The 518,300-nt window shown below is 38.2% G+C and overlaps 12 protein-coding genes and 1 long non-coding RNA gene across 26 annotated transcripts; 2 read left to right on the top strand and 11 right to left on the bottom strand.

The window, feature by feature from the left end:
- Positions 1-106,541: 106,541 nt before the first annotated feature.
- Positions 106,542-124,104, bottom strand: prox2 (prospero homeobox 2). The gene is made up of 5 exons (XM_051866911.1): positions 124,055-124,104; positions 122,139-123,441; positions 119,656-119,763; positions 112,003-112,197; positions 106,542-106,844 (listed from the first exon to the last, which is right to left on the bottom strand). Exons 2-5 carry the CDS (start codon positions 123,402-123,404, stop codon positions 106,677-106,679), a joined length of 1,737 nt encoding a protein of 578 aa, XP_051722871.1. The 5' UTR covers positions 123,405-123,441; positions 124,055-124,104; the 3' UTR covers positions 106,542-106,676.
- Positions 124,105-124,961: 857 nt separating this feature from the next.
- dlst (dihydrolipoamide S-succinyltransferase) lies at positions 124,962-146,518 on the top strand. Its single transcript, XM_051866920.1, has 15 exons — positions 124,962-125,123; positions 130,844-130,877; positions 131,031-131,073; positions 131,194-131,255; positions 133,484-133,558; positions 133,638-133,693; positions 134,552-134,660; positions 135,140-135,307; positions 136,029-136,105; positions 136,887-136,984; positions 140,264-140,394; positions 142,177-142,250; positions 142,467-142,550; positions 143,043-143,210; positions 145,875-146,518. Exons 1-15 carry the CDS (start codon positions 124,971-124,973, stop codon positions 146,007-146,009), a joined length of 1,467 nt encoding a protein of 488 aa, XP_051722880.1. The 5' UTR covers positions 124,962-124,970; the 3' UTR covers positions 146,010-146,518.
- Positions 146,519-149,442: 2,924 nt separating this feature from the next.
- Positions 149,443-170,104, bottom strand: rps6kl1 (ribosomal protein S6 kinase-like 1). 2 transcript variants are annotated; one of them, XM_051866902.1, is made up of 12 exons: positions 170,012-170,104; positions 168,302-168,368; positions 167,590-167,896; positions 163,787-163,911; positions 162,982-163,074; positions 162,807-162,854; positions 161,807-161,939; positions 156,647-157,876; positions 155,113-155,202; positions 154,921-155,006; positions 152,225-152,320; positions 149,443-151,224 (listed from the first exon to the last, which is right to left on the bottom strand). In XM_051866902.1, exons 3-12 carry the CDS (start codon positions 167,723-167,725, stop codon positions 151,102-151,104), a joined length of 2,160 nt encoding a protein of 719 aa, XP_051722862.1. In that variant the 5' UTR covers positions 167,726-167,896; positions 168,302-168,368; positions 170,012-170,104; the 3' UTR covers positions 149,443-151,101. The 2 variants fall into 2 exon arrangements, with proteins under 2 accessions (XP_051722862.1, XP_051722863.1); XM_051866903.1 differs by having other exon boundaries at positions 154,921-155,003.
- Positions 170,105-175,712: 5,608 nt separating this feature from the next.
- On the bottom strand, positions 175,713-193,099 carry LOC127498051 (nuclear factor 7, brain-like). 6 transcript variants are annotated; one of them, XM_051866928.1, is made up of 6 exons: positions 192,530-193,099; positions 191,450-191,551; positions 190,985-191,215; positions 190,885-190,907; positions 190,685-190,803; positions 175,713-177,622 (listed from the first exon to the last, which is right to left on the bottom strand). In XM_051866928.1, exons 1-6 carry the CDS (start codon positions 192,911-192,913, stop codon positions 177,132-177,134), a joined length of 1,350 nt encoding a protein of 449 aa, XP_051722888.1. In that variant the 5' UTR covers positions 192,914-193,099; the 3' UTR covers positions 175,713-177,131. The 6 variants fall into 6 exon arrangements, with proteins under 6 accessions (XP_051722888.1, XP_051722889.1, XP_051722884.1 ...); XM_051866929.1 differs by lacking the exons at positions 190,685-190,803; positions 190,885-190,907; positions 190,985-191,215; positions 191,450-191,551 and adding exons at positions 178,102-178,220; positions 178,302-178,324; positions 178,402-178,632; positions 178,863-178,958 and having other exon boundaries at positions 175,921-177,622; positions 192,530-193,089; XM_051866924.1 differs by lacking the exons at positions 190,685-190,803; positions 190,885-190,907; positions 190,985-191,215; positions 191,450-191,551; positions 192,530-193,099 and adding exons at positions 178,102-178,220; positions 178,302-178,324; positions 178,402-178,632; positions 178,863-178,964; positions 179,639-180,294 and having other exon boundaries at positions 175,921-177,622.
- Positions 193,100-203,461: 10,362 nt separating this feature from the next.
- On the bottom strand, positions 203,462-207,530 carry olfm4.2 (olfactomedin 4, tandem duplicate 2). The gene is made up of 5 exons (XM_051866922.1): positions 207,084-207,530; positions 206,750-206,917; positions 205,814-206,026; positions 205,596-205,740; positions 203,462-204,378 (listed from the first exon to the last, which is right to left on the bottom strand). The coding sequence occupies exons 1-5, from the start codon at positions 207,135-207,137 to the stop codon at positions 203,573-203,575; spliced, it is 1,386 nt and encodes a 461-aa protein (XP_051722882.1). The 5' UTR covers positions 207,138-207,530; the 3' UTR covers positions 203,462-203,572.
- Positions 207,531-214,140: 6,610 nt separating this feature from the next.
- olfm4.1 (olfactomedin 4, tandem duplicate 1) lies at positions 214,141-219,179 on the bottom strand. Its single transcript, XM_051866921.1, is given in 6 exon segments — positions 214,141-214,779; positions 214,781-215,073; positions 215,164-215,311; positions 216,230-216,442; positions 216,529-216,690; positions 219,110-219,179. Coding segments are annotated over 6 exon segments (1,413 nt in total). The 5' UTR covers positions 219,164-219,179; the 3' UTR covers positions 214,141-214,236.
- A 718-nt stretch (positions 219,180-219,897) lies between these two features.
- LOC127498040 (leucine-rich repeat-containing protein 74A) lies at positions 219,898-235,570 on the bottom strand. 2 transcript variants are annotated; one of them, XM_051866904.1, is made up of 14 exons: positions 235,435-235,570; positions 233,125-233,352; positions 232,491-232,672; positions 232,304-232,411; positions 232,115-232,208; positions 231,287-231,336; positions 230,279-230,360; positions 230,107-230,192; positions 228,339-228,533; positions 227,666-227,761; positions 225,083-225,226; positions 224,876-224,980; positions 223,917-224,002; positions 219,898-223,490 (listed from the first exon to the last, which is right to left on the bottom strand). In XM_051866904.1, the coding sequence occupies exons 1-14, from the start codon at positions 235,493-235,495 to the stop codon at positions 222,926-222,928; spliced, it is 2,082 nt and encodes a 693-aa protein (XP_051722864.1). In that variant the 5' UTR covers positions 235,496-235,570; the 3' UTR covers positions 219,898-222,925. The 2 variants fall into 2 exon arrangements, with proteins under 2 accessions (XP_051722864.1, XP_051722866.1); XM_051866906.1 differs by lacking the exons at positions 231,287-231,336; positions 232,115-232,208.
- On the top strand, positions 235,444-249,605 carry angel1 (angel homolog 1 (Drosophila)). Of its 3 annotated transcripts, none has more exons than XM_051866908.1 (12): positions 235,444-235,591; positions 237,908-238,086; positions 239,170-239,701; positions 240,001-240,218; positions 242,324-242,393; positions 242,726-243,156; positions 243,956-244,082; positions 244,774-244,899; positions 245,302-245,332; positions 247,163-247,320; positions 249,187-249,349; positions 249,447-249,605. In XM_051866908.1, the coding sequence occupies exons 1-11, from the start codon at positions 235,528-235,530 to the stop codon at positions 249,321-249,323; spliced, it is 2,073 nt and encodes a 690-aa protein (XP_051722868.1). In that variant the 5' UTR covers positions 235,444-235,527; the 3' UTR covers positions 249,324-249,349; positions 249,447-249,605. The 3 variants fall into 3 exon arrangements, with proteins under 3 accessions (XP_051722868.1, XP_051722869.1, XP_051722867.1); XM_051866909.1 differs by having other exon boundaries at positions 249,425-249,605; XM_051866907.1 differs by having other exon boundaries at positions 249,187-249,605.
- Positions 249,606-251,257: 1,652 nt separating this feature from the next.
- serpina10b (serpin peptidase inhibitor, clade A (alpha-1 antiproteinase, antitrypsin), member 10b) lies at positions 251,258-258,472 on the bottom strand. Its single transcript, XM_051866932.1, is given in 6 exon segments — positions 251,258-251,669; positions 252,091-252,201; positions 252,203-252,239; positions 253,768-254,041; positions 257,402-258,025; positions 258,305-258,472. Coding segments are annotated over 5 exon segments (1,206 nt in total). The 5' UTR covers positions 257,994-258,025; positions 258,305-258,472; the 3' UTR covers positions 251,258-251,477.
- Positions 258,473-261,082: 2,610 nt separating this feature from the next.
- atxn3 (ataxin 3) lies at positions 261,083-276,654 on the bottom strand. 4 transcript variants are annotated; one of them, XM_051866936.1, is made up of 11 exons: positions 276,518-276,654; positions 272,441-272,605; positions 272,313-272,357; positions 269,452-269,537; positions 269,308-269,374; positions 266,923-267,010; positions 266,704-266,824; positions 265,003-265,166; positions 262,423-262,549; positions 262,307-262,338; positions 261,083-261,821 (listed from the first exon to the last, which is right to left on the bottom strand). In XM_051866936.1, exons 1-11 carry the CDS (start codon positions 276,539-276,541, stop codon positions 261,784-261,786), a joined length of 957 nt encoding a protein of 318 aa, XP_051722896.1. In that variant the 5' UTR covers positions 276,542-276,654; the 3' UTR covers positions 261,083-261,783. The 4 variants fall into 4 exon arrangements, with proteins under 4 accessions (XP_051722896.1, XP_051722895.1, XP_051722899.1 ...); XM_051866935.1 differs by lacking the exon at positions 276,518-276,654 and adding an exon at positions 275,004-275,060; XM_051866939.1 differs by lacking the exons at positions 269,308-269,374; positions 269,452-269,537.
- Positions 276,655-280,392: 3,738 nt separating this feature from the next.
- LOC127498322 (serine/threonine-protein kinase Nek9) lies at positions 280,393-303,872 on the bottom strand. Its single transcript, XM_051867574.1, has 23 exons — positions 302,666-303,872; positions 298,115-298,292; positions 297,977-298,032; positions 297,828-297,898; positions 296,498-296,603; positions 296,274-296,405; positions 296,085-296,195; positions 295,928-295,992; positions 294,863-294,913; positions 294,580-294,772; positions 293,567-293,711; positions 291,021-291,221; positions 290,897-290,943; positions 290,510-290,671; positions 289,076-289,184; positions 288,836-288,997; positions 287,175-287,342; positions 286,692-286,751; positions 285,224-285,402; positions 284,822-284,977; positions 284,611-284,703; positions 283,037-283,090; positions 280,393-281,929 (listed from the first exon to the last, which is right to left on the bottom strand). The coding sequence occupies exons 1-23, from the start codon at positions 302,849-302,851 to the stop codon at positions 281,825-281,827; spliced, it is 2,790 nt and encodes a 929-aa protein (XP_051723534.1). The 5' UTR covers positions 302,852-303,872; the 3' UTR covers positions 280,393-281,824.
- Positions 303,873-304,950: 1,078 nt separating this feature from the next.
- On the bottom strand, positions 304,951-383,162 carry dph6 (diphthamine biosynthesis 6). Its single transcript, XM_051867575.1, has 15 exons — positions 382,985-383,162; positions 382,799-382,890; positions 382,330-382,523; positions 368,451-368,524; positions 367,246-367,364; positions 355,552-355,613; positions 354,804-354,898; positions 354,591-354,684; positions 348,756-348,906; positions 346,384-346,509; positions 345,367-345,496; positions 342,374-342,548; positions 321,422-321,661; positions 312,783-313,152; positions 304,951-306,828 (listed from the first exon to the last, which is right to left on the bottom strand). Exons 1-15 carry the CDS (start codon positions 383,005-383,007, stop codon positions 306,710-306,712), a joined length of 2,064 nt encoding a protein of 687 aa, XP_051723535.1. The 5' UTR covers positions 383,008-383,162; the 3' UTR covers positions 304,951-306,709.
- Positions 383,163-429,110: 45,948 nt separating this feature from the next.
- Positions 429,111-444,658, bottom strand: LOC127498644 (uncharacterized). 2 transcript variants are annotated; one of them, XR_007925939.1, is made up of 2 exons: positions 443,813-444,658; positions 429,111-430,840 (listed from the first exon to the last, which is right to left on the bottom strand). It is a non-coding gene; the product is annotated as an uncharacterized LOC127498644 (long non-coding RNA). The 2 variants fall into 2 exon arrangements; XR_007925940.1 differs by lacking the exon at positions 443,813-444,658 and adding an exon at positions 441,174-441,743.
- Between the last annotated feature and the right edge of the window lie 73,642 nt (positions 444,659-518,300).

The raw sequence follows: 518,300 nt of genomic DNA, 5'->3' as shown, positions 1-518,300 counted from the left end.
TATAAACAGTCTAAATGGCTGTATCAGTGAACACATAACTCACTTTTCCATTCCACTGCCCTAATTTTCCATTGCTTTTCTATGAAAAGATGGACGTGTTTGACCATTGCGCTTCTTTTTAGAGTGTCTTGTGCAGGAAACGGCATTCTAAAAACACAGCGCTCAAGTTAAGAAGTTCAACTTCTAACTTTAACATTCTTTTTTTTCATAAGTGAAATATTTGGACATTTAACACTTAATTTAACACTTAATTACAAATAAATAAACTAAGCTATCAGGCTAACCGGGTATCTGTATGCTATGCTAGTAAATAAGCTAACAAATACAGACATTAATGGTCATTATAACATAGTTCAAACAGCATTTATCATAACATGATTTTGTAGGAATTGTAATCAGGTGCTAAAGAGAGAACCTATTAAAAGTCATTTGAGCCAGTGGGATCACTTAGGGTCCTAACAGAGAGCCGATTTCGAGGGAGGACCTGATTTTTCACCACACCAGAGAAAACCCCAGGCATGAGCTGTAAAGGCCCCACCCTCTTCTGGAAAGGGGGGCGGGAACAGCAGCTCATTCGCATTTAAAGATACACACAAAAACAGCATGTTTTTGCTTCCACCCAAAAAGGGACATTTTGGGCATGGTACAGTAAATGATCTGTGGGGTATTTTGAGCTGAAACTTCACAGGCACATTCTGGGGACACCTGAAACTAATATTACATATTGTAAAAAGTGGCATAATAGGTCCTCTTTAAATTGCTTATTGACCAACACACAAAAAAAAATATTAATTTCATAATTTAATAACAATTTTTGGGACATTTTAGGATTTAAGCTGTTTATGCATTTGGTAGATGCGATTATCTAAAGCAATTTACACTGCACTGAAAGTACACATTTTATCAGTTCATGCACTAACTGGGAATAAATCGCATGACATTGATCTGCTGTTTGAGGAATGTTAAAGTTAATGAATTAATCTTACACTGATAAATACACACAAAATCTGCACATGAATGGGTAGATGAGAGTTGAAGGCATGCGCTGGACTGCATTACTGTCCAGTCTACAACTGTGGTCATCAGAGCAGGATGACGATGACCTTTATCTCCTCTGTTGAAGCGTGGCTCAGTAATGTAGTAACGTGTAAGTGCTGTACGCCATCCTCAGAGACGCCGGCCGGCCCGCAGAGCCCTGGAGACACCGGAGCAAACAGCCCAGAACTGACATGTGCTGTGTAGCAAAAACACACAGTACCTGCTGCAGATAGAAACACATTCATCTGTTCTGACACGCATTCATTGTTTAATTGTTTTCTACACTCCAGCTTACAGTCTACAGTTTCCCTACACAGAATAATGTAGTATTCATCTACATATAATATGCTTTCAATCCATTTAAAGTTGTTATACTAATATAGCAGTATCACTAAACTCCATTGAAATCAATTGTGAGTCAAGTCATGCACTTCACGTGACAAACACTAGCTGTATGACACAAAGATGGTGCCGATATAGTGTTCTAGATCAGGTCAGTTAGGATGTGGTTATATAAAGATACGTGGTTTATAAAGATAACCATAACGATACTAGCGTCCACACCAACGCTGTTTATTATAAGTTTTTGTCGTCTGTCACTTTAAATGCTCGAGCTCTTTAAAGCAGGATGGACTCTGATTGGCTGTCAATGTTTTTATCGTTCATCAGCTGGAAAAAAAAAACGATTCAAATGATATCGTTTCTCTTTGCCGTTATTGATGTCACTTTCCTGCCAGAACTTTCCCGCTGCATGACTGGATTTAATAGAGGATCCTGCGAAAAACGTGAGTAAATTATTAAACTATAGGTTGGACGAGTGTTTCTGTTAAAACTTACTAAAGATCCAGTAATCCATGGATATTGACATGCAGCCAGTGTTTCCAGACATTTATATGTGCCTGATTTCGATGTTGGGGAAATACACATAAAGCAAATTAGCCTGTGAACGCTTCATAGAGTATAAATACAATATAGGTAGGTCTAAATCTGGGTGATATATATCATAAAGTCCTAAAACTTGTATAGTTTTTGTCAGTGTTTATTTAAAAACACTGACAAACTGTGCAGAATATAAGATGATAAATATTTAATTGATGAATTGTCAATACAATAGGGTATGATTTCACTTCAAAATTCAACATATTGACAAAATGATAACTGCAAATCCACGTTTCGCTGCCTGAAGTCCAGTCGTTTCTGTGAATTGCAGCGATCCATTTGCTTCTCTTTTCTTTAGCTTTTGGCAGTTTGTAAAAAATATACCTCAGATTTCTTGTCAAATCTATTTATACAGTCAGTCGCAAAGCTTTTTTCCCGTTTCCCCAAATGTGTTTTGTGTGTTTTTCGCGGTATTCACGCTGAAAACCAATACTGCCACTCACGCTGCATCCAAATCGAATAATTCTCTGCTATAGACCTTATGCACCAGAGAAACAAGCGCGCCGCCATCTTTATAAAATTGTCTTTGAACTTCCGTTTTGCGGTAGCTCTGTTTATTTCTATGGCATTGCTGTCAAAGAATAATTAGCTGGTTAAGTAGATTTACTTGTTGTAGAGTTAATGAAAGTTATCATGAGCATTGTAATGTTTTAAGCAGATGTCTTAACAAATGTCAGTAGACCAGGAAGATTTTAAAACGAGCAGTTCATTCATAAATGTAAGATCGCTGTGGAAATACAAACCAGAAGTCAAAAGACAACGAGCGCAACGCTGAAAAGGGGCGGAGCTACATAAGGTCTATAGTACGCAAAAAACAGTAGTTTAGTATGTCTGAATTCATAGCATTCGAAAAGTACCCCAATGACTTGCTACTTCCGGCGAGATTCTGAAGTGCGCATACGATGGACACTTTACTATCCCATGAGGCCATGGGAGAAGATTTGTGAATGGAGTTGAAGGGACATAACTGACGCTGGTAGGTCATGTGACAGTAACAACGTGGCGGATGTAGTACATCCAGATTTCATTCATACTACACGCATTGTATAGAACGTACTTTTTCAATGTAAGTAAATTTAAATTCAAATGTAGTACCTACTCAACAGTATGCGATTTCGGATGCAGCTTCAGTCTTTTTGCCTCTCAGTGGGCGTAACCACAGTCACTCCGGCCGACCGTGACGTCACGTGCATACACATTATTTGATTTGAAACAGAGCATTAGTGTTAGTAACACCATCAACTAAAGCATTAGTATCTATTGTTGGAAATACAATGTTATCAGGACAAATATTTTGCTATTGACCCAGGCTGTTCACTGTAGTCAAAGCTAATTTTCCCAGCATGCCGTGTCGCCGGTGTGTTTTTGCTCCATCGGTGGACTGATTTGCATTCATCAAAGCGTGAATCCCCATCAGTACGAGTTCAAGGCCTGGTATCCGTCCGAACACATCTCCATCGCTCTCAGCGCTGATGGCCGACGGAAGAAGCGTGTGTCGGTGTGAGCGGCTGGCTTTGAACTGAGCTGCAGTTTACACTTTGCATAAAGTAAGAGCTAAAATTACACTCAGGACTGAAAACGGAGTATGCAGAAATCCCACGGGAGCAGCTGCTTCAGACATAAAATAAAAGGTTTCATCTTTCAGCAGCTTCTCCTGGTCCAGCCAGCTTCTCATCGGTCCCTATAGCTCTGTTTCTGCTTGTTGAATATAAAACACAGGTGTTTAATACTTTCCAAGTGCATTCTTATTTAAAATGAGATGTTTGGCTTGAGAAATGGATCAGGATGTCTAAAAAGATAATAGCTTAATCTATCTGTCTAATTACTGTATGAGATGTGTCTCAAACGCAAGCCTCATCGAGTCTAAACTGGCCTCTGATTTGTTCATTTATTTGTAAGCTGTTTTCAAACACCATCAGCTGTGTTTGTTGGTCACGTCTCTTTTGACGGTTTTATTTCTAATCTTTTTTTAATGGTATTTAACAAGACAATGCATAATGGTGCATTCAATGGAAAGTTACAAATTTCAGATTGTCAATTTAAACCTTTTCACAACCTTCCCGCTCTGTATAATATAATATAATATACAACTAAAATTTATTTATTTATTTAAATCCTTCCATGAACAGTGTATAAATAACGAAGAACCTTGCCAGAACGTTCTGGGAACGTTCCCTGTTAGCTGGGAAACTAAATGGCATTTTAATGGGAGCGAGTGCAGTAACATGGCAGGAAGACGGACAGAGATCAGGCGAGTGTTTCAGAAGCATGTTGATTGTGCGTTTCAGGCACATGTGTTGCGCTGGGGCAGAAATGGTCAGGGCTGCATGGGATGGACTCGACCTTTTCTGCATGTCAACCAAAGGTTAGAAATCTCCACTGGCCTTAAAAGAAATGCACTTGTTTGCCATTACAGTGAAGATCTTTCTCTCAACAGCACACAGCCGCTCTCGAGGGACCCACAGCGTGACCCACAAACCCTCTCTCTCTATCTCTTTACTTCTTAACCAAGCATTTCTTGACATGTCTGCCTAATTCTCGCATCTCTTCGCTTAAGGCCTCAAAGTAGAAAATATTTAAATGGTCTGTCAGCAAAATGTTTTACACAGAGTAGATTTTTGGAGGTCATTTTCATATTTTCAACCTGCGTTCACTTCATTGTGATAAAATACTATATACCAGCTAACAGGGAACGTTCTCTTTGGCTAATGTTGTGGTAAGGTTCTCTCAAAGTTATGAACAAATGTTTTTCTAGTAACATTAATAAAACATTTGTTCAAAGTTATCTGGTCTTTAAAGGGATTGTGACATGAGAATTCAAATTTGCTGAAATAATAAGAGGTTTTTTGTACCATAAAAACATCCTGCAAGTTTCAGAGCTTAAAATATCTTTCTCATTATAAACAAAGCATTTATTTAATCAAACTCCAAAAATGGCCTGTTTGGATATTGTGGGATTTGTGACATCACACTGACAAATTCATCTGCATATGCCCGCCTCCAGAGCAAGACATTGACGAATAGTTATACATCATCACACTATAGGCTCCACCCACTGGTACCACAGGCCACACCCACTGCTATTCAGTAAGGATTAGTTCACTTCAGAATTAAAATGTCCTGATAATTTACTCACCCCCATGTCATCCAAGATGTTCATGTCTTTCTTTCTTCAGTCGAAAAGAAATGAAGGTTTTTGAGGAAAACATTCCAGGATTTTTCTCCATATAGTGGACTTTACTGGGGTTCAACGGGTTGAAGGTCCAAATGTCAGTTTCAGTGCAGCTTCAAAGAGCTCTACACGATCCCAGACGAGGAATAAGGGTCTTATCTAGAGAAACCATCGGTCATTTTCTAAAAAAGATAAAAAATTATATACTTTTTAACCACAAATGCTCGTCTTGCACTGCTCTGTGATGCGCCACGCATTACGTAATCACACTGGAAAGGTCACGCGTGACGTAGGCGGAAGTACCGATCCAGTGTTTACAAAGCGAACGTTCAAAGACTAAGTCAAATGGCCTTTACAAAAACAAGGTAAAACAACGATGTCAGACGATTTTGAAGTTGGAGGAGAAAATGAGATGGAGATTTTCACCCTACCACAGTACTTCCGCCTACGTCACGCGTGACCTTTCGTAATGCATGGCGGATCGCAGAGCAGTGCAAGACGAGCATTTGTGGTTAAAAAGTATATAATTTTTAGAAAATGACCGATCGTTTCCCTAGACAAGACCCTTATTGGAGAAAAGAAAAGAAAAGAAAAAGAAACTTTTTCGAAAAGAAACTTTTGTTGACAGATGAAGCAGCCGACTGTATTGGATCTGACAGCAGCTCCATCACAAACCGCAAAAAAAAATAAAATTTCATAATGCTTTGTCTGTGAATGACCGTTTTATATGGATAATGTTTTCAAAACACTTACTCCCATGCAGTAGCAAGTGGCCATTGATATTGTTTCGAATGCAATGAGGTTAGCCAATCATAACAGTGGGTGTTTACTGACACGCCTTAAAGGAGCCGCGCCTTAAAAACAGATCATTTCAGACAGAGTCAGATTTAGGGTTGAAAATAGTGGTTTTTCCACATATATGTTTTTTGAGTAAAAAACTTTATTAACATTATAAGTGAACCTCAAGGAACATAATAGACCCTTTTCACATTTCCCGGTTTCTCAGAAGCGGAAGTCGTCATAGTTAGTAAAATTCTATAGCGGTGAATGAGAGAATACATTAAATATATTTTTTGTGTTTCTATTTGCTCAAATAGAAAAAGGAAAAACTCCACAATAGTGTTTTCACAACTTTCAAAAAGAGGAAAAAAATAGAGAGTGATTGATAACAGCAGTCAGAAGAGAGAAAGATGTCATTTTTACTGTCACTCCCATAGCTGCTGTATTAGAAACACCCTCACAGCAGCGTTAACTAGATTTTTGTAATTTGATGCAAAGGTAATATAATACTAAGTATAGTAAGTATACTTTTTTTTTTTTTTTTTAAATATAAAAAAACTGCAGGATTTACGATATTGATGGCCGTGAAAACGCGTCATCACAGTCTGTGAAAAGGGTCCATATGTTCTGCAGCAAAACTTTTGGTCAGTGGATCATATTAGTGTTATTTATTTATTTACAATTGTTCATGTAAACATCAATATAATCACACATTTATTCATTACCAATATGAATGTCACATTTAAAGGGAAAAGGTGAAACCCGCTGCACATTTATTGTTCTCAAATAAGAGTCAAACGCGTATCCACAGACTTGTGGATAAGCGCATCAATTTACTTAATGCACTATCATACATATGAGCAGTCATAATTCACGCGTTTATATTCCTAAATGTGATTTGTATTTAAAATGTGACCTTTAAGGCTTGATATATGGAAATGGACAGATGGTATGTGATTCTGGGATTAAATGTCTTATAGATCATATGTCGTCTCGCGCTTGAGAAAGGAACCTTGACCGGCCGGTAATTTACAGTGTTATGAGATCAGTGCAAAACACGCTGTAAATAAATAAGCGCGCGTCCGACGGGGTGGAGCGGGAGCGCGTCTGCATCTACTCCCTCCGACGTCCCGCAAATTGCTGCGTTCTCTGACAGTTCACGCAGGTAAATCATTCATTCGGGAAGGGAAATCGCGAACGAGGAGTGTGGTCCGGTTCATTTCAATATGGCCATCTGTACTTGGGCTCTGTATCACGTCTCTCGTCTGGCCGCGGTGACCTTGCTGTTGAGAGGGAACTTTCATAAATAGGCTGCGGTATATTATATGACATTCATATTCTTCCTCACCGTGTCATCCTCAGTCGGGGCTCTGCACTGGAAGCTCGAATATACCAACATATATTAGAAACATCAACACATTCTCTCAGTAGGACTACTTCAAGAAATTGTTCATCCAAAAAGGAAAATCCCCTCAGCATCGTGTTGTTTTTTCAGAGCAATACAAAAGGAGACCTGATGAAAAACCTTCATGCATTTTTTTTCCCTTAAACAAAAACAAAACAAAAAAAAAACATTAGGCTATAACTCGCACAGTATATTGTCTTCTCATGTAGCCTAGTATAAAGTTTATTTTACATTATAATAATGCGGGGCAACCTGTCACTCACATGAGATCCACCAATAGCAAACCATAACCATCCAATCAATACCCCACAGACAAAATCAAGCCCCGCCCTACATTTGTTCTTGTTCCTGAAGCGTTTCACTTGGATAAACGGCACAAAAATGAAGAAAAGACTTGCGCAACTTTAGTTTCATGACGACTTAGAAGTTATTTAAAAAAGCCACATTGGCACATTGCACAAAGGTTTTATATAATTGCAACTGGGTGTAAAGTTTGGGTCGTGAGTGATGGCAAATTCTTTTTGAAAATGCATTGATATAACAACGTAAGGTAAGACAGTACAGGCATGAGCAATGTTTTTTTTCTTGCACTATGAATTTTGAGATTTTGGTCTATTTTGCTTCCATAACTTGTCTCCTTGCAGACTAGTGGAAAGAAAATATCCAAAATACACATTTAAGTAGCCTATTTATTTTATTGCACTTTATCTGTTTGCATCTTCAGTTTCAATTCATATCTTTAAAGGCGGTGAGTTTGAGTCAGAAATCTCCACTTCAGTAGCTTTTCACACACCAGTTTTATTCCTATCTATATACACTATTCTCCAGCTAATAGGGAACTTTGGCTAATGTTCTGGCAAGGTTCTCTCAAAGTTTTGAACAAACGTTCTTCCAGTAATGTTCATTCAAAATGATCTGGTCTTTGATAATGTTCTCAAAATGTTAGCACAAAAACATTTATACATTGTACATGGGCATTTTGTTAAATGTTACTTGTTTCAGAACATTCAAAAGTAACATTTTCATAACTTCATTGTAATGTTAGCAAAATGTTCTTAGAACATATTTTTTGTTCAGTGGGTGACCTGTAGTGTCTTGCCTTAAATTTCAAGTGGTACTCACTGCAGAGTCTATGATGGCCAGCTCCTCCTCTCTGGACGTCCAGTGGGGTGGAGAGATAGAGTTGTGGGTAGGGTTAGGGTGTGGTTGTACATTCTATCCTCGCTGGACGTTAGCTCCTCCTCGCTAGACGTCCAGTGAGGGGGAGCTAACGTAAGCTCCACCCATTTGCTCTGCAGTGAGCACCTTCTCTTAAATTTGGGTATGTTCCCTTAAGGGGACATATCATGAAAATCTGACTTTTTTCATGTTTAAGTGCTATAATCAGGTCCCCGGTGCATCTACCAACCCAGAAAACGTGAAAAAGGACAACCCAGTAACTTTGTTTTGGCGAGCCTTTCTCTGCAAGCATTTGAAAAAACGAGCCACTCAGATTTCACTCCCCTTGTGACGTAGGAAGGGGATCTTATTATAATATTACCACCCCTTAATCTGTACGTTTCCACCCACGGCGCCGCCATTTTGTTTTCACAAGCGACAACGGTGTACCAGTTCTAACGACATGGCAAAAGTTGGAGCAAAGCATGCTAACTGTTCTGTCATTGGCTGCACAGACGAGCACTGAACACTATTTAGAGTCTCGTTAGCTTGGATAGCCTGAAATTGACCCTGGTAAGATCGATTATCGAAAGTTGTAACTTCTTCCTCAGTCTCTCCATCAGTGTCAACCTCATTTTGGCTGCGTGAGATTCTCCAGCTTTGTTGTTGTTGAGCGACCGAAGCGTGAGCTGTTAAAGCTCCGCCCTCTTCTGGAAAGGGGGCCGGGAGCAGCAGCTCATTTGCATTTAAAGGGACACACAAAAACGGCGTGTTTTTGCTCACACCCAAATAGGGGCAAATTTGACAAGCTATAATAAATGATCTGTGGGGTATTTTGAGCTGAAACTTCACAGACACATTCTGGAGACACCAGAGACTTAAATTACATCTTGTGAAAATGGGCATAGTAGGTTCCCTTTAAACAAAACTATCATGTGACTACAGAAGACTATAGTGCACCAGTCTATGTAATGATGCTGTTATGGTGAACAGCCGTGTTTGTTGTATAGCAACTGAAAACATGACAATATATGTGTTTGGAAGGTGTAATTTGATAGAAATACCAGATGACCTAATTATTGTGTTTTTCCTTTTTGGATTGCATTGAATATCATCCGTTCGTGCAGGACGTCTATCCCAATTCATCACCCAAAGAGACACAGACAGTCCCATCAAGCCTCTGATCTCGGGCGCATCTGTCAGCTCACTTTTACAACAGCACAGGAGAAAAACACCTCGACACCGGAGAGCTTCTCCATGCTGTAAAAGGGTTTAATGCAGTAAAGTGTCTTTCACAATATCAGTCTGCCACGGCACAACACAAAGACACAAAGAAAACCGCCATCACATTCACAAGCTGATCAATACACCTACTTACAGCCGCTGCATTGCTCTAATGAATGTGCGCTGGTAAAGTGCACATATTGGCAGGCGTTTTGGGACGCTTTTCAAGAGAATTAGCACTGTCACCACACGGCTAATTGAGAATGTCCGGAGCATAGATTTCTCAACAAAATATCAATTAGACCAACAAAGTGAATCCAAACACATTTTCATGAAGCGGCGGTGGTTTCACATGCTCTTTATGTGCTCAGACAATAGAGGCAGTGCAGGTGAATTAAAAAAATATGGATCCAGAACAGCTTATGTGCAAAGAAATTAGAAAGATTAAAAGTCATGTAAGGTAGTGAGCATGAGGCCAAAAGTCTCTCAGAGCGGCTGTAGAGACATAAGCAATAATTATGTTAAAAAAAAAATGTCACCATATGCAAACACTTTAAATGTTATTCAGAAATATCCAGTTGAATGTAAAGGGTTAGTTTACCCAAAAATTAAAATAATGTCATTTATTACTCACCCTCATGCCGTTCCACACCCGTAAGACCTTCATTCATCTTCAGAACACAAATTAAGATATTTTTGTTGAAATCTGATGGTTCAGTGAGGCCTCCATAGCCAGCAATGACATTTCCTCTCTCAAGATCCATTAATGTACTAAAAGCATATTTAAATCAGTTCATGTGAGTACAGTGGTTCAATATTAATATTATAAAGTGACCAGAATATTTTTGGTGTGCCAGAAAAACAAAATAAGGACTTATATAGTGATGGCCGATTTTCGTTATGAATCAGCGTGACGAATCAGCGGTTCGGAGCGCCAAAGTCACGTGATTTCAGCAGTTTGGCGGTTTGACACGCGATCCGAATCACTAATTCGACACTTCGTGAAGCTTCATGAAGCAGTGTTTTGAAATCGGCCATCACTATATAAGTTGTTATTTTGTTTTTTTGGTGCACCAAAAATATTCTCGTTGCTTTATAATATTAATATTGAACCACTGTACTCACATGAACTGATTTAAATATGTTTTTAGTACATTAATGGATCTTGAGAGAGGAAATGTCATTGCTGGCTATGGAGGCCTCACTGAGCCATCGGATTTAAAAAAAAAAAATCTTAATTTGTGTTCTGAAGATGAATGAAGGTCTTACAGGTGTGGAACGGCATGCGGGTGAGTAATAAATGACATTATTTTCATTTTTGGGTGAACTAAACCTTTAAATGCATTATTCAAAATAGCAACTGAAGCACGTTTCTCTTTATAAACTCTCCTGTATGATTCTGCTGTTTGTTTAGTCGCTTAGTTCAGCTACAATGTTTGTAAGGCTTTATTACACTAATGAATCTGTGTTGTCAAGTCACATTTTTATAGCGCTTTACACAATAGATTGTTTCAGAGCACCTTCATATTAATAAAATAACACTGATAATGTTGTATAATTCATCAATTATGTTCAGTTCAACATTGATTCAGTTCAGTTCAATAACTGCGTTCGTCAATTATGTTGTGATTGTAGCATCAATGCATCATTTTCTACACCATTTACATCAAATCTACAGAAAACAACATTTTGTTATTGCTCAAGATGAGCACATGGATCAGAAATCAAAAGCATTTTATCCATTTATAATACTTGTACCCAGATAACAAATGTATGTTCTAAAAACATTGTGAGAACAGTGATTTGTAATGTTATTTAATAATGTTAGTACAACATTCTCTTAACCTTATTTTTTACTCACAAAATAACTTTCTTTGAACGTTTATTTGTAATATTCCAAGAAATTAACATGAACATTCATTAAGTACAAATAAGATCATAAGGATGTTCCGAAAATGTTGTTCTCACTTTTTCTCTCAGTATTATGAGGATGTTCATCACGTACACTGCAAAAAAAAAAAATGTTGGTTTAACTTAAAAAAGTTTCCTGGTTGCCTTAAAATTTTGAGTTCATTGAAATTAAAAAAATTTGAGTTAATACAATGAAGGTGATTGATTTACTCAAAAGAAACTCAAAATATTATGTTATCTGAACCACATTAATTACTGATTTGACAAAAGAATAAATGTTGTGGTAACAAATCATGAAAATAATTTTTTACAGTATAAAAATAACATCACAAAGACATTCCAAGAACTTTGTTCTAAGAACATTTCTATCCAAACCATTATAACATTCTAAAAAAGGTTATTTAAAGAATGTTTTATCTTCAAATCTTCATAACCTTTGCAAAACATGTTCCCTGTTAGCTGCGTAATAACATGAGTTTTTACATGCAAGAGAAATTTGATCAAATCGTTAACACTAACTATGAGAAATAATAATAGTGATGCATGACTTAATACCGACTCATTTACCATCAAGTCATATTAGTTTGTTTCTTCTGCATCACACCTAGTTTGACGTCATTAATTGGTTCATGTTCCTTTAATGGCAATGATATTATGTAGCACATAAATAGACCTATATGTTGTGGTTTTGCTCCTGACGAGAGCACGGTTTGATCACATTTGACTGTGAATTCCGTTTCAAAGCCTTGTTTGTGTCTCCTTCTCTTCAGGTGTGGAAAGCACCTGTGAAGCAGCGGAGCCTTACTGAATGATCCTCTCTGTGCATTATTGTAATTAGATTTCCATGGACAGCTAAATTAAGTCATTGTGCTTCAGGGGACGACAGACAATTGTACTTTTCCCACTGACACACTTGAGGCATTGCGGTCTGTTAAGTAAAGGAGAAAAGACCCCATTTATAACACCACCATTTTCACCATCGGCTGCATGCATAATCAGTCACACATTTAATGCATTTCACTTTATTTGCTGAAGAACAGGTCTGAGTGCTGAAGCCGCTGCAGTGTCATTAACCACAGGACCTTTACTGTAGTGATGAACCCTTATTAAGTTTTAATGAGAAGAGCTCCATCTATAGAGCACTTGTTGAATTGCAAAAGTGATCAGAGTAATCAAACAGCTAGATCAACACAACAAAAATGTCCTTAATATGACCATTTTCGTAAACAAACACCAGTGATTTATCAGCCAAAAATATTAAAGAGGACCTATTATGCTTTAATACATCTTTCTTTAGTGTGCAATGTTGCTGTTTGAGCATGACAAAGCTCTGCAAAGTCCCTCCAGCAGGAGTTATTCTCTATATCAGTGTTGCACTGTCACTATGTCAGAGTTTTCTTCAGGGAACAAACACGTCACAAGATTCCTCATTTAAATAATTCCCACCCAAGGCATACACTAAATAAAGGGGCGGGGCCTGGTTGAGTTAGTTAGTAGTGGCTGTGTTCGAAACCGCATACTTCTCTACTATATATTAGGCAAATAGCAGTAGGTGAACAAATAGTATGTCCGAATCTTTAGTATTCATTAAAGTGTAGGCGAGAATTACCAAGGTTTTGGACTATTTCTTGTGAGATTTGGATGTGTGTATACTAATGTTGTGTTTGAATATGTCTACTTTTCTACTATATAGGAGAAAACAGTATGTTAAAAGAGTAGTATGTCCAAAACCTCAGTATTCATAAAAGAGTAGGCGAGAAATCCCTGGATGGCCTACTGCTTCCACCCAGATTCTGAAGCATTCATCGTCAGATACTTTTCTATCCCAGCCTTCCCAGGAGGCCACGGGAGAGGGTACGTCATAATCAAACACGGAGGAGAAAAGCGACGTGGGTGTTTTCAAATGTGAGTAACCAAAAGCACGGTTCCTTGTGTTAAAATCACATTTGTTGAACTACTGTAGAGTAAACTGTTAAAGTGTTAAAGGTGTAAAGACGCTAGACAGTATAGTATAGTTGTGATTTTACTGTAAAAACATGTTTTATTATGTACAGCTAACAGGGGAGATCTAGTAAGTACATGTTCGTCTCCAAAGTGGATTTACATGAATTCTAAACCTTATACATCTTAAAGATGATGCCTAAATGTTTATTTAACATCTGACAGGAACATTTTCGATAAGTATTTCAGATGATGAGCACATCACAACATGAAATAGACATCTGAGTGAGTGATGTATGTGTGCTAAGTAGAATTCACTGTTGTCAACACTGATAACATTACATGGATGTTAATAATGTAAATAAACAAATCTACATGAAGTAACTAAACATAAGTTATCTATTAACAGTACTAACGGACAAATAAAATTAAGGAACATTTGTGTTGGATAAAAAGTGAGTTAACACATCATCAACTACCTCAACATGTAAATGTAATATTGAGAACATAAATCACAGAGTAACTTGAATCTTGTCTGGATGTTACAGGGACAGATGATCACACATGTGAGCGGCTGATGAATGAATGCAGCCATCAAAGGCTTTGAGTGAGAATACTACAGAAATAAATACAAAGTCTATTTCAATCTTAAGTTGTAGTTTGTTTGAAATTACAATAATTAAAATAGAGTTATTACAGCACTTTTCTTGATGTCTGTACATTTGCTGCAGAGCTTTTGTGGTGGAGCAGGACCTGCAAGGCAAGGTGACGGCGGCATTTGTGGAAATATGAAGATCATTTTGTTACTTCTAATACAGAAATCAGATGACTTTGTGCTGTTAAAATGACTGCTATTGTATGATGTTTGTGCATTTTTGTAGGATGTGAAATGTCCTCATACTGGTGTGAGCACTGAGGATGGAGAGCCACAGCAGATCCTGGAAATGGTGTAGAGCCATGAATGAGACCCTCCATCACTCCACCTGCCCTTACTGCCTCACTGCTGGGGTCTCTTCATCCTCAGTGAGCCCAGAGCCAGCAAGGGCATCTAGAAAAAGGCCAAAAGACATTGAGGATGTGATTTTGGTTAATGTTCTGCTGGTTTCTGTTCATACAATGGAGCCCGACTTTCAGAAGCTTCAAAAGCATCATCAAGGACACACTGGTGGTGACGGCTGCAGAGATCCAACCAGCAACCTTCTGCTTACCAGTTCAGTGGTTTATAGTTACATTTCCGCTGATGCAGATAATGTCAGTATGGCCAGGTGAATCAGCCTGACTGTTACACCAGTTTAGCACTAGTAATCACAATATTCATGACGTAACGTGAGCATTTGAAGGAGCTGCATGTCATATTCAGTGACAAAGGGAGATTCAGCACTCTTGATGATATGTGGCTGCATTACAGCGCTCAAGGCTGGCCGTGCAGTTAAAATGCTCCAGTAACATTTCCTTTTATTTATATCTGTAGACCTTGACTGAAATAAATGAGTTGAGACAATGGGAGCGAACCCACGTTACGAACAATATCCTTGTGACACTGGCAAATGAGCGCACGTGACACATTCAGCTCGCTCATCGGCGGCCACCTGACAGCTGTCTACAGTCCACAGGCTTTTTGCCCGCCAATTCAATGTCGTCCGAAAGTCTGTGTGTGTCATCATCTTAAATCTTAACAGCCACACTCTAGAGGAATGAGCGACAGCCGTACCCGTCAGTGTATAGCGCGGTATCGCCTGTGCTGTCGTGTGCAATTCACATGCATAATTAGAAAGTTGTTTCAAGTCATTTACATTTATTGTCTTTTTCACAATCACATTCTTACTCAACTAACAAAATATAGGCTATTCTAAGAACATTTTGCTTGCATTACCATTAAGTTATGAAAACTTTATTTCAGAATGTTCCCTAAACGTTCAGAACGTCCAGTTTTTTAAAAACATTTTTTCATGGTTATATGCATGTTAAAGGAACATTTCATTTCATCATTTTGCAAACGTCATGGGAACGTTACTTTTGAATGTTCTCTGAATGTTCTGAAACAAGTAGTAACATTTAAAAACTAAAACAATTCAGGAAAAATGTTCCATGAATGATGTATAAATAATGTTTTTGTTCTAACATTTTGAGAACATTATTAGAGACCAGATAACTTTGAATGAACATTCTATTAATGTTACTGGAAGGACATTTAAAATCCAGTTATTTTAAATTAATGCAGCAGTTGTAGAATTATAATTCAAATCTGGATTTAAAGGAATAGTTCACCCAAAAATGAAAATTCTGCGTCATCATTTACTTTTACCCTCAAGCTGTACCAAACCTGTATGAGTTTCTTTCTTTTGTTGAACACAAATGAAGATATTTTAAATAATATTGGTAACCAGACCGTCTAGCCATTGACTTCCATAGTAGGAAAAAAAGGTACTATGGAAATCAATGGGGGGAAAAAAGTAGAAAAGATGTGTTTTCCTGACTTTAAGCCAACTGAGCCAATGCCAATGCTGTGTAATTGCATAAAGAAGGTGCTGCTATGAAGACCCCCCAAAAATATTGATGAAATAAAACTGTAGGGAGGGATGTCTATTTTGTATATTATTTTTTGTGTGTATATATATATATATATATATATATATATCACAGATATATCATCTGTCTTGTCACTGTTATTCTGTATGTGCTGTGGAAGCTTCTGCCACCAAGACAAATTCCTTGTATGTGTGTACTTGGCAATAAAGCTCTTTCTGATTTTGATTATTTCTGAAGATACTATAATCTCAAATAATCTCACAGAGCAACCAGCCAATGAGAACTAAATACCCCAATAAAACCCAATAAAAGTACAACATTTCAAAACTGCAAAACTCATTTGGCAGTTTGATCTTTAGTTTTCATAGCTCCTTTGCTTTTCACTGGCATTGGGCGTATGTTGAACTCTGGGATATGCGGCGAACGCTCCGTCACATCACGCTGCCTGAGAAGTAATTGTAGCCAGCATCTCCACACCACTTTGCCTACTTCATTTGTCTCGCTTTAACTTTGTCGATTTCTTCTTAACCCTCCAATTAAAGCCCACTAAAGCTCACCCTGGGAGATAGTGAGAAGAGCGGACAGCTGTCGAGAGTTACAAATGACAGAGCGTTGCGCTTTATCTACCTCAGTCACCAGGAATCCATGACATCAGCATTCACACAGCAGAAGATGAGATGCCTCATTGTAGTCTGGGAGGAAAGCTCTGTACCAAGCATAGGGCCTCAAAACTGCAAACATGCTTAATAATGACTTCAGGATGTTACAATATAACTAAGGATTCATTTCATAAAAGACAGGAAGAAAAAACCTAGAAACTACCCAGATCACAATAACAACCACCAGAACACCCTAGAAACTGCCGAAATCACCCTGGGACATTGGCAGCAGGTTTTACACACACAAGCACCACTCACGAGAAAATGTGTAACTCTGGTTCAGTCTAAGCTTGTCTCATCAGTCATAGAACAGCAGGCCAAATATCATTACCATTTTTCTTTTGTGTCTGTGCTGATACCAAACAGAGTAAATGTTATAGCTACTGTATATAGGGCAAGGGAAAGAAAGCCACGGCTGGGATTCTTGAGGAGTTTTTCTCGGAGGCTGCCAGGGGAAAACTTGTTCCTGGCCTGACACTGGTAATCACCTCACCTTTGTGTGTGTTCCACTGTTTACTTTCAGGTATCTTTCCTGTGAGCAGAGAACGATGAAGAAACAGATGGCATGAAACGTACTGTACATTTTTGGGTTCTGAAATTTGTCAGACAACATAACAGCACAAATACCTGTTGTGGCGATGAGCACTACAGCGGACATCAGTGTAAATTGTGTTCTTCTATGGCTAGTTTGCTCTTTCTTTCAGCTCAACAGAGAATTTTGCCAAGTAATTTAGTTTAAGATCATGAAAGTTGACATGTTCATAGCAGCTGTCTGAATAATACCACATCTGGTTTAATGACAAACACAGCAGGGTTATTATCGTTAACTAAAACTAAAAGAATTAAAAACATTTCTGCTCACTGAAATTAAAAAAACAAACAAATATATATTGAAAAACTTTAACTAAATGACAATTAGTTGAAGCACTAAAATTATTAAAGTCCCACTGTAGTCAATAATTTTATCCATTAAAACTCATCTTTGATCACTAAAATTACATATTTAAATGTTTTTATCCTTGAAAAATTTTCTTCATGCCTTAAAATAGCTTGAATGTAACTCTACACCCTTGCCTCATTTAGTATACGCGGTTCTATGAATATGCAAATTAGCCCCGCCTCCACTCACTTACACCAGCTCAGAGATCCACTTGTTGACGATCACATGTTGAGGTGATTGGTTACAAGGTAGTTTGTGATGTCAGAAAATATGTGAAAGAAAGTCCATTCACAAGTAATATTATGATTATTCTGCTTGTCGATATCTTGTTTACTCACTAGTAAGTGCCTCAAACAAAACTCTGAATATTTTTCACAGAGTTGAGTTGATATCAATAACCTGGATATCTTTAATATTTGGCATCAACCCACTACACTATAAAAATGATGTTTCAAAGTTTATTTTATAAAATGAATTAAACGTGAAACAAAACCTAACATTTAATTCAATGCTACTTCTCGTTCCTTTGTAATTATTTGTTTACTATTTACTAGCAATTTGTGGGAGAACGTTTGTTTTAAAATCTACAGCAAGTACATTGTGAACAAACTTTGGTATTCCAAACCTTGATTTTTCCATTCCAGCTCAAATGGAGACAATTTACATTCAGCAAAACTGTCCAGCCTTTTGGCAAGTCAAACATATAAGGGACAATCAGTCACTGAACAAAACAATTTGTTGAGTGTTTGTCATGGATTGGGTTGTGCATCATCATATGATCCTGCATGTTTGACCTTAATACATACAGCACACACACACACACACACACACAGTCCATGTACAACAACCTACTCACTCACCCGTCGGTCAATGTGTGTCGATACGGTGGACGCGTGACGGCGGGGATAGTCGAGTCGATGAGGGGTTGATCATTGAGAGGCTGCTTTGTTTCAGTAATGACAGCTTAAGCGAAAGCCCATATCAACACTTCAAAAACCTGTAATCGGCTTGTGCAAACAGGCATATTGCTTTAGTGTGTTAGAGTCGGACATCAGCAGCACATCCCTCACAATGTAACACAATGATCATTTCATGATGATCTTTTTCTGTGTTTAAGTACTATAATCGAAAAATGACAACCCAGTAACTTTGTTTTGGTAAGCCTTTCTCTGCAAGCATGTGAGAAAACGAGCTGTTCAGATTTCACTCCCCTTGTGACGTAGGAAGAGGATCTTATTATAATATTACCGCCCCTTAATCTGCTGCTTTCTCAAGAAAGTTTATCGTTTTCACGTTTTTAAATCGTCAATTTAAACATTCAGGTGATTTTAAGCCATTCAAGCTCAAGACACTGTGAAAGAGAACTTGCGCGAGTACCGAATTGAGTTATCTTTTGTGTCTTCTTGAGCAAATACACACAGAATTATGCCAAAATGCCTGTTTTGAAGACCATCCACGTCCAAAATACAACATCCAAAATATGTTGATCCAGGAACATGTCTTACTTGGCAAAATCACAGTGACTGTACAGGTATACATTTATTTATTATTTCTGGGTATCTTAAAATGCATTCCCATCCAAGCTGGGCAGCATTTCTGTGCTGAGAGATGATATGTGTTTATGAGACATGTCTCAATCGGTTGAAGTTATCACTATGTAGTGTATATGTATGAGACAAATGCAAAAGATCTGCATCTTAATCCCTGAATTCCTTTTTTACGTTCTAATGTGCTCCATAATAAAGTGAGAGAAATAGTTTAAAGTTTTGTTCCTGATTACAGGACATCCATTTTTAAGCGGCACTAAATTAAATTAGTAATTTGCTTGGAAATATATATAACTTAGTGCTGTAAAAGTTCACTCGGTTATTTGCAGTTGATTAATTGCTTAATTAATGATATTTTACAATGCAGCTTGATCTCTTTAACATTTTAATGTGCTGGTCCCGCACATAATACTCATTAGAAATTAATGAAGACAAGAAATTACTGTAGACAATGCAATCATTAAAACTGTTGTAATTATGAGATCCCTCACTGATTTTTTTTATGCCAGAAACATTAAAATCATACATGTATTTCATATACGTCCACAATAACGGAGCCTCTACACGTCAAGGAGCAGTTCACTGGTGTTTTTATGGGTGTGACGTGACATTAACGGTCATGAGACGAAGGCTTTGTCTCAGATGACTATAATAAGTGAGGATGACAATGACAGTCCAGTGGCTCTTCATCCCATTCAGTTATTAAGTGTAGAATGAGACTACATCTGGAATAATCGGTGATGGCATAAAAATAATAAGCAAAAAACAACAAATGAGAATGTTTAAACTGAAATGGAATGATAAAATGGAATGTTCCCAAAACATTTTTAAAACACTTTAATTTTTAACATTCAGAAATAATGTTTTTATAACTTAATCGGAACATTAGCTTAGATCATATTTTTGCTAGCTGGGATGCATGTTTATACCATCCACACAGAAGCTGTCAGTTACTGATAATATTCCTCTTCTCCGAAGCACTCAAATTGCATTTGTATTCTCGTCCATACACTATTCAGCAAATGGCATGTTGATGCATCACGCCAGGTTTGATCACTGATGCCAAACAACCCTGATTCTCACGTGTCATAAAAGAATACCAGCCTTAAATGCACAGAATGGAGAATGATATTTAAGTGCTGCAGTAGAGGGGAAGATTTTCACTGAATAAAGATTGTTGGATCTGTTTTTTTACACAAAGAATCAATGCATTTCAAAAGACACATAGTCATATGGACTATTGTTATGATGCTTTTTAATCCTGTTTGGTGCTTTATTATATATTCATTTAGAGATTAAAGTCTGTATGAAAGGGAAGTTGTGCTAGTCTTGTCTTCCCTATTGTGCCGTATATTGAGTGAAACGGCTTCTGGAACAAGAACAAATGTAGGGCAGGGGCTTGATTTTGTCCATGGGGAATTGATTGGATGGTTGTGGTTTGCTATTGGTGGATCTCATGTGAGTGACATGTTGCCCCTCTCTTGTCATCAGGGAAAACTGAAAAACTGAAATAACAAATATAAAATAAAGAAATAAAATCTGGAAATGTATAAAAATTGAAATTTCTGCAGATGATCTACTGACATCACACAAATTAAAGGACACCGACACAGCAATGTGGAGCGCAAAATGGGTTAAGTAATGCTTTTTGTGGGCGTTAAATAATGATGCCAATACCAGTAAATCGACTACAACAAACCTTAATAAATTACGTTGCTTGATTTTGCATCTGAAACGGACACTCCTATAAAAACATATGCGATAAGGTCAGCCTTTCATTACTAATTTCTCACTGCGTGCCTTTAGTAAATCTTGACAAAAAGTTTTTTTAACGACGAGTTTTTTTTAATAATTTTAGTTTTAGTTAACTATAACAAACCTGGTTTATTAAAAGTGTGCTCAGCTGTGGCTAGAAAACAGCTGTGTAAAGATTCTTCAAAATTTCTGTTTATTTTTAACAAACAAAAAATAAACAGCATACAGGTTTTGAAAAAGACAAAATTCAGTCAATAATTAACAGAAATCTCACTTTTGGTGAATTATTCCTGCTTGTAATTCCTTGCAAACATGTGCACATGCTAGTTCACCTCCTCTTCAATAATCAGGCTCTTTACAGCCGGACACTCTGTGCTTTACCTTCACATTTAGCTTTCAATTAGCCCTGTGAATGTTTTCAACACTTTGGCACAATCGTTTTATAGGCCAGTGTCTTCACACATTAATGGCGCTAGCAACATCAGCGAGTGATAAACCATCTGGCCTGCCTCCCAAAGAGATAGAGCACACTTAATGGAGTGAAAAAGTAAAAGCAATTAATGTCACATTAATATAATGATAATAATGCCTTCCCTTGCAGCTCAGGCGAGTGAAGCAGAGGCCAGGGACGAATGAGAGCAGCGTGTCACGTAAGAGACGGAGAGAGGAGAAAACAGCGCTCACTTCTACCGGACATACTGTAAGTGTAGTCTTGAGTAGTTTAACTACCAGCATATAAGGTGTGGTCACATTGGCGAAATTTCTGTCAGCAAAAAGAAGGTTTATTGTCAGTAATGTGGCGATGTCACTGTCAAACCCTAACAGCTTTATCCACCGGAGCTTGGGTACTATAGCCCCCCTCCAAAAAATCTCTAGGGGAGACTTGAATAGCCATGATGTGAAGGGGCTCTGGCGTGGTGGCCATGACGTGACTTGCCTCTGACATGGCGGCCATGACATGACTTGGCTCTGATGTGGCGGCCATGACAGCTGGAGACTCTGACATGGTGGCCATGATGGCTGGAGACTCTGGCATGGCAGCCATGACGTGATGAGTCTCTGACATGGGGGCCATGGCATGACGAGGTTCTGGCATGGTGGTCATGGTGGCTGGAGACTCTGGCGTGGCGGGTATGACGACTGGAGACTCTGGCGTGGCAGCCATGGCGGCTGGAGACTCTGGCGTGGCGGCCATGACATAACGAGGCTCTGGCGTGGTGGCCATGACGTAACGAGGCTCTGACGTGGCGGCCATGACAGCTGGAAACTCTGGCGTGGCGGCCATGACAGCTGGAAACTCTGGCGTGGCGGCCATGATGTGACTTCGCTTTGATGTGGCGGCCATGATGGCTGGAGACTCTGGCGTCGCGGCCATGACAGCTGTTAGACTCTGGCATGGCGGCCATGGCGTGACGAGGCTCTGGCGTGGCGGCCATGAAGGCTGGAGACTCTGACGTGGCGGCCATGGCAGCTGGAAACTCTGGCATGGTGGCCATGACGACTGGAGACTCTGGTGTGGCGGCCATGATGGCTGGAGACTCTGGCGTGGCGGCCATGACAGCTGTTAGACTCTGGAGTTGGCGGCCATGACGTGACGAGGCTCTGGTGGCTGGAGATTCTGGCACGGTGGCCATGATGGCTGGAGACTCTGGAGTGGCGGCCATGTTGGCTGAAGACTCTAACGTGGCGACCATGTTGGCTGAAGACTCTGACGTGTCGGCCATGATGTGAAGAGGCTCAGGCTTGGTGGCCATTACGTACCGAGGCTCAGGCTTGGTGACAACGGCGTGACGAGGCTCAGGCTTGGTGACCAAGGCGTGACAAAGTTCAGGCTTGGTGGCCATGACGTGACTTTGGCAAAGTATCTGTCAGACGAACTAAAATCGAAAGCACAATATGGCCCTTATCAAATCGCAAAAGGTTGTGACTTAATTAAATAAGTCTGTCTGTGAAGTGTGCACTTTGCTCACGAGATCAGCTTGTGATTCAGTTTTTTCTGCGGCTCAGTTCACAGTGAATGAATCAAAGTCCATTTAAGACTAGACATTTCACTCGGCGGCTATCTTTAAATAGCCTCTCAGCATTTCAGTCATGCAAGGGCAGTTCCTATCTCTTTGAAAGGGTAAACATCAAATTCAACAACGCTGTTTGCTGTGTGTGAAGTAAAAATGTTGCAACCATAAAGTTGTAACCACAGCTGCTGTTTATTTATCATACATTTCAAAGAATTATTATTATTATTATTATTTTTATTTAACAGTGTAAAATGGCCACAGTTTTTCTGTTTATGATCACATGATCCAATTTTCTGTATTGATTTTTCTCAGGTGTTTTCCCTGTATATTCATCATGCATTGCATTGTGTTGTTTAGGGGTCGAATGAAATGTCTGTATACGTACAGAATTTTCTACAGGTTTTTTTCTTATAGTGTGTGCAATATATTGGACAGAGTAGCCTACTGTTGAGTGTGTGTGTGCGTTTAGGGCTAATCATGTCTCCTGTGCTGTTGCTCTGTCTCTTTCTATCTCTTGACCCTTCTGTGTTAGTGCCGCCCCTCTCTATCGGTGTTAATTTCACTACATCTCCAGGGTGGCTTATATTGGAATATCTTAACCAACCGGCTACATTAGCATAGCGTGATGGATGCGCTTGAATCTCAGGGCAGATAATGGCCACACTTTGCATTTTAAACTAAGCAGCACCATCCATTCTCATGCTAGACAATTAAACTCCATGATATGAAGAGATTTCCTGGCAAAAACAAACAAACAACCAAACAACCAAACAAAAAAAACAGGCAGGCATTCAGAGATTATTTTCTGATGATGTCACTAGATGTGGTGATGTCGTAGACAAATAAACAGTTTGGAGACACTCTACCATCAGTATTATTAAGAACTAATGGCTGGTGTCATTAGTTTAAGATAAAGATAAGGTTCTTAATCTAATCAGTAATCAGTAAATCAGTAATTGGATGCAGTGAATCTTACAGTACAGTATTGCCATAACGCAGCATCACTCTTAGATAAAAGGTTCAGTGGATTCTATATAGAACTCTAGGGTTCTTGACTCAATTTTAAAGAACCCTTTATGCCAAAATGGTTCTATACAAGGAGATACGTCTTAAATGATTGCATAATACTTTAATGTTTAACAGGTTATTTCAATCTAAAGTATGTTTACAAGGTGCTTAATTCATTAAATTTAATTAAAAATAAATAGCTGCAAGCAGCGATGACGGGCCCAAGCCCCGGTGCCACTGCCACCCCTGGTGGCTTAAGGAAACGTGTATGGCGGGCAACATACAATCTTAATTTAATTTAATTCAAAGAATGATTTTACACAATATGAGATACTTCCCGTTCCCTTTTTCTGTCATTACTTTAATCCTTCACCATGGAAACACTGTTCGAGATATCCTACAACAATTTAGCATCTTCTGTGTCTTTATTTCATGTTGACCGAGTTTGGTGGCGGTTGCATGAAACTCCTACGAGGAGTACTTAAAAACTCAGAGCCTGATTATTCAAAAAATCCACATTCAAACCAAAATATCTGAAATATCCGAGCATTTTGGAAGTGACACACTTCCTGCTGCCATTGGTGGTGTTATGACTGACTCACAATAGTCATGTCCATGTGATCGACCTCCTCCAATGAACACACAGCTGTTTCATCCAAATCAGTCAATGTTTGCAGAAGTTATACTTCCTGTTTCCCTTTTTTCGTCATAAGTATGTTGCCTCGCCACGGCCAAACCTTTTGAGCCTATCCAATATCCGTCGGCAATTTAGCATCCTTAATGTCTTGACTTCATGTTGAAAAATTTGGAGTGAATTGTATGACGGCCTTTGGAGCAGAAGTTAAAAATTGAGAGATTGGTTAAAAAAAATCCACATTCAAACAATATATGTACCGAGTTTGCTGACTGTAGGTAAAACTATCCCCAACTTTAGACAAACGATGGCGCTATTGAGCCCCTCCTCCACACCCATTTCTAAGGCTTTGCCCATGTCTTCTGGCTGGCAACTCTGATGTGTGTGTGTCAAGTTTCATGCAATTTGAAGCAATGCTAAGAGCCTCAGAAACCCCCATAAAGAATATTAAAGTTTAATTCATTGCTATGACAACAATATTCAAGATATCAAGAATCCTTTCACAGGTGTGCATCTGCGGTGTCTTGACATTATTTTGATGAAGACTGAAGCAAATGGAAGCATTTTGAATCCATGTGATCGGCATCCTACAATGAACACACAGCTGAATCAAAATCAGTCAATGTTAGCAGAAGTTACAACACACCCAAGAATATAATAAAAATTTGATGTGTTGCCATGGCATCAGTATTTAAGATATCAAGAATCCTTTCACAGGTGTGCATCTGTCATTTCTTGACATTATTCTGACAAAGATCGAAGCGAATTGGGTAAAAATAAGAGGGCGATTTCACAGCATTTTGAAAGTGACTCACTTCCTGCTGCCAGTTGGTGGTGCTATGACTTTGACTCACAATAGTCACATCCATGTGATCAGCCTTCTACAACACACAGCTGAAGTTTCATCAAAATCAGTTAATGTATGCAGAAGTTATAACACACTTCCTGTTTCCCTTTTTTTTGCTATAAATTTGTTTCAATGCCACGGTCAAACCATTCAAGATATCAAAAGCCTGCTCGCAATATAGCATCTTCAATGTCTTGTCTTCATGCTGACCGAGTTTAGTGGTGATCGGATGATTCCAGAGCATGCGATTTTCAAACAACCCTAAATAGCTGACTTCCTGTTGGGCTGCCATGTGACTTAGAGTGTAGAAAGTTGTTCGGCCCGATGAGATCTATAACTGTATGAAGTTTGGTTACTGTAGGTGAAAAGGGGTGCGCTACAGAGCCCCACAAATACAACCATATAAAAGGGTGTGCTACAGAGTCTTGTCTCTTGCATCACCACATGATTAATAAATAAATACACATGATGATTAAGAACAGGAGTTAAAACAAATCAATAAAGTACAATGAATTGGATTATTTTGTTCAGTGTAGTTTAATTTTGTTAAACTGTTTATATGTTTTATTTCAAGGCATTTGTCAGGTTTTTGTCTTTAAAATGCTCTTGCGTGTAGGACTAATTACTTATGCATCTCATCCCAGGCCTCCGTTGCTAATTCCAAAATTTTAGAGCTAGTAACAGAGGCTTGACTTTGAGCCGTTGATAAGCAGACCAATGCAGTTATTGAAGAGAGATTGATGGATTGCTGAAGCGTGTGTGAATTACCTGAGTCTGTGTCTGTGTGTGTCTAATAACGAAGTTGTAAGTTTAACTGCTTCAAAAACAGCAACGTTACTACATTGATACTGAGAAATGTCATGTAGTTTTGCATGTATGAAACTATTTAATTGATAAAGTTGCAGGGCAGCGCTGACATGTTTCTGTGCAAGTGAATGTTTCCGTCTATGTGTGCATTCGTATGGGAGAGAGAGCGGGAGAAAGAGAGTGCGTTTTCCATAGATAATGAAAAGCAACCTGTTTTTAATTCACTGTTTTTCTTTAACTTACAGTTAAGAAACAAGCACGTAATGGGAAAAAATATTCCCATTAGAACATGTGAACCATAGATGGTTACAGGAACAGTTAAACGCTTATGTTGTTCAAAACCTGTACTGATTTATTTCAAAAACACAAGATATATCTAAGAATCTGCTCTTGTTCATATATAAAAACATAGTGTGACTAGTGGATGTCAAACTTAAGCAAAGAAAAAAGCAGTATAAGTAAGGCATAATGCACAGTCAGTCTCATACTCAGCCAGTCATTATTGCAAAATTCTACAGAGGAAGAAAGTTGTATGGGTTTGAAATGACATGAGCGTCAGTAAATTATGACAGAATTTTCTATTGTGCCACTGACACCAGCTAACAGGGAACGTTCTCAAAACTTTCTGGCAAGGTTCTCTCAAAGTTATGAACAAAACCTTCTTCCAATAACATCATTAGAATGTATTTTTAATCTTATGTTCTGAAAACGTGAGCACAAAAATATTATTTATACATTATTCGTGGAAGTTTTTTCTGAAACATTTTAGTTGACGTTCGTCTAAATGTTACTACTTGTTTCAGAACATTCCCATAATGTTTGCAAAATGATCAGAGAATGTTCCCTTGAATGTTCCTTGTTTTTAAATGTTTTTGAAACATTTAAAAAGCTGGACGTTTCAGGAAACATTTAGAAATATTGTCTTCATAACTTAACGGGAACATCTTTCAACATATTTTTGTTAGCTGATGGGTATTCCTATAAAATAATTTTTTTTCCCCAGCAGTTTTTAACGACACCTAACAATAATGTTTTTAAATTCTTTATTTTCTTTGTTTTATTAAACTATTCATTGTTCACTGTCACTGGAGTGTGTAAGATGTGCTGATGTGCCAACAAAGCTGTCAGAGGCTTCAGGCACCTGATCACTGACAGTAAATCAAACTGACTCTTTATGTGACAGGAGAGAGTCGTACATTTATATGCCGCTGTATGAAATAACATCTTGAGCTCATGTCACACGCCTGCTTGAACTACAAACCCCGTCTGATGCAACGCCTGAAACATCTGATGGGAGATTTGTAGAGATCTCTGAGTATTAGAGACCTGACAATTTTTCTGTATGTAGCTTAGTGTACAGGTGCTGGTCATATAATTAGAATATCATCAAAAAGTTGATTTATTTCACTAATTCCATTCAAAAAGTGAAACTTGTATATTATATTTACTCATTACACACAGACTGATATATTTCAAATGTTTATTTCTTTTAATTTTGATGATTATAACTGACAACTAAGGAAAATCCCAAATTCAGTATCTCAGAAAATTAGAATATTGTGAAAAGGTTCAATATTGAAGACACCTGGTGCCACACTCTAATCAGCTAATTAACTCAAAACACCTGCAAAGGCCTTTAAATGGTCTCTCAGTCTAGTTCTGTAGGCTACACAATCATGGGGAAGACTGCTGACTTGACAGTTGTCCAAAAGACGACCATTGACACCTTGCACAAGGAGGGCAAGACACAAAAGGTACATTAAGTACATTAATAGAGAGGCGAAGGGAAGGAAAAGATGTGGTAGAAAAAAGTGTACAAGCAATAGGGATAACTGCACCCTGGAGAGGATTGTGAAACAAAACCCATTCAAAAATGTGGGGGAGATTCACAAAGAGTGGACTGCAGCTGGAGTCAGTGCTTCAAGAACCACTACGTACAGACGTATGCAAGGCATGGGTTTCAGCTGTCGCATTCCTTGTGTCAAGCCACTCTTGAACAACAGACAGCGTCAGAAGCGTCTCGCCTGGGCTAAAGACAAAAAGGACTGGACTGTCGCTGAGTGGTCCAAAGTTATGTTCTCTGATGAAAGTAAATTTTGCATTTCCTTGGGAAATCAGGGTCCCAGAGTCTGGAGGATGAGAGGAGAGCCACACAATCCACGTTACTTGAGGTCCAGTGTAAAGTTTCCACAGTCCGTGATGGTTTGGGGTGCCATGTCATCTGCTGGTGTTGGTCCACTGTGTTTTCTGAGGTCCAAGGTCAACGCAGTCGTATGCCAGGACGTTTTAGAGCACTTCATGAAAATCATGAAAATCTAGAAAATCTATGGGGTATTGTGAAGAGGAAGATGCGATATGCCAGACCCAACAATGCAGAAGAGCTGAAGGCCACTATCAGAGCAACCTGGGCTCTTATAACACCTGAGCAGTGCCACAGACTGATCGACTCCATGCCACGCCGCATTGCTGCAGTAATTCAGGCAAAAGGAGCCCCAACTAAGTATTGAGTGCTGTACATGCTCATACTTTTCATATTCATACTTTTCAGTTGGCCAAGATTTCTAAAAATCCTTTCTTTGTATTGGTCTTAAGTAATATTCTAATTTTCTGAGATACTGAATTTGGGATTTCCCTTAGTTGTCAGTTATAATCATCAAAATTAAAAGAAATAAACATTTGAAATATATCAGTCTGTGTGTAATGAATTAATATAATATACAAGTATCACTTTTTGAATGGAATTAGTGAAATAAATCAACTTTTTGATGATATTCTAATTATATGACCAGCACCTGTATGTAGCTACAGAACGTAAATTATAATTTTTATGTTAAATCATTTATAATATTAAGTATTTAGCTAATTTTCAGTTGGGTTTGAAAGTAAAAACCAGTTCTGAATTTATCCAGAAGCATTTTACTAAAAACTGTAGATATCTTTTTTCATTAAATCCAAATGTGCTGCACACGTCCTGAAAAGTGAAGCCAAACCATTTCGATCGCCCCCTGGTGGCTGGCTGCAGTATAGGTCATAAACCCCACCCTCTCCATGTAGTCAAATAGGACGCAAAAAACAATTACACTTTAAATAATTTTTTTACAAAAATAGTTTTTGTCATTTTAGGTAGTTCTCATCATGCAGACGGTATGTTCAAGTGTTCATATTCCCAATAAGTTTGGTTTTAGTCAGATATTTGATGCTAAAAAAATAAAAAAAACGGTGTGTAATGTCATGATTTAATATTCAACAATATTATTGATTTGACTGCACTGACACCATTTGATGAGAACTGAACTAAGCTAGATGAGGACATCACTGTTTTTCTGCAGAACTGCCTTATAGATGAAATGAACTATTTTAAAAATTGATGATCTTTACAATGGAACTGAATCAACACTGAACTGACTTCAGCTGAAAATTGACGCTTTTTATCTTTTAGATCTGCTGTACAGCTGAAATGAACTGTTTGAATCATTGAATCTGCTGCTTTGAAACAATCTGTATTATATAAAGCGCTATAAAAATAAAGGTGACTCAACTTGACTTGATTGACAGATGTGCTTGCAGTTGAGTCTGCAGTGTAGGTGGGACCTTGATACCGCGGCTCCACCTCACAATCACTACTACTCAGGCTCCGAATGACGTAATCGCCGCACAATGTCAATGACCATTTCTGGTATAATTTAGCCTTATTTTTCTACAGTGAAAGGAAGTGGAGACATGTCGAGCCTCTATTTACAGTCTATGGTTAAATCACAATCCCGCTTCACATACACTGAAAAAAAAAAAAATGATACTTTGGACCAATTAAAAAATACTTAAAGGGGACCCTTTCACAAAATTTAATATAAGTCTCTGGTGTCCCCAGAATGTGTCTGTGAAGTTTCAACTCAAAATACCCCACAGATAATTTATTATAGCTTGTTAAATTTGCCCCTATTTGGGTGTGAGCAAAAACACGCTGTTTTGTGTGTGTCCCTTTAAATGCAAATGAGCTGCTGCTCCCGGCCTCCTTTCCAGAAGAGGGTGGAGCTTTAACAGCTCGCAATTCGGTTGCTCAACAACAACAAAGCTGGAGAATCTCACGCAGCCAAAATGAGAATTGTCAGTAACGGTGTTCAGCCTTACATTGTTCAAACCGGAGTCGACACTGATGGAGAGACTCAGGAAGAAGTTACAACTTTTAGAATGAAACTGGACGTTTCTGAATGGTTAGTGGATAAATTTATGTAGTTGCTGTGGAGTTGATTCAACTCATCCTCTAGCATGTGCCATCATGTTAATCTTTTGTGCAAATCCAGCGTTGAATTGACCCTCGTTTGTGAAGCAGTCCGGCGTAAAATGACGGCATGACAACAACACTCTACTACAACAACTCTTCCTCTTCTCTAAAGCAGCCCAACATGGCCTCACCCCCTTTGTTGTGTGTTCTTGGGGGCGGGGTTTATGTAAATTTTGGGGTTTGTGATGTCACCAACCCAGGAAGAAGCTCATTGTAGTCCCTACCAGCCATTTGTTGTACTCATTAAAAAGCGATTTCTTTAAAAGAAAATATCTCCCTTTGCATTGAACTTTGAGTGTTGTAATTTTGCAGATGTTGTTTATCCTCAAACAGCAACTTTACAGACTAACTAAAGTTAAAAAAGTGAAATTATAATCAACCACCCCTTTAAACACTGCCAAATTTATTAGTTTTTCTCAAATGACATTTATGATTAGTTAAATCAAAATTTAAGGTTTGAACCCAATCAAAAATATTTCTTTTAACAAAGACAAAATGTGTTATTTGCTTTTAGACAAACTGAACAAAACAGGTTTAAACCATGGTTTACAGTATATTAAAACAGTATATGCAATAATAAAATACTCAGTGTATATGTTTATATTTATTAAAATCATAAATGGATGCATAAATAGATTTTTGGGACATTACTTGCCACTGTCCCTAATGCCCTCCCCTTCACCAACTCCTAACCCTACTGACAAACACTATTAAATACCCATTTTATTTCCAGTTTTCAAGCATTTTCTTAATTTTTATTTGAAATAAATGCCTCTCCGAGCTGATATGTGAAGGGAAAGGGGAGAAGAATGAGTTCAGAGAAGGCGGATTCAGGTTAGTTGTGTCAAAAGCTAAAGCCACTTGCCTCAAGGAACATCACACTACACTTTTCGTTCCATTGACTTGCATTCGAATGCATCCGAATATGGACTTTATCCGAGTTTCGGATTTCGTTGCATTCCAGAGTTCAAGTTTTGTGAACCTGTGAAATCGTATCACGCAAAGACATGTGACCAATAGAAGATCAAGACCTTTTAGTTAATTTAAAAGAATGCAAAGTGGAGTAGATTGTATGTTTTTTACATTTTTGATTTATTCTAATTTGTTATATGTTGAATTTATGTTTTTATATCACGACCGTTGATGCATCCATAGAAATTTTTGTGTGCTCAAAGTCTAGTGTGACCGCAGCTTTATTCTCCACGGCACTGCTCCTGTTATCAGACAGGTTTCTTTTGTAATTTCATCTGGTTCAATCAGACAGTGGCGGGAGGAGTTAGTGTCAATATCATCTGCGGCCTGTTTGCACTTCAAATAAATGACACGGTCACTTTACTTTTTTATAACCGTGTATTTTAACATTCAATTCTTTGAACTAGCTGCAATTTATCGAGTCATGCAGTATTTTCACTTACGATATATAAAAAATCTAAGTTAATATTTCACTCCCAAACTGTGTTAGCTGCATTCATTACAGTTTGATGGTCACATGTTCTCAGTATTACACACACACACACATTCATAGACATAGTGTGACGGCCACATGCAAAAAGAGACCTGATCTGAAAACGCCTCTTATTACAAGCAGCAGCTCGCTGAAAAGTCTCTCATGCATTCTGCCGTTCCTCCACCCAGATGGCTCATAAAATCAGATGCATAGGGATGGATTTTGGAATATGAGACAAACAAGGAGATTAATTTAATGGTGCACGTGCAGGTGAAGCAGCAGTAATGACAAGACCTCTCAACGGTGTGGAGATGAAGGTGTGTGCGTGCGTGTGTGTGTGTGTGTTGCAGGAAAACGTCCCAGCACTCCAGGAATGATGGATAGCAACAGTAGGAAGAACAAAACCAAGCATTGCTCATGCTGTCACCACAATGAAACAGCTACATAACAGCATTTGGTCACAATGCGAGCAGCAGCGATGCCAGGCCATCATGCCACTTCTACTGGAAGTCAAAGACTTCATCCATCATGCGTCCGGTCCCTTTAGCATTTGACTGCGAGCCTGTTGTCTTGCGAGGGACTTCCAGAGTTGCTGAAGAGCTTTGATCCATTTATTCTGGCTGCCATTGTTTTAGTAGCACTGCTGTTCCACAGGGGTTGAGGAGAAGCCAGTCAGATGTGTACTGTAGACAAGGAACATCTGGAGAAATTTACCTGCCATGCATACATACAACTTGTTTCAGAAACAGTCTGGTCATTTTAAAGCATTTTAAGGACCTTAAAATTAATGCAATATTGTAAAGCATTACTATTAAAAGAAACTTTCCCCAACACTGCTTACCAGCCCCTTACAATGCTGAATAAAGTGTCCCATTCAGTAATCACAGTCTGGGATTGATCTATTGGATCTGTACCAGCACTTCAAACAAGAAACATGCATCACATGACAATGGTGCGTGCACATGATCACTTCAGCAGTGCTCTGCATGATATTAAGAAAGTTATAAGCTGTTAAATCAACAATACATAGCATATGGTTGATAATATCACAACAATAATCTTATAATTTAAGATGCACTTTCCTACTTTTATTACTCATTTCTATACCTTGAACCAGGGGTTCCTAACCTTTTTTTTTTTTTTTTTTGTCAGCCAAATAAAATAAAATATTTAATAATGTTTTAGTTAATGTTTTATTTTGATTGTTTTTTATTTTAAAATTATTTATATATATATATATATATATAAAAGGCCTCTAGCGACCTCTAGCAGACAGAATTCTTACATACTACACCTTTAAGACGTTATTTAACTCATTTAAGACTGCTCTTATGAGGATACTTGACAAAACGGCCATTTTGGCATAATTCTGTGTGTTATTGTTTGTTCAAGCGGGAAAGAGAACTCGATACTGGTGAGCGTCTTTCTCTGCACACGAGTCATGTGTGTGTCACATGACACAACATTCACAGACAGCGCGTTCTTGATTGTTTTGTGGTGCTAGAATGGTTTAAAAGTATCTGCATGAATAAGATCGTGATCATATAATGTAATGCTAGCCAAATTATGACAGAAAAAAATTGATGCTGCGTTAATGGCATTAAATATTTTTAACGCGTTAAACTGAAAAAATTAACTGCATGCGTTAACGCGCTAATTTTGACAGCACTAATATTTATATATATAGGTCTGCACAACTTTGCCAAAAAAATTGCAATTATTTTGTCTCATATTGCAGACTCTTCTTCTTTCTCATTGGTTTGTGCGGCATGTGTTCGGCCAATCACAACCTGCTATAGAAAGTACCGGAGTATAAGAGCTAAAAAGGTTCCTCAAAACAAAAAATACAATGCAAATGTAGAATTCCTCAAGATGTTCCTGATCTAGGTTCCTGCACCTTAAACAATAGTCTTTGTAAAACACTGACAGCCTTCTTAAAGGTCATCAAGTAGTTTGACATTTTGTTGTATTTCTATGCTGTTTAACGTTTGACAATGTGATGCTGATATCTGGTGAAGTGGTGACTTTCACAGATATTAATGGCGCATTCAAACCGATGGATTGAAGCAAGATTTGTGAGGAGAGGATTTGACTTAATATTGAGCCATTGTTCTTTACCAAAGCAAAGGCTTAGAAGTCCTCCGAGGTGGCGTTTTAATCAACTCTCTTTCTGTTGGCTAAAGCAGCTACGGGACCTCAGTGTTACGCCAGCAGCCAATGACCCCGCAGTCGCCAATGACAAACCACGTGTGGCGAGCGTCCCTCCAAGCACAAAGCCACCCAGGAATACCCGAGCCCAAAGAGCCGCTTCACGCAGAAAATAGCGGATGGTTGACGCAATGGCTTCGTACCCATGTGCGCGGGGCAAATGAACGGTGCGGGGACGGCTATGGGGCATTCAGGGCATTCTTAAAATTAAAAGTTATAGTCTATTAGCCTGCGTTTGGTAGCTGAGCACGCACCCATGCCTAGCGTGGCCGCTAATGGGAAAAGATGTGTGGAAGTGTATGATTTATGGGTGCATGCGAGCAGGGGTGGAATAATTTGGTGCAGAACGGGTACTTACTGAACGGCAACAACTCGGCTACTTATCCGTACTTTCTGGTGATAAATTAGCTCTTGCTTAAAGTGGCCCAGGACCCATTTTTCATTTTGATTACTACACTTGATATCTCTTTCTTTTGCACTCTTTCTATGTCAGCAATGGTCCTTAGCATTTTTTGTGTATCAAGTCAGTGTGTTTAAGTAAACCCTCTCTGCTTCACTCAACCTCTTTTTTTATCAACGTCCCTATGTAGGGCTCTTCTTTAATCTCTCCCTATCCAGGTGCTGCTGCTCACCGTCCGCCTTTACAGCAATCGTTCACCTGAAAATAACAATTCTCTCGCTATGACCTCATGTCGTTCCAAACCCATATGCTGGCATTTTTCTGTGGTAATTTGTATAGTATAATCTGTATAAATACTTTGCTTTTCTTCATTCAGTAGGTACTGTATGTTTACATGCACTAATTTTTGTCAAATGAATCCAAATTATGTAAGTTAATTAAGCTGCATGAACCCTAAACTTTGCGATCTGCTTCTCATTTTTATTTACATGTGCATTACATGTATTCTGAACAAAATGTCAGCAGAGCTACCGCGAGTACAAATGTTTTTTTTTTTGGCTTGATGACATCTAAAAAGAAAGCTGACATGTATGTCAGAAGCAGTGTTGGGGGAAATGCATTACAAGTAACTTGCATGAAGTAATTAGATTACTTTTTTGATGCAGCGAGTAAAATAATGCATGTTATTATTTACTTTAACATTTTTTTTTAAATTACAGAGTTAAAATTCTCTCTCTCCTCCATTACGTAGTCACTTAGACATGTGTGTGCGGGAACAGACAAAAAGTAAAACATTACTTTAAACGTTCAAAAAAAAGAGTAGTACAGTACGTAATGTAATGTTGAGAGATCTTTTGTATGGTATACGTCGCTCAGAATATAATAATATTCTCTGATTTTAAAGGAAAATGAAGGTGTATGTAGGCCATGTTGTATATAGTTATATAGGCCATGTTGTTGAATGCATTACTGCGATAAATGTTTGCAAAAAACACCTGCAAGGTCTGAAAGAGTGTGTGCCTTCGCCGGCTGAGAAAAAGTAACATAATGGATTACTTTTCATAAAAAGTAACGTAGTAAAACAATTACTTACTTTTTAAGGAAGTAACACAATATTGTAACGCAGTACTTTTAAAAGTAACTTTCCCCAACACTGGTCAGAAGAGCCTTTTAAGCAAACAAACACTCTATAAAATGCTGGGTTAAAAACAACCCAAGCTGGGTTGAAAATGGACAAACCCAGCGGTTGGGTTAAATGTTTGCCCAACCTGCTGGGTAGTTTTATTTAACTCAACTATTGTTTAAAAATTACTGTACTACTTTCTTAAAATGAACCCAAAGTATGTTGGAAATTAACATTTCCATTAAAATGCCAGCCATATAGTCATATTTAAACAATAGTTGAGTTAAATAAAACTGCCCAGCACATTGGGCAAACATTTAACCCAACCACTGGGTTAAAACAACCCAATTGCTGGGTTTGTCCATTTTCATGTTTTTAACCCAGCATTTTTTAGAGTGTATTGATTGGATTATTACAGGTCTACACCACCCCTTCCAATCTGGGGTGCGATTCCCAAAAGCATCGCAAGTTCCGTCGTTACTTACATAGTTCAACGATTTGGTGTTTCCCGAAACCATAGTTCAAACGAACATTCGCAAACTGCATCGTAAACTTGTGTGGTTGGAACGACAACTCTCGAGCTGTGGTTAGAAGCATAGTTTCTTGTTTTTTATGACATGTGGACTTAATAAATCATTATCTTGAGCAAAATAAGAAAGCTGACATTAAGTACAATGTGTATCTTTTATTTCGAATATATACAAATGTAATTTACATATTTTAGTTTGTCAAGAGATTTAAAGCACCGTTTTTGAAGAGTGCGCATGTGCGTACGTCCTCTAGTACGTAAGAACAAGCATATGATTAAATCTGGAAATAAAGAAAAATAACCGAGGAAAATGAGAATTAGTCCTCTGATGCCATGTCTGTAATTAATAGCAAAAAATCTAGCATTAATTCGATCTCAAAAGGACTCATTTAAAGAAGTTATTACTCACCACCTGCGTGACGTCATTCACCAGCGTGGCTGAACGGCAGGTTTTGCGACAGTACGGTTTCGGGAAACAGTCGTGACTAGCTAGTTGATTTGTTCAGCGATGCATTGTACTATGGTAGTGAAGCAGCGAGTTACATCGTTATTCGGGAAACGCACCCCTGATCGGAATTTCACTCAGATTGAGCTCAATCAGATCGATTGTGGTGTTTAAATGAAAGCTTTTCAATCTGAATTTGAAAAGCTTTACACCCAGATTATTTGGGTGTAGTTAATTATAGTTCGTGGTAACCACGTCTGTGAAGCTCCAAAGTTAACAAAAAAAAAAAAAAAAGAAGAAGAAGAAGAAGAGAGAGAAAAAAAAGAAGAAACATACAGTGCGTTTGCACTACATTGCAAGACTGCTTTATGTGAGGAACAGACGCCCATTTAAGTTATTCATTAAAAATCACCCCTCTACCAAAGCTTGTGTCATGTCCGTGTTTGCATCAAAAACTCTAGAATACATTCACATTCAATTACTACATTTGAGATGCAAAGCTGTTTTGGCATGCACTATTTTTGAATCTGGATGTGAATGTTGAATGATTGGAAAGTTTTTAAAAGTTTTAAAAAACGACTGAGGAAACAGACCCAAATTCATCACATGACTTTAGCAAAATTGAAATATAATAACCTTTATGGTATTTTTAACTTTTTAAAGCAGTACAGTTTAGCATACTTTATTTATTACAGAATTTATGGAATTTAAATAATTTATTACAAAAATTGTATTTGAAAGAATACACTTAAGTGCAAACTTAATGTAATGTTTTTGGACACTTAATAGCATGTTATTTACATTTAAATATTAAATGCAATTAATTGACATTAAGGCCCATTTTCACAGACAAGGCTTAGCCTAAGCCAGGATTAGGCCTTAGTTCAATTAGGATATTTAAATATCTTTTATAAACGATCACTAGGAAAAAAAAACATTACTGTTGTGCATCTTGAGACAAAACAATGGCAGTGACATATTTTAAGATCTGTCACTATATGTTACTTTCAGTTAAAACAGCTCAAACACGCATTTTATTCTAGGACTAGCTTAAGCCTTGTCTGTGAAACCGGGGATAAGAGTTATTTTTGAACAATGTAAGTAGGACTTGAGTATATGTAATTTTACTTCTATTGTCTTTAAAATAGTGTACTGTCAAATGTATGGTAAACTATTATAAAATAATTTTCATAGTCATGAAAATGTGCTCTCTTTAAGTACACTTAAGAGGATCTGCAAGTACAGTTATTTTTTAAAAATATATATACTTTAAGATTTGTAGTGCACATTCAATACAATTAAGCACACTTCAAGGGAAGCTTTTCTTCTTACTATCAATATATGGAAAGACCTGCATAAATATCTTTGAAAATGTAGGAAAAAAAAAAAAAAGCAGTATACGGTTTGCCACAAAAAGAGGTTGTGTAAATAGTCCACCTGGACAATAGAACATTTCCCAGTATTAGTTTAATTCAGTTCTGTTGTAGTGCAGGAGAAGTCCTGCATATCAAAAGCTCTGTGGTTTGGCTCATTCACTGTTGGCTGCTTGTCCAGCTGCCAGAAGACTGGAGCCCTGTCATTCAGCCCGCGACCCTGGCCGGGACCTTCCCCTACTGGGACAATGTTCCCATTGATCCTGGCTTGGCTGGAGTGACAGGACGTCGCCTCTGTCAGGGAAATAAGCAGGTAAAATATTAAGTTATGGAGGCAGGTTTCAATCAATAAGCAGCCCTGTGACTGAGGTGGGCTCTGAGGTTATATGCCCCGCCAGAGGAACATTATAATGCAATTGAGGGATTTGAAGCACAAGTGGATCAGTTCCAGAGCACCACAGACATCAGCCATCCCATCCAGACCTCACAGATTTCACCAAGCGGCCAATGTTGTTATTGAGCAAGTTGGCATCTGCTTGTCACTTCTATTTATAGGACTCCCCACAGATCTGATGCCTTGAGTTCCAACACAGAGTGAACTAATAAAACACATGAACAGCATAATGGGAAAATTCCATCAGAGGGCACTGGTCCACTGATCCGTGTTGTTATATCTTTAAAGGATTAGTTCAGTTCAGAATTAAAATGCCCTGATAATTTACTCACCCCCATGTCATCCAAGATGTTCATGTCTTTCTTTCTTCAGTCGAAAAGAAATGAAGGTTTTTGAGGAAAACATTCCAGGATTTTTCTCCACATAGTGGACTTCAACAGGGTTCAGCGGGTTGAAGGTCCAAACGTCAGCTTCAAATCGTTGTACACATCGTTGTTTTACCTTTATTTGTAAAGGGCGTTTGACTTGGTCTTTGTACGTTCGCTTTGTAAACACTGGATCGGTACTTCCACCTACATCACGCGTGACCTTTCCAACGTGATTACGTAATGTGTGGCGCATTGCAGAGCAAATTTTAATTCTAAAGTGAACTACTCCTTTAACTAAAACCATTAAAAATCATTCTCATTATGTGAAATAAATAAATAAATATTAGATGAAAAACTTGACCTTAAAATCCTGAAACATAAATGAAAATTGTTGAGGGATAGTTCACCCTAAAATGTCCATAAATCTTTCTTTTATGGACCACAAAACGAGAATTTAAAAAATATATATATATTTTTTTTTTTTTTTTTTTTTTTTTTTTTTTTTAAAGATGCAAAAGTAAATAGTATTTTCTTCTAAAATAACTATAATGAATGTTTATATTTCTATTTAGCTTTTATTTATATTTTTTTTCTGTTTTAGTTTCCGTTTCTGTCATTTTAGTACTTCATTAATTCTACTTCTACTTCAAAATTTCATGTCTAAATCAAAGTGTTACTTGCCATTACTTTGAAAGAATTTGCAATCAGAAATTTCACAAATAATTCCAAAGTAAATCCTGTATGAAAGTGCTTTCGGTGTAGCCTAATCATATATAAAGACAGCAAAATAAACCGGAGAAAACACTCATACACTCATCTTCGGTTCCATAGAGAACCTTTAACATCCATGGAACATTTCCATTGCACAAAAGGTTCTTTATAGGTTGTTTAGATTTTTAAAATGTTCTGTATACTAAGGAAAAGAACTGGGTAACACTTTATTTCGATGGTCCACTTTAGACTTTCTACTAACTATAAGTAACTTGGCAACTGCATGTCAACTTATTCTACTAACCCAAACATCAACCTACCAGTCTACCAATACTCCAATGAGAGTTAGTTGACATGTAGTTGCAAATTAACGAGAGTTAGAACGTCTAAAGTAGACCATTGATATAAAGTGTAGCCAAGAACGATTCGCTGAAAGGTTCTTTGGGGAACCAAAAATGGTTCTTCTATGGCTTTGCTGGGAAAAAACCCTTTTAAAACCTTAATTTTTAAGAATGTATTTTGGTGCAAATGCTCTATCAGCCTCCAGGGCGGAAACGATCGTTTTATGAAATGCATCAATAACATCTGACTGCGTTCTTTTGAAGGAAAGTAAAGATCTCTCAATTGCGCAGCAGAACAATACAGACCTGGAAGTCATTAGTCATGTGGTTGGCCTGTGGGACAGAAGTCAAGACAACCCTGGCCTTTCCAGACCCCTGCATGTCAGGTGAGGCCACTGCTTCCTGTTAGTCCCAGCAGGACGAGTTAGACGGGCCCGGGACGAGCTCCGGAGGCGCTGACGAAGGCCTATCTTCCATAGAGCCCACCCTGTGCCGCTGATAAAATGTTAATGTAATTAACAGATAATGACTGTTGTTTTTAGCTGTCGATAAAGGATCAGACTCCCGCAAAGTCACATTCAGATATCTGCCAGCCATTGTTGAATTCAATTATTTCCTAAACACTCCCCCTCACCTGTCTTCATCGGCCGGTCCCCTCCTACCTGTCTGTCTTTGTCTGTCCTCCTCTAGAGCTGACAGACATCCTGCAATGCTGACAGATTCGCATGTATCTGCAGTTCACTTCAAATCTGACGAGATTTGGAACATCCTCCAATGTCATCAGCAGTGAAACTGATAATAGGTATCTGGATTACGCTCCTTTTTAAAAAAAAAAAAAAAAAAAAGGTTCAGTTGAATTCTATCTAGAACCCTACGGCTCTCGACTCAATTTTAAAGAACATTTAGGTTCTATGTCTTAAATGATTACATAATACTTCCACGTTTTATTTTTCTTCTACACTGTAAAAAAGAATTGTTGGTTTAACTTAAAAAAGTAAGTAACCTGGTTGTCTTAAAATTTTGACTTCATTGAGTTAATACAATGAAGGCGATTGGTTTAATCAACAAAAACTCTAAAGAGTGTGTTATCTAGATTGTCCTATTCAATTCAACGTAATAAACGCATGAGGTCAAAAATAATCTAAAAGTAATCCAAAAGTAGTCTGATTACCGATATCAAAAATGTATAATGTAACAGTTACTAACAACCATTTGTGCGGACTACAATTTGTAAGTAGGCTAATCAACATGTGCGCAATGACTGCTGGGTATTTTCCTCTATATAGAGATATATGGAAGTACACTTGTTCCCTACGTAGTGCATTTCAGACCGAACATATCCTCTCTCTAGAACTCACATTTAATATGAGTTCCACTTGGCAGGACACTAAAGAGGGATTGGAACGCACCCCATGAGCCGGCTGTTTAGTTAACTCCTGCAATCCCAGCAGTGTTTCGGAGGGAACCGAGAGCTGCGCTCATAAATCATGCGATCGAAGCAGGCAGCCGCAGACACCCCTCTCACCTCGGACACGGACAGGGACGCCAGGCGCAAACAAGACAAATGTATTTATTTTGAACGGGAAACCACGCGGGGTCTATCAGGACGAGGGAAGTGCGGCCAGTGGCGCGGCTTTATTTGTACCGCTGTATTTTAATAAGCATCAAACCCAAACAAGATTAGGTGCTTCCAGTTTACAAAATGTCAGGGAAGGCAGCGCTATCAGTCATAATAAATGGGCTCATGCAAACAGTGGGGTCTTTACCATGCATAACAGTGTGTTTGGAGAGCATTGCTCAGATGCTGGGCGCTGATATGCAATTATTCTAAAGAGTATCAGAATCCGAGCGCGAGCCGGACGTTGCGCCACCGCGGCCCTGAGCGCTGCATTTGTCTTCCCTGTTCAGGCACTAAGAAAAGAACGATCCAGGAATAATAATCATCGCCGCATGTTACATGTCTCAGATTGGTTTTTGCATTGTACTGAAGACAATAACTCAAAATGTAAAATATGAATCGTGTTGTACAGTAGCATTTAGGCTATGTGAATACTTTCAGCAGTATGTATCAGCTGATATTTGGCATTTTGAGATTATTGGCATTGACTAATAACTGCATCTTTCCATAACAGACTATTCATGAATTTCAAGTTTTGAAAATAGTCTTCATTTTATTCCAGCAGTTTCTGAGTGAAAATTGTTTCTACACCAATTTGTTTATATATTCAGCACCAAAGGTGCGTAGGCACCTCTTGTAATCATTGGCATTCCTATTATTATTCTTCTTCTTCAGTTTCCGCTCTAGAAGTCTATGGCAGCCCATAGAACCCTATGTTAAAAAGTTTTGAAATTTGGCACACTGATAGAGGGCAGTCTGATCTGTCGCCATAGAAAATTTGGAGTCTCTAAACCCTCTAGCGCCACCACATGTCCAAATTTCATTCACGTTTATGCTAATAACTTTTGAACATAAGGGTTAGAAACATTTCTTGGCTCAAGACAATTCTATTGCACCCTATGATGTCATTTTCCGTCATAAAAATTTCCCCGCCATTTTAAATTTTCAGGAAAAAACTACTTTTTCTAACTCCTCCTAGGCCGTTAGTCAGATTTTCACGAAAAATGAACCACATCATCTTCAGACCATGCCGTCAAAAAGTTATGGAATTCAAGTCGATTCGTCAAACTGTTCTTGAATAACACACAAACAAATTTTACGTAGCGCTTGCAAAAATAGACATAAGGCTGTATCTCCGCAAAGCTTTATTGTATTCAGACCAAACTTGGTCCATGTCATCACAAGCATGACCTGAGGTTACATGCTGCATTTCGGTGCAGTGCCAACTACTGGTCCGGAGATAAAAAAACAAAAAAAATTTTTGCTTATAATTTTGAATTTTGGCATGAAATGCTGTATTTTATGAACGCATTAGCGTATCGCTATGAAACTCACTATGCACTATGCCCTGACATTACTCAAAAAGTTTCAGGGCAGCACCACCTTATGGTCAAAAGTTATAATGAAATTTACAAAAATGCTAATAACTTTTGAATAAATTAGCCTATTCTAATAAAACGGGTCTTAATGTTCCTTTTGTCATGGCAAGAACAGAGATACCAATTTTTCATATTTGGCAAAACATCCTTTCTGCCATTTTGATTTTCTTTCAAAACATACTTTTTTGAACTCCTCCTAAACAAAATGTTTTCGTATACCGCAGCAACGAAGTTGAGGCATCGTGCCAGAATAACTCTGAAGCTGTATCTCTGCACTGCTTTGCCCTATTGACACCAAACTTTGCATGTTTCGTTGTCACCTTACTCTGACCACGCCACATCAGTTTGATCACAGCGACACCAGGGGTGTTTCCTCCGAGGAGGCAAGGGAGGCAGTGCCTCCTCAAAAAAAAAAATAGGATAAGAAAATAATCCATATTACATATAAAACAACACAAATATTACAGATTACAACATTAAAAAGAGTGCAAGTCACTTGTATTTCTAAAGGAACACTGCCCAACAGCGACACCCGCAGGTAAAGTTACAGCAGGAGTCATGCCTCCCTTTCCACTCATAGAAAACAATCAGACCCCCTATAGCGTGCGGTGGGTTTAGTGAGGGGTAATTGAGAATGAATGGGGGAAAGTCGCGTGAGAGGAGGCAATGTCTCCATCGCGCTATGATTGGATGTAATTGGTTATGATTGGATATGATTGGTTTGTGTGATAAATCCCGCCTCTCGTTGACGTGCACGTTCCACGCATCAGTTTGAATGAACAAATGATGGCGTCAATGGGAAGACTAATTGAAAAGTAAGTAAACAGATCAGCCAGTTAGATATCACCGCTTTATGTCACGTCAAAATCAAACTTGAAATGAACGGAAAACATGATGACAGCGGGGGTTTTTTAGTGCAATCAGCTTGGTGAAATTAAAAATACATCTTCGTGTCTGTGACAGACGGTGTTTACGGAGCATGACTGATGATCCAAAATAGCCTAAGTTGACTATTAAAAAGAAAAACATCAATACAGAAATAAAATATATTGTTTAAATTGTTACAGCCTTTAGTTATTATTTTGGAATGAATGTAGAAATGCTTAAAACACTAACTTGATGAGATTGACTTTGTTTTGATAAATATTGTTAATGTAAAATTACAAAATAGAATTGTATTTGGTTTCTTTTTTTCTTTTTTGATGTAAAGTAATGTTCATTTAACAAGGAAGATGTGTCAACGTTAAGAGTAATGCACGTGAATTTACATTGATTCATAAATAAATAATAAACGTGCCTCCTCATTTCAGAGCACCACTGCACGCCACCTATTGGTCGACTGTGATAAACCTTTCAATCATATTTCTAATGACTGTATTTATGATTTTTCAGCCAATTTGCCTAATATTATCTTAAAATGTCGTTACTTGCTTGTTGCAGCTGGTCTGACGCTCCCAGCCATGCTGGCATGGCTTATCATGCTCTTTGTGTTTGGCCCCGATAACTGCTGCTTGCAGCTATATTTGTATATACTGTATAGTTGCAGTCTTTTTCAATGATATATATGTGGCATTGAAAAAGAATATTTCAAAGAAGAAATTGCTATTAAAAGGGTAATATATTATTCCATCTTCAATTCAACTCAAGCCATATAACTGCTGTTGATTACCACAAAAAATACAAGAAGCATGTTTTCATTAATGCACTTGTGACATTATATTAACATATTCATATTTATGGTGTTGACCGAGTTCTAGGGCACTAATGCTGTCTAATTTTCATCTCTGGGTGTCTTAAAGACGAATGCAACTATATTTGCCCTTTTTCCAGTGAGTTCCACACATTTCAAGGAAAAGGGCTTATGCAATTACAGCTAATTGAACTGTTAATTAAATCAAGAATGATTAACAAATAAAGGGGGGGTTGGGCTGAAATATGTGTTATGATTGTATATATATATATATATATATATATATAGGACAAGATTAAAACAACCTAAAAAGACCCCTGAAGACGTCCATCACCCCAAAATCACTCACCTGTCCCATGTGATACACCTGAGAGAGATGGATACTGGTACCAATCAGAGGTGAGTGGCACTTTTGTCCTCTAGTAAAATCAAGCGTATCCGTCCCTCGGGTCGAGCTTAATTGCCATGCAGAGGAGAGGAGAGAGCCTGTCACACTTGACCTTGCCTGACATTACAGTATTGTATATCTGCAATGCTAAATAATGAGGATATCACAGAATCAGCGGCGTAGGTGCTCGTCTACAAACAGGGTTTACTACAATAAAGAAAGAACGGCATGCACACGAAAGTAATGAACACAAAGATCGTTTGTCAATTAGACTGCATGTCCGCCCACCCAGGTTTAATGCGCTGCAAGCTACAGTCTCCGTCCCCTACCACTGAACAGCACTAGCCTCCATATTTATATAAATCTTCACAAAGTGCCATGTATAGGATAATGGGGGTCATTGGCAATGGCTTTCAGGAGGTTTTTACCTTTCAAGGGCTCAAGCGAGACCTATCATCCTCTCTTACAGAAGGCTTTTCTTGTTGTACGTGCACTGTTCACTAAGGAAGACGTATTGACCGGTCCGGGGCAAAAGGTGACACACTAAAAACTCTGTTGTAGATCAGGACATGAAGCGGCATTCTGTACTAATGTGGTGTGTATTTCTAATGTTTTTGAAAGAAGTCTCTTCTGCTCACCAAGGCTGCATTTATTTGATCAGAAATACAGTAAAATTATGAAATATTACAAATTAAAATAGCAGTTTTCTATGTGAATATATTGTAAAATGTAATTTATTCCTGTGATCAAAGCTTCAGCATCATTACTGCAGTCTTCAGTGTCACATGATCCTTCAGAAATCATTCATATATGCTGATTTGATGCTCAATTGTTGTTGACAAATCATTAAAAAAAAATCGTAATTATTACAAACTTTTGACCACTGTTGTACACATTAAAAATGACCACATCGTTTTCAAAAAAATGGCCTCGTTTCCATGCTGACAATGGGAATAAAAGCAGTACACATAAAGAGACAACAGACGGAGAATACTGAAAATTCACAGCTCATGTTCAAATTGATTTCCTGTGTCCTACCAAGTCAATGTCTTCTTGCCTGGTTTCAATACTTCGCCTGCTTGACCTTTCCTTCTCATCTTCTTTTGGCTGAATTTACTCCTTAGTGTTTGTCTGTGGCCTTTTCAACTTTCTGTGTCTAAACCAGTTCACATTACACGTCCCAACAAACTGAACAACTGCTCAAATGATGACAAACCAATGGCATAAAAAACACTCAGACTTTGTGTGAATGTAGAGGACTTTTGCTGATACCAAAATAACTTTGGTATGAGCAAAGCTCAAATCAGTCACTTATGAGGTTCACTTTCTGCCTTATAAAGCAGCTGCTAAACTACAGTGATGCAGCTCACTGGCCAATGTGTTGTTTAGAGGCTTTTTATTGAATCAATGGCAAACTTTTTATGCAAAGATCGCAAATTTATTCACAGCATTAATGTTTCTGCAGTCCACTTTCATTTCTGGTGTTTATTTCCCTGGCATCTGTTGGGCTCTCAGTGCCGCTGTCACAACAGTCTGTCAGACGCAGCCTCATGCTGAGCTAATTGTTCATGGGAAGCTGTGTTTTTATCTCGCATTAACCACGCCTCTAATGACAGACAGCGAGACAGCTACACGTGTCTGACCTCTCGCACCAGAGCGGCTGTCTGTCACCGCACGCGTCGCTCAGTGCAACATGTGGAGGGAGGGAGGAGTTTACTAAGTTAAACATCACTATTACTCAGTCATTCTTAGTGGTTTGATCAAAATTGCAGCATCTCCCCTGACTAAGTTCTACTGAGCCAACTAATCCATAACTGTACATTATTATACTATTGTTTGTCCCTGGTTGGGTGGGAAAAGAGCTAAGAATACAATACCAATTATTTCAAAGCATATTGAAAAAGGTGAAATGACTGTGTCATTTACTAACATTTTATATTGGTCTAATTATATACTGGTTTAAACCTGTTTTGTTCAGTTAAAAGCAAATAACATGGATTACTTCTGACTGTACCTATAGCACAATTGCAATGCATTTAAGGTATATACAAATTTCCATCAGTTCTTGCATTCCCTGGGAATCAAACCCATGACCTCGCCATATAATCTCCATGCTCTACTCTTTGAGCTACAGCGGTGTATTTAATTATGTTTTATTCTTTTAACATTGTCACCTGTTAAAGCAGTACAATCTAAAGATGTGGCGTGCTAGGCGTCAGCACAGCCTTGTCAAACACAAGCATGCTGATATCTCCTCAATGAGCCGCCGCACACGTCCACCATCTGCCAGGACTTCATAGAGGGACGCAGATGGAGCTCGAGAGCTTTCATCGAAGTGGATCCAGAGCAAATGGAGCCAAACACACAAGCACAGGTGAGACGAAATCAGCCACGAGAACATGTAGAATGCAGTTACTGCAGGGGTTCAGTCAACAAAGTCTGAAATGCAGTCTTTTCCTAATAAACGGCAAAATATACAATTTGTATATTGCGCCAATTTGTAAAATAAAAGTATGAGTGTGTAGATTGAATTCACATAGTAGAAAACAACAGGGAATCTGTACACCAATCAAATTTAAAGTCTATAATTTTTTTTTTTTTACTGAAAATATACATATGAAGTCATAAAAAATTAAAAAGTGAGAAAATGAAAAATACAGCAAATGTTTCAGTCCATCTTGGACTGTCTTAAGTGCTTTAACCTCTTCAATATACACCGATTAGGCATAACATTATGAGCACTGACAGGTGAAGTGAATAACACTGATTATGGGGCTGTTCACATATCGTGTCTAAAAACACATGGAAAGCACGGCCACATCGCTTTCTCGTCCTTTCCGAAAGCGCTTGCGTTCCCGTGGCGTCTGTCATTGCTATGCAACCATGAACTGCGCTCTCCACGATGATGAGGAAGTATCAGCAAAGGATTAATTGATTTCTAGCACTTGCATTAGCTTTACTACTAGATATATTTATGGAGATGAGAAATTAAAACCCACCCTGTACAGCTTTGATCAGCTGTTCGGCTGAGCTTTCAATGTTGTTATGGAAAGGCCGATCTGATCGGTTGGTTCTTGTCACATGACCTACGGTGCACTTGCGGCATTCTGAAAAGTTGAGAATTTTTCATCTTGATGCACCTGGAAAAAAATGCACTGCGACTGCATCGCTTCTATTATGAGCGCGCCTGCCGTGTGCCTACATTTGAAATAACGAAAAAGATGCGATATGTTAACGGCCCCTATCTCTTCATCATGGCACCTGTTAGTGTGTGGGATATATTAGGCAGCAAGTGAACATTTGGTCCTCAAAGTTGATGTGTTAGGAGCAGGAAAAATGGGCAAGCGTAAGGATTTGAGCGAGTTTGACAAGGGCCAAATTGTGATGGCTAGACGACTGGGTCAGAGCATCTCCAAAACTGCAGCTCTTGTGGGGTGTTCCCGGTCTGCAGTGGTCAGTATCTATCAAAAGAGCTCCAAGGAAGGAACAGTGGTGAACCGACGACAGGGTCATGGGCGGCCAAGGTGAGGAGCGAAGGCTGGCCCGTGTGGTCCGATCCAACAGACGAGCTACTGTAGCTCAAATTGCTCAAGAAGTTAATGCTGGTTCTGATAGAAAGGTGTCAGAATACACAGTGCATCAGTTTGTTGCGTATGGAGCTGCATAGACACAGACCAGTCAGGGTGCCCATGCTGACCCCTGTCCACCGCCGAAAGAGCCAACAGTGGACACGTGAGCATCAGAACTGGACCACGGAGCAATGGAAGAAGGTGGCCTGGTCTGATGAATCACGTTTTCTTTTACATCACGTGGATGGCCAGTTGCGTGTGCGTCTCTTACCTGGGGAACACATGGCACCAGGATGCACTATGGGAAGAAGGCAAGCCGGCAGAGGCAGTGTAATGCTTTTGGAAAACCTTGGGTCCTGCCATCCATGTGGATGTTACTTTGACACGTACCACCTACCTCAGCATGGTTGCAGACCATGTACACCCTTTAATGGAAACGGTATTCCCTGGTGGCTGTGGCCTCTTTCAGCAGGATAATGCTCCTGCCACAAAGCAAAAATGGTTCAGGGATGGTTTGAGGAGCACAACAATGAGTTTGAGGTGTTGACTTGGCCTCCAAATTCCCCAGATCTCAATCCAATCGAGGATCTGTGGGATTTTCTGAACAAAGAAGCCAGATCCATGGAGGCTCCTCCTCGCAACTTACAGGACTTAAAGGATCTGCTGCTAACATCTTGGTGCAGATACCACAGCACACCTTCAGGGGTCTAGAGGAGTCCATGCCTTGACGGGTCAGCACTGTTTTGGCAGCAAAAGGGGGACCAACACAATATTAGGAAGGTGGTCATAATGTTATGCCTGATCGGTGTAAGTCAACTGCGTACATACACACACAGTTGTTGTTGTTTTTTTCATAGGCAGTTTTTTAATAGTTTTCAGTCACATGACTGGTGACATGAAGGTCAAAACATCCATAGAACTGTCGATTTTCCACCTATTTCAAGCCATGAATATTTAGATCACCTCTCAAAAGCATAAAAACATAAATATGTGAACAAAATCCAAGTTTTGGGCACTTGTGATCCATATACAGCACCTGCTGCAGTATTTCAATCACTAAAAACGATGAGAAACACTAGGGCCTGGTTTCACAGACAGGGCTTAGATTAAGCCAGGATTAGGCATTAGTTCAATTAGGATATTTAAGTAGCTTTTATAAACATACCCTAGAAAAAAACATCACTGGTGTGCATCTTGAGACAAAACAATGGCACTGCAGCTCAAACATGCATTTTAGTCTGGGACTAGCTTAAGCCTTGTCTGTGAAACTGGGGGTAAAACGCTTAATGTTAAAAACACTTCAAGTGCCTTAAGTGCCTAAAACAGTGGTATAAAAAAATCAAATTTAGTATGCATACTATATACAGGTGAGCAGAAGAGCCCAGAATATGAAAGCAACACGCAACACGCTGGTTTTCTATAGAAAAACTCTCAACAAGAAACTGCATGTATTGAGGTGTATTGAATTTGGTCTTTTAATATCACTGTCTTGACACATTAGTACTTAGTACAAACCTAGTAAAAAAAAAGATTGTCGGCCCTCCAGGTGGGTGTTCCTATATGGGTGTGGACATGAAAACTATGAATTGGAGCCACCAGATAATGATCAAAATGAGTAGAATACTGATTAATTAATTACCCAAAATTTGTAAATCCCATGCACATGGGTGGAGTAGTCCATTGCACATGCAACAGCAACAACAGGAGGATATCTATAAAAAAACAAGAAAGATTTAGATTCTCATTGAGTCCAAAAGGTTGTTCAGTTTTAATGTTAATCGATATTCACACTGCAATAGTCTTTGTTAGATATTAGAATATCTGCAGGAGAAATGAACTCAATGCAATACTCAAACTGACTGTTAAAAATGTCTGGCAACCAGAGTTCTAGGGTCACAACAATCTTTTGCCTTATAAATCACCGCCAGGGTTGATCTCATCTGGCCACTATTTTCTGCAGGGCACGGATGCACAAAAACGAAAAGGAAAAACCTCAGGAAAGGAAGCCAAAGGATGCCACAGCGAGGTGAGAAAAACAGCGGCTGCCTCAGACAGAAAAAAGACGTATAACTTTAATAGTATCCTTTAACATCTCCTTAACCCGGCGCGCAGGACTCCCCTCGGCCCCCTCCAACCCGCGGCCCCGGGCGCCGCTCCCTCGAGGGCTGTTTGATTCTCCTGTCAGGGGGGCCGCAGGCGGCGGGCCGCTGATGAGCTGCTCAGGCCACCGTGAAATGCACCATAACCTGCCAGCGCAAGCGGCCCGAGCGAGATTGCCGTATTTACTTTTTAATCTGGCCGCCTTAATACACACGATAAAAACTTTGTCACATTAGATGGTGACAGATGGGCCCAGAGATGTTATTGCTGGTCCGGGGCCCCGCAGCTGGGCGGCTTGCGAGGGGAAACACAGCATTGTGGGAGCGTTTCGGGGGGAAGGGTGAGAAAACGGCAGGAGGGAGGCGGGTGATCGTGCTCGGCCCAATCATGATAATTTTTCATCACTCCAATTACATTGTTGAGTGCGCTGCCACACACACACAAACACACACAGCGACGGTACTTCCAGTTCAGTGACATCAATAACATAAAATGAGGTCTCTTCCACACAGTCCATTTTCTCTTAAACAAGGCCTGTGTTTGCTCTGGAATACAGACACACTACATACTGTGCAGTTTATACTGCATACTCCCTACTGTTGTTCAAAACAGTCTGTATTATGCAACAATAAACATTTCAAACACACTGCTGCACTGTTCAGTGGAATTTCTCCCATGATTTTTCCTATTAGTTCCTATTTTAGTTAACTATAATAACCCTGGCTGTTTATGAATATACTATAAACAATCTGCCATGTAACAGAGCACAAAGTCCACACCAAAGGGAATGAATCCAACATAAAACACTTGCCTTAAACACCTCGTTTGTAGTCCTGCCATTATTTCCATGACATTGCTACGTCACCATGTAACACATTTGCATAATGCCCGCCTAGTTTTGGTTAAATTATTTCACTACATTGATTATGGTAAAGGGGTGTTACATTTAGGACAAGTGGTTCACCAATCACAACAGACTTTGGCCAGCTGACCAATCAGAGCCGACTAGGCTTTCTGGAAAAGCAGGATTTAAAGAGGCAAGAACTAAAACGGAACATTCAGACAGAGGATGAAAAGAGCTGCTGCAGCAAAATAATGTTTTTTTTTTTTTTTTAACTTTAAATCATGTAAATGTATTCTAACAGGCCACAAAAATAAAACATTACTGCAAGCAAAAATGACATCAAAAGTAAGACCACAAACTGACATAAAAAGCAAAGAGTCAAACTGCCCAACTAAAGGAAACACTGATCACCATAATGATGACAAACATTTTAACATTATTTCAGTGTTTGCTTGCAATCTGGGATTTAAAAAAAAAAAACAAAAAAAAACAAATCTTTATTATTCCAGACTATTGACTAGTAGTGCATTTATTTTCGGAGCATTTTTTGGAGTGCAATGAAACAGTCTTCTGCATATGTCTATCTGCTGTCAGGATAGTCACTAGTGAAGGGTTTGAGACTGTGCTTGATCTTGTGTTGACAACAGCTGATCAGTGTCATTGTGACTGAGACGACATGAGCAAAAATGTCAGATTTCATATCATGCACTATGCGAAAGAGGGGTCCTGTGCCAGCCAAGCAACTGCCATTGAGATGAATGGGAATAGAGAACTGCAGATATTACAGACCTTATCACTGAGTCTATTTATGTCACAGAGGCTGTAGCGACATTTTATGGGTGCTATTCCCAAAATAATAATAATAATAATAATTCACTTGCAGCTACTTTAAACACTATACCTCAGCATTTTTTATAAATGATGATTGTGGTCTCACCAAAAATCTTGGGGTTGAATAAATACAGTCAAATCCGAATGGTGCTGTATTATCACAACAGGAGCATATAACGTTCACGCCCCATATGCATTCACAGCTGGCAATATAATCACTGAACATTTGTTTTTATTAATTCTTTCTTCATCTCAGTCCATCGCATTTCCCTCTGTCTGTCTCTCTGTGCCTCCAGCGGCCCGAGTTTACAAACTCTGATTCCCATTTCCCTCTCTTTAATTTCTGGCTAAATGTAATAAGCGGTTTGTTTGTGAAATGAATGTGGTCGGTAATCAGGAAAGCGGTGAACAGCTGCTGAGGCCGCGGCACATTGAACCATCACCCCGTCTCTCTGTCTCTGTTTCGGTCTCTCCCAAGTGCCATGCTGGCGTGAGCCGCTAATGAAAAGAATGTAGTCACAGATCTCATTTTTCAGGCAATTCTTGTGTAAACGGGAGATTTTCCAGACTATGCGCTCTGCTGTGAAGGGGCTCCCATAAATCAAACGGGCCTCGACTCCTCCTCGACTGTGACGCCACACGCTGCTTGACACAGATGTGCGTCTCTCACACACAATCCCAATGATGTGCAAAGCATACTGGGAAAATACACTGCCCATTCAATTAATGCTACAAAAATGATTCAGGTAGTCCCAAATCATATTTAAGTAGATTGGAAACAAGTAGAAACAAAATGTTCAGCAATTGTGTTGCTTTAACTCAATTTAATCAAAGTGTAACTTCGCCGATTTTCAACCCGCTTTGCGTTGTTACAATGTCAGTAATATATGTAAATGAACAATAATGTTTTCATGTTTATATGTCAGCAAAAAAAAAAAAAACTTTTGACAGCTCCAGGGCTTTTGTGAAATGGCAGTTTCTTTCAGTGTTCGTGGTCATCCAGTTTGAATTGTTGACTACAAACACAGAAGTTTTTCAGATTGTCCGTTGCTGCGTTTTCTCCGTATTTACGATTCTTTGCCGCCTTTAGCCACTGCCTACAACACACTGGATCCTTCATTCGAAAGCAACTCACTCACTCTTTGAATTCTTGCACCCGGGAACAATACAAGTCAACACCATTATGACTAAAAGTTTCCTAAGAAGTATGTCCTACTAAAGCAAGGCAGTATTTGACTCTGTTAAGTGTATCCATAGCAGACAGATAGGAGTGGCCTTTCTCATATACCAGATTATGCTCATTATTACAATAAGCAATCCATCAGTAGGCTGATTTTCTGAAAAGTGCAATAGTTGAGAATAAAATAAACACTACCGCATCATGTAAAGAAATTAACAATTTATATTAATTTACCCACCATCATGTCATTCTAAACCCATTTGATCAGAAAAAGCTAATTGGAAAAACATGCTCTGCCTACATTTTCAAGTGGTGCTCACTGCAGAGCCAAATGACGTTCAGCTCCCCTTTTCTGGACATAATGGGTAGGGCTTAACCTAGTAATGTTCAGGGATTAGGTTATGGGTCGGATTAGGGGACAAGTTCCACCCATTACATCCTGAGAGGGGGAAATGGACATCAGGCCCCATCCTCTCTACATTTTTGCTCCAAAAACGTACCTATACATACAATTCACTGCAATTTCTTGAAGTAAACACTATAGGCAGTAAAGCACCAACACCTTTGTTTTATTTATTTTCAATTAATAAAGACTTATTTTTGTGTGGTCCCTTGCTCATCATTATGTTATGACCTCAAAACACTTTTATCATACTGCATGATTTGTAAACGAATACATTTTGACATTTGCGTCATATAAACAGCTCCATATGTGTGGCTTTTTGATGTAGTAAACTTGCTCATTAGCTCACCTGGTACAGCACTGCAAGTCACAATACACAAGTCATGATAAAAGAGCTTAAAATCTTGTAGAAGCAGCTAAAATGGCTTGGTTGCATATTTTTCTCACATTTGCTTTTGTTAACATATAGGTTAGGTTTAGGGTAGGGTTTATTGTAGGTGTTACGTTATTTTCAAACGAGATCGCGCGTTAACCTTTGAGTGTCACTCGCCGGACAATTCATTTCTGAGCTGCCACCATACGTACAACAACCAATGTAATAAAACTTTGCCAGATTCACGTTAATCAATATCAGATAAAAATGAACACGCTTTTAGCGTGTCACGAAAGATGCAAGAAGCAGCGTAATGTCATTTTGCAGAAATGCCTCCACAAAAACGTTTTTCCAATGAATCTGAGTTGCATATAATAGTTTAGTGTGAGGAACAGGCTGAAAATATTACCCTCTGTCGTAGTTCTCATCTGGGATCACATATATTCAAAAGTCCAATCGTTGCGTTCGATCATGTGACATGCAAGAACCAATAGCATTTGCCATCAATGCAATCATCCATGGTGTGACATTTATGGTGTTTCCAATCATTTTTGGAGACTGAAAATGTAAATTATCATCCACATTCATTCTATAGAAAAAGTAGTGTTCGACAGATATATTGGCTGATATTTGGCATTTTTTTAATTATCGCAGCAGTAGTATCCCACTAGTAGTTTGGGATAAATAACCTTCCAAAGAACACAAGCATATAAACCAATCTGCTAACACTTTATTCAAATCAAACCATACTGACCACCTTTTTAATTTAGAATTTTTATCTTCCTTTTTTTCTCTGAGGAAACAGTGGAAAATTATTAATATCAGAACATGCATAAAATCAGCAACAGAACTGAACTCCTATAAAAGAAACTTCATCAAATCCTCCCTACTAATACAACAACCCACACACACACACACACACACACACACTTGCCTAAGGCAAGGCAACCGGTCGGTGATGCCTGCCTGCCTGCATGCAAGCCACTGAAATGGGTCATTTTTTAATTAAATACAATATTAATTACTGCGAGCATCATTAACGATATGTGAGATTTGACTAATTAGTGTAATAGTTTTGGAGTCACGCTCATTAAATATGAAAATTACAGCGGTCTGAAGAATCGCTTTCGTGATCAATCTTGTATGGACAGAAGGGAAATGATTTAGAGAGGCGCTTTTATTGTACAATTATCTTCATTACAACTCTGCCATACTTGAAGAGCAAGAGAGAGAGGCGAGTATCACGGGCCCCGCAGCGCTCCTGCCTCCCTTTCAGATACAATCCTCTGCCTTTAAGCAGAAGAGACGCTGTGCTTCTGTGACAGAGGCGCTAGGGATGGCCGCTCCTGCCACCACGTTACTGTTTGTTGGAAATGACAATGCGCCATGTGATGCATTCAGTCACGCTTGTTTGGCCCAAAGTGCTGTTCTGATTGGCCGAATCAAGCGGTTCAGATTAACTCTCAATATGCTGTCAGTGCGCATGATAAATCTGCCAACAACAAGCCTATGTGTGAGTTTCACACCAGGGTTAAAATATAGCTAGTTAACTAAAACTAAATGTCAAACATAGCAGTATTAAGCACCAACAGATCTTTCGCTTCACTAAAAAACAAACAATAAAATAACATGTAATTTCAACATTTATTCTCCTGATCCAGTCCTATGCAAAGCATGCTGGGAACTAGAAATCCACTGCCTAATTTCTTAGTTATCAAGAAAATTTCATTAAGTTACGACAACTTAATTTAAAAAAAAAAATGCAATTAAAGCAGAAAATTGAGTTTAAATTACATTCAATATCAAGTTAATGTAACGATCAACATTATTATGTCAACAGAACTCAACAAAATAATGTTTACAACTTAAAAGGTTTAATTAAATCAGTAAAATAGAACTTTTAACTTGCAACCATACATTTATTTAAGTTATGGTAACAGGTCCCCTAAATTACTTTTTAGTGTGTTGCTTCACACATGCATAAGCAATGCATGGTTTAAATTGCATTTAAGTGTTTATCAAGACATGCAATTATCAGTGACTCTCACGTGTCTTCGAGTAACTTTTACCTTAGTATAAAAATTGGCCATCTTGTCAAAATTTGTCATTTATGTTGAAGATTTCTCACATTGACCAACTAACATGAAAATATTAAGAACAAAATCTGGATCTGCAACTTCAGACTTCATAAACACAATGACCTGCAATGAGTAAATATAGCAGAAAATTCAACACTAAATAATTCTGTTGTCATTGGATCAAAATTATACTTTAAGTATAAGTTTTACAAAAATATATTTTTAAATAATCTTTCTTTTTTTTTTTTTTTTTTTTTTTTTTTTAAATGGCCGGAAAGAAATCTTCCACCACTAACGCATGTAAATATGAGTCTGTCTTTGAAAAAAAAAAAAATCCTATGGGAAACACTGAATGGTCCTATTTCATCAATCAATATCTAATTTTCCACTGACACATTTGCAGTTTAAACAGGTTGATTATTCATTTATTATTTTTTTTTTTTTACATTTTGATGTGCTTAATGTAATTACTATTTAATATCAGTCTGATGTTGACTGGTGTTTGGATAAAAGCATTTTCTCAATGAATGCATGTCAGTGTAAAAGTGAATATGGTTTAGAGACAATTTCAGCTTCCAATGTACAGTATAATTCATCTGGTGCAACTTTGTGCATGGAATAAAAACAAAGCTATTTATGGGCAATACCAGCAACACTTGTGGCGTTGAGGGGTAAAAGATAGAGCTAAAAGATCAATATTTTATTTTGCCAACGCATTTTGGCACACAGGCCTTCATCAGGGCTAAAAGGTTACAGTTGTGTGTAGGTTCCTTTAAACGCAAACAGAAGGCTTGTTCGAGATGCATTGGCGCTGCGCAGACCGATCACGTATGACATCAAAGTACCGCGAGAGCGTTTGGAGAGCATACGACTCATTATGCCTGTGAATCGCTCTCACGGTACTTTGATGTCATATGCCGATCAGTATGCGCAGCGCCAATGCATCTCGAACAAGCCTAGAGACAAAATTCAAACTTACAAAGAACCAATGAAAAAATTACATATAATATCATCCACCGATCACAAAACTTATGATCATGCATCAACCAATGGTTTCCTTACATTAAACACTACTTTAAAAAAAAAAAAAAAAAAAAAACTTTGCTTATAGTTTAATGTAAGGAAACTATTGGTTGATGCATCTCGAACAAGCCTTCTGTTTGCATTTAAAGGAACCTACACACACCTGTAACCTTTTAGCCCTGATGAAGGCCTGTGTGCTGAAACGCATTGGCAAAATAAAATATTGATCTTTTAGCTTCCAAAGTACAGACACAAACTATACAGTGTTAACTTTGCTGCATGTTTATCAGAGTTACAGTATGTTTTATGCAGTTCTTTTGATAGAGGGAAACAAGATACATTTCAAGTTTAAACATTATTTATTCTTCAGACATTCATTCCTCTTTAAATGCAATAAAGATCAGCTGTGTGCAAAGTGAACCACATTTGGTTTTTAATCCCTGAAAATGGGTAAAATTCAACAATTTAAACATGGAGCTGCTATGAGATCTCCTATGGGGCTGAACTATACAGGGCCTTGAAAATTAAGATTTCAAAAGGAAAGTTTATTAAGAATGAGAATCTTGAAGGATATTAAGATATCTTGAATACTAGTTACAGGCATGCAAACTTTGGAAAAGGAATATTTATGGCACTCATACAGGATTGTTCTATGCAATTGAGATGATAGAAAAACATGAGATACATTTCTAATTTCAACATTGTTTGTTCAGATATTCCTCTTTAAAAGAAAAAAATATCAGCTTTATGCAAAGTGAGCCACATTTTGTTTTTGACCACTGAAAATGTGTACAATTTTACAATTTACTCATGGAGCCGCATTAAGATCTCCATATCTCTGGCCTTTAAAATTAAGATACCAAAAGGAAAGTTTGTTAAGAACCAGAATCTAAAAGGATATTAAGATATCTTTAATAATTCTTGAGTTACAGGCATGCAAACTTGAGGCAAAAAACACAAGAAGTGCTTTTTGCCATTTTTGAACTGTCACTGTTGGCATATAATGAAACAAATATGGCTAAAGTTAACAGATTTTACTAATAGACCTACCAATCTCTGTGTGAAAATAAAATAATGATGCTGTCATCTTTATAAAGTCATTTTCACACCCCTGTAATTTGGCTCCAAATCTCAGGTGAAAATTGTCGTCTACAAAATATTGGATTACTCAGTAAATATATATCTGTGACATTTAATATTTTGGCTTTCATCACTATTTATGTTTGTCTTTCTACAGAAAAAATATTAACAAAATCAAAAATTTGAGCCGGGAAACTCTGGTTGAGTTGACATGGAATGACCCAAAAGTGTTGATTGCTGAATACCATCATTGGTGCAGTCTAAGAGCTATGACAAAGACAAATGCTAATCATTCTGTTAGTTGTGAAAATGTTGTCGCGACTTATCAAAACATTTCCCTCTGCGTTTTGCATGAGATCTGAAAAGTTTGTGGTCGGGAGCCGTAGTTCTCCCACTAGTAAAGTGAATCATGGGTGACCTTGTATCTTTGATGTCTTCATTTTAGCATAAATACATCTCCCTCGTGCTTTAAATACATGCAATAATGCTATCGCTTCAGGAATTCAAGTCCACTTGTAATATTGTAATGCTCACCTCCAGTTGAGGTGCCCGATAACCAACGCTTTATCACATTTCATTTATTTTGTATTTTATACGGCCTCTGTCTTTGTGAAACGATTGCACCTGTTTTGATCTGATTAATTTTGTGCAAGCTCAAACAATTATTTCTCATCTTTATCAGTTAAAGGAATCACCCTCCTTTTATGGGTATCATTTATAACAAGCAGACAGCTACCTGTTTATTAGAATTTCAAGCAGCATATCGCCACTGAGATCTTTCACCGTCCATATTTACATTTCAACTTTGGCTAAACAAGCATGACAAATACACACACACACACACGGCAGCAGGACTCATTTTAATACGGCCCTCTCTCCCCTGTTCAGACAGCACGGACTTTATGCAGAAGTTGTCGGCTGGAGCTCGAGTCCAGGGACCTGACAGCGTGCCAAAGAAGGGCTTTGAGTCGGCTTTATGCTCAGAATGAGCGTGTTGCCGATTACAGGTGCGTGTCGATCAGTGTGTGTGTGTGTGTGTGTGTGTGTGTTGAGCGTCTGTTTGTGTGTGTGTGCGAACGGCCGACAGAAAGAGGGACAGAGATCATGACCCCGGGAAATGCAGCCACGGCTCTGAGGCGCAGGCTAGGAATACAAACATATTTGCATGTGCCACGGCCGGAGCCGCATTTGACATCTCAACAGCTGTTAATTATGAATTGGCCTGCCGAGAAGTCGACAGAGCTGTGAATATGCAAAACAAGGAGGAGCGGCCAGGGCCCGTCCAACACACGCGTGTCAACTCCCACCCTGCGCCCGCGGCTGCCGGAAACGTCAATCATTCCATGTGGCTGCGCACCTGAGTTGGGAAACTTCCACAGATTTCTCAGGAGGACTTCTGTTTTCCACTGCCAAATCAAGAAAATACTGTACAGTCTTAGAAGAAAAGGTTCGGTAAAGAACCTTAAAGAGTTCTGTCACACGTTTCATATATAGAACCTTTTCGGATTTCATTTTAGTAAAATTAGTTTTGTTTTAATTATTTTTTCCCCCTCAAATTTTATGAATTAAACAGCTGTAAACATACTTTATCGCTAGAAACAAAATTAAATAAACATGAAAGTATTATGCAATAATTTAAAACATTTCTCCTTATATAGAACCTTTTTGGCATTTTGTTTTTTCTTTAAAATTTAGTCAAGAACCCTAGACTTCTATATAGAAACCCACTGAATATTTTTTCTTAGGGGCCATTCACACAGAATGTGTTTTTTTTTTTTTTTTTTCATCGTTTTTCTATGTAAACACCATAGACGTAGTGTCCGTGACATCACCCGTAGGTTTCAGAAGAAAGTGGGTGGAACCGGCCGTCGCAATCTTGGCAGTGCGTCACTCCCGGATAACCGAAAATGGCAAAGAGGTGGGACATGGGTGGAGCTGAGGTGCCTGGTTGCTGAAACCACACCCGCCTAGCTCGATGTGATCAAGTTAGCTCAGGAGCTATCTATCTATCTTAGATACTATGTAAAATATTAATAAAGATAAATTATACATCATTTGAAAGTTCTAAAGGTTTACTGTCAATCTATGGTGTCTGTTTTACGATATAGATGCTCTAGCAACAGTAATATTGTAATATTGTGTCGGGTGTGCAAATGACAACACGCAAAATTGAACACAAAAAAATTGAATTGAACATTGTTTTTCGGAAGAACATCGTTTGAGGGCCTTGATATTTTTTTTTTTTTTTTTTTTCATTTATTTATATTTTGTGGCTTACCTCTGGGGTCTGAGGATTTTTGGGGCTCTGGAAAAGTTTTGATATATAAACATATTAATGGAAAAGGTGTCATTACACTGTATTCAGCACAAACTAGGCTACCATAATATGTGAGGAACATGTATGTACATGTTTGTATTTTTGAAGGAATAATGTATGCGTGGCTATTGAAAAAAAAAAAAAAAAAAAACTTAAGTCACTGAAATGCCACAAAATAAATACAAAACATGTGTTCACAAGACTTCTGTGTATTGTAGACTGTAGACTAGAATTTTTGCTTCAAAATGATGTAAAAATTATCCTGCCTACTCGTTCATATAAAACAATACATTGATTTAAAATTTGTAAGACACTTTTTGTCAAGAAACACAGTATGCATGGAGGTGTGAATCTTCATGAATAATGCTGTGATTCACACCTGAGAAAACAAAGACCTGCATAATGACCTGCATAATGAGCCCTTTCAGTCAGGTAGGCTATGTGAAAAAACCCTCTGTGATCATGCTGATAACAGTATTAATGTTAATATAATGTACACTCTTGACAAAAAAAAAAAAAAAAACATGATTTTTGTGATCTCATGCATGTATTATGCACATCATGTGAAGAAAATTTTATATAGGCCTATTATAAGACAGTAAGATTGGACGCATTACTATTATGTTTTTAAAAGAAGTCTCATGCTCATCATGCTGTATATCAAAAATACAGAAAAACAGTAATACTGTGAAATTTTATTACAATTTAAAATAATGGTTTTCTATTTTAATATACTTTAAAATATAATTTATGTCTGTGATGCAAAGCGTCTGAACATTCATGTTACCTCTATGGCATTTCATATAGGCTATTATATTTGTTATATTATATAGCCTAAATGTTAATGTGCAGTTGACAAACTATACATTATTAAAAAGATCTAAGACTCAAGCTTCACATGTTTTACTCTTAAAATCTTATAGTGACCGTAATTTGTTGATATGCGTCAGGAGTTATGAATATGAAAAACTGAGTCGTTACCTTTGACAAAACAACATCCATATTTACAGGAATATTTATTCAATATTTATTGTCATCACTATGAGCTGTGTTTTCAATTCATACTTGCAGCCGGAGGGCGCTCTGTGCACATTTAGTCCACAAATGACTCATTATGAAGAACAGGCATACCATGTGACATTCCAGGAACTAACAGAGGCTTCCAGAGATCGCTATAACCATGGCTATAACATGCCGATAGACACTTTTGAAGATAATAAATACATGATTGCAATGATGTATACATGTATTGCCTCAGAATTTGCGTCTGAATAGGGCGTTAGCTCTGTGGGCGTGGCCGAATTAGTGGATAATGAGCTGACTCACAAACGACTTGAATCTCTCTCTTTTCATACAGATTACATAAACAGAGAATATTTCTTTTCGATTTGACTTACATGATTTAAAATCTGACATTTCAACATTTCTTTAGACATAAGTCTAATTTTTTTTTGTGATTAGTATTCACTAAATTACAGTTCATTTTCTGAGGACTATCAGAATGGACTTCGTTCAGAGGGAGACGAAAGATCACACATCATGTTAGTTTTCTTTATTTTTCAAAAAGCACAACATTTTGTTTTTACTGTGAGTGTACACAAATAAAAGATATTTCACAGATTAAAATTGAGTATAACTCTTAACTGTATGTGCAAAAGTGAAGGAGTATTTTGAGTCTCTTTCATACTGATAAGAAAAAAAGCAAGGTGGTATCGCCGGCGCGACCGCCGTCTCGAGGGGGTTAAAAATTCTCAAATCTTTTTCTGTGTTATTCATATATTTCTATATTCAGATTTTGTTGATTTCTGTTATTATATTATCAGATGGTGGTGCTGGAATGCCTTTTGTGCTCCTCAAAACAAAAGTGATGCTTTTGAGGCATCATTTGAGGTCTGCGCACCATATTTTAAACCTCCAGGAGCATCAAATATTACTCAGATGGGCCAGAGGAAGGGTGAAGCTGAGGAATCTGAGCTGTCCTGTGTGTTCCAGGAAATTTGCATTTATAGAGAGACACCTGATCAAGGGACACACAGATCTAACAGTAAGTATTGTCTCACACAACTGCTCCCCTAGCCCAATTCACAAGCTTGTTCATTAATAGTATTCAAATAGTTGTTTAATGTGAGCGTTTCTTATAACACACTGTTAATGGTAGTGTTTTGTTACAGTGTTATTACACTTGTATTACAAATGTCCTTACCATGAGTTTGTTTTCTTAAACTTTTTTAGGCTTCCATGGTCACAAAACTGATTCATGACCTCCAATGGAAGGTCACACAAGAACAACTGACATGTCTGAGGGCAACAAATCCTCAAATTCCAATGGCAAGCACCTTTGATGTCACTGGAAGCATTGTTGAATACCGCAGCAGACCAAGTGACAGCTTCCCAGCTTCAGCCTGAAGTTGACTTTTTTCAAGCGCTGGGTAAGTGATCAATGCAATCTTATTTTGACATGACTATATTTTACAGAATGGAAATTCAAACTATGTTTATTTAAGGTGAAATCCCAGACCTGCCACAGCACTCTGGGCAAGAAATTGATGGCCTGCCCGATGACTTACAGGATGGGGCAAGGTAGGTGTTAATTGCTCAGCACATTAGTAATTAGTCTCTATGGTATTATCTGAATGGAATGTTAAAAGAGAATGTTTTGTTTTTACAGAGTCAGATCCTGTCCAGGACCCATCTTTTCCAAATGCAGACCTGGTCACTTTGAACCTGCAGGATCTCCTGGACTTAGACTAAATGTCCAACCTAACACTATACACTATATTTGTGTTTTTGTATTGACTGTTTAAAGACATCTATTTATTTCCATTTTTAATAACATTTGTATGTATTTTGTGTGTGTGAGTTTAACATTTTTTAAATAAAATTTTTTAACATTTAAATATTAATCAAAAGCTTTAAAATTAATAAAAAAAAAAGCTTTAAATACACAGTTTGTCTCTTTCGATCTTGTAAGCACTGAAATAGCTGGCAGATATATGGAAATATGGAACATCCACAGACAGCCTACAGGGGCCTTGTCGAATAAGTTACAGGCGGGAGTTCGCCACATGTGGTGCATTTTCAGAGAATCCAAATGTTAAAAAACTAAGTTGAAAACAGCATCCCAGCTGTAACTTATCCGACGGGGCCCCTGTAAGCAGTCTGTGTACAGGCCATTGTAAGGCTGATAATGCATAATTAATAGCTGTAATGTACATCAGTGTGTTAAATTGTGTTTCCTGTGCGTGATTTACCTCATAAAACTATGGTAATCGTTTGCTTTCCACAAACAGCCTACATGACCCTGTAGCCTACAGGGGGCAAAAGGGCAATACTGGCATTTTTGTGCATTCAGCGGTCGAATAGGGCCTGTGGGTACACAGTAGGGTACACAGTAGGCTACTCATGGATGAGAGGAAGACTACGGTGAAGAATAAGCAGTCAGGGGGCAGTCAGGGGACACCTTGGGCACTTTGTGGACAAAGTTATGAAGAATAGGAAGTTAGGGGACCAAATAGGCACTTTGTGGAAAATTAGGCAGTTAGGGTACACAGTAGGCCACTCGTGGATGAGAGAAAGACTACGGTGAAGAATAAGCAGTCAGGGGACAAAACAGGCGCTCCACGCACACGGGGTGAGGAAGAACAAGCTGTTAGGGGGATACTGTAGGCAAAACGAGGACGTAGGGTGTCAGGGGACACGGTAGAACCTTTTCAAAAACATAAAAAAATCTTAGTTATTCCAAACTTTTGCTGGTAGAGTATATATTTCATGATTTTGCTTTAGTGTGCCAGTAGCAAATACCAGTTTACACGTCCAAATATTAATTTTGCCAGTAATTGTATTAATCCAATGAGTGTTTTGACCTGATCTCACCATCACCGGTAGTCTGGTTTTACATAAAGAGACAGAAAAAACTAAAACAGACTAAATTCATAAGAGCTGTGGCAAGATCTCCAAGATGCTTTTAAAACAGCATTTGTACACTTGCAGCCAGTTTTAATATATGGATATGAGAACATACTTGGCCTCATTTATAAATCGTGCGTACGCACAGATTTGATCTTACAGTGTGCATACGCTTAAATCCACGCAAATGCTCATATTTACAAAAACGGTCTTTGACATGGAAAAGTGCTTAGAGCCACGTCAGGGTCTGAGCAGACATATGCACTTTTTATTGTCAGATTACTGCATGTTTTTGGAAATCTAAGTTATTCTTGCTATTCTACTGATGATCTTTTATATGAAAATGACATTAATTAGGTGTCGTTTACAACGCGGAGAACTGAAACCATTCAGCTGCGTGCAAGTTGAAGATCATTCATGATTTATAGATTTCACATCTGAAAGAGAGGTGTACGCTCGTTTTCTGTGTGTACGTTCATTCTATGAATCACATGTACGCACATCTGAGAAATGATCGTAAAATCAAGGACGGTTTCTGAGCAACATTTTATAAATGAGGCCCACTGTATGTATGAAACTAAATAATTTTTTTTTCTAATTTCATTAAACATTTTCATTTAATTTCATGAATGCCCCAGGTTACTTAACTGTAACCCTGTTCCCTGAAAAAGTGGGAACGAGATGCTGCGCTTTATTCAGCACTATGGGAAACGTCTTTAGCGGTGACCAGCTGTGAATGTGTTTATAAAACGTCAATGAAATTGACCTAGAATTCGATAGCTTCGATTGTGATGTCATCAGAATGCACCGCGTCAGAGGCTATAATTAGATGAACCACAGGTGCATCTGCAGGATATTTTGTCTGAAGAGCAGTCCTAGGACATCCCAGTGTGGCAATGAAACACAGCTTCTCATTCCCGCTTTTTCGGGGAACAGGGTTACAGCTGAGTAACTCGGGGCATTCCCTTTCAAAAGCTACACTCGAGTTGCGCTTTATTTAGTGCTATGGGAACGAGAATACCCAAGCCGCTGCACTGTGTGTCCAGACCCCCCAGTTGTGAAGTGTGAGTCACAAGAACGCAGAAAGTCTCAGACACTAGCTTGTGATGTTGACTCAAGGACGCGAGAGCCTGGAGTAAGATGAACATACAAACTGCAAAATCTTATGAATGTGTGCGGAGAGGACCAGCCTGCCAGATCACAAACATGCTGCGGGGGGCACCCCCTGCCAAAGCTCTAGAAGAGGCAACCCCCCTGGTGGAATGAGCCCTGATGACTACTGGTGAAGCTTGACCACGCGCCTCATAGGCAAGGGCAATAGCATCCCTCACCCAGTGTGACATGATTTGTTTTGTGGTGGCCACCCCCCTATTACGGCCCCCATGGGATATGAACAGTTGCTCCGACTTACGCCACTGGCTAGTGCGGTGGACGTAGACCTGAAGAGCACGGACTGGACACAGTCTGTGATGTCTCCTGATCCGGCGTAGTGGACGGCAGAGGGCAGAAGGCTTCAAGAGTGACCGGGTGCAAGGTCAAGAAAGGAACCTTAGGCAAATAGTCAGGATGAGGATGCAAAATTGCTTTCACTATTGCTGGGGCAAAGTCTAAGCAGGATAGTGCGATGGACAGAGCCTGCAAGTCCCCAATTCTTTTCAAAGAAGTTATAGCCATAAGAAAAACCAATTTCAGAGTTAACAGCTTGTCAGAAACTGACTCTAACAGTTCAAAGGGGGTCTCAACCAGACCCTCTAGAACTATAGCTAGGTCCCACAAAGGGATCTTGGTTCTAGCAGAGTATGCTTCCCCAGTGGTACCCCGTCAATCAAGGCGTGGCAAGCCGATTGAGCGGCCACATAAACCCTGAGTGTGGTGGGGCATGTGCCTGCTGATAATTTCTCCTGCAGGAAGTCCAGAACTGTAGCAATCTGGCAGTTAACTGGATCTGCATTGTGTGCAGTACACCACCTTTCAAAAACACACCATTTGTTGGCATAACTTTTTCTAGTGGAGGGAGCCCTAGCACTTAAAATGGTCTCAATAACATCAAGTGAAAGCCCTGTGTCCCTCAGTTGGTTCCCCTCAGGGGCCAAACATGAAGGTTCCACATCTCTGGCCGGGGATGAAATATTGTCCCCTGCACCTGAGACAGAAGGTCCCTCCTTTCCGGTATCGCCCATGGCGAGCCGTCGAGGAGAGATATCTCAGAGAACCATATTCTGTTCAGCCAATGTGGTGCCATCAGTAAGAGGCAAGACCCTTGTTGGCGAACTCTGGCTAGAACTCCCGGAAGCAGAGAAACCGGAGGAAACGCATACAGGTGCATTCTGGGCCATGTATGCGCCATCGCATCCAGACCCAGGGGGAGCTGGGTGACTCAGGGAGAAGTAGAGGGGACATTGCGCTGCCTGTTGGGAGGTGAAGAGGTCCATCTCTGTTTCATAAAATCTTTACCAGATTTGTTTCACTACCTCGGGTGGAGTTTCTACTCTACCGTTGGTATGCTCTGTCTGGACAGTAGATCTGCTCCCACATTGGGATATCTGGGGATATAAATCGCCCTGAGGGACAGGAACTTGTCCTGAGCCCAAAGCAGAATGTTCTGCACTAGCCTGTTCAGATGGCGCAAACGCAGTCCACCCTGGCGATTTGTATTCCAGGCTACCGCAGTGATGTTCACCCGCACTAGGACATGGTAACCCCTTAACACTCTGGAGTCGGGAAACGCGCTTGTGCATTCTGATGGAACAGTTCAAGCCTCTATGATTTTAAAATTGGACGCAGTCCCCATCTTTTTTGAACCAGGAAGTATTGACTGTAGTAGCCTGACTTTCTGTCTGGAGAACATGTTCTATGATCCCTATGTCCAGAAGTGATTGTCTTGTGACAGCAGATGCACCTGCTCTGGTTTCACGGTAGTGGGGACCACGTCGTTAAAACAAGGAGGGCAGTCTATTTCTTTTTCTACTGTCTTTAGGACCCAAGGAGAGATACCCTGCATTAGCTTTCACACTGCCAAAGTCTCTTTAAAGGTGTACCAATTTTATTACTCCCTATTGAGGAGTTAAATGTTCTGTGTCGTGTGATAACAGGAAGTGACAGAACATCTAATATTTTGCTGGAAACCGCTGCCCCCTGAATCACCTGAGGTGGCACCGTTATTCCAGTGGTTTTGTGTGGGTGTCGGGTAGGAGCTGATTGATATATTTTACATGCCCTGTCCTGAAGGGGCACACCCCCACAGACCTGGGCACAAAATACCCTCAGGACTTTTGTTTCAGGTGTATTATGAGGCTGCTGAGCGTTACGAGCCGGGTCCCTAGTCTTTACGAGGGGAAGCACAACTCGCACAGTCTGCTTTTGAGCCTTTCTTTCAGCAGGTCAGCCTGGTACGCCTGCAACACTGCCATAAGAAATGGTTAAAAAAAAATAACTTTCTCCAAATAAATGAAGTAAAAACTGAAATTATTGTTTTTGGTCACCCAAGATTGAGAAATGGGCTCATTAATGAACTTGGCAATAATTTCCCCTCAATTTCTTCTCAGGTTAGGAACCTTGGTGTCATCTTGGATTCAGAATTATGCTTAACCAAGCAAATAAATTGAGTTGTTAAGAATAGTTATCAATTAAAGATTATTTCTAAACTTAAATCATTTTTGTCTTTTCACGATTTGGAGAAGGTCATTCATGCTTTTATCACATCGCATTTAGATTATTGCAACTCATTGTATTTGGGTCTTCCTCAGTCATCCATTGCTCACCACCAGATGGTTCAAAATGCAGCTGCAAGGATGTTAACCAGAGCAAAGAAATTTGACCATGTCACCCCAATCTTAGCATCGCTCTATTGGCTCCCAGTCCATTTAAGGATCCAGTTTAAAATTCTGTTGTTTGTTTTTAAAGCTCTTAATGATCAAGCCCCCTCTTATCTAAAAGATCTTCTTATTCCACAATCATCCAGCAGATCCTTAAGGTCTTCTGATCTGTATCTCTTGTATGTCCCTCGATCACGTATCTTTTCTCCCAGGCATTTTAATCTAATTTTAGTATTGTGTTATTGTAGTATTGTCTTCCATGTTTTATTCTGATTTTATTTTTTTTCTATACTCTGTTCAGCACTTTGGTCAGCTTTTGATGTGTTTAAATGTGCTATATAAATAAAATTTACTTACTATCATCTTAAAATTGCACGTCCTTGCACCCACGATAGTTGAATAAGTTGACATTGAGGGCACAAAGGCACACGAAAAATAAGGATATATATATATATATATATATATATATTATTTTTTTTAAGGCTGTCAATAGATGAATTTTTTTAATCACGCACCCTTTATCGCAATTAATCACACACTTATCGTGAAATTAAGCATAGACCATTTATCTTGTTTAACACGTCCATTCTGCTATCATTGCCGATATCCAGCAAAGTAAATCATCAGACTGAAGCGAATTTTTCAGCTTTTTTCAAGGTAAATTTAGATGCCTTTCCAAAAAAGGACACCAAATAGCCAAATGATATGATTTCATATAATTCATACATTTATGTACACCAAAGCACCCATTAAAAAAAATTCACAGTGTATAGTATGTGCAACAGTAAAGAGCTTGTTTACATTTTAGACAAGTCAAGTTGCGATACTGAACAGGACCACATGGAGATGCCAAAAAAAAAAACCTAAACCAACCGCCTTGACTCGCATATATACTAAAGTACACAGCAAAATACACAGGACAAATCCAAACATTATCCTGAATGTGTGTGAAAACAACGTGAATGTACTGAAATGTGTCTGTGCATACATACAATGTGCGATCAGTGCATCGAGAGCGCTCATACATGATTTGTTTGCCCATAAATATAACGGACTCACACGTGCTTAAAGGGTTAGTTCACCCAAAAATGAAAATAACGTCATTTATTACTCACCCTCATGTCGTTCTACACCCGTAAGGCCTTCATTCATCTTCGGAACACAAATTAAGATATTTTAGATTAAATCCGATGGCTCAGTGAGGCCTGCATTCACAGCAATGACATTTCCTCTCTCAAGATCCATAAAGGTACTAAAAACATATTTAAAACCGTTCATGTGAGTTCAGTAGTTCTACCTTAATATTATAAAGCAACGAGAATACTTTTTGTGCACCAAAAAAACAAAATAACGACTTTTCAACAATATAGTGATGGCCAATTTCAAAACACTGCTTCGGAGCTTTGCGAATCGAATCAGTGACTCGGAGTGCCAAAGTCACGTGAAAGGCCCATGAGTAATAAATTACATTATTTTCATTTTTGGGTGAACTATCCCTGTAAATCTACGACTCCTGTATGTCACCGCAATCGTCTTTACTTTGATTGCAATCCTCATCCATCAAAACTTTCATAGCAAGAAGCTGGTTTGCTTTATCCAGCCGAGAAACATAGTTTTCATATCATCTGGCCTTACAGCGGTGGGATGTTTCGACGTTCCGTTCAGACAGGAATAGCACGAGGCAGGAGGGCTTGCGCTCTTCAGATACAATGACAGAATGTGACAGAGAGTTCATGTTTTAAAGTGAAACAGACAATGGAATGAATAATTCTCTCTGCCATCTCTGATATAATCAGCATGGACTTTTAAGAACATCTAACTGCGTGACGTAAATTATGTTATGACACAGTTTCACACACTTCCGTAATTTTTTTTTAAAGATTTTGAATTGATGAACGTGTTAACGTTGACAGCCCTTTTTTTATATTATATGTATATATATATATATATATATATATATATATATAGCGCGCCATTTCACTTATTTAATTCCTCAGAATTAAATGCAGCCAATTACCAGACAAGTAAACACGGCCTGAATAAAAGGCTGTGCTTTGGGGGTCTCTTGTTCCTGTGACCAGTGTAATCTGGCTGCTGCATTAGTGACCGCCCAGAGCAGTTCCCTTTCACTTTATCATCACGGGAGGAATGCTCGGAGACGGACAAACTCACATTCTATTCCATTCCAACGGAAAAACACTTCAGTGTCCTCTGCACGAGCTGAAGAAGCGCCGAGGCACGCTTCAGTCCAGGCAAAAGGACATCGCGATCCGGAGATAGCGAGGAATAGGGATGGACCTCTTGCTCCTCAGCCAGATCACCATGCGAGCCCCACGATCACATTGTGAGTGCTACCCCTTTGAAATAAGCAAAGGGGACATGAAGCACTTTAACTGTGAACATGCACAATGCTCACAATTACCATGCTCAAACGCAAGGGCAGCATGCTCTTCCCTCAAACACACAAAGCAAACTGGTGTGTGTGGCATACAGGCATGAGCCATGAACACAGAGACACACACAGTTTGTTTTGATCACTCATACCTTCTCTTTTCAACATTATATATATATATATATATATATATATATATATATATATATATATTAGCAAAAATCTAACCTTTCATTGAAGGAAAGGTATTGAAAGTGGGGGGAAAATCACATTATGAAATAAATGTTTTTCTCCAAAACATGTTGGCCACAATTATTGGCACTCCTAAAATGTTTTAAGAGTAAAATATCTCTGAAGTATATTCCCATTCATATTTACATTTTTTAGCACACCAGGGTTATCATGAACATGAAATTGTCCAGCCATGACTTCCTGTTTCACAGTAGTATAAACATGAGGAAACACAAAGGCCAAATTCCCTTAATCATTCATCACAATGAGAAAAACCAAAGAATATAGTTCTGATGTGCAGCAAAAGATTGTTGAGCTTCACAAAATAGAAAGTGGCTGTAAGAAAATAGCTAAAGCATCAGGGCAATAATTAAGAAGTTCCAATCAACTAAAGATGTTACAAATCTGCCTGGAAGAGGACGTGTGTCTAAATCGTCCTAATGCGCAGTGAGGAGGAAAGTTTGAGTGGCCAAAGATTCTCCAAGGATTACAGCTGGGGAATTGCAGAGATTAGTTGAGTCTTGAGTCTCAGAGAGCCTAAAAAAAATTATCAAACAGCACCTACATCCCCACAAGTTGTTCAGGAGGGTTTCAAGAAAAATCCTCCTCGCTCATCCAGAAACAATCTCCAGCATATTCAGTTGTCAGACACGACTGGAACTTTAAACGTGACCGGCTTCTGTGGTCAGATGAAACTAAAAAAATAGCTTTTTGGCAGCAAACCCACCAGATGGGTTTGGTGCACACATGGATAAAAAGTACCCCATGCCCACAGTTAAATATACTGCCGGATCTTTAATGTTGTGGGCCTATTTTTCTGCCGGAGGTTCTGAACATCTTGTTCAGATACATGGTATCATGGATTCTATCAAATACCAACAGATAAAAATCAAAACCTGACTGCTTCTGCTAGAAATCCAATAATGGGCCATTGTTGGATCTTCCATCAGGACAATGATCCAAAAACAAACATTAAAACCAACACAAAAATGTGTCTCTGAGCACAAAATGAAGCTTCTGCCATGGCCGTCCCAGTCCCCTGACCTGAACCCTAAAGAAAATGAGTGGAGTGAACTGAAGAGAAGAAGCACCAACATGGATCTCGGAATCTGAAGGATCTGTAGAGATTCTGCATGAAGGAATGGTCTCTGATCTCTTGTCAGGTGTTCTCCAAACTCATCAGGCATTATAGGTGAAGACTCAGAGCTGTTAACTTGGCAAAAGGAGGTTGCAAAAAGTATTGAATAAAAGGGTGCCAATAAAAACATTCATTTCATAATGTGATTTTCCCCCCACTTTCAATTCTTTTCCTTCAATGAAAGGTTATTTTATGAATTAAAGATCAAAAGGATTATGATCTTTGATCATATTTACCAAGGGTGCCAATAATTCTGACCACCACTGTGTGTATATATATATATATATATATGTATATATATATATATATATATATATATATATGTATATATGTGTGTGTGTGGGTGTGTGTGAGAGAGAGAGAGAGAGAGAGATCGCTTTTCACTTGTGTGACAGAGATGAAAAGGATTGAGAGAGAAAGTTTCTGCACACTGCCTGCCAAATCTAACTCCTAACAAAGAGAAAGAAAGAGCTTGAGCAGAGCTTGTCACAGAATGGAAATGAATGGAACTTTATTACTTCTCATTCAGTTCTTTTTAAGTTGGACATGACCAAAAAGCTGACTTCCAACTCTGCCTGTAGGTTTGATTTGTTCATTTCAAAGTGATTCTTTGGTTTTTTGACTGGTCAGTATCAGAATCCCTGATGCTGATTTCAGCCGGTCACAATCAAACGTCCTACTAAACAAGTCAAATGTCTGCTTTATGCCTTGAGAACAGGCTCTGAGGACCGAGGTTGCGGTGGGTCTGGGCCTTTAATGCGAAGAGTATCTCTGGGAATTTTAATTAATTTCCCTCCCCCAACCGCTGATTCTGCGGTAATATTCCCCCCAAGGACTTTTATAAATTTCATCATTAATAAAATCGGACATTCAATTAGTCCCAAAATCCAGATTGCCAACTGTTTCATAACAGTTGTGCTATGATTTCCCCTTCTTTGTTATAAGTTATAGAAGGAGGAGAGGTGGGGTGCTGAAAGTTAAAACTAATTTCATTAATCTAATTGTCATCACTTCAAACCATCTCTTAATTAGCACAAATTAATATGATTAATCACAATAATGACAAAGACTCATTCAATTACAGCTTTTGAATGGCGAGGGGGTGTGCTGGGGGTGATACGGGTGGAAAAAAACGGGGGTGGCAGGTGGAATTAGCCGAGCCGGTCGGGATTCGTCCTGATTATTCAAATAACGGACAGGTTATCATTCACCCTCACTCTTTAATAAGCCGAGAAGAGCCACTTTGTCACTCCTGTTTTGTTCTTGGTCTCACAAAAGCTCCATTTTGAGTGTTAAATGTGGCCCATTTGCAGAGAACCGCCTGATTTGACGCGGTGAAACAAAGTGGCGGCTCTACAAGCACTGAACAAACGTTGATATTGTTCACATTTATATTGTGAAATATGTTACTGTCATGACAAACAAATCACAAAAGTCTGCACTTTAATGAGGTGATGCAAGAAGTCAAGCATCCTACTCAAAGTTAGTGAGGTGAACAAACTCCTAACTATTAAACTTTTTGTCTTGTAACGTTTGTGCTCCAGAAATGAAGGATCTTCTTTATTGTTAAGGAATGTCACACAATTTTTTTTCCATGTTTTAAGTTTAACAGTAAATCTCTGTTGTGCAGCACTTTGTTTGCCAAGAAAAAAAGAAATTGTTTAATTTTCATTTAATTACATTTTTAAAACATTAAATTGTTAATGTTTTATGCCTTCATTTGATTACCACTGTTTTTGATAATAAATTTCTATTAATTCATAAACCCAGAAACAATATAATTTCTGAAAAAAAATAGAACGTTCACAGGGTCCTATTATTGTAAAAATTTTAATAAATGATTCAATTATTAAAGTTATATGAATTCAATTGATTAGACATGCTTTTTGATTATTCAAATGTAATTAAACCATTAAAATGGAATCCAGAAAAATTAAAATGGAAAACATGGAATTTGGGAAAAATCATTTTTGTTAAACTTTTGATAATTTGTTGTTAAATTGTAGTTTAACAACAAATGATTGGTTTCAAAGGGAAATTGGGAAAAAATAAAATGGACTCATAGGGTCCTACACATTACTCAAAGACGCTGCACTTAACTAACGAGGGGTGCGTTTCCCGAACCCAACTACCAACACAATTCAACAGAACTTGCGACCATAGTTGACCAACGATGCTTTTGGGAAATGCACCCCAGGAGGGCAGAAGTATGCCATCATTTGCCAATGGGCTCTGGACTAAAATGGGTGCATTGACTCAAGAGACCCACAAACCACGCAGGGGTAACATCTGCTGTCCTTCAGTCATTTGGACTTGGTGGTTTAGAGGGAAACTAAGCGATTTTCAGCTGAGAGCAACTCAGTTTCTGCCCCCCATTAGTCGTTAGTGTGAAGATCTTTCAAGACACCCTGAGAAAACATTCGTACACAGTGAACACTGATATCAAATGACCTCTCCTCAAAACCTTTCATACAACTACAGCTCATAGTCTACAAAACATACAAAGAACAGTATGAAAGTTATTCTTAATTTTGTCACAAAATGCAACTACTGTATATTGCACAACTCTTTATATAAAATTTGATGAATTAGTATGCCCAACTTTATCAGCATACATAGAGTTCACTCACATAAAGCAATAAATACTATATAGCAAATCTCAACTGTGTGATTGCTTATATCATCTCAAAATGTATAAAAGTATAAAAAGTATATTATCACCCAGCTCTGATCTGCTAAATGTGACTATATTGCATGAAGATACTAAGATATTATAAACATTAACATTGTGATTTTGTGTAAAGCTACTTTGAAACAATGTGTATTGTGAAAAGCAGTATAGAAATATAATTGGCGACTTGACTGGTGTGTTTGCTTCCTTTGTATCCCAAAGTGAGAAGCAATGGTTTTGTTCTGTCAGTGAAATAAACCTGGCGAGATGCATTGAGGTGCATTTTTTACACTATTGTCAGCTTCAGTGGAAAAGATCATCAGCAGCATTGATTTCATCCAAACTTGCTAATTTAACTTATTCGCAAAATTGTAATATTGCAGAAAACATCTGCGCATAAAGCATCGTTTCCATCCCATGTGTTCAAGAAAACAAAATCGCCACTTCCTGGGAAATTGGTGCAAAATATCGGATGTGCTTCGGATGACACGAGTTCGAATCCCAGCTCTGTGACCTTTCGTGATCCGATAAATAAAAAGGCTATTTAAATATATTCTAATTAAAACAGTTAGGTTTCCTACGCAGTTCAGAAAGGTATGGAAATTGATTTAAGTAATTTTCAGGTCTGAAAAAGTACGGAAAAGGCAACAGGAACACGGCTAACGTTACTTGATTTGCGCTCAGTTCATTCATAGAATTTACACTCATTGCGTAGTGATTTTAGAGGTTTGTGTATAATATCTTGCTTTCCCTCTATGCTCATCGGTTCCTATGCAGCTTGGAAATTTATGTAATTTGATTTATGTAATTTCCAGGTCTGGAAAATATGTAAAAAAAAAAATTAAAAAACAGCATGGAAAAATATTTGTTTCAAGGCTATTTCCCCTATTCAGTTTTCTAAAATATAAATTTAGCTAATAATTTCTAAAAATAATAATAATAAAAAACATCATCATACAAGCAGTGTGATTTCAAGGCAAGCGTTTAGTGATTTAGTGATTGTCGTTCACGAGTGAATGAATTCAAGGCGCTGAATGAACTCAAAACTTTCTCTTTAGTGAATTTCAAAAGAGACTCGCTTAAGGTAAACAAATGAGCATATTCCTCTCAAACCAGCAACAGATAAAGGAGCAAACCTAGTAGAAAATGTATATACATATCTTAGTTAATTATCTTGACAGAGAGCTAATTTGTTTCTCTGAGACGCACAGAGACATTGTGCCGTGCTAATTCCATTATCATATCGTGCAAGGTTTACATCAATTAAAAAAAAGCATATTGAACAGTAGAACATGTGTATGATGTAGTATTTTAGTCAATATTACTCCTGTCAAGCTCTGATTTCGGAGAGACGATACAGCAATGCGGTTCTTTGATTTGCGCTCTTTTCATTCATAAAGTTCACACGCATTCGCTTCACACACATATTACTGCGTAGCGATTTTAGAGGTTTATGTATTGCGCTATGATCCCCTGGCTCACCTGTTATCCAGCAAACAAGAGTGACTGTTTCAGTCTCAGCCGAATATTATTAGGCAGAATTATTCGTTATCCGTTATTCGTTTCAAAGCCATTTTCTGTGCCTTTCTGAATAAGGTATTCGGCTTCGGGCACACCCCTAGTTGCTGCAATCAGGGAAGAAACTGTTGCTCTTTTTTCCTCCATCATAAATGACTTGCACCTCAGACTAAAAGCTATCATGTTCTCTTGGATGCTGGTGTTTGGGAACGCAATCATGCAAGATGCTGCTGGGGGGGGAATCAAAGCAAATCATTCACTTGAGGACCACACAAGCGACTTTTTAGATCTGGAGTACCTCACCCACTATCCAGTCCAAGGCACCTGCCCGTGAACGGTCCTTGAGGGGATTTTGCCGCATTTGTGGAGTGGCTGCTGGTGAACAACAGATCAGCGTTTACCATCTTCAACGGTGAGGGGGATATCACTAGCCTCACTCCGGACCCAGTGCCCAGCCAGTCGCTTCCCACACACCGCACAGAGCAAACGCCAGAGCCCACCTCAGACAGAGAGTCTGAGCCTGCCGCAATGCAAGAGCCAGAGATAAAGACTGAGCCCACCATCACCCTGGAGCCCGAGCCCAAGGAAAAGTCTGACTAGGTGCCTGAGCTGGCAACGGCACGTTCCAGTGGGCGTGATGGTGGAGTTCGAGGGCATGGAGTAGAGCCACGCCCACAGTCCTGCCGCTGAGCTGCAGCTGGGCTCTGCAGAATACAATGAGGAATTGGAAGAGAATATTTTCCTATGTCTCCAGTCAACACTGGTCCCATCCAGCTCCAAGTCTTCTGTGTCTCCAGAGATCCCACCCAGCCTCCCTCTCCCACCTTCTCTTTCAATGACAGCCAGTTCCTTGGCCTCACCTCCATTGTTTCCCTTCAGTCCCTCATCTCCTCCTCTGACTCTACTCTGCTGGGTGGATCTGCTTCAGGTCTTCCAGTCTCCAGCTCCGCCTTGTCAAGAGGATCCCCTGGCACCACCTCCAGCTGATGAGCCCGTCACTCCACCTCAGCTCATCGACCAGTTGGCTCCACCTTGGCTCCTTCCTCCCTCTGCTCCACCTGGGACCGTCGTCCTTATGGCTCCACCGGGCTCTCTTGTCCCTCCGGCTCTGCCTTGGTCATGCCTGCACCATGGACTTCCGGGCCTTCAACTGCGCTTCGTCCCTTTACCCCTTCGGCTCTGTCGGGCTCCGCCTGAGTCCTCTGTCCCACCGGCTCCGCCTCAGTCCTCTTGCACCCTGGCTCCACCTCGGGCCCTCGTCGCTACAGCTCTGCCTTGGCCACCAGATCCATTAGTGTCGCTTGGTCTCTTTGGCTCCGCCTGCATCTCCACCTCCATTGGCTCTGTCTCAGTCTGTCATCCCCTGAGTCCGCCTGCCAAGTCTCCACCATGGTTCCTCCCTCCCTTGACTCCTCCATGGGCCTTCATCCTGGCTGTACTCTGGGTCCCCACCTGGCTCCTGCTGCCTTTGTCTCCTCCCTGGCTCCTCCCACCATCATCGCCATCCTGGTTTCTCTTGACATTATATCCATTTTCATCCTGCCTGGTGCCAGCCTCTCATCCTCCTCCAAAGCCAAAGCCCCCCCAAGTTGGGATCTTATTGGGATGCGCCTTCCCGGAGGGGATCTACTGTAACAGTCTCATTCTGATTTGGTTTCGTTTTTCATTCTGTTCCTGTTTGCCAGTGTCCTCTGTCATTATTAGTTACCTTGGTTGCTGATTTGAGTTCCACACCCGTTAGCTGTTTCATTGATTTCTCCCTGTGTACTTAAGCCCTGAGTTTTCCTGAGTTTCCTGAGTTTTCCTAAGTTCCTTGTCCAGTATTGATGTATGCTCTCACTCTTTGTGGTAATTAAAAGCCTTAGAGTCATTCATTCCGTGTCCCGCTCCTTGTTCCTTTGATTACACACAGCAGCCCATAACAGGCACAGAGGGACAATGGATTTTCTACACGTTGCCTAACACAGGTACAATGAATAAGGATGCAAAGGATGCTTTGAAAGCCTACTTCGTGCCAAAAGCTAACATAGTAGCTGAACACCACGTCTTCTGTAAACCCTGTCACACTGTCACTACACATTATGTGGTTTAGTTTCTGTCATCAGTCTTTAGCCACCATGGAAAACCATTGAGTATTGTTACTGATAATGGTGTTCAGTTTACGTCTGCTGCTTTCGCTGCTTTTCTGGAAGGAAGGAATATTTGTCACCATCATTCCTCTGTCTACTACCCATCAGCTAATAGTGCTGTAGAGAGGTTCAACCGTGTGCTCAAACACACTGTCCAAATGGCCATCCAGCAACACAGAACATGGAAACCTGTGGTAACTGACTTCTTGCAGGTGTACTGTACCGTGCCACTCCACATGCTGCAACTGGTACTTCACCCTTTCAGCTCCTCTACGGCAGGTCAATGTGCACAAGGCTGTCTATTTTGCCAACTGTGACATGACTGTTCGCCAAGGGGTTACGCGGCTTCAACACAAAATGAAAAAGTACACAGATGCTAAGCAGGGTGCTCGCACTCCTTGTTTCCAGGAGGGGGCTAAAGTGAGGGTATGGAAACCCTTGCATGTTCCTAAGGGACACACAGGAAGTTTACTGATCCTCTAACGGTTGCCAAAAGGCTGGGGGTGGGTACATACTGTACGTTAGTAATGGAAAGACATGAGGCATTTCTCAGTACCAAGGATGCCACGTTCGGACTTAATAAAACGACATGTGTTATAAAAGGTCACCCTGCCTCTTTTTGTTTTCATTTTAAAAATACGAAACATATTAATAGCCACACAAATGTGGTTCAGGTGAGGTGTACACTGATTATCTTCATTGCATGTATATTTATAACAAAACGAAATATAAAACACAACCCTGCCTCTTTTCATTTTCATTTTACAAATACGAAACATATTAATATGTGGTTCAGGCAATAAAAAAACCTTCACTGTATGTACACGTATAATAAAATGAAATATGACATAAAACACAACCCTGTCTCTTTTTGTTAAATGTCAGTTTTAGTGATCAATATCCATTATAAAATTATCCATTATAAGATTATAAGAAGCTATACAATAAGAAATAAAAAAGTAAACAATTCAGTCAAACGTACAAAGTCAGCATTCTAACGTAAAGTTAAATAATTGCAACTTTTTATCTCACAATTCTGACTTTTTTTCTCACAAATGCAAGTTTATATATCACAATTTTGAGAAATAAAGTCAGATTTGCAAGCTATAAACTCGGAATTCTGAGGAAAAAAAAAAAATCAGAATTGCGAGTTATTATTTCCTATTACGAGTTGCTATTCCCTTTTTTATTTTTTTATTCTGTGGCAGAAACAAGCTTCCATAGATTACACTTATCTTGTAAAGGTACCAAAATAATTGTTTTTGTGTGTGGCACTATGGCAGTACCATTTCTTTCGTTGAAGTACTGTGGATTACAATGAAATTTATTTGGTGTATAAAAATTTAAATTATTCAGTACTATGGTGAATATTTAGGAAGGGGAACATTTAAGAGAGGGAAAAGGAGTGAAAGTTTTCTCAATATCGCAAATAGAATAAAATCCAGCAGAAGGCCAGAAAGGCTAAAAATTATTTTTCCAGTTGTTCATTATAACTTGATATGAATGTTTACAAAATACTTCGCACTCATAAATAGCATTTTCAGCCAACTACATATGTTAGAGCAGATAATAACTACGTGAATGTGATTACATCTGTCATACAGAAGGTAGAAGTGCAAATAGCAAATATATGTGTATAGTACATAATATAATTCATGGTTAAGTGCACATTTTAAGAGATGCCAATCCAACAGAATTATACAGAATATGCTTTGGTAGCAAGTAGAAAACATAGTATATTTAATATAGTATATTAATGATAGAATTTTCCAGGCTTGCTAATTACAATTAAAATTGCCTAATGCACATGCTCATCACAGACTCATACTTTCACACACCAGACAAGTTTGCACAATATGCATCATGATATTCCTGTTCTTCTTGCCAAAGTGAACCCAATTTCCACGCTTTCAGGTTTAAGTGCCCCCCTCCACTAATAATGTGCTTGAGTGTCCGGTAACTATCTGAGGATGTGATTTATTGATGAAGTTCAGGGCAAGAGTAAGTGACAGAGGTCCCACCTTCAGTGGGTCAATCCTGCCCTCTACTGGCCCATAAACTCATAGTTCAATTCTGAACCTGTAACACAAGAGATTAATGCTGTTTTGGGTCCAAAAGAAAGTTGTGGGAACACTAATGTTCTGCCAAGATCATTGTTATATGTTTTGTTCTGCCTTAAAACAGAATGCACAGAATAAACTGTATGATAAAAATGTGAACTTTGGACTGAAGGTCTGTAACGCACAGACATTTTGTCAGTTGGGAAAGTCTAGAAATAACATTTCTAAATGTAAAATCAAAATCATGTACTCTCCGTCATGTTGTTCCAAACATGATTTTCTTCTACGAAACACTTAATAATATAGGTATTTGCAGTCCAAATGTTTCAAGCTCCAAAAAGGACAGAAAGGCAAAGACAACATAAAAGTAACTCAAACAACTCCAGTATGAACAGTGAAATTTAAGTGGTCATTCATTCTCTTTCAAATCAAATCATTGATAAAACATACAGAGCTTAAATCAAATAGCCTATGGCCAGTGGTGCCTCCAGGAAATTTTTAATAGGGTGGCACACTAAAATGCACAATGGAAAAAAGTGGTAACCTGCATGTGTAATCTATTTCTACTTTATCTAACCCACAAAATTAAATTAATTTCTTTGATGTAATTTGTCAGGTTGATATGCAGATTAAATGACTTGCATGAAACCTGTTCATTTAGATGTTCTTACATACGTTGTTTAGGAATGAAATGTAAAAAACAATATTCACTGTTTCTTGCTATTATAATTCCTGTGTAAATACATTTATATTAGTGATGCACCGAAATGAAAATTCAGGAAAATTCAACCGAAACCAGAAATAAAAACACGTTTATTATCAATTAATTAATCAAATTTATTTAATAATCAGCACTCAAATAATACTGAGTTGTACAAACATTTCAATTACACATAAGGCAGTTTTTATATCAACTTTTTAATAACAGAATTATGTTTCTACTCCAATTTGTTGGTAAAATATAAACATTTAAACAACTTGTTTTCATGGCAGATTTATTTAAACATGGGCTACATTAAATAATGAAGTAATTATTACGTTAAGGATAAATATGTGACTCGTGCTGACAAAATTGTTGAAAAAAGTTGGAATGCGCATGGGCTAATTACGAGCTACAGGTAAAACAGGTGAAAAATTTAATTTTTTTGGTCGAATTTCATTCATTCATTCGTTCATTACTGCGCAGACCTGGGTTCCAAGATGTCAGCGCCATATTTTTTTACAATCTATGGATGTAAACAAATTGGTATTACTCGTGCTGACTGACAGATCCGAAGCATCCGCACAAAGGTGCCTCAGATAGCGCGCAATCCCGATATACACATATACAAAATTTTTTAAGTATTTCCAAAAATATGTCTTGGCAAGTATTCACGCAAACATTATCTGTTATGTCTTAAGTAAACATTTTGTTAATTTGTTGGGGAAAAACATCTGATGTGTAACATTATATTAGATCCGTGCGGTACAGTAGGTCTTAATATACAGGCTGTCTGTTTCATTAATGTTAATCAAACAATTAAAAAAAGTTAAATATAGGCCTATTTGGTTTTGACTTGGTGTGTGCTAAATTAAGTGGTATTACCAGGGATTTTAAGGTATGATTTCTAGGTGATTTTGTTTTGGAACCTTCAGAAAACTGTAACTCGATTTTTCTCAAAACTGACTTTGCTGACTCTATCGACTTCATACAGGTGTAGCTCATTCATTTTTTTTGTCTGATTCCAACAAATCATACATCATTTAGATTTTTTTTTATTAAAGAATGCGAAAATAACAACTAATTTTGAAAATTTGCTAATTGTGACTCATTTTACCAGCACGGATCAAATATAATGAACAGGTTTAGTAAAATAATGAATATGTAATCTCATGCATACATTTATCAAATGCTACTCTCTAGAGTTTATGGTCATTGAATAGCTTTCCTGAGGTAAGTCACATTGTTTATTAGCTGTTTTATTGACGTCTTTCCGCGTTTGAAACACTGATTGAGTGATTACATGAGGACATGATTTGTACTGTATCTTTCAACATTCCTTCTGATGCTCATTCATGTTTATTTTGTGCTATATAACTAATAAAGAGAAAGAGATGATACGTGTCGCTTGAACTAAGCACCAAAAAACACATTTATTGGTTGAATTTCATGATACAATCAACAGAATTTAAAAGCTGAGACATTGTTTGCTACAGCACTATTAGCTGACGGGTAGTAGAGAGAGGAACTATGGTGACAAATATTTCTTCCTTCCAGAAAAGCAGTGCAAGTAACAGACGTACAGTAAACTAAACACCGTTATCAGTAAAAATATGGATTTCCATGGTGGCTGAAGACTGATGACAGAAACGAAACCACAGACTCTGTCACTACAGGAGACCTCAAGCCACTCGCCGCAACAATCCACCAATGTCACAGCAAACCTGCAGTCGGATGCAGCAGTGTCAAATGACCCAACTATATCCACAGCTACTTTCTGCCACCGGTCCATCCGGCAGTGGCACTGACTGGAGAGAAGCAAAACGCAAGCTGACACGCAGCAGGAATGGACAGCACCATGAACTGAAGCATCCATCTCTGGCCACCAACAGAGACCACGAAAGCGCTGCTAAGCTCTCACCTCTCCCTGATGTCCTTTGCGCGCAACTCAACAACTCAACGTCCAGTCCCTTGGGTGAAGGAGGCCAACCCTTAGAAATCTGTGTACTAAGTGTGGTTAGAGCAGGACGAGAAGCACATACAGTATCAACATCAGCAGCAGACAGAGAATTACAGGTGGCAGATAGAAAAGCAACAAACTCCTCATCAACATCATCAGCAGAAGCAACAGCATTATCTGCAGGCGAAGCAGGTAAGGGAAAACGTGACAGATAATCAGCAGAGACATTTTGAATCGCCTGTACACATGATTCATAAGGAAGAAACCCTCCGCTGAAACAACATGACCTAAAAACAGCAGGCTGGTTTGCTGGAAGCGCCAGCAGCTTCTATTCGTATATGTTACGTCCGTGGATGATAATGTCGTCCATGTCATTTTCAACCCCTGACAATCTTGCCAGGATGATGGTCATCATCTTCTGAAATGTCGCAGGTGCTGAAGCCAATCCATAAGGAACACGCCTTGGTGCCAGATGCTCCACCACGTAGTGACCTCAGATGCTTCCAACTCCAGAGGAGGAGATGGCGGGTGAGTTATGACATGTGACGGGATCGTGGACCACCTTGATGGTTGATGTATGCAACGGCTGCAGTGTACGTCTTTACCCTGTAATGGATTTTTATGTGGCTCAGTGCAAGATGTACTGCTAGCAACTCGATGCAGTTGATGTGCCAATGCAGTTGGGGACCCGTCCAAACCCCTGATACTGCATGCCCGTTGTACGTGGCACCCCAGCCAGCGGCAGAGGCATCAGTGGATACCACAGCATGTCTGGACACCTGTTCTAAGGGAACTCCTGCCTGAAGAACCGACCAAATGGACCGAACCATGGGCTGAAGGTTTGGCAAAAGGCCGGTGTGATGTTGCCACGCCCATCTCGGGACTGTGAAGCCAGTGCTGAAGCGGTCTCATATGAAGCAACCCGAGCGGTGTTACTGCTGCTGTGGCTGCCATATGCCCCAGGAGCCTCTGAAATAATTTCAGTGGGACCGCTGTCCTGACTTTGAACATATTCAAGCAGTTCAGCACCGACTGAGCACGTTGCTCTGTGAGGCGTGCTGTCTGTTCGACCGAATCCAGCTTCATACCGAGAGAAGAGATCCTCTACACAGGGGAGAGTTTTCTCTTTTCCCAGTTGACCCAAAGACCCAACTGGCTGAGATGACTGAACACCAGGTCCCTGTGTTTGCACAACTGATCTCAGGACTGTGCTAGTATGAGCCAGTCGTCAAGATAGTTAAGAATGCAAATGCCGTGTTCTCTCATGGGCCGCCTCCATGACTTTCGCAAAGACGCGGGGAGACAGGGACAGCCCGAAGGGCAGGACTTTGTACTGATGTGCTTGACCTTTCGAACGCAAAGTGCAGGAACGGCCTGTGTCGAGGGAGAATCGAGACATGAAAGTACGCATCCTTCATGTCAATCGCTGCAAACCAATCTCGGGGACGGATCCATTCGAAAACGCTTTTCTGCATCAACATTTTGAACGGTAGCTTGTGAAGGGCTCAGTTCAAAACTCGCAGGTCCAAGATTGGTCATAACCCACCGCCTTTCTTGAGTACAATGAAGTAGGGACTGTAGAACCCTGACGTCATATTGAGTAGAAGGACAGGCTCTATCGCATCCTTCACCAGTAGGACTGCGATCTCTGCACACAAACATAGGCATCGACAGCTTTCACTGAAGTGAAATGGATGCCTCTGAACTTGGGGGGACGCCTGGCGAACTGAATTGCATAGCCGAACTTGATGGTCCGAATGAGCCAGCGAGACGGTATGGGGAGCGCTAGCCAGGCTCGGAGAGACCGCACAATTGTGACCAAAGGAAACACAGGCGTACCCTCAGTGGGGCAGTGAGGTGGAACACACGGACCGTGCTCGGATGGCTCTTTTTCCAAGGCGGCCTGCAGCGAAGTCTGAGTGTGCGGTGCAACAACTACCCGGCTGCATGGTTCAGCAGAGGGTGCATGGATGCCTCTGCTGCTGCCTGAGGCCTGGATATTTGTTTTTGTATTTGCTGAATATAAAATGTGAAATGTAGCATGTTAAATGCGTCACGTGCAAGTCAGTCAGTGCTTAATTATTAAATTATTAAAGACCAGATAACTTTGAACAAATATTCTATTAACGTTACAAGAGGAACGTTTGTTCACAACATTGTGAGAACCTTGCTGGAATGTTGGACAAAGTTCTGAGTTAGCTGGGTTCAAGTGTGTTCTCTTAACAAAGATTCTAGTGTGTTCTCCTGCTTTTAATTGATCCCTGATGTGCCATCTCCTTTAAATATCAAGCCAGGGAATTCTTGCATGCAGCTGAAGACACTACACATGTTGTAAAACACACCACCAGAAGGCAAGAGAAAGATTTTCCCTTTTCGTCTTCATGTGAATCAGTCGCAAACGTCCCATTCCCCTCTCTCTCTCTCTCTCTCTCTCTCTCTGCACTCCAGTGATGTGTCGTTACACACTCGGCTAGCTCCTCGTCCATGACAGACTGTTACCTCCTGAAGCGGAAACGCATTTGATTGTTAACATCTGGGCCATTACAATTGCAAACTAGGGCTCTGTACATCAATCAGAAAGTGCTTTCAAAACAAAGAGACCGTCCTCCAATCAATCTATCGGGAAACGGGGGCATTACATGCTCCTGTAATCCTGGCTAATTAGCGGGATAATGGGAATGAGATTTATGAATCCGGTGCTGTTGAGGTGCTGCTGCAAATGAGCAGGGATGCAAGCCAGAGCCGCAATAAATGCAATGAGCTCTTCACCACATTGTTGTTTTTAATCAACTTCTCTCCTCCTTCCATCACTGATGATCATCCCATCTATCTATCTATCTATCTATCTATCTATCTATCTATCTATCTATCTATCTGTCTGTCTGTCTGTCTGTCTAAATAGATAGTGAAGAATTTAAAAACAATTGCATCCAGCGTAGACAGAATCATTGCTTATAATGGGTCTTATATTTATAGATACAGTGTAAAGCCAGGAAGGCACAACAAAAAAAATTTTTAGGATGCAACACAAAATTACTTAAATGTACTGTATTACAGTAATGTAACAAACAACATATTTACTTTTTAATTCCAGCAGACAACCGTACGCATCGATTTGCGGTGGAAGAGTGACCCCTGACCCGACACATGTCGAACATATATGACGAACGTGGAAGCTCAGAGGATAGAGCAAAACAAAACACCAGTCAAGAATTAGAAGCCTAAAATGAGAAATTTTAAAGAGAAATGTCAGAGGATTTCGATATAAGAGAAGAGGAGCTTGAGTTTGTTGCCCAGCCATATTTGATTGAACCGTGTGAGGCGTCTAAGCTTACGATACTCCTACATCCTGCGTCATACATTGCGTCAGGCGTTACTCTTGTGGTGCAAGTCGACTTGCGCAGTATGCGTACGGTCGTCTGGAGGAAGCTAGTTAATTTTACTTCATAAAATTTTAAATATGGATATTTTTCCCATCGCTTCACTTCAAAAGGCCTTTATTAACCCACTGGAGCCGTATGGATTATATTTATTTTGGCCTTCAAAACAGGAGCCAGGATATTTTTAAATATCTCCGATTGTGTTGGTCTGAAAAAACATAGTCATATATACCTAGGATGTGGGTGAGTAAATCATGTGGTAATTTTCATTTTTGGGTGAACTATCCCTTTTAAGATATATCTCAAGAGTTTTTATTTTTGTTTTTTGTTTTTTATTATCAGCAGGGGACAATTTTAAACCATCAACCCCATTACCATGATGTTCTATAATAAACTATTCATCACTGTAAACATGGTATTTGTAGAAAAAAATATTAGCATTAACTTTCTTACAAACACCTTGAATTGCCGTGACCTTCAGCACAAGCCTGTCGACCCTGTTAGTATATTCATTTCTATGCTCCTGTAACGGTACAGACAGTACAGTGTGACGTTTGCAAAGCCAAGATCATGGGTTTGATTCCCAGGGAATGCATGAACTGATAACATTTAAAATTTCAATGCAATGTAAGTTGCTTTGGATACAAAGTGTCTGCATAATGCATACACTGAGATGACACAATGCCATTTATTAACACTTAGAACATCTTAAATACAGAAATATAAAAAATAAATAAATAAATAAAAATTAGAAAAAGCACCTTTTTGTAGAAAGACCCCCTTGACAGAGCACCTGTCTGAACATGGTAATCATTACCATGGTACCACTACAGAACTTTTTTGTAATGATGTCCCTGTTAAATATACTGTCAGATTCTCCTCGCCACTTCAAGTCTCAAACTGCTGTCTCTTCATGGCTTGTTGGTTTGATGAGTCTTGTGTAAATTGTCTTTGTGCTGGGTCTTCTCCGTCCCAACCCCCTCTGTCTAATAAGAGCGTGAACAGGAACAGGTCACGAAAGCCATAAGAAGGAACAATGACTGGAGTGAACATATGGACACTTCTCAGCTGGCCTGGCAGATGGAGGAGTGTGTCCTCTCTGCTCCTGAGGCTGCTTTAGTTTATCCAGCATCACTAAATAATGGAAAGGCCATCTTTGCCTCTTTTCATACATTTCACAGCTGTATTGTTAATATGTTTATTGGTCTTAAATGAAAAGTATTGAAAACTTTCACTTTATTCATCCATCTATCCATTTTCCAAACCACTTATCCTTAGGTTATTCCTGTAGCTCAAACACTCAAGTCATGGGTTTGATTTCCAGGGAATGAATGAACTGATCAAATGTATAGATTGAGTGAAATGAAAAAGCATCAAACACAAGGATTATATATACAGACAGGGCTAATGAGGGTAACAGGGAAACAAGACAATTAAAGAAAGCCAGTCAACTGAGGAACTACAAAGGGACTTCAAAACTGGCACAGGAAACAGGAAACCAAGATAACAAACTAAAAGCCCATGTGTGCATTTGGCAGAATGCATTTATCCAAAGTGTCTTGATGGCGTTTCAAACCTGTGTAAGTTTCTTTCACTGATGAAACACAAAATGAGCTGCACAAGTGTGAATGAGAGCTGCAGTGGAGGGGTCGAGTTTCAGGGAATTACAGCTTACAATTACCACATAAAGCTATCATATGACTCCAGAAAGGTTGAGAGTTATTATAATGCACATGTCAGATGTTGTGATACTTGTGCTATGATATGGTGTTTTTATGGTGCTTTTGTCTTTTTTGAGCACTCAAAAAAAAACAAAAAAAAAACAACAACGAACTTTCACTGTTGTTAGTTTCACTCAAACCATTCTTGTTGTTTCTACTAAAATGAGTATTGTCAGCTTTACTTTATAAGTGTTTGTTCAGTCAACATTGCTGAGTGAAACGCACAAATTAATGTTGGCATAACTAACTGGGGAGTGGATCCGTAGCTCCCAGCATGCTTTGCAAGAGTAAATTTAGGAATTGAAGCGTTATTTTATGTGTGTTTCAGTAAAGGGAAAGATGTTGTTAGTTTATATTAGTGTTTAATGTTCAGTTATGTTGGACATTTAGAGGATTTTCTGTAATGTTTTTGAATTTTGTGGTTACCATTATGCAGAAGAGTGTCACCTGTGTTTAGGCTGTGAGCGCTTATATACACATGTTTAGGGTGGAATTCCTGCTCTCAATTCAGTTGAGTTTGTTCAATGAGTTATTTTTTCTGAGTGCATTTTGTAGAGCAAATAGTTAATTCAGTAAGGCAAATTAAGTCAATAAATGTGTTCACCTTACGTAATAAACGTAAGATTATTAAGTAAACTGCACATATGAATATTATGTAACAGTGACAAATTCAAATGATTTGTATTTACTCAAAGAAATTTTACTTGAATTTTTGTTCATACAAATAAATTGTCATGTGTACAAATTACTCAATATAGTTGTGTGGAACCACTTGATTCTTCTTTAAGTAAATCCAACAATTCATTTTTTGACGCATGTTCACTATGAGTCACTGTTATTTTACTATCACTGAGATACTATTATAGGTTGTTTTTATATTTTATTTCAGGTAATGTTTTTTATGGTTTATGTGGTAACACTGTAGTATAAGGAACACATATAAACTATTAACTACGAATTTTCCCTGAATAAACGCCTAATTACTGCTTATTAATTGTTAGTAAGGTTGTTGTTAAGTTGAGGTATTGGGTAGGATTAAGAATGTAAAATAAGGTCATGTAGAATAAGGCATTAATATGCGCTTAAGTACTAATAAACAGCCAATATTCTAGTAATATGCATGCTAATAAGCAACTAGTTAAAAGACCCTAAATTAAACTGTTACCATTTATGTCTTAGTTAACTATAATAACCCTGCTAAATTTCAACTAGTAAGAAATTAATTATTGATATCTACATTTGAAAGGCAGATCATTGTGATATTTAACTAGTGATACAATTGCAGATATCAAGAATCAAATTTTTTTCTAGTTGAAATTCAATTTTTGATATCAAGAATTCATATTTTACTATAGTGGAAATGTAATTACTGATATCAAAAATAGGAGAAAAGTAATTTTTGATATCAAGATCCAGATTTCTGCAAGCGATGACATCATTTTTGATCAAGAATTTGTGTTTGTATTAGTGGAAATGTAATTCCTGATATCAAGAACGATCATTTTAACTAGTGAAAACTCAGTTGTTGATAGAAATATATATATATATATATATATATATATATATATATATATATATATATATATATATATATATAATATCCTGGGAATGATTAGAAACATTCAGAAACAACGTTTTCATAACTTAATGGGAATATTAGCTAAATAACCTTAGAAGATATTTTTGTTAGCCAGGATGATAGTTTATTAAAATATTTTGAATTATTATTATTTTACTATTTTTTTTGTATTCATTTTAGTTTTAGTTAATGTTTTAGTAATGTTTGTGTTTTTGTCTTTTTTTATTAGTTATTCTTTTTTTTTTTAAATGTTAATAACGTATTTATTTATTTTTATTTCTGTTTTTTAAATTATTTTTGTACATCAAGTTAAACTAAATGAAAATGAGAAAAGTTGCTTTAGCAACTAGCTGAAATAAAACAAGCTTAAGTTTGGTTCCTCACATAGTTTGGTGACTTTTAATAATTCATATCCTGAGAATTATTAAAAGTCAAATCGACTTGATCTAGTGAAACTGCAAATGCAGATATCAAGAACAATAGTTTTTATTTTTACAGATGTCATTTTTGATATCAGAAACTGGATTTCTGCGAGTGATGACGTCATTTAATTCCAGATATCAAGAATGACGTTGTTCCTAGTATAAATTCCATTCCTGATATCATGAATGATCAATTTAACTAGCGAAAACTAAATCGTTGGTATCAAAAAATCCTAACCTGGGAATGATTAAATGTGTAAACGGCTTGCCACACAGGCGGTGCAGCGAGTCTCCCGAGCGTCCGGTGCCCTCGTGTCTCCGTGGACCCTGCGGTCCCTGACCTTGCCTGCCGCCCGGAGGACATCTCACATTAAAGCGCCGCATTCAGATAAGCCCATTTCTTTTCTTGCAGCATCTCTTTAATGTCAGGCCTGAAATATGAAGTCATTAGGCGATATTAAAACAGTGCTGACAAACTAATTAACAGAAGACATTATACGGGATGGGCTCGATTAATCCGCTTTAATTGCTCTTTTAAATGGAGGCCCCAATTAAAATTAATAAAGATTTACCGGTGATCACACAAAACCACGGCGAGGAGTTGCTGTCTGAAGGGCAGGCAGAAGTCAGGCATCTCGAGCTCAAGTTCTGCTCTCTGCGGCCTCGACGAGGAAAGACGCGAATCCGATCCTCCAGAGATCAAAACCATGAGGTCAAAGAAAATACAAACTGGATGACATTAAAGTAGCCATGAAAAAGAAATTTAGCCTTTTCTTCAGTATATCCGAGTGTAACGGCTTCTGGAACAAGAACAAATGTAGGGCGGGGCTTGATTTTTTCTGTGGGGAATTGATTGGATGGTTGTGGTTTGCTATTGGTGGATCTCATGTGAGTGACAGGTTGCCCCGCCCTCATCATCAGAGAAGAGATGCTGCAAGAGGGAGGAGAAGATATTCTGATTAGATTACGAGGAACATGAATTTAAAACAATAATGATGTGCACCGATAAATCATTTAGAATAAACACTACAATATTCCATAAAAACAAATAAAATAATAATTGTCCATTTTGATTTCATGGTGACTTTAAATACGCGGCCAGGTTGAGCGCGTGCTGTGAATTATTGGCTGCATGTAACCATAAGTTACTTGTGTTGCCATATTTTAGTTTTATATTCAGGGAATCCGCTAAACTGATGTGTTTGCTCACTTATTCATATCATTCAGAGCAACTATGAATGACGCGATAGAAAAGAAACGTGTCTATCAGATGCAGATACAGACTGATGAAACAAATAAAGAGTCAAACTGATATTTCATACAGACTGATGATCCTGCCGTGACATTTACATTGAATTCATAGTCAAGTGTTTCCCTCTTGTGGTCAAAGTTATGAAGCACAAGTTGTTCTTGTATGTATTGGTGTGTTTGTTTATGTGGATCATTCATACAGTGATATTTTGTCCCCTTTATAGGGTGAACTATCCTTGAATATATCAAAACTATATTTAATGTTAATTCTATGCGTTGTATTGCACTTCAGTGATTTGTTTTCAGGTGAAGAGGGACAATGCTTTAGGCCTATTATGAATTTTCTTCTATGAAAAGGAAATGAAAGATCATTAATAGAATAAAAAAAATATTCCAAGTTCACTGTTTCTATCTCAAATCTAAACCTAATTGATAACCATTTCATAAGTTTTTTCTGTCCGCAAGATCACTCTGTAGTCTTATGTTAAAAATAGACTAACAAAAAGCCCGTTCATGATATCATCCTGCAGGAAGTGAAGTCATTTGGAGGGAAATCAGCAGCACAAGCTTCAGTAGGCTATCAATGTTTATCATATGCTACATTTCAAAAGAGGGTTAAAATGAACTTCAAGTTGACGTCCTCGTGTAAATGAACTGTAAATCCCTCACCGAGCAATGACTGACTTCACAGTATCTTTATCAATGTCCTGGACATTTTCTTGTCATCAATAAAGTCTGAGCTTGATCAGACTGAACAGATTTTTTTTTTAATGTTTGATAATTTTTTCTATATTAACTTAAATTACACAAGCATATTTTTAAAATAGTTGAATGAGTCGGATACAGTTTTTATATATTTTATTCTTGTCAAAATGTTTCGTTTTGGCTTGCTTTTCTGTTCTGTGTTAAATACTTACATTCCTTATACAGTCTATTGTTATATGTGTGTGTGTGTGATTCCACATGATGGCGCTATTTTGCTTGTGTAACATCAGTGGCTGTGTTCGAATGACACACTAACTTACTACTTACTGATTACTGCCCAGTATACAGTGCATACTGCCTACTATTTTTCTAAAAAAATAGGGTGTAAAATAGTATGCAGTATGTAACGAATAATGTTTTAGTAGTATGCTACAGTGTTGTCACGTGACCAACATTAATTCAGCACAGGTGTGCAGGTTGTTACCTTACGAATAAATGTGCTAATCATTCTTTTTTATGTGGAAACCTGAGTGAAAATGTTCCACATTTCGACTGTCCTCACCAATGGTGTTAATCTTACCCATAAAAATTGTCTGTTGGTGTAAAGTCCAGTTGATTCGGTAAAAAAAAAAAAAAAAAAAAAAAATCATGTAAAATCAGTTGATTAGATTTTATTTTGCTCAAAAAAAAAAAAAATGTACACTGAAAAAATTTTGACATAAAAATGTGCTTAATGTGGTGAAATGTAAATTAACTGGTTTGACTCAAGTGAAAAATATTAAAAAAAAATATTGGGTTCAGGTAACAATATAGCTCCTTACAGGAACACCTACCACTTTTTACTGTGTAAAATGTTTCAGTTATAGGTAAAAATAACTCATTATAGTTGGGTTTTCCAAAACATCACTAATAATTCTCTTAAGATTTACATTGGGGAAAATAATGATTTGATCCCCTGCTGATTTTGTTAGTTTGCCCACTTATAAAGAAATGAGAGGTCTCTAATTTTTATGGTAGGTTTATTTTAATGGATAGAGACAGAATATCAAACAAAAAAATCCAGAAAAAAACACATTATATAAAGGTTATAAATTGATTTGCATTTCAGTGAGTGAAATTGGTGGAGAAATGCTTGTTGGTAAGCACAGAGGTAAGACGTTTCTTGTAGTTGGTCACCAGGTTTGCACACATCTCAGGAGGGATTTTGGTCCACTCCTCTTTACAGATCCTCTCTAAATCCTTAAGGTTTCTTGGCTGTCGCTTGGCAACTCAAAGTTTTAGCTCCCTCCACAGATTTTCTATAGGATTAAAGGGTTAGCTCACCCAAAAATGAAAATAATGTCATTTATTACTCACCCTCATGTCGTTCCACACCCGTAAGACCTTCATTAATCTTTGGAACGCAAATTGATATTTTTGTTTAAATCCGATGGCTCCGTGAGGCCTACAGAGCCAGCAATGACACTTCCTCTCTCAAGTTCCATAAAGGTACTAAAAACATATTTAAATCAGTTCATGTGAGTTCAGTGGTTCAATATTAATATTACAAAGCGACAAGAATATTTTTGGTGCGCCAAAAAAAACAAAATAATGACTCATATAGTGATGGGCGATTTCAAAACACTGCTTCATGAAGCTTCGGAGCGTTATGAATCAGCGTGTTGAATCAGCGGTTTGGAGCGCCAAAGTCACGTGATTTCAGCAGTTTGGCGGTTTGACACGCGATCCGAATCATGATTCGATACAAAAGATTCATAACGCTCCGAAGCTTCATGAAGCAGTGTTTTGAAATCGCCCATCACTATATAAGTTATTTTGTTTTTTTTGGCGCACCAAAAATATTCTCGTCGCTTTATAATATTAATATTGAACCACTGTACTCACATGAACTGATTTAAATATGTTTTTAGCACATTAATGGATCTTGAGAGAGGAAATGTCATTGCTCCCTATGCAGGCCTCACGGAGCCATCGGATTTAAACAAAAATATCTTAATTTGCGTTCCGAAGATCAACAAAGGTCTTACGGGTGTGGAACGGCACGAGGGTGAGTAATTAATGACATTATTTTCATTTTTGGGTGAACTAACCCTTTAATGTGCTTCTTCTTGAGCCACTCCTTTGTTGCCTTGGCGGAATGTTTTGAGTCATTGTCATGCTGGAAGACCCATCCTAGACCCATCTTCAGTGTTCTGGCTGAAGGAAGGAGGTTCTCGTCCAAGATTTTACGTTACATGGCCCCGTTCATCGGCCCCTCAATGCGGTGAAGTCGTCCTGTACCCTTATCAGAGAAACAGCCCCAAAGCATAATGTTTTCACCTCCATGCTTGACTGTAGGGATGGTGTTCTTGGGGTCATAGTCAGCATTTCTCTCCCTCCAAACACGGTCGAGTTGATGCCAAAGAGCTCAATTTTGTTCTCATCTGACCACAGCACTTTCTCCCAAGCCTTCTTTGAATCATTTAGACATTCATTGGCAAACTTCAGATGGCCTGTGCTTGTGCCTTTTTGAGCCGGGGGACCTTGCGGGCACTGCAGGATTTCAATCCATTGCGGCGTAGTGTGTTACCAGTGCTTTTCTTGGTGAATGTGGTCCCAACTGCCTTGAGATCATTTACAGGCTCCTCCCGTGTAGTTCTGGGCTGATCCCTCACCTTTCTCATCATCATCTTTACCCCATGAGGCGAGATCCTGCATGGAGCTCCAGACCGAGGGCGACTGATGGTTATTTTGCATTTCTTCCATTTCCGAATAATCGCACCAACAGTTGTCGCCTTCTCACCAAGCTTCTTGCTGATGGTCTTGTAGCCCATTCCAGCCTCGTGCAGGTCTACAATCTTTTCCCTGACGTCCCTTGACCGCTCTTTGGTCTTGCCCATGGTGGTGGAGAGGTTTGAATGAAAGATACAGATTCTTTGGACAGGTATCTTTTATACACATAACGAGCTGACATTAGGAGTACTTTCTTAAAGTGATGGGACTAATCTGTGTTCCACATGGGCACATAAACAGTCTGTAGGAGGCAGAATTCTTGCTGGTTGGTAGGGGATCAAATACTTATTTCACTTGATCAAATGCTAATCAATTTATAACCTTTATATAATGTGTTTTTTTTTTTCTGGATTTTTTGGTTGATATTCTGTCTCTATCCATTAAAATAAACCTATCATAAAAATCATAGACCCTTCATTTCTTTGTAAGTGGGCAAACTTACAAAATCAGCAGGGGATCAAATAATTATTTTCCCCAATGTATGGAAGATTATGCCAATAGGCTATATTTTGTCAGCATAAAAACTCAACCCGGCCAGTATTGAAATTATAATTTGAAGTTTCAGATAAAGCACATCCGTTACTATGAAGTGCACATTTTCCCAAAACATATTGGTCGTCATTACGAGACCTGTAATCGTTGTGGGAATGTAACAACATTCTGTTCCAATATCTTAACTTATGGCCATGAATTACTACGAATACACTTGGTGCATAGATCATAAATCATTTCTAGTGTTTATTTTGGGACACTTTTGTCTCTAGTTAACATGTATGTGTTACTTATAAAAGTGTAACATTTATAATTAAAGCTGCAAGCAGCATTTACGGGCCCAGCACAAAGACAGCTCAACAAGCCAGCCAACATGGCTGTGAGCATCACATCAACTGCAACAGTGAGCAATTAAGACCTATTAAGATAATTTTAGGCAAAAGAGCTGAAAAAAAAAAAAAAAAAAAAAATCACAAATACAGTCAATAATAAAGATTTACTGGTTTATCACTTTTGACCAATAGGTGCTGCTGTGACCAAATTAATGCGGTATGGTCAGAGTGAGGTGACAATCGCAAAGTTTGGTGTCAATATGTCAAAGCATTGCAGAGATACAGACTCAAGAGTCATTTTGGCATCAAGCCTTAAATTCGTTGCTGTGGTATATGAATACAGTTTCATCTATCAACACGAAATCCATAACATTTTACCGACATGGTCTGAAGATGATATGATTTGATTTGGGTCAAAATTGGACCAATGGTCTAGGAGTAGTTCAAAAAAGTATGTTTTTAAAGAAAACTGGCGGACAAAAAGTTTGGCTGACTATGGCAAAATTGGCATCAATGTTTTCAGCATGACCCACAGAATCTATTAAGACCAGTCTCATTACAATAGGACACATTTATATAAAGCTATTAGCATTTTAAAAAAAAATGTTACAACGTTTGGCCACAAGGTGGTGCTGTCTCAACTATTTGAGAACCTTCAGAGGATGGTGCTGATGACACATCCTGAGTTTCGTAATGGTACATCAATGCATTCATAAAATATAGCATTTTATATCACAATACTGTAGTTAATGGCAATTTCGTGTTTTGTTCAATTATAGCTCCACCAAGAGGCACAATCCCACCACTTTTTTTTATGTGTCCTCAGAGTGAGCCCATACATGTGTGTGTGTCAAATTTGGTGAAAATATCTCTATTTCGTTTTGGAGTTATAAAAATTTATATGTATGAGAACAAAAAAAAAATGACCCATGGACGACTTTGTTTTTATTTTTTTGCCACTTCCTATCAAAATTTTGACATTTGGGCATTAGCGTTTAGTTAACCAGCTAAGATTCTGTGTTTCCTACGCTGGTTTTGTCTCGATCGGAGTAATAGTTTCGAAGATATTCGCAAACGTTTTTTTAAGCACTAAATCACCACGTTGCACAAACCATAAGGCGAAACCAAGCATGTTTGGTATCGCTGGACTCGGCAAGGATTCAGGATTCTAAGGAGATGAAATCCCATGAAAATAAGTCAACCATGTCCAAAGTTATAAGCATTTAAATATTTTTTTCTCCACTAGGTGGTGCTGGCTTGAAACTTCTCAGGCTCCAAAACGCCTAATGCATTCATAAAATACAGCATTTTAACACAAAATTCAAAATAGCTGAAAATTAGATATCATTCAACTCAGCATGATGCCCCAAATCTGATGAGACAACTTTTATGATTTATGGACAAACCGTTCAGAAGTTATAAGCAATTTTACCATTTTTCGTATCTCCGGACCAGTAGGTGGCGTGGCGCCGAATCGCAGCATGTAGCCTCTGGTCATGCTTGGGATGACATGTACCAAGTTTGGTCTGAATATGATAAAGCGTTGCGGAGATATAGCCTTGAGTCCAATTTGGGGTGCTCTACATTAATTTTATTTTGCGTGTTATTCGAGAATGGTTGAGTTTATCAGAAAGCTTTGAATAAGTTTTTGCCAGCATGGACTGAAGATGATCTGATTTGATTTTCATGAAAATCAAACAAAGTGTCTTTCAACATGGCGGACAAATTCATAGTCATAGGGTGCAATCGAATCGGCATGAGCCAAGGAAACAGAGGAGAAAAGAATTTTGTTTCTGTTACGATTCTATTACGGCCATTACGGTTCAAAAGTTATTAGCACCAATGTAAGTGCAAATTTGGACAGTTGGTGGCACTAGAGGGATTGAGTTAGAGACTCCAAATTTGCTATGGACACCTTCAGTGCTTGCCCCCTAATTATTCCCCACCTCCAGTTCACTTACGCCACACTCTTCACACTGATGAAATGTCATGTGGAGCGCACTGCATTGTGGGAAACAGTATCCCACGCAGTGTCTTTAAATGCATTCATCAGATTTCAGCACATGTAGTAGGTAATTCCATGCATACAGAAAATTCACATACTATTCACAGTATACACATTGCACACTGCAGTATAGTAGGAATTGCATCTTAGTATGCCAATCCAAACACAGCTTCTATACTGATTTCAGTGTACTTGAGTTGTATTTAGCAGATTCTGGCAAATATACTAAGTCATCTGGATATTTCATGCATACAAAATTTGCACACTACACACAGTATACATACTGGGTACTGCAGAAATAGTAAGAGTAGTATGATAGTATGCTATTTCGAACACAGCCAGTGTCTCTGTCCTGTGCCCATCAGATCCATGTGTTTTTTGTTTTTTCATCCTGTGTAACCTTTGAACCCTTTTCTTCTAGACATATACATCTCGTCTTCCTCTGATTTCTCGCCTCTTTGTACAGTTCAGTGAAGTTATTGATTTCAATATCTGTTCTCTATATTGGCTGCCAAATTTGGCAATGATTTTTGGGCCAGGCTGTTAAACAAATGTTTTGCATTATAAACTCGTATGGTAGTAAATTTCACAAATAATTGCAAAGAAACAGCAACACATTGAATTTAACTTGAAATTTTGAAGTAGAAAGACTGAAATAGTAATTTCTTGTAAAATACTGTACATTTAATCTTATTGTTCATTAGACAGAAACAGACCTGTTGCATCTGTTCCTCAAGTTGTTCTTTATGTGCATGTGAAATAAATGATTAATGTTCATATTTTTGGTGATCAGTTGTTACTTTGTTTCTGTCGACTGGCAGATCTTCCTTTTGTTATTGTGTTTTGAGCATCTGTGGAAAATATGAACGTTGAGAATATGAACTTGTCATAAACGTCTTGCAGTTCACAAAAAAAGTCACAACAAATTAATCTGAGAGACACACCTTGACACAACTGTGTACATTTTAATTGGAAACACAAATCAATTAATGTGTAGTAGATTGATCTAATTGGAAGAGAACGCTGCTTAAATAATTACCACCGTTTGTATTTTGTACTCTTCCTCGCAAACCAATTAAACTAATGTTTTAATTTCTTTAATTTTATCATTTCAGAAGTAATTGCTGCTTGAGTGCCTCGCAGGGCCTCCAGTTTAATGTTCCACTGCCAATATGAATAAAACATGAATGCAAAACATGTAAGCATAAATAAATAAATAGGGTTCTTCTGAATGTACATATTTATTTCATATAGACCGGGGTTAGTTGTCACACTTATTTGACTTCAGTGAATATTCCTCCGGGCGAGTCAGTTTTTATACAGATACAAACCTTTAAAAAAAAAAAAAACTTGCTGATATTGACCAGAAAAAAGAGACATATTAACATGTTGATGGGGCATGTTGTCACACTATATGGTAGGTTGTGTTTGGACCCCCAATAATATCTTAGTTAATATCAAAGTTGTCCTAAGACAAGATGGGTATTTTGCATTTTGGTTTTAGGACAACTTTGATGAAAGGTTTTGATCCACAAATGTTGACTAGTATATATAGGCCCATATCTGCTAATTGATTAAATGACAATTAAAAAGATTAAAAGCTTTTTGACAGGAGTGTAACAAGATTGTGCATACCAAATTTTGTGCAAATTGAACAAACAGCCTAGGACAAGTTTGAAAAAGCAGAAAAGGCAAGAGGCGGAAAAAAAAAAGTATTATGGAAATGTATAAAAAAAGCATATGACTGTGATTCAGTGAAAATATTTTTATTCTAGCCATCACAATTACAGTTATTAGCAAAAACCTAAATTAGCTTATTATACCGCCACCTTGTGGGCAATTCTCAACAACTATAATACACAGCCTCACGGTATTACATATATGCTAAATTTCATAATGATCAGTCATTCACAATGTAAGTTAGTAGCTGCTGAAATTTGATTGGCTGCTTGTGGCCATTTTTGTTCATTTGTACAGTTGATTTTTCATGGCTTGGTTAGCACTTTTATGCATAAAATTTATCAAGTGTAACAAAGCCAGGCAAAGGGTCAAAAAAACATGCAAAACAGTCTACAAAACAAGAAACAAAACAAAGAAGCATACTCAGAAGTGCAATATAACAAAGCAAAACCTCAATGACAATAACTGAAACAAACAGGATATAAATAGGCAGAGACTAACAACATAAGTGATGACAGCTGTGTGCAATGATGAGTCCGAGACAAAGGATTATGGGAGATGAAGTTCATGGCTGAGTGGCAAAGGTCAGGGAAGGAGTGCCCTCTAGTGTTCAACCTGGGCAAACCAGCTGGTGACTGACAAAATCGAGGGAACGAAATAGTAAATTGTGCGCACAATTTAAAAGATGGCGGTCTCGATTCAGACACCGACACGATCTCATTCCTAAATGACAAAGTTTTGCCTTTCTATTAAACCTTTAACAAAATCACATCTGAACATTCAGATCTGTGTTGGCGCTGCCGCTGATCCAGAGAGAGCAGTTGTCATGTATAGATATGAAACACAAACAGTCTTTTCAACCACACATTATCAGTATTTCTGTGTTACAAATATCACAAATTATAACAGAAGTACTGGATAAAAGTTTATACCTTGGACATGAACACTCATGTCTAAGGAAGCGATCAAAATAGAGCAAATCCTTTAGAAAAAAAAAAAACTTGGTGCTTCAAATAACGATTGTATCAATTACATCGTTACACCAGTAGGTGGCGACAAGTGACTTAATATGTCATTGAATCATTCATTCAAGAGATTTGTTCAAAAACACTGATTCATCCAGTAATAAAACAAGTGAAGTATTTATAAGTGAGTCATTGAATCATTCATTCAAAGCGATTTTTTCAAAATAATTCATTCAAATTAATTAAACATCTTAAATAGGCTGCAGCAATGAACATTTTGTCAGAACCTCCAGTAAATTACATGCTATTTTGTTTAGTTGTCTCTATTGTCTGTTCAGAATCATGATCTCTATTTTAAACAAAAGAATCGTGATTCACAATTTATCCAGAATCGTGCAGCCCTAGTGTGAGGATGTCCAACCCGATCTCACTGCAATTCGTATGTATTTTACGAGGTGGCTAATTCGTATGAATTAATGCGAATGACCTACCCCTAACCCCGCCCCTAAACCTACCCGTCACTGGGGTTTAGAATTTGTATGAATTAGCCACCTCGTAAAATACGTAAGAATTGGTCGTGAGATAGCGCTGGGATGTCTGAGTAATGGAGGGGATTTGGAACCATCCCGCCAAGTTTGAGATCTCCTCCACTAACGGTGTCTTTAGGGCTGGAAAAGAATAATTCATCAAATATAATAGGATCTCTAACGGCTATTAACATCAGTGTGCTGGGAAATGGAGACCTGAGGTGGAAAATAAGCAAATAGAGCAAAAAAAAAAATGCAGCCCCAGTGTTCCCTAATCTGCAGCATTTCCAGATATTTAATATCTGAATATTCCACGGGCATCAGTGATGCATTGGGCTTCTATCAGATCATGTCTGATCGTGGCGATAGTCACTCATGTTAACGAGCACCGATTTGCTTCCAATTTCAGGCATTTGTCAGTGATTTCCACAAAACTGTTGTCGAGTAAAAATTAGGGATAAACATGTGCAGTGTAAACCTGGCACAATCTGCAGCGTTTTCAGGACAATTAATAGAAGCTGCACTGGCAATGCCAAGGTCATGGGTTCGATTCCCAGGGAATGCATGAACCTCTAAAGTATAGACTTTGAATGCAATGTAAGTCTCTTTGGATAAAAGCATCTTCCAAATGCATAAATGTACTAGAACAGCTGAATCAGATAATGTAAATATGAACCAAGTTTTGTGTGTTCGTAAGCCAGAGAATGCACCAACAACAACGGGATGCAGACAGACAGACATGAGCGTCAGACAGGAGTGATGAGTCGACTGCACGGGTGCTTGGAGGAGGAGCAGCTGCGCGGCTGGAATTCTGCAGTGGTTGCAGATCTCTGCTATGAGATCATGTTGCACATTACTCATGAGGAGAGAATGCATTGTTGTTGTTTTTAAGACACGGCCGTTGCGAGAGCTCGCGTGTCCCTCACAATGAATGCGGCCTTAGAAATGTGCCTTGAATTGGCCACAGGAAACAATGTGAGCAGCATACTTTCCTGCGCAGCCTTTATATCATGGATTAGTTTCACCTTAGTGGCCTGGAATCAGGGAAAGATGTTTTCAATGGAGCTGCACACACTTACATGGGGGATGTCCAGTTAGCAGAACAGGAACACAGCCGTTAGGAGCTTTGAAAGGGTAAAGGAGGCCTAGTGGTATCAGTGTGTCATTGTGCCAAACACGTATGCTGCTATTTGTTCGGTAAAACGCTAAAGGAGAATCTTCACACAGCTCTTTTTCATACAACTATAGTGACCACAACTGTCCAGCTCCAAAAGGGACACTATGCATATGTTTATGCGCACTGAACAAACATTAATAGAATGTTATCTGGTCTTTAATAATGTTCTCAAAACGTTAGCACAAAAACATTATTTATACATTGTTCATGTTACAGTTTTTTTCTGAAACCTTCGACTAACATTTTTTAAATGTTAATACTTGTTTCAGAAAGTTCTGAGAACATTCAAAACGAATGTTTCCGTAATGTTTGCAAAATCAAAAAATTGAATGTTTCCTTAACAGTCGTGTAACAAAGAAAAAATACTTTCAAAATATTTAAAAAACTGGACATTTTGAATGTTTCGGGAACATTCAGAAAAATGTTTTCAGAACTTAATAGGAACATTACCAAGACGTTCTTAGAATATATTATATGTTAGTTGGGTTTTTGTCAGTCCGAATAAAACCAATCCAAATGCAAGTGCCTTTTGAATCGTATTTTTGAAATCCGATTCAAATATTAGGTTATTTGTGCATTACATCTTTTGGTCAGAAAAGTTCATGTGAAAGTCGCCACGTTCAGAAACTACAATTTTGCCTTGATCTACAGTATGCCATAAAAGCTTGTTTGTGCACAAGGTATATTTGAATATATGATTCAGAAAGTATTTGGATTCAAAAGTTTACATGATTAATATTTTTCTTATTTAAGATCTACACCGCTACTTTCAATCAGATTGAAATTCAGATCAAGCTCATACAGATCATTTGAGGAGTGTTCACACTTGGCAGTTTTGGTTGGAATAAAATGAAACCTGGTGTGACCCTGGTGCACACCAAACAAGCTCTGTGCGGTTTGACTGAAATATGAACGCAAGAAGGACCAAAGACATTTAAACGAACCAAAAACAGGACGTGATGTCACAAGACGCCTAGGGCTCTATCAAGCACTCGGTGCAATGTGACGCCAGCCACAACGCAAGTGTTTTTTGCTAGTTTTAGCCCGACGCAGTTATCATTTTCTCATCCAACTCCACATTGTTTAAATAGCAAATGCACTCGCGCCCATCTGTTTGCCCATGGGTGTGCTGGTCTGAAAACGAGGTGTGTTCAGGTGCATTGTTGGCGTGTTGCTATTTTGTGGCAACTGAAAACAACTGCGCCATTGACCAACAAAAACCTCGACTAAAGTCAATGCCGCAATATTTTTTTTGTTATTTAAAGAGTGCGTTAGTAATATGCGCCTATAGGCGGGTGCACAACTTGCGTACACTCTGATGTTACACACACAGGGATGCACAGCAGCACACAAACATGCCAAATATTACAAATAAAAAGATGCGTTGAAGCGTTCAGTCTTTCCGCTTGCAAATTTTGGCATTTAAATAGCAAATCCGCTATGGTGCAAGCACACCTGGCTTTTAAAGGGAATGGGAGATGAGACTCTGATTGGTTTATTGTACGTTACACCCAAAACACACCCATGACTCATTAAGTACAGCCCTTTTGGACCAAGTGCCTGGCGCACCGACCATTTTTTTTAGTGATCGACCGATATTGATTTTTTAGAACCGATACCGATAATTTGTGTATTTATGTGCCCGATAACCAATATGCAGAACCGATATTTATTTACTGTTATACTTCTGTTTTTGACACTATTACACCACTGAACTGAACAAACCATTTTATTTATAACAATCACTCCCTCCTTGCATAGAAAACAAAACAAATAAGCAATAAGCAAAATAAATGTAGAATGTCTAATGTTTTCAAATGGAGAAAATAAATTAAAGACAGGAGTCATATCAACTTTGCAGAAATGTAATACTTCATTTTAAACTACAGTTTTAGTAGATTTAAGCTGTTTAATAGGCTAAAGAGTGAAGAATAATTCACTGGATAATGTTAAATAACTGAATAATATTCTTTGGAATATTGGAATATAACAAACAAAAAATTTTATTGCATTTCTCAACTCAGCATTGTTTTAGATGTTCGGTAAGTTATGTCACAAATTACGTTTTTTTTTTTTTTTTTTTAAAGGTTCGGTGTTAAAAATGGCAGTGTGAACGCCAAGTGAACCAGGACTAAATGTATTATTTTCTTTTTTGATCCAGACCAAAAGAACCAAGAAACCCAAACTACAAATGTGAATACACCCTAAAGGGCTAGTCTTTTTCACTACAACTCCAAAGGAAGCAAGACAATGTTGTCGAAACTAGCGCTGGATATCTGAGGTCATTTTATGTTACATTGTTTGCTAGCGTGACATTATGATCTCATCGTTAATACTTCTCACCATTTATTCTGAGGGTATGACCGATTGTTTTCCATATATCCATTTTCTTTAAAGTATCCTTGAAAAGGGGGTTTGACTCGTCAAACAGTGGTGGCTTTTTCTGGACCTCTGCGATTAACTTCTCCACAGTGTCGTCTGCCATTTTAAATGCGTGAGCCCTTAAATTAGAATGGGTTCTGATTGGCGGTCAGCGTTTTATCGTTCAACAGCTGGAAAAAATTATTCTGAAAGTGATCCCAACAATATAATTTCTCTACATCGTTATCATTATAGCTGTGGTGTGGACAGTGCTATTCTTGTATATTTAGAACGATTTTTAGAACTATATCATTATAGTTATCTTTATAGTTATCGTTCTTGGTGTGAACAACCTTAAGGCTTTTCAGTCCAACTGAGCCATCAATCTGATTGTTAGGGTGCGTGTAGAATTTGCCAATCATTTTATGCATTTTGGTACCGAAGCATAAAGGGACAGTTCACCCTAAAATGGAGTCATCATTTACTCACCCTGGTGTTGTTCTAATGCCCTTTTTTCTTTTATGGACCACAAAAGGAAATTTAAAAAAAAAAAATGTCCCACTCGCACTCGTCCATATAATGCGACCAGCATAAAGCTTTTTTAAAAAAGACTTAAAAGTATCACAGAATGATCCCATGTGACACATGTCGTTTATCCCAAGTGTTATGGGGGTTTATGATAGAATTTGGTGAAAAACAAACTGACCTAATGAAAATCCTGACCTTGTCCGTTGGTCTTCTGTGCTCGACTGCGACTATTAGCGTCACAGTTCACTCCGACTCGCCCAGAAAAAACACAAATTGTGAGAAACGGACAAGGGCAATATGTTCATCAAATACATTAAATTTGTGTGTCAACTGTGTTTTTTTTTTCTTTATTGTAAATAGACTTAGGAATCTGAGAATTTTAAAAAATCTCCTTTTGTGGTCTATAAAAGAAATAAGGGCATACGGCATTAGAACAACATCAGGGTGAGTAAATGGTGACTTAATTTTCATTTTAGGGTGTACTATCCCTTTAAATTTGAACACAATGGCGAGATTTGACAGCTGGAAGACTGTCAGTGAATAAGTCAAAATATGACTTAAGAAGAGCATAAAACAAAAGAAATGCTGTTGTGTTACTTTATGGTGTTTCTTTGTTATTTTTGGAGCTTGACAGTCGGGGTCACGATGAACCATTGCTGTGTGGAAACGAGCTGCATGAAGACTCTGTGTTCAGAATATGGTAATTTTTTGCTAGAATGAAATAACAGCATACAGGTTTGGATTGTCAGAATTTATTTTTTTAGCAAATGAAGTTGAAAGAAAGTCATTATTTCTGAATCCTCAAAATATTAACCCCATATTAACTGCTACAATATGAATCTTTTATTATCAAATGAAAAACCACACACTGCTTGATAATGATAAACAAGAATATGCAAACTAATATACATGATAAATAAGTATATCGGCAAAATTTGAGGAAAATGCTTCTACATGCAATGTATTTTAATCTGGGGTCCCACGTAAACAGCAATATTCCACCTTTACTCATATTATACAGCTAAATTATACTTATTTACACCTTTTTTTTTAATAATTATTACAGATGTTTCATGAGATACTTCACAGAAGAAACTTAACAGACAAATCCACATTAAAACATAAATCATAACTGCTTTTCCATTTCATCACCAGGAACGTTTTAACTAAAAACACACCACACATTTGTCTACAGTGGCATTATAAAAGCTAAAAATATATTACACTGAAACCCAAAATCCAAACTATTATTAAACAAGCCTATTCCACAGACAAAAATGAAACAAACTTGCTTAGACACGCTTTTCAGTCAACAGCAAAATATTTAGAATATATATTTAGATTTGTTTATAAAGCTGACAGTTCACTTATAAAAAGAAACATTTGTGACTGACACTCATGATAAATAAAGGGCGTGCGGCCACACATAAAGAGTCCTGTAGGTGGCGCTCTCTGTTTACAGGTAGGAAGGTGATTTGAACTCCTCTGGAACGTCACTGTCTAGTTTGCAGATGACCTTGTAGATGGCTTTTTTCCAGGAGGGGTCGGAGTCTTTGGACAGGGAGATGGCGCTGTAGAACTCCTGAAGTGTGATTTCAGCCACCTCCAAGAATCTGTCAGGAACCTGAGGACAAACGTTTGAAACAGACCTCTGTCAGCATACAGCGTCACAAACACTGACTCAAGCCATACATACTGCCATGCCTGCTGATTAGTGCTGTTAGTTACACTGAGTGAATCCCCACTAGTACTAGTGCTGATCAGTGTGTTTGTGCTACAGTCATCAGTGATTCTTCAAATCATGTGTGCTGTTGAGGACAACACACCGGAACACCTTAGAAACACCTTAGTAACCAGCCAGAACTACAATACAAGCACCTAGAACACCCTAGCACCCCAGCAACTGCTTAACAACCACCCAAAATACCCTAGCAATAACATACATTTTTTTGGGAACCACCCAGAACACACTAGCCTTGAAACCACCTAACAATGCCTTAGCAACCACCAAAATACCCTAGCAATGACCTAAAATGACTAAGCAACCACACAGAACACACTAGGCTTGAAACCATGTAGCAACGCCTTAGCAACCACCCAGAACACCCTATCCTATAAACCACCTAACAACATCCCAAAATACCCCAGAAACAACCTAAAATGCCCTAGCAATCATCAAGATCACACATGCCTTGAAACCACCTAGCAATGCCTTAGCAAACACCAAAATACCACAAGAACCACAAGCAAGCACTTAGCAACCACCCAAAATGCTCTAGTAACAACTTAAAATGCCTTAGCAACCACCCAGAACACCCTATCCTATAAACCACCTAACAACATCCCAAAATACCCCAGAAACAACCTAAAATGCCCTAGCAACCATCAAGATCACACATGCCTAGAAACCACTTAACAATGCCTTAGCAACCACACAGAATGCCTTAGCAACCACCCACAACACCCATGCAACCACCTAACCACTGCCCAGAATACCATAGAAACAACATAAAATACCTTGGGAACCACCCAGAATACACTAGCCTTAATACCACCTAACAATGACCCAAAATACCCTAGCAATGACCTAAAATGCCTTAGCAACCACTCAGAATGCCCTGGCAACCACCCAGAACCACAATGCAAGCACCTAGCAACCACACAGAACACCCTAGCAATTACTTAACCAGCATCCAGAATGCCCTATCAACAACCTAAACTGCCTTAGCAACCACCCAGAACACAACAGCTTAGGAACACCCTAACAATAACCTTAGTAACCACAGAATTTCCTGGCAACCACACAGAACTACAATGCAAGCACTTAGCAACCACCCAATATGCTCTAGTAACTTAACTTAACTTAAAATGTCTTAGCAACTGCCCAGAACACCCTATCCTATGAACCACCTAAGAACATCCCAAAATACCCCAGAAACAACCAAAAATGTCCTAGCAACCATCCAGAACAAATGCCTAGAAACCACTTAACAATGCCTTACCAACCACACAGAATGCCCTAGCAACCACCTAACAACCACCCAGAATACACTAGCAACAACCCAAAATGCCTTAGCAACCACTTAGAACACCCTAACCTATAAACCACCTAAAAACCTCCCCAAATATCCTAGCAACAACATAAAATGCCTTAGCAGCCACCTAACAATCACCCTGAATGTCCTGGCAACCACCCAGAACCAACATGCAAGCACTTAGCAACCACCTAACAACTATCCAGAATACCCTAGTAACAACTTAAATGCCTTAGCAACCACCCAGAACACACTTGCCTTCAAACCACTTAGCAATGCCTTAGCAACCACCCAAAATTCCCTGGCAACCACCCAGAACCACAATGCAAGCACCTGACAACTAGACATGTGCCGTTATTCGGTAATCCGATATATCGCGATAATGAATATGCACGATATTGTTATCGTGGGCACTTCAAAATACCGTAAATAATAATTTATTACCGATTATTAAAATTTTTATAATGCATTTAAGAATACTTTCCCCATCAACCGGATAAAATGCACAACACCGCTGTATTCTGCGTCAAAGGGACACGCGCTCAGATGTAAACAAGCCTGACATGGCAGAATGAGTGAAGGAGACGCACTAATGAAAGTGCACGTTCACTCTCTGACAGCAATGGGGGCGCTGATGGAGGAGCAGAAATGCAGCGGTTACCCCGGAAACCCAGTAAACAAAGCAGCTGCGCTACTGAACAGTAATTAAAATGCTTCAAACAGCCATTCATTTTTTTTGTAATCTCAATGTTGTTCATCACAGCACCAAATACTTAATTCTTAAAGACTTAATAGGCTATTTATTTTCAAACTTAAACATTTTTATATTTTAATATGGAGTACAACATCTGGACCCTAACGATTAGAAATGTTCTGATTATTTGTTATTGTTCAGTAAAACTTTGAGACATACAGCTTCATTAGTTAACATGTTAATTCATTATTACCAAACTGACAATGAAAAATACTTATAAAGCATTAATTAATCTTAGTTAATGTTAATTTCTTAGTTACTGTTTAATAACATTACTAAAATCAAAAGACCTTATTTAATGGACCTGAGGTAAAACTAACAATGATCAGTTGTATGTCTTTACTAACGTTAACAAAAATGTTTTTTTTTTGTGTGTATTGTATTATTGTATTTAAACATTCAGAGTTCTTTTTATTATAAGAAAGAGTTCTTAAATCTGTTATACTATGACAACACTTTTTTTGCAACTTATTTCAGTATCGTGATAATACCGTATACCGTGATAAAAGCCTTAGCAATTAATCGCAACATGAAAATTTGATACCGCACATGCCTACTGACAACTACTCAAAACACCCTAGCAACAACCTAAAATTCCTTAGCAACCACTGAGAACCAAAATGCAAGCACCTAACAAACACTCAAAACATCCTAGCAACCAACCAGGATACACCCAGCAACAACATAAAATGCCTTAGCCTGCACCCAGGACACCCTAGCCTATAAACCACCTAACAACCACCCACATCACCATAGCAACCGCACAACAATGTGTTAAAAAACAGAACACCTTAGCAAATGCATAGCAGTGCCCTGGCAACTGGCCACAACCCCCTAGAAACGTGATGACGAGTTTGCAGGTCAAGTCTTGATGGTCTAACCAACCGCAGGTTCATGTCATGCAGCTCAAGGTCAGTGTCAGAATCAATGTGACCGATGGTAAAGAGCAACTGCTCATGCCCACAGAACTCTGAGTCAACACCGTCAGCCCTTGATCTTCACGCAGCATCTTTAGTGTTCTCATTTTAAAGCGCAGTGGCAATAAACCAAATACAGTGTCAGAATCATTAGGTGAGCAGTGTGGATGGACGCTTTGATTTCCTGCAGCCTGTTGCTTCGAACTTAACTGCTCGGAAAATGCATGAAAGGACTCCGTTCCCATCGCAGGAATTCAGGCGGCGCATCACTTTGAAGGACTCGGCTTGTGTATGAGGGTGGGAAGACGGTGGATCTATCCGGCGGCATTATTTCCCGAAGAGTAGCTCCGCTCACTGTTGACAGTTTTGTTTCTCGTGCATCTCCAGACACAAAAGCAGGCCCTGGGAAAGGAATGTCTTGGTGCTGAGGTAAAGACAACTGTCTCCGCTCGTTCCCATCGGGCGGCCCATCACTCTTGGGATTTCTGGCTTCTTTCGCATCAGTAGCAATCCAAACGGCAGTCAGGCGTGGCCGGGGCATAATCTCAAGTTGTTTTAGCAGATGCTGCAGCTTCCTCTTCCCACAGTTTGATGCAGCAGCGCTGGGCTCTGGGATCATGGCCGTCTACGGCCGCGCAGCTACAGGTGCGGCTCGACGCGCGGGTCAGACCGAGGACACCCGACTGAAAGGACCGGCTTAGACCAGCATGAATCTCTCTGCTGGTTTATGCTGCAGATCAGCATCAGAAACACAACATACTATACGCTGGTGAGCAGTAATGCTGGTCTTTAAGTCTCTGATGTGCATTTTAACAGAAACTGAACTTTATTTAGCAAATAATCAATGGGTCATTCCGTGTCAACTCAACCAGGCTCAAATTTTTGATTTTGTAAATATTTTTTTCTGTACAAAGACAAACATAAATAGTGTTCAAAGCCAAAATATTCAATGTCACAGATGTATATTTACTGAGTAATCCACTGTTTTGTAGAGGAGGTCAAAATGACCATTTCCACCTGAGATTTGGAGCCAAATTACAGGGGTGTAAAAATGACTTTATAAAGCTGGCAGCATCATTATTTTATTTTTACACAGAGATTGGTAGATCTATTAGTAAAATCTGTTGACTTTAGCAATCTTTGTTTCATTATATGCCAACAGCGACAGTTCAAAAAAGCTCTTCTTGTGTTTTTTGCCTCAAGTTTGCATGCCTGTAACACAAGAAGTATTAAAGATATCTAAATATCCTTTCAGATTCTTTTTCTTAACAAACTTTCCTTTTGGTATCTTCATTTTAAAGGGCCTCGATGGCTCAATCCCAGAGATATGGAGATCTTAATGCGGCTCCATGAGTAAATTGGTAAATTGTACACATTTTCAGTGGTCAAAAACCAAATGTCAAAAGTGGGGAAAAATGGCTTACGAACCATTTCTGTGTAAAGTTATATCCAGTTTTACTACTTCACCACCATAAATCCAAAAAAGAAAGTAAAAAATGATGATTTAACTCTATTAGACACTAATGAAGAGGCTAGTCTGTAGTCCATGTATTGGTGCCTTCTGCAATGCAAAAATAATTTCTTCCTCAGTATTTTTGTCATTTTCTAGTACAAATATCTAAACATTTTAAATCAAGATACATTTACTTCAAGCAAAATACTTGAGATATTTCTTCTGAAAATTGTATCCAAGTTTTTGAATTATAATAATCTTCTTTTCCCTTTGAATTAAGTTTATTTTTCTGACTCCATTGGCAGATATTGTTTCTTGTTTGTTTTTTTTCTTTAGAGCTCAAATAATACACAGGATTTACAGTAACAGAAGAATTAATGAAAACTATAACCTTCACATTTCTGCTTTTAAACCCTCCAATAGCTGACCTCATCGTTTCATGCCAAGACTGTAGTTACTCTCAGATGTTTCACACATTTGATCATATTTACATCCATTTCAGAGAATTCTGCAGATTATTTCCTAAAACCAGTGCAATATCTGCTTGAACTGGTCTACTTAGTTTTAGCAAACATCAAACATTTCGTGTAAAGATGTGAAGATTGGTGTAAAGGCGTAAGTACCTGGAAGTCATTGGCTTTGTTGTAGTGCATGTTGAGGGCGCGGAACAGCTCGGACTCTCTGGTGATGGATATGTCTTTCACATCGTTAACGCCATCTATGATGGCCTGACGAGCAAACTTCTCCATCTGGATGTAGTAGAACTCTCTGAAGTTACTGAACCACTTGATCAGCTGGGACGTGATGCAGCGATTGAACTAAAACAGGGAAATATTCATAAATACAAGTGTCAAATGAAGAGGGACAGAACAATGACAAAGAACTTATATGCTGTTTGCATTAATGTAATACATTTTTAGGCTGCTCTGCCTCATCTTTCTAACAGCGCTAGTCAGTGTCAAAATGAATGAGATGACCAATCATATCAAAGAAGGCAGGGCTTACTGTTTACAGAACCCGAAAACATGAATTCCTGTGCGACGCTTCAGTTTTAAGGGTGAAAAAGTGCAAGGAAAGATACAGTATCTAAACATTTAAAATCTTTTCTATTTTGCCATTTTGAATTTAAAATATATTATTTGCGTGAATTCGTAATTGGATGTGACAAGAAAAGAAACATTAACTTAGCCATTTCAGCATAAAAGGCATATGATTAACAGTGAATGGTGCATATTTTAAAATAAAAATATTATTTGCAAATATTTCAAATGCATTACTTCAGTTCTTTTACTGTTTTCTTACTTTTTCTTTATTTACTTTAAAAAAACAAACAAACGTGTTAAATCAGGTGACAATAACAATTACTCTATTTTAATCTGTCTTTATTTTGATGAACCAATATTGATTCTTAAATCTCAGGATTCGATCTTTTAGTCTGTGCTGTTTTCAGTTAATGAATGAACAAAACTTCACTAAACATTATGTGCCAGATTTACTAAACGGGGCAAATTAGCGTGAGAGCGCAATTCCACACATGCGGCGATGGGAGTGGCAAGTTTTGCACGTGATCTACTGCTGACGCGCAAATTAAAGAACACAGACGCAGTCAAATCATTTACATAATGACCAACGCAATCTAACAAGAGCAGCGCAAATTAGCTAATTTTGCACTGCGTGTCTTGAGTAAATCCTGACAGTAGTTTTTTAATGCCAAAAGAGAGTTTGCGCTGGCGCAAGCTGTTAGTAAATCTGGCCCTATTTGTAGCTCCTGCAATCCAATAATCGCAATAATCTTCTAAAAATGTGTTTTGATACTTTTGATATGTAACAAAGTGAATGAATTCAAATTTTAGTACAGCCACTGATTAAAGGTTTATATTTCAACAATGAATTGGAGTAGAAAAGTAATTAAGTCATTAAAAACTTAATATAAAAACTGCCTTTTGTGCAATTTAAATGTTTGTATATAACTCAGTTTTGAGTGTTTATTATTATATCTAAAAACAAAATAGCAATTAAATTGAATAGTTTAGCCTTTAATATTATACTAATGTACCAAATGACAGGGCTCCCAGTGTAGTTTTTTTGACATGGACTTCACCTGATATTTATCCAAACAAATCGAATTGAATCAAATCCAAATCAGAATCTTATTAAGAGCTTGTGAATCAATTTGTGAAATCTGTGTCAATACCCAGTGCTAGCTCTTGGATTTATGATAAAACAAGTGAAAAAATCCCACAGACACACACTGAAGGAGCAGGTCTGGATCTGAGGGCATTTCAGAAACTGTGGCACAGACTTGATTCAATTCATGATTCATCATAGGTTTCTGATGGAATTCAAAAGCAATTCTGCAAATTCAGAAAGATTCACTTTGAATCATAGTGAAACTACATTAGATTCAAATAAAAAATATTTAAAGGAATTTTATTACAGCATCTTGAGCAAGAAAAACAAGAAAAACTGGTACTTTATTGCAGCAGAAGAAAGTAAATATATGTAGGCTACAGTTGAGGTCATGAGTTTATCCTTGCAGAATCTGCAAAATGTTGTTAATAATAATAATAATAATAATAAATAAATAAATAAAAAATTAGAGGGATCGTGAAAATTGCATTTTGTTTTTATTTAGTACTGCTATTTCACACAACAAAAGTTTACTTATAGACCACATGACTATAATAATAAGTGAAATTACACAGAAGACCCAGTTCAAACGTTTACATATGTTTCATTCTTAATACTGTGTGTCGTTACCTAGATGATCAAAAGCTTCTTGAGCATCATTGAATATATCAATATCACACAGTCACTGTTGGAAAGGGTTAGTGATGGATTTTTCAGTTGAACTTCCCAGGAGAAACAAGGGACTCATGAACAACAAAACTTACAAACAGCACACAGTATTAAAGTATGAAACTTTTGTTCATTTGTGTTAATTCAGTCAGTTATTTTGTCTTATGGACTATAGAATCATCTGTTATGTGAAATAGCTTATTCAGGGCAGTATTACATAAAAAAACAACAAAAAACAACAACATGTAATTTATGATCCCTCTTTGATGATTAATATTTTGCAGATTCTGTCCTCAACTACACATAAAGGCTATTTTGAAAACAAAACAAACAAAAAAAAGCACAATATGCTGATAAAATATTTTAGAGCTAAGCAAAACCATTTCACATGAAAAACTGCATACTTTTTTTCCACAAATTTTCACAGCCTGGAAATCACTATTTTAAAATAGCCTGATGTGTTGAGGTTTTCCATGACCATGTTTGAGCACTTTGACTAGAGACCATAAAGCAATTGTGAGAGAGCTGTCATGAGCTCATATAGTCAGTGTCTGTCCTGAGAAGTGATCGGAAGAACTGCTCAGAGGGAGTTACGGATAAAGAGCAGGTGCAATCCCGTAAGGAACAAGCGAAGGAAAACTGCATTATAACACACTGTCTAAAAGTTTTGTTTGTTGTTGTTGTAATTCTGGCGCTTGCTTTCCAAACTATTTTCAGCAACACAGTCTGTTTAATCGGCTGTAGTCACAACTCGTCTTTCCCAGCCGGTGTCTTGCACATAGAATAACATCTATCCAAACAGCAGACGAAACCCTGCCTTCACATTAGCCCTGTTATTATAACTGCTGATCCGATAACAGAGGGGCAAAAAGAGCTAAAACCTGCCCAAGGGCTCAAAGACGCTTCTTTTCGTGGAGTGTGAGAAAGGGGTCAGAAGGAAACTTCCTTCTGAGTGACTTCGGCTGACGGGAATGGAATCGGACACTGGGATTAGCCCAGCCTTTGTTTGCTGAGACTTCCCACATCAGGACAGGGAGGAGTTCGGCCGTGACTCTGTGACCCTGTGACGGTCCGGACGGACACACCAGATACAGTGTCCAGCTGAGCTGCAGCCAAGTGTCCAGATGGTCACTTTTCCAGTGATCTTGATTTTCTGGGCGATTTTTCTGCTTTCTGTGTGTATCATTTGCTGCTTTAAAGTCACCATAAAATCAAAATGGTAATCTTAAACGAGGGCGGGGCAACCTGTCACTCAAATGAGATCCACCATTAGCAAACCACAACCATCCAATCAATTCCCCACAGACAAAATCAAGCCCCGCCCTACATTTGTTCTTGTTCCAGAAGCCGTTTCTCTAGGATATACGGCACAATAGGGAAGAAAAGACGCGCGCAACTTCCATTTCATTACGACTTTATTTGCTGCTATTGTTGGGTGAAGAAATGACTTGACTTATTACTGATATACCCAAACATCACTTTCAAAACCTTACTAAGCTTTTACGCTTTCCTAATGTTAGTCTGTGGAGGATCTATGTGTATTCGGATTATTTAAAACAGAATTGTATAGAAATTATCTAAATACACTAAATATCTAGCTGACATTATATATTTAACATCATCAAATCTGTTTGACCACACGACTCAAACTGAAATAGTTTCTCTTATCTCTCATCAATATTTCATGTTCAGAATTACATCAGCCTTATCAAGCTCAGTGATTCAATCACAACCACACAATGTTTTCCTGACACCAACATATTGTTGTGATGTGGTTTAGTAGTGAATTAGGTGACTTTCAACAATGAAACAGGGTTTTACAAAGATCGTTTTTTTCTTCAGTTATGTGCAATTTATTACAAGGAACAAAAACTGAACCTTATTTAAATAAGATTACTGATTTCAAATTACACAACGAACGAACGGTAATGTATTCTGACTACTTTAAGATTACTTTTGACCTAACTCAGATTTGAATGGGATTATTATAGACCATTTTAAGATTTATTTATTTAGATATATATATTGAGATTATATTTATATATTGATATAATTTTATTTATTTATTTATTTACGTGACTTTACATGGCCATTCTATATTGTGAATACAGTTAAAGCTAAAGGGTATGACACACAAAAGGATTTTTTAGAAAGAACAATTTAAAAGAGTAAAAAGAATAAGGGAGAATCAATAAATTATGAATAATTTACTGTCATTGTGTGAATAATATGTAATCATGTAATCCATAAAAAAAAGTAACTGTAATCTGATTATGAGCATTTTAAAACATATTATAATCTAATTACAAGTACTACATTTTTGGAATCTGATTATGTAATCCAGATTACATGTAATCAGTTACCCAGCACTATGTAATATATAATGTTTCACTTAAAGGCTTGGTTAGTAATTATAAATAATTAATGGTACTTAGCAAGGCTGTAAGCACATATTTAGGACTGTGGATAATAGTTTAACCTGTTAACTGTCACTCGCATTTTTTAACGTAGACATGAAAATGCACACATTCATTTTAAGATGATAACACAAAAAACGAGGTTCCTGTGAGACTTTGTACCAAAAACAGCCACCAGGTGACGCCCACAGATTATTGATTTTTTTTTTTTTAAATGTTATCCTGTCACAAATCAATACATTTCTGTCACATCGCTTCTATAACAACAGCAACACATAAAATAGTGAAGTCAATTTTGTGATATGAAACTTGGCACTGCCCACAAGGGGGAGGAGCTTGCCAAAAGGTACATACGGCCAGATTTACTAAACGGCAATAAAACGTGGAAAGTTCTGTGTGTGAACTACTGATGACGCTCAAATTAAAGAACACAGACACAGCCGGATCATTTCCATAATAACCAACGCAATCTACCAAGTGCAGCGCAAATTAGCGTCTGGTTTAAGACATGCTTTTTTGGGCGGTAAATAATGGCGCAAATACCAGTAAATTGACTAGTGCAAACCTTAGTAAATCACCTTGCATGATTCATTTAAATACTCTCCGTCCATAAATTTTGCGTCTGAAAGGGAAACTTCTACAAATGCATATGCAATAAGGTCAGCCGCAAAAGTAACCCCGTCCACGCCTTTTCAGTACTAATTTTTCACTGACAGTAGTTTTTTAATGCCAAAAGAGGGTTTGCGAGGCCCAAGCAAACCCTAAAGTACCGCTTCACTGGTGTCCAATTTCAAAACGGTTTTCACAGGATGATTTATGATGAATACTAAAATATGTGATGAGGAAAAAGGCAGTGGAATCGTCCATTTAAAAACATATTTGAAGGATGTTTCCCTTTATTTTATTTACATTTTTTTTTACAAAATGACTAAAACATTTTTTTTTTTTCTGAAATATGCAAGCACAAATGGAACAGATTCCTGTCAATACGCCTGATTGGTAACACTGAATATATATAGTGTCTTAAACAGTACGGCATTAATGTGCCATCTGAGGGAGCCGACTGAGAACCAACGAGAGAGTCATGCAATAACAACACATTGCTTTTTGCTGTTGTGTTGACTCATCACAACACTTGTGCCTCAGGACACGTTACACACTCACAGGATATGCCGCTAGACACACACATACACACACATACACACACAGAGCCTAAACTGCCCTCACTATCCGCGGCTCAGCGCTCTTCTATTGTTGTCTAGTGAAAGCTCACAGCTGAAGGGTTAACGCTGAATAGAGGAGGTTGTGCTCCTCTCCGCCGCCTCTTTTGTCTCCTTTTGCTGACTTGAGAAACTCTTCTTTTAACTTTGTCAAAGTTAAACCAGCAGTTCAGGAATTGCCACCCCAACATACAGGAATATTTGCTCAAGCGTCTAATTTTGTGTTAATATTCTGTATTTTTGCTCAAGCAACAGAACGCTCTTTTCTTTTATGACTCAATGTGATTTTTTTTTTTTTTTTATGCGTAAACTGATTATTAGGATAAATATAGAATAAGATAAAAGAGTAAATAAAATATATAAAAAAATAAATAAAATCTCAGATGAAAAGGTTCTATATGGAACCATAAGGGTTCCGTCAGGCGCTTCATATATAGAACCTTCCATCATGGGATGATTTTATGGATTTAGTTTTTTAATTATTTTTTAATTTTAATAAAATTTGAATTAAGCAGCTCATAAACATACTTTATCACTAGAAATAATTTTAAATAACCCGTTAAACATGAAAGCATTATGCAATCATGTAACACATTTCTCCTTCTATAGAACCTTTACGCCTTTTTTTAAATTGAGTCATGAACCCTAGAGTTCTATTTAGAACCCCATTTTTCTAATAGTGATCACGATATATACAAATTAACATTAAAGGCCCATTCACACCAAGAACAATAACTATAAAGATCAGGATTGCCAGGTTACCCACCCAATTGCTACTCAAAACTAGCCCAATCGCGTTTCAGGGGGGTCCCCCGGTAAAAATCATGTTCTGGGGGGTAAAATCTGCGTTTTTGGCGGGGTTCCCCTGGTAAAATTCGCATTCCAGGTGCTGAATATCATGTTATTTGAGGTCGCTTCAACCCGCAGACATGAAAAACATCCCGCAGCAACAGTGTTAAAGTAGCCCAATTCCGCGGGAAAACCGCAGACTTCGCAACACTGAAGATAACGATAAAAATATACTTCTAAAATTCGTTTTAAATATAAAAGAAAAGCCACACCACAGCTATAACAATAATGATATAGACAAACGATATCATTGGGATATATGATATTTTCCAGCTGTTGAACGATAAAACACAGACAACCAATCAGAATCCATTCTAATTTAAGGGTTCACACATTTAAAATGGCGGACGACACTGTTGAGAAGTTAATCGCCGCGGTCCAGAAAAAGCCACCACTGTTTGATAAGTCAAACCCCCTTTTCAAGGATACTTTAAAGAAAATGGATATATGGAAAGCAATTGGTCATACCCTCGAAATAAATGGTGTGAAGCATTAACAATGAGATCATTATGTCAGGCTAACAAACAGTGTAAGATAAAATGACCTAGTTTCAACAACATTGTCTTGCTTCCTTTGAAGTTGCAGTGAAAAAGACTAGGCGTTGTTTTTATTCCACTATATTGACTTTGTCCGCTAAATTCACTGTTAGATTAGATCGATTACACTAGCTATTCACTCAAACATAGCATGCTGAGGACATCTGCTGGTTAAAGTGTGTAAATGCAACAAGAACAGCAAAAACATGTTGCACACACTTTAAAAACGCAGTGCGTGAGCTTACAATAAACAGACCGTTATCGTTCATTGGTGTGGACGCAAATATAGTTATCGTTACAGTTATCGTTCTTGGTGTGAACCTTCCTTAAGAGAAGCATTACTGATCCATAATTTGGGTATAATGATAATTTTATAATGCTCATGTAAATGAATGTGCATTGTCCCTTTCAAAATAAAATAAACATATTGAGCCATAATTTGCTGAAACACATACCTTGACATCAGGGAAGAAGTTCTTGAGTAAGTTCGAGCTTGGGTAGCGTGTGTAGAAGAACATCAGTTTGGCTTTCTTCAGATGGTTCGGGGTCAGACCTTCCTGAATGTGAAGAGAGTTAAGGCCTCAAAAACCTCACGATAAATGAAGATCTGCCAAATATGACACAGTGATCAAAGCCCTTCATGTGTAGATAAACTTGTGCATTTTTAAGAATCAGACAGCACTGCGCATTAACACACCCCCAAACAAATAAGCATCAATTTGTCCTATTCATCGCTCCAAATGAATTAACAGCTCTGTATTGACCAGAGAGAGTCGATTAAGCATGTGCTAACTAGAAAAAGAGCCAAACTAATTAGATTAAGAGACCTCCAATCCAAGCCGTTTGCTCCACGTCTGCACATAGTAATTGCTTTGCTGTGAAACACCGAGATGAAATTGTCTCAGTGAGGATGAAGAGGATCGGCTTACGTCCTTTTTTACATTGTGAAATAATCCATGAGAGTTTCTTTTTGATATACATCGTTTAGCACAAAGAAACATGTTGCTTCTTAACGTAAAGCAAAAACAACTGCTATTATTAAACAATCACTTCGAAACAGACAATCACTGTTCGGCCTCAAAAAGGAGCCGCAATATTGTACAATATAAATCTAATGAGGTTTAAAAGCGAAGCGTTCTGCATGCTGCAGTATTGTCACATGTGTATGTATATATATCTATATATCTATATATATATATATATATATATATATATGACACTCTGGCCATTGATGATGGTGTATAATGATGGCTGAGAGCTTGCTTTTCACAAACAACCAAAAGTGACCTCTCTCATCCACTCCAATCACATTGAGAGTGCAGAAACATATTCCGCACCTTTTCAAGTCCGAGGGGGAAAAAAAATCAGAGAATTTCCAGAAGAGAAACTGTTGCTTTTTCTGCCTTTGAAAATTGGCTTTTGTTCCTAACAATTCTTATCAAAGCCTTGTATTCCTTTTTATTTGTCTTTTCCTGGACTTAAAGTCATTACTGAGCCCAGATTAAAGAAGATGCTACAATTTTCTTTGGGGTTACCGAGATCAAAGCAAAAATTCTCCTTGAAGTCTGCGTTAGTGGAACTGCTCACCGCTGCACTCAATTCAACGATTGTTCGCCGAGCTCGAGAGCTGGTCGTTTGTTCAGCAATATCTCAATGTTAACTACTCTATATTAAATAAAAACAGTCAACTAAACAAAGAGGGGGCTTTTTCAAAAGCAGCTGAAGCTAAACAAAGAACATCATCCAGAGATAAAAATGACTCCTGCAACATGAAACGTATTTCTTTCAACACATTTGTTGCGCATCCGCATCCACTATAAACTATGAAAACATATGAAAAGGAAAATCAGCAGTGAGATTTCTTGAATATCTCAGTCTAGGCAGCAACAAGATTAAATAGAGACTTTCTCTGTCATCTGCGAAGTTTCTCCTGAAACATCTCAATAAGATTTGTCTGACAACTTTTGACTCTATTTTTATGGAAACACTTTACATGAAGGTCATTTGTTAACATTAATGAGTTAAAAACAATGACCAACACTTCTACAGTTGATGTCAACATTTATGTGTTTTTAAAATCAAAAGCTGTATCTGTAACATTTGTTACATACTAACACACATTGTTTTTTTTTTTATTCAAGCACTAATAAATGCTTTAAAAAAATATATTGCTCGTTCTTATTTAATGTTAGATAATGCATGTTAACAAAATAGACCTTATTGCAAAGTGTTGCCATTTTATTAATACTAATGAATTTCAGAAAAAGAAAAAACATACTTTAAACTCAACAACATCTAAGCAACACAATTTTCTTTTTCATACATCCTTAGAAGAAAAGGTTCTATTATGGAACTTTAAATGGTTCCGTCAGGCGCTTCTACTTATATAGAACCTTTTTGTCATGAAGGGTTCTTTAAAAATGACTCTAAATATTCTATATAGAACCTTTTTTCTAAAGAGTGTCTGAGAGAGATATTATTTTACTCTGATATCCTTTATAGTTCTGCTTTGGCATTAAATGAATAGTTTGGTCCAATGCAAAAAAAATAATACTAATAAATTTCAGAGAGAGAAAAAACATACTTCAAACTCAACAACATGCACACACTCTTAGAAGAAAAGGTTCTATTATGGAACTTTAAATGGTTCCGTCAGGCGCTTCGTCTTATATAGAACCTTTTTGTCATGACGGGTTCTTTAAAAATGACTCAAGAACCCTAGAGTTCTATATAGAACCTTTTTTCTAAAGAGCGTCTGAGAAAGACATTGGCATTATTGGCATTAAAGGAATAGTTCTCCCAAATGTATGGCACTTTTTCTTCTGAGGAACTCTGAAGACTGTCGCTAACTGAACACTTTTGGTTTGGTCCAATGCATGGACTAATAAAAAAAAACATTGAAGGAAGAACTACAGCTATAGATGCGTTCAAAGGATATATTGAGCGACATGAAGGAGCTTCTCTCAGCCATGCTCTGCAGATCTCCACACTCCATCTTGACGTGCGGGAGGCAGAGCGCGTCTACAGCGACTAGTCCGGGAGGTCCGGCGCGATGGTGTTGCTGAGCCAGATGCCCCTTGGATCTCATGGCGACGCTTTCCCACGAATGCTCCATGGAGTCTGGCGTCGATCTCTCCAGGGAAGCAGGCAGACAGGGCAGTCCGGAGAAGGCCGAATGCGGTCCGTACTTCAAAAGGTGCTCCAGGATCTGGCTGTCGTGCAGAGGAGCGTTGTAGCCGAACTGGAATGGACTCTGGTGGAGCGGGTAGGGTCTCTTTACACCCGGGATTAGCTGGGTTGGGGAAGGTTTACGGACCACTAAGGATAAGGCTTCGGTTTGGTGTTCTGGGCTCTCGAAGTGAGACTTGGCGACTTCCTCCGTGTCCGACAGCTCTGAAGGGGAATCGTCTTGGCTTGGCTTCTGGGTTTCTGAGGACTCTGGACTCTGAGGCGATTGATTCGGTAGGGTCGTTGAGAGTTTCTTGAAGACCATATCGATGCTTTCGCTCACAGTCCTGGTCAGCTCGCATTTAAGAGTCTCCTGGAGGTTCTTCACCGCCCTGTCGCTGTTTTCCACTTTAACCTGGTGGTGGTTTTCGCTCAAACTCGGTTGGTCTGATCCACCTCGTTCCTCGTTCTCCAAATAGTTCTGGTCGTACACATGGGAGATCTTCTCCTGGAGCTGATGCAGGAGTCGCTGCATGCTTTGGAGCTGCTCCTTGAGTTTGTGACACTCTTCGTCTTTGCTGGTCTTCGGTCGGACGTCGGGTTCCTGGTGCAGCGGGAGCCTCTGCTTGCGTTTGTCTCGTCTAGAGCGAGCGACTTCGCAGTCCCTCTCCGCCTCTCCTTGCGACCCTGCCATGCCTCGTATGATGTTCTCCACCCGGGCACGTTTGGCCTGGAGGTGTTCGCTCAACGGCCGCTCGACGTCTGCGCTCGCCGACAGGTCCTCGCTGCTGCTCTGGTCCTCTTGAGCGAAATCATCAGTTGTGTTGGACTCGGAGGGCAGGTACAGGAGGTTGTTGTCGAGGGAGGTCAGTTTGTTGTGAATGGTTTTGCGCAGGAGGTGAGATATAATGGAGCCGTTGTGGTAGGAAGCGAGAGGCTCGTCGTACGTGCTTCTGCGAAAGCAAGGGAGCAGGTGCTCAGATTTGTTGCCGTCGCTCGGTTTGTGCATGCTTTGTTCAGGTGGACTCAGATTCATGTTTTTCTGCAGGACTTTCCGTATGAGCCTTAAAAATCTGTAATATTTTATAAATGAAATCAGAAATAAATTAGGCATTACAATAACTCTGCATATATATCACACACTTCTTACATTATTATAAACTGCATTACACATCCTTAAATACACACAAAACTATTTTTTTATTCAATGAATTCTGGTTTTAAAGAATTGTGAGTATTGTTTATTATATATGAAAATAATTTTTAAAGTTATTAAAACAGAAGAGAGAAAAAATAATATTAAATTAGATTAAGAGCAAATTCAGTCCATTTCATATTAGTCTAGATTTTATCTATATTCAGTTAAACCTTCTACTTGTGGCATTCATCCACCATTTTCTATATGTTAATCTGAATATATCTCTATGTATTTTCGCACTCTTTTCATACTTTTATCGTAAATATTCAATGTAAACACGTGTATTAATTATGAAACATACACATACATATTCGACTACGTGAGATGTGACTATATGCGTTTCAGAGCAGTATTATAATGAAGAATTACAACGTTCATATTGCAGTTTTTTCACAAAAAAGAGGTAAAAGTTAAGCCGATAAAAGCGCCAGTTTTATGAGAGAAACTTCCGCACATGATGAGAGAGAGAGGAGAGAGCGCGCGCTTACCTGTTGCTCTGGAGACGCTTGACTGACAGTGTGTGCTCACGGCACGCGCTCTGATCTCGCTCCAGTGAAGTGGGCGGAGTCAGAACCGCCCTTAATCAACATGCCGGCCAATCAGAAACTAGACAGAGAGCCGAGTATGTAACTGCCTACAAAGAGTCGTTACGTGGATTTTATTAAAACTTTTCACTTTTGGTGAATTTCATGTACATAAAAGAAAAATGTAGCATATCTAACCATTGTTTCATACTTTGTTTAAATAAGTTTGATTATGAAATGTACTATTTTTAGCTAATAATTGATTTTTAGGAAAGGAAATTATGTCACTTAAGTTATTTTATTTAATATTTTATTATTATTTTATCTTATTATCGTCAGAACATACTTTTTGTTAATTATTATTACTGGAACTGCTGAAATGACAAGCTATTTGACTTTTTTTTTTGACTATTTGACTGATATGTGTACTTTGATGTGAATTTGTACGTTTTTTGCTCCTCATAAGAAAAAAACAAAAACAAATAACAAATATCTACAAAATAAAAATAACAAAAATGGGATCAAAATAAAGAACGTTTGATTTATGAGTATAATACGTTTAATGTGTTACAGATGTTGCAATGAAAAGAGGAAATTAGTAAGAATTTACCTTATAAACATGATGTATAATTTTTAACAAGCATATATTACAAGTTTTATTATTTCTATTTGTATTTTATTTTGTATACTAATAAACCCATTACTAATAAATAGTGTAAAACAGTACACAGTATGCATGGTTCACAATTCTATTGCGCATTTAGTGTTATAAATGCAGACTGAATTTTAAACAATTTACATGAAATGAAACGCACTGAAAAAGAGTGACAAATCAATGGTACATTCCGTCCACGCTCACCTCTCTCTGACTCGTGATGGTATGTTCCTCACTGCTTCCGGCCTGTGGCGGCGCTGTTTCCGGTGCTGTGCTGTGAGAGCTGCTGCAGTGCGCGCGGTCCACCCCGACGACATGTTATCCCATTCCCGCTGTCTCACCCGGAGCCTCGGGCGCTCGATCACCGCCCTGCGGCAGGTACGTGTGTCTTTCACCCGTATGTGTCCCGCAGAATGACCGAATGATAATTGACTGTGAGCGCAATGACCGTTATGATGACGGCAGCGGTAGGCCGCGCGCAGGCCCAAGGGCAGCAGGACACTCACACACAAACACACAGCAGAAGAACATATACCTTTACATCACATTAATGACACTCACACGGGCTTTTAATGCTTTATATGGTGCGTTCATCAAACTTTAAATCAATACTGTAGATCAATGAGGTCATTTGAGAATCGTTCCCATGTGATCAAGCTGTCACCTCCCGTATGATAACACGACACGCGCAAAACCTGTTAATATTCATGTTTGTTGTCATGTGTTATGCTAATGTGTTTGTTTTGTGTCTGCTGTGACAGTCTCTGCTGTTTCTGGGCGTCTGTTTTTCTCTTCTTTTGTCGCCATCTTCCAAAGTGACTGTACAAATGCCACATTAATTATTAGGGCTGTGAATCTTTGGGTAGACAGCGAATCGATTCACGATTCATAGGTGTTCGATTCGATTCAAGAACGATTTTTGCAAATTCAGAGCGATTCGAGACGATTCACATTAAAATTCGATACGATTCGTTTCTGCATTTTTATATGCATTCATTAGGGTTATTGAAATGCTTCCCTCAATGTGTCTTAGTCACGGTGAGAATTACACAGCGACCTTCAGGAGGTCAAAGAGTGGGGGGCAAAAAAACCTTTTGTCCATTGTTAATGTTAGTTCATGTTAGTTCTTAATGATGCTACATTACTTTATTTTAATAGCCTAAAAATTGGCATTTGTAGAAATTTACATAAGGCAAAATTTTAAAAGGCTTTAAAAGTATTGTTAGTTCAGGTTAACTATAGTGCAGGACGGTGTTAATGGCTACACAACCTTATTAAAGTGTTCCAGGTACGTTAAACATAACGCTTGGAGAGACTACCCTAGAATATCATGCACTTTCCCAACTAATACTAAACTAACTTTTCTTAACGGAATAGTTATAAAAGCCCTCTTTGTTGTCTTTATACGAAGCATATTCCTGATCGAAGGCGCTGGGTTTCTGCTGTTGCTATAATAACGAACGCAACTTTAATGCGCATCTGATTGACAGATAAACCGCGCGCTCTTATTTCAGTGTTGTTAATGTTGTAGTTATTTCAGCAGTTTCCTTCGCACATTCAGATTAACAACATAAAGTTAAATTTCATTTATCATTCATTGGAACTATGCTTATGCATTTAGACGCTTACATTATGCGTTTGCTCCGTCCATGCAATAAATGCACGCACCTGAATAAGCGGGGTTTTACGTCCACTGCTCAGGTAATGTCAATGGTATGACCCATTTCTGTAAAATTTTAGTATTTCCTCTTATATAAAACAACGAAAGCGTTTTATTTCAACAGTAGTGACCACGCAACTTGGCAGCTTTATCATTGGTTTGAGCGGTTTGACTCAGGATAGAGAGCTGTCATCTGCTCATGTGAATAGCAGTGGCCGTCCTGAGGAGAGCTCAAACGTGAGCTGCTTAAAAATGTGTTGATGAGAGCTACGGACGGAGCGAGAGCGCAATCCAGTGAAAGGCGGTAAAGAGTGCGTATCTGTGAAGGAGAGCTGTGAGGGCGTGAATGACGGCGCACAACGTCGTCTCCAATTTAATTCGCGCATAATTTTTATGTATTTTAAAGCACTGAATCGCGATTAATACGATTCTTTGCATTTTACGATCGATTATCGGCCGAAATTAACGATTCACGATTCAAAAAACATGTTTCAAGATCGATGCATATGCATCGTCAGGATTTATAATCGATGCACCGAGAAAACGAGTGAATCGTTACACCCTTATTAATTATTGATATCTGCTATAATTCGATCATATTTAGCTGCATTTAGCACCACTTCCCAAATTAACAGAAGTAGTGAAATCCATTGTGGGTCCATTTCAAAATGTAACAGCAATACATTTTTAATTTTAGTAATATTTAAGGAAACGTGTTAAATAAGTGTTTAATTTCAGTTTGTGCAAACATCTTATTAAATTGTACTATGTATCTATATTTATCAGTGCTTTAAAGTTGGCTCATCTTCCTTATTGTGCCGTATATCTGAGTGAAACGGCTTCTGGAACAAGAACAAATGTAGGGCGGGGCTTGATTTTGTCTGTGGGGGATGGTTTGGATTGGATGGTTGTGGTTTGCTATTGGTGGATCTCATGTGAGTGACAGGTTGCCCCGCCCTTGTCATCAGAGAAGAGAAGAGATGCTGCTGAGAGAGGGAGGGGAAGATATTCTGATTCAAGATTATGAGGAACATGAATTTAAAACAATAATGATGTGCACCGATAAATCATTTAGAATAAACACTGCAATATTCCATAAAAAAAAGAATTTTGATTTCATGTAATTTGAAAGTCTCACTAAGATGTTTATGAGAGGTAGAGGAGGAAAATCCAAAAATATGTCAGTAATTTACCAGAATTCAAAGAGCATTGATAATTCATTCATCTGCTTCGTTTTGTAGATGTCAAAGTCCTTCTAGCCGCAGTATTGGTCGTTCTCACTGCCCATTGACCCTGTGACATAGATGGATCACATGACTCGCATGTGTGCCTGACTGTCACTCCAGCCTTCAGCACTGCTGTTTAATGGCCTGTCAGATGCAGTGATGTATCGGCGCTCGTGTTTGTGCCCTGAAGTTTTTCCGTAACATGCTTTGTTCGTTTGCACTGGTGATCAGATTAGTAGTTCGTCATGTCATGCATATTAAAATACAGCACTGGGAATCAACATGTTAAGCTCCTCCCTTTTTAGGAGTTATTTATATATTGGACTTTCAACTATATTTTTAATCAAATGATGATAAAATGAGTAATTTACAATATTCTTCTTAGCAAAAACAGTCATTCAAAATAGAGCTTCCTAATTAAAACAAATCATTGCTTTGCTTTTGTCAAATAAAGTACTGCACAGTAGAGCTGCACATATAAATGAAAACATGAATGGGGAAAAATAATGAACACTGCAGTCAAATTATAGCCGTGCTGATATTCAGTACAACAGCACTGATGATGCTTGATTAATTATATAATGATATAAGATTTACTATAGAACAATATGAGGTTAAAGTATTGTTACATTGAACGTTAGTTTTTAATATAAAATGGCACTGCAGTTTTTGCAACTTGACAGGTCCAGTTTATTTATTTTAACTTATTTATTTTTTTACTTAGGCTATTGCTATTTTCCATGTGTCATTTGATAAGTTTCCCTCTCCAAATGAAATACTGAGGTGTTCATAAGTTACATGCAGCTTTAAATGACTGTCCACACATACATATTTTTTCTGGGTCAAAAATGGTCTTCAGTGGAGGACGAACATGGTTATCCACACACACACTACAAAAGACTCTACCCATGTGAACTGTGAGCCCAGTAATGACAATAAATGCCAAGAAATAGTTTGTAATATTAACTTATCCTATTTATGAAATAAAAATATCACTGTAAAGCTTCTCTAATATTAACGTGGGCTCTAAAGCGCTTGCTTAATCATAAACCTTCATTGCAGTGATATTCTTTTGAATTGTCTCTTTCTGCAGTCTTTCTTAAAATCTCTCTCTTGCTCGTTCTCTCTCCTCGACTGTCACACGCCCCCTAATGCTGATTGGTTACACGTAGGGCTGTGCGATATGACGATATATATCGTTACCACGAAATAAAATGTCTATCGTTAGAGATTTTGCTATATTGTAGTATGTAAATATATTGCACTATTGACACTTCAGAGTGATGAAATGCATGAATGAGAATATAAAGAGCGGGACGTGCTTGATGTTAAAAGAGTTATAAGTGCAATATATCCTGAAAAGGAATTTGGTGCAGCGCTCGTGCTGACGGGCACACTGCCAAAGTGCACGCATGAAACCTGCCTCTCTCAGAAGGCGATCGCGAATTAGAGACATGCTCGATGTTAAAGTGTATTAAGCACAATAAGTAGGGGTGGGCGATATACTGGTAGACACGATTAGCCGGTTGAAATTTGTCAACTGGTAGAGATTTTGGACTACCGTCTCTTTCAAGGTTACGCTCACGTGAGGTTGCTATGCTGCGCGGTCACGAAAGCTTATAATTTGCATGAGTTTTTAAGCATTGCGGTTTAAAAACAAGTGGTTTTAAACTGTTTAAGTGCAATTAGCAGCGAAAGACAACTCATTTCAGCATATGCACGCGCTCTCTGAGAGACTGTTTCTCGGCACCGTCTGAGAGATGCACGACATGGAGAGCGTGTGAGGACTGAACTGAGTGCTTTTTGACGCCTAATTGGGCTTGAACAATTAAATACACATACCTATGTGCCAAAGTGACTATGTATTTGCAAGTAAACAGAGCCTTTTATGTCTTAAGTGAAGGTACAGTTGAGAAAGACAAGCTCGAATTAATGGATCGGTGCAGTCAGTCTTAAAGGGACAGCATCCAAATTTACCTGCTGTCATTATTAATGCTAATCAAACAACAAAAAAGAGAGAAAATCTCTCACTGCTTGCTTTTGTAACTTTAATAAGAATAAATGTATTTAATTTACACAGTAAAGACTATGCATTGTATTTTATACCTCCAATTACTTTATACATTTTCTAGTGCTTGAAGTTTTTTCATGTAGGTCTATTTCGTCTGTCTTTGTTCTGTTGTAGTTTGTTTTCTTTGCTCTTTCCTTATCACAGTTTATTTGTCTTCAGTAAGCTTGAGAGTTTTTTTAGGCTAGTATTAATTTTCATCAATTGATGATAATTATGAAATTTCAATGATATGGAAAATTTTGATATCATAAAAATCTTATTTAAAGCAAAAATAACTATATTGTGATATATATCGTTATCGTGATATAAAATTACTCATATCGTGATATAAGATTTTGGTCATATCGCCCAGCCCTAGTTACACGTTTGTTGTTGGTGTCGGCCCGACTAACTTCCAAACAGTGTTTTTGAAAAACTACTTACCGCACCTTTAATCAGGCGTCATCATGTGGTCGGCTCATTTTCGTCTTAACTGTTATTCACTGCTGTATTGTCAACATGTCTAATTGTAATGTTTGCTAACATGTTTATTCAAAACCAAGATTTCTCGATTTTTAAAATAATAAAATTGTTGCAAAACTTTACATTTAAATTAATCTGAAAAAATTGTTCAGCCCTAATTCCCGCTAAACAAAAATTCTGCCATTTTGAGCAGATTCTGACTGACTTACACATCTGATTGGCCATTGCGTTCACACGCTCAACAGATGTGTCTGTGTTTGGCTACAAAAGTGCGACGCTGCAAAAACACAGTGTGAATAGAAACCTTTGATGCTCTTCACAGAGCGCTTACACGAACACTCACGGGAGCGTTTTAAAGACTATCAGCGGGTACCGGTATTGCAGAACGGCAGGTGTCGTCACATTAAATGATCAAATAAATTCTTGGCGGGACAAAGATGAATTTTAACATCCGGCCATCCGCCAAAATATTTTCAGTGTAGTAAAATCCCATGCAGAAGACTGAGATTCGTTATGACAGGCGCTCCACTGGACAACAAACCAGATGTTACGTTGTTTGTCAAAGTCTGGCTAGACGAGATTATCTTGTTCTTTGCTGAACGTTGTCCTTGCTATTTGATTTGCATAGTTCAGTGATGTTAGTGCTCATTGATGGATTGGTGTCGTCTTGTTCTTCTAGGGAAACGGTGTTCTCGCGAGACGAGCTACATCAGGTGAGTTCTGACTCTCTCTATCTTATGTTGGTGTATTGCATGACACAGGTGGTGTTTTTGTAAAGGTACAAGTTTTAACAGTCTTGTATCTTTCTTTTTCTGACAGTGCAAACAAACATGATTAGATGTTCCTGTGTCTCCTTTTTCCTTCAGGTATATCATCAGCTAGTCAGTGCGTCACCTTCAAGAACAGCCCGTAAGTATACGACATTTCACTGATCCCAGAGGATTTATTTGGGAAGGCAGATCCGTGGTCACGGTGTGACCCACAGATACCAAATAAAAGATCTCACTGGATTGTGCTGTTGGTTTTCAGGAGGTGTGAGACACGGTCAAGCGTCTATCAAATCAGATACTTCAACACCACAGCCGCTCACAGTATGTATCCGCTCATGCACTGATTCTTTAAAGTTGCTAAAAAGTGTTGCACAGCATCATTAGCTATGTTTCCTTCCACATATTTTTATGCATATTTTGGGATATCACATAAAAAAATGCTTAATACAGGCAGATAATTTTTTTATCCGATAAGAATATATGTGCATAAACTACGAAACACATTCGCTGAATAAATCCCTTGATGCGCAACTGAAAACTCACATGACTTTGCCTCAGCAGAGGCTGTGACTGGATAACTGGACTAACCAGTGGACCAATCACATCGCAGCATCTTAAATGTTGGTTTGGTGGTTCTGAAATGCCTGAGTCAAAGTCTTTATCAGAATGATTTGGTTTAAATCCTTCCAGAAGCATCTCACACGATTGTGTTCCCAAACACCAACATCTGAACGAAAGAGAACATGACAGCGCCAATTTCCCAGGAAGTGTCGATTTTGTTCTCTTGAACAATGATTTATACGATATTCCAATTTCGTGCACAAGTTAAATTCACAACTTTGGATGGAAACATAGCTAATGTACATTTTGCCTTAGTTTTTGGTCATGATGAACTGTTTCCATTCCCTTCAGAGATTTGTGTTTATGTCGTATAATGTCAACACAATTCTTTCACTCATTTATGGTCACGTGTCCGTTGAAGGTCAAGGTCATGCTTCACTGACACACTAAAGTCTCCATTTCTGAGGTCGGTTACACTTTATTTTAAGGTGTCCTTGTTACAGTGTAATTATTAGAGTCAAGAAAAACCCGGAAAAGTCTTGGAATTTTAAAATGGCAATTTCCAGGCCTGGAAAAGTTTTAGAAATGCAAAACGTTTTGGAAAAGTCATGGAAATTTGTTTCACAAATATCTGTATATTGAAATATGTTTAACATGAATTTATGTAACCGTCTTTTCTGGTGTGTCAGCGTTATTTAAATGCATGTTTATTTTGTGTTAAACTGCATTGCTTGTTGTCATTAATTTTAGATAAGATATGCCGTGGTAAATTTGAAGATGGATTTTATTCCTATTTTATATGTATACATAGACATTTCATGGAATAGTAGGTCATGAATATTTGCCTCAAAATTCATGGAAATTTATTGGTTAAAATGTGCATGAACCCTGAATTATACATTTAAGTTCTGAGTAATATTAATTAACAACATATACTTACTATGGTTTAGGGTTAGTTGCATGTAATTATGCATAATTTACTGTAAGTACATGTAACATATGTATCAAGGACACTAAAATAAAGTGTTACCCTGAGCTCCTCGTAAGTGGTTTTGATAGGCCTGTCACTGTTGATTATATTGCTGAAATAACTGAACCTGCTGCTTATTTCAAGTTCAGAATTAGATCAGATTTTTTTTTTTTTTTAAACAAAGAATAAAAAATGTATTGAACAATAATAAAATATGCATTGCATTTCAAAAAGTTGAAAATACTACAAACATTCGGAAAAAGTAACATTTGAGGCAACTCAACATTTAAAGTGCATACGAGTGGATGCAGCCTTTCTAATTCTCATCAGCCTTAAGATCAAAAATGATTTTGAAATATTTAGCATTATTACACGTCTCTGGAATTGTTGATTCTAATTCATCAATCTCAGCATTCAGTGGCCTGATGTTTATTATTTTCTAGTTTGTTTTGGCTGAAAACTGCTTGCTAGGAACTGTTTTCTTCACAAAAACTTTGAGCTAATGAAAGATTTAACATTAATTAAACCAATATTTTGTGTAAAGTAATAAGCAGAATAATATACAGGCACAGCGTTGCCATGGACGATGATAAATATTTCAAATGTGAGGAATCATGTTTCATATATGATGCTAGAATACAAAACACGATACCTGGCCAAACCTGAAATGTTTTGAATGCAGCATTACACTTCAAGTCATTTGGTGATGTTTATTCGCTCTATTAATTATTCACCTTACCTGTAATAAACACTGCTCAGCAAAGGCTGCTGCAGACGTACTTACTCACAGCATTTCTTATCTTGTTGTTGCTGAAGTGTTTGTGTCCACTGCACTTTTTTTAATCCAGTTACTTGGTGAAACAAATCAATTTTGTTTTAAATCACACAACCACTTTTAGGCAGGCTTGTCTTTCTGTGCAGTCATGTCTTCAGTGGTGTGAACTGTATGGATATATCTCTAGTGGTTAACACGTTTCTACACTCCACGCCACATGACATGTCTCTGGTGTGATTGCAGGGAATGAAGTTATTACAGTAAAAACCCCAGCGTTTGCCGAGTCTGTCACAGAGGGAGACGTCAGGTGGGAGAAAGGTAAGATGTGTTGATCATGTGTGCATTACAGACGGTTCACCTGATTTGACTTTGTTAACCCTGTTTGTGTCTCTTTTAGCTGTTGGAGACACAGTCTCTGAGGATGAGGTTGTCTGTGAAATTGAGACTGATAAGGTAAGAAGCTTTGATGAAACTCCATTAAAACAATGAGGTGCAACTAATAACTGTTTTAATAATTGATTAATCATATTTTTCATGCCAGTGCACTCAAACAATGTGCACAATTGAAATCTGTATGCTACAAAATTATTATACAAAAAATATGCAATATAATATAAACTGATTTAAAAAAACCTATCAGTCTGAATACTGCAGAACGACTGCAAACCACAAAGTAAGAAGTGGTTTTGCAGGAGCACATTTATTCCTCTGAACGCAGTGAACTTTATTTTTCAGTACTACAGTTACAGTTCATATACAGACATCAGTTTGTTGCTTATATTTAAATTTTCAAATCAGTTTTAAACCTAGATTTGATGTTTAACAATAAATGTTTTGATTTTTGACTAATCAAGGATAATAATCAGAATTTTTCCCACTAATTGTCTATTAGCATTTTTAATTAGTTGTTGTAGGGCTAGATAAATCCTTAAACTATGTGCAAACTCAATAGACATACTATACCATGTGCAAAATGTAAATTGTTTTCCTGTTATATATCAGGCTGTGTAAGTGTCAAGTCAGATTTATTTCTATAGCGCTTTATACAATACAGATTGTTTCAGCATTACAGGGATAAACAGGAAAATAATGATTAATGATAAAGAAAGAATTCAATTCTGCTCTAAAGCAGCTCTAAAAAAGACAATAGTGTCATTATTCAGTTCAGTGTTGATTCAGTTCAGTTCAATGACTTTAAACCTCATCAATTAATTAACGAGTTTAATTCAGCTCTACATAAGTCAGTAGTGTTTATTCAGTTTGTGTGAGTGCAGTGTTGGAGTAAAGTGTGTGTTATGCTCTGTCCTGCAGACGTCGGTGCAGGTTCCCTCTCCAGCCGCAGGAGTCATCGAGGAGCTGCTGGTTCCTGATGGCGGGAAAGTGGAAGGAGGAACTCCTCTGTTCAGACTCAAGAAAGGAGGTCAGCCACATTTTTTTGCTAATGGCAAAAACTAATAATAATATATTAAAGGAATGTTCTTGATGTTCTTGTCACAGGCTGTAATCAATGCCTGACATGTTCATTTTGTCATGATAATAACCCACATAACTTGTTATATTATAGCTGTGTGTTACTGCCATATGGACATTACTTTGACTCATGCATCTCTGATAGTAATATTGAAACATGCATTTTCTGTGAAGCTGTTTTGCGACAATATGTTGAAATAAAATGAATTAAACTTCTTATAAAATTACTTCTAAACATGTAAACTAACTTTTGAAGTCTTTTTTAGGGCAAAGTGTATATATATGTATACCCACACTTAAAATTTCCATCTTAATAACCACAATCAGAAATAAAGTATCAGGTCTTTCTGTCCAAGGAAGTGGTTATTATTGTAAGTGAGTGATGCTCTGCTGCAGTGGTTTCAGCTCTGACTCAATGAAATGTTTCAGCTGGAGCTGCTAAGACAGCGGCTGCACCTCCTCCTGCAGCAGAGACGCCTGCGGCCGCTGCTGCACCACCTCCTCCTGCTGCTCCTGCTCCTGCTGCTGCAGGTCCCATCCCCTCCACCATGCCCCCTGTACCCCCTGTGCCAGCCCAGCCCATCCAGTCCAAACCAGGTTAGTTCCCATTAGCAGGAGTGTTACTCTGTTAACATAATCAAACCTCACCATAGATTTAAAATGTCATTTCTTTTGTTCTTTGGTGCTTATTGTGCTTATTGTGACATTAACTTTGGTTGGTAAATCTAGCACCAATACTCAAGGTCTGTGCGGCTCCTTGAAAACTCTCAAATTAAGTTTTATCAAATGGTATAAGAAAAGTCTTAATTATTTCAAGAGGTCTTAAATTTGGTGACAGAAAAATCAAGAATCGCAATGTGGCTTAATATGATTGATTATTAAACTTCAGAAAGCGATAATTGAATCCTGAGCGCTGCATGTTTCAAAGTAAAAATGCAGCGCTGTTGCTTGCTCTACAAGTGGTTTCAGAGCAGTTCACAGTCAGTGATTGCTGCACATTATGCTAAACGATCTTTTATTGATCTATTGTTGATGAATTATGACATTGTTTACCTTATCATTCCTGCAAACTCGTCACAGATACTTTGTATACAGGATTTACCAGGGTAACCGCTATATTTCTGCTGTTCCGTAATCACCATTTTGCCCTGTACAGTTGTTTAAATCATTGTTTTTTTTTTTTTTTTTTTGTTTTTTTTACAGTGGTTTAGGATGTTACCATAGACATTGCTCTACCTCACCCATATGGTATTAATTTTATTTGTGCAGGTCTTAAAAAAGGTCTTAAAAAGCCTTACATTTCATTGTCTGTTGACAGTTTCAGCCATCAAACCCACTGCTGCTGCTCCTGCTGCTGCTGACACTGGAGCCAAAGCCACCCGCTCAGAGCACAGGGTAAGACACCCGTTAACACAGCAAACCTGCTGTCTGATGAACACACAGTGCAGCTTATATACTGGATGTTGCCAAGTTTACTATAGAATGTATTTTTCATACCCCAGTTTGACAGCCCTTGCTGCGTATGACCCTACTGTGCTCATTCTGTTAGGATCTTTCTTGGGTAATATTGGACTAATTACATCAAAGAAGACTGAGTAATTTAGTACTAGTTAGACTGCGCCACAGCATTTGATTTCTTCAGTCACTTGTGCAGCTGTTGTGTATTAGCATAATCATGTTAGACCACAAAATGTCAATGCTTTTAGTTTCACCTGTGTCTGTGACGTGGCTCAAAAATTATACCTTGACATTTTTCATCTGTGACGATACTCAGTAAGTCTGTATTTGATTTGAAACGACTTAAGTTAATTTTTCTCTTTTCTTTTTCTTTTCTTCTTGTCTTTTCTCAAAAATAAAAAAAAAAGTACAGAAAGTGAAAAATAATCAATGCATCTTTTTCACCAAATGAAATGCACTATTTACATGTGTAACAGTGTTAAATGCCATTTGGAGATTTCCATGAACATTTTGAGTCATGCCAAATTGTTGAAACAATAAAACAATTAATTGAGAAACAGTTCACAAGAAATAATTCCCAAAATAAACGCAATTATCTTGCTGTTATAAAAACTATGTCTTTGCTTATAAAAAAACTAGTTATGTCAAAAATGAAACATAGCGAAAATAGCATGAATTCAGCTTGAAAATGCTTAGCCCTTCTGTGGTTTTGTTGCAGGTGAAGATGAACCGCATGAGACTGCGAATCGCTCAGCGGCTGAAGGAAGCGCAGAACACCTGTGCCATGTTGACAACCTTCAATGAAGTTGATATGAGGTTTGTTCCTATAACTTCAGCCTACAATTCTTTGTGTTGGCTTGTCTGAAAGTTTAAAATAACTTTGAAAAGTTTGAAGATTTTACTCAGTCAATAAAATGTTATTAACATGTTCTAGCACATTGCTAACATGTTTTCAAATACTATGAATTTGGACATACTACTCTGTTCACATACTGTTTTTTTGCATACTATATAGCAGAGAAGTATTCGATTTCATGTTTCATGTTGTTTGCATGTTTCTAGCATGTTGCCAGCATTATTTAACATGTTGCTAACTCCATGATTTTACATGTTGTTTATAGCATTAGCACATTGCTAACATGATTTAATATGGTTCTAGCATGTTTTAATATGTTGTTAGCATGTTGCTAGCATGTTTATAGCATTATTTAACACATTGCTAACATGTTTCTGCATGTTGTTAGATTGATTGATTGATAGATATATGGTGGATGTAAGTTAAATACTCAGGGGATTTATTTGGGAAATACTTAGGGGATTTTTCGTAGATTTGTTTGTCCACTTTACGCTTACTGAAAGTCCGATCAGTTAGAAGAGAAACCCGAGTCAGAAACAATCTGAAGGTCTGAGCCGAGTTTGGATCTAGCTTGAAAACTCTAGGAGGAGATACTGTTTAAAAAGTAGTCTCAGAAGAAGCAGCAGCGTATATAGGATTGATTATAATTTGAAACACAGTGTATGCACACACTTTATATTTGTGTACAAAACTGATTTCAAGCATTCAGGGAAGTGTGTCCAGACTTGTGCCTGCCAGTGTGCAGAACAGACCACTGACACATTGGAAAGTCTGTCGATGGCCTGTGAAAATGTTGCTTATTGCCCAAACCTGATTAGAAGCTCCGCAATGCCCATCCAAATGGTTATAGATTGGAATCTGGCCTACAGGAAGAGATTTCTGAAACCGAATCGCCACTTAAAGCACGGAATGTAAATATTTGGTCCTAATGTTGGTCAAAACAAAGATAAGAAGGGTAAAATGGGCTTTATTAATTTACAAGGAAACGTTAATGTCCACAACCTCCCTCGCTAACCCCTGAAGATGACACTTTGAGGATTTCTCCCCAGCGCAAATGGCCGTATTGCCTTTCAGCTGCTCGGGGTTCGTGTTCTGCCGCTAATCTCGTTGGCATTGATGGGATGGAGGAAGACTCTGCCAGTCTGGAGTCGAAGGAGCGCGCTCGTCTGCGGCCTGTGAGCATCTGCCCCGGACGTCCCCCGAGACGGGCCTTCGGAGGGAGCGTGCGAGACGCCCGGAACGTTATGGGCTATTATGACAAGCCAATAAGATTTGAAGGCTTTGGAAAGTGAAGATTTTTATCGCGTCTTCTCTCCTTTCTCTGAGAGCGCGTGTCTTGGGACGGTCCTAATTCCGTTAGCGGAGAAACCGGAGAGGCTAAACGGTGTTAGAGACAGGAAAATGGAGAATTACAGTCTCTGCCCTTTTCACTCAAAACCTGGGCAGACTGTTGTCCACAACATCCTTGATTGGGTTTTTTTAGTAAGGAAAGTTAACCTTAAATGCCACGGACCACACAAACAGAGGTTTTTGGTTGTTGCAGATCATTGCTGAAGAGTTATTAGTGGGATTATTTGCATTGGATTGTGTCCGATTGGATTGTGCTTTTACATTTCAAGGAATTTCAAAATTAGGGATGCTCATTTTTGTGGTTATGCATGTTGTGATGATATTAATGAAAATGTACTGCTGATGTAAAAAAAAATGACACTTAAATTACAAAATATGTCATCATTGTTTTTGATTTTCAAATATTCCAATTATATTCAGTAATGTCGGGCATTGCCGTTTTAGCTGTTGATGAAAATATGATGAGAAAAATGACACTTTATTTTAAACACTATAATCTTAACTAGATTAAAAATATATCATCAGTGTTTTTGAAAAAGAAACATCTGTTTCAATATTCCAATCATAATTTGAATAAATTATTGTCGTTTTATCTGCCTGAGCTAAAGCTGAAGAGTGAATGGACACAGGTAAAATGAAGTGCCTATGAGATGCGATAGTGTGTCCAAAATCTCAGCCAATCAGAAGAGCGTTTGGGCGGAGTCTCTGCAAACGCACTGCACTCGCAACCAAATAAATCCAAAATCACAGCCAATCAGAAGAGCGTTTGGGCGGAGTCTCTCTGCAAGCGCACTGCGCTTGCAACCAAATCAAATTCACAGCCAATCAGAAGAGCATGTGGGCGGAGTCTTTCTGCAAGCGCACTGCGCTCGCAACCAAATCAAATTCACAGCCAATCAGAAGAGCATGTAGGCGGAGTCTCTCTGCAAGCGCACTGCGCTCGCAACCAAATCAATCCAAAATCACAGCCAATCACAAGAAGGTGTGGGCGGAGTCCCTCTGCAAGTGCTCTGCACTCGTAACCAAATAACAGCCAATCAGAAATTAAAACATTAAATAAAGCACATAATCAGTAGCTGAGATTGTCATACTTTGTTGTTCCAGCTGCGACGTCGCAGAAATAGAAACATTTCTAAAATAGAATCGTCACAGCTGCTTAGGACATAAACTCTGATTAACATGGAAAAGACGCCTTTGATCACGTGTCTCAGCGTCACGTCAGGTTAGGACACTCTGAAATATTACAACTATCTTTGTACAAAAAATTACACCAGCTATGAATGTGCTTTTCCTTATTTTCAGGTCTTAATGCTAACCAAACATACCTCAAGGTACCGTCCAAAATGCCACCATAACCAGAAGAAATAAAAATATTTCATTGTTTCGTTCGTCGTTTTCATGCTCTATACTCATGCCTAACCCTTATCAAAATTCTGTTATTTATACACTGTTTGTGTTTCAAACCTATTTGATTTTTTTTTTTTTTTTTTTTTCCCCCTGTGGACTACAAAAGGGTTTTTATTCACGATTTTTTTGTTTTCTATACAGTGAGTGAAGTCACATGTATGTCTATACCGCTTTATACAGTACAGATTGTTTCAAAGCAGCTCCACATTAATAAACAGGAAAATTACCAATGTTATTTTCCACAATTCAGTCTGTGTCTCACACAAACCTATCATTTGACTTCAGAAGACCTGGGAAACAGTGCACAATTCAGATGGATACGTTTTATGATAGTCATTAGATGGTAAAGAGCAGCGTGATCATTCTGCTAAACTTCTGCTTCAGTATTTCATGGTTGAAAGTCATACGGGTTTGGAATGACATGAGGTTGAGCAGCTATTCCTTGTAAATGTCTTACATGTTTCCTTATTCCTCCATGACAGCAACATTACAGAGATGAGGAAACAATATAAAGATGCTTTCCTGAAGAAACACGGTATCAAACTGGGCTTCATGTCTGCGTTTGTGAAAGCTGCTGCCTACGCTTTGACAGACCAGCCTGCCGTTAACGCTGGTACGTGTCTCCACACACACACACACACACACACACACGTACACACACACGTACACACACACGTTGGAGCCTTACTAGTTCAGCGTTCAGCATCTGACCACTTCAGATTAAGCCACTGCTAAGCGTGTGTGGTTATGTGGTTGTCTGTTCGAGTCTAAAGAACATTTTTACAGATTACCTTTCAGTCGCCCCCCTCCTCTCTTTCCTTCCAAACCTCATTGGCTTGGCCTACATAGACAGCCGCGTTTAACACGGTTTCATCAGGCCAGTGTGTGTCTATATTTGCCCAGAGTCACACCATTTCATGTTCTTCATCGGATACTTACATGTACCTGCTGGTGAGGCCGTCGTATCTGACTGAATGCTGAAACAGACACCTGTAGGGTTGTCACGATCTGGGTTATTATTGTTCACTAAAACTAAAACCATAAACTTCTGTTACTTGAAAGAAACTTTAACTGAAATAAAATGTATAAAAATGTGGCATTTAGTTTAACTTGATGTACTAAAATACTAAAACTAAAATACAAATTAATAAAAACTTTTTTTTAGTTAATAGTAGACTATTAAATTAATAAACTAATAAAATAATAAAACTTATAAATAATAAACTAATAAAAATTAAACAAAAACTAATTTGAAATATTAATAAAAACTGAAATAAAATATAAAAAACTTAAACTTATTTCAGTAGATGCCAAGGCAACATTTCTCATTTGCATATGAAATTAACTTGATTTACTAAAAAAAATAAAAATAAAAACTAATTCAAAATATGAATTAAAAACAGAAATAAAATATAAAAAATATTTAGTTTAACTTGAAGTACTAAAATAACTAAAACTGAAATAAAAACATTTGTAAAAAAAAAAACAACAGTAAAAATACAAACGCACAACAAAATTGCTAACAATTAAAATAAAAACATAAAAATAAAAACTAATTCAAAATATTAATAAAATAAAATATAAAAAACTTATTTCAGCATTTACCAAGGCAACATTTCTCATTTGCATTTAGATTAACTTGATTTACTAAAAAAAGAAATAAAAATGTATTTAAAAATTACAAAAACTCACAACAAAATTACTAACAAAATGATTCAAAATATTAATTAAAAACTTAAATAAAATATAAAAAAATTAAACTAAAACTGAAATAAAAACATAAAAAAACAAAATCTAAAAAAAATACAAAAATGCACAACAAAATTACTAACAATTAAAACAAAAACATAAAAATAAAAACCAATTCAAAATATTAATAAAATAAAATAAACTTATTTCAGCAGTTACCAAGGCAACAAGTCTCATTTGCATTTAGATTAACTAAAGTTAGATTACCTTAGATTAGATTTAAAAAAATAAAAAAATAAAAATGAAATAAAAATGTATTTAAAAATGACAAAAACCCACAACAAAATTACTAACAATTAAAATGATTCAAAATATTAATTAAAAAGTTAAATAAAATAAAATATAATGACACACACAGTTCATTTTAGTACATTTTTGTACACTTGATGTGCTAAAATAACTAAAACTGAAATAAAACGTATTTAAAAATTACAAAATGACTAAAACCGAAAATATAAAAATAAAATACAATACACTAATATGCTTGAGGATTTAAAAAGGTAATTATTCATATGAGTGTGAAATATTATAAATAACAAACTAGTGACTTTTATTCAAAGGAAAGTACTTAATCGAGTAAACAGTAAAGAACAGGTCAAATATACTGTATATTGAAAGCTGTTAACGGTTGTTTTTATCTGTGCAGTCATTGATGACACAACCAAAGAGATCGTGTATCGGGATTATGTGGATATCAGTGTGGCCGTCGCGACACCAAAGGTAATTCCTACAGATTTATTCCTCTTATAAAGCCTCTGAAAGCATGAATCTCATGAACAGGTCCACAAACATCACCGTTCAGAAGGCTCAGTACGATTTTTTTGCTCATTCTCTTTATTCTTAATCTTGTTATGGCAGTAGAGTGACTGCAGCTGTGTTACTGTGCAGATGTGCAGCGTCTCTGTTTCTCATCACTGTCTCTGTCTCGTCTCACAGGGTCTCGTGGTTCCAGTGATCAGAGGAGTGGAGGGAATGAACTTCGCCGACATTGAGAAAACCATCAACGAGCTGGGAGAAAAGGTGAGACAGATGGACGCGTCTGATTTGAGCTGCTTTCTGAAGACATGGTTATTTAGCTGCAAATGGAGCAACTAACCAGAAATCTTTATTTAGGTAAATATGTTACATGACCTAAAAAAACAGCGGTGGTGTCACTGGTAGAGCTGATGTCAAGTGATGGGAAAAATTAAACCATGTAATTTCTGAAAAATGCTGCGGTTTATTCCTCTAATGACTCGGTCCGGTTTTAAGAGCGTTCATCAGAGCACCTTTTACTTTCATGCTTTTAGTAGACGCTTTTATCCACAGCGACTTACACAAGAGGAACAAAAGCAAAGTGTCAACAATATTCAGAATATATAATGCCAGGTTTATTAGCCAACTACATGGAGAAATGCAAAGAAGAAAAAAGGCTACTTATTAATTATTAAAAGTGTCTGATCTAATGTTTCGGGGTGTTTTTTCCCCAAGTCTTGCCTCTTTCTTACTTCTTTTTTTCTGTTTTTCCTACAGGCTCGTAAGAATGAACTTGCTGTGGAGGACATGGACGGTGGCACGTTCACCATCAGTAATGGAGGGGTGTTCGGCTCCATGTTTGGGACACCGATCATCAACCCGCCACAGTCTGCCATTCTGGGCATGCATGGCATCTTTGACCGGCCCGTGGCCATTGCTGGGAAGGTTAGATGTGAACATTTTGTGTCTTGGAGCGCAACAGTTGTGTTTGTGAAGTAAAAACTCCATTCATTTTCTTTATAGAGGTGTTTATTTTTAATAATAACTTATGAACTGTTAAAGACAGACCTAGTAAGAGTTCAGAGGTTGTTAATTGAATGTTGAAGCCATCCGTTCACATTATTTCAATGTATTTTTCAAATAATCCTGTTTAACAGTTTAATTTGGGCTGAAAAACTACATTACCCATGATGCTGTACAGAAAATTCCACCAATCAGAGAATTGCAGCAAGCAATTTGCACCAGACTTTAGCTCCGCCCACTCCCATTAAGCACCACAAATAATCGAGTCTCGCTGCACTCTAAAAAATAATGTTGGCTCTACAAAAAAAAAAAAATTAACGCAACAGTTTACATCAGTTTTTTTTTTTCGAGTTATGACAACTTTGAGTGAATTTACTTTCAACCAACAAGCTACATTGAGTTACAGGAACTTAATTTGTAGCATAAACACAAATGTTTAAGTTGATTGTTCAAAATTAAGTTGCTCCGACTAGTTGTAGGAACCAATTAATCGGATCTATTTCAGTTCAGATCAACAGCTATCATCGCACATGCTAAATTTAACTTACTTGGCATGTATATTTAATGAACAAATAAGATACTACTTGTGACTGGCATTAGCGCAGTCATTTCTCACAGAGTCAATGTAGTGTTTACCTTCATGTTTCTACTCTTTAGCACAATGATAACCACAAAAATTACAGAAACTCTTTTAAATGTCAAACATAACAGCATTAAACACTAACAGGTCTATCCCTTCACTAAAAACGAATAAATTAACACTTAATTTCAACATTTATTCTCCTTATCCAGTCCTACACAAAGCATGCTGGGAACTAGAAATCCCCTGCCCAATTTCTGAAGTTATCAAGACAATTTCATTAAGTTACTACAACCTAATTTAAAAAAAAAAAGCCAATTAACGCAAAAATTTGAGTTTAAATTACAGATGATATTAAGTAACGATCAACATTATGTCAACAGAACTCAACAAATTAATGTTTGCAACTTGAAAGGTTTAATTAAAACAATAAATGAGAATTTTTTGAACTTGCAACCATGCCTTTATTTAAGTTGTGGTAACAGGTCCCCTGAATTACTTTTTAGGATGTGTGCTGTCAAAATACTTCAAATTGTTGAGAGTGCAATTTGCAATAACACACAATAGACTTAACTTGTGTGACATACTATTTAAAAAGATCAAGTCAAATATATATATTGTTAACTGTTGTTGTTTTTATCTGTGCAGTCATTGATGACACAGCAAAAGAGCATAGGGAAACTAATATTTAATGATAAATTATAAAGTCAGCCCTACTGTGAGCTCTGAGGTTGTTAATCAATTATACAGTATATGCTTTTGTTGAAGCCATCTGTTCATCATTTAAACCTATTTTTAAAATTGTCATGTTAAAGGGTTAGTTCACCCAAAAAAGAAAATTTCTGTCATTAATTCCTCACCCTCATGTCGTTCCACACCCGTAACACCTTCGTTCATCTTCAGAACACAAATGAAGATATTTTGATGAAATCTGAGAGATTTTTTTTTTTTTTTAATCTCCCATAGAAAGCAATGAAACTACCACATTACCACAAGTAGTAAAAACATCATTAAAATAGTATTCTCATCCCTTCATAACATTAAGGTTGATCCACTGCAGTCACGTCGACTTTTTGTGCACAAAAACGAAACAAAAATAACTACTTTATTCTATAGCATTATTTCTATACAACCGAAAAACAGCGTATGAGTCTGACAGGGGAGAGACAAAATTGTTGAATAAAGTTATTTTTTGTTTTGTTTTGTTTTTGCACACAAAAAGTATTCTCGTCTCTTCATAACATTAAGGTTGAACCACTGCAGTCACATGACTGTTTTAACGACGTCTTTAGTACCTTTCTAGACCTTGAATGTGGTAATTACATTGCTTTCTATGGGGGATTAAAAAAAAAAAACTCTCGGATTTGATCAAAAATTTGCATTCTGAAGATGAACGAAGGTCTTGCGGGTGTGGAACGACATGAGGGTGAGTAATAAATGACAGAAATTTAATTTTTGGGTGAACTAACCCTTTAACTGTGGAATTTGTGGAGAAAAACTACAGTACCCATGATGCTGTGCAGAAATTCCACCAATAAGGGTCACAGCATGCAAATCATGCCAGAAGAGCTCTTTAGCCCTGCCCACTTCCATGAAGCACCACAAATGACGGAATATGAGTTGATCCAGATGTGCTCTCAATGTGCTCTCTATGTATATGTGCATATTTTGCATTAAAATATATTGTTTCTATAGATATAATCAACTTTAAAAGAGTAGTTTTCTCCAAAGTTTTAATTGGATTATGCTGTTTGCAGTGCTTCATGGGATTGTAGGTCTCTCCCTCACTAAAGCCGTTAAGTTCACAGTTTTTGTCTTTTTGTCCAATTTTCAAATACTTTTCTGCTTCAAATCAAAGATTGTGATGGTGTGATTTTCCTCGGTTCATGGATTATGATGCGTTAACGAAGAAAAATGAATGGAAAAACCAACAGCGTGGAAAAAGTGCACTCATGCTCTTCTTTGCTCGTTCTCAGTCGTTTTGTGTCTCTTCTGGCTTTGTTCAGGTGGAGATCAGGCCGATGATGTACGTGGCTCTGACGTACGACCACCGTTTGATTGATGGCAGAGAGGCGGTGACCTTCCTGAGAAAGATCAAATCGGTGGTGGAGGACCCTCGGGTGCTGCTGCTGGACATGTGAACGCACTCAAAAGAGCCTCAACTCGCACAGAACGGTCATCACCACCCGTCTGACACACTAGGAGAAGATGCATCACTGTTAGAGTAAATGATGGCAGCAGGTGATTGGAGTGGATTCGCATTGATTAGCTTCATGTCGAGTTGTTTTACCATGTAAATGTCCGCTGGGTTTTCAGAATATTATGGAGTTTGTCGCCCTCGCAGGAAAGCCGTCGCGCTGTCCTGCCCTTCTATGTACAATTCAACACACAAACCATGACCTGTGCAATTATTTGTTTCTAAATGCCGAAAAAATGATAGTAATATACAGTATGTCGTATTTAATCTCTTCAGTGTAAAAAAAAACTTTGAACAGATAAGATTTGAACAGTTCATCAGAAACACTATGTTCCAGTGTGTCGCAGGTGTTTTGTTTTTCACCCGCACAGCTCCAGACGATCAGATTCTGTCTGCCCGTGTAAAGAACCAAAACTATGAGATTTTAAACAATAAAATGAATGAAATGCTCCAGCTTTGTCTTTTTGGCTTTTCTGTTCAGAAACAGAAGTGTGTCGGTATGCACAGCTGAGGTCAGTCTGATCGCCTTCAGTGATGCCTGTAGCCTTGAGGCTTGTTCACAACAAGGACTATAAAAAGATATCGCTCTAAAAAGTGTAAAAGAATAGCAGAGAATACCACAGCTCTAACGATAATGGCACAGAGAAACATTATCATCTGAATCACATTCAGAAATTTTTTTTTCCAGCTGATGATCGATTAAAAACATCGACAACCAATCGGAATCCACCGTTTTAAAGAGCTTGAGCATTTGAGGTGACAGACGATAAAACTGCAGCGCTTATAATAAACTGAGGGATATCATCCGCTCGTGTGGACGCTAATGTAGTTATCGTTATACTTATTCTTGATGTGAACACAGTACATATCAAGATGAAGCATACATAAAATATTCTGTGTTCAAGTGGTAAGATGCATTTTTCCATCTTAAGCTAAATACTTTTGAAATACATTAAAATTGTTTGGACAAAATTATTCTTTCTGAAAGCTAACAGGGTTGGAAGTTTAACAATGTAGTTTAATAATTTGAATAATGCTGATATTTGTGCAGGAACCCACTTTCAGTCATTTGATAATGGTATAACAGGGTTGACAAACATAAAGTGAATAAAGAGACCTGTCTTGAAGGGCTTCACTTCCTGAAAACTCGTTTATTATTAATATTCCCAAACTTTTATTTAAATATAGACTATATTATATATATATATATATATATATATATAATTATTATTATTATTATTATTGGGATATTTTTAACTGTTTCCCCGCCATTGACAATTTTCTGGCAATCTGTGTTTTCACTGTTATAAGGTAGGGGGCGCTATTACACACCTTCTGAAAGCGTACAGAATCTCCAGATCAAAACATAGGTGAAGAAGAAGCAGAAACAAGCGATAGAAGCATTGCTGACACACATGCAGTGTTGCCAAGTCCAAGGTTTTCCCGCGGAAAACAATTGGGTGGATTTTGATGTGAAAATCGGGCAGCCCTGCACACATAATGCGAAATATATATATATATATATATAATATGAATAATGCGATCATTTAACAGCATATAAATCAAAACTGCCCAACGTTACTGAATGAAATGTCAAACCCATGAAGAGGAAATGACTGAAGCTTTGAGGTGTTGATGGACTCGATCTACTTCATCTGTGTTTTGATCATCGTTCTGAATCACATCCAGATGAAGACTTTGACAAAAATACAATTTTCTCAGCTTTTTGTTTAAAATGTTGCGTTTTGCTTTTATTTACCCATGTTCAAGTTTTGATAAAGATAAAAATAATTCATGAAGCTAGGATATTTTTTAAAGCAGAGGCTCTGTTCTTACTTTGATATATTACATGTTAAGATATTAATACAACAAAATATTCTTGGGGCCATGAAGGTTTTGTGAAAATGATGAAACATGCTGGCGCTGGCCAGCAACTTAAAAAAAATTTAAAAAATTTAAAAAAGAAGGCTGGCAGGGAAAGTTAAAAGGGGGAAATATGCTTATCAGGATTGATGCATGACGTGGTTATTTTTTGTCTTATTGATATACTATTATGGTTTTTGTTAATATTTAGAATTATATTTTAATTTTATATTTTCTGATTTCATTTTAATTTCAAAGTTTTACTAGTTTGTTGTCATTTTTATTCGTTTTTTTAAGAGGTGGATTTTGATAAGCCCAGAACATCCTAATGTTGGATAAAGAGGGATACATTTTCCATATTTTTTCATATTTTCATTAAAATGAGGAACATTGATTGCTAATCGGGTTTGTAACGTGTTCAAAAAAAATGTTTTTCTCTTTGTTAGCACATGTATATTAAAGGATTAGTTCAGCCAAAAATGAAATTTCAGTCATTAATTCCTCACCCTCATGTCGTTCCACACCCGTAAGACCTTCGCTCATCCTCAGAACACAAATTAAGATATTTTTGATGAAATCCGAGAGGTTTCTGACCTCCCTACACACGGCGATGTTAACAAATTTGAAGGCCCATAAAGGTATTAAAGACGTATTTAAAACAGTCATGTGACTGCAGTGGATCAACCTTAATGTTATGAAGAGACGAGAATACTTTTTGTGCGCAAAAACAAATAACGATTTTATGCAACAATATCTTGTCTTCTGTGTCATTCTCATCTCTTCATAACATTAAGGTTGAACCACTGCAGTCATATGGACTACTTTAACGATGTCTTTAATACTTTTCTGGACCTCAAACGGTGCAATGACGTTGCTGACTATGTGTGGTTCAGAAACCCTTGAATTTCATCAAAAATATCTTAATTTGTGTTCTGAAGATGAACGAAGGTCTTACGGGTGTGGAACGACATGAGGGTGAGTAATTAATGACAGAAATTTCATTTTTGGGTGAACTAACCCCTTAAAAGCTGGCTGTTGGTAGAAGGTTTGTGATGCAGATGCTGCTGTCGGATGAAGCACGTTCAGACTCCACACGGGTCTGATGCTGCTGCTGGACACACATATTACTAATGCAGCATCAGATGAGGTTTACCCTTCAGAGCCTGTGTGTGTTTGTGGTTGTGTTTTACACGCACACAAGGCTTCTGGAGAATATGAAAGTAAGTTACAGTGCAGTCTCGTCCATGTCTTCATGCGCAGGGCCGGATGTGGTCACAAGCGCTCAGAGTTTGGTCACATGCTAAAGATGCTTTGAGGTCACTTGGTTTGTTATTCTCACGCCTAAAAATATTACAAACCATAAACACCTCTGCTTTACACTTCCACAAACACGAGGTTATTGATGGTTTTTGAAAAAAAATAAAAAGATCACATTAATGAAATAAGTTTCTAATCAGACTCAGGCATGCTAATTTATTTGCTGTGACACTTATGTAATAATTCACAACAACTAGTAAGAAATGAGTGGTTTTATTCAACGCAATCACGTGAGATCAAGAAAAGACATTCAGTCGAAAATGGAGAGGACAGAACACATGATTAGATGTTTGTGTTCAGTAATATTGCATTTTATCTGCAGAACAGCAAATACAAAGTTTCAATGCCCCGAATCGACCTTTTGCTTCATGCAGGGCCCTTTCTGTGAGAAGTGTGTGATAACTGTCATTTCAACTCATTTTCCAGACATTTGAGCATGATTCAATGGAGCCCATTTCTGTCACATAAAGAAAAAATCATGAACATAAACAGCCATAATTATGAGATTAAAAAGTCGAAATTGACATAAATTGAAATTATGACACACTAAGCCATACTCATAATTTTTTAAGTTATAATTAATTTTTGCCATAATTTTGTCTGTCATAATTTAGACTTTCTATATCATAATTATGACTTTTTATGTCTGAATTTTGAATTTTTGTCAGAATTTGTACTTTTATCACAATGTCGACTTTGTATGATTTTGTCCTATTTATGACTTTCATGACTTTAACTTTTCATCTATTAAATATGACTTAGTATGTCATAATTTAGACTTTTGATATTATAATTGACTTTTTAAGTCAGAATTTCTACTTTTCAAGTCGGTCTCGACTTAGTGTCACAATTTCGACTTTTCATCTCTTAAATGAGTGTCACCATTTTTACTTTTTGTCATAATTGATATAAAAAGTCATAATGACAAGTCAAAATTGACATACTAAGCCATAATTATGAAAGTTAAAAATTGAGATAAAGTCGAACTTTTTGACTTTCTATATCATGATTATGACTTTTTATGTCTGAATTTTGTATTTGTCAGAATTTGTACTTTAAGTCACAATGTAAACTTAGTATGATTTTGTCATAATTATGACTTTCATAATTTTGACTTTTCATCTATTAAATATGACATAGTATGTCATAATTTTGACTTTTTATGTTAGAGTTTCTACTTTTAAGTCATAATACTTGGTATGTCAGTTTGTCCTAATTATTACTCTTTAAGTCATATATCTAATTTTCATCTCACACTGATGACACACTGACTTTTCATCTCTTAGATATGACTTAGTATGTCATAATTTTGACTTTTCATGTCCTAACTATGATTTACAAAAGCATGATTGTTTTTTTCTTATATGGCTTCCCTGCAATCCAACTGCTTTCACTGCAGGTCTGTGATGTGATGTAGAAAACTGCTGATGTGGAGAAATAACTCCTGCTGCCACCAGATGGTGGTAAAAGTACATGATGAATCCATAAATCCTGATCCACTTCAGAGCTTCAGTAAAGATTCACCCTCATTCACTGTTTCTGCCGTGTGGTCAAATAAAAATGAGACTTTTTGAACGTTCTAAGAACATTTAGAAATAACGTTTTCATAACTTAATGGGAACGTTAGTAAAACATTTTTAGAATGTATTTTTGTTAGCTGGGTAGATGAGGCCAAATAAAGATTTGCAAAATCGTGTAGTAATTATTTTCAAGGGGAAATACATTTTAAAGAGAGGACACTCAGTGTGACTCAGTGTAAGGAATATTGCGCATCAGTTCTCAACACACAGGGTCTTTAATATCTGGAGGTTTAACAGGCAGAAACAAATGGAGGGGGTGAATACTTTCAGAAGGCACTACGGCGTCAGTGACCGGCTGAGTGTGAGCCACGGGACGGAGGTAAAGAACGGATGGCACTTGATGTCGCTCACGCCGCCGCCTCCTGATCCCAGGCGATAACACGCGTCATACTGGAGCAGCTGCGGGAAACATAAAGAGAAAACGTTTGCATGCAGGGAACTGTCAAGTCTGACACATTTAATGGAGAAAATACAAAGATAGAAAAGAAAAGAGTTTATATATCAATATGAAATGCATTAGATGGTCTTACACCACAAACACATTTATGAGTACAGATAATGTACATGCGGATAATTGATAAGTACAGTTTACACTGCTTTCATGTTCTTACTATTCCATGCAATACCCATGTGTTTTAAGACATATTTATGTACATGTTGATGATAATTTTAAGTTGTTCGAAGGAAGCCCAAATTCAGACTACTCAGAAACCACTAGTTCATTTTGTTGCTTTTATTTGAATGCCAAACAATCCATCAACAGCTGTTTCCATCCACCTAATTTTATGCGAATTTTGTGATGTCGCTTAAAAAACTGCTGGATGGAAAAGCCAAGATGCACATAAATTCTAAAAATGTGCATAAAAACCATATGCATATATATATTTTTTTTTTATCCGACAAGAAGACATGCTTATAAAATATGATGGAAACACATTTACTGAAGAAATACCTCGAAACTAACATGACTTTGCCTCAGCAGAGGATATGATTGGACAACTGGACTAACCAGCAGACCAATCACTTTGCACAGCATCTCAAATGTTGGTTTGGCGCAAGTCATTTATGACGTAGGAAAAAAGCCAGAGTGGGTTCCCCGATTGCAGCAACTTTAATTTTTATTACAGATATTTTGCGCAAATTTTCCTGGAAGTAATGATTTTCTTCTCTTGAACACATGGGATGGAAACAGTGCTTTATTTGCAAATGATTTATGCAATATTCCAATTTTGTGCACAAGTTAAATTCTCAACTTTGAATGGAAACATAGCTAATTTGATTAAGTCTTAAGAAGAATGACATTTACAAAAACCAAAAAACCTTACAAAAATGTCTAAGGAGCTTCAACACTCAAGCACTGCACACACTGTTTATCAGTTTGTATTGAGAGAGGAGTTACCTCAGTGAGAAGTGAGGCGGCTGCAGTACTGAGGAACTCTGGGATATGGAGGGGAGTGTGAGGGTGAACGCCTGTAGGGTGGCACTGCCACAGCGGCTGGAGAGAAACAAAGTTGAGCGAATGAAAACAAGTCTCAACACATTCAAGACCAAGGAGATTTGCTGTTCCTTTTCGATTCACTCAATATTGCATCAGTAGCTGACAACAAAGCTTTGTGAGACATGTTCTTCCTGCGGGGGACCTCTAAAAGACAAGGATCACCACGATAGCTGTGTTCTCTGCCTGAGTCACGCCCAGGTGAACGTGATTTCACCAAGTGCAACATGTTCCTGGATCAACATCTTTCTTGATTCTGGAGCAACATTCCAATCAACCAGATTTGAGGGACAAGTTTACAGTTTATGTCAAGTTTAGGCTTACAACCAGTGTTAGGTGCTTCTACATCAGTGTTATTCACCCATCATTTCCCTCTGATTTTAGGGATAACTTATGGGTAGGGTTAGGTTTAGGGTTAGGGATATGGCTAGGACTAAATTTTCAGACAGGAATTTAGCGGAGACAGCACCTAGTGGCTTGGACTGCCCCCACTGTCCGCTTGACAGTCCTTTCTCTCCGCACTCAGCTTGCTCTCGTGCTGGGAGATGAAGCTTCTGACTCCAAACCACCGGCTTCCCTCACCGCTCAGAAGCTGCGGAAGAAGCAGATTTGCTTGGGAGGGAGTAACTAGCTCCATTCGGCTCAATGCCTGAGCCATCGTCCATCTGAGCCATCTTCTTCAGTGTCTTTTAGGGAAGCTAGCACTCGCCCCTCCCCTGGAGTCCGCAATGTGGTATCTTTTGGCACATCTGAAAACGATGAGGATATTATGTCCACAGCAGCGTCAGAGAGAGAGTAGCTGGAGCTCCATGGAAGAAATGACGACCGTACGGACGGATGTGACTGAGTGAGTAACTGGCACACCTCTCGAGAATGTGCTTTTTACCATATCAGAGGTGAGAGCCACTTCCACACATCTTTTCTATCCAAGTAAATGGAAGGTTTTCACAACCTGGTGCAAAGAACGGCGTGAGGAGCCCATATCTTGCCCCTTGCCCATTATCCTTGCTTTTCTACAAGAGCACTTAAAAGTAAAAGTAATACGGCGTGTAGCCCATACTGGTGTCCCATACTCGGAATTTGTTTTCTGCATTTCACCCACTTAGAGCTGCCCACTTAGAGGGTGGATGCGCACCTTCCACACTCAGTATATGTGGCAGTGATTACAGTGTATGACCAATGGATTTACGACAAACCAGGTAAATGTGATTTGGTGATAAGTTTTCTGAGAGGTGCAAGGTGGATGAATCCCCCTCGGCCACCCATTGTACCAATCTGGGACCTGTCGCTTGTACTGAGAGCTCTGACAGGACCTACTTTTGAGCCTCTACAGTAAACTAATCTGCAAGCGCTCTCTCTGAAGACGATCTTGCTGGTATTGGTTTCAGTAAAGAGTGTTGGGAATCTGCAAGTGCTGTCAATAGAAGCGTCTTGCTTAGAGTTCAGACCCAGGGATTGCAGGGTCAACCTAAAACCTAGGAAGGTATATTTCCCAAAATTGCTTTCAACCCCTTTCAGAGCCCAGATCATAACGCTGTCGAGTTTCCCTCCAGAGGTGGGGTCTGAAGGGGAGCAGTTCGAGCGCTACATATATACATTGAGTGCTTAAAGAGCCCTTCGTCTGTTGTGGTGGACTTGCGAAGGGGCAGCCAGTATCAAAGCAGTGGCTTTCAAAATGGACTGTGGACTCAATCGCACTGGCATATGAATCTCAGGGAATGGACTGCCCTATTGGCGTCAAGGCTCACTCTATTAGTGGAATGGCATCTTCATAGGCTTGGACAAAAGGGGTGTCAATTCAAGATATTTGTATGGCAGCGGGATGGGCAACGGCAAACACATTCGGCAGGTTTTACAAATTTAATGTATCTTCGTTCACAAATCACAAGTTTTGTCAGTGTGGGAGGGCCGACAGCTGCACGCAATTTAGTTTTCAAAGAAGGGATACCGCTGCTCTCATCTTACGACAACCGACATAAGATGGACTTCAGTCAGGGTGTATATTTCTTATTCTGAGTTTGGGCAGTGCTGGCGCCACCTCAGCCTTTCTGCCTTCATGCTTATAGTGCTTAAGCTTGACTAATTGTGCTTGACTAATCAGAGCATCTGTGACATTGCCCATGGTGTCAGTATTGCCCTTTCCCTGTAGTGCTGTGGAAGGTTTCAACTATGTTTTTATCTGTTGACTCCTCGCTATTACTATGGCGTGATTTTATACAATCCCCATAGCGTCAGCTACTGGCACAATGCAGAGTGAACCGAACTCAAAAGGGAACGTTTCTGGTTACTCGTGTAACCCTGGTTCCCTGAGAGGAGGGAATGAGACATTGCATTATCAGCCGTATTAATCACTCAGAGTCTTAAGATAACCTGTCCTGTTCAGTCGAATAACATAAATAACGTTTTGATACGCCATAAAATTGAAGTAGTAGATTTTGTTCAAAGGCGACTCTATACATGACAAAACACAGAATAAATTTACTTTCACTAATAAATACATTGTTAAGGTGGCTCATCCAACAATCCAACATTTGCAGTCATTCTTGGGTTAGTTTTAAATTCTTTATTTTTTAAACAGAAATAAAAAGAACTTTGCTTACCATGCCGGTAAGAAGCTCATATAACAAAGCTCCAAGACTCCACCAATCACATGCCTCTGTGATTTTCGACACACCTCCAATTTCTGCTCCAAGTTAGTAAAAAATCTAGTTATTACATCTCAAGAGAACAGAATGTGTGTTAGAAATGTTGCAGTTTGATGTGATTGTGAAAAACCAATTGAAATGTTTTACCTGGTGCACAGTACATCTCTTCCATTGCTTTCGGGTTAATTTCAGGCTGAACTTCCGTCCACTGTCCAAAGTACGTAAGACATGCCTCACCTGTGAGCAATATATTTGAACAACTGTTTTAAGATACTAGAATGACATTCCAAACCTGTTGTCTTCCTTTCATGAAACACAAAAAGAGATGTTAGACCGAATGTCTGAGCTGCTCTTTTCCATACAATGAAATGACAATATAGTTCCATAAAAGATAATAAACCCTATATTCCAAGTTATATGATGCTTTGTGTGAGGAACAGACAGAAATTTAATTCATTAAACACTGATAATTTCCCTCTCCACTGCACCTCTCAAGTTTCATTTGCTGTCACATATATTCAATCAAAGCCATCACAGTCTAATGATGATGAACCAATGCTGTTTGGTAACAATGTCAAACCTGGTGTGACGCATCTAAATCTGCCATTTTTTAACTGAATCAAGGAATTTTCCCTTCAGATCTTGACAGTAAATCTCCATTCATTTCTTTATATAGAGCATGCAAAGAGCATGCACTTATGGGTGAATTAATGATGGAAGAATTCATTTTTGGGTGAACTTTTCCTTTAATATATCAGATAACTGAATAAAATTCTACATGAGGAGTTAAATATTAATGGCATTGTCAATGTAGAGTTCAAGGTTAGCTAATGCTGCTCCTGGATGGCTACCTTCCTACAGATATCAGTTCCAACCTGCTCCAACACACCTGCCTGTTATTTTCAAGTAATTCTGTGATTTGCAGTTTCAGGTGTGTTAAGAGCAGGTTGGAGTTGAACTCTGGAAGATGGTAGCCATCCAGGAGCAGGATTATATATATGTATGGTTTCAATGTTAAAATGCTTAGAACAGGGCTTTTCATCTCCGGTCCTGGAGGGCAACTGTCATCAGAGTTTAGCTCCAACCCCAATCAAACTCTCTAGTAATCCTGAAGACCATGATTAGCTTGTTCAGGTGTGTTTAATTAGGGTTAGAGCTAAACTCTGCTGGACAGTAGTGATGTTCTTTTAAGCAAATTAACCAGTCGAGCTGCTTCACAGAATAAAACTGAATCTAAGTTTATTTCCGGGTTGATGATGCAAGGTGCACATCCAAAATAGCATGCACGCTCCTTTTGCAGCACCAAATGAGCATATGAGCATGTCCAGATGGGTTATTGAACCAAAGAACTGATTCAAAATTAATTAATCAAAAAGAAATGACTCAACTGACTGGTTATCAGAAAAGCTGACTTTCATCTCTGCCTGTAGGTTTGATTCATTCATTTCTGGACATGCTTATTGGCTCATTCGGTGCTGCGCCAGGAGTGTGTGTGTGCTACTTCGGATGTGAATCTTGCATCACCAACCAGGACCAAATGTTCGATTCAGTTTGATTCTGTGAACCGACTCCACCAGTTATTGGCTTAAAATAAGGATTTGTTCATGAATCAAACATAACTACTGGACAGTGGCCCGCAGGATCAGTTCAAAGGCTAAAGACATGGCATTAGAAGACATACCACTGCTGCGAAGTAGAACATTTCTTGGGTTGAGGTCCTGACACATGATGCCCTGCTCGTGAAGACTTTCCAAGGCCAACAGAATCTGAGCCCCCCACAGTCGCACCTTTTCCTCGGGGAGTCCCTGTCTACCCCACTTCCATTTGCCATTCTTGGCCTTAATTTGGGTGTAATGGTCCAAGCCGTCGACCTTCACCAGCTGTTCCATCTGATAGTCTTCTAGTTTAGTCTCACTCCAAAAGGAGCTGTCTGTAGTAGGTGCCGATGGGAAGGATATCATGCCAAGTTGTGGTTGTTTATATGAAGGGCTGAATATATGCCAGTTTTCCATGTCCTCCTTCCCAACCTCCCTCACCATATCAACAGTGTTCACCCGAGAACTCATCTTTGTGCAGTCTAAAGAGATACCTTCTTGCTTTTGAGTTGTACATTCAAATGGATTGCGATGAGAACTGACTTTGCTCAATTCAGCCACAAATTGTGAAAGCTGTCCATTTTCACTGGGTTTACAGTTAGTAACACCCTGTTCATGAGCAAATCCATCATGTGCTTGGTTTCGTGGAGGTAAATGTGATGTGTTGGGAACTATCCGAACTCTCTGTGGAAGTACATCAACTGTGTTGCAAAGGGTTGGTTGTGCGTTTTCACCAAATAAAGAGGCTGAAGTAATTTGAGCTGCACTGCTGAATCCTAGAATATCCGAGTTTGATCCTGGAACAGTGAAATTTTTACAATCCTGAGCAGGTTCTAAAGAATTCCAAGCTTTGTTTAGATCTATGCAAGAGTCAATCCGCTCAATGCGAACATCATTTCCTAGAAGGTCAGAAGTGACATCAAGAGGATCCCGAGTGTCCACAATCACACAGGGATGAACGGGAAGAGGGACATTATCCTGAGGTAAAGAATTAAGAACATTGTGTGAACCATCAGAAGGAAGCGCATTATCTGTCCTCATTGCATACAAGCCTGGAGAACCCCCCTGTTGGCGCCCCGTATCTTCACAGTAGGAACGGGTTCTACAGTTCTCACGACAATGATCAGCTGGGCTCCCTGCCCTCTCAAGAGGTGTAGTTCTCTCACAATTCTCATTGAGGTAAATCTCCTGGTGGAGAGAAGGGAGAGTGTAGCTGTTCTTCAGGTAGATCTTGTGCTGGTTGGGGCTGAAGCACTCTGGATACTCCCTGACTGCTTCACTTCTGACCCTGTGAAGTCTGGAAAAGAGTCTTCCACCTGTAGAAAAGCAAAGCTGTCAAACTATATGTCGTTGTGAGCAGGGATATTTCAGAAACCATTAACAGGCTGGATGAACAGTACGCCATCTCTCCTTGCCCTCGCTTATATAAAGAAAGAATAAGTCTTCAGTCCGAATATAACTTGCTGTCAACTACACAGGAAGAGAAGAGGTTGTTAAAAACCTGTCATACATTTTACGAATTTGGGGACAAAGCCAGTGAATTACTAGCTTTTCAGTCTCGTCAATTAAATAATTTGAAAATGATTACTCAAATTAAGGCCCCATCTGGATCCATGGCATATACTCTACAGGATATTAATGACAGCTTTGTCCATTTTAATTCTAACCTATATACTTCAGAGTACCCTAATGATTCTGCAATTTTAGACTCCTTCTTTAAAAAAATTAATTTATCAACTATTAATTCGGACCTTAACTCTGACCTGGGCAGACCTGTGGCTGCAGTAGAAGTTACGGAGGCTATTGCGGCAATGCAGAGCAGTAAAGCTCCAGGACCTGATGGTTTCCCGATAGAGTTTTATAAGAAGTTTGCAACTTTACTCTGCCTGCTTCTTGTGGCAGTTTATAATGAATCTTTAATACAGGAACTCTTCCTTTAACACTTACACAAGCCTCAATTTCTCTTATCCCAAAGGAAGGCAAGGATCCTACTCGTTGCAAATTATACAGGCCAATCTCGCTTCTGAATGTGGATTTCAAAATTGTATCCAAAATTCTTGCATTACGCCTGGAACCCATTCTCCCTACTACAATTTCAAATGACCAAACAGGTTTTATTCAAGGCTGTAACCCCTTTAATAATTTATGATGCCTATATAATGTAATATACACAAATTGTCCCCCAGGTGAACATGAAGCAGTAATCTCTCTCGACGCTGAAAAGGCGTTCGATAGAGTAGAGTGGGAATACCTTTTTAACACACTTAAATAGTTTGGTTTTCCTGCAGACCTAATCTCATGGATTAGACTGTTATATATCTCCCCGGTTGCTTCAGTGTGTACAAACCATGTACACTCTAAGTATATCCCCCTACACCGGGGCACCAGGCAAGGGTGCCCTCTCTCTCCCTTGTTATTTGCCATATCAAATGAACCCTTGGCTGCTGCGCTCCATCAGTCTTCTAATATTAAAGGTATTACACGGCATGGTACAGAGCATAAAATTTCATTTTGCATATTTATTTTTGAATATTCCTATTTTTATCAGTAAGATTTTTTTTTTACTAATCTGGCGAATCTAATCGCTTCCTTCCTGTGGGAGAATAAGACCCCTCGCATTAGGAAGACTTTTTTACAGAGTTTAAAATGTCAAGGAGGAATGGTGCTACCTAATTTTTTATTTTATTATTGGGCAAGTAATTTTCAGAAAATAATCTATTGGTGTAGATCCTCAAAATACCGCTTTGTGGGTGCAAGGGGAACAATCATGTACTAACTTCAAACTTAGCCTCCTAGTTTGCTATTCACTCCCCCCTGGTGGGGGAAAATTATATCTCCTTCCCTAATCCTGTACTGACTCACACTCTAAAAATTTTGGTTTACTGTCAACTTTCATTCTAGGTCCTATTGTTTCTAACTGTCTATTCCCACCATCCTATGTGGACTCTGCTTTTTGTGTCTGAGAGGAGAGTTGGATTTGGCTCCTAAAAGATTTATATTTAGATAATACATTTTGCTCTTTTGAAGAGCTTAGACATAATTTTGCTTTACCTAGGTCCCACTTTTTTAGATTCTTGCAGATTAGGAGTTTCGTAAATAAAATTTTTGTCTCCTTCCCAAGAATACCACGTGCCACACCTATTGAGACATTGCTTGATCTGAACCAACATAGCAGGGGACTCATTTCAAGCATATACTTAATTATAACATCTATAGAGCCACAAAACCTGCATGATATTCATAAAGCCTGGCAAAGTGATTTGGGCAGAGAATTTACAGATGGAGAATGGGAAGATGCTTTAAATCAGGTGCACTCTTCTTCGCCCTGTGCAAGACAAGGCTTAATTCAATTTAAGGTTCTTCATAGGCTTCATTTCACTAACTCCAAACCAGCCAAGATTTACCCGAATGTTAGCCCTGCATGGTGTTAGCCCTGCATGGTGTTCGCAATCACCTGCCACAACTGCCCATATGTTCTGGCTGTGTCCTGGGCTGGAAGAGTTTTGGAGGGGGATTTTCTAATCATATAATCATATGTATGGTATTCAGATTGCCCCTCATCACTTAATGGGCATTTTTGGTGTTGTACCCGAAGGTATAGAACTCAGAAAAGACATTTGCTCTGTTATCGCCTTCACTACACTACTGGCAAGGTGCTTAATATTATTTCAGCGGAAAAGGGTAGACCCTCCAACACATACATAGCATCTGGATAAAAGAAGTAATGTCTTACATTCAGTTGGAAAAGATTAAATACATGACTCGAGATTCGAAATGTAAGTTTCGAGACATATGGTCCCCCTTATTTTGATATTGTGAAGAGCTCCCCTGACTCCAAGATGGAGTTACCTCCCCATCTTTCTACATCATCTTTCCATATTCTGCTTTGTTTATACATATATTTTTAAGTTTATTATTTATTTAATGTATTTATTTGTGTGAATATACAGTATATATATTGTATAAGAATGCCTTCTCTTTCATAAATCTGTTACCATTAAAACCACTTGTATTAGTTCCTCTATTATGTTTTCTGGACCAGCATTCTCACAGTGTGTACATGTGTATTTTTATGAAGGTGTGCCTCTTCTTCCGGGAGTCTCTAACTTTTTGCTTTTTGCCATATTCATTATACTGATTACTTATATGTTTCCTAGCTGCTGTCAAGCCTTTCAAGTCTAAAGACAACTTATACACTGAACAAACATGGAACATTTTAATCCCTCACAGTCAATTCTGAAACTCTGGAATGTGTTTTAGCTCAAGATTGTGACTTGTGGCAAATAGGGGCAAATTTGACAAGCTATAATAAATTATCTGTGGGGTATTTTGAGCTGAAACTTCACAGACACATTCTGGGGACACCAGAGACTTATATTACATCTTGTAAAAGGGGTTATTTTAGGTCCCCTTTAATAGAACTTACAAAATCAAGAGAATGTAGGGTCTTATCATATATGGATCTTAAGCACTGGAAAAGCCTTCTGGGTGATGTTTGAGACACAGGCCCTGTTTACACCTGATATTAAGATGCATTTGGTCGATTGGATCACAAGTGGACATGAGAGACACATTTGCATATGAACATGCCCGGAGACTACAGGAAAACATACAGAGAGCAGCAGCTTTCGTTTCTGCTCTAACAGCAGCGAGACTGCGCTGCACACGGTAAGTGCATGTTAGAAAACAGAAATGTTTAGAGGACATTATGCTTAGTATGTTTTTCATCTTCAAACCAAACTTATGGCTTCAGCCGGCAAAGTTTAAATCCCGTCTGGCTAGAGCGCTTTCCATAATGTTTATTGTTTCAGTAGGTGGAGAGTAGGCGGTCTTTAGTGGCTGTTTGAACACATTCGACCATATGAGCATCTACACCATGAATGTAATCCGTTTTCGATTACCCCTGGAAGTGGTTGAAAGTGGACAAGCTCAAAATGTTTTACACCTGTATTTAGTGTCGTCCACTTGTGATCCGATCGACCAACATGCATCTTAATACCAGGTGTAAACAGGCCCACAGACACACTCAGCTTAAGTGAACCCCATCTGTTCAACCAAGACGATTCTCATATTCATTGTATAAGATGGTTGGGTTCCCCAGCAGGTTCTTGGCTCCTTCCAAGTTTTCTTCCTCATCAACATCTTGTGAAGTTTTTCCTTGCCACTGTCACATTTGTCTTGTTCACTGGGTATATACGATATCGAACTACTTTGGAACAATATATAACGTGAAAAGTGCCACTCACCTTGAACATGTTCTAGATGAAGGAACACAGTGTCTTCACTGACATAGTATTTTAGCAGCTTCACCATGAAGGGCACTCCCTGAGGAATGATGGTCGACCTCTCACGACTCTCCCAGCTGGACTTGGGTAAACTCTGTCCAGCAAGCAGAATTTTTCACACCAGAATTAGGCCCTTTTTTTCAAAACCTAGTAAACTGCCTCTTTAGACAGCCTTTAAGACAACATAAATTAGCTCCTAAATCAAAGCCTGTTCCAAAAGGAAGGCAGCATGGGCATGCCTTATTCATACATACAGCACCTGCTCTGTTTGAGCATAACCACAAGAACAAGGTCACTTGTGCTTTGACAAAAAAAAAAAAAGAATTTCTGCTTTGTAGCTCAAACAGTAGAGCTTGGCACTAACAACGGCAAGGACATAGGTTTGATTCCCAGGGAATGCATGAATTACAAAAAAAAAAAAAAAAAAAAGAATAGCTTGAATGCAATGTAAGTTACTTTGGATAAAGGTATCTGCCAAATCCATAAATGTAACAGACCTGTGGCACTATACAGAAAATAATGTGATTTCTGGATTACTATGTTGAGTATTTATTTTAATAATAATAATATATATATATTTTTTTTTAAATCTTATTTTCATTAATGTAATGCAGAAAAATAATGATATATTATTACAATTGTAAATTATTTGACCAGCATGGTAGTATTTATTGTATTTCCTTCAGTGTTTACTGGTTTCAAATGACTTTTTTGTTTTGTCCACCTGTCTCTGTGGTATCTATTTAAGCTGTAGCAGGCCAATTCTAATATCTCAAGTGTCTGGTTTCAGTAACCCCAGACGAGTTTGTACTCAGATTCAGACAGCAGCTTTTAACAGGATCAATCCAAGCAGACGTGCGGTAATAACAGAAGACGCAAGGTATTCCCAGAGACCGGATGGCCTGATTCCAACTCATTTCTGAAACCCATACATTAGAATACTTCTGTTTCAAATGCCTACCTTAACAATAAATGTCTCCTTGCTTATCAGACTTTCAACCGTCAGCACCTGTGGAAGACACACATTTATAACTGTTATAACTACTGCACTTCCAATGACTTCCTGGCATATAGAGAAATGACTGACTAGCTGTAAACCATGAAGAGCATGAGAGGAGCAGATATTTCACACATACCTTATCAATGATTCCAATGACTTTGCACATCGCCAGATTCTCCACCGGCGAACTTAGATGTCTGATCGACCGAAACCGTAAGCTACTATAACCCTGATGAGCAGGAAAAGAACATGAGTCAGAGAAAAATAAACAGACCATGGCCTGTATGTTATATCGGTCCTCATAAAGTCAGAATATTAATTAATAGCAAAGGTCTGGTTCACATTGCATCTGGCCAAGAACTACCCACTTAAGACCTGTTCACTCCAAGGACGATAACTATAACGATAAGTATAAGGTAAGATTTAAGAGAAAAGCAAAGTCCACACCACAACTACAACAACACAGAGGAATGACTTTCAGTGATTCTCTCCAGCTGATAAACGATGAAAACATCGACAGCCAATCAGAATCCATTCTGCTTTAAAGAGTTTGAGTATTTAAAGCGTCAGATGACAAAACTTAAGCGCGGACTAATAAACAGAACGAAATCGGCAGTTAGTGTTGTGTGGGATTCCATTTTTTTGTTTTTCATTAAAATTTTTCTGGATTCCATTTTAATTGTTAAATTAAATTTTAGTAATCAAAAAAGCATGTCTAATTGATTGAAATAATGAAAGTTATTGAACAATTTAATAAAAGTTTAACAAAAATCATGGGGGAAAAAAATAAAGTTTTAACTTTTAATAAGTGAATAAAGTTACTTATCTACATTAAGTTGTGGTAGTGCGGCCATAAAAGTAAAAAACTCACATCAAAAAGAGAAAATCATGTTCAATTGGGAGCCTGAACAGATATCTCATCATGCACACTTGTCACCTACTCCTAAATGAGTGGATCCTTTAGAGATGTTGTCCTGTAAGTAAGAGATGAAGATCTCCTCAGCTCTCTTCAGATACTGAGTGGTCTTCCGCTTCACGGCTTCACGTCTCTCTTTATTTGGATCCACTGTAAGACACAGAAGACTCTGCATTAGTGTGGAGATATATGTTGCATGTTCTCTATCCTACATCTGCCATCTTAGCTGACACATTTTTGCTCTTTTCCAATCTAAGTCATGTAATTATCAAAATTATCAAAAAATACAGTTCCCAGAAAGTTCAGAGGATGCAAGAGTTTTTGTTTTCCTTTAGATCCAAAAATCAAAATCATCATTTAAACATTCTATGGTTTAAATGATGTACAGATTAACCTACATTTGCTTCTTTTCTGTTTACAGTGAAACTCTTTTCATAAGATATTATATTATTCTGTTTTCAAATCTCTGGTTGGCAACAGGTGGAATCGAAACATAAGCAAATACAAATTATATTTTTCCTTATAAACAAATGCTCACAAATGAAACTAATATCTTCAACTCTGATATACAGAGATGAAATTTTTCCACAACAATTAATAACAAAATAATGTCTGAGGACACAAATGTACACGGTCCACACATGAATGCCAGGTAGAGTTTGTTGATGTTTGTGACATTAATACAAATTTGTAAATATTTTTTTTCAGTAATTTATTTGTGAATTTAATTATTTTTGATACAACTCATAATTGTAACAGTTATGTTTAGTTTCATTGTATTTTGGTTCTGTTATGTTCCTGTTCCCTGCCATTTGTATGTTGAACTAGGCTGTGTTCGAAATCACCCCGTATACCCTCATTCACTATTTCCTACATTACTCCATAAATATAGTCCACTTGAGGGAGTGACTGAAAATGAGTGGGTAAATTCAGACACTGAGTGCGCCGGAAGGGTTGTCGCTTTTGCATATTTTGTGCCTGCTGTTTAATAATCATTTGAAACTAAGAAAACTGGCAGCTCCAGTAGTAAGATGGAAATATTTATCTTGAAATCTGTCATGGAAACTATGTGTAAACTTTTATTAAACAATTTAATAATCACTTAAAAAGGAACTTATACTGGTATATTATGCTGTAGCCACATTGGACCAGCGGTTTGGAACGTGGATGAATGAATGATTCAGCTTCAGCGCCATCTTCTGGTCAGAAGCGGGAATTCATTCGGTGCAAGACTCTCACAGTTTACTTATTAAAGACATTGAATTAGTACTTCTTTGTGTGTTTTGACTAGAACACACCAGACACCTGACAATAATATAACATATTTATGGATGTCATTCTTTCTGTCTGTGAATTAAAGTTCTCTAGATTTATTTGTGGACTGTAATCTATTTATTTAGGAAATACGCAACAGTTCTAACCTCATAAATCAGAGGTGTTCAAGTTAAGTTTCATTTGTGAAGTTTTATTTTTCTTTTTTTTTTTTTTGAGTGATTATCTCTGTGTATTGGTATTGCAAAACCACCCGTTTTTATTTTTTATCAATTTTTATCGTGTTTTAACCACAGCGCAAATTGTGTTTATGCTGACATTTAAGGAAACCTCTGTAACACTTTACAATAAAGTTTCATTAGTTAACGTTAGCTACTAACAATGAGCAAAGCATTCGTTAGAGCATTTATTAATCTTTGTTAACATTAGCTATTAAAAAACACAACTGTTCATTGTTAGTTCATGTCAGCTCAGGTCCATTAAATAATATTAACAGAAACCTCTTTTGATTTTAATAATGTATTAGTAAATTGGTGAAAATAACATTAACTGAGATTAAGAAATGTTCTAAAAGTATTTTTCATTGTTAGTGTTAACTAATGTTAACAAATTAAATGTTACCGAAACCTCTCAGCTCATGATGTTCCTTGCTCATTCGAACAAAATCTCTAGTTCACATTACAGTGTAAATGTTCATATTGCACATTTATGCTCCTTAGACTTAGAATTTAAGGCCAAATTCAATAATCAAGATTGTTCACTTTCAGGGTCAATTTACAATGGGAAAGATTTGAGTCAAGCAACCTCCAATGAAACACTTGAGATTAACCCTGAACACGATGCAAATAAGAGACTGATTGTGAAGTATAGACGGCTTTATTGATTATAACGGGAGTTTTCGCAAGAGTTTAAAACTGAGTTTGTGCTGAACTGAAGTGATTATAAAGGTAGCACACTTTGCCTGCTTTCTGTTTATAACACGTTTTTATTTTTCTTGCTGCTAAAGTTTGGGGAGTGACATCCCCCCCAAAACTTTGCAATGATTGACATTGTGATAATACCCATAGCAATGAATGGATGAAAAAAATCTGATATGTCAAAAAACCCTTTTAAAGCAATGCTTCCTTAACTGAAAAATATTTGAAGGCAACCTGCTGTTTTAATTTTGTCATGTATCTGCCGTTGTACCTTTCTTTGATTTCCTGTGGTTTAGTTTCTGTTTTCACGGTTGTATTTTCTTAACCCTCAGTTACTGATTCTGACTTCTTTAGTTCCTCATTTACTCTGTCTATTCATAGTTCTGTGTTTCAGTTCACTCCTGTCTATGCATGTCTTTGCTCGCTGTTATGCTTGAGTTCCCATCAGACTGTTCATCTTCTTGGAATTTTTTCTCGTTGAGAGGGGACCTTTACTGCCCTTTTTACAATATGTAATATAAGTCTCTGTTATCGCCAGAATGTGTCTGTGGAGTTTCAGCTCAAAATACCCCACAGATCATTTATTATAGCTTGTCAAATTTGCCCCTATTTGGGTGTGAGCAAAAACACGCCGTTTTTGTGTGTGTCCCTTTAAATGCAAATGAGCTGCTGCTCCCGGCCCCCTTTCCAGAAGAGGGCGGAGCTTAACAGCTCGCGATTTGGTTGCTCAACAACAACAAAGCTGGAGAATCTCACGCAGACAAAATGACAAAAGTGTTCAGCCTTACATTGTTCAAACCGGAGTCGACACTGATGGAGAGACTCAGGAAGAAGTTACAACATTTAGAATGAAACTGGACGTTTCTGAATGGTTAGTGGATAAATTTATGTAGTTGCTGTGGAGTTGATTCAACCAGCATGTGCCGTCATGTTAATCTTTTGTGCAAATCCAGCGTTAAATTGACCCTCGTTTGTGAAGCAGTCCGGCGTAAAATGACAGATTGGCAACAACACAGCCGTTTGTTGTAGTCTTTAAAAAATAATTAAATAATGTAAAAGAAAATATCTCCCTTTGCATTGAACTTCGAGCGTCGTCACTTTGCAGATGTTGTTTATGCTCAGAAAGCAACATTACACACTAACTAAAGTTAAAAAAAGTGAAATCATAATCAACCACCCCTTTAAAATCAGATCCTCACTTCAACTACTCCTTCCACCACAGCGTGCCAAATGTATTATTTACTTATAATTTTGATTATCAGCATAAACATTTAATTACATTTTTTTTAATTTCCAAATATTTACATTTAAATATATCCAATAGATTTATGGTACTGAATTGATACATGAAATTTTACTTGGATTGATAACGACTACTGAAAGTTTGGTGACTGACAACAGTAAGGATAAGTAAAGAATAATCACTTTTTGGTAAAAAAGACTTCTGTTTACCTTGAATGAATCAAGGCAATGAGTTTGCACTTAGTTTTTGCAGTGCAGTTGAGGCCAAAAGTGTTTTTAAACCTCCAGGTCCAAAAGTGTTTTTCACACTGCCAGTAATTTTCAATCACCATATAATTTGACGAGCTCTTTTAGCAGTCATAAAGCCGAAGGACGCAACAGTAAAGTGTACACTCACCTTGAACTCCATTGAGCAGCAGATCGACTCCATTCTTATAGTAGCTGAACGCCGCCTCATAATCTTCATTGACTTCCCGGTCCAGCGCCATTCGAATCTGTTGGGCTGCATCTAGCAGATAGTCTTTTTTCGCCATATTTGTCTATCAGCTATGAAGGGCAAATGTCCACAGGAACCAGAACCAGACGACGGATCTGTAGTTGTGAAAACACTTCTGAAGTGGCACATTTCTGGTAATTAAAAACCCTCCAGAAGTCCTCCGGTCTCTCTTGCCTTCACACACATGTAGAGCGAGGCCAGTGTCCACCTGCGCGACACACAGAGAAAATATATATATATATATCCATTCGTTCATTATTTATCAAATGCTGTATGTGCAAACTGGTATTCTGCAATACTATTTATAACATGGTTCATCTGTGGGCAGGACTGTTTTATGCTATTTACATAGAGTGATGTGAAAGTACAGAGCAGGATTTGTCCAAAACGAGGAAGAACTTGTAACTAAGAGGTTAATTCAAAGCAGAATTATTTGTTTACAGCTAATGAGCACCATGAGCATGAATCAGACTGATGAGCCTTACAGGTGTGTGTATGTCAGTCATTTCACATCCAGTCAGAATCTAGAGTCTGAACTATCTGTTTATGAGTAATAGACTAGTAATAGTATAATAGTGAGAGTTTGTAAAAATAAACACAATGCACGACTCACCTTTGTGACCCCTGAGTTCTGTCACATAAAACAGCCGTGTGTTTCCATCTGATCATCTGGCTTTATCCTGAATAAAACCAAACGCACAAGTTCATATTCACTCTATACTGCAGAAGAACAGTTATCTATGGAAGCTTGTTTCTGCCACTAAATAAAAAAAATTAAAAAGGTAATTCCAACTTTATAACTCACAATTCTGACTTTATATCTCACAATTCTGACTTTATAACTCACAATTCTGACTTTATATCTCACAATTCTGACTTTATATCACACAATTCTGACTTTATAACTCGCAATTCTGACTTTATATCTCGCAATTCTGACTTTATATCTCACAATTCTGACTTTATATCACTCAATTCTGACTTTATATCTCGCAATTCTGACTTTATGTCACAAAATTCTGACTTTGAACGCAATTCTAACTTTATAACTTGCAATTGTGAGAAAAAAAGTCAGAATTGTGAGATAAAAAGTCGCAATTACCTTTTTTATTTCACGGCAGAAGCAAGCTTCCGAAGTTATCTGATGAAGAATGACTGCGATCCTGTAAAGTTTATCCTCCTAACAAAGCATCAAGTTAATTTTATTTACAGCTCTTTTCATGATACACAAAGCAGCTTAAAATATTGCAGTATTACTGTAAGTGCTCATTAGGACCCAAGTTTAGGGACGAACTGCCAAATCACTGTACATGACCAACACACACACAAATGTGCAAGAACAGCATTAGATCAAAGCAAGATTTGTATTATTTGTAACTATACAGTAACTTAGGTAAAATGCCACAAAAATGCTACTTGCTAGGGTACTCGTTGTGGTTTCTAGGGTGTTGCTATACAGTTTCTACTAGGGTATTCTCGGTAGTTGCTAGGGTGTTGCTAAGCATTTGACAGGGTACAGTGTACAACAACATATTATTAAATTCACAAGCCCGATATTGTATGAACACAGTTATTAATGTTAACTGAAAATAAAACCATAAAAAAAAATCAATTTTCATTACCTGGAATAAAACATTGAAAGAAAATATTTCTCATTTTATTCAGTTTAAGACGAAGTACTAAATAACGAAGACACACTAAAACTTTAATTATAATAATAAAATCTAATTCAAAAATAACACTGCATATGAACTGGCAAATAATGACCAAAATATGTCGAGGTGTGGCAAAACTCACATCAGTGTTTTTTTTTTTGTTTTGTTTTTTTTGTTTTGTTTTTTGTCAAATGAAAGTGAAAGACAGAATGGCAGGGAAAAAAACCTTAATAGTATAATTTACCATGGCAATCATAATAGTTTCTGCAAAAACACTATAATTACTGTCACAGTTAGGCTTGAGTTATCACCACAGGCTTAATGTAAACAAAACAACTGAAAGACTCGTCTTGCACAGGGCACATTTGCATAATTGTGGTATTTTATGGTAATATTCTGTACAGGTTCAGTCAGACACACTAAAACACACAGAAACAGCAGCAACACAATGACATGAAGCTGCAGTCACCATCATACAGCCTGTGACGTCACGCGCGACCCCTCATTTTACTGTGATGACGATGACCTTAAATACTACTAACGTTAGGCCTGCACCATTTCAATATCAAACGGCGTCTGTATTTGAAGTAGAACCTCATGCCGATGACAGAGCAGTTAGTTGTTATTCACCATGCGCTGTCATGTTACAAAGCGAACAGAAAACGAACCTTGCGCGAGATCCTCATCCTCATCCTCAGCATCCGCTCCTGCAGCGCAGTCTTCAACATCAGGAAGCAGGAACAACACACGCTTTCTATTGGCGGATCATGATCTCACCCAGTGACGTCACCACGCCGCTGGTCCGCCCTGGATGCAGTGATGTGTAACAGCCTGTTACTGAATTTTCAGCAAATGCTGTAAATACTGAAGATTTGACATAAAAATGCCCCAATCAGTAATGGAGAATACTCTTGTCCTGAAAAGGCAATTCAAGCTTTCCATTCAAATCTGCCTTCATCATATAGTGACTGGAATCTATACTGGAATGCCTCTCTCTCGCTGACGCATTTTGGAGAGGGAACAAAAAGTGATATAGGCTATACAGTCAACTACGAAATTATTGGCACCCCTCAAAAAAACTACACAAAAAAGAGAGTTATAAAATAAACCCTACATATATTATTTCAAATCTTCCTCACTCCTGTCTGTGCTCGCTGTTATGCTTGGGTTCCCATCAGACTGTTCATCTTCTTCTTGAATTATTTTCTCATTTAAAGTGGACCTATAATGCCTTTTTTACAAGATGTAATATAAGTCTCTGGTGTCCCCAGAATGTGTGTGTGAAGTTTCAGCTCAAAATACCCCACAGATCATTTATTATAGCTTGTCAAATTTGCCCCTATTTGGGTGTGAGCAAAAACACACCTTTTTTGTGTGTGTCCCTTTAAATGCAAATGAGCTGCTGCTCCCGCCCCCTTTCCAGAAGAGGGCGGAGCTTTAACAGCTCACGCTTCGGTCGCTCAACAACAACAAAGCTGGACAATCTCACGCAGCCAAAATACCTTTGTTGTGTGTTGTCGAGGATGGGATTTATGTAAATTCAAGGTTTTTTGATGTCACTAACCTGGGAAGAACCTCGTTGTAGTCCCTACCAGCCATTTGTTGTAGTCCTTAAACAGAGAACTCTCACATTTTGAAGAGGGAACAAAAAGTAATATAGGCTATACAGTCAACTCCGAAATTATTGGCACCCCTCAAAAAAACTACACAAAAAAGAGTTATAAAATAAACCCTACATATAATATTTTAAATCTTCCTCACACTGTTTGGAGAAATTGCTTACTGTTAATTTAGTAGAAATCATTCCTACAAAAGTGATGTTTCATTTTAAGAATAGTCAGAGGTGTAAAGAGTACCTGAAAACCATACTTGAGTAAAAGTACTGATACCTTACATCAAAAATGACTCCACTACAAGTTACAAGTAACCAATTCCAACATGACTTGAGTAAAAGTCTTAAAGTATCTGATTTTAACAGTACTTAAGCATTTTACTCGTGCTGAATCTAGGCTCAGAGATGCACTAGCCCTGAGAGACATGAAAATAAGAAACAATTGATTAGTAAGATGAGAAATCAAGTTTATTTTCTAAAATCAAAATAACCAAAATCAAAAAACCTCAATGTTGCAATAAATCAAGGTCGACACAACAACCTTTTAAACGTCTACAAACTCATAAGTATGCCATAACCAATATCCTTCAAAACGGTCTTGTCAATATATAGCGGATCAATAAAACAATGTTAAGTAAAATTAAATAGTCAAAGTCTACTGTATGTGCTGGTTTGAGCCTCATCACCAGCTGCAGTCATTTCCTCATCTAATAAATCAAACACCTGCGATCAGCAAATACCTGCTAATGCACTCACATTCACGTAAAGCATCCTTGTTGACAAGTTTGGGTGAGTAAAGGCAAAATGCACAAGATATAGTACCTTCAGTGCCCTTAGATGGCGATATCGCTTATATCAGAAACAAACTGCTGCAGAAAAAGTTAGCTGCCATGAAAAATGTAAATAAGATACTTAAGTACAGTAACTAATTACATTTACTCAAGTACTTTACACCTCTGAGAATAGTGTATTCTTTTAAAAAACATATGGACCAAAATTATTGGCACCATTTTGTTTGTGACCATTTCCTGTTGTCCAGGGGTATAAATATGAGGTTGCACATTTTGTTAAATCCTTTTTGTCATCCATCAACATTAGTAAAGCCAGAGAGCTGCACAGATTATAAAAAGTAGTCAATTGAAATGAGCAATTAAATGAGCTTTTAGGGCGATTATTAAACATTTAAAAGTATGGGACAGTTGAAAATTTGCACAGATGCACATAGTATTCCCACATACAGTGAGGAGGATGGTAAGAGAGGCAATGATCACGGTTTTGGGAAAGCATCATTTAGTTGAACTTTGGGCTTTTCACATTTCAAAATCCACTAAAAAGTCCTTCCTAAAAGCAAGCCACAAAATACAATGCTTGAACTTTGCAAAACTTTATTGTAACTTTGACCTTAATCATGTGATATGTTCAGATGAGATACAAATTTAACTTATTGGTCATGCACATATCCGCCATATTTGTTTGGTGATAAAAAGGCAGTGCATAAAGAAAAGCACCTGCTCCCACTGTGAAATATGGTGGTGGTCCATGATGTTTTGCTGCTAGTGAAGACTGATGGCATATTGAACTCTAACAAATACCAGGAAATTTTAATCCAAAATCTGGTTGCCTCTGCCAGAAACTTGGACCTTTCGGCAAGATAACGACCTCAAACACACATCAAAATACATACAGAAAGGACAAAATCAAAGTTTTACAATGGCTTTGAAGATCTGAACCCTATTGAAAACCTGTGGTTTGCATTAAACAGGGCAGTTGACAAGCAAAGCCCCAAGAATGTAAAGGAACTGGAAGTGTTCTGGATGGAAGTGTGGTCCAATATTCCTCAGCAGCTGTTCTCCAACATTGTTATGATCTCAGTGCTGCTATTCGTGTCAGAGGAGGATTTACCAAATATCAATAATGGAGCTGCCAGTGTCTTTAATTGTGTCACAGAAAACATTATTTTGTTCCAAAAAGCTGTGTAAAAATAAAGATACACAGTGTATCCTTTAATTTAAGCCCAAAATATCATTTATTGCATGTGTTGTTTTTGAAATCTGTTCATTTAAGATCATTTTCATGATGCCAATAATTTTGCAGTTGACTGTATATAGGCCTGTGTGTGTTCGTGTAAAGCAAGGCCATTAATATGTCTTGATGTCTTTTTATTTATTTATTTTTTTAAAAATAAAATGTATTTTATTTTAAAATATGCACACATTCACTCTTATTTGTATGTCAAACATGCAAAATGTTTCGTCTTGCAACATTCAGTTATGAATTACATGAATCATATAAATATTTCAATTCAAAATGGTGATTTGATAAAATTATAAGATAAGAGTAGTTTGCATCACTGGAAATCCGACTGTTGGTTGCTTAACATTTCTTTCGTAAAACAGTTGTCAAATATTAAATGTTTAGATCTTGCAGTGGTTACGTAATTGGAGACAGTGATGAAACAAAAGGAATTTAAAAATGTAAACGTTTTCCATTTTTAAATAGATCTGTATTCCTCGTCATGCCCCCACTACTGTCTACATCTCCTATTCCAGTCATGGTATCTAGTTCAAAACAGGCAAATCCACCTGATGCTTTGGTTGTATCACGTGATACATAATGTAAAATATATTAAATGACTTATTTTATGGTTGATGTTACACAAGCTATTTTTTATGGTATGATTTCCAATCAGGCACTGACTCAGGCTCAGTCGTTCAAGGGTCCTTGCAGAGGAGCTTTTGAACGCGGGCAAAGAATAAACACTAACAAGAAGCGACACTCAATAGAACGTTCCATTGAAACACCGGCGCCCAGCAGCGGCCCTGCGTTTCCGCCATTTTGGGGTGAAAGCGAGTCAGCAGTCCACTATGGCAATATCAGCTGCTTTGTTAAAAAAAAAAAAAAAAAAAAAAAAAAACGTAAATTAAAGCTGAAATCCAACCTGAATGATGACAACACAGAATAAAATACTATCACTACTGATCATCAAATCCTTTTAACAGTTTATTTTACACACTTTGTGTTTAAGTCTTCCACTTTTTTCACAAAACCTTTGCTCTCTAGAAACCCAGTCAGTTTGGGTTAAAATTCTTTGAAGTTCAAGTATTAGCATTATAAACACCGAATTAATACCAACATATGAAATTAAATTAAGGACATGCATCATAAAAATTGGGAATGTTGGACAATAAATAAATGTAACAGCTTGATTTTGCAGTGTTGTCTAATGTCCGTTAAAGCAAAAGTGTCCAAATGTGGGAGTTTATGCGATAACGGACACAGCAATGCATCACGTATTATAAGATCATTATGTTTGTAGCGTGATCCATTAAAACGTACAATATATATTTCAATTCAGACCTAGATACTATTACTGTTACTCCACTAGGTCTGAAATATATTGTTCGCTGCAAACATGATGATCTTACATTTATTAATTATTAATTTACTATTAATAAATGTGTAAAGTTGCATAAAATGGAAATACTCAATAAAGTAGGCTAACTACGTTACCTCAGATGGTTGAATGGTTGGATTCCACAACTGGTAAAATAAAACATATATAACAACATATAATTTGGCAGTGAAATTCGCTGATTTTGGGTGCGTAAGATGTGAAGGATTCTATGGTCCAGTTAGTATTTTCACCCCATAATGGCGGCCGCGCTACCGGAGCGCCATCTAGTGGCTGTTACCCAAAAAGTATCAGAGTGTCGCCTCTTGGGTTCTATAGTCTTTGACGCGGGTTCGGATTTAACGGACACACAACGAATGAGGTGGGTTCGACATTTACCTGTAAATTACTGTAGTGAGAAAAGCAAACAGCATGTATGTGGAAATCAGTTACCAGACTGTAAAATAAAAACGCCACTGTCACTGTCACTGAAGTATAGTGTTTTGTTAAGAAGTATTTAGTAACTTTTACTTCATTTGTGCAGCGTGTATAATAACGTGGATCTGCAACGAACAGCGATGAGAAGCTTGGGTTTGTCAGGGCACTTGGAAGCTCAGGCTTGTTTCTTCACACCGTTCCAATCATTCTTATTTATCTATTTTATTATTTTTGTTGTTGTTTCTGCAGGAGCTCTGCGACGAGCATAAGTAGCAAAAAAAAAAAAAAAAAAAGAAAAATCCAGTTTGCAAGAGACTTTATTCTTTTTTTTTTGTTTCCTTTTTGATTACGGTTCCTTTCCTTTGTTACTGTTCACTGACATTTTACAAAAAATAGTCATGTTCATTGAAAAATGTTTACATAAAGCGTTATGACTGAATGAATTGCATTATTATTATTATTATTATTATTAAATTCTGAATAAAAAAAAATGGCAACAAAATGCTTCATGTTCTCTTTCTAACACAATGTTCAGGTTTGACTGGAATCAACTAATCAACAAACACTTCAAATCACTATTTCTAACAAAAAAAATATCTAAAACTTGACAAAAAGTATACTTATAATATTCAAATCTTCCACTTAATAAAAATATGTAATTATGTCTAAAAACAACTAGGCTGCTTCAGAGAGCTATACAGGCAACTAGTGGTCACACCATGATATTACATGTTTTCTTTCTACACTCTCAACAGATGGCGCTAATCTGCCTGATTTTAAAGGCCTAGACTGGTTAAAGTCCTTCAACCTGAAATACTGCATAAATTGGAAAATATATATACATTTTCGATGGGGAAAATGGATATTAATGGATATTACCAAAAAACTCTCTCAAAATGCAAAAAGAAAAAATATTATTAAACAAAAATGAATTAGAATGATTTTACTGAAAAAATAAGGTTACGTTACAGGTGTCCGGTCACTTTTGACCGTGAGGACAATGAGTGTGATTCACAAATAAGGAGCACCAGAGGTTCAATTATTATGTGATCTTCTTCAATGCTTTCAGAATCTTTACGTTTTTAAATAATTTTGTTTCTGTATTTTTAAAATGAACATATTTTAATAACAGTATATTTATTGAACAACAATGAATTCTTTTATTTATCAAAATAAACACAGAAAATAGTACAAACTTTGCTAAAGTGACTGTTTTAAACAAGTATTAAATTAGACATTATTAAAAACATTATTTTAGCTAAAGTGTTTGTATCAGTACTGTGTGTCTTTTTCCTCATGCTGGTTTAGTGTCTGTGGGGTAAAAGACCCTCTCACCACCTCATACATTCATAAGATTTTAAACAAAATAAACCACTTTTAATCTTAATAAACATCTGCCTAAAGAAGAATGTCAAGCAGCTCCACACAATGTTGTAAGCAGTAAGTATATGACGTGAAACTAACTTACTGCCTGTAATGATTGTTAGATGTGATCTGATAGGAACGATTTGACACCAAAGAAAGACTCTGTGATTTATAGACAGAATGAGATCAGCCAATCAGACGATCATGATGATTCATCATCACATAACACATTCAGAGGTTCTGCATCATTCACACATCAGAAATGGTGACAATCAAAAACTTAATGCTGCAATGCATGCTGGGTGCCAGCATACAAAACTCCCAGCATGCACTGCGGCATGAAGCTTTTGATCGTCATTGTTGAGATTCTCAATGTCTGTGTGTCTGAATGATGCTGTAGATCAAAACTTTTAAAACTAGAGATCATCAAATTCTGTTCTGAAACTCAGTCTTTGTCAGTGAATCACAGAAACTTTGACTTTTTGTTTTTTAAAATTAGATCCATAAATGCTGCTAATCAAGAGTTTTGTGTTGATCATTTACATGTATTTTAGTGAACACATGATCATTTAAACTGAAATAAACTATTATTCATTTACAAATTCACTGAAACTGTAGAATTAGGTTCAGTTTCTAGAAAAAATATATATAATTATGTGAAAATTAGCAAATTGACGAACTTCACTGAAAATAATCAGGTCATTATCCTACAATGATCTAAAAAAATTGTTCTTATTGTGTAAAGTGCTTTTTAAACTTCTTCTAAACTCTAATTAAATAAACTTGTTGTTTATTGATCTGCTGATATGAAATATGAGAGTGTGAGTGTTGCTGTAGTGCTGATATCAGTCATGTGACCATCATGGCCCAATCACAGCCACCGTACTGATATTCAGATCAACAGCACTCTTACTCATGTGATCTGGATTAAATATTGGAAACATGATGAAAGCAGGAAGATCCAGACCTACAGGAGTAACGATTACTGACTATTGACCGCTAAGATCCTCAGAGATCCATCATGACACCAGAAGAATGGAAAGAGTGTGTGAGTGAAGGTGGTTGTGAATGTGTGTAGATGTGTGTTAGTTACAGGATCAGAGAATGACACCCTTCCTCTGTCATAGTCCAGATTCACTCTCACACGATCAAGATCCTGATTGACACGAAAACTAGAACCTGCAGTACATCCGTTCGACACACTCCAGACATCAGTGTTGAAGAAACCCCCTCCCTTCCTCTGGTTTGATGCTGTAGTTACTCCAAGAGTCCAGTCTGAACTCTCTTTAACCTCCACATCCCAGCAGTGTGTTCCTGAGTTAAACCCCTCTGAACCCAGAACACACTCATACCAGTCAAATCTCTCTGGATTATCAGGAAGAGGTTGAATGATCCTGCTGTATCTCACACTGGTCAGATCATCAGACAGGACGAGACGTGGACTCACAGTGTTTGGATCCAGAATCACAGGAGCTGATGAGACACAATCAACAGATGCTTTTATTCTGATGTTCATATAATGATCAAGAGTGAACCAACACAGATTATTATGAATTATGACACTCGTCCTGTTGATCAAACACATCAGACATGTTCCTCTGATCACTGTCAGTGCTGTTATTAGTTTCACACTCATTTTATCATCAACTACAAACATTAAATGTGTGATTCAGACATTTGTGTCCATCAATTAAAATAACAATAAATCGATGAGATCTGTTGAGATTTATGCTGTAGATGAAAAACTGTAAGTGTGAGTCTGATCTTCAGCAGCATCTGATCATCTTCATTTTATCGGCTCTTATAGTCAGTGTTGATTTAAATCAGTTTATTCTCTCTGTCTGTTGTGTTTCACTAACTAATTATGTTGGACTGAGAAATTATTAGTAGAGCTTGTCATTTTTCTTTCTTTCTTTCTTTCTTTCTTTCTTTCTTTCTGCAGTCAGACTCACTGTTTTGGACGATGTCCTGCATCTTCTTCCAGACTCTGAACGGCAGGTTGCCCAAGTAACGCGGCACATGAATCAAAGCTCCAGAAGCCATCTGTGGATCCGGCTGTGAGCTCTGGACTCTGGAAGAACATTCAGGAGTCAGAACTGCAGTGGCTTTGGATCAGAACCAGAGAGACCAGAGACAGGAGCAGATCACTCACCTTTCCTTTGAGACGGGAAACTCCTGCAGAACAAACACACCATTTATCATCAAGAACTCAATCAATGAACCAATGATCAACCAATGATCTGAAATCAGACCTTCAGAAAGCAGACGTCATTGGCTTTCATCATCTCCTCCATGTCTTTGATTGTGTGTGAAAGAGCTGAGATGTGTCTGTTCATCTCCTCCAGCTTCTCCTTCATCATCTGCTTCTTCTGCTCCTCTTCCTCCCTCAGTGCAGTGATTGTAGCTTCTTCTTCATCTCTGAGAAACTGATGAAGCTTCTCAAACTGCTGTTTAATCTGACGCTCTGTGTGCTCAGCTTGAGACTGAAATCAAATCACATTCACTTCATCTCAATCGACACACATCAACACTTCACATCATTCATATCAGAGATAAACTCGGATACCGACATATAACGGATCCAGAAGCAGATCGCTGCTCATCATTTACAGAAATAATAAACTGGAATCCATTATATTAAATATATCAGATCATAACTGTATATAGTGATCCTACAGCTGTGATGAAAATGACTCTGATTCTGTTTCCTCACCTCGATGTGTTGAACTGTTTTCTCAAACTCTCCTTTCATTTCTTCTTTGTGTTGAAGTTTCTTCTGTAAGGACTCCAGTGCTGTATTGAGCTCCTCCTGGAATTGAACAAAAACACATAAAACACCAGATTACAGTGAAGAGAAGAAGAGAATACAGTGATATGATCATATAATGCTGTGAAAAAGTATTTGCCCTCATCCTGATTTCTTGTTTTTATGTACATCTGATACTAAATTGATTCAGAAATTAAAACAAAGGCAGCCTGAGAAAACACAAAGTACAGTTTGTAAAAGACAATGTTATTTATTAAAGCAAAACAAGGTTATCTAATATTATCTGTACCTGCGTGAAAATGTATAAATGTATTAGCAGCAGTTAAAGGGGGGTCGATTCTCAATACCGGCAGGAAATGATTGAGGTGCCCTTGGGTCTTATATAATTATAAAATGTTGCATTAAAACGGACCTACATTTGATCTTACGATCATTTCTATTTCAAGCCATTTTCAAGCACTTTTCCACATCAAAGATGAATTTATAAATATGAGCGTTGGCGTGGATTTATGCGTATGCACATTCTAGATCAAATCTGTGCGTACGCACGCTTTATAAATGAGGCCCCTTGAGCAAGACATCAAACCCCCAATCACTCCCCGTGCGCCACAGTGAATCGGTTTGTAGTGTGTGTGTGTGTTCACTACTCACTACTCTCCTACTCCCTACTCGGCCCTCATGTCACTTTCAATTACATGTGAAACAAGAGTCATTTCTCTTACCTTATATGATGAAACAACTTCACTGATGGGTCTGAATGTGTGACTGATGTGTTTCTGTGAATCTCTGCACACTAAACACACAGGCTGTTTGTCCTCCAGACAGAAGAGTTTGAGTTTCTCACTGTGTAAACTGCAGATCTCCTCAGATCCTGATGAACTCGTCTCATTTCTCTCCGTCAGGAACGACTCACACAAGTTTTTTAACACAAGATTAACTGGAGGATGATCTTTTGAGGATCTTCTCCTGCAGACAGGACACTCCTGAGTTTTCTTGGTTCTCCAGAACTGTTGAAGACACTCTTTACAGACACTGTGACTACATGATAAAAGAACAGGAGTCTTGAAGATTTCACAGCACACGGGACAAGAAAGATCTTCAGCAGAAACATTTAGTGACGCCATTTTGTTTGAGCTCCAGCAATATAAACTTTACTTTCACTTTCTGAACGACGGTTTTAAAAATGAATCACCTTGAGAATCACAACGATCTGCTGTCTGTTCAGAAACAAATGCCTCAAAAATCCTTCTTGAAAGTGTTTCTCTTCATTCTCCACTGATCGCTGATTCTTTATTGCTTTTGTCAAGAGAGAAGAGAGTCAGTATGACAGAAAAGAGAAATAATAAATCAGTCTCTTCCTGGTAAGTGTTGGAAGAGGGTGGAGTTTATGATCAGGTGTGGTTCAAAGAACAAGATCAGGATTTCCTCAGGGTAAAGTTTTAAGTAACAAAACCTGCATTAAAACTTTAGTATAATGCTATAAGCCTTGAATCAAACACTAAAGAACAATGAAAGAAAGCAAATATTTACAATAAAAATACAATTTTATGTATTGCTCTTTATTTGTACATAGTTTATTTGTTCAAGTATTCAGTAAAAAGACTAATCTGAGTTCTGTTTGTTTAATAAATCCTTTTGTTATTTTGGATTCATCATCATCATCATTGGACTAAAACATCACATGTAAATTCACAGCTGCTGTTGATTTGCAGTTTTTACAGTTGAGCTGTGTTTTTACAGTACTTTATATGTGGAGTGTTTAAGTACTTAAATAGTTAGTGGTGGTCAACAATCAAGTGCTTCAAATAAACTGTCATGCCCAGAGTGAGACAAGGCAAAAAAGACAATGTTCATTATTATTATCATTATTATTAAAAACAACAACAACAAAAAACTCCAGTTTTTGTGTCCTGGACGAACAATGTCAGCAAACAACAATGGGAGGTTTTCCACAAGACAATGTTTGAACAGAATTGAAACCAATGCCATTAACAGCACTCGCCGAAATAACCTTTTGCTCTCTAAAAATCCACAACGAAAATAACATCCTAGAAAGCAAATCCTGTTCTGATATAAAGTTTTATTTGAAGAGAAGACCATCCATTATATTGAATGAGGAGTTATTCTGTCACTTTTGTCTCCTTAAAGGCTGGCTTTTACGGTTCGGCAGCTTATAAAAACGTAGTTCTGGGTTTTTTTTAGCTTGTTTTCTGTACACCTTGTCACACAGCAGCTTTAAGGCATTGTTCTGTTTTTTGTTATAAGTCAGAAATGACAAGGACGCAGCCTCACGCAATAGAGTACCTCAGGGATGACGTGTTTTTGTAGGCCAACCCGGAAGTTAGCGGCGCACGGGTTCCCTCGATCTAAAGCCAATGCATTTTTCCCACAGACTTTTGGAAAATCGCTAAAAATAAGCTCTGTGTTTAACAAAGGGTTATGACACTTACACGTTTTGTCTATCAAGATAATCTTTACAAGTTTTGAAGCCTAAATAAAGTGGTCAGATATGAAAAGCTAACAGTAGGCTATAAACGCACTACAGCACACCATGGTCGCGGATCAACGTCAGCACCACCAAGCTTCCTCAAACTTTATTTAAAAAAACAACTTTATTTAAAAACATGATCGCTGGTTATGATCTGCGTTGTGTATGAATACTTATCCACTTTTTCATGAGAAATTCTGTCCAAGTGTCCTGTTTGTCACGATGACGTCTAAAGTCCCCGCCAAAGGAAGTAGTCCCTTTTAGCAATTTGTTAGCAACCGCCGTTTTTAAGACACAATAAAGGTTTAAAAAATCTCAAGCGGGTTATAACTGGTGTGTTTTATGTCATAGATCAAAACGTGAAAATATTTAGAGGCTTTGTTAACCACAGACCTTATTTCAGGCGATTTAGCAAAAACCCATTCAAAAAACCCATTGACTTCGGGGCGATGGAACCGGAAGTCCTAAAAATCGCTTCCGGGTTTTGCCTACAAAAACACGTCATCCCTGAGGTACTCTATAAGACCTTATTTACCAGAGAAACAAGCGCGCCGCCATCTTTAGAATCTTGTCTTTGAACTTCCGTTTTCGCGGTAGCTCTGTATATTTCTATGGCATCGCTGTTGAAGAATAATTAGCTGGTGAAGTGGATTTACCTGTTGTAGAGTTAATGAAAGTTATCATGAGCATTGTAATGTTTAAAGCAGATGTCTTAACAAATGTCTGTAGACCGGGAAGATTTTAAAATGAGCAGTTCATTCATAAATACGTAAGATCGCTGTGGAAATACAAACCGGAAGTCAAAAGACAACGAGCGCAGCGCTGAAAAGGGGCGGAGCTACATAAGGTCTATACAAAGTCAATGGAGACGGTTGTTTTCCCCCCCCCGGTGTGGGCGTGGCCTAAATTTGCTCTGTCTCTATGGGGTACGTTTGATGTCACCACAAACTATTCCGTGAGTTTCACCAGCAGCAGAGATTTCAAGGCCTTCACACAGCAGAAATGACACGACAACAGCCAGTCAAAGCACGTCGTTTATAAGTCTGCATGTTTTGCGTGTCTGTGTGAATGAACAGCGTCTAATACACAAACTCAAACATACGTGAGACGCTTACAGTGTTTTCAACATCTGTTTTCTCAATATATGAGGACATGAACACATGAACTTTATCTCCAGAACTGCTCTGAGGCACTTTAGAGATTTTCACTGTTTCATTTGGAAAAAAACTTAATGGCAAACCGCCAGAATAAAAGTTTGCTTTTACTTGGAAGAAATTTTAACAGAAATATATTACTATAGTAAAATGTACGGCTCAAAGTAATAATAATATTACCATTGTTTGTAAGGAATATCATACAACCAAAATATTTTTCATCCATGTTCTAATATGAATCTGTCGTGCAGCATCTTAGATAAAAAATAAAAAAAGCAATGTTTTGTTGTAAATTAACTGTTTTATTAATTCATTTCATTAAACACTATTGTTGATGGCAAATTTGTATTAAATCAGAAAACACAGGGGAAATAAAATAGATTTAATGGGGCCCTAAATTAACAGGTGGTCTGTGTTCTGTATGTGTTCTGACTTATTTACACTGTTAAAGAGTTGGATTCTCATGCTAAACATGGCCAAAGTTTCAAAGTTTCAGTTGGACGTATGACGGAGTATTTCTGTGCCAAAAATTCTCTTCCAAATCCTCACAGGATTCGGGATCTTTTTTTCGAGTATGGGCCTGAGTGATGTCAACAAGGTCGGAATTCCTTGTACGGGCACTTCTCCCGGAAGGGTGCTCCCGACGACGACCAGAGCGAGAGAGCAAGAGCACGTTCGGTTCGGCGTTCGGTTTTACGGAAGTCGTCGGCAGCACTGCACAGGTCACAGGACTTCACGAAATCAACAATGTCACCAAAGAAGTGTGTTTTTGGTTGTGAGGGAAAGATAACCTTGCTTCCCAAAGAACCCAGTGGAGCTGAGAGTTTTGTGCTCACACATTACATTGATGCGCTCTCGATATTTGTTATTAAAATAACCATAGAAACTGATAGTTGCATTCACTTTTTTATTGGTTAAAATGAATCAGGATCAGCGCTTATGGATTCATAAACAAAGCCCAGTTCGGCGCTGGATTTACAGATCGTTTGAAACTGAAAGATGGAGCGGTCACAGCGATAATGATCCCGGTCATGAGTCGGAGCCGCAGGTGGAGAGTAAAACTGCTTCAAATGTCTGTTTTGTTGGCAGTCGGCGCCTAAATGCATATAATGTAAACAACACGAACGTAGTGAATTCATAAATTCGTTATTCATCATTCACTATACGCTATATTCATTATAGTGATTCAGAAGTTATCCAGGCATAATGCGATGGTGTATTGTGTGTGTAAATACATCTGTTTAGCTGACCATTGATAGCTTGCAGACGATCTCTACACAAAAGCTGCGCGTGCTCGTCACTCTTTAGCTCCGCTCACAGGACACGCCTCCAGGCGCTCGGCTGTTTTCGGAAATACTCAGTACAGCGTATGTATCTTTTATAAATATGATAAGACTAAAGACTTTTTGGAGATATGAAGGATGCACTACTACTCTATAGGTACTCAAGATTAACAATATCAATATCATTAATAACAATATTAATGTCAATATAGCAGATCAATAAAACAATGTTAAGTAAAATTAAATAGTCAAAGTCTACTGTATGTGCTGGTTTGAGCCTCATCACCAGCTGCAGTCATGTCCTCATCTAATAAATCAAACACCAGCGATCAGCAACTACCTGCTAATGCACTCACATTCACGTAAAGCATCCTTGTTGACAAGTTTGGGTGAGTAAAGGCAAAATGCACAAGATATAGTACCTTCAGTGCCCTTAGATGGCGATATCGCTTATATCAGAAACAAACTGCTGCAGAAAAAGTTAGCTGCCATGAAAAATATAATGTGTAATTGCATGACACATCACAAATGTAGTGGAGTAAAAAGTACATTTACTTGCTCAAAAATGTAGTCAAGTAAAGAGTAAAAGTTGCCAATATCTTTGATACTCAGTACAACTACAAAGTAGCCAATAAGATACTTAAGTACAGTAACTAATTACATTTACTCAAGTACTTTACACCTCTGAGAATAGTGTATTCTTTTAAAAAACATATGGACCAAAATTATTGCCACCATTTTGTTTGTGACCATTTCCTGTTGTCCAGGGGTATAAATATGAGGTTGCACATTTTGTTAAATCCTTTTTGTCATCCATCAACATTAGTAAAGCCAGAGAGCTGCACAGATTATAAAAAGTAGTCAATTGAAATGAGCAATTATCACTTTTAGGGCGATTATTAAACATTTAAAAGTATGGGACAGTTGAAAATTTGCACAGATGCACATAGTATTCCCACATACAGTGAGGAGGATGGTAAGAGAGGCAATGATCACGGTTTTGGGAAAGCATCATTTAGTTGAACTTTGGGCTTTTCACATTTCAAAATCCACTAAAAAGTCCTTCCTAAAAGCAAGCCACAAAATGCAATGCTTGAACTTTGCAAAACTTTATTGTAACTTTGACCTTAATCATGTGATATGTTCAGATGAGATACAAATTTAACTTATTGGTCATGCACATATCCGTCATATTTGTTTGGTGATAAAAAGGCAGTGCACAAAGAAAAGCACCTGCTCCCACTGTGAAATATGGTGGTGGTCCATGATGTTTTGCTGCTAGTGAAGATAGACGGCATATTGAACTCTAACAAATACCAGGAAATTTTAGTCCAAAATCTGGTTGCCTCTGCCAGAAGGATAAAACTTGGACCTTTCGGCAAGATAACGACCCCAAACACACATCAAAATACATACAGAAAGGACAAAATCAAAGTTTTACAATGGCTTTGAAGATCTGAACCCTATTGAAAACCTGTGGTTTGCATTAAACAGGGCAGTTGACAAGCAAAGCCCCAAGAATGTAAAGGAACTGGAAGTGTTCTGGATGGAAGTGTGGTCCAATATTCCTCAGCAGCTGTTCTCCAACATTGTTATGATCTCAGTGCTGCTATTCGTGTCAGAGGAGGATTTACCAAATATCAATAATGGAGCTGCCAGTGTCTTTAATTGTGTCACAGAAAACATTATTTTGTTCCAAAAAGCTGTGTAAAAATAAAGATACACAGTGTATCCTTTAATTTAAGCCCAAAATATCATTTATTGCATTTGTTGTTTTTGAAATCTGTTCATTTAAGATCATTTTCATGATGCCAATAATTTTGCAGTTGACTGTATGTAGGCCTGTGTGTGTTCGTGTAAAGCAAGGCCATTAATATGTCTTGATGTCTTTTTATTTATTTATTTTTTTTAAATTAAATGTATTTTATTTTAAAATATGCACACATTCACTCTTATTTGTATGTCAAACATGCAAAATGTTTCGTCTTGCAACATTCAGTTATGAATTACATGAATCATATAAATATTTCAATTCAAAATGGTGATTTGATAAAATTATAAGATAAGAGTAGTTTGCATCACTGGAAATCCATCTGTTGGTTGCTTAACATTTCTTTCGTAAAACAGTTGTCAAATATTAAATGTTTAGATCTTGCAGTGGTTACGTAATTGGAGACAGTGATGAAACAAAAGGAATTTAAAAATGTGAAAGCTTTCCCCACTACTGTCTACATCTCCTATTCCAGTCATGGTATCTAGTTCAAAACAGGCAAATCCACCTGATGCTTTGGTTGTATCACGTGATACATAATGTAAAATATATTAAATGATATGGTTGATGTTACACAAGCTATTTTTTATGGTATGATTTCCAATCAGGCACTGACTCAGGCTCAGTCATTCAAGGGTCCTTGCAGAGGAGCTTTTGAACGCGGGCAAAGAATAAACACTAACAAGAAGCGACACTCAATAGAACGTTCCATTGAAACACCGGCGCCCAGCAGCGGCCCTGCGTTTCCGCCATTTTGGGGTGAAAGCGAGTCAGCAGTCCACTATGGCAATATCAGCTGCTTTGTTAAAAAAAAAAAAAAAAACGTACATTAAAGCTGAAATCCAACCTGAATGATGACAACACAGAATAAAATACTATCACTACTGATCATCAAATCCTTTTAACAGTTTATTTTACACACTTTGTGTTTAAGTCCACTTTTTTCACAAAACCTTTGCTCTCTAGAAACCCAGTCAGTTTGGGTTAAAATTCTTTAAAAGGCTTATAAACACTGAATTATTACCAACATATGAAATTAAATTAAGGACATGCATCAGAAAAATTGGGAATGTTGGACAATAAATATATGAATATAACAGCTTGATTTTGCAGTGTTGTCTAATGTCCGTTAAAGCAAAAGTGTCCAAATGTGGGAATTATGGGATAACGGACACAGCAATGCATCATGTATTATAAGATCATTATGTTTGTAGCGTGATCCATTAAAACGTACAATGTAGCCTATTTCAATTCAGACCTAGTGGAGTGATACTATTATTATTATTACTCCACTAGGTCTGAAATATATTGTTCGCTGCAAACATGATGATCTTAAATGTATTAATTATTAGGCTAATTTACCATTAATAAATGTGTAAAGTTGCATAAAATGGAAATACTCAATAAAGTAGGCTAACTATGTTACCTCAGATGGTTGAATGGTTGGATTCCACAACTGGTAAAATAAAACATATATAACAATATATAATTTGGCAGTTAAATTCGCTGATTTTGGGTGCGTAAGATGTGAAGGATTCTATGGTCCAGTTAGTATTTTCACCCCATAATGGCGGCCGCGCTACCGGAGCGCCATCTAGTGGCTGTTACACAAAAAGTATCAGAGTTTCGCCTCTTGGGTTCTATACTCTTTGACGCGGGTTCAGATTTAACGGACACACAACGAATGAGGTGGGTTCGACATATACCTGTAAATTACTGTAGTGAGAAAAGCAAACAGCATGTATGTGGAAATCAGTTATCAGACTGTAAAATAAAAACGCCACTGTCACTGTCACTGAAGTATAGTTTTTTGTTAAGTATTTAGTAACTTTTACTTCATTTGTGCAGCGTGTATAATAACGTGGATCTGCAACGAACAGCGATGAGAAGCTTGGGTTTGTCAGGGCACTTGGAAGCTCAGGCTTGTTTCTTCACACCGTTCCAATCATTCTTATTTATCTATTTTATTATTTTTGTTGTTGTTTCTGCAGGAGCTCTGTGACGAGCATAAGTAGTAAAAAAAAAAAAAAAAAAATCCAGTTTGCAAGAGACTTTACATTCTTTTTTTCTGTTTCCTTTTTGATTACGGTTCCTTCCCTTTGTTACTGTTCACTGACATTTTACAAAAAATAGTCATGTTCATTGAAAAATGTTTACATAAAGCGTTATGACTGAATGAATTGCATTTTTATTATTATTATTATTAAATTCTGAATAAAAAAAAATGGCAACAAAATGCTTCATGTTCTCTTTCTAACACAATGTTCAGGTTTGACTGGAATCAACTAATCAACAAACACTTCAAATCACTATTTCTAACAAAAAAAAATATCTAAAACTTGACAAAAAGTATACTTATATATATTCAAATCTTCCACTTAATAAAAATATGTAATTATGTCTAAAAACAACTAGGCTGCTTTAGAGAGCTATACAGGCAACTAGTGGTCACACCATGATATTACATGTTTTCTTTCTACACTCTCAACAGATGGCGCTAATCTGCCTGATTTTAAAGGCCTAGACTGGTTAAAGTCCTTTAACCTGAAATACTGCATAAATTGGAAAATATATATACATTTTCTATGGGGAAAATGGATATTAATTACTGCATAAATATTAATTATTACCACAAAACCCTCTCAAAATGCAAAAAGAAAAAATATTATTAAACAAAAATGAATTAGACTGATTTTACTGAAAAAATAAGGTTACGTTACAGGTGTCCGGTCACTTTTGACCGTGAGGACAATGAGTGTGATTCACAAATAAGGAGCACCAGAGGTTCAATTATTATGTGATCTTCTTCAATGCTTTCAGAATCTTTACGTTTTTAAAATAATTTTGTTTCTGTATTTTTAAAATGAACATATTTTTATAACAGTATATTTATTGAACAACAATGAATTATTTTATTTATCAAAATAAACACAGAAAATAGTACAAACTTTGCTAAAGTGACTGTTTTAAACAAGTATTAAATTAGACATTATTAAAAACATTATTTTAGCTAAAGTGTTTGTATCAGTACTGTGTGTCTTTTTCCTCATGCTGGTTTAGTGTCTGTGGGGTAAAAGACCCTCTCACCACCTCATACATTCATAAGATTTTAAACAAAATAAACCACTTTTAATCTTAATAAACATCTGCCTAAAGAAGAATGTCAAGCAGCTCCACACAATGTTGTAAGCAGTAAGTATATGACGTGAAACTAACTTACTGCCTGTAATGATTGTTAGATGTGATCTGATAGGAACGATTTGACACCAAAGAAAGACTCTGTGATTTATAGACAGAATGAGATCAGCCAATCAGACGATCACGATGATTCATCATCACATAACACATTCAGAGGTTCTGCATCATTCACACATCAGAAATGGTGACAATCAAAAACTTAATGCTGCAATGCATGCTGGGTGCCAGCATACAAAACTCCCAGCATGCACTGCGGCATGAAGCTTTTGATCGTCATTGTTGAGATTCTCAATGTCTGTGTGTCTGAATGATGCTGTAGATCAAAACTTTTAAAACTAGAGATCATCAAATTCTGTTCTGAAACTCAGTCTTTGTCAGTGAATCACAGAAACTTTGACTTTTTGTTTTTTAAAATTAGATCCATAAATGCTGCTAATCAAGAGTTTCTAAGAGTTCATCATTTACATGTATTTTAGTGAACACATGATCATTTAAACTGAAATAAACTATTATTCATTTACAAATTCACTGAAACTGTAGAATTAGGTTCAGTTTCTAGAAAAAATATATATAATTATGTGAAAATTAGCAAATTGACGAACTTCACTGAAAATAATCAGGTCATTATCCTACAATGATCTAAAAAAATTGTTCTTATTGTGTAAAGTGCTTTTTAAACTTCTTCTAAACTCTAATTAAATAAACTTGTTGTTTATTGATCTGCTGATATGAAATATGAGAGTGTGAGTGTTGCTGTAGTGCTGATATCAGTCATGTGACCATCACGGGCCAATCACAGCCACCGTACTGATATTCAGATCAACAGCACTCTTACTCATGTGATCTGGATTAAATATTGGAAACATGATGAAAGCAGGAAGATCCAGACCTGCAGGAGTAACGATTACTGACTATTGACCGCTAAGATCCTCAGAGATCCATCATGACACCAGAAGAATGGAAAGAGTGTGTGAGTGAAGGTGGTTGTGAATGTGTGTAGATGTGTGTTAGTTACAGGATCAGAGAATGACACCCTTCCTCTGTCATAGTCCAGATTCACTCTCACACGATCAAGATCCTGATTGACACGAAAACTAGAACCTGCAGTACATCCGTTCGACACACACCAGACATCAGTGTTGAAGAAACCCCCTCCCTTCCTCTGGTTTGATGCTGTAGTTACTCCAAGAGTCCAGTCTGAACTCTCTTTAACCTCCACATCCCAGCAGTGTGTTCCTGAGTTAAACCCCTCTGAACCCAGAACACACTCATACCAGTCAAATCTCTCTGGATTATCAGGAAGAGGTTGTTTGTTCCAGCTGTCTCTCACACTGGTCAGATCATCAGACAGGACGAGACGTGGACTCACAGTGTTTGGATCCAGAATCACAGGAGCTGATGAGACACAATCAACAGATGCTTTTATTCTGATGTTCATATAATGATCAAGAGTGAACCAACACAGATTATTATGAATTATGACACTCGTCCTGTTGATCAAACACATCAGACATGTTCCTCTGATCACTGTCAGTGCTGTTATTAGTTTCACACTCATTTTATCATCAACTACAAACATTAAATGTGTGATTCAGACATTTGTGTCCATCAATTAAAATAACAATAAATCAATGAGATCTGTTGAGATTTATGCTGTAGATGAAAAACTGTAAGTGTGAGTCTGATCTTCAGCAGCATCTGATCATCTTCATTTTATCGGCTCTTATAGTCAGTGTTGATTTAAATCAGTTTATTCTCTCTGTCTGTTGTGTTTCACTAACTAATTATGTTGGACTGAGAAATTATTAGTAGAGCTTGTCATTTTTCTTTCTTTCTTTCTTTCTTTCTTTCTTTCTTTCTGCAGTCAGACTCACTGTTTTGGACGATGTCCTGCATCTTCTTCCAGACTCTGAACGGCAGGTTGCCCAAGTAACGCGGCACATGAATCAAAGCTCCAGAAGCCATCTGTGGATCCGGCTGTGAGCTCTGGACTCTGGAAGAACATTCAGGAGTCAGAACTGCAGTGGCTTTGGATCAGAACCAGAGAGACCAGAGACAGGAGTAGATCACTCACCTTTCCTTTGAGACTGGAAACTCCTGCAGAACAAACACACCATTTATCATCAAGAACTCAATCAATGAACCAATGATCAACCAATGATCTGAAATCAGACCTTCAGAAAGCAGACGTCATTGGCTTTCATCATCTTCTCCGTGTCTTTGATTGTGTGTGAAAGAGCTGAGATGTGTCTGTTCATCTCCTCCAGCTTCTCCTTCATCATCTGCTTCTTCTGCTCCTCTTCCTCCCTCAGTGCAGTGATTGTAGCTTCTTCTTCATCTCTGAGAAACTGATGAAGCTTCTCAAACTGCTGTTTAATCTGACGCTCTGTGTGCTCAGCTTGAGACTGAAATCAAATCACATTCACTTCAATCATCTCAATCGACACACATCAACACTTCACATCATTCATATCAGAGATAAACTCGGTTACCGACATATAACAGATCCAGAAGCAGATCGCTGCTCGTCATTTACATAAATAATAAACTGGAGTCCATTATATTAAATATATCAGATCATAACTGTATATAGTGATCCTACAGCTGTGATGAAAATGACTCTGATTCTGTTTCCTCGCCTTGATGTGTTGAACTGTTTTCTCAAACTCTCTTTTCATTTTTTCATTGTGTTGAAGTTTCTTCTGTAAGGACTTCAGTGCTGTATTGAGCTCCTCCTGGAACTGAACAAAAACACATAAAACACCAGATTACAGTGAAGAGAAGAAGAGAATACAGTGATATGATCATATAATGCTGTGAAAAAGTATTTGCCCTCATCCTGATTTCTTGTTTTTATGTACATCTGATACTAAATTGATTCAGAAATTAAACAAAGGCAGCCTGAGAAAACACAAAGTACAGTTTGTAAAAGACAATGTTATTTATTAAAGCAAAACAAGGTTATCTAATATTATCTGTACCTGCGTGAAAATGTATAAATGTATTAGCAGCAGTTAAAGGGGGGTCGATTCTCAATACCGGCAGGAAATGATTGAGGTGCCCTTGGGTCTTATATAATTATAAAATGTTGCATTAAAACGGACCTACATTTGATCTTACGATCATTTCTCAGATGTGCGTACATGTGATTCATAGAATAAACGTACACACAGAAGACGAGCGTACGCCTCTCTTTCAGATGTGAAATCTATAAATCGCAAATGATCTTGAACTTGTGTGCAGCTGAATGGTTTCAGTTCTCCGCCTTGTAGACGACGGATAATTAATGTCATTTACATTTAAAAAAAAAAATAAAATAAAAAAAATCACCAGTCATCGTCCAAATCCTTAAATTTAGAATGGCGAGCTGCAAAAATATCTTAGATTTCCAAAAACCTGCAGTAATCTGACAAGGAAAAGTGCGTACGTCTGTTCAGACCCTGATGTGGCGCTAAGCACTTTTCCACGTCAAAGATGAATTTATAAATATGAGCGTTGGCGTGGATTTATGCGTATGCACATTCTAGATCAAATCTGTGCATACGCACGCTTTATAAATGAGGCCCCTTGAGCAAGACATCAAACCCCCAATCACTCCCCGTGCGCCACAGTGAATCGGTTTGTAGTGTGTGTGTGTTCACTACTCACTACTCTCCTACTCACTACTTGGCCCTCATGTCACTTTCAATTACATGTGAAACAAGAGTCATTTGTCTTACCTTATATGATGAAACCACTTCACTGATGTGTCTGAATGTGTGACTGACGTGTTTTTGTGAATTAATACACACTAAACACACAGGCTGTTTGTCCTCCAGACAGAAGAGTTTGAGTTTCTCACTGTGTAAACTGCAGATCTCCTCAGACATTCTCTCTGTCAGGACCAACTCACATAAGTTTTTTAACACAAGATTAAGAGGAGGTTGTTCTCTTGAGGATCTTCTCCTGCAGACAGGACACTCCTGAGTTTTCTTGGTTCTCCAGAACTGTTGAAGACACTCTTTACAGACACTGTGACTACATGATAAAAGAACAGGAGTCTGGAAGATTTCACAGCACACGGGACAAGAAAGATCTTCAGCAGAAACATTTAGTGAAGCCATTTTCACTGTTTGAGCTCCAGCAATATAAACTTTACTTTCACTTTCTGAACGACGGTTTTAATCACAACGATCTGCTGTCTGTTCAGAAACAAATGTCTCAAAAATCCTTCTTGAAAGTGTTTCTCTTCATTCTCCACTGATCGCTGATTCTTTAGCTGTGTCCCAATTCAGGGGCTGCGCACTTCGGAGTGCACGAAAGGGGTGGGGCTTTGCAGTGGAGGGTTGCCAGGTCTGAGCAACAAAACAATCCCAAAAGTCGTGTAATCACAGCACAAGTGTAAAAGTATCCCAATTCCAGACGTGGAAATAATGAGCCGAGCCAAGTTACATGGCTAGCGGCTGTGTGACAGACAGCTGACAGCTGAAGTTTGTGTGTGCATTTTAAAGTTTTATGACTTTCTATTGGGTTTTGACATGCTTCACTGCCGGCGACGACGGGACACTGGACCAAAATATGCACGGTTAAACTATGTAGCAATTAGTTAACCTTGTTTGTTTTTTATGTTAAATGAAATGTTAACTGTGTCAGTTGTTTTAACTAAAAGAAGCTTGCACTGACATATCTTAAAATATACCTGCTGAGCATGACTATTTGTAACAGGCAAGATTTTTAAAGCTATGATGACTTTGAAGTCCACTTTTTACGCTTCATTTCCATCAGTTCAAATGACAAATAAACGCATACTCTGAGTCTGAGAGCGCTCCACGAGTTATGAATGTTTGTACCATCTGGATTCTCAACATTGATCGGGTGAATGCACGTTTTAAACAGTTTATTGTACAGGTAAGTTAATCATCATACTAAAATAATGCCCTGCTACATTGTAACGCACACACATACAGACAGTAGCGCACACACAGAACCAAAAGGGGGCGCTCTTGGGAACCCCAGTCATCTGAAACAAAACAAGAGCCTCTGTGGTGCCTGAATCACACTCTTTGGCTGTACTAACTGATAACAAATTTTAGATGGATTGCTTTTTCACAAGGGCAGAAACGGTTCAAATCGTCTGGTTGTGATGAATGCGATGCAAAAGGAAGCCATCCTTCGAGATTCTCATGTCGATGCAGCGCTTCATATTGCTGTTGTTTGTAGGGCTGCAGTGACTAACTGATAAATGTGAGGTTACCAACAAATTTCATTAACGGAATAGTTCACCCAAAAATGAAAATCATTTACTCACTCTCAAGTTGTTCCAAACCTGTATGAATTTCTTTCCTCTGAACTGTCGACACAATGTAGAGCACTGTCTTGCTACACTATATTGCCAAAAGTATTGGGACACCCCTCCAAATCACTGAATTCAGGTGTTCCAATCACTTCCATGGCCACAGTTGTTTAAAATCAAACGAAGGAGCCACATAAAATCACAGAGCGGGGTCAGCGCATGCTGAGGCACACAGTGCGCAGAAGAAGGCAGCTTGACCCCTTAGTTCCAGTGAAAGGAACTCTTAATGCTTCAGCATACCAAGACATTTTGGACAATTTCATGCTCCCAACTTTGTGGGAATGGTTTGGGGATGGCCCCTTCCTGCTCCAACATGACTGCGCACCAGTGCACAAAGCAAGGTCCATAAAGACATGGATGAGTGAGTTTGGTGTGGAGGAACTTGACTGTCCTGCACAGAGTCCTGACCTCAACCCGACAGAACACCTTTGGGATGAATTAGAGCGGAGACTGTGAGCCAGGCCTTCTCACCAACATCAGTGCCTAACCTCACAAATGCGCTTCTAAAAGAATGCTCAAAAATTCCCATAAACACACTCCTAAACCTTGTGGAAAGCCTTCCCAGAAAAGTTGAAGCTGTTCATAGCTGCAAAGGGTGGGCCAACTCCATATTAAACCCTACGGATTAAGAACAGGATGTGATTAAAGTTCATGTGCACGTAAAGGCAGGCGTCCCAAAACTTTTGGCAATATAGTGTATGTATGTTCGGAGACCAGCAATATTAATTTCTGATCCATTTTGTTCCGTCCTCTGCTTGTTGATGTCGTTGTACAGCAAGAATGTTGTGACAGTTGGTCGGTGTTGTATTTGTCCTGCCCCTTCTCCACTCTGATTGGATGGCTGGCTAAAAAGTGTCAGTGATGAGTGCAGCGTTTTACTCCAAGTTGAACATTCTTCAACTCGAGGTGACCGGTAAAAAGCACCGAGCGCTTGAGCGTGAAAAAGACACTCAGTACCTCGTTACGCTTCTGCCATTTAAAAAAACGCGGCGCTCCCATTGAAAACAATTGAAAAAGTACACTAGCTGCTGTAAAAAACGCTTTGGTGGACACGCGGCCTTAAGGCTGCAGATATATCAAAAATAAAATCAATATCGTTAGTGCGACTGTCAAATTAAATATATATGATTAATTATATTTAATTAAATAAATATATGCGCTACAGGCTCCAGAGTGGCTCCGCTCCTCCACACAGGAGGCCATGTAGCCCATGATGCAGTGCTTCACCGGACCATCAGCTGCCCGCATACAAAGAGCCGAGTTTCACTCTGAAACTGGCAGTGCATACATCCATTTGCCGGGAGCACATCAAAATAAAAGCTCAATGGTTTAAAGTCATTGTGAAATGGAAGTTGCTCTAGTCTTTTCTTCCCTATTTCCTGGTGACTTCAACTTTGAAAATCAAGATATTATAAGGATAGTTAACCCAAAAATGAAAATCATCCCATGACCTATATCTCTGCATCAGAGCATCGTAGAGACATGGCGGTTGGCTCTATTGACTCATGCTAGCAAACTGGACTTCCAACATGCTACACATGCTAGCAGAGAATAGCTACATGTTAATAGCAATTAGCTTAGGGTTTAAACATTACACAAAAAAGTCAAAATGTGTTAGCATCATGCTAGCAACATGCTAATCGTGTTAGCATCATGCTAGCAACAGGCTAATCGTGTTAGCATCATGCAAGCAACATGCTAATAATGTTAGCATCTTGCTAAAAACATGCTAGCATCATGCTAGCAACATGCTAATCATGTTAGCATCTTGTTAAAAACACGCTAGCAACATGCTAATCGTGTTAGCATCATGCTAACAACATGCTAAAAATGTTAGCATCTGGCTAAAACATGCTAACAACATGGTAATCATGCTAGCATCATGCTAGCAACATGCTAATCATGTTAGCATCTTGCTAAAAACACGATAGCAACATGCTAATCGTGTTAGCATCTTGCTAAAAACATGCTAGCAACGTGCTAATCATGTTAGCATCATGCTAGCAATGCTAATCATATGTTAATATGTTAGCATCTTGCTAAAAACATGCTAGCAACATTGTAATCATGGTAACATCATGCTAGCAGCATGCTAATCATGTTAGCATCATGCTACCATCATGCTAAACAAGAGTGCCAAGTTTTGCCACTGCAAGCACCATTCAGATTTTCTTCAGGAAATGTACATTTTAGTTCTTCTTCCACTAAAATTTCTGCGCGCTACTCCTCCCGCAGCGTTTGTCATAGACCCATGAATGAGGTGTCAAATGGACCGGCTCATTGAGGAGAGGTGTGCTATGACTTTTATAAGCGATCGGGTGTACGATGTTCGCCCGGCGGGCGAAAAATTGGCCGAAAAATCCCATAGACTTAACATTGCGACAAACTTTGACGAGCTCCTAACGAGGATTTCGTAGAAACATGTGGGTTACCACGTTTGAAGAGGCTGGCAGGCTCTGTCAGACCATACCTCAAAATGGGGTGTAAGTTGTACCCCTGGGGCGCAAGAGCTGCCCAAAATTGCCCCATAGACATACTATGGTGAAGCCCATGAACCAGGAAGTGACTGCATGTTGTTTTTCCTACTATGGTAAATTATATAGGGATTTTGTATTGAACATAACTCTGGATCACAATGTCATAGAGACAAGGGGGCGGGCTCATTTTACTCAGGCAACCAATCAGTCTTTCAGGATCATTGTGAATCTATCAAGCCACACCCTAGCAACCATTTAGAGCACCCTAGCAACAGTTCCATAGACTTCCTTTGAAAATGATCAAAGGGATATCTTTGCATAGAAGTGTCATAGAAACATGAGGTTGGGCTCGTTTGACTTGGGGCAGCAAACGGCCAATCACGAATCACCTTCAACACTTCATAGCCACGCCCTAGCAACCATTTAGAGCACCTAGCAACCCAAATCCAAAGAGGAATATCTTCACATCTGAAAGACATAGAAGCATGGGGGTTGGTTTATATCATTAATACTGACAAGCAGCCTTTGGAGTATCATCATTGGCAGATGCCATGCGATTCCCTAGCAACCAAACAAAGTACCCTAGTAACCGTTTTGCAAGACCTATATCTCTGCATCAGAGCATCGTAGAGACATGGCGGTTGGCTCTTTTGACTCATGCTAGCAAACTGGACTTTCAACATGCTACACATGCTAGCAGAGAATAGCTACATGCTAATAGCAATTAGCTTAGGGTTTAAACATTACACAAACAAGTCAAAATGTGTTAGCAGCATGCTAGCAACATGGTAATCGTGTTAGCATCATGCTAACAACAGGCTAAGCGTGTTAGCATCATGCTAGCAACATGGTAATCATGCTAGCATCATGCTAGCAACATGCTAATCGTGTTAGCATCATGCTAGCAACAGGCTAGTCGTGTTAGCATCATGCTAGCAACATGCTAATCATGTTAGCATCTTGCTAAAAACACGATAGCAACATGCTAATCGTGTTAGCATCTTGCTAAAAACAAATACTAGCAACGTGCTAATCATGTTAACATCATGCTAACAACATGCTAATCGTGTTAGCATCATGTTAACAAAATGCTAAAAATGTTAGCATCTTCCTAGAAACATGCTAACAACATGGTAATCATGCTAGCAACATACTAGCAGTATGCTAAATCATGCTAGCAACATGCTAGCAATGTGTTAAATCATGCTAGCAACATGTTAAATAATGCTAGCAACATGCTAACAAACATGCTAAATCATGTTAGCAACATGCTATCATCATGCTAAATCATGCTAAAATCATGCTAAATAATGCTAGCAACATGTTAAATCATGTTAGCAACATGCTAGCAACATGGTAAATAATGCTAACAACATGCTAGCAATGTGTTAAATCATGCTAACAACATGCTAGCAATGTGTTAAATCATGCTATCAACATGCTAAATCATGTTAGCAACATGCTAGCAACATGCTAAATCATGCTAGCAACATGTTAAATCATTCTAGCAAAATGCTAAATCATGCTAGCAACATGCTAACAAACATGCTTAATCATGTTAACAACATGCTAAATCATGCTAGCAACATGCTAATTAATGCTAGCAACATGCTAGCAATGTGTTAAATCATGCTAGCAACATGCTAGCAGTATGTTAAATCATGCTAGCAACATGCTAAATCATGCTAGCAACATGTTAATTCATGCTAGCAACGTGTTAAATCATGCTAGCAACATGCTAGCAGTATGCTAAATCATGCTAGCAACATGCCAGCAACATGCTAAATCATGCTAGCAACATGCCAGCAACATGCTAAATCATGCTAGCAACATGCTAGCAATGTGTTAACTCATGCTAGCAACATGTTAACAAACATGCTTAATCATGTTTACAACATGCTACATCATGCTAGCAACATGCTAATAAACACGCTAAACCATGTTAGCAACATGCTAGCAACATGCTAAATCATGTTATCAATATGCTATCATCATGCTAAATCATGTTAGCCAACATGCTAGCAACATGCTAAATCATGTTAGCAACATGTTAGCAACATGCTAACAAAATGCTAAATCATGCTAACAACATTCTAAATCATGCTAGCAAACATGCTAGCAATGTGTTAAATCATGTTAGCAACATGCTAAATCATGTTAGCAACATGCTATCATAATGCTAAATCATGCTAACATCATGCTAAATCATGCTAGCAACATGTTAAATCATGTTAGCAACATGCTAGCAACATGGTAAATCATGTTAACAACATGCTAGCAATGTGTTAAATCATGCTAGCAACATGCTAGCAACATGCTAAATCATGCTAGCAACATGCTAGCAATGTGTTAAATCATGCTATCAACATGCTAAATCATGTTAGCAACATGCTAGCAACATGCTAAATCATGCTTGCATCATGCTAAATAATGCTAGCAACATGTTAAATCATTCTAACAACATGCTAAATAATGCTAGCAACATGCTAGAAACATGTTAAATCATGTTAACAACATGTTAAATCATGTTAGCAACATGCTAAATCATGTTAAATCATGTTAGCAACATATTAAATCATGCTAGCAACATGCTAAATGATGTTGGCAATGTGTTAATGCAAGCAACATGTTAAATCATGCTAGGAACATGATAGTAATGTGCTAAATCATGCTAGCAACATGCTAAATCATGTTAAATCTATCTAAACTCATTCAAACTCATAAACTCATCTAACTAACAAAACTACTAAACTAAAACTAAAAACTCTCAAACTGAAAACTTTGAAAACTTTTATAACTGCTTCAAACTTTCTGGACCGGCTTTTTCAAGCCAACTTAAAGTTTGTCTCAACGAACTTTTTTCATCTAGTTTAATATGGAATTGTTCAAAAGAAGTGGGAATGTGCCCTATGCAAACTCAAGTGGAAGGATTTTTTTTTCTCAAACTGGCCTTAAACAAAAAATATGTTTAGCCATGAGGCAACCATGATTCATTCTTTCCAAACATAGCTATGCAAGTCATCTGAAGTTTTTCAATTTTCCAATATTGTGCAGCCCTAATTGTGCTTTATATACCTACTGAAAACAGGTAAACAAGGACATATTTGAAGTCTTTGGTGTGTGGCAGTGTGTGACATCGGGTTACGACTCACAGTCGAAAGAGCTAGTAAATAGGACCAATAACACCATCAAGAGTGCGTTGTTGAAGTATTGCAATGCTGAGCAGAATGACTGGGACCAGCACCTGAGAAGAGTCATGTACGGCATCAACACCTCAGCGCAGGTGTGTTACGCTGCGACGGTCATTATTATACATTGATTAGCAGGATTTGTTCGTCATTTGAGCAGCATTTTCTGCTCTAAGAAGGTCACTCCATTCTCTGTCATGTTTAACCGACATCTGTGCATTCCCGAATCTCTCGACAATTGAGAATTGAGAATTGAGAATCGTCATTGACAATCCAGAGCTCGGCACCGAAACAAAGATTGCTGAGGTGTTGCCAGTTCATGCTAAGGTAACCCGTAACTCATGTTTTTCCAACCTTTTACCCATGAAAGTGCACTGGAACGGCAGTCAAACCCGTGACTTCCCACCCGTGAACTCGTACTAGATCGATGTACTCCCAGTTCCGCGCTCTGACGTCACATAGCCCGCGAAACAACAATGGCAGCCCTTATGGATGTGGTGTTATGCAAGTGCACGGTAAAATAATGTAAAATAAAAGGTATAACAGCTTCTCTTGCCTTATGCGCCGTTTTTCCTCCTCCGTTTCCCTCAAATAAGCAAGAAGTAAGCACCTTTGGCGATAGAAATAATTGTAAATGAGCATAAGCCCCGTACGGTCCGCCATGCTGATTTGTTTAAACTCAGGCAGTTTGGCGTGACTTGCCTGGAACGCTACAAAGTCGTGAGTCGTGGTTTGAAGTTGTGGCTTACGGGCTCAAAAACCTGCCTGGAACGCAGCATATCACTTGTGTTTTGAGTAGTTGTGAGGTTCAGTACTTTGTTTAAATCTTAATATGGGGAAAGATGTATATGCTGTAACTGGTCACCATTTCTTTTTAGGTTTTTAACAGTTTCACTGGGTTTTTATTCACTCAAATGGTCCTACATTATGAAAAATTTTAAAAGTACAAATATTCCTTGTAGTCTCTCAGTATAGCTCATAAAAACTACACGCTAATTACAGTATAGTACAATTAGAAAAATTCTTTGGTCAACAGAAGTTTGCAAAAGTAAATTATATGAATACATTAAATCCATATGATCGTCAAATGTTTATTAAACCACAAATGATCTGTAAGGTACAGTCGTTCCTTTAAGTTGAAGTAACAAGTTATGATTAGCTCCCCGTGATCTATTCTATATAGTTGTTAAAAATAAAAAAATAATTTTTAGTTACACTTCATTTTAAGGTGTCCTTGTTACAGTGTAATTATACATTCAAGTACTGAGTAATATTAATTAACAACATGTACTCACTATAGGGCTAGGATTAGGGATTGGTTTAGGCCAGGTTAGTTGCATGTAATTATGCATAATTTATAGTTATTACTATAGTAACCGCATGTAACACATTACCAAATTTTGTTATTTTGTAAATAATGCCTATCTTGGCCATTGTATTTGTTTTCCTTAATGATGCATGGAAAATTAAAAAATGAAAATTCTGGGCTGATACTAACTTTTTATTTTTAACATATTTTTTTAAAATGATATTAGACTTTTTAATTAATTTCATGAATTTATTAATCAATTAATCACATTTATTTAATAATCAACAAATAAAAACCATCTTTTCACGCTTGTAAAAAGAAACCTGTTTTGACATGTTTTTTACTCCAAACTCACTTTTTCACTTTTGGCGTCTTTTGGATTATCATGAGGCAGAAATTATATTATTTTATAGTATTTTATACAGTGATAAAAGCTGCTGTATGTTGATTAGCATTGCATTATAAAAATACTTTATTTTTATGAAAATACCAGAGATGTCTAGAAGAACACGATATATACAGTATATTGTCGCAATCCTATTTATTGTCTTCATGTTTCAGGCCTTAAATTATTAATGTTCAGACAGTCTCCTTTCTGTTTTTCCAGTACTTCAGACCTCACTAACTGGATGCTCAAGGCAGTAAAACACCACTATGTCCAACTGCCTTGAGCATCCAGTTAGTGAGGTCTGAACGCGCTCTGACAACGGAAGTGACAACGGAAGTGATGTCTCGCACTTATACTTCAATGAGTCAGAGTCAGAGTGTGTTCAGACATCACCAACTGGATGCGCAAGGTAGTTGGACATAGTGGTGTATTACAGGTAAAAAATTACATAAATACTGTTCGGTTTCTCAGACATACCGATCGTTTCGTGTCTTAGGACATCAATGTGTCGTCATGAGCCGCAGGGTTTAATTTGGATTTGTCTGTGCATGTTTTTTTGACTCTTATAGATTGAGCTCCCATTGACATGCATTATACGACTGACAGCCTGCAACGGTTGGAGTTAAAAATCATCATTTGTGTTCTACTGAAGAAACAAAGTCACCTACATCTTGGATGCCCTGGGGGTAAGCAGATAAACATCACATTTTCATTTTTGGGTGAACTATCCCTTTAAAGGATCTGCTGCTAACATGTTGGTCCAGATACCACAGCACACCTTCTGGGGTCTAGCGGAGTCCATGCCTCGACGGGTCAGGGCTGTTTTGGCAGAAAAATGGGGACCAACACAATATTAGGAAGGTGGTCATAATGTTATGCCTGATCGGTGTGTGTGTGTGTGTGTGTGTGTATATATATATATATATATATTCAGATTTCATATAATTATTTCCTTTTTGGCCCATCATAGTGTGTATATATGTACTAAGTTTTTTGGTAGTTAATTCGGTTGTAGAATGCAGTTTGTCGTCCCATATATTACTGAATTATGTGTATACAGAATGGGATTAAAGGGATAGTTCACCCAAAAGTGAAAATTCTATCATCATTTACTCACCCTCAAGTAGTTCCAAACCTGTATGAATTTCTTTGTTCTGCTGAACACAAAAGAAGATATTTGGAAGAATGTCAGTAACCAAACAGATCTTGCCCCCCATTGACTACCATAGTAGGAAAAATAAATAAAGTCAATGGGGGGGCGAGATCTGTTTGGTTACTGACATTCTTCCAAATATCTTCTTTTGTGTTCAGCAGAACAAAGAAATTCATACAGGTTTGGAACTACTTGAGAGTAAGTAAATGATGATAGAATTTTCATTTTTGGGTGAACTATCCCTTTAAGCACTAAAGGGTGAACTGACAGGCAAATTTAGATGCACTGTGTACATGGCCATTATTTTAGAACTCTTCTTAATGTTACTTCTTATGTTATTTTCTTGCAGAATCAACTAAAATCACCATGTGCCGCTGTTTTCTGTTTGCCTCATCACTGGTTTGTTCTAATGCTGGATTTGTGATCATGCATGCTGTTTTATAAGGTAATGTTGCTGGTGATGCAAAGAAGACAGTGTGTGTGTTGCTTCAGTCTGAAGATGGACTGGTCTACATCTCCTAGCATGTATTGTATGCAGAGAGAGATCAATCCAGATGCTTGCAATTCCTTTTTGGTTAATCTAGTTGATCAGCAGTCATGTATGGCAAGTCAAAAAGCTAAAACTTTGAAGAAAACACTTTGATTTAGGCTGTTCCTGTTGACAGTGCGAGTTTGTTTTAGATGTTTAATATGCATTTTTATTTATCAGCTGATGCGCTTTAGTTTATATTGTCTGCTTTTAAGCTTTTGGTGGTTCACAAATGTAAATGTTTGGTAAACATGCACAACATTGACACTCAAGATTAAAACATGCAAGAGGTTGATGCTTGTGTATAACTTTATTGTAATATTTGCATTTCCGCAGAAAAGATTTAAATTGTCAATTATCAGTCAAGTTTGAAAGTGATAGTTTATCTAATCAGCCTTGAACTTCACATTGTAATACACATAGTATCCGTTGTTGTACATGTAAAGCCTCTGATCGGTAGGATTGTAGTCCAGGTGCACGTAAAAGTCCTGGAACTTCTCGAAGCGAATGCTAACGTGGCTTTCCTCGTTTTTATTGGTGTCGTAGGTGTAAAAGATCTCCTCTGTTTGCGTATCTACCGACCTGGTCGCATGCAAGACGCCACATATCATGAATGTGTTTGTGATTGACTGCTTGTATTCACTGGTCTGCCAAACCTCTTCTACCTCAAATGTCTCCTCGTTGATCTTCCCTAAAACCAGTTTACCCTTTGAATCCTCTGTGGCATAAGTTACCCACAGGCCGGACTCATCGGCTGCGAAGTCCAGGTTCTGGTTGGCCGAGTAATGATATGAGAATCTGCTGCTGGCCTTGGGAATTGCCTTGAACTGAGCCTTTACACTGGTCATGTTGAACTTTGCCATACCAAAAGAGCTTCTGAACTGATAGTACAGGGTGTTTTCTCGCACAATGTAGTTGTTTCCAGTGCCTTGCCAGTCATATTGACCTTTGACGAAAAGCGCATGTGTCTTAAAGCTCTGTCTCATGATCAGTTTGTAGTAGTCAGTGTACTGTGTGATTTTAGTGACCAAAGTGTCAGTATAGCCGTAGTACCAGTACATGTTCTCAGAGCCAGGCAAGGGCTTGGAGTCTTTACCCCATCCTCCGTACTTGAAACCTCCATTCAGGTCTGCATTGAGTTGGCTGACGACAGGTTTTCCAATCCTGAGAATACCTCCATGCTTACAGGACCCTAGGAGATTTAGCAAAAAAATGCTAAAGCTTTCAAAAAACTGTTTATAATATGATTTAATGGTAACACTTCATTTGATAACATTAATGCATTAGCAAACATGAACTAAGAATGAGCAATATATTTTTAGAGCATAACATATACAACTTTTGATTTTAAAAATGCATTAGTAAATGTTGAAATTATTATTAACTAAAATGTGTAAATACTGCAGAAGTATTGGTCATGCCAACTTACGTTAACAAATGAAACCTTACTGTATAGTGGTATATTTAACTTTTAACCAGAAAGTCAAGTCACATCAAATCTCATCAAGTTTGTTTGTTTTTGTTTTATTTTGTTTTATTCATTTATCTGATCATCCCTCATTATGATTATAACCAGGCCAAGTTTTAGGACTCTCTGTGACTGAGGCAGCATCATGCTATAATGGTTGGCTAGACTTGATTCAATTCATGATTCATAAAGGGTTTTCAATTCATTACAAAAGCAATTTTTGCTTATTCAGAACAATTCACTTTGAATTGCAATGTCATTTTATTAGATTCAAATAATAGCAAATGAAAGGGTGAATTTTCATTATTTAAGTATATGGATATTTCCTTTAACCCTAAAGCATGCATAATTCATAATATGGATAAAACAGCTTAATTCCTTAATATTAATGCAGTACATTGGGCCCAGACTTTTCTTAAAGTGTGTGCACTCATTTAGTGCACTTAAACCCCACCCCTGCAAGTTCACTCTCATCTGCATACTCTTTTAAGGCCACGCCCACATATCAACATCCAATCAACAACCAATGTATAAAACCAAGTCCCACCCTACATTTTTGTTTGTCATAGTGCAGAGTATAATTTTATAGTGCGTCATTTGGGACACAACTTCAAAATGGCAGAAAAAAATCATGACGGAAAATGTAGTGACGTAGGTTGCAGACGAATCACCTTGAGCACCTTGGAATTTTGTTTCTAGCCCTTAAGGTTCTTTGCATAAAGTTGCATAAACATGAGTACAAGTTTGGACAGTTGGTGGCGCTAGAGGGATTGAGTTAGAGACTGTAAATTTGCTGTGGATAATGTTGAGACTATCCTCTATCTCTGTGCCAAATTTCATACATTTCCTTCAAGAGGTTCTAAGGGCTGCCATAGACTAAGAGCTGAAGAAGAACAATAAGAAAATGAATAAATACAAGAGCTTTGGCCCGTAATACCTACCTATTTGTGCATTAGAGTAGTCATCCTTATCATCCTGACATTTCTCCAGTTTCCGCTGAAGTTTGGCAAACTCGATGCGAATCAAATCTAAGTTGCTCCGGTCATAGCTCTCCAGTTGGTCGACAATTAAACTCATATTGCGAATCTTACACAGAAAACAAATTAGAACCATGCAAACACTATAACGACATGTATTGTGTAAGTGAAGGAAGTTTCACCTCTATGTAAAGACTCTCGAAGGCAGGTGAAGAGGAGTTTAGAGATGTTTTCAGTTGCGTGACTAGAGCCTCAAACTCTCTGAGCTCAATGCGGAGGAGCTCAAACTCCAGTTTGATGTACTTGTCCGGTCCGCTCTCCAGATTCTCCACACGAACCGTCAGATTGGAGAGCTGGCTGAGAAGAATGACCAGCTGAACCTTCAGACTGCTGACCTGAGCACATGAAATAGAATTACAGCAAATGAGAAATGGATGATTAGCATAGCAAAATGCATTGATTTAATTGACTTTTAACCGCGAGATGGAGAATATCTTTAGTTGTTGATGTCAAAGGTTTTGTGCCCAATCACAAATTCTTCTGTCATTTGGTAGAACTGGACAGGTTGCGGGATGCCCTCATCCTCAAAAACCATCAACAAAACTACACAAGATCAAAGAAGATACAAGGAAAAAAGAAAATGCAGAAAGCCATCAAGTTCATCGTGATGACTGAAATCCCATGGAGGCATTTAGAAACGAAATACTCAAACTGTAAACCACCAAATAATGTTTGGTTGTTTTGTGTGGTTTTAGTTTTAGTTAACCATAATTAACCAACATATTACCACTGTTTATTTTACAAATTTAAGTACTTAAAGTACTGAGTACTTAAATATATAATTACACTGTAACACTGACTCCTTAAAATAAGGAAACAACTTTAAGGAAACATTTGTAATTTTCATTTAGTTAATAACTTGATGTAATAAAATAACTACAACTGAAATAAAATGAATAAAAACTACATAGACATATTTAAAAAAATACTAAAACTTAATTAAACCAAAACATTATATTAATAAAAAAATATATAAAACCATCTCAATGATACTAAATTAACGCTGGTTGTGTCGAATATAAAATCCGCTAATCTAGACCATATGAACATAAAACTACCTTGTTGATGTGGAGCTTGACTACTACAGAGAGCTGATTTGAGGACGTCTGCATGTGCTCCACACGGTCCGCTGGGAATGAAGTATCGGGCAGGAACACGTTACAAACACACTGTCCAAACTCTCCGACGGAGCCGTCGACGCTGCCAGAGCCCCAATCCTCTAGAGACTGGAAAACATTATGGCTTTATTTTTCTTTATGTTAAAGGATTAGTTCACTTGTGGGTGAGTAAAGCTTGAGGTAATTTTCAAAGTGAGCTAATCCTTTAAGATATGTTTGAAAATTGAATCTTTGGAAAATGAAATGTATCAAAACGGATAAGAGTGACTCTTACCAGCCAGGCGTGAGCAGGAGTAGCGAGCAGGAGGATGAGCAGCAGGAGATCCATCGTGTGTCTCTTTTCAGAATATGTTTCTCTTTCTCAGCTATGGCCTTTTATGCAGCATGTTATCAGAACTAATCTGCAGCACATGTCTTATTCTCATGCTTATTGTGTTTGACATCCAATGAATGTACTGTACGATGACGTTTCTTATTAAGGCATATGCACACAGTTCATGTTGGCTTAACACGGTCTACGTGTTTTATTGGTGGATTATCATGACATTCACAGAGTCATAATTGACCTGAGAGGAAACATTGTTTGCAAAACCTGGAGAAGGTCATGGACTAGTGTACTAACATGCCATGACTGAGTGCTGGTGTGATCTAGACCTGTCTGTGTGTCCATCTATTCAACCGTCCATGCTAAAACAATGCAATAAACTCTGGAGTGCCTCATGAAAAACGGCATTACTGGTAACACACTCACACACAAAATAGGGGGGTGGCCTTGATGGAGTTAAATTGAACTTTTGCCTACATTTTTTGCGCAAATCCTTTCAATAAAAAATTAAACAGGGAATTTCTAAATTATAAGATGATTCTGACTTGTCACTTACAAAAAATAAAATATTTTGTAGTAATGTATATATATATTGCCTTGTTATTTATACATTTTCTCTTAATGGTAACGCTTTAGATTACAACCCGGAAAGTACTGCACAAGTAAAATGAATATACAGCGTACCTTTAGGTAATTATAGTGTACCTATAAAGTACATACAGTGGTGGTCAGAATTATTGGCACCCTTGGTAAATATGATCAAAGATGACTGTAAAAATAAATCTGCATTGTTTATCCTTTTGATATTTAATTCATAAAATTAGCAAAAATCTAAACTTTCATTGAAGGAAAAGAATTGAAAGTGGGGGGAAAATCACATTATGAAATAAATGTTTTTCTCCAAAACACGTTGGCCACAATTATTGGCACCCTTTTATTCAATACTTTTTGCTACCTCCTTTTGCCAAGATAACAGCTCTGAGTCTTCTCCTATAATGCCTGATGAGTTTGGAGAACACCTGACAAGAGATCAGAGACCATTCCTTCATGCAGAATCTCTCCAGATCCTTCAGATTCCGAGATCCATGTTGGTGCTTCTTCTCTTCAGTTCACTCCACTCATTTTCTTTAGGGTTCAGGTCAGGGGACGGGGATGGTCATGGCAGAAGCTTCATTTTGTGCTCAGAGACACATTTTTGTGTTGGTTTTGATGTTTGTTTTGAATTATTGTCCTGATGGAAGATCCAATCACTGCCCATTGTTGGATTTCTAGCAGAAGCGGTCAGGTTTTGATTTTTTATTTGTTGGTATTTGATAGAATCCATGATACCATGTATCAGAACAAGATGTCCAGGACCTCCAGCAGAAAAATAGGCCCACAACATTAAAGATCCAGCAGTATATTTAACTGTGGGCATGGGGTACTTTTTATCCATGTGTGCACCAAACCCATCTGGTGGGTTTGCTGCCAAAAAGCTCTTTTTTTTAGTTTCATCTGACCACAGAAGCCGGTCCCGTGTCTGACAACTGAATATGCTGGAGATGTTTCTGGATGAGCGCAGAGGATTTTTCTTTAAACCCTCCCGAACAACTTGTGGGGATGTAGGTGCTGTTTGATAATTTTTTTTTAGGCTTTCTGAGACTCAAGATTCAACTAATCTCTGCAATTCCCCAGCTGTGATCCTCGGAGAGTCTTTGGCCACTCAAACTTTCCTCCTCACCGCACATTAGGGCGATTTAGACACACGTCCTCTTCCAGGCAGATTTGTAACATCTTTAGTTGATTGGAACTTCTTAATTATTGCCCTGATAGTGGAAATGGAGATTTTCAATGCTTCAGCTATTTTCTTACAGTCACTTTCTATTTTGTGAAGCTCAACAATCTTTTGCTGCTCATCAGAACTATATTCTTTGGTTTTTCTCATTGTGATGAATGATTAAGGGATTGTGTTTCCTCATGTTTATACTCCTGTGAAACAGGAAGTCATGGCTGGACAACTTCATGTTCATGATAACCCTGGTGTGTCAAAAATATGAATAGGAATATACTTCAGAGATATTTTACTCATAAAAAATTATAGGGGTGCCAATAATTGTGGTCAACGTGTTTTGGAGAAAAACATTTATTTCATAATGTGATTTTTCCCCCCTACTTTCAATTCTTTTCCTTCAATGAAAGTTTAGATTTTTGCTAATTTTATGAATTAAAGATCAAAAGGATAAACAATGCAGATTTACTTTTACAGTCATCTTTGATCATATTTACCAAGGGTGCCAATAATTCTGACCACCACTGTATATGTAGGAATAATAGAACAATATGGGTAGCACTTTATTTTACAGTCCTGTTCCCCATGTACATACTATGTACTTATTGTAGTAATTGCAATAACTGGGTAATAACTAGGTACTAACCCTGAACCTACCCCTAAACCTAACCCTAACCCATGTAGTTGCCTTATATTACCCAGTACTTTCTTAGGTAAGTACATGTAAGTGAACGTACTGTAAAATAAAGTGCAACCACAATATGTAAAGTTTGGGGAATAAAGGGGTAACAACCAGGAAAATTATTTATACTCTAAGTATTTTAGAACTAAGGGGTACCTGTTCTCCTAATATGATAGGTAACAATGTTACTTTTGGGAGCAATTTAGTGAGAATATACACTGTGTAGCTTTTTGTAAAATAGTATACCAATACATAAAGGCTTTTTTTAAAACTACGGGGTACATATCAGTGCATTTATACAGTAATTTTTTTAATAGCAAAAAGATTAAGTTTGGGCTTCCATGTTTCACGGCAAGTAAAACTAAAACTATTGCAACTTTTTTTTTTCTTTTTTTTTTTAAATACTGGGGAAATATACTCTTGTTCCATGTAGTTACAAGGTAAGTGTGACATTGCAGGCTGTAAATTAAAGTGGTGCTTGTTACTCTCTTGTTTCAATTAAAAAAAAAATGTACAACACTTTTTCATTTAAAACTAGGGTTTTTTTCTTTTAAATCAACATTTCATTTCAAATGCGAAAGTCCTCACCATTTACTCATCTTTTACCCTCATGTAATTTGAGATCTATACGACTTTCTTTCTTCAGATGAACACAAATGAAGGTATTTAGAAAAATAATCTCTCAAGCTCATTGGTTCCTAAAAGTTGAAGCATCAAACAGCACATACAGCAATAATGACGGCAATCCATACATCCCCAATGGACGAATCAATGTCTTCTGAAGTGAAAAGTGTTTGTAAGAAAAATATATTAAACATTTTAAACTGTAGACTATCGCTTCCGGGTACACCAGGTAGTCAACAAGTGGGTAAGACAACTTTTATTTCCTTTCGTACACAGCACACAGAAACAACTTTCTAATATCGCAACCGAAACTGCCTGTCAAGTGATAGACGAAACTAACAATGCATTTTTATCTTTAAGTTGAAATGAAATGTGGATAAACATTCATAAAACAATTCCCTTAGAAGAAAATGTATAATACACAAAAAAAAAAAAAAAAATGACATTACTGCAGACAGGATTTGCATTTCACATGTCGGCAAATAAAAATTAAATCGGCTAAATTGCCTGTGGAAGCACGCTCTTAAGTACAGCGCAACATCGATGCACTGAAAACAATAAAACAAATAATAATAATGAACAATTAAATTAGAACAGAATATACCTTTCTAATAAATAATAATAATACAAATAATAAAGTCAGAATCAAGTCACAAGGTGCTAAACAAATGTGTGCAAAATGCCTAAATTGCAGGGGAACATGTTCAAAACACAAGCCACAAATAGTTAAATTAGATAACCCTGAGTGACCAATAAAAAAATAAATAAAAAAAAATAAAGAAATTATTAAAATAACAAAAGTATAGCCAGAATTGCCAACTTTGTCTTTTTATCTGCAGAGACAACAATAAACGCTAAACTGGAGTGGCAATCTTTTTAGCTAAAAGCGCACAGCGCATGACTCATCAGAACTATATCATTTTGATGATTATAACTGACAACTAAGAAAAATCCCAAATTCAGTATCTCAGAAAATTAGAATATTGTGAAAAGGTTCAATATTGAAGACACCTGGTGCCACACTCTAATCAGCTAATTAACTCAAAACACCTGCAAAGGCCTTTAAATGGTCTCTCAGTCTAGTTCTGTAGGCTACACAATCATGGGGAAGACTGCTGACTTGACAGTTGTCCAAAAGATGACCAATGACACCTTGCACAAGGAGGGCAAGACACAAAAGGTCATTGCAAAAGAGGCTGGCTGTTCACAGAGCTCTGTGTCCAAGCACTTTAATAGAGAGGCGACGGGAAGGAAAAGATGTGGTAGAAAAAAGTATACAAGCAATAGGGATAACCGCACCCTGGAGAGGATTGTGAAACAAATCCCATTCAAAAATGTGGGGGAGATTCACAAAGAGTGGACTGCAGCTGGAGTCAGTGCTTCAAGAACCACTACGCACAGACGTATGCAAGACGTGGGTTTCAGCTGTCGCATTCCTTGTGTCAAGCCACTCTTGAACAACAGACAGCGTCAGAAGCATCTCGCCTGGGCTAAAGACAAAAAGGACTGGACTGCTGCTGAGTGGTCCAAAGTTATGTTCTCTGATGAAAGAAAATTTTGCATTTCCTTTGGAAATCAGGGTCCCAGAGTCTGGAGGAAGAGAGGAGAGGCACACAATCCACGTTGCTTGAGGTCCAGTGTAAAGTTTCCACAGTCAGTGATGGTTTGGGGTGCCATGTCATCTGCTGGTGTTGGTCCACTGTGTTTTCTGAGGTCCAAGGTCAACGCAGCCATATACCAGGAAGTTTTAGAGCACTTCATGCTTCCTGCTGCTGACCAACTATATGGAGATGCAGATTTCATTTTCCAACAGGACTTGGCACCTGCACACAGTGCCAAAGCTACCAGTACCTGGTTTAAGGACCATGGTATCCCTGTTCTTAATTGGCCAGCAAACTCACCTGACCTTAACCCCATAGAAAATCTATAGGGTATTGTGAAGAGGAAGATGCGATATGCCAGACCCAACAATGCAGAAGAGCTGAAGGCCACTATCAGAGCAACCTGGGCTCTTATAACACCTGAGCAGTGCCACAGACTGATCGACTCCATGCCACGCCGCATTGCTGCAGTAATTCAGGCAAAAGGAGCCCCGACTAAGTATTGAGTGCTGTACATGCTCATACTTTTCATGTTCATACTTTTCAGTTGGCCAAGATTCCTAAAAATCCTTTCTTTGTATTGGTCTTAAGTAATATTCTAATTTTCTGAGATACTGAATTTGGGATTTTCCTTAGTTGTCAGTTATAATCATCAAAATTAAAAGAAATAAACATTTGAAATATATCAGTCTGTGTGTAATGAATGAATATAATATACAAGTTTCACTTTTTGAATGGAATTAGTGAAATAAATCAACTTTTTGATGATATTCTAATTATATGACCAGCACCTGTATAGCATGGGTAGTCAAACCTTCTCCTGGAGGTCTACCATCTGGCAGACTTCAGTTCCAGGCCAGATCTGCTTCAACACACCTACCTGTTATTTTAAGTAATCTTGAACACTTTGACTGCATCCGAAATTGCATACTTCCCTACTATATAGTAGGCAAAAAACAGTATGACAAAAGAAGTATGTAGGAATTCACAGTACCCGGGAAAAAGTACTGGATGACCTACCACTTCCGCAAGATTCTGAAATGCACATACGATGGACACGTTACTATCCCATAAGGCCACGGGATAGGATTTGTAAATGGCAGTGAAGCGACACAACTGACACTGGTAGGTTACGTGATGATAATGACAACATGGTGGATGTAGTACGTCCAGATAACATTCATACTTTATAGAATGTACTTATACTTATACAATAAGTAATTACTTATTTAAAACAGGTATCTACTTTCGGGCACAGCCTTTGATTAGCTGGTTCAAGTGAGTTTTTTTTAGGGTTAGAGCTGAACTCGTTAAGCAGGGTTGGCTACCCCTGGTCTAGCGTACAGTGTATGTGTAGGTTGCAGTGTTATTTTAGTATCATTGAGATACTATTAGAGTTTGTAATATTTTTAATTAGTTTTTTTATTTTCTGTTTTCTTTTTACTTTTAGTTAAAGTTTAAGTTATTTTGGTGTGTGTGTGTGTGTGTGTATGTAGTTTTAGTTTTTTAAATTTTATTTCAGTTTTAGTTATTTTAGTACATCAAGTTAAAGTAAATGAAAAAGAGGAATGTTGCCTTGGCAACTAGCTGAAATAAAATAAGTTTAAGGTATTTTTATATTTTATAGGGGAGGAAAAAATGAAAAATCCTAACTTTTTATTAACCCTGTAACTGTCATGCCTGTCTGTTCTCTGTGTTTTGTATTGTGGTCCTTTAATTTGCATGTTGCCCTGTTATGTTCCTGTTTCTTGTAGTTCTTTGTAGTTTTCTGGTTGATTAGTTTCCTTTGTTCTTTGTCAGTCTTTGAATGTATTGTGTGTGTTTGTATACTCATTGTTCCCTGTTCAGGCTCTGTTTGTTTATTAAAACCCTTTTGCATTTGGATCCGCGTCTCTGTCTGCTATCCTTTGCTCCTGCACATTACAATAATCTTATAAGATGGACATCTGCATATTTTGACTTTACAATGTCCCGATCAGCATTAAATCCAAATTCACACATTTACCACATGGCAGGTAAAATTGTTGTGCTGAAGCAAATTTACCCTTCAATGTCATTTAGGGTTGCATTTGTAGTGGTGTAGTGATATTGTTGTTATCATTCAGGAATGGTCCAACTGTAAGTCAGTATATTGTATGATTTAGCATTCATGAGTATCAAGAGACTTGTCAAGAGTTCCACACTTTAAGGTGCATTGATCACAAAACTTATATGTATAATGGTAGATTAATCGTGACTCTGCATAGTTTGAAGAATATTCAGAAATTATAAGTAATTCAAAAATGAATTAAGCACAGTTATTAATAAGCATATGAAGAAATCTCACTTAAGTCATGCTGCTCATAAAAGTTTATTACACAAAGAGAAATACAGCACATTCATTGCTGTTCTGTTTGACAGCTGAATAATATACTCTTAATTCTCAGGTCAGTCACCAATCAAGAGTTTATCTCTAGAGTCCTCATAGTTGAACCAAACATGATAGCTGATGTAATAACCATTGTTGTACATGTAAAGTTTCTGATCAGTGGGGTTGTAGTCGAGGTAAACATAGGAGTCCTGGAACTTCTCAAAGGGAACACTAACATAGCTTTCCTGTTCTGTGCGAGTGTCAAAGGTGTAAAAGATCTCCTCAGTTTTAGTGTCTACAGACCTTGTGGCATACAGAACCCCACACACCATGAAAGTGTTTCCTACAGATGGTTTGAAAATACTGGTCTGCCAAACCTCCTCTACCTCAAATGTCTCCTCATTGATCTTCCCTAAAACCAGTTTACCCTTTGAATCCTCTGTGGCATAAGTTACCCACAGGCCGGACTCATCGGCTGCGAAGTCCAGGTTCTGGTTGGCCGAGTAATGATATGAGAATCTGCTGCTGGCCTTGGGAATTGCCTTGAACTGAGCCTTTACACTGGTCATGTTGAACTTTGCCATACCAAAAGAGCTTCTGAACTGATAGTACAGGGTGTTTTCCTCGCACAATGTAGTTGTTTCCAGTGCCTTGCCAGTCATATTGACCTTTGACGAAAAGCGCATGTGTCTTAAAGCTCTGTCTCATGATCAGTTTGTAGTAGTCAGTGTACTGTGTGATTTTAGTGACCAAAGTGTCAGTATAGCCGTAGTACCAGTACATGTTCTCAGAGCCAGGCAAGGGCTTGGAGTCTTTACCCCATCCTCCATACTTGAAACCTCCATTCAGGTCTGCATTGAGTTGGCTGATGATGGGTTTGCTGATTCTTCTAATTCCACCATGATTGCAGATTCCTGATTAACAGGTAAGTGAGTAAATAAACATAGATAATTCAAGACAGAATTACACGTTCAGTTTCATGTTCTTTATATAGAAAGACTCACCAATGTTGGGGTTAAAGATTTCATTATGGCGTATCTCACACGCCTCTAGTTTCTTCTGAAGAATTAAATATTCTCGACGTGTCACAAGAACCAGGTTCTTGTCGTAGGTGATCTCCAGTTGAGTAAGCACAGAAATAATGACACTGATCTGTTTTCATCAGAAAGAAAATTTGATCAAGTTAATCTCAAGCCAAAGGTGTGAAATCACCCTGAATAGTGCACCACAGAGTTAACATGCATGCAATTATGCAAATAAATATATGCAATTTTAGAGTCTCCAGTTCACCTCAAGTCTTTGGGTTGTTGAACACCCAGCAACACTTAGAGAACATGCAAACTTAATAGTCAACCTATTTTGTTGATCCTGAAACAACATTCCTGTCTGAAAATGTAGTCCTAATCATATTCCTACCCCTAAACCTAACCCTAACCATAACTTATCCCTAAAATCAGAGGGAAATGATAGGTGAATAATAATGATGTAGAAGCACCTAACCCTGGTTGTAAGCCTAAACTTGACATAAACTGTAAACATGTCCATCAAATCTGATTGGTTGATAGGAATGTTGTTCCAGGAATAAGTTGTATTTGGTCAAATCACGTTCACCTAATACAGAAAGGCCTCTCCAGTAAAGCAAGAATCAAACCGGCGACCTTCTTGCTGAAAGTCGGCAGTGCAACCCACTGAGCCACCGCTTGAAAACTAAAACCTCAAAAAGACCTATTTTGTTTGTTGGCTAAATAAAACCTCGCCTGGTCATTTGGAAGAGTTTGAAGGTTCAATACCCTGCTAAAAAGACCAGCATGAATTTCCATGCCAGACTGGTTAGTGTTGGTTTGGTGCTAGTGTAGCTGTTGAACCAGCTTTACCATGTTTTAACACCAGCTTAGCTGGTGAAGATTATTTTGTGGATGTATCTTAAAATCTACAGAAGTTATAGTTGAAAATTTTGGTGTTGGAACAGGGATTCTGAAAACAATCAAACTCAAGCTTGTACAAAAGCTGTAGGTTTGCTTTGTCAACCCAACCTTTTTTTGTTTTGAGGAGAGGTTCAGAAACTGTCACCTGTTCACGTATGGTTATAAGCACGGCAGAGGTGGTTTGTATAGACGCCTGCAGCTCCACAATTAGAGCCTCCACTTGCTTGATCTTGATGTTCACCTCCTCCAATTGGAGCTCACTGTAGGAGTCGGGGTCATCCTCCATCAGCTTGATCAGCAATGTCAGGTTCGTTATCTTTGCTATATAGATGTTTAGTTGAACCTCGTAAGTCTCCACCTGTACAAGAACCATTAAAGAACCGTTAAAGCATCTGCATATGTCACTTCAGTTTAGTCTCATGAGTTCATGAGATTGTACCAAACCTTGCTAATCTCTATCTCCAGTTTGTGGTTGATCTCAACTGCTGTGCTCTCCAGCGAGATGAGCGCTCCGATTGGAAATGTGCTGTTGGGCAGGAAAGCCTCACATATGCATTCTCCACTCTGATCTCCGGAGGCGCTGCCTTCAGTCCAGAGACTCCAGGCCTACAGAAGAGAGGTGAAAGCCATCAGCCTGTCTCCTCTTCTACATCAGTTTGTATTCATGTATTTGGCAGACACTTTTAATCAAAGAGATTTACACTGAATTCAAGGAATTCATCTTATTAGTTCATGCACTCACTGGGAATCAAACCCATGACATTGGTGTTGCTATGATCTTCTGCAGGTTTGACAAATTGATCCCAGCTCTGACCTACATCAAGTTCTACCATCAAAGTGTGAATACATTCAATCTGTTCATCATATAAAGCAACCAAGTCTCTTCAGAAAATTTGGACTAAACCTCTTGATTCATGTGGATTAGTTTTACGATCTCTTTATGAACTTTTTGAAGTGTCAAAGTGGTAGTTGTGTGGACTGTTAACGGAGAGACAGAAATCTCTCAGATTTCATTCAAAATATCTTCTGTTCTTCGAAGTTGAACGAAAGTCTTACAGGTATGGAAAGACATGAACTAACCCTTTAAGGCTTTACAAGACTCAGCACCAAAACTACATTGCATTTGCATTGATCTTTTACAGGTGCTGGTCATATAATTAGAATATCATCAAAAAGTTGATTTATTTCAGTAATTCCATTCAAAAAGTGAAACTTGTATATTATATTCATTCATTACACACAGACTGATATATTTCAAATGTTTATTTCTTTTAATTTTAATGATTATAACTGACAATTAAGGAAAATCCCAAATTCAGTATCTCAGAAAATTAGAATATTACTTAAGACCAATACAAAGAAAGGATTTTTAGAAATCTTGGCCAACTGAAAAGTATGAACATGAAAAGTATGAGCATGTACAGCACTCAATACTTAGTTGGGGCTCCTTTTGCCTGAATTACTGCAGCAATGCGGCGTGGCATGGAGTCGATCAGTCTGTGGCACTGCTCAGGTGTTATAAGAGCCCAGGTTGCTCTGATAGTGGCCTTCAGCTCTTCTGCATTGTTGGGTCTGGCATATCGCATCTTCCTCTTCACAATACCCCATAGATTTTCTACGGGGTTAAGGTCAGGCAAGTTTGCTGGCCAATTAAGAACAGGGATACCATGGTCCTTAAACCAGGTACTGGTAGCTTTGGCACTGTGTGCAGGTGCCAAGTCCTGTTGGAAAATGAAATCTGCATCTCCATAAAGTTGGTCAGCAGCAGGAAGCATGAAGTGCTCTAAAACTTCCTGGTATATGGCTGCGTTGACCTTGGACCTCAGAAAACACAGTGGACCAACACCAGCAGATGACATGGCACCCCAAACCATCACTGACTGTGGAAACTTTACACTGGACCTCAAGCAACGTGGATTGTGTGCCTCTCCTCTCTTCCTCCAGACTCTGGGACCCTGATTTCCAAAGGAAATGCAAAATTTTCTTTCATCAGAGAACATAACTTTGGACCACTCAGCAGCAGTCCAGTCTTTTTTGTCTTTAGCCCAGGCGAGACGCTTCTGACGCTGTCTGTTGTTCAAGAGTGGCTTGACACAAGGAATGCGACAGCTGAAACCCATGTCTTGCATACGTCTGTGCGTAGTGGTTCTTGAAGCACTGACTCCAGCTGCAGTCCACTCTTTGTGAATCTCCCCCACAGTTTTGAATGGGTTTTGTTTCACAATCCTCTCCAGGGTGCGGTTATCCCTATTGCTTGTACACTTTTTTCTACCACATCTTTTCCTTCCCTTCGCCTCTCTATTAATGTGCTTGGACACAGAGCTCTGTGAACAGCCAGCCTCTTTTGCAATGACCTTTTGTGTCTTGCCCTCCTTGTGCAAGGTGTCAGTGGTCGTCTTTTGGACAACTGTCAAGTCAGCAGTTTTACCCATGATTGTGTAGCCTACAGAACTAGACTGAGAGACCATTTAAAGGCCTTTGCAGGTGTTTTGTGTTAATTAGCTGATTAGAGTGTGGCAGCAGGTGTCTTCAATATTGAACTTTTTCACAATATTCTAATTTTCTGAGATACTGAATTTGGGATTTTCCTTAGTTGTCAGTTATAATCATCAAAACATTGATGTAAACATTTGAAATATATCAGTCTGTGTGTAATGAATGAATAATATACAAGTTTCACTTTTTGAATGGAATTAGTGAAATAAATCAACTTTTTGATGATATTCTAATTATATGACCAGCACCTGTATTCATTTTCAGGAGATATTCCAGTTAAAATGTTACTGTCTGCCCCTTTAAAATCTATGGTTGAGCATGGTTTTTCTGCTGTCTCCTAAACTGGAATAATCTTCTCCTGTTGTTGAACCATTCAAATCTAATTTTAAGACCTAATCTTTAGTTTAGCTGCTGAGTCGAAGCAATGACAATGGTATCAATAAGTCTCTATGCTTACTAATAATTTAACTGTAAAGCACCTGGTTCAGTTTTTGCTGCTTTCAAACATCAAGAAATAAATTGTACTCACCCCCTCGACAACAGCAGACCTGAAGAGGACGAAATAAAGAAGCGTGACAATCATCGTGCATCAGTTAGTTGTGTTGCAGGAACAGGGCTCTCTGGATTTTAAAGACCATCTTATCTTGTATGACAATCAGCATCTGCTTTTTTCACAGCAGTATTCTCTGACAAATGATGATGTTCAAATTTGTCTTTTACACAACACTGCTAAAGCAATTAATTTTATGGATTTAAGGCAGTGGGTATAAACTGTTGAAACTGAGAGAGAGAAAATAACAGGTGTGTTTTCACATGAAATATGTCATCCAGGACAAGACTCACAATCTAGCAATTTAGATAAATTGTATGATGTAAAGAAACACTTACGGATGTTTTGTCATTTTTATCATCAGGTCACCCAACTTATTAAGAAATATGATTACAAAAAGTTATTTTTATTTATGGAAAATGTTTACCAACACTATATAAGCAAAATGAACTATGGTACCAAGTAAGCAAGACACTACTGAGTAACTTTGGGCTAAATCTGCAACCCTGTAAATATTTTGAGTAATAAATTATAACTGGCAATTTCTTTTCAATTTATACTGATCTCAGCTATAATTTGGAATAAACAAATAAATTGTGTGTGTATCCTGGTGCTTTGTATGCTACTTTAAAGTGGTATTTGCTGAAGCAGTATTTAGAAGAAGTATTGGTGGTAGATGACATGACCGTTTATTTTGGGAATTTTACTGTCAAACTATTTTGAGTCTCATCGACCTGGAATCACATACACTACAATTTTGTCTTTCTGTCAACTTTATTGAAGTCAAAAATGTTACATTCACATTCCCAAAGCATTTGCATATAAATAAAACAGCTCAAAATCATATCATTGCAAAACAACAAACATAAACATGAGAAAGAAAACCAATACGGTATGATTGACAAACTAAAATAAAAGTCAGTTCCCCAGCACTGATACTTTCAGATCTACATTATAGCTGCATCTGAAATCACGTACTGTCAAAGCATGTGCTGCATTTAATGTGGTACGAACTTCTCGAGGGAAGCACAGCAAGAAGGTTCCCAGTTCGAGTCCCAGCCCAACCAGGATATTCTGTGTTGAGTTTGACCTGCATCCCATATAGCAACAGAGTCTGGGCTAAATCTCGCTTACATTCGGCACATCTGCCATAAAAAAAACATTATGTAGCAGCTGCAATAGCTGTTTTCTTACTGTTGTGGACGAGTTCTTGGGTAAAAAGAGTGGCAGTTTGTCTCTTTTCTCTCTGACATTTGGGGATCCTGGCCCTGTTTTGGGCCAGTTATGGCTGATTTCTGGGCACATGAAAGACATTAGCCGTGTTTCCACTGTCGGGCCTAAAGCGGGCGTGCTAGTGCGTGCCAGGGCCATTCGCGTTTCCACTGTCACTTGACACTTGATCGTGCCTCGTCGGTGTTTCCTTGGGGCCAACGGCCAGGGTTTTTCGGCCCGCCGAATACCTTGGTCCAAAGCAGGCCAGCTCGGGCTTGAGGGAGTGGTTACGAACAAAGGCGGAGTTAATCTGTGGAGAAGGAGGCGCCATGGATGATTACATGTAGGTGACCAGCTAACATCAGCATTAAAGACTTTTAAAATCATTTTAGCTCAGAACTCACTTTCAGACAGCAGCAAGTGTTTGAAATAACTTGTTTGTGATCCGATGTGGATTCTGATCACCAAGAATATGCGCGCTATTACCATAGTAAACATGGTAAATACGACAGGCTTGAAGAAATCAGACAAATCTTATCACAATCATGTATTTATTTTATCTGTCAGCACATCTCGTCTCTTAACGGACTGTCTGATATCCACATTTAGCTCCGCATATTTCATAAAATAAAGCAACTCCAGTTTTTCGGGATTCCCCTGTTTCTCAGACTGAAAATACAACTGTTGGGACTCACTGGAGAGAGTGCTAAAGCTCCTCAGGTCGTATTTTTGGTGGAAAATTTGTAGAAATTACACTCATAAAAATGATTTTTTGATGCTGTTCACTTTATTTAAACAACTTATTTTGATTCAACACCATTGTATCAGGTTTCTGGTTCAAATTTAATTGCTTCATGTTAAATTGACTTGAAACAATTACTTTTTGACTTAACTCGATGCTTTCATATTAAAATAACATGTTTCAATCAAGTAAATTCAACCAGGACTCAATCAAACAGGACTTTCACTTCCCATCATGCTTTGCAAAGGGGCTGATCTGGGAGAGTAAATGTTGAAATAAAGTGTTATTTTAAGCAGTTTTTAGCAAGATGAGAAAATGGAGCGACTTTTTAATGTTTACTTACTATTATGTTGGTATTTAAAAGTTTCTGTTATGTTAATAGTTGTGGGGTTACCATTGTAGTGAAGTGTTGAGCTTGTGCTTGGGCTGGGGACCTGCTAGCAAAAATCCAAATTACTTTAATAACAAAGTATTCACTATGGTAGTATTCTGGGTTGCGTTTCCCAAAAGTATCGTGACCCTAAGTTGATTGTAGCTCCATTGCTACGGTCAACTTACGCTTATGATGCTTTTGGGAAATGCTGCCCTGGATGAAACCAATTTTACTTCTAGACCGCCAACACAGAACATCACAAAAGTTATGTAAATCACAAGACTAAACAAGAAGCATTCATTGTAGGATTATTTGTATAATTCAATTAATATGAAAACTAAAACCATTCATTCAAGTAAAATGAACACAATGGATTCTAGTTTGTTTAACATGGTTGATTCTATTGGGTTTTACTTGTTTCAATCATGTGGAACCACTGTCCATGATTGAATTGAGTTGGTTGGACATAACTATTTTACATAGATTCTTCCTTAGTCAGTTGTGTTGTCACAGCACAAGGACATTGCATAGATTAAAAATAAACCTTTAATGTTTATAAAAACTAAGTTGGTTGTGTGGAACCACTGTCCATAATTGACTTGAGTTAGTTTAAAGTATCATTTTTTTGAGTGTATCATTCTTTGTAAATGTGATGTAAACATATGACTACAAATAAACAGAAACAGACGCGACTGAATAAGTATGTGTGTCCTCTTTCTTTTGTGAAATAACAGTAAATACCACTTTATTTCTGTGACTAATGTTTAATCTTGACACAAATTAATTCATTATGATCAATTTGTTTGGTAAAACATCGATGCTTGGGCTTTTAAATCTTTAAGTAAACAACAAAATGCCAACAAACGCCTGCTTTTATCATGTTCACTCTACGATCTCGCTAGTTTCCAGCGATTTCTTTCTGATTATTTTTCTGATAAAACTTCCATTTGTTTGTGAAATGACTAGTTTGTGTGACGTTGTTCCAGAGAGGCGTGTTTTAGTGAAGCGCTGCGGAGCTTCTGGCCCGACGGTGGAAATGCAGCGTGATTTTGGGCTCGGTGCTACAAGTCCGGGGCTATTAGCCTAGCCTGGTCCGCTGAAAGCCCTGGCTCGCGCTGGCCCGACAGTGGAAAAGCGGCTATTGTGGCTGAGTTTTGGTTTGCTTCCGGCATGGATCTGGTTGACTTTTTGCAAGCAGCTTCTGGGCGAATCTTGGGCCATATTTCCATGTGGGCCAAACTCAACCAAAAACCAACCAGATTGGTTCCAGAATCAATTTGCTATCTGGGATGTCTTTAGAATGTAGGGGAAACCAGAGTCCCCAGAGGAAACCCTCCAAAACGACAAAAAAAAATATATATAATAAAAAATGTCCCATATATCTCATGTGCTATATATTTAAAGTCTTCTGAATTTTCTTATTCCCTTTGTGGAGCTTGACAGGCATTAACACCATATCCTTTTGACATTATATCTTTTCTTTTCTTTTCTTGGTCTTCTTTTTCTTCCCTTTAACCTTTGCTTTACTGGTGGGCTCAGTGTTTAACGCCGGCCTGGATCTGGTCAGGTTAGCAGTGGGGCTGAGTTTACTGCTGGCCACACTTGGGTTGGACGTGGAGTGCAATCCTTGGGCAGAAGTGGGTTTGCTGGTCGATGGTTTAGGGATACTGGCGAAAAGGTTTGGCTGTGAATATGAGCGCATGTCTGGTGATCTCGAGGGGTTCCCTATCATGGGAAGGTGCACGTGCTCGCTGCTCATGTTATTGACGGAGTAGCGGCTGCTGTTGGACATGATTATATGGTGCCAGGAGCTGAGCGGGGTGGCAGAGAAGTGCTGGGGACCACTGGAGTCCTCTTTGGCAGCGCCTGGAGATATTATCATGGAGCTCCGTGGAGTGACGGCCTCTACTGCGCTCTCAAAGGTTTTGAGGATCCTGTCGCTCTTCTGTTTCTCCTTCTTCTGCCTTGACTCCACTTTACGCAGTTGGCGGCGGTGGTCTCGCATCATCTGTTTCCTAGTATCTGCCAGGCCTCTGTGGGGTAGCAAGGCAATAGTTCAGCAATAATAACTGCACTGTGAAGGTCAGCAAAGTGCAATGAGAATGAGAAGTGATGTTACATACCTATATTTCTATGCTAATTCTAGGCTTAAAGTTTACATAAATCACCTGCTCAAATTGAATATTCCATTGGTTTTTAATGTGAGCGCCACATTGACCCTCAAGTTTTGAACGGTTATAGGCAGTTCTTATAACTTATATTTAGTGAACTCTAGTACAGACTAATTACAGAGTCACTGGGATTTCACAATTTCCTGTCATGATCATAAAGTTGCAGTATTGGTGAGAACGGTCCTGGTGTACAGAGTCTGTGTGTTTTACACACAGTTTCTGTGTGCATTAATGTTTAATGACTACATTATCTCATTGTTTGTGGTAGAGCGGTAAAAGAGAGTCCACCTGTAGTCCACTATGCCTGTTCGGTCTCTGTCCAGTCTCTGAATCAACTCCTCAATCTGGAATCTCTCCAGTGGGATGCTGGATTGCTGTATGGTGTGACCAGAAATAATAACGCATGTCATTTAATGCTCAGGGTTACCTTTTTTTACATAGTTTTACACTACCAGATGTTTGGACTCATCTACTCATTCTTGAACTATTTTCCACAGAATAATAGTGCAGTCCCAGCTAACTATGGAAACCCGTTTCCGCCACTAAATAAAAAAATAAAAAGAGTAATTGCGACTTTTTATCTCAGAATTCTGACTTTTTATCTCGCAATTGCGAGTTTATATCTCACAATTGCGTGATATAAAGTCAGAATTCTGAGATATAAACTCACAATTCTGACTTTTTTTCTCGCAATTGCAAGTTTTCATCTCAGAATTGTGACTTTATAACTCGCAATTGTGAGATAAAAAGTCAGAATTCTGAGATAAAAAGTCGCAATTACTCTTTTTATTTTTTTATTTAGTGGCGGAAATGGGCTTCCATAGCTAACTGAGAAATCGTTCTCAGAAACATTGGGTAATGTTTTGGTTAGGTTCTCTCAAGGTTCCAGTAATGTTTGTTCAGAATTATCTTTTCTTTAACAATGTTCTCAAACCATTAGCACAAAAAAAAATGTTCTGAAATATTTTAGTTGGATATTCGTTTTTTTTTTTGTTTTTTTTTAAATGTTACTACTTGTTTCATGTAATGTTCCCATAATGTTTGAGGAATGATAAAACAGAATGTTCCCTTAATGTTAACATAATATTTTTTAAATATTTAAAAAAATTGGATGTTATTCAGAAATAACGCTGTCATAACTTAATGAGAATGATAACAAAAAGTTCTTAGAACATATTTTTTTAATCTGTGCTCATGATGAAAACTCTGAAATAACACAAATGGAAGTCTTGAAATGTAGTCAATACCTGAACGGCTTTTCTGAAGTCTACGACAGGAACACGCATTGTCCCATCTTTGTCTATGTTACGGAAGAAGTCCCACAGACGAAGCTTGCGCTGATCAAGGTAATCCTGCAAAAAGACAACTCAGCAAGTGCAAAACCATCAGACTTGAGAAATACAAAATTTTCGCCAATTTACTAATAAGCCGTTTTAATTCCCATGGCTATCTACCTGAATGACTTTCATGGGATCAATGCGTTTCCGAGGCTTTTTGGCGATAAAGCCTCCGACTCCTCCATACTGCACCTCCAGACTGGGATGTTCCTGACAGATCAACTCTAAGAGCTGCACGAAGTTCTCATTCACCAGAACGTTCTACAAACACAAGCATCATTGTGCCAAGAAAACACATTTTATTCTAATTCTGTATTTTACTGTTCTCAACTGGTGGGTCACGACTAAATGCAGTAAAAATGCAGTAAAATAAGTAACGGTAAAAGGACAAAACACTTCCTGTATGTCATGTGTATGTTCTTAGAATATTTTTCTTAGCTGGGATCAGACCTTCAAAAAAATTGTCATATTGTGTAGCTGCAGATTATTATTCCTGTTAATGTGTGAAATTCGTTTTAATCTGGCCATAAAAAAAACATCTTTAAGCACAAAAAGAACAAAATAAATGCAAATGAAAGTAAATGCAAATCTACAGATAAATCTTGTTTTCCAGTCATCATTCATTTTCTCGTAGGCCTATATCTATTTATAATTAATATTAACATCAGCTAACTTTTCTTTGAAAGCCCAAACAATTGTCCGTTCTGAATGGGTTAATTTTGTTTAAACAATTGCCATCGCTGATAACAAAGAGTTAACAGTAGCCTAATAAAATACACAACTGTCGAATTAGTGATTCAAAGCTTTTCTATGGGAATGAATCCAAAAGTTAACAGGCCATCTGGAACATTATTGCACTACTGGAGTGTAGTAATCATTTAGTTTATCTATTTTTCTTGATGCCTTCATCTTTTACATTATTTAAATGTGCCTTACTGTTGTTGATTCCCTTTTGAACCTCCATACTGGATGCCTTATCAGAACAATAAATAAAGTTTATTCAAAAAATAAACTATTTTGCATACTGATTGGTCTATGCAGGTTATGGTCGTGTTAATATACAGGTGCTGGTCATATAATTAGAATATCATCAAAAAGTTGATTTATTTCACTAATTCCATTCAAAAAGTGAAACTTGTATATTATATTCATTCATTACACACAGACTGATATATTTCAAATGTTTATTTCTTTTAATTTTGATGATTATAACTGACAACTAAGGAAAATCCCAAATTCAGTATCTCAGAAAATTAGAATATTACTTAAGACCAATACAAAGAAAGGATTTTTAGAAATCTTGGCCAACTGAAAAGTATGAACATGAAAAGTATGAGCATGTACAGCACTCAATACTTAGTTGGGGCTCCTTTTGCCTGAATTACTGCAGCAATGCGGCGTGGCATGGAGTCGATCAGTCTGTGGCACTGCTCAGGTGTTATAAGAGCCCAGGTTGCTCTGATAGTGGCCTTCAGCTCTTCTGCATTGTTGGGTCTGGCATATCGCATCTTCCTCTTCACAATACCCCATAGATTTTCTAAGGTCAGGCGAGTTTGCTGGCCAAGTAAGAACAGGGATACCATGGTCCTTAAACCAGGTACTGGTAGCTTTGGCACTGTGTGCAGGTGCCAAGTCCTGTTGAAAATTGAAATCTGCATCTCCATAAAGTTGGTCAGCAGCAGGAAGCATGAAGTGCTCTAAAACTTCCTGGTATACGGCTGCGTTGACCTTGGATCTCAGAAAGCACAGTGGACCAACACCAGCAGATGACATGGCACCCCAAACCATCACTGACTGTGGAAACCTTGGAGACCTTGTGTACCTCTCCTCTCTTCCTCCAGACTCTGGGACCCTGATTTCCAAAGGAAATGCAAAATTTTCTTTCATCAGAGAACATAACTTTGGACCACTCAGCAGCAGTCCAGTCCTTTTTGTCTTTAGCCCAGGCGAGACGCTTCTGACGCTGTCTGTTGTTCAAGAGTGGCTTGACACAAGGAATGCAACAGCTGAAACCCATGTCTTGCATACGTCTGTGCGTAGTGGTTCTTGAAGCACTGACTCCAGCTGCAGTCCACTCTTTCTGAATCTCCCCCACAGTTTTGAATGGGTTTTGTTTCACAATCCTCTCCTATTGCTTGTACACTTTTCTACCACATCTTTTCCTTCCCTTCGCCTCTCTATTAATGTGCTTGGACACAGAGCTCTGTGAACAGCCAGCCTCTTTTGCAATGACCTTTTGTGTCTTGCCCTCCTGTGTCACTGGTCATCTTTTGGACAACTGTCAAGTCAGCAGTCTTCCCCATGATTGTGTAGCCTACAGAACTAGACTGAGAGACCATTTAAAGGCCTTTGCAGGTGTTTTGAGTTCATTAGCTGATTAGAGTGTGGCACCAGGTGTCTTCAATATTGAACCTTTTCACAATATTCTAATTTTCTGAGATACTGAATTTGGGATTTTCCTTAGTTGTCAGTTATAATCATCAAAATTAAAAGAAATAAACATTTGAAATATATCAGTCTGTGTGTAATGAATGAATATAATATACAAGTTTCACTTTTTGAATGGAATTAGTGAAATAAATCAACTTTTTGATGATATGCTAATTATATGACCAGCACCTGTATTCCAGTACATTTTGTAGGATAAGCAGACTGTGTACTTTGCTGGCTCGGCCTGAAGCAAAAGCAGTTTGCACTCACACATATGTTGATCTCCTCAATGGCAGTTTTAGGTGTGTTCTTCACTACATTGATCAAAGTAAGAGCCCCCTCTACTGTTAATGAGTTATACGCCAGCTGTAAGGAAACATCAGTATATCACAGATGATACTTCAAAATATGTGTTCAAGTTTTAGTACAATTTTAAGTACACTGCAAAAAATATTTTCTTCCTCAGTATTTTTGTGTAGTTTTCCAGTACAAATATCTAAACATTTTTAAATCAGGATACATTTACTGAAGAAGTGATATAGTGACGTAATGATATAGTGTTATTTTCTGAAAATTAAGTGGGTTTCTGCTTAAAACAAGGACAAATATCTATCAGCAGGGTCAAAAAAAACTCAAAGGGGAAAGATTATTTTTCTGACATTTTTTTCTTGTTTTAAGCAAAAACTCACTCAAAAAGCAAGACTTAATATGTCATCTTGCTTCTCAAGTAATTGATCTAAGAATATTAGATATTTGTACTGGAAAACCAGATAAAAACAACACAACACAACAGCTTAGAGGTGGTAATTTAAATGCTCACTGAATGAATTGCTGCATATGAACATATTGCATTGTACTTGTGCAATGTTTGAAAAGGTGAATTTGTTGTCATTTTAAAGTAAGCAGTATACAGTAAGAGAGTCTAAAGGTCCGTCCCACCCACCTGCAGCACTCTGAGAGTATCGTTAGCCTCCAGCCCCTTACACAGCAGGCTCGCTCCTTCATCAGTGATGCGGTTGTTGTTGAGGTCCAGGTGCACCAGCGTGTTGTTAAACTTGAGTGCTTCACCCAGAGCTAAAGCACCCTCATTTCCAAAGCCGTTCCATGACAGGTCTAAGTGTTTCAAAGTCGTGTTGACCTGAGGAGACAGAAATCTCTTCATGATTTGCACAATGTGACACTGAAATGCATGTAATCCTGTGAAAAATCTAACCACTGACCTTGAAGGAATTTAAAATATGAATCTTTCTGTATACACTTTAAATGACGTGCTGCTGTTCTGTAATGACTTTGTTATGTTGTACATTTCTTTTTCTTGTCATTGCTTGTTGTGTTTAATGCTTTGGCAATATTGTATGTATCATGCCTGTAACAATTGAATTAAATTTGAAATGGCTTGCTTCAAATCAATGAGTGTGAATCAATGAGGAAGTGAAATTTACAAACAGATGAGTTTAATTGGTCTGACACAAGTTTTGCGATAAAACAATTATAGTTACATCATTCATAAGTAATTATGGCTATTTGTTCATATATCTATAATACATTGTTCCCAACTGATTAAACTGATAAAACTATGATCAATACTGTCAAGATTTTAATTGTTATGGTCCATAAAATGAAAATTGATTTATTAAATATAATTCAAAAATAAATAAAAATAGGTGGCATTTGAAACATTGTTATCTACTAAAAATATAACAATATATTTTTGTTAAACTTTTGATAAACTGTTGTTAAATTGTCCGTTTCATGATTTCAGTTAATTAGGCATTCTTTTTGATTACTAAAATTTAATTCAACCATTAATGTGTTAACTGTCAGTGCACTTGGTACACATTTTATTGTGTTTTTACAATCACATACTTTATAAGTCATCATAAATTAGGTAAGCTTAAACACTCAATTTTTTTTCCATGTGAAAAATTTTTTAAAATTGGACATTTTGTTACCATAGAAACAGTACTTTAAACAGTCAAATCCCACTCTATAGTTTTTCACATTAGAAAGGCTGTTTCACTCAGAAATGTGTCACACTACAGAAGTGAAGTCAGCCATAACTTCCATTATATGGTGACTTGCAGTTTGCTCAGCAGTATACTGTGAAATAAAAAACAAGCCTAAGATAGACTTAATGACATACAGTAATATTTAGTTTGATTCAGACTTGGCCCTTTTTGGACTCGGACTTGACCAGGACTCGATTGGTTAAACGCAAACTCAAATAAGGTGGACTCAAACCCAACAATATGTCTGTGACAAGAATGTCTTCAAAAATTTGTTTTCATAAGACAAAAATCCCATCTCAGTGTGGATGGAAGGCCAAAACAGAAAGAGAGAGATGTGTTTTCAAATGTACACGGATTAGTGTAGTAGCTAAAGGAAACTAAATGAGACACAGGTGAACATAATGGGTAACCATAGAAACAAACGAGGACATAATCAGAAACCAAGGAGACCGAAACTAAACAGGAACTAAAGGAAAGAGAACAGAATGTCAAAAGAAGAGACAATATAACAGAACATAATCATTACACTAATCTTGACAAAACACATATTGTTGATAAGGTCTGAGACTCAAGGTTCCATATTTGCAGATATGGATTTGTATTAATTTGTGACAGGAGAACGCATCAAAATTCAGTGGAGTGTGGGTGCGGCCCAAACTCCTTTCTTAGGGCCCTAAATACTGTATGTTTGTGTGGTGGTACCTTTAGTCCAGCACAGAAAGCTACAGCTCCTTTCATTCGCAGATGATTCCAGCTCAGATCAAGAGCTTCTATACCGTCATTATTTGCTGCATGAACAGACATTAAATTACTGTGGTTTCTTCCTATTGTGTTGTGACGTTTAATTCTCTCACATCACACGTGTCTTATTTACCTATCATCTGACCCAGATGTTCACCGCCTCTCCCGCAGAACTGATTGTGGCTCAAATCCAGCTCCTTGACTCTGTAGTTGCTCTGAAAAGAGACACATGAGATGTTTCTATTCTCAAAAACAAAAGTTCTGTTTGTTTATACACAATTTCTTGCAATAAAACTTTTCGCATTACTTCTTAAAAGGTGCAGTGTGTAATTTGTGCACCAAAAACTTAGCGTGTTATCATGATACTTTTTTGTTCTAGATCATTAAGAGAGTCTTTTAAACCAGTTTGCACTATGCTAAGCTAAATTAAACACTAGGAAAGGGAAAAGGTTTTATTTGACCATTTTATCTTTGGTAATGTAATGTAATGTGTGCTTTAAAAAATACATTTTCTATAAAGTACAATACCTATGAAAACAATACTTATGAATGTCCCCCAAGCTGTTAAAAATGTCGAGTTAAAAAGAAAAAAAGAAAAAAGAAAAAAGAAAAAAATGTTTATAATGGATGGATGCACTTTCTTCAGCTCATACTCATTGTTTCCTGTTCACTGCTATTATAAAGCTCGGATGCATCAGGATATTTATTAATATAACTCTGATTGTGTTCATCAGAAAGAAGAAAGTCAAATACACCTAGGATGGAGTAGGAAGTACGTCTGGTTGGTTAATGCCACGGCCTTAGAGGAACAAATCAGTGCTTGGTTGGAGTTTCATGACTGAACTATGTATGTAAAACTTTTGATTTTAAAAATGTATTAGGCTAGTAAATTAAGATTAACAAACGCTCTAGAAGTGATGTTCATTGTCGGTTTATGTTTTCTAGTGTAGTTAACTAATGTTAACAAACGAAAACCTATTGTAAAGTGTTACCGAAATAACTTTGATTAGATTGGCTTTATTAGAAGTGCAAAGAAAACACATGCACAAACTTTTTTTCCCTCTTCATTTTACCCATAGAGATTCACTATGATAACTGGATTCGTTTTCTGTTCTGTTCGGCGCCATTGATTTACACTTACTGAAAAGGCATCTGCAAACCATTTTGCATCATCTTCAGCAAATTTATTCCCTGTGAACATAAACATCATGTGAATAATGTTCACTGTGTGAGTTTGTGGTACTTCGTGCTATGGAAGCTCATTTCTGCCCCATAAGAAACAAAATCATGCTTTGGTAAATCATAATTATGACTTCAACTTTTTATGTCATAATTATGATTTACCAAAGCATGATTTTGTTTCTTATAATTATATCATCATAATTTGGACTTTTAATTCATAATTATGAATTAGTCTGTCCGTTCCACTTCTTATCACATAATTATGACATAAAAAGTTGAAGTGATGACTTAGTATGTCATAATTATGAGATAAAAAGTGGAACGGACAGACTAGTTCATAATTATGAGATAAGTCCAAATTATGACAATTATGAGATAATTTTGACTATGACATACTAGCTCACAATTATGACATAAAATGACTTGGTCTGACTTAATATGTCATAATTATGTGCTAGTATGTCAGTCAAAATTATCTCATAATTATTATAGTGTGTCATAATTTGGACTTTTTTTTAATCATAATTATGAATTAGCATGTCAGTTTGACTTTTTATCTCATTATGACATCAATTTTGAATTTTTATCTATTATTATGACTTTTTATGTCAAAATTTCGACTTTTTAATCTTATAATTATGACTTAGTACCTCATAATTTTGAGTTTTAGCTCATAATTATGAAATTTTATGTCATAAGATTTAATTTAAAAAACAAAGCATGTTTTTTTTACTATTATTATTGGGTGGAAATGGGCTTCCATAGTATGCACATATACATGAAATACCTGCTAGTTTTAATGATTTAATGGAAATGTTTTCCAAGAGCATTTTAGCAACACACTCTGCTCCAGCGGACTGAAGGTGATTGTCGGAGAGATCCTGCAAGATGCCAGATGTCACATGTTAACATTTTGCTTCCCTCTAGTGGACAAATTTATTGCGACAGGTAAGTGAGAATCACAAGACAGACTTACAAGGTTCTGAATGGTGAAATTGGCCCTCAGCATCTCCATGAGATATCTGGCCCCTTCGGCTAACAGAAAGTTGTCTGCCAGCTCCAGTGTTGTGGTGTGCATGTCTGTCTGCGTACACAGAGAGTGAGAGCTCACGTCAGCGTCAGCACATCACCTTTAGACGAACATCAGGAATGGTCCGTCTTACCACGAGGGCGATCGCCAGAGCTTTTCCTCCCAAAGGCCCGAGTCCATGGTGGTTGAGGTTAATGGTGGTGCAGCCCAGGTTTCGGAGGAAATATCTGACAGGAACGACACCAACCAGTTTACAGGCCTGCAGGTATAATTCTTCAGTGGACAAATCCTGCCTGATGTGCTTCAGCTCCGATACTGTACAAAAACACATGCTTTCTCATCATCATGACGTTGCTTAAGTAGTAATGCATACAGGGTTGGGCAAAATTCACTGTTTAAGTATATTACAATATTAATATTGTAAAAAATATTATTTTAAATATTACTGTATTTTTTCTTCATAATGTCTTGTTAAATGTCTATATTTTATGTAAACACAATCATGCCAATAAAGTAATTTAAATGTAATTTTTTTTAAATACAAATGAAACATTGTTAATCTAATGCTACTACTAGAAATATGATAACATGTTCATGGGTAATTGTATTACTATAATCAAGTTATTGAATTTTATTGCATTTTAATTACTTAAATTACAAATCTGCATCCTGTTTAGTACTGCATTTCAACTCAGTTCTGAATGTCACACAAGCCTGAACGCTTCACAACTGTAGCAGGACGTGTTCATTCAGATCTCCAGTCTTACCCCGAGCATCGGTGTCGGCTTCATCCTCCAGGACCACCTCGTGTGGATGTTCATGTTCGGTCAAGCTGAGGGAGTCCAGAGAGAGACTGTGGACACTGAAGTCATCACCCTTCATCTCCAACATACAGTTTGATAGCGTTCCTGCTGATGTGTCTAGTGTTGTCCGGCATGTGTGAAGCTGGTTTACGTGTCTTAGCAACAGGTGTATATGTGACACCTGCTCTACTGCTGGAATCCGCCGTGTGAGTGAAGAGAAAGACATTAAAAATGCATGTCAGACACAGTCAGGGAGAGACTCACATTCCTACACAGATGAAGCCACATTAACAATCACATAGTGAATTTAAACACTTAAAAACTAGCAGAATAATTTAGAAGATAATTATTTGGTGTGCTGTCTGAAATCTCTTTTTCTTAAAACGAATTGCCATGGTAATGCATGAACTAAATAAATAGAAACAATTTGCTAATTTAGTTATAGCACAAAATTGAAAAGGTAAGTCTTATCAAATGACAAAAAAAATCCTCCGAATTGTTCAAATGGAATGAATCTCATAAATATTAATGCACAGATCAAAAATTTTTTTTTAAATTTATGCATTTGCGTGAACTAATAAAATATATAGCTTGAATGCATGTCACTTTGAATAAAAGCATCTGCCATATGCATTATATATATATATATATATATATATATATATATATATATATATATATATATATATATATATATATATATATATACACACACACACACACACACACACACACACAGAGTATATATACACTGATCAGGCATTACATTACATTAGGCAGCATTATGACCACCTTCACCTTCACCTTCACTGGCATGAAGATGTTAGCAGCAGATCCTTTAAGTCCTGTAAGTTGTGAGGTGGAGCCTCCATGGATCGGACTTGTTTGTTCAGCACATCCCACAGATGCTCGATTGAAATGCGATCTGGGGAATTTGGAGGCCAAGTCAACACCTCAAACTCGTTGTTGTGCTCCTCAAACCATTCCTGAACCATTTTTGCTTTGTGGCAGGAGCATTATCCTGCTGAAAGAGGCCACAGCCACCAGGGAATACCGTTTCCATGAAAGGGTGTACATGGTCTGCAACAATGCTTAGGTAGGTGGTACGTGTCAAAGTCAAACATCCACATGGATGACAGGACCCAAGGTTTCCCAGCAGAACATTGCCCAAAGCATCACACTGCCTCCACCGGCTTGCCTTCTTCCCATAGTGCATCCTGGTGCCATGTGTTCCCCAGGTAAGTGACGCACACGCACCCGGCCATCCACGTGATGTAAAAGAAAACGTGATTCATCAGACCAGGACACCTTCTTCCATTGCCCCGTGGTCCAGTTCTGATGCTCACGTGTCCACTGTTGGCCTTTTCGGCGGTGGACAGGGGTCAGCATGACTGGTCTGTGTCTATGCAGCTCCATATGCAACAAACTGATGCACTGTGTATTCTGACACCTTTCTATCAGAACCAGCATTAACTTCTTGAGCAATTTGAGCTACAGTAGCTCATCTATTGGATCAGACCACACGGGCCAGCCTTCGCTCCCCACGTGCATCAATGAGCCTCGGCCGCCCATGACCCTGTTGCCGGTTCACCACTGTTCCTTCCTTGGAGCACTTTTGATAGATACTGACCACTGCAGACCGGGAACACCCCACAAGAGCTGCAGTTTTGGAGATGCTCTGACCCAGTCGTCTAGCCATCACAATTTGGCCCTTGTCAAACTCTCTCAAATCCTTACGCTTGTCCATTTTTCCTGCTTCTAACATCAACTTTGAGGACAAAATGTTCACTTGCTGCCTAATATATCAGGTGCCGTGATGAAGAGATGATCAGTGTTATTCACTACTGTCAGTGCTCATAATGTTATGCCTGATCAGATACTGTATATGCATAAATGTTTTGATCTGAGCATGAACATTTTATAATCTGAACAGTTTTGAGGTCAACTCTTTTCCAAGGTATGAAGCCATCTTTTAAAATGTTGTGCTTTAACAGCATTGTGGCTATAACAACTAAATTAGCAAATGTTTCAATTTTTTATTAATAATAATAATAATAAACAAACACATTTATGCATTATAATTCTGTGCATCCTAAACTCATCATATTGTATGTTGCACATGCACACTGTTGATGTAGCTCTGATGAAGCTTTATGAACTCATAACTCTGCAAACAAAGATCGTATTCAGGCACAGAAAATACAAAAGATGCAGTAAATAGAAACATTTAACGATATATTATTTTTTTAAACAATAATACGACACAACACTCGCCTGTTGGCAGTGACGTCATCCCGCTGGCGTTTGTCGTCATGCTGTTTACGTTCAGCGACATGAATAAAGTTTGTTCCTGTTGTCCTGTGAAACATGATCGTGAGTGTGATGTTTTATGTGCTCTATCCGCTCTCGAGATTCATCGGCAGACTTTCAGGTAAGAAGTTCACGGTGTTTCGTCGCATTTTGTCGTCTGCTGATGTTGCAGCACGAGCACGCGCGCCTGAGGCTAAATGAACCACAGCAGCTGCAGTGAGACGCGCAACACCGAAGTTTGGATTGAATCTCTAATGAATTGTGGCTGAATGTCGTTGTGGCGACAGAGTGAGCGGTCAGCACATGCTGACATGAGCTCTGCAGGCCTTCATTCATGTGCACGCTCTCAGTTAATCAATCATCCATTAATGCTGACAAACCAGCCAATGAAATCATTTCTAATATAACCCATCTGGTGCAGTTATAGTGTTAGATATTTGATTTAGGGATAAACCGGGGCTGGTTGTCACACTTTTTATACAAGTAAATGTCTTTAAGGGTTGGTTTATTCTTGAACGTTTCTTAGGGTCCTATGAAATTCGTTTTATTGATTTTTAAATTGCGTTTTATTTTTTTACGATTTAATGGTTAAGTTAGATGTTGTAATACAGTACATCAAGCATGTAATTAATTGAAATCATGAAACGTACAATAAAAAAAAACAAGAGCCCTGTGAAAGTCGCTATGAAATAAAAATGGACAATTGTTTTTGTAGAATATTGCAGTATTTATTATAAATGATTTCTGCCTCGTAATCTTTAATCAAAATAACTCTTGCAGCGACATCTCTTCTGTGATGACATATTTACTGCCGTGAGGGCGGGGCAACCTGTCACTCACATGAGATCCACCAATAACAAACCACAACCATCCAAAGTCCCGCCTTTTTTTTTTTTTCTTGTTTCTCCCTTTCACTTGGACATACGGCACAATAGGGAAGATAAAGCTAGCGCAACTTCTGTTGCATCATGCTAACTTTAACCGTTGGGCTCACGTATCCGCCATGTTTGTAGTTTAACACTTTGTAGTTCTGAACTGGTTCCTCCTCCAAAGCGCAATAGAGTGCACTAGTGCCGGACATTTTTTTTTCAGTGGCGTTACGGAAGTATTTTTTTGTTTATAAAATCCCCAAGGGAAAAATAAACCATGAACGTTATAAACCTTGAACTAAACCAACCAGCTTCCAGGTGAATCACAACATTACAAACTTGAAGCAAAAAAAAAAGTACTTGAAAATCAGACAAAAATACAAAGGTACAAGACTGTTAACTTAATGGCTTTAGTGAGGGAAAGGACTACAATCCCATGAAGTATTGTGAATAACATAAACTAAAATCAATGGACTATTAACTGTGAACTATTAATTTGATTGTTGTTGATTATATCTATAGAAACGCTAGCCTATATTTTGACTCGATTACATCATTTGCGGTGCTTCATGGGAGTGGGCGGACCTAAAGAGCTCTTTTAGTGCGATTTGCTCGCTGTCACTCTGATTGGTGAAATTTTCTGCACATCATCATGGGTAATGTGGTTTTTCACCACAAATTCGGCTGTTAAACGATTATTTAAAAAAAAAAAAAGAAATTAATGCAAATGGATGGCTTCAATAAAAGCATATACCATCGATTAACAACCTCAGAGCTCACAACAAGTCTGCCTTTTACAGGTTTATAAGTTATCGTTACAATTCAGTTAGAATTCAATATTAGTGTGAAAGGATCTGCACTTTAAGTTTTCACTGGAAATAGACTATTTGGGTACCTTTGGGATATTAATTTCAGCATACTGCGCTTTGGGACACACTATTTCTGATTTGAAATTATATTTATGATGGATATTATGTGAATTGGGATGCAACAACAGTTTCTAAATGAATCAAATTGGTTGAATGAATGATTCAATGACTCACTCATAAAGAAAGTCACTCTGTCGCCACCTACTGGTGTAAATATGTAACATGCAGAAAGAGTCACTGTAAAACTAACACACACACTAACAGTCTGTCTGAAACACACACAGACAAGCTGAGTATAACTCAAAGTCATGAGTTTTGGAAGTTATGACTATTTAAAAGTCAAAGTGTTTGAAACCAACCTACAAACCACTGCTAGAAAAAATAAGCCTTTGTGCAGTTGAACTTTTCAAGATCATGACAACTTCCCCATGTGACAACTAGCCCCAATCTGCCCTATACCATGGCTCTGTAAGATTACCATATTCAAATACTATCCTTCTCCAAGGAGCTCTAAATTGCACTATAGTACTGCAAAAAAACAAACAAACAAACAAACAAAAAAACAGAATCTTATGTAAATTTAAGAATGAAAGGAGAGTTTTGTGTCTCTTGAAAGTGAGTGACCTAGTCATTGAAGTGACACTACATGAAATATATTTCCAAATCACTGCCTATCACATTTATATTTTCTCTCGACAGAATTGCGGCGCAAGGCACCATCTGTGTACGTTAATGGCAAAGAGGTTTGGGATGGTGGCGGAGCTCTTTCTGGACAGCAGCAGACGGGACTGTCACAGCAGTGGCACAGCGAAGGAAACACAGACACCGGTCCCGATCCAGACCACACGGAGACAGAGAGTCCTCAGGGAACGGTGGAGGTCAGTGAACTGGAAAGGAGACTGACAGAGGGACAGGGTCCCACGGGTCCTTAACTCTTTAAAAAGTCTTAAATTTAGTTTTATCAACTTTAAGGCCATAACATGCCTTTAATATCTTAACCCTTGTGCGTCAATTAAAAAAAAGTTACACACACAAAAATTTCCATGTCCATAAAAATGTGAAGCTTGTGAGCACAGACTTAAGTTTAAAGTTTAAAAAGTGAAATAAGAAAAAAGTTAAAGAGGTTTAAGTTCATTAAAATGATTTATGAACAAATTTGAGGTTGATATCTCAAAAAATGAGCTTTCAGTAAGATTTTGTTTGGGCGCAGTACTAAACTTTCCCCATTAGATGCCAGCAAAACTCCCCTGGTGCACACAGTGGTTGGATTTGTGATTTGCAGTACAGTAGAGTTTTTCACTGTCAAATATTATACGCACACACACATACACACTTTTTTTATTACACAATAAAAATAAAATAAAAATAAAAAATAAAAATTATTTTTTTATTAAACCACATTTTAACATCCATACCAACAACAATTGTGGTTTTAATGGGTTTCAATGGGGACATTTTTGTCCTTAAGGTCCTGAGAGGAACTATTTTGTGTTATTAGTGTAAAATAGATTTATTAAAGGAAATGGGGGTGAAATAGTCAAATTCGCCGGGAGTTTGATTGACAAGCGATCTAACCAATCATAACACTGAATCCGACAAAGCAGTCAGGATTTAGAAGATTAACCTCAGTGGACTTGAACTTGAAAAATGATGTGTACTGGCGTCTTTCCGCGTTTGAAACAACATTCCTTCTCATGTTCATTCATGTTTATTTGATGATATAAATTAACTAGTAGGAAGAGATGATCGGTTCACGAGCCGCTTGAGCATTTTTAATTTTGACTCATCCCTTAAAAATAATTTAAAGGCTGTAATGTGAGGGTTATCATTTTATAAAACTGTTTTTGTCAAAGTCTGTATTTGAACTATAAAGTTGTTTTTAAATTGTAGTTTTTACAGTCATTATTATGCTCTACCCCGTCCATATGCAGGTCTTAAAAAGCCTTAAATTTGATTTTCAGATGCCCTGGATGGAAGCTTCAGCATCATCTGTGAACGATGGAAATGAAGACAGTGAGGAAGAGGCTTTGGTGCTGAAGGAAGAAAACTTCTCAACATCAGTGCTCAGATGTTTAGAAGAAACAAGTGATAGTGACTCTGTGATAAATGAGTCCGCCAAAACTGAGTTTCAGAGACACCCTGACGCCCAAGACACTAAAGACGAACGCAGCTGCGCTCAGTATCTGACAGCGGACATTGGAGGGATTGATGCATGTGCAATATATGATGACCATAAGATGGATTCATCCACGTCTGACATCTACCTGGGTTTTGATCCTGACGCTGGAAAAGAGGCTCTTCTACAGTCCGGCAGCCCAGTGTTTGATTTGGCGGCTTTGCTCGCAGACTCTCAGCAGGTTGAGACAGCAGCGGAGCCCATCGGCTGGCATTTTCCCACCGGTGTCGGACTGTCACAGATGTCTTATTGCCCTTATGTGCAGTTTCCTGACTTCAGCTACTATCCTGCCTTTCAAGACAATGACAGAATTGAAGGTGGGATTTTCAGATTTACCCTGCAAAAATATACACACTTCCAGACAAAGGTTTAGAATCCTGAAAAATAAAATGTATCATGGTTTCCACAAAAATATGAAGCAGAAAAACTGTTTTCAACATTGATAATAATATGCAAAATGGAAATAACAATCATGAACGAGTAGATGTGTCCAAACGTCTGACTGGTAGTGTAAGTTACACATAGATATCATAAGTTATGTCATTATGTACTCAATCTTCCATTTAAAGTACTGTACATTGTAGTCACGCATAATGTCCCTTTTCCTCTTTCAAAGTGATGTGGCGAGTGTGGGAGGACCTTAGTGAAACCCACACTGGCGCCTGTGGGGACACAGCTGCTGCGTTTGACTTCAGCATCATGTCCTACAACATCCTGGCTCAGGATCTGCTAGAAGCGAATCCAGGTCTGTACACACACTGCCCAGAGGATGTGTTAGCGTGGGACGGCCGGCTCTGGACCATCCTGAAAGAGCTGCAGATCTGGCAACCTGACGTAAGACGACACGCAACCCAAAACATAGAAACATGACGGCCATTGATTCTAATAGTTAGTGGCGTCCACTTCTTCATTAGCGCTGTTGGTTCCGGAAGTATTTTTTCCATTCATTTTAACCATAGGGAAAGTCCTTGTTAAAGTGTTATAAGCCATGGACCAAACCAACTGACTACGAGGAGAATCACAACACTACAAACTTTGATTTGAAGCAGAAAAGTATTTGAAAATCAGACAAAAAGACAAAGACTGTGAGGGAAAGAACTACAATCCCATTAAGCATTGCAAATGACAGTCAAATTAAAAATGATGAAGATATATAAAACTGTTATTTAAAGTTGTTAATTATGTATTTAGAAATATACATTTATGATCATTTTACATGTGCATATAGCGGAACGGAAAACGTCTCGATTATAAATCAGGATTTTAGCGCTGATTTAACATGTCAGGGCTCGAAAGTAATGCTTGTCAAATAGTCTGGGTTAAGTGGATTTTTTTGAAGGGGCAAGTGAAAGAGAATTTTACTTGCCTGGCTGGACAAGGACCTGATTAAAACGTCAATTAAAAAAAAAAAAAAATGTGAGTGACTGATTTTATTACATTTAGTCTAAGTGGCGATTGATAGTGGATAATAATAGGCTGTATAATGTAGGCTAGCCTACTGACGGTAACACGGTTGCGCTGTTGAGGCTCGCGCACCATCTCGAGGAGAAATGGAAACATGAGCGAAGCACACACAAAAAGAAACCTACTGCGGTAAAAATTCAAAATGTGGAGTTTTTATAACTTGATACAGTTAAGCAAAATCACATGACCAAGAATGCTGTTTTCTTAAACATGCTACCGTCACAATTAAAAACGTGACACTGATTTCATACAACAGTTCTGTTAACAAATAGTTCATATTAAGTCACTTACGTTTTAGAAGGAACATTGACTGTTTTTGTTCTATTTTAGCAGCGAAAATAGTTTCAAACAAAAATCACAGCAGAACCATAGCGTAGCACTCACCCTGCATCCCAATGTACAAATAGTATTGAATATTACTAATGTCACATACTATTTAGGATGGATAGAATGCACATTGAGACGCAGGCTCAGCCTTGTTTTTGTTACCGAATGATTCAGCGTTTTGAACGAATCGGTTGAGTCAAAGATTCAATGACCCATTCATAAACAACTGCCTCATTCTTGAATGAATCAGCCATTAGAATGAATCGTTTAAATGAATGACTCACTTATTAAGACGGTTACTTGACACCACCTACTGGTGGTTTAGTTTAATTTTTTTAAAGAATCATTTCCCCCCCAACATTTCTTACAATCCCATAACATTATTTAATGCAGCTTTAATTTTTTTTTTTTTATTGTAAATGATTTAATTTGATTAGTAACAGCCCTTAGTGTCTTATTCCAATTAAATTTATTGATCGAATTTAAGAATTTAAAATGAAAAATGAATCATACATTTTTCATGAATCATACAAGATTTAAATATGTCAAAGCTGCAATACTCTGAAAGGATACTGCTTCAGAAATTTTAAACTTCTATTTATTTATTTTTTTTTTCGGACAAGCAACCGCTTTACTCGCACAAGTGAATGACAAGGCTTAATGTCAAGCCCTGTATGTAGTCTTAATGGGCCACATTTCAGTCATGTTATCTGACAACAAAACCAGAAAAATATAGATGAAACAATTTTATTTGGAATTTGGCTGTATTAAAATATATTATGTGAGCAAAAAGGGTAGCAGCAGAGAAGCAAACAAATCTAAAGGGCTGACACTTGGCAGAATGCAAATGCAACAATGACATGAATATTCTAATTGCCGTATGACGCCATCTATCGACATTTAGCGACATATATATGGCATTGAAAAATAAAAAATTGCCATTAAAAAGCATTAAATTAGATTTGATGAAACCTGCAGAAACCCTGATATACCATCGATTAACAACCACGGAGCTCAGAACAGGTCTGTCTTTTAAAGGTTTATGAGTTCTTTTTTAAAAATCAATTTCCCTATGGAGAAAATGAATGGAGCTTTTACTTCCAGGACATGACTGTTGCACTAATATCAATATTTCCTGTTCTGTACAGATCCTTTGTCTTCAAGAAGTTCAAGAAGATCACTTTCTTGAGCAGATGTTTCCTGTCCTGACTGACATGGGTGAGGTGACGAACATAAACCGCTGCCAGAATTCATGCAATGAACCTGCTGCTGATAACATAACAGTGAGGATAATCTTCCCCTATGGAGGAACAAGACTGCAAAAAATGAATGTACAATGAAATAAATGACCCAATGTGTAGATAAAGTCAAGTCAAATATATTTGTATCGTGCTTTTCCACAATACACCAAATGCAAAGTTTTCACATGCGCACCTGCAAATGAGTTTTGAAAATTCATTCTTGTTGAAATCAGTCAGGTGGTGAGTTGTGAGTTTGCAGGTGTTGTTTACTGTTAATCACCCATTGAATCAAGTTTTTTTTCCATCAAGGTTACACCTGCATCTACAAACGACGCACAGGAACCAAAACGGACGGCTGTGCGGTGTGTTATCGCAGTGAGCGCTTTACCCAGCTTTCTGTCAACTTGCTGGAATTTTGCCGACCGGACTGCGAGCTGCTGGATCGTGACAACGTGGGCATCGTGCTGCTCCTCCAACCACTGGCAGGGCAGAATGAAGCGTTCAGCCCCATATGTGTGGCCAACACACACCTGCTGTTCAACCCCAGAAGAGGCGACGTGAAGCTCGCCCAGCTGGCCATCGTGTTCGCTGAGATTGACCTCATGATCAAGAAATGCAGCAGTGAAGGAAGACGCTGTGAGGTTATTTTATGTGGGGACTTCAACGCTTTACCCAACAGCCCTCTGTGGAAGTTTATCACCACCGGGCAGCTCTACTACTACGGGTTACCAACCTGGATGGTGAGTGACCCGTTTACTGCCTTAATATGTGGACTTTCACTACAGGACCGAGATTTAATACTGGAGATTAAAAATTATTTTCATACAACAACGGGTCAATTCAACGTTAGATTTGCACAAAAGATTAACATGACGGCACATGCTAGTTGAATCAACTCCACAGCAACTACATAAATTTATCCACTAACCATTCAGAAATGTCTAAAAGTTGTAACTTCTGCCTGAGTCTCTCCATCAGTGTCGACTCCGGTTTGAACAATGTAAGGCTGAACACCGTTACTGACAATCCTCATTTTGGCTGCGTGAGATTCTCCAGCTTTGTTGTTGTTGAGTGACCGAAGCGCGAGCTGTTAAAGCTCCGCCCTCTTCTGGAAAGGGGGCTGGGAGCAGCAGCTCATTTGCATTTAAAGGGACACACACAAAAAAATGTGTTTTTGCTCACATCCAAATAGGGGTAAATTTGACAAGCTATAATAAATGATCTGTGGGGTATTTTGAGCTGAAACTTCAGACACATTCTGGAGACACCAGAGACTTATATTACATCTTGTGAAATATTAGGTCCCCTTTAAACAATACACATGGTTTCAAAGCAGCTTTACAGAAAGTCATACTCTTATGTCTATAGTGCCTTAGTGCTTTACCAGAGCAAGTTATAGAGCTGGGTGATATGATGATATATAAGTGTAGTAATATTTCTGTTGTGTACTACTTGTATGCGCGATACATAGAGTGATTTTGATCACTGCAGCAGTTAACTCTGTAGAAAACCCTGTGAATGGATTGTTTGCCTTTGCAGGTTTCAGGACAGATGGATTTGTCATATAAAGTCTATCACCCGAGGCTTTTCGCCCCCTTGTGGCCCAGCAGCCTTGACATCACTGACAGCTGTCAATACAAGTCTGAATCGCAGACCGCAGCTTCAGGTCAGTGCCAGATCACATGGTTCGTGTACAATCTTTCTGCCATTGCTTTGAAATTGAAAATACAGTAATTATTATTACCTTAATACCTAATTTAGCCAATTTAGCCTTTTAAATTGCTTGTAAATTATGCCATATTATCACCAAATAAACTTTTTGTCAACTTGTATGTATTTCTTTTTCGAACTGGTTGATCTGAACTTATGCATCTCAGTTTTTTTGAGGTGAATAAACTTATGTAAAAGTTTTCCACTCAAACACTTAGACTCATTAACTCAGATCACTGAGGCCTACGATCAGTCCGTTCCAAAAAGAAATACAAACATGTTGATAAAAAAGAATTAATCCAATATTTGGAGATTACAATACAAAATGAGAGATTTCTAAGCATTTTTTTGTAGGTCATTTTTGACCCAGGAAGCATAAAAAGGTGGGGAAAAAAAATTATTGGGAAGTTTTTATACACACTGTGAGAAAATTCAGTAAGTTTTAGTCTAATGCAAAAACATTCACTAGCATTTTCAGAAAAATAAAATCCTCTCCGAGTCAAAACATGAAGCACAACATGAAAATATTAAGATGCTATCAAACAGCTTTGTTTTTTGTTCAGTGTATAATGTATATAATCGTTGAGGAACCAAAATCATCAATTGATTTTGATTCCCAATATGCATGTTTAATTTTGTGCATAAAGGTATTTTTCCAGTGGATAACCGGCAGTACAGCCACGACTTTATGCTTCAGCTGCGTTACTGTCAGGCGGCATGTGTGCGTCCCGCAGATCTGGAGCTCATACCAGGAGTCACAGACAAAACGCCAGGTAATCCATTCACTCTCTCAGCTGTGCACGAGTTAATGCTAAGCCTAGTTTTGACATTAATGGGCACTAAGATAAAATATACGAACTATTAATTATTTGAGTGTTGCACCACCAAACTCATTTAAAACTTAATTCGACATATAAACAAAATATTTACAGAACATTGGAATAAAACAGCAGTTGATTTAAGAACAAGTACAGAGTTATTTACAAACTAATTAACTAGTAGTTACTAAGCCTGAGTGGATTTTACATTCTAGTTTAAGATCATGCAAACAGCTGGTGCAACCCAAAGGTTTACACATCTGTGGACGACTGCTGCATGTGTCTGAAGTGTTTGCTTATTATCTCTTAAAATGCACTGTTTTTTTTTTTTTTTTTTTTTTTTTTTTTTTTTTACAGACCCAGAAGACATGGAAATTTTCAGCTCAAGGTGAGTCAGCTGGTGTTTGACACAGAAGAGTCTTTCCCATTGAAGAAATGCACAAGCCATAATCCTGAAGAGAAAAGCTTTAATCAGAGAATCAGCTTCTCCCAAAAAATGAAAATTCTGTCATCATTTACTCACCCTCAAGTTGTTCCAAACCTGTATGAATTTCTTTCTTCTGTTGAACACAAAGGAAGATATTTGGAAGAATGTCAGTAACCAAACAGATTTGACACAATTTAGTGCACTATTTTATAATCAACTCTTTTACTAAACTTGACAAAACACATATCGTTGGAATGGTCTGAGACTCAAGGCTCCATATTAGGTCACTGTTTTGTCACAAAAGTTTATATTCTGACAGAAATGTATTACTTTGTGACAGGAAAACAGGAAAAGGCAAAAAAACAATTCTATTGTTTTTGTCTATTTTTGGTAAAATTTGGTTAGACATATGGCTTTGATTTTCTAGCAATTTTAGAGTCCATATATATATATATATATATATATATATATATATATATATATATATATATATATATATATATATATATATATATATATATATAATATTATAAATTATAATATAGTAAATTGCCTTGTAGCTTTGCCTTTTTTATTGCAAATACTTTAAGTAGGGGTGTGTCTCGATCTCATGCCACGAGATGAAAACATGACGAGATTTCTCATCGAGGTGAAAAGCTGTCTCGTGATAATGCCATGATGGAGTGTGAGGGTGAAATTAGGATCGAATATGCCACAGCTACGTTTACATTACACCTCCACTGTCGTTTTGCTTTTTATAGAAATAAAAACCTTTTAATTCAGTTGGATAATGGTCGCTTTACTCCGTTATCTAACTGAACGTGGTGCAGCAGGAATCAGAGTTCACTGATCGTGTGATGAGAGTAAGTGACGAGATGACTGACAAGACCATGGCGGAGGATTCGTTGCACAACAGAGCCAAAGCATCTGACAAATGTCTTATCTTACAGAATTTGCGCTCAGCACCGCCGCTCCCTATTCACAGAGTACACGCGATTGCAAAATCGAAAGTGAAAGTAAAATGCGAGCGCACGTTCAAACGTGATTTCAATACCCTGCGTTTTGAAAGCGGCTCCCTGATGCATGCAAATATCTCCCAATAAGAAAGCTATCTTAGACTGGGCTGTGTAGTTGTAACATCTCTCAGCTCTGTATCATGCTTGAAGAAAAATTTGGTCTCTATTTGCACTTTGAATATTGAGAGAGTACTTTGATTATGGTTGCACTTATTGTTTGCACTTAAAATGACTTACTCATTTTTATTTATACAGTTTTATTTCTATGGTCAATTTGTCAAAAGGTCAAAAGTTGTAGAAGCTCATAAATCATGTACAGTGATGTCTGAAGAGACTCATGTGAAATCATACAGGAGAGAAGCCAGTCAGTTGAGTTTGTGGCAAAACCTTTTACAGTGCTTGAGTATTGTTGTCTTTTACTGCATATGATAATTCATACTCAGAAAGTAGAACTGAAAGGACATTTATTACAAGATTATTAATTAAAACATTTCAAAATGCACCTGCAGCTTATACCAGTCATGTATTTCGTCATTGAGGATTTCTTAAAAATACTGTGTAAAAAATCTCGTCTCGTGAACTCAATCTCGTGTCTCATCTTGTCTCGTGAGCTAACGGTCTAGTCACACCCCTAACTTTAAGTAGTTTTTTTCCATCTGGTTGGTTTTATGCCTCAGAACTTGAAGAGACTCGTGTGCAAATTTCAGTCCTCTGCAGCAGTTCTTTGAAACACCTGATCAGAAGTTCCTTACATAAAATCTGATCGTTTTTGCAGGTTCGGGCACACCTTACGTCACACGCTGAGCCTGACGTCCGCTTACAGTCAGGTCCGTCCCGACACTCAGACCGCTGCGGTCACCACACTGAACTCAGATGGAGCAGCGATGGTCGACTACATCTTCTACTCCACCCGGAGGAGCAGCTCTGCTGGAGGTAGATCAACAATTATCTGTCATCAGATGAACCCAGCATGAAAATGAGCTCATTTTAAATGCATCAAATATCTGCAACCCCACTTAAAATGGTGATGGTTTTTTTGGTCTGTCCCAAATCAAATATCATCATAATCTCTGACAATATCTGTTGAATTGGCATTTAATTGTTTTAATTTTTTAACAATTTGTGTTAAAGGCACAATATGAAATTATTCGCCACTAGAGGTCACTTATTCAAAACAAAGGCGTAGCTTGATGACACTTTGATTTCACAGAATCATGGGATGTGTTGTCTTCACGTCTACAGCCGGTGGAAAAGAATCCGAAGGGACTCGGGCAGAAATCATATTCATGGATGAGCTAATGTATTATAGATTTATTAACATTACTGTAGTATGAAGCAGGGTGTGGCTGAAAGCCCTGGGAGCTGATCGAGGCCACTGGAGCGATTGCAAATGAGAGACGAGCGCGACACACGTCTCGAGAGCAGCGGGACTTTTATTATGCCGCAGTCGCCGCTTCCACTTCTTCCGGTCAAGCGTATGTGGGGTAACGCAGCGCTGTTTATCATATTAGATACATTTGTGTGTTAAAAGTTGTTATAATGATACTCTGCGTTCACTCGGCAGCTGCTATGAGACACTTGTTGCACACTGCAGTAAGATAGATCGATATTAGTCATGGTAAAACACGGCACTCGTGGTAAATCAAGAAAGTGAGATTTAAAGAATAAGACTGACTGTGTTGAGCTATATAACATGATTAGATTTCTGTCGATGAATGTATCCAAACAGTTGCTCACCTGTCTAATAAAACACATAATATATTAAAGCGTCGTTGATGTTTCCATTGTTTCTACAAAATAAAACCGGAAACCGAGGATAACGCGTGTTTCGTGTAATGAGTGGTTTTTGGATATTTTAATCCAAAAATCTTACATATTGTGCCTTTAACGCCATAAAGCCTACTGTATCATATTTGATACACAAATTTTGAAGGCCTCTAAATGATGAACATGATCTGATAAACCAGTTACACACATCTTCTGTCATCTTAGACTTAGAGATCTAGAGAGACTAGAGATCCCAGCGGGGAAATTAAGGTGTTGCAACAGCAAGTCTGATCGATAGTTTAGACTTTTTTAGCAAGTAAAAGATTTTTTAGTATAACTGTACAAACGTCCTCCTTCAGCTCGTGCTTCACGTGTCTTTCTGCTGTGAAATCTGTGCTGATTTTATAAAGTAAACGTAAGAATAACTTTGATATTGTTCGTAATATTTCAACTGGACTGAAGCAGCTTCGCTTTACTTGATTATCCAGACATCATTTTATAGAAAAATCATGAGTGTCAAATATGATCATCATCTTTTGAGGAAGGTTTATTTGTTCATCTCTCAATCATCATTGTATTGCATTATGTTTTAAAACTACAGAGATTTGATCATAAAACTAAGCATTTAAATATTGGCAGATACAGAATGTCTGCTATACTGTTATAAAGCTCTCATTGATTTACAAGCATCAGAATTTCTTACTTTTTATCCATATTAATATCAGCATCTGCACCAAATTGCATATTTTTGCTTATGTTTATGGGCCTCTGAATAAAATTGAGCTGTTTTTTCCTCTATATTCTCATTATATTGTACCATATGAGCCATAAAAGCCACAACTTCTTTTTTTTTTTAAATATTTTGTCTAAAGGTTCAGTAAACTGTTTATATATTTTTCTGACTATAATTTGATTGGATTATTGATTGGAATGGATGTTTTAGAGCTTCAGGCTTTGTTTGTTGAATTTGCTGGAATTACATTGGCCTGTCACATGACCGATGATGTCACCGTGTGTGTTTTGTCTGCACAGAGAGCGCTGGCGGTTTGCAGCTGCTGGGCCGTTTGTCTCTGCTGTCAGAGGCTGATCTCTGGTGTCTGAAGGGTCTTCCCAACGAAACCTTTCCCTCCGATCACCTCAGTCTGCTGGTCAAGCTCCAGCTCAGATGAGTGTCTGACTGTAATGTTTCTCTAATGTAAGGATTGTTTTTCTTTATCATTTTAATTGCCTTATAATTGGATTGCAAATGAAAAAAACATTTTTGGGTCAGATGAATATTGTTTTCTATTCAGTAACAGAACGTGTGAAATTCTCCAGCATGACATTTGATGCAAGGACTACGGTTGACATGTTCCCAATAATTTAATCAAAATGCACTTGCTTTTTGTATTTCTTTTGTTTTGGTTTTGAGTTTCTATTTTGAATAGACCTAAATAAATAACTGCATGTGCTGCTGTTGTTTTTGGTATTAGTTTAAGTACTGTCCCAGTTTGAAGACACATTTGATTTATTAATTATGCAGATGACAGGCAGCTGTATTTTACTTGCACCAGAATACCACAAATTTATTGCCAGCCTCCTGGAGTTGACAGAGAGCACACATAAAACTTTGTTTTGTGATGAACAAAACTCATTGGTGTATTTTTCACAGGCATCAAACATTTGCTTCTCAACAGATAAGGCTGGTCAAGACACAAACTGTCATTAGTTTTTAGGCAGGGTGATAGAAGTGTTTGGGGAAACCTGTCTGAAATTATAATTTTTCAATTCCAGTGGGTACAGAAATTACACATTTCAGATTTAAAGCTGCACTATGTGAATTTTTTTAAAGGGGACATATAATGCCCCTTTTACAAGATGTAATACAAGTCTCCAGAATGTCTGTGAAGTTTCAGCTCAAAATACCCCACAGATCATTTATTATAGCTTGTCAAATTTGCCCCTATTTGGGTGTGAGCAAAAACATGCTGTTTTTGTCCCTTTAAATGCAAATGAGCTGCTGCTCCCGGCCCCCTTTCCAGAAGAGGGCGGAGCTTTAACAGCTCACACTTCGGTCGCTCAACAACAACAAAGCTGGAGAATCTCACGCAGCCAAAGTGAGGATTGTCAGTAACGGTGTTCAGCCTTACATTGTTCAAACCGGAGTCGACACTGATGGAGAGACTCAGGAAGAAGTTACAACTTTTAGAATGAAATTGGATGTTTCTGAATGCAGTTTGTGAAGCAGTCCGGTGTAAAATGACGGCATGTCAACAACACTCTACTACAACAACTCTTCCTCTTCTCTGAAGCAGCTCAACATGGCCTCGCCCCCTTTGTTGCGTGTTCTCAGGGGCGGGGTTTATGTAAATTTTAGGGTTAGTGATGTCACCAACCTTTTTTTTTTTTTATTTTTTTTTTTTAAATGGACTATTGTGGTGTTTACATAAATGATTTATCCATGCATGTCGTTATCTTATAAATTCATGTTCCTCGTAATCTTGAATCAGAATATCTTCCCCTCCCTCTTGCAGCTTCTCTTCTCTGATGATGAGGGCGGGGCAACCTGTCACTCACATGAGATCCACCAATAGCAAACCACAACCATCCAATCAATTCCCCACGGACAAATTAAGCCCCGCCCTACATTTGTTCTTGTTCCAGAAGCATTTCACTCGTATATATGGCACAATAGGGGAAAAAAGAATAACGCACCTTCCCTTTCATGCCTTTAAACACTGAAAAAATGTCTTTGTTAATGGTTTACATCAGACCGGTGTCTGATTTAGGACATGTGAAAGGCTGCGCTCAGACTGCAGGCAAAAGTGGCCTGAATCGATTTTAACAGATCCGAGTCAGATCGATTTGTTTTTTTTCTTCTTCATAACAGTGAACAGCACAAACCACATGGAATCTGAGCTTTTCGATTTTGATTTGGGCCACTTTTTCCAGCAGTCTGAAAGCAGAGGTGATTGTTACAGTTTGCTGATGACGGCGCTGTCGGAAGGTTTCTGTTCTCGTGCTGCTGCTGAACATCTCAAACACTAAAGAGTTGAGCGGACTTCCTTAAAGGTGTGTGAACCTGTGACCGTCAGTGGAAAGGAAGTAGAGAGGGAAAACTGCACAATTTTCTCACTTTATTTCTCAGAATATGTTCAGTGTTCATCCACAAACTGTTCATCTGCTCTGTCAGTCTGACATGATTATAGACGAGTGCACTGTTTGTGCGTTTTTAATTTAATAATGTTTGTATCTGAAGTATTGCTTCATTAGAAACATACTTCCAAGGGTCAAACACACTGTTTAAGAGGGAACATCTCCAGTGGCAGCCAGTGTTTGATTTCTCAGTTCTTTGTGGGGTCGATCACTCTCCCCATGAACAACAGGCTAGAAGTGGCTTCATGGTACAGAAAGAAAAAGAAGGGCCTGTTGACGATGAAAGTGGCTGGCAGAGAATAAGCCGTGATTCCCACTGATGTGGCGGAGGCTGCGGTGGTGCCTTTCTCATCCACCTCGATGACGGCTTTATGCAGCACCTGCACAAACAAACACACGTAATGAAGTGATATTAGCTATGTTTCCATCCAAAGTTGCAAATTGAACTTAACTGCATAAAATTGGAATAAGGCATAAAACATTTGAGAATAAAGCAGCGTTTCCATCATGTGTTCATTGGCATTGTTGCAATCGTCTTTTTTTTCCCTCCATCATAAGGAGTTGCGTCTCGACGAAATGCAATAAATGGGATTTATTTGGTAAATGTGCTTCCACAATAGTTTATGCCCATGTCTTATTGAATAAAAAAAAAATTACCTTATAAGCTTTTATGCACACTTTTAGGATGTATGCGCATCTTGGCATTTCTATCCAGCATTTTTTATGCAATTACCCAAAATTCACATAAGAATAAGTGGATGGAAACGCAGCTAATGTCAGTATGTGTGAGGCTACAGTAACCTGTGAGATTTTCAGATGGCCCTCTTTGCTTAAACCCGTCAGGTTGGCTGAATCGAGGAAAACGCTGTCGATGCCCAGATGTGGCAGAATTTCATGCATGTTGTAAGACTGGCTCCATCTTGAACTTGGGCAGATGAACCTCCATTCTCCTGAACGAGAGAGAGTCAGAGAGAAAGACAGTACAACATGTACAAAAATCAATCATGATGGTTAAAATAGAGGTTAAATAAAGAGTTCTACCAAATATGAGAATTCATTCACACTCCTGTATGTCTTTTCCACACAACAGCTATTGATAGTGATCATGTTTGTCAGTCCTGCACTACAGGCTTACGATGCTTTGAGAAGATCTTATTTCATGATGAAAAGGGTCTTTGTTTTGTGTTTATCAGTTTATCAGGGTTTTGGAAGAACACAAGACAGGGTTATTTTCCTATTTTTGAGAAGCTGTAATAGTTTTCATTAATATTTTGAATTAATTTTATATTTTCTGTTTTCAAAGTTTTAGTTTATACACACATACAGTAGTGGCCAAAAGTGGTGTCTGGCCAAGGTAAATTGACATCACACTTTATTCAAAAATTACTAAAAATGTGTTAAAGATTTTGTAATCATATGATTGATTTATTTGTGATAATAACGCCATGAAACATATTTTTTGTCCAGGCTGTTGTACAAATAAATTATGAACATGCAAAAACAAGAGAGAACCAGTGAAATATAGTTTCACTACCTGTTTTTTGCCAAATAATTTTGTCAGATAAATACCTTAACCAATTTTATTGTTTTGTTCTTTCCTTATATTTGAAGTATTTTAAAAATATAAAATATTTTCCTGATATGTTGATGGTTTAATCAAACTTGAGTCATTAAAAACAATTATCACCTCCAGACATCTACTTTTGGCCAATATATTATATTTCAAGTAACAAAAATGTTTTTTTTTTTTTTTTTTTTTTTTTTTTAATGGTTTTAGTTAAACATAATTAACCCTGGTAAATGGTGACACACACACTAATAGTGCGCAAAGTGAAAAGCAGCTCTGCGCTGTAAAAGGGGTCATTCACGCAGAATGCAATTTTGTGGTTAAAACTGGAAAAAAGGCAAGGTCTAGAGCAGTGGTTCCCAGTCCTGGTCCTGGAGGCACCCCAACACTGCACATTTTGCATGTCTCCTTTCTCTGACAAAACCCTTTTCAGGTCTTGGAGCAGGGCTGTCCAAACTCAGTCCTGGAGGGCCACTGTCCTGCAGAGTTTAGCTCCAACTTGCCTCAACACACCTGCCTGGAAGTTTCTATGCCCAGTAAGACCTTGATTAGCTGGTTCAGGTGTGTTTAATTGGGGTTGGAGCTAAACTCTGCATTACAGTGGCCCTCCAGGAGCAGGATTGGACACCCCTGTCTTGGAGTCTCTACTAATGAGCTGATGACCTGGATCAGGTGTGTTTGATTTAAGGAGACAAAATGTGCAGTGTTGGGGTGCCTCCAGGACCAGGATTTTTTAAAAAGTTAACTTGAGTGGCGGATTTTGCCTTGTCATACGCAAGATGCTCAAAAAACGTGAGTGCAGCAGTCAAACACATCCGTCTAGCACATTTACATAGAAAAACAATGGAAAAGTAGCGCAGTGGAATGCAAAAACATGTTCTGTGTGAACGGTCCCCAATTCTGCCACTCACGTTCGCCTCATGTTTTTGATCCAGCCGAAGAATCGCTCAGCGCTGATCTCGTCATCTATGACAGTGTAATCAGCAGTAGCGTCAGGCAGGACGATGAGCAGCGCCGCTCCACCGCGGTACGGCAGACGCAGCACTCGAGCGTGCAGCTCACTGTCTTCAGCCGTGGAGAATTTATCTTCCTTAAACATCATGGGAACTTGAACGATGTTGTACTTGTCAACGTAAAAGCGACTCATTTGCGTGCTGTTGGGGTCAAACGGATGATCCCATTCACCTTGAAAACAAAGGGTTTTAGATGAAATACCAATTGTTTTAGAGAAGTTCATTGCTGTTTCCACACTGCAAGAAATTATTTTCTTCCTCAGTATTTTTGTCTTGTTTTCCAGTACAAATATCTAAACAATCTTAAATCAAGAGAATCAAAATTAATTAAGATATTAAGTCTTGTTTTCTGAAAAAAATATATTAAAATGAACTCTTCCCCCGCCATTGAAGGAATTTTCCAGCAATTCATGTTTTCACTGTTATACAGTAGGGGGCGCTATTACGCATCTTCTTGAAAGAGTACAGAATCTCCTGTCTTTGACAAAAACGCGATTTTCTCAATGTGATCAACTCAAACGCAGATTATATAAAGTTTCACGAGTTCACACTTACAAATAATTAGAATACAAGAGTATGCGTATTTGGCGTGCTGTCCGGGGGAGGGCTCCGAGCTCATAATGTGGCCCGAACCCAGAGTACTCCCCAAAAAAGCCAAAGAACTTGGGGCAGCAGCCAAGAATTTAGTGACCCCCAAAAATGTGTGCTACGAAGTTGGCAGAATGGTATTTGCGGGGAGGAGCCTGGTCGCTTGACTAGGAGGGGTGAGCCCTGCCAGTAGTCGAACAGGGTGCGAGCAATTTCAACCACTCGACCGGGGAGAGGTCGCACAGCATCCGACGGGAGCCTGCAGCTCACGGTATCAAACAGGCTAGCCCCGCCTGTGGCCTGATGGGCGTACATGATTTTAACCATCTGGCAGACAGGGTCCGTGCAGTATCCGCCAGGAGCCTGCAGCTCACAGCATCGGATGGGTGAGCCCCGCCGCCAGGTGAACAGAGTGTGCATCAATCCATCCGATGCTGTGAGCTGCAGGCTCCCGTTGGTAGCTGTGTGGGCCCTCCCGGTCGGGAAACAAACTTGGTTATGCCCGTTTGGATGGCCGGTAGGGCTCGGCCATCCTGCTGTGCCAGTCGAATGGGAGTGAAAGTGTTTTTGACCATGCAGCTGGGAGAGCTTACGCAGCGTCCGATGGGAGTCTGCAGCTCTCAGCATTGAATGGACAGGCCCCACCAGTGGCCGGAAGGGCGAATGAGACTCCAACCACCCTACTGAAAGGCCTATGCATATTTGATGGGAGCCTGCATCTCACAGCACTGGATAAAAGAGCCACGCCAGCCAAAAGGCAAAAATTATTCCGCCCTCCCGACTGGGAAGGCCCACACAGCACCCAATGGAGCCTGCAGCTCATGGCATCAAATGAGTGAGCCCCGCCAGTGGGATAACAGGGTGTACGAGGTTGCTGGCTGAAGGGGCACAAATATGCTTTTCCCCTGATCAAGATCATGCCGGAGTTAAAGGAACACTCCCCTTTTTTTGAAAATAGGCTCATTTTCCAACTCCCCTAGAGTTAAACAGTTGAGTTTTACCGTTTTCGAATCCATTCAGCCGATCTCCGGGTCTGGCGGTACCACTTTTAGCATAGCTTAGCATAGTTCATTGAATCTGATTAGACCGTTAGCATCTCCTTAAAAAATGACCAAAGAGTTTCAATATTTTTCCTATTTAAAACTTGACTCTTCTGTAGTTACATTGTGTACTAAGACCGATGGAAAATGAAAAGTTGCAATTTTCTAGGCCGATATGACTAGGAACTATACTCTCATTCCGGCGTAATAATCAAGAAACTTTGCTGCTGTACCATGGCTGCAGCAAGAGCAATGATATTACGCAGCGCTTGTGACCCCCTGCTTGCACAGGGAGCGTGCCTTGCAACCATGGAGACATTTGTGAGAGACGCTGCGTAATATCATTGCGCCTGCTGCACCCATGGTACGGCAGCAAATTTCCTTGATTATTACGCCGGAATGAGAGTATAGTTCCGAGCCATATCGCCCTAGAAAATCGAAACTTTTCATTTTCCGTCGGTCTTAGTACACGATGTCACTACAGAGAGTCAAGTTTTAAATAGGAAAAATATTGAAACTCTTTGGTCATTTTTGAGCGAGATGCTAACGGTCTAATCAGATTCAATAAACTATGCTAAGCTATGCTAAAAGTGGTACCGCCAGACCCGGAGATCGGCTGAATGGATTCGAAAACAGTAAAACTCAACTGTTTAACTCTAGGGGAGTTGGAAAATGAGCCTATTTTCAAAAAAAGTGGAGTGTTCCTTTAACAGATCTCCTGTTAAACATGGACCTGCTATGGATGGGCACCATATGGCACCTCAGCCCAGAGCTGTGGAACTTGCATATGTCTGGTAGGTCAGTGTGATGGTCAGACTCTGACCATATCACAGCGAATTTTGAACACGACTGCAGAAGCAAGAGTGCCTTCGTCCAGGCGCCTCTATGCTGTAATGTGGAAGGTTTTTGAGTCTTGGTGTAGAATGAAAAATGAAGACACAGAGAGTTGTGCTCTGTCTGTCATTTTATCTTTTCTACAAGACTGTCTGGATAAAGGGTGTACGCCATCTACTTTAAAGGTGTATGTGGCTGCCATTTCAGCTTTCCATTCATACAGTAATCATTGCTCAGTGGGAAGGCATGTGTTAGTGTCGAGGTTTCTAAGGGGAGCGGGGAAGTCGGACTCTTCTCGCCCTAACTGGGTTCCTGTCTGGGATTTGTCTCTAGTGCTTAGTGCACTTTCCGAGCCACCTTTTGAACCTCTGCATATAGTGCAGTTAAAGGTGCTCTCTCTCAAGGTGCCACTTTTACTCGCTTTGGTGTGTGGTAAAAGAGTAGGAGACCTGCAAGCACTGTCTACGAGCACTGCTTGTTTGGAGTTTGGTAGGAATGACTGTATGGTCAGGCTGATGCACAGACACGGTTATGTGCCCAAAGTGCTGTCTACATCATTCAGGGCGCAAGTTATAACACTGCAGACGTTTGCCCCTCAGGAGGTTGCATCTTTTATGCCCTGTTCGCGCTTTGCGAGCTTATGTGGTCACCGTAAAGGGCTGCTAGTCTCGAAGCAGTGTTTTTCTCATTGGATTGTAGAAGCTATAGCTTTAGCGTGCTTCTAACAACTCCTTTAGGAGTCCATGCATTCTACTAGGAAAAAGAAATGTTGGGCAAAAGGAATGTCGATTGCAGGTTTGTCTTGTCAGAACACTTAGATTTTACAACCTTGACCTCTATTGCAACACGTGTTGTCTGTGCAAAGAACGTAACGGAGACGTTTTCCCTTTAAGTTTATATTTCTGACCCCACTGACAGATATTTGTTTTAAGCAAAAACTTTTTCAGAAAACAACACTATACTTTGTCATTTTGCTTCTCCAGTAAATGTATCTTCATTTAAGAATGTTTATATATTTGTACTGAAAAAGAGAAACTTTGTTTTTGCAGTGCATGTGCAGAGAAACTCACCCTTATAGAAAATGGTGTTGAGGAGCATCATCTTTGTTAGCGGTTCGATACTCGTCACCATTTCATTCACTTTATTGCCTGTCTTTCTGCTCACATACTCATTGACGATGCTCTTGCTGAGCTCGGCCTTGCTGAAATCCACATTGTTCACATCAGCACCAAAGAACATCTTGATCTGATCGCTGAAGATGCTCTCGACTTGAAATTGCTCATCTACAAAGAGCGCAGTGCCCTGCTCTATCTGCAGTTTTCTGTCCTGCGAGATGTTCTTCTGCAGCTGCTCAAAGAGCCTTGGGACGAGCAAAGCATCTCCGTTTCCATCTAGAGAGTCCAAATTCAGTCCCTTCAAGATCTGACTGCGTGTCGAGCCCTTGGTAGCCAGTAAGAGCGTGGCAAAAGACGTGGAAACACTCAGCGGTGAGAAAAAGACGTTTTTGTCATGATAACTTGATATCTTGCGATAGAGGTTCATGGCAAAGTCAATATTTTTAAAGGCCAGATCAGTGACGTCAGGAGTTTTGGGCTCTTGACTTTTCAGAACGCCCAGAAAGCCAGACGAATAAATGAGGGTGAACAGCACTTTTAACTCCATTTTATAACCTTGTTTCTCAAAAATCCCTTGACCTGAAGATATATAATATAGAAAACAGCTGATTATATTGAGATTTAATAAGCAATGCAGACACAAGAAGACCCACTTAAATACATACTGAAACATTATTACTGTTAGCTGTGCATGCTTTTGTTTATAACAACGCTCACAATATAAACTACAAAATAATAATCTGTTTTCGAAACCATTCTGTACTAATGGAAGTACTAAAAGCACCAAACATGGTGGCAAAACATCTGAACATCTGAAAATAACTATAAATACACACGTAAAATAACATTTATACTCACCGACAGACCGCAGAGGAAGATCTTGTGTTGTCTGTTATGTTCTGACTGTTTGCAGAGACAAAGTTCAGTGTGCATTAGAGATTATCTATTAACAATCAAACAATTTCCAGTCTAAAGACTGAAACAGATCAATGACGTCACATCGCCAGGTTCTTCTGACTTAAGTTTGAGTTTTGATGACATCTGGAGTAAGTACTTCATTAAGAATGATTGTAGGGAACTCACGACAATTTCATATCTACATATTTTTCAGATCACAACAACTTAAAGGGATCGTTCACCCAAAAATGAACTGTGTGTCATCATTTACTCGCCATTCATGTCGTTCCAAACCTGTATGACTTTCTTTCTTCTGTGGAACACAAAAGTTCTTGTCCATACAATGAGTCAGTGGCATCCAATGGAGTCAATGAGAGTCAATGGTGTACAAAACAACACTGGACCCCTACTGACCTTCATGGACAAAACAACTGAATGTTCTTCAAATATCTTCTTTTATGTTCCACAGAAGAAAGAAAGTCATAGAGGGTGAGTAAAGGATGACAGAATGATTATTTTGCACAACTACGTCATTTGTTCACATGAAGCGTCGAAGTGTGTTTGATTCATAATCACAACTCGGATGTGAAGATGGTGGATAATCAGTCAAACTTAACCATGTAATGTGTATAAAATCAGCTGCGGATCAGTTTCAGTCTAACATAGTCATGAGAAATCACATGTAGGTCATTCCTACAGTTTGGTGGATTGTATGTCCCCATGAAAGGATACTGCATAAATTTTACATAAAATGTTAATCAGCTTTCAGCCACATGGTTTTCCATGCATAGATGTACCCTAATTAACACAAATTCATATTGATTAGTGCCTAAGAATGATTAATATATATAAAAAGCTTTTTGAAGCACCTGACAGGCAAATTCCCTCATCCCCAATCATGTTTTCTTAACTTCACATTGAAATAAAGGTTATATATTTCCAAATTACCAATTTTGATTATTACATTCATTTATTCACTTTGACATAAAATACGATTTATTGTGATACGTATGTGTGAAACCATTAAATTAGTTTGTCCCTCAAACGCCAGTCCACCCTGTTACTAGCCTTTTAAAATCCTAAGCATACACCCTAAATCACATGATTTGCATGATTTGACATCATTTTCTTGGAGGGAAAGCAACTCTAAGTAACAAAGTATCAGTGATAAACTTTCTCTGTCTTTTCCTCATTTTTAGAAAACTTATCTAATAGCATAAAACATAATGTCCACCCTGTTGTCAATTTTATACATCTATTAAAATTATTCCTAAATGTTAATCTGCTAGCATGTTGTTCTTTCCTAGCTAGTATAGATCTTCATTAGCTTAAAGGGGACCTATTATGCCCCTTTTACAAGACATAAGTCTCTGTTGTCTCCAGAATGTGTCTGTGAAGTTTCAGCTCAAAATACCCCACAGATCATTGTTTATAGCTTGTCAAATTTGGGTGCCAAATTTGGGCGCCAAATTTGGGCTTGTCAATTTTGGGTGCAAAAACACGCCGTTTTTGTGTGTGTCCCTTTAAATGCAAATGAGCTGCTGCTCCCGGCCCCCTTTCCAGAAGAGGACGGAGCTTTAACAGCTCACGCTTCGGTCGCTCAACAACAACAAAGCTGGAGAATCTCACGCAGACAAATGACAAAAGTGTTCAGCCTTACATTATTCAAACCGGAGTCGACACTGATGGAGAGACTCAGGAAGAAGTTACAACTTTTAGAATGAAACTGGACGTTTCTGAATGGTTAGTGGATAAATTTATGTAGTTGCTGTGGAGTTGATTCAACTCATCCACTAGCATGTGCCGTCATGTTAATCTTTTGTGCAAAACCCGTATGGACGCCCACTATACATAGTGTACCTGTTTGCCAAACAGCTAAGAGACTCTAAATAGTGTTCAGTGCTCGTCTGTGCAGCCAATGACAGAACAGTTAGCATGCTTTGATCGAACTTTTGCCATGGCGTTAGAACTGGTACACCGTTGTTGATTGTGAAAACAAAATGGCGGCACCGTGGGTGGAAACGTGCAGATTAAGGGGTGGTAACAATATAGTAAGATCCCCTTCCTACGTCACAAGAGGAGCGAAATCTGAGCGGCTCATTTTTTCACATGCTTGCAGAGAAAGGTCCTTTTTCATGTTTTCTAGGTTGGTAGATGCACCCGATTATAGCACTTAAACATGGAAAAAGTCAGATTTTCATATATGATATGATATGTTACACATTGTATTGTAAAAATGTCATGTAACATGGTGGACAAATGTCATAGTATGTGAAATATTTGGTCAGGATGATTAGGTTATACTAACCTGAGCTTGACCAGTGTGTTTACTGGTAGACAGAGATGTTCACCCTCCGACAAGCCTGAAAAATAATTGAATTTTAATTTTTTTCCCCAACAAACTGGCTCAGTACAAAATCCACCAAACTGCAGGAAAGATCCATTTACCTGAATTCATTTGTTTCACTGCTTGACGAAGATGCTTCACTGAGAAAATCTCTTCTGTTGTTGATTTTTGTTTAATTCAATATGATTAAATGTTGGAACATTTCGGATTTCACTTTGACTTGATGTTTTTGACTGGACGCTCTGAGAACAATTTTGACAAAGTACAAAGATTTGTGCGACTGCTAGTCATCAGCCATCGTGAATGAAACTAAATGCTGGAGGAACATCTGACATCTTCAAGCGACTCACAGAATGCAAATAATCCAGAGAGAAGGAACAAAGGAAAACCACTCGAGGGGAAAACAAATATTTTTATTTAAGAAACAAAAAGTGTATATAGAAGTGCAAGAATAATCAATCACTTAAAAACTATTGCTGACTGTGAGACGAATTTGGAAACAGAACCAGAAGAGCTGCTGCCTGCAAACTAGTGAGGGACGACTGATAAATGTCTAAAACAAGTGAAGGTCTGAATCTGTGTGATGATTGGTGCACACGTGAGCACTGATGGACGTCATTTCATCACTGACTGCACTGGAACTCACTGGTCAACCATCTGCCGTCACGCACACTGTGCTCTCTACCAAGTGCGTGTGAGAGTCGACCTTCACAAGCGAATGAATCATAGATATGGGCACGTGTCACACGCCGGCGAAGACGCCGCTCACCTGTGACAGTAAACGGTAATTCACTACAGTCCACAGAGGAAAAGAGGAAAGAGATCCAGTAACCCAATAAAGCCGAATGGTCCCAGAATGCACAAGTGATCCCAACAGCTTCCTCCTGACGCGGGCGTCTCGCTCTCAGTCTGAGGAAGAGGAATGTACCGGGGTAAAAGCTTCCCTTTGACCTCATTCAACTTAAATAGGTCAAGAGAAGCTAAACGAATGTCCCTTTATTAACACAGCAGGACCCAACTGGAGTCCCAGAGACGTGATTCCCATCGGGTGGCGTTCAGAGCGTCCGGCGCTGTCAACATCGCCGCTGGATGGTCACTGGTTGGGTTTGGTCCCGCTGTCCTTCACTTCGCCTGCCAATGACACACAGCAAAACAAGAACATCTGCTGAGTGTAGATCCTGTGGCCACTGCATAAACAGCTTAGACTAGTCTTACAAGTTAGTTATCTCGTTTTCCTTCTCAACCTTCGCCAGTTGCGTAAATGTAGCCACTATGTTAAGACTGTCGCCGCATCTGAAATCGAATACTTCCCTAATATATATCTCAGAAAGGCGAGACTGAATCCTGTATCCAACCGTCTCAGACACAGTGACTGATTACCCCTTGGCTAAACAGCTAGTTGGATAAACTAGTTCTTAAGACAGTTCTGGATCTAGGAACCCACAGCAGCACTCGCTCACATGACCTGAGACATTCATCTGGTGGCATTAATAGCAGACAGAAGCTAGTAATGAGCTCAGTTGTTTCAAAGATTTATAAAGCAGAAGGATTTCTCCACATCAGATGTCTGTTTCTATAATAAGGAGGACTGAAAGCAGAAAGACAGAATGACTTACCGGCGGTGCTGCTGTCGTGAGCCTGTTGCTGCCTGTGAGAAGATCAGACGATCATCACTTACTCTGATTGAACATGAGCGATCACAGTATCATGAGTGTGCCGCAGTCGCGCTCACCTGTCGAAGTAGGCCTGTCTCCTCTTGCGCAGCTCCTCTGCGGTGAGCGTCTCCTTCTCGCTGCTTCCTGATTCGTGAGACGAGCCGGCCGTCACAACTGCGCTGGGGCTTGAGGGATCACTGCTGCCTACATCCATTAAAGTCACCATGAAATCAAAAATGGAATATTGCAGTGTTAATTATGAACGATTTATAAGTGCACATCATTACTGTTTTAAATTCATGTCTCGTAATCTTGAATCAGAATGAGGGCGGGGCAACCTGTCACTCACATGAGATCCACCAACAGCAAACCACAACCATCCAATCAATTCCACACGGACAAAATCAAGCCCCGCCCTACATTTGTTTTATACAGCACAATAAGGAAGAAAAGATGAGCGCAACTCCCTGAAACAAATTAAAAAAATGTTACTTGAAATAAAATAAACGTCAACTATAAAGCTTATTTTCAGCTATTTCCATTTCGTTTAACTTGACGTACTAAAAAGACTAAGCTAAAACTGAAATAAAAATGATAGAGACATTTAAAAAGACAACTTATAATTAAAGCTGAAAGGGCCCTCGCACCCGGGCTTACCGCTACCCGGAGGCCTTAGGAAAACTGAACAGTGGGCGATATTCATTTAAGCAGATAGAGGAGAAATATGTCATTTTGATGCACCACAGTTCCTGTTGCCAACAGGTGGTGCTTTGACTATTACTGAATATTGCCAAGTAGATCTTCAGGCCAGGACTATTATCACACATGTGAAGTTTGGAGCAGATCGGACACTTTATGCCTGAGTTACAACAACTTCATCTTTCATGGCGAAACGGCCGCCACGGACACGCCCTTCAGCAAAAACTCAAGACTTTTGCAAGTTAACATCGCGAAGGCCTTAAGATTAGACTGACCAAATATGATGTTGATCTGGTTAAATCTCTACGAGGAGTTAATCACAGTGTAAAACATGTCATTTCCTGTTGCCAGCAGGTGGCGCTATGACTGTAACTGATTATTGTCATGTAGATGTCTTCAGGCCTGGACTCTAATAAAACACATGAAGTTTGGGGCAGAACGGACACTGCATGCCTGAGTTACAACAACTTCCTGTTTCATTGGCGAAACATCGAAATTTGTCAGGCCGCCACGGACACGCCCTTCAGAGAAAACTCTAGATCTTCGCAATTTAACGTCTCAAAGGCCTTTAGATTAGACTGACCAAATATGATGTTGATCTGATTAAAGCTCTAGGAGGAGTTCGTTAAAGTACAACGTCTGGAAATGGAAAAAACTGCAAATATTTTGCAGAGAAAATTCAAAAAAATCTCACTTCCTGTTGGGTTTACAGATTTTGCACCCAGGGACATTTTTGTAGGTACTTGGTTGTTAGATGTGTCTACCGAATTTCATACCTGTACATGAACGTAGCGTGAAAGGCACTTAATTGAAATTTTGTAGGTGGCGCTATCGAGCCATTTTGCTACACCTAATTCTGAAACCCATATCAGATGTAAATTTTCACCACTTGTGACTTAAGTTTTATGAGTTTTCGAGCATGTTTAGGCCCTCAAAAATGCGATTCATTTCGGAGAATTAGAATAATTGACTGAGCAATTACAATAGGGTCCTCACACCATCGGTGCTCGGGCCCTAAAAATGGCAAAAACCCACAACAAAACTACTAAAACTTTAACTGAAATTAAAACGAAAATGGAAAATCTATTTAAATCACGTCACGTCTCTAGGTTTCTGCTCTTCCTTGGCTTCCTCTGTCAACCTCTCAGACTGACAGGAGACTTTAAAGCTGTGATCAGACTTGGCAAGTTTGGTTGGAATAAAATGAACTCTGGTGCGAATGCTAAGTGAATCACAACTAAATATATCATTTTTGTTTTTGGTTCGAACCAAAAGAACCAAGAAAACCGAACTACAACTGTGAACACGTCCTAAGTTAATACAGCTTTTGTTATCAGACAAGACTCTGTGGACTGGCTTTCAACACCAGACAAAATAGATATGACGCTTCTGGTAAAGAGACTGAATCCAATATTCCTGGTGTAGAGATTCGATCTAACATCACTGTCTTTGTTCTACAGCTTGACCAGCAGATTGTAGGCATGTCAATGCCAATAAAGCATAAAAATAACTCCAGACAAGGTCAGTTTGAGTTAACGATTCAATGAATCACTGTCATAATAAAAGGAATCAATCTTTTTAGTGAACATATTCAAAGAATTTGACTCACTGGGATGAATCAAATTCGGCACCCTTAAAGCTTTCCCTCTTTGACCTCAGCAGCAAACTTCACTCAGTTTGATTTAAGGAATCAGATCATAAAGGGCTCTACAGTTATTTTAATTGGCTGAACCATTTGCATAGATTATTGAATGAATCACTGAATTCACTGAAAGAAGCGACACCAATTACAAGAAACACTCTCATTAATGTCACGTTTTCAGCCTGAAGCTCCAGAAGCATGAGCACTTTCACACTCACTTATAATCCAAAGTCTTTTAGACTTCTCTCATAGGAGTATCACTCTTCAACATCATCCTCTATGTAAAGACGTGTTACAAACGGCGTGTGTTTCTCACCCTGCATGCTGAGCTGAATGGCTCTGCGTAGGTCGGCCTCCTCGTCCTCCACCTCCATGTGCTGTCTGCTGAGAGCCAGAGCCTTCCTCAGCTCCTCCTCATCCTCATCCAGCGGCACTTCATCCCCGGGGGCTGGTGTCTCTGACACCGGCTGCACCGACATCCTGATCAACAGCACACACTCATCAGAGATGCACAAACTCAACGTGCAGACATCACTGACAGACGACCATAGATGGCAGTGTAATCCACGGCTAGGCATTTCACTTCAGAATTAAAATTTCCTGATAATTTACTCAGCCCCATGTCATCCAAGATGTTTGTGTCTTTTTTTTCTTCAGTCGAAAAGAAATGAAGGTTTTTGAGGAAAACATTCCAGGATTTTTCTCCATATAGTGGACTTCACTGGGGTTCAACGGGTTGAAGGTCCAAATGTCAGTTTCAGTGCAGCTTCAAAGAGCTCTACACGATCCCAGAGGAATAAGAGTCTTATCTAGAGAAACCATCGGACATTTTCTAAAAAAAAAAAGTATATACTTTTTAACCACAAATGCTTGTCTTGCACTGCTCCACGCATTACGTAATCACGTTGGAAAGGTCACGCATGACGTAGGCGGAAGTACCGCGGTAGGGTGAAAAACTCCATCTCATTTTCTCCTCCAACTTCAAAATCGCCTACGTCACGCGTGTACCGATCCAGTGTTTACAAAGCGAACGTGCAAAGACTAAGTCAAACGGCCTTTACAAAAAAAAGGTAAAACAACGATGTCGGACGATTTTGAAGTTGGAGGAGAAAATCAAAAAAAAAGTTTTTCACCCTACCGCGGTACTTCCGCCTACGTCACGCGTGACCTTTCCAACGTGATTACGTAATGCGTGGAGCAGTGCAAGACGAGCATTTGTGGTTAAAAAGTATATAAATTGTTATTTTATTTAGAAAATGACCAATCGTTTTGCTAGACAAGACCCTTATTCAACCCGCTGAACCCCAGTATGGAGAAAAATCCTAGAATGTTTTCCTCAAAATTTTCTTTTCGACTGAAGAAAGAAAGACATGAACATCCTGGATGACATGGGGGTGAGTAAATTATCAGGACATTTTAATTCTGAAGTGAACAAATCCTTTAATTTTCTCATAATAATCAGCATCAGCTCTTTTCTCACAGTGTCCGAAACGGTTCGATCAAGGATTCAGTCTCTCTAAACCCCGCCTTTCTGAGAGCCTGCTCTGCTCTGATTGGTCAGATGGCCCAGTCTGTTGTGATTGGTCAGAAACCAAATTATCATATCTGAATCTCAGCACCTGATTCACAGTGATATGAACAGTAATGATGGTGTCAGTTTTACCGTATCAATCTCATCAAAGTGGATTTACAGAAAACAGCGTCTTCTCGACATGAACAACACGAACCAAACTCTTCCAGTCTCAGATACAACTACAGTGATTGAGGGCGGGGCAAAGAGACGTGTTTTTCAAAGTGTTGTTTTTTGGCGAATTGCATGAAAACCAATGGGGGTCAATATGATCAAATTGTCACCTAAATCTGTACAGCGTTTACACATCTGTGTGTCCTGCACATTCATCACCAATGAGAAATAAATAATTTAGAGTGTTTAAAAATGGAATGTGGGTCACACACAACAGGAGGGTGAAGATGGACGTGTCTTGCTCTATATGTCATGTGACGAGAGTCAGCGCACCTCTGGGCCTCGTCCTCTCCGATCAGCTTCGGCCGCTGCTGTTGCTCCACTCGCATGATCCGCAAAATCTGATCGGCTTCACAATCTGGCAGGTTTCCCCGGATCACAAATATAGAATAACCTGCAGAGAAGTTCAGCTGAACTCAATTTCTAGGCATTACACATGTGGACGCACCACGATAAGAGCTCATGTGATACATGGTCATGTAAGAGTTTTACCTTCTTGCTGTAGCTGTGCTAAGAAAAGGGCTAAGTACGTGTCTGATATGAGCTCTGGTCCGGTCAACAGCGAGTTCAGATTAAACCACTAGATTAACAGAGAGAGAAACAGGCTGGTAAACTCGACATCATCTCAACTGATCATCTCACACAGCTGCCGCTCATTTGACACTTTAAGACACATACGGTGATTGTGACAGTAATCCAAACGACCCCAGTGGATGAATCTATGTCTTCTGAAGCCATCGACTCATCCACTGGGGTCGTATGGATTACTGTGTGTGTAATTTTTCAAGTGTCAAATGAGCGGTAGCCAATCACTTGCATTATATAGAGCCCTATCATACACCCGCCGCAATTGTTTTTTTGCTAGTTTCAGCCCGACAGTTATCATTTTCACGGCCAGCGCCATGTTGTTTAAATAGCAAATGCATTTGCACACATTAGTTCGCCCATGGGCATGCTGGTCTGAAAATGAGGTGTGTTCAGGTGCACTGTTGGCGTGTTGCTATTTTGAGGAAACTGAAAATGACTGCGCGACTGACCAACAAAAACCTGGTCTAAAGTCAATGGAGCAGTACTTTTGTGTTATTTAAAGAGCGTGTTAGTAATATGTGCCTATAGGCGGGTGTACAACGTGCATACACTCTGCTTGTTACACACACAGGGATGTGCAGCAACACACAAACATTTTAAATATTAAAAATAAAAGGATTCCTCACTAGAGAAGCTTTCAGTCTTTCCACATGCAAATTCCGCCATGTAAATAGCAAACCCACCATGGTGCAAGGGCAACTGGCTTTTAAAGGGAATGGAAGATGAGGATTATTGCACGTTACACCCAAAACACACCCATGAGTCATTAAGAGACTAGGAACAGCCCTTTTGGACCATGCGCCTGGCGCGCCGACAATTTTTTCAGTCGTTAAACTAGCAAAAGAGGATTCAGACACTCCGTAAGTGCACCTACGCTTCAGACCATGCGCTCATTAAAGATCATTAAAATAGGGCCCATAGACTCACACTTGTTTGTGTTTATCTGAAGAAAGAAAGTCGTATACATTGGGAATGGCATGAGGGGGAGTAAATGATGAGAGAACTTTCATTTTTAGGTGGACTATCCCTTTAAAGGCACAATATGTAAGATTTTTAGATTAAAATATCCAAAAACCACTAGAACAGTGTTATATATTTTGTTGACTTGTGTACTTACATTATCCCAGATGTTTCCAAGAATGTTTAAATCCAGAGAAATAAGCACTTTTAACCAGGACACGGACCGTGCTTATCAATGACATCATACCCGCGTTACCCTCGATTTCCCGGTTTTATTTTGTAGAAACCATGGAAACACCAAAGATGCTTTAATATATTATGTGTTTTATTAGACAGGTGAGCAACTGTTTGGATACATTCATCGACAGAAAATCAATCATGTTATATTGCTCAACACAGTCAGTCTTATTGTTTAAATCTCATTTTCTTGATTTACCGCGAGTACCGTGTTTTACCATGACTAATATCGATCTATCTTACTGCAGTGTGCAACAAGTGTCTCACAGCAGCTGCCGAGTGAACGCATTATAACAACTTTCAACACACAAATGTATCTAATATGATAAACAGCGCTGCTTTACCCCACATACGGTTGACCGGAAGAATCGCGGCTGCGGCATAATAAAAGTCCCGCTGCTCTCGAGTCGTGTGTCGCGCTCGTCTCTCATTAGCAATCGCTCCAGCGGCCTCGATTAGCTTCAACATCACTCGTTAATAATCTCATCCATGAGCATGATTTCTACCCGAGTCCCGTCGGATTCTTTTCCACCGGCTGTAGACGTGAAGACAACACATCCCATGATTCCACGAAATCAAGGCGTCATCAAGCTACGCCTTTGTTTTGAATAAGCGACCTCTAGTGGCGAAAATCTACATAGTGTGCCTTTAAGATCATAATCGTAGCAACCATAATTTTCCAGTCTGACCTTTTTTTGGGCTGCTGAAGAAACTGATTTCATGTTAACAACGTTGTGTGACATGAATATAATGCAGTATATTGATGGTCAAAAACATCGAAATGGATACATTTTTTAGTGCGTCACGAAAGATAAATACGAAAGAACCAGCAAACAAATCCATGCACGCTGGAAGAGCTTGACCAGCAACACACGCACTGTGTGAGTTCATCATTTGTGCTGTGCATATGTGAATAATGCAGTAAAAATAACTACAATTCTTATAATTAGAATAATGAAAATGGCATGTAAACGAGAGTGAAAGGGTTTGCTTGTGTTATGTAAACTTTTAACGGCAATTAAGTCCTTACTCTGATTGGAAATAGTCACATTATTGGTGCACATGCAAACGTAGTCAATGCAAAACACATACCTGCTGTCCTAGCTTACGCACTGTAAACCAGTGCTCCTTATAGTTACATATAAAGGCCTTCTCGTGTCTGAAAGCAAACATGAAGAGGATGAACGTCATACAGCAGGTAACAGGACGGATACTGAAGCTGTCAGAAAGGCTTACATGGGATCAATCCGTAGCTGCTGGTACTCTCTGCTGTTGAACAGAATGATCTCCAAACCCCAAACCCCCAGCGCGTTACTGATCACCTGCAAAACACAGCGCATCTCTACTCACTGCGGCAGAAAACATGTGACGTCTGAAACAGTCAAACAGGGACAGCGGGATGTGATTTTCTCTGTGAAGAATGTGAAAGTGTGTCTACGTGTAAAACGAGAGGGACTGAAGATGCACAATGAAAAGGAAAGCGATGAAAGATTATAGAGCTGCATGATTATACGTTAAAAGATCACAATCTCGATTCAAATACTCATGTAATCTTATTCCTAAATGACAACGATTCGCCAATTTATTAAACCTTGACAAGTATGATACAGGGAACATTCAGATCTGTGTTGGTGCTGCCGCTGATCCAGAGAGAGCCGTTGTCATGAATTTGTATGAAACACAAACAGTCTTTATTTCTGTGTAACAATAATTCAAATTATCACAGAAGTACTGGGATAAAAGTTTGGATATAAACACTGATGTCCACAACAGTGATCAACATAGAGTAAATCACCTTTTGAAAGTAATTTGACGCTTCAATTACATTGTTCAACCAGTAAGTGGCGACAAGTGACTGTTAAAATAATGTATATGTCATCAAATCATTCATTCATTCATTCAAGAAATTCGTTTAAAAACGCTGATTCATCCAGTAATTAAGCAAGTGAACTCTTTATGAGTGAGTCATTGAATCATTCATTCAAGAGATTTGTTTAAAAACACTGATTCATTCAGTAATAAAGCAAGTGAACTCTTTATGAGCGAGTCATTGAATCATTAATTCAAGATTTGTTCAAAAACGCTGATTCATTCAGTAATAAAGCAAGTGAACTCTTTATGAGTGAGTCATTGAATCATTCATTCAAAGAGATTCATTTAAAAACACTGATTCATCCAGTAATTAAGCAAGTGAACCTTTATGAGCGAGTCATTGAATCATTAATTCAAGATTTGTTCAAAAACGCTGATTCATTCAGTAATAAAGCAAGTGAACTCTTTATGAGTGAGTCATTGAATCATTAATTCAAGATTTGTTCAAAAACGCTGATTCATTCAGTAATAAAGCAAGTGAACTCTTTATGAGTGAGTCATTGAATCATTCATTCAAAGAGATTCATGTAAAAACGCTGATTCATCCAGTAATTAAGCAAGTGAACTCTTTATGAGCGAGTCATTGAATCATTAATTCAAGATTTGTTCAAAAACGCTGATTCATTCAGTAATAAAGCAAGTGAACTCTTTATGAGTGAGTCATTGAATCATTCATTCAAAGAGATTCATTTAAAAACGCTGATTCATCCAGTAATAAAGCAAGTGAAGTCTTTATGAGCGAGTCATTGAATCATTAATTCAAGATTTGTTCAAAAACGCTGATTCATTCAGTAATAAAGCAAGTGAACTCTTTATGAGTGAGTCATTGAATCATTAATTCAAGATTTGTTCAAAAACGCTGATTCATTCAGTAATAAAGCAAGTGAACTCTTTATGAGTGAGTCATTGAATCATTCATTCAAAGAGATTCATGTAAAAACGCTGATTCATCCAGTAATTAAGCAAGTGAACTCTTTATGAGCGAGTCATTGAATCATTAATTCAAGATTTGTTCAAAAACGCTGATTCATTCAGTAATAAAGCAAGTGAACTCTTTATGAGTGAGTCATTGAATCATTCATTCAAAGAGATTCATTTAAAAACGCTGATTCATCCAGTAATAAAGCAAGTGAAGTCTTTATGAGCGAGTCATTGAATCATTAATTCAAGATTTGTTCAAAAACGCTGATTCATTCAGTAATAAAGCAAGTGAAGTCTTTATGAGTGAGTTATTAAATCATTAACTCAAAGAGATTCATTTAAAAACAGTGATTTATCCAGTAATAAAGCAAGTGAAGTCTTTATGAGTGAGTTATTAAAGCATTCATTCAAAAGATTTGTTCAAAAACGCTGAATCATTCAGTAATAAAGCAAGTGAAGTCTTTATGAGTGAGTATTAAAGCATTCATTCAAAAGATTTGTTCAAAAACAGTGATTCATTCAGTAATGAAGCAAGTGAAGTCTTTATGAGTGAGTCACTGAATCATTAATTCAAAGAGATTCATTTAAAAACAGTGATTCATTCAGTAATAAAGCAAGTGAAGTCTTTATGAGTGAGTCATTGAATCATTCATTCAAGAGATTCGTTTAAAAACGCTGATTGATCCAGTAATAAAGCAAGTAAAGTCTTTATGAGCGAGTCATTGAATCATTAATTACACTAATTTTATAAAATTAAATATTTTTATAAATAGACTGCAGCAAATAACATTTTGTCAGAACTTCTAGTAAAATTACGTTATTTTGTTCAGTTCTCTATTGAGAATCGTGATCCCTATTTTAAACAACAAAAGAAACAAACAAAAGAATTGTGATTCTCAGTTTATCCAGAATCGTGCAGCTCTAAAAGATTATGAAGACAAACGTGTTTTTAGACAATCATGCACAAGAAGACCAAGAACATGAATTAAGAAAGAGTGGGACGTGATTTGAACTACAACACTCTTAAAATAAAGCTTCCTAAAGGGGGTTTCACAGCGATGCCATAGAAGAACCATTTTCAGTTCCCTTGTAATGACCAATTCTTAAAATAATCATTTTTTCTAAGTGTGAAGAACATTTTAATAATCTAAAGCACCATTCTTACACCATAAAGAATCTTTTGTGGAATTAAAAAAGATTCAAATGAGGATAAACATCCTTCATGGAACCATCAATGCCAATAAAGCCTTTATTTTAAATTAAGAGCGCAGGAACTGCAGTATTGTGCCTCAGATGTGACTCACTTGAATGGAAAAGAAGCCGCTGTCATCCATGTTTCCCGACGGTTGCTAAAGATGGCAGAACACAAAGGTATTATGGGTATATCAGTGACACTTGAGCAGTGAACTGAGGCGTGTGCGGGCCAGCGCACCTGCAGGAAGGTCCTGTACTCCTCCGTCTGGACGCCTCCCTCAGCCATGCGCATGCGCTCCTCCTCGTCCAGCTGGTGCGCGATGGACGACAGCTCCACCGGACTGAAGTACTCGCCCTGCAGGAGGTTGTTCAAGCAGTGCTGTGCACACAGAGAGCCCTCTTGCTGAAAACACACACAAACACGTCAACGCATCCGATGACAATGTCTATACATGCCACAGACCCCAAATATGATCATCCTCATGCGAGTGACCCCATCCTCAAATTTAAATGGCAGCTATATATTTTCATATATAAATACCCAATTAATACTGTGAAAAAATTAATATTATACATTTGTAAAACATTTACTTTCTATTACATCATTGCAGGGGTTTTTATACTGACTCTAGGTTTTATTTTACTTTTAGCAAATTATTTTAATCAAATGTATTAATTGATTATTTATTTATTTATTTAAATCAAATTTCATGTTGTTTAATCTTTTATTTAGTAAACTTTTTATTTTATTTAGTTTAATCTTATTTTTAATATTGTATTTTTGTTTACATTTTACACTCCTTTTGTTATTTTAATTTATTTTAATGAAGCTGTATTTATTTATTTATCTGTATCATTTTTATTTAATTATATACATTTTATTTTATTTTATTTATTAATAAAAATGCATTGATTTATTGTTTATTTAAATCAAATTTTAGTTATTATATCAGTATATTTTCAGTGTTTTTCTACTTACTGTAGTACTGAAGTTAGATGCGTTTTTTTATTTATTTTTATCAAATTATTTTAAACACATTAATTTATTGCTTATTTACATCATTTTTGAAATCAATGTATTTATTTATTTACTTAGTTTTATCTTATTTTTATTTAAACACTAAATAATAAATAATTATTTATAATTTTCCTTTTTATTTATTTTAATGAGGTTTTATTTTATTTTTTTTACTTTTATCAAACGTAATAATTTAAATCAAACTGTATTCATTTTATTTTATTTCAATTAAATGTACTAATTTATTTATTTTAAGAAATAATTAAAAAATAATCAATTTATTTATTTAATCTTATTTTTATTTATACCTTAGTTTTCCTTTTTTATTTTAATCAAGTTTATTTATTTTTTTAGTTTTATTAAATGTAATTATTATAATTTAAATAAAATTGAATTTATTTTATTATTTTATCAAATGCAATCATTTATTATTTATTTAAAAATACTTTAACCAATTTATTTATTTACTTCATGTAATATTTTATTTATACACATTTCCTTTTTTATTTATTTTAAACAAGTTTTATTTATTTCGTTTCATCAAATCATTTTCAATTTAAATCAAAATTGATTTATTTTAATCAAATATACAAATTTATTATTTTATTTATTTAAATCGTTTTTTTAATTATTAAATGTTTTATAGTTTATTAAATAACATTTTTAACAATTTATTTTAATCTAATATATTAATTTATTATTTAAATAAATATTTTATTTTATTTAAGTAATGTTTTATTAAATTAAATTAATTAAATTAGATTTTTTACACTGTTTTTCTCTAAACTTTCCCACGGACCCCCAGCGCTCCTCTGTGGCCCCAGATTAATAAACCCTGATTACTGTGACTCATTTACAGTGTTAACCAGAGTTATTTCAGATATTGATCTTACAGTGAAACCAGTGGTGTAGTCTACGTGATACGCAGGTATACGCCGTATACCCACTAGGAAAGTTCAAGGATTTCCGTATACCCACTTAAAAAAGCACAAGGATACGTAACATCCAATAAATCACAATAAACTTTGTGGTTTGTTGCTTTTGACATGAAACAAAGTCTCATATTTCAAATTCTGCCCATTTTACTTCAAAATAAAAAAAACAAAAAACAAATACTGCTTTGGCGCTCTTCAATGTGTAGTGAGAGATCACTGTAGTTCAAGAGAAGTGGCAGCGTGAAGCGCGCGTGAACTGATCCTCTCCTCCGTTTTAATACCAGTTACAGCGCAAAATAAACATGAATGAACATCTTAAGGTATGTTAAAAGATAGTACAACTTAACGAAATCTGTATCATGTCTTGTGTAATCCCTTAATCAGTGTTTAAACCGCGGAAAGACGTTAATAACAGTAAACAATGTCACGTAACGTCACATTTAGGCAGAACACACATATTCAGTGACCATAAACTTGTTAGTCAGCTAGAAAAATGAACTCTAGAGAGGAGCATTTAGCTAAATATATGCACCATATAACATATTAATTACAATTTTATTGTTCTTCAATAGCCTATATAATGCATGTTTGAATAAATACGTCAAGTTGACAGCCACCATTTAAATGTCTATATTTCAAAAAACGAATTGGAGTAGAAATAATTTTAAAGTTAGAAGGCCTATTATTACCTTATTATTATAAAAATGTCCTTGAGTGTAATTTACGTTTGTATACAAATCAGTTCATTTTAACCTTCAATATTAATGTACCAACTGATTCCCATGTATATTTTACAGCATTAGTTGAGAGATTTTTTTTTTCTTGAGAAAATTTGCCATGTACTGTACCTGATATACAGTATATCCAAAATAACTGATATTCAATCGCATTGCAAGTTAGTGAATTGAAATGCATCACTATGATGACAGACTGGCAGGAAATGGTGCAAAACAGAAAACAAAGTCCAAACGGGGTGATATTGTGACATACTGATAAGCCTCATCTTTCCATTCCTGTACTCTAAAACAATGCTGGGTTAAAAACAACCCAAGTTGGGTTGAAAATGGACAAACCCAGCAGTTAGGGTTAAATGTTTGCCAAACCTGCTGGGTAGTTTTATTTAACCCAACTATTGTTAAAAAATTACTATATGGATAGCTTAAAATGAACCCAAAATAGGTTTGAAATTAAAAATCAGACACATAATTACTAGAGGCAACAATAATAATCAAAAGGTGAACATTTATTTATAAACAATTTAATAAATGTTTATTGTTTCATTATTATAATTAATATTAATAAATGTTAATTTCCAACATATTTTGAGTTCATTTTAAGCAAGCAATACAGTAATTATTAAACAATAGTTGAGTTAAATAAAACTACCCAGCTGGTTGGGCAAGTGGTTTAACCCAACCACTGGGTCAAAACAACCCAGTTGCTGAGTTTGTCCATTTTCAACCCAACTTGGGTTGTTTTTAACCCAGCAGTTTTTAGAGTGTAATAATAGTTGCAACTTGCACTCTTAAATGTGCAATGAAACTTGCCAGCTGAAAAAACCTATGCTCCAGGCATCATATTCATTTAACATCTAAGGCTAATGTAGATCTTAACTGGCTGAGTTAGATGGTGATTGACACTAAACTGTAGAAAATCAGTCCAGAGTCTCTCCAGCTGTCAATGTCACTGGCTGTTAAAGTCTTGTGTTGCTTATATAAATTGACATGTTGATAACACACACATAAGCAGTCTTTCGGAATACTCTCAATTACATGTAGCCTAGATCAGATGCATACTACATGCATTAGTGAGTGTGGCGGTCACTCTGGGATGGGTGCACATGAGGCTGGGAGGGAAAAAACTAGACTACACCACTGAGTGAAACTGTGACTATAAATGAAAACCACTGAGGGCTCATTCCATAACAATCGATTATGCGTTTACTGTAGTTAAATTAAACAAATATAGTAAGATGATATTCTCAGAATCACACTGGAGAACAGCATTAGTCGCGTGATATTTATTCAGAACTACGGTAACGGTGTATAATAAAGTACCGTGGTAAATGCTTGTAAAGGTAGTTACTGTGATGTTTATAGAAACATAATCCGCGCCATTAGCTTCAAATGCGATGATCAGAGATGTGAGAATAATGAAAGCGACACACTGACAGTAAACAAATAGCCCATTTCGGATCGTTGACAGTCGATAAAAGTCCATAAACGCTTCATATAAACCCGTCTGAGCTCGTTCGTCTGAGAATAAGAGGATACACGGACAAATCTCTTATTTGTCGGGTGAAGCACTTGCGGGAAATATAAATATAATTCATAAATATATTTCGCTAAAAAGCGATTCTTACTTTTTCGTGGAAAATAGACTCCATGTTTGAAAGTGTGAATGACGGGAGAGTCGGAAACAACGACACGGCAAAACATGTCAAAATAAAAGTCCCTCCAAAAACACACAAATCAAATGAAACTGCTGAAACAATGTAGGGCACAGATTAGGGTTATTTGTTAAATTCCAGATGGATGGATGGATGGATTCTACAGAATTGGTGCAAACTGCTGTCCCACAACCAAAAAACACATTTAAAAAGCATTCAAGTATTCAAATTTTAGATGTTTACTAAGATTCCTCTATTATCTATTGAATCCCACAATAATATTTAAAATATCAGTAAGCTTAATTATATGTATGTATATATATATATATATATATATATATATATATATATATAAAATCATAATTTATTGGGTACTTTCAGTTGGTAGGTGGCTGTCCTGAACCCTAGCCCCTAAATTTCAACTTGTGAAAATGATATTGAAATAAATTTTGCATTTTTTTCCACTGTTGTTTTTACAAATATATTTGATTTTTTTTTTTTTTTTTTTTTAAAGTGAAGTTAAAAAAAATATATATTTTAAATTTTATTTTTAAATCATGAAACTTTATGTAAAAAAAAAGTGTCCCACATGTCACTACCGAAACAGTGTGTGTTTGAGTCCATTGTCTGAGACTGATTTTAACACACTTCTACATTTCTGATCAGGAAATATTCCTGTGTTCCTCCCTCTCATAGTCTCTCTCTCAGAGTAGATAGGTCCATCATTTTGACTTAAATGTGTTCAGAAGTCTGGAAATCTGTGTGTAACTTTCAGGAACGTCACTACCGAACACCTTTTTCTGCAATTAAGCCGACTTTTTTGGTTGTTATTACATAAAATTTAGTTTTTATGTATACAACTGTTCAGAACTGTGCTAGATAACCATGTGCTGATTAGCATCTTTGAGCGGCTCAAAAATATCTAAAATTGTCACTACCGAAACATGTCATCATTGTTTTGGTAGTGACAAAAGGAACACATAATCATTTATTTGGGGGAAATAAACTAAATTTTAGCACAGTTATGCAAATCATTAGTATTTTAATATGTTTTAGTGTTTAGTATGAGAGTTAAAATCCTGTAATGTGATATAGTCACTACCAACACATTACTGTCACTACTGAAAAGGTGCCGTCACGACCGAAACATGGGATGTTTTGTCAAAAATAAAGTATATTAAGATGTATAACTAAGATGTTATTATAGTGTTTGGTTCAAACTAATGAATCCTTCACTCTGAAATCAGTATGATAAACTTTATGACTTTTACAAAAAAAAAGATTGGAACAAATCTCATAAATTACACTTAACTATTGTTAAAAATGTAATTGTTATTGATTTACCTGTGAAAACTGTTTTAAAAAAAAAAATAGTATATATTTACAAGGTACAAACCCGATTCCAAAAAAGTTGGGACACTGTACAAATTGTGAATAAAAAAGGAATGCAATGATGTGGAAGTTTCAAATTTCAATATTTTATTCAGAATACAACATAGATGACATATCAAATGTTTAAACTGAGAAAAAGTATCATTTTAAGGGAAAAATAAGTTTATTTTAAATTTCATGGCATCAACACATCTCAAAAAAGTTGGGACAAGGCCATGTTTACGACTGTGTGGCATCCCCTCTTCTTTTTATAACAGTCTGCAAACGTCTGGGGACTGAGGAGACAAGTTGCTCAAGTTTAGGAATAGGAATGTTGTCCCATTCTTGTCTAATACAGGCTTCTAGTTGCTCAACTGTCTTAGGTCTTCTTTGTCGCATTTTCCTCTTTATGATGCGCCAAATGTTTTCTATGGGTGAAAGATCTGGACTGCAGGCTGGCCATTTCAGTACCCGGATCCTTCTTCTACGCAGCCATGATGTTGTAACTGATGCAGTATGTGGTCTGGCATTGTCATGTTGGAAAATGCGAGGTCTTCCCTGAAAGAGACGACGTCTGGATGGGAGCATATGTTGTTCTAGAACTTGGATATACCTTTCAGCATTGATGGTGCCTTTCCAGATGTGTAAGCTGCCCACGCCACACGCACTCATGCAACCCCATACCATCAGAGATGCAGGCTTCTGAACTGAGCGCTGATAACAACTTGGGTTGTCCTTGTCCTCTTTATTTCGGATGACATGGCGTCCCAGTTTTCCAAAAAGAACTTCAAATTTTGATTTGTCTGACCACAGAACAGTTTTCCACTTTGCCACAGTCCATTTTAAATGAGCCTTGGCCCAGAGAAAACGTCTGCGCTTCTGGATCATGTTTAGATATGGCTTCTTTTTTGACCTATAGAGATTTAGCCGGCAACGGCGAATGGCACGGTGGATTGTGTTCACCGACAATGTTTTCTGGAAGTATTCCTGAGCCCATGTTGTGATTTCCATTACAGTAGCATTCCTGTATGTGATGCAGTGCCGTCTAAGGGCCCGAAGATCACGGGCATCCAGTATGGTTTTCCGGCCTTGATCCTTACGCACAGAGACTGTTCCAGATTCTCTGAATCTTTGGATGATATTATGCACTGTAGATGATGATAACTTCAAACTCTTTGCAATTTTTCTCTGAGAAACTCCTTTCTGATATTGCTCCACTATTTTTCGCAGCAGCATTGGGGGAACTGGTGATCCTCTGCCCATCTTGACTTCTGAGAGACACTGCCACTCTGAGAGGCTCTTTTTATACCCAATCATGTTGCCAATTGACCTAATAAGTTGCAAATTGGTCCTCCAGCTGTTCCTTATATGTACATTTAACTTTTCCGGCCTCTTATTGCTACCTGTCCCAACTTTTTTGGAGTGTGTAGCTCTCATGAAATCCAAAATGAGCCAATATTTGGCATGACATTTCAAAATGTCTCACTTTCAATTCACCTTTTCAAGTCAAGTCACCTTTATTTATATAGCGCTTTTTACAATGTAGATTGTGTCAAAGCAGCTTTACATTGATAACTGGTACATTGTTAGGCTGCACAGCAGCTCTTAAAGAATAGTGTCAATGCAGGCAGATCAAAGCACTGTTGAATATCAAATGTCAAGTCAAATGTCAAGTGTCCCCAACTAAGCAAGCCAAAGGCGACAGCGGCAAGGAACCCAAACTCCATCAACGTCGCTTTCAACATTTGATATGTTATATTTTATTCACAATAGAATATAGATAAGTTTATGAGATTTGTAAATTATTGCATTCCTTTTTTATTCACAATTTGTACAGTGTCCCAACTTTTTTGGAATCAGGTTTGTAGATGTAAACAAAATCTTAATAGGTCAATGTAACCCTTCTTATTAAATTATTTATTATTGTGTTTCGGTAGTGACAAATTTGGGGAGAGGAAAAATATTCCAAAACTTTCTTAAAATACAATATGTATTTACAATATGTACTAGAAATGTGTACCTTAGATATTATACAATTTGTATACATCCAAAATTTGTAGGAAAATAAATTTTTTTTCAAGACGTTTCCAACTCTGACATTGAACCATTTCTGTAGAATGACCCATGAGGGGGAAAAGTCCCCCAAAATTAATATACAGTGATGCAAACTACACAACTATTTTATGGAATTTTGACTTGGAAAATATGCTATAATTTACATGTATTTCATAACTGAATGTGACGAGACAAGAAACGTTTTGCGCAGTGGTGTAAAGTAGGCAATCAACCTGAATTTACCCTATTGGAGTATAAAAGATCCTATGCTGGTGAGACTTTATGTAGATTTTAGGCTGTTTTAGCAACATGTAAATAAAACAATTATGAAAAAAAAAAAAAAAAAAAAAAAAAGTTTGGTCAACACTGCAATTAGAGAATTATATAACGTTACAACATTAAAAATGACTCCAACATCAATGTGACATTTTGTTCAACTTTTTTATTTTCATTTTATTAAAAATGTGCATCAGTCAGTGTCTGATATGAGTGTACAAAGCATAAAAACACCTCAAGAGCAAGTCCCATAATTATATGATACAGTTTCAGAGTATAGAAAATGGGGGAAAAAAACAGATGAAAATCTAAAAACAATCTCCAGATAAGACACACACACACACACACACACACAAAGAACAAAAACATATTTGGCTGCAGTTGCTTCAAAAACATGCGAATGTCAATGTGGCCGTTAGAGAGGCAGAAGTACGAGAACACTGGAGCTGCTGATCTGGATACAGTCTACAGTCTCAGAGCTCATGTGGACGTGCTGCGGTTAACCTCTGCACAAAGCACTTGGTGTCGCTATATTTGGCAATGTACACAAAATAAGAAAGAATACTCAAGAAATACAACAAAAAGCAATAAATTCAGTAGTTTTGACACGTGTATGCATGACTCTGATATCATGTGATTTAAGGCACACAGCGTGTCTTTAGTTGCACATCTCAGCAGAAACAGGACATGCATACGAGTCCCATCCCATAACTCAGATTACCATGTTTTGGCTTCACATTCATACATGAAGTAGCTTTAAAGTTTGCTTATAAAACCTTTCAGTTGCATTTGACCTGCTTGCATAGGAAAGATGAAACCTGTGAGAATAACAGATGTGCAACCGCAAAACATTAACACTGATATAGAGACACATATGGAGCTTAACTCTTTCCCCGCCGCTGACTGAATTTTCCGGCTATCCATGTTTTCACTGTTATACAGAAGGGGGCACTATTACACATCTTCTGAAAGAATCTCCAGATCAAAACACGGGTGAAGAAGCAGCAGAAACATTGTTTTTCTCAGCTTTTTGTTCAAAATGCTGCTTTTTATGAAACTTCAAGTGTTGATAAAAAAAGAGAGCATGAAGCTAGAATAAAATGGGTTTGTTTGATATATTGCATGTTCAGATATCCATACAACAAAATATACTGTGGGCCATGAAAGTTTTGTGAAAATGATCAAAAATGCTTGTGCTGACCAGCAAAAAAAAAAAAAAAAACGCTGGTAAAGAAAGAGTTAACAGTTCATCTCTTTAAAAGAAAAATGTTCATTATGAAAGCAAATCCCACGTCACGTGGACTGAACCGACCGGTTTATGACACTTTCCTTACATTCACTCTTGGAGGATCGTCTCACGATTGCTCTGCCGTTACTCGATTAAACGCATCCCACACACTGTTGACGCCAGTGCCGCCACACACATCGAACACAGCAGTAAAGATCAGGAAGGCTTTGGCTTGACATTAGCAGCATGAGAGTCTTTGGCTGTTCTGAAAAGGCACTGGTGATTTTGGCGAAAACCCCTTTGGCACTAGCATACTCACCGTACGCACTGATAACTACTGACTGTGATTCTCACTCTTCTTCACGGTTCTGACTGACGTCCTGAAGCTCAACGTCTGCCCCTAGGCTCTGAATGGCCTTCCACAGTCTCTCGTTCTCCTTCTGCTGATCGCTGAACTGAAACCACAGACAGAACCGCGTTAAAGTCGGCATGAAACGGACCACCGACTGCGCTGGTCAGAAGCATGATGGGAAATTACTTGCTGAAGACACAGCTTAACACTCAATGATTTAAACCACAGTGATATATCGTTCTCTTCTAAAATGTTTGATTTTGTAACTCTGATATCATGTTTCTGTGTGTAAAAACTGACTGTTGCCATATTTCTAAAAAAAAAATCTAACAAACATGTCCATATTGAACTGAAAATGAATGGAAAACATCTTTCGGATGGAATTAAATACCAAGAACTTTGTATGTTCATCATATTTATTTTCATATAAAAGTAAAATAACCCCTATTATGCTCCTACAACAGGTTTACATGCATCCAAGGTTAAAAACTCTTAATTTTCTCATAATAATCATTGCAGCATCAGCTCTTTTCTCACAGTGTCTGAAACGGTTCGTTCAAGGATTCGCTCTCTCTAAACCCCGCCTTTCTGAGAGCTGCTCTGCTCGGTCAGAAATCAAACACTCATTATCATATGTGAATCTCAGCTCTTGATTCACAGTGATACGAACAGCAACTATGGCGTCGGTTTTACCGTATCAATCTCATCAAAGTGGATTTGCTTTGGCAGCAGAAAACAGCGTCTTCTCGACACAAACAACACGAACCAAACTCTTCCAGTCTCAGATACAACTACAGTGATTGAGGGCGGGGCAAAGAGACGCTGTTCAGCCAATGAAGATGCAAATTAATTACATTATTACATAGATTTGTAACAGGAAGTGAGACAGGAATTACTGACGACTTGTTTCAGTTCAGATTCGATTCTTTCTTTTGGGAGACAAAAACTCCATTTATCTGCAGTTTGACCTTTGAGACTTTGCAGACTGTTTACATTCACAAACAGCTTTATTACACACTACATGAAAGGAAATATTCAAAAAGCATAATAGGGGCACTTTAAATTACATCCAGTTTATTAGAAACACAGCGCAGTACCGCATTAGTTCTTGTATTGTGTGGGTGTCTGATCCGCTACGAGAAGACAGAGCTGCACTTATTCCACATGATTTCTCACAGCGGTGTTTCCAGCACAGACACTTTCAACTCACCTGCTTCTGTAACAGCTGGATCTGAGCTTCCTGCCGGATCACCGTTTCTCTGAGCTGAAAAACACAACATGACTTCATTATACTCAATATATAAATCAGCCAAACATTCTTTTTAAAATTATTATATTCCTGTACATTCACATTTTGTTTAAAAAAACAAACAAACAAACAAAAAAGGCGCTTCTCCTTTAAGACTTCAACGTAAACGGCCGGTGTTATGATGTATTTCCTTTCTAAAAATAATATTAGAGCTATTCACTCTCTTCTTGTTATTATGCCATATGTGACCCTGGAGCACAAAACCAGTCATAAGTCACATGGGTATATTTGTAGCAATAGCCAACAATACATTGTATGGGTCAAAATTATCGATTTTTCTTTTATGCGAAAAATCATTAGGATATCAAGTAAAGATCATGTTCCATGAAGATATTTTGAAAATTCCTACCGTAAATATATAAAAAATTAATTTTTGTGAGTGGATATGCATTGCTAAGGACTTCATTTGGACAACTTTAAAGGTGATTTTCTTAATATTTTGATTTTTTTGCACTCTCAGATTCCAGATTTTCAAATAGTTGCATCTCGACCAAATATTGTCCTATCATAACAAACCATACATCAATGGAAAGCTTATTTATTTCCAAAAAAATTGTGACTGGTTTTGTGCTCCAGGATCACATATCTTACTGGAACTCTTTATTAAAGTGAAAGTGATTTGCTGGGAAAAATTGTGATTATTACCCCAGAGTTTTCAAACTAGAAATAAGGTTTAAAAAAAACAAAACGAAACTTGAACACAGATTTTATCCAGCAAATCATTACTTGCAGAAATCCGAAAAATAGTTACACTTTACAACAAGGTCTCATTCATTAACATTAGTAATTTCATTGGCTAACTATGTGCATTGTAAAGTATTTAATAATGTTTGTTAATAACAACACAACTGATCATTGTTATCTTATACTGTATTAACTAGTGTTATTACACGGCTCTGTGGAATACTTGATTCTGATTGGTTATCCCCCGATAACAACCACTAAAAACAGATAACACCGGCTCATCCGGGTCATGGAAGTTTTGCGTTTAGTGAGCTAATAAAATATTAAAACTCAGTCAAATCAATATATTGTGTACAGTTATTTAATTATGTCATCCGGTATCGCAGACTCGCTCTCTCATTTCATACAAACGCAGCTGCTGCCATTTTGCGACTATGGTTTTGTTCACTGTAATGGATTATAAGATAACAAACAGGTACGATTTAAATCAGTTTCAATATCTCTTATCTCTATAATTATTTATGTGGTGACATGCCGTGTAATATGTGGTATGACTGTACCGTATCCCTTAAATGTCCGTCTAGTTTGAACTTGCTGCTTGATAGCAAGTCGGAGCTCTCAGAAAATTCCCAGATGTAATTACAAGTTCTCGAGGACATGAACGCTTTTACAAGTCGTAATCTTGTAATTAAGGTAATTACAACATGGCATGAATGCACCTTTAGTCATTTTAGCAACTAGCTTGAAAAAAAGTTCATATTTTGTGTCAGTTAAAGACGTGTGAAGCGTACGTGTGCCAGCTCGACGCTCGCTCCACAGCAGCTCTGATCAGATCGGCTCGTCTCCACGCCGTTCATCCGCTCGTAATCCACACACGCCGTCGGCTGCCAAACAAACACAACACAACAGCTTGAGATAACACACCCCAGTTGACTGCTGACAGCCATTAATGTTTCCTTCAGTCTGAAAGGAAGTCAAATTCAAACAGCAGCACAGACGTACCATCAGACTCTTTCCTGTGGCGGTGGCGGTGGCGGCTTTGAGCTGGTCCAGCTCCTCGTACGGCAGTGTGGCGCTCTTGGTGTAGGAGGACGCCAGCGGCTCGATGGAGTCTCCGGAATCGTTCGGCATGGGGATGAACTCTGCATCATCCAGCTCCTGCAGTCACCCCAGGAAAAACACACCGCGAGGTTTTTATTTAAGGCATAAATTAAAGGGTACGTAGATTGGTATTGAAATTGTAATGTCAGCTGAGGCTGTTGAATTTCTCAGACTTCATATCTTTATTTTTCTTCTCCAGTAAATGTCTCTCTGCTCTAATTTAAGACTTTTTTAAGGCCTTGTTGAGGAAGGGTGGATGAAGACCCGCAGAAACCCTGTGGCGGATCTGAAAGCTCGCTTCACCTTGCGCAGCCATGAGGGGCAGGAGCTCTCGCCGGTCTTGCCGTCTATGGAGAAGATGGGAGCCTCCAGACCTCTGTCATCCAGATCGGCCTCCACGGTTCCTCCCAGCATCCCCTCACGCAGCTCTGAGTCTGTGGCCGAGTCCGTCGCCAGATCCACACAGGAGGTCGAGCACTGACCTGCAGACCAGCATTCACAACCATTACACACACTACATCCAAGAATTACACATGTGCTACACACACACCCTACATCCAAGCGTTACACACACACGACATCCAAGCATTACACACGTGCTACACACACTACATCCAAGCGCTACACACACGCTATATCCAAGCATTACACACACGCTACATCCAAGCGTTACACACACGCGACACACTGGCTAGACACACGCTTCATCCAAGTGTTACACACGTGCTACACAGACATGCTACATCCAAGCGTTACACACACGCGACACACTGGCTAGACACACGCTTCATCCAAGTGTTACACACGCTACATCCAAGCGTTACACACACGCGACATCCAAGCATTACACATGTGCTAAACACTGTCTACACACACGCTACATCCAAGCGTTACACACACACAGACACACTACATCCAAATGCTACACACTGGCTACACACATGCTACATCCAAGCACTACACACACACACACACGCTACACACTGGCTACACATGTGCAACACATGCGCTACACACATGCTATCTCCAAGCGCTACACATGCGCTACACACTGGCTACACTCACGCTACATCCAAGCGCTACACACTGGCTACACACACATGCTATCTCCAAGCACTACACACGCGCTACATCCAAATGTTACACACGCGCTACTCAATGGCTACACATGCGCTACACACACGCTACATGCAAACGTTACACGCATGCTACATCCAATCCTACATACTACGCATGTGCTACATCCCAGTGCTACACACACGCGCTACACATGCTACATTCAAGCGCTACACACGCTACATGCCACACGTGGTAAACACACTACACACTCACACTACACACACAGACTTTTATATACTTCCTAGTACACACACACACACACACATATATCTACTACATTTTGTGTTTTTACCAGGTTATTATTGTTAATCAAAACTAAAACTATAAAAAAAATCATTTTTGAAATAAAAAAAACTTATTTTATTTCAGCTAGTTGCCAAGGCAACATTTCTCATTTACATTAAGTGTAACTTGACATACTCAAATAACAAAAACTAAAACTGAAATAACAATTAAAACTAAATAAAAAAAATAAAAAAAAAACCTATGAAAAAAATAAATAAATAAATAAAACTTTGAAAATGAAAACAGAAAATATAAAAATAAAAATGAATTCAAAATAATAATAAAAACTATAACAGTATCCCATACTAAAGTACACTGGTTCTTACACATGAATAAATGAATAATAACAGGAAATATGTGATCTTACCACTTCCAATAGACAGTCCGCTGCTGTTTGAACGGATGGTCTTGGAGTTCAGAACTTTTTCTGTCAAAAAAAATAAATTAACAGGATGTTAAACTACAAACATTCACTTCGAGAGGCAATTCACAGCTGCCAAGATGGGCTTTTAATAAAATGTGGCTGTCAAGAGAAAACAGACGTTCCCTTCCACCAGAATCTTCAACACCCATAATGCATTGGTTGCCGCCAATCTGTCAATTCAAAAGTTAGATCTGTAACTTTAACAAAAGCCCTGGAGCTGCTTGTCAAATGTGACGCATTTAGCGTCATTCGGCAGACTGAATTTCTCGGTCCAGGTAACACAGAGAACGAGTTAACATTGTTCATTTACATATACTACCGACGTTGGCAATTCTCACCCTGCTTTCTAATGTTACAAACTTGTCCTTTAGGTCTAGAAATCCTACAATCACATTTGAGTGAAGAGAGCGGTGCGTGGAAACGAACCCATGATGAGGATGGTGTGCCAGCCCCTGCAGGACAGATCCGGCACGTGGTGTAAGGAGCCAAAGATGGGGCGAGGAAGAGCCGGACAGACCTCGGAGCCGAAGCCTTTATCAGCCGGCATCCCCAGACGGCCGTTCCCTGCGTTCCCCCACGCGAAGATCTGGTTATCTGAGGGATACACCAGAAGTGATGATGAAAATACTGAAATAAGAGCAATTATGGAAGTCTGGGAAGGATTCAGTGATGAAAAAAACGGAACACAAATGAAAACTCGCTTATATTTCTGCTTCTTCTTTGTCTAGATTGCATTGATGCCGGGTTATTGTTAACTAACACTAAAACTATTAAAATCATTATTTTAATTTAAATAAAAGCTGCAATAAAATACAATTTTATTATAATCTAAAATAAACTAAACAAAAATGAGAAATTTTGCTACACACGCTACACACACGTGCTACACATGCAAGACAAACACGCAACACATGCACGTAACGCACTACACGCATGCAAGACAAACACGCTACACACACAAAACACACTGGCAACAAACGTTGCTACATACGCTAGACAAACGCGCTACACACGCTAGACAAACACGCTACACGTGCAAGACAAATGCGCTACACACGCAAAACGTGCTACACACACGCTACAAACACTCGCCACGCGCTACAGACGCACGCTACACACACGTAAAACAAACATGCTACACACACAAAACACGCAAGACACAAGCTACGCAAATGCGCAACACGCAACACACATGCAACACGCTAAACATGCTACACGCGCGCTACACACACAAAACACACAAGACACGCTACACACACTCGCAACACATGCAGCACACGCTACACACGCAAGACAAGCACGCTACACACATGCAAGACAAATGTGCTACACACACACGCAAGACAAACACGCTACACACGGGCAACACACGCAAAACATGCTACACGTGCTACACACACGTGCTAAAAACATGCAAGACAAAAGCACTACACGCTACACACACACAAAACAAACGCTACACACGCAACATGCAACACGCTACACAATTGCAACATACGCCCTACACACAGCACACATGCTAAACATGCTACATGTGCTACACACACGTGCTAAAAACATGCAAGACAAAAGCACTACACGCTACACACACACAAAACAAACGCTACACACGCAACATGCAACACGCTACACAATTGCAACATACGCCCTACACACACAGCACACATGCTAAACATGCTACATGTGCTACACACACGAAACACACGACACGCTACACACACGCAAGACAAATGCTACACACCCAAGACAAGCGCACTACACACACACACACGCAAGACAAACGCGCTACACATGCAAGACAAACATGCTACACGCGCAACACACACACAAAACATGCTACACACGTGCTAAACAAGTGCTACAAACATGCAAGACAAACGCACTACACACGCTACACAAAACAAACGCGCTACACACACGCAACACACATGCGCTACACATGCTACACACACAAGCTCTATACACACGCGCTACACAAAACCATTAAATAAACTTGTAAAGAAGTTACAAGTTACAATATTACAATATGTTAGGACAATTGATATTTGCCTGCTAAGCTTATTTGAGTCTCTTGAAGCTCTTCTCACCCTCTGTGGCGGCGATGGTGAATCCGTCTCCACACGACACCTTGGTGACGACCTTCCCTCCGAAGGGCCCCACCAGAATCTGAACACGCTGGTGCTTCTTGAAGTCTTTGACTCCCAGCTGCCCGTACTTATTACAGCCGAAGGTCATCAGACGGCCACGCTCTGCACAAGCATTACAAACCATGAGCCTGGATTATGAGACGGCGGACAGTACGAGCGGTATGTGTGAGTGAGACGCACCGTCTATGGCGGCGGTGTGGGCCTTTCCCGGAGAGATGAACTGGATCTTGAAGCGTGAGAGCTGCTTGACCAGCGTGAGTGTGGTGGTGTACGGGATCTCCTGATAACTCTGCACAGCTCACAATCAAAACACTCATCAACACACTCATATAGGGCTCTGTCAAATCACTTTGCTTTTTTCCCCAAGTTCTGTTTTTCCTAGGGATGCACGATATATCGGCCACCATATCGGTATCGGCCGATATATGTTCATTTTTAATGTTATCATTATCGGCCTGATAAGAAGACTTGGCCGATGTATTAAAGCTGATAAATAATGGATTATTTCCTTCAGCTGAGACACTTCAGATGTGCACTGTCCACCATGATGGTTTTGAATTGCTTGAAATATGATTGAAATCATAGTTAAGTGCAACATATTATAATGAGAATATTATAATTGTGTGTTTGGGACATGGCTTTAATGGTGAGACTTTTGTTTTTGTAATCAGGCACTCAAAAATTATATAAAAATTTGGATTTAGATTTATCGGCTTTCAAATATAAATAATTATCGGTTATTGGTATCGGCCAAAATGACATATCGGTGGATCCCTAGTTTTTCTGTTTTCATTTTTCTGGATTCCATTTTATTGGTTAAATTAAATGCACTCAAAAAGCATGTCTAATTAATTAAAATCATGAAACTTGTACAATTTAACAACGATTTAGCACAAAAATACATTTTTAGGGCCCTATGAAATATGTTTAATTTGTACTCAAATTCAGTTTTATTCTAAATTCTGTTTTTCATTTTAATGGCTTAATTCAATTTCAGTAATCAAAAAGCATGTTGAATCAACTGAATTCATAAAACTTTAACAACTGAATAATTTATTACAATAACAGCCCCCCAAAAATTCTATTTAGTGTTTTAATTTTCCTGGATTTATGATTTTTATCCACATATAAACTGATCAATGTTTAAATCTGAATAAAAGCCTAAATTAATCTTGGATCTTGGATTAAACTGCTCCAATCATATGGATTTACTATACCATCTCTTTATGAACGTTTTGAACTGAGTTTCAATGGAGGGACAGAAATCGCTCAGATTTCATTAAAAAATATCTTAATTTGTGTCAGATGAACGAAAGTCGTACAGGTTTGGAACGACATGAGGGACAGTAAATGACGATGATGGGAAGTATTTTCATTTTTGAGTGAACTACCGCTTTAATATTCACAGACACTAGTCAATATCGTGATTTAGATTTAGTGTGCAGCTCTACTTTTGATTCGTTAATCCAAAAATTGCCAAATTCCATGATAGTAAATTCCATTTTTATGACTAGATTCCGCGATTCAGTCCGTGTTTTCCGCAAATCATAGGGCCCTACTGATCTTACTAGGTCACTAGCAGAGCTGCTGAAAAATGATGGTCATAGTACATACTTCTCCCGAGTGGTTTTTGATTCCAGTGATGCCTTGATTCAGACCCAGTTTGTTGAGCTCGTTGTTCCCGCAAGCTAAAACCTTCCCAGACTCCGTGAGGAAGAAGGTGCCGTCGCTGCCGCAGAACACGGAGTTGATGATGCCACCTTTAGGAGCCTCCACCTACAGATCAGACAGACACATCACAAGCCAGAGATCACAGAAAGGGCCTTTAATGGACCTGAGCCGGCATGAACTAACAATGAACAGCTGTACTTTTATTAACTAATGTTAACAAAGATTTATAAACATGTATGGCTCACTGCTAATGAGTTAACGTTAACTAATGGGACCATTCCCTATGACACAGTGGAACATGGGTATGAAAAGTATGCATGTTTCTCTCACTTGCATTGGAGAGGAGAAATCATCCTCGCAGTCCAAACCGAGTCGACCTGCGGAGGGAAACACTTAGTGTCACTCAACAGCGGTGATGTCACAGGAAGTCATTGCGGTCATGTGATGCGCTCACCGTGCTCTCCACAGCCCCAGGAGTAGATGTCCCCGTTCTGGGTCAGCGCCACCACGTGATTGTCCCCGCAGGACACCTGTTTGACGGGACGCTCCTGGAAGAACTCCAGCAGGACCGGCTCCAGCACCTCCATGCCGTGTTCGTTCTCCACTCCCAAGCATCCGTAATAGTCCGAGCCGAACATGTACATCTGATCCTCGTCTGTCAGAGGAACGTGACATGAGAAAACACAGGCAGCAGAGCTTATGAACCGCACACACGTGTCATTTCTGAACAAAGAACCCACGCGCTCTTCCCGGTGTCTCTACGAACAATTCATTTCTATTTGATTTGATGATATTTAGGGGTTCAAGCACATAGCGCTGAAACCCTATTGTAATTGTTAAAATTTTCCAAAGGATCAGCATTCTCCCCTAAAAGTGATCGGGCAGACCAAACCGAAAGTCGTAGAGACTTGAAACTTTGAGGGCTGGTAGTGCTCACACCGTCTACACATCACCAAAGATCGCCCCGATCAGCCTGACGAAATATTCGGGTATTTTGGATTATTCGAAAAACCTACTTTTGCAAACTAGTCCTAGGTTTTTGACACGATCGGAACTAAACCAGTGCAGCGAGATTCTCTGGAGTCTGATTGTCAATAATTATCAAAAAGAAACTGAAATTTCGATTCACGGTCCCTAAGGGCCGCCAAAACGTTTGAACTTTTACTAAAATGGCTATAACTTGTGAATGGAATGAGATATTTTCACCAAATTCAACACATCTATGAAAGAGCTCATTCTGTGGTCACGTGAAAAATGACAAAATGAATCTTGGTGGTGTTGTAACAGGAAAAAAGACAAAAACAAAACAAAAAAAAAAAACATGAAAATGACTTGAAAATTGGCATGCAGGGCCTTTGTCCGAGGTGCCATAATTGAGGACATTGACGCATCTCAAAAAACATGTCAATCATCGGCCAATGAAGTTTGAGCAGCTATCAGACGGTTAACGAAGGCTGATCGGAACAAAACTGTTTAACTCACGGCCCTAGAGGCCTGTGAGAAATTCGAATGAAATTTGCCACCGGAGGGCACCTTCGCATTTACAAATTCTGTTCAGTCATTTCTGTGCAGCTCGGTTCGAAGATTATCTGAGCCAATTTTTGTATTAATTGGACAAAATTTGAAGGAGTAGTGAAAAAAATGGAATACTGTACTTTTCAAAATGGCCACTTCTGTAATGGGCGGAGTCTTAATGTAAGATGTTGAATGTGATGAGCATGAAGAGAGGAATCAGGTGGACAAGTTTTATTTATCTGAAACAAATGGTTATAACCATTTGAAAAGTGAATTTTGAACTGGTGGTGGCGCTATAGAGTCGGTCCAAGAGACCCCAAATCTGGTCAAATTACTATTCATTACCATCACTACAAGTGTGCCAATTTTCATAACTTTCCTAAGTACCGTTCATAAGGCTGCCATTGGGGAGGAATAATAATAAAGTAAACACAATTACAATATGGCCTACAGCACCTTCTGGGCTTATTAAGTTATTAAAAAAAACAGAATTTTCAGCATCATTACTCCAGTCTTCAGTGTCACATGATCCTTCAGAAATCATTCTAATATGATGATTTGCTGCTCAAGAAACATTTATGGATTATTATCAATGCTGAAAACAGCTGTGCTGCTTCAGATTTTTGTAGAAATCATGATACATTTTATTTTTCAGGATTCTTTGATGAATAGAAAGTTCAACAGGATTTATTTGAAATAGAAATTGTTTGTAACATTATAAATGTCTTTACTGTCACTTCCGATCAATTTAAAGAATCTTTGCTGAATAAAAGGATTAATTTCTTTCAAAGTAAAACATGTCCTGACCCTAGAGCTGCACGATTCTGGATAAATTAAGAATCACATTTTTTTTTTTTTTTTTTAAATTGAGATCACAATTCTCCCATGATTTTGAACAGACAAGAGAACACTAAACAAAATAACATGTAATTTACTAGAGGTTCTGACAAAATGTTCATTCCTGCAGTCTATATAAAATGTTTAATTAATCTGAATGAATTATTTAAATAAAATCGATTTGAATGAATGATTCAATGACTCACTCATAAAGACTGAATGAATCAGCATTTCTGAATGAATGATTCAATGACAAATACATTTTTAAGTCACTTTTCGCCATCTACTGGTATAAAAATGTAATTGATACAATCATTATTTGAAGCATCAAGTTACTTTCAAAAGGTGATTTGCTCTATTTTGATCGCTACCGTAGACATCAGTGTTTATATCCTATAAACTTTTATCCCAATACTTCTGTGATAATTTGAATGTTTGTAACACAGAAATAAAGATTTAAATGTTCTGATGTGATTTTGTCAGAGGTTTAATAGACACAGGCGAATCATTGTCATTTAGGAATAAGATCGCGTGGGTGTTTGAATCGAGATCGTGATCTTTTAACGATTAATCGTGCGGCTCTACCTGACCCCAAAATTTTGTATGCAACTGTTCTCTCAGATGTTAGAGAGTGTGTGTTCCACTCACCGGTGACGCAGGCGGTGAAGTCGGCCCCGCAGGACACCTGTCTGATGGCTTTGCCCTGCAGACGCTCCACGCGCCGCGGCTGGCGATACGAGGCCTGGTCACCGTGACCCAGCTGACCCACCATCTTCGCTCCTCCCTGAACGCTCTGCACACAGACACCAGAGATCAGCTGGAAAATCCACGGCTCCGAACGCTCCATTCCCAGCATTCAACAGACACCTGGGTCTGTTTTCAGATTTTTTGTTTTCATTTCTACTTTATTCTGCTCTGCGTTTTTATCTCAAACCAGTAATATTTTAGTAAATTATTTTAGTATCATTTATTTTAATATGTCTATATAGTTTTATTGCAGTTTTAGTTATTTTAATACATCAAGTTAAACTAAATGAAAATGAGAAATGTTGTTCCAACTAAGTTTTTTTTTTTTTTTTACATTTTACTTCAGTTAACGTTTATTTCATTTTAAGTAACAAAAGTTTTTTTTCATCATTGTGTATCAGACATCGCCACCTTCAGGAATAAAGCTGAGTTGCACTTATTGAGTCATCAGAGATTGAATTATTGTTGTGCAGAAAAAAATATACTTACATTATTACATACCTCGGGTCACTGGCGACCCTATACACTTTTTACAAAAAATTAATTAGAAAACAAAATTTATTTTTTCTTGTTATACTGTTTATAATGAATATATTGAGGAATACTAAGAAGGTTGATGTCTAAATTAAAAAAAAAATGACTAAAGGGAAGTGAATGAAGGACCGGGGGTATGCGTTTAAGGGTTAATTATCCAGAAAACAATGACAATTAAAATGCAATCAACCTGAATGTTCCTAAAAACATTTTTGTCTTTTGATTTGAAGGTGAAATATGAGTCAGTCAGTGCTTCTCAAACTGGAGTACATCGGTTCAATTCATTTTTAACTGTTATGTTCTATTTCTGATCTTTTCGCAGTATGAAAACACAGATCTGCATGTGGAATCTACATTAAGATAGTATAGAGCATGCTTACGGCCCAAGTGTACAGCTCCTTCTCGACAGTAACCACTGCGAAGTGTGTTTCTCCAGCGCAGACGTGCTGCGCGCTGCTGCCTCCCTTAAACATGTCCAGCTTCTGAGGGGTGAACTTCCCTCCGCCCCAGAAATACACCTCACGCGAGCGCGTCGTCACCACCGCCACTGACGTCTCTGTCGCTGTGCTCAGCCTGAGACAACACGACAAAACAAATGACACAAACAATAAGACTACAGCTCCAGAAACAGCAGTGGACTGATGGGAATGATGTGTCACCTACTTGGGTTTCCTGATGGCTGAATTAAGCGTTGCAACCCTCTCCTCCAGCTCTCTGAACACAGACATGATCGTCATTCACTGAGGCAAAACTCACAGCTCAAAATAAAACAAATTAAATAAAATAAAAATTTAAATAAATAAAATTAATATAAATAAAAAATAGAAAACCAAAATATTAAAAAGCACAAATATTCAAATAAATGCAATAAATAAAAATAGAATAAACAAATAAATAAAAATAAAAATAAAATATAAATAAAAAATTAATAAATAAAATAAATTAAAATAAATAAATAAAATATAAATGAAGAATAGAATATACAAATAAAAAATAAAACGAAAATATTCAAATACAATATAAATAAAAAATAAACAAATTAAAATAAAAATTAAAATAAATAAAATATAAAGAATAGAATAATTTAAAAAATAAATTAAAATAAATACAATATAAATAAAAATTAGAAACAAATACAAAATTAAAATAAATTAAAATAAAGAAAGAAAATTAATATAAATAAAGAATAGAATAAACAAATACCAAATACCAAAACAAATACCAAAAATATTAAAATAAATAATTAAAATAATAAATAAAAAACAGAACACAAATTAAAAGTAAAATAAATTCAATTAAAATAAATACAATATAAATAAAAAATAAAATAAATATTAAAATTAATACAAATAAATTAAAAATGAAAATAAATACAATTACAATAAATAAAAAGAAAATAAATAAACAGTACAATATATAAACAAATAAATTAAAATAAATATAAACAATTAAATAACATTTATAAAAATAAAATATAAATAAATACTTTAAGTACAATGCATATAATTAGATAAATAAAATTAAAATAAATAGGTAAATAAATATTAAATAAATAGACAAACAAAAGTATTTAATTGGGAAAGAAATCACAATAAATAAATAAATAAATAAACTTTGAGAATAATGGGAATTACAAGAAAATCCTCAAAAGAAAGTCATCACAGAATGTGAGGGTAAATGTGCTTAATTAAATGATTTGAGGGTGAAATATGAGCTGGATTCACTCACGCTCTCACTCGAGAGATGACGGGCCGCTCTAAAATCTGCTCCGCTGTCGGCCTTTTCTCAGGGTCCTTTAATATCGACACACATGAGCGTCATTATGACATCACTACAGGTATGATTGACAGGCACAGTGAGCCGTAACACAGCGGCTTTCAGCTACCTGATCTAAACACTCGTACACCAGCTTGATGAGGTCAGACGTGTAAACGTCCGAGTTGATCTCCATCGTCCAGTTGCCCTGCACGATCTTCACACACAGGTTCAGAGGATTCTGGGAAACACATCATCATATGTCACTGAGTGGTTTTCAGTCTATTGAATGAGTATAAATGAATGCTCAGACTATTACCGTGGCATCAAAGGTCCTGGTGAGGGTCAGCAGCTCAAATAAGACGCATCCCATAGCCCAGATGTCAGATTTAAAGTTGTACTTGACTCCTTGACACAGCTCAGGAGACATGTAGTATGGAGTCCCGACACACTAGTGAACAAAAGACATCATAACATCCACTGAGTGTGACCGGCTGACCGGACCAATAATGACAATAAAACTGCATCATTGTGCAAACTCACGGTTTCAGCCATGGAGTACTGTGAGTCCAGCTTCTTGGCCAACCCATAATCCCCCAGCTTGATCAGGTTGGTTTTGGTGAGGAAGATGTTCAGCGTTTTGATGTCCCTTCAAACACAAACACACACTATTCACAGAGCTTTTAAACCCTGCTGTTTTATTCTTCATCACCTGATTATAATACAAAGTAAGGCTGTGATTCATTAATTTTTTGTATCGATTTTGGCTTCCAACATGATAATCAAGATTATTATATCTGTGCATTCAATCTAAAGTGACAGCAGCCTAATAAACCTGCTGTGTCGTTAATGTTAATTAAACAACAAAAGACAATCTATTATAAACAATGCATCAAGAATGTCTGTTTTTGAATTAAGTTTTTGTAAAACGTTTTTGTACTGACATCAGTGTCAACAATGTAAGGCTGAACACCGTCGTGATTTTGGCTGCGTGAGATTCTCCAGCTTTGTTGTTGTTGAGCAACTGAAGCGTGAGCTGTTAAAGCTCCGCCCTCTTCTGGAAAGGGGGCGGGGAGCAGCAGCTCATTTGCATTTAAAGGGACACACACAAAAACGGCGTGTTTTTGCTCACAACCAAACAGGGGCCAATTTGACAAGCTATAATTAATGATCTGTGGGGTATTTTAAGCTGAAACTTCGCAGACACATTCTGGAGACACCAGAGACTCATATTACATCTTGTGAAAAGGGGTATTATATAATATCAGGAGAGTTTTGTATTATTACAGCAGTTAGAGATCCATCAGTGTTAGATATAGATCCGAATAGGTAATAATGATGATGGTGAAACATTCATGCATTTAAGAGTTAAAATTCTACTGTATTTGTCCTATTGTTTGTAATTTGCTTCTTAGTTTTAATTGTAATTTAGACAATTTACTTGCAGGGCTCTGAACCAGTTCAAGTCCAGTGTGGTGTGTGTTTTGAAACCAGCAAAAATTGCAGGTTAGTGTAGAACCACCACTATCAGGCAATAAAAAACTATTTATTAGTATTAAACACCATGCTGTCAAAGTTAATATTGTGGCTTTATGTATGGTCAGACACTTGCATATCATTATATTATTAACATTTTACCAAAATCAAGCTCAAATGGAGTTACGAGGTTTTTCACCAGCGAATGCATCACATTACCTTTTCATCGACTTACAGGTTACAACCTTTATTGTAGCTATGTGGGCGCTCAGTTTTTCCTGTCGTCTAATACATTTGGCCAAAATCTTGTGTTATAAAAGATGAAGTGCTATGCACAGGCTGTTTTGGCTATGACTAGACAGCAAATACCTTATAACCTTCACTCATGTGCGTTTACCTGTGGAGGACGCCGGCTTTATGAATATGAGCGACAGCTGCGGTGATCTGATATAAGTACCATACGACGACCTGCGAACAAAAGAAGGAAAGCACAGCTGTAAAGCAGCTCTGAATTCGGCATGTCAGACGTGTTTCACGTGAACTCACCTCCTCTTTGAACAGCGCTCCCTTCTGCTGGTTGATCTTTTCATAAAGGTTTCCACCTGCACAAACACATTCAGACAGTGGTTTCAGTCACACATGACATGTCTCTGATCGTTGTTGTGATGTTGGTGTGTGTCGTACCGTTGCAGTACTCCAGCTCGATCAGCAGCGTGTTTTTGTCCATGAAGTGATTAAAGTATGCGATGATGTTGTGGTGCTGAAGGATGGACAGGATGCTGATCTCGTTCATCACGTCTCCGCGCTTCTTGTCCGACAGGCAGTTCAAGTCGATCTCCTTCCACACCACCAGAGAGTTATCCTGGAGAGAAAACGAACAAAACCAGCCCAAACCGTCAGGCTCTGTCAGTAAGGCCAGTCTGAATGTGTCTGCTTCGGTTTTAGTCACATGCTCAAATACACATTTTTAGAAGTTTCCTGATTAATTCAGTGTGTTGCTTGACATTTCTTTGTAATTATTTGTGAATAATTAGTGAAAAAGAGTAAGTACAATCGTTTACAATTACTAAATGCATGTGGTTTGCTGATCACATGCAAAATGATCCATTCAATCATCAAAATCTGTCAGACATGCATGGATATATTCCATAAATGTGTTCCATGACACTCAATAATTCAAATATGCGATAATTCAAAGTCATTATTGTATTAAATGAGAAAAGCATCAAAGACATGCTTCAGAAAAATATTCAACATAGAATTTATTACACAAACTTTTAGGCTTCAACGGACATGAGGGTAAATGATGACAGAATTTTCATTTTTGGTTGAACTATAACTTTAATGTTTTTATTTTTTATTAATATGTAAATATTAAATATTTTTTTTAAATGAAATTTCCTAATTTTAAGACCTGCTTAAGACCAGATGATATTTTATGTCCAGAATCTGATACATAAAACCATATAATTCAAAAGGGTGACTGTATGGAGCTTGTGGGGATGTCATTTTGCTGCAGTTTTCTGTTTACTATATACTGTATACATTTAAGAAAAATGGATATCATGCAAATATGACTTTGTGTTTACATGCAACACACTGCTACAGAAATAACATGGTTTTAATTTCATTGGCATTGGCCAGTTTACTGATCTAATAACTAGGGTTTGCAGCATGAATTAAATGTGTTCAGGTGAGTTACTACATTTTACAGACAAGTTTAGAGTTTTTTTTTATTTGCTTTGGTACTATTTTCTCAAGTAAGGTGTATATTTTCAAAACTCCAAACTGATCACACTCGTAACACAGCTAATCATTCTTTCAAAACTTGATCTCAAGCTTTCATTCTAGTTGTACACATTTTCATTCTTCATAATCACTGTTTCAAACACAAGATCATTGTGATACGTAATGAGAACATTTGGTTTAATCACTGAAACACAACAGTATGTTCTTCTTTCAGTTTAGTACTTTTAACAATCAGTTCATTCAATAGCAAACAATGCAAGATACATGTTTCAAATCACCCTTGATGCTGAAATAATTACAGCTAGGCTACAGATGACACAGTTAGAAAATACACTTACATTACCTAAATTACATAACTGACATAAAATTCATAATGTTTGTAATAGTATTTATTCAGTGGGTTATCAAAAGGTGTGAAGTATGACACAGTCATGAGGCTTTGTGTAGAACAGATACAGTAAATGTTCTCACTGTACCATATGACTGAATCTATACTGTAGTTGATCTTTACAGATGAAGGGTGAGTTACAGTAATGTGGCAGTCTCTACCATAGTAATCTGTTTACAGTATCACATGACATATATACTATAATGTAAAATTATGCCATCTGTCTCCCTTCTTCTGATGCATCTTTGATCAATCTGATGTTATACTATACAGTCTGTTTCTTTTCCCTTGTACTCTGTCCTGCTCTGTGTTCACAAATTTCAAATCCCCCCCCCTCTCTCTCTCTCTCTCTCTCTCTCTCTCTCACACACACACACACACACACACACACACACACACACACACACACACACACACGTTGGTTTCCCATGTTTTATGGGTACTTTCCATAGACATAATGATTTTTAATTTTTAATATACAGTATAAACTGTACATTCTATCCCCTACCCCTAAACCTACCCATCACAGAAAACTTTCTGCATTTTTACATTTTATAAAAATATAATTTCATATGATTTATAAGCTGTTTTACTTATGGGAACAAAAAAAAAAAAAAAAAAATTACTAGTATTGCCATCCTTTGATAGAATTATGAAAGGCAGTCACTGTGAATGAAACATTTATATAGATGAAACACATATTTTGCGTAGTGAAAATGATACTTTATGATTTTGTGTATTGTACTAAAGCAATTGAAAATATGGTGAAATGTTTAAAAAAAAAAAAAGAGCACTTTTGATGATCTGTTGTGATATTAGTACTAAGAGTTTTGAAAATTTACCAATTGCTTGTGAAAATTGCACCAAAGCAATTAAAAAAAAAAAACTGTAATGCTGTAATTAACTTTTGTTATCATTTGTTTTTTATTTATTGATAAATTAATAATAATTTTATTATTATTTAATCATAATATTTCATTAAAATACAGGATTATTTTACACTATTTTAATTGTGCCCATAATTGCTTTTGTAATAAATATGTTATTAATGACCAATATGTGTCTGTAGATATGATAAGCCTTTAGCTGTCATATTTTTTTTTTCTAAAAATGAACATTATTTCACATAAATTCACATATCCATTTAAGAAATAATCAGTATTTGTATTGTTAAAATTGTGACAAAAAAAATCAGTATCATTAAATTTGTAAACTATCAGTCTTGTTAAAATTGCAACAAAAGTATCGGTATCATTAAAACTAACAAAAAGTATAATTAAAATTGTAACCAAAAGTATCGGTATCATTAAATTTGTAAAGTATCGGTATCGTAAAAATTGTAACGAAAGTATCGGTATCATTAAAATTGTAACAAAAAGTATCAGTATCATTAAATTTGTAAAATATCGGTATTGTTAAAATTGTAACAAAAGTATCTATCATTAAATTTGTAAAGTATCGGTATCGTAAAAATTGTAATTAAAGTATCGGTATCATTAAAACTGTAACAAAAGTATCATATTGTTAAAATTGTAACAAAAAGTATCAGTATCATTAAAACTGTAACAAAAATTAGAAGTATATTTAAATTTGTAAAGTATCAGTCTCGTTTAAGCTAACAAAAGTATTGGTATCATTAAAACTGTAACAAAAAGTATCGTATCAATAAAATTGTAAAAAAGGATAGGTATCATTAAATTTGTAAAGTATCTGTATCATTAAAATTGCAACAAAAGTATCTATCATTAAATTTGTAAAGTATCATATAGTAAAAATTGTAACGAAAGTATCGGTATCATTACAACTGTAACAAAAAGTATATTAAAATTGTAACAAAAAGTATCAGTATCATTAAATTTGTAAAATATCGGTATCATTAAAACTGTAACAAAAATTATAAGTATAATTAAATTTGTAAAGTATCAGTCTCGTTTAAGCTAACAAAAGTATTGGTATCATTAAAAATGTAACAAAAAGTATCGCATCAATAAATTTGTAAAAAAGGATGGGTATCATTAAATTTGTAAAGTATCGGCATCATTAAAATTGTAACAAAAAGTATCAGTATCATTAAATTTGCAAAGTATTGGTATCGTTAAAATTGTAACAAAAATTAAGTATTAAATTTGTAAAGTATCGGTCTATTTAAAATTGTAACAAAAGTATTGGTATCATTAAAACTGTAATAAAAAGTATCTTATCATTAAAATTGTAACAAAAAGTATCAGTATCATTAAATGTGTAAAGTATCGGTCTCATTAAAATTGTAACAAAAAGTATCAGTATCATTAAATTTGTAAAATATCGGTATTGTTAAAATTGTAACAAAAGTATCTATCATTAAATTTGTAAAGTATCGGTATCGTAAAAATTGTAATTAAAGTATCGGTCTCATTAAAATTGTAACAAAAGTATCAGTATCATTAAATTTGTAAAGTATCAGTATCATTAAAACTGTAACAAAAATTAGAAGTATATTTAAATTTGTAAAGTATCAGTCTCGTTAAAACTAACAAAAGTATCAGTATCATTGAAACTGTAACAAAAAGTATCGTATCAATAAAATTGTAAAAAAGGATAGGTATCATTAAATTTGTAAAGTATCTGTATCATTAAAATTGCAACAAAAGTATCATTAAATTTTTAAAGTATCATATAGTAAAAATTGTAACGAAAGTATCGGTATCATTAAAACTGTAACAAAAAGTATATTAAAATTGTAACAAAAAGTATCAGTATCATTAAATTTGTAAAATATCGGTATCATTAAAACTGTAATAAAAAGTATCTTATCATTAAAATTGTAACAAAAAGTATCAGTATCATTAAATGTGTAAAGTATCGGTCTCATTAAAATTGTAACAGAAAGTATCGGTATCATTACATTTGTAAAGTATCGCATCATTAAAATTGTATATTAAAAAAGTTTGTTATTGCCCATCCCTAAGCTGTACTGCTGGAATATAAAGCCCCTCATTATTAGTGGGCGTGACAGAACACCCAAATCCACCAATCAGAACAGAGTTCAGTGACGTTTGCTCTTAAATCCTGCGAAATCGGAGCAATGATAAATATATATCATATTCAGAGCTGCTCACCTCAGTGCGTCTGTACAGAGTCGCTTCTCCAAAAGCGCCCTTTCCCAGCACTCGAATGGGAATGTAATGCAGTTTCTCCTCTTCTCCACCGTAAGTTCCAGATGTTGACGATCTTCCATTGACAGATTCGCATCCAGACTCTGAGTTTAAAGAGGCGTAATGCCTCTCATACTCCTCCAGAGACATCTTACATACACACACTCAACACGACTCACAATAACGCGTGTTTGATCTGGGCCTGCTTCAGTTCACCTCAAAGATCGCCTCAAACCACACACATCTGCACTGCAAAAGTCGCGCGTAAAGACACACTTTTGGTCTTTACATTAAACTACTTTCCTCGTGCTCCGTTTCTTCTTTTCCGAACTGAACTACACAAGACGAAGTTGCTGCTGGGAGTCATTTCCGACAGTGAATCGATTCATTCATTCGTTTGTTTTGAACAAGCATGTATATTCATCAAGCGAATCGAATGAATCTTTGAGAGTCGATTCGGATAGAAACAACAAGCGATGCAGGAACCGGAAGTGACTCGCTTTCTGCTCACGGGCTTTTATTTCAAAATATCGTGACAGCATAAAATAAATAGATCGATTTTTTTTATTACAAAATATTTAAAATACCCGCCACCCTACATACGACAAGTGAAATAAACAATATTTTAAAAAAAATAATAATAAAATAAAATTCCTCAGACTCAAATTCTTGTCAAGAAAAAGCTATACTTTCTATGAAACTGATTTTATCGAGTGTGTTTTTGATTTGATTTGATCATTGTCGACGGCAGTATATCAGCTCACACTTCAAACTGTCCATATATATTACAGCACAACTCATCTGTATTTCATAACAGCTGACGAGTTCTAGTTCTCATAAACAACCACATATTACACTGACTAAATGAGCTGTCAGAATATGATCTGGCATCACACATTCTGACAGAGGGAATTAAGAACAAACAGGATCGTTTTACACCACATAAGACACAAACTGATTACAACTGACAAACATATGCAAAAGAATATAGTTCAAATATGTTTTATAGTTAACAACTTCTAGGATATAATTAACCCTATAAAGCCTGCTGTATGATACGCACATTTCTAAGTCCTCTAAATGATCAACATGATCTGTTAAACCCGTACACAGTCATTCTGTCGTCTGATTGATAGTTTAGACCAGGAGTGTCCAATCCTGCTCCTGGAGAGCTACCATCCTGCATATTTCAGCTCCAACCCCAATCAAACACACCTGAACCAGCTAATCAAGGTGTTCAGGGTTGCTTGATAATTACAGACAGGTGTGTTGGAGCAGGGTTGGAACTCAAGTCTGATATATAAGAGCTGAAGGTGGACGTCTCTCTCTCTCTACACACACACACACACACATATATATATATATATAAAGAGAGAGATATAAAGAGAGAGTATTATTTCATATGTCAGGCTTAAGAATCTTGCAGTTTAATACGATATTTTCACAGAGAGCAACATTGATAGCAGCCACATGAGGGCGACACACTCCACTGAATACATTACAGACTCTTCTCTAAACACACACACACACACACACACACACACACACACACACACACACACACACACACACACAGAGTATTTTCCCCAATTTTATATTTGATTCTTTGTGTGGCATTAATTTTCTTTCAAAATGTAATTTTTCTATTGAAAATAGAATCCCAATTAAACTGGCAAATGTCCATAAGCAGCCACTGCTGTCTTGGCAATTAGTTTATAAGCAAAATGTTTCACCGCATCTGTATTTTGAATGGAATAATAGAGATATCTTATATAAAAAGTATCTTGTGTGACAGTGGTATACTTAGTCTGTTAGTCGGTTGATTAATGAATGAGGTCTGCTTTTACCAAACTCAAGATTCCTGTGCTATTATCTTTACATTATTGTTACGAAACTCTGGATTTTCCTCTGTTAACACTGACCAAGAACACATCACTTGATATATGTAATGGTGACATTAATATTGCAAAAGATAAATGCAGTAATGGATATATTAGAAATGTGTTGTTGAAAAGATATGTGCCATGTTCAACAGTCATCTAAATATGAAAACAAGTGTAAAAAAAAAAAAAGTAAAGGCAATAACAAATAAAGTTTGAGAGGTATCCTTTAAAATATTACACAGAATTGAAGGAGTTATGTCGACATATATATCCTGTGAATATCACCTCTAACTTAATTTCTGATGTTTGGAACATTTTATTGTATTAATATCTGAACATGCAATACATTAAAAGAAACAGAGCCTCTGCTTTCAAACAAACAAACCCATTTTATTCTAGCTTCATGATTTTAATTTTTTTCATATTCATATATTTTTAATCTTTTTTTTTTATCGACACTTAAATGTAAGTTTTATAAAAAATAAAACAAAGCAACATTTTGAACAAAAAACAGAAAATTGAATTTTTGTCAAAGTCTTCATCCGGATGGGAACGATGATCAAAACACAGATGGAGTAGATCGAGTCCATCAACACCCTCAAAGCTTCACAGTCGTTTCCTCTTCATGGGTTTGACATTTCATTCAGTAACGTTGAGAAGTTTTGATGTAAATGCTGTTTAATGTCTGATGATCGCGTTATTTTCATAGACTGTATAAAACATGGATGTAGTGTCCCTGACGTCACCTGTGTGTTTCTGAAGAGCATTTTTGAAGCGCAAAGTGGGTGGAGCCGGCTGCCATCTCAGCAGCGCGTCACTCCCAGATAACCGAAAATGGGCAAAGAGGCGGGGCGTGGGTGGAGCTAACAGACAAACAGCTAGTAGTGACAGCAGCTGGCAATCCACCTGTCACTCAAGTGACCACACCCTTAATTATGCAGAACTTTAAGGCTTAATATAATTTAAACAGGATGAGTTATAAAAAATTCACCCCCCTCACAGTTGTCATGAAGGGCAAAATTAGCTGTATAGACCAAAACCACTTTTTGTACCAGGCTGCAAAAAATTTTTTCTGCTGTAAAGTTGGGCATTTTAACATGGGGGGTCTATGGGATTGACTCCCTTTTGGAGCCTGTCTCTAGCGGCCAGTCGATGAATTGACTGCTTGATTATTTAACATGTTGCGTCAGCATTGCTTCTATTGCTTGTTTCTGCCTCTTTTTTGCCTGTGTTTTAATACAGAAATGAATTTCCATGAATATGCAAATTAGCCTTCAATCATTCACACCAGCTCAGAGACCCACTCGTTAAACTTTACTCAAGTTACTGTAGTAAACGCTGTCTGTAAATTACAGTTTTATATGGATGTTTTCAAAACACTTGCTTGTGTGCAATAGCAAATGTGGGCATTGATACTGTTTCCTATGCAATGACATTAGCCAATCATAACAGTGGCCGTTTACTGACAAGCCTTAAAGGAGCCACGCCTTAAAAACTGGTAATATCAGACAGAATGAGGGTAGAAAATAATTGTTTTTTTTCAGATATATGTGCAAAAAGTTTTATATGTGAACCTCAAGGAATATTAAAATAATAAAAAAATTAATGACATGACCCCTTTAAACTTTCCAGTTTTGTTATGTTGGCAAAATTATGTTTTGTAAAAATTTTGGACCGATTCCCCTAATCGGTTGTACGAAAAAACTACATATTTTGGCATCAAAATGGCTGAATGTACTAAATGGTGACGGCTTTGCGGCACTAATAATTTTGTACCAACAACAGCCTAATCGTGTAACTTAATTATCAAACGTAAAAATATATATTTGTTGTCTTTTGAAAGTTGCATTCAAAATCCATTTGGCTCAAACATCTTCCTCGGTTTGAATGGGCCTTTCACTGAATGGAAAAGAGCAGTGTGAACGTCCTGCTAAACATCTGTGTTTGTGCTCCAGAAAGAGTCCTACAGGTTTGAAGGACAGTAAATGATGACAGAATGATCATCTGGATGAACAAACTCTTTAACAAACAAACATCCAATGAGAGCGCCACCGATTACAGGGCTCGATCTGAGCTTGACATCAGCAGCAGGTTTAACTCTGGCGTTTGATCCACTGAAGCTCCTTTACACACTGAGCCAGCAGGAGACGTGCAGGACGACGCGGTCCGGCAGGTCTTCAACCGGAACCAGCGCCACAGCGGGACCGGATCCATCCAGACCGCCGCTCAGGCTCCGCTCCAGCCCTACGGACACAAGAGCACAAAGGTCACACTTCAGACACGTCTTAAGTGCTCAGTCAATTCTGCCTAGGCCGCAATTAACCCTTCGAGCACATTCCTACATTATTGACCTGCTCAAATCCTCGACAGCTTGTAGGTCTGTGTGTGGACATATGGTCAGTGCGTTACTAAACACGCGTGTGCAAATACACAGAGGAGCAGAAAATCTTTAGTTAGCCATTTGCAACAGATTAGCAGCTTGTAGAGGCTCCAGGAGGATTGATCGGGAAGGTCTGTAAGCGCAGGAGGGAATTCAGACGCTCTTCTGATGTCCACCTGCAGTCAACAAATGAATAGCGTCACCTGATACAGCGGCTTCAGGCCGGACACAACGCCGGGATTGGGACGCACTCATGCTTTGAATGTACATGCAAGGAAATACACATGTACAGATTCAGTTGTCTATTCCTCACTCAAAACTATAGTACAGCGCACAAGTGCTAATCACAAGCATTGCACTAAAATCAACTTTATACCAAAACCGAAAAGATTTTATTGAGCCGGAACCCAACTGAAAATAAACGTTATTTAATAAGCAATTAATCAAACAGATTTAATAATCAACACTCAAATAAAAAGTTGCATACAAACATTTAAATTGCACATAAGGCAGTTTTTATATCAAATTTTCAATTGTATAATTATGTTTCTACTATATAAACATTTAAACGGTGGCTGTTATAAACACTTGTTTTCATGATGGATTTATTCAAACATACAATACATAATGAAGAAAAGGTTAAGTAAAAATATAATGAATATGTAATATAGTGAATATGTAATATAGTGCATATATTTATCAAAACGCTCCTCTCTGCAGTTATTTTTCTAGCTGACTATTGAGTTTATGGACACTGAACGGCTTTTCTGAGTTAAAGGATTAGTTCACTTTAAAATGAAAATTATTCCAAGCTTTACTCACCCTCAAGCCATTCTTTCAGACGAATACTATCAGAGATATATTAATAAATATCCTGATGTATCCAGGCTTTATAATGGCAGTAAATGGGACCAACGATGCTCACACTATGTTCTACACCTTCCGTGCTCAACTAACGAAGAAAGTGTAACGCCTCTCGCAGCTCAAAACGCTTACGCTACGTCCTTCGCCTTCCATATCCAACTTGCGAAGAAAGTGTAACGCCTCTCGCAGTTTAAAACGTTTACGCTACATCATACGCCTCCCATATTCAACTTACGTAAAAAGCACAACTGATGTTGTGTCAGTTACGTTTTTTCGAAAGTTGAATACAGAAGGCGGTCTGGCGGAAGCTAGTTATTTTACTTCACAACTTGTTAAATATGGATATTTCTAACACAAACACATCGCTTCACTTCAGAAGGCCTTTATTACCCCCCGGAGCCGTGTGGAGTACACGTTTATGATGGATGGATGCACTTTCTTCAGCTTCAAACTCGTTGGTCCCATTCACTGCCATTATAAAGCCTGGATGTCAGGATGTTTAATAATATAACTCCGATTGTGTTCATCAGAAAGAAGAAAGTAATATACACCTAGGATGGCTTGAGAGTGAGTAAATCATGGTAATATTTGGTAATAATTTTCATTTTAAAGTGAACTAATCCTTTAAATGTGACATTACATGACATGTTGTTCTCAAGCTGTTTTATTGACATCTTTCCGCGGTTGAAACACTGATTGATCAATTACATGAGACAAGATTCATTTCAGTAAGTTGTTCTGTATCTTTCAACATTCCTTCATTCATGTTTATTTGCTGCTGTAAAGAGGAAGAGATGATCCGTTCATGAAGCGACTCAATCTCTTCCATGGACACAATCTTGTGACCTTTCTAACTCCAGTTCGACTGATGCACAGCAGCGATGGGATACTGAGGTCAGTGTGTAGTTTGTGTGAACTATGAAAGCGAACAAGATCATCACACAAACAAAGGGAAACTGGGATAGGAAGGTGAAAGCTCTTTTGATAATCATCAGGCTCTTTCATTACGAACACACGCACAGCACGTCAAAGATCGCACGTCGAGTAATTAACTCTCTGTGTGTTATCGAGGCCTGTGGTGCTCTTTGACTTTCAACAGGAGATCACATAGAAAACAAGTTATATTAGTGACACGGTCACCTTCATAGGCCATCAAGCGGACGATTCATGTCAGCCTTTCATGAGGCTCTGTAGATGAAGTGTGATGGGTTAAAGGTTTGTGTGTCTGTAAGGATGGAAACTACCATCAGACGCTCTCAGGAAAGTGTTACCATTGCTTTGTCCCGTAAAAAACAGCTTGATGAAATCGGCAAACTGTTTTACATTTACATTTATGCATTTGGCAGGTTCTTTTTCCAAAGCATGTTAGGGGGTTACTGGTTTGTATGGAAGCTTGTTTCCACCATAAAATAAATAATAAAAAAGGTAATTGTGACTCTGACTTTATTTTTTCATAATAGCGAATTATAAAGTCAGAATTGCGAGATATAAAGTCAGAATTGCGTGACAAAGTCAGAATTGCGAGTTATAAAGTCAGAATTGCGAGATATAAAGTCAGAATTGCGAGATATAAAGTCAGAATTGTGTGATATAAAGTCAGAATTGTGAGATATAAAGTCAGAATTGCTTGACAAAGTCAGAATTGTGAGTTATAAAGTCAGAATTGCGAGATATAAAGTCAGAATTGTGAGTTATAAAGTCAGAATTGCGAGATATAAAGTCAGAATTGTGTGATATAAAGTCAGAATTGTGTGATATAAAGTCAGAATTGCTTGACAAAGTCAGAATTGTGAGATATAAAGTCAGAATTGCGAGATATAAAGTCAGAATTGTGTGATATAAAGTCAGAATTGTGTGATATAAAGTCAGAATTGCTTGACAAAGTCAGAATTGTGAGTTATAAAGTCAGAATTGCGAGATATAAAGTCAGAATTGCGAGATATAAAGTCAGAATTGCGAGTTATAAAGTCAGAATTGCGAGATATAAAGTCAGAATTGCGAGATATAAAGTCAGAATTGTGTGATATAAAGTCAGAATTGTGAGATATAAAGTCAGAATTGCTTGACAAAGTCAGAATTGTGAGTTATAAAGTCAGAATTGCGAGATATAAAGTCAGAATTGTGAGTTATAAAGTCAGAATTGCGAGATATAAAGTCAGAATTGTGTGATATAAAGTCAGAATTGTGTGATATAAAGTCAGAATTGCTTGACAAAGTCAGAATTGTGAGTTATAAAGTCAGAATTGTGAGTTATAAAGTCAGAATTGCGAGATATAAAGTCAGAATTGTGTGATATAAAGTCAGAATTGCTTGACAAAGTCAGAATTGCGTGATATAAAGTCAGAATTGCGGGACAACGTTAGAATTGCGAGATAAAAAGTCAGAATTGCTTGACAAAGTCAGAATTGTGAGTTATAAAGTCAGAATTGTGAGTTATAAAGTCAGAATTGCGAGATATAAAGTCAGAATTGTGTGATATAAAGTCAGAATTGCTTGACAAAGTCAGAATTGCGTGATATAAAGTCAGAATTGCGGGACAACGTTAGAATTGTGTGATATAAAGTCAGAATTGCTTGACAAAGTCAGAATTGTGAGTTATAAAGTCAGAATTGTGAGTTATAAAGTCAGAATTGCGAGATATAAAGTCAGAATTGTGTGATATAAAGTCAGAATTGCTTGACAAAGTCAGAATTGCGAGATAAAAAGTCAGAATTGCGGGACAACGTTAGAATTGTGAGTTATAAAGTCAGAATTGCGAGATATAAAGTCAGAATTGCGAGATATAAAGTCAGAATTGTGAGATATAAAGTCAGAATTGCGTGATATAAAGTCAGAATTGCGGGACAAAATCAGAATTGCGAGATAAAAAGTCACAATTACCTTTTTTATTTTTTTATTTAGTGGCATTTCAAAAAACAGATTTTTGGTAGTTCTCAGTGTGCATGTAAACATCTCATTTATGTTGAGCAACAATGTGGCTGACAGCACTTGAGAACGGCATCAGGAGCCGATGATAACTGGAGAACATCAACCTGATCTCGGGTCAGACAACAGACACCTACTGCAGTGGCTTTCTGCGATCTTCATGTTTCCAAAATGTCCAGAAGCCAAACGTGCATCTGTCACGAGAGGATATCAGGAGATACGACAGGAGATTCAGGCTCCCGTGAAGCGAACGTGTCTGCGTTTTCATGCTGCCCCGTCCCACGGAAAGGGTTGGGGGGCAAATGTCTTCATATCTGCCGTGATATTGTTGGGCTGTGACCCGTGAAGACGCTCTCGGCGCTCTCTGAGGGCATCAGGAACACACTGACAGCTCGATAAATGCGTCTGAACATATGCTACACCATCAGCTCATGACGGACCTAAACACGACAGCATGCTTTGGAAAAAGACACTTTTACAACAGAGGATGCACAGTTCGCTGTTTCAGGTCTGATTATGATCTGTTCAAGAATTATGACTCGTCATTTAGAGAGTTTCTGTCTGAAAACATATTTAAATGATTTCATTTTCAGTTTCACTTCTGTAGAATTATCTATAATAGTAAAATCAAATAAAGTATTTACATGCCTTCTGAATGATAACACAATAAAACAGTAATCTTCTCTTTAACACCCTAAACTCAGGACATTTAATCTGATCGCCCTGAACAGATCTATCATTAGTCTCTATCAATCCACATCATTGAGATACTAACATAGTTTTATTCAGTTTTCCATTTTTATTTTAATTTTGGTTAAAGTTTTAGTACTTTTGTGGATTTTATGTCCTTGTCCTTGTCAAGTTTGAAAATAATTAGTTCATCTCACCTTTGGAGATTTAAGTTGTAGGTTGTCTTGACTTTAAGAGGTTTTTTATGATGATTTTAGAGAGTTTCGAAAGAGTTTTGTCATTAGAATAATCTTATAAGAAAGAAGAATACAAAATATTCTTAACTCGATTCTTAAGTTAGAAAATAAGAAGAAAAAAAACATTTTTATTCTTAGGAATATTTAGTGAATTTAGTCTCAGATCCCAGGAATCAGTATTATGCATCACGTTTGAGCTTCAGCAAGAACCAATGAGGTTCATTCTCGTGTTACGCAGCACGTTTGCAAGTACAGTTGAGCATCTGTTTACTGATCAATGTTTATATGTGAATAAAAGCCTAGATTCAATCTGTTCATCATATAAAGTGATCAAGTCTCTTCAGAAAATTTAGACTAAACCACTAAATTCTTATGGATTAGTTTTACAATCTCTTTATGAACTTTTTAAAGTGTCAAAATGGTAGTTGCATGAACTGTCAATGGAGGGACAGAAATGTCTCATATTTCATTAACATATCTTGATTTGTGTTTAGAAGATGAACGAAAGTCTTACGGATTTGTAAGAACATGAGGGTGAGTAATGTTTGGGTGAACTAACCCTTTAAGACTTGTCTTCTGAATCACCCAAGGAAAATTCACTGTTTGAAGTTTCACAGTCAAAAATTCTGTCAAAGGATGTTTTTGGCTGTTAGTTTTTTTGGATCTCGATTACTAGACTGTTGCAACACTGAAAAGACGTGTGAGAAACTCATTTCCCCCTCACAAGGGTTTGAGAAACAGACAACAAAATGCAAGAGGAAGTACAATTACTTACAGTAAGTACAAATAATGTTAGATATATTTGTCTAATATGTCTGTGCAGCTAATTTTGAACAAAAACACAACAGAAATAGACAGGAATTCCTGGCGTATTTAATATTTTCAACTCTCTGACAAGCTACAGAGGTTTTCTGTTTTTGCATCAATCTTTAGTGTTTTTTTTTTTATAGGGTTGATTTTTGGCAAATTGCATGGAGATCAATATGGGTCAATTTGACCCGCAACAAAAGTTGTACCCAGTTTCTTTTTTTAACAATAAAATTAATCAAAACAAAAGAGGATCAACTAGACTCAGTATTTGAATCGATGGAGATGAGCCGTACCTGTGGCGATCTCTGTGACGGACGTGTCGTGGCTCTTATAGAAAACTCTGGCACACAGTGCCGAAAGATTCTTCGTCTTCTGAACAGCATTTTGGTAGGAGGAAAGCAGCGCATCCGTGACGCTCTCGGCTGCTGCGTGTGCAGCGCTGAAACACACGCTTAGAGACACGGAGGCGTATCGACCGCAGCTGGACTGCACCAGGCGACATTCAACGGTGCCGCCCGGGACCTCAGAGAGACTGCAATGGGACAATCTGTCTGCGGGACGGTCCTGCACAGCGATGACATGCAGCTCAACCGCTGCTCCTCTGGGTAAAGATGGAACGACCGCGACACTGACCTCCACCTGCGGCGCACCGTCACTGTCCTCCTGTGGACAGACACACAAAACAATTCCAATATGCAATAAACTCACTGAAAACTCAAAGAGAATTATAGATTATAAATATATTTCATTCAATGTCAAAAAGTAACAAGTCAGCTTTATTTCTAAAGCGCTTTATACAATAGAGATTGTTTCAAAGCAGCTTCACGGTAATAAACAGGAAAATAGCAGAATCAGTGATGCAGACTTCATCAAATATGAGACTAATTCAACTTCAGTTTTACAGAAGACAATAGTGTCAGCTCAATATCTTTCGAATTCAATTCTCATCTGATAATGTCAGTGCACTATCAATAAAAAATAGTTTAATCTGATTCGAAATTGAGTATGTGTCTCATATTTTTATGCTTCATTGGATTTATTGACAACATTTTAATGTCAAACTCCATTGGAATGAACTGAGCGTTGAGTCTTGTGTGCTTCACATCAATGTATATGATGAGTGCTGCCTATGTAAGGCGCTCAGATCGCTCCCTTTTGAGGTGGTTAGGAAGCTGCCATTATATTTCTGTAGGATCTTCCTCAAGCGATAGAAGTGTTGAACCAGCAGAAACAACAGCGCAGAAGAACTCATGTCCCCGTTTGTCCCCCTGTTTATAATATAATGGCTGAGAGAGTGACGGAAACCTCTATCTCTCTATAATTTCATCCTGTTTTGGAACGTCACAGAAACATTATCAAGGATTTTATCTTTTGTTATTGGAGCAAATGGGAAGCAAAAATTATATTTGTTGTAGTTTCTGTTCACCACTACAGAAGTTTACACAACTAAGACGACTTCTGCTTCTGAGAACCACGAAAACTGAAAAGTGTCCATTGATCAACATTACAGGCTCATCTGCTCTGAAAACTTTCCTTCACTCCATCCAATGGGATTGAAGTCACTGATAGTAACACTTTACTATAAGGTTCCATTAGTTAATGTTAGTTAACATTTGTTATATTATTTATTAATCTTTGTTAATGCTATTTAATAAAAACATATGACTGCAGAAATGAACTACAACAAAGACACACGGCACGATTGATTCCAGACACTCGCGGCTCGTTTTACACCGTTTCACCACATGCGCGTCTGTGATGGCTTTAAATGATGTCATCTGCAGAGTTAAAATCTTTATTCTTCGCTGGGCCATTATCGCCTCTCAAACATCTTTGTGAACGTGCCCGGCACAATGCGGCCCTCAAATAACACCGTCTCATCTGCTAATGGGGGACGAACGAGCGTTTCATACAACAGCCGTTTTGTTGAGCCGTCGATAAGGGCAAAAACACTTAACCCCCTTTTCAATTCACTGGATCAATTTTCATCCACTCACATCCCACTCCAGCACAGCAGAATAATGACGGGTTACATACACTTTATTTTGAAATTCGCTCAAAAGCAGACGGCAAATAAATCAGAGAGGCTTTTCTCCCAATTTCAGGCCGCGTCCTCGTCGTGACCCAATCGGCCAACGCTGCACTTACATCCAGATTAAACCAGCAGACGCTGATTGTGTATCAACATCAAACCACTTTTCTGAGCGGCTACGAGTAAACAATAGAAGCTTTAAGTAGCTGTGTGTAAAGTGTTCACTCAGACGTCTGTAACGAGAGCGCTTTAATACACGTTAGATTAGCACTTAACAGCAGCGAGGAGCCGTGATGAAGGGGAGGCTGTTAATGGCCCTCAGGGACCATAATAAGGATCCAGAGGGGCTCATTTAGTGGGTTTAAAGGCCGACCTCGCGGCCCGTGACATCCAGATGCTTGAAACGCATCAGCAGATCTGCTTCATGGGGCAAAACCACCCAAAAAATCGTAATGAACGTCCTGCACTTGCCTCTTCTAAACTTCATCACAGTCCAGGCTTCAAACGCTGTGGAGAGACTAGGCAGTTCTCACGGCGTGTCTCTCGCTCAGATGAGGTTGGGAGGAGGTGAGGGCACGCGAGCCGAACAGTAAACACCATAATAAGGAAGTGTTGTGAAGTCAGAGCGCAGCGGGTGCTGATGGGTTTGGGATGCTCAGCCAGTTCCTCTACATTTCCTGCCCAGCAGGAAGCCCTGCTGCAGAATGAAACACAGCCCTGCAAACCACTGACTGAGGTACAGACCTAGCGGCATTACTACTGAACACCAGCACTTGACTAGATGACTGAGGAACACCTACACACCCATAGATTTTCACAGCAAATTTTCAGTGCGACAAGACGTTAAAATAAAACGATACATCATTATCAGCCCTTACAGTGAGTGTGAAAACTTGTGTTTCATTTCAATCAGTGATTTGCATGACTTTCTAATGTTGCTCTTTAGGCCTAACTAGATTTTCTTTAATAATTTTTGGAGAATCTCTTGCCTTACACTTCGAACAAAACCAACCAATATTAAAGTGCTCTTAAAGTGCCCCTATTATGCTATTCCTAATTTTGTTTTAGAGTCTGCTACAATAGCTCATCAGCATCAGCAAGCGTAAGGATTTGAGCGAGTTTGACAAGGGCCAAATTGTGATGGCTAGACGACTGGGTCAGAGCATCTCCAAAACTGCAGCTCTTGTGGGGTGTTCCCGGTCTGCAGTGGTCAGTATCTATCAAAAGTGCTCCAAGGAAGGAACAGTGGTGAACCGGCGACAGGGTCATGGGCGGCCGAGGCTCATTGATGCACGTGGGGAGCGAAGGCTGGCCCGTGTGGTCCGATCCAACAGACGAGCTACTGTAGCTCAAATTGCTCAAGAAGTTAATGCTGGTTCTGATAGAAAGGTGTCAGAATACACAGTGCATCAGTTTGTTGCGTTTGGGGCTGCATAGACACAGACCAGTCAGGGTGCCCATGCTGACCCCTGTCCACCGCCGAAAGAGCCAACAGTGGACACGAGAGCATCAGAACTGGACCACGGAGCAATGGAAGAAGGTGGTCTGATGAATCACGTTTTCTTTTACATCACGTGGATGGCCGGGTGCGTGTGCGTCGCTTAGCTGGGGAACACATGGCACCAGGATGCACTATGGGAAGAAGGCAAGCCGGCGGAGGCAGTGTGATGCTTTGGGCAATGTTCTGCTGGGAAACAACCTACCTAAGCATTGTTGCAGACCCTGTACACCCATGTATATCTTGCATGTGCCAGATACCACAGCAGACCTTCAGGGGTCTAGTGGAGTCCATGCCTCGACGCGTCAGGGCTGTTTTGCCAGCAAAAGGGGGACCAACACAATATTAGGAAGGTGGTCATAATTTTATGCCTGTATATCCTCATTATATATAGACACACTGCCCAGCTCTAAAGCTCTATGGTAAAGCACTAAGGCATTATAGACATATGACTTTCTGTAAAGCTGTTTTGAAACCAAGAGCATTGTGAAAAGAGCTATATAAATTTAAACTTAACTTGAATTAGTCTGCATACATTGATAATGAAAACAAAAATAGTAAGAAAACAATATGTGTGCAGCGTTCCTGCAGCTCAAATAGTAGATCATGATACTAGCAATGCCAAGGTCATGGGTTCGATTTCCAGGAAATGAATTATGAAATGTACATACATTGAATGCAATGTATGTCACTTTGCATAAAAGTATCTGCCAAATGCATAAACTTGTTCATACATGGCTTTAAGAACTTCCTAAAGTTGGGAGCGACTGGAGGTGTGAGGAGGTTTTGTTTTGATTGATCTGAAGTTAAATGCTCGCTACAACCAGAGCGTCTCTGCTCTCCACAAACAACACATCTGCTCCGCCGCCAATTAACCCCACAAACTCCATCACACACTCCATTACAGAAATTATGAACGCTCCGGCACTGCCGCGCCACTCAGGCTGTTTAAAGAAGCAAGCGGCCGTGTTTCTATTACGGGTTCTTCCGCTTCAGCTGCTCCATCTCCTTTAACTAGTGCTCTGATTGTTGGATGCGTGATGAAGCCACTGGTAAACGTGATAAGTGCCTTATTGTTAATCTAAAGAAAGCATTTTCATCATATCACTTGAGTGCACAAATCCAGCAGCGCTGAACGAACACGTCAATGATGAGAGATCACTGCTTATTAGACAACTCTGCTGACAGAATCAACAACAAAACTTACTGTACACACTTTAATTAATATGCATTCACGTAACTTATGCATTGTTCAAAAAGATCCAAACCTTTTTTACTTGTATGCTCTGTCAAAATAATTGGGTAAATTCTTCTTCAAAATCAGCAAAAAGTGAAAATTCACCCTGTGTATTTTCTAAATGGATGTTGTAGATCTTATTATGAACAATTCCTCCATGTTTTATTTTTGAAAAATGTTTTGACCTGGTAATGTTTAATCAGAATCTATCTTTCAGTGAAGCATCAGTCTCTGGTGATGCGAATATGCGGGATTCTCCAAACATTTAGTGTGCCTAAACCCCGCCCCTGCACTTTAAAGATAATCTGCATACACTCTTCAGAGCCACACCCACATCTCAACATCCAATCAACAACTGATGCACAGAACCAAGTCCAGCCCTACATTTATATTTTTTGATAATCCGTTTCACTCTGATGCGTGTCACAACATGTAAGAAAAAATCCTTTGCAACTTCTAGTTTCATCACGACTTTAAGTTTATAAATGCAAAATTGCTTACAGCCACTACAGGACAGAACACCAAACCCAAAGAAAGGATTATTATGGACTTATTAGCCATCAGTTTGCTCTGCTCAGAGCACGAAGATTGTGCCCTTGAGGACCACAAGGGAGACTTAACACCTGGCGTGCCTTAAGCACTTCCCCAGTCGCTCTCTTTATGTATTTTTTCTGACTAGCTTGAATGAGCGAACAAAGGCATGCCTGGCTGGAGATGGTCCTTGATGAACATTCAGCGAATTTGTGGAGTGGGTGCTGGTAAATACCAACTCTCCGTCTACCACCTGCCTCGCGGTGAGGTCAACGCCAGCCCCACTCAGACCCAGAGCTCAGCCATCCGTCTACAACCCCTTTCACAGACCAACCGCCAGAGCCCACCGCAGACCCAGGGCCCATGCCTGCAACGGAACTCCCTCCCAACTCCAAGTTTCTTTCCAACTCTCACTGCCACTGGTCCAGGCTAACTCCAAGTCTACTTCGTCGCCACTGGTGCCACCCAGCCTCCCTCTCCAGCCTCCTTTGCCTAAGCCAATCAATTCCTCGGCACACCCTCTGCTAGCTCCCTTCAGTCCCTCAGCTCCTCCTCTGTTGGCTCCATTTGGATCCTCGTCGGGTCTTCTGGTCTCCAGCTCCGCTTGCCACGTGGATCCCATAGCTCTGATTCAGGCCGCCGAGGTGTCATTCAACCTTGGCCTGTTGACCAGTCCTCGCTCCCTCAGCTTCACCTGGGCCTGGCTCCCTCGTCCCTCTGGCTCCACCTTGGTCAGTCATCGTTCTGTCTACACCACGGACTTCTGGGCTTTCGGCTGCGCCTCATCCCTCCACCCCTTTGCTTCCATCGGGCTCCTCCTTCCCTCTGGCTCTGCCTCTGTCCTCCAGCACCCTAGCTCCACCCCGGCTGCTCGTCACTGCGGCTCCACCTTGGCCTCAAGGTCCTTTGGGTCTTTGCCTCTCCCATCTCCGCCTCAGTTGGTTGGTCCGTCAGTAAAGGCTCCACCCTGGCTCCTCCCTCTGTTGGCTCCGTCATGGGGTTTAGCTCTGTGCCCACCTCCAGAGCCATATAGCTATGGCGCGAGGACATGCCTTCCGGGATTTTGAGTTATTGTCAGTTTGTACTGAATACAGTATAATCAGACTTTAGCCAATAAATTAGCCAAACATTAATTAATATTACTCAGTACTTAAATGTATAATTGCACTGTAACAAGGAACAAAAGATAAGATAAAAACATGAATGTCACACTCACTAGACTCTGAGTATAAGGAATAAGTATATGAGAACAACAGTAGCTACAAAAAGAGTGAAAATCAGTAGAGCAGCAAGCGACTTCATTATTTTTTTCTGTCACTACACATGACTACAACACATCTGTACATTCGTATTGTGTTTGCATTAAAACATGCAAATAACTTGAGGGTGTTGCACTTGCACTGTTACTCAGGTACGCAAACCTTATCACTTCTGACAATATGGCAGTCGTCTGCAGTTTCTACATGTGATTTGTTTTGTCACATGAATATATGGTGAATACATGCATCATATCATAATGTGAAACACAACTGCTCTTCATATGTAGCAGACTGAAGCTCAACCGGCTGCAGATGGAGAATGTGGAGATGCTTCATTTCATTCCACATCAACACATTCAAATTAGTGGCTCATCAATATGACTTTATGATGCTTACATTTTTTCATTTGATCCCTCAATCTTGAATATTTACTGACTTTTAAGCAAGAACTCAGTATCTTTTTTGTTAGCATGATTGTGTATTCTCATGATATTGAGTTCAAATGTCACGTGTAATCCTGACCGCAGGGAAGAGCCCATCCAAGATGAGCACAGGATCAAACACAGAGCAGATTCTGCACAGTCTGCTTAATCTCACACTCATGAGACAAACGCACACACACAAGTGTTAATGTCACGCCTGACGGACTGACAATGTAATGTCTGATGGACTCATGTCAGGCAATTCTGTTCAATGGGTCAATCTGATCAGCTCCTATTTCACAGCTTTTACAACAATTCAGCACATTTTAAGGGTTAGTTCACCCAAAAATCATCATTCTGTCATCATTTACTCTTCCTTGTGTCTTTCCAAACCTGTATAACTTTCTTTCTTCTGTGTAACTTAAAAGAAGATTTGTTTCGAGAACAAAACTTGACTTGCACTGGACAAAAAATACAGTGGAGTAGTTGGGAACTGAAACGGTTTGGTTACCGACGTTCTTCAAAATATCTTCTTTTATGTTTCAGAAGCAAGAAAGTCCCATAGGTTTGGAACAACATGAAAACACACAGAAAACAGCTATTTTAAATTGTAATAATATCACTGTTTTTACTGTATTTTTGCAGTCTCGGTAAGCATTCTCACACTATATCAACACATTTGAACATTCAGTGTATCTAAACTCTCAATAATTCCTCATTGTGAGCTGATCAATAAGAGTGTGCGGAGGAGCAGATCTCATCTGGTGTGGCAGATCAGAGGCACGGGGATCAGAAGAGCGAATTAGGGGCTCTGAGGAAGACATCTGCCTCCGTATCATTAAAGACACGCAGCATCAAGTTTTCATGAGCGCTCCGACACCTGGAGACCAGCTCGAGTCGATCAGCTCTCATTTAACATCCCAACAGTTTAGAGGCGATTTCAGCAGGGAGCTCCGTTCATTTGCATTTAAATGTCAGATTCGTAAAGGGTCTGGAGGTCTCAGGGATTAATTGCTTTTCCCTAATCGAGGTCTCTTAAATAAACATAAAATAATGAAACAATACAGACAGCAAGAGAAAATAATTACAACAATCTCAAAGCAAACTCGTTAATGAAAGGATTAGGATAATATCAGTCTCAGACGTCTGATGGATCTCGCACACTGAACCAGTCTGATAGGCTGCTGGACGCCAGGTTTACCTCAGTCTGACAGGGACGTCACAAACAAGCAGCTTCTGAGAAACAGCTTTTTTAACTTTAGTTAGTGTGTTGCTGTTTGAGGATAAACAACAGTTTAATGCAAAGGGAGATATTTTCTTTTAAAGAATTCTCTGTTTAAGGACTACAACAAATGGCTGGTTCTTCTTCGATCTGGTAACATCCCAAAATTTACATAAACCCCGCCCCTGAGAACACGGAACAAAGGGGGTGAGGCCATGTTGGGCTGCTTTAGAGAAGAGGAAGAGTTGTTGTAGTAGAGTGTTGTTGATGCCGCGTTTTACGCCGGACTGCTTCACAAACGAGGGTCAATTCAACACTGGATTTGCACAAAAGATTAACATGACGGCACATGCTAGTCGATGAGTTGAATCAACTCCACAGCAACTACATAAATTTATCCACTAACCATTCAGAAACGTCCAGTTTCATTCTAAAAGTTGTAACTTCTTCCTGAGTCTCTCCATCAGTGTCGACTCCGGTTTGAACAATGTAAGGCTGAACACCGTTACTGACAATCCTCATTTTGGCTGCGTGAGATTCTCCAGCTTTGTTGTTGTTGAGCTGTTAAAGCTCCGCCCTCTTCTGGAAAGGGGGTCGGGAGCAGCAGCTCATTTGCATTTAAAGGGACACACACATAAACGGCGTGTTTTTGCTCAAATATCTAAACGTGTGCCACTTCTCTGTATTTACACAGTGAGTTTACAGGCTGTTGAAGCACAGATGAAGCTCACCTGGACGTCCTGCAGGTTTCTGCTCCAGACTGCCATGACGGCCGCTGTGTGTTTTAGGTGTGTGACATAGATGTGCGCCTGCAGCACGTGAGCCAGCGTGAGTCCGGAGCTCACGGCACGCAGAACCTTCTCCATGTGACTGAAGCACAACCGAGCCTGGAGCACCGGCGGCCCGTTGAGCAGTTGCATGGAGCAGGGCATCAGAGCGATCTGTCCCGCGCAGAACAGCGCCTCCTGTACCTGAAAACAACAGTGTCATGACACGAGCACATCTGCACGACCCAAACATTCTGTTACGGGCGCCACATAACGCTATAATAAACATGACAATAAATACATATATGTTAATTGATTAATTAACTGATTGGTAAATACATATATAAATAAGCATATAATTTATTTATTCATATATTCATTATATTTAATGAATGTATCCATAATAATTATTTATACATTACTGTTACATCTGAAAGGTGCACAATTCAAACCAATATTCGGTTATGGGTGCCACACAATGTCATTAATAAATATTAATATATTTATTAAATATTAAATATGAATAAATTAATTAATAAATACATTTAAAAAAAAGATGAATAGACATTTATTTTTATATAATTTATTATTATTTATTTATTATGAATAAATATATATGAAATTTGAATAAATAAACAGATAAATCATAAATACAAACATAATAAAGAAATAATAAATATATGAATTAATTACTTAATAAATGAATGAATAAATAAATAAATAAATAAATATATGAATAATTTTTATTATGAATAAATACATAATAAATATGGATAAATAAATAATTATATACATCATAGAAGTAAATAAATTGAAACAATATATTAATGAATAAATATATATATTTTAATTTTTTATTCATAGTTTATATTTATCTATTCATGTTTATTATTTATGAATAAATAAATCAATAAATCAATCAACCAATCAATCAATAAATAAATAAAACACAAACATAGTAAATAATAAATATAATAAACAAATATATGAATAATTAAATAATAGATGTAATATTTATTTATATATGTATTATTTATGAATAGTAAATAAATAAATAAATAGGTATATGAATACATTTTATTATGAATATATAAATAATATTTTTATAATATATTTTTATATTTATTTATTTTTTCATTATATTGTAATATTATAATATTATATATTACGTTATTATTTTTCTTATATGTAATTTTTTTATTTATAGTTCTTATTTATCTATTCATGTTTATTATTTATGAATGAATGAATAAATAAATAAATAAACATTAATGACATAATAAATATATGAATAAATAAAAAGTTTTTTTTATATATATATATATATATATATATATATATAAAATATATTTATTATTTATTTATATATTTATTTATTACGAATACATAAATAATACATTTGGATAAATAAATGAATAAATACATAATAAAAATAAATGAAAAATAAACATGAATAAAGACATATTATTTATTAAGATTATTATTTATTCATATATTTATTATTTATGAATAAACAAACAAACAAACAAATACACTATTAGAAAGTGATTCCTGTTTGTGACAGTAAACAGCTCTATATGAGCGTGTTTTTAAGCGATCACTCCATCATCTGAAACACGATTACAGCTGCAGGACAGAGAGAAACATGAGAAAGAGTCTGAACAGAAAACACACTCAAGCTTTCTCCAAATGAAACAATGCCATCCTACTGACTTCACTACTGTTAACAGAGAGAAATGAGACAGAAAACACACTGCTTCTGTTTATGATACAGAGAGCATTCATCTTTATACATGAAATGAGCCTGTTAATTAGCCTAGCGTGTAAAGTCGTTTTGAACACATCAAATGTCTGTGAATAAGACATGGGCGCTGAAGAATGGATGGAAAAGTCTGTATCATTCAGAGTTTGGCCTAACAATCTATCATTTTATGATTATTGTGTCCAAAAGTTTATAATAATCATATTTAACACAAATCGCAGTTTACTGCATTCAAACTCAACCCGGTTACCCAAGTTTGCATCACTGATTCTGTTTATTACTGTGAAGCTGCTGTACTGAATAAACAAAGCTGACGACTTGATTTAGTTTGACTTTCTGAAGCTGATCAACATTTCAGCACTTCAAAACACTAACCATTTACCGAAAACGAAAAAGTTTCCAGCCGCTGCTGGTGGAAACGGCCATAAATCATGACGCGGGGATGGTTTCAGTGAAACGGCAGAGACTTACATCAATAAAGGTGCAATTCATTAACATTATTATAGCATTTGTGTTTGAACAGCAGAGCATCAATTAACGCGCTACACCTTCATTGTTATTTTATCACCTAGAGTTCCCGTTTCACACCAGCGATGAAAGCATGTGCGATCACTAATAACAAGGTGATAATTAGCTGAGAATCCACAGACGTTCTTCTGCTGCTAAAAATACAGGAGATGTGGCGTTTGAGAGGTCAGGTCCTGAGGGTCAGCCGCCGGTGAAGCTCTGGTAAAGTCTTCAGCACAGCTGACCAAATCAATCGATACACACTGGGAAACGCAGCTTTACAGCCAATTATCATACATGCACAAGAACTACATTACCAGACTTACTCTAAACACACATCCGGCTCCTTCACACACACCGCTCTGATGATTTCAGGAGTTTGTTGGGAAGCGAGAAAGCCAGAAGTGAGTTTAGAATGGAGAAATCTGATTCAATGGACACATGAATAGGTTTGAGTCATTCATCATGTGCACTGAGTGTTAGTTTGGGATCATATAGTTTTTATTAATATTCTGAATTAGTTTTTATTTTTATATTTTCCATCTTCATTTTAATTTTTGCCGTATTTTATTTCAGTTTTAGTTCTAGTTATTTTAATGCGTCAATGAAAATGAGAAATGTTTCAATTAGTAAATAAATTTAAATTGGTAACACTTTACAATTAGTTAATGCATTATCTAATATTAACTAACAATGATCAACACATTTGCTAATTTATGTTAGTTAATTAAAACACAGCTGTTGATTGTTAGTTCATTAAATAATATTGACAGATACAACTTTTGATTTTAACTCTTTCCCTGACAGCGTTTTTTTAAAAAAGATGCCAGTCAGCAGCAACATTTTTGATCATTTTCACAAAACTTTCATGGCCTCTAGAATATTTAGTTTTATAAATATGGTAAACATGCAATATATGAAGAGAAATGAACATTTTTATTCTAGCTTCATGCATTCTCTTTCATCAACACTTGAATGGGGGTTTAATAAGTTTAATAAAAAAGCAACATCTTGAACAAAAAGCTGAGAAAATCACGTTTTTGTCAAAGACTTCATCCGGATGTGATTCAGAATGATGATCAAAACACAGATGGAGTAGATCGAGTCCATCAACACCTTCACGGGTTCAACATTTCATTCAGTAACATTAAGCAGTTTTGATTTATATGATGTTTAATGTCTGATGATCACATTATTTCACACGAGCGTCAGCAATGCTTCTATCGCTTGTTTCTGCTTCTTCTTCGCCTGTGTTTTGATCTGGAGATTCGGGACTCTTTCAGTAGATGCGTAATAGTGACCCCTACTGTATAACAGTGAAAACATGTATTGCCGGAAAAATAGTGGGTAAATAGTTAATAATGTATAAGTAAATGCTAAAATGAACATTAACTAAAGCCTCGTTTGCACCGAAATTACCCAGAAAAATTTGTCCCAGGAACTTTTTTCCCCCCAGACCTGTTGCTGTCTGCATTTCCATCAAGGTCTAAAGTACCGTGAAGATTAGTCCAGTGATGTGCGACTATGTGCAACTTTCCAGTTCCCGCTGGATTTCGTCCTCCGCATATAAGCTTAATAAAGTCTGAACCTCGTCGTCGGTCCATCGGTCATATTTTGTCGATTCGAATAGCAGTGCACTCTTACTGCACGCACCGCAACAGACTTTTAAAAATGGTGGTTGAAATAAAATGCTGCATGAACTCAACCAATCAGCATGTCCAGCGCACAAGTCCCACCCCCTGAAAGTTCCTGAACTTTAAAAAAGCACTACCTCGTGAGCAGGGACTTTCTGAGAGGGGAATTTTTACCCAGAACTTCATTTAGACCCTGGTTCCACGATACCGCCCCAAAGTCTCTAGTTTGTGGGGAAAGTTTCTGCGGTGGAAACGCGGCTTAAGATTTATAAAAGCTGTAGAAGTATGTTTAGCATCTTGATTTCGGCTAACATTTATTTTATTTCAAGTACTGATACTTTTTTTTATTTCTCTACATATTCATCCGGAACACATTCATTCTCAGGATTGAGAACTGAAGCAGAGGAACTTTTCTTAGAAAGCATGTGCGATGTTCTTTCCTCTCTGAACAAAATCAGCATTTTGCAAGATGTGCTTCGGAAACAACAGATCAACAAAAACCGCTTTGCTGCAGGGAGCAAATAGTCACATCCATTTCCATAATCATATGGGTTTCTCATGATTCCCGCTGCTGGGTTCACCTGTCAACTTTGATGAATCTTCAGCAGCTGCCCAGACCGCTGCAAATTACTGGGACAGGCAGAAGAAAGGAAGAAAGGAAGGCTCGCAGCCGGATCAATCAGCGCATCATCTACCTGCGAGCACGATCCGGCTACGGAAACAGCAAATCGGCACTGGCGTTCCAGTTATGAGCCATCAAGTGCCATCAGACCTTTCGCACAGAATCCGCCACGGAGGAGAGGATTTCCAACAAGCCGGCCTTCAAAAGTCCTCTCGCCCTCATATTCGTGGATTTGAATATCAAAAGCGAGACCTCTCGGCTATTATAATATTTAAAAATAAAAAACAGGTGCGGAGTGATCAATTATTAAGAGCCTGGCGCAGGTAACTCGGGGCCGGTTGGGGAAAGGCAGCGCGAGGAGCGGATCTGGGGAATACTATTTACATAAAATTAACAGTTCAAAAGAATGAGTTCACACACCAATCAAACTTGTTAATTGACTGTCAATGGTGTGTCCCTGAATATACAACACAACTACATTATTCATCCTCGCAGTTGACAAGGAAGACAGGCCAATTTGCATGGGCATCCAAAATCTGATCAACAACTACAACACCACATGCATTTTTAATAGAGCCGAGGGAGCTTATTAATATTCATAGGGGTCAAACTATGGCGCCGCGTTTCATTTAACTCGTCGCAACCGACAAAGTGTTTTAGGAAAAGGCAACTTTAAGGATCTTCCGTTTCGAGCGAGGCGTTTCCCAAATGCATTATCAAGCTTTATTTCATGGCTTAAACGCATCATTTTTCACAAAGCCAACGACGGCCTCGAGGAAACACGCATGAAGATGTGCAGATGATGTCCGTGGCATTTTAATACTAAAATCTCTGAGGTCCAAGCATCTTATTTGTTTGTTTTATGAGCGGTGGCAGTGGAGGTGACCTTAAAGACGTGACCGCCGCTGTTATTTCTGGCAGAAGATGGGCCGCGCTGGGTAAAGCGACCTGCTATTGACGAACAGTCAAACTCCTCGGCTCTGGTCAAGGACGTGGGAGGAAAAGCACCATCAGGTATGCTAATGGACGCACATCCCAACTGAATCTTCATGCATAATTGATGGGCTGAGGAACGGCACACATACAGAGACGCTCCAGCGGCACACGATACTGAACGAGTCACATTTGTGTGAAGATCCATTACAACTTTAGTGAACAGTTTCTCTTTACGACTTCAGACGTTTCCATAAATCAGTTTACAGTGAGCTGGTCCTCATCACAAAATAAACCACAAACCTGACAGAGCTATAATATAGTTAACTAAAACCTTTAAAAAAAAAAAAAACATTTTTATGAATGTTAACTAAACAAAATAAAATATACAAAAATTTACATTTACTTTATTTCAGCGAGTTCCCAAGGCAAAAAAAATTATTTTTAATTTTTATTTTAGTTTAATTTGATGTACTAAAATAACTAAAACCAAAATAAAAATGAGTAAATAGACAAATATAAAAAAAACAAAAACTAATAAAAATGTCAAAAACATAAAATTACTAAAGCATTAACTGAAATTGAAATGAAATCAGAAAATATAAAACTTTAAAATATTAATAAAAACTCTCAATGACAGTAAAATAACACTGGTGATATGAGTGACAATTACATTTTTACTGTGTTTGATCAAACATACAGTAAAAACAGTGAGATATTATTCCAATTTAAAATAACTGTTTTCTATGTGAATATATAGTCAAATGTAATTTATTCCTGTGATCAGAACTGAATTTTCCAGTCTTCAGTGTCACATGATCCTTCAGAAATCATTCTAATATGCTGATTCGCTGCTCAAGAAACATTTATGATTATTATTAATGTTGAAATCAGTTCATATTTTTGTTGAAACTGTCATACATTTTATTTTTTCAGGATTCTTTGATGAATAGAAAGTTCAAAAGAACAGCATTTATTCAAATAGAATCTTTTCTAATATTTATAAATGTCTTTACTGTCACTTTTGATCAATTTAATGTGTCCTTGCTGAATAAAAGCATTATTATTATTATTATTTTCAATTCACACTGATCCCAAACATTTGAACAGTGGTGTATATACAGTATATCTTGTCCACAGAATGAGTCTATTGACCAATCATGATCAGGAGCTCCAGAGAGTCCAGTATTCAGCATTATTACTGCATTATTACTGTATTATAACTGTATTATTACTGCATTACTACTGTATTATTATTGCATTATTACTGCATCATTACTCTATTATCACTGCATTATAACTATTAGTAATTACTGCATTATAACTGTATTATTACAGCATTACTAATGCATTACTAGTGTATTACTGTATTATCATCGCATTACTACTGCATTATTACTGCATTATAACTGTATTATTACTGCATTACTACTGTATTACTGTATTATCACTGCATTATAACTTAATTACTGAATTATAACTATTATTACGGCATTACTAATGCATTACTAATGTATTACTGTATTATTATTGCATTACTACTGCATCATTACTGCATTATAACTGCATTATAACAGTATTATTACTGCATTACTACTGTATTATTATTGCATTACTACTGCATCATTACTGCATTATAACTGCATTATAACAGTATTATTACTGCATTACTACTGTATTATTATTGCATTATTACTGCATCATTACTCTATTACCACTGCATTATAACTATTATTACGGCATTACTAATGTATTACTGTATTATTATTGTATCATTACTGCATCATTACTGCATTATAGCTGTATTATTACTGCATCATTCTTGCATTATTACTGCATCATTACTGTATTATCACTGCATTATAACTTAATTACTGAATTATAACTATTACGGCATTATTAATGCATTACTAGCATATTACTGTATTATTGCATTACTATTGCATTACTGCATTATAACTTTATTATTGCAAAATTCTTACATTACTACATTATAACTATTACTGCATTATAACTATTAATAATTACTGCATTATAACTGTAGCATTACTGTATTACTAATTACTACTGCATCATTCTTGCATTACTTAATTATTACGCATTATTACTGTATTATTATTGCATAACTACTGTATTATTGCATTACTACTGCATCATTATTCTATCATTACTGCATAATTCTTGCATTACTTATTACTGCATTATTACTGTATAGCTGTATTAATTACTGCATTATAACTGTATTATTAGTGCATTACTACTGCATCATTACTGCATTATTATTGTATTATTCATTACTACTGCATTATTACTGCACTATTACTGTATTATTACTGCACTATTACTGCATAATTGCATTATAACTGCTCTTCTGCTTCAGATGTCATGTTGAAGATCATACTCTCGTGGTGATTCACAGTTCTTCAACACTTTCAAGTGCTCGGGAGAAGCTCAAATCCCGTTCTGAAGGCCTGATCAAGCCTCTTCTCTGTATTTTATTTGTTGGCGAGCCACAGAAACACGTGGCGCAGGAAATCAGAGTTACTTGACCAGCGCTATAAATAGCTTTACTAAATGCACAAAGGAAGCCTTTTGACTGGATTCAGACGAACAAAAATCTGAAATTACACATGATAAAAGTGTGACAGACGAGCCGGTGACTGACCCCGAGATGCCCAGAGACGGATGAGGAACGCTGTCACCTCGGCTTCTGTCAGATTTACGCTGATTATTGCTCTCTATCTCTCGGCTGTTTGGAGGTCAGACGGGAGAAATCCACAATATAACACTCAAAATGTTGCTATTTATGTTGTATTTCTTTGAACACTCAAAAGCTAAACAAAATATTTGCACATTTGATAATATCTAAACAACATGAGATTATCCGAAACATAACAAGCGGCTGTCAATGTGGAAGGAGGAAAAACGCCCCGCCGCCGTCAAACGCGCTGCTTTTGTGACAAATTGGTTGTGAGGCTTTTTCGACTGATGCACAAAGCGCAGAAATCTCCTCGTGACCTGCCCGTGGGACATGACAAGCCCCTCACGCGTCGCTCTATCAAACAGGATCTTTCCAGGACAATGCAAATGATGACAAATTCCATCATCCCGCATTATGCGCTTTCCCGCTAATCTCCCTAATTCGGGGGAATGGCGAGGGTTGGGAGGTTTCGGCCGAGGGGCGTGATGTCTGACTGAATGATGCCATAGCCTTCATCCTCCTGCTGCGGCCGTCTCTCCGTCTGAAGACCCAGTCGACGGCAGTGCCGCTCACCCATATGAGTGGTTCTGGTCCGGTTTGTGAGGGTCTGGGATGGCCGACTCCTCCAGACTCCCGGCAGCATGTCAGGCTGCGTCACATCACACGAGCGTGGCCTCGACGGCACAGACATGAATAAATGCCATGCAGTGAATCCAACACACATGTAGTTTCAGTGTCTGTTCAAAAGATGGCAGTGTGACTTCAGGAAACACACCGAACTGATCCAGTGACATTAAACCACTGCTCATTAACACTAGCTAACTAAACTCACTGTTATGAAATATCAAAGCTTTTTATTACATTCACAGGGTTTTACAGCAGTTTTATTTGCTCAGTTAAGGGTGACTGCATCTCCAATGCAGTTTTATCTTAATACATGAGGTCACTGAGTGTTTCACGAAAAAAAATCTATGTTATTTTTTACAAATTTATATTTCCCACTTTGGTTATTTGATTAAATGTATAGTACAAATTTCTGGAAAATAATATTGGTACTATTTTGTTAAATATATGGGTAAAATACAGGCTGTCCAGGTCATATTTCACACCAAAATAAAATATAAAAAAAAAAAAAAATAAATAAAAAGCTTAACAATTATGATATTAAGATATGTACACACACATGTAAATGCTTATTTAAATAAAGAAAATCAATTCTATATTTTACTTTTTTGGCATTGTGACATTTTTATTTCTATTAAACTTTCTCTTTAAACATTTATATTTCCCACTTTGTTTATTTGATTAAATGTATAGTACAAATTTCTGTAAAATAATATTGGTACTATTTTGTTAAATAAATGGTTAACATACAAGCTGTCCAGGTCATATTTCACACCAAAATAAAATATTTTTTAAAATAAATGTATTTAAATAAAGAAAATCAATTCTATATTTTACTTCTTTTTTCGCATTGTGACATTTTTATTTCGATTAAACTTTTTCTTTACTGTAATTCAAAAAGTCTCATTCTCATTAAGAGAATTTCACATTCTCATTAATTAAAAAATAATTATTTAGATATTTAGATTAGATATTAGATTATTTAATTTATTCTTTTTTACATAAAATCAATGCATTGCGTTCATTTCTCTGCAAAAACCTAACACCAATCTAATGTTAATCTTCAATGAAAATTTACAATATTCTGCATTTTGGTTAATTGTCATGAAAATAATGTCACGATTAAAAAAGGGTTGTTGAATTTGTGAGGTGGGCATGTTTTTTTTTTTTACTGTGAGAATCACACAGACACTTCCAACAAAAACTGAAATATGAATAATGAATCTGCATGAAAGTGAAGATGCTGCAGCTCCCGTCTATTATTCATCTACAGCACTTTTATATCCGTGGAATGGGTGAAAATGACAATGGCTAATGAAAAATGAATGAGCGAGGTTAAAAGGTACAAGTCAAACGAGGCCCTAGATGAGAAATTAACGACAACGCGAGTGGCCAAAAGTAAATGGAACATAAACGTTAATATCAACGAGCCCTCCATTCATACAGCCATTAAAAACCAACATCTCCCTAATAAATTAAGGCCAAAACGTGACGCCCGTCCGCTGTTGCATGAGAACGCAATAATAATGTCGAAGAAATCAGCAGATTGTGCTGATAAAGAATCAAACGTGAGATTCGGACATTTTAAAGCAGCTTGCGGCGGTGAAATCTCCCTGTCTAATTGCCGGCGTTTTCTTTCTGCGGCTGGCGTTCGCTCTTCCCGTGTTTGTCTGCGTGTCAAAGTCTGTCCTGTCAAACTCAGCCGTACAGGAATAGACCCTCGTTACCATAGTAATGGGACGGTCATACAGCTCTGGACGTGATGAGACCGGACAGCGCTCGCTGGTTTCCTCTGCGTCCTCAAACACAAGTGTTTATTATTGTGTTTTCCATCTTCCATCTTCAATATGCAATTCAAAATGTACGTGCACAGAGTTTGCTTTTCTAGAGATGCTGTTGTTTTCACGGTTCTGGTTTATAAAAACATGCCACACGAATTGAAACGCCACACATTATCCCGTCACGACAGCTTTCTTTCCGAGACGCTCCGATTACATTATTGGGAATCTTCAATGAAAATAATGTCACAATGAAAAAAGGGCTGTGTTTTAGTTTTTAAAAACACCACACGTCATACTTCTCATTCCGAGACACTCCAATGGAAATATGATAAGAAGCGATACGTTAAATAAAATTCTGCTTGTGTGTTTGTGGACACAGATGAGCCAGACCTACTTCCTGTAGCTTGTTGACATGAAGAAAGCCGGTCAGGCACCAATAATACATGAAGAGCTATTCAGAGGCAATTAGGATCAGATGTCAAGGAGAGCACATTAATGAAGGAGTGTGTCCGCCGGAAGACCATCGGCTCTGACAGATCCAGTGCTTCCCAGTACAAGCTCATACCAGCCTCATGATATCACGGCAGGTCGCGGTGAGATGACGTCTCGTTCGGCCGGTGACTGATTCATCTGTGCACTTGTCACAAACAACATGAACGCATCGATGCACTGGCCGCTTTCACGAGAGAGAGAGAGAGAGAGGCCGCTTCATGTTCTCCATTCTTACATGGATTCATGAACGGTGACCTTCAGGAAACTCACGCATGACTCAGAGTGAGTCTGCTCTGTCCTACTGCGGGTGAGTTAGTGGTGGAGGTTAACATACCAGTGCTTCCTCTGAGCAGTGGTGTACATTATTTACAATACACCTGTTAATGGTGATTTAAAGGGTTAGTTCACACAAAAATGAAATTTCTGTCATTAATTTCTCACCCTCATGTCGTTCCACACCCGTAAGACCTTCGTTCATCTTCAGAACACAAATGAAGATATTTTTGATGAAATCTGAGAGGTATATGACCTCCCTGTACACAGCAATGTCATAAATTTGAAGGTCCAGAAAGGTACTAAAGACATCGTTAAAACAGTCATGTGACTGCAGTGGTTCAACCTTAATGTTATGAAGAGACGAGAATACTTTTTGTGCCCAAAAACAAAACAAAAATAAAGACTTTATTCAACAATATCTTCTCTTCTGTGCCATTCTCATACGCTGTTTACGTCCAGCACTTCCAGGTTCTACGCCAGAACGCTCCTGCGTCAGCATCACACGCATGTGGATTTCATCAAAAATATCTTAATTTGTGTTATGAAGATGAACGAAGGTGCACGGAGGATCAACATGAGGGTGAGTAATCATTTTTGGGTGAACTAACCCTTTGAGACATAACTGTGTTTACATTAATTTCGCGTCATAAAATCATTTTGAGTTGCAAGTGCATTTAACCACTTACAGAGTCGCACACAGCCACATGCACAAGTGCTCTTCACATAGCGCACGTGAACATTTTAAATGGAAAGCAGCCTTCTGTCAGTGAGTTTCATATCTTTAAAAAGGACCTATTATGCACCCTTTTACAAGATGTAAAATAAGTCTCTGATGTCCCCCGAGTGTGGATGTGAAGTTTTAGCTCAAAATACCTCACAGATCATATTTTTAGCATGTTAAACTTGCCACTTTTTGCGGTTGAGCAAAAACGCGTCGTTTCAGTGTGTGCCCTTTAAATGCAAATGAGCCACTGCACTCGGCCTAAGAGGGCGGAGCTTCAAGAGCTGATTCTCCGGTGTCAGGATTCAGTCAGGACGCGCTATAATGACAGAAACTGCCAATATATGCTGCATGGAGATAGAACAGGTATAGTTTTGTTCAATTACAGTTATAGCTTATATTGTCTTCTTGTTTTTATCCACTATATTAGTACAAGTGACGAGTTTTATAATGTTTATTGTACTTCACACAAAATATGAACCGTCTGTTTTCACTCTAGAAAATCTCTGTAAGAGCTTAATAAAACACAGTGCAAGTGTGCATTAAAATATTATCCATAAACTCTCTCTCTCTCTCTCTCTCCCTTGCATTATCATCAACATACACAGCGAAGTACACAGAAACACTCGTTACAACTAACAGTAAATAAATATATAAAGACCTTATGCCTTTTCGGGTGGTGCTTAATAAACTGGTTAGCTTTATATCCGTAAATCAACTCCGATGAACTGTAATAAAGTGCTCTCACCTTCATTACTGCCGTATCCAGTATCACTCTGGAGAGTGTAAGCTGGATCACGAACTGATCTATCCTTGAGTAACACATTTTTAGCACAACCTCTGTTTTGTATTGTCCCTTTGTATTGACATTCATTCTCAAAGCAGTCGGGTGTAAAAATGATTCGCGCAGACATAAACGAATTTCGGTAGAGTTGAGGGAGCATTTTCTTGAAAACAAAATGAATCCACCTCGTCTTCAGCGGCTCAGATTTAGGTAGTAAATGGAAGAACTATGTGGATTAATCCATCCAGCTACAGAACACCTAAAACACTTGGGAGACGTTCTCATCAGTGCAGCAATGGCGGACTGTGTACAACTCGCTGTGAACTCGCCCAGGGCGGTTCTATGTTAAAACAGCAGTGTCTGTCAACATTTGTGGGCGGGGCCTGTGGCTAATGTGACGTCACACTGCCAGGGATCTGGAAACGGCTTGTTCTGAGACACTGCTTATGATTTATGGGGATTAAAAAAAGGAGTGGTTGGATTTTTATCATTATAGGGTGGTTGTGTACACACACTGCCAACACACATTTATGTCCAAAAACCATGCAAAAGTGAATTTTGCATAATAGGTCCCCTTTAATATATAAGCACACAGCATTCCAAACAACATAAATGATGCCTTCCTAAAGCATTTGTAAGGAAAAGAGGCCTACCGGCGGGCGAGACCGCACACTTAACGTCAAGCAAAGCGCACGCACATCCTGTGCAATTAACCCCGCAAATGTCATTGTAATTCGCTTCAACCTTTCCGAACTTTATGAAAGATTATTTTATGGAAGGTTTGAGTGGTGTGTGTGTGTTTGTGTGTGAGGAAATGGAAACAAGCAGAATACGGGTGTTTCTGATGGTGCGTGTCCACTGGAGCGGAGCAGAGGGAGCGCATTCAGTTCATTCCTGTGGAAGTTGAGTGTCATGCTCTCACGTTAAAAAAAAAAACGAAACTCAGCTGCAGTTAAAAACTAAGCTCAGAATCGATCCAAAATCATTGGATCCCTCCCAGCCTAGATAGATAGAACGATAGGCAGACAGAAAGAAAGTTGTCATCTTTTCACTTTAAATAAAATTCTACCAATATTTTTTTTACTTTTCTACTGTCCAGTGACAGGAAGGAGAACGCGATGGAAGCCTACAACCTTAAGGGCTGGTTCACACAGAAGATGGTTTTCCATTCCACTGCGCTACTTTTCCATTGTTTTTCAATGTAAACACGCACTAGACGGACATGTTTGACTGCTGCGCTCACGTCTCTCGTCCAGACTTTTTGTATTTATAAGTAACATATTTGTATTTTTAAGTAAATATGAAGATACCTAATCATGCACCTTGACAGCACTCAAATATTTCTGCCTGTTTTTTCTCATGTGATTGTCAGCCTCTGCTTAATTCCTCTTCAGACTGAGCTGATAAAAGAAAAATACAGCAATTTTCAGGTGTATTTTTTGATTGATTGGGACATTATACAGCCATTCATCAAACTTCTGAACACACAGGCCTCATCAGATTATTTTTAATCTACGCCCAAATCGTAAAAAGGTTAACACTATCCCACAGTTCATGTTGTCTGGAGTTTTCTGTCTACTGAAATATATTTTTGCAGTGTTTCATTAGCAGAACAATCAAAAAACACATTTAAATAACAGAACAACCCACTGAAGAGACGTATGTCTATCCTACACAACCTCGCTTTTATTCCCGTTAAAAATCAAAGATGTTGTGAATAATAAGGCCTATAGCCGGCTGCTTTAAAACGCTTCCGTGAGTGATTGTGTAAGAGCGTCAAAGGTTTCTATTTACACCGTGTTTTTGAAGCATTGTACTTTTGTAGCCAAACACAGACGTATCTGTTGAGCGCGTGAACGCAATGGCCAAACAGATTTGTGGATCGAGTGTTTAAGTTTTGTTCAGCCTTGAGTTCTGCACGCTCACAAATCCTTTCATTTTAACCATTTTAAGAGATTCACTCATTCATTGATTTTTATGATGTCTTTGCTCCCTTTAAACCCTAACGCTCAAAATAATTAATTGGTTTGAGTAGGACAAACTTAAATTAAACAAATTAGTTCAGTCAAATTAACTTTTGATTATTTAGAACTTTCTTTTCTTTCAATTACACAGAACTAATATATTTCAAGCAAACTGAACTGTTTCATTGTTTTGGGTTTTATGAACTTATTTCTTTTTTTGTGCAAGATTAATCTTAAGTGGGAAATTTAGTAGTGATTAATGTTTTGTTATGCTAATTTAGAAGAGTTTCTGTTAATGTGGGTTTTTGGAGAGTTACCATCATGGTGACAAGCCAGTTCTGCTTACTTAAACTTTGAATTTCTTAACTTAAAAATGTCGAGGCAACTGACTGTCTCAATTTTTTGAGTTTGCCAATGTATTCGGGTTTACAGTGTATATATAATATATATTTTTTATCCTGCTAACTACACTTTGCAAACTAAATATTGACAATCATATTTAAAGCACAACTGAATCTGACTGACAGTGGACATCATAGCAATGTACAGAACAAAACAATCTAATACTGTATGTCAAATTATCTGTGCATTAAGTCCTGGAATATAAATGCAAAATAAAAGACCAGCCACTTTTTCAATGTAATAATGTGTTACTTTGTTGATTATATTATTTTAAACCTCTGTAGTACAACATGCACACAGAGTTTGATTCATTTGCACAAATAAGTTCTTCTGAACTGATTCATTTGAATGAACAGATTCAACAATTGCTCCAAATGTTAAGTCAAAATGGCATTTTATATGAATTAAAAAGCTTTAGTGTCAGAAACGCGGCCTACAGGGTGATGGTTTTGTTGCAGTGCTGCTTATTTTCAGTAACCTGTGTTCAAGTCATTAATTTCCCATTCATCCTTTCTGTTTTACCCCATTAATCTGAACCAACTCAATTCAGTTCAAATTATATGCGTGTAAATATACTGCTGCTTTTTTAAGTATTGTTGTATTGGTGCATGTAATCAATGTTAAACATAAAATCATATCAACACATTAGTAACTTTTTAAAACAATTCAATAAAACATTAAATGATTAGGCTAAATATCATAATGTGATCACTGAAAAGTGTTGATTTACAGTATTCGACTTCTTGCGTTGGAAACAATCTTTGGTTTCAGATGCATTTGTTCATTTTCCATTTAAAGACAATATTAAGACATATATTGAAAAATCATTTGTTGACAATGCATCATTTTCACTGCATCATTAGTTTGCGCTGCAGATCGGCGCGAGGCGAGCAGAAGCGTGTGACGTTACTGCCGCTGCTCGAGCTGATGTGTGATTGTGATGGTGAAGCTGCGCTGGAGAGGCAGATGAAAGCAGGACGGCACAAAAGCTCGTTTTTCTTCAGCTCAACTGCTGCTCGAGCCCCGCCGCCCCCCGCCGTAAGTGATCGTCGGCTCTTTTATTAGAGCTGATAGCATCCTTGCATTGTTTCAGGCTCTGGCTGAAGAGCCGCCCTACTGCTCTAGCCTGCAGCGCTGCATATTACTGCCGCATTATTTCACGCTCGCCTGCCTCTTTTATCAACTGCTTCTGAAGTAATGTTAATAGACTAGAAAATTGAGACATTTATGAAGTATAGGCAGTGTTTATGAAAAAATCCATAAAATATGACAAGGGTGAGGTGAGATAAAAGCGGTGCTTTAATAGATTATGGCGAAGGGAGATCACCGCGGGGCTGACGAGCACCTCCTCCGAGATCGCTGCGATTACGCCATTCATTTAGCTGCGTTACAAACAAAGTTAAATGTTCTAATTAATCTGTACACAACGCACCTCCTGCCCAGAGAGCCTCATTAACTGCATCTGCTAATTGAAGTGGCTTACACACACACCACCATAACACACACCATCATAACACACACCACTATAACACACACACACACACCATCATAACACACACATACAGACACACACACACACCATCAACACACACAAACACACACACACACACACACACCATCATAACACACACCGCAATAACATACACACACACCATCATAACACAAACACACCGTCATAACACACACACACACACACACACACACACACACACACACACACACACACACAATCTCTCTCTCTTACACACAAACAGAAACATTTCTGATTATTATCAATGTTGAAAACAGTTGTGAGGCTTCATATTTTTGTGGAAACCGTGATACATTTTATTTTTCAGGATTCTTTGCTGAATGGAAAGTTCAAAGAAACAGCATTTATTTGAAATAGAAATAATATTATATATTTTGTAACATTAAATGTCTTTACTGTCACTTTTTTATCAGCTTATTGCATCCTTGCTAAATTGAAGCAATAATTTCAAAAAAAAAAAAAAAAAAAGATCATAATGATCCCAAACTTTTGAATGGAAATGTTTCTTTGAGCAGCAAATCATCATATTAGAATGATTTCTGAAGGATCATGTGACATTGAAGACTGGAGTAATGATGCTGAAAATTCAGCTTTGATCACTAAATAAATTACAGTTTACTATATATTCACATAGAAAACAACTATTTTACATTGCAATAATATTTCACTGTTTCTGCTGTATTTTTGATCAAATAAATGCAGCCTTGGTGAGCAGAAGAGACTCTCAAAACACATGGTATCTGCAGGGTTTTTAAAATGAAATGTATTAAAGACTTGCACAAATAAAGTCAATTCTGTATGAGCAGATGTCTACAGTAACATACTAAACTGTAATTGACTGTAAAAGCCACGATTTAAAAAACTTTATAGTTCAAATACAGGTTGACAAAAATAGAAGCTCTTATAAAATGATCAACCTCACATTCCAGCATTTAAACCATTTTTAAGTAAAGGATTATTTATATTCATTTAAAATATATATATATATATATATATATATATATATATATATATATATACATACACCTTATTATCCTAATTGTTACGTTTTTTAGAAAGCACATTAGCTTCTCGTCGATCCACCAGTTAACATTTATAACACTGTATATGTTGTGTAAAATTATGGGTCGATTTTTGCATCGCTAAAAATAAAAACAGTCCGGCAGAAAATTCATTCTCTGTTAGGAAATGGCGATTATAAAACTGCAGAAATATAGCGGTTACCCCGGTTACATCTGTAAATAAACCAGTGTGCGCTTATAAATACTACTTTATTAGGCATCATACAGAAGTAAGATGAAGTGAAATGCCTTCAAATCTTTTCATATAACTGTGAAATATAACTGTGATATTCATGTAACTGTGAAAAGCGCGAGCCTGTTGAACAACAGCGTCGTGTTTTTACCTTGAAACGTTCAGCACTCACATTTAATTAAATCACAGCCTTTTCTGAAGTTTAATAATCAATCATATTAAGCAATATCACAAATCCTGTTTTTCTGTGCCCTCTTGAAATGATAATTTAGACTTTTCTTGTACTATTTAAGATATTTAAGACTTTTTATGGCCTTAAATTTGATAAAACTGAATTTAAAACTTTTTAAGGATCCGCGGGGACCCTGAAAATATTACAACTTCCAAACTTGAGTGTAAGAATCAGATGCTTTAATAAAAGCATCTGGCCTCTAATTGCACGATTTAGCTCAAAGTCTTCCTGTCAGTCAGAGGAAAGCGTTCATTCACGGCTCTTATCTGAGCGTCAGAACCAGCTGTCCCGCCATATTCATCAATGAAGGCAGATTACAGTCGCCCAAACCTTGTGGGGAGAATCCCGAGCTCATTGTTTTAATCGATTTACACCCTTAAGAAGATTATTGAAATGTTCCCGCAGCAGAGGTCTGCTCTTTCTCTTTGACGCTTATTGTGGGCGTCAGATTCCGATTTTTCCCAATGCAAATCCAATTGCGGGGCCACGCGAGGTTTCTCCAGAATAAAACGAGCCTCCTGATGGAGTGGGCGTATTCCCAAAACTGGGACTAACAGGACTACATCCTCGTGGCGGATGTTAAAGTGGATTATTAAAGCGAGCGGCGTGTGCCATGTCCCAGGGTGGCGTGCTGATCGTGATTTAACAGCGCCGCTTCTGTTTGTTCATGGATTCTATTACGATCACCAGAGTTTGGGTCGCTCTTCCGAAGGGATTTTAGGGAACAGGAAACATTAAATCACCAAGGTGTGAGGCGACGCGCAATTTACAACTCCTGCTGTTAACGACGACTTTGGTTAATGAAGGGTCAATTCCAACCATCTGCCAACATGCAAGCTTAATCGTCTGTTATGAGAGAAAATTGATTTTTTTCCCCCTTTGCTTGGAAAAATGTTTCTTCCCTCCATTTGCCTGCTTATACCGGATGACTCGCAATATTAGCAAGGTGTAAAAGCCTCAGCGAGGAGGACCTTGTTCCTAATGTAACGTCACATATCATTCGATCATACCTCATTACATTCAGCATCCTCAGACGTTTGCTGGACATAAATATATTATGCTAAAATCTTAATGATGAACTGCAAATTGAATTTGCATAAACATCCAAACAACAGCACAGTATCAAATGATCTAGAAGAAGAGTGAAAGCAAAATCTGCCACACGTCCAGAATTCCTCATTACAGATATCGGGACTATTATGCTAAATGTGACCTCGCGGCGGAGGCTAATCAGGGGCGAAACAGGGAAAATAAAAAACACACAGTGCGCTTAATTTAATCTAAATGATGGCGGAGCGCTGAGGGCCTAGAGCCACAGGAACACAGACGCAAAGGTTAACGAATGTGCTAAATCAAATCTGATAAGGATTGGAACAAAATCAGTGTGTTCTCAGCAATTAGACGAAGGGTTTGATGACGAACACACACTGATGATTTCACATTTCAGGCACATTTAACAAACACGGCCTGAAGTCATTGTTTTGTTCCATTTCAACAAATGCTCAATGTTCAGAAAACTCAAACTCAATATTATATGATAAATATATGATCCAGTTTAAAACCATTTATTTGGTTGACACTGTTCTTTCTAGCAATAAACAAATAATTATTATTAAATAAACACATTAGGTTAAATGTTAAAGGTTAACACTAACTCAGTAAGGTCTAGCTACATGTAGTTTGGGAAAAAATATTTCTTTCAGTAACAGGGTTAATTGTGAGACAGCAAAATATTATGTTTTGGCTATTAAAATTTAAGTTAATAATTAAATTCACCGAAGAACAGAATATGAGTCTGAGAACACACTTCAGAATTAAAAATAAAGCTCACATATTCTTATTTCATATTTTTAAAACATTTTTAATTCTGAATTGTCTTTTCAGCAGGGTTAATATTGATAACTAAAACCATAAAAAGCATTTTTCTAACTTGAAATAAAATAAACATTATCTGGTATAAAATAAAATATAATAAAATACATAATATAATTTAAAAAATATATAATCAAACATGATATTAACACATTTTAATTCAGCTAGTTGCAAAGGCAACATTTCTCACTTTTGTTTAGTTTTAAAAATGACAAAACACAAAAAACAATTGCAAAAATGAAAATGGAAAATATAAAAACAAAAATGAGTTCAAAACATTAATAAAAACCACGAAAGTATCTCAATGGCACCAAAATAACGCTGTTTCTGATCTTCTCAAAACACTGATCTGAAAACAGCGATATGAAGAAGCCCCAAAAGTGCTCATGCTAACTTCAGCTATATCCTGCTCCAAAATAAATATAACAATTAATCAGTGATTATTCCCAGGAAAGGTAGAGGAAAGCGGGCAGAAGGCAGGCTGTCGGCAGACTCGTCATCAGCAGAAGATTTCTCATTACGGGCGCGTGGCGGGGGGCGGCGCGTGCGCACGGGCACAGCGAGGGGCTAATTATATCAATATGGGGAAGTGTCTACAGCGCTCCACTTTAGCACATGTAACACGGAGCCCTGGCTGTCATGTGTGATGGGCTGTGGAACTGCATTTACCCATGATTGAGCTGTTGAATTTATGATATTATGCTCGCTGTGTGCTAATTCAACACAGATTAACATATAGAGCGATCGTGCTTCCATCATACCGCCGCACAGAAGTGTCAGCCTTTGTTTCCTACCTTTATAAAGACAAATCAAAGGGCTCGTACCCGCACAGCCTGACTGTAGGGGCCGATGTTGGCCGGGGCCCAGTGAGACAGACTCTGGACGTGAAGCGTGTCTCTCTGAGGGTAGCTGTCATTCTCACACGCCGCCGTCCGCTCGTGAAGAAGAACGTCCATCAGCAGCTGCTGACCGGCCGGAAGCGATGCCTGGACGCAGACCCTGATGAAACAACATCACACCGGTGTATCAGACTGACAGCAGCTTTACCAGCATTAAAGAGGCTAGCTGTAGAATTCAGAAACCCTTGTTATTAGCGACACCGGTGGTCATTAGGTGAACTGCAGCAGCAACTTACAACTCGTGACATACAAGAGACGATATAGTCATGGCAAAGTTCTTTATCGTTCTTTGCTTAAAAGTAAAAAGAAGTTGGAAACACCTTTGCAGTGACATACTGTTAACGAACATCCTGATGCCACTGAGCTTTTGATATATAAGAGGTAATTTTACTATAAGAATATCTTGTAGATTTCAGAACTAAAAACTTCCTTGTTAGTCCAATAAAAGCTTTTATTGACACCAGACCCAGAGAACAACTGATCCTGGAATGTGTCTATAGATAGGTGAAACTCCGCCTCCGCAGAAGAAATCAACACCTACTTCATCATTACAATATTAGCCCCGCCAACTGGTGTGTTAGTGAGATGAGGAGGAGAGAAGAGCGATACAGGACTAAAATAACATTACCTTTCAAAGGATCCTAATGCTGGAATATGGTTATTTATTTTCAACAATGTGAATGTCTCAGTTGAGCTTTATTTATTTGTATTCGGTACATTTCACTGTGAATTCTTTGGTAAATCAATCACATTTCGGTGCAGGCTTTGCAAACAGACTTTTACGATATGAACTCGACAGTAATGCAACAACATGTCAGTAACTGTGTTCATTCTAATGCCTGATCTGATATTAATGATTCATATACAGTCACATGATCTTTGTATATGTGTCAGTAAATCAAACCAGTTACTAAACGCTCAACTTCACCTTGTTTCTCTTGGTAGGATGAAAATAATCTGTTATTTAAACTGTGATTAAATTATATATAGAAAGCGATCAAAGAACGCTCCCTTTACAGTCGCTGGAGCTGTCAATCAAACAGAGCGAGTTTATCAGTGACTGAGTTCTGGACTCGCACCAAAACTCCCGTTTTATTCAACAAATCTCTTAGTTACATCATGTTTGCTGTTAGTTATGATGAAAGCATTCATTAGTGTGCAGAAATTGAGTTTCAATGACGAGATCACTGCTTTCATGAGCTCAACAACATGTCTGTGATCGACTACAATCTTCATCACTGCAACCTTTCATGCCACGATCTCAATATGATGCCACAGATCTAAATATAATGCTATAATCAACACTTTTCACAATTAGTTAGCCTTGAGAGCTGTAACAGCAAAAACGTGCTAAAGTTTTCGGGAGAGCAATACTTAGCTATTTCATACTGCAAAGATGTCAGCCAATCACAGCAGCGTTTACACTGAACATCTGTTCATACACTGGCAATAAAAAAGTTATTAATACATGAAAACTCTTATATATAGTCCCTTTAAAGGATGAGATTTTCAACCCGCTTTGTATTGTTATGTTGGTAGTATATGCAAATACAGTGTGTGCTCTTTCTTCATGTTGCCTGCACTGATATATCACCGTTTATTTGTCAGCAAAATCAGCTGAATGACACAAAATGGCACGTCCAGGGATCTTGTTAAAACTACAGGTCGAACTTCTGCATTTTAAAGTCCCCCTGAAATCAAAATTTAAGTTTTTTAGCTTTTAGTATATGAATATGTTAGCCTTAATGTTATGAATAAGCTGGTGTGTTCCAAAACAATGACAAAATTCACATTTAGGAGATATAAGCATTCAAAACTTACAGTCTCTCACTTCCGCTAAAATGGATCACATTGAATAATGCTACGCGTTCCAACACTCTTCAGTGGGCCTTAATATTCCCGACCACAGACAGTCAGATTGGCACCGAAATCAAAAGTGCATTGTGGGTGTTTCTGACAAGAGAGTTTTTGAACAAAAAAAAAGAAAAAAAAAAAAAAAGAGATAATTAAATGTTATAACTCCATTGGTATTTTTTATAATGAATATACATTTTTCTAGTCATTCCTAGTTCTAAAATATTTTACCAGATATAAATTGAGTAAAAAAATAAATAAATAAATAAAACTCTCTCTAGTCATGTAGCCCTGATTTCAAATTGTTTTTCCACTGCATAGACAGCAAAATAAATAAATAAAAATAAATAAATAAATAAATAAATAAATAAAAAGAGTTCTCATTTTAATTCACCCTGTCTAAATAATTGTCTTTTTTTGAAGAAGAAGAAGAACCAGGATTCACACAGTCTTAGAAACCTGAATATATGAGAAAGTGTGATTTCCAGACCTGGAAAAGTCTTGGAAATGAATAAAATTATGTAAATCCATGGGTATTTTCATAACGAATATACATTTTTCTAGTTATTCGGAGCTCTAAAATATTTTACCATATATAAATTGAGAGTAAAAAAAAAAAAAAAAAAAAAATTCAGTAACACTTTACTTGAAGCCTTTATGCATATTGAATTATAAACAAATTCATAATGTATGTTGCAATGCATTGTATCTTTTCATAAACAGTTGTAACCAAAGTGAAATGCATTATAATATTAACAGATTCCTTGTTCCATCTGAAATTGGTTGTTTGAAAAGTGTTTTTATGCATTATACTTTCTAAAGGTTTCTGTAACCAATAACTGTGGTTACAATTATTAATCAGATCATACAATGCATTACAAGGCATAATGAATGCATTAAAAATACCTTTATAATGCATTATATATAAAGGCTTCAAGTACAATTCTTATCCAGTAAATCAGGAACGACTGGAAGGTCATGTCAATTTTAACTGAAGTTTTACTGAAAGTCCATCTCGCTGCGGTGAATTCTCTCTTTGAAGGATAGTCAAATGCGTCATTTACCTCGCTGGCGGATTGTGTTTGAAGAAGGTGCGATAAACCGAGTTGATCTGGCTGAAGCTCTCCATGTCACTGACGTAGAGATGAACCAGAAGCACATGCTTCATCAGCCAGCCGTTCTCCTGCAGCCGCCCTGCAAACACACTCAATTAAACCAAGGATTTCTTCATGTTTCATTAGGAAAGTTTGCAGCTGAACTTCTAAGAAATCATCCTTTCCCACCTCAGGCTCAAAGCGGCATAAACGCACACGACGTACATGAAAACACAGTCTTTAAAAACACTGCTCTCGGACAGTGTTGACTTCTGCCGCACGCACAATGGAAGCGGGAAGAGCCTGAGCGGCGTTACACCCCATTAGACTTTCACATGGCGTCAAGTTTGTTTTTCCTTCGTTTCAGCGCACTTCGCTCGCACAAGAAAGCCGGTCATTAAATATTAACTTGTTTAATATTGTCTCAGTGCTGTGAAGGCTGTTTGGCGAAGTAAGACGAAAAAGATTAAATATGCTTTTCATCTCGAGCCGCTCTGGCTAAAGATTTTTCTCTTTGCTGTTACAGGCCGCTCTTTAAAAGTTCTGCGGGCGATAAAAAGCGCTTCGTTCTCCGGCTTTAATCTGAAGTGTCTGTCCTCGTCGGCCGTTCGCCGTGACGGATGGAGTCGCTGACACTCGCGGCCGCTCGAAACGAGCTGGTGTGAATAAAAGAGCGGCCGCCAAATAAAGAGCCCCTGTACCTCTTAAAAGTGCATTTTGCCAGCACAACAAGCGGGAAAATGAAAGCGTGTTTGTGAACAAAGGCCTGTTTGCCGTCAGCGTTTGATGGGCTGAACTGCACACAAGTGCCCAGAAGCAGCGACCGACAGCTCTGCGCTTCATATTCTTCATTATTTCTTCACAAGCATAAGGGTAAAAAACAAAAACCCGCTCCCTCAAACTCAATACTACATCTGAGACAACACCGAACGCACGCACATGTGCTGTGATCTTATAGAAAACAAAGAACCAGAGCAGCGTTCTTACTTTGCAGGAGTGTGAAGACGTGCCGGGTTTGGCTCTGGACGTCCGTGTGTTCGGACTGAAGCGCAGTCAGACCGGTTATCCACTGGTAACCCGCTGAACTCCTGCCTGAGTGTGACGGCAGACAACCTTTAACAGAACATGATCATTTATATTTATGTATTAAGCAGATGCTTTTATTGCATTCAGGTTACACATTTCCTCAGCATTCCCTGGGAATCGAAGCCATGACCGCGCTCTACTGTTTGAGCTACAAGAACGCAGACACACATTTTAACATCTAGAGACTTACATTACAAACAAGCACTGTGCACGACGGTACAGTGATCATATCAACTCTATATTTGGGTCAATGACATGATGGGTCATTTTTCTTTGTCCAAAGGCCTTAATAATAATAAAAAACAAAGATATGACATCCAAAGTATGTAAGGTAGTACAACTAGATCTCTTTTAATGAATCCAGAAGGTTTTAATTATATTTTGCTACATATAAAGGTATTTTAAAGATTTTGAAGTGTCAAAAGGTCATTCGGTTTAACTGTCCAAAGGCCAATACAGCCAGTGATTAAAATATCTTAAAATGTAATAAATGTATATGATTTTATAACATCATATATCAACATAGTGCAAAATGGCATTAAAATTATGTGTAGAAGTCGTTGCTTTTTTATGAGAAAGAATGTCCGGAAAAATTAATTTCACTGATGTCATTCGGAGTAACCAATATAAAAGGGACCAATCATGTGGTCCATATCATGTGACAGGATGTGACATCATTCAGACACCTGCAAAGGACCACATGGTCGTGAAGCAAAGTAACTAACTCTCTTTAAACTATTTTAAAAATTCATGTTTTCACTTGCTCATACACATGTCCCGAAACATCAGGTCATTTGGTACAACTGCTATAAAACATGGAAAACGTTGTAATATTTTAAAAACTTGTACTAAATATAAAATGTCCTTTTGCTAGCTAGCTAGATATCAGCCTGTTAGCATTGTTTGAAAATATCATCATTCGGTATGACCAAAAGTGTCATTTGGTAAAACCGAAATTGTGGTTAAACTGAATTACTTTTCTGGTGACAAATTTTGTCCCTCTTGTAAAAAATGACAAAAGCAGTGTTAATTGATTATAAAAACCACATTATCTCAGTGTTAACACCTGATAAAACTTTTTAAAATTAATTATATCTCCATTATGTTCTTTTACATTTTTAAAAACCTTATTCATCAATGACCCATTTGCAAAGTCAGCTAAACAAGAGGATGAATTCAAAGACGCTACTCTACTGAGAGGGCTTTACTGTGAAACTGTCTATGCCAGCATGCTAATTACAGTGTCACCGTTACAAAACTAGTAGGCCACACTAATTGACTAGTTGGTTGTTAAACGGCTGTCTGATCTAGAGGTCCTCAACCAGTCTCAAGATGTCTTAAAATGATTTTAAATATGATAAAACAAGCATTAAAATAATCCAAAACAACTAAAAATCAAGATAATTCTTATTTTAATTCTCTGCATCAACAACTGGATTCACATGGACTTTTTAAGTCATGTAGTTATTTTAAGAACAATTATTTTAAGGTTATTTTAAGTTTATTTTCATAAACAACTGGAAAAGTCATGTTAACTCACTGGTTAAGAAAAGTGGGATCCCTAAAAACATTCAGCTTTTAAAACATTTGGAATCCTGAAACTTGCTTTGATTGTATTATTTAATTATTTAATTATTTAATTTAATTATTTTAGTTACTTATTTAAATCTATGGACTCTCCCAGTTTCTGCTAATAAAAAAAAAACGTTTCGAAAACAACACGGCAGAAGAACCAGAGGACGGGGCCTTCAAATATTGTTGTGGACAATGGAGTCAAAAAGGTTGAGAGCCACTGGCATTGAGAATATCATGGTGCTGAATGATTAACTTGACACATAAACATACTGTATAATATATAAACACCATGGAATTAACAATGGCAATATCCAAAACACATGGTTCATGCCTAAAAACACTGTAGTACCAAGGCCGATCCCTGGAAATGTGATAAGGGCAGCCAATGAGCTTCTCCTTTGAGTCAGTGTTTTTGTTTTGCTATTGTAATGATGCAAAATTATATGTTCGGTACATGAAGCACTAATGAAACACTGCAGCTCTGTGGTACAGTCTGCTCACTGGCTCTCCACCCATAAACATGACATCATCATAGTGCCACATTGAGAAAACCATAGTAGTACTGTGCTACTTTTGTTTTGGTGTCGATGAACCAATACAATTTTGAAAGAATTTCAATGAAGTAAAAGTTATAATGCAGGCAGAAAATATTATGTGCTTTATACCAGAAAACACACACGCACACACACAAATCTCACCCTGCTCCGACTGACAACTGCGCTCAGTGTTTGATGGACATCCTCCCTGGACGTCTGGAGTTTTATCAGCATATTCCAGCTCTTCTGTCATCCTGTCAATGGCGTTCTGGCAAGGACATCTACTGAGAGGCAGCGGCCGCCCTCCGGAGCCCTGCAGGAGACAACACACGGGAATAAATCACACACAAACACTCCTGAAAATACACACGCTTGAGCAGTGAACCTGCAGGATGATACGCTAGAAAATAAATGAATATGATGATCAGCTCAGTATGGAAGCCCATGTCCACCACATGCTTCGGTAAATCATAATTATGAGACAAAAAGTCCAAATTGAGATGCTAAGACAATTATGAAATAAGTGTTAATACTGACAATAATAATTGTATGAAATAAGTGGCAAAATTAAGAGACACTAATAATAAGATGAGATAAAAAGTCAATATTATGAGATACTAAGTCATAATTATGAGATAAAAGGTCAAAATTGACAATCATAATTATGACAAGAGTCAAAAAAAAAAAACAACAACTAATAATTATGAGATAAAGTCACTATTATGAGATACTACGTCATAATTATGAGATAAGGTCAAAATTATGAGATACTCAGTCAATTATTAAATAAGTGTCAAAATTGACAATCATACTTATATGAAATAAGTGTCAAAATTAAGAAACACTGATTGTTATAATAATTGTGATAATTGAGATAAAAGTCACTATTATCAGATACTAAGTCATAATTATTAGATAAAAAGCCAAAATTTAGATGCTAATACAATTATGATATAAAGTCAAAATTATGATATGCTAAGACAATTATTAGTTAAAGTCAAAATTATGAGATGCTAAGACATAATTATGAAATAAAAATTCAAAATTATGTGATGCTAAGACAATTATGACAGTATCTCATGACTTTCTCATATCATAACATACTATTATGAGTATCTCATAATTGTGATTTTGTAAGTCATAATTATAAAAAAAAGTTTCAAACTTAGAAAATACTAATTATAGCTTTTAGTATCATACTAATATGATTTATATCATAATTATGAAAAAAAATCAAAATTATAAGTCAATTATGAAAACTGACAATCAAAATTATATGAAATATGTCAAAATTAAGAGACAATAATCACAATTATGAGATGACAAAATTATGAGATTCTAATAATTATTAAATTAAGTCAAAATTATAAGACAATTATGAGATAAAGTCAAAATTATGACAGTATCTCATGACTTTCATCTCATAATTGTGATTTTGTAAGTCAATTACAAAAATAAGTATAAAAATTAGGACATACTAATTATAGTTTTTAGTATCGTACTAATTATGATTTTTTATATCATAATTACGAGATAAAACACCAAAATTACGATATACTAATCCATAATTATGAAATAAGTGTCAAAATTGACATGCTAATTGAAGTAAAAAATCTGAGATACTAATAGTCAAAATCAGTATCAAATTTGACTTTTCTCTTATAATTATCAACTTAATCTTGATTTTCTCTCATAATGACTTATGTCATAATTATGATTTACCAAAGCATGATTTTTTCCCCCCTCATGTTTGGAAAATGGACTTAATACATCTGCGAATTACAGGAGCAGTTTCAGTCTGATGTTTTCAGGTGTCATATGGGTCGCTCTCGGGGGTTTTTGGCAAGAATTCGCTCTTGTTTATTTTTCTCACGGTAACATTAGTGATGTAGTGCAAGAAGACCCCCTCAAACGGTGCACACACACCACCTGATTACAGCACGCCGGACACGGCACACTTTTAATAAATATTTCAGATCTCTTTAATGTCCCGCTGTCATCTGCAGTTGACCGTATGATAATTAAATTAATTATACTCCAGTGTGTCTGTGCAGCGAGTGCAGAGGAGGAACAGCATTAATTCAGGGCAAACGCCGCCCCCCTCCTCGCATCCTCTCGCGGCCGGAGCGCTTTCCTCCAGAGCTGATGTCAGCGCGGATCTGTCAGCATGACGGAGAGTCCTTTCGACTGCTGCATGTGGGAGCTTCTCTAGCGGAGCGGGGCAGGATTTTCCCTGCGCTGCGGGGTGAGGACACGGCGGGGGCGCGCTGAAGGCCGCATGGCTGCGGGAGTTGCCTTCTTGGGCGATGTGTTTTTATCCCCTCAAAGCCCCGATCCTCCACCAACACACAGCAGAACACACGCATAAACAAACACGCGACTGCGTAGAGCCAGCAGCTGAGACCGCGGCCACAGCGTGACCCAAAACACACATACAGCTCATCTTCAAACTCCACAAGAGGAGCAAGAACACAGTCCAACATTATCATAACAATCAAATGCATATTATAAAGCATATGCGGCCTTCTGATTGGTCAGCAGCTACTGTGCATCAATCTGATTCAATAATGAGTTTTTCAGTGATTATAGCTTTAAATATAAGTCTGCTCCTCGCATAAAACTATCACATGACTCCAGAATTAGAATACAATGCACGGCTGTTATGCTACGTTTATGGTCTTGTTTCTGGAGTTTCTATGTCAGTCAAGAAAAAACAAAAAGCATATGGAGTGAGTAAATATTGGCATAACTGCTTTTACTGTGACCTTTTACTTAACTTTACTTTAAAGGTTTTGCACGAGAACAAAAAACGTTGAATGTTACTTGAACTTAGTTCTGCATTTGACTATGAATATGCTGCCCTTCTTAATCATCTAAGGGACGACGTCGACATTAGGGACACAGCACTAGATTGGTTCTCATCATACCTCTGTGATAGATCGGTAAAGATAATGATTGGAAACTCGTCCTCTCCCTCTGCACCACTCACCTATGGGGTACCTCAGGGGTCCCTTTTGGGACCTATTTTATTTTGTTTGTATATGATCTCCTTGGGCTCTATCATGAGGAAATATATTACATTTATGGTCTTGTTTGTGAGGTTTCTATGTCAGTCAAGAAAAAACAAAAAGCATATGGAATGAGTAAATATTGCCATAACTGCTTTTACTGTGACCTTAATAGATGCAGTTCACATGCCGCATTATAACATGCGCAATTGTGTTGAACATCGTTTCTGATGCATCAATGCAGCATGAGACAAACTGTGATGAAACCACACCAGTGAAGAGCATGAGAGGAGAAGTATGAACAGCACCCACTTCCTTAAGGACATCAAAACAACAGTGAGAGGAAACGCTCAACACAAACTCGCACAGATCCACATGAATAACCTTCCCGCTATCACTGCCGCCCAGCGTACCTGAGCACACAGTGGATAATGTGACTGGACATGTTTGTTAAGGCAGGCCTGCTTTCAGGCAGGGGTGAATATTGCAGACGTCAAAGTCGCCTACATAAGGGGACAAAGAGAGAAGAGAACTGGCAGAGAGCCTTCGTGCTGCTTAACTGAGTACATGAACTGAGGAAGGCAGCATATCTCTGTCAATGCAGTAAACGTGCTAGTAAAGACACTGTTGAGACTAACAGTGCATTTGAGTAGATCAGTAGTTCCCAAACAGGAGATGAAAAGCAAAGAATTGATTCGATTTAATGTAACCTGAAAATAAACTGATACTGCACAATTAATCGAAATAGCGTTATACCTTATCAAATTGAAGGCTGTGATTTAATTAAAGAAGGATATAGTCTGTTGCACTGCATGTTTCAGAGTAAAGAGCGGCTCTGTCATTTACACGTGATCAGCTTATAATAGCATGCTTTTCATGGAAAATAAAACATGAGATGGGAAGAAAATTATATTTCAATGCTTCTGAAAACTGTTTCCCCAATACTTTGCATTCTCTTGCAAAAGTGTTGCATTCCCCTGAAGTAGTTTTTGCTCCCATCTCATATTATTTCCATCACAAAATGTTTGTAAGTGAATGCAAATTTTCTCGGGAGAACAGAAAAGTTTTGCGAGAGAACGCAAAAGCGTTGAATGTTACTTGATCTTAGTTCTGCATTTGACTCAGTTGATTATGCTACCCTTCTTAATTGTCTAAGGGACGACGTAGGCATTAGGGGCACAGCACTAGATTGGCTCAAGGTGATGATTGGAAACTCATCCTCTCCCTCTGCACCGCTCATCTATGGGGTACCTCAGGGGTCGCTTTTGGGACCTATTTTATTTTGCTTGTATATGCTCCCTTTGGGTTCTATCATGAGGAAATATAATATTTCACATCACTGTTATGCTGACGATACTCAGATTTACATCTCTCAGCTCTGATCACTCTTATGCTGACCTTTTTAAATGCTTTGAAGAGATCAAATGCTGGACTGCTAGAAACTTTCTCCAACTAAATGAGAGCAAAACTGAGACTGTCGTCTTTGGACCCCCTGGTGCTGTCTCAGATATCAGTCTCTTCATGTCATCAAACATTCATCCTTTTGCTAACAACTTAGGTGTGATTTTTGACACAGATCTGATTTTTGAAAAACAGATCAGTGCTGTGGTGAAGAGCAGCTTTTTACAACTAAGGCAAACAGCCATTTTAAAATCTGTGCTCTCATTTAAAGGATTTGGAGATAGTTATCCATGCCTTCCTCTCTTCCAGACTTGACTATTGCAATGCACTTTACAATGCACAAAAGCATTTTACCGGTCCTAGTGTCTCTTCATTGGTTACAGGTGCAGTAAAGGATACATTTTAAGATTTTACTATTTGTTTATAAAGCGTTAAATGGTGTAGACCCATCAGATTTGTCCGAACTTCTCAGCTACCAACAATCTTCTCTGTCTCTCAGATCCTCTGATAACCTTTTCCTGCATATACCTCACTCTCGCTTGAAGTTTAAGGGGGATTGTGCTTTTTCTGTCGCTTTTTCTGCGCCTTCCCTTGCTGTTTTTAAATTACGCCTAAAGGCTTATATGTTTTCCTCGGCTTTTGGATGAACTGTATTTTGTGTATTTTAATGTGGTTTTTGTATTGTTTTTTTGCTCCTTTGTCTCTCTTTTTTCATTCTCTTACTCCTTATCTACTTTATTTGAATATGTGCTTTGTATTTGGCATAGACTAGTTGTTTTTAAATGTGCTTTATAAATAAACTGACCCTGACCTATCCCATTTCTTATTTTTTTTATACCATCACCATGTCCCTGTGTATATACAGTACATATGCATACACACACACACACACATATATATATATATATATATACACACACACACACACACACACATATACACTGTATATATATATATATATTTTTTAAATCAATAAAAATGAAATGCTTACTAAAAAAAATTCCTCCAGAAAAGGATAAACGAAAATGTTTTGTCTGTTTACTTGCATGTCTTGTGAATATTAGCCGACATCAGAGAACCGTGAACATGCAAATGCGATGTTACATAATTGAAATTAACTTAAAATCTCTGGAGTATTTCAAGTAAATATTTTACATCTAAGAGGTTCAGCTGACAAAAGTTAAGGAAATCGTACAGTAGCTCAAACAGAGGAGGGTGCTACGAACGCCAATATCAAGGGTTTGGATAAAAGCGTCTGCTACATGTATACATTTATATGGACTATAAAACATTTGCGTGCACAAAATAAACAGTTTCAATTTGTTGTAAATGATCCATTTTGTGAATAACACCGATAAGTAAAAACTTTAAGCTTACTGAATTTCAAATAAAAGAGTTTCATTCAGAGCTCAAAACTTCACCTCCAGTTCAAAAAGAGTGTTTACTGAAACTTTGCAGCAAAAAGCCAGTTGTTCTGACATCACAACCTTGAGCTTATTCACATTTGCATGACTAACTTAATAAGTGGACTTCAGGGACAAATGAAGTGCTAAGGTGTAGACCGGGACTCGTTTAAGCTGAATCATACTTCTTTTTTGTCCTCGGTGTGCATGTGTGTGAAGCGCAGGTATCCGACAGGAGCGAAGGCATCGGCCGAGTGGATGACGGTCTCCGCAGAGTCACTGAAACACAAACCACACAGTCAGCATGACGCACTTCTGGTACTCTAGTCTGGATTATTTCTGTTCACACGCAGACACACATATGATGAGGACATACTGGCGTTGTGTTTGCGACTTACATTACAATCTTCTTCTTGAAGAGCGGACAGTCAACGGTGAAGGTCTCATACTCGCCTCCTTCCCCACAGATATGAACTCCATACTTCTCTGATAGCTGCCGCAAACCATGTTTAGAATCACACCATCGCTACATACTACAGTAACATTACAGTTATTATTATTAATAATTATTATATGATATAGTTATTTCTTGCTGGCAATAAATAGCAAATGTTTAGATACACTACCGGTCAAAGGTTTGGAATAATTAAGAGCTCTATGTTAATATATTGTGAAATTCTAATATGTTAATATATTTTCAACTTTGATAATAATGAGAAATGTTTCTTGAGCAGCAAATCAGCATATTAGAATGATTTCTGAAGGATCATGTGACACTGAAGACTGGAGTAATGATGCTGAAAATTCAGCTTTGATCACAGAAATAAATTACACTTAAAAAAAACAAAAAAAACAGCTATTTTACACTATAATAATATTTCACAATATTACGGTTTTTTTTTTCTTTTTCTATTTTTTGATTGGCAGTGTATTAAATAAACATGAGTTAATGTGGATTTGCAGTGAATTAATTAATGCTCCATCTCATTTGATTATTTGTGACTATATTGGTCTAAACCTTAAAGAACATTATGATGGTGATTTGTAAGAAACGAATGTCATCAGTCAAAACAGCCTGACATTGTGAAACACTTGATCTGAAAGCTGAAGCAGAAACAGCTGAAGGAGGTTTATTTTCTCTCTGACCTCGTGCAGATACGGTTCCATCTCCGCCAGGGATTTTCCTAAATGTCGCTCTGGATCCAGACCTGCCAGACAAACACAACACAAGAGCGATAGAGACTGTAAGACGAGACATGAGCGGCACTTAACGCACTAACAACACGTCCGCTGCTCTGTTTGACTGTGCAAATGTGTGTACACAGATCTGCTTTAACCGTTTGACTTCTCAGAGAGTTGCAGGTCAACATACATCAGTCTGAAAATATTTTAGCATGTCAATACAAATGCATCATGAACGTGATAAACTAGAGATGTCAATCATGGAAGTTCACAAGACCATCATGCACTGCCACCTGGTTGTGATCTGCCTCTCTCTGTAAACAAGCCTTTGTGACCGTCTTCCATAAACACAAACACAAGCTATTCATATATCATGATCTACCACTCAGAAACCATAGCTCTGCTGAGCGCCGCCCTCCTGGCATAACACGGCCGCTGCGGGAATCGAATCATGCTCATATCAACAACGCCCAGACATAATAAACAAATATAATCAAACACAGAGCATCTACAGGACAAACCTCATTTGACGAAGCCTCAGCGAACCCAAAATTTAAGAAACTTTCCATGAGTAGGGTTATACATTTTTCCAACCAAGTTTTGTTCTTTTTCAACCAATGGTCAGTAAAAGGAACTGCTGAACCTTCAGAAAATGATCTTCAATCTCAACCAAACTAAATATGAATGGGTTTCTTTTAAATGAAGTCTATCGTTACCAAAATATAGTATGCAGTACCAAAATTGGGAAAATTACTAGTTTAAAACCCTGATTTGTGCGATTTTGTAATTTGTAAGCAAAAAACAAATGTTTTAAGTTACATATAAACGTATATTTCCCTCTAGTTAAAGAAAAATACATAAAGTACACTCATGTAAAGCGATACATACTATATAGTAAATCTCAGCTGTGTGATTGTTTAAATTTATATGAACTATATTAACAGCTCTACTCTGCTAAATGCAACTGTAAGGCATGACGATATTATGATCTTATAAACATTAATATCATGATTTTCTGCAATGCTGCTTTGAAAAAAAACATGCGGCTATACAAATAAATTTGACTTGACTGGTTGTTTGATCATTTTAAAATAGCTTTTGTAATAGAGTTCAATGGCTGAGCTTGAAGAATTCAGTCTACAATTAGAAATTGGAGAAAAAAGAAATCTACCATGATCTACCATCCCATATGAAGCTTTTTTTGGGTTGTCATATGTCAGTATTTCATGGAAAGTGTCACAAAGTGGCCAAAAATACAACAAAACCTTGTACAAACTCAAATCTATCAAGAGGTCAAACTCTTACCACTTTTCTCTACAAACCATGACAACCCATCATAACACAAGCCCATATTTTCTCTGCCGCTCATGATTGTCGTCTACCACTAGAGCAAACCGCGGTGTGGTGAAAAGCGCCTTTCTTCCCGCCTAACCTCAGAGCTCAGGGTCCAAACCACAAGCCCTGAGGGGAAGCTGAACTTTAGACGGCGTGTTTTCAGAGAACCATGCTGGAGCGGCGAGCTGCACTCGGATGGCGCTGATCTGCAGGGGATCAATGAGAGCGAGAGCGGCCCCATTACCCGCCCCTGGGGAACACCGCTCATAATTAGTGTGAGAATATCTAATCTCCTCTCCTCTCATGTTAACCCCACACAAAGGTAACAGGGAGAACGCCATTAAAATTCAATCCTATTTAAATATCCTTTTTAATTAGTCATGCCTTTAAAACAAATTTTAATGATTGATTTCAAACTGCTAAGAGGGCTGTTTTATAATATCTTCATTAACGTCTTGATTTTAAATAAAGGATCAAGCACACTGCAATTTGATATTTAAAGCTAGGATGCAGAGGGCAAATAAAGTAAAAGAGTTGAATTGCATCATGTCTCTGGGTGTCCCGTTCCACTCCTTATGAAGCAAATCAGTGTACGATTAAACAACCTTGATGTTTTTGCTCCATTTTTCTGCCAACTCTTGCCACTGTTGCCTTGCTTAGTTGGGGTTAATATTCAGTAATATTACTGATTTAACTGCACGAACATTATTGGATGAGAACAAATCTTGAGCTGAATTGATCTGAATAATGTCACTATTGTCTTCTGTAGAGCTGAACTGAACTTGTTTCATAATTGATGAACTTATTGAACTGAATCAACACTGAAAGGAACTGAGTTGAATAACGACACTATTGTCTTTTGTAGAGCTTCTTTAAAGCTGAAAACGAACTCATTTCATAATTGCTGAACTTATTGAACTCAACTAAATCAACACTGAACTGAATTGTGCTGAATAATGAGACTATTGTCATTTTAGAGCTGCTTTACATCAGAATTTGAATTTGCCTCAAGTTTGCATCATTGATTCTGTTATTTTCCTGTTTATTACTGTGAAACTTCTTTTTAAACAATTTTACTGTGCATCTTCATCGCAGCTGTTGTAACTTTCTGCCTGCTGACATGCCGAACGTCTGAATATAGCAGATCTGGAGCAACTACGTCCATGCTGGTCTAAAATATTCAGACAGTTGAGATCATCTCTCATTTACATGAGCTGCACGGTGTTCATTCATCTGCACCTGTTTTACTACCTGACCTAAAGCTAATTACCTCACCCCCTTATGGCACATTAAACACAAATAAGCTCAGTCCAAGCACCATTCATCTGTCTGCATGTCCATTCCCGCTGCCCTTTAGACAAGCAGAGTCCAAGCAGAGCCCCAAGGAGCGATACGCCTGCGAAAAAGTCTTTAACTCATTATTATCCTATAAAACTGAGATTTAATCCAGTCAACTTCCAAGCCAGTGAACTGGGCACAAATGGATTCTCAAGTTTTGCATTAGATTTCATGAGCTTCAAATTAGATCAAATTCTTTTTAGGTCACAAGTTCTTATAATACGGCCAGAGATGTGAAGGCTTTCTTTCCTTATGCGCTTCTTTAGTCTGGACTTCTAGACACCATTGTTTTTTTTCATGCACTGGTCAGATTTTGGTCTATTTTGCATCCATAACTTGTCTTCTTTCAGACTAGTGGAAAGAAAACATCAAAAATGTACATTTAAATGATTATTTTATTGCTCGTTATTAACTATTTGCATCTGTAGATTTCAATGGCCGTGATGACGCGTTTCCAGTTCAACATAGCAAATATAGTAGTTTTTAATATTTTCTCTTTTTTTTTTTTTTAATAATAATACACATTTATAATGCTATACTTTGTGTTACATTACCTTGGCATGGCAGTAAATGAGAAAAAAAAACGAATCAACACTGCTGCAAGGGTGTTTCTAACTCAACAGCTAATTGACAAATTTGACATCTTCGTCTCTCCTGACCGTTATATTTTTTCCTCTTTGCGCAAATATGTCAACAAAAACTATTAACAAGAATTATGAACCTGGCTTTATCCAACGTTCAGATTTATGCTCTGGAAATGCATGCAAATTACTCCATGCATATTTAATTAGATATAGCCTCATTTCAATATTTAGACATAACATTTCAGAAGACTTGCAATACAAATCAATTGTCGTAATGAACTGTGATTAAAAGATCTTAGGTCACATTTAAAGGGATAGCTCACCAAATACCAACTCGTGGTCTTGAGTGAACTAAAGTTTAAAGGGGACCTATTATGGCCCTAAATGTAATATAAGTCTCTGGTGTCCCCACAATGTGTCTGAAGTTTCAGCTCAAAATACCCCACAGATCATGCCGTTTTTGTGTGTGTACCTTTAAATGCAAATGAGCTGCTGCTCCCGGCCCCCTTTCCAGAAGAGGGCGGAGCTTTAACAGCTCGTGCTTCGGTTGCTCAACAACAACAAAGCTGGAGAATCTCACGCAGCCAAAATGAGGATTGTCAGTAACGTGTTCAGCCTTACATTGCTCACTGATGGAGAGACTCAGGAAGAAGTTACAACTTTTAGAATGAAACTGGACGTTTCTGAATGGTTAGTGGATAAATTTATGTAGTTGCTGTGGAGTTGATTCAACTCATCGACTAGCATGTGCCGTCATGTTAATCTTTTGTGCAAATCCAGCGTTGAATTGTCCCTCGTTTGTGAAGCAGTCCGCCGTAAAATGACAGCATGGTAACAACACTCTACTACAACAACTCTTCCTCTTCTCTAAAGCAGCCCAATATGGCCGCACTCCCTTTGTTGTGTGTTCTCAGGGGTGGGGTTTATGTAAATGTTGGGGTTAGTGATGTCACTATCCCAGAAGAAGCTCTTTGTAGTCCCTACCAGCCGTTTGTTGTAGTTCTTAAAAAGTGATTTCTGTAAAAGGAAACATCTCTCTTTGCATTGAACTTTGAGCGTCGTAACTTTGCAGATGTTGTTTATGCTCAAACAGCAACATTACACACTAACTAAAAGTTAAAAAAGTGGAACCATAATCAACCACCCCTTTAAGACGGCCCCATATCGAGCAATCCACATCTTTCAGCCCTTATCAATGAGACTCTAGTATCACAAACAGCATCATTAAACAGTCAAAGCGCCAATGGCCTGCCTACATGCTTAATTTGAACCAAATCTGCTACTGAGCACAGAGGTGAATTAAAGCGCACAGATTCCAGATAGCGGCGAGAGACGTGGAGAGTATCAGCCTTGTGAAGGTTCTCCGGATCCGAAGAGCAGCGACTGACAGCTCGGCTTTAATCCCTGCCTTCAGAGAGGAACGCCAGCAAAATTGGATTCATGTTGGGGAACATTTTAGCTTTAAATGGATGAAATAAGCATCTCGCACTGGAAGGTGAGCTAGTTCATCCTTTGAACAATGCTCTCAAAGACCTGAGCCGAAACAATAGCACTGTGTTATCGCCCTATCTGTGAGCGAGCGAGAGCTTTGGAAGGGGAGAGCGAACGAACACACGAGATGCTGAGATTAAGAGAGATCGGAAAATTTGTTCGAGCTCTTATCTGAAATTCAACAGCTGTGTGAGGAATAATAGCCGTACGACGAATACAATTCAGCAGACACATCAGAGATTTAATCTTTTTATCCAATAAATGGAATAAAGCTGCAATTATAACCTCATCTGATGTTTATCACAGCCAGTTAAAACTGACAGTCTATAACCTGCATATTGAAAGCATTAAAGCAGTAATAAGAACATTAACAACACTGCTGCAACAATCAATACATGACTGACTTGTGATGCTTATGAAGAGTATAATGCCATTTATAATGACACTTATGAACCTTCATAAAGACACCGACTCAGATCCTGATGTGGATCTGCTCATAATGAAACACGGGATTGATCGCTTTGGAATCATTCTGGGATTGTGTCACTTTTCTGTTACTCTTAATTGCACCAATCTCAAAGTCTTATTGCTGTTTGTCCATAAACGTCAACAGCCAATTAGGATTAGAGTGTAACGTGATGTTTTTGAGCTCCCAAAGTGTGAGATTTTACATATTACCACATGAAAATACATAAGTACAGAATATTTAAGTACATATTTATTAAAAAATAACCTCTACTATTGAAGCAAGTTTCTCTTCATTCAAGCACTTTATAAGCTCCTAAAGGGATAGTTCAACCAAAAATGATCATTCTGTCATTGTTTACTCAACTTCAAGTCGATCCAAACCTGCATGACTTTCTGTCTTCTGTGAAACAAAAAAGATGTTTTGAAGAATTTTTGTAACCAAACCATTTTGGTGACTTCAATTATATGGAGAGAGAAAAAAATCCACTGAGATATTTCTCAAAATATCTTCTTTTTTGGTTGGTTGGTTGGTTTAGCGATCAGTCTTAGTGTCTGGATGCTTGATGTCAAGATGGTTTCATGGAAAGTCCGACAGCTGTGCTACAGTAAACTGACAGAAACACTGAAGAACAGATATAAAAAAAAATATCGCTTCTATCCCACGCCGCCCAATGTTCCCTGAACACCCCGGTTGAGAAACAATGGACTAGCAGATTATCAAGATTTGCACATATCCCGAAATAACATACAAAAAACACATGCTGAGGAAAGGGTCGTATGCATTTAAATAATAAGAATATAATGCCAACCATCTGAGTGGAAAAGTTCATGCCGAAAGTGTCCGTATAATTGCAGAAAATAAATTCTAAAGCACGCAATAAAAAAGGAAAGCAGTAACACTGCAAACAGACCTTTCAACTTCACACATGCCAATTTCCACTGGAACTGTCATCCAATTAACTACTGGAAACAACACTGCGTCTGGCCATCCTCACCCACACAAATCAACCAATTAACTAATTACATGAATATCTGATGCTGCCGTATTTACCAGCCAATTATTTCTGCTCGGCTGCACAGAGGTGGCGAGCGATCGCAAAAAGTTCTGTTCTGGTTTCTGACATGATTACAGAGAGAAACTTGTTGGCACAAAAGTGGAGGAGAGATTTTCCTCGACTTCGACACTGCACATTGTGTGGGCAGCTGTCTCTTAACAACAGATCCCCTCCTTTAAAATGGTTCGAATGTCTTCTGTCAACCCCCCGATTACCCACAATCCTCCTTCAAGTGTTATTATGGGATTATAATTTATATCTGCCGCTCATCACCGGTGACGAGCGAGTAGACGCCAAATGCGTGGGCACTACATTCATGATGTATTCACAATGGCTGAATAACGTTAAGGTGAACAACAATTTGTTCATGCATTTAGGTTTCATTTTTAGACATTTTTTTAACATTTCAGGTTGTGTAAATATTTTATAATGAACAAACGTGAGCTAACAATGACTAGTATATTTATAAATTAACGATTACTTAGATTAACTCATGCTGTAAAAGTAATCTTCGTTGGTATTTTATGACACACAGCGCATTATCTAAATGGTAACGAAGTTACCTTACTGTTACTGCTAGTGACACTGTAAATAATTGCAATGATTTTAGAGCACTTTTTATTTGGCCATTAGATTCTCTAAAGAGTGTGTCATTAGACTGTTCCATGATTTTTCTGTCACGTGAGTCGAGTTAATAACATTTCTGTGAATCAGTTCAAACTGTCTGTTTTCGTGATTGACTCAAAACTCTTCTGTGTTTCATCATTCAAAAATGGTCACAAAGTCTGTATTTTTTATATATTAAAATGTTTTAGTACAAATATACTGTAGGTAAATATTGTATTGTTATATTGGTGCATATAAAAGAAAATGTTCCTGTGTTGCCTTGTTTTCTGTTCAATTATTGCATTAAACGTTTTATATCTACTGTATATGGCTACAGTTTGGTAGAAATACAAAGGTGTAGGTGTAATTGTTATTTTTAATCACACAGTCGTAGCAGGCACACATTTAAAGACGTTTCTCATGTCACAAGCCTTTATTTCCACCTGTGGTGTATGTGAATGTACAACACACCTCTGTCACCCAATACACACATGCAGCTCACCCCACGGCCCTGACCCATGAAACCCACGAAAGCCGCAATTACTGCAGCGTTGCCTGACGGCCTGTGGCAGTGTAAGTCCATCCCAACCCTCTAATTTCTAATTACCGCTGCCTGAGGCCAGGTGAAAAGCCAGTCGTGATAACATCTTCCCCAACTACCTGTAGCCAAGCAGAAAACACACACCTCGGTGTGCGCGCATAATTACACTCTTCCAGACATGTGGGGAATTTGCTTTTAGAGGATGATTTGTCAAGAGCCGGCGGTGCTGTAGGGGTTTGGGGGTAAGCTGTGCCGGCAGATCGCTCAGGGCTCATTTGGACAAGCGTTCGGCGTCGACTGATATTTAACATCCCTTCAACACACACACGCGGTGTGTATCAGTCTAAACAAGCAAAAAAAAAAAAAAAAAAAACACAAAGATCCTCTTGAGTGTAATTCTGTCTCCTGCAGCTGAAGGGTTTAAAACACAGACGGTGTGATCGCTCATATTCACACACTGAATTATCAGCTTAAAAACACATTTAGAAGAGCACAGATAAGACACGGGACGGGATTTGGGGAAAAAAAGGGATTTTGATAGAAAAAAAAAAAAAAAAAAAAAACAAGAAGTAATCCCAATTCATCTGAAACCCTTCAAATAATAGAAAGGGACAGAAGATTTACAACTCCACATTTACATTCTTATCATTCAAGCTTTAAAGCTGAATATAAACATTATATGCAAAAGAGCTACCGAGATATAACCTTCTCCAGTTCACAGTTACCAGTCTATTAGTGTTAACCCACAAACAATCATCATTTCAATTCAAAATGAACACGTATACTCAGAAAAAACTGTGCATATAATTGTAACTTTAGGGGTCTTTGTACATTATTTACCCCTAAAAAGGTCCACAGTTGTACCTTAAGGGTACGTACTGCTCTAAAGCACTTTTTAGGAGCAGATAAGGTATATTTCTCTGTTAAGGGTACTGTCCCAGTGACAAGCTGTTGTACCCATAAAGGTACAGTTTTTGCACATTTTTTGTGTCTCGACATTCATGTGCAACTTTAAAAATGATGCATGGAAATGAAACTCAAATGCTGATTTAATAAAACCTGCAGCTTGAAAGAGGAAATTATAAATGTGTTGCAGCTGAAAAAGAAATTTTATGGGGATGTTGCAGAGATGCTACAGAGATGTTGCAATGATGTTCCTATGATGTCAACAGTGACGTTACGGTGAGGTTTATGGTGATGTTACAGTGATGTTACCGAGATATAACAGTGATGTTGAAGAGATGCTACAGAGATGTTGCGGTGATGTTTCTATGATGTCAACAGAGATGTTACACTGATGTTGTGGTGAGGTTTATTGTGATGTTAAGGAGATGTAACCGAAAAAATGATGATGTTACAGTGAGGTTACAATAATGGTATGGTGATGTTAAGGAGATGTTACAATGATGTTGTGGAGATGCTACAGAAAAAAGTTATATTACAGTGAGGTTACGATAAATGGTATAGTGATGTTAAGTAGAGGCTTCAAAGATGTTACGATGATGTTACAGAGAGGTTTATGGTGGTTACAATGATGGTATGGTGATGTTACGGAGATGTTGCGGAGATGATACTGAGATATTACAATGATGTTACAGTGAGGTTACAATAATGGTATGGTGATGTTAAGGAGATGTTACAATGATGTTGTAGAGGTGCTACGATGATGTTACAAGTGAGGTTTATAGTAATGTTACACTGATATACAGTGATGTTAAGGAGATGTTACACTGATGTTGTGGAGATGCTACAGAAAAAAGTTATATTACAGTGAGGTTACGATAAATGGTATAGTGATGTTAAGTAGAGGCTACAAAGATGTTATGATGATGTTACAGTGAGGTTTATGGTGGATACAATGATGGTATGGTGATATTAAGGAGATATTACAGTGATGTTGAAGAGATGCTACAGAGATGTTGCGGCAATGTTACTATGATGTCAACAGTGACGTTACACTGATGTTGTGGTGAGGTTTATGGTGATGTTAAGGAGATGTTACAGTGATGTTGCGGAGATGCAACCGAGATTTTATGATGATGTTACAGTGAGGTTACAATAATGGTATGGTGATGTTAAGGAGATGTTACAATGATGATGTGGAGATGCTACGATGATGTTACAGTGAGGTTTATGGTGGTTACAATGATGGTATGGTGATGTTGCGGAGATGCTACCGAGATATTACAATAATGTTACGGTGAGGTTTATGGAGACGTTACAATGATGGTACAGTGATGTTACGGAGATATTACAGTGATGTTGAAGAGATGCTACAGAGATGTTGCGGTGATGTTATAGTGATGTTTATGGTGGTTACAATGATGGTATGGTGATGTTGCTGAGATATTACAATGATGTTACAGTGAGGTTACAATAATGGTATAGTTATGTTAAGTGGAGGCTACAGAGATGTTACGATGATGTTACAGTGAGGTTTATGGTGGTTACAATGATGGTATGGTGATATTAGGGAGATATTACAATGATGTTACAGTGAGGTTTATGGTGATGCTACATTGATGTATGGTGATGTTGCGGAGAGTGTTACAGTGATGTTGTACAGATGCTACAGAAAAAAAGGATTTTTCTATAAAGAAAAAAGGAGAGACGCTACAGAGATATTACGATGATGTTACAGTGAGGTTTATGGTGGTTACAATGATGGTATGGTGATGTTACGGAGATGTTGCGGAGATATTACAATGATGTTACAGTGGGGTTACAATAATGGTATAGTTATGTTAAATAGATGCTACAGAGATGTTGTGGAGATGCTACAATGATGTTACAGTGAGGTTTATGGTGATGTTACATTGATATATGGTGATGTTAAGGAGATGTTAAAATGATTTTTAAAAGGGATTTTTCTATAAAGAAAAAAAAAAGAAGAGATGCTACAGAGATTTCAATAATGGTATAATTGATGTTAAGTAGATGCTACAGAGATGTTACGATGATGTTACAGTGAGGTTTATAGTGGTTACAACTATGGTATGGTGATGTTGCAGAGATGTTACGGTGATGTTATAATGATGGTATGGTGATGTCATGGTCATGTTACTGGTAAGGGCCGTTCTCAGGCACATTGTATAGCAGAGCCTTTTGCTTTATTTAAGTACTGTTCACCAGCATGTGGTTTTTGGTTACTAATCGCATCTCACATCTTAAATGTTGATATTCTATCACTATTTCTATCAATCCGCACATGTCCAGTGTGTAAATACATGCACATCAGACCACCACAAAAACATTTGCCCTCAGTTCAACTTTTAGTGTGGAACCTGATCAGTGTTTCCTTTGCGGCGGCGCGTGAAACAGGAGCGAGAGAGCAGGTGACACCGCAGCCATTTCAAGGATTAAATGAGATTCCAATCTGGGAGAGACACCCTGTGTGTGTTCCAATACAAACATCATCTGACGAACCAACCATGTGTGAATTACTGATGTCATCTGATCTGGGCTGCAAAGTTCAGGCATCCCACAAGATCAATGCCATTACAAAATGATTTTCAAAGTACCTCGGTTTTTTCAAAAACTGCAAAAACATCATGAAATTATGGTGGTACATGATACTACAGATACTATTTGTAGTGCTGTACATCGTATGGCACTTGTATATATTTGTAATGTTTTATAATACGTAGGCTTTCAATCAACAGAATCAGAAACTGTGCTTCTGCGCAGGTCAAACTGAAGATATTTTGTTCTGTGTTTCTTGCTATTTTCAGCCCTGCGTCACCTGAACATAGGGCTGCACGATTAAACAAAATATAACCGAAACAGCCATTTGGCTTAGTGCGATTATCAAATCTTAAAGTGTGTGATTTAATTAAACAAATACGTGCTGCGTGTTTCAAAGTGAACGCAACCATCTTCCTATCATTTTTGTATTTGTATTATTACAGTGAAATATTACAATCTTGTTTGTTATTTAGTATTTTTTTATATTTTTATTTAGTAATAATAATACATTTAATAAATTATCATTATTATTTTATAGCCATATTGATACATAATCAACATAAACAAAAAATGTTGGCCAAATTGCGTAGCCCTACAAACGCTTTTTTAAAGCTCTTAAAATCACAAACTTCAATCAGTAAAATCTCAATTACATTTCTTCCCTAAATCGTGCAGCCCTACCTGACCGTCTGCCAGTCTAAGAGGAGGATCATTTTAAAACCTCAATGGTGGCTGGACTGCTCAAGCCCTGCCCGGTTTAGAGGCCGTCACCCACCGAATGCCGCCACTTTGATGAGGAGGGCGTTGAGGCCACTTGATATGATCTCTCTGAGCAGCTCGGCCTGGTCTCGGCGCCACAGGTACGCCAGCGGCTGGAGCTGCAGTCTCGCACACCTGCAGAGAGAGCCACAGCGTCAAGTGGAGAAATGAGAGAAATACAAAGCAAACCAAGCAGGCGTGGAAGAAGATATGGATGGATGTGAAGTGAAAAGAGGGCGGCACTCTGACACCACTTCAAAGACAATTAGCGCTCGCTCTCTGGCTTGGCCGAACGCCACCGCCACGCTCATGTGACATAGGTGGACGTCCGCTCAATGCCAGCGTCACAGGTCAAACTGAGAGCTTCGGCGATTAGGGCGATTAGCACGATACGGCTGTGCCCTGTGGCCTCATGGGCTGTCAGGTATACAGGTAGGGTTACACCACTTACCCTGCAGAGGAACAATAGCTGACTGACAGCGGTATGTGCGGCTACATGCACAGCTCAAGTGAGCTGTAGGGAAAACGGCTGCGGAGACCAGGATTGAGCTGTGTCAACGTCACACAAACTATGTTCGGAGTCACTGTAAATCAGTCACTAATAGTTTGACATCCTAAAGAGTGTAAACACTGGGACTCTGACACTTTTATAACCTTGATCTTAAATGTCAACTTCTGACTCAAACAATCACATAAATTTTCCTCAGTTCATCTGACCAATGACAGACAGGAGGAGTGTTCAAGGAACCTGTTTGGAAACAGCCATTATTTTTGCAATTCCATTCAATGACATTATTTCTTACGCACTTGTTTTTCTTAATTCCTTTTCTATGTAAAGAACTTTGAATTACTATTGAGTATGAAATGTGCTGTATAAATAAAATTGCCTTGCATATAAATCTGTTAATTTAATTTACTTTATAGATAAACTCCAAACACCTCATAGCAGTCGTTGAGTTCAGCTTGAGTAATATAGAGGGAAATGAGCCTGATGACTTCAGCAAAACCACAACTCAATAGCTGTAAGGAGCCAAGCTGTCAGAAAGGGCAGGCCTGGGTCAGGATGGTCAACTAGTCACCCGACTGGTGTTATTTATATTTATTTATTTTTCCACACAAGTCTTTGGCACATTGGCTTGCTGTTTTTTGAATTACCCAATGACATAGTCTGTTATGTGTGAGAAAGGGAAAGGAGAAACAAGAGAAAGGAGCTCCACTTACACATTTTCCACACGTACTCTCTGGTAGTCCGACAGAATGGCCCCGACAGACACGGCCTCCACATGCTTCTCCTCCTGAACAACCAGAGGAGGGAGGAAAGAGAGTCAGATCCGAGATGATGTACAAGAAGCTGAAGGTTTAAATCCCACATCCAGCGATGCCATAAAGGGGACCTATAATGCCCCATTTAAAAGATGTAATATAAGTCTCTGTTGTCCCCAGAATGTGTCTGAAGTTTCAACTCAAAATACCCCACAGATCATTAATTATAGACAAATTTGCCCCTATTTGGGTGTGAGCAAAAACATGCCGTTTTTGTGTGTGTCCCTTTAAATGCAAATAAGCTGCTGCTCCCGGCCCCCTTTCCAGAAGAGGGTGGAGCTTTAACAGCTCGAGCTTCGGTCGCTCAACAACAACAAAGCTGGAGAATCTCACGCAGCCAAAATGAGGATTGTCAGTAACGGTGTTCAGCCTTACATTGTTCAAACCGGAGTCGACACTGATGGAGAGACTCAGGAAGAAGTTACAACATTTAGAATGAAACTGGACGTTTCTGAATGGTTAGTGGATAAATTTATGTAGTTGCTGTGGAGTTGATTCAACTCATCGACTAGCATGTGCCGTCATGTTAATCTTTTGTGCAAATCCAGTGTTGAATTGACCCTCGTTTGTGAAGCGGTCCGGCGTAAAATGACGACATGATAACAACACTCTACTATAACAACTCTTCCTCTTCTCTAAAGCAGCCCAACTGTGGCCTCACTCCCTTTGTTGTGTGTTCTCGGGGGCGGGGTTTATGTAAATTTTAGGGTTTGTGATGTCACTAACCTGGGAAGAAGCTCGTTGTAGTCTCTACCAGCCATTTGTTGGAGTCCTTAAACAGAGAATTCTCTAAAAGAAAACATCTCCCTTTGCATTGAACTTTGAGTGTCGTAACTTTGCAGATGTTGTTTATGATCAAACAGCAACATTACACACTAACTAAAGTTAAAAAAGTAAAATCATAATCAACCACCCCTTTAAACATCACGTAAACATCACATACAGAAATTCCACCGGTCTCAGTCAGCATGGTGATAAATTAAAACCTCTAACACACATGAACACAGTGACCTAACCAGACGCAACGCCACATTCTGTCAGTCGCAGCGTTTCTATTTCTGCCGCGTCATGAAATCTCAAGTATTTGTACTGAGTCTGAATTCCGTCCCAATCTCATTCAATGCGAGTAACTCGTGCTCAGTTCATCCCAGTGGTCAAACTTCAGACGTGAAAACAGGGTAACGTCACTGCTGGAGCGCCGCTCAAGCGCCGTCAGATGCTCATGCCTTTGGCAAACCAAGATAAGGCCTATCGCTTTCCATCATCACTAAACAAGATTGAGCAAACTACATTAGGCAGAAAACACAAACAAATTACAAGAGCTTTAGGCTAGACTCTTTATCTAGCACTGGGACTGTTAGCGTGTGTGTGACATGATCAGAGTCTCTCGTTCAGCTGTTCCCATGAGGCAAACAAACAGCAACCTCACGCCGACTCAACATGAACCACTGAAATAAACCCTGTGCGCTGTTATTTACTCATGAACACACGAGAACTTCTGATGAATCTTCATGCAGCTCTTTTCCACAGATGCCTGACTGATCCGACTGATTGTGCATTATGTTCAAATCCATTCTGAAGTCAAATGAAGCTTCACATGAGGACAGAATGAAATTCAGTCATTGTTCACTAACAATAAGGCCTGTGCGCCATGTTGATGAATCAGTTCAATTGATTGGGGTTTGATTCAATTTACAATTTTTTTTTTTTGCAAATTCAGAACAATTCAATTTGTTTCAACATAATTTGATTTGACTAGCAATTAATTAAACTGTAGAACTCTGAATACTTCTTCCAATGTATCAAACAAGAACGAGAAGAAAGACAGATCGCACTGAAAGCAACTGAACTCAAGACACTACATGTCAAAGCTTCCAGAAAACATCCAAAATAACGTGTTTATTTTATTGCACTGTCTATTTGCATCTGTACATTTAAATGACAATAGATATATTTAAACACCCAATTATATTTTATTTTACAAAATTGACAATTTGACAAAATGACAATTTTCACCTGAGATTTGGAGCCAATTTACAGAGGTATAAATTCATTTGGTTCTTGACCATTGAAAATTTGTAAAATTTGGAGTCATATTGGGATCCCAATATCTATGGGACTGAACTATATAGGGCCTTGAAAAAGGAAAGTTTATTAATAATGAGAATCTAGAAGGATATTAAGATATCTTGAATATTTTTAGAGTTACAGGCATGACAACTTTAGAAAAAGTATATTAATGGCACTCAGACAGGATTGTTATATGACTATGTAATTGAGCTGATGGGGAAAAAAAATAGATACATTTCTAATTTCAACATTATTTGTTCTTCAGATATTCCTCTTTAAAAGAAAAAAGTATCAGCTGTGTGCAAAGTGAGCCACATTTGGTTTTTGACCACTGAAAATGTGTACAATTTACCAATTTACTCATGGAGCCGCATTAAGATCTCCATATCTCTGGGACTGAGCCATGAGAGCCCTTTAAAATGAAGATATCAAGAAAAGGAAAGTTTGTTAAAAATAAGAATCTAAAAGAATATTTAGATATCTTTAATACTTCTTGAGTTACAGGCATGAGGCAAAAAACATGCTTTTTACCATTTTTGAACTGTCGCTGTTGGCGTATAATGAAACAAAGATTGATAAAGTCAACAGATTTTACTAATAGATCTACCAATCTCTGTGTAAAAATAAAATAATGATGCTGCCATCTTTATAAAGTCATTTTTACACCCCTGTAATTTGGCAAAAAATATTAACAAAAAAGCTTTTGTACCATTATCACTACCGTTCAAAAGTTTGGAGTCAGTACGAGTTTTTTTTTTTGGAAAGAAATTAAAGAAATTAATACTTTTATTCAGCAAGGATGCATTAAATTGATCAAAAGTGACAATATAGACATTTATAATGTTGCAAAAGCTTTATATTTCAGATAAATGCTGTTCTTTTGAACTTTATATTCATCAAATAATCCTGAAAAATAAAATGTATGACAGTTTCCACAAAAATATGAACTGTTTTCAACATTGATAATAATAATAAATGTTTCTTGATCATCAAATCATCATATCAGAATGATTTCTGAAGGATCATGTGACACTGAAGACTGCAGTAATGATGAGGAAAATTCAGATTTAATCACAGGAATCAATTACAGTTTACTATATATTCACATAGAAAACAGTTATTTTAAACTGTAATAATATTTCACTGTTTTTACTGTATTTTTTCAAATAAATGCAGCTTTGGTGAGCAGAAGAGACTTTCAAAAACATGAAACAATCATAGACAACACAGAATTATGATTATATGAATATAAATTGTAAAAATATTTCACAATATTACTGTTTTTTCTGTATTTTGGATCAAATAAACGAAGCCTTGCTGAGCAGAAGAGACTTCTTAAAAAACATCTTACCATCCAAAAACGTTTGACCGGTAGTGTATATATGTATAAACAATAAATGTGAGAAAAACACTGTAAAATAACTAACTTTAAAATTATAATGAAAACAGATCATTTAAAAATAAAAACTGCTATAAACTATAACAGTATCTCAATGATACTAAAATAGCACTGTTTGGATCAATATGAGGGTGAGTAAATGATGACATCTTTTATTTTGCTTAAAAACACAGAGCAGAACAAACAGGAGCTGCAGCAGAACGTAACATGAAGCGTTTGATTCAGACTTTAAGACCTGCTGCAATGTAAATGTCATGTCGACAGTAATCAAATAACTGTGGCGGCAGCGGCTTCTGTAATGAGGATGAAGCGTTCAGCGTTCCTCCACACAGGTAAAGCTCTCTTCTATTAGCTCTCGCATCGATCGCGGGCGTCCCGGGAGTGACCCGAGAGGTCATCATTTATGTATTAAGCAGGTTTAAAGGTATCCATTTCTTTTTATGTTCTTTTTCAGCAGTAATGTGGAAGTAATCAGAGACGGGTTTGATTTTTTTCGCTCCTGACACCTCTAGCGATCGATCGGCCCGGTCCTGTGGCCCCCAGAAATCCACCTGGACACCTGCAGCTCCACGGAAGCCGCAGGATAAAAGCTGGAGCCGAGGAGGAAGAGAGAAAACAAAGGCGTGTTTGGAGGGCCTGATGGACCACGCTCTCACGGGGCCGGCCCGTCTGCTGATGTCGATAATGGAGCGGAGCGCGGGGCCCGTGAGGCTCTTAAAGAGCAGCTGTAGCTCCGCCTCTGATTTGAGTGTGTTTCTCACACGCGCCGGCGGAAGCAAGCGTTTGAACATCTAACGGTGACCGAGCGCTTGGTGAATCTCATGACATGAGCGGGTGGAGCCAGAGAACCTCCGGAAAAATTTTATCCAGCCCAAACGACCAGTCAATCCATTCATTCTCTAACAGCAGAGTGAAATTTCCTGATAATTTACTCACCCCCATGTCATCTAAAATGGTTACGTCTTTCTTTCTTCAGTAAAAAAGAAATTAAGAGGAAAACATTCCAAGATTTTTCTCCATATAGTGGACTTCACTGGGGTTCAACGGGTTGAAGGTCCAAATGTCAGTTTCAGTGCAGCTTCAAAGAGCTCTACACGATCCCAGACGAGGAATAAGAGTCTTATCTAGCGAAACCATCGGACATTTTCTAAAAAAAATAAAAATTATATATTTTTTAAACACAAACGCTCATCTTGCACTGCTCTGCGATGTGCCACGCATTACGTAATCATGTTGGAAAGGTCACGCGTGACGTAGGCGGAAGTACCGATCCAGTGTTTACAAAGCGAATGTACAAAGACTAAGTCAAACGACCTTTACAAAAAAAGGTAAAATAATGATGTCGGACATTTTGAAGTTTTTTGCCCTACCGCGGTACTGCCACGTGACCTTTCCAATGTGATTACGTAATGCGTGGCGCATCGCAGTGCAGTGCAAAGACGAGCATTTATGGTTAAAAAGTATATTAATTTTTATTTTTTTTTAGAAAATGTCCGATGGTTTCTCTAGATAAGACTCTTATTCCTCGTCTGGGATCATGTAGAGCTCTTTGAAGCTGCACTGAAACTGACATTTGGACCTTTAACCCGTTGAACCCCAGTGAAGTCCACTATATGGAGAAAAATCCTGGAATGTTTTCCTCTTAATTTCTTTTCAATTGAAGAAAGACAGACATGAGCATCTTGGATGACATGGGGGTGAGTTAATTATCAGGAAATTTCAATTCTGAAGTGAACTAATCCTTTAACTAAGACTAATAAATAGTGTAACTGTTTTAACGGTGATAAGCGCTGCTGTAACTAATGTGAACATATACAGTCATATTGTACCGTGCACATAAAAGCAGAACGGAGTGATATTTTATTGCTCACAGATCTGCTGAAAGCTCGCGACGTCATTATATTTCACACAATCTCACAGCAGAGCCGCAAACAGACCCGTCGATATTCGTCTTCTGTTTTCTGACTTGAAATTTCATTGTTTTCTTCACAGATCTTGAAAGGACTGCTGGCACACAAGCTGTGTTTTTGATGTGTGAGGATTTCATCTGTTCTATTATTCTCAAAACCCATCATAATCATATTTGAGGATCGCTGTAAGCAAACAAAAACAAAAAACAATCACTTCTAATAAGAAAAAAACAAAGTAAAAATAATCAATATGCAAAAACAGTTCAGGAACTTCCATATATATGGGGGCAATGAAGCCATTTTTGACAGAAAATTTAATTAGAATTATATTTTTTCTTTTCTATCTGAATCAGTCTATATGATGTGATGAACATCAACTCAATCTCCAATCATGATTCTCATCTCAAATCGGTCTCATGACACATGAAGCACTGAGACAATCACAGCACATGTGCATGTCATCATACTGTGTAAAGAGATATATAAACAGCTTTCTATTTATAATAATGCAGAATAAAACGCCATGCTCTTTTGATTTCTGAAGAGAAGAAACTTCACGTGTGCAGCTATAGATGGCACTATTGCACCATCACACACACACACTGAACGGCACACCTAAAACACAGCCATTCCTTTCTGCTCAAGCGTCATTTGCTCAAAAGATAACATCTAATTAAGTCAAAGTGCTGGATGAATCTTTTAAAATATCACACTTCCCAAACAGAACACACTTCTGATGCTAAAACGCTCTCACTCCTGTACCAGAGATTTAACAGCTCATTATCGTATGCTTCCTGTCACCCAAAATCAAACCGCAGTCTTCTGACACACACACACACACACACACACACACACACACACACACACACACAAGCTTTAACAAAAAATCTCTGATATCCTGAAATAATTTGGACGGAAAAAGGAACTTTTTTTTGTTTGGCTAATTTTGTCATCATCAAAATGAATATATCATTTTTTATCATTCTTGATGATCTGATGCTGAAATAATGCTAGAAACTTGTGCAAAAGAACACTTGTATCAACAAAAAGAGTAATATAAATACGGTGATAAATTATGTAAAACTGAATAATTCTGAATTACAATTATAAATGTCCAGAGACCATTTAAACAGCTGTTTCAGCAGCATATTTGCACAATTTTGTGCTGTCAAAGATTTGTTTAATGTTTTTGAAAGTCTCTTCTGCTCACCAAGACTGCAAAAAATACAGTAAAAACAGTGAAATATTATTACAATGTAAAACAGCTGTTTTCTATGTGAATATATAGTAAAGTGTAATTTATTTCTGCGATCAAAGCTGAATTTTCAGCATCATTACTCCAGTTTTCAGTGTCACATGATCCTTCAGAAATCATTCTAATACGATGATTTGCTGCTCAAGAAACATTTATGATTATTATCAATGTTGAAAACAGTTCATATTTTTGTGGAAACTGTCATACATTTTATTTTTCAGTATTTGATGAATATAAAGTTCAAAAGAACAGCATTTATCTGAAATAGAATCTTCTGTAACATTATAAATGTCTTTACAGTCACTTTTGATCAATTTAATGCATCTTTGCTAAATAAAATAAGTAACTCATCTTAAAAAAAAAATCTTACAGACAACAAACTTTTGAATGGTAGTGTATATAAAGAGTCTGTTTGTTAATAAACATTATGAAAGGGAAGTTGCACTGGTCTTTTCTTCCCTATTGTGCCGTATATCTGAGTGAAACGCTTCTGGAACAAGAACAAATGTAGGGCGGGGCTTGATTTTGTCTGTGGGTAATTGATTGGATGGTTGTGGTTTGCTATTGGTGGATCTCATGTGAGTGACAGGTTGCCCCGCCCTCATCATCAGAGAAGAGAAGCTGCAAGAGGGAGGGGAAGATATTCTGATTCAAGATTATGAGGAACATGAATTTAAAACAATAATGACGTGCACTGATAAATCATTTAGAAAAAACACTGTAATATTCCATAAAACAATACGAATGATCAGTTTTGATTTCATGGTGACTTTAAGAGCTGGATACCAGTAAGAGACTCTTGACACTGCAAACAATCCAAACACAGGTTTATCTGAATACAACAGTAGCATCATCATCATCATCATCATCATCATCATCATCATCACTACAGCTCAAATAACACTATTTTTGTGCAAAATTAAGACATGTGTGCGTTTGATGCTGCAGCTCTATAGAGAAAACATAGAGGAATGAGCTCAACATTATTTTCAACATCATGTAAACACAACGTCTGTCTAACCCTCCATAAACCAACGCTGCACTTCAAACATCACACTTCAATACGAGACCGTCCTGTACTGTAATAACGCACAATGTCACAGAATTTGTCAAATTTTTGATGAATAAATAAAAAGTAGGTCAGTACACTTAAATCAAATTGCGATATAGACTAGTGTCTGTGAATATTACACCGCAAAAACACTCTCTGTGTCTCTGTGTGAATGAATGACACGGTTTCATTTAGCCTGCCACACACACACACACACACACACACACACACACACACACTGAAGCACACATGACACTCGTGGTGTTTTCAGCCTCTTACGCCTCGCTATATGAGGACATGAACACATTAACTTCATCTCCAGAGCCACCCTGAAAGTCACATCATCAGCATTTTACCGTTTAATTTGAGAAAAACTATCGTCATATCATAAACACAGAAACTCAAAGGTCTTCACTGCAACCTGTCAAAATAAAAGTTCGGTTTAACGAAGAAATAGTGACAGAAATGTATTACTGTTGTACAGTAGAATTTAGCTACGTCTCAATGTAATAATACTAACACTAATAATAATAATAATAATAATAATAACAACAACAAATTATTATTAAAACTTTATTTTTTAAGGAAGTCAATTTTTCTTCCATGTTTTAATTTGAACAGTAAAGCTCTGTTGTGCAGCACTTTGTTTGACAAAGTTTGTTAAATTTCATTAATTTTTAAAAGATAAATTAATGTTTTATGCCTGCATTTGATTGCCAGAAAAATGAAAATACACAACACAGAATTTCTGAAAAACAAAAAATAATAAATTTTTGTTTTTATTAATTAATTTATTAATTTGTTTTTATTAATAGACATGCTTTTTGATTATTCAAATTTAATTAAACCATTAAAACTGAATCCAGAAAACAGACAAAAAAAATAAATAAATAAAATAAAAAAAAAAAACAGAATTTGAGAGAAAAAAAAAAAATTATTTTATAGGGCCCTAAAAATGTATTTTCTGTTGAACTTTAATAAATTGTTAAATTGTATAAGTTTCATGATTTCAGTTAATTAGACATGCTTTTTTGATTACTAAAATGTAATTTAACCATTAAAATGGAGTCCATAAAAATTAAAACGGGGGGGACATCTGTGTCCTCAAACCATATATACAAGAACACACACACCATCAGGAATCAACAATCTGATGCCCCTAGAGGCGATGACCTGTGACCTCTTGACCTCTGACCCCGTGATGTTTAGACATCAAAAGTTAGAGTACAGCAGATATTCAGACGCGTCTGTGATTGAGCGGATCAGGTACACTGAGATTTAAAGGGAAAGTTCAGGTAAAAATCCTCATTCTGTCATCACTTCCTCACTCTCACGACATGTTTTCAGATGCGGAAAACACAGACAGAATCGCAGGATCATAAAAATGGAATTCACTGTATAACGTCATGGAATGTTATGGACTTTTGGTAAATTTTGTATTAATAAATCAGACGTAGGGCTGATTTAATAAAAGTCCAGGCGTCAGTTTAACTTGAAAAAATTATGACAGAAATATATTACTATTGTACAGCATAATGTATTTCTGAAAGTAATAATATAATAGTAATAATAATAAAAATATGAAAACTTTAAGGAATAATCATACAATTTTTCTTCCATGTTTTAATTTTAACAGTAAACCTCTGTTGTGCAGCACTTTGTTTGCCAAAAATAAAAGGAATTGTTTCAATTTTATTTGATTACATTTTAAAAGATTAAATAAATTAATGGTTTATGCCTTCATTTGTTTACCACCATTTTTTGACAAAAAAAAATTGTATATATTTGTATTAAATCATACATTCAGAAAAAAATAAAGCACAGAATTTCTGAAAATTATTGCAAAAAAAAACAAATAATAAAATAAAATAAAATAATTTTTTGAATTTGATTGATTGGCATGCTTTTTGATCATTAAAATCAAACCATTAAAATGGAATCCAGAAAAAAAAAAAGGAATTTGGAGAAAAAAATTAAACAGATTACAAAGAGCTTTAAAAGTTAATTTTAACGGTAACACTTTACAGTAAGGTTTCATAAGTTAACTACTTTAGTTAACAATGGAGTAAGAATGAACAATAATTCTACAGCACTTATTAATCGATTCTTAGTTAATGTTAATTTCAACATTTACTAATACATTATTAAAATCAAGAGTTGTATTTGTTAACATTAGTTAATGCACTGTGAACTTACATGAACAAACTATGAACAGCTGTATTTTTATTAACTAACATTAGCAAAGATTAATAAATACTGTAACAAATTTATTCATTGTTGTTAGCTCATCTTAGTTAATACATTAATCAATGTTAACAAATTAACCTTATTGTAAAATGTCACCATTTTAACTCCCTTCTCCAGTAGGTGGCGGCAAATCATTATCTTAACTAGAGAGTCATTGAATCATTCAGTGAAAGGATTTGTTCAGAACAGCTGATTCATGCAGGGACAAAGCAACGGTTATATGAGTCATTGAATCATTCATTAGACCGATTCGTTTAAAAACATGGATTCATTCACAAAGGAAACATCAAGGTGTTGCTCAGAGACGCACAACGGCTCTACTGTGGATCTGTTTAGATCTATTCATTGGCGAAATAGAGCAAAAACAATATTCTGAGTCTAAAATGTAAAACTTTTATAAAACTTGTATAAAATCAATATCACATTTGAAATAGTGCTGATATTGGGGAAAACAGCGCTGTTGGTCGTGTGTGGTATTGCTTATATGCTGTTAGGGGAAGTTGTTCATGAAGACATGAATTTAAAACAATAATGACGTGCACCCATAAATAATTTAGAATAAACACTGCAATATTCCATAAAAATCAGGAATTGTCCATTTTGCAGAGGTGGGGGACTCGAGTCACATGACTTGACTCAAGTCTGACTTGTGTTGCAAATTTAAGGACTTGACTAAATGAGCTTAAGGCTCTCACTAGATTAAAATGATTAATGATTAATGTTTTGTATTTAACGTGATGTCAAACTTTAAATTCACTGACATTTGCCACAGTTTATTTCAAATCATAGTGCCAAACATGTCACTCTTTCTAAAGACTGAAAACAACACACAAAACTGTTAAAGATACCAGTGTTTCATCAATGTTTCTCTTGAAGCAGGGTCAGACATTATTATTAATGCCACCAGAATTAATAAAGTGCATCCAAAATTCAAGATTTGGTGGCAAAAATGACAATAGTAGGAGTGTCATTTATCACATATGATATTTCCAGAATATTAGCACGATTGAAAATGTGTTATTGATTTTATACAACAGTTCAGTGAACTAAAATCTTGGCATTTTAGACATAATATTGTCACTATTCTCTCACTAGTTTTTGCTCTATTTCTCTAACAAAAATAGCTCCAATAAAGCCACAGCAAAAGAGTCTCTGTACAGTGGTGTTTCGTTACTAAACGAATCCAGGGTTTTGAACGAATCGGTTCAGTGATTCAGTGACCCAGTCACTTGCTTCATTCCAGAAAGAATCAGCCGTTTTGAATCAGTTGAATGAATGATTCTATGACTCACTCATTAATACAGTGATCTGCCGCCACCTACTGGAGGTTTTAACTTCATAAATTAAAAGTAACCCCCCCACAATCAAATTTTTCTATATTCAAAATTCTATATTTAAAACACTAATCTCAATAACATTATTTATGCAGTTGTACACGCAGTGTAAATGACTTGAACACGTGTGACTTGCTCCCTCCCTCACCATTTTGATATTATGGTGACTTTAAAGGTCTATAAACAGATTGTGATGATGCTGAAAGTTCACAGTGTAATTCCTCATTATCTGAGTGCTTTAGAAGCATGTTGTTTAGTGCACTATATAGTCAGCATCAGTTATGGGACTGTGCTGCCTCAAAAGAACTGAAGGAAGTTGAAATGGGAAGCTGAATCGTTAAATTCCCTGTGATTCCCAGCGCAGGTCTGCGGTTCAGAGCCACATGAAGCCGTCCGTCTAACCTCCTCCAGCCCAAAACAACAAGCCCTTAAAATTTGATGCCACTCTTGTGTGAAAATGAGGGGAAAATCTCCCATTCTGCTCATTTCTCCTCAGATACAGGAAGTGATGCGAGCAGCGTCAGGCGTCTCACATGCAAACACATCACAACCGCTGACAGACACCGGGCACAACACATTAATCAATCACAATCAATTATTTGGACATCAAAACGGATATTTTCCAGGAAAATGTGCTGCCTTAAGCTGTACGCTCACATATTAGACCCATCACAAGGGTTACAGCCAGGGCTGCCCGCTACTAGACGACCAAACACTAGTCAACAAGAAGAGGTTTGGTTGGTCAAATATTAATTAGGCAGTTTGTCACAGAAGAAACAAAAGAGCTCCGCTGGTCCATGTGGTAATAATGTCGTGTTATTAAATCCAAACGTTCACCTATCATTCATCATCATCAAACATGGCTTATGATTCGAGTAGTAGCAGCTTAATAGTAACTGCTTTACATGGCTGCTCACTCTAATGTTAACCTAAATAAATTAATTAATTAAAATGAAAGCTGCAAGCAGCGATGAAAGGGCCCTCACACCCATGGCTTTAGGAAAACAGAGCATGTAGATGTCTTCAGGCCAGGGCACTTATCAAACATGTGAAGTCCCTTACCATTAATCTTGCACAAAAAAACATTATTTAACACTTAATTTTAGCATTTACTCTCCCTTTCGAGTGCCATGGGGAAAGCATGCTGGGAAATAGAAATCACAGTCCATTTTCAGTTAAACTTAAGTTCATCTAAATGAAAAGAAATGAGTTCATACAACTCAAAACACTGAAACAGTTCAGTTTACTTAAATATATCAGTTCTGTGAACTCAAAAGAAAAAAAAAGTTCTAAATACTCATAAAAGTTCATTTAACTGAACTAATTTGTTCAATTTAAGTTTGTCCTACTCAAACCAATTAAGTATTTTGAGCACTAGGGTTTACAGCGTACCGAATTTCATACCTGTATGTGAAACGTAGCGCGAAGAGTGCAAATTGAAATTTTGTAGGTATCGAGCCATTTTGCCACACCTAATTCTGAAACCCATATCTGACGTAAATTTTCATCACTTCTGACACATGTGCAAAGTTTCATGAGTTTTCGAGCACGTTTAGGCCCTCAAAAATGCGATTCATTTCAGAGAAGAATAAGAATTGACCGAGCAATTACAATAGGGTCCTCACACCATCGGTGCTCGGGCCATATTATTAGGTGCATGTCCAAATGTTAGTGTGGAGAGTGGAAGCTCAATTAGTATAGGACTGCGCAACTAATCGATAAATTTGTTAATGAAAATGATGTCTCGCAAAATGTTTGTGTTCTCCCAAGAAACTTTCTGTTCACTCGCAACGAACACAAAAGTTTTATGAGATAACGCAATTGTTTTTGAGAGAACGCAAAAGCATTGACTTCATATTTTTCCTCCCATCTCATTTTTTTTCCCACCACCATGTCCCTTTAGGGGCTCTGTAGAAACCATCCGCCAACTATATTATAACTTCTGCTTCACGATGGTAAGCAGTCAGTTGCTTTTTGGTTTAGAATATAGTAATATTTAAATTTTTCATCCGATTAATCAAAGAAATAATCGACACATTAATCAATGATCAAAACACAGCCCTAAATTAGTACCGAGCTTTACTATATGACGTTTAACTTAACGTGTATTTTCCCGCTCTTTTGATGATGTGTCGCCAACTTCATCCAGCATCTGACATTAACTCAGAAAACACTAATTTATTACATATAGCTGCAAGCAACGATGACGGGCCAAAGCCCGGTGGTACCGCCAACCTGGTGCCTTCAAGGCAACTTGCACGGTAGGCAATAGGCATTTAAAACGAGTAAATGTGGAATGATGTTGGCAGTGTCACATATAATACTATTTCTCAGCCCTCAAACCATTTTCCTTTGAAAAACCTTTAGTCGGGAGCAGCCCTAGCTTCAACATTATCACGGAGGCTTTCTCTGGTTCTTTAACAGGTTTGATCAGTATGAGTACTAGTGCTGGTTGACTTAACCAGCACTCCTAATCATGCAGAAGATGGAGAAGAAGAACCAGCGGTTCACCTTGACGAGCTTGAGCAGCTGATAGAGATCTTCCACCTCGTCTCCTTCAGTCTGACTGTATTCTCTGCCCGTCTGCAGACTCGAGCCCTTAATAGTGTGCCTGTAGAGGGGCAGATCCATGGCCTCGGCGAACAGATCCACGGCCTGGTGACCCACGGTCTGATACATGTAACTATCCAGCTCATCTGAAACAGCTGATAAACAATGCCGGCTTTATTGGCAGTATATATAGTGTACACACAAATATAACAAATATATACACAAACATTCATTCATTGGGGTTGGTAAGATTATTAATGTTTTTGAATGAAGTGTCTTCTGCTCACCAAGGCTGCATTTATTTGATCAAAAATAAATACAGTAAAAACTAACATATTTTTACAATGTAAAATATCTGTGTTCTATGTGAATATATAGTAAAGTGTAATTTATTCCTGTGATCAAAGCTGAATTTTCAGCATGATCTCACCGTGTGCAGCAGGCCTGAGGTTGGCGAGGGCCACTATAGAGTGACCAGCAGACACACACTGCATCATGTTATAACAGCTGTCTTTACCGCCACTGCAACACAAACACACACATTTAAACCTCCGCACGTTTATCTACATCATATTCACGTCTCGCTGTAATCACGGTAAACGCAGCGTCGTGTTACCTGATCAACGCAACAACTCTCATGATGCTTATGTCACTGCTGCTGACAGAAATAAAGTCAAGAGAAGTAACTGCAGTCTGTGCTGATCATCACACACGTGTTTCTACCGCTCGACTGTAAACACTGGCGCTTCTTCCGGGTGCCTGAAGGACCCCTGAGGAGGCTGTCTGAGGATCTGCCTGAGTGAAATGCTCTGACTAAACGCTGATTGAACCCTTCTGCTAAATAACACGCGGGTTATTCTGCTTAACCCTCGATTTCGGGCGACTCCCCGTATGGTCCGGGTCAAATTGACCCTAAATGGATTCAATACAATTCCCCAAAAATCACACTATGAAAAAAAACATACACTCATGTTTAAATAATTAACTTTTAATATCAATACTTTTTACACATTACAAAGAATAAATATCTGAATTTATGATCTATAAAAATATTTTTAACCACTAGTTTTAAGACCCCCCACCTGTGGGGCATTCACCATTATACATTTATAACAATAATATCTTAGTCTAAACCTGAAGTATTCTTGACAAACTATATATTGTTTGAAAGCTTATAGTTTTCATATTTGGTGACTGATTTTCAAAAGAAATGACAGAGCAATCGATAAATAGCGATAGATTCTTCATTTGTGATGTGGTGCCAAACTATAACACACACTCTGATTCTTCCCGTATGTTTTTTATGTGTGTTTTAGGGATCGAATTCAAATCATATATTAACATTACTGCCCAAACTTCTTCTGAATAGGATGTCTACTTCATTAATTTTTGGAAAAAAATGGTTCAGATCACTCAAAACATATATGGAAAACAAAGAGTCACCGGTGGAGTCTGGATGTCATCTAGGGAAAAGTTTGGTACTGCAAAAAAATCTTACTGAAACTTTTTCTTTTTTTTGAGATATCAACCTAAATTTCGGCACAGAACTTGTTCAGATGTTTAACTTTGATTTTTTTGAAGTTTTAAAAAAATCTCATAATTTCAACTGTCACAATTATGACATAAAGTCACAATTATGATTTAGTATGTCATTTTGACTTTTTAATCTCATAATCATGATTTAGTATGTCATAATTTCGATTTTTTTCTCATAATTATGACTGTCCTAATTTTAACTTTTTATGTCACAATAAATTTGTTCATTCATGTGACCCTTTTTATTAATAATTTTGATTTTTGACAAATGATCAAAAACAAGAAAGCTCTCTGCTTAATTATTTTGAAATAATATATGTGGTGGCCATTTATGGATCGACTGTATTGTATTGATTCCATTTGTGAATAAAACAAGTTGTCTATAAGGCATTAAGGGAAGAGTATCGTTTTTATACAGTATAGTGTGTATAATGAAAGATTGATTGACCAGTTTGGGAATGGCATGTAATAATGGGATTGCCAGATTCCGAAGATAAATAAATGATCCAAATGCACTTAAGTATCAAACCATAGAGGTCAAATGAGAGCACTGGCCTTATAGGTGTATGTGAGAATAAACTAGCCTCAAAAGAGTGAAATCTCACAGCATTAGTTGTTGAGCGTGATGCTGCTGGAGTCTGGATCTTCTCACAGGTGATGTTTTCCTCTGAGGGAGAATCGCACACCGACACAAACACCTTTCATGCTGCGTTTGCTGTGTGTTGTTGTTGTGCCGGAGCTTTCCTCACCTCGTGCCCCGGAGCCGGCCAAAGGCAACGCCTTCTGTCTGAATGTACACAATTGAAAGAGACATCTTCCCAGCCCTCTGCTTCCTCGCTTCTGCTACTGTACGCTGTTTATTTATTTATTTATTCTGAAACCAGCACAATTAACATGAGACTGGATTTTTCCAAAAGGAGATTTTGAAAATATCCAGCGTACAGCATTCATCAGGCATTCACAGGCAGAATGTTCTCCTAATGTTCCCATATGGTTCCTGCTTGGTTATTTTTGGGAACGTTCTCTCTAGGGTTTTTTTAAGCCGTTCCCAGAATGATCTGTTAGCTGGAATCAGGCATTTCTGTTTTATTGAATTGTTTTTTATCTGATTGTAGATTCTTATCACTCAACAAACATTCATTTAGCTGAAATGTTAATTGACTCAAAAAAATGAACAACCTCATGATTTACATATATATACATTGTTTTACTCTTCACTGATGTAAATAACAACAGAACCACAAAAATCCTTTTTCTGTATAAAAAATTCATGTGTTGGTCATTTTGATATACCAGTCAAAAGTAAACTAATGTTTTAATAATCTGGACTATTTTCTAATGTCACAATAATAGTAAGCTATGAAATAACACGAATGGAGGTGATATAACTGGACATGTATTGACTTATTTTCATGGATATGATTTGGTTTTAATTAAATAAACATGGCTGGGAGCATCAGACTAACTGCAACAATGAGTGATTAAAGACATTTTTAGATTATTTTAGTCAAAATAGCTGAAAAATCACAAATTCAATCACATGTAATATGATTCAATTGCTTATCACTTTTGACCAATGGGTGGCGCTGTTATCAAATTGATGTTGTGTGGAGACGATGCAAAGTTTGGTGTCAATATGCCAAAGCATTGCAGGGGTACAGCCTCAGAATCAGCTTCGCATCATGCCATCAAATTTTTGATGTGTTATTCGAGAATGGTTTGGTCAATCAAAAAGCTTTTAACGAATATGGCATAATTGGTATCATTGTTCTCGGTATTACTCAAGGAATCTATCAAGACAAACTGGTCATTAAAATAAGCAAAATTAATCAAACTTTAGTAGTATTTTCTGAAATTTCATTATAATTTTTGACCACAAGGTGGCGCTGTTCTGACACTTTTTAAAAAAATACCTTCAGGGCATGGTGCTGATGATACATACCAAGTTTCGAAATGATACGCTCATGTGTTAAAAAAATACAGCATTTTAAGGCAAAATTCAAAATGGCCGACGCCCAACATGGCCGACACGGGATCATTCGACTCTGTATGCTCAAAGACTATAGATATAGAAAGACGGTTCACTCCTATTAGTTATGAATGGGAGAAACTGCAATGCACAATATGGCAGAATACATCCCACCTTCTAAGTAAAAGAGCCAATCACTGATTGATAAAGTCATTGCGTCACTGCAGCTGCCGTTAGAAGACTCGCGCATAGGACTGCAAATGCGCATTGACTCGTCTAGCCTGAAAAATAAGCTTTTTTAATGCTATTTGAGTATAAGAAACAACATTTATTGGACTGTTTATGACAGATTTTGTTGCTGATTTGAAATATGTTAGTTAATTGTGAGTTCGCCAAGCAGTTTTTGAAATTTCAGGATCCCCCCATTCAAATAGATAGGACTTGGTCTTGGATGTCCGAAATAGCTGCCCGGAGGTGTTGCAGATATGGCCACCGAATGAACAGACTTTCATTGAAAGGGACTTTGGCATGCTGCACTGGATCAAAAGAGATTTTTGGGCAAACCCTTCAGAATTTATAAGCAAAAAATAGCCATTTTTATATCTCCTGACCAGTAGGTGGCAAGTAGTCTCAGGTCATGCTTGGGATGAAATGTATCAAGTTTGGTCATATTAACCTCACGTCCATTTTGACATGCTCTTCTTCAAATTCATTTGCGCGTTATTCGAGAACGCTTTTGGTTTTCGAAAATCTTTTAATAACTTCCTGCAATCGAATCATCTTGAGCCAAGAAATCAGAGGGGGGAAATTCTGTTTCTAGTCCTTACAGTTCAAAAGTGCAACTTTGAACAGTTGGTGGCGCTAGAGGGATTGAGTTAGAGACTCCAAAATTGCTCTGGTTAATGCTGAGACTGTCCTCTATCAGTGTGCCAAATTTAATAATTTTCCCACAAACTGTTTTATGGGCTGAGAAGAAGCAGAAATCCTCCTTATACAGAACCTTTTTGGCATGAAGTGTTTGTTAAAATTGAGTTGAGAAGAAGGGATCTATATAGAATCCCATTTAACTTTTTTTCCCATTAAAGTGTTAAATCGTAACTAATTCATTACAATGCCTAAATACATACAAAAAACTGTCTGAAATCAAAATATGTTGATGGTGCATCGACTGGCAATATGAGCAGAAGCACAGACGCATTGAATAAAGCTTGGCCTTTTCTATAAACAGCATGTGCATCTCAAAGCTGATTTACACACACACACACTCACACAACTCATTTTAGTCACACAAGGACACAAAAACTTTGCACTTAATAAGAAGCGGTGGAATTATGACACAGACGTCCAGCGAGTCGGAGCAGTCAAGGTTTAGCACAAAGACGAGCTCCAGATCTATTCATCTTCTTTTAAGAGCACAACAAAACAGCCTCTGTTCAGCCTGACATGCTCCTTAAATTACACTTTTAGCAATTTTGCCGTTTTATAGAAATTTTCACCATCGCACTTGTTGACCTGACAAGTTATCATTAGTCTTTTTTTCGATTTACTTCTTCACATCTTATGAACGATGACCCGATGCATGGCTATGTGGAATACGCTCTGTATTAGGCTTCTGTCATAATGGCTGCACATTCCAATCGCATACAAAGGGCAGAAAACTGACGCTCCTGGACGAGGCCGAATTCTCCGAGGAGTAACTTCAACTTCCTGCAAAATTACAGTATGATTGAGTCATAACTGCAAGTCTATTTACATCATCTGACAGGTATTTCCTCTGCAATGAGAGCGCATTTGTAGCCGCACTTAAGGCAGATGTCTGCCGAGCCTCAAAAGTACCACAAAATCCAGATTGTGACTATCAGAAGGAATCAGTTCAGCTCATAATTCTTCATGCGCCCGCAAATGCACAGCAGATCTGTCTGTTCAGATGCTGTACATCTTCTGCTTTACAGATCCTTGTGGTGCCATAAAACCTGAGCTTTTGGCAGACCGTGTTCTCCTCGGGATCCTCTGTGTTCATGTACTGTAATGCGTTGCATATACCACTCTAATATTATATTATTTCCTTATTTGATGTCTTTGGTTTTGCTGGAATCACACTGAAGTTTCGGTAACACTTTACAATGCATGCGCACTAATATGCATTAATTAATTCTTAACTAATGCACACATAATGCTGACTTAATGTAAGACTCATGAAGAACTTAACCATTCAATAATGATTACAGCATCAGCAGCTAATAAAGAGTCTATCTGATTAATAGTCATATATGAATTGCTATTAATTATATGTGTCATGATGGAAACGGCTGGCAGGGACTACAACGAGCTTCTTCCCGGGTTGGTGACATCACTAACCCTAAAATTTACATAAACCCCGCCCCCGAGGCCACATTGGGCTGCTTTAGAGAAGAGGAAGAGTTGTTGTTGTAGAGTGTTGTTGTCATGCCGTCATTTTACACCGGACTGCTTCACAAACAAGGGTCAATTCAACACTGGATTTGTACAAAAGATTAACATGACGGCACATGCTAGTCGATGAGTTGAATCAACTCCACAGCAACTACATAAATTTATCCACTAACCATTCAGAAACGTCCAGTTTCATTCTAAAAGTTGTAACTTCTTCCTGAGTCTCTCCATCAGTGTCGACTCCGGTTTGAACAATGTAAGGCTGAACACCGTTACTGACAATCCTCATTTTGGCTGCGTGAGATTCTCCAGCTTTGTTGTTGTTGAACAACCGAAATGCGAGCTGTTAAAGCTCCGCCCTCTTCTGGAAAGGGGGCCGGGAGTAGCAGCTCATTTGCATTTAAAGGGACACACACAAAAACAGGGCAAAACCCAAATAGGGGCAAATTTGACAAGCTATAATAAGTGATCTGTGGGGTATTTAGAGCTGAAACTTCACAGACACATTCTGGGGACACCTGAGATTTATATTACATCTTGTAAAAGGGGCATAATAGGTCCCCTTTAACTAAATTTGTTAATTACTACAATGAGCCGAAGTTCCCAGATGTGATCCATTTGCATATTGTTTTAAAGCAGCTTCACAGAAAATGCTTGTTTCAATGTTACAATCAGGAAGTATACTGTTATCAGCAAGAGATGAGAATGTCAAAGGAATGTCATTAATGTCAATTAATGTTATTATTGGACAGATTATGGAAACCAGAGCATGCTTTTTTAATTTCTTTGAATATTTAGGATTTCCCCCCAATCTTTCTTATGTGGAAAAGATGACAGAACATTTGTTTTCAGATGAACCAGCCCCTTAAATGTTGCGTATCAATGTTATTTAATGTGTCACAAACATATTTGGCAACATTTAACCCTGTTTAAAATCCGCCTCAGTTTCCTGTAGTGATCCTGTGTTTGTGTCAGGGTAATACACATCGCACAAGCAGCCGGTGGATTATAATGCTCCATCCATTTGAAGGCCGCTAAGTGAAGTGGGATGCTGTAATTAGGACGTCTGCTTTCTGATATACAATCCGAGGACGGCTGCTTTCTTGCCCGACAAACACAATCTTAATCCAGGAAATAGCTTGCAATCAGAATATTGGATCTGACATCAGAGGTAGCCACAGAGGCGGTGTTTCCCCAGCTTCAAAGCCGAGCTTGGGCCTGTTAGAGGTTTCTCCTGTGATGAAGTATGACACTCCGCAAACACAAAAGCCCTGGCCCTCACGTGTGCCCGCTTTGCTTTTTTTGGATCCCCTCGTTCAGTCAATGCCAAGTCAGCTTGTGTGTTGTCAGCGTGCTTGTGTACGTCTGGATGGACTGGGATGATGTAATCAAACGCTCTAATCACAGGCACCTGTTCTACATTCGGGGTCTGTGGAGCCCGTGACTACTAGCGCGGCTCCGTCCCAGCTGCCTTTGGCTCCATTTCGCTTTGGCACTAATCAAGCTTTTGCTCGTATCCCGATGATCTCGGGTGTTTGCACATGATTTAATCTGCTTAAGAAATCAGACCGAAATTAAACTGGAGATATAGAAGGATTACAGTTACACCTTTTCTACCAAAATGGACTGGAAGCTGCTCGGCTTGGGATCTATGAACCAAACTGTTCTTTGTTAATGAAAGTTTTGAGAGTATGACACTTCTGTAGTGTGGTTTAACTCAAGGCCATTGTTAGAAAGTCTGTGCTTTAGTTGCAGGTTACATCCTTATGCCATTAGGTGCTGCTGATGAGTGAGTCAATAAATCATTCATTCAAACAATTCATTCAAAAGCACTGATTCATCACTGAATTAAACAAATGACTGGCTGCATCCGAAATCACATACTTCCCTACTATATAGTAGTCAAAAAACAGTATGTGACAAAAGAAGTATGTGGGATTCACAGTACTCATAAAAGAGTAGACAAATGTACCTGGATGACCTACTACTTCCGGCGAGATTCTGAAGTGTGCATATGATGGACACTTTACTATCCCATGAGGCCACAGGAGAGGATTTGCATTAGTGAAGTAATTACTTTTTCCAAATAAGTACCTGCTCAAGAGAGTATGCAAATTCGGACGCAGCCACAGTCTTTATGAATGAGTTATTGAATCATTCAATGAACTGATTTGTTTAAAATGCTGATTAATTCAGAATTAAATCAGTGAGTGAGTCATTGAATCATTCATTCAACTAATTTGTTTTTAAAAAATGCTGATTCGTTCAGGATGAAATCAGTAAGTCATTGAATCATTCACTGAACCGATTTGTTCAAAAATGCTGATTAATTTGAAAAAAATCATGAGCTTCATCTCATTTCGGAGGCTGCATCCTTCGGAGGTCGCATTTGAAGGCTGCATACATCAAGGATGTCTTATTTAAGAAAAGTAACCATAATAAAATTGACTGTTATTCCTCGTGAGGTGTAAAATACTGTAATTTATTTCTTACTTTGCAATCTAACGGTTCCTTTTCTTAAATGAGACCGCCTCAATGATGTATGCAGCCTTCAAATGTGACCTCCGGAGGGCGCAGCCTTCAAAATGAGATGCAGCTAGAGAGTGAGTTACTGAATCATTCACTGAACCGATTTGTTAAAAAATGCTGATTCATTCAGAACAAAATCAGTGAGTGAGTCATTGAATCATTAATTCAATGAAGAACGCTGATTAATTCTGGAAAAAACACAACTACTACAGTTTCAAAGAAGTTTTCCGAAACTACTGAGCATGATCCAGAGCACTGCCATTGATCCTGTAGTTCTGAATCGTGGCAGCTTCTCCACACGCCGTCCAGACTCAATAAATTTCCTCCACAGGAGACAAGTCAAATCTGTTGAGAACATGAAGAGAGAACACAAAAACAATGAAGAAAAGAGTGATCCGAGAGCAGAGAATGATGACTGACTTCTCACACACATCCGGGTCTTTCTCAGAAATGAGCTCCAGCACACGTGAAGTGGGTTCAGAAAGCAGCGCTGCCACATGGGAAACATTACTTCCCCCAATCAGAGTTATTATCTGAACCAGCAGCCCTTGAAAAGATGTGCTAGACACAGACAACACTCTCTTAAACACTATAATACTGCACTTAAAAACTGTCTAATGTTTATTTGAACTTTTAATGTTTTTGAATCCAAAGCTGTGGCCTTGAAGATCTAACACGGCCCAGATGTGTGTTGAAAAGACCACGTTTATTTCCACTTTCCCATTGTCTTGTCTAAAATCACTGTACCTTTGACAATTGTAATTTTCCGCTGTGTTTTTGCTGTGCATGTCTCCTCTCTAACGTGTCCTTTGCATGAAAACTCACACATGCTCTCCTCTTTCAGATCAAATGTAACCCAAGCACAGATCCAGGGGCATCGGAGCAAACAGGTCACTCAATTTCTCATCAACATCACTTTTGGAGAATGAGACTTAATTAAAAACAGAGCAATGATCCAATAGGACTGTCCAAAAACTTAACTCTATGCATTTAAACAAAAGTGTGTAAACATGTTGTTTACTTTCAGCAAACAGTGCCAAATGTATGATATTTGTGTCACAACAGCAAACTGAATCTAAACTGAGAAAGAACTAGTGTGTCATGCAAAGGGACTTCTAAAATAAAACCTTAATTTCATTTAAACATGATCATCAGGATATCAACCATTTGCCTTGTTTCTCATTCACCATTTCATTTTAATGGGTTATATAAAACAGTTGTATCGAAATTTTTCTTTTATGGAAATAAGAAATAAATCATGCTTTTACAAGGGAGTATGAAAGCTTGTTTTCGCCACTAAATAAAAAAATTAAAAAAGGTTATTGCGACTTTTTATCTTGCAATTCTGACTTTTTTCTCGCAATTGCAAGTTTATATCATGCAATTCTGACTTTATAACTCGCAATTCTGAGAAAAAAGTCAGAATTGTGAGATATAAACTCACAATTGCAAGAAAAAAAAGTCAGAATTGTGAGATAAAAAGTCGCAATTACCTTTTTTTATTTTTTATTTCATAGCAGAAACAAGCTTCCATAAAGGAGTGATTCAAATTGAAGTTTTCTCAGGATCTGTATTTCATTATGGACAGTTTTGTAGTTCAACTGTTATGAGAATTAACTAATCAGTGTTGAAGGAGTTACAGCGACTCTTTCTACAAGTTACATCGTGACACCAGTAGGTGGCAACAAATGTCTGTCTTTATGAATGAGTCATTGAATTATTCACTGAACCAATTTGTTCAAAAGGGCTCGTTTAGAATTAAATCAGTGAGTGAGTCACTGTATCATTCATTCAAATGATTTGTCCAAGAACAATAATCCATTCGCGGAAAAAAAACAACAACTACTGTGTGTTGCAGTGGTTCTACTGTGGCTTTGTTTGGAACTATTTTGTTGGCAGTGCAAACACAGACTGACAATATTGTCTAAAATGTAAGTTACTCTGTATTAAAGGGGTCCTTGATTATGATTTCACTTTTTTAACTTTAGTTAGTGTGTAATGTTGTTGTTTGAGCATAAACAACATCTGCAAAGTTACGACGCTCAAAGTTCAATGCAAAGGGAGATTTTCTTTTACAGAAATTGCTTTTTAAGGACTACAACAAATGTTGTTAGGGACTACAACGAGCTTCTTCCTGGGTTGGTGACATCACAAACCCCCAAATTTACATAAACCCAGAACAGAAGCGGGAGCTGTTAAAGCTCTGCCCTCTTCTGGAAAGGGGGCCGGGAGCAGCAGCTCATTTGCATTTAAAGGGACACCCACAAAAATGGTGTGTTTTTGTTCACACCCAAATAGGGGCAATTTTGACAAGCTATAATAAATGATCTGTGGGGTATTTTGAGCTGAAACTTCACAGACACATTCTGGTGACACCAGAGACTTATATTACATCTTGTGAAAATGGGCATTATAAGTCCCTTTTAACTATTTGATTATTGAACTGAAGGTTCAATACTCCAGCAACTTCACTATTGCTAAATTTTTGCTGTAGTCTTTTGAATATGTCAGGGATTTTTATGTATATTTATTTATATATCTGACATTTAAAGACATTAAAAATAAGGATTGCTAAAACTTAGAAAACTCAGGGTTTCCTGAGAAAGCCTCAGTTACTAGTTTCAGACAAAAGGTTTCTATCTCAACTATTCTCTGCACTTGATTAAAGTGGTGACCGTTTAAAAATACTGTGTGTCATTTCAAGCAGACCTCAACCTGTGACGAACCATAAAAACACACAACCCAAGGCCTCACTGTGAATTCTCGTCGACGCATTAACGGCTATGTTTCATATGAGAAACTGTATACCGCTCAGGACGTGACCTAGAGTTTACGACCCAAACCTGTTGCTCCTCAGCGATTGATTGTCGGCAGAGAAAACAGCACAGCTCTGTCCCAGCAGTATGTCAGGATGAAGGCGATGTGTTTCTGCCCTGAGAGGCCCATCCGTGGATATTCTCAGCCCGCTCGTTTTATTGGTGGATTCCATTCACTGGTCCAATCTTCCCTGCCGTAGGAGTTCTGTGATTAAAGTGTATAAAAAGCAGGGTGCTCCACTAAACCGCCGTGATTTACAGAGCTGTCACCTCCGCGCAGGCGAACCGGGCGCTCATGCCGCGGTGGAGAACTAATGAAAATGAAACAAGGTGGAGGGGGTCCACAAGGCCACGTGTGTGCTGGGTGTGCTTAAAAATGACTTTTTATCTCACAATTCTGAGTTTGTATCTCACAATTCTGACTTTTTCCCCTTGTAATTCTGAGAAAATAGTCGGAATTTTGAGATATACGCTTCTCACCTAAGCCTATGATGCATGACTCATTTGTTTACAGACATCTGTCTAACGCTTAAAGAGGTGGCCAGCAATTACGCACATGCTGTTGTGTTGATGTGGTCCTCTCCTGTATATAAACGCCACACCCATCCGATCTCTGCCATTAGCCTCTGGCTCACCCCGGTTCACGGTCGGGCCATGGACGCGTGCCAGTAAAGAGCGCTACGGATGGACGGATGCAGTCGAGCCGCTCTCACGCTGTTTATTAAAGCTCACAAAGACGAGGGATATTTTCAGACGTGATGCAGTCTGTGTCTGTGCATTTGTTTCTGTCCTTGTCGTATGCGGTGAGTGAGTGCAATTGGAAATGAAAATAGACAGACAGGGAAAGTTTACAGCAAAAAATGAAGACTTGTATTATATATGACTCACTCGTGTATGACTTTTTTTCTTCTGTGCAACACAAGGGGATGTTCAGCAGAATGGCTCCAAACAAAAAAACATAAATGAGCATAAAAATAGCATTGAAATATCTTATCATAAAAGTTGTCTAAATGACTTGTGTAACTAATTCACCAACTTCAACAATAAATTTCAATAAAGTTACTGTTGGAATTTTGGGCAAGATATTACAAAAATTTGATGTTGCATTTTAGTTTGGAGGACAGAATTCCTCCACATAAAACAATATTCCAACTAGTTGAACTAGACGCTAGAAACCTCTACTAGAGAGAACAATCATTTGTGTAACTGGACCTTTGAATCAAAACTCGAATCCCAGTGTGACAACTAGCCCCGGTCCTCCCTGTATGTCATTAATCTCGCCTTACACCAATGAACGGTTCAATCCCATGATTCCATGGCAAAGCAACGGATGTGTGTGTTGAAGTCTGAGCTGAACTGGCAGAGACGCTTCTAGTGTAACAAATCGATGGAAGTCCGTTAAACGGCTGTTATTAAGCGCTTATGAGTGTCTGTCAATTATCTGTGCCATTAACTCAATAATACAGCACTGAAGTTTAACAATGAAGGCAGCAGCTCATTTCACCTCATACTAAAAACGACACAGAAATGGAGACTTTAAAGTACATTTAATTTCCTTTCTATGTAATGAAGTGGTTCTGGTCATTTGCACCTCTGCTTCCCGCACAAAGATGATTCATTCGTTAATAAGGTACATTAAATGTATAAATACTAATCCCTTTGGAAACGCAGCGTGTGAAGAAGCTCTTTACACGATAATTGCGATATTAATGACGTGATCATTCTCCGCTCTCTTCACCGATTGATGAAAGGGACTTGTCTATGAGTGGTCTGGGGATACTGGTTTATGTGGTTAGTTTAATAAAGACTCATCCGAGTGATTCTGTGTCTGCTTCATCATGTGTTTAATCAGGGAAGCTTCACTAATGTCTGTACAACATTTCAAGGGACAGGGAGATCTGCCAAATTATCAGTAATAAAATCCATACAAAAACAGATCCAAGTCCTGAGAGAAAATTACTAGGGGTGCGTTTCCCAAAAGCATTGTTAGCTGACTAACATCGCAAGTTCCGTCGTTACTAACATATTTCAACGATTTGGTGTTTCCCGAAACCATCGTTCAAACGAACATTTGCAAACTGCATCGCAATGGTTGGAACGACATCTCTCGAGCTGTGGTTAGAAGCATAGTTGTGACGAGCAGGGCGGGGCGAGAGCTGTGAGGGAACTGTACGTTGCACCGGCCTCGTATCTCTCACGGAGGAGCTCCGGAAGCATAAAAGAAGGAGCGACGACAGTGAAAGACGAGAGAGGACCAGGCCTGGATTTTACTTTGTTTTGTTATGTTTGTGGAGCCGGCATTGGCCGTGAGGGACTGCCAGCATTCTACTTTAATTTTGTATTTATTTATTTTGTATTAAAGTTGTGTTTAACGTTCACCGGTTCCCGCCTCCTTCTTCCCGTATCAACTAACCTTACTACATTGGTGCCGAAACCTGGGAGGAAGGAGGGACACGTTGTCGGAGAGCCCTCGCTGCTGAGGGGGATCGCAGGTGCTGAGGAGGTCGGGCAGTGCGGGAGTGTGAAGACCGCGAGTGGTTGCCCGAGGCGGTGGTGCTGGAGAGATTGATCAACAGGTGGGACAGAGAACTCGCTGCAGTGCTCCTGGGTCGAGGTGGGGTGGCTGCCGTCCGAGAGGGAGCGGAGGAGTCGCCGCTGTTCGCCGTGGGTCTGCCATGAAGGGGAGGAGCAGGGAACGGAGGACTCGCTGCCGGCTGCCCTCAGCCGGAGGAGCCATTGCCGGCCGCCAGGGGGAAGAGGAGGATCGAGCCGTCCACCGAGCGTCCAGTACCATCGCATGACACATCGAGGAAGAGCCTCTCGGCTGGCTGAGGACCGAGCGGCAGTGTGTCTGGGAACCGGACTAAGAATTTTTTTTTTTCCTCTCTTCCCTCTCTTGTCTGTCACTCCCTGTGCTTCCATCTCCTTTTCTCTCGTCTCGTCTGTCCTTACCCCCAGGTGCTGCGGCTGCCGAGACTGGCCCCCGGGGGGAGTAGAGCGCAGTCTCGTGGGTACCCCCCGGCCTGCGAGGGGCGATGGGGCTATGTGATGAGAAGGGCGAGGCGAGAGCCGTGAGGGAACGGCGGGAGGCCGGTGATGCGAGTGATAATGAGTGTCAGCTGCGCGTTGCACCGGTCTCGTATCTCTCACGGAGGAGCTCCGGAAGCATAAAAAGAGGGGCGACGACAGTGAGGACCAGGCCTGGATTTTACTTTGTTATGTTTGTGGAGCCGGCAGTCGGCCGTGAGGGACTGCCGGCATTTTAATTTCATTTTGTATTTGTTTATTCTGTATTAAAGTTGTGTTTAACTTTAACTTGCGTTAGAACTGGTACACTGTTGTCGCTTATGAAAACAAATTGGCGGCGCAGTAGGTAGAAAAGTGCAGATTAAGGGGCGGTAATATTATAATAATATTACCACTAGGGGAGTGATGCTTGCAGCACTGAAGTTTTCTCTGCAAGCATCACATGCTTTCAGAGAAAGGCTTACCAAAACAAAGTTACTGGGTTGTCCTTTTTCACATTTTCTGGGTTGGTAGATGCACAGGGGACCCGATTATAGCACTTAAACATGGAAAAATTCAGATTTTCATGATATGTCCCCTTTAAATTTACGGACATTGCTGACAATGCAAAGCGTAATTCAAAATATGGGTAAAACACCAGTTAAAAATCAATACAGAAAATCTTTCATATGGTCCGTTTATGTTTGCAAAACTTAAACCCCAAAAAACTACTGAACATCCAAAAAACAGAAATTGTGATTAAATTCAATTAAATTGCCAATGAAATTAATTGAAATGTAATGCATCAATGACATTTATAAATGCATACATACTATTCAAATCTACCTTAATGTAGCCTATGTACTAAGTGTGTGTACAAAAATATGATGATGTTGCATTTTAATTAGGAGGATTAAAATTAGGAACTAGATCATAGAAACCAAAAAACAAACAAACAAACAAACAAAAACTAATTGGACAAAATGTCAAGAAACCGTTGTAACCGTTTCCTATAAAATTGTTGGCTCTTATGACAAATTTCTTGTGATATTCTTCTTTTGTAAGTTCCTTTCGATAAAAGGGCCTCTAAATGAAAGAATCAGTGATATGAGATCATTCAAAACGCAAAAAGCACACGCCAATCTCCCTTATTATTAATAAACACTGAGCTGCTTAGATCAGTCCTGTATATTTGAAGGACTTTGTGTCATTACAGATCTCATGTAGTGCTTTAGTGTCTGGCCCAAACTCACACTATCATCATCATCATCATCATCATCATTTTGAATGTTTCTTCCATTGCTGCATAAGTGATAATTTGCAGTTGTTCCCTTACAGAGCTGTTTCTACCTGATTTAATCCACAAAATCTAGTTTTGTTGGTGTAAATGAATATATTTAGGTTGTTTCAGCAATATTGAATACAATTTTTGACCAGTTAATGTGGATGTTTCTATTTTACACTTCGATTTTTTTTTAATGTGTGTTATTCAATCCTCTAATGCACAGGAGTATATTTTTGACACATCATGTAAAGGAGTATGTTTCCTCTTATAATGCTGCTGTAATATTGACATGTGTTTCAGTCTGAGGATATGTGGATAATAACTGGTGAATTTCTGTAGATCTTGGCATGAATTAGCACAAGTTAGACCTGCATATGAAGATCTACTTTCTATAAATACTTTGGCGCTTTATTGTTGTTTTTAATATATATATATATATATATATATATATATATATAAACTATTATCAGAAATGCAGTAAGGTTTCATTTGTTAACACAAGTCAATGCATTAGCTAAAATGAACTATCACTTAGCAATAATAGTGTCCTAAGTTACTATAACTGTGACCTAAACTGTCTACCGTCTGTCAACCGTTCACTGAACAAGCAAAACATTGTTTGAACTCTTTCCAATAAAGATCTGTAAAGCTTATTTGAATTTTTTGCTGAGTTTTATTTATTAAATAGAAAATTAATAAACTCAGTAATGTCAACATTTTCTGCGCCCATATATCCATTAAGAGCTTCAGGCTTTAATTTGTAGCCTGCACTAAAAAAATGGCACACAAAAAAATTTCACTGAGAAATTGTTAGTAAATTTCACAAAAAAATTTGAAATGACAAGTAAATGTTTGAAGTAAAGAAGACTAAAATAGTATTTTCTTGATAAACAACAACAATCTTTGTTTCATGGAAAGTGCCTACAGGCCGTCAGGAGTCTCCGTTCATCCCAGAGGAAACACATCTGCCCTTCCACTGGATTCAGTTCACTGCTTCGGACTCAACCTCTCTCAAAGATTTACAACAGCCGGACAAAGAACAATCGGAGCAACGGAAGGACAAAAGCCACGGACACGAGAGACAGATTTATGGTTGCATGTAGTGCTCTATTTTAGACCTGATTCAACACATCAGTGACCGCCGCGGCTTTCAGATCACAATCACATCTGCATTGTACACTGAAACCACCGAGTCAGTTTTATATCGGTCTAATCATGTTCATTTGTCTGAAAGCAAATGACACTCCCCATAGAAAAACAATTTCATTTATTTTGGTTGGACAGCAGTGTTGATGTGCAGAACACATACTGACTCGCTTTATGACTGCAGACATTATTGTGAGTTTTAATCTGGTGTTTGTTTGTTTGCATATGACAGAAAATATGATGCATATTTTAAAAAGACATCAGAATAAACATTAAGGTCTTTTTATAGTAAGTAAACTAAATTAAACACTAACTAACAAATGTTTTGTGTTTTACTTTAAAGAGGACCTATTATGCCCTTTTCACAAGATGTAATATAAGTCTCTGGTGTCTCCAGAATGTGTCTGTGAAGTTTCAGCTCAAAATACCCCACAGATCATTTATTATAGCTTGTCAAATTTGCCCCTATTTGGGTGTGAGCAAAAACACGCCGTTTTTGTGTGTGTCCCTTTAAATGCAAATGAGCTGCTGCTCCCGGCCCCCTTTCCAGAAGAGGGCGGAGCTTTAACAGCTCGCGCTTCGGTCGCTCAACAACAACAAAGCTGGAGAATCTCACGCAGCCAAAATGAGGATTGTCAGTAACGGTGTTCAGCCTTACATTGTTCAAACCGGAGTCGACACTGATGGAGAGACTCAGGAAGAAGTTACAACTTTTAGAATGAAACTGGACGTTTCTGAATGGTTAGTGGATAAATTTATGTAGTTGCTGTGGAGTTGATTCAACTCATCCACTAGCATGTGCCGTCATGTTAATCTTTTGTGCAAAACCCGTATGGACGCCCACTATACATAGCGTACCTGTTTGCCAAACAGAGTCATACACACCAGGCTAACGTTTATGACTGATATCAAATGCTGTGAATGGTCTAATATTTTTTCCAAAATATCGCTCGGACAGAAACGCTCCTTTTTATCAATTGATCTTGCCAGGGTCAACTTCAGGCTATCCAAGCTAACGAGACTCTAAATAGTGTTCAGTGCTCGTCTGTGCAGCCAACGACAGAACAGTTAGCATGCTTTGCTCCAACTTTTGCAATGACGTTAGAACTTGTACACCGTTGTTGATTGTGAAAAGAAAATGGCGGCGCTGTGGGTGGAAACGTGCAGATTAACGCGCAGCACATCCGTGCTGCGAGATGTTTCAAAAAGTGGTGGGGACAGTATCGACCCTGGTAAAAAGTGGTGGGGACATGTCCCACCCGTCCCACCCGCAAATTACGCCTATGTCCGCCCCTTAATCTGCACGTTTCCACCCACAGCGCCGCCATTTTCTTTTCACAATCAACAACGGTGTACAAGTTCTAACGTCATTGCAAAAGTTGGAGCAAAGCATGCTAACTGTTCTGTCGTTGGCTGCACAGACGAGCACTGAACACTATTTAGAGTCTCGTTAGCTTGGATAGCCTGAAGTTGACCCTGGCAAGATCAATTGATAAAAAGGAGCGTTTCTGTCCGAGCGATATTTTGGAAAAAATATTAGACCATTCACAGCATTTGATATCAGTCATAAACGTTAGCCTGGTGTGTATGACTCTGTTTGGCAAACAGGTACGCTATGTATAGTGGGCGTCCATACGGGTTTTGCACAAAAGATTAACATGACGGCACATGCTAGTGGATGAGTTGAATCAACTCCACAGCAACTACATAAATTTATCCACTAACCATTCAGAAACGTCCAGTTTCATTCTAAAAGTTGTAACTTCTTCCTGAGTCTCTCCATCAGTGTCGACTCCGGTTTGAACAATGTAAGGCTGAACACCGTTACTGACAATCCTCATTTTGGCTGCGTGAGATTCTCCAGCTTTGTTGTTGTTGAGCGACCGAAGCGCGAGCTGTTAAAGCTCCGCCCTCTTCTGGAAAGGGGGCCGGGAGCAGCAGCTCATTTGCATTTAAAGGGACACACACAAAAACGGCGTGTTTTTGCTCACACCCAAATAGGGGCAAATTTGACAAGCTATAATAAATGATCTGTGGGGTATTTTGAGCTGAAACTTCACAGACACATTCTGGAGACACCAGAGACTTATATTACATCTTGTGAAAAGGGCAATATTAAAAACAAATATTTTTGGTTTATATTAAATCAAAATGTAAGGACTGAATCAAGATATACATATAATGTGAGAAAAAACAAAAAACAAAAAACGATTTAGAGGTTGTATAGAAGTGTATAGAACTCAACTCGACTCTTGACTCAGTTTTAAAGAACCCTTCATGCCAAAATGGTTCAATGTAAGGAGAAATGTCTTAAATGATTGGATAATACTTTCATGTTTTATGGATTATTTAATTTTTTTTCTAGTTATAAAGTATGGTTACGAGCGGATTAATTAATAAATTTTAAATAAAAATGATTTTAAAGAAATAATTAATTAAAAAACTCCATAAACTGATCCCATGATGGAACCCCTGTAATGTTATGAAGTGCCTGACGGAACATTTAAGCTTCCATAAATGGTTTTCCTTCTTTTTTGAAAGAACTTTTGATTTTAAAAATGTATTAGAAATGACTTGGATTAATAATTGCTGTTGTTATATGTTACCTGTCTTCTTGGGACTTTTGTTGTATTTCCTGTTTCTTGTGACATGTTTGTAGTTCCTTGTAGTTTTTCATGTTGATTAGTTCCATGTTTGTTCAGGCGTGTCTTGTGTATATATAGACCTTGTTCATTGTCAGTCAATGTTTAGATGGTCTGCGTTCTTTTCTTCCTCATGTCCCCTCTACGCCTGCCATCTCTTTTGTTCCCGCCAGCAGTAAGGAGATATTTGTATTGGCTGTTCTTTTCCATAGGAGAATGGGAACTGTAGAAATACACAATAGAATGTGTTTATGATATTGTTTATGATCATCTGAGGTTATAAGGTAGCGGTCAGATCTTGCGTTTGAGCGAGTTTCAGTGGATGGCTTTTCTGATGTCTATAGTTTCTGTCTATGAAACGACATATATGATGCAACACCAAGCTGAATGTTTCCGAACCGCGCGGGTTTGTACGCCTGTTGTTTGGCAGCATCATTGGCACTGATGTCTTCCGTCTGCTGCAGGACTTTCCGCTAGCGTTTAAGAGAGCAGTGGGGAGCAATCAATCGGCGATTGCAATCTTGTTTGCTGTTCTTCCATACTTCTCATTAGCGCTCTGCATTCCTGCAGTAATTCACAGCCACTGGAATGGCTGTGGACAGACGCCCATCTGCAGCGGCCCGCAGAGGCCCACATTAGCAGCTGCTGGCCGAGGCCCCGGGTCTATTCCGCCACGGAAAACTGTGATTATGGAACTTGATTGCCGTGTCTGTGATGACGATAAGAAGCCGACGCGGTGTGCCAAGCCGTTTCATCGCATGAGGAAAAAAGAAAACTGCGAGGAGAAATTAATGGCGCTTCAAATACTTGCTGCTTTTTTATATTGACCTCCATACGGAGACGTTTGCTACAATTGGTGGCATATGGTCCTCAATTCAGACTGAAACATCTGAACGATTACCCAGCGAATCGAGCTCATTACGCACGCAAATTAATGAATAATGCAAGCATATTATATAGTTATGCATTTTCAGATTCATTGAGCGTTCTCAGGGTCACATCTTGTGACATCACATCCTGTTTTTGGTTCGTTTAGATGCCTTTGGTCCGTGTTGCGTTCATATTTCAGTTGGAAACCCCCTAAAAATGTGTCTCGGTCTGTGTGTTTAATGCGCACCAGCGTTCACGCTCATTCAAGTGAACATGGATCCAATATTTCAGTTTGAACTTCTTGTTGCGTTTTGTTGTTGTTTGGGAAAGAGAACATATAATAAATAGTTCATGGAAAATACAATGTTTAAACATGTTAATGATAAATATTCACAAACTGTATTGTTTGGAGATGTCGTTCTCTTGAAACCAATGTAAATATCAACATCATCATATACCGTATGTGTAAAAGATGAAGATGTCGCAGAAATCATGTTAACAGTCTCAGGGTTCATTATTATAATGGCTGTCCTGATATTTGAGATGTCCAGATGTCACTCGCACACATCTGCTGTACCAGACTTTGGCTGGGTTACAAAAACACAAATACTGTATTTATCAATAAAAAACAAATCACCAATATCAGCATGTCATGTGATATGAATATTTGGTACACTTCAGACTAGTGTTGTCAAAAGTACCAGCTGCGATACCAAGTCGGTACTGAAATTTAAAAAAAGTGACGCTTAAACCACTGTAAACACATCGTAAACACCTCTGGTTGGCGATTGTGTTCACGTGTTCATCAGATATGTCTGTGATTGGCTACAATGATCAACGCTTCAAAAACATGTTGTAAATAAAGAGACATTAGGCCCAAGGGGGGGCATTAGGGAGCAGTGTTCCCCAGATGACACAATGTGCCTCCCTAATCGTATGGTCATTCAGCAAACCTACGATTGAGAACAAAACTCATATTTCTGTGGATTTGGCCAATCACGTATTTCATAACCAAGTCTTCAGCAGCATTTAGCTCACAGGAACACTATCTCTACAATGGTAACTTTAAACAACACATTATCTTCAGAAATTAGGGTGAGGCTTACCTTCCCCTGACCACGGACTTGAGATTAGTGTGAAATTTTCTCACTCAAACCACTGCCTACCTGCTGCTGCTTCTGACTGCTTTTAGAAGGAAAATCTGCACGTAAACTACTGTTCTAGGATCAGTTTTCACCGTAATATTAGCATATTGGCGAAACATATTTGGCAAACGATCCAGTGTGTATCTGTGTTTGTGCTCTGAAGAACAACAAGGTTTTACATGTTTTTGCAGCGTTGAGCAATGCAGCCAACAAATCTGTTGATTTCTTGAATGCAATGACCAATCAGAGGTGTTTAAGTTAGCGCTGAACAAAAACTCTGGCGTTTTGAGCGGTGAGTGGATTCTGCACACTGGCAAATATCCCTGCGTTATAACAAACAATTATGTAAATAAGAGATTCATTGTGCAGTCAGCTTCATTCATTGAGATCGCGATGAACTAAGATGAGCGCCCTTTGCGTGCTTTCTGTCATGCCAAATCCTGCATGCGTAATCTGTTAAAATTAACAGTGGTTTGTGAACATAGATGCTTTATTAACAAATAATTTATCAGCAGTGTTTATGATGGGATAAGTAGGTTGTGCAGTGGCAAGAAACTTGAAACTATTTCAAGGAAATCTATTTAAATGTGTTTTTAAACCGGAAGCGCATCTTAGACTCCTAGACTTAGACTCCTTACCCTGGAGTTAGTTCACCCTCAGAAAATTCATATTTAACACACAACTTGAAACATAATTAGGCTATATTTATCACTTCAACTATAGTTATGGTGAGCACACTCAAAGTCTTTGTTACACATCAATATGCCACAGATGTAGGCTACATATTTTATTGCTATTTTGGTATCGCTTTTATTATTGTGTTGTTCGAGGAATTGAATGCTTTTGTGCCTCGTGTTTGCAAAGTAATGCAAAAGGGTTTTGTTTTTGGTGTAGATTGGTCTAATTATGGATATCTTGTGTTTTGGAGTTAATATAGAACTTTATCTATTTCAGTAATAATAAATGCGGGATGTTACTGTTTTGGTGAAAGTCTGTTTCTCAGATCATAAAAATGTGTGCCCCCCTATGAAAAAGAAATGCCAACCCATTCTATATGTTCTGCTGACAGCCCTGAATAATGTTTTTCACTGAGCGCTTACACACACACACACACACACACACACAAATAAACAAAACCTACAATAATGTCTCTAGTCAGTATGTGTTCTGCACATCAACACTCTGCTGTCCAGCCAAAATATTCATACAAAACTGTTAGTTGCTTTTAGACAAACTGAACAAAAAAAGGTTTAAACCAGACACCACGATAAGACCAATATAAAACTGTTTCTCTTCTCTCTCTGTGCTCATAACCCTGGCCTGCAGTGGATCAGCTCTGAGAGATCGTGTGTGGAGTTTGAGAGGCGCTGCGCTGAGGCCTCGACCTGCAGCTGTGAGTGAGATCTGAGGTCAGTCTGCAGATCTAAGACCGACTTGCTTTTGACGCGTCCGGTATGAAAGCCGCTGCTGGAGCCGCGCAGGTAAGCTGCGCCTGCGGTGGTCTCTCACGCCAACAGGATGAGTTTTGCCTCAACCCTCGCTCAAGGCAAACCTCCGCCGTCTCAGCGGCTGCTCCCAGAAGCCCTTTGCTCACTGGCCAAATGCTCTTTATTCTCTCTGTCTGCGCGGCTCTCTCTCCGTTCCTTTAGGCATTCAGGTTGAAGCCTATTGCCGCGATCAGAACGGATAAGCTTTTTGGCAGACGCGGGCGGCGCGTGCTCCAGCACCTTGCCTGAGGATGGGGCAGTGTTGCCCAGGGCGTGAGAGGATGGAGCGCTGCCAGACGAGCCTTTAGTGAGTCCAGTGCCGGAGTGGATCTGACAGGTGAGAGGCCACCGCTGGCTCTAATGATGCCGCTGCGGGGCAGGGTGTGCGGCCGACAACCGCTCAGATCTATAAATCATGGCCATCGGGCCACTGGGTGAAGGACGCTGCCCTTCATGTAGGATGGAGACTAGGAGAAGAGTGGAAAACTGACCCGATTACCAGCCTGTCCGGGTTGAGTTAAAGGGATAGTTCATCCAAAAATCACCAGGATGCTACACTAAAACAAATGGTTTTATTAATATCAAAAATATTATTTAATATCGCTGAATCAACCTTGTTGTGTAATATGCATAAGAATACAATTTTGCACATAAAAAAGGCCTTTGTGATTGTGACGAGCAGGGCGGGCGAGAGCCGTGAGAGACTCGAGGCCGGTGCGCCTCACAGGTGGAGCTCGTTAACCCTCGCGTCACCGGCCTCGCGCCGTTCCCTCACGGCTTTCGCCCGCCCTGCTCGTCACAGTGATGTTTGTGCTTTAACGTATATAGAGTATTTGCAGAATATTTCTACTGAAACTAAGAAATTAGGGGCCAAGCCCCAAAGGTGTAATTGTTAGTTTTCTTATTATTATTCCTCCCGAATGGGAGTCTATGGCAGCCCTATCAACAGAACATGAGAAAATTATTAAATTTGGCACAGTTGTGGAGATGGTCATAAATAGTAATTGGACCAATTTTGGAGTCTCTAGGACCAACTCTATAGCACCACCACCAGTTCAAAAATTCACTTTTCTAAAGATTATAAAGGCTTTTGAACAGTTTGTTCTAGAAAAATGAAACTCAGTACACCGGATTTGTTTCTTCATGCTGATGCTATTCAACATCTGACATTAAGACTCCACAATTTACAGTAGTGGCCGTTTTGAAAAGTTTTTTCGCTACTGCAATTTTGTCCAAAATTTGATCAGATGATCCGCACAGAAATGACTAAACAGATTTTTTTTATTCATCTTTGTTCAAAAGTTATGATGTCACAAACTTAACGAAGTCGACCCGAAATTGGTTCAGAGGCTTCGGCCAAACTTTGAGCAATCGAAACGAAAATTGGTATGCTTCATCAGAACCATGATCTAAGGTTCCATGCCAAATTTTGGAACAGCGCCACCTACAGGTCATGAGATATGAAAATGGAATCGGTAAAAAATCAGGTAGATATCATCATCAGCATGTTCTGAAGGTACCTGAGAATTTGAACACAGCACCACCTAGTGTTCAAGAGATATAAGATTTTTTTGCAAAAACACATAACTTTTGAAAACATTGTGCAAATTTTGTTTTCACGTCATTTCGTTCCCTGGCTTATGCTGATTCCGACAATGTGTCATTTGTCATTTTCCTTAAATGTGACTGTCCGCCATATTGAAGAAAATAAAAAAATTTTTTGCTACTTCTCCTACAAATTTTGTCCAATTTTGTCTAAAATCGGCTCAGATGATCTTTGGACCAAGCCACACAGAAATAACTGAACGGGTTTTTGATATTTGCTACCGCTGCTTGCAGCTATATTTGACTTCTATTTTTCTTTTAACAAAATCTGCCTCCCGGGGCATTGATTTATGGCGTTAAGCAAGAACAGACCATGGAGAAGTCTTCTGTCCGATTGTAAATAATGCTTATAATTTAGGTCAGATTCGACTTACTTACCTAACCTGAGAAAAAATAAAAACAAGGTAATGGTGTCAAGTTACAGTCAGCTCCAGTTTGGATCCAACCTCTTATGAAGATTTCAGATGCCTCAACACCTGTGAAGAGATGACTCGAGACGACTCCAACTCCTGACAGGACTTCAGATGATGCAAACTCAATCAACATGCACCAATGCTAAATTTTTCTATATCTCCTAATCATTTAACATGTATTCTTTACTTCATGGAGCTCATTGTTTAGAAATTGTTTAAACTAATACATTGTTAGCTAACTGCATGATTTGTATGTACAATTCTGAAATACATAACTTGGACTCAAGTCACCTTAACAGATTACTGTAAATTGTAATGTGGACACATGCATTTTCTGTAAAGCTGCTTTGAAACCTTATGTATTGTGAAAAACGCTGTACAAATAAATGTTAATTGAAGTTACACACCATAAAACAACCTAAATACATTAATTTATACCAGCAAAACTAGTCTTTATGGGTTAAATCTTGTGTCACAAAAATAATCTTCTGCTGTCATATGATAGTTTGAGATCATGAACAGACATTTCTTCTTTATATGTGACTTATTAAGTTTGAATATGTGGAATTCGAACAAATGTTCAGGTAACACGTTACATTAAGGTGATACACGTTACATGCACTATAGTGATAACGGTAAATTATGCTTAATTACAAGCAACTAACCCTAAACTAAACCCTAACCCAATAAAAAGTACATGTAGTTATTAAATATTACCCAGTACTTGTTTAATTACATTGTAACAACGTCACCTTAAAATAAAAGGTTACACTTTATTTTAAAGTGTCTGTGTTACAGTGTAATTACACATTTAAGTATTGAGTAATAATAATGAACTGCATGTACTTACTATAGAGTTAGGGTTAGGATGAGGGTTTGGTTTAAGATTAATAGCATGTAATTGTGCATAATTTATAGCTGTTGCTACAGTAATTACATGTAACATGTGTGACACTGTAAAATAAAGTGTTACCAAAATAAAGTGTAACACAATTTTAGTAGTTGGTACCTATACTAGTAAATCGGTTCTCTGTGCCAATTATTATTATTATTATTTTTTTCTATTTGTAAATAAAAATATTAAATTAAATTTGTTAATTATTAATGCTAATACTAACTATACATAAATACTACATTAAACATCAAATGCAAAGTTAGTAATCAAATGAAAAACAAAGAAACATGCAATTACACACAACAGAAAATTGAATAATTGAATAATGCACTGATGCCGCATTTATTTTGATATTTATCAATGTCAATCATTGCGACTTCAGATTCAGTCCCGCATTTTAATGCTGTTGTCATTCTTGAAACATCACAGCATGAAAAATATAACTTTTATTCAAAATGTAAATGGTTATATACTTAAAGATATCAATCACTTCAGTTCAATCTCTATCAGCAGGTAAGAAAAGTTGGTATCATTACATTTTTACAATTTAAGTATCGACCTGATATCAAAGTAAAGGTGCAATATGTGGAATTACAAATGTTATTATTAGTAATGAATAATTTATGAAGAATAATTTTTCAATGAAAGATTGAATGCAGAGCCAGAGCCAACATTCAACTTTATCAGAGCTCTTAAAGTGTGTAATGGTCTTCACATTTCTGGGGTTCAGCATAAGTCGTCACAAGGTAAAGTTATATAGTGGTGAACGGAAAATACAACAATAAAATTTTTGTGTGCCAGATTTATGATGCTAATAACTGTGGAAACACATCATCACCATTGGTTCTGTCTGCGGTTGGTGACATCACTAGTGAAGCTCTCGTGATGTCATCAGCCGGGCAGCATGACGTCATTCTCCTTCTTAGTCACATGACATTCATGGCTCAGGTGATTGGCTGAAAACAACCATGATGAAACATGCTAGCAAATAAGATGCTTGCAGTGAGTAAACGATGACCGTATTGTCATGCCTGGCTGAAATATTCCTTTAATCTCTGATCTGAGGATTCAGAGGACATTATTTTCTTCACTCAACGGTTCATGGAGCAGGCGTGATGGAATCTAAGAAACACATTGTTATCAGCACATGGTAATATGCCAGCGATGTCATTTTGATATACGACATGAACGGAAACAAAGATTGTTTGCATGATTAACAACGGCCCTTTTGTCCTTTGGCCAAAAATAGAAAATGACACACACAAGTACATGTGTACATTACATACTCGGTTGGCCACGTCTGGCCGTCGGCGCTCTGGCTCGGTTCGGTCAGAAAGCCGCGGCGCCTTACGTCCTCCTCCTCGGCCTCATTCTGTCCCCTGCGCAGGGACCTGAGAATGTACACAAACAGTCACCCTGCATCTGCCCGCTGATTAATCACGGCCCGCGCCGCGCACCCGCTCCTTCCTGACTAGTCCTGTGTATTTATTTAGAGTAACCCGTCGCCAGTCACGCTTGACCCAAAACTATCAGCTGCGGCCAAGCATAAATACAAGAGATGTGTTGTGAAGGTGGGGGAGACTCCCACCTCCACAAACCCCTCCTGCTTATTCTCTCCTCCGACACGAGAAGGGAAATCACTGACCTCACGTCTGTCCACCCTCTCCACTAGACACACGATGCCACCAATGAGAACAATCTGCAGAAAATGATGTCGTCTTGTTTTCCCTTTGATTTAAGATGATTTTTCTGACCCCATTGGCAGATATTTGGCACATTTTTTTTTGAGAACACAATACTTAAAGAGGACCTATAATGCCCCTTTTCACAAGATGTAATATGCGTCTCTGGTGTCCCAGAATGTGTCTGTGAAGTTTCAGCTCAAAATACCCCACAGATCATTTATTATAGCTTGTCAAATTTTCCCCTATTTGGGTGTGAGCAAAAACACACTGTTTTTGTGTGTGTCCCTTTAAATGCAAATGAGCTGCTGCTCCCCGCCCCCTTTCCAGAAGAGGGCGGAGCTTTAACAGCTCGCGCTACGGTTGCTCAACAACAACAAAGCAGGAGAATCTCACGCAGCCAAATTGAGGATTGTCAGTAACGGTGTTCAGCCTTACATTGTTCAAACCGGAGTCGACACTGATGGAGAGACTCAGGAAGAAGTTACAACTTTTAGAATGAAACTGGACGTTTCTGAATGGTTAGTGGATAAATTTATGTAGTTGCTGTGGAGTTGATTCAACTCATCCACTAGCATGTGCCGTCATGTTAATCTTTTGTGTTGAATTGACCCTCGTTTGTGAAGCAGTCCGGCGTAAAATGACGGCAACAACACTCTACTACAACAACTCTTCCTCTAAAGCAGCCCAACATGGCCTCACTCCCTTTGTTGTGTGTTCTCGGGGGCGGGGTTTATGTAAATTTTAGGGTTTGTGATGTCACTAACCTGGGAAGAAGCTCGTTGTAGTCCCTACCAGCCGTTTGTTGTAATCCTTAAAAAGCGAATTCTCTAAAAGAAAATATCTCTCTTTGCATTGAACTTTGAGCATCATAACTTTGCAGATGTTGTTTATGATCAAACAGCAACATTACACACTAACTAAAGTTAAAAAAGTAAAATCATATTAGATTCCTGTCTGTCAGAGAACACGAGACACAAAAGCTGATTTGTGTGCAACAACAAGCCATTTCTTGCCTTGAGACGGTTTACAAAAATCATCTTCTTGATGGTCAGGAGGACCAGTCTCATGAAATAAGTAATACATAATAAGTAGTAATAAGTAATATACCGCTACCGCTGAAAAAGTATGTTCTATATAGTATAAAAGTGTAGTATGAATGAAATTTGGTCATACTACATTTGTCATGTTGTCATTATCATGTGATCTACCAGTGTCAGTTGTGTTGCTTCACTGCCATTCATAAATGTCCATCAAATGTCCACAAAAAGTGTCCATCATATGCACACTTCAGAATCTCGCTGGAAGAAGTAGGTCATCCGGGTACTTTTTGCCAGTTCTTTTAAGAGTGCTGTGAATTCAGACATACTTTTGTGACATAATGTTTTTCGCCTACTATATAGGGAAGTATGCAATTTCGGATGCAGCCCAAGACTGAAAACTAAACATGACCATGATACTTACCTTAAAGAGCTATTTCTACCTGATTTAATCCATTTTGATGATGTTTTAGGTTGATATTAAATTATATAATATTTGTCACTTCAATAAAACCAGTTAATTTAGCTGCTACCATTTTTTCAGTGTAGTTATCATTACACAATAAAAAGAGGTAATTTAAATATGCATTAAATTTCAGTTCCTTGTTGAATGATCTGAAATCCTCTGCATATTTGCTTCATAATCACAGCTCTAATCCACATGTAAAGGCTGTACATGATAAATGTGTTTTAAAAAGCATTAATAAACACCTGCGAGGAATGGGACTGCACTGTAAATATGATGAAAGAGCATTTTATGTTCACCTTGAATGATTATCTTCTGAAGAACACGACACGTCAGATCGCGAATAGATCACGTCGAATGCGTGGATGTTTATTCATAAGCAGACGTGCTTCAGAAGTCCTCAAAGGCGTTTTAAAGGCACGTCCTGACTGAAGTTTGGTGTTTCATGAGTCAGTGAGCAGCTGCTCCACCTGGGATGGACGCGTCTCTCGCCCAGCAGGTGTGAGCCCTCGGCCGGCACAGCTTGTTGGGCTTTGACCCGTGATCTCTCTCTCTCTCTCTCACACACACACACACACACACACACACACACGTCTCATCGACCATGTTGTGGCAGCAGCAGCAGCAGCAGAAAGGCGCTCGGACGAAACACGCAGGTAAACAACACCTTTGTTCCTGCATCTGTCCGGCACAGGAGTCCTGCGGTGTGACGGACACGCTCACAGGACGTCCCAACCAAAAATATATGCTAAAAATGCTTTGCTAATGTTAGCATTAAGATATGAAAACATTATTTCTGAATGTTCCGTGAATGTTCAAAATATCTAGTTAATTTTTTTTTCTTTGTTATGTGAACTTTAAGGGAACATTCTATTTTATAATTTTTAAAACATCATGGGAACGTTACTTTTGAGTGTTCTCTGAATCTTCTAAAATTAGTAGGCTATTTAAAAAATGTTAGACGAACGTCCAACTTAAAAATCACCCAAAAATTTAATTTCAGTCATTAATTACTCACCCTCATGTCGTTCCACACCCGTAAGACCTTCGTTCATCATCTTCAGAACACAATTTTTTTTTGATGAAATCCGAGAGTTTATATAGAGTTTATAATAATCAACACTTTTAAGGTCCAGAAAGGTACTAAAGACATCGTTAAAACAGTCATGTGACTGCAGTGTTTCAACCTTAATGTTGAAGAGACGAGAATAACTTTTGTGCGCAAAAACAACAAAAATAACCACTTTATTCAACAATATCTTCTCTTTGCTGTCAGTCTCCATATGCAGGTGATGCAGTAAGCGCAGTGAAGGCTATACCTCTCGGATTTCATCAAACATATCTTAATTTGTGTTCTGAAGATGAACAATCTCTCGTCCGTGTAGACCTCCATCGTCGCTGTAGCTTGCATGCGTTCTGGTCTGTTCTGTTTAAATGCAGTTTTCTTTGACTATCTTGTGAATCGACGTCCCCAGGGCACTGTTGCCACCTTGTGGTTAAACTAATTACTGCAAAAAAAAATTTAATGCGCATGTGCGACCTGCGGGTACAAGTACGTGTGTTTACAAAAATCTGGCGGTGGGCGTACAGTATGTGCGTACTCTTCTGATGACAAAATGTGACCATGGACCACAAAACCAGTCATAAGTCACACGGGTATATTTGCAGTAAGCCAACAATACATTGTATGGGTCAAAATTATTTTATAAATTATATTTTGTAAATTTCCTAATGTAAATATATCTAAAATTGTGAGTGGATACACATTGCTAAGGACTTCATTAGGACAACTTTAAAGGCGATTTTCTCAATATTTTGATTTTTTTGCAACTTCAGATTCCAGATTTTCAAATAGTTGTATCTCGGCCAATATTCTATCATAACGAACCATATATCAAGGGAAAGCTTATTTATTCAGCTTTCAGATGATGTATAAATCTCAATTTCCAAAAAATTTACCCTCATGACTGGTTTTGTGCTCCAAGATCACAAATTAGTAAAAAGTGAAGTATACTTTGGGCTTAAAACATTTCAGAACGTTACAATGTATAAATAAAGTTTTTGTGCTAATGTTTTGAGAACGTTATTAAAGTCCAGATGACTTTGAATGAAGATGCTATTAGCATTACTGGAAGAACGTTTGTTCATAACTTTGAGAGAACCTTGCCAGAACGTTCTGAGAACCTTCCCTGGTAACTGGGACCCATCAAACAAATATAGGTTCCAAGAATGTTTTGCTAACGTTCTCATCAAGTTATGAAAACGTTATTTCTGAATGTTCTCTTAATTTTCAAAACATGTTTAAAAAATTTATATTGGGAAACACACTCAATCTTGTCTGATAACAGATCCTTCAGGAGAACAGTTCTACTGTTGATATGAATGTTATTGAATATTTCAGCTATGGCAATGAATTAATTCCAAAACGCAAGACCTTATTAACACTGTCATGATGTGAGCTGCGTGATATTTTCCGATGCACGCAGAAATCTAGAATATTTAACTTCACTGTGGATTATATGGAAGTAAAATCCAGATTAACCCGACTTTATCAAAGTGCCAAGGAATTTGTGCTTGCAATAATATCTCAAATGTTAATACTGATAGACAGCGTATGCAGACATAAATCCAATGAATGCACATCCTTTGCCAATAGAGTTTCAATGGATTTAGAGGTTGACAAGGCAGATCAAACAGAGTTAAACTTCTCTGCAGAAGATGAGAATGATGTTAAACTAACCTTCAGCTAAACATGCGTCACAAACACAAACACACGCTCATCATCACACAATAAAGCCAGACCGGCTTTTAAACGTTACTTCTTATTAGTTTAAGATGTTTTCAGAGAACATTCAGAAGTAACATTCCCATGATGTTTGCAAAATCAATGGATCAAATTGTTTTAAACATTTTGAACATTTAGAGAACATTCAGAAATAATGTTTTCATATAACTTGATTAGAGTGTAAATGATTTTATTGTGTGAGCAGGAATGGAATCGAGTGATATAAAGAGATGAGAAACAAGCATCTCCTTTCTGCGTTCAGAAAACAGTCGCTTTGACTCGTTGATTCAGAAATGAAATAAATGTCCTGACTGTCCCTGTCGCTTTGATCAGGAGGATTTTCCTCATTTATGTTTCTTCTCATGGTTTTTCGACAGCTTCTCAGAGGCCTTTTGTGTCCGTTGGTTTCCTGAAGCGCCGTTCACACAGAAATCCAAACAGCAGAGCTCTGGGAAGGGGTTTTTGGACGGCTCCTGCGTCTCATCACTGAAACGGGGGAAATGAATTTATAGTCTCTACAGATCTGGATGCTGATTGCTCCCTAATTTGGTCTTCTGCTCGCCGTTCGAGCCCTCACTTCCCATGAAAATCTGGCCTAAAGTTGCTAGAAGGAAAAAAGAGTTGAGTGGAGAAATGAATGAACTGAGACAAGTGAGTCTGTAATGGATGGAGGCCAGAGTTAGATGTGGGAGTTTCCTGTGGAGCCTGACTGAATCCTCCTCTGAACGCCTGTGTTTGCAGTGAACTTCAAGCTCATATATGGATATTATGAACAGACAGTCTGAGAGCCATGAAGGAGGAAAAGTTTGGAATAACTACAATTTTTAAATAGTATTTAGGCTCTTGTGCTCAGCAAGCCTGCATTTATTTGATCAGAAATGTAGTAAAAATAGTAAAAAATGCTAAATATTATTCCAATTTAAAATAGCTGTTTTCTATGTGAATATATAGTAAAGTGTAATTTATTCTTGTGATCAAAGCTGAATTTTCAGCATCATTACTCCAGTCTTCAGTGTCACATGATCCTTCAGAAATCATTCTAATATGCTGATTTGCTGATTATTATCGATGCTTTGCAGCTGCATAATCACTGTTAATAATCTCTTCGAGCCCCTTCAGTCTGGTTTTCCGTAGTACAGAAATAGCTTTGGTCAAGGTCACCAATGATTTGTTAATAGCTTCAGATTCGGGACTAGTTTTACAAGGGGTCTTTAGAGAAATTTGCGATTTTAATCCCGACCGAATCTGCCATGTCTGTGTTTTTCTCAAAATAAAAATTCCAGAGCAAATTACCTACTGCTTTGGCAAACTCAGCGGTCCTCTGAGAAATCTAATCCCATCCGAATGTGAATGTCTGTGATTGCCAATATTGTTTTATACTAACGCTTCACCTCATGAGCTTTTTGACCTACATGAGCTACCGTAGGTGCGCCGATCTTAGTCCCGTCCGAATCGGTACATGAAATGACAGACCTCGAGTGATAAGGATTGCAACTCAAACGTCCTTTAGAAAACTAGTCCCGTCCGAATAGGGCTTTAGTGCCGCTTATGATACTATCAATCACAACCTTTTACTCAACTGTTATGAAACTGAATTTGGTGTTTCTGAGACTGTTTTAACCTAGTTTAGATCTTATCTCTCTGATCACCACCAGTTTGTTTTTATAAGTGGTTTTAGGCCTGAGATTAGCTCTGTCTCTATGGTGTCCCCCAGGGTTCAGTTTTAGGCCCCTTACTTTTTAGCATTTATACATTTCCTCTTGGATTGCTTGAGTCACTTTTTACGCAGACGATACTCAGATTTATATCCACTCTAAAGCCCTGGGTATACTTCATTTTTTACGTGTATGCTAGTGTACGTGCTTCGAACGCACAGCCTTGGAAAGTATACTTCATTTGACTCGTATGCATACACAGGCGTTCGATGCAGGCACAGTTTTGAGCAATTTCTCGCCACGAGTTACAATATATTTGTGTTCTTTCATGCTAGAGTTGTACAAATGAGGGTACTTTCTAACCTCTTCACACAATCTGTTGTCTATGTAGGCCTCCGTTCTGTTTATGCATTTTTTCTTCGACTACCTTGTGAATCGATGCTCCCAGGACACGGTTGCCACCTTGTGGATAAACTAATTACAGCAAAAAAATGTGTGACTTGCGCTTACAAGTATGCACGGTTACAAAAACCCAGTGGTGAGCATACAGTACGCGCATACTTTTCTGATGACAAAATTCGTGTCACGCACTGTACGCTGACCCTCGCATACGCGTAAGAAGCGAACTATACTTTAACACTTCCTTTTTTTCTCAGAAATATTGCTAGACTACGCCCTATGCTATCCTTTCCTGTGACTTAAAGGCTTATTAATACTTTTGTTTTTTCTCACATTGACTACTGCAATGCACTTCTTGCTGGGGTCCCTAAAACCACACTTAACAAATTGCAAAAGAGGATCCTGACAAATGAGCACATCTGATTTTGAAGTCTTTGAACTGGCTCCCGGTCAGGTTCCACATTGATTTTAAAATGCTTGTGCTTACATACAGTATAAGGCATTGCATGGTCTTACAGTATCTGTCTGCGCTTTTAACTTTATATACTACCAAGCATCATTTGCGCTCCTCCCAAGCTGGTCTTTTGTCTTCATACTCTCACCACAAATGGCTTTCTGTGTTTGCTTTCTCGATTCCCTCTTAATTCCTAAAGTTTCTGCACTTCGACACTTTTCAAAAGCTCATGCATTTTTTATCAGCAGCACATATTGTTCTTTTGGTCGGCTGTCCGGCTTTATTTATTTTGTATTTTGCAAGGAAAACTTTTGATCCCGGTACACTTGGAGCACAATCGATAGCGCAGTATATTGAGAGCTGTCACTCACATGTTGAGCGTTATGAAACTGATATGACATGAATAAGTCAAAAGGTGTATTGACAGTTATCCTATATGAGTTATGCTGATAGCTGCATTTAAATGCAGCAGTAGACACGCGTGCTGGAAAAAGCTTTTGTGAAATGATGTGTGCTTTCTGTCTTCACATCCAGCACAGGTTCATGACTGCTTGTGAAATTGTGCCTTTCATTTTATTTTTATTTATTTTACCATCTCTTTTGGTACTGTTAGAAACCTGAATGTTTTGGTTGCGTGGACTTTCATTGGAAGGAGAATGGAAATCATATGGGTTTGGAGGGACAGGACAGTGAGGAAATGATGACAGAAGTTTCATTTTTGGGTGAACTGTCATTTATTATAGCTTGTCAAATTTGCCCCTATTTGGGTGTGAGCAAAAACACGCTGTTTTTGTGTGTGTCCCTTTAAATGCAAATGAGCTGCTGCTGGAGAATCTCACACAGCCAAAATGAGGATTGTCATTAACGGTGTGCAGCCTTACATTGTTCAAACCGGAGTCGGAGTGTTCTTATTATTATGTAATCCTGATGAGATTCAATCCCTGTTTTATAAAACTGTAAAAGTTGAAATGATTTTCTTTGGTGACTGACAGCATGTTGCAGACAGCTCCACTGTTAACCACAGAATCCTTTTAAAGGCTGAAATCAGTTTTATCAGGGTCACATGTCTTCTTCCGGCAGTAATAGTTGCGTTGCTGCAGTGGTCGGGTCTCTGTCTGCACCCGTGTGAAGGTGAGAGGTGAGGATGTTTGTCTGACAGGCTCCGGCCTTTAGACCCGTCGCTCGGGGAACAGATGTTGGAGGAGACGGCGTGATTATCGTCATGGCGATGACAGCAGAGGGTAGTGGCTGAGCGCGGGCTGGTAATTACACACCGTCCCCTGGGAGAGAGATGACATGAGGCCGCCACTCTCTCAGGATCACAGGGGCGTAATTAAAACCCCAGAAACAGTTGTTAATAGGCCAGAAGATAAAGGTAGCAGCAGCAGGAGGGGTCGGAGAGGAGACAGGATTCTCCATCCCTGCTTCTCCTTCCGTGCCTTCACCTCCCCAAAAAATACCTAAAGATCACACATGTCTGCATTATGGCAAGCACTGTGTGTTTCACTGGATAATATGCTAAACACCTGGAAATATCAGGGAATTTTAAAATGAGGATTTACACACTAAAAAAAACAAAAACAAAACAGTATTTTTGTCTTGTTTTCCATTGCAAATATCTAAACATTCTTAACCCTTTCATGTATGAATTATGACAACCTCAGTCAGGATTTTTTTTTCTGTGTTTTTATTTCTCTTAAGGCATGAAAAACTAGATTTGAAATGTAATTTTTTTTACACATACTTTTCAAAGAGATATTCAGATGTCCACTTGAGTGGACAGTATGCGTTTATGGGTTTAACTGAAGAGATACTGTATTAAACATAATACAGTAATAACACAGCAATATTATTTGTGTATTTAACAAACGAGTAAGTAAAATTATATAAAATCATGTGAAAACTATAAAATGTATACAAAAAATATAAACGCAAAATATTGCAAACACAATTGAACTTCATACCAGTTGAATTTTGTATGTCTTTGATATCAGAACATGGGGACGTGATTCCATCAGAGATCTCTACAACATGTCAATGTAAAACTGTGGAAACCCAACTCAGATTATGTAGAAAACGCTCACGCTCCCTCCAGTGTACCAGAGTATGTCAATTTACCCTTATAAGCTGATAATTCTGATTATGTTCAAGATGGACACATTTCTACCATAGCTCTCCTCTGAGAAAACCTAGAGATCAGGTGTTTTCAATCTCATCTGAAATGAGCAGTGTTGGGAGTAAAGTACGAGTAAAGTAACGCATTACAAGTAACGTGCAATACTTAATCAGATTACTTTTTGATTAACGAGTAAAGTAACGCATTACAAGTAACGTGCATTACATAATCAGATTACTTTTTGATGTAACGAGTAAAGTAATGCAGTAACGTGCATTACGTAATCAGATTACTTTTTGATGTAACGAGTAAAGTAACGCAGTAACGTGCATTACGTAATCAAATTACTTTTTGATGTAACGAGTAAAGTAACGCATTACAAGTAACGTGCAATACTTAATCAGATTACTTTTTGATTAACGAGTAAAGTAACGCATTACAAGTAACGTGCATTACATAATCAGATTACTTTTTGATGTAACGAGTAAAGTAATGCAGTAACGTGCATTACGTAATCAGATTACTTTTTGATGTAACGAGTAAAGTAACGCAGTAACGTGCATTACGTAATCAAATTACTTTTTGATGTAACGAGTAAAGTAACGCATTACAAGTAACGTGCAATACTTAATCAGATTACTTTTTGATGTAACGAGTAAAGTAACGCATTACAAGTAACGTGCATTACGTAATCAGATTACTTTTTGACGTAACAAGTAACGCAGTAACGTGCATTACATAATCAGATTACTTTTTGATGTAACAAGTAAAGTAACGCATTACAAGTAACGTGCAATACTTAATCAGATTAATTTTTGATGTAACGAGTAAAGTAACGCATTACAAGTAACGTGCAATACGTAATCAGATTACTTTTTGATGTAACGAGTAAAGTAACGCATTACAAGTAACGTGCAATACTTAATCAGATTACTTTTTGATGTAACGAGTAAAGTAACGCATTACAAGTAACGTGCATTACGTAATCAGATTACTTTTTGATGCAACAAGTAATGCAGTAACGTGCATTACGTAATCAGATTACTTTTTGATGTAACGAGTAAAGTAATGCATTATAAGTAACGTGCATTACATAATCAGATTACTTTTTGATGTTACGAGTAAAGTAACGCAGTAACGTGCATTACGTAATCAGATTACTTTTTGATGTAACAAGTAAAGTAACGCATTACAAGTAACGTGCAATACTTAATCAGATTAATTTTTTATGTAACGAGTAAAGTAACGCATTACAAGTAACGTGCAATACGTAATCAGGTTACTTTTTGACGTAACGAGTAAAGTAACGCATTACAAGTAACGTGCAATACTTAATCAGATTACTTTTTGATGTAACGAGTATAGTAACGTGCATTACAAGTAACGTGCATTACGTAATCAGATTACTTTTTGATGTAACAAGTAACGCAGTAACGTGCATTACGTAATCAGATTACTTTTTGATGTAACAAGTAACGCATTACAAGTAACGTGCATTACGTAATCAGATTAATTTTTGATGTAACAAGTAAAGTAGCGCATTACAAGAAACGTGCAATACGTAATCAGGTTACTTTTTGACGTAACGAGTAAAGTAACGCATTACAAGTAACGTGCAATACTTAATCAGATTACTTTTTGATGTAACAAGTAAAGTAACGCATTACAAGTAACGTGCATTACGTAATCAGATTACTTTTTGATGTAACAAGTAACGCAGTAACGTGCATTACGTAATCAGATTACTTTTTGATGTAACGAGTAAAGTAACGCATTATAAGTAACGTGCATTACATAATCAGATTACTTTTTGATGTAACGAGTAAAGTAACGCAGTAACGTGCATTACGTAATCAGATTACTTTTTGACGTTACGAGTAAAGTAACGCATTACAAGTAACGTGCATTACATAATTAACCTCTACAGTCAATCCAATTTAAAATCAATACTTGGAAAATTGAACTGTGATATGACTCCTTAGATATTGCTTGATGCTAAAACATTTTTTACCTGCAAGTGTCTCCTAGGATAGAAGGAATAAATGGATATTCTGGAGCAACTTGGCATTTCGGACTGGCCATCTTGGTTTGGAGGGGGAAAAAATTCAACATACCTTGGCTTGCCACTTGGTGGCAATGTATTGGATGATGCACTAGTGTCCACTGTAGAGATTGATGTGCAATTATGCAATCAGAACCCATGCATATGCAAGAAAATGCTTTTTGAATAGCTGTCCACTGTAGTGACCTCTATGCACGAAGGTTAAAGGGGTCGTGAAATGCAGTTTCAGATTTTTATATGTTTCTTGAGGTTAGTTTATGAAGTTTGCAAAGTTTTTTGCACCAAAAAACCCCAGCAGCATGTTAAAAATAATTCACAAAACAGTCCGTTGTGAAATGTTAAGAACAAACGAAAATGTTATCTTTCAGTCGCTCAGGTGCGCCATTAAAAATAAACTTCAGCCATGCATTTGTAATGCTTGGATCTTTAGAAAGGCTATGCAAAGATTTTGGAGGTGCAGTTTCTTTACATCCACTTCTGAGTTTGACGGTCTTAGGCCTAGTCCACACATACACGGGTATTTTTATAACCCCCTGTGTTTTTTCTCCTTTGTTTAAAAAAACAAACAAAAAAACTACCTATTATATGTGTAAATATCAAGAACATTTTGATTCTCCATTTCATGACCCCTTTAAATCAAGATGATACATTTACTAGTGAAGCAAAATGACTTCAGATTGTCAGGGTTGGTTATGTATAATCCAACGAGAAGCGTGACACAGGAAGAATGACTAATATAGACTTTAATAAAAACACAATACCATGTAACGTTAACCCAAGGAAAAACAAGGGCTTAAATACACAAGGGAAGATAATCAACAGAACAGGGAGCAGGTGTGTAACTCAATTAGAAACCACAGAAACAAACAAGGAACTAGAACTAAAGTCAGAAAAAATAAACAATTCAAAGAGAAAAACAAGATTATTTTTCTGACCCCATTGGCAGATATTTGTTCTTTTTTTAAGCACAAACTCGCTTAATTCCCTTTACTGTAGGTTTAACTCACTCAATACATTTTCAGAAAGCCAGGTTTAATGAAGTCATTTTGCTTCTCCAGTCAATGTATCTTGATTTAAGAATGTTTAGATATTTGTGCTGGAAAACAAGACAGAAACACTGAGGAAGAATTTTTTTTTTCCTGTTCAGGAAATTAAAACATATGTTTTTGACTAGTTATGGTCATCTCTAAGTCTGTATAAAATTATTATATTAATCCAGAAATCACAAATGACTTGAAAAGTTATGGAAACTCTGGCAGATTTCGGCATGTTGAGAATCAAAGCATTGCTTCATGAATACATTCAGCCATGATTCTGTGAAGCTTAAAAATCATCATAGACTCTCTGTGCTTTTGGCAGACACAAAGTTTTCTTTTCTGAACTTTAAATTGTGGTCTAAAGATTGTGGCCTTTGCGCCTGTTACAGTAATATCTGTACAGTAAGACGTGTTTTCTCCAGGGACAGAGAGAGCTCCAGCAGAAGCACTCAGGAGAAATGACAGTCGGTCTCTTTTGGCGTGTGCCTGATTCACTCCGGACTGTCTCAGAAAGTCCACTGCATCAAATCAAACCTTACTGACACTCTTTATCACTGAGCACTTGATTAACACTAACTAACAGTTGCTATGTGGTTGCTAGGATATTCTGAGTGATTGCCAGAGTGTTGCTAGGTGGTTGCTTGGGTGTTCAGAGTGGTTGCAGGGTGTTGCTAGGAGGTTGCTAGGATGTTCTGAGTGGTTGCTAAGGTGTGTGTTCTGAATGGTTTCCAAGGTGTTGCTAAGTGGCTGTTAGGGTGTTATGAGTGGTTACTAGGCAGTTGTTAGGGTGTTCTGGTGGTTGCCAGAGTGTTGCTAGGATGTTCTGAGTGGTTGCTAGGGTGTTTGTTCTGAATGGTTTCCAGGGTGTTGCTAAGTGGTTGTTAGGGTGTTATGACTGGTTACGAGGCTGTTGCTAGGGTGTTCCGGATGGTTGCCAGGGTGTTGCTAGGTGGTTGCTAGGATGTTCTGAGTGATTACCAGTGTGTTGCTAGGTGGTTGTTGGGATGTTCAGACTGGTTTCCAGTGTGTTGTTAGGATGTTCTGAGTGGTTGCCAGGATGCTGATAGGAGGTTGCTAGGCTGTTCTGAGTAGTTGCTAGGATGTTCTGAGTTATTAACAGTGTGTTGCTAGGTGGTTGTTTGGGTGTTCAGACTGGTTGCCAGGATGCTGATAGGAGGTTGCTAGGCTGTTCTGAGTGGTTGCTAGGGTGTTCTGAATGGTTTACAGGGTGTTGCTAAGTGATTGTTAGGTTGTTGTAAGTGGTTACAAGGCTGTTGGCGGGGTGTTGCTAGGTAGTTGCTAGAGAGTCCTAAGTCATTGCTGGGGTGTTCTGAGTGATTGCCAGTGTGTTGCTAGGTGGTTGTTGGGGTGTTCAGACTGGTTGCCAGTGTGTTGATTGGATGTTCTGAGTGGTTGTCAGGATGCTGATAGGAGGTTGCTAGGCTGTTCTGAGTGGTTGCTAGGGTGTTGCTAGGTGGTTGCTTGTATGTTCAGAGTGGTTGCCAGGGTGTTGCTAGGTTGTTTTGACTGGCTGCTAGTGTGTTCTAAATGGTTGATAGGCCATTATTATGGTGTTCTTAAGGGTTGCCAGGGTGTTGCAAGGTGGTTTTTAGGGTTTCCTAAATGGTTATCAGGGTGTTGGTAGGTGGTTTCTAGGGTGTTCAGAGTGGTTGCCAGTGTGTTGCTAGGGTGTTCTGAATGGTTGTTAGGGTGTTGCTAGGTGGTTGCTAGGGTTTCCTGAATGGTTACCAGGGTGTTGCTAAGTGGTTTCTAGGGTGTTCTGAGTGGTAGCCAGTGTTTTTCTAGGTGGTTGATATGGTGTTCTAAATGGTTGCCAGGGTGTTGCTAAGTGTGTCCCGTGTGTTGTTGGTGGTTGCTGGGGTGGTTCAGAGTGGTTTCCATGGTGTTGCTAGGTATTTGCTAGGATGTTTTGACTGTTGCCAGGGTGTTCTGAATAGTTTCCAGGGTGTTGCTAGGTGTTTTCTTCCTGTCTGGTGTTCAAGAGTCCTGCACCCCCTTGTGACCTTCTGGTCCGGTTCCTCTGTGGTATTTCTTCAACTGTTTATTCACCCAACAGGTGAAAATGATGCGTCTGATCATTAAAGTAGCAGCACAAACACTGCACTCACACACTCAACTTTTGCACTCAGTGCTAGAGGTCTGATCACATTACTAGTCAACACTAGTACTAGTCTTTGAAAATAATCCTTTGCTATTCAAGGTAAGGGGGCGTACAGGGCAGAGAATGTCACTGATTACTCCGAGACGAGCGGGAATGGCCTGACACACAGTGAAGCTGGAGAGATGAGTGCGGTGTGTCACGCTGGCTGTCTAATTACCGCTGGAGTCGCGGCAGTGTGCAGTGAGACGCAGAGACAGAGGCCGATCGCAGCACAGATAATACCTAACTTCAGCAGTAAGTGCTGCCTTCCGCCGCGGAGGAGAGTCCCGCTGAGAATCACACACGCTGAGCCTGACACACAATACCCACCCAGATAAATGGAGGGGTCTTGGCAGGACATATTTTTAGCATTAACTCGCTGACCCAAAAAAATGATGTCCACAAAATGAAACCCCACGGGACGCTTGGGGAGGAGGATCCATTTCCTTTTTTTCCTGTGCGAATCAAAGAAAGAACCCTAATTATCAATGACTGCTCTGGAGTTCTCTAAAGACAGGGACGCTGTTGCATGTGTCTTTAAGCTGAATTACCCATCAGCTGGTGCCAGTCCACAGGGAAAAGACGAGTTTTATCAGCCACGATTACTGAAACGGGCTATGGAATTCTAGCATCCACTGTTTTTAAAAATAGCAGGTGAATACATGATACAACGATAAACCTTTCTGTTCATCAAAGAATCCTGAAAAATAAAATGTATCAAGGTTTCCACAAAAATAACAACATAATCATAAATGTTTCTTGAGCAGCAAATCATCATATTAGAATGATTTCTGAAGGATCATGTGACACTGAAGACTGGAGTAATGATGCTGAAAATTCAGCTTTGATCACAGGAATAAATTACACTTTACTATATATTCACATAGAAAACAGCTGTTTTAAACTCTAATAATATTTCACAATTTTTTTAATGTATTTTTGGTTAAACAAATGCCGAGCTGAAGACACTTCTTTCAAAAAACATCAGAATATCCTAATTATTCCAAACTCTTGACTGCTAGTACACGTATGAGCCATAGATCCAGCCGTAATTCCAGTTACATCAGATTGTCCGTTTGTCCCCAAAGCTCTCGGCTGTGAGTCAATCGCTGACCTTCTCTTCTCTCTCCGATCTCTTGTTATACATCGTCTCTGTTTTCATGACTTATTTACTCTTGCGTGGGGTGTAAATATTTCATGTGGGAGACAGACAGTTTTCCCAGACTCTAATGAGAGCCTGTGGAGCGAGGTCGAGTGACGTTTGATGTGATCGCATTTCATTTTCAAAAGGGTCCGCAGGGTCAAGGATGCACAGCGCTGAAGAGATTCTGAGGGTCAACCGGTCAGAAGTGGGTCAGAATCCAAAGTACTTTGTGTGCTTCGGGTCAGGGATATAGACAGCGGATCAAACTTTGACAGCCCAACCTCTCACCCTTCACACGCACTCACTCAGTCCACTTTTACAGCTGCGTGAGCTCATTACACTCTCATGCGTTTCTCAGCTGACGCCTTTAGCCGTATTAAGACACTCAGCGATATTCCTCTTGATGTGAGGTGTCTAGCTCAATCGCCTTCTTTTGTTCTGGCTAATTTTGTCGAATCAATACGGGCTTCCCCTTGAGCTGAAACAGGCTGCATAATCAATATGAATAATAATTGATAAGCGTTCTGTGATGTGTCGATTTCCGCGTGGAGATCCATGTAGAATGAGGCTAATTGGATCAGGTTGTCGGGGTGAGGGTTAACAGGACCGGGGCCCCTGAGGGCCCGGCCGGCTACAGAGGATTGCCCACGGGCCCTCGAGAGCCAAAGCACGTGGAAAATGCTACAGCAGAGCTGCGCTGAAGTGAATGTATTTTCTAGGCACTGGGCGATTGGACAACATTTCAATCTGAGCGTGTCATGTGACGCTCAAGGCTGATTCCTCCACTGCACTAAACTGATATGCACATTGCCTGAAAACTCTCCAAAAATCATCTCAGAATACTAGATTATAAATAATTACTTATGCACTAATGTTCAAGAGTCTGTTTTGAATGGTGAACAGAACATCATGACCTCAAGAGCTGTATTGCTTTTATAAAACAGCCACTACATGACAAATATTTTAAGGACACAAGAGATGCTGAACAGTAGCGATCAAAAGTTTGGAATAATTACGAATTTTAATGGTTTTTAATGTTTCTTCTGCTCACCAAAGCTGCATTTATTTGATCAAAAATACAGTAAAAACAGTAAAATATCGTTACAATGTAAAACATTGATCACATGATCCTTCAGAAATCATTCTGATATGCTGATTTGATGCTCAATGTTGAAAACAATTGCTTCAGATTTTTGTGGAAACCGTCACACACTACAAGTCAAAAGTTTGGGCTAAGTAAGATTTAAAGGGGTCCTTGATTATGATTTAACTTTTTTAACTTTAGTTAGTATGTAATGTTGCTGTTTGATCATAAACAACATCTGCAAAGTTACGATGCTCAAAGTTCAATGCAAAGGGAGATATTTTCTTTTACAGAAATCGTTTTTTAAGGACTACAACAAACGGCTGGTAGGGACTACAATGAGCTTCTTCCTGGGTTGGTGACATCACTAACCCTAACATTTACATAAACCCCGCCCCTGAGAACACACAACAAAGGGGGTGAGGCCATGTTGGGCTGCTTTAGAGAAGAGGAAGAGTTGTTGTAGTAGAGTGTTGTTACCATGCTGTCATTTTACGCCGGACTGTTTCACAAACGAGGGTCTTTTGGCTGGATTTGCACAAAAGATTAACATGACGACACATGCTAGTCGACGAGTTGAATCAACTCAACAGCAACTACATAAATTTATCCACTAACCATTCAGAAACGTCCAGTTTCATTCTAAAAGTTGTAACTTCTTCCTGAGTCTCTCCATCAGTGTCGACTCCGGTTTGAACAATGTAAGGCTGAACACCGTTACTGACAATCCTCATTTTGGCTGCGTGAGATTCTCCAGCTTTGTTGTTGTTGAGCGACCGAAGCGCGAGCTGTTAAAGCTCCGCCCTCTTCTGGAAAGGGGGCCGGGAGCAGCAGCTCATTTGCATTTAAAGGGACACATACAAAAACGGTGTGTTTTTGCTCACACCCAAAAAGGGGCAAATATGACAAGCTATAATAAATGATCTGTGGGGGATTTTGAACTGAAACTTCACAGACACATTCTGGGGACAACAGAGACTTATATTACATCTTGTGAAAAGGGGCATTATAGGTCCCCTTTAAAACAAACAAACAAACAAAAACTTTTATTCAGCAAATATGCATTAAACTGATCAAAAGTGGCAGTAAAGACATTTAATGTTTTAAATAAATACTATTCTTTTGAATTTTTTATTAATAAAAAAAATTCTGGGAAAAGATTTCCACAAAATATTAAGCAGCAAAAACGATTCCCAACATTTATAACAGTACCATTATTAGTCTAATAATTAAGCACCTATAATAATTGAGCAAATCAACCTATCAGAATGATTTCTGAAGGATCATGTGACACTGAAGACTGGAGTAATGATGCTGAAAATTCAGCTTTGATCACAGGAATAAATTACACTTTACTATATATTCACATAGAAAACAGCTGTTTTAAACTCTAATAATATTTCACAATTTTTTTAATGTATTTTTGGTTAAACAAATGCCGAGCTGAAGACACTTCTTTCAAAAAACATCAGAATATCCTAATTATTCCAAACTCTTGACTGCTAGTACACGTATGAGCCATAGATCCAGCCGTAATTCCATACAAAAACGGTGTGTTTTTGCTCACACCCAAAAAGGGGCAAATATGACAAGCTATAATAAATGATCTGTGGGGGATTTTGAACTGAAACTTCACAGACACATTCTGGGGACAACAGAGACTTATATTACATCTTGTGAAAAGGGGCATTATAGGTCCCCTTTAAAACAAACAAACAAACAAAAACTTTTATTCAGCAAATATGCATTAAACTGATCAAAAGTGGCAGTAAAGACATTTAATGTTTTAAATAAATACTATTCTTTTGAATTTTTTATTAATAAAAAAAATTCTGGGAAAAGATTTCCACAAAATATTAAGCAGCAAAAACGATTCCCAACATTTATAACAGTACCATTATTAGTCTAATAATTAAGCACCTATAATAATTGAGCAAATCAACCTATCAGAATGATTTCTGAAGGATCATGTGACACTGAAGACTGGAGTAATGATGCTGAAAATTCAGCTTTGATCACAGGAATATATTACACTTTATCACCACTGGACCAGCCAATCAGAAGACAGCAGCAGAATCATGTGCATTAGTGTCCTCTGGAAGTTCAAAACGCCTCTGTTGGCTGATGGTGTATTTCAGATAGGAGGTGGTCTATACAGTTCAAACAAGAGATTCACCCCAACATGCATTATGAGGTGCTATTAGCAGGCATGCATGGTCAGTACTTTTACTACCGAGTCACTGTTGTGTTCCTAAACTGCTATGGCATGTTGCATGGGTGTTGACATGATGAAATATGGCTCTGGGTCGCGCACATGCGAACCCTTTAGGGAAGTAATTAACAGCACACCGAAGCTTTTCACCCCCAGCGGTGACTATGTGCATGAGCTGCTCCACGTGCTGACGGATCGGGAAGAAAATGCCACGCAAATAAACAGACAGGCTTCTGCACTCGTGACCAGGTGAGCGGGTCGAGGAAGAGCCAGTGACTTAAAGAGGTGGGCTGGACGCCTGAGACTGGCAACAGATGACCTTTTCAGAAAGCATCGCACGAGTCTAACTAAGGTGCTCTTTATTTATAGAAGGTATTTATAGAAGCGATTTTCCCGAGGTTACATCGAACGACACGCCACTTCTCATTACCAGCAGGCTACTGGCTGCAGCTCATTTTACAGCTGACTGAACGCAGGGTCACGCAGGCCTTCACTGCGCTCCCACTCCAGTGCATGGGCCTTTCTAAGGAGGCGGACCCATACATTACAAAACATGCATTGGCAGTATTTTTGCATTATTTTTGTATTGGTGTGACAAACTCCTGAAGATATAGAGTAGGTGAACATTCTGGATCTGATGTAAATCATAAATCACACATTTAGGCCACTGTCACCTTTGGCTTGATCACTTAGGGTTTAAAACTCTTTATTTTCGATTAAACTGCACTGATACAATGAGAACAAAACTTGATCTGAATAATATCACTACTGTCTTTTAGAGCTGCTTTACCCATACAGAGAAAACATGTATTTTATCTCACCAAAATAAAATATATTTTAAATATATGGTACATATAGGCCTAAACAGTGAAGATCAATGAAATATATTTTTGAAACTGAAAATATATTTTGTTTCAACCTTAAAATATATTTAAAAATGTATTTCAGGGGCAAAAAAATACATTTCCAATCTTACAGTCGACAATATGCAAATATGGGTGGAAGAAAGCCTAGTAGCTAGCAATCACACTACATTTTGTATCCATTAGCTAAATGTTAGAAGAATTTTAAACACTTACAGAAAACAACAACAACAACATGAATTTCCCATATTTTCCACACTAATCACTTTTGTTCACACGTGATCTTCCCAAAAAATACAGAGTGATTGATCACGGCAGAAAAAAAAGTCAAATTTACGGTTACTTGATCCTCAGCCTTTGTATTAGAAACACCCTCACAAATGTGTATTTTAATCTATTATTTGTTTGTTTGTAATTTAATGCCAGTGTATTATAACGTTTAAATGTACATCAAATAAAAATAAATAAATGAATAAAATCGCTAGATTTACAATGTTATTAACTGTAACGTAATTTGAATTAAAAACCACTAGCAGCACTCACGGACTTTTGGAGTACTGCGCATGCGCGTCATTTTGTTCCGTAACGGTCGTCAGCCAACCAACGGGAGTTCTCAGAGGTAAAGGTAAGAGCTATAACTTTATTTTCAGTCATCATTTTTTACATATGTACCGTTAATTGCTCATTTAGATGTATAATGTTTAGTATTTTTAATGTTTTGTAACTTTATTTGTCAATTTAATGCCCTGTTTTGTTTGTCAATCTGGAGACTGGACATCTGAGATAAGTTTTTAGATTTCCATTTTAGTTGTTTTTAATTTGGACACTTAGCAAAAACTACACACACACACAAAAAAATGTTTTAATCTTCAGCTGTATTATAGTGTTTGGTAGACCGTGAAACTTGCTTTTGATCGATGATGTTAACGTGAGCCTATCACTGATAGTGGAGCCTGTAAATTTTTGCTGAATTTAAATGTTAAAGATAAATTTGTTAATTCAGCACGTTATTGTAGTTCAGGAATATGCTGGTATTAATGGCGTTTCATTCGCTCAAATTTTCTATTTTTTATATATATCATTTAGGTTTAATATGTTGTTTACTATATAATACTGTCGTTTTTGTTCACTGTCTGCCGAATGACTAGCTGTTTTCGATGAACCAGTTGAGCGAATTTAATATCAGTTGAAATCAGTTCAGTGTTGATTCAGTTCTATTCATCTACAAAGCAGCTCTGTAGAAAACAGCGGTCATCGTCCAGCCCAGTATAGTTCTCTTTCAATTCTGTCAATCTCTGATGGTCTTCTCCTTCAAAAACAAAAAGCCTTAATATGTGTTTGATATGTCTACATTGGACATTTAAGGTATGATGCAATTCCTCCTACAAACAGAAGTGTCCTCGACGTCCTCCAGACTCACAGTCATGACTGCTGACCGTGAAGGTGTTCGGCACACCGCTCTCCCTCCAGCCTCTTCACAGCAGCTGTAAGTCACCCTCGTACTGCACCTCGGGCTCCTCGCAGGACAATCGTAGCCGGCGCGGAGTCATCGCGGCCTGGACACACCAGAGGTAATGTCAAATCAAAGACAAACGCTGGAGTCCAGAGCTCAGAGCGAACGCTAACCCTACAAAGACAGCGCGGACTGTTGAGACAGCAGATGTGGATCTGTGGATATTATTCATTGACATTACCAGTGATATTGTCTAATAATTGGGAACTTTGTTCCTGTTTTTGTAAGTTCGCATCACTCTGGATCTCTCGACAAAAACCCAATAGGTTATTTCCACTGGCTTTTGGATTATTACAGAAAATTAGCTCTGTGAGCAACGAAACTTTATGATTCTTACACGTGTTGTTCATCATGATATTCTTCACAAATATTGAAGCCTAAATTTAATCGTCCGAAGTCAAAAGGTAAATGTGGGCTATAAACAAACTACACCATGGTCAAATGACTTCAGCATTAGCCTACCATCATTAAACTCTTTCAGTCTTTATTTACAAACATTTTTGCTGAAAGTTTGAGTTGAGTGAAAGCCACTAGTGAGTAGATGAGTTTACCTGTTACCAGGCGAAGAAGCAGCAGAAACAAGTGATAGAAGCATTGCTGACGCATATTGTAGTCTTGCAATTGCAATTTTCTCAGCTTTTTGATCAAAATTTTGCTTTTTTTTTTTTTTTAATGAAACTTACCACATTCAAGTGTTTATAAAAGAAGAATGCATGAAGCTAGAATAATAATAATAAAAAAAGTTATTTCTTTTGATATTTTGCAAGTTCAGATATTCATACAACAAAATAATCTGGGGGCCATGAAAGTTTTGTGAAAACAATCAAAAATGCTGGCGCTGACAACTTTTGTTTTTTTATGTTGGTCGGAAAGAGTTAAAAACAAAGATTCCGAAAGGGTGTTTTCATAGTGATGCAATAGAAGAAGCATTTTTAGCTCCCGAAAAACCTTTCAGTGACCAGTTCTTAAAAAAAATATTTTTTCTTACAATGAAGGACATTTCAGTAATCTAAAGAACATTTTTCCTTTAGTGCAATGGAAAGGTTTCATGGATGTTAAAGGTACAATCTGTAAATTTTTATAGGAGGATCTTTTGACAGAAAAGCAATATAATATACATAACTATGTTTTCAGTGGTGTATAAAGTATTTACATAATGAACCAACATGTTTTTATTACCTTAGAATGAGCCATTTCTATCTACATACACCGCGGGTCCCCTTACATGTTAAATCAACATTTTGCGCCGGCATGTTAGCCTAAACACAGGCTTAAATTCTCATTACATCATTGATGGAAAACACTCTTATCAGAATAATGTCTGTTAGTTAAGCTCGTGTATATATTTAGTTAAAGCTGTTAAGTTACAAAGCAATATCTCATGAAGGGTTTTTCCTTTGTGTTTTATATAATGACCACTAGGAGGTGCTCTAGGCGCATGATTTCCTGAAGAGAAATACGTTCAGTTGAAAATTAAAGTAAAAGAGTGCCGCACGTTCGTTACCGTGAAATGAGAGTTCTGTGTCTTTATTAAAATCAACACATTAATGATTTATCTTTCATCCACCTACAATTAATTGGAATGTTATTTTTTTATTACTTGGCCCGCCCGACCCGCTGATTATCCACAGTATCGAACGGTTCGACAGTGGACACAGGCCGGGAACCTGCAACAGGACTGTGTCTGTGGAAAAGGGGTATCTGAGCATGTGACTGCCTGTCTGAGTTTTGTCAACAGCCGGAGACGGCACAAAATTTGATGGAGGCAACTGCCTCGTAATTCTCTATGCAGGAAAAACCCTGGAAGCAGAGACTGTTCTTTGTTAAAAGTAAGAAGAGTTGTTGTAGTAGAGTGTTGTTACCATGCTGTCATTTTACGCCGGACTGCTTCACAAACGAGGGTCAATTCAACGCTGGATTTGCACAAAAGATTAACATGACGGCACATGCTAGTCGATGAGTTGAATCAACTCCATAAATTTATCCACTAACCATTCAGAAACGTCTAAAAGTTGTAACTTCTTCCTGAGTCTCTCCATCAGTGTCGACTCCGGTTTGAACAATGTAAGGCTGAACACTTTCGTCATTTTGTCTGCGTGAGATTCTCCAGCTTTGTTGTTGTTGAGCGACCGAAGCGTGAGCTGTTAAAGCTCCACCCTCTTCTGGAAAATGGGCCGGGAGCAGCAGCTCATTTGCATTTAAAGGGACACACACAAAAACGTGTATTTTTGCTCACACCCAAATAGGGGCAAATTTGACAAGTTATAATAAATGATCTTTGAGCTGAAACTTCACAGACACATTCTGGAGACACCAGAGACTTATATTACATTTTGTGAAAAGGGCATTATAGGTCCTCTTTAAGAGTGTTACGTCGTGGTGTGAGTTAAAAGAATGCAAACTTTAAATCACTGCAGGATTGCACTGAAGTAGATTGCATATTTTTACCTTTTGGATGCATTACATGTTGAACTACAGTATGTTTTTAAAAAAGATACAGCAGCGGAGTGTGACGTTATACTGCAGCCATTGCCGCGGCTGTAGGTGTCTTCAAAGCAGTGCATACCAGTGGCTTTCTCAAGAATAATACATTCTCACTGGCATTGGGCTTGAAAACTCTTCTTGGTTCTAACTGGAACCTTTATTTTGAAGTGCATCTGGTAACCAAGAGCAGCTCTGCTGGAAAATGCAAGCCAGAGCATTCCTGATCAAAGCAGCCTGGAATGATGACATCACTCATGTCCCGTGTGGAGTGGTAATCCAATCTGAGCCACATCCCGTTGGAACTTTCGTCTTCCAGAGGGATTTGTGGGATTGATGCTGCATTGAGCGCGAAGAACAAATCATTCCTGGACAGGTGTCAAATGCAAGCGCTTCCATAACTGCCACTTTTTTTTATGAGAGCTGAATCTCGTTTGGACTTGATTTTATCTGCGCCGGCGAGGGACTTCTTGCATTCAAAATATTTCTCCTTTAAACCAGCTATATTTGCTAATAAATTGGATAGTTTGTCACAGTAGGATGTGTTTGGTATCGATTGCTCCTCATTTTCTGCTGTCTGCTGGCACCTGTCTGCGAGCTGTCAGGTGAGATGACATTAAACGAGCCCCTGACAGCTGCGGATAATGACCGCTGATGGAAGGAGGAGCTCCGGCGATTAGCAGACGCTCCGGAGAAAAAAATCTGACCTTTGACCTCAGACGGAGATGAATTTGTGAGTGGGTCACGGAGGAGAACGTTTTAAAAGGTAAGGTGTGTCGTTTCTGCACCAACAGAAATGCAAAAATAATGTCATTGGTCAGCTAAACGGAGCGTCCCGCCCTAAACCCATGTGATTGGTTGAATCAGAAGTTGATATGTTGGGTGCCTCAAATGAACAGATCAATGTTTCACTCTTCAGGAAGTCAAACTACCAATGACATTAAACTGACACACCAGAAACTATTCAGAAGACACACTTCAGCTTAAAAATCAAAGGACTCAAACAGTTGGGTTCTTTGGGAAGCTGAAAAAGGTAATCTTTCCCTCACAAACAAAAACGCACTCCTTTGGCGACATTGTTGAAAAATCTCTCGGCTTCCGTAACCTGAATGAAGCGCGTTAATGGGCGATCTTGCTCTCGCTCTGGGTGATGTGTGCGCACGCTTATCAGGGAGAAGTGCCCATACAAGGAATACTGCCCTTTATTACGTGATAAAGGCCATACTTGAAAAAAACTCTCTCCGAAATGTATCCGAAACTGGAAAGAAGTGTATATGGCACAGAAATACTCCATCATACGTCCAACTCGTATTTTGAAACTTTGGCCATATTTAGCATGAGAATCCAACTCTTTAACAGTGATAAATAAGTAAATAAGTCAGAATGCATGAAATAGCATTAGACCCCCCTTTAAGTGCACTTCTTTTTCATGAGGTGTACTAGTGTGAGGACCATCTAGAGCAGGGGTGTCCAATCCTGCTCCTGGAGGGCCACTGTCCTGCAAAGTTTAGCTCCAACCCCAATTAAACACATCTGAACCAGCTAATCAAGGTCTTACTGGGCATATAAACTTCCAGGCAGGTGTGTTGAGGCAAGTTGGAGCTAAACTCTGCAGGACAGTGGCCCTCCAGGACCGAGTTTGGACAGCCCTGGTCTAGAGCACTAGACACAATATCCACACAGTCGTTTCTGCTGATGTTTTTGGCTGGACTTCATCAGCTCAGAACAGCTGTCTGTCACAGTTTCCATAAGTTCACAGATACGCTTTAGACTTCTTTCTTTCTTTCTTTCTTTTTTCTGCAGCAGCAGTAATCAGTTATACACTATAATGTTTCTATAAGTAAGTGCAGAGGCGTCTGTCTCTCAGGCGTGTCTCTCTCTCCTTGTGTCTGTCTGTCTGACGTCCCTCTGAGCTCCAGCGGACGTGACAGCTTTCATTTACAGCGTTGGGGGTTTGAAACGCATTTCCCTCTCAACCGACAGCAATCTAAATGAGCGGAAAAATTAACCTTCTCACTGGACCACTGCACTTTGGAGCAGAATTCATCCATTTTTGGCTTAATTTTATGTTGCTTTTTGCTTTTTTATGTGGCAAATTTGTTGTATGAAAAGTTGTTTGTGATCGACACCATGTCCTAACCAGACGGGATGCGATAAGATTCCAGCAACAAGCGATTTGTCTGTCCACACCAGATGCGACGCGACTATGAGATGCGACAAAATCAATCAAAAACCACAGCCAATCAGAACAGCGCGTGGGCGGGAGTGCACGGCTCCAGAGAAAACCATCTTTGTCAGAGAATACACTTGTTTGTTCACAGTTTGAACGTTCTTGTTTCCATTTGTTTAATTTCAAGATCTGACGTGAATTATCCATTGTTGCTTTTAGTACGGCTACAAAGCTGGGAGCAATAAATGCAAAGGGCGAAGATGTCAATTTCCTAGGCCGGTCATCACTTTTGCCCTCTGCTTTATATATTTGATCAGCTGTAACGTGCTTCATTAGATACATATGGCTCTTTGTGTGTGCAGTCAAGTTATTTTTTAATAATCATCACAAATATCAAGGACATTTTCTGTCAAAAGGTATACAGCAGGTGAAATTCATCCTTTAAACGAGTCATATATGATTATTATACATATTCAGTCCAAGTGTTGTCTATCATAAAGTCCCTGAAAATGCTTCGACAATGAGCCGGATGTTTTGCGAGACGGTTTGAAGATCTAAAGACGTCGAGCGGGAGAGAGGAAAACAGTCTTGACACAGACATGTGAAACAGCTTGTCATGTGAAACACTTTCCTTAATATTTATATCCATTTACACTAATTAGTGAAAAACACACAGATGGTGCAGCTTCACAAACTCTCCGACTGTGAATGTGAATGTCATCACTGCCAGCAGAAGAGAAGAAGCCTGCGTTCGTCTCTTTATGGCTTCTAGCCCCCAATCTAAAATGTGTTTTCTACTTTTTTTTCCGTGGGATTGACGCTAAACGAGTGCACTCCGATAATGAAAAAGAGGGGTATTAACTAGTGAAACAATAGTACTTAGGTACCATATGCCGTGTGTTAAACGCTGTGAGACAGCTGTAATATCCCAGTGTTCCTGGAGACACGCCAGATAGCAGAAGAGCAACGTTCCACTCCGACTAAATGTTTCCAGCCATCAGGAAAAAGCCACTTTTCATGGACTGGCTTCCAGATGGAGGGCAGCAGTCTGTGTGTGTGTGTGTGTGTGTGTGTGTTAAACTATAGACCTTATTAGTGTGATGGCATCTAATAAAGCAGAGTGTAACATTTGATTGTGTTGTTGAATAAACACAGTACCTGTGTGTGTGTGTGTGTGTGTGTGTGTGTTTACGTGATGTCGTGTGTGTCCTGCTGGTGTTGAGATCTCTGGTGAACTGGGTTCTTCTTCCTCATGGGTGTTTATGTCTTTCAGCTGGAGGCGTCTGATCTCAGGCTGTTAGGAACGGCATGATTATCCCCTCTTTCATGTCAAACTGAGACAAAGATGTTTCTGAGACAGTCTGTTCAAAAATACAGTTAAACGGCAGAAGTTTAAGACACTTTAAAATGGCCCGTGTTACTGTGCGGATGCGACCAAACTCTATGCGCTGTTTGTCTGTGAAAACTCACCACCTCTATACTAAAGTGTGGTGTAGGTGGTTGCCAGGGTGTTGTTAGGCGGTTACTAGAGTGTTCTGAGTGGTTGCCTGGGCATTGTTAGGGTGTTTTGAATGGTTGCAAGGGTGTTGCTAACTAGGGTGTTCTGAATTAGTCACCAGGGTGTTGCTAGGTGGTAGAATGTTCTGAATGGTTGCCATGGTGTTGCTAGGCAGTTGCTAGGGTGTTCTGAATGGTCACCAGGGTGTTGCCAAGGTGTTCATAATTAGCCGCCAGGTTGCTACTAGGCGGAAGCTAGGATGTTCTGAATTAGTCGCCAGGGTGTTGCTAGCTGGTTGCTAGAGTGTTCTAAATGGTTTCCAGGGTGTTACTTGACAATTGTTAGGGTGTTCTGAGTGGTCACCAGGGTGTTGCTAGGATGTTCTGAATTAGTTGCCAGAGTGTTGCTAAGCAGTAGCTAGGATGTGGACTGCGAGGCAGTAGCTAGGATGTTCTGAATTAGTCACCAGGGTGTTGCTAGGCGGTAACTAGGATGTTCTGAATTAGTTGCTAGGGTGTTGCTAGCTGGTTGCTAGAGTGTTCTGAATGGTTAACAGAATGTTGCTTTGCAGTTGTTAGGGTGTTCTGAGTGGTGACCAGGGTGTTGCTAAGGTGTTCTGAATGGTTGCCAGAGTGTTGCTGAGTGGTTGCTAGAATATTCTGAGTGGTTCCCAGGGTGTTGCTAGGTGGTTGCTAGGGTGTTCTGAATGGTTGCCATGGTGTTGCTAGGCAGTTGCTAGGGTGTTCAGAATGGTCACCAGGGTGTTGCTAAGGTTTTCTGAATGGTTGCCAAAGTGTTGCTAGGCGGTAGCTAGGATGTTCTGAATTAGTTGCCAGAGTGTTGCTAGGCAGTAGCTAGCATGTTCTGAATTAGTTCCCAGGGTGTTGCTAGGCAGCTATGGATTTCTGAATGGTTTCCACATGGTTGACAGGCATTCTCTATGGTATTCTGGTAGGTTGCAAGTGTGTTGCTAGGAGGTTTCTAGGGTGTTCTGAGTGGTTGCCAGGGTGGGGTGTTTTGAATGGTTGCCTGGGGTGTTGCTAGAAAGTTTCTAGGGTGCTCTGAGTGGTTGCTAGGGTGTTCTAGGTGTTTTTCAGGTGTTTATCTCAGTGATGTTCTGGTCTATAGATGTGTCTGAGGGATTTTCAGCTGTTTTCTGGTCCAGTAGGTGAAAATGCTGCATCTGATCACATGGTAAAGTAGCAGCACAAACACACACTCAACTTTAACACTCAGTGCTAGAGGTTTCATCATGTCACTATCAGCACTAGTAATAGTAATCATCATAGAGTGCTTCAAGCAAAGACAACAAAAGTCTGTATGTTTTGTACTCAAGGGAGAAGCTCTTGATTTTACGTTCATTAGCGTACAACAATAGCTTTGTTCTCATGATTGGATATGTTCTATAAATACACGCATTACAGCAGCAGGCGTTTGAGGGCATATTACTGTGTTTGCTAAGAGCGTCCAGAGGCATGAGCTTACGAGTGCTGCTGGAACACAGACACATTTTCAATAAGTGCGTTTGCCCGCGGCGGAGATTAGCGGCAGGAGGACGGATCGGGCCCCGGCCGCACCTGAGCTGTGTTTGTGTAATCTCTTCTTGGAACGAATGAAGACTTCAGAGCGACACGCGCTAATAACACGCCCGTCCCGAGGCATCAGATATCAGCGATTGTGAATTTCTGGCACGATGAATTGACAAAATAATGAGGCTCTGGCAGGCCAATGTTTGTGCATCTCAAAGAAAAAGTACCGGAGCCATAATCCTTTTTTTTCAGCCACTCACGTCCCGGCATGTAGGCAGAATTTGCTTGAAAGGTAATGTTTTGGGTTAAAGCCGCATCAGGAAATCAGCAGTGCTTGAATTTTTCATGTGCGTTTTCCTCGCGAACACACGCGAGGAGGTGGTTGTTTTCGGGTTGCGTTTGTTTGGACTGTCTGCTGGCCATTTTCCCGTGTTTTCAAAGGGAAGCCGAGCAGCGTCAGGTTCACTCCTCTGAGCTTTCATAAAAAGGCTCAGATATTCTCAACTCATTACTATACGATGAGTATTGACTTTGGCCCACAGACATGAACAGATAAAATGGTGTAAGGTCTTGTCCTAAGCGATTACTCAGAATTACAAATCACAATCCTATCCGAATGGCCAGAGCGAAGGCCGGTGAACATCTGGATATGCGGGCTAAAAACACCCGCGTGCATTGATATTCCCCGGCCGCGGGGCGCGTTGCACACACATACACCCACCAGACGAGCGTGCATGACGGCATATTCCTCTCTGACAGTTGAGTTTTAATTGGGGAGATGGGTAGACTGTGGGCCGCTGTCACATGGCTGGCGATTTGAGGCTTTCTGGGACAGGAACCTCCATGGGGCCTGTCAAGCCGTCCTGACTCTCGGCGGGACTGCGCCGTGGGTGTCCCTGCTCATTTAGGATTGTGCAGACAAAGCACCAATTAAAAGAGGCCTTTAAACAATCGAATTAAACCCCCTGGGCTGATCCGACAGCCCGCAGGCCCGGAGCGGCGGGAAAACAGTGTGATTAGGAATTCCACATCCAGATAGATCATCTTAATTCTTACCGGCTCTATCAGTGTCTATTTACTCGTGACTCTGTGTCGCGTGTCAAACGCGTGAGATCATCGCGTTCGGCGGCCGGTTTTGTAGCGTGATTTGTGGCTGTGATTTCCAGTGCAAACATTTCACCATGTTTTGCATCCTTTCAGTATTTTATTTTTGTCCTAGTTGTTGCTAAATAATTGTGCATTAATGTCGAGCTTCTGGAAGAGAAAATTATTATTGTAGTTGTGTTTAAATTTGTATCTGATCGAATCGGCTTCTCATTTCTCTTTCTCAGCCTCACACTCACAACATTTGCATCACAAATGAAAATAAAATGATCCTATTATGAAAAGTAGCTAATTTAACACTTAAATGTCTATCTGTGTTTAAGGTTGTAGTTTTGGCCACATCAGAGGCCTTGATCTTCTCTGATGAATCCAATTAAAATCACACAATGTGATCGTTTTTATCATTTAATTGTACACTCTAAAAAATGCTGGCTTAAAAACAACCCAGGTTGGGTTAAAAATGGACAAACCCAGCGATTGGGTTAAATGTTTACCCAACATGTTGGGCAGTTTTATTTAACTCAGCTATTTTTTTAAAAATTATGGTATTGCTCACTTAAAATGAACCCAAAATATGTTGGAAATGAACATTTATTAATAAGTTTAATGAATAATAATTAAACAATAAACATTAAACTGCGTATTAATAAATGTTCACCTTTTGTTCACCTTATTATTGTTGCATCTAGTAATTATGTGTCTGATTTTTAATTTCCAATCTATTTTGGGTTCATTTTAAGCCAGACATATAGTCATAATTAAACAATAGTTGAGTTAAATAAAACTGTCCAGCAAACATTTAACCCAACCACTGGGTTAAAACAACCCAATCACTAGGTTTGGCAACTTGGGTTGTTTTTAAGCCAGCATTTTTAGAGTGTAGTACAAAACTATATTTATTATTCATTTTAATAAAATAATAATAAGAAAAGTTACACTGCTCAAAACACACAGGAAGTGACATAATTTGGACACTTTCTACAACATGGAAAGGACATAAATTAATAATTATTTCAGTTTCTTGATTTTTTTCACAATTATAGTGTTGATGCATTCATCAAGCTCAATTATTTTCAATTATTATATAATTGATGATAAGTTTATTGGTAAATGCAAACCAGGATTTGGCCTCAAATATACAAATACTATTTTTCCAACCTGAATTTATTGAAAAAAAAACAAAAAAACAATGTACTTAATTTTGATATTTAATGTTTAGTGCAAAAACATTGAAAAATGGCACAAATCAATCAATGTTTTAACCTGTATCCTTCCAGTTCAGTGCTAAAGTTTGGTGTCAGTGTTGCACACCTCATATAACATAAACAGAAAAAATAATATTTTGGTTGGCAATTATTTCAGCAGTTTTCACTGACTTTGTTTATTTTTTTTAAATTAGGAACATAAAGTCTATTTTACAAGAGCTTCAGGCCCTTTTTTTAGCCCTTTCATGGAAAGCTTGGATAATTAGCTGCAAAGACGTTGTTGTTGAGGTTTCGTGTGGCATCAGGAATAATAATAATTATAATAAAATCTTTTGCCGTTGGAGCTCTTTCAGTCAGCGGTTCTAACTCGGATGGAAAAAGGGACTCACGTCTGATCGGAGCTTATGCATCTGCTGGCGTGAAGGAGCCGCTGAGTGATATTCCTCCCCAAACTGATGAACCCTGCGTTTTTAAGAGCAGAGCATGTCTTTAATGTATATTTTAGTCACTCTCCTGCATTCCCCTCATCATATACATGAAGTCCATATGCCAGTTCCATATGGCCCAACGCCCTGCCCTGACAGCCTGATGGAGGGAGCTCATCCATCACTGCGGCATCGAGCGCTCGCTAGCCCAGGGTGGAGAGAGAGCCTGATCCCTCACACACACACACACACACACACACACACTGACGAGAGTTGAGACACAGAAACATACGCGGCTCGTCCTAGAGGGGGAGATGTCGGCATACAATCCAGACTCAGAGACTCAGGGTGGGGTCAACACACACACACGTGCACACACACACTCAAACACACACTCACATACGCACACACTCACACACTCTCTCATATGCACACACACTCACACACTCTCTCTCACATATGCACACACACACACACACTCACATACACACACACTCACACTCTCACATACACACACTCAAACACACACTCACATACGCACACACTCACACACTCTCTCATATGCACACACACTCACACACTCTTTCTCACATATGCACACACACACACACACACACACACACTCTCACATACACACACACACTCACACGCACTCTCACATATGCACACACACACACACAGACACTCTCACATACACATACTCACATACACACACACTCTCTCACATGCGTATACACACACACACACACACACACCTGCTGTGTTCTATTAATAATCATAATCACGTGAATAAATATGAAATCTTTTGTTTAATTGTTGTCATTTACTAAATTTCATATTTATTCATTCCTTTTGGTATCTAAACATAAACTTAAAGTGGTCTGCATTCATATGAATATTCTAATATTGATTACATTTTATATACGTTTTTCTTATGTTATTTTTCTTTGTCTTCATGACGTAACTACCATGATCTGGTTCTAGTATTTTATGTATCAAGGATATTTATCTTTCCCACCTTTTATTATATTGTTTCCTCTTATCTCTGTATATTTAAATGCCACACTGTCATTTCCCTTTTTGAACCTCATGTTTGTTGAAGTGCAAGCCTTATCAGAAAAATATCAGTTTTTATAAATAACTCTTTTTTTTATTGTGGGTACAGTGGGAAATATATATATATATATATATATATATATATATATATATATATATATATATATAATATATCTTATACATTTCGAATAATGAGTGGATTATTTGATGGTTGAATTTTAAAAAGATAGAAAGCATTTGTTGAAAGCATTTGTGTGCTGGTAATAAACACTCCAGACCTGTGAAGAAGAAGAAAACAGCAATATAAACAGCGAGAGCATGTACAGTGTATTTATAATGCTGGATTGTGACAAATCTTTGGGCGAAAGGTGAACATGACGAGGGCTGAGCTCTCACAGGAGAATCATCTAACCGTTACAGGAGGTGCTGCTTTACTCCTGCATGTCCTGATGGTTACAGAAGACGGTGGCCGGGGAATAATGCTACGAGTAACCTTAAACCCATTAAAAATAATCATACTCATTTGTAAGACGGGGTGGAGATGCATGTCTGCGCGCACTTCCTCACTGCAGCTGAACGGACGACAGACGATCCGCTCTGTGGCGCTCTGAGAGCATGAATTATTAAGCGTGTGTTAGGGGAGCAGGAGACTTTAATGTAATATGTGGTCTTGTTATTTGCTTCTACCTTTTGTAAGCGCTCAGGTTTAATTAAGGCTGCGGGACGGACTGTTTTTGGGCTGAGCCTCCGACACACACACACACACACACACACACACACACACACACACTGATTGAGCTTCTCTCTCATCTTTGTTTTTGATGAGTAAAACCTGTTTCAGTTTAATATTTTTTTATACAGTAACTAAAACAGACGATCAGTCTCTAATTAAAAATATTATATTTTTTCAATTTTCCAACTCATAAGAAGATCAAAATGACTACACTCTAAAAAAGTGCTGGGTTAAAAACAACCCAAGTTGGGTTGAAAATGGACAAACCCAGCGATTGGGTTAAATGTTTGACCATACTGGGTAGTTTTATTTAACTCAACTATTGATTACAAATGACTGTATTGCTTACTTAAAATGAACCCAAAGTATGATGGAAATGAACATTTCTTAATATGTTTAATAAATGAACATTTATTAATAAGTTTAATGAATAATAATTAAACAATAAACATTTATTAAATTGCTTATTAATAAATGTTCACCCTCTGATTATTATTGTTGCCTCTAGTAATTATGTGTCTGATTTTTAATTTCCAACCTATTTTTCATTTTAAGCCAGACATATAGTCATTTTTAATCAATAGCTGAGTTAAAAAAATCTACCCAGCAGGTTGGGCAAACATTTAACCAAATCGCTGGGGTCGTCCATTTTCAACCCAACTTAGGTTGTTTTTAACCCAGCATTTTTAGAGTGTATACAATGCTTTCATATCAACTACATACATACTAGTTAACGACACCTAATATAAAGAGGGAATATAAAATATGAATGTAAACAAATTAATTCTAAGAACATGCATGCATTGATACTCACACTCAGTCTCATGCTGTACGTGTTCCTCTGTTATCCTGTGATGTCATCAAAGGCTCCGCCCTCTGCAGATGACGGACAGGCGCATGTAAACACACTCAGTCGGGCAGCTCATCAAAGGCAGTGGCGTTGTTGTGGTCAGTGTTGTCCAACATGTGTCAGGCCTCATGTGTCGGGCGCTTTGATTCATTGAGAGTGTTCTCCTGACCTCTTAAACGGTGCCGCAAACGGGTGTCAGTCCCACCACAAAACACAGACTCTATTGATCAAAGCCCAGTGTCAAAACATCCGGATCACGGTGTCCTGACACGCCGAGGACGGTCGGATCATTCCCACCGTCTTCTGTGACACGTTCAGGGATCATTAGAGTGTTATTTGTTTGGTTACAGCTGGAGTCACAGGGCCGTACCTGACCATCACAAGCCTACAGCACTGCAGCGGTTCAGCCCCGTCACAGTCAGAATCCACAACACTCAACCAGCTTCAGTGTCAGGCAGCATATTTCTCTTTTCTCAGTCTCAGTTTCTTTTTTCATGTCCTTACTTAGTAAATATCATTGCACCACAGCATATTATACAGTACGTATTTTATTGCAATACAATATTTAATATATTTTAATGTGTAAAAATGTATTACTATGATTTTCATCCATAACAGAGCTGAAATGCTAAGCTTGATGATGAAATACTAATAAAGACGGAAAGAATATGAAGCATGTGGTCACAAACCGAAAGATCCAGCCATTATCTTTAATGGTGTAAATGTGACAATAACAGGGTTGAAGAGAAAGTGCAGACAAACACCTCAGAAAATACATAAAGCATTTCAGCACGAACTACACAGATATTAAAAAATGATTCAAATTTTAATGCATTCAAAATTAAAATTACTTCTCATGCCAGAGAGAAATCGAGGGGAGGAACTGCTAACTTCAGACCGCCGCCTGCGTTTCACTTGTAGCTGAAAAATGCTGTGACTGACTCCATAAACTGTCCATAAATAATCAGTGTACAATTCTGAGAACATATTTTAACATCCAAAGTATTTATATTCTGTATGTTTTTTAATGAAATAATAAAATTTTATGCAAGGCATCAGGCGTTTCCATCACGCGAAGAGACCGACGCGACACTCGTTTAGGTGACTCACATTGCACCCCTGTATGTTACTTTGCATAAAATTAAAGATATACAGAACAATAACGAATTTTTAGATAAAATAAAATGTTCACAAACCTGTATTTTACCAAAGACATGCACCAATTTGACGGAGCTGCACTGCTCTCTCCTGAAGAGGGCACAAAAAGCCTGCAATAAATAACTCAACCCCTGGGTTGTCACGTCTGACCCAGGAGCTGAGTAACACAAAAACTACCCAAACACTGGGTTGTTACGTCTGACCTGGGATCTGGGTGACACAAAAACTACCCAAACACTGGAAAAATAACCCCAAAAAAATGACCCAAAAGACTCGACCCAGGATTTGGGTAGAAAATATAACACAAGATTTTTTAGAGTGTAAATTTTATTCTGTATTCCTAGACGAGGAATACAAGAATACAGACGAGGCCATTTTTACCGTCATATCAAGCATATAGAGGAAGATTTCAGACACTGTAGTGCTTGCGTTTCATTGGCTGTTGTAAAGGCCTATGTGTTGTAAGCAGTTTTTTCAGGTTTCCTCCAGTCCAGCTGTGGGCAGACGAATAATGCACTTTTTGTTCTTGTTGTTGGTTTATTTTTTGCTCGAACGCACCAAACCTTCAACCTTGTTTTTTTGCATTCTTAACAGCAATGCCAGTTTTCTGCTGCCTTCTGCTTGCTACGTGTGCAACGCTTCCTGTACACGGCAGTCATTAAACACTGCAGAGCGAAGCTGGACGGATCTCACACTGAAGGCATTCCCATAGCAGGTGGTCCGTCTCACAATGCATCTGGACGCTGTGATGGTCAGATAACCTCTGCTATTTACAAAGTACAAACTCTGTTTGGACAAAAACTCCAAAAGCCGCCCGCTTGCCAAAAGCAACTTCTCGTTCTCATTCATGCTCAATCTTCCAGACCTGGGAAACGTCCCCAGATTACCCATGAGACTCCATAATAAATACAATTAAATCACATTGAATTAAATTCCAGCGTTTGTGTATTCCAGTTTCGAAAGCATGAAATGGACGCTCATGAGGCATTGCTATATTTTTGCTGTTCATGATGTATAAACAAACTGTTCCTCACGCAGCAGATCTAGTGTGATATCAGCCCTCGAAGTAGGTCAGACGGAGTGAAGACGATCAGCTTCACACGTGCTCTTTATTTACAGCGCAGTGACTGTTAACGCAGAGCCACTTAATCAAATGTGACCTGATGCATTATTTACCCACAAACACTGAGACTCAGATGCATGAAACCGAAATGAAAAGCCGAGCAACTTCCATTGAGAACAGACAGAAAACTCCAGGTGTTATGGACCTTCATGATAACTGCTTCTGGATTCTTCCGGACACTGGAAACGGAAGGTCCCCAAATGTACGTATATGTGTGTGTGTGTATGCATGTGTGTGTATAAATGTGTGTGTGTGTATGTATGCATGTGTGTGTGTATGCATGTATGTGTGTATGTATGCATGTATGTGTGTATGTATGCATGTGTGTGTATGCATGTATGTGTGTGTGTATGCATGTGTGTGTGTGTGCATGTATGTGTGTGTGTATGTATGTGTGTGTGTATGCATGTATGTGTGTGTGCATGTATGTATGTGTATGCATGTATGTGTGTGTGTATGCATGTATGTATGTGTGTGTATGTATGTGTGTGTGTGTGTGTGTGTGTGTGTGTGCATGTATGTATGTGTGTATATGCATGTATGTATGTGTGTGTGTGTGCATGTGTGTGTGTATGCATGCATGTGTATGTATGTATATATAAATGTATGTATTATGAGCAGCACAGCGATGCCGTTCTTTTAGAGCTGTATTATTTCTCTGCAGTAATGCATGATTATGTTTTCATTAAGGAGAAACAAAAAGAAAAATGGCATGTGAGTTAATGACTGGACAAAGACACACACACACACACACACACACACACACTCAGAGCGGTCGGTCAGATGCGACGTTAGACAAACGGTGCTACTGATAATGAATAAATTCACTCTAATAGTGGGAGGAGGGACCTTCACATTAATTGCTGTGAAATTTATCAGCATACTGCAGCAAGTAAGGAAATGAATTGATCAGAAAATCAATGGCTTACTCCAGCTCTCAGAAATGTAGCTAATGCTTAAAATCCCCTGCAAATCTGCTGAGAATAGCGAGCGGGGGGAGGACGGCGCGGGACGAGAGAGGCTCATCAATCATGACCGGCTGACACACAATGAAACCTGACCGGAGCCCGGGATGTTTTAATACGGCATCCATTAAAGCCCTCAAATAAATTGCAATTTGGAAAACAGAACATAATACCAGCCAAGGCTTCCTCATCCATCTTGCGGCGTGTCGTGTAATGTAATTGCGTTGTTAATTTATCCAGGAATTTCCTCGGTACACCATTTCTTCCACATTGTTTAATTTCCCAGTAGAGTGTGTGTTTCCAGCGCTGTCCGGCCTCAGACTAATGTTTCTGCTTAGCGTGGCATTAGCTCGAGGGCTAATCAAACCACTGGGAACCGTGACACTTTGTCAATCGATGTTCGGACGTTAGCATCGGTTCTGCACGTTTAATCAGTATTATCAACAGATACGTGTTACGAAGCATGGCCACACTTTACATTAGGTGGCCTTAACTTTATAACATTTTAACAAATGGTTAAGTACATTGTGTACTTAACCATTTGATACAATGTACTTATTATTGGTGCATTTATAGAACTTGCATTTAATTAACATATGAAACGTTACACTCTTAACTTGACCCCTAACCATTGCTCATCCAATCTAAACGCTATAACCCTACACCCAACCAAAACTCATTAGCAGTAAATGTGGGAATTTTCTAGAACAACATGCAGTTACACAGTGAATCCATAGTCTTGTAGGTATTTAATGTTAGTACATAGTAGTTAAAGTCACCTCATGTGAAGTGTGGCATGAAGCATTGTGTGTAATGCTGAGCTCAGTGTAAACAGACAGGGAACAATCTGAGGCTCAAACACACCACCATACCCAGATGCACAATACTGGGATTAGTGCTCAACAAATTGATTCAGTGTCCAGTGAGGTGTTTCCTATTATTTTTAAACGATGACCCTCAATCCTAAATGGTTACAGGCTTGATAAGTACGAAGATTATCTTTATAAATCAGCAGGAGTCCAGGGTTCAAGATGGCTTAAAATGATTTAAAACAAGACAAAATAAAGTTTAAAATGTGTGAAAACAGTTAAAAATCAATTATATTGAATTAAACTTGATTTAATTTTTTTTTTTTTTTTTTTTTCATGAAGAACATTCAGAACTGGAATTATATAATTTAATTATTTATTTATTATTATTATTTAATAATTTTATTTAATTACTTTACTATATTGCCACTCCTAGTTTTTGTTTTAGTATCATTAAAATACTATTATCTTATTTCTTAATATTTGAAATTTTATTTTTATATTTTCTCTTTTCATTTTAATTTTAGAATTTTTTTTAATAATTGTGTTGTTGTCACACACGTATTTGCAGGCAGGAAGACGAAGACAGATGAATAAAGTTCCAAATGTAGTTTAATAACAAGTAATCCAAAATCAGGCAGACAGGCATTAGCACAACACATCTAAATGTAACGATGACTGGACAATGAGTGAAAGCAAAGGCACAACTTAAGTAGCGAACACAAATAAGGTAATTTACTAAACACAGCTGAACTGAACTAACTAACTAACGTAACCATCAAAACAGATGAGTGGCGGGAAACAAAGACAAAGAAACACGTGGCTGAAGAAAACAAACCAAAAGTCCATCAAAACAGAAACTAGAACACAACAGTGACATCACGCCCCCCAACAGAACAACAGAGGGAGGGCCGGAAGGGGCTTTGGAGGGGGATGAGGAGATGGCGAAACGATGCAGGGAGGGGGACAAGGAGATGGCAAAACGATGCAGGGAGGCAGACGTGAAGTGATGAAGGCAGGATATGGTGAAGGGATGGTGATGGGAGGATGACGAGACCCCATTGGCAACAATGGAGAGATCCTGGACATTGCGGTGATGAGCATCGAAGGTGGAGCCAGAAAACCCGAGGGCTGGGGCGATGACAGTGTGACCAAGGACAGAGGCGATGCCGATGGGAAGGAGGAACCTGCTGCAGCCGAAGGGGTGGAGGGACGGAGCACAGCGGATGTCCGTGGTGGAAGTGGTGTTCCTGCTAGATGCTGGTAGACTACATCAACTTCGCCCTTGGGATAGATGGATCGTCTTTCACTGTGGGTGACAAGGAAGAGGATTCCGCCGCCAGGATCCAGCCCCACTCTACCTCCGTCACCATCCCAGAGCCAGACCCAGCACTCACACCCACCGCGGATAAGGAGCCAGAGCCCACTGCAGACCGAGACCTAGCTAATTCACGCCACGGAGATCAAGCCTGAGCTTATGCCTGCTAAGGAGCCAGAGCCAGCAGCCACATCTGTCCCAGAGGAGAAGCCTGAGGTCCCGGCTGACCAGGTGTGTGAGTCGGCCATAACATCCATTCCAGTGGGGGTTTTAGTGGACCGGGATACAGAGGAATGGCTGATAGACTAGGAAACCAAAAAAGTGCTTCCCATCCTGCCCTGTATGTTCATCACCTTTGTCCTCATCATCGCCGCTGGTCCTGTCCAACCCTAGTTCCTCGTTACCACCAACATTGTCCAGCACTGAGTTGTCCTCGTCACCACCATCCCAGACTATCAAGGTCCATCACCACCCAGTCCTCCTCTCCTGCATGCTCCACTGAAGTCAGCCCAGCCTTTCCCTTGGCTCCGCCTCCGCTGTCTCCCTTTAGCCCCTCAGCTCCACCATCATCCCTGCATCTGCCTTGGGGCTTCTGGTCCCCAGCTCTGCCCTGGAATGAGGAGTCCCAGGCTCTGCCTCATCTTTCAGAGCCCTCCACCTCGGCTCATCGACCAGTCGGCTTCGCCCTGGCTCCTCGCCCCCTCAGCTCCACCCGGGACCATCGTCCTTCCATCTCCACCAGGCTACCTCATCCCACTACCTTGCATCAAAAGATATTTCAAGATATTTCCATGAATAACCTGTGACATTTCTAACACTGACTGTAAGATTGCAAGAGGACCTATCATGTGGTCAAAGATACTTTGATGTCACTTACATGACAATAACCCTATTAGGTAACGCAAATGTTGAGGAAACATTCCATTTTGCAAACATTATGGGAACGTTACTTTTGAATGTTCTCTGAAAGTTCTGACACAAGTAGTAACATTGAAAAAATGTTAGATGAATGTCCAACTAAAACGTTTCAGAAAAAAAGGTTCTATGAACGATGTATAAATAACATTTTTGTGCTAACCTTTTGAGAATATTCTTAAAGACCAGATAACTTTGAACAAACATTCTATTAATGTTACTAGAAGAATGTTTGCTCATAATTTGCCAGAACGTTCTGAGAATGTTCCCTGTCAGTTGGGAATATGTCGTTATGGTCCTTCCATAGTTCACCATCAGTGTGGTACAGTAGAGACGCCGGTGCCTTTGAGGTCTCTTTTTAAGTTGCTGTGTTTTCCTCATCTGAGCGGCCATGGCTAACCTACAGCGAGGTGTATGAGAGACCATGTTCTTCACTGCGTGTCAGTCTGAACGGGCTGTTTTATCACCTGCTGTCACCTGGCCGGGGCAGGAAGGATTCCACACTGGGGCGGCGAGGAGCTGTCAGCACTCGAGTGGTGTGATCAAAGACTGACAGCACAGCTCGAGGAGACGCACCACAGACCAAACAAAGGCTTCACTGTGTGAGAGAGAGAGGCTTCTTCAGACTTGCACTCCACCTGCATCCTCCTGTCCACACCAAAACACGCACAGATCCTGAAACCACACGACGGCTGCGTGATTAAAGAATGGGCCAATGAGAGCCATCCGTGTCTGGGAAATCCCTGACACCACAAAAAAACTACATAGACCACCATTTCTACTCGGTGATGGTTCCTGGTCTTCATTTTGATCCCTGTGAGTTGACGTTTAGCAGAAAATAGGAGATTATATTTGGTTCAACAGTAAAGTTTCATTCGTCATCCGTAATGAAACAATTTTATATAAGCATTCTTTATATAAAATTGAATATGTAAGTACACTATATTGCCAAAAGTTTTGGGACACCTCTCCAAACCATTGAATTCAGGTGTTCCAATCACTTCCATGGCCACAGGTGTATAAAATCAATCACTTAGGAATGCAGACTGCTTCTACAAACATTTGTGAAAGAATGGGTCGCTCTCAGGAGCTCAATGAATTCAAGCGTGGTACCGTGATAGGTTGCCACCTACGCAATAAGTCCATTCATGAAATTTCCTCACTACTAAATATTCCACGGTCAACTGTTAGTGGTATCATAACAAAGTGGAAGCAATTGGGAACAACAGCATCTCAGCCACGAAGTGGTAGGCCACGTAAAATCACAGAGTGGGGTCAGTACATGCTGAGGCGCACAGTGCGCAGAAGTCGCCAACTTTCTGCAGGGTCAATAGCTACAGACCTCCAAACTTCATGTGGCCTTCAGATTACCTCAAGAACACTGCGAAGAGAGCTTCATGGAATGGGTTTCCATGGCCGAGCATCTGCATCCAAGCCTTAGATCACCAAGTGCAATGCAAAGCGTCGGATGCAGTGGTGTAAAGCAAGCCGCCACTGGACTCTAGAGCAGTGGAGACGTGTTCTCTGGAGTGACCAATCATGCTTCTCTGTCTGGCAATCTGATGGACGAATCTGGGTTTGGCGGTTGCCAGGAGAACGGTACTTGCCTGACTGCATTGTGCCAAGTGTTTGGTGGAGGGGGGATTATGGTGTGGGGTTGTTTTTCAGGGGTTGGGCTTGACCCCTTAGTTCCAGTAAAAGGAACTCTTAATGCTTCAGCATACCAAGACATTTTAGACAATTTCATGCTCCCAACTTTCGTGCTCCCAACAAAGCAAGGTCCATAAAGACATGGATGAGGGAGTTTGGTGTGGAGAACTTGACTGGCCTGCACAGAGTCCTGACCTCAACCCGACAGAACACCTTTGGGATGAATTAGAGCGGAGACTGTGAGACAGGCCTTCTCACCAACATCAGTGCCTAACCTCACAAATGCGCTTCTAGAAGAATGGTTAAAAATTTCCATAAACACACTCCTAAACCTTGTGGAAAGCCTTCCCAGGAGAGAGAGTTGAGGCTGTTACAGCTGCAAAGGGTGGGCCAACTCCATATTAAACCCTACGGATTACGAATGGGATGTCATTAAAATTCATGTGCACGTAAAGGCAGGTGTCCCAAAACTTTTGGCAATATAGTGTATGTCTTGAAAAGATCATATTTAATCTGTCTGTAAAAGGACAAAGCAAAAATTGACTTGGGGCAAGCTGGGATTTTGTTTTGTTTTTTTATTAAAAAATTTTTATGTCTGCGATTATGAGTGTTTTTTTGTAATCAACAAGTGTTTATCCATTACTTTAAAGATGAAGTTGTTCCATCAAATAAGAATTTGCTCAAATATTGAATTGAAACATTTCTATTGAAACTTGAAACAATTAAGTGAACTTCTTTTTCACAAGTGACTTTTAAAGCTAAATGTGGAGTTTACTCCTAGACAGAATGTACACTGAAGGACTTAAGTATTATTTTGAGATTGTAATGTTACATTTATGTTGAACTCAGTGACTCAATGACAGTATTTATCATATAGCAAAGTTGTTTTTCTAATATTTAAAACAGTAAGAAGGCCATTAGGGACTAATGTCCTGTCCGCTTATAAGGTTGTAATGGATTAATGTGCACTGTCATTTTATAAATGGAAATTTTACACTATTGCTGGTGATCATTACATCAACAAAACATACACATTTGCAAAGGACACAAAACTTACACTGGAAAAAAAATGTTAGCCTAAAATGGTGACATCGAAATAAACTGTTAAAAAAATCTAAAAAATGAGCGCATTTTGCAAACAGCATTGCTTTGGATGTTCGGTAAGTTCCGTTGTTTGTATCTTTAGATTCAGTGTTAAAAATGGCAGTGTGAATGCTAAGCGAATCAGAACTAAATGTATCATTTTCTTTTTTGATCCGGACCAAGAGAACCAAGAGAACAGAACTACAAGTGTGAACACACCTTAAATTTTGTGAGTTAAAAATACTATTTTCCTCCTAAATATCCTTCACCAAATGTGTTAGTATCCATTAATATTGCCGCTCCGTCCAGTCACGTGTCTTTACTAATCCTGACCGTGGAAGAGAGGAGTCGGTCAAACGCCTCCCATCGGCGGTCACTCACCTCGCTTCACTCTTCCCATGCTTTGGTCTCTTCGCTTGCTTTGTTCCATACCAATAAATGATGTCTCTGGGGTGTGTGTGTGAGGTGAGCGAGACACTCGCCTGTCAGGACACGCAGCTGAAGACCACAGGAAGGGCAAAGCAGCGCTTGTACATCAGTCAGTCCTCTGACGGCTGGAATGAAGGGCTGACAGCTCTGACATCAGCCGCGGCCCCTCGCGCTCAACGCGCACTAAGAGCACACACATAAATTAGTAATAGCGCTTTACCTGTCAGCACACGCGCTCCGGCCTGCCTTTGTTTACCGTTACATATGGATCCTCCTGCTCTTTCAGCAGAAAGTAGAAGAAAACAAGAGGAAGAGCTGCTGGTTTAGATGGTGTGTGATGAGGATGGGCAGAACACTCGACTGGATCAGACGCTCACTGTCAGATTTCACAGGAAAAAAATAAATGTGAATTGTTTGCAAGAAAAAAAAATTGTGTATAATTTATTTTTTTGACTCAGACATTGATTTTAAATTTCACAAATACTTTCAAAAACAGCAAGTAACATTTGAAGTAGAGAGACTGCAGAAGTATTTTTTTGCAAAACCAGTAATCTTTGTTTTATTTACAACTTTGAAAAATCATTTTTTACAGTGCACTTGTTTTTTTCTTTTGTTTTTTTTCAGTCCTTTTGATAATCGTATTATAAACAGTAAAGCAGATAATGTTCTCCTCTCTGTGCTGTTTTTACAGATTCCCAGCTAACAAAAATATGTTCTAAGAATGTTTTGTTAACATTCAGTGTTGGGGAAAGTTACTTTTGAAAGTAATATGTTATAATATTGTGTTACTTCCAAAAAAGTAACTAATTGTGTTAGTTACTTTATATGAAAAGTAATGCATTACGTTAGTTTTGTGTTACTTTTTCTGACCTGGGCTGGGCTTGGTTGTTTATTTTTTAATAACAGAAAAAAAGTTAAATTTTTGGCAAATGTAAAGGCCTTTTCACACCAAAAGTGAAAAGAATAAGCCTCAGGCTCAAGGAAACACAAATTCACACCAGTACAGTAGAGGGCGCAGCTCAAACAAATCGCAGAAGAAGAGGAAAAACAAAAAAAGAAACACAAATGTGATGTTTATCTAAAGTCATTTTTGCTCATTAGTATGGTTGAATTAGACCATTGAAGGTCAGCAGCAAAGACATTGGTTAATAAATTGAGATTAAATACATATATTTGTGTAATTTAACATATTTGATTATTGCAGGTTTGCGTAATATTCTGAGTTTGCATTTCACTGTTTTTATACATTTTAAGGAATATTGAATCTGTTTTTGTGCAAAGCGTTTGCTAGCGTATTTTTCAAAATGTACTTTTCCAATTGTTTTCAATGGGAGCACCGCGTATTTTAATCGCCAGGAGCGTAACGAGGCGCCGAGCGTCTTTTTCACGCTCAAGTGCTGAGCGCTCAGTGTTTCGCCTCGAGTTGAAGACTCGGTCGAAGACCGGTCGCCTCGAGTTGAAAAATATTCAACTTGGAGTAAAACGCAGAGCTCATCACTGTCATCACTTTTTAGTCAGCCGTCCAATCAGAGTGGAGGAGGGGTGGGACAAATACAACACCGACCGACGGTCACAACGCCATCAACAAGCAGAGAACGGAACAAAATGGATGAGAATTTAATTTTGCTGGTCTCTGAACATACATAGCAAGTACTCTACATTATGTCAACATTTTTAGTCTGAAACAAATTATCTGTGAAATCAGGAACAGTGCCGCAGATATTCCGTATCATAGCAACAAAGCGTCTCAACTGAAAAAAACGGTGCGCTGCCGAAGCGCTCTCAAGCGCTCACAAAAAAGCGTTTTCAGCAGAGCGCCTAGTTTTTTCAGATGGCTAAAAACGCTGCGGTGGACACACGGCCTTACTCACGATTCTCTCAACATGAGGACAGGAGAGCTGTCAGTCAATGCATGAGAAAACAAAGTAACTTGTGTAAGTTTTTTGAAAAAGTAACTTAGATATTTTGTTGTAAATTGAAAAAGTAATGCGTTACTTTAGTAGTTACTTGAAAAAGTAATCTGATTACGTAACTCGCATTATTCCATTAAGTTATGAAAACATTATTCCTGAATGTTCCAAATGTCCAGTTTTTGAATGTATCATGAGCGTTTCTTCTTAGTTATGTGAACGTTAGAGAAACATTCTATTTTTGAAAACGTTATGAGCCATTCTATTGTGCGACACTCATTATGAGGCGTTCTATTGGTAAGGATGTTATATCGAACATTATTCTGAACAAGTTCTGAGAACATTTCTTGTTAGCGAAATCCTTCTAATGATTAAAGAACTTTCTGAGAATAATGCTCAAAAAAAAAAAAAAAAAAAATGTTCCCACTATTTATTTCACCAGTTATGTATAACAATTCTGTTCTAAAAACTTTTCTGTTGTCACAGTGATTTCTGTAAACATTACAAAATCATTTAGCACATACTTTTGTTAGCTGGGAATGTATATCATATATCAATAATGTTAAGAACATTCCATAAACATTATTCTAAAGAATGTTTTGTTTACACAACCTTTAAAAATCGTTGGTGAAAGTTCCCTGTTAACATGATGGCACTTACCAGCATCTATAATGTTTTGTCCTGTGTATGCTTTTCAATAACTAGTTCATTCAATAACATAATTGAATAAAAAAACACAAAGTTTGAGGACTAATCGTTAGAGAAGGAATTGTGATGCATTTTTCTCTTCCTTCACACACACGACCTGTCCATGACAATCTGTGCTGAAATACTGTAGAGTTTGATCACTGATATCAGAAGATACAGGAAGTGTTTCTCCCCACTTTTACAACACATTAAGTCTATTAATCTGCATGATGATTGTTGTTTTCGTTGTTTTATGGTTGTGTCTGTGATTCATCAGACGCAGCGGCGGCTCTAGATGTTTCTGCATATCTTTGAGTCGATCTTGCTGTGAGGGTTTTCATTTCTCCAGCATGTTTCAAAGGTCGTGCATGTATCAGATATCAGCTGCCTCCCAAAATAAATTAAGATGCCGTAATTAAATTTGCAATCAACTTGCTTTTCCGTTCTGTCGTCTTTAATTTCGAGTGTCACAGTGTAGAAAACGGCATATTTCTACAGTGAATAAAGGCGCTCTTTCACATATGTGAGTGTTTTAAATCGTTCCACAGTTCTTGGCCGCATTTTACTGCATTCAGAAAAACCACAGGATGTTTTTAGCTGTAATATACAGACTAAATGTTTAGACTCTCTGAAGAACATGTGAGGGGCGTGTCCTGTGCAACCGGTTGCCATGGCGCTTGTGTTCTGAGTGGTTGCTGGGGCATTGCATCTGTGGGATATTTTCAAATGTTTAATTGTCCATGTTTATGTTTGGCTACTAAATGGTAATGACTGTAAAATATATTTTAATGATTTGTTATCATTTGTTATCATAACATTTGTTAAATCAAATTAATGTAGTTCAGATAACATAATATTTTGAGTTCCTGTTGATTAAACCAATTATTGTATTAACTCACATTTTTCATTTCAATGAACTCAAAATTTTAAGGCAACCAGGAAACTTACTTTTTCAAATTAAACCAACAATTTTTTTTACAGTGTGTACACTTCAAATATTAAAAGTATATTTTAAAAAACCGCAGACTACTTGCAGATAATATATCAATGAAAAAAAAAGGCCACTTAAAGAGAGACACTTTCATGAGTGTTTCTTAACACACTTAAGCACACTTTTAAAAAGTGTACTTTGTAATAATGTCAATTTTTTTTAAGTACATTTTAGATTAATATGTTTTTGTCTTATTTTGATGTGATGACTAACATACTAAAGCACACGTAAAGTACTTGATTATAATTTGAACTTTAATGTGTTTTTCGATATTACATTTAAAGTGAATATATTTTAAATGTACTAAATTGCAGCTTCATCTGTGTTTCAATAGAAATGACAGTAATGTATATTTTAGTTTACCATAAATGTAGCCCACATTCAGTAGTTCACTTCAACCATAATTCAAAGGCAATAGAAATAATTATGAAATTACATAAAAATATCTACTTAAGTCCTACTTAAATGGGTCAATAAACACTCTAAATGTCAGCTGACTGCATTTAACATAATTTTCAGGTGTCTGAAAACAATACATACTCTTTATAAAAACGTTTTACAGTGCACTTCTTGTTTTACACAGGGATACAATAAAAAACAGTTTTAAAATTACGATAAAAAAATGAAAATAAAGGTTGTTTGGTATGAGGTAGTTAGTTTGCATTTGCACATGTACTTTCTGCATTTAGTGAAGTATCCAAAGTTGAAAGTAATGAATTGTGGTTGTGTGTAGATTTCATCAGCTGAGTTTATGTGTGTGTGCAGTGGGAGCGGAGGCTCATTACCGCGGTACAGCCGCAGTCTATTTAACCCCTGTATGAGGCTGATAAAATGTTTATGTTCACTGTAAGGGCTTTATGGACTCCTCAGGCCGTTCACAATCAATGACTCTCTCAGTGTGTGTGTGTGACTGTATCACTGCAGCTTGAGATGTGTTCAAGTCTGATAGCACACACACACATTCACACACCCACACACACTCACACCCACACACATTCACACACACACATACACACCCACACATACACACACACAGTCACACTGGCATACACACAAAACACATACACACACACACACACACTAAATAAAGCTTATGTACAGTCAGCTATATGATCACTTTTACAAATTAACATTAATGCTTTTATTCAACAAAAATAACAAAGATAATCCAGGCAAGAAAGACGCAGACGCAAAAACACTGCAAACGCTTTACATTAAGCAAAGACAATACTGACAGGGAGAGTGAGTAGAAGTAAACTGAAGTCTTAAATACACAGGAGAAAACAAACTGAACAAGAAACAGGTGCACAAAGCAATCAGTAACCATGGCAACAAACAAGTGCTTAATCAGTAACCTAGGAAACAGTAAAGAAGCAGGAAAATGGGAACAAAGGAAACAGGAACAGAACACTGGGAAACAATAAAATACACACTTACACCATGTTCTAAGCAGACGCGATGCGATAAGTGACGAACAATTTATCTGTCCACACCAGACACAATGCGATAAAGTCAATCAAAAATCACAGCCAATCAGAAGGGCACATGGGCGGGCTCTCACGGCAAGATCCCGGCAATTGGATAAGTCTACATAATCAAATTCATGAATATTATACCATGTTAACATTATTAAAAATACATACTGAGTTACTGAAACAATCTTTGTCATAGAATACACTTGTCTGTTCACAATGAGTTGACAGTTTATGGAGCCCCGCACATGACATGCAGGAAAAAAAAGTAAATTGTGCGCACGATTTAGCAAATCGAGGGAACGATGATTTAGCCTACTATTTTTTTCCTGCATGTCATGCTCCGTACAGTTTGAACGTTCTTGTTTCCTTTCATGTATTTTGAAGATCTGAGGTGAACTGTCCATTGTTGCTTCCAGTATGGCTATAAAAGACACACAAAATGATATTCAAACTCACATTAGACACTTTTAACGTTAAATAAAGCACATAAACAGCACCTGAGATTATCATTGCCATACTTTGTGTTGTTGTTCCAGCTGCAATGTCGTAAAAAATGGAAACTGTTTCTAAAATAGAATCGTCATGTGTCGCCAACGCCGCTAGCTAGGACAAAAAACTCTTATTAACATGGAAAAGATAGATTTTATCGCGTGTCGCGTCTGGTTAAGTTCATAAAACTGAACATAAACCTGACTATATACAGTGTGTGTGTGTGTGTGTGTGTATGTATACAGTTTACGATTTTACTTTATTCTCAATTGTAAATCAGTGTCTATCAGTTTTAATTATTAATTAGGTTCTCATTGATGTAATTTTTATGTATGACTTGTACCTTCAGTAGTTTTAAAGATGTCAGATTAATTTGATATATGTAATATTAGAACATATTGTCAATTGTTATCAACAGTTCCCTGTTTTGAAAAGCAAAATAAAGATTTATATAAAAAATAATATTAATAATGTAGTTTTACATATTTTTTTTTTTTACTCTGTTCCATTGTGACACACAAACACCATGAGTAAAGTCTGCGTAAAGTCAATTCTGAGAATTGTTTCTAAAACATTATAAATTTTACAAATGTATTGCTGAAACACATTACAAAGACTGTGAACTATGTAGTACTGAATTGTGGAGTTAGACCGATAAACAGTTTTTAACCAATTCTGTGTTCAGGGCTGCGTTCAGCCCCGACAAACGTTGCAAAACGTTTTATAAACAGAAACAGCGGTGCGTTGAACACCCCATTCTGATGACGCAAGAGTTGCAACTATGGCAGCTGAGAAGGCCATTCTTTGTGTTCTTTTTGAAGAATTTTCGGAGCCTGATGAAATCGGTATAAATACTGCAAAATACGCTCGTGTTTAATACTGCAAAATACGCTCGATGTTACAGTCACTGCCCTTGCCGTCCAGAATAAAAGAGAACATCCCAATCGAGTGAAGGGATTTGTGGAAACTGTGGTTCCTAGTTATTGTGATCCAACATTTGCCTTTATGTTTATGTAAGCTTATGAAAGTATCACTCCACAATATAATATCAAAATATATAAGTATACTATTTTTATGTTACATTAATCTGTGTCTAGCACACCTTCCTAAGGAAAGGATATGGACCAGAAGACATTGCAATTACTAAATGATATTTAGACAGACTTAAAGAAGTTCCAGATCTATACTTGTGCTCTTATTATTTAAGTTATTTTGCCATAAATGTATATAAACGTGCAAACAATATACATGCTCTTGTTAATTTATTTTGATGTTAATTACATTTACGAGCTGTTTCTTTAATACTACATGGTTTATATGCATGTTGATGCTGATTGGGCTGACATTTTTGACACACCCACCAAACAAGAGAAAACGTTTCTCAAACCCGTTGCACACCATTTCCAGGAAACATGTCGTTCAACCCGGAAACCGTAGCAAAACGTTGTGCACCGGTTTGAGCTTGAACATGCCCCAGGATTTTTTGGGCGGGGCTAAAACGGTGGCTCAATGACACACAGGAGCCACCGAGCATGGCCCCGCCCCTCGCTATAATAACTACAGTATTAGCATCAGTGGCTCTCCCGCATAGTTGCCAAGTCCGCTTATAGTACGCGACTTTGGGCTTCTTTTTTTAGCAAGTCGCGTTAAAAAATCACGGGTTGCGGTTTTTTGGGCTCATTTTAAAAAGTGTGGCTGCTTGTTATGAAAATATGATAAGCAACTTTGTTTCTTTACATTTATGGTCGCAGTTTTCTCCAATACATTGATTGAAACTGTCTACTCACACCTAATAGCCAATCAGTGCAATAATACAAGCGCTGTAGCATAATTCGTCCTCCCACATCCAGCCTCCTTCTCCCCCTAATTGGAGAAAAACATCATTCAACGTGCAGGCATGTGACGTTGTAAATGCAAGTAATGATAGTAGTCGTAAATAGACGCATGTACATTTTCACAAACAGTGTCAGCACCAACAGAGATGTACAGAGATGGAGAGGACGGTGCAGGGAGGAAAGGCACAAAAATATTTTTATAATGTATTATCATTACAGGTTATAATATATATACTAACAGTAGGCATGGTTGTCTTTTTCACGGTTTGCAGTCCTAATGTGTGTGCACTAACTTGGATGGGTTAAATGCAGAGGAGGACAAATTCCGAAAAAGTTACCATAATTGGCCTTCACGTCACTCTTTCTTTTCCATCTTCAAACCTATTCTGCTCACAGCTGATTGGAGGATAGTGCATGCCCTCCTGCTTTGTTGTAATTTGATGTTTTTTTCAAAATAACATGTGATTTTGCTTTTCAAACTCCGGTTTCGGTTTAATATGTTGCAGGCTCATTTATTGGTAATAAATAATTGATAATAAATAATATTGATGATAGTAATTATATAATATAATAATATTGGGCTTGTTTTGGGCTTGTTTTTGAAGCAGCGGTTGCTTATTTGTCTCGCGAGAGTTGGCAACTGTCCTCTCCCGCTCAATCGCGAGTTACTGTCATAACCGTTAGTTACTACAGCATTTTAGCTAGCTAGCTAGGCCTTGGTCACGCAAATGCATATTACCTGGTTGTGATAATATACAAAACAGCTCGGTCTCCTTATTTAAATTTTCTAATAATAATGATATGAAGAAGAGGTGGATTAATTTTGTGAAGAGTCATCTCGATGTAGAGCTGACAATCACCACCACCGCCTCTGCAGTGGTAATTTAACACCGGATAGTTTTACAAACTTTCATCGGAGACAACTGGGATTCACTGATAACCCGCTGTTACTGGTGAATGGGGTGAACCGACTATCTCCCGTCCCGGCTTTCATCCTCCCGTCCCGCTGACAACCGATGATATGGGGCCCGACCGACTATCTCCCGTCCCGGCCTTCATCCTCCCGTCTCGCGGTACCGACATCTGGTGCCACAGTCGGCAGTACGTGCCCACCAATAAGTGTAAGTTGCCTTGTGTGCTTATGTTATAATTCGTAGGTAGTCCACAGTAACTCTACTAAATCTTTCTCTCGAGTGGGCGTGGTTTCAGCGCCGACAGCGGACACGCCCCCAGCGTTTGAGAGCAAAGAATATTGCTTATTTTTTCACGATTTTGATAACTTATTTTATTTACTTGGCGGCAGTTTTTTAATCATTCAAATTTGGCTGGGTGGTTAATACTTTTTTGTGGTGTGACAAACTCAGAACACATATTTTAATATTGCTTTACACGGACTTTAATGTTACACTATGAAATCACTCATGTCTCCTACTCTTTCATTAGTCTCATCGGGATTTCATTTAGAAATGACGATTCTCCATCATTTACTAATGACTGAGAGTTGCAGTGTGGGATTGTGTCCTGACCCTCCATCACTCGCAACTGTCACTTCTCATCGCTTATGCAAAAGTGTTTGCATATTAATGGCCATACACTGATATCTATCCAAACATATATACTGAATAAGATCACCTGATCATTGGACTCAGACCACCAGTGAGAAGATCTATCATCTGGCGCAATACGAGATGAAACGCTGCATGTGGCGAACACTCTCTTCATAAACATCCTTCAGATCAAATTAAAAGCGGATCCATCAGCGTCTGTACTTCATGTGCTCTCTCAAAGCCAGAACAAAGGTCTGTCCCGTCTCATGAAGACAAAGGAAACGCTGATCATTCGGTGATGTCATCATTTAATTCCTGCGCCGCTGTCTAACGATGGCGACCCATCTGAATGAAACGACCTGCGGTTCTGCGGCGCTGCTTGTTTGTCTTGATGTGCCTGTAGGCCTGGCAGAATGAAGACACATTTATCTTTCATCTTACTCTGACAATTGTTTCCTCTCCACACAGACGTGCGATTAACCCTTTGCCATTCAAAACATCTTCGCCCTTATATATGGATTTTTATTATTGGAAAAAACCTCAATATATACCCAGCTAACATAAATATGTTCCAAGAACGTCCTGCTAAGGAAAACAAATGTTCTCTGAACGTCCAGTTTTTTCAAGGTTTAAAAAATTATGAGATTGTTACTTTTGAACGTTCTGAAACAACATTTAAAAAATGTCAGACAAATGTCCAGCTGAAAAGTTTATGTATAAATAATGTTTTTGTGCTAACATTATTAAAGGCCAGATAACTTTGAATGAATGTTCTATGGGAACATGGGAATGCTCTATGTTCTACTGGAAGAACGTTTGTTCATGATTAAAAGTCTGGGAATGTTCCCTGTTAGCTGGGATAGTGTCCTGTACCACCTCAGTCGATCTAATGGTGTGTTCCATTTGTCCTCGAAAGTGGGAAAGTCCTAGTTCCCAGTAGGAACTTTTAACTGGAACAACCCTGACTTCAGAATCTAATATGGCTGCTCAGCGCATCAACCATTGTGAGACAGTGGTAAAATATTGTTTATTAGCACTTCTCTTTGTCTGTTCTCGATAGTGCACACAGTGTTATCCAACCTATATCTGTGGACTTCAGTTTTCATTCAGGAATAAGATCATGTGGGTGTTTGAATCGAGATTTTTAATCACTCATGTCAAGCACAATTCTGGCCTTTTCAGTTCCCATTCACCAGTCATCGCTCAAGTGATTTTGGTGTGAGAGAAAACACTCTCCGATAAAGCACTTTGATTTGTTTTCTATACATTTCTGTCATTAGTGCCACAAACATGGATTAAGTCAAGTCAGCTGTATTTCTATAGCGCTTTATACATTACCGGTTGTTTCAAAGCAGCTTCATGGTAATAAACAGAAAAATAACAATCAATGATGCAAACTTCATCAAATATGTGTAAAGCAGCTCTAAAAAGACAATAGTGTCATTATTCAGATCAGTTCAGTTCAGTGTTGATTCAGTTCAATTCTGTGTGTCGATGTTGATATTCGTCAATTATGAAACAAACTTGACTCAGCTTTAAAGCAGCTCTACAGATCTCTTCACTCCAGGCATGGTACTCATAACTTTTTACTTCAATACCAAAATATGAAAGAGAATAACGTCCGAATTGTTTGTTATGTACAGTAAGAGTCGACTAACCCGTCCCGCGTGCACTGCAGTGTGAATAAATATGGTAATGCAACACTTTGTAGCTCGAGTTGATCAAAGCGTCACGATTAGCTCCGAGCTAAGGCCTGTTTCTGCTGAAATCTTCTTCATGTATTGTCAGGCTAGCATTACTGACAAAGCTGTTGATGTGCGTTTGGGGGAGGTGAAGTCACGAACGCAGCTCTTTGCTCTGTGTATGAACGCTCAGGGTTTGACTCGGTGTCGTAGCCTCTCCTCTGTCCCGACAAATGGGAATAATTGAAACAGGGTTTGTTTGTCTGTGACCTGGCAAACACCCACCAGCCCATGAGCGAGACATCAGCAGCTTAATTAACTGTAAAAGCGTCACACTCCAAAAAAATCACTCCTTCAGCGGCTCGTCAGGCTGTGGCGAGTGCATGAGGGTTTCCCAGAGTTTACCAAACACTTCCGAGGCCTGTAGGGCGGCCCACATCCAGTCTGAGCCCGCGTGTCTCTGCAGAAGTGAAAAGAATGTCATTCACAACATTAGAGACATTCACTGCCGCCCGTGAGCTTGTTGAGTACGGTTTAAACCCATTCCATGGGATTCTGCTGATTTTCCATCCAAATCAGCAGTGAAAACGTCTGTAGCCAGCAGTCACTGGACGTCAAAGTCATGTCAAAAAGATGCTGGACAATTTTGATTGAAAGTGAAAATTGAGTTGACGTCAAAATCCAACGTTAATTGAATGTCAGCCTCCAACATTAGACAGATGTTACATTTTGGTTACTTATAATCACCATGAAATCAAAATGGAGAATTCTTATTTTTTTAATGGAATATTGCAGTTTATCATAAATGACTTATCGGTGCACATCATTATTGTTTTAAATTCATGTGTCTAGTAATCTTGAATCAGAATATCTTCCTCTACCTCTTGCAGTGACAAACCACAACCATCCAATCAATTCCCTACAGACAAAATCAAGCCCCGCCCTACATTTGTTCTTGTTTCAGAAGTGTTTCACTCAGATATACGGCACTATAGGGAAGAAAAGATGAGCACAACTTCACTTTCATGATGACTTTAATACCACAACTTAAAACCATCAAAATATGAAAGTGTAATGATGTTATAATTTAATGTTGTGTGGACATTACCAAAACAGCGTTTAGCAGACGATATGTTTTGGTTACCTTATCTCACAACTAAATGTTGGTGTTTGACATCAATATGATGTTGAAAAATCATCATCAGCTGTTGTCAGTATTCTATTCGTCAAACTGTCATTCGCATTAGACATTGTCCTGACATTGAATTTCACTCACCTGATGTCAGAACTATTATTCAACCAAATAGCAACGTCTTAGCAACTTCTGGGCCTATGTAGTGACAAATTGGGTTCCCCTCGAAATCGGTCTCTATTAGGACCCAATGGATACAATGAAGGCGATTGGTTTAATCAACAGAAACTCAAAAAATTATGGTATCTGAACCACATTAATTATTTAAGTTGATTTGACAAAAGAAAAGTGTTATGATAACAAATCATGAAAATAATTTTTTACAGTGTACCCTCTTTAGTGCCTGATAACAATTCCTACAAAATCATGTTATGATAATGCTGTTTGAATTACGTTATAATGGCCATTAATGTCTGTATTAGTTAGCTTATGTACTATAGCATACAGATACCCGGTTAGCCTGATAGCTTAGTACACGCATTTGCACTTACCCTACATGTATTTACAATCATCTTTAATGTAATTATGTGTTAAATATTTGAAGATTTTACACTTAATTTAAGTTATAAATCAAACGAATTAATGATGCTCGATTATTCACTTAATAGGTTATTATTATAATTTATTAATTAACAGTTAATCAAGTGTAAGAAATTATGTTTAATTGGTTTTATTATGCACTAATTTGTTTTCTTATGCATTATATATAAGCTATGCCTATTTTAATTAATATCATTCATATATACTTAGGATAATCATTAACTGACAGATTGTGGAGACCAGACTTTGAGGGAGGACCTGATTTGTCATGACACCTGATCATCCAGAGTCAAACGCTAGAATCATCCCACACGATACATGAGTGTCATTTCACAGGAAAGAATCGTCACAAATGAGATCTTGATATATGAACTGTTTCTCTTACACCAAAAAAAGAAATAAAACCAAAAAATCATAACATCTAAATCAACTAAAAAATATTACTTAACGTGTAGACAAATTTTAGGAGGATCTATTGACAGAAATGCAATATAATATACATAACTATGTTTTCAGTGGTGTATAAAGTATTTACATAATGAACCATCATGTTTTTATTACCTTAGAATGAGCCATTTCTATCTACATACACTGCGGGTCCCCTTACATCGAAGTCGCCATTTTGCACCGACATGTTTCTACAGCAGCCCTAAACGGACAAACTGCTCTACAGAGCGTGTTTGCTTGACTGGCTACTCTCTGCTGTCTCAGACGACGACATCTTTGTCCTGTGTTGGCCACCGTAGCTTCTCTATATTGCAATTTGCAACCTCACCGCTAGATGCCGCTAAAATTTACACACTGCACCTTTAACATCACTAAATCAAGTTCTTCCATTTCAAGGAGTACATGGTGTAATTTTAGTATCATTGATATATTATAGTTTTTGTACTATTTTAGTATTTTGAATTTGAATTTATTTTTATATTTTCTGTTTTCACTTTAATTTTAGTTGAAGTTTTAGTCATTTTGTTTTTGCAATTTGTATTAGTTTTTTTTTTAAATGTCAGTATCATTTTTAATTAGTTTTAGGTTATTTTAGTTAAACTAAATGAAAATGAGAACTTTGGCAGCTAGCTGAAATATTTTATTTTATTTCCGTTAACATTTATTTTGTTTCAAGTAACGAAAATGTTTTTTTTTTTTTTTTTATAGTTTTGGTTTTAGTTAATGATAATAACCCTGTATACAACTTGTTTTGGTGTATAGAAGTAAATATGTAAGCTTTTCAGCTCAACAAACTGACACACAAGTTAGAACGAGAATATTAGAAAGTTCTGAATCGCTAAAATGTAACATTGATGCTCCGCTTAACTGAAAATACAAGCTTATTGAACTTGGATCAACATTTATAGAATTTATTCTATTATGTTTGTTGAAATCATAGACCAACATTAAATTTTAAGTTAACAACATTTTCTTTAAAAAAAAAAAACCCTGTAAACTGGTTGCCTCAACTTCTGATTTTTTAATGTGGAAACAGAGCGAAGCGAAGTTGTTTTGCACTGAATCTCGTGGTTTGTTTTTACTGTCACAGGTCTGTTGGTGCCGCTGGTATTGAGAAATAACTCTGTCAGTTTCGACTACCAGCATCATTCCAGCAGTCACGCGGTGCTCCATTATTTCCTCTGTCTGTCTGCCGGCCTTGACCGTCTCTGGGATCAGGGAATTCCCTAATTCCTGCCTGGAAATGGTGCAGACTGCGAGGCAGGCAGCGCCCGGCCCGGCTTCATAAGGACCCGCAGGCCTGCGATGTTTGTACTCGCGCGGGTCATTCATAATGGCCTGCAGTGTGTTTTAACTGGGGCGAGTGTGACTTTCCAATGTTTTTGCCCATCCGTCAAAAGCTGGCGTGGGATAGTTCTCTCTTTCTGCGTGGAGCGAACAGAGCTGGCGTTCATTACCTCTCTCAACAGGTCCAACGTCTCACGGCCGCTTTCATTTCCCTTCTCTGTACGGGGGCGATGATGCACTTAGAGCCGCGGGTGAATTTACATCGGCACAAAACTGATTAAAACCACTTAAGAAAAATGGACAGCAACCCAACATCCGTATCCTCAGCGGGCTAAAGAAGTTTTCCACGGCCTTTCTCTCTGGAAGCGTCGCTCTTTTACGAGGCAGAGCCAACATATTGTGTCAATTAGTCACCGAGGCCCATTCCCGCCGCATCTCATAAACTTCCCTTATTCAGTGTCTTCATCACAAGTCTTTGTTTAACATTTATGTTTATTGATACATGAAGATACATTTAAATAATTCAGGGCAAACATTAGCCGTGAGGTGGCTTATTAATAATTGATAGGCTGTGGAATGGGCCGCGGCACTCTGGGAATTGATGATATTGTAGTAATGCAGGGCTGCAGCACGTGTAATGGATCTGCCGGCTTTAACTGATGATGGTTATTGTGGCCTCAAAGATGCTCCGAAGGCGTTCTGGGGGGGTTTGACTTACACTCATAGGCACATAGGAGCTGACACTGCAAATTGTGGCTTTAATAGCAGGGGTTCGTGCGCTCTAGCGAGGGCCCTTAATGGACCACGCCGCGATTAGTGTGAGGAGACGAAACGCATGCAGCATTATTACAAGGAAATCCAAGAGTTTCTCTGTCACGCTTTCCTTCATCTCCTCCCTCTGATCTGCTTCTTCAGTGTTGAAATATCGTGTCTGGTCAGTCCTGAACCGCACGTCACACATGTGCCAAACAAACATATGCCCAAAACAATTCAACTAAGAGACATAAAAGTAGAACATATTTGCAAATGTTGCCAGAACGTTCTGAGAACTATTAACTGGGTATTAATTGTTTTAACATTTAACATCGCTCTGTTCCTCTTGTAAATCACTAAAAGTGTTCTCTAAATGCATTAATGTAAACATTTGTAATTAACCCCAAAACACTTGATGATGATGACGACTGTACGGCTGTCTGGAAGGAACATCACAGGACGAAAGGAGCCGCTCGTGTGTTGTTCACATCACAGCATACATGCTCCTCTGCCCTCCAGCACACACTCTTTAGTGCTCACTCAACACCTTAATTATGTTTTAACTTATTCATGTATTGTTGAACACTCACAGTGAGGTCCAATGCGATCCGTTCCTCACTGTAGGCGTGACTGCTCAGAGTTTTTCACATCTTCTGGAGCGTGACCTGCTAAACACAGATCACACTGGTCATGCTTTCACTGCACTTAAACTCGCATTCATAGCAAATGAAATATATCTGTTCATTTACATGCCAAACTAACAGCAAAGAACTGGCATTCAAATAATTGTTTTTGTGCAAAGCCTGCAGTGAACCGTAACTAATTACATGGAAGGGGTGTGGTGCATTCTGGGATGCCTTCACCGTTACGTGTTTGAAACTTCATAATTAGAGAGAGAAATGACAATAGAATTGCACCGAACAAACCATCCAGACTAAACAGTGTAGGGGGGCATAAATACACCAATCAGGCATAACATTATGACCACCTTCCTAATATTGTGTTCCCCCTTTTGCTGCCAAAACAGCCCTGACCCATCGAGGCATGGACTCCACTAGACCCCTGAAGGTGTGCTGTGGTATCTGGCACCAAGATGTTAGCAGCAGATCCTTTAAGTCCTGTAAGTTGCGAGCTGGAGCCTCCATGGATCGGACTTGTTTGTTCAGCACATCCCACAGATGATCCATTGGATTGAGATCTGGGGAATTTGGAGGCCAAGTCAACACCTCAAACTCGTTGTTGTGCTCCTCAAACCATTCCTGAACCATTTTTGCTTTGTGGCAGGACACATTATCCTGCTGAAAGAGGCCACAGCCACCAGGGAATGCCGTTTCCATGAAAGGGTGTACATGGTCTGCAACAATGCTTAGGTAGGTGGTACGTGTCAAAGTCAAACATACACATGGATGGCAGGACCCAAGGTTTCCCAGCAGAACATTGCGCAAAGCATCACACTGCCTCCACCGGCTTGCCTTCTTCCCATAGTGCATCCTGGTGCCATGTGTTCCCCAGGTAAGCGACGCACACACACCCGGCCATCCACGTGATGTAAAAGAAAACGTGATTCATCAGACCAGGCCAACTTCTTCCATTGCTCCGTGGTCCAGTTCTGATGCTCACGTGTCCACTGTTGGCTCTTTCGGCGGTGGACAGGGGTCAGCATGGGCACCCTGACTGGTCTGTGTCTATGCAGCTCCATACGCAACAAACTGATGCACTGTGTATTCTGACACCTTTCTATCAGAACCAGCATTAACTTCTTGAGCAATTTAAGCTACAGTAGCTCGTCTGTTGGATCGGACCACACGGGCCAGCCTTCTCTCCCCACGTGCATCAATGAGCCTCGGCCGCCCATGACCCTGTCGCCGGTTCATCACTGTTCCTTCCTTGGAGCACTTTTGATAGATACTGACCACTGCAGACCGGGAACACCCCACAAGAGCTGCAGTTTTGGAGATGCTCTGACCCAGTCGTCTAGCCATCACAATTTGGTCCTTGTCAAACTCGCTCAAATCCTTACGCTTGCCCATTTTTCCTGCTTCTAAAATAGCAACTTTGAAGACAAAGAGAGATGGATGATTTGAGGTGATCCACTGCTGGTAAGGTTAACCTACCTCTCTCTGTCACTAGCTACCCTACAGGGGTCGTGACCCGCTTTAGAACATCATGAGTGTGAGCGGCTGCTCTTTATAGCCCACGTGGCCTCCATTAATGCAGCGACAGCATGCGTACAGTGACAGCGCTCATTTACTCACGGCTCCAGGGAACGTCTCGCTGTCAATAATTTAGGGCTGATGCTCATTTGAACCTCTTCCCCTCAAACAAAACAGCCTTTGTTTCGGCCGTGTCCAACAACAGCGCGGGCTCACAGAATCGCTGGAGGCCTGAAGCACATAAAGCGCATTATTAGCCCAGACGCGTGCAGGTCATTAGACTCACGCGAGATGCCACACGCTCTCTGATGTGCCGCTGCAACACTGATGCTGGCCTGCACCTGTCACGTATGTCTGTGATGTCATCAAAACACACGGTCATACATAAAGAGACGTCAGCAGCTCTGAAGATAAAGCTGGAGATCCTGCCAGCTAAAAGAGATCATCAAACACCAGGAGCCAGTTGAAGAAACACAGTCACTATGATGAAACTATGATAAAACACCCAAAAATGAAAGTTCTGTCATTAATAATTCACCCTCATGTCGTTCCACACCCGTAAGACCTTCATTCATCTTCTGGACACAAATTAAGATATTTTTGATGAAATCCGATGGCTCAGTGAGGCCTCCATTGACAGCAAGATAATTAACACTTTCAGATGTACAAAAAGGTACTAAAGACATACTTAAAACAGTTCATGTGACTACAGTGGTTCAACCTTAATGTTATGAAACGACAAGAATACTTTTTGTGCGCCAAAAAAACAAAATAATGACTTTATTCAACAATATCTAGTGATGGCCGATTTCAAAACACTGCTTCATGAAGCTTCGAAGCTTTACGAATCTTTTGTTTTGAATCAGTGGTTCGGAGCAAAATTTTGGCAGTTTGATACACGCTCTGGGCATCTGAAGCTGTTAATTATCTTGCTGTCAATGGAGGCCTCATTGAGCCATCGGATTTCATCAAAAATATCTTAATTTGTGTTCAGATTTATCTATCTATCTATCTGTTTATCTGTCTGTCTATCTATCTGTCTTTCAGTCTTTCCAAAGCAACTTGTGTAGGAACGTGCTTCATTTAGTCTCTCAGTAAACAGATGGTTTGGTTAAGGGTTTATTGCTCAATCTAGTCTTCATGGCTGCAGCTCTTTTAATGAGTGTGAGGCCTGTGCGGTTTAATTCATGAACAATAAACACCCTCCAAACAACAAATTCATTCATGCATATTATCACACACTTCAGCTCTCCTTGTGCTTGTAAAATTTTAAACCAGAAGCTTTTAGAGTTGTTCTTCTCAGTTGCTAATTGAAATTAATAGGTCTTTCCAACGAATGACAGCAAGCCTTTCCAGTGCTATCAGGGCCTGAGACTGAAAAAGCCTTCAACCTAATGGATATTTTGGAAAAATGACAGGCAGTAATGTGCTTTTCATCCTTTAGTTTGTAAAGAGTGCATAAGAAACTTGTGACGCAGGAGGACGTGAACGCTGTCTGCAACCCTGAACATCTGCAAGGCTTTGAGAGCCAACAAAACAACCTCTGTTGCCACAATTTGGGAGAAACTTTACAAGCTCTTTTCCAAGTATGATGAGCGCTTGCCAGTTGAAAGCACTAATAGCTTGTGGATGAAGGCAGAAAGACACGACAGTCTCTACCCAGAGATCTCAGAGTTACTGCAGAATGAAGCCAGACCTCGCAACTCTTCAACACGGAGCGAAAACAGACACTTTCAACCGAGTTAAAGTTTCAACTGCATGGAAGTTTATGAACAACTGCCTGTTTTGCTCCAGGGACACAAAGAGGAAAAGTAGTGAGAAGAAATAAAACACTCAGATTACATAAGAGAGAAGATTCCGTTGCTTAAAGAGAATCTATTATGCCTTTTTTCAAAGTCTTGATGTTGTTTTTGGGCTCTACTAGAACAGGTTTTTATGCTTGAATGTTGATTATTTTCCTCATATTCTCCATTGTTCAGCTCCTCTATTCCCAGTCTGTCAGTAACGCTCTGTTTATTTCCTGTCTCTATGAAGGCCCTCCTTCTGAAAAGCACAATGTGCTCTGATTGGTCGGCTGGACCATTGTGTTGTGATTGGTCAAGCGCTTTCGAGCGTGTTTGGGAAATGGCCCGCCCCTTACCATGACCGCCAGTTTCAACACACTACTGACTAACTCAACCAGGCCCCGCCCCTTTATTCTGCTTATGAATTATTTAAATGAGAAATATTGTGACGTGTTCGTTCCCGGAAGAAAACTCAAGACTACTATGGAGGCGTTTCTATGGAAGCTTGTTAAAATAAAATAAAAATAAAAAAGCTAATTGGAGTTTATATCTCACAATTCTGACTTTTTTTTATATAAAGTCAGAATTGTGAGATTTGAACTCGCAATTGCGTGTTATAATGTCCGATTGTGAGGGAAAAAAGACTGATGTTTTTCTCAGAATTGTGAGTTTATATCATGCAATTCTGACTTTATATCTAGCAATTGTGTTTATATCTCGCAATTCTGAGAAAAAAGTCAGAATTGTGAGATGAAAAGGTCGCAATTACCTTTTTATTTTTTTTATTTAGTGGCAGAAACAAGCTTCCATATGTTTCAGGGAGTTCAGAAACCGTGCGCACTGAGAATATAGAGAATAACTCCCGCTGGAGGGACGTTGTCCTTTGGAACTTTGCAGAGCTTTTTCATGCTCAAACAGCAACATTACACACTAAAGAAAGATGGACAAACATGGAAAAAGGCAGAATAGGTGCTCTTTAAAACAACATTTAGTATGTCCTTCTTTAAACCAAACCGATACTAAACAGTGTTAGCATTCACTGATTCAGACTCAGTATAGCTTGAGATTTAGTTGAGAGAAGCCAAATACACAACAAACACAATCAGAGCCACAGACAGCGCTACACAAGAGTAATTTTGGACTATGGTCTGATGCACCCGTGTAAGTTCATCCCCAGCGCTTGCATCAGCGCACAGACATCAAAATAATATGGAAATTCTGTCTGAATTAAGTGAATAAGCCCTTTTCATCTGGTGCCATAAGGCATGTAAAGCAATGACGTGGAATAATCTGTCATTGGTTTTTTGTGGCCGTCAGCACTAAAATATGAGGCTTTATTCCACTTGCCTTCAAACGCCTGTAAGACTGTTTAATGTGTTAACCAAACGCCCCGCAGGACTCGCGCTGATGATAATGGATCAGGAAAAACAAGCAATATTCAGCTCGCATAAACTGATTTGTTCTCTGAGGAGACGCATAGGGAAATTATATTTACAACTGAGATATCAATAAAATACACATCCCTCCGAGAGAGCAGAAAAACATCTGAGAAATGCAGTGAAAAGCTGAAGGGACATGTTTAAAATATTTCATTAATGACATTTGTGAGAAATCTAGCTTGTGCAGGTCACTTTGATTATGCAATTAATCAAAATCATTGTCTTGTTTCTTTGTCAATCTTTGAAATTTTTTTTATAGTAAAAATATAGAAACATCTTTAACACACACTCTTAAAAACAACCCCTTAGAGTTGTTTTCAACCAAAGGGCTGGATAAATATAGGACAGAACACATGTTGGGTTAATTTCACCCAGCAAATTGTTTGCTTAACCCAGCTTAATGGGTTGATAATTTTTTTTTTTACTTCATACATAAATTAATGTTTACAGATTAACTTAAATCCTCTAAACTAGTTATAAATACTCCACGCAACCAACACAAAACACTAAACTATCCAAAACTTGGGTTGTTACGTCTGACCCAGGATCTGGGTAACGCAAAAACTACCCAAACACTGGGTTATTACGTCTGACCCAGGATCTGGGTAACACAAAAACTACCCAAACACTGGAAAAATAACACCCCAAAAAATGACCCAAAAGGCTCAACCCAGGACTTGGGTAGAAAAAGTAACCCAAGATTGTTTTTAAAAATGAAGTTACACAAGCACCCCTTTAATAATTGTCATAATAATAAACCTCATTCAGTTTTGTTGCACTAATGTTTTAAAAGCTTTAATTCAAACTATATTCTCTTTGCTAAAGAATGAATCTTGTTTTGAGACAGATTAACACAAGCTTGCAGTGTGATCTTGATTGACTAGTCTTATCATGTATATAGCATCATTGTTGAAGTTAGTGGCAAGTTAAGATTTGGTCACCGTCTTGAAGCTCGTCTCTCAGGCTTGTATCATATAGCTCATAAATCCTGCATTGAATCTAGAGATCAGATTACATTAAATGCTTTTTTAGTACAAGTCATATGTGATAAATTAAAGCCACGTGAGCGGCATGGAGTGAATTTCATTTTCTCTTGCTTCATTCGTGGTAATACAACCTCTCTGACACACACACACACACACACACATTAAAATGGAGTGAGATTGAAAACGGGACGGGGCATCCGATAATGTCATAGAGATATAATGAAAGTGTAAACAAAAAACACTAGAGAACCATCTCAACCATCTCTCTCACGGCAGATCAAATCTCACTCGCACAAATGTTATGAATCGCTGACCAGATTATACTTCAAAAGTTCTGAACTGATATGATTTCTTCCACCTCACATAGATTCATATAGATTAAAATAAGACAATGCTGTTTTTACCTGTAATAAAGAGACACAGCAAAGTGTTTTTATTCAGATCTACAGACACAAATGCTATACATATCTCCATATCACTGCTATCTGAGGTGCATCTTTGAACATTCATATTACTGTAACAGAAATACCAAATCTCAGAGAACCAAGGATCTGATTAGCATTTTACTGTGGCACCAGACGCCATAAATAAGAAATGAGAAATCAATACAAGTCATTATACAACTATGCAAGATGAAATATTAACAACTTGTGAAAGTGACCTGAGGATTTTTTTTTTTTTTTTTTTCATGTCAAGTGGCCGAGTTAGTTGGCAAAAAACAAATGAAGAACACATCTGTAACACATCATGTGTATTGCACACTGTTTATTTATGTATTTGTTGTTGGTTTGCGTGCTTGTTTATTAATCTGGGTACAGTCTGACACATGTGCGCTGTAATATTCTCCTCTCCAGCTCCACTGGTAGGATCGACAAGGATTTCACAAACAATTTACGGTAAATTGTAGGAAAATTGGCTGCAGATCCTGGAGAAGAAAAAAAATTGGGTTAAGATGATTTGGGTATTTATTCACTGAGACTCTCATGGCTGTTCCTCAGGGTTCTCCTCTTTCAAAATAACCCATGGCTCCCCCCCTCCCCCCAGCCCTCATTTGCCGTTTCAAATGTATTAATGGTCCGGAACTTTCCTGTATGATCTTGGACCTCTCCCTAATGAAAACGCTATGCGTCCGGGTCCCAGTGCGGTAATCAGCCGGGGCCTCTGGAGCAGCGGGGCTGTCCTGACCTCAAGCTCAGCACATCCACCATCACACCACAATCATTCATCTGTTCAGCCATGAGCTCCACCTGTGACGCACATCACTGCAGTTCAGTGATAATGACGCTCCTAAGCCATTCTGGACCTCGAGGTCCTGTCGAGATTTGCTCCAACCCTGATCAAACACTCCTGAACCAGCCAGTCAAGGTCTTCAGGATTACTAGAAGGTTACAGGCAGTGCTGGGTAGTAACTGATTGCATGTAATCTGGATTCACAAATGAAGCACTTGTAATTAGATTACATTACATTTTAGAATACAGACTATAGTAACATTTTTATTGATTACATGATTACATGTTATTCTCACAATGGCAGTAAATTATTCATAATTCATTGATTCTCCCTACTACTTCAAAATTTTTCTTTCTAAAAAAGCCTTCTGCTTATATACATTTCTTACAAACATTAATATTTAAATTTAAATCATTTAACCATGCATTACTGTCATCTTTCAAACATTAAAATCTACAAATTCACGTAATTTCATATTTACATGCGATGCAGAGATTCCCCAACTTTTTTGTCAGCTGAACATCTTTGACCTAATATATTTACTTGAAGATTTTACCCCCAAGATATTCATTTAAAGGGGTCATGAACTGCGTTGTTTTATTGTTTTATAATTTTATAAATATATTAGGTATAGGTTATATTAGGTTATATATTTTATAATTTGAACGCTCTGTTTTAAGGGGCGTGTCTGCTGTGAGACTTCAGTGTAAACGCCCACTGCTGTGATTGGCTGACATGTTTGCATATGAAATAGCTACGTATTTCTCTCTCAAAATCTATTACAGCTCTCAAGGTTTACTAATTATGAAAAGTGTTGATTATAGCATTACATTTAGATCTATGGCATTATATTTAGATCGTGGCATGAAAGGTTGCAGTGATGAAAATTGTAGTCGATCACAGACATGTTGTTGAGCTCATGAAAGCAGTGATCTCGTCATTGCAACTCAATTTCTGCACACTAACGAATGCTTTCATCATAGATAACAGTGCAAACATGATGTAACTAAGAGATTCGTTGAATAAAACGGGAGTTTTGGCGCGAGTCCAGAACTCAGTCACTGATAAACTGTTTGATTGACAGCTCCAGCGATTGTAAAGGGAGCGTTCTTTGATCGCTTTCTATTTATAATTTAATCACCATTTAAATAACAGGTTATTTTTTATCCTACTAAGAGAAACAGTCACTGGTTTGATTTACTGACACATAGACAAAGAACATGTGACTGTACACGAATCATTAATATCAGATCAGGCATTAGAATTAACACAGTTACTGACGTGTTGTTGCATTACTGTCGAGTCCATATCATAAAAGTCTCTTTCAAAGCCTGCGCAGAAATGCGATTGATTTACCAAAGAATCCACAGTGAAATGTACCAAATACAAATAAATAAAGCTCAACTGAGACATTGAAAATAAATAACCATATTCCTAGCATTAGGATCTTTTGAAAGGTAATGTTATTTTAGTCCTGTATCGCTCTTCTCTCCTCCTTATCTCACTAACATGCCAATGGGTTATATCAATATATTGGTTATATCAATATGGTACAGATTATTCAAATTAATGTCATAAACAAGTTAGGTCAAAAGTAATCTAAAAGTAATCAAAAAGTAGTCTGATTATATTACCGTAAATGTGTAATGTAATGGATTACGTTACTAAATACAATTTTTGTCATGTAATTTGTCATTTACAATTTGCAAGTAATCCACCCAGAACTGGTTACAGGCAAGTGAGTTTGATCAAGGTTGCATGTCTTCATGTCTTCAACAGGAGCCACAGGCTCTTGTGGCTTTTTGCTTTATTATATGCAGTTTTTAATCTATTTTTGGACAATTTTGACCGGCCATGACGGTGTTAGACACAAAAACTGGTTCCACAATAACAAGAAACAACCCCTCACCTCCATTAGTCTCTTCAGAGACAACATAACTGCAATATTCTGTTGTGCCTCGAGTTCAAAATTATACTTGGTTAAGAAGCAGACAGTGGAGTCAGCGTGAAGCACATAAAATGGCCTGTATTATTCAGAAGTGTTTACAGGGAGCGTCCCCTGCCGCCCGACAGCTTGATGGACGCTTTAATAGTGATTCATTGCTCATCTTGAGAGATAAAAATGGATTTCTAAAAGATATTTAATAACAACATAAAGCATTTAACAAGTACAGAAGCCTAGACTATGTTTGGTGAACAAAATTGAATTACATTTACAGACCTTCCTGTAATTCCTGTGCTGCATTTCACTGTAGAATAAAACCATGAACCAACAAATGAGTCAAATCCTCATTAGCATCATGATACCAAGTGTAAAACGTGACTGTAAGACAGATCCAATGATCTTTTCTCCCTCCAATAATCTTATTAGCTCTCCCAAAAGCTCTTATGAATCTATTAAAGTTTATCTTCGGAGTAATTGATGAAGGCTCACTTGGTTGTCTCTGTTCAGCTGGGTAACGTCTACAAACCTGACGTGAAATACTTAATGTTAAACATCATGTAGCCATTTGCACCTTCGTATGGAAGATGAGGCTGTAATCCAGAGGTCTTATTGATTACCAGCTTCATATATCTTTAATGAGGGCATTAAATACTTGTTTAGGAAGCACAAGTCTGGGCTTAAGTGGTGTTTGTTGCAACAGCTCATAACGGTGGAAACCCAGGCTAAAACCTCCCAATGGTGAGCCAACTCAGTTCCAGGGAAGCTATTAGTGGAATGATGTCATAGCGTTCTGCATCATCCAAGGGCAAACCACAAGACATGCATTATGATGGGCTGAAAAGAAGAAAAGTGTTTGATAAAGTCACATTTTGCGTCACAAAGGACAGTCAGAGACCTGGTTGTAATTCATAATCTGCTAAAGAGAGGAAACGCTACAAATATAGGGACAAGATGACGCAGCATGAAGCAGGTAGGCGGTTTCGTGTGGATACTCAGTGAATTAAAGTCGTAATGCACAGCAGTGTATCGATTATCTAAACATCTCACTGTTGAGTTATCATCACATCATTAGCATCTGCTCCACAAGGGCTTTCGGCTGGGATATGGCAAATGGACCTGCTATTGATCTGCCAGATGGAAAGAGAGAGGGGACACAGGCGGGTTTGTGGGTCTCTTTTGGGTCCTGCTCCAAATGTGACATCCAGAGAACATCCTGGAAGACATGAAACCCCATACAGCAGGCCGTTCTGAAAACTCAGCTTTGCAGTTTTTAATTAAACAAACGTAACTGTTAGTAGTGTTTGTTATGTCAAGCAGCATCGCATCATGCATAAAACACACCTACCACCTACGAACACCCCAACAACCACCCAAATCTCACTTTGGCAACATCTGAACTCTTTAGCAAAGCACATAGTAATGTCCTTGCAACCACCCACAACACCTTAACAATGCCCCAGGAACCAAACAATGCCCTAGCAAAACAGAACACCCTAGCAACCATTTAGAACACGTCTACCAACGTCCTAGAAATCACACAGAACACCTAGGAATGCCCCTACAACCCCCAAGAACACCCTACCACAGACATGACAACAACAACATAGCAATGCCCAGGCAACACCCTAGCAACCATCAAGTAATGTCCTAAAAACACTCTCAACCACTCAAAACACCCAATTAATCATCTACAACACCCTAGAAACCACCCACAACACTTACCACAACCTTACAACAGCCATGGCAATATGAACACCTTGACAACATTCAAACTCTTGGCAACACAAGCAACCACTGTGAACATCCTATCAACCACCTACCAATGTCCTAGAATCCACACAGAGCACCCTAGGAATGCCCCACAGAACATGTTGCCACAAGCATGGCAACATCACCATAGTAATACCCAGGCAACGATCCACAAAACTCCAGTAACTGCCCCAGAAACCCTGGAACACGTGATCACCTGATCAACTGCACTGACAACTTGTCAAAAACTGTCCAGAACACCACATCAACCATTTAATGGGGTGGTTTATTATGATTTGACTTTTTTAACTTTAGTTAGTGTGTAATGTTGCTGTTTGATCATAAACAACATCTGCAAAGTTACGACGCTCAAAGATCAATGCAAAGGGAGATATTTTCTTTTACAGAAATCACTTTTTACTACAACAAATGGCTGGTAGGGACTACAATGAGCTTCTTCCCGGGTTAGTGACATCACTAACCCTAAGATTTACATAAACCCCGCCCACGAGAACACACAACAAAGGGGGCGAGGCCATGTTATTGCAATACAGTACGTAACACAAATGCAATAGCTATAAAAGCTATAAAAGCTATAAAAATGTTATAAAAGCAAGATGACAACACAAGTTATAACCATAATTAAACTGAACTATACCTGTTCTATCTTCATGCAGCATATATTCTCTGGCTCTGTAGGATCTTACAACAGTTCCCACAGGAGCGATTTACAGATTATCATGACAGAATATTTTAATCAATGACTTTAAGATATCCCACATCAGCTACATAAATTAAGCAACTAACCGTTCAGAAACGTCCTGTTGCATTCTACACGTTGTCACTTCTTCTTGAGTCTCTCCATCACTGTCCGACTTCGGTTTGAACAAAAAAGGCTAAACAGTTTCTGACATTTTCAGTGAGTCTGCGTGAGGTAATCGGCGCTGCTAACACTATGTGCTAACTTGAAACTCCGCCCTCTTCTTGTGAGCAGCAGCTCATTTGCATTTAAAGAGACACACACACAAATGGAGCGTTTTTGCTCACCCTCAAAAAGTGACAAATTTAACATGCTATAATAAATGATCTGTGGGGTATTTTAAGCTAAAACTTCACATACACACTCTGGGGACACCAGATACTTATTTTACATCTTGTAAAAATGGCATTATACCACCCCTTTAAAAACACCATAGCAATCCTAGTAAGCACCAAATCCATCCTAGCAACTGCATGCCAATGTGCTAAACACTCAAAACACCTAAGCAACCAGCATAGCAATGTCCTGGCAACTGTCAAAAATATTAACAATGTGGTTAATAATGAAATTATTATTCAGAGATACTTGATTTGTGAGATGCAGTTCATGTGTCCTCAAAACACCCCCCTCCCCCCCAGTAAAGAACTATACACACAGTAACACCCACACTCTGGTATCTGTGCCATTAAAATAACAGATCGGGACACAATACTTCCTGTCAGGAAAGGGATATCCTGAGGCGCAGTGATATAGACCTTAAGTGCTGACAAAGAGTATCTAGTGTTTTTCCCACAATGCCTTTTGAATGCTCTAGTAGACAAACACAAAGTTCAGTCTGGTCATCCTAAGCACAACTCTTCTCATAATACACATTTAAACGTCCATTGTTATAACATTAAGACGCCTGCTCTGACGCATCAACACAGCTGAAAATAAGGACAGATTTCCTTTGAGATCATCTCGTCCAGCAGCCAAAGTTACTTGTGTCTTTCTTTCTCTGCGCCCGTTTGTTTTGTAACGCTTGATTACCTGAGAATGTTCTCAAATATACGTATTGTTTCCGCACCATGAACGATGTCATAAATATTTGCTGTGCTCTAAATACTTTCACAGGCAATCAAAATCCTTTCAGCGCTGCACATCCATGTGAACAAAGACCAACACAAATAAACGTCTCGAGCATGCCGGCGGAGGAAAACACGTCAACGCGCCGCTCGTCGAAGAGTTCCTGTCTGTCAGGTGAAGCTGACTGGCGGCTAAGATTACTGAGGATTTGGTTGATGGAGCTCAACTTTGACACGGAACTGTGAAATAGTTTCATGCAGCATTCTGAGCGAGGTGTCTGTCAACTGCTCTTGGATCCGACAGATGATTATCAAAGCATCGGACTAAGGTGCAAATCTGGCAGCAAACAAACCCTTGTTTTGGCATCATATATGAAAGCAAGGGATTACTCACTCAAGATCTGTCTTATGGCCAAATAAAACTAATTTAAAGCCAACAGAGGTTGGAGGAATGCCACATCTGAGTTGGACCGTAGAACGTGATTTCACAAACAAATTTGACATTAGTTGTTCGAATCCTTCCTCTCGTGACACGGTCCTGGGAGAAGACCTTGAGCGCGAGCCATGCTGAAGACCCCAGCTGCAGAGGATGTGCCCTTAAACCCGAACTGCATCACTTTTAACTCTTTTGAGCCGCTGCAGGTGGATCCTCAATCTCGAAGGGTCATGTGGCACTTCGAGCTGATACCGAGCGCTTTTTATTTTTGACAGCAGTGAATAGCATTGAATTGGGAGGACTCGAGTAAACCAGGAAACACATTTTTCAATACAATTCATTTCGGGAAGCATGTTTCTCAAATATCTGCATTATTAGTTAACCTCAGACTGCAGGTCACATGCATTTCACAAAGTGTTCAAGGCAGAGGAAAAGTATTTAGGAAGGGTGTCGTTCAGCCCGTAGGAAAGAAAAATCACAAACAAGATCACTTTAACATCTCAGCTGTCTCTGATAGACAGAAAATGAGACTAACATGGAAATCAAATGGATACTTTGGCTTAATTCTCCAGCATCCTAGAAAAATAAAATTCCCAAATTGCTGTTACTCAAATTGTGCAGTGGCTTCAGAAACAGAGAGAACCACTGTACTGAAAGGTAGAACTGGAGTGTGTCGGGTTTCCCATGCTTATAAACGGCCTAAACCTGCTAATGGCCAGTGACTTAAGAAAATGTACCGGCCATAAATATTTTTTACCAGCCGTGAAACAGGCAGTAATGACACCAATATTTTAGATACCAGTGAAGCTTCACAATTCTCTATTCCAATTTCGACACCAAAGCTAAAACTACTAGCCTAACTAATATAAATTTAAAACATTAAGACAGCAAACAGTTAGTAATAAAATAACTAATCAAATTACAAGCAAAAGCACAAATAAATACAATATAACAAAAATACAAATGAAATGAACAGTGCTTTTCAGGTTTTTCAGGTAGATCTGGCTGTAGTTTTCAGGTACAGGAATTTAATAAAGTAATCAAATGTAAAATAACACTGCATTGTCTTCACTGTATAAATTAAACATTCTTATTAATTTATCCTTATTAAGGTTACAAAAGTTATTCAGTCAAGAGCAGTGAGTGATTTTTTTTTTTTGTCTTTTGATGTTTGATTAACAATAAAAACACAGACAGCAGCAGGAATATTAGGCTGTTGTCACTTTAAGAGTGAATGCATGGATCGAATATACTGATACACATGCGTTTACTTTCTCAACTGTTTACGTTCACTTAAGACATAACCGACTATGTTTACTAGTATACTCACATAATTTTGTGTGAATTTGTCCACTCAAGCGCACAAAGACATGAAAGAAAACTTACTTTAGTATTCGCATGCTGTCTGAGACGTGGCTTTCTGGGTGCGCGCTTCGGTTATGTGCGCACACAATATTTTTAGCACAGCACGTGAGTAACAAAATGAGTTACCTTTCGCGTCTTCTTGCTCTTGAATATTTAAATTGTCAAGGCTTAAACGTTTGTGACGTTGCAGCACTGGCCTGTCAACTGTCCTGAGCGTCGTTCACATTTGTTCACGTTCATGCATTGTTAGAATTCATAAATATGTTACCAGCCAATTGGCGAGTGACACCATTTCATGTACTTGCCAACGCCGATTTCTGCTCGCATTTGGTGCTTTGCGAGTGTTAAATTTAGGCCTTGCTTAGACCAACTTAGAAGTCATGTATGAGTTGTTCATATAACGCTCTGGGAACACAAAAAACAAATAGTGGGATTAGTGAAAATAAGTAGTCATGGAAGCCCTAATATCAAACTTGAACATCTCATCAAACAAATGATTGAATGATCTATACTTTTACTGCATGTTTCATGAGCTACGGAAGAGATGGTCTGAGCAATACACACTTCCCTCTGGGAGGCTGCAGTGCAGCTAAAGAAAGACAGAGATGTGGATAAAGAAGGCTGTGTTCAATCTTATCTTATGTTAAACAATCCCACGGCTGAGCGCTGTGGTTAATCTCAGGTTGAGTTGGAGAAGTGGATGGATGACACTGGACGGTCACAGTGCAACAGAAGGAGCCTCTGGATATCAGGTGACCCAGTGAACAGTACAGGTTTGGTTCTGGCTTTATTTCTGCAATATACCTGACCTGAGAACATGAAACGTGACACTGAGATGCCTCAGTAGAAAAATGACACATTCATGTATAGGGGAGCGTCTAAGAATCGGATGACCGCTGGCTAAAAATAAAACAGCAATGGTGCAAAAGAGGCAAATTATGAGAGTCATTACAGTCGTCAGGAAACAGAATTCCATACTGTTCCTCATAAGTTTTTCCGCTCGGGTTGAGAGGAAGTGTATGTGTTCTGCCACAGGAAGTGAGGTCGGACCTGGTCTTTCACACCCCGCTGGGTAAAGAGCGGATACTGGGGTGTCAGCACCGATGCGTGCTCAAGCGTGGCCTCTCACATGAGGGCAAACAGGGAAAGATGAATGATCACCTCATAAAGTGCTGTTATTGTTGATAAGGGGATGAGGCTAACGAGGGGAGATGTCGTTAGCATGAGCTCCTGATTCAGCGGGGGAAAGTTATCAAGCGAGAGCTGACTCTACTTGATGTGGGACGACTTGTCACAGGTACGAGATCGTACTCCACCGAAACTCCACAAAGGCCTGCGGTTCAATCAAGGCCGAGACTAACGGGATCTGGCTGAGAATTCCCCTCAGGGTGCTGGAATAAAGTTGTGCTGTTTGAGCCATAAGAGCAGCACTGGCATCCACTTTGACATCCCCTCATCTCTCCCATGATGCCACAGGGGTCTTCGGAGGGCTTGAGAGGAGGACACAATTAGGAATGAAATCACCCGGTGGCCCGGCAGCCTGATGAATATGCATGCTGCTAAAGCTGAATGGGGCATATTCATCAGAAAACTGACAGCGGCACTTTGACTTCTCAGGACTGTCTACCTGTCATCGGCACTGACGTTTGTGGGACGGAACCGCAGAGATCGAACAGACGTGCTGTTTGAGAGACACAGGAGCCTCGGGCTTCTGATTAATAACATGCTCCATACACATTTGAAAGGGTTCAACACTTGAATATTTACTGCGGAGAGAATGAAGTCGACTTGTAACACGAGGCATATATTTCCTGACATGGTAATTCCAATAAAACATTGAGTCTTGACTGTTGAGGTGTTGGCAACAGCCTTAAAAACTACAATCAGATACTGCTTCAACTGGCAGTGCATTATTGATAGAGAGCTGATGAAAGACTTCAGGTTCAGGTAAAGGGATGCATGTCAGGGGGAAAGGGTTAGTTCATGCAAAAATGAAAATTATCCCATGATTTACTCTCCTTTAAGCCATCCTAGGTGTATGGTGTGTCTTCTTTCAGACGAACACAGTCAGAGATATATTTAAACATATCCTTGCTCCTCTAAGCTTTATAGTGGTAGTGAACGGGGGCGTGTTTTAAAGCCCCCCCCAAAAATACATCCATCCACTCATCGTATAAATAATCCACACAGCTCCAGGGGGTTAATAAAGGCCTTCTGAAGCGAAAAGATGGGTTTTTGTAAGAAAATATCATATTTAAAACTTTATTAAGTATAATAACTAGCTTACGGCAGACAGATGTACGCATCGATTTGCGGCGGAAGAGTGACCTCTGACCCGACGCATGATGTAATGATGAGCACAGAAGTGCAGAGGATAGAGCAAAGAAAACACCAGTCACGAATCATACATCACGTCAGGGGGTTAATCATTTGGCGCAGGTCGACTGTGTACGGTCATCCACCGGAAACTAGTTATTTGGATTTAATAAAGTTTTAAATATGGATACTTTTCTTAGAAAAACCCATCGCTTCACTTCAGAAGACCTTTATTAACTCCCTGGAGCTGTATGGATTATATTTATTATGGATGGATGCATTTTTTTCGAGCTTCAAAACACGCCCCCCATTCACTCCCATTATAAAGCTTGAAGAACCAGGATATTTTTGAAATATATCTCTGATTTGTCTGAAAAAAAGATAGTCATGTACACCTAGGATGGCTTGAGGGTGAGTAAATCATGGGATAATTTTCATTTTTGGGTGAACTATCCCTTTAAGAACTGAGAGAGATGATGATTCCTCAAGCCTTCAGGAATCTGTCTCCAGACGTTTCTGAGCACACATGTACAAGATGATCGACTCGTCGAATTTTCTTTTTCCATCGCTCCACGTTTTGCTGTACTCTCCGCCATCACCATTACTCCTCCTAAAGTCAGGATGCTCCTCGAGCTGATTGGGGTTAATTCAGCGGACAACGACTGAACCGCTGGCCTTCTGTTCCACATTATGTTCCTCTGAGGGCCTTTAGTGAAGATGTGAGCCATTGCCTCGAAATAACATTTACCAGATACACACGTGACCCAACATATGGTATCGCTCTCTCCGCCGGGTGGCATCATCAACTTCACTGTTCTCGCAAATCATTCCTCAGTTTTTCCTTCTCACAACACATAATCTTTAAAACGCTCTCGCACAATTTGTTGCCTTCCTTGTATTTGCGACGTGAACTTGTGGGGAAATGGATCTCCTGTGGTGTGGGTTAATGGGAGGTCAGGTGAAGGTGTTGACTGGTTAAGGATCACCCGGATATGTGTCTGATCATGTGATGTCCAGCCACGGCATGAACGCAGGTGCTGTGACTGACCTTTCAGTTTCTGCTCGAAAGGAAATGTTTTCCCTTGACTGACACGGATGCTCTGGATCTCATGTCAACACAAATATCTGGAAGCCTGGAAGTGGACATGAGACAGTACTGAGAGACAAACACATGCTGCTGATTTTCACAGCTTTACAGGTTTATAGGACTGCATTTGCAGTTCCTGAAGGAAATAGCAGTGTATGCAAAGAAGGTTACAGGTTTAGGTTTTAGTCTTTGGATGAAAGGCTTTGCTGTCGTCACTGTACTCAACATTTGTCTTGTGTTTTTTAAGCAGTTTACGAAAATTACCATGACACCATCTTTGCAGTGAACGAGACCAATCACAATTCAGCATTCAAAACAGACGTACAATTGGAATTCAATATGCAAACATTATAATGTAATTTTTGGTTACATTTGAGTCAATCTGACAATTCTTAATCGAAATATAAAGTTTTCAAAAATAGATGCACACCTGAACTTAAATGATGGATGTGTGAATAGTCTTACAGTGAGTACAAAAAAAGTTCTTCCTCAGTATTTTTTGTCTTGTTTTATAGAACAAATATCTTAACATTCTGGGGGGAAACATTTTCACAAATTTTATTTATTTATTTATTTTTGCTTAAAACAAGAAAAAAATGGCTTACTTCAAAGGGAAACAAGTTTATTTTTCTTACTCCACTGCCAAATATTTTTCTCGTTTCAAGCATTAACTCGCTTAATTTTGTGAATTCGATTTAAGAATGTTTAGATATCTGTACTGGAAAACAAGACAGAAATAATACAAGTAAGGAAATTACTTTTGCAGTGTATCCAGGCACAATACCATTACTTTTCGAATAATTCTTGAATATCCTATTATTTTTTTGTCCTTACATACCATTTTGGGGAAATGGAGAGTTATTTAAGGAAAAGTATCTTCACCAGTGTGATAACTATAAGTATACTTCTTTTAAACTAAAAATAAGAAAGTATACTTTTTATGTACTTCTCAGAAATATACATAAGACTACACTTAAGTATACTTGACTTTTACTGACAGAAAAGTCTATGTATATTTGGCCTGTACTTGTACTCAATCTTTTGATTGAGATATACTCAAAAAATATAATTAATTATTCTAAGTATACTTGGCTTATAGTTATACTTTTTCCCCATAGTTTTACATACCGTCTCATAAAGTTACACTGTGTGAAAATACTGATTTATAAAGAAAATAGATATGTTCCTAATTTTGAGTATGTAAAGTTTTGTGTAGTCCACTGGTAGGAATTTAATTAAAGGATTAGTTCACTATCAAATTTAAATTAGCTATCTAGATTCCGCCAGACCGCCTTCAGTATTCAACCTACAAAGAAAGTGTAAAACTCTTGAAGTTCAAAATGCTTACGCTACGTCCTACGCCTTCCCTATTCAACTTAAGGAAAAAGTGTAATTGAAGCGACACCAGTTTACACTTTCTACGTAACTTGAATACGGAAGGCGTATATTTTACTTCATAACTTCTTTAAATATGGATATTTTTCTTACACAAACACATCGATTCACTTCAGAAGGCCTTTATTAACCCCCCGGAGCCGTGTGGAGTACATTTATGATGGATGAATGTGGATGGATGCACTTTCTTCAGCTCATATTCGTTGATCCCGCTCGCTGCCATTATAAAGCTTGGATGCGTCAGGATACTTATTAATATATCTCTGATTGTGTTCATCAGAAAGAAGAAAGTCTTATACTGATAGGATGGCTTGAGGGTGAGTAAAGCTAGGGCTAATTTTCATTTAAAATCTAATTTACTCTTTCCCTGCCACTGATGTAATTTTCCACCAATCTGTGTTTTCACTGTTATACGGTAGGGGGCGCTATTACGCATCTTCTGAAAGAGTACAAAATCTCTGGATCAAAACATAGGTAAAGAAAAAGCAGAAACAAGCGATAGAAAACTAACTAAACTAACAAAACTAACTAATGTTACTGAATGAAATGTCAAACATGAAGAAACAACTGTGAAGCTTTGAGGTGTTGATGGACTCGATCTACTTCATCTGTGTTTCGATCATCGTTCTGAATCCCATTCGGATGTAGTCTTTGACAAAAACATGATTTTCTCAGCTTTTTGTTCAAAATGTTGCTTTTTTATGAGACTTATCCACATTTAAGTGTCGATGAAAAACAAATGCATGAAGCTAGAATTTATTTATTTTTTTATTTTTTTAAAGCTCTGTTCCTTATATATATTGCATATTCAGATATTCATACAACAAAATATTCTGGAGGACATGGAAGTTGTAACTGCAGAGTGAAAATGATCAAAAATGATGACTTAAAGTATACTTTTATACACTAAAAAGTGGACCAATTTACTCCCAAGTAGTATTGAAGTAGTACACTTACAAGTATACTACCAGTACATAATTACTACATAAATTATACATAAAAATATAACTGAACTTTCCCTAAGTATATTAATGAAATGAACTTGAATATACTTATTTTTTGTAAGGGCACTTACTCTAATTATAAGCTTGGAAGTGACTGAAGTATGCATAACTGTAAAAAGACACAATATTCACCTGGATACAGACAGAGAAACAGCAGTTTGTATGAAGAAGGTGAAGTGACTTTTATTCTGAATCAGCTCATGTTACAGTATTCTTCATCACTGTTGATGTGTGTTGTCCATGTGTGACGTTCTCACTGGAGAAGATCTTCCTGCTCACCTTCAGAGAGAACTACAGCAATACAGTCTTCAGCACATTGTACTAAAATTAGAGTTCAGAGTTTGGAAAAGAAGGTTTAACGGATGCTTGTGGAAATTAGTGTTTCTTTTGGAAAATGGAATATTTGGCCAATGGAACAAATTATAGTGGCTAAGCAATAGAGAAATCTATTATTGCAGAAGTTCAGTACTTGGAACAAACCCTAAGCCAATTTATTTTCTGTAATTAAGATGTTTCCGTGACATTATAGTACATATTCTTACCCAACCAATATTACAATGCATACATAAAAATGTTCATGTCATATCTCACCAGCCGTCCACTAATGTGAAACGCTCTCTTTCCATTCTAAGTCACACACAACGCTGGCCTCAGTCGGGTCATGAAATGAAAGCTAGGAAACCCAAGCAAGCCCGCTGTGCCGTGACAGACAAAAGCCCTCTGTGCTCTCGGCTCGTCTAATATGCCCGTCTCTCTCGTGGCACCAGCCCAAGCGCGGCCCCGCGTCCACTCAGACCCCCAGCGCGCCCGGAGAGCCAGTGTTTGGCTAAGCCCGTCTCTACTCATCAAAGCGAGCGGAAACGTCGGATTGATGACCTCATGCGCAGTTTGATGGATTTATCTTCCCAAAGCGCCTCCATCTCCGCAGAACCGCACAGCGTATGTGACGGAGCACAGGATTCCTGCCGAACAATTAGAATATCTGGATTTGTCTTTGTAGCTGCTATTATTTTGTATTCCCAAAAACATTTCTTAAGATTGTTCTAAAGGCAAACCTTAAGAATTATTTGAATTCCTGAATAATTTGGTTTCCAAAGTCCCTCCAGCAGGAGTTCTCCTCTATATCAGTGTCACTGTTTCTGAACTCCCCGAAACGCCTATATTGTAGTCTTGAGTTTTCTTCCGGGAACGAACACGTCACAATATTCCTCATTTAAATAATTCATATGCAGAATAAAGGGGCGGGGCCTGGTTGAGTTAGTTAGTAGTGTGTTGAAACTGGCGGTTATGGTAAAGGGCGGGGCATTTCCCAAACACCAATCACAACACACTGCTCCAGCCGACCAATCAGAGCACATTGTGCTTTTCAGAAGGAGGGGCTTCATAGGGACAGGAACTAAACAGAGCGTTACTGACAGACTGGGAATAGAGGAGCTGAACAATGGAGAATATGAGGAAAATAATCAACATTCAAGCATGAAAACCTGTTCTAGTAGAGCCCAAAAACAACATCTAGACTCTTTAAAAATCAATGTAAATAAACTCTTAAAGTTAGAATAACCTCCAACTTGTCTTGAATCCCCAAAAGGTGAGATGTTTTATGGATTTATTGGGTTGTTTAAATTGTTAAACCTTACTAGGGATGTGCATGAGTACACCAAATAATAATAAAAAATGATTTATAATAATATTAGGCTAAGTTTTTGCTAAATTCAAAAAACAACAACTCTACAAAATCGACTCAAATAGGGACCTCATTTTTAATTTTATTTATAGATATAATTTTTGGCATCATTCAGTACAAAATAACTATTTTAAAACACACTGTGCATTAAAAACGCAAAGCTGAGTGAATAGTATGTGCACTTATTAGATTATTACGGTAATCTGCAGGGAGTGCAAAACGACGGCCGAGGTGTTTGATCAGAGAGACTTCGGCAAGAACTGCCATACAAACTAGACAAAGTAATACCAAAGCATGTCATTTTCTTCTTAAGAAAAGATTTTAAAAAGATGTTCTCAAGAAAATGTTTGTAAACGCTTTCAAGAATTGCATTTAGGAACACCGTTACTGACAATCCTCATTTTTGGCTGCGTGAGATTCTCCAGCTTTGTTGTTGTTGAGCGACCGAAGCATGAGCTGTTAAAGCTCCGCCCTCTTCTGGAAAGGGGTCCGCGAGCAGCAGCTCATTTGCATTTAAAAGGACACACACAAAAACGGCGTGTTTTTGCTCACACCCAAATAGGGGCAAATTTGACAAGCTATAATAAATGATCTGTGGGGTATTTTGAGCTGAAACTTCACAGACACATTCTGATGACACCAGAGACTTATATTACATCTTGTGAAAAGGGGCATTATAGGTCCCCCTTAAGAAATGTCCTAATGTGCATCCGGCTCCTGGGCCAAAACTCTCTTGCACTCCTGCATGAGTTCATCGCCTATATATGCATGTCGTTTGGCCTGAGCCTTCTGTCCATATTTCATGTGCTCAGTGTATTTGCCAAACACTAAGCTTGTGAGTTGTTCAGGGAAAATATTCCTCCAGAGTAAATAAACCAGCCAAAGTTGAGGGCAAATATTTTGGAAGGGGGTCTGGATCCGGGCCAGACATGTGGGAATGCGGCGAGCGCAGGCCCGTACAGTTCCTCGCATGCTGTGTAATGCGTCAGAGTGATTTGAGAAGCTGAGCTCACCTGCGCCCGAGGCTGCGGCTGTCACTCCTTTATGCCCGCTGGATGGGGTGTTGAATGAAGCTGTCCGGGTGCAAGCCTCTGCTAGCGCTTATCTGTCTCCTTTATAAATACACATCCATCAATAATGTGCCGTAGGAGTCATTAGCACTCGAGGGTCCCGGAGACACGTAAAGCCTGGGATGTTGATAATGGGGTAAAGGGGGGCATTGAGTCTAAAAGGGTTCAAGGGGCAAATCAAAGAGAGGGAATGCTCATTTTGAGTGCTTGGCAATCAGTCCAAACTATGGAAGTTGCGGTTTCTTTGTTCATTGAGTTCAGCTTGAAGTCTTCACACATCAGTTACTGTTTAAAGGTGACGAGTAAACTAAAGCATTACCCTTTGAATTTACAGCATCATTTCGATTTTCAATTAAAAACAACACATGTAGTTCCAAAGTGCTCTACAGGTTAATGTGCATTAATACAATTGAAACCCCCTCTCTTCTCCATACTGTAGTACAGTAGTGCAACATGACGAAACTCAATGTTCCCGTCATCATCAATGAATCTGTCTACACAGCCTCAGGTCAATGTGATTTTGTTTCAGGATCAATGGACGTGACACTACATTCCTGTCAAACAAACTGTCCCACACACCATTAACAACCCTTACATCCATGGGAAATGAAAGGTTGTTCAACTCCAGACCTAAAAAGGCACGCAAAAGTAAGTAATGCATTACTTTCCATAAAAAGTAAAACTTCAATAAGTTACTCTTGTTGCTGTAACACTTGTTTTTATTCTTTTTTTACAGTCAACAGACATAGTTTACGGTTTCTTTCTTTGCACTGTGGCCACCCTTGTGAAAAAGAAGTGCGCTTAATTGTGTTGCATGTGCACATGTAGTGTACTTCAAATCTTAAAAGTCTATTAAAAAAAAGAAAGAAACTGTACTTGCAGATTATATATTACGAAGCCATGCACATGACATGCGGGAAAAATATGTATATCATGGCCACGAATTAACGATTTGTTCCCATGTTTTACTATTTCAAATTCTAAATCATGGCCATGTTGTAATAATTTGTTCCCTTGTTTTAGTTAAATCAAAATGAGGGAACAAATTAGTTCAGTGTGGCCACGATTTACTAAAACGAGGTTATGAAATAATAAGTCATGGAATGAATTCTTAATTCGTGGCCATTTTTGTCCGTAATATATTAATGAAATAAAAGAGCACTTGAAGGGAAACACTTTAACACAATTAAAAATTAAAAGTTTTACTTGTATATTTTAAGTTTTAATAAGTTTGTCATGCTTTAAAGAAGCGCACTTGTTTTGATGTGTTGACTAAAGACACTAAAGCACATGTAAAGTACTTGATTATAACTACTCTAAAAAATTCTGGGTTGTTTAACCCAAATTTGGGTCAAATATGGACAAACCCAACCATTGGTTTAAAATTTTCATTAAAAAAATGTAACCCAACAGCTGGGTTTGTCCATATTTGACCCAAATTTGGGTTGAAACAACCTAGCATTTTTAGAGTGTATATTTAATAAATATTAAATTCTATATTTTGACTGTAGTGTGTTATTTTGTTTTACATGTAAAGCTAATATATATTTTAAATGCACAACTTCAGCATTACAAACGTGTAACTACAAATATATTTAAATACATGACATACAAATTTCAATACACTCTAAAAAATGCTGGGTTAAAAACAACCCAAGTTGGGTTAAAAATGGACAAACCCAGCGATTGAGTTGTTTTAACCCAATGGTTGGGTTAAATGTTTGACCCAATGTACTGGGTAGTTTTATTTAACCCAACTATTGTTTAAAAATTATGTATGTCTGGGATTAAAATGAACCCAAAATAAGATGGAAATTAAAAATCAAACACATAATTACTATAGAGGCAACAATAATAATCAAAAGGTGAACATTTATTAATAAGCAATTTAATAAATGTTTATTGTTTAATTGCCGTGTGTTAACTGGACCTCAGTTCTGAGCATGCTCAGTAGCTGCTGCACTCCGACCATCTGTCCCGAAGGAAACTGTGCGAGAGCCGCGGGGAGCCTCAGTCTCCTGATTAAAAACTACACACAACAGTTGAAGCGCTTTTGTCACTAATATAAATGATACCCATGTGACACTGTAGAATAATCCTCTTTCAGAGCACCTGACTTCCACATGAACACGCTGCAGGTAATGATTAAACCGGTATGCATGGTTAAATATAACTCATTAATTCTGTTGGGAGGAAAATAGTGACTAGCTCGGCAGAATAATTTGAAATAGTGTGTGCGCTACGATACACATGGAGGGGTATGAATGACAGCGCAAGACAGCTCTGCCTCTCATTACCTTCACCCATCTCTGACACGCACACACACACGCGGCGGTGCTGCTTCAGGGTGAGCAACACTCAAACTCTCATTTCAAACCCAGAATGAACGGCAAACACCTCACAGATGCAGGTTTCTGTACACACTGTAAGAGCTCATGTGCTCATTGTGGCCTTGCTGGAAGCCCTGATTAATCTAACGCATCGTTCCAGCACATCTGCCATCTAAAACAATAGAGAGCATTAGTGCCGCCCACTTATTCAGCAGCGCTGCTTCCGGAAGTGTTTCTCTATTCGTTTTCCCCACAGGGATTTAAAAATAAAAGCGTTATAAGCCATCAAACAAACCAAACAGCTACGAGGAGAATCACAACAGTACAAACTTTGATTTGAAGCAAAAGAGTATTTGAAAATCAGTGAGGGAGAGAACTACAATCCCATGAAGCATTGAAATATTAATTTAGTTGTCAATTATATCTATAGAAACAATATTATATATTGTTATATCTATATATAATAATATATAACAATATATTTAAGTATATTTATATACTTAAATAATACCCAAAAAATATTTAAGTATTTTGAGAGCGACCGACTCGATTCCGTCATCTGCTGTGCTTCATGGGAGTGGGCGGAGCTAAAGAGCTCCTTTGGTGCCATTTGCTCCCTGATTGGTGGAATTTTATGCACAGCAACTTGGGTAATGTAGTTTTCAGCAGGAATTCAGTTATTAAACATGATTAAAAATAAGTTGTAAAATAATGTGAACAGATGGCTTCAACAGAAGCATATACTATCGGTTAACAACCTCAGAGGTCAGAACAGGACTGTCTTTAAAGGTTTACAAATTATGATTAAAAATCAATATCCCTATAGAGAACATGAAATGAAAGTTTTTTCTTCTGGAAACCAACTGTTGCAATTCACTCTCTCATCATTCATGTTCTAAACTCATGCTTTCTTCCAAATGAGCAGAATGTTCCTTTTCAATAAAACAAAAATGTCTAAAAGCACCAAAACAGTTGTCTATATGGCTTTCTGGAAGCCTTACTCCAGCTGTAAGTGAAAAAAAAAGGTGATTATTCATTGCTTTTAGCTCTTTTTTGGGTCTTTTTTAGATTCAAGATTAGGAGGCACATGAATTTAAAACAATAATGATGTGTACCAATAAATCATTTAAAATAAACTGCAATATTCCACTAAAAACAAGAACTGTCCATTTTGATTTCATGGTGACTTTAGTGGATGTTATTGCAGTTCAATTATTCACCAGTAGGTGGCGATGCTTCAGTGTTAGTTGTGGATCTGTACTCTCCTGACGTGAGATTCTCAGTGACCACGAGTATTTTGCATGCATTGTTTGATAAATTCTCTAAATACATATTTTGCGGGTAAGCTGGTGAAAACATTTAAAACTTTGTGTTAATGTTCTGAATATAATGCTTGTGGTGTCGTGTAGATATGCCGCAAAAAAGTATTACATTTGTCAGAGCAATTACGCTCTAGCACATGAATCTACAGTGTGGGTTAATTAGTCTCAGTGTTTAAGGGGTCATTTACATGACACTGTTTTCAACTAAAAACTTCTTATGAGTTTTATGCGTTCATTTACACGACAATGGCTTTTTGGGGGCCTGAAAACGCGAACGTTTGAAAACGCGTTTTTGAAAACAATACTGTTTTCTAATCTGTGTAAAAGCAAATTAGTGAAAACAGTGACGTCATGTACATTAGGTATTCAGTCTATAGGCGCGCAGTGTTTCTTTACAAAGTGACATCGCCATCTACTGGCCTGGCAGCAGAATACAGCGTTTTTAGTCGTTTACGCGGATCCGTGTGAACGGGGATCATTTTGGCAACATTGTCGTCTGTATGCGAAAAACAGGAAGGAAAAATGTTTTAGTACATAGTTTTTGTGTAAACGTGCCTTAAGTTGGAAATCCCGTAGCTTATTTCTTACAACATTTCTAATTATCAAAAAAATTATTCTGTCATGACAACTCTCGGAGTGTTTGGCATGGTAATGGGTATGACAATGCTGACATGTTTAGTCTTGGCAGAATAGATCTGCTACGCTGCAGCTGTACAATATAGCGTACATTAATTACCCGTAACAGATCTATACAGGTGGAGCTGGGGAAGGTGGAGGGTTTCTGAAGTGCGCTGCACTGCTAAGGCAAATGCTACCAAACAAAGTATTTTGAAGGTTGAGCAACAAGTTTATATACAGCACGAACCAATCAGCTGTGCAATAACGATGTGATTATGAGCAGGTTGAGTTAAAGGACCGATTAGCCTGTGCCATCTAGAGTTTCATGACAGAACTTTGTATTTATACAAATGAATTTTCACAAGAAAATTGAAAGAGTATTAATAAGAGTGCATTGAGTTACTTTGCAAATTGACAAATTGTGATGCAATGTTTATTATATATTGTATAATGGTAATGTAGTGGAAGTACTATTTCTTTATTTTGTGTTTTTGTCTTATAAGAGGGACATTATTTCTTATTGGTGTTGAGGAGTTGCAAAGTGAGATTCTCCATGAGTAGTTTGCATGCTGAGTAATTGCCATATTCTCCTAATGTATATTTTTCAAAGAATAAGTCCACTGTAAGTACATGCATATAAGGTGTTTTTGTGTGAATACACTCACTAAATGGAGATGCAATGGAACAAACTGAAGCTGAACTGGAGCATGCATGAAAAACCTGCCAATTTTTTTTTTCCAGTTGAACCCCTGTATGTGTAGCTGAAGAAGGGAATGTCTGTGAAGTGATTGACAGCAGGATTTCTCCGCAGCATTCCAGAAGTGTAAGAGCATCCCGCTGCACATGGGAATGGCAGCAGAGCCTCTGGTTATTGATGATTGTGGGGCACAGCTGAACAGGGGAAGAGCTGCACTCTCTGGGCTCTGGTCCTGCCGGGTCTGGGCCGCAGATGAGACGGATTTTCTCTGGAGATCTCTGATTGAGCTCGTCCTGAAGCAGGCACGTGTTCCTCTGAGCCCAGCAAAGACAGCACTGTACTTTTACTCTGGTTTCAGTTTTTTTTTTTTTTTTACAGTGTATCGAAGGTTTAAAAATGGCAAAAGGTTCTCCTCTAACAGACAACACAAGTAGCAGAAATTTTGTTTTTCAATAGCAGCATTTAAAAAATAAATCACTTTGTCAATCAATGTTCTCAATAATTAAATGCCTGGCAGTCTGTTTTCTGTTTACGGTCTGCCGATAAATGCTAAATTTATGACTAAGGTAAAGCAGGAAGTCAATTTTTATTGCTATTCAATTTTTGACTGGAAAGCGAATAATTTGAATACGTCCGTGAGGGCTGGATTAGAGGATTTCTGAATTTATTCCTCATTCTCCTGCGAGGCTGGTCGATAAACGTTGTGCTATAGCTCAGGCACACATCATCAGAGGACGCTGCTATATATTTAGCAGGTATTCTTTACAAAACCAACCCCTGTCTGTACCATAAAATAGTGTGTGTATTATTTGACATCCTAGTGGTCATATGTTGTGTACAAGAAGACACTCTGGCAGATATATTCTAGTGTTTTCAGGGCTGTGTGTATTTCTAGAGCCGAGTCCTGTCCACCACTGAAAAGATGCTCTGCTTTTCTATTCTAGTGAATTTCAGGGCTAAATATAAGCAAATAATCTGGACAGACGGAAATAACTCGTGACATGAGGTTCAGGGAGGCAGTGAGAGAAGTTAAATTCAAGTTTGTTTCTCACACATGACTACTCATAAAAAATAAATAAATTCATGTGTGCTATAAGTATACTTCTTTTAAACTAAACATAAGAAAGTAAACTTTCAATCTACTTGTACTTCGCAGAAATATATTTATAAGTACACGTAACCCTGTCACTCCCATATTTGGGAAACAGACCCCAACTTAAATTGTTTTAAAACTTGAATACTTTCGAGCAACACTTAAGTTTGGTCTCCTTATAAAGGGGACACTTGGCAGATTATTTTAGAAGTGAAAGAAAAAATATGAAAGTGAATTAAAAAAAAAATAGTTATTGAAATTTTAGTTTAGGAAAATATAAAAATATGATTTCATAAAATATATATTTTACAAAACTGTTTTACTCTTAAACTGCAAGAAAATCCAAAGCCAAAATCTAATGAAGTTGTGTTTCAAATTTTAGGTTGATATCTCAAAAATTGAGCTTTCAGTAAGATTCTGTTTGGGCGCAGTACCAAACTTTTCCACTAGAACATCCAAGCTCCATTGGTGACCACACATAAGGACTCTTCCATTTCCATATAACCTATGATTTGAGTGACATGAACCATATATAGTAGTCAAAATTTGAAGTGGATCAAAAACCTGTCATCAAAGTTGTCCCAAAACCTTCATCTTAGGACAATTTAGTTCTTAGGACAGCTTGGATTAATGTTTTTGATCCACTTCAAATGTTGACTACTATATTTCCAAATGTTTATAGTAGTATGGGCAGAATGGCAGTATTTGGTTTGAATTCAGCCTTTAACAAACACATAAAAGATGTGCAAAAAGAACACAATTTTTCATTTTCATTGCTATTTCAAAATAAATGTATAAACATGCCTTATGAGTCTGAAAATATTAATAAATGACTGTTCCTCTGTCATTTGTCTTGAAAATCAGAAAACTATAATTTGTAAGCTTTCAAGTGATATATAGTTTGTCAATATTATTTTAGGTTTAGGCTAAGATATTATTGTTTTAAGTATATAATGGCAAACGGGGGTTAAGGGGGTGTACATATACTTAAGGTTAAGTATATTTATAAGTATACTTTATGTAGTAAGTATAATAATATCAATGTACTAGTAGTATACTTGTAAGTGCACATTTCACTACTACTTGGGACTAAATTGGCCTACCTTTTAGTGTATAAAAGTATACTTTTAAGTATACTTTAAGTGTAACAGTAGTAAACTTTGAGTACACAACTAGTTTACAACTGCCTTTTACTACAAGTGAACTTATAGGTATACCGATAGTTTACTAGTTAAACACTTGTAGCACATTTTTTAGTTTATGAAAGTACATTTTGAAGTGTACTCCCAGTAAACTACTAGTTTAGTAGTTTTATACTGAAATATACCCTTAACTGTATGTAGATTTGGAGTAAATTCTGTACACTACCAGACCACACCAAAATTCACATACTCAGAATTAGGAACATATCTGCAATCTTTATAAATCAGTATTTTCAAACAAATCTATTGTATTGGATGCCAAAACGTAAGTTATGAGGAAAAGTGTATTTAATTTGCTACTTCATCAAAAGAGGAAACAACTACAAGCCAAGTATACTTAAAATAATTATATTAAGTATCTTGATCAAAAGATTGAGTACAAATGTAGGCCAAATATATTTTCTGTCAGTATAAGTCAAGTATACTTAATAAAATGAACTTAAAATGTATACTTATTTTTTGTGAGTGCATCATAACCCTTAGCACTACTGCAATGGTGTTTTGGTGTCGATTCATCATATGTAAAAGAGCAGCTCAGGCTGCTTTTGTGTTTCACAGCAGGAGAAACATTCGGAGTGACATGAGGGAGAGTAAACGGTGACAGAAGGTCCATTTTTAACGTCTGGGTTTCAGATGCGAGTGAACGTGAACGCACTGACCACTGGCTCACACAAGCAGAGTTAAACAGACTCTATTTTTGACTCCTCGGGAGGAAAAAAAGGGATGTTGATGGAACGCAGCCATTTCTGTGACCTCGTGGCCTCTCTGGGAGGAAGGCCGGAGACAGGTAGATATATGGCTGGTTTGTTATTGTGAATTCCAGATCTGCTGGTTATCTGGGAGCGTTTTTTAATCTCAGATTCCAGAGACGGTTCACCCGGGGTGTCGCCGCTGCCTCGCGCTCACCTTTCCCTGACCTACGGGAAAAACCAACGGAGGAAAAGAAAAAAAGCAGCACCTTACGGATTCCAGGGCCCGGATCGGGTTTCGTTTTAATGTCCGTCTGCATGGACGGGGGTTGTTCCCACAGCAGCCATCCATTTCGCTGATGTCACAGAGCCGCCCGTCGACGAGAAACAGCCGCGCGGCCCATTCTGCAGCATTTATTTTTACTGTTGACCGAGGCATCGCAACGCTCGACCTCTCCGAGAGCGTGATGGACAAGACAAACACGCGTCGCTCTGATAGCTCGCTCACATCCACACAGAGAGAATCACGTTTCTGGAAAGAGAGAGCGCTGATTGAAACCAGATAAGGACAGAATGGAAGTGTAGCGAGGAGTAATGAGATTCCTCCAGTGTGTGTTTGGATTAGGTGATTACAGACGCCCCCCTCTTCATCGTCCAGCTTTAACTCCTGAGTTTACAAGAGCCCAAACACACGCTGCTACAGAGACAAAAGCAAAAGAGCTTATGAAAATATATGCAGCAGGCAAAATGCAAACAATCAGCAGCCGTTGTGCTTTGAAGATCTGCAGGATCTGACGAAATCCATGAAATTAGACATGCTGACACTTTAAGTCACTTTATCAGCATGTTGTTGAGAAAACCGAGTCTGAGATGTACCTGCGTCACATGAATGCTGAGATTTGGTGTAGAAACTATTTTCGCTCAGAAATTGCTAGTAAAGTTCACAATTAATTAAAGAAATGTCAAATAACACATTGAATTAAATGTGAACTTTTGAAGTAGTATTTTCTTGTAAAATGTACTCCAATAATCTTTATTTACAACTTCAAAAAAATCATTTTTGACAGTATACACCATAACATTGTGTGAAACTAGAACAGGGTTTGTACTGTCATGAAAAACCGGGAAAAGTCATTAAATTTTAAGTCGTCATAGAAGAGATGCTGCAAGAGGGAGGGGAAGATATTCTAATTCAAGATTACGAGGAAGATGAATTTAAAACAATAATGATGACATTTTGATTTTATGGTGATTTTAAAATAGCTATTTCCAGGCCTGTAAGACGTTTGGAAAAATAAATAAATCCAGAATGTTTTGGAAAAGTCATGAAAATTGAACACAAATATCTGTATAATAGAATGTGTGTTCAATTGATAATATTGGATAATCAAATTCCAATACTTAACAAAAATTTCCAGGTATTTTGGATTTTTTAATAACCTACTTTTGCAAACTAGTCCTTGGTTTTTTGGCCCGATCGGAACTAAACAGGTGTAGCGAGATTCTCTGGTGTCTAATTGTCAATAATTATCAAAAGAAGTTGAAATTCCGATTTACGATTCCCTAAAGGCCCGCTCACACCAAGAACGATAACTATAAAGAGATAAGGATAAAGATATAGTTCTAAAGTTGTTCTAAATATAAAAGAATAGCCACACCACAGCTATAACGATAACGATATAGAGAAACGATGTCATTGGGATCACTTTCAGAATGATTTTTTCCAGCTGTTGAACGATAAAATACTGACAGCCAATCAGAATCCATTCTAATTTAAGGGCTTGCGCATTTCAAATGGCAGATGAAATTGCGGAGAAGTTAATTGCTGAGGTCCGGAAAAATCCACCACTGTTTGACGAGTCAAACCCCCTTTTCAAGGATACTTTATAGAAAATTGATATATGGAAAACAATTGGTCATACCCTCGGAATAAATGGTGAAGTATTAACGATGAGATCATTACAATGACCTCAGATATCCAGCGCTAGTTTCGACAACATTGTCTTGCTTCCTTTGAAGTTGCAGTGAAATAGACTAGGCGTTGTTTTTATTCCACTATATTGACTTCGTCAGCTAAATTCACTGTTAGATTAGATCGATTACACTAGCTATTCACTCCAAACATAGCATGCTGAGGACATCTGCTGGTTAAAGCGTGTAAATGCAACAAGAACAGCAAAAACATGTTGTACACACTTTGACGGCAGCGCATGAGCTTAGAATAAACAGACCGTTATCGTTCGTTGGTGTGAACGCAAATATAGTTATCATTATAGTTCCAGGAACTCAAGGAATGAGATATTTTCACCAAACTCAGCACACCTATGTAGGAGCTCATTCTGTGGTCGCGTGAAAAAGGATGTGGCGACTGGCCAAAAAAAAAAAAAAAACATGAAAATGGCTATAACCAGTGAACCGTTAGTACAACTGACTTGAAAATTTGGCATACAGTGTCCGAGGTGTCATAATTGTCTATGAGGACATTGGTGCATCTCAAAAAACATGGCTGCCATCAGCCAATGAACTTTGAGCAACTATTAAACAATGTTACTGGAGGCCCATCAGAACGAAACTCGGTGGGAATGTTCGACTCATGGTCCTGGAGGTCTGTGAGAAATTCAAAAGAAATCAGCCACTAAGTGGTGCTAATGAGTTTTATGCGTCACGTAATTACACATCCACACAATATTCATATCATTTGTTAGATCTCCTCATACTGAACAAATTTGCCTCAAGAGCCACTGCTGTCAATCAAATCGTTCATTAACCCTTTGAGCGTCCCACATATGGGATTTAGAACGTTCAGCGACGTCACATGACTGCCAGATTCAAACTGTGCTTTCGCGCTTTGGCTGCGAGACGGACGCGCTCAGCAAGGTTTCAGACATTTAAATACGCAAAAGCACCAGTAAAACAATACATTTAGAGTTTGTAAAATACACACTGATGTCAGACATCAGTGGAAGCAGCAATAACAATCCATTCAAATATATTTTGCCGACATTTGACACTCATAATGGGCCTAAGTAACTATAAAGTTCACCAGCCACTTACTTGCATATATTTCAGGAGAAACTGATGAATTCACGTGCTGTAAATCTGACTGACACCATGTCCTAACCAGACGCGCCGCGACGCCGCGACGAGCGATAAAAGGTATCTTTTCCATGTTAATCTGAGTTTTTGTCCTAACCAGCCGCGATGACGACACGCGAATATTCTATTTTAGAAACGATTTCTATTTCTCCGTGATGTCGCGGCTGGAACAGCAACACAAAGTATGGCAATGATAATATCAGGTACGGTTTATGTGCTTTATTTAATGTTAAAAGCAACTAACGTGAGTTTGAATATCGTTCTGTGTTCCCAGCTTTTTAGCTGTAATGAAAACAACACTGGCTAATTCACCTCAGATCTTGAAATTAAATAAATGGGCACAAGAACGTTCAAACTGTCAACTCAATGCGAACAAACAAGTGTATTCTATGACAAAGAATGGTTCAGTCACTCCGTATGTACTTCAAATAATGTTTAAATTGTGTAATATTTATGAATTTTATTAAGCACTTCATTGTGTCGGCTGTGCTTTTGCCGAGAGACCCCGCCCACACTCTCTTCTGATTGGCTGGGGTTTTTGATTGATTTTATCGCTTCTCATTTTCGCGTCGCGTCTAGTGTGGACAGTCAAATTGCTCGTCGCTGGAATTTTATCGCATCGCGTCTGGTTAGGACATGGTGTTAAGGGCAAATGTTCTAAAATAATGGTTGCCTTAAAAAAAACTCACTCTGGGGGGTCAGTTAGAATATTTTAAACTCAGACTCGAAAGGGTTAAATATTCGCGATTATGTATTTTGTGAACAAGTCCTAGGTTTTTCAATGCAGTACAATGCAGTACAATTCTCTGGACTCTCTAGATCAATAATTATCAAAAAAGGTTGAACTTTACCCTTTGGGTTGCTATAACAGGGTCATTTAGAGAAGGGGCATGGCCAAGTGCACGCAAAAGCCTATTACTCCAGAAACAAAAACTCAGAACTTCACAAAATTTTGCGACATATGATTCTAAACAAGCATGCAAACTTTTGTGGAGATCGGACTGTGGCGCTATAACTGTTAAAAAGCTTAAAAAAAAAAAAAAAACATATATATCCGATGATAAATTGCCTGTAAATGGTCTTTCCTTCTATGATTTAAGTAGTAATATGCTTGCTAAATAAAACAATACTTTTTTATGCATTGGCTTAAAGGCCTTAAAACGCTTGAAAATCGCTGCCCGCAGCTATATTTATATAGCTGTGGTAAATTTGAACATGGATTTTTATTTTACACATATATAGACGATTCGTGGAATGGTAGGTCATGAATATTTGCCTCAAAAATCATGGGAAATCATGAAAAATTATTGGTAAAAATGTGTATGAACCCTGCTAGAAGCGTAGCCGTCCATGCAGTTCATCCCATATTTTTTGTTCATGAAGACACTTAATGGGAATGATGCACTTTCTGTCAGTAACCTGCAGACTGAATCTTTTTTCCACCTCCCAAACTCACTTAATTTGCTCCTTTTATTCCAGGGTTAACAGTCGGAATGATCGAATGAATGAGGAATTATCATATCAAAGTTAATTTTAAGATCACCGTAAGGCTGCGCGTGACATCGCTTCACATGTTGGTTTTCTCCGTATCCTTTCCTTTCGGCTCTCAGCTTGACATATAGAGCGCTGTAGTGACGCGTTTAAAGTTAGTTGGAGAATCCATAATTTAGCGGCATCCTCCTCCTTAACTGCAGGGACAGAGTCGGAAGCGCAGCACACTTCAATAACAGCACGTGTGTGTATATTGCGCCTTTGAAAAGTTTGTCAGCATGACAGCGTCACTGGGGTTTTTGACACCATCTGTCACGCGCAAGATCACTCCCGCCGCCGCTGTCAGCCCTTATCAGCTCGCGCTCCCGAAGTTTGTGCTTGCAAATATTCCGCCAAATATTAACATTCTTCCAGCTGTCTGGGGAGAAATATGAAAGTGTTCAATAATCTCTCTCGGTTTTATCTGGGAGCATCCTTCATCCGAGAGCTCGACATAACGGATTTTCATCCCTCACTCAAATGAAAAAGAAGGATATTAATGTTTTGATGCTCATCTTTTTGAAGACGAACCGACGTGGATCGGCGCTGACAACCCAGCCGAGCCGATTCTCTGCTTAATATTCGCCCGAATTATTTCAATGCACCCCGGGTTAAACGGTGGCGTCAAAAATGACTGCAGATGAATTTGTTTTGTGTGTGAAACAATAGCGCGGGAATGCGGGGGCGGCTTACATGCGCCGTTTAATTGCATTACAAGACCCACATTTAAGAGAATAATGCAAAACAGCAGAGGCGCGATTTTACAGCGGGCGCCGGCGGACGCCCAACAAGAGCCCCCAACCTCAGATCGATTTCAGCATATCAGTCACAATGCCCTATCAGCGAGGTGCAGGGTAACCTGATTTTAGGCCGCGTTATGGGATTTGTGCGAGGGACGCGGCGGGGCGGAGGGCTTCCGCGCTCCAACAAAAGGCCCACGTTAATCGCTGGCAGCGGCGAGGCGACGCTCGGAAAGCCGGTTACGGAGCGTTCGCTTGCCGAGGAAAGCGTTGCGCGATCCGCGGGTAACCGGCTGCCACTGGCGCTCTTCTTCCTCCGGCTGTTCTTGTCAGGTGTAATCATTTTGTTGTGCTTAATGTTTTATGCAAATGCGCTCGGGTTGGGTTGGTTGGGGCTTGTGGGTGTGCGGCTGTTGTGCGGCACACATCGCATCACATCACGGGGGTGTGTTGTTGTTGTTTTTACAGCCGCTCGGGGAAAAAAAAATAGTATTTGCATTCCTCTGAGCGTCTTGCCCTGATTATTTCCTCTTTGCATCAGGGGTTTGTGTATGTGTGTGTGTGTGTGTGTGTGTGTGAGAGAGAGAGAGAGATTGCAGGGGTCGACCCTGATGAAGAGCGGCCTCCTCATCCTCTCCTCACTGACTCACCTGTGCAGCAGTAAAGACATGCATATCAAATCATCATCATCATCGTATTCATGTACTGTGGTGTTTACTTCAAAGAGATGTCCAAAAATCTATGGTAGGTTTTGTCATGCATGTCCATTTTGCTTGGTAGCACTGGAGCTCCCAACTTCAAAAAGTTAGGAGCACCAGCAAAAAAGTAAGTTGCCTGGTTGCCTTAAAATTAAAAATTTGAGTTAATGCAATGAAGGCGATTGGTTTAATCAACAGAAACTCAAAATATTATGTTATCTGAACCACAGTAATTATTGAAGTTGATTTGACAAAAGAAAAAATGTTGTGATAGCTAATCATGAAAATACTTTTTTATAGTGTAAGCTCGACAAAACGTGTCATGTGCTTGTCTGAGTAAAAAAGTCGCTTGTCCGGAAAAAAAGAGGGTTTCTGTGTTGCAAATATAATTTATTCTGAAGCAATATTCTCATCAGCTTTGACATATTTAAATCTGCATATTTATGATATTTACCGCATGGGCATTTTTTTTCCTAGTCTTATTAAATTTATGCTTCATCTATCATTTTGAATTCTTAAATTTGATCAATAAATTTAATTAGAATAATAAGACACTATATGGCTGTTACCAATTAAATTAAATCATTTACACTGAAAAATTACAACTGCATTAAATAATGTTATGAGATTGTTTTAAATTCTTTTTGAATATACAAATAAGACATATTGGAAAGAATGATACTTTTAAACATGACACTAAACCGCCGGTAGGTGGCGGCAGGTGACCGTCTTAATAAGTGAGTCATTCATTCAAACGATTTGTTCATTCAAACGGCTGATTCATTCAAGAATGAGGCAGTTGTTTATGAATGAGTCATTGAATCTTTGACTCAACTGATTCGTTCAAAGTGCTGAATCATTCAAACACAGCCAAGTGTTTCTGTGAGATGCGCTATGGTTCTGCTGTGATCTTTGTTTGGAACTATTTTCGCTGCCAAAACAAAACAAAAACAGCCAGTATTGTGTCTGAAATGTAAGTGACTTACTTGTTTATTGAATTGTTGTATGAAATCAGTGTCATATTTTCAGTCTGTTCAGGAAAGAACTCTTGGTCGTGTAATGTTGCTTAACGGTATCATGTGTTATAAATATAAAAACTCCACATTTTGAATTTTTACCACAGTATGTTAACTTAGTTTCTTTGTGTGTGCTGCTCTCATTTGTTTAGATTCCTCCTCGAGAGGCTGCGTGAGCTATTTTGTGCGCTAGTTAGCTCCCTGTCACGTGACAACAGAGCGCAGTGAAAGGGAGTGATTGACAGCTAATATAAACCAACCTAAAATCTGTTTTAAACTTAAGAATGTAAAGATGAAGTTTAATTGGTTATGGGATAGAATGGTGGACCGGTCACTGTCTGCGTCCGAAAACTGGAAAATGCTGCCTTTGGAGGACACATTTCAAGGTAGGAAGCCATCAAGACACATCTGAATTCACTTCCTGTTTCCTGAGATATCTTCATCTGATCAATTTTTCGAGGCAGCATAGATGTATCAAAGCCACCTGCAACCTTTAGCCAAAAAAGCGTAACGGCTAATGCTAACGCTCCGGCTCTGGCAGTACGCCGGGAAGGAGTTTTGAACGGCGGGCACTGATGTCACTGCCATTACATGATAGGCTGAGAGGTGCCGCACGTGATTAAGTTAGCCGTTACGCTTTCTCCAATGGTAAGAGATACAGACCCTTTCATCTCCCTATAATATACAATCTCTGGATGTATCCTTCGCTGCCTTTGATATCCCACAATCCTGTTCATTCCATTCTGTGACAGTTGAGCTATAAAGATGGCGTCCGAAAGTTGCATTTGCTGGTCAGTTTGTGTAAATGTACGTTTTTGACCAACATTTTCCACTAATTTCTAGCGAGAAATTACTACTATAGTAATGAAATATTTGCTCACGTTATTTTGCTGTAGATCATTAAACTGTTTCGCTGCCTCAGATGTCTGTCCGAAATCAGTTTGGTGAGATTCCTTCATGCACAAACGCTGCCTTACAAGTCATTGCCTGATAAGGCAGTGAGGCAACAAGTCAGCTGCCTTGGTTTTCGGATGCAGCCTCAGTATTAGCTCACAGCAGACACATACTGTGTAGTAATTAGTGAATGTTTTGTAGATATATGTTTGCTAAATAAATTTGAATTTGCACACATTAAATTTAGGCAGCATATGCAACCAAAATGGTCGCAATTTCGAGCCTTGGAAAATACCAAATGATTTCCTTTAGGATTCACAACACCAATGCATTATAGTTGTGCACAGAGCGCTCTGGCAATGGAAGAAAACTACAATTAAAAAAAATGGTAACATTTTATTTCAGTGTCATTTTTACATATGTTAGATGCAGTTATTATAGTAATAACTATAAATTATTATGTATAATTACATGCAACTAACCCTAAACCAAACTCTAATCCTAACCCTATAGTAAGTATATGTACACTGTAAAAAAATATTTTCATGATTTGTTATCACATTTTTTTCTTTTGTCAAATCAACTTCAGTAATTTATGTGGTTCAGATAACATACTAGTTTGAGTTTCTGTTGATTAAACCAATCGCCTTCATTGTATTAACTCAATGAGCTCAAAATGTTAAAGCACCCAGGTAACTTACTTTTTTAAGTTAAACCAACAATTCTTTTTTTTTTTTCTTTTTTTTTACAGTGTAGTTAATTAATATTACTCAGTACTTAACTGTACCACGGACACCTTAAAATAAAGTGTAACCCAAAAAATTGTATGAAGAACTGTGTTAACACTCATATATCTATTTATAAATATGAATAAGAAATGCATTTGTGTTTGTTTTTAAATATATTATGATATTTTTCACACAACAGAAGTGTTAACAGAGCTCTGGTAAAATAATATATCCTCTTATATTATCTGTCAACACTGACCAGTGCAGTCATAGCCATGAATTAATGCCTAAACCCGATTATTTCCATCCATGAATAAAGCAGGCAATCATCACTAAAAATCAATGAAGAGGAAAATATCCCAGTCACGGAGCAAATGTAACATGGCCTGCAGTAAACTCCTTCCCCTTTAACCGTTTCATTTTCCCGATATCTCTTTTATGGTTCATTATCATCATCAGATGTGATGTGAAAATCAAAGCACATCTGTAGCCTGAGGTTTCTCTTCGTTTCTGCTGGAGTCTGCTGACGGATGTGACTGCAGGTACAGCTGATTCTCTGACCACAGATCAGGTGTAAACGCTCGACTGTAAACGTTTCCTCGTTTTATAATGCTGGACGGTATCAGTGGGTTTAGTTCCCATGCACGTTAAATCTGCTTTTAAAAGACACGAACGAATGTGTCTGATCGGTGAGAAAAGCACAAGCACTGTTTACACTCGGCAGCACCGACTCGTCTCAACTGATATGGAGCCATCAAAGATCATAAAACAGTCATATTCGGGTCCATTAAACAGCCGTATTTGGGTCGGCGAGGTGTTGAGTTAAATCCCGTTGAGATGAATTTTAGCGTAACGCGCCGTGATGTTTCACTTTCTTCTGAAAGCGTAATGAGGGCAGAGATTTACACGGCAGCCTGTAATCACATCTGATACGGAGGCCTTCTGAAAGTTCACCTCCATTATGGGCCTGTACCGCTAGTAATGACATTGCGGCTGCGATCGTTCGCCTAGTAAGTTAATAACAAATATGAGGCCATTGATTAATGTCTGTGGTCGTGTGTGTGCAATCCGCTGCCTTCAACTACCAGTAAAATCTCTTGATATTACAGGTCATTTATCATCTCCTCCTGACATGCTCATAAAGCAGAACATACAGTAATTAATTTTGCCAGAGAGACACTGAGAGAGAGGGAGAGAGAGACAGGGATGAGTGAAATGGCAAACATGAGCGCTGGGTTTCGCTCCAAACAAACACACCGTTATTACGCTGTCACCAAAGTTTTAGCGCAGGCCTCACATGTGTCAGATAAAACACGGGAAAATGATTTTCACATTCGAGAGGTGTCTGACAACACATCAGCAGCGAGAAGATATTTCACTCACAACTACAGACATCGGTGAAACAGAGGGGGAGAACGAAATCTCCAGAAACACACTCTACAGAAGAGCCAGATGCTAACTTTTCAATTGAGCTGAAAGAGAAAACTGATCGCTGACCGCCTTGATATCTCATGACTTATTTGTTCTTCACTGAAATGCCTTTTGCAGTGATATACTGTTAGCGAACACTCCGACGCTGGCCACGATTAGATGAATATGTAAATATGTGCTGCACACTTTCCTCTCAATAACAAAATAAACACTCAACAAAACCACAGCGGTGAGAAAACAGCAGTTCAGAAAGCATCTGATCATAGTGATGTGGATATGTTTGCTTCATCTCTCCAGTCACGTCATGTTTATTTATACAGCACTTTATACTATAGATTGCTTTAAAGCAGCAGCTTTACAGTATTAAACATGAAAAACAGTGTCAGTGTCTCTTTCAGTAAGAATTACAGCTTCAGTTTCTACTATAAAGCGGCTCTCCAGTGTGTTCATGTTTTTACTCTCGACTGACCTCAACCGAATGAACGGAAGAAATGAAGCAGAGAAGATTTACACCTTAGAGAAGGCGGAGCCTCAGAGCCACACCCACCTATTATGTCATCACCACCAACCAATGGGAGGTCAGAGGTGTTTACCAGCCAGAGCGAACTTTTCCAGATTCACTTTGAGAAGCTGTTTTAAACTCCAGGAACAAACTTCATTTTGGCCTGATTTTGATCGAAATTATGTCACACCAGTTCGTTCTTCGATTTCTCTTGAAGTATATTGGGGCATTAATGCCCATTTTATAGTGCTGTGATGCAGTGTGTACTTATGTCGTGTTCTGAATTACACTCTGGCACACTTTAAAATGCCTCACAACACGTAATACGTCTTCCCAAATTCTGTCATTTTAATCGCTGTAGACTCTTTTTTAATAGTTTAATTAAATTGTAGTCATCAAAAAGCATGTCATACCCAAAACATGAAAAAATTTTATATGTATAATATTTTACAGACCTCAGTCACCAACCACAGACAAGTAAACTATGAACAAAATGTCAGTGCAGCGAAGCAGTTTGGCCCTTATCGGAGTATCTGTTTACACTAAGGGTATGTTTACACGACAACGATATGCTTAAAACGGAGAAGTTTTTCCTTTGAGTTTTCCACGTACAGATGACACCATTGTCAAAACAATCCCCATTCACACAAATCCATGAAAAACGACTAAAAACGCTGTATCCTGCTGGCAGGCCATTAGATGGCGATGAAACACTATAGACTGAACATGTAATACGCATGTGCATGACGTCATCGTTTTCACAGATTCCGTTTTTGTTGTTTGAACAGCCATAACACATAAAAAGTTTTACGTTTTTAGTTGAAAACAGTGTTGTGTAAACCCAATATGGCAGCATCCATTTAATAATTCTAATAAATATAATAATTTATACTCTGATATTATTGCATCCTGTTAATGTACAAAAATACTGAGGTGCAAATAGTATCTGCCAATGTAAAGTACAGATAGCATCTAATTACTATTTACTCTTATTGCAAAGAACTGATAATTTTACATGGTGTAAATAGAATCTGTCGCTATTTTCACCTAGTGTAAATAGCATATCGCTAAGAAAATGCTGCTATCGTCACTTAGTATAGCTGCCTTAATTTATACGTATCACGATTCAACTCATAACAACTCATCACAATATCTGTATATCACAATAACTGGATCATCACTAGTGAAGTTTCCATCCAAGGTTTTCTTTTTTTTGGGGGGGGGGGAGTTATTGCATTAAAATGTTTTCCGATATAGCTGACTGAAATGCTAATTATTGCCAAAATGTAACAAAAATCTATATCCGTTCAACTTTAGTGCATAGATTGTATGTAAATTGTGTGTTCGTTTTTTTTTTTTTAAAGTATGACATTATCGCGCACACAAATAAAAGGCTATTTGATTGTATGAGGTGTTTGGCCAATCACAACGGACTGTGTCAGCTGACCAATCAGAGCACTCTGGGCTTTTTGGAAGGCGGGGCTTTAGGAACTCAATCAGAGTGTTTCAGACAGACTAGGAATAGAGGTGCTGCAATAATGTACAGTATGTGAAAAATAATTTGTTGAACATTAAAGTATGTTAACCTATTCTAATACACCCAATAAACAAAATAACGACCTTTTAAAATAGCATCATATGACCCCTTTAACGCATTTTAAATTTGTCGAAAACAAAACAGCACAAAAAATGGACAGAAACGGCCCACTTTAAGCACAGCTTATGATCAATTTTTTTGAAAATCAATCCCATCCAAAATGTGAAATTCTGTGTTTTACCAGTAATTCCATTTTTGTCAACTTATCAGGCCCTAATGCTGTGAGTTTGAGCTGTAATACATCACTGGATATGTGGCGTACAGAAACACTTCTCAAGATTGTGTTCCTGCACAGAAAATAAGCCTTCCAATATCACCAAGGGAAGATAAAAACGTCTTCTCTTGGCTTTCATTTGAAAACGCTGCGCTGAGCTTTGAAGCGGGTGGGCCTGCTGAGGACACGAGTGGTTTTAATCACAATGTCCTCCAGCGAGACGGCCTCCATTCACAGCGCAGCTTTGTAGAGCTCGTCTGGAGAACAGGACATTTGTTTGACACCATCTTTAAACACTACAGCATTCAAATACAGAGCTGGAATATTTATTTCAATAACCCTCACCCCGTGAAGAACAGCACGGTGAAAACACACACTCACGCTTCCTCAACAAACAGCAACTTACAACCCTGACGCTGTTTGTTTTCAGCCGCTGAACATGTTCAGTCTGTGTTTGAGCGGTCTGGTGTGATTTTTCCCACAAACCCTGATGTAATTTGACTTGACAATGAAGTAAGCGTCTCTTTTAACTGCACAGAAACAGACGCGCAGCATCCACGGTGAACAGTGATACTTTTCCAAACCTTCAGAACCTTTTTTTACCAGTTTAAATTTGGTGTAGAAACAATTTTCACTCAGAAACTGGTAGTGAATTTAACAAACAATTACAAGGTAACAGCAGGTAACTCTGGAAGCTTGTTTCTGCCACAGAATAAAATAATAAAAGTATTTGTGACTTTTTATCCCACAATTCTGTCTTTTTCCCCCCTCAGAATTGTGAGATATAAACTTGCAATTGCGAGAAAAAAAATCTGAATTTTCAGATAAAAAGTCAAAATTACCATTTTAATTTTTTTTTTATTCTGTGGTGGAAACAAGCTTCCATAAGTAACACGTTGAATTAAAGGAGTCATGAATTGAGAAATCAACTTTTTCTTGAGCTTTTGATATATAAGAGTTCATCATACTGTAAGAATATCCTGTAAGTTTCAGAACTGAAAACTTCCTTGTTAGTCCAATAAAATCTTTTATTGACACCAGACCCAGCGAATGACTGATCCAGTAATGTGCCTATAGATAGATGAAACTCCGCCTCCACAGAAGAAATCAACGCCTACTTCATCATTGCAACGTTAGCCCCGCCCACTGGTGTGTTAGTGAGATGAGGAGGAGAGAAGAGCGATACAGGACTAAAATAACATTACCTTTCAAAGGATCCTAATGCTAGGAATATGGTTATTTATTTTCAACAATGTGAATGTCTCAGTTGAGCTTTATTTATTTGTATTCGGTACATTTCACTGTGGATCATTTGGTCAATTTGCAAACAGACTTTTACGATATGGACTCGACAGTAATGCAACGACATGTCAGTAACTGTGTTAATTCTAATGCCTGATCTGATATTAATGATTCATGTACAGTCACATGTTCTTTGTCTATGTGTCAGTAAATCAAACCAGTGACTAAACGCTCAACTTCACACTGTTTCTCTTAGTAGGATGAAAATAATCTGTTATTTAAACTGTGATTAAATTATATATAGAAAGCGATCAAAGAACGCTCCCTTTACATTCGCTGGAGCTGTCAATCAAACAGTTTATCAGTGACTGAGTTCTGGACTCGTGCCAAAACTCCCGTTATATTCAACAAATCTCTTAGATACTGTTAGTTATGATGAAATCATTCGTTAGTGTGCAGAAATCAGTTATTTCATATGCAAAGATGTCAGCCAATTACAGCAGTGGCCGTTTACACTGAAGTGAAGGCAGACACGCCCCTTAAAACAGAGCGTTCAAATCAGAGGATAAAATCAGGGTTGGAAAAATGCCTTTTATTTCTAAATTATGATGATTTTTGATGTAAAAATCATACTAACATTATGAGTGGAAACATTATAAAACAACAAAACAATGCAGTTCACGATCCCTTCAAACATGAAATAGTATTTTATTGTCAAACATACTCCAATATTCTCTGTTTTATTTATAACTTTGAAAAATCATTTTTACACTGCAGTAGTCTGTTGGGTCATTCTGGTGTTTTTCTAGAAAACTTGAGAAAATGGAAAACTCTGTAAACCAGCCTAAATTGTGGAGACTTTTGAGTAGTTTGGCACTTGACAGTAAACTGAGAAGAGCACATTTGGACATTTTCTGCAGTGTTTACAGGACCATCACGTGAGACCTCGTCCTTCATCCATTGGTCACGCTGGTCCAGCCACCGCTGTGGGACGCTGAGAAATCCGCAGGGCTCCACCTCGCTCGGCCACAGGTGTTTCCCATTTCTAAATCTCTTTCTGCCATGCGGTTTTGAGTGGCAGGATGGATGTACCGCGGTACGGCCCCCCACAGGCGTCTCTGACAGGGCGCCGCTCATGTTTATCTGCTGCGGCTCACACTGCACCACATATAGTGAACAGGGACGGCACATGTTTTTAACATCAGACCTGCTTCAGTCCCATCATCCCAAACTAACAGAGAGCGGCTCAACACGTGTCTGGGTGAAAGCATCTCTAAACATGTTCATTTATTGAACTATTCATTGGATTACTTCCTTATAGACGAGTGAGAAGATCTTAAGATCGAGGCATGTAGAACCAAGACAGATAAAAAAAGTCCAGACAGATGTACTTTAGTCTGATGAATGTTCACACAAAAATTAAAACTGTCATTTACTCTCGCTCATGACATCCCAAACCCGTAAGTCTTTCATTCATCTTCGAAACACAAATAAAGATTTTTTAAATGAAACCTGAGAGACTTCTGTCCCTCTATTGAAAGTCTATTCCACCAAAACACTGACACATAAAGACATTGAATCGAGTGCTTTAATCCAAGATCGCTGATGATGAACAGATTTAATATATTTAAAGATTTAAAGCTGTTATTCACATAAACGTTGATCAGCACACATACAGAAATGGCTGAAAGTGATGTCCGGAGGGGATGTTTGCTTTTAATGACTCTACAAGTTCAATTAAATCATCAAAATATGAGGAAAATATTTAATAGGGAAGATCAAAACACTAAAAGGTAATTATCTGACAAAAGTATTTGGCAAAAAAGGGAACAAAATAATTTACTACAACATAAAAACATAAAAGATTACAACATAATCAGTTATTAATATTTGGTTGCTTCTCTCTCGTGTTTGCATGTGTTCATAATTTCTTTGTATGTCAGCCTAGCCAAAACTTATGTCACACATTTTTGACATTTATCACAAATAAAACAATCGACTCCAAGTACAACTACGCAATATGATTACAACATCTTTAACACATTTTAATAATATTTGGATAAAGGGTGAAGATGTGAAATTTTCTTTTGGCCACTACTGTACACTGAGCTCATCACATACAGTAAAGCCATAGACTTTAATTAAACCGCTGGATTCATATGGATTACATTTATGAAGGGATTACATATGGATTACATCTCTTCATGAAGGTTTTGTAGTTTTGGTTGCGTGACTTTCAATGTTTCTCAGACTTATGAAAGAACGGCATGAGGCGGAATAAATGATGACAGAATTTACATTTTTTGGTAAATAGTGTTATTCTAGAATTATTTATATACTATTATAGTTTTTATTAATATTTCAAATATGCTTTTACTCTTATATTTTCAGTTATTTTAATTTTAGTCTAATTTTTATTAATTTTATGTGCTTTTGGCAAGCTTCAAAACATTTCCTATTGTTGTTTTGTTTTCTACTACAGCATGTTTACATTCATCCAAGGTCAAAAAACATTTTAATATTCTCATAATATCCACTGCAGCATCAGCTCTTTTCTCACAGTGTCTGAAACGGTTCAATCAAAGATTCGGTGTCTCTAAACCCCGCCTTTCTGAGAGCCTGCTCTGCTCTGATTGGTCTGTTGTGATTGGTCAGAAACCAAATGCTCATTATCATATCTGAATCTCAGCTCTTGAATCACAGTGATATGAACAGTAATGATGGCGTCAGTTTTACCGTATCAGTCTCATCAAAGTGGATTTACTTTGGTAGCAGAAAACAGCGTCTTCTCGACATGAACAACACGAACCAAACTCTTCCAGTCTCAGATACAACTACAGTGTTTGAGGGCGGGGCAAAGAGACGCTGTTCAGCCAATGAAGACCATAGACTGACCTTATGCAAATTAGTTACAAACCTATGTAGGTTCAGCAGGAAGTGAGACTGAAATTACTGACGACTCATTTCAGTTGATTATAGACTCTTTCTTTTGAAAGACAATAACTCCATTTATCTGCATTTTGATCTTTGAAACTTTGCAGACATTTTACATTCACAAACAGCTCTATTACATACTACATGAAAGGTAATATCCCAAAAAGCACAATAGGGGCACTTTAAAAGTAATCTAAGAATATATTAATTTTATTGTGAGAATGTTTCCTATTACAAAATAATTGCTCATCTTTGCCTCATCACCATCACAGGTTCATGTCAGTCCAGCAGGAAACCATGTTGCTAAATTTGACAAAGTTTGTTGGGTTGCGGCATCAAATCTTTGAAATATTTTTGCATTTTTATTGGGAAACTCAGAAGCAAGTAAACTAGATATTATATTGTGCTTTCTGTGAAATATCTGGCTCTTTTTTCCTTTGCATCAACACAGATTTACTGTTCATACTGTCTTCAGCGTTAGTTTTATTATTCTGCTTTGATTGTCCCCAAATGTCACATGAAAAGAAAACTAACAGTTTTGTTTTTGGAAGGTGCATCGTTTGGCTTTCACAAAATAATTTCATCTACATTTTTTTTACTAAATCATTCACTAAACGTTTTGAATCTGCTAGAGTACAAAAACCTGGTTCCTCTGATTGAAAAGTATTAAGCCTTTATATATGTTTAAGGAAAATATCCTCATTTTTGGCTACATCTTCACCCGGTCCTTGTTTTGTGACTCTACTCGTGTTGTTTTCTCTCAGATGAATCCCTTCTGCTTGTCTTGGTCTCATATTATCATTATTATTAAAAGCATCCACTAAATGACTAAATGTGAAAGCACAAGACATCTCGCTCAGGAAGCCTGATTTCCTGATGGCTTTAAACGCGTGTCAATATGAAAATAAGAGGTGTCAGGGGATAATGGTCAGGGAGGAGGAGCGTGGGGTCTTTAAGAGCCGTGAGGGCGTCCGCCGGTTCCTCTAATGGAGCCCAGAGCGTGGCTGTGTCACTCCTGTCAACATCGCCTGTTTTAAGCCAGTTGTTGCCTTCCAGCCAGGCCTGTAATTCTGTGCCATTAAAAGTGCAGGCTGGGGAGGTGAACTGCTTCCCAATGGTGTCAACAGATGCCCTCCTCCTCCAAGCCTCCTTCTCCACACTTTCTCTCAGGAAACTTTTGGCACGGCTTGAAAGCATAACGACTGGTTGTGTCACTCCAGCCATCATGAAGTCAATCACAGGTAGAATTACAGAGCCATCAATGTCACGCTCCTGATTCCCTGCGCAGCGGACGCTTGCCCTCGAGATTGAAAGAGAGCATTACAAAGATGGTAAAGGCTTGTGACATTGTCCATTCTGAAACATTTTAGTTGGATGTTCCTCTAACGTTCTTTTAAATGTTACTACTTGTTTCAGAAATCTTAGAGAACATTTAAATGTAACATTCATGTTTGCAAAAAACAAACAAACAAACAAACAAAAAAAAAACATGGGAACAATAAACAAATATCCTTAACATTTATGTAACCAAGAATTTTTTTTTTTTTTTAAACTTGGGCGTTCAGAGAACATTCAAATAACGTTAGAAAAACGTTCCTAGAACATATTTTTCTTACAGGAACTGACATGTAAAACTACCAAAATTATTTTTTAAATAATTCACCCTGTAAATCCTGACATGAAATAATAGTCCAAAAAAAAAAAAAAAAATCTATTGTTTTTTTTTTAATGGAAATACTGTATTTATTGAAACTTCAGACAAAATCTGAAAAAGAATCTATAGAGGAAAAAACAGCTCAATTTTATTCAGAGGCCCAAACTGAGCAAAAATATACAATTTGGTGTAGATGCTGATATTAATATGAACATAAAGAAGATGAAATTATGAGAGCTTGTAATGTAAACCAATGCAATTTTTATGGTCAAAAAGTTTTAACCATATTGATAATTTAGAGGTCTCTGGTGTCTCCAGAATGTGTCTGTGAAGTTTCAGCTCAAAATACCCCACAGATCATTTATTATAGCTTGTCAAATTTGCCACAATTTGGGTGTGAGCAAAAACACACCGTTTTTGTGTGTGTCCCTTTAAATGCAAATGAGCTGCTGCTCCCGGCCCCCTTTCCAGA

This window comes from Ctenopharyngodon idella, chromosome 17 (genome assembly GCF_019924925.1).
Source record: "Ctenopharyngodon idella isolate HZGC_01 chromosome 17, HZGC01, whole genome shotgun sequence".
In the NCBI taxonomy this organism is placed as follows: Eukaryota; Metazoa; Chordata; class Actinopteri; order Cypriniformes; family Xenocyprididae; genus Ctenopharyngodon; species Ctenopharyngodon idella.
This window is presented reverse-complemented; position numbering and strand designations above follow the sequence as displayed.

What these genes read in the sequence shown, in the direction of transcription:
- prox2 (XM_051866911.1), bottom strand. Translation starts at nt 123,404, where the DNA reads ATGAATCTGAGTCCACCTGAACAAAGCATGCACAAACCGAGCGACGGC. An exon ending in ACTTCTTCCCTGATGTCAAG is followed by an intron (nt 112,198 to 119,655) that starts GTATGTGTTTCA and finishes TCCCTGTTTTAG; the next exon opens with TTCAATCGCTGCATCACGTC. An exon ending in ACAAAGCCAATGACTTCCAG is followed by an intron (nt 106,845 to 112,002) that starts GTACTTACGCCT and finishes GTTTGTCCTCAG; the next exon opens with GTTCCTGACAGATTCTTGGA.
- angel1 (XM_051866908.1), top strand. Translation starts at nt 235,528, where the DNA reads ATGATCGTGAGTGTGATGTTTTATGTGCTCTATCCGCTCTCGAGATTC. An exon ending in AGACAATGACAGAATTGAAG is followed by an intron (nt 239,702 to 240,000) that starts GTGGGATTTTCA and finishes CCTCTTTCAAAG; the next exon opens with TGATGTGGCGAGTGTGGGAG. An exon ending in ATGGAAATTTTCAGCTCAAG is followed by an intron (nt 245,333 to 247,162) that starts GTGAGTCAGCTG and finishes TCGTTTTTGCAG; the next exon opens with GTTCGGGCACACCTTACGTC.
- LOC127498040 (XM_051866904.1), bottom strand. Translation starts at nt 235,495, where the DNA reads ATGTCGCTGAACGTAAACAGCATGACGACAAACGCCAGCGGGATGACG. An exon ending in CTCTGGCGATCGCCCTCGTG is followed by an intron (nt 232,412 to 232,490) that starts GTAAGACGGACC and finishes CTGTGTACGCAG; the next exon opens with ACAGACATGCACACCACAAC. An exon ending in ATCCCATGAAAGTCATTCAG is followed by an intron (nt 224,981 to 225,082) that starts GTAGATAGCCAT and finishes GTCTTTTTGCAG; the next exon opens with GATTACCTTGATCAGCGCAA.
- LOC127498322 (XM_051867574.1), bottom strand. Translation starts at nt 302,851, where the DNA reads ATGTCTCTGGAGGAGTATGAGAGGCATTACGCCTCTTTAAACTCAGAG. An exon ending in CTCTGTACAGACGCACTGAG is followed by an intron (nt 298,293 to 302,665) that starts GTGAGCAGCTCT and finishes TTTTCTCTCCAG; the next exon opens with GATAACTCTCTGGTGGTGTG. An exon ending in CGGACTGTCTATTGGAAGTG is followed by an intron (nt 285,403 to 286,691) that starts GTAAGATCACAT and finishes GCTGGTCTGCAG; the next exon opens with GTCAGTGCTCGACCTCCTGT.
- olfm4.2 (XM_051866922.1), bottom strand. Translation starts at nt 207,137, where the DNA reads ATGGATCTCCTGCTGCTCATCCTCCTGCTCGCTACTCCTGCTCACGCC. An exon ending in TCGAGAGTCTTTACATAGAG is followed by an intron (nt 205,741 to 205,813) that starts GTGAAACTTCCT and finishes TTTCTGTGTAAG; the next exon opens with ATTCGCAATATGAGTTTAAT. An exon ending in CTACTCTAATGCACAAATAG is followed by an intron (nt 204,379 to 205,595) that starts GTAGGTATTACG and finishes TAAATCTCCTAG; the next exon opens with GGTCCTGTAAGCATGGAGGT.
- rps6kl1 (XM_051866902.1), bottom strand. Translation starts at nt 167,725, where the DNA reads ATGGCGAAAAAAGACTATCTGCTAGATGCAGCCCAACAGATTCGAATG. An exon ending in AGGAGACATTTATTGTTAAG is followed by an intron (nt 161,940 to 162,806) that starts GTAGGCATTTGA and finishes CTTGCTGGACAG; the next exon opens with AGTTTACCCAAGTCCAGCTG. An exon ending in AGAGATGTACTGTGCACCAG is followed by an intron (nt 155,007 to 155,112) that starts GTAAAACATTTC and finishes ACTAACTTGGAG; the next exon opens with CAGAAATTGGAGGTGTGTCG.
- atxn3 (XM_051866935.1), bottom strand. Translation starts at nt 275,045, where the DNA reads ATGCGATTGAATATCAGTTATTTTGGATATACTGTATATCAG. An exon ending in TTGGATATACTGTATATCAG is followed by an intron (nt 272,606 to 275,003) that starts GTACAGTACATG and finishes GTGTGTTTTCAG; the next exon opens with CAAGAGGGCTCTCTGTGTGC. An exon ending in AGTACAGGACCTTCCTGCAG is followed by an intron (nt 272,358 to 272,440) that starts GTGCGCTGGCCC and finishes TGCCATCTTTAG; the next exon opens with CAACCGTCGGGAAACATGGA.
- LOC127498051 (XM_051866924.1), bottom strand. Translation starts at nt 180,040, where the DNA reads ATGGCGTCACTAAATGTTTCTGCTGAAGATCTTTCTTGTCCCGTGTGC. An exon ending in ATGACGTCTGCTTTCTGAAG is followed by an intron (nt 178,325 to 178,401) that starts GTCTGATTTCAG and finishes TTTGTTCTGCAG; the next exon opens with GAGTTTCCCGTCTCAAAGGA. An exon ending in TTTCCCGTCTCAAAGGAAAG is followed by an intron (nt 178,221 to 178,301) that starts GTGAGTGATCTG and finishes ATGTTCTTCCAG; the next exon opens with AGTCCAGAGCTCACAGCCGG.
- dlst (XM_051866920.1), top strand. Translation starts at nt 124,971, where the DNA reads ATGTTCCTCACTGCTTCCGGCCTGTGGCGGCGCTGTTTCCGGTGCTGT. An exon ending in GTCACCTTCAAGAACAGCCC is followed by an intron (nt 131,074 to 131,193) that starts GTAAGTATACGA and finishes GTTGGTTTTCAG; the next exon opens with GAGGTGTGAGACACGGTCAA. An exon ending in TTCAATGAAGTTGATATGAG is followed by an intron (nt 136,985 to 140,263) that starts GTTTGTTCCTAT and finishes CCTCCATGACAG; the next exon opens with CAACATTACAGAGATGAGGA.
- dph6 (XM_051867575.1), bottom strand. Translation starts at nt 383,007, where the DNA reads ATGAGAGTTGTTGCGTTGATCAG. An exon ending in CGTCTTCACACTCCTGCAAA is followed by an intron (nt 345,497 to 346,383) that starts GTAAGAACGCTG and finishes GTGTGTTTGCAG; the next exon opens with GGCGGCTGCAGGAGAACGGC. An exon ending in AAACACAATCCGCCAGCGAG is followed by an intron (nt 342,549 to 345,366) that starts GTAAATGACGCA and finishes TTGTTTCATCAG; the next exon opens with GGTCTGCGTCCAGGCATCGC.